Below are 530,257 nucleotides of genomic sequence, written 5' to 3'. Positions count from 1 at the left end.
CATCAGTTGGAAGAGCAAAGTCCTGAGATGTAAGTGATGTTCAGCTGTGGAGTCCTCACAGGGACCATTTATCATTTTAGCTCTGCTTTTGCTTTGAACAGCTGACAAACACCTCAACAATCTGCTACTATACTTTTCAGTTTTTAAATTTAGTGCCTTACAGTCTGGACTGGGGTCTTGTGAACCTGGGTGGTCTTTACCTGAAACCAACTTGTTTTTATTCTTTCTATTCTCTATTCTTTATGCCAGAAAAATGTTATTTCTAAAAATATTTTTGTTGTTTAGGTTTTTATATTATGGTAATGAAATATTTTTTATTTAATTTTTTATTTATTTAGAATTTCCCCAAGTTACATGCAAAAACCCCCAATTTTTTCATATTGATTTTTTTTTTTTAGTGAGGCAACCGGGGTTAAGTGACTTGCCCAGGGTCACACAGCTAGTAAGTGTTAAGTGTCTGAGGCCGGATTTGAACTCAGGCACTCCTGACTCCATACTACTCCATACTCCTGACTAGCTGCCCCCATATTGATTTTTTATATTCATTTTTAAAAACTTTGTGTTTCAAATTTTCTTCCTCCCTCCCTCCTCACCCCTCTCTAAGAAATCAAGCAATTCAATATGTTATGCCTATGCAGACATGCAAAACATTTCCACAATAGTCAGGTTGTGAAAGAAAACAGACAAAATAAATTTATTTATTTTTTTTTAAATTTTTTATGGTGCAATGGGGGTTAAGTGACTTGCCCAGGGTCACACAGCTAGCAAGTGTCAGGTGTCTAAGGCCAGATTTGAACTCAAGTCTTCCTGAATCCAGGGCCGGCACTTTATCCACTGTGCCACCTAGCTGATCCCCAAAATAACTTTAGAAAGAGGAACTAACAGAAAAAAATATGCTTCAATCTGTATTCAGATACCATCAGTTCTTTCTCTGTAGATGGATTGCATTTTTCATAATCTTTCTGATAGCATCCTGCTCATTTCTTTCAGTTACTATTGCTAACTGTATTACCCTCCATCCTATTCCCTCCCCTTGATATTTACTCTGTTTTCTATCTTCTATCACCCTATCCCTCCTCAAAAGTGTTTTGCTTTTTAATGCCCCCTCCCCCAATCTACCCTCCCTTCCTTCACCTCTTCCCCCTTACCCCCTTCCCTTCCCACTTTCCCACAGGGCAAGATATATTACTATACCCACTTGTATGTTATTCCCTCTTTGAGCTAATTCTGATGAGAGTAAGGCTCACTCATATAGTGATGAAATATTAAGTTTGTGGCATAGGGTAGCAGAAAGAATATGGTCTTGGGACTCTATCAATCAATCAATCAACACGCACTTTTAATTACCTGTGCCAGGCACTAAATTAAGTGTTAGAAATTCAAAGACAAAAACAAATACAAAACAGTTTCTTCTCTCAAGGAGTTTCCCCTAGATTAGGGAAGTAACATATACACGTATAAATGGGTATGTAAATACAATATATACACAAAGTAAAATCAATGTCTGGGGTGGGGGAGAGTGTGAGGAGACACTAGTAGTTTGGGGGAATAGGAAAATCTGCCTGGGAAAGCAGTGCTTGAGATGAATGTCAAAAGTAATCAGGAACCCCAATAGGCAGATGTAAGGTGGCAGTATATGCGATAGCTTGTGCAAAGGTGTGGAGATGAGAGATCAAACATTATAGCAAAGAGACAGCAAGAAGATCATTTTGGTTGGAACATAGAGAGGGTGAAGAGGAGAAATTTGTAATAAGACTGGAAAAATAGGCCAGGCCCGGGTTGTAAAGAGCTTTAAAAAGCCAAACAGAGAAGCTGATTTTGTCCTGCAAATAACCAGAGGTTATTTGAGACAATTTCCTATCTTGAGTTCTAACATTCCTTGGCAATTAACCCAAAGGAACTACCTAGAGTGATTTTAATTATATAAAGTCTCATCAACTCTCTCTGTTTCTCAGATTTCTTTAAAATGCTGAGTTTGCAAACTTTCCCTTGCAGACTACTTGAAAACAAATATGCCAAAATAAATAAATAAACAAACAAATAAATAAGTGAATGAATGAATACATGCATCAATAAATAAGCAAACAAATAAACAAATAAAGTTGACTGACAATCTCATCTGAAATACAATGCCAATCTTTCTTTTTGATAGGAGACGCTATGAGAACACCTAACTGTCCTAGATAAGCTAATGTTACAAGATCTGGATGAATCACCTCCCAAATTATTTTTTTGAATTAAATTTTTAAAAACTGAAAGAGGTGGTTTCTGAGTCACTCTCAGTGATCTTTAAAGGATTTTGGCAAGTGGGAGAGCTGCCACAGGTCCAATGACACAATTTCTAAAAAGGGAGGAGAAAGAGTCTGCAAATTCAAGACCAGTGAGTTTAACTTCCATTCTGGGCAAAATTCAAGAACATATTTGTAACATGAACACCTCTTGTTGTTCAGTCTCTCTTCCTCTCCATCCCCTTGCTGTGAGGAGTGGCAGAGCTTTGGATTTAGGGAGCAAGAAAGGAAGGGACATGACACAGTAGAAGCAGAGAGAGGTGGCCCCTTGTTCAAGGGAAACAGGTTTCAAGGATAAGAAGAAAGGATGCAAGGATAATGGCATCATTGCCCCTTGCCTAGGCTGGCTGTGGATTCAACTAACCATGTTCTGTAATGAATTAAGTATGGCCAGATGGGATCAAAGGTATTCTCCAATAATCAGACAAACCACCAAACCTCCTGAATCCTAGTTCATCTTGGATCCCCAGTTCCATTTCCCATGTCATGTGAATTAAGACCTTGGCTCTAGAGTTCTTGTGTCTATGCTTGAGGACAATGGAAAGTCAAAGTTTGGAATCATGAGGGAACTGTGATTGTACTTTTTTAGCCTGCTCAAGGGAAGACTCAGACTATCTATGTCCTAGATGTCTATATTGTCTATGTTCATCTGTCTATGTCCTGGATCCAAATTGATTCCATATGTGGTGGGGCTTCTGGGTCTAGAAGCTTACTGAGTACACAAGTGTTTGGTAGATGTTTATATTTTATTACACTTTTGTTCTCTAGTTATTAAGTACAGTTTATTCACTTGTTATTTCTATTGTAAGAGGAAAATATTTTCATATAAAATTCTGGCACGTTGGTCTGCTTCACTGGGAGATTCAAGTCCATTACACCATGGCCATAATGCTAATGTTTGTTGCAATGCTACAACTCAAAAGGGGGTTGTGTTAGCCAGTCAGAGTAGCAAATACACACACACACACACACACACACACACACCATTAATAAACCTTTGGAGAGACAATACTGAGGGATAGTAGTTCGCTGATCCTATGGCAGCCAGAGAAAATACAGCATTAATCTGGCACTTCTACTCCAGTAAGGCATGAGTAGAGAATGAGACTTTTCAGTGAGTAGCTAACAGCACCCCCTGGTGGTTACATGTTACAGGGGTGGTGAGTGAACACTTCCAAAGGGAAGCAGTGATTACAGAGAACAAGGCTTCATCAAAATTAGGTCATGCCAAGTATACTTCATTTCTTCTTTTGAAAATGCTATTAGATTGATAGCTAAGACAAATGCTATAGATGTAGCTTGTGCAGGTTTTATAGATATAGATGTAGATGTAGATAGAGATAGAGACAGATAGATATAGATACAGATCAATCACTGACATGGATAAAGATGAAGATGCCAGATTTTTCCATTTTGCAAATGACACAATATTGGGAGTGATAACAAACACGCTGAATGATAATCAGGATCCAAAAAAGATTTCAATAAAATAAATTTTGTGTTAAACCTAATTAAATGAAGTTATGTAGGAATTTATTTAAAGTCTCTGATTTGGGTTCAAAAAATAAAACTCCATGTGTACAAGCCTATTCATTTGTCTGGTGTCCTCTAAGTCCAAATTAAATTCCCATCTTTTATAGGAAGACTTTCCCAACCCCTCTTAATTCTAATGCCTTCCCTCTGTTAGTCATTTCTTATTTATCCTGTAAATAGCTTACTTTGAATATATTTATTTGTACTTGTCTTCTCTATTAACTCTTTGAGGTCAGAAACTGGTTTTTTTGCCTCTTTGCATCCCTAAGACTTAGCACTGTGTCTGGCATATAGTAGGAGCTTACTAAATGTTTATTGATTGATTGATTGACAGTAATTCTTTGGGAAAAGATCTAAGGGTTTTTTGTGGACTGCAAACTCAATATGAATCAATAGAGTAATATGATAGGCAGGGGACACACAATGTGAGCTTATGCTATATTAAAGGAAGTATAGCTTCCAGGACTAGGGAAGCGATGTCTTTTTTTCTCTGCCCTGGTCAGACAATGTCTAAAAAATGTGTTCTGCTCTGGGCCCTACAGTTTAGGAGGGACATCGTTTTGTTTTTTAATTTTTATATTTTCTTTCAATTATATGATTAACAATATTTAACATTCATTTTGAAAAAATTTTGAGTTCCAAATTCTCTCCCTAAGTTATACATATGTAGTTGTGCGAAACATATTTTCATATCAGTCATATTGTGAAATAAAACACAGACCAAAACAACAACAAGAAAAATAAAATTTTTTTTAAAGTAAGTTTCTATCTGCATTCAGACTCCATCAGTTCTTTCTCTGGAGGTTGATAGCATTTTTCATCATTAGTCCTTTGGAATTATCTTGGATCATTGTATTGCTAAGAATAGCTAAGTCATTTATAGCTGATCATCAAGCAATATTGCTGTTATTGTGTACAATGTTCTCCTGGTTCTGTTCACTTCACTTTGCATTATTTCATATAAGTCTTTCAAGGTTTTTCTGAAACTATCCTGCTCATCATTACTTTTGGCACAATAGTATTCCATCACTAGGAAGGACATGGTTAAGCTGAAGAGCATTCAGTAGAGAGCAACCAGAAAGGATTTTTTAAAAATACCTGTAGTCCATTTCATATGATTGACTGAAGGAACTAGTTATGCTTATCCTGGAGATGAGAGAGAAATAAAGCACTAATTGTATTTCATTATAGAGGCAGTTATAAGTACAATGTGGCAACTGGAGTTATGTTCTAAGGTGTTAATATCCAATGGGTACATTTCTGTCCCCCGGTGATCCTCTGACCCAGAGTTGCTGTGACCTGAGGTCTTCTGTTAACCAATCACCATACAGGGCCATGAGGGTCCTGCACTTTTCCTAGGGCTTACCTTGTGCCATGAGAGTCTTGTCTCTTTCTCATCCCACTACAACCCTGACCTGATCCTAAAACTCCCTCTGCTTTTTCCTGGAGATCACCTAGAGAATGCTCCAATTGCCGCAGAATATCATCTGTGACTCCCCTTCCTCTCCACCAGTGAAATTTCCCTACAATTTGCCCGAATTTTTAGTTTAATCTATACAAGTTAAAATTGATTTGTAAAGGAAATTCTTTCTATATGAATTCTCTTCTAGTACTGTGATCTATATATGCTTATTTAGTGCATGGTATATATCTATGCATCTTCTTTTTAAAAATCAGTATTTTCAGCCTGTGATGACTTGTCCTTTTGCAGCTCTTCTGGCACTGCATCCATCGTTACTTTCCATTTCCTTCCTTTGACATACTCTATTCAATTCCTCGTAAATGATATATTCTTCCACTTTGGGAAGGCTGCATTAAGCAGCAAACACACAATATGTTTGCCTGGATGAATTGCTCAAGAAGATATCTATTTGTCTCTTGTAAGCTAATGGCTTTCATAAAGTTTCATTGCAATCTTTATGACATGACTTCAGAAGCAAATTTATTAGTTTGAATTTCTATGAAAAGACAATTTGTAAAATCGCAGATTGTCAGTCATACCTCATTCCTCCATGAGATATCATAAAGCAATAGTGGTGGGACCTTGCATTTGTATAGCCCTTGACAAATTTCCAAATGGTTACTTTGTATTCTTTACTAAGTACCATTAGTTGGTCTTATTTATAAAATAAAATTTCCTTTTTAATTTTGGTCATTAATATATTGTGTGTATTGTGTCTAATTCTGCCTGCTGTGGTAAATTCTCCTCCCTGTAGAGTTCTTGAGGGTTGTAGTATACAGAAACGTTATTAATTTCAATCAAGGAGACTTATCATTTGTATGTTATTAATAATTCCCATTACCATAATGACGGTTATCATAATAATGCCACCATGATCCAACAACATCTGAAAGTATCAGGGTCTTAGTTTTAGCAATTGAATTCAATAACAGTTCAATTCAACAACCATTTATTAACTACTTATTAAGTACTTATTCTGTAAAAGATTTCAGTTGCTAAAGATACAAAAACTGGATATAGATGCGTACATACATATATATAGTTTTGTATATTATATATTATATACAATAGTCTCAATGCAACGTTATCACTTATTAAGCACCTATCATGTAAATAGCTCTAGGTGCTAGGGATATAAATTTTGGGTACGTATGCATGTATATATTTACATACATACACATATATGTTATATGTATTATATATAATTATATTTTATATACCAGATGTGCAAACACAAGACCTTTTCAGGTTGTTTGTGAGGTCAAAACCATTTTCATAATCTTATTAAGATGTTTGAACTTTGAATATGGTAAATATCCAGTGGCATGTTGGTAAATGTTTTACAATTGACTTTCCAAAAAAAAGTAAGCTTAACTTTTTAAAGTATAATCTACATTATTAACATTTTCTCTGCTACTTTTTAAATTCTAGATAATCGTTAAAACAATAAGCCATGTTCTGATTTGTAGCATTATCTGATTTCTAAGCTTGAAAATCCTCACATTGAAAATTTAACAATTAGCTCTTGTAAGTTGGTAAGATCTGGCTCCAACACACCACTGTATATAACCCACATAAACAAAAATTCCGTAGGGAGATCTTCAAGACTTTTTGAAAGCATATAGGAATACTGAGATATACTATACTAGAGGATGTAATATGTACGCAGATAAACACATACAAGATAATTTGAGGAGCAAGACATTACAGATAACTATTTTCACTTCTAAATCCTAGATCCTGTGAACTGAGGGTACCAAGAAAGGCCTCTTGCAGAAATTGGCCCATGAACTGAACCTGAGATTGCATGGCTGACAGGATGAACTCACTGCTTGGTGAGGCAAACTCCCGGGCAAACTCTTATGTGAGTGATTGAGCCTAGTACCAGCGGAAGCTCCATCTGGTAGGAAATCTAGCACCATTTATGAGGGTCCTTTATTTAAAGCAAGATTTGCACAACTTGGCAATGATCACTCCATCACTTTTCAGAAGAGAAAGCTAGCATTTTAGCTGACAGATCACCTTAACTTTAAGCAAAAACCCTGGGCTGGAGAATAGCCTGATCTAGTCCTTGAAGATTCATGTCACTGGCTTGATTCCTTCAGCATCAGTCAATTTACTTCCAGGACTCTGAGTTTCCCTACTTTTTTTGTTTAAAAAAATTAATCAAAGAAAATGTTCATGTTCCTTCTCTAGATAAGGTTGATGATGTTCAAGTTTTATAGCCCAGCTGCTACAACATTTCAAACAGGTCATAAATGTGTTGGAAATAGATATCTATTAATCAATTGAACTACCCCAGGGTGATCTTGCTTAACAATTTTTATACTAAACACAAATACAGGAAATATTGAATAATTGCACTAACAAGCCTAATAGGGAAACCCGCATATGTGGGTATAGGGGTAGAAGAAGGAGATTCATGGTAAAATGACAAAGGCTAGATATTAAAGTAAAACAAAAGACAAGTAAACAAAAAACTTGGGTTCAAATTTTATCTCTGATGCTATATAACTATGGACAAGTCCCTTACCTTCAAGTGCCCCAGGTAAGATTAAATTGATATATAGAGCTACACTGATACAGGGAGTCAAACTAATGGCAGACAGACTGCATTGTGGTCCATAACATTCCCAAGTGGGGCTAGAATTGGGAAAGAATACAATAGAACATAGATAATGCTAGTATATGGTCTTCTAAGTCAAGATGCTGCTTGCAGTGATCCTTATGTAAAGTTTTAGTGTCCTGGTCCCTTCCTCTTCTATTTGAACTTGATACAAGCTTTAGAACAATGAAATTCTAGATCTGGACTAGATAGTGCTAGCCTCAAAGCCAGAAAGACCTAGGTTCCAATCTTGTCTATGGCATCCATTGACTGTGCATTGTGGGCAAATCACGTAACATCTCAATGTTCCCAGACAAATCTCCATAAGACGATAAATTGCAGAGATGCCGATATGCATTGATAGAAGTTCTTCACTGGGAGATCCTTACTTTGATAAAATCATAGGTCCAGTCCTTATTTATATTTGGAATCAGAAAGATGTGGGTTCAAATGCTTCATCTGCCACACATTAACTACATGACTACAGTTAAATCACTTCACCTATCAAATGCCCCAGCTAACTATGTAGTCACTGAAAGTTGCCCATCTGCAGTAGTAGAGAGACTTTTCATGCTGGGAGTTCACCTCATTAATGAACTTACAGTTATAGATACCCCAAAAGATAAAATAATATAAAAACTGTTCCATTTACATAGCACTTTATGGTTGCAAAGCATTTTATATACACTGAATAGCTCTCTTGATTTGTCCACCAAGCAGTGATCTCATCCTTTTCAGTGAGTTATGGGACCCAGGTTTAGCTCAAGGGTTACCTTTTACAGGCTGTCTTTATTGATGCCCTAGTTCATAACATCACAGATTATGATCTGGAGATAATTGTTTGCACTCTCAACTCCTCAAATTATCACACACTTATTTATCTGATTATATGTTATATTCCACTAGCAAAATGGAAGCCTCTTGAAGACTGTTGCTTTCTGTCTTTATATCCTTAGCATCTAATGCAGAACCATTCCATCAGTAGAATCAATTAATCGGTAAATATTTATTAAGCACCTGTTATGTGCCAAGCAGTGTGCTAAGTATTAGGGCTACAAATAAAGGTAAAAGATAGTTCATTCCCTCAAAAAGCTTATAATCTAATGAAGTAGGAGTTTAAGAAAATTTTCTTGAATTTAACTACTATTTCATTCAATCATTAAAACCCACCTGTCCATAATGGCTGGGATTCTTGGATTATGATGACATGATGATGACTATCATGGCATTATTATTATTACTACTTATCTGCAATAGCTTTAGGTTTTATCAGCACTTCCCACTGAGTTAGTGTTTCCCCTTCTATCAGTGTTTGTTTGATTTGTTGACACCTTCCCCGATCCCTCTCCATCCTTCTAATTTGCTTTTGACATATATAGTATGTTCCAAAAGTCTTGATGTAGTTTTAAGCTATTAAAACTTAGAATGACACAAAGACTTTGGAGACAATCTGTACTTCTTTTTCTTTTTTTGTGTGTTTCTTTTTCAAATAAAATTGACTTAAGCTTAATTTGATTTGAGGAAAATTTACAGGGAAATTTCAGAATACCTCAAGAGAGAACTGGCATCAGAAATTTAAGTTGAAGTGGATCTTAACAGATCCATCTAGTTCTATGCCCTCCTTTTACAGCAAGAAAATTAAGACCCAGAGAAACAAAGAGACTTGCCCAAGATCATAGGCAGTAGGTGACAGATCTGGAATTAAGATTCAAATTTTTTTATTCTAGATCCAGAGATCTATAGCTGATTATATACCAGGGTTCAAAACCAAGATGCACAATCCCTACTTCTTGTATTGTGAAACCTGTAGCAGGCAGCAGGGGCCAGAGCATCCATCACTTATTTTTTGCAGGGCAATGAGGGTTAAGTGACTTGCCCAGGGTCACACAGCTAGTAAGTGTCAAGTGTCTGAGGTCAAATTTGAACTCAGGTCCTCCTGAATCCAGGGCTGGTGTTTTATCCACTGCGCCACCTAGCTGCCCTCCATACATCACTTTTTTTTAAAAAGTGAGGCAATTGGGGTTAAGTGACTTGCCCAAGGTAACACAGCTAGTAAGTGTTAAGTGTCTGAGGCTGGATTTGAACTCAGGTACTCCTGATTCCAGAGCCAGTGCTCCATCCACTGCGCCACCTAGCTGCCCCCTATCCTTCACTTTTGAGGTGCTATTATTTCAATGACTGCAGAGCAGGCTGCTTCACCAAAGGAGTAAACTTCATCTTCAGAGGGAGGATTGTCTCATACTAGGAAATATCTTACCTAATATAAGTTATATCCCTGGCCTGAGGCTGTAGTTGCCAACCTGTTGTGACATTGACAATAATTCCCCACCAGAGGGCAGGATCCTCTAAAAAATCCACCATAGTGGACTATCTTCAGACTCCAGCTGGCCAAATGTAACAAGTGGGATGTCCATTCTCAGCTCTACTTGTAGTCATTTTTGGCACTATACGTCTTCCTTCCTCAAGACTCTTAAATTTTTTTTTTTTGGTTAAAGAGACAGGTTATATACAATTGCATTTAGATGCACTGGGCAAAATTCAGCCATTGATGGGAGGCAGGGAGGAGAGACTATATAGGTGGGGTGGGGAGAGGGAAAGGTTTCATTCTCCATTACTTAACACTGTAATTCCTTGGTGTAGGAATTGGGTTGAAAAAAGAAAGTTAAACTAATTTTAAGAAGAAAAAGTAGAATGTTTCAGGACAATTTAATGTTTTCACCATGGAAAGCCTATGTGCTTTTGAGTACTTTTTAAGGCAGAGAAATGAAAAATATAGTCAACCTATATGAAATGCAGGTGGCATATTTAGATATGAGGGGGTCATAAGGCTTGGATTAGGGAGCAGGTAGGTGACACAATGGATCAAGTACCAGCTCTGGATTCAGGAAGAACTGAGTTTAAATCTGGCCTTAGACATTTGACACTTACTACCTCTGTGACCCTGGGCAAGTCACTTAACCCTCATTGCTCAAAAAAAATAAGGCTTGGGTTAAGACCCTGATCTTGTAAATAGATTCCAAAGCTCAGGACTTAAAAGTCTGAAAATCTGAAGTCTAGGACTGCCAAGTATCTCTGAACCTCAGTTTCTTCATCTGAACAATGGGGATAGCAACACTTGCACTATCAGATTTTTGTAAGGATCAAATGAGATAATGTAGGTGAGGTGTTTTGTAACAGTCAAGGAGTGCTATGTAAATGGTAGCTATTATTTGCATTATTTTATTTTTGATTGGATCTAGAACCCTTATTTCTTTGATGTGGGGACAATGTGGAGACTCTGTCCAATGATGTTGAACAGCAACATCTGGTAATGTCTAGAGTTGTCCGGGGCATAGAGAAGTTAAGGGACTTATCCATGGCTACATGGTTAAAATGTTAGAGGTTGGTCCTTAATCTAGGCCTTCCTGACTCCAGGTGGTCCTCTGAATCATGTTGCCAATAACAACAGCAACAAGGATAATTCTTCTTATTATTCCTTCCTTAATCTTTCAAAAGAGCCAGGATTTCCTAACTGTGTGTGCTCCTTCCCTTGGAACAACTCATAACCCCTTCATACCCTAGTGGACAGACTCTGTGAGTAGCTGTGGCCAAAGAAATTCATAGTCTCTGAAGGATGGCCTTCTGATGATGATGATCTTTTCTGAATTAGCCAGGTTGGTCCTAAGGTGTTTAACACAATTCATCATTATTATTATTTGTACATTGGTGTGTTGTTTTTTTTGGGGGGTGTTTGTTTTGTTTTGGTTTTGGTTTTTGCAGTACATTAAGGGTTAAGTGACTTGACCAGGGTTACATAGCAAATAAGTGTCAAGTGTCTGAGGCTGGATTTGAACTCAGGTCCTCCTGAATCCACCAAGCCACCTAGCTGCCCCTTGTCCTTTGTTTTGAAGAATACCAATGACATCTCAGGGTGATGTCTTTACTCTGGTGTGAATTGGATTTAAGTGAGGCAGAGTCATGCAAAGTTGTGGTGGTAAGATATTATTGAAGTGTTAGGGCAAATAGCAAGATGTCCATGCTGGGTAGATCAGTTTCTTTGTAGATGGGATGGTGGTGATGATGATAGCAACAACCACAATAACAACAATAATAATTCTATTATTATAATAGTATTTATATAGAGCTTTACAATTTGCAAGATGCTTTATATGCATTATCTCATTTGATCTTCACAATAACCTTGAGAGGTAGGTCTATTATTATCCCTATTTTAGGGATGAGGAAACTGTGACTGGTAGATATTAAGTGACTTACCCAGGGTCACACAGCTACTATGTGTCTAAGGCAAGATTTGAATACAGGTCTTTCTGACTCCAAGGCCAACACTCTATTCACTACAGATGATACAGAGATATTCATCCATCAATCAGGAGAGTTCAGTTCTCTGGCACAGTTCCAAAGTTGAGTGGATTAATTCCCCTAGCATGAGGAGTGAGGTGGGGGATGGAGAAGTAGGCTGTGGAAGTCAAGAGTGTTGGATCTATAATATTTCTGGTGGTAGTAGTGATGATTATGATTGATGATGATGGGACTTGAGGAAGCTGGGCTGAGATCTTTTCTCCCTTAGTACAACTGGGGTTGTATTATTGTATTATTGGGGTTGCATTATTGTCAGAATGGTCTAGGCAATGACCACAAAAAGTTCTCCACATAAAAGGCAGAAGTATGGAAATGGACAAGTGGTAGGTAAACTGTGGGGAGCTTAATCTACTTCCAGTTCCTAGTCACAGCTGCAACCCTTGGCCTTCAAATAGTATCATTAAATCAAATGTAATTACTGGAGAGAGCCCACTGAGCGAATGCTAATTGAAACTCATTTGTAAGTAATAAATCATTGGCTGAGCTCCTCAGACCCTCCAATTCATTTCCAGCTCCTCTCCAGAGGAATGGCCCATCAAAAGCTTCTATAGTCCCGGGCACTAGCCAGGATGACTTTTGGACAAAGATGGAGTTAATTAAGCTGTAGCAAATGAAAATTGCTCCCTAACCAAACCACTCACTCAATAAATGAACTAAGTAATAGAGGCATCGCTGTCTGATGTTCCCAGACCCATTTTCACAGATACTTCTGAGTTTGTATACACCTGGGGATACTTCAAGTCAAGTCAAAAAGTCAAGAAGCATTTATTAAGCATGTATGGTGTGTCAGGAACTGTGCAAGTTCTGGGGATACAAATGAGAGCAGGAAGACAGTTTCTTGCCTTCAAGGAGCTTACATTCTGGGGTGGGGAGGGGTACATGCATAATAGCCAAAGTAATAGTCAACAAAGCATAAAATAATTTAGAGTTGAGTTGGTTCATCAAGAGGTCACTAAGGAAGGGAGGAGAGTGGAGCCAGTGTAGGGGTGATGGCCTGGGAAAGAACATATATGGAAGGATTGGTGGTCATGAGGATGAAGATTGGGGACTATTGCAGTGGTCTTGTAGTTGGTCTTTTTTCAAGTGTTCAATTTTTCTTTGGAAAGGAATGTGAATTCCTACTTGATTACAAACTGCTAAAACACCCTACATTTTAATCTCTATTATATTCTAGAATATGGATCATTTAATCCAACTCAAGACGAGGAAACAGCCTGAGAGATAAATGCAATTTACCCAAATGCTTTTCCATTCTGCTCCACAGAATCAAGAGGTTCAAAGGACTTTAAATGTCATCAAGTCCAGCCCCTGCCCCCAACCTTGTTTTGCAAATGAAGAAACAGGCCCAGGAAGATCAAGGGACTGGCCCAAGATCACTGAAGCAATTGGCAAAAAGCAACAAGTTAGGATTTGAAGACTGGTCCTTGAACTTCAAATCTAGTACTATTTCCACTATTAATAAAAACATACATTGTCTTATCTGAGCCTCACAATAAACCTGTCAAGTAGGTGTTATTATTTCCACTTTACAGATGAGGAAACTGAATCTCAGAGAAATTAAGAGAGAGGCTTGTCTAAGATCACACAGTTAAAATGTGTTTGAGGTGGGATTCAAATACAGGTTTTCCTGATGCCAAGCTCAATGCACTTTCCACTAAGCCACACTGTCCCTCACAGAGTTAGTGACAGAAATGGGAATAATGTCTAGGATTCCTTATTCTCACCTCAAGGAAGGAGGAAGGAACTTCAATCAAGAAGTTCAGCCAATTAATCAAATATTTACTGAGCACTATCTAGGGAGGCTATGTGGTACAGTAGACCCCAAAATGACTGCTTAGTCAAAGGACTTAGGTTTATACCACCCCCCCCCCCTGCTTATTATATGTTTGACTTTGTGCAAGTCATTCAACCTCCCAGGGCCTCAGTTTCATCATCTGTCAAAGGAAGGACTTAGATGGATTAGATGGTTTCTGAGGTTCTTTCCAGGGTCTGTGAAATATGCTTGTATGTGCCTCATGGCAGTAGCACCACTTAAGGGTGGCAGCCTACACGAGATTTTGTACTTCCTTATATTCCAGGTGAGATTCCCAAGCACTTGGTTATTTTGGAAAAGGGAGGGTCAAGAGATAAAAGAGGAGTCTCCTATTTCCCTCTGCCTTCTGACCCTCACCTCCCTTAATGTGCTGTGATTATGCAGTAATGGTATTTCATTTCTTGTGTAGCTTAGAGAGAATCAGTCTCACTTCTTTAGAGCCTCAATATTTATATAACATGTGATGAGCAGCAGAAGCTCAAATTATCTGAATCTGAGCAGCCATTGTCCGCTCCTCTCATGTTTGCTATTGGCCTATAAGTAGGGGTACTTTCTAAAAACAAACAAAAAACCCAACATCAACCAACATTGTCCCTTTCTGTAATTCTAATTGCTTTATTGCTTCAATGAACATTTTCCTCCTTTTTATTATGTCTACATTGACCCTCATGTGATGTCCTTGTCATTATGTTTATCTCTTTTGCATCTTTTCTTTGCTTCCTTCCTTCCTCCTTCATTCCCTCCCTCCCTCCCTCCCTCCCTTCCTTCCTTCCTCCCTCTCTCCCTTCCTTCCTTCTCAATTATTCCTCTATGGTCTGGCCATACTTCAAGACTCAGCTTAAGTGTCAACTATTGTGAAAGGCCTCTTCTAGTCCCTCACCCAAAGCTGTTACTTTCACCACAGTTACTTTAAAAATTGTAGGGGCGGCTAGGTGGCGCAGTGGATTAAGCAGTGGCCCTGGATTCAGGAGGACCTGAGTTCAAATCCAGCCTCAGACACTTGACACTTACTAGCTGTGTGAACCTGGGCAAGTCACTTAACCCCCATTGCCCCGACAAAAAAAAAGTATATATCATCTATATAAGCATATGTATATATACATACATACATATAATACATATACATACATATGTGTTATCTCCCCAAAAGAATGTAAGCACCTTGAGAGCAGAGTCTAATTTACTTTTGTTTCTTCTCCAGGACTTAGCCCAGTGCTTAGCACATAGTAGGTGTCTAATAAAGGCTTATTAATTGATTAGTTGATAGGAGAATCAAGATAATACAAAATCATTGAAACTCAGTTAAGAAGGTCGTCTGATAAATCATAGAGGAACTCATTTCTCCCACAAATAGTATATCAATGGTCTAAAAGAAAGGCACAGATCAAATAATACACTATTATTAATAGAAATGAATGTGGTTGCAAAAAAAATACTAGAAACTAATGGGATATCCATCAGTTGGAGGATGGCTGATCAAGTTGTGATATACGAATGTGATGGAATACTATTGTTCTATAAGAATGAAGAAATAGATTATTTAAAAGACATGAAAAGGCTTACATGAACTGATGCAGAATGAAGTGAGTAGCATCAGAACAATTTATACTATTATGTCAATAATATAAAAACGAACAATTTTGAAGACAAAATGATGAGGAATAAAACAAGTAGAACAAAGCTGTAAAAATAAACAATTTTGAGGGGCAGCTAGGTGGCACAGTGGATAGAGCACTGGCCCTGGAGTCAGGAGGACCTGAGTTCAAATCCGTCCTCAGATACTTAACACTTTAGCTGTGTGACCTTGGGCAAGTCACTTAATCCTCATTGCCCAACCAAAAAAACAAAAACAAAATCAAACAATTTTGAAAGCTGTAAAACTATAATAAATACAAAGACTATGATCACAGAGGACTGATGAGGAAACATGCTATGCATTTGAGAGATGTAATGGACTAAGGGTGCAGATAGATACACACGCAAATACTTGTATGTAGGCATTAAAGGAATTTGTTTTGCTTGACTCTGCATATTTGTCGTAAGAAATTTGTTTTGCTTCTCTCTTTTTTAACCTGTGGGGAGGGGGAAAGGACAGAAAATATATTTCTGTTACTTTTTAAATTAGGTATCAGGTTATTGCTATAGATGTGGAAGATTGAAGATGAAGTCGCTGTATTATTATTATTTATGTTAACTGTTTTACTTTGTTATAATAGAGGTCCCATGAAGTAGGGATAATTATGTAAATCTTTGTATGATTAAAATAAAACACAGCAATAAAATTCAAAATAAAAAGAACACAGTACTATGATCTTGGACAATCCAGAGGGGCTTGAAACCTTCCAGCTCTCTGAGAATATCCATACCAAGGGAGGTAGAAGCCAGAGGCAGGAATCCAGGATGTGGAAGTCTGAACCAAATAGGTCTTGGCAACTGTATCTAAAAGTTCAGGGAGAGGAGGGCATGGAATATGACCCTGGCTTCCAATCATTTGAAATCTAAGACATGAAAATTTAGTAAGAGTACCTAAATGTCTTAAATGAGTTGGTTACCTGGCCTTTAGGAATTTTATTCCAGGGTACTGAAATAACTTGAAGATGAAATTGCTAAATCACTATCCCTGAAGGATCATGAAAAATGGGTATAGCATCATAGGCCTACAGATGGGAAAATATTTTAGTTTTTCTAAAAGAAAAATATGATGAATTCTGCGAATGGTTGGTCAACTAGCCTGACATCCATTCTCAGCAAAATTCTTTAAGGGATTAAATTCATAGCATGTGAGCACTTAGAATCAGAGATCATTATGAGTTAGAATGAGTTGTGGCCAACTCATGCAAGACCAACCTGATTTTTCCTGTTCTGATGTGCTAGGCTGGTAAATGAGAAAAATATCAGGCTTTGTATGCCCAGATTTCAACAAGACATTTGACAAAATCTAATAATATCGGGGGCAGCTAGGTGGCATAGTGGATAGAGCACTGGCCCTAGATTCAGGAGTACCTGAGTTCAAATCCGACCTCAGACACTTAACACTTACTAGCTTTGTGACCCTGGGCAAGTCACTTAACCCCCATTGCCCTGCAAAAAACAAGCAAACAAACAAAAAATCTAATGTTATCCTTGTGAGTAAGACAGAGAGATGGGATCTAGAGGATAATATAAGTAGACATATTTGGAACTAACTGAATGACTGGACCAAAAGAATGTCGATTAATAGAATGGCTTCAAGTTAGAAAAAGTCTATAGTGGTATGCCACAGAGTTCTGCCATGGACCTTGTTTTGTTCAGTATTTTTATTAATGATGTGAATAAAGATTTAGAAGGGACCTTAGAGATTTAAGTCTTCTTATCCAGACTTCAAAATCCATCTAGAATTCACCTCAGCGATCACATATTCCTCCCATAAACTTTCTTTCTGCTGATTTGACACATCCTAGTGACTTGGAATATAATTCGTAACAGTTAGGAAACTTGAATTCATTTAAGACAGGTAAATACTCTCTTAGGGCTGTTAGATGGCACAGTGCATAGATTGCCAGACCTGGAGCTGGGAAGACTCTTCTTTGTGAGTTCAAATCCAGCCTCAAACACTTACTATCTGTGTGACCTTGGGCAAGTCACTTAACCCTGTTGGCCTCAGTTTCCTTATCTGTAAAATGATCTGGCAAACCAGTCCAGCATCTTTGCCATGGGGTCACAAAGAGTCAGACACAACTGCAAATGACCAAACAACAACAACTAAGGTATTCTCTTGGCTTGGTTTTCAATTCCCTCAACCATTTTTTTTATCCTTTTCAGTCTGAAGATCATTTTCATTGGTAGAGAAAGGGAAAGTGAAGCAGTATTAAGGAATTCTGCTAGAAAGTTCCATGATTTAACACTGTCCCTGTGATCCCTAGAAGTGGGCTTGCCCCTTATTTTTCTTTTTGATCCCAGCCAGACTTAAGGGGCTTATTTTATTGTTCTTATTAACTACAAGCCTCAGATCATCCTGGCCTTTGGCTTTTCTTTTCTGTATTAGCTTAGTTTGAGAAGGAAACTACAACTTCCAATGAGAAAGAATTTACAGTACAGAAAATAGGGCCAGGCTCAAGCATCTATAGGATGTCATTAGTGTGATTTTAAGGAAAGCTCAAGGTTTCACCTTCCCCCAAATATATTTACTATCTGCCTTGCTTTCATGCATCTCTCCCCTTCTATCTGTTCAGGAACTTTCTGAAACGTTACCCTTCTCTGGTAGACAACCAATATGGAACCAGTGTGCTGCAGTGGAAAGTTTATTGACTTTTCCATTGACCTTGAAATCATGGGATCTGAGTTTAATTCCCAGCTCTGCCACTCAATGTCTGAGTGACCTTGGGAAAGTCACTTAAACTCTCTGGACCTCAGTTTCCTTATCTGTAAAATGAGGACATGGCCTCAGAGATCTCTAAGTCTATGATATAGAAGATTGCTTTTGAAATGCACGCTTACCTGGAAAGGGAGTATTCTGCCATTGTCACAGTTAATAGTAAACTGAGTAGTTAAGCTAAGTCTAAACTTTCTCTTAGAAGGCATAGGAAATGAAGAGATACATTTCAGTGGGAACTCAGAACCTGGCCTGATTGAGGGGCTAGAAGAGAGTGGAAATTTGGGAGCATGGTGGAGAATGGGAGGAAGATGAGGGTGTGTAGCACCTGGGAAGGAGGTGGGAAACAGGGAATTGTGCAGAACATTAAACGCAAATGTTACCTGCTTCACAATTTGCCTAGTGTGTCCTGTTGAACAGATAAAACTTGTGTCAGGCCAGCCTTCTCCTTTCTAATAGGAAAAACAGGAAGCTCTTTATCAAATTAGAAAGTAGCGACATTTAAAAAGCATGATCGGAAAGATGACTTCATCCATCAGAGTTGTTGTTGCCCAGAAATTAAATAATGTGGGTGGTTTACCAAGATATTGGAAGATGGCAAGGGCATTAAAGTTGTCTGAGAAAATGCATTTTGCAGCAGGACAGGTGGGGTCATCTGTAAAAACCTTTCTGGTTTGTCAGGCCTAATTTTTCTTATTAAATGCCATCTCTACTCTAGATGTTTCTTGTTCCTGCCTGGTATCCACCTCCCTTCCCTTTTAAAAAGCACTTAATTAAAATATTATTGTGAGCTTACTAATCATCAACAAATACAAACATCACATAGGCTCATAAACTTGATGATTTAAAGCTAAAAAGGATCTTGGAGGCCATCTAATCCAACCCCCTCATTTAAACATGAGGAAACTAAAACTGGGATATAACTTGTGTCTGAGGCAAGATGAAAACTAAATTCTTGGGGTTAGCCAAGTGGTGCAGCTAGGTGGTGCAGTGGATAAAGTACCGGACCTGGATTCAGGAGGACCTGAGTTCAAATCCGGCCTCAGACACTTGACACTAGCTGTGTGACCTTGGGCAAGATTAAAACTAAGTTCTCAATATTCAAAGAAATAAGAATATTGTATAAGAAAATGTTGCTTTAGTTTATATACAGGTTTTTTTTGTTTTTGTTTTGGTGAGGCAATTGGGGTTAAGTGACTTGCCCAGGGTCACACAACCAGTAAGTGTTAAGTGTCTGAGGTTGAATTTGAACTCAGGTCCTCCTGACTCCAGGGCCAGTGCTCTATCCACTACGCCACCTAGCTGCCCCTACATACAGTTTTTAAAGATATATATATATATATATATATATATATATATATATATATATATATGCATATATATGAAAAGTTTGATAAGGTAAATTGGTGCTTGCCCTTTCTGTTTTTCTCTATTAAAAATATTTATTAATCCTTTTATACATATCTGTTTCATATGATACCTCCTCTCCCTTACCTCCCTTTTTAAAAAAAGGTTTTGGTTTTTTGGAGGTCAATGAGGGTTAAGTGACTTGCCCAGGGTCACACAGCTAGTAAGTGTCAAGTGTCTGAGGCTGGGTTTGAACTCAGGTCCTACTGAATCCAGGGCTGGTGCTTTATCCACTGCGCCACCTAGCTGTCCCCCATATCGCCCTTTTAATAAATATATATAGTCCAGCAAATGTTATCAACCTTTTGGCCATGTCAGAGAATGTACATCTCATTCTTCATCTAAAGTCCATTATTTCTCTGTTGAGAGGAGGAAGGGATGTTTGTTTCATCATAAGTCTTTTGCAGTGACTAACATTCACTGCTTTGATTTGAGTTCTGAGGTAGTTCAAAGTTGTTTTCTTTCACATTAAATGTTGTTGTTATGTAAACTGTTTTCCTAGAGCTGTTCTTCTCACTGTGAAACACTCCATATAAGTCCTTCCATGTTTCCTTTTGTTATTTTGTATAGAGCAATAATATTCCATTACACTCAATATATAAATTTGTTCAGCCATTCTTCAACTGATGGACACAGTCATTTTCTTTCTAATTCTTTGCTAGTAGAAATAAACGCTACTATAAATATTCTTGTGTCTTGGGTTCTTTTCATCTGACCTTGGCCTCCTTGGCATATATGCCAAATTATAGAATCACTGGGTCAAAAGGTCTGTTCTTAGGTATTCTAGAATTGTTGAATTAATTCATTGTTTTTCATCCTTCATTCTTGAAAAGGATCAATATCAGAAGGATGATATATTGACTTGCAAATGAATTGTATGTAAGTGAGGCAGAGCTGTGCAAAATCATCAGCCTCACTCTCTCTTCCAGGGTCACTGGAGTCCAGTGGCAAGACATAAGTCAAGATAATTGATGATGGCCCAGCTGAATCAATTCATAGCTCCGCCCAAAGTGCATTATTCTGTCTGTCTTCACGCAATTCCTCCAACAACTGCTATTTTTTTGTTCTTGTTTATCTTTGCCAATCTAATGAGTATGAGGTAGAATCTTAAAGCTCTATTAATTTCCATTTATCTTATTAGTGATCCGATAATTTTTTCATCTGGTTGTTGGCAGATTTCATTTCTTCATTTAAGAACTATCTATTCCTATCCTTTGCTCACTTCCCTATTGGGGAATGATTCTTGTTCATATTTTTGTATCAATTCTTTATATATCTCAAGATATTAGTCCTTTATCCGGGAAATTTGCGATATTTTCCTGAATTGTTTCCCTTCTAATTCTAACTATTTATTCAGCTTGTACAAAAGCCTTTCAATGTTATAAAATTAAAGTTATCCATTTAATCTTTTACAATCACTTCTATTCCTTGTTTAGGTAAAAATTCTTTCCATAGCTATAGTTAAGGTGTTTCCTTCTTGTGTGTGTGATTGTGTGTGTGTGTGTGTGTGTGTGTGTGTGACATGGTCATTTATATTTAGGTCATGTTACTATTTAGAGTTCATTGTGGTATATGGTATTATTGTAATTTGCCCTTCATTTTCTTTTTTTTTTCTTTCTTTTTTTTTTTTTATAGGGCAATGGGGTTAAGTGACTTGCCCAGGGTCACACAGCCAGTAAGTGTCAAGTGTCTGAGGCTGGATTTGAACTCACGAACTCCTGAATCCAGGGCCGGTGCTTTATCCACTGCGCCACCTAGCCGCCCTGCCCTTCATTTTCAAAGAGAACCAATGACATTACCATGTGATGGGTAATATGTTAACCTGCACAAGACTGGATTTAAGTGAGAGAGAGAGAGAGTTGCATGGTCATCAGCCTCTCCCTGTCTTCCAGAGTCATTCAAGTCTACTGACAAGACAGAAGACAGGACAACTTGTGATAGCCCAGCATGCAGTGGATAATTTTGGCTTCTTCCATGTCTGACCAAACTCTAAACACTCCACAGTGCCTGCTTCAGTCACCTTCATGGCCATTGGAGCAAATTGTTCTCATCTGCCCATTCTTCAATGCTTGGGGTAGACATTGCCCTAACTCACATAAGGGTTTGAGACCTGTAAGTTATTCTTAATCTGGTTTAGCCCATCTGCCGAAATGGTTTACTGGGGTGTGGTCACTGCACATCCTACAGCTTCTTGGAGCCACAGGTGAAAGTTGGATGACAGGTGGACACCAAAGGTGGATGAACAGCCCCAAAGAAGGGCTTGGCAAGCCTTCACACCAGAAATGCTAGTCCTCCCTGAATACTCCATATACTCCAGAACTAGGAATAGAGAGAAAAGTAAAGATAGAATCCATTAGTCACCTCCTGAAAGAAACCCCAAAATGAAAACTCCCCCAAAACATCACACAGTCAAAACCTAGAGCTTCCAGCTCACAGGAAAAATGTAAGAAGCCAAAAAGAGTTCAAACACCAAAGAATCACAGTACGGATTATGCAACATGTGACAGATACTGCTCTAAAGAAGAAGAAAGCTTAGACTATGTTATTTCAAAAGGCAAAAAGATATAAGGCATACAACCAAGGACAGCCCATCCAGAAAAACTAAATATTATCCTACAGGGGGAAAAATGACCTTTGATGAAACAGAAGATTTCCAATCATTTCTAATGAAAAAGCCAATACTGAGCAGATATTTTTTAATGGAAATTCAGGAGCCAAGGAAAGCGCAGAAAGATACACGTTTGCTTAATTAAAAGGATTAAAGTCTTTTCAGAATCTTAATATCTGTAAGGGCAAAGTCGTTATTTCAGTCATGTCTGACTCTTTGTGACCTCATTTAGAGTTTTCTTGGCAAAGATAACTGGAGTGATTTGCCATTTCCTTTTCCAGCTCATTTTACAGATGAGGAAACTGAGGCAAACAGGGTGAAGTGATTTGCCCAGAGTCACACAACAAGTAAGTGTCTGAGGCCAGATGTGAACTCAAGAAAATGAAGTATTCTGGATTCCAAGCCCCATGCTCTATCTACTGCCCCTTGTAAAGACCATAGAGAAGGATTTTTTAAAAAATGATAAAAGAATGGATGGTTTTATTTTGTTTTCTTAGTTTTAAGGGAAGATGGGAAGGACAGAGAACTATACGGGGAAGAATGGAAGAGGAAGAGGAAGAAAATCACACATAATAGAGATGCATATATATAATATGTATATATAATAATGTAACAATGTATATATGATAATGGAGAAAGGGGTGGGGTGAATGGACATGACAGAAAATTCATTCTCAACCAAATCAAGTAAAAGAACATAATTATATTACTGTATAATACACTTAAAAAGAAAATGGCATGGTAAAGGGACAAGGGAAGAGAGGAACCCACAAGATAGGAAATACAATAGTCATAAGCAAAATGAACTGAAATGTTGGAGAGGTTTAGAAAGAAAGGAATAAAGAGTAAAAATCTGGTATCATGGGCAGAGCAAGGGGAGGAAAAGAGCTTCAACAGAGAGGAAACAAGCCACTTCATTTATAAATGACAGGAATCAAACTCCCACTTCTACCAAATTTATTTGTGAAGAGGAGGAAGTGGGAGCCAAGAGTGAAAAAACAAGCTGGAGAGAAATAAGCATTTAACCTGAATATGAATGGGATGAACTCAATATATAAAAAAGAAGAGGACAGCAAAATGAATTAGAAAAAAGAATCCAACAATGTTTAAAGAAACATTTGAACCACAAAGATTCCCATAGAGTTAAAAATGAAGGTTGAAGCAACATCTATTATACTTCCTCTGACATCAAAAGAAGCAGAGATAGTGATGGCTTCAGATAAGGCTATAGTAAATATAGACATGAAAGAAAGAGCTGTTTTTCTCTATAATGTTGGGGTCATTTATACATTATTCTCCTAGATCTTACCTCACTCTACCTTAGTTCATAGAGGTGTCCCCAATTTTCTTTGAAACTGTCCATTTCATCATACTTTGGGTATAATAATATTCTATTAGACTCATATGACATTTGTTTACCTAATAAGAGGACAGCTCCTTAGTTTCTAAATTTTGGCTACAATGAAAAGAGCTATTAACAGTATTTTTGAACTTATAGGTTTTCCCCTTTCTTTCATTTCTTTGAGGTAGAATCCTAGTAGTGATATGAAACATACCGTTTAGGAACTTCCTGGTCACACTTTCAAACTGATTCCAGAATGTCTGGAACAGTTTGTAGCTACACCAATAGTACACTAGTGTCTCTGTTTTCCCACAACTCCTCTGGTTAGTCATTTTGCTTTTTGTTTGTTTGTTTGTCTGTCTGTGAGGTGAATCCTTAAAGTTGTTTTAATTTAATTGAATTTGTTTTAATTCACATTTCTCTAATCATTAGTGATTTAGAGCATTTTCCTCATGATTGTTGATAGCTTGGATTTTTTTTCCTTTGAAAACTATTAATATCCTTTAGCCATTTATATATTGGGAGAATGGCTCTTAGTCTTATGAATTCAGTTCCTTATGGATCTTGACTACAAGACCTTTATCAGAGAAACATGCTGCAAACATTTGTTTTTTTTCTCATTTAGCTCTTCTTCTTTTTCATTTCTAGCCACATTAGATTTTTTATGCAAAAATTTTAATTTCATATAACAAAAATTGTCCATTTCTCTTAATGCTTATTTAATTATGAACCCTTCCTCTATTCATAGATTCAAAAGGTAATTTATCCCTTGCTTCTCTAGCTTATATGTTGTGCTCTTTTAATTTTAGGTCATGTATCCATTTTAGCTTATCTTGTTATATAGTGTCAGGTGTTCTAAACCTAATTCCTGCCAGATTGCTGAACAGTTTCTCACTAATTATCTATTTATTATCTATTTACTGTCTCTCTCCAATTCACTTTTCCTTTAAGTATTTAGATGCTATGTTACTAGAGTGCATGTATATTAAGTGTTGAAGTTGATTTATTATCTGTAGTACTTTAAGGGATATGATGTAAAGTATATGTGTACGTTTCACACACACTCACCTCAATTTCCTAGAATTTTTCATTCCTGGAAGCTTCCATGTCAGAACTTTCATGTCCCCATGGAACTTTGCCAGTTCATGGCTTCCTATCTGTGACATTAGGGGAAAGGATTAACATGCCCCATCCAGGAACAATGACAGATTTGACTCCATCACTGTGAGTCATAATTCCAGGGAAGAGGAGGGGAAAAGCATGCACATGACAGTAAGAGGGTTGGTGAAGCTGTGGAGGAGGTGACAGGAGATGAGAGATTTGTATCCTTATCTCTTTGGTGACTCTGATCTGAACATATTATTTGCCCTGAACCCCTTCTTCCCTTGTTCATGTTTCTTGTTAGACATCATGACTGATACCTTCCTGTGAGTCTGAAATCTCAGTTAAAAATGTATCTGTAGGGGGCACCTAGGTGGTGCAGTGGATAGAGCACCGGCCCTGGAGTCAGGAGTACCTGAGTTCAAATCCAGCCTCAGACACTTAACACTTACTAGCCTTGTGACCCTGGGCAAGTCACTTAACCCCAATTGCCTCACTAAAAAAAAAATGTATCTGTAATTAAGGTCTATTTCTTTTAGCATTAATGACTGGTCTGTCTCTTACTTCCATAAGCCACTGCAATAGACTGGAACAACAAGGTAGGTGAATAAAGTATCCTGAATAGTCTTTGGAGGAAAACTACTGATAATAATGACAATTAAAGCTAAATGAATAGTCCATTAATCTGTCATTTGTATATTGAAATGTTTGTGTGTATTGATGTTTCTTAAATTCATTAAAAAAGCAAATTAAAAATATTCTCTATGGGGCATCATACTTCCATATTCCAACCAGATCTTTCAGGCCACAATCCCTGATTCTTTTCCTGTGTGTATCTTCCTAGTTATATTGAAGACCATTTTTTTTTGCTATAAATCTAGCTCTTTCACTATCTTAAGGCCTAGAGGCAGTTATCTGGCACAGGGGATAGAGCAAAGGACCTGGAGTCAGGAAGGAACTGAGTTAAAATCTAGCTTTGAGCTGTGTAACCCTAGGCAAGTCATTTATTTTCTGTTTGCCTCAGTTTCTTCAAATGTAAAACAGAGGTAATAATATCAACTACCTCATAAGATTGTTGTGAGGATTAAATGAGACAACAGTTGTAAAGCACTTTAGCATAGTACCTGGCATATTGTGGGTGCTTGTTTCTTTCCTTCCCTAAGGTCTACTATATGAAAGCTCAGAGTATAAGTGTTTTCTTTTTTCTTTTTTTAAATGAGGCAATTGGGGTTAAGTGACTTGCCCAGGGTCACACAGCTAGTAAGTGTTAAGTGTCTGAGGCCGGATTTGAACTCAGGTCCTCCTGACTCCAGGGACAGTGCTCTATCCACTGCGCCACCTAGCTGCCCCCAAGTGTTTTCAATATTTATTTCATGAAATCTCTACTAAAATGCCTGCTAGTAATGTGTAGGTTTTGAGCTGTAACAGTTTAAACTTAACAGGTTATCTGGTCCAAATTCCCCATTTCATACACGAGGAAACAAGCTAAGAGAAATTCCTGTGGTCACTCAGTAAGTAGCAGAACCAGGTTTTGAACTCACGTCTTCTCAGTCAAGATCCATCCCTCATTCCATTCCACCAAGGTATTGGAATCACCCTGGTTCTTGAGCACAAGCACTAAGATCCTCCCAAAATGGACAAGAGTTTAAGTGTAGGTCCCAGGGGTGGACTGACTATATGCCTACTTAAATGTAGAGAAGCTCATTGCCATAAACTGGGCCACTGGGTGTGATCTACGGGGACATGGAGGATTTGTATTGATGCTACGGATGCCTACACTGATGAAATCACTAATATTTGTTTTTCTATTTCACAGAAACAAACAAGAAAAAAAGACACAGAACAGTTATCATTTACATCATTTACAAAACACATGTCACAAGACTGAGCCAATAACGTGACTGGACTAGAAAGTCCTTTAAAGTTCCTTCCAATTTAAACATTCTGAAGCTTTGGTTCTAAACCATAGCCTTCTCGCCTTTTGGTCCAATTCTCTCTCAGTGATGGAGTACAGAAAAGCTTTCATCCAACCTCAGAGGGCAAGGCTGGATGAAGCCAAAATACTTCTAGTTTGGGGAAAAGCTTTGGAAAATCTATTAAAAATCTCTTTTCTAACCCCCCAAACTTGCCTGGTTTATGCTCCATCCTGTCAAGGATCTAATTTCTACTGGATGACAGCTAGCTAATCTGATCAATTAATAAACGTCCAAGTAAAAGAGGCTTGCTTGAGGAAAAAATTCCTTAATTCAAAAGAGGGACTATAGGGTGAGATTTTCAGGTGACATGGAGGATTAGAAAAGGAAATATTTTTGAGTGGGTCGGGGTCTTATAGCATCCCTCTAGTCGCATGTACATAAGCAGATCTCTAGTTCATCTTCAGGAAAAAGAGGACCCTGCTTCCCAGAGACCCTTATTTTGGAGTCCTGAATACCGTCTGATTTCCGTTATAATATTGGACTATCTTTAAAATGACAGGGCCTGAAAAAACCAGAGATTTGGATTATTCAGAAATCAGGTGTCTCCAGTGTTCCTTAATTTTATGCTAATAGCACATGCTGGAAACAATTTTTCACTGACCTCTACTCATTGTGTTTACTTTGGCTCTTTTGAATGGGAAAAGTCTACAAAGAGGGATTATGCTCACTATTTAATAAACCTAGATAAGAGGAAGCTGACTAAATGGAAAACACTGCTTTCCTTCTATTTCCTGTGTTGCTCTCACTGATCTCCTGATTCTGTATTTACCTGGAGGATCTTTCCAACTTCTACAGGAAGCACTGAAAGAAAAAGGTTAGTCTAAGTCTCCCCATTGGCCAGAGTCTCTTGTTTGTAAACAGTAGAGAGAGAATTCTGAGTGGAACCAAATAGTCTTGTTTGTTCTAGGACAAGTATATGTGTGAAATACTGGTCATATGTCCTGTCACACAGGGGAAAACATTCATCCAAAAAGTTTGAGAATATGGTATCTGAGTTAACCACCAGATGGCAATCAACTTGAACCACCAGCGGACGACACACAGGCTTTCATTCTAACTGGCTTGTCCATATCCCTGTTGGTCAGTACAGGGTATTTAAGCCAGCAGATACGTGAATTGCTCCTTCCACCATGGAATCATGGCTTTACACTTCACTAGAAGTTTGTTATTAATTTTTTGTTGTCTCAATTCCCAGTCAAGTCTAGGAAATGAAATATTGACCAAATACTAAAATATGTATAATAAACATGCATGGACCACGTAGTATAAAATAGCTGGCCTTTGTTTGGTATGAATTAACATGATGTGGGATCTGGTCCCCTAAGTTTCCAAGGGAGATTGCAATTTCCAACTTTGTGGAGAGTAAGAAGAAGACCGTGGCTACAGTACATCCAGCCTAGCAGGAGAGGATAAACCTACATTCAGGACAGCCATAGTTGGGTAATCTCTTCTTCATTCTCCTATTTCTTTTCTTTTCTTTTTTCTGAGGAGCAATGAGGATTAAGTGACTTGCCCAGGGTCACAAGCTAGTAAGTGTCAAGTGTCTGAGGCTGGATTTCTAGGACTGGTACTTTATCCACTGTGCCACCTAACTGCTACCCCATTCTCCCATTTCTTTTTCTTTTCTTTCTTTTGTCTTTTTTGGGTGAGCAATTGAGTTTAAGTGACTTACCCAGGGTCACACAGCCAGTAAGTGTCAAGTGTCTGAGGCCAGATTTGAACTCAGGTCCTCCTGAATCCAGGGCTGGCGCTCTATCCACTGTGTCACCTAGCTGCCCCGCCATTCTCCCATTTCTAAGAGGGACATTGGTGCTAAAATTATATCTATCACAGATCAAATATTGGTAGTCTAGAGATATAATGTTCTCTTGAGGAGTTCAGAATAAAAGCCACTTTTCTTGGTCTCTCTAAATGGGAAGGTAACACATAACTTACTCGGAGTTTGCTTAGCTCCTTTTCATATAAAAAAATTTGAATCACATACTTATAGAAAATATCAGTAAACAAAAAACGAGGACGTTATATAGATTAGAGTAGATGGATGTCAGCATACAAAAACTTAAATAAGATCTTTGGCTTGGCGGGGGGGGGGGGGGCAAGACAGTATCTCAGCTTAATCAAGGAGAGAATAATCGAACTAAGAAACTGACTCCAAGCATTTTCTAGGAGTACAGGAGCTGTGAATCAAAGGACATATTGGAGGACCAGTTTCCCCAAATATATCAAACTCTTGGGACTTCCATTAACTATTCGTAAGTTTGTGGCTTGCTTCTCATCCAGTCTGTCTAAAATTCACTACTTTATTTGGAGTCTCTCTACATTTATACAGTATCATGGACTCAGAGATATCTCAGCCAACCAGGAGTCATATCTTTCTCTGCAAATGCAGTATCCAGCACCCCAAGATGATCCTTCAGGTAATTACCCCAGGTTTCCTTTGGGCAGGGATGTTACTATAGAAATTGACTCTTTTTACTTTCAGCTTGCTGCTGCACTCCCTTGGATCTTTGGTATGGACAGGAATATTTCCTTAGCCTCTCACCTGTGGGTCCAAGAAGTTGTTGCATGTACAGCATCCAAATGCTGGTAAAATAATCTCAGAAGACAGGCTAAACCAGGCTGAAGGTAACCAGCAGTCCTCAAACCCGAATGAGAACAATTTGCTCCACCATCTATGAAGGTGACTAAAGCAGGTGTGATAAAATAATGGGATTTAGCAGATACTCAAAGAACCACCTGGAGATTAATCTAAACTGATTGTATCAAGTGAGAGTGATTGACTGCTGATTGGTCTACTTCAAAGTTAACTGGATTGTAATCACACCTGGCTATCCCTTAAGAAGGTATTATTCTCAGAAGTTAGACTGTGAATTCAATTTGAGAACACCTTCAAAAACAATGGATTTGGATGATGCCAACCAATCAGCTTGAAGCAGTGTGTAAGGACTGCCTCTGTTCCAGACCTATAAAAAGCTTCCACAATCAGTTTGCTGGAGAGTTCATGATTGAAGCAGGCTCGTGGCAGAGGACTTGAGGAAGAACCGGACCAGGCTGGAACTCAAGGCTAGATAGGCCTTTTCTTAACTTTCTGAACTCCATGTGAATACCTGTATGCTTTAATAAATGTTTAATGCCCAAAGACTGGTGCTAAAGCTTCTAATTTAAGGTGACCACAATATAGATTTTAAACATAGCACAGGTGCTTTAACAATTAGAACAATTAGAACTTGGTTATCTGCTACATCCCAGGCCATTGCCAGTCATCTTGACTTTTGTTTTGCCACCGGACTTAGATGATTCTGGAAGAGAGAATGAGGCTGATGACTTTGTGCAGCTCTGCCTCACTTAAATCCAATTCATGCACAAGTCAAAACATCATCCCATGATGCCATCAGTCCTGTTTCAAAAAGAAGGATGTGGGAGTAGCTAGGTGGCACAGTGGATAAAGCACCAGCCCTGGATTCAGGAGGACCTGAGTTCAAATCAGACCTCAGTCACTTGACACTCCATGAGGGCAAAGATCTGAGTCACATTTAAACTTTCTATCTCCCAACTCCCTAGCATATTTTTTCCTATACACAATTGATTTTCGAAACACTTATGTAACTAAATTGAACTGAGTTGATAGTTAACTTTCTCTAACCCTGTCTTCCCACTGGGGAAAGGGAAGGAAAAAGTGAAAAAAGAGGAGTTAGAGTTTTTCCCAGACAGAGCTCCAGCAAAGCAGGGGGCATGTGCCGTTTATTGGACTCTGGTAATCTCTCTACTAGTTTCTCTTCTCATCTCCTTGCATCGTCTGTCATGTCACAAGTGCTCAATCCCATTTAATTTGATTTCTGTGCTTTTTCTCTCAGAGCAGTGCCCAATCTTACTGTTCCCTACTGACTGTGTAGGAAAAATATAGAGGACCAGCCCAGCTCACAGTCTTCTTTCCCAGCCATCTTTCTGATTATCTTTTCCCTGTCTTAGCTACATTATTTTTATGTAAATGACATTCTTTCCAAAATCAAAAGGCCCAGAAACTTGGGGAACTCTTGGTAATGCCTCCCCATGCTAACATTCCCACTCCTCCAAATTCAAAGCTATGACCATGTAAGAAGGGTTGCATTCATATACAGCTGTACACTCAATTTAAACAAACCTAATATGTGAAAGTAGGGGGGAGAGAAAATATATGAGCTATGTTTATCCCCAAACTTAGATGTCCTGTGGAGTAGCTTTAAAAGAGGAAAAACAATAGCATCTGTTATGGGAAAATTAGAATACTAATGCACTATTGGTGGAGTTGCGAACTGATCCAACCATTCTGGAGAACAATTTGGAACTATGTCCAAAGGGCTATAAAACTGTGCATACTTTTTGACCTAGCAATACCACTACTAGGTCTATATCCCAAAGAGATCATAAGAGGGAAAATGACCCACATGTACAAAAATATTAATAGTAGCTCTTTTTGCTTTGGCAAAGAATTGAAAATTGAGGGGATGCCCATCAATTGGGGAATTACTGAACAAGTTGTGGTATATGAATATAATGGAATACTATTTTTGCTATAAGAAATGATGAGCAGGTAGCTTTCAGAAAAACCTGGAAAGATTTACATGAATTGATGCTGAGTGAAGTAAGCAGAACCAAGAGAACATTGTACACAGAAACAGCAACATTGTGTGATGATCAGCTGTGATCTTAGCTCTTCTCAGCAATACAATGATCCAAAACAATTCCAAAAGATTCATGATGGAAAATGCTCTCCATATCCAGAAAAAATAACTATGCAGCCTGAATGCAGACCAAAGAATACTATTTTCAGTTTCATTGTTGGTTTTTTTTCTTCTTTCTTGTGTTTTTTTCCTTTTTGTTCTTGTTCTTCTCTCACAACATGATTAGTGTGGAAATATGTTCAGCTTAATTGCTTGCTGTCTCAGGGAGGAGGGAGGAAAGGAAGGGAGAGAAAAAACTCTGGAACTAAAAATCTTATAAAAATAAACGTTGAAAACTGTCTTTACATGTAATCAGAAAAAAAAATACCATTAAAAAGGGAAAAAAAGAATAGCATCTAAGACACTTGAAAAGGATCCAGTAATAAAAACTCATGGCCTCAAATGTCTATATACAAATCCCCAAAGTTTAGGCAATAAACAGGAAGTGCTAGAGGTCCTTTAAATATAAGGGTTGGGGGTGGCAGCAGCAAATTTGACAATATAGGCATCACTGAGATTTGGTGAGATAAAACCTATGAACAAACTATGACTCTCAATAGCTATACTGTATTATAAAGAAACTGGATAGGTAAAAGGGGGGTCAGTATGTGGGGGTAGGACTGTATATTAAGAAGGTATACTCATGTGAAGAAATCTAAGAACCCAAGGGAGAAAGCATGAAAGAATATTTTTGTAAAAGTCAAAGGACAGAGAAATTGGAGTGATTTTATCGTTGGAGTATACTATGAGACGATATGCTACAAACTCTGGTCAACAAAATGATTACAATTCCAGAATGTCAATGAAAAATGCTATCTACTCCTTGACATATGATGGGCTAATGAACATGTAGACTGAAACACACATTTTAAAACATGGCCAATATGGGAATTTGTTTTGCTTGATTATGCTTACTTGTTACAAGGTTTCTGTTTTTCTGTCTTCTTTTCCAGTGGAGAGAGGTTATGGGAGGGAGAAAAAATGCTAGATAATTTAAAAAAACACTTTTATTTAAAAATTAATATTTAATCATTGTGAGTGGCTGGGTTTATGTAAAAGGAAACACACTGGTGGGGGCATTAAAGCCAGGATCCTGAATGGTGGAGTACATATTTATCACCAAGAGAGAGTTTGAGTGTAGCCATACAGTGATGGTCCTTCTCTAGGACACCAGGCTGGCTGGTGTAAGGATAGGCTGGGGGTTAACCAATAAGCCCAGAGTGAGTGTAAAAGTTCATGCTAGCTATGCTACACAGGTGTCACATCAGTGCAGATGATTCAAAGATCAAAATACTCATGCCTATTGAATATTCTAAAATGAGTGTCCCAAAGACATCTTAAATTTCTCATATCCAAAATTGAACATGTACTTCCCCCTAAACTCTCTCCTCTCTTCTAAATTTCTTATTTCTGTTAGAGGCACCAAAATCTTTCCAGTGTCTCCTCAAGTTCATTATCTTGGCATTATTCTCATTCTCTAACTACAAATAGTCACCAAACCTTGCTATGTATTTCTAACTCTATAGAATTCTTTGAATTCTCCCTACACCAAGTTTCTCTTCTTTCCAGTCCATCCTACACCCAACTATTGAACTGATGTTTCTTAAGCAAAGATCTTACCATGTTACTCCCTTATTCAATAAACTTCAGTAGCTTCCTCTAGGATAAATATTAATTCCTCTGATTATCTTTTTTTTGTGTGTGGGGCAATGAGGGTTAAGTGACTTGCCCAGGGTCACACAAGCTAGTAAGTGTCAAGTGTCTGAGGCTGGATTTGAACTCAGGTACTCCTGAATCCAGGGCTGGTGCTTTACCCACTGCACCACCTAGCCACCCCGCCCCCCATTAGCTTTTTTTTTTTTTTAGTGAGGCAATTGGGGTTAAGTGACTTGCCCAGGGTCACACAGCTAGTAAGTGTTAAGTGTCTGAGGTCGGATTTGAACTCAGGTACTCCTGACTCCAGGGCTGGTGCTCTATCCACTGCACCATCTAGCTGCCCCCCCCATTAGCTTTTAAACCACTTTAAACTTTGACCCCAACCCGTCTTTCCATCCTTACTGGATGTTATCCTCTCTTCACTTTGAAATGCAGTCAATTGGCCTTTTCTTTGATCTTCAAACAGAACACTCTATCCCCCATCTCCTTGACTTTGAAATTGCTGTCCTTTATGTCTCCTCACCTCTGTATCACAGAGTATCTCCTTTCAACACAAAGCTCAAACATCACCTTGTACATAAAAGCTTTCCTTGATTCCTCCAACTACTAGTGCCCTCTCTCCTAAACCATTTCAATGATTCTTCATGATCTGACTCTTTGTGACTCTATTTGGAGTTTTCTTGGCAAAGATACTGGAGTGGCTTGCCATTTCCTTCTCCTATGAATAAGGCAAGGTAGTTTAGGCACCTAGGTGGCTCATTAGGTTGTGTTGGACCTGAAGTTAGGAAGACTCATCTTTCCAAGTTCAAATCTGGTCTCAGACATTTACTAGCTGTGTGACCCTGGGCAAGTCACTTTACCCTGTTTGCTTCATTTTCCTCATCTGTAAAATGAGCTAGAGAAGGAAATGGAAAACCTCTCCAGAACTGAGAACATGGGTCCTGGAGTTAGCAGAGAAGTAAGGAAACCATAGCCATAAAAGAAGGAGAAAAGATATGGACTTTGCCATTAGTTATATGGATCCTCCTGGTCTGATGGGAAGGGTTTTGTGTCTCCTGCAACCCCAAATTAATTTTTTCTTCATTGAGGAGTTCAATCTCCAGATGCCAATATGCGTCTCTGGATGAAATTATGAATCACTGGAATGTGGGAGGTATTGGCCGTTAGCAAATCCAAGTGTTTTCTTGCTAAAGGCAATCCAAACCATAGAGTAGTGCTAGACATCTGGAGGACTAGAGGACTCTGGAGAAAAACAGAATTCACTGGAGGGAGAGGAGAATTGCATAAATTATTTATGAGTATGGAGATTCCTTTATATATTTCCCACATTTTCTGTGGGGTGAAATAAAGCATGATGCCTGATGTTTGTATTGCTGACTTGAGCACTCCTCAATCTTTTATCCACTTTTATGGAGAACTAGACATCAGCTTTCTTCTAAGATTCTTCAGTAGGAACTTTGGGTGAGGGATAGACAAGACAAAGAAGGATTAATATTTGGGGGCTAGTCCCCCAAGATCAGATGTGGTTTCAGTAAACTCAGAGCCCAAGGCACTGGGGCATGAATTGTAAGTAAACAGAGGTTCAGATACTTTAGATGACTTCCCCAAAGTCACCCGGCTAGGAAGTGGAAATGCAGGGATTTGAACCTATCATTTCAAATATCTGGTTTATACTTTTTCTCTTACATTTTTCTGGGAGAAAGGAGTCAGATTTACTACAAAATTGCTTTAAATTGAGAGCCCTCTGTGGAGAGTGCATTTAAAATAATTACTCTCATTCTTCATAGCTATTGGGTAAAGTGAGATAGACCCCTATGGGTAGTCTTTTAAGTTTATACAATGCTTATCTTTCTCCAGTGCTCTGCACACTTTAATTAAAACCCATAATACCTCTGAGAGTTGGGCAAAGGGCAGGTAATGTAATGCCAATTAAAACATATAAAGGAAGAGACCACAGTCGGGGCCATATCACAGAATAAATGTATGATTGAAATACATATATACATACATACATATGTATAGTGTCCCCAAAGTCTTTAGTGCATTTTAAACTTGAATAATTTCAGAAATATAAATGCTACAAACTTACAAAAAATTTGGAAAGCTAATTATTAAAATTCAACATAACCACTATCTTGTGTGTTTCAAATTTGGTAAAAACTTTTGTCAGCAACTGCTCAGTGACTGAAATGGTTGCATCTGCAGTCCTATGTTTAAGGTTATCCAAAGAATGAGGTTTTGATGCTTTCATGACAGCTTTGACATGACCCCAAGAAAAAATTTAATGGAGCTAGATCAAGGGCATCAAGGCAGGCAAGCAATAGGACCTCCTCCAGCCATCTACCAGTCTGAGGAAATGTCATGCAGAAACTCTTGCACACGTAATACATAATAACAGGGTACCTAGTTTTGTTAACATGAAAATTTATTATTCAAAATTCACAGGGGGCAGCTAGGTGGCACAGTAGATAAAACACTGGCCCTGGATTCAGGAGGACCTGAGTTCAAATCCGGCCTCAGATACTTGACACACTTACTAGCTCTGTGACCCTAGGCAAGTCACTTAACCTTCATTGCCCTGCCAAAAAAAAGAAAAAGAAAAAAACCAAAATTCACAAAACTAAATAAGTGTAAAGAAATTTAAATAATTAAACATTCAAATGGTGTTTTTTATAAGTGTGTAGCATTTGTATTAAAGCTTAAAACTGCACTATTTTTGGAACATACTCTATTTCAAAAAACTAATCAAGGCCAACAGAAATACAAAGCATGGCATGAACATGTATGCTAATCTGAGAGACTAAAACTGTTAACCTCATATGGACATAGCTGGAAGAACCCTAAGTTATATCATACAATTTAAATGCAACCATTGGCTTATTATTTATTTATTTTTTGCTTTGTATTTCGATTAGTTTCTTTAGAAAAACAATAGAAATAAATAATGACCAAACGAGGGAGTTGAGAATAGGAGGAAACTTGGCACAGGACAAAGAATCTTAAACACAAGACTTGAGGGGCAGCTAGGTGGCGCAGTGGATAGAGCACTGGCCCTGGAGTCAGGAGGACCTGAGCTCAAATTTGACCCAAGACACTTAAAACTTGCTAGCTGTGTGACCCTGGGCAAGTCACTTAACTGCAATTGCCTCACCAAAAAAACAAAAACAAAACAAAAAAACACACACAAGACTTGAGTTTAAATTCCCCCAGCTCTTCTATTTACCACCTTGTGACCTTGGACATATCACTTAACTTATCTGGACCTCAGTTTCCTCACTTGTAAAATGATGAGACTTGGTAACAAGACTTCTCTTTCAGCTCTAGATTTATGATTCTATCCATAGTTACTCTACTAAGTATAGGTAACAAAACAAAAAAATAATCCTCATCTTTTCAGTTGTACAGATCAGAGGATCTGTATGTTCTTCTCTTGAAAATGAAGACCATTGTTACTTGGCATAGGGAACTAGAAATGTTGTCCTAGGTTCATCATATTATTTATGTAGATAAACATCCCATTCCTCAATTATACATACATACACACATGTATGTGTGTTGTTTGTCCTTCATGTTGAAAGAGAACCAAAATGACATCACAATGTCAGGGTTAATATACAGTGTGTCTGGCTGTGGCTAATCAGATCAATATGAACTCAAAAGGCTCCACCACAGATTAGGCACAAATAGCCCTTATGATCATGGGGTGTGGGGGGAAGGGATGCCTCTAAATATATGCATCTCACATTTCTTTTGAGCTACCACAATTCTACTTTTCTCATACAGAACAGTGCCTTCTTTGATGTGGGCACACCATGCTGGATGATCCTGTACCAGTGTCTCCCATGTCTCACAATCGATACCAAAGCTTTTCAAAGAGACTTTGACAGTGTCCTTGTATCACTTCTTCTGACCTCCATGTGAGCCCTTGCCTTGTATGAGTTCTCTGTAAAACAGTCTTATCCCATTGGAGTTGCACTCTCTACAACAGAGTCTGAATGGCTGGCATTTCAGCTTGAGAAAGGACCTCAAAGTCTGGTACCTTATTTTGCCAGGTGATCTTCAGAATTTTCCTATGATAATTGAAATGGAAGCATTAAAAATGTCTCTAAAACCTGGAAGGACTTGCATGAACTGATGATGAGTGAGATGAGCAGAACCAGAAGAACATTGTACACAGTATCATCAACATTGTGTGTTGATCTACTGTGATGGACTAGATTCTTCTCACCAGTGCAATGGTACAGAAGAGTTCCAGGGGACCCATGATGGAAGAGGATCTCCAAATCCAGAAAAAAAAGAACTGTGAGGTAGAGATGCTGATTGAACCATACTATTTCTTTTGCTTTTGGTGCTGTTGTTTTTCTATTTTGAGGTTTTTCCTCATCGCTCTGATTCTTCTCTTATAACAGGACTAATGCAGAAATATGTTTAATGTTATTATGTATATATATATATATGTATATATGTATATATGTATATATATATATATATATATATATATATAACCTATATCAGATTACCTGCTGTATAGGGGAGAGGGGAGGGAGGGAGAAAAATCTGAAATTGGAAAGCTTGTATAAACAAATGTTGAGAACTATTTTTACATGTAACTGGAAAAAAATAAAATACTTTTATCAGAAAAAATGTCTCTTTGCTATGTGTATATACTAGTTTTCATTTTGTATTTGTATTCCTAGTGCCTAGCATAAAGCTTAATAAATGTTAGTCATATTAGATTGAATGGCAAATGCTATGATGCCTTAAAAAGAAACCAGCACTTAGTAAGGGCTATAATAATGTCAAAAAGGTACTACTTACTTAGGGGCAGCTAGGTGATGCAGTGGATAAAGCACTGGCTCTGGATTCAGGAGAACCTGAGTTCAAATATGGCCTCAGACACTTGACACTTACTAGGTGTGTGACCCTGGGGAAGTCACTTAACCTTCATTGCCTCACAAATGGTTAGAATTTGGTTAGAATGGTTAGAATTGTGGTTAGAATTTGGTCTGGGGGTGCAGCTAGGTGGTGCAGTGGATAGAGTACTGGTCCTGGATTTAGGAGGACCTGAGTTCAAATATGGCCTCAGACACTTAACATTTACTAGCTGTCTGACCCTGGGTAATTCACTTAATCCCAATTGCCTCACCAAAAAAAAAAAAAAAAAAAAAAAAAGAAGAAGAAGAATTTGGTCTGGGCTGAGGGGACAAGACTTAAATGAGCAAAGATATTGAGGCTGGAAAAAGCATCTTGTGTTCTAGGAAGAATGAAGTCAACCTATCCTGTTCATTTGACAGAACAGTGGGAAACAATTTTGGATAAGAAAAGTGAGGCTGTGCTATAGGGAGCCTTGAAAGTCAGTGGTTTTTCTCTGGAAATAGGGAGCCACTAAAAGTTTTCTAGCAAGAGAGTGACTTTATGTTTTTTGTTTTCTTTGTGGGGCAAAGGGGTTAAGTGACCTGCCTAGGGTCACATAGCTAGTAAGTGTCAAGTGTCTGAGGCCGGATTTGAACTCAGATACTCCTGAATCCAGGGCTGGTGCTTTATCCACTGCGCCACCTAGCTGCCCCAAGAGAGTGACTTTAAAGTGTATTTTAAGGAAGATTCTTTATGGCAGGGTTGGACAAGACAGATTGAGAGAAGGATGTTTCAATTTCCATATCATTTATTCATTTTTAATATTTTGCTTTATGTAGAGCACTGTGTTAGACACTGGAATGTTGCAATGATTAAATAAGACATGGTTTCTACTTACACAGAGGTATGGATGACATTCCAGTAGGGTGATATGGAAATACACAAATACATTTAATACATTGTAGGTACATGAAAGATACAAATTAAGAGCTAGGTGAGATAGTGGTGTCAAACTCAAATAGACACTGATACCTACTGCTCTCATATTGTGGTTTTTTTTTTTTAAACACAAATTGACATTATTTATCTATGTTGTATTTTCATTTATTTTGTTAAATATTTCCCAATTACATTTTAATTTGGTTCCTCTGAATTTGATACTTGTTTAGTGAACAAAAAGGAAAATATCAATCCTGAGGCTTAAGGAAAGCATCATGGAGGAGATGACATTTGAGTTGGACTTTTAAGTGGGAAGGGACCAAAAAAGGTAAGGTGGTATGAGAAAGGCCTTGAAGACTAGGCTTAAGGAGTTTGAACATAAAATAGTTAACAAATCTTGAGGAAGCAGCATTGTATAATGGGATGAATGAGTGAGAGTAGGAATTTAGATTCCAGTCCTTCCCCTACTACTAAATAGCTTTGTGAATTTGGGCAAATTCCTCCATGGACCTCAATCTCTTCATCAATGACAATGGTATCTTGTATTTATACATGTAATAATATACATATATAATATAGTATATAATAGCTTGTTTTTCCACTCACGCTATCTGATTTGATCCTCCCAAGAATTATGAGGTAGGTAGCATAGTGCCAGCAAACTGTCTAGCACATAGTAGGAGCTTAAAATTGCTATAGAATTGGATTATCCCAGTTTTACGGATGAGAAAACTGAATCCCAAAGAGACTTAGTTACTTTCCCCAAATCACATAGCTAGTAAGTGACAGAACCAAGAAATGTAGCCAGGTCTTTTGACTCCAAACACAGTAATGTCACTTTCTCTCTAGTTGATAGATAGATAGATAGATAGATAGATAGATAGATAGATAGATAGATAGATAGATAGATAGATAGATAGATAGATGATAGTTACTATATATATAGTTAGTAACTATATATAGCAACTATACTATACATAGAGTATAGTTACTATAAATAGTACAGTTGCTATATACATGTGTATGTGTGTGTATATATGTGTGTATGTGTGTATTATGTTTATATAGTATGTGTGTGTGTGTGTAGTAGTAGTAGTAATAGTAGTAGTAGTAGTAGTAGTGGTAGTAGTAGTAGTTAGTAGCTATACTCTTCTGAGGATTTGACCGGATAATCTCTGAGACAGAGGTTCCCCAAACAGTAGGTGAAGAATCCACCCTCATACCCCAAGTCAGTGCAACCATATGCATACATTGTCATTTTTTCCTTAATTTAGCTCCAACAAAAAATGCAGTGTGACTCATTATAATAAATCAGCAAACATTCCTTCTGGAGGACAGCTGACAATTATGTGGTGATTTAAAGTTTGCAAGACATTTGTAAAACATTACTCTTTCTATCCTCAACAACAGTCCTGTAGGGGAAGTAATATAAATATTATCATACTCATTTCACAGAATTGAACACGCAGGGCTAGAGAGGTGAAGTAGTGTTAGGAGGTCTGATTCTCTTCTGACTGCAAGCCCAGCATTCTTTCTGCTGTGTCTCCTATGTGCACTGCCATCTCTTAAATGTATGCAGATGCTATTGTGATGAATAGGATACAACAGCATTCATGAGTGCAAAGTAGCTTTTGGTCTTCATTTCTTTTATCAGCTAATGGATATTAATAGTACATCTATCATATAGGGGTCCTAATTTTTTTTTTTTTTTGGACATTAAGAAAAGGTCTTCACATTTGTAAAGGTTTGGAACCATTGTTCTTATTTCCCTTTCAATTCTTAAAAAAGGCCTCATTTCCCAGTGGAGTTATAAAGAATAGTCCTACAAAGTGTGAAAGGCTAATAAATGTGGAAAATACCAACTTTTGGCTGAAAAATTGCAAGTCTGCTTCCCAGCTGAGATTAGGTTTGGGAACAAACTCCTTTTGAAAGAACTTGGAAAGAAAAGAAATAGGGCATTTGTTTACTTGGAAAGAGCCATCCTTGTAACCACTTTGAAACATTTAGAGATTCTAGGAATCTGAACAGCAGGGACACCAAGTCACAAAGAAATGAATGTGAGTGGACATTGTGGCCACTGATAGCTCTTCTTTTCTGAGAAAAGAGGCAGTATTGATTATTAATGCTGAGGGAAAAGCCCAGGGACTAAGACCATTGAAACTACATTCCCTCTCGGTGCCTACACAGAATTCTGTAACTGGTTCCTGGATGAAAACAAGAGCAGCTTTTTCTGGTAGTCAGAGGTGAAGGGTAACGGGCGGGGCAGCACAGTGAGTGATACAGCGTGACCCGAGCTGACTCTGGAGTCAGGACCTGTATTCAAATCCTCTCTGATATTTACTACCGGTGTGACCTTGGGTAAGTCATTTAGCCTTCTGGGTTCTTGATTTCCTCATCTGTAAATTGAAGGAGTTGGACAAGATGGTCTCTGAGGTCGTTTCTGCCTGATGATCTGACTTTGGACTTTTGCCAATGTTGATTCAAAAGGTGTAGGCAGAGTGGGGAGAGCTGGTAAGACCTCTTTCAGCTCTAAATTCTAAGATCTCTAAGGGTGGGTGGGATGGCAAATGGCCTGGGGTTCATTTATAGCTCAACATTTCCTCTTCCCCTTTTGACTTAAAAATAGTTTGGGGGTTTGTCATTTCCACTTCTTGTGTCATTTCCACTTGACTTCTGAAGGGCGACTAGGTATCCAAATGTTGCCTAGACTATTATTGGGAATGGTGCTATGTGGATGCTATATGACATTACAGCCTGGATTTCCATTTCTTCAGAGGGATTTAGTAGCCCCTAGAGGACAGGTGTCCTCTGACTTCTCCAGATAAAGAGCTCAGGTTCTGAGATGTCTTCTGCTTCTTCCTAAAGGGTGGATACCACTTATCTGTTGTCATTCATTTATTAATTTTTTTTTAAAAATTGAACTGAATTTAAATGAATTTTGTCTTAAGAAGTTTGAAAGAGCTGAAGATACTAGGGACGTCACAAAACCAGGGTAGGGTAGCCCAGTTGCCATCCTCAGATTCCACCCTTTCTTGTCATAGAATCATGGATTTAGAGTCTTCGAGGTCATCTCATCCACGTAAGTGAACTTTTATTCATTTGCCGACAAACATTCATTAAGTGCCAGGCACTTGTGCTCAGCAGTCTCTTTGTGTTATGGGTGATGCAGCCTAGGACCAGTGACTAGTGTGGTCCTGTAACACAAGGTGATCTGATCTAGGTCACCTGGGTAGTAAGTGGCAAAGTTGGTGTATGAGCTCATGTCTCTCTTCCTCTAAGATGAGCATTCTTTCAACTGTACCACACCAAGTTCCTTTTGTTTTTTTGTTTTGTTTTGTTTTGGTTTTGGTTTTTTGTTTTGTTTTTAGTGAGGCAATTGGGGTTAAGTGACTTGCCCAGGGTCACACAGCTAGTAAGTGTTAAGTGTCTGAGGCCGGATTTGAACTCAGGTACTCCTGAATCCAGGGCCAGTGCTCTATCCACTGCGCCACCTAGTTGCCCCCCTCCTTTTGTTTTTGATACTCAACACCTTCTTAATTCCCTCATTTGCCCCTCTCCTATAATTGGAGGGCTAGAGGATGGAGCAATAAACTCTTCCCAAAGCCTTCTTTTATAGAGGGCTCAGAACATTTCCTAAGAGCAGCTCTGCTTGGTGGAATATCAAGCCTCCACTCCCCCTGTCGATCCCACCCCAACTCTCCTTTTCAGTTTCCCTTTGTGTGTTATCTTTCCCCGTTAGATGGTAAGCTCCTTGAAGGCAGGGGCTATCTTCTTTTTTCTTATTTGTATCAGTGCCTGGGATGTAGTTGGTACTGAATAAACATTTATTGGATCAAATTGAAATGGATTGGGGCAGCTAGATGGCACGGTGGATAGAGCACCAGCCCTGGATTCAGGAGTACCTGAGTTCAAATCCGGCCTCAGACACTTAACACTTACTAGCTGTGTGACCCTGGGCAAGTCACTTAACCCCAATTGCCCCATAAAAAAAAATTGAAATGGATTAAGTGAAAAATCATCAGTGATTGAGGAAGCCTCTTCCCCCTCCCATCCCCAACCTCCCCCCCCCCCGCCCTTTGTTGTTTCAAAGGAAGTGTTGTTCAGTGACTAGAAAGCTGGTTTTGGAGTCTGCATCATGAAGTTCAAGTATCATGTTTGACACATACTAGCTATGCAACTCTAGACAAGTTGCATCCCCTCTCAGCGTCCCCAAGCTGCTCTCTAAGACTATGTGTTACAGGACAACCAAAGATCTCATTGGTGGAGGAGATGTCCTTACCAGAGAGCTCCTTACATTGATGAAATTACAGGTCTGAACCAAAAATAATTTTGTGTTCCATACTATGTAGCGGGGCCTGAGTCACTCTGTTTCAGTCTTTTGCTGTTATTGATCACAGCTCTGAGTAGGCCAGAGCTATGGCCCTGTCTCTAAGAGCATAGGGTGTGGGGGTCTGGGAGAATGCCTGATGTTAAGTTCATTCTGTGGTTGTCTTTTCCTGAGCTTGCTATTGGTTCTAATTAGTGGAAAAGTAGATATATTCCAGGGGTCTTATCTGTAAAATGATCTGGAGAAGGAAATGGCAAAGCGTTTCAGTATCTTTGCCAAGAAAAGCCTTATGGGGTTGTGAAAAGTCAGACATGACTGAAAAACGACTGAGAGACAAGATGTCTTTGGGGAGGGGGGATGCTGGTCTGCTAACCCAGGTTTTTGCTCTCCTTAATCCTTTAGAATAAGCGGATGAATATTTTCATTCTGTTTGTCTTATGGACCTTCACTCAGTAATAAGTACCTGGAGGGTAAGGATCAGTTCTTAGCTTGCAGGGCACCTGTGGCTAATGTTGAACAAGAGTGTATATTGGTCAACTGTTCATTAACTTAATCCATTGTAAATCCACAGGTTTATCAGGCTGGGCCAGTGGTAATAAATCCACTTCAGATTCAGAGAATGGTAGCCACGTTCCTTTAGTATCTCCTGATTGGTTGATGAGAGGGGCAGTAGTGTAGAGAATATAGCTCTGCGCTTGGAGATTGGAAGACCTCAAAACACTTTCTAGTGATGTGACCCTAGGCAAGATAGTTTATGTCTCTGAGGCTCAGTTTTTTCGTCTATAAAATAACTAGTATATAGCTATAGAACACTATAAGGCTTACAAAACAGTTTATAAATATTTCATCCTCACAAGTGCTATGATTATCTCCATTTTACAGATGTGGAAACTAAGGACAAGAGAGGTTAGGCAATTTGATTTACACAGCTAGTAAGTATCTGAGGGCAGTCTTGGACTCGGGTCTTCTGACACCAGGAGTTGTACTCTGGCCACCAAGACATGTCGCTGCTTAATAACAACAACATTTTACATAACACGTTAAGATCTGCAGAGCACATGACAAATGTTATTTCATTTTATCACATAATAATTCTGAGAGGGAGGTGCTGTTATTAGCCCTACTTTACAAATGATGAAACAAAGGCAGATAGAGTCTAAATGACTTCCTTTCTCTTGACTTACAAGGGACCCCCTATAAATGGCCTCTATTCTTTGAGATTTTATTTGTATTGCAATATTGTTTGTTTTTTATATAACTCTCATTTCTAAAGATATCCCTCCCAACATCCTTACCCAATGAGCCATCTCTTATAATAAAAAAATTGAAAAAGAAATAGGGGAAAAGCAGTTCTGCCATATCAGCCAACACATCTATCATGCCTGATGGTATATGCAATATTCTTCAACCATATCCTCCCGGCTCCCTCTGTAAGAGTTGTTGGGTGTAGGGAGCAGCTAGGTGGAGCAGTGGATAAAGCACTGGCCCTGGCGTCAGGAGGACCTGAGTTCAAATTCGACCTCAGACCCTTGACACTTACTAGCTGTGTGACCCTGAGCAAGTCACTTAACCCTCATTGCCCCACCAAAAAAAAAAAAAAGTTGTTGTTGGTTGTGGTGTGGTACATGTTCTCAACTCTCCTTCAGGATAGCCTTTATTCAGTGGGGCCAGGGTATCTCCCGCTGAAGCTTCTGTTTTAGTTTCAGGGTAGTCTGATGATCAAGCCTGAGAGATTGAAGGGTTAGAAGATGGAAAATTTAGATCAATCCACAAAAAGTTCCCAGTCCCAGTAAGTAGGGCTCTCATCCTCCCAGTGATGACACAGAGGCACAGATATTGATCCTTTTCATAAGTGGGAAAATACAAGTTTCGATGGTGGTCATTTGTTAGTTATCCCAAATTAGCTTCCCTAAAAACCATTCCTGACTATACCTGCTATCACCCATCACCTCCCCATCCTAGGTTTCCCTCTTTGCCCCTGTCATGAGTTGTCCCTTATCATTTATTCTAAGTGATTTACACTTCTCCCTTCCATGCTGTGACTTTCCCCATTGCATTTTCAATATATCACAGGTCAGCATAAGAAATTAAATGGGAATTTGGGAGGAACTTTGTGGAAGCTACAGATGATACACAAAGGCCAAGAGATGATACAGAAAAAGTTTAGAAACTCAGAAATAGTTAAAATATATGTCTAGTCTTGCATAGTATCAACATATTTTATCTTTTAATACTGTAAACACCCTATAAAGGAAAAAGAAAAAATCAGACTTATCTGGTACAAATGGATTTTCCAGATCACAAGGGCACTGCACCCCTGACCCCCTCAATGTGGAAAGGATAACTGTGCTGTATCACTGCCTGATTTCCCTCTGGAATAGATAGATATAAGCTTACTCCAAGTCTGCTCTTTTTCTTTCAAAGGCAGCTTTCTCTGGATTCTACTTGTTAACGACAGCCTAGATGGGGCATCAGAATCCTGCGTCACCAAAAGGTGATCTTACTCCCTTCCTATAAAACTAGAAACATCTGCAACTTTATCTTTCTTGAACTGAGTGATTTGTGGAAACAGGCTTTCAGTGTGCAGGCATCTATTTTAAACTTGGAATGTTATAGGTAGCTTTCCCAGCAGTCTGTTGTGTTAGTTAAACTTGATGACTTTGATTGAAACTAAATATAATCTTATCTATAATCTATCACATAAGACTAGATGATTATCTATGGAACCAAAGTTATCTGTAATTGAAATGTCATAGCTGCAGACCCATTAAGTACTTGGCATTTTTTTTGAGGGGGGGATGAGGCAATGAGGATTAAATGACTTGCCCAGAGTCACACAGCTAGTAAGTGGCAAGTGTCTGAAGTCATATTTGAACTCAGGTCCTCCTGAATCCAGGGTCAGTGCTTTATCCACTGCACCACCTCGCTGCCTCACATACTTGGCATTTTTAAAGCACTTATTTAACCGGTTAACTAAGTGGGGAGCTAGATGGTGCCATAGGCCTGGGATCAGGAAGTCTCATCTTTCTGAGTTCAAATCTGACCTCAGACACTTATTATCTGAGTGACCCTGGGCAAGCTACTTAACCCTGTTTGCCTTAGTTCCTCAATCTGTAAAATGACCTAGAGAAAGAACTGGCAAACCACTCTAGTATGATTGCCAAAAAAACCCTAAAATGGGGTCACGAGTCAGACACAACTGAAAAACCTATTGACTTTGGGTTATACAAGAGGCAGCTTTGCTATGTCTTCTGAACATAGTTCAGGATCAGAAATAATATTTCCCAGCTGCCCACTTCTAAAGTTTTAACATAGTAATATGAACATTAGTTGCTAACACGCAATGCTCTGCAGTCATTTTTGCTTTCAATATGGTTTTTTGCCTCTTAGAATGTTCTCTCTCTGGTCCTCTCAATATAGTCTATGTCTCTCACCAACTACTTTTTATCTGATGGGCTGTGTTTCTTCTCAAACTGATTTTGTGTTTTACATGGAAATGTTCTTTTTCTGTCCTTTTCCCCGGCCAAAATGTACACATGACAAAGGGTCAGGGCCTTACATAGTAAAAGCTCAAAGTCTCCAGTGGACAGTAATACAAGAGAGCCTCACTTTTCAAACTTTGCTCAGGGCACTCAAACAACTTTTCCCATTAAAGGATCTCCTCCTTTTTTTCTTTTTAATTATGACCTTAAAGGTTAGCCAATGTGAATTTTTCAATGTGAAAAGAAAAATAAAAGGATTATATATAAAGCTAGACATATATTATATCCAGTTTTTTTTAAAGTACATTTTACATTTTAACATGAAGTAACAAAATTGGCCTGCTCTTCTGTATCCCTTTCTGAACATCCTTTTGCTTCTGTGTATTTTATGAAAATGCTTCATTGACAGTCTTCCCATTAAATGTAATTTTAATGGAGCGTTTCTCTATAAAATAACGCAATATGCAATTTGATTTGACTTTTTGAAAATAAGTTTTATTGATTTTTTTGTTTTTCTATCATCCTAGTTCTCCCCAGTATCCCTCTGCCTCATCCTCCCAGAGAGTCATCTCATATAATAAATAATATTTTTAAAGACAAAAGAAAAAGAGGGAAAAATCAGCACAACCTATCAATATACTGAAAAAGTCTAAAAACATATGCTATATGCAATATCTCTGCACCTCTCACTTTAAGTTAAGAGTATTCTTAGCTCTCTTTCTTTGAGTCATGCTTGCTCTTTATAATTTTGCAACATTCACTTTTGATTTTGTGTTTATGTGTGGTTGTTCTTTCCATTTAAATTGTTATATTCATTGTGCAAATTTTTTTCTTGGCTCTCTTTATGTCACTCTTTATTTGTTCATGTAGATCTTTCCATACATCTCTGTTTTCATCACATTTATCATTTCTTACAGCACACTAATGTTCTATGACATTAATGTACCACAATTTATTTAGTTATTCTCTAATCAATGGGCATATACTTTGTTTCCAATTCTTTGTTATTATAAAAAGTGTAGGGGCAGCTAGATGGCGCAGTGGTTAAAGCACCGGCCCTGGATTCAGGAGTACCTGAGTTCAAATCCGGCCTCAGACACTTGACACTTACTAGCTGTGTGACTGTGGGCAAGTCACTTAACCCCCATTGCCTAAAAAAAAAAAAAAAAAAAAAAAAGTGTACTATAAATGTTTTGGTGTATATGGGAACTTTCTTTTTACCAATAGCCTTCTTGGAGCATAGGCCCATCAATGGAATCTCTAAGTCAAAGAGAATGGACATTTTAGTTACTTTATTTGCATAATTACAAATTGCTTTCAAAAATAATTTCATCAATGCACAGCTCCACCAACAATGCACCAGTGTGCATTACTGTAGGACTTTCTTCCTACACCCTCTCCAACATTGATCATTGTTGTCTATTTTCATCTTTGCCAATTTGCAGGGTGTGAGGTGAAACTTCAGGGTTGTTTTGATTTGTATTTCTCTTATTATTAGTGATTTGGAGCATTCTTTCATATGTGGTTATAAAAACATTTTTGCTTGCAAATATACTGGAAAGTAATTTGATCTTTAAAAAAAGAAATCATCATTAGAATATTATTTAAGGTCAGAGATGTTTGTTCAGAAGAATTGGGATTATAAGAGAGTAAGTGGAGGACACAGCTTCAAAAAATTACTAATGATCTTTTTATTTTTTAAAAGACAGTCATTTCTTGATATAATTCTCTAGCCCTCACACTGAACCCTTCCCTGTCATCAAGATATCATTAAGTAAAACCTGACTGACAGCATATGTAACATTTCTCACCTGTAGCTGCCCATCTCTCTAATTAGAGGAAGTAAATATGTTTCATCACCTCTTCTTACAAACTAAGATTGGTTATTGAAACTAATATGAGTTCAATTGCCATTTAATGAAGTTTTCATTTGCATTTTGTTGGCCATTGTATCCATTTCTTCCCTAGTTTTGCATGCTTTCATCTGCATTGGTCCATATAAGTCTTCCCAAGGATATGACTGACTGACGGACTGACAGACTGACTGACTGACAATGAATGAATGAAAAATCATTTATTAAATGCTGAAGTGGCTTGCCATTGCATAAGACTATGCTCACATGTGTGGAGGGGTTTGCCATTTCCTTCTTCAGCCCATTTTACAGATGAGGAAACAGAGGCAAACAGGATTCAGTGACTTGCTCAGGGTTGCACAGCTAGTAGGTATCTGAAGCCAGATTTTAACTCAGTTCTTTCTGACTCCAGGCCCTACACTTTATCTATTGTGTCCAGGCTACGGGCCCTCTATATGAGAGGCTGCCTCCTTCTTTTAGCTATGATCATATTATTACTGTGGCTTCCCCTCCCTTCAGACACAAAATTACAGGATATGAGCATGGGAAAGGACTTCATAGGGCAGCTAGGTGATGTAGTGTATAGAGTACAGGGCCCAGAATCAGGAGGACCTTAGTTTAAATCCAGCCTCAGACACTTGACACTTACTAGCTGTGCGACCCTGGACAAGTCACTTCACCCCAACTGCCTCACCAAAAAAAAAAAAAAAAAAAGGAAAAAAAAAGATTCATTTTTGCTCTTTAATCCATATATGAAGAACCAAATCCCAGGATCCTGACTCTCAGTTCAGGGCTTTCCCCTCTAGACTGCTGCCCCTATGAACCAATACATTCATGCCCTGTAGCGTGATCCTTTCCAAAACACATTGCCAGGGGAGGCTGGGAAAGGGGTCACACAGGAGGGCTGCTTTCAGTCCCACATCCCCACACTTTCATGTGTCAATATGAGTGGCTGGAGCCCCGGTTCCAGTCTACTTGAGTAAATATGTAACTTGAGCTTGTACCAAGCCACGGTGTTCATTGGGGTAAGTGTACATTGATTTGGAAGCTTTTCGCATAAAAGACGCTTGCATCCACATGTTTGGCTTCTATCTAGTCAGCCCTGCTCCCCCTCCTCCCCCAGCCTGAGTGATGTCATCCCACCTGCCAGCCAGACCACAGGGAGGCTTAGGAATAGCTTCCATCCCCTGTCCTCCAGTATAAATATAGCTGCAGTACCCCCAGGCTGGAGAAAGGTATCCTGGGGCATTTGGTGGAAGAGGCAGCCTGAGTCCCTGAGGACTGGAGCAAGAGGTAAGCCTGGAGTGGCTGGGGACCCTTCCCTCTCTTTTTCACCTCAGCCCTCCCTAAGTGATTTTGCCAGCAGGCAGGGGCCAGAAAGGTGAAGAGAGAGAGAGGGGTAGGGCTGGAAAACAACAATAACATTGAATGGCAATACAGGGCAGCTGGTCTGGGAAAAAAATCAAATAGGCAACACAATGAGCCAGGAACAAGCTGCTTTGTAGGGAACTTTTACCAGCAGGAGGCTGAGGCAACAGAAACTATCCAACATCTCATTAATTCCCTTTGCCTGCAGTTTTCCCACCCAACCCCCACCCCTAAAAGAGATTTATTTTTTCATTTTTTTGTTTTGTTTTACAAAGAGTTCCCACTCCCTCTTAAAACCCCAAGTATGAGACAATAATGGCTCCATGAAACACTCGTACTCTCTACTTCTGGACCCAAGACTTGAGATGGCGAGAAAGAGACGAGCTTGTGAGCAAGATGGCCTCAAGTCAAAGAGGAGAAGGCAGCCAAAATTATGACCAATAGTGAGTGGGTATGTGAAGGAGATGTGGAGGCCTGGCCAGATCCTCCCTCAGTCCCCATAGTGGATGAGTCTTTTTGAGAAGGGACAAAGGAGGTCAGATCTCCCAGGGGACTGAAGGTGAAACCACACCAGAAAAGCCAAGTTCTGTAGAATGGAGGGAAGCCAAGGTCATCAGCATGGGCAGGGTAGGCATGGCTTGGCACCCTCCCTTTTCCTCCAAGATCATTTCCATAAGCTCCCTCTGGAGAGTATTTTAAAGCCGATTTGCCTACGACTTTGTGCTTGCTTTATCCTGCAAGGTCTTGGAGCCCCAAGTAAGCAGTAGGTGAAAAAAAAGGGGGGAAGACAGGGGCTGCTGAAGAAAGAAAGCATAAAAAAGGAGGGAGAAAGAAGCAAAGGGAGAAAACGAGGGAAGGACTGTGAGATCTTCAACAGATGGAACCATCTTTCATTTTCATAACACCAGCTGCATCCTACCTAGAAACATAGGCTTGTTGGGGATGGGGTGAGAGCTGGGGGAAGGGGAGTAAAGCTAAAGACTTACAATTGAAGGAGAAAGACAATCTCTAGCTTGAAAATGATCCGTGAAATTGCTTAGTCTGAGAGGGTGGCCATAAACTTTAGAAAGGGAGCCTGGTCTGAGACAGGGAGGAGGAAGGCATTTCTGTCTTATCTGGATTCAGCAGCCCCATGCCCTGCCTACATAGCCATAATCGCAGAGAGCTCTTTGAGCAATTGACTCCCAAAGCTTTTACTGCTGACTCATTTAGATGAGAAGTCAGTTGGCAAATTAGGCTTTGCCAGGAGTAGTTCAGAAAATATTTCCCATTTCCCTTCTTCATTAGGTTTGTTTGCTTGTTTTATATCTAAAGCTGTGATTTCATAGCGCAGGGAACTTCTGGGGTGGAAACATCTTCTAATGAGGCGTTTCTTTAATACAAATTTAGAATATTGTCCTGGACAGGGTGAGTTGAAGTGATTTGTCTAGTATCACAAAGTATCTATCATAGGGAGTGCTTCACTTCTTGACCAATCTATCCACTAAGCCAGGCTGCCTCCCCAATTAATGCATTTATGTTTAGTAAAATTGTAGGCATAATCAGAATTTATAAGCTGGAACAGGGGTTGAGGGGTGCTACAGTGAGATGAAGGGGGGAAGAGATTTTTCTTCAGGCTTTAGATGAGGTCCAGATGAATAGGATCAAGATTCAAAGAGAATGGAAATTGGAGGCATGATTAGAAACAGGTAAAGTTCTCAGTGACAAGGGTAGGTTACTCTGTGCCCAGCACTGTGGTAGGCAAAATGAAAGAAAAGTAAATATGGAATGTAAAGTTGTGTAAATACAAGCTAGGAATCACTGGCCATGTGCAAGGATGGAAGGTAAAATAAAAACAACAACTAAGAATCATAGTGGACCACAAAATGACCTTGTTCAGCTATGGTGTAGTTGAAATGAAAGTGTAATGGTGGGAAACGGGGTACGGGTTGGTGGGAGTTGGGGTTCTTAGGAATTCCTCTTTAAAGAATTACACCCTCTTGCACACAAAAGTAGTTAGAATAAGGTGGTAGTTTATTTAGGAGCAAGGGAAGGGAAGGGTGGGGGGAGGGAAACCATGAAAGAAATCCTTGGACTTTCATGGGGAGATTGGCATAAAGTACATGGCTCAGAGGTACCAAATCTCCTCTAACAGGAGACTGGAAGGTACTTTTATAGAGGCCTGATGGGGGTGGACCATCTGCCTGTGGAAAGTTCCTTTAGTGAAGGTGGACCATCCTCCACTGGTGGTAGCTGGGGGAATTGGGTGAGGAGTGGAGGACCATCCCCCACTGGTAGTGACTAAAGGAATTGGGTGAGGGGTGGCTACAGATCCCTCTTCAGAACGCAAAGGCTGCAGCCACACCCAAATTTATCTCCCCAGGGTAAGGGAGACCAGAATGAAGGGTAGGAATCCCAAGCTAGCTCAGTCCGATTTGGTTCAGTTTATCTCTCTAGGCGTTATCTGTCCTCTGGTTTAGTTTCTCAAGGAGAAGCTTCCTTGATGTGCCCCAGAGAACTTCTGGGGTGCTCTGCACCCCATGACAAAAGGCTGTAGTTAAGCATTGAAGCATATTGAAATCATTACATGATACTGAAGCAGTCCATCCAATTTTAAAGTGTGGTATTTTTTTTTGAATGATGGGCAGCTGTTCTCTCTGAGAGTAGAGTAAGGGGAAATGAGTTTTTGATTAACATTTTGTAGCGGAAAGAGAACTGGACTCAGAGCAGAAAGTGTTACTTTTGGAGTCAGAGGACCTTGGTTCAAATCTCGCCCCTGACATTTATCTGCTCTGTTTTGTGACCTTGAACAAGTCACTTAACTATCCTGGGCCGCCTTTTCCTCATCCATAAAACAAGAGGTTAGAACTAGATCGCACTAAGCTTCCTCCCAGGTATGGATTAGGATCCTAGCCTATGACCAATGGAGAGCATAGGGCATTGGGCCTGGGGTCAGGAAGACCTGAGTTCAAATCTGACCTCAGACACTTATTAGCTGTGTGATCTTTGGTGAATCACTTAACCCCTTTTTACCTGAGTTTCCTCAACTGTAAAATGGGGATAATAATAGCACTAATTACAGTGCTGTTATAAGGCTCAAATGAGATAATTTGAAAAATAAATTTAAGCATTTAGTACAGTTCCTGGCACATAGTAGGCTTTATATAAATGCTCATTCTCCTCTGTTTTAATAGTTACTAGCTGTTTGACCTTAAGCAAGTCACTTAATTTCTCTGATCCTGTTTCTTCATGTGCAAAATGAGGATAATAAAGCTTGGATTGTCTACTGTTGAGAAGAAAGTGCTATTTACAAGTTCGACATAAATGGGAATCGTTGCTCTTTTGTAGGCTGAGTTGGGAGAAGGCATTTTTATACCATAAGTTTGATTTGAAAATTGCTACATTTCCTGTGGGTTACTTTGAGCCACCACTCTATGCAGTACACACAGTGATATGCCCAAATAAATACCAACAGGCTATGGACAGGGAAATTTTCTGAACATTAAGATCTTCGCTTTTATTAAAAGTAGAATTTTTAAAGTGTGATCCTTTTTACTGACCTCCTTTTTCTCCCTCCTTTTTCTCCCAGCCCTTATCTCCACCCTCTAGCATTCAATGTTGTATCTATCTTGCCCACTCCTAATCCCAGATCTCAATATCAACACAAGTGTTTCTTATTTATTTATTTATTTATTTTATTTTATTTTTTTAGTGAGGCAATTGGGGTCAAGTGACTTGCCCAGGATCACACAGCTAGTAAGTGTTAAGTCTCTGAGGCCGGATTTGAACCCAGGTACTCCTGACTCCAGGGCCGGTGCTCTATCCACTGCGCCACCTAGCTGCCCCAACACAAGTGTTTCTTGACAGGAAGGGTTGTTAAACATTAGAAGTATTTATTAGGGGGAGGATAATGGAATTTCCTCACTAACTATCCAAGACAGATAAATTCTCCTGTCTTGGGTGGATCTATCCATTCATGGGAAGGATGCAAAGATCTCTCAAAGTCCTTTTCGACCCTACGGGGTCCACCCTTGCTGTAGTAAGCAACCAGCAGGGCTCCTGTTTGTGTTCTTATATCATTAGTGGGGTCTGGGAAACAAGATCTAGACCCTCATCACAAAACTCCACAGCTATGTCTTCTTTTCCGAGCAATCCTTCAATGACCATCCCCCCTTTTTGATCATGTGTCTCTAAAACAGGGGTTGGGTTTTTGTCTTCCATCATGTTTGCTACGACACTGGGCATACAGCAGCACTCAGTCAATACTGATGTGATTAAGGGATATTTGGCTACTGTGTGATGAAGGAGCTTTCCAAGGTCTGCTGTTAGCTCTACCAATGACATTCAGTCTAAGCCTTGGGCTTCTTTTTCTTCACTTCTTTTTCTCAGTGTTCCTGTAATATAGGGCTATTATCCACAGAGGGAAGGGTTTAGACTATAGGAATTGGAGCTGGAAGGGATGGTAGAAGTCATCTAGTTCTGCCCCCTCATTGGCATATAAAGAAAACGAGACCCTCAAGAAATTAAGTGCCTTGTCTGAGGTCACACACATAATAAATAGCACAGTCAGGATTTGAACTCAGTTCTTTTTTAACTCCTAATTCACTCTTTCCACTATATTACAATGGGCAACTCTCAAAGGACCTGGTCTATCGGAGAAATGTGATCATCTTCTTTACCCCTTTCCAAAAATGTCATTTCAGAAAACGCAAGAGTTGTTTGTGTTGGTAGCACCTGCTGCAGCATGTTACTGAGAGTCACTGTCATCCTGTTGGGCTTGACTGCCCTGGTGGTCAGCGACCGGGTGTATGTGCACCCTTTCCACCTCCTTACCTATAACCAAAGCAGCTGTGAAGAACAGAAGAAATTGGATGCCGAGACCTCTGAGGAGCAGACCACCCCCTTTTCAATTCAGGACAACATATCCCCTTTGGATGAGGTGGCCCTGAAAGCCCAGTTGGTATCTTATGGCCAGACACTAGATGCAGAGGACAAGAAGAGGGCAACTGGTGTGGGGATGCTGCTGAATTTTGTGGGATTCCGCATGTATAAGATGCTGAGGGATGTGTCAGCCCCAGCCAATGGGGCGGTTCTCTTATCTCCAGTCGGCCTCTTTGGGACCCTCATTTCCTTCTACTTGGGTTCCGTGAACACCACAGCCACTAAACTTCAGGCATTTCTGGGGGTCCTTGGAGAAGACCAGAGCTGTACCTCCCAGCTAGATGGGTACAAGGTCCTCTCTGCCTTGAAGGCTGTCCAGAGCCTTCTTTTAGCCCACGAAGAGAAGGACAGCTCCAGTCTGCTTCTGACCACAGTGGTTGGCCTATTTACCTCCCCTAACCTGCGTCTGAAGCGTTCATTTTTGCAGGGCTTGGCTCCCTTTGCCAGTATCACCTACTCCCGCTCCCTGGATTTGGCCACCAACCCAGACCTTGCTGCAGAGAAAATTGACAGTTTCATTGAGGCTGTCACAGGGTGGACAATGAGCACGAAGCTGACTGGAATCAGCCCAGACACCACTCTACTCTTTACTACTTACATGTACTTCCAAGGTAAGGACAGCTTTGCAGAGGCTATGGGTGACTTTAAGGCTTTTTGGTTTCCAATTGCTGCTTTAAACAATCTAAACAGAATCTAGTCTGGGGACAACTGGAGACCAAGCAAAGGCCAACCTTAAAGGTGGAACTAAAGATTTCCCCCACCCACTCCTTTGCCTGATTAACTCCATATTTGGCAGGGAGAAGTTTAGATCATGCTAGAAAAGCCATGCCCCCAATTTCTCTCTTTTTTCCTTGTCTGTGGATTGCTTTTTAAAAATTTTTGATTCTTTTGTTTGTATGTCACCTTCATTTTCAAATATATCCTCCCCACTGCCACTCTCAGGAAGCCAGATCTCAGAACAAAAAATAAAAAAGAAAGGAAATTCAGGAATCTAAATATCAACCCTGTCTGACACAGTAGCAACGAGAAAGGAAGGGTAGCACATTTTCTCATCTCTTCTCCAGGACCAAACTTGGTTATTATAATTACATAGCATTCAATTTCTTTTGTTTTGTTCTATTCTTTCTAGTGACATTGCTGCAGTCATTTGTATATTGCTTTCCTGGTTTAGCTTACTTCCCATTGGGTCAGTCATATAAATCTTCCCCGGATTCTCTGGATTCATTATACTCATTAGGCTCATCATTTTTTACAAAGCCTGCCCATAATATTCCTTTACATCCATAAACCACAACTTGTTTAGCAATTCCAAAATCAATGGGCATCTACTTTGTTTCTAGTTCTTAGCCATCACAAAAAAAGCCATATTCCTAGGGGGCAGCTAGGTGGCACAATGGATAAAGCCCCCGCCCTGGATTCAGGAGGACCTGAGTTCAAATCCAGCCTCAGACACTTGACACTTATTAGCTGTGTGACCCTGGGCAAGTCACTTAACCCTCATTGCCCCTCCCCCCAAAACAAAACAAAACGCCCCGCCCAAAGCCATATTCCTGATCTGAATTACTATAGATTCATTTGTCCTCCAATTCCTTGCTGACTTCTATGCTGGGTCATTCCATCATGAAGCAAGAGGTAAATCTGCTGGTTTATATAATTCTCCAAATAGGAAGATATGCTAAGAAAACCAAACAAAAATCCATTTAGGTCATCCAAAAGTAAATGCTATATAGATTAGACAGGTCAAATAGAAGATTGTTATTTTAATGACCCTGGTAATGCCCTGATCTTATGGGAAAATAACTTAGGAATTGGAGGTTTGGTACTGTCCTTTGGACATTAGTAAATCATTTCAGGGAGCATTCATTTTATGGTATTGGTAGGTAGTTTCCTAAGTAACCAGAACAGGAAACACCCCATAAACTCTTGGGGCAGCTGTCTACTGTGTTAGGAGCAAAAGGATTCATCATTCATTCATTCAAAAGGTCCATGAACACCTCCAGATCTAGCTTATGGGCTCTGCCTGATGGGTCAAATAATACATGCAAATCCTGACTAAAGGGACTTAATTGGAAAGTCAAGGCCAATTATAAGGCAGAGCCAGGATTCTTCTGTGATTTAGAGCAGGGCTTCTTAAACTTTTTCCACTCATGATGCCTTTTCACCAGAGAAATTTTTGCACAACCCTGGGGTACATAGGTATATAAAATAGGTATACATAACCTTTAACTGTTGCCAAATTTTTTGCTATCCCCCACATTCAGTTACGCGACCCCATCTGAAATCTTGACCCCCAGTTTAAGAAGCTAGGATCTAGATGGCTCATCTGAGAAAGAAAAACAAAAAGTCCAAGCACATGTGAATATCCCTTCAAAAGGATTGAATGTTTCCAACCCCCAGAAGGTTGGGTGTTAGGGCCTGATGAGATTCACCCTGCACTTTGATCAGCTATTTCAGTTAGTTCTGGGGCACAGGTTAATGACTACAGAAGTTTCCATGACATCAGTTGACTTAACCTTGTTAAGATTTGCCCAACTTTGTTCCCTGGACCAGTGGTCTTGCTTCTAGTGGAATGGAACATGACGGGGTGAATAGGGAAAGAAATCAGAGAGGGTGACAGCACTCCTATAAAATGCCAGGATCTTTCTAGAAGCAGTTATTGTTATTATAATTATTATTATTTTGGTGGGTACAGAGAAAAGGAAGAGCCTGGACAGAGTTGTGTTGTCAGGGAAAGAAATCCAGTCATCAAAAATCCTTGAATGCTCATTATCACACACTTTTTCAGACCTGAGTTGCCATAAATTTATGTTGTCCCTCCATACAACATTCTATCTCCCACTTTCATATCTTTGCCTAGGCTGCCATCCACAATGCCTAGAATACAGTCTCTCTTTACAAACTCCACCTCTTAGAATTCCTAGTTACTTTCAAGTCTCATTTGGAGGTACTTCCTACACCTTTCCTGATTTTCCCCAGCTATTGGTGGCTTCCACTCACCAAACTTATTTTGTATTTCCTATTGATGTTGCATACACTCACCTGTATATTTATATCCTCACTTTGGCTTCTTCACCTATAAGATGAAGGGGGGGATTAGATGATCTCCAAACTCTAAATCAAACTGTGAGTCAGCTCCAATCCTCATCAGCCATCCAGGTTCACTAATGGTTCATAGCTCTCTCTCAGAAGTGATCTTTCTACTTTCTCCAAGGGATTTTCATTTTTGAAGACTTTGGCTTCCGTAACAGGTTAAGCCAGATTTCAACTCTTAGATAAGAGTTAGAATAGACCTTCAAGGTCATTTGGTCTAAATCCATCATTTTACAATGATGGAAACTGACACATCACTATTAAACATCAGAGGCGGGATTTGAACCCTGGTCCTCAAGGACTTCAAGGCTACTCCTCTTTTCCTCCAAACCAGACTACATCAAGAAAATTGGCTGTAAAATATCACCTAGTCAGAACCTCTGTTTAACAGATGAGGAAACTGAGGCCTACCAGGGTCACATACAATGTTAGTCAAGGGCAGAGTTAGGGTCTCAACTCAGGTCCTACAACTCTCAGTTTAGCAATCTTTCCATCATATGATGTTGCCTCTTTTAAAACTAGCTCCCTGGGGCAGCTAGGTGGCGCAGTGGATAGAGCACCGGCCCTGAAGTCAGGAGTACCTGAGTTCAAATCCGGCCTCAGACACTTAACACACACTTACTAGCTGTGTGACTTTGGGCAAGTCACTTAACCCCAATTGCCTCACTTAAAAAAAAAATTAAACAAAACAAAACAAAAAAAACCAAAACTAGCTCCCTTCATATTCCACAGCTCCCTCATACCCAAATCTGGGTTGAACATTGCTCAGGCCTATCTTCCTTCCTTAGAAACTATCTTGGAACTTCTCTCTCAGAATCTGTGGAGACCCAGCTTACTGATTATCTGCCAGGGATAAACATAGGAAATTAAGGATCAGGGAAGATATCCTAGGGGAGGTAGGTCTTGAGTCGGGCTTGGAAAGATAATATGGTCTCTGCTCCTCCCAGCAATTAACCTGGGTAAAAGGCACTTCCAACACCATGCCCACTTCTTTAAGGTTCAGTTAGTTGGTCAATAAACATTTATTAAGCACCTACATTGTGGCAGGCAGGTTGGGGATACAAAGGAAAAAGAAAGCTAGTTCTTGCCCTCAAGGAGCTTACAATCTGTTTTTTTCTAGTTAATCAATTCATTTTGTTTTAAATCATAACAGTATTTTATTATTTTCCAGTTACATGTAAAGATAGTTTTCAACATTTGTTTTGATAAGATTTCTAGTTCCAAATTTTTCTCCCTCCCTCCTTTCCCTCTCTCTTCCCCAAGACAGAAAGCAATCTGATATAGGTTATATATGTACAATCACATTAAATATATTTCTGCATTAGTCATGTTGTGAAAGAAGAATCAGAACAAACGGGGAAAACTTCAAAAAACCAAACAAAAACAAAAGTTGAAACAGTATGGTTCAATCTGCATTCAAAATCCACAGTTCTTTTTTCTGGATGTGGAAAACATTTTCCATCAGGAGTCCTTTGGAATTATATTTGATCATTGTATTGCTGAGAAGAGCTAAGTCTATTCACAGTTGATCATCACACAATGTTGCTGTTACTGTGTATAATGTTCTCCTGGTTCTACTCACTTCACTCAGCATCAGTCCACTTAGAGTTTACAGTCTTGTGGTGGAAGATCCCAACAAATGAAGCTGAGAAGGTGGGAGGGGAGAAAGGTAACTGTTGCTGGGGCACGATGGAGAAATCCAAAGAAGGGTAGATAGGTGGGAAATGAGAGAGGGCTGGCCTGGGTGACCTCCTTCAATGGAGGTTTGGGGAGAGGTTCTCCCTTTCACCCTACAATCAAAGGGGTCTGGAGGTAGAGGCTTTTAATCTAAATGGTGATTAGTTGAAGCTTGAAGAATAGGAGAAGAAAAATAGAGAAAGAGGTTCTGAAATCCTCTTCTCCCCTTTTTACCCAAAGTTATATTTCCTAAACCCTTTTCCCCTTTGAGGGTGAGGCTTCCTGATCTTTAAAGAGCAATGAAGATAGTTTTCTGATGAAGAAATCAAAACAATTTATAGTCACATGAAAAAAATTCTCTGAATCATTCTTGATTAGAGAAATGAGAATTAAAACAATTTTGAGGTATTTTATGCCTATCAGATTCGCTAAAATGATTGAGAGGGAAAGTGACAAATGTTGGAGGGGATGTGGAAAAATTGGGACACTAATTCACTGTTGGTGAAACTGTGAACTGATCCAACCATTTTGGAGAGTAATCTGGAATTATGCCAAAGAGTTATTAAACAGCCTTTGACCCTGCAATACCACTATTAGGTCTGTTTCCCAAGATAATTAAGGAAAAAGAACTTACATGATCATACATACATATCAGCTCCCTTTGTGGTGGCAAAGAACTGAAAATTGCAGGGATGTTTATCAATTGGGGAATGGCTGAACAAGCTGTGGTATATGATTGTGATAGAATATTACTGTGATTTAAGAAATTATGAGCTCAACGATCATAGAAAAACATGGAAAGACTTACATGAAATAATGCAGAGTGAAAAGAGCAGAACCAAAAGAATGTTGTATATAGTAACAACGATGTTGTTTTAAGAACAAGTTTTAGTGATTAAGTCATTTTGACTATTCTAAATACCCAAATTAACTACAAAGGACATATGAAGAAAGATACTATCTGCATCCAGAGAAGGAACTGATAAAAAGAAATATGTATAGAATGATTTTACACATACATACATGCATGCATGCATACACACATACATATTTGTGTCTAATGCTAGCCTTCTCTAGGGCAGTGGGAGAAAAAGAAAATTGCATGATAATTTTATTATATATTTAAAAGGAATAGCAAGTTGTACATAATAGATTTGCAGCTTCATGTACAATCATCTTTTTTTTCTCTTCTACTATCTTATGGAAATGCTTGTTTTATTTCTTAAGTTCAGAATAAAATAAATTTTTTTAAAAACTTAAAAGAGCAAAGAAGGAAGGACTACCGCCCTTCTTGAATCAGAACTAGAGGATATTGTTATAGATAAAAAGCCACAAGCTAGATCTCTTACTCTTTGATGGAGAAGAGACTTTTCAAATTTGTAAAGAAATCTGAGTCCCATGAGTTGAAAGAACTACTGAAAGACGACTTGGTCAGGTGCAGTGGATAAAGCACCGGCCCTGGATTCAGGAGGACCTGAATTCAAATCTGGCCTCAGATATTTGACACTTACTAGCTATGTTACCCTGGGCAAGTCACTTAACCCTCATTGCCCCCCACCAAAAAAAAAAAGACAGACAACTTGGTCTCAAAAGATAAGTGTGTCTTAGAACAAGGATTAAGAAGGGCAGGGAATGATAGGCAGTTCAGAAGTGGGAAAAGGGAATGTGTGATATTTGGAGAGATAGTTTGATGTTTTTGATGGTCTCCATTCTTCCCTGGCCCTGTGTGGGTTGTCTCCCTCTATCCCTTCTTGAGGACAGGATTGTCTTAATGTTATATTTGTCTTAATGTTATATATCTTCTTTCCTCCCTCCTTGCTCCCATCCTGCCTTTCCTTAATCTCTTCTGCTCTCTCCCTATCTTCTTTTTCCTCCCCTTTCCCAGTTTCCTTCCTTTGACAACTCTTCCTTTACAGAGGTAAAATTGTCAATGTTTGGATTTTTTTTGCTATGTCCTTTCTGTTGTATTTTTTGTTTTATTCTGTCTTATTTGTTTATTTATTTAGAATTTTTCTCCACCTTACATGTAAAAACAAATTGTAACATTAATTTTTAAAATGATGTGTTCCAAATTCTCATCCTTCCTCCCTATTCCCCCCTTAAGAACTCAAGCAATTCAATATAAGTTATACGTGTGCAGTCGTGCAAAACATAGCAGACAAAAAAAAAAACTTTAGAAAAAGGAACTAACAACAACAAAAAAATATACTTCCATCTGTATTCAGGTACCATCAGCTCTTTCTCTATAGATGGATTGCATTTTTCATAAGTCCTTCAGAGTTGTCTTGGATCATTGCATTGCTGAAAATAACTAAATCATTTGCAGCAGATCATCTTAAAATATTGCTGTTATTTTTTATACAGTACATTTCATTTTGCATCAACTCATGTAAATCTTTCCAGGTTTTTCTGATAATATCCTGCTCATCTTTTTTAAAAATATATATAGTAAACTACATTTATATAGAGATTTCCTTACTACTATGTCTTTTCTAAGAGCAACCTGGGCCTGTTACTGACCTTTTCTTATTTACTCTGGATTTTCAGGGGCAATAAAGGGAATCACTCAGCTGGCAGAGCCCCAAGTATTTTGGATAAACAACACCACCAAGATATCCGTGCCAGTGCTTTCAGGGACGGGCATCTTCCTGTATTGGAATGACATCCAAAACAACTTCTCTGTGACTCAAGTGCCATTTAATGAAAATGCCTTCCTTCTACTGTTTAAGCCTGAAAATGATGACCTAGAGAAAATCGAGAATCTTGCTTTTGGCCATGAATTTTCAACTTGGATGAAAAATCTGTCTCCCCGGTATGACTTGGGGCTGAGGCTGTGGCAATATCTTGTATGATTTACTCTGAGCCTTAGACTGTCCATCTATTACATGGGTGGGAGGCAACACCAACAACCCCAGGATGGGATGGGGGAGAATAAATGAGTTGAATGTTTTCAGTGCAAAGTTGTCAGGACAAAGAGGATGCTGTTGCATTGGACCAATTTTTGAATTCCCTGGAGGTAGGTGTAGCCACTTCTCCCCACAGATAGAGCTGAAGAGGAATGGAAAGAAATAGCAGCCCAGCTCTGTATTCATATAGAGTTATTCTGTGAATTCTGCTGCCTATTCCAGGGTGACCTATCATTGAAAGTGCTTTCTGCTTTGTATCCCTCCTATTTGAGGGTAAGAAGGTGGGAGACAATCCCTATTCCCTTTCTCCCTGGACTACAAGCCATGCTCTCTTCTATAATATGGCTTCAATGTCCATAATGACATGATGTGGAATCCTCCTGCCCAGAGTTCAAGATACTTACAGGGCCACCTTAAAGCTAGGGTCAGTTGCTTTGGGGAACTAAACACAGTAGGATGTTTTCCACAGGCAGTGGAGATCGGGGTGGGGGGTATAGTGTCTGCTTCCAGGCTAGGCCAGTTCCCAGTCTAAAAGACCACTACAGAGAAATCAGGGTGGCACAGGGGTCCCAGCAAATTTCAGTTCACTCTAGGAGGAGAGGAGGTTTGGTGTGGGACCCCTCTGGAGCATTGTAGTATTCTCCAGAGGCCTGAATCGGAGGGTGGATAATTGACTAGCTTTTACTGGAAGAACGTCATCCTGCTGGTTCATTCTGTCTTGGTCTCTGACTTAGCTCACCAATCTGATTTGAGATAGCTTCACACTCTGTTGATCTAACAATGGAGTTTATCAATAAAATACGAACAGTGGACAAAGGATAGGAAAGGATACATGCGCCCTGGCAGCTTCACTACCCTCTGGGTCTAGATGTTGGTTCTGGTTCTGAGAGATGGAACAATTCATATGAGAATCACCAGTCTTGGCCAGAACTTTTCAGGCTGATTCTGAGTGGCCCAGAGCAGTTAGGGTCTATTGTGTTTTATCCTGAGACAGACAAATAAAGTTGAGGTCTTTAACAAGTGTGCCAATCTATGTGAAGCAGACACCAGGTACCTCCAAAAATGCCAGTCATGAGTAAATGAGGTCAGGATGAGCACAGGGGTGGACAGAATGCCTTGGGTGTCAGGACCTCTTTTGCTTACTATTCTCAGCAGTCATTCTAATTGCTTTTGACTTCATATTTCCCCTCTTCTCTCTGGGAGGCAGGGAATCAGTATAACCAGACTGCATTCCTCTATAAAAAGCACCAAAAGGACATTTTAGTAGACGGTCATGTCTGTCCTCCTTAAAGTCAAATTCAGAGGTTAGACGTAAATGCTGAGGGGGGCAGCCAGGTGGTGCAGTGGATAAAGCACTGACCCTGGATTCAAGAGGACCTGAATTCAAATGTAACCTCAGACACTTGACACTTACTAGCTGTGTGACTTTGGGCAAGTCATTTAACCCTCCTTGCCCTGCAAAAAAAAAAAAATAAAATAAAAAGAAGAATATGCTGAACATCTTAGTTTCCATTAATAGAACTATCAGCCATATCTTACAAGTTTTTCCAACCAGTTGTTTCTTTTTTGTATCTTACAGGTTTTTGTTGTTATTGTTGTTGAGTCTTGATGTTCTTCTTCCCTGCCCTTTTCCTTTTTAACATCATGGTTCTTTATTTTTTTAAAGGTCAATTTGTTTAGTTATTTATATATAATCAGTACATTTTACTTTTATCACATACATAGTCTTATTATTTTTTATTATTTTGTTTTTGCGGGGGCAATGAGGGTTAAGTGACTTGCCCAGGGTCACACAGCTAGTGTCAAGTGTCTGAGGCCGAATTTGAACTCAGGTCCTCCTGAATCCAGGACCAGTGCTTTATCCACTGAGCTACCTAGCTGCCATAGTCTTATTTTAACTCAACTTTCTTCATATACAATTAAAATTTTAATTTGTAGATGGCTATTAGAATGGCCTTATCTTGCTATTTTTTTAAAGTGCAAGTCTTCTTGAGATTTTTGAGAAACAATTAAAAAACACCTAATTTATTGGCAACTCTGGTGCTAATAGCTCTCCATGTTGACAACTGATTATGGTTAGAAGTCTTACATGAAAATCATGGTCCAAATACATGTATCCTTTCTGTGAAAGAAGTTTCTCCTAAAAGAAGTAAGCTGTCCAGTCTGTCATCATTACATTGGGCAGTGAAACTATCAACAAGAAAGTTATTGATGAGCCTAAAAAATCATGATGCCATAAAACAATAACCCTTGCTGGTATAAAATTAGTACATTGGTTTCATCTTTTTCCTTGCACAAAACATTGATTTTTAACTTTTAAAAGGGTAATTTAACCTTTGGAGCATGGATATTTTAAGACTGCCAACCAAAAGTGTCATTAGGAGAATGTGTCTTTATCTGCGGTCTCCTGAGGGTTAAAATGCACACCATCATGTTTATTTCACACTGACTTCCTCCTACTCCCCCCTCCTCTCCCATGACTCCTGAAACAGATACAAACAAACAAATCAACTCATCTATCTAGCCTTAAAATGTATGCCTCATTCCTTCCCCTCTCCCATGTCTCTCATCCCAGCCTTGGGATGCCATGGAACATGAGGATATAGTGAATGGGCAACTGGTAAAACATGAATGATTTTGTTTGCCTCTTAAGAATGTGGGAGGGGAATTTAGATTATCCTGGAATAGATTCTGTTCCCCAGAGCACAGAAAACTTCACCTGTCCTGAAGGGAAGTTTTCTGTGAGTGCATGGGGCTCACTAACAATCAGCTTCAGTGTCCTTGGGCTCTCTGGGTCCTTCATGTCTTGAATGTTACATTGATCTTGGAAGCAAGACTTTGCAATCCCTATATCTTTTTAATCTCCTTCTAGGAAGATCCACTTGACCTTGCCAAAGCTGGTACTAGAGAGCTCCTATGACATGCAGAACCTGCTTACCTACACCAAATTGCCCGGGTTGCTTGGAGAGGAGGCAATGCTGAGCAAAATAAGTGATGCGAACCTCAAAGTTGGAAAGGTAGGGCATTTTTGTCTATTCAGACCATTCCCCTTGATAATACTACCCTTCCTCATCAGCAAATTGGTTTATGGAGATGAAAGGTGAGAGTGGATTATGGAAACAGAGGGATGCAGAAGGGCCATGGGTAGAGAAGAAAAGAGATAGGAAGGGAAGGAGGGAGAGAAGGATGTACAGCAAGATTGGGAGAGGGAAGAAAGTGATCAGCCCCTGCCCAATCAGGGGGAGGGTAGGCAGGGTCAGACTATTCAACTTTCTATTGACTCCAATTCCTGTTGCTGCTATTTCCCACTACTTTGCACAACCTGCTTTAGCCTCTGTTGAGCCTTTTTAGACATACTTTCTCCTACTCTGCATGTGCACATGCATAGGCATTCACATCAAAACAGAGTTATAGTCACAGAATTTGAGAGGTGGAAGAGAACTCGGCATTTAGTTTAACACATACACAAAAGGAACTATTATATTCATTTTCAGAGAGATTCATGCACATACATGTGTACGTGTACACCCCCCCCCAACAAATAATCCATGTTGACACATTTAATGGACAGCAAAATACTGGGAGAGTAAAGAAAACACACCTCTGAGAAAACATGCCATAAGGTACTTAATGACTGAAACACTGAACAAAGCATTTGTTAAGCACCAACCATGCGCCAGATATTCTTCTAGATGCTAGGGATACAAATACAAAAGTGAGAAAGTCCCTGCTCTCAGGGAGCTTACATCCTAATAGGGGTTGGCAACACATGAGGCAGGGTGATAACTAGAAAAGTGTTTACATGTACCTCTACTTCCCAATTCTTTTGTTACTTGGGATGGGCTCTGCCCTAGGGAACACAACCCCAAGTGCTAACTCTTTTATCTCTTGAGTAAATGTGTATGTTGCTGTCTTACAGGTGATGAACACAGTTCTTTTTGAACTGAAAGAGAGTCAGGGAAAACAAGATCTTTTCCAAAAGCAAAAAGAAACTGTTTCCCTAGAAGTGAAACTGGACAAGCCGTTCCTGCTTGCGCTCTATGAGCAAGAATCAAAAAGCTTCTGTCTCCTAAGTCGCGTGACAAACCCACTGAGCAGTGTTTGAGACCCCAGCACCACACACATCCCCATGATAAAGAAGAGCAAATTAGAGGATAACCTTAAGCTTCTAGATTTCAAACTGTTATTCCCCTGCCTTCTTTGGGGCTCTGTCAAGCTAGTGCCAGTAACTCAGAACAGCAGCAGATGGCAGAAATGCTAAATTGTCAACAATTTCCACTTTTTCTTCTAATTATTCAACTGTGAGCTAGTGGGAAGACCTTTCTCCTTAGTCAATAGGATAATTAGTAGCATGAACTTGTGATGGCATAAATAAGCGTCAACAAGATTCCTTTCTAAGATCCAGTGTGTAGCATGGAGCTGCTGGTTTTAGCGAGAATTTGAGAAAACCATCTAAATTGTGTTTGGAAACTGAAAAAAAAAAAAGATTCATTTTTAGTGGAGAATTTTGGTCTTAGAATTAAAATATAATTGCTTGCTGCCTGTATCCAGACCCATCTCATTTAACATTTATGAAAGTTACTAAGATGTGGTCTGAAAAAGACTATTTTTAAAAAATGGGTTAGGTATGTGTGCTAGAGTATCAGGGGAATATTTATGAATACCTTCATGCATGCAAACACAATGCTACTGGTGATTCTATTTTATGCTAATAAATAAGCTTTGCTTTATTAAAAAAATATAAAAGCTTCACCTCTTCCTTAGTAGCAGGCCAGGTAAACAATGGGTTATCAGGGTGTCTTGTTACATATGTATACATAAACAAAGGTGCTCTATAGACTATGAAACAAATTTAGTATGGAATGTCTGTGTACGGCCCATCTTTGGTACCTAACCAGTCTCTAGGAACCATTTTCATCCATGTATGACTCAGTCCCCTTCCATATTTAGACAGTAATGGTTGACACATGGCTGAGTTTGTGTTTGTGGGAAGTATTTCACTTCATATTGTACCTGAAAAGCAAAAAAGGAATGAGATTTCAGGAACCACGAAGGAACAAAGTCTATTTGTTCGACAATCAGATGTCAGAGCATCAATACTTAAAGACTGTCACTTGTATTTTACATAGGAGATTTTACTATCGATATGTAGCACAAGATGGGAGGACAAACCATTTACAAATAAATATTTACAAGATGTTTTCTAGATGTTCTGTCTTTGTTTAAGCTCCTCTGGGGGTGGGAACAGGCGGGGCTGTTCTCTAAGCCTGGATCCAGGAGCCCAGCAGGCTCTCAGTTCTGAGTTCAAAAGAATGGTTGTAACTAAACAGATGATGATTGTATGTCATTGTTGGCACCGGGATTTTCTGGGTCTCTTATAGCCACCCTATGTCTTGTAACTGACCGAGGCCTACAAATGGCCACATTAAGGGAGGTCCTGGGACCTTATACCAGTACATTTTAAGAAGGAAGGGGTGTGCTTTCCCACTGTAGCCATCAGAGGATGTTTATGCTATAGATTTTCTGTTGATCCACAGAATTAAAAATCTTGAAGCAATTTAAGTTCAGGATTTATGGGGAAAAACATTAAATCAGCCCTTGTTCACATCAAAATACATTTTTTTCTTCCTCTAGCCAAGTGTAAAAGTTCACTTTCAAAATTCTGAACACACATTTCACTAACCTTTGAGATGAGCATCTAAGAGGGTATGCAATTCCCTTCCCCTATGGAGCTGATACAACATACTGTCACACTCTCAATGTGTAATAATAATTTCCATTTCTGTAAGATTTAAAAAGTTCTTTACTCAAACTACCTAGTTTGATTCTCCCCAAAACTGTGGGAGGCAGGAACTATAGGAGGTAGGTAGTATACATTTTACAGATAAGAAATCTGAGACTTAGAGAGGTTGTGACTTGTCCACAGTCACATAGGAAGTGTCTGAAGAATATTGTTAAGATTCTTTCCTGACACCAATTCTAGTATTTTTTCCACTATACCGTCCTTGGAGAGAGTAGTTTTCCATCATTTCACTGAGATAATAGAAATTATAGTTTTAAATATGTTAAGGCTAAAATTCCTCCATCTATCTGACCTATGAGATGGGACTAGACCTACGGTTTAATTGGCAAAAGGAACTCCTACTGAGGAAACTCTATGAAAGCAGATCAAAACATTTATGGCAATTTAGTCTTAGAGTTACCTGAGGAAACCAAGAAGTTAACTAACTTACTGAGGGGCAGACGGCCAGAATGGGTCAGGTGCTGGACTTGACAATGTTCTTGACTATGAAACTGACCCTCTTTCCAATACGCAGCAATACCTCTCTGACTAATGTTCAGTCGTTTTTCAGTCATGTCTGACTCTTCATGACCCCGTTTGCGGTTTTCTTGGCAAAGATACTAGAGTGGTTTGCCATTTCCTTTTTCAGCTCATCTTACAGATGAGGAAACTGAAGCAAACAGGGTTAAGTGACTTGCTCAGGGTCACACAGGTCTTACTGACTCCAGGTCTACTGTGCCACCAGCTGCCCCTTCTCTGACCTATAGAGTTGGTTGATTTTCATGGTGTTCTGCATTTTAAAAGCTAATAATGCAGTGAAACTGTAGATAGCGACACTTGGGGGGCTCCCCTAGAGCCCTAGGAAATATCTCCTCAATCTCCAAGTTTCTTTAGGAGATTAAGGCAGAGTAAATTCTGAGAGCCAATCATTGCTTGGTGGAGAATATAATAAGAGTAACGATTGCTAACATTTATATTGTCCTTTAAGGTTTACAAAGTATTAGGGGCAGGCCTGAGTAGGACCAGGACATTGTTAGTTCAGGTTCTATGTTGGGAATAAGTGAGGCACTTATTGGTTATTCAACAGGAACTAACAAAAGGTTGACTTAAAACCAAGCAGAGAAAGTATATTTAACAAGGGTATTTCAGCACTTAGTTTAGAGAGACACTGGAAATGAATTCCTTGCATTATATATATAATAAATATATATATATATAATTATATATATATATTATGGAGGAAGGGCAACCCTTGTACTGAAAAGACTATACAGAACTATGAACAAGTCAAAGAAAAGCCCACAAAAGCACAATGATGGAGAAAGGAATGAGATTTCAGGAACCACAAAGGAACAAAGTCTATTTGTTCGACAATCAGATGTCAGAGCATCAATACTTAAAGACTGTCGCTTGTATTTTACATAGGAGATTTTACTATCGATATGTAGCACAAGATGGGAGGACAAACCATTTACAAATAAATATTTACAAGATAATAATATATATATTAAATATATATTATATGATATATATAGTATATATATTATATAATATATATATATGCATGCATAACAGAGTAAGGTATGGAAACTCAGGCATATCTGCAAAGCTTGAAGGGCCCCACCTCCACATAGATGTGTCTTTTAATGCCTTTAGGCGACTAAAAGTGACCAGGAAGCTGTGTCAATCAGTTAAGGTAGGCACAGCTTGAGCTGTGGCTCCCTGGGCTAATCAGTTTCCAGGGACATTTTTGTCCTTTCAGGGGACAACAAATCTAAGTTGTGCTGCAGAGAGAAGTAGGGGACCCTGATAAACAAGTCCTTTCATACAAGGCACCTTACATTGATCTCATTTATCTTCGTAACAGCCCTGTGAGACAGGTGCCACTATCATGCCCACTTTACAGATGAGGAAACTGAGGCAGGAAGCAGTTAAGTGATTTTCCCAGGGTCACATAACTGGTAAATGCGTGAACCAGAATTGGAACTCAAGTTTTCCTGACTCCAAGTCTAGCATTAGCACTCTCCTCACTGAATCACCTACCTGTACCTAATCTTCACAGGGAGAGTTAAAAATTTTTTTTTGAAACAAGCCCCATAGAGCCATTCTGAGGCCTATGAGCATTCTAGCAATTACAACATGGGTAACCCATTACTATGATTCCTCTGAAAGGTAAAGAACAAGAACCTCTATCTTTCCCCTATTTCTATCCTCACCACTTTCAAAGACCTGACTCCCTGTAAGGGAGACCCAAAATGGGGAGGGAAAGAAATTACGGTCATGGAGCCCAGAACCACAGCTACCTGAGCCTAGGGCCTTTCCTGGAGGCATCATCCTATTACTGGGCCTGCAGTACAGACTAGCTTATTGCGAAGCTCCCAAGGAAAGAAAAAATATCTTGTGCTTTCTTGTGACGACCAAGACAATACTAGGTAATCATTCCCCATTTTGTAACAGAATTCCCATAGCTAGGAAGAGTTGGGTGGGAAACGTTGGGGGGACAATATGAGGCTAGCCACATAAAGGGATAAGAGTGGAGGAAGGGCAGAGAGGGAGAAACTCACCTTGGATTCAGAAGGCCTTGGGATCCCATTTTAGGGGTATATCAGCTTTCTCCATCATTGTGCTTATGTGGGCTTTTCTTTGACTTGTTCATAGTTCTGTATAGTCTTTTTAGTACAAGGGTTGCCCTTCCTCCAGGGAGTCTTGTCTATGCCCCATATTGCTCAGTCAATGTTTCTCCATCCTCAGTCCTATTTCTTCCTACCTGTCTTTACCTTTCTCCCTTAAGGAGAAAGGAATTGGCAGAGATGTGGTAGTGACCTTCCTTGCCTCTGAGATGTCTAGAAGATCAGCATACATGAAAGGCAATAGGCCACCAGCCAGGGGAGAGGATCTTGCCTTGCTATTGGAGATGACTGTGTCTCATCAGGGAAGCAAGAGTGGTTTGCTTCCTAGTTGGGGACCAGTGTTGCCATGATGGGAAAGAGCCTGTGGTAGGTAAGCTGATGAGTTCCTTAGTATCCCAAGTCCTTAGCTTCCCTTCCCTGTGCTCTGTACTCCTTTAATACCCTTTTCTCTGAGTTGCTATGGTAAACCTCTCTTGCCAAGGTATCTTAGGAAGATGGATGATAACTGAGGCTTTTGAAGCTATTCTGCACATTTTCTCCTCTACTGGCTTTGGATGTCAGGGCTGGGAGGCCAAAAGGAACTTTTTTGGTTTTATTTTGTTTTTTGGGGTAGAAATCTGTGCCTTATCTAGTCTTCTGGAAGCTAAGGTAAAGTGCATTATAGTGAAGAACAATTTAAGACAGTCCCCCATCTTGCAATTGTTCATTTGCAAAAATGCCAAGGTGAATGGGATTGTAGATGCTGAAGAAGAATCTTTAAGGAAGGTATCTTTAATACAGATACCGACTGCTGTACTTTTCAAAAGGCTCTGTCTCCAAAAAGCGTTGCTGTGAGATTTGTGTAAATAGGAGTACCTTTTTAAAATGGAAATGCTTTGCTTGAACAAGTGAAGAGGAAGGGAACAAGGGAGGAAGCGTCCCCTGGACAGGGACTCATTTGCTTCGCTCATCACTGTTCTTTGCCACTCTGGTACTGGCAAACGTGCTATCATTTCTAAGCCATTTCCAAGTATGCACTGGTCTCCTTCTCCCTCTTGTGTATATGCACACGAAACAGAATGCTGGAAGGCCAGCAAATGGCTGTATTGAGTCCAATGGAATGTAAACAACATCAAAAGCAGTGAGCTAAGAATCGGCAGACCTAGGGTGGCTTTTGCTTCCAGCACTCAGTGGTGGGCGATTATGGGCAAATCACTTTATTTTTCTCATCTTTAAAATGATGATGAAAAACATGATACCTGTTGTATTATGTGGTTATTTTGCCATGATGTTGTAAAGACCCAATGCAACGATGTCTATGACAAGTGCTTTGAAAAGTGCAGAGCCAGACAAATGCAAGACATTATGATGGCCTTTTTAGCCGAGTAAGTACTTGGTGGACTGAAGGAGTTTATAAGCTCCTATGTAAGATAAGTTGAAAGAATAAATATCTCATTTTTATGAGATAACCTAGAGAGTTTGAAGGCATGAACTATGTGACCTTCTGACCTCCATGGCCTACTGCCCCATTTTTGCTTTAGCACCATGGTGAGAAACACAACAGCATGCTTTCCTCAAAGCAGGCCATTCTTTTTTTTGGGGGGGGGGGTAGAGGGAGACGGATTAGAAATAGGGTTACCTTCCAGGCAAAATAGATGATTTTGGCATAGTCCTTCCAGAGGAAAAAAATCAGTGAGTAAGAAAGGCCTTCCTCAGTGTCACCAAGCTTACCTGGAAGTAGTTAGGCAGAATATACTTACTATCAACTGGACATCATGTAGGCTGTCTTCACTGAAGGGAGGGTCTTTATAAATCAACAAGCAAACTATGCATGAAGAAAGGAAGACAACAGGGGATCTAAACAATTTTTGTTTGGCAAAGTGGGAAACTGAACACACAGGTAGAAGAAATGCTTTAAAGGACACAGGAAACACAGTTTCAATAGCAGAGTCTTGCTGCCGGCCATTCTGAAACAGTAGCCATCTGCCAGGCAATTCTCTGGCATGAGGTGGCTGTGAGCAAAAATTCTTCAAGATGCCAGTTAGTGGTATGGGCTGAGATGAAGAGTGACAGCCTCTATTCCAAGTGGTAAAAAGTGATCCGATTAAATTTAATTTTAAAAAGGCTAATCACCCTGGATACAAAAGCAGCGGGCACATATGTGCACACATAAGCAAAACAAAACATTAACAGCAGAAGTTAGTTATTGCTTTCAAGGAGCTGACTTTCTGCAGGAGAGACTATGACCCATATACAACAGTGCAAGGAGAATCGATGGTTGGGGAGGCATTAACAATTGAGGGAATTGGGGAAGACTTTGTAGAGCAGGTGGCACCCTGAGGTGAGACTAGAGACAAAGATTCTGAGAAGGAAACAGGAGGGAGTGAGTGCATTCTAGGCATGGGGAACTTACTACTTTAATGCAAGTAGGCTTAGATTTAGGAGTGGGAGGGAATGGCTGGGAAGGAATAGAGGGAATGGAGGGAATACTTTGGAAGTCAGCATTTGGGAAAAAGGGACGTTGACAAGCAAACGTGCATTTATTAAGTGTCTGCAATGTGCAAGGCATATTGCTAAGTTATCTAGATAAAGAAGCAAAAACAACCACTGTCCTCAAAGAGCTCACAATCTAAAAGGGGAGACAAAGTGTTAGCAACTGTGTGCAATCAATACATACACCAGGAAATAATTTCAACTGAGGAGTTTCTTGTAGAAGGTGGTATTTAGCTGAGACTTGAAGAAAACAGGTAAAGAGAGAATTCCAGGCATGGGGGAAAGACAAGTGAGAGTGGAGAGTTGGGAGATAAGAATAAATTGTTTAAGAAGTTAAGGAGGCTGGGGCAGCTAGATGGCGCAGTGGATAAAGCACCGGCCCTGGATTCAGGAGTACCTGAGTTCAAATCCGGCCTCAGACCCTTCACACTTACTAGCTGTGTGACTCTGGGCAAGTCACTTAACCCCAATTGCCTCACACACACACACAAAAAAAAAACCCAAAAAACCCAGCTCTTAGTTGGGGCAGCTAGGTGGCGCAGTGGATAGAGTGCTGGCCCTGGATTCAGGAGTACCTGAGTTCAAATCCGGCCTCAGACACTTAACACTTACTAGCTGTGTGACCCTGGGCAAGTCACTTAACCCCAATTGCCTCAGTAAAAAAAAAAAAAAAAGAGAGAAGTTAAGGAGGCCAGTGTCACAGAAACCCAGTGAAAGGAATAAGCATTTATATAGTAACTGCTGTTAGATGGCAGAGGAAAGGCAGTAACCTCTTGGACCTTCCTGCATGATCAAGCCAAAAAATCTCCAAATATGTAGTAACTACTATGTGCTAGGCACTGTGCTAAGCATTTTCTATAAATATTATATCATTTGATCTCCATAGCCCTAAAAGGTAGGTGCATCCTCATTATCCCCACTTGGCAGTCAAAGAAATTGAGGTAAATAGAGGTTTGTGCAGAATTAATCTTTGTAGGTTTTAAAATTCAACAATATGTCAGTATCCACAAATATGGTAAAAAAGGAAGCATCCACCTGTGAAAAACAGGAAAATAAGGAACTAGCACTCAGGAGGGCGGCCAGTGATTCAAAGTCTTCCAGAGGAAGCACGTTTCCTGTGAGAATAAGACAGTGTGAAAAGAAATAGATAATAAAGAGAAATTTATTAGGGACTACATGGGGTTTTTTATGAGACACAATGGAAAAGGAAGAAACTGAGGAATGAGGGGGTGGCATGATCGGGCTGAAAAGGAATGAGGGTATGGGGAGAGGCAAGAGAAGAAGGGGGCTTTCACACTGGGATATGACGACTCTATCACTGGGATTAAGGGAGAAGCAGCATATTTGCTAGCCTAAGTAACATTTGGCTGAAGCCTCTACTTTCCTATGATGGGTGGTATTGGTGTGGTATTCCTTCTCTATATACTGGGGATTTGGGCACCAAGGACTAGACTGAAATCACGTATTGTAGTCACATTCCAAGATAGTAGGGGATGAGGAATACCAACAACATACCCCATGTGGATCTTACACTTCCCAAGTCTGGTAACTGGGTCCTTGGTCAGGGTAGGTCTAAACCTGTCTGGGGCTTGTAGGCATTTGAGCACTAGGAATGTCTCCACAACTATATCACTTGTCACTGGTGAAACAGCAAAGGTCTCTTCATCACTTACTCTTCATCCACACCTAAATCTCTAGATAGCATTCACCATCACTTGTTAACCTTGTATTAAACGTAAAGGACAACTAATATATAGATTGTCTAAGACTGGCTTTGATAAAAGAAATGGTACTGTGGTATTTTTAAAAAATGATAAAGTGCAACCTAATGATACTGTGCTTACCAATATTCACTTTTATTTAGCAGACCAGGCACCTGGCAGGACTTTAGGCACATGATGCTGCAAACAGAAAAATGCACTCAACTTATTCCTTATTGTCGAAAAAAGAGGAGTATGAATATTTTTCTTTTTTTGTGAGGCAATTGGGGTTAAGTGACTTGCCTAGGGTCACACAGCTAGTGTTGTGTCTGAGGCCGGATTTGAACTCAGGTCCTCCTGACTCCAGGGCTGGTACTCTATCCACTATGCCACCTAGCTGCCCCAGTATGAATATTTTTTAGAGTTTGGAGATGAAAATTTAAGAATGGCCTCTAACAAAAGCCACTATGTAGGCGTCTTTTACTGAACATTTATTAAGCAGCTACTATGTAGAAGGTGCTATATTAGAAGCTATGTTAGATGGCAATATGGGTAGAGACAAGAACAATGGGCTCGGTACTTAAGGAAATCAGTTTCTAGTGCCCATTCTGCCTCTGTATGGCTGTATAACTAATTGGAAAAGTCACTTACCCATTCTGGGCCTCAGTTTCCTCATTTATAAAATGAAAGATTTGGATTAGTTTGGGGGTTCTTAACCTGGGGTTTGTAAACGTGCATTTTTTGAAATTGTGGTAACTATATATAACTCATAAAATCGGTTTCCTTGGAAGTCCCTCATATTTTATTTTATGCCTTTAAAAACATTATTCTGAGAAGGGGTCTAGAAGTTTCACCTGTCAAAGAAATAAAGGTTACACACACAAAAGGTTATGAACTCATGGTCTAAACCGGAGCTTCTTAAACTTTTTCCACTTGCAACCCCTTTTTGCCAGAGAAATTTTTACGCGACCCTGGGTATATAGCTATATAAAATAGAAATACTTAATTTTTTATTGTTGTCAAATCTTTTGCAATGCCTGCATTCAGTTACATTGACCCCATATGGGGTCACGACCCACAGTTTAAGATGCTTTGGTCTAAATGATCCCTTTGGTCCCTTCTAACAATGTGTAAGATACAAAAGTGTAGAACACAATTCCTGACTGTTAAATAGACTGAAGAATTAAGTGACTTTACTTGCCTCCACTTTGACAACTGTCCTGCTACCTGGACCAGAGACCATCCCCTGGCTCCTATTCTGAGGCCTGGGGTCCTGACTGGTGAGTATTCTATAGCAGGCTGGCTGCTCTACTTGCGGTTCATTTGACTTGGCCACTAGCTTTTTCCCGGGCTGTTTTGCTGCTTCAGATGTACGCTCCACACCGCCCCTCCAAGAACCTCTTCCAGTTCTGGAATTACATTCAAATCAATGATACCATACCTACTACGAAAAGAGTGGTGGTCTACTCTTCAATGGTTCCATTCCCCCATTTCTGTAACTTTGCAGGGCAAAATACCTCTCTCCCCACCCACAATTCTCCTTTGTGTGCTGTTCCCCCCATTAGAATCTCAAAGCATGGAATTTTAGCTGCTGTCTCCCTTATTTCCTACTCTAAATACATTCAGTGCCTGGGAAAAAAAGAGTTTATAATTAAGATAAAATACTATGATATTCAGCTATAATTTAACTGGACATTTGTGGTCATTTATAATTTAAATTTGAATATAAATGCATAGTTAAAATTCCTAGGTAATGCAATGTATTAAAACAAATAACTATTCATGGGGCAGGTAGGTGGCACAGTGGATAGAGCACTGGCCCTGGAGTCAAAAGGACCTGCGTTCAAATCCAGCCTCAGACACTTGACACTAGTTGTGTGACCCTGGGCAAGTCACTTTACCCCAACTGCCTCACGAAAAAACCCAAAACAAAAAAACCCTATTCCAATGCTTAGTATTTATTTGGCTGAGAAGGGTGGCAGGGAATACTCTATGCAAGAGAGAGCAGAAAGGTCCCAATTGGGCAAAGTACAATTATACAGTAGTGGGGTACCTGATAGGGAAACTACATTATGGTCCAAGCCAAAATAAGGCTGCTACATGCTGCCAGACTTGTTACACACGTGGAAGACCCTGGGCCTATTTTTAGTTGTGCTTCCAGACAAAGCCATCTACAAATGCCTGCTTCTACTTCCTTTTCACTCTTCCAAGCTGCAATGACTTCTGATCTCATCATTGAAGTGAGATCTCCTTCTTCAAAGTCACCAGTGACCTGACAAATCTGATGGCTTGGCCCTCGTCCTCCTTGAGCTGCCTGCATTTGGTACTGCTGACTACCTTCTCCCTGGATACTCTCTCCTCTCTCTCTGGATTTTTGTGATGATTCTCTTGGTTCCTGTCCAATGGCTTCTTCTCGGATGATTTTGCTGGATCTACAGTCCTATCAAACTGACTGTGTGTCCCTAAGGTTCTGTCCAGGGCCCTCTCTTTTCTGCCTATATGTTCACTGGTGATCTCAGCAGTCCTATTCCCTTCCCCTACCCTCCCAGTTCAATTCTTATCTCCAAAGAGATGATTCCCTTACCCAATTACTCAGCTTTTTTTTTTTTTTTGGGCGAGGCAATTGGGGTTAAGTGACTTGCCCAGGGTCACACAGCTAGTAAGTGTTAAGTGTCTGAGGCTGGATTTGAACTCAGGTCCTCCTGACTCTAGGGCCACTGTGCCACCTAGCTGCCCCCATTTACTCAGCTTTAGTCTCTCTCCTGAGACCCAGTTCCAAATCACCAACTGCCTATAGGACTGAAACAGATGTCCCATAGATCTTAAACTCAGAATATTCAAAACAGAGTCATTTCTCCCCTCTCCCCTCAACCCTCCCGGCTTTTGAACTTCTCTACTACTGTAGAGAACACCACCATTCTCCTGGTCACCTATGTTTGAAACCTTACTATAACCTACTATAACTGCAAATCCACTCTCACCCACATATCTACTCAGCTGCCATGTTGTCTAATTTCTTTCTGTCTCTCTCACCTACATCCTCTTCACTCCATTCACTCGGCCTAACCTTAGCTTAGGCTATTACTTCCTCTTATGTGGAGTACTGAAACAGTCTTCTCATTGGTCTCGATGCCTCACATGTCTCCCCACTTCAATCCATCTTTCATTTGGCTGTCAAAATCTTGTAGTTCTGACCATGTCACCCCTCTGTTCTATAAATTTCTATGGATCTCTATAATCAAATAGAATTGACTTTGGAGTTTTTTAGTAAAGAAAAATAAGTTCATGCCCGCTGGCACGGACTGCTAACCAATGCCAGAATATGCAGCCCTATCAGAAGCACAGTTCATAAATTATGAGTGTCAGAGTGGAGAACCACCATTTTAATGTTTGTTCTTTTAAAGTCACAGTAATTTACAGCCACTTAATTTCAGGGAAAGTGCAAGGAACCCTCTATACAATCAGCCCTGAGATCTTCATTGCAGCACCCTTTTTCTTCTAACTGTAGTGTCAGGAAGACAATGTTTTGTATACATACATAGAGCTATATAGATATAGATGCTTTAATTATATTTTAGAAATCAGTTCTTCCACACTAAAATTTACAATAAAAATAATTTGCTTTATAACCTATAGTAGAAAGTTTCAAAAGAAAAAACAAAAACACCCATTGTCTTCCATACAATGGAAGAAAAACTTTTATGATTTTTTTTGCTTGTGAAACAAGCCCCCGACATGTTGACAGGAGATGCAACTTCAGAAGCGCTTCATTCCTCCATAGGCATTAGCAGGAGAGCAGTGGCAGCTTTCAGGTTTAAGAGGCCCAACAATCTGCTGCCCTCTTCAGGAGTACTCCAAAATGCTCATGGCTGTTCTGCCGTTGCCTGGTCCTTGGCAGCTACGACAAGCTCTACAAGAACCGGAAAGCTGTTTATGCGGCTTGTCTGCAGGCCCATCTTTTGCATCTGAAAAAGTAAAAAAACAAAAAACCTTGATTATGTTCTCATTCTTTAAGTTAAAAGAGGAAAAGAGAGACCTCTATTTTCTCATAAATCTGAAAAAATAGTTCCCTCAAGCCCTGGATAACAACTCTCTCTTCCACCCTTATTCCCTTCAGAGCAAATAACATCTATTTGAAAACATTTTATTGACTTGGTGAGCCAAATACTTAATATTCTAAGCAGTCACTCCAATGGGTACTCAGTTTAAGTACAGCTCACCATCAATGAAACCAGTCACTTGGGAGAGGAAATCCTTTTCTGTATTTCTTATGCAAGGGGCATTTTCATGCCAAGGGAAACATGGAAACAAAAAATTCTAACGTAAAAGATTTTTAAAAGAATCCTTAGGATGTACTACACTTTTAATTTCTTGGCAACCTGAGAATTTACTTAAAAACAACCACCATTTAATGAGCTGATGTGTTGAACTGAATTGAATTAAAAGTGGCATGGCAAATGTAAGGTTTTAGGAGAAAATGTTTTTGAATTCACCTTGATGTATTTTTAAACTAAAAGTCTCTTTTAAAAGTCACTTTTTAGACACAGTGTTTCTATGTGTAAAGGCTACCCTTATGTTACATGTGAAGCATCTATTTCCCCAGTCAAATGCAGCACCAAAGAACAAGATGAAAATCTATTCACCTTCAGTTTGGAGTGAAAGCTTTGCAGCAATATGTATGCCACAGTTTGCAAGACGCACAAATAGATAAATGCACATACCTGTAAATCATATATGAACACTTTTCTTTCTACCTTATGTTAGAGATGTGGTCAATACCTATGATTAAGAACTTTTAAAATACAGTATAGCAAAACCTCAGCTATCTAGAACCCTGAGTTGCTTTGGAATTTTTCCAGGTACTTGGAGTTAACCTTAAGTTCTAAGACTTTATATTTTAACTTTGTTGACACTAATTTGTCAAATATAGAACTCTTTTTCCTTAAACTTAGCCTTCTTCCTCCTCACTTACCTCTGTCTATTGAAGGTTCCATCCTTCTGGAATAGTCTTTGACTCTTCATTTTACTTAAACTCCTTTTATCTAATCAATTTCTAGATCTTGTCAATGTTACCTCCCATTCTCTACACAATCATGACCATCACCCTAATGGCTCTAATCACCTAGACTATGAAGTCTCCTAAATGATCTGCCTGTTTTCCATCTATCTCTTCAATCTTCACACAGGTGCTAATTTGATATTCCTAAAGCACAGAACTGACAGTGTCATTGCCCCTATCAAAAACCTTCAGTAGCTTCCTATTGCTTGTAGGAAGGGGAATGGGGAATAAGCATTTATAAGGCACCTACTATGTACCAGTCACTGTGTTAAGCACTTTACAAATATTATCTTTTTTTTTTTTGCGAGGGGCAATGGGGGTTAAGTGACTTGCCCAGGATCACACAGCAAGTTAAGTGTCAAGTGTCTGAGGCCGGATTTGAACTCAGGTCCTCCTGACTCCAGGGCTGGTGCTCTATCCACTGCGCCACCTAGCCGCCCCCATACAAATATTATCTTATTTGATCCTTACAATAACCCTGCAAGGTAGGTGTTGTTATTGCCTTCATTTTACAGAACTCAAGTCTTTCTGATGCACACACAGTGCTCTATCTACTGTACCACCTAGATGCCCCTAGACATAAAATACAAATTTCTCTGGCATTTAAAGTCTTTCATAATGTGGTTACAGACTGAAACCACAGGACACCCCCTCAGCCATTCTAAATAAAGTAGCACGCTTGCTATTTCTTACATATGATATTCTATCTCCCATCTCGAATTCTTTGCACAGTTTGTCACCCTCACCTCTGGCTCCTGAAATGCCTGGTTCCTTCATCTTTTCTGATTGCCCCGGCTGTCAGAATCCTTCCTCTCCCCACAGGAATCCCATTGTACATAATCTATATTTACTTATCCATATGTGTAGCTCCCTTAATAGAATGAAAGTTCCTGCTAATCTTTGTCTGAACACAGTGCCTGGGACATACTAGGTACTTGTTACTTGTACTGAAATATTCCCCTAGCCTTCTGCTACAGACCTCTCTCCCTGTCCCCCCTCCCAGTGCTCTTTGACTCCACCAACAGTAACTCATTTCTCCACTTATAATTACCGAATGACCCTTTTCACTCTCCCCATGTTTCTTGGTTATCCCATTTAAAAGTCTGGCCTTTAAAGACATCCAAAGCAAATCAGAATGCTTGCTTGCTTCCTTGCATGTAGCACACTCATCCATCTCAGCCCAGCATTTTGGGTATAATTCTCCTATCATCAGGTCTTTGGGCCTGTACTGATTTGCTGCTGGGTGTTCAGAGTGCTGTGTTTGGCCCACATGAACTACAATAACTCTTTTAAGGGCCTGCTGGCTCCGTTTAAGAAGCACAGGAGTTGGTAGCAGTTTGTCACGATACCTGTTCTCCTAAGGACTCAACATCCAAGGCCAGCTGGAGTCTGATCTTGTTGTCGTCGCTCATGCCGCCATTAGTGCCAACAAGGTTGGGTGTGGTGGTTTTCCTGGCTTGCTTGAGTCTCTTCAGGCTCTCTTCCATCTTCTTCACAGAACTCAGAACATCAGACACAGTTTCATAATACCTAAAGAAAATTAGAAGCATACTAGAAGATAAGAGCGAAGTCTAAGAAATGTATGTAGGAGGCACACACAACAGCACAATGTGAAGGGCAAGGTCTGGGGGAAAACACTTTAGAGAGTATAACTAATCTTCCAGTTAATGCCCATCCTTGGTAGATGTCTACTGTGTGTTAAGGCTGAGAGAGGAAGACGGCCTCAAATATGTAATGCTATCTTATGGCTCCCCTTCGAAGTCAGAGAATACAAGAATGTATTGTAGCATTTGTTTGGACATTAATACTGACAACCCTTCACAACCAGAGTCTTCTGAAATCTGCAAAACACTTTGTTCACAGTGATCCTGTGAGGTAAGTAGTCTAAGTATTATTATCTCCATTTCACAAGTGAGAAAACTAAGGCTCTCTGAGGTATGGGGATTTGCTGATTATAGAGAACTAGGAATGGTACTGGAGGAGGCTCAGATGCAAGTCTCATGAGTCCAAGTGCAGTTCTTACCCACGAGGCCACTTGGGGTCTGACCAAGTCAGATAATTAAGATCCAAAAGGGACTGAAAAAGTTAAATCACACCCAGACAAATATGATTAAAAGTAAAATTCATTTTGCTAAATAACAACATTTTTAATAAAACTTCATTTCCAATCATTCTGCTCTAAGTTCAGGCACTTGCCAACCTTTAAATGGGCTTTTTCCGAAGCTGACTGATAAGGAGATTGTTTGGTACTTGGAACACTATATAAATGGAGGTCTGGTACTCAGGCCAAGACTGTAGATTGACACCAAAAAGTAGCTGAACCCAAAAAAACTTCAATACTAATAATGAAACAATAAACTTGAACCTAATTTTTAATTTTTTTTTATTAATTGTGATGCTTTTAAAAAATAAACAGAAGGATGAAGATAGAGGGAAACTTGTGGGAACTATATAAAGAACTTTCTGGGTCCTTTCAAGAACCTTGGAAGCTAATGGTATTTTTTCTTTATAATGTTTAGTCTCAAAGTATTTCCTTGACATAGAGGTGATGCTTAATAAATGTTTGATCAACTGGTACACGTGTCACTTATATGCTTATGTGTCAAGATTGGGTCATATTTTGATTCAAGTAGGATGGGAAAGGGAAAGAAAGCAGAGGACAAGAAGAAGGATAAAAAGGAAAGATAGAAGATGGGACAAGAAGAGAGAAGAAAGGGTGAGGGAGGGAAAAAGAAAGGAAGAGAAAAGGAAGGATAAGTCAGCTAGTGAGTCAACAAGCATGTCTGTTCAGTTCTTACTATGTGCCAGGTACTGTGCTAAGAAGTAGGGATACAAAGAAAGATGATAAATAAAATTTTGGCTTTATGTGATCCTGATTTTTTAACTTGTCTCAGGCTTGGTACTTTTTTTTGAAACAGAATATTTCATCTATTTCTACTGCCATATTACTTACTTGTGAGTACTTTCCGAAAGAGCACCTTCTAACCACTGATGAATTATGGACTGCTTGAGTTTATCCTTGTGCTCACTCTGAAGCTGGTAGAAGGGCTTCAAAGCACTGTCCACATAGGGTGAAGCTTTGGTTGGGGCCTCCTGTAATTGTGTTGGCACAGGGGTAGGGATGGGAAGATTGGGGTAGGAAGAAAAATGGAAGAAAATCATAACTCAATCAAAATCTTAATCTCAAATTCATGCTGCAGGTAAACCTTCATTTGGAGAAAGCCACCGAGTGTTTTAAAGTAAGACACATAGCTATATAATAATCTGCTGAATGACAAAGAAACAATTGGGTTATTAAGGATATGAAAAATGGAAAGCAATCATTCCAAAAAATAGCTCCCTCATTCCCCAATTGGTTACTGCAAATGAGAATAGAAGAAGTAAAAAGCAGCATTCTGAACAATAAAACTGAGCACCTTAGAAAAGTGCTCCCAGTGTTTCTTTGTATCTGAGATGTAAGAAATAAAAAGATGAAATAAAGGCATTGGCATAAACCTCCAGCCAGAGAGAGGAGCCAAGAGCCTTTTTCTTGCACCTTCTCTGTGTAGAACTGTAATAGATAGTGAGATAGATGTGAAGGGAATTGTAGAATCCTTGTATTCTTACAAATCTGACCAAATAATGGCCTTGCTAAAGAAGAAATTGATTTTTTATAACAAATCCAAAGGGATTTAGAATAATAAGTATGCTTAACATTTCCTAAGTATCTGTTAATAGCAAATGAACTGAAAGTTAACTATACCTCAATGCAAAAAGAACTGAGAGAAAAAAAAAAAAGATCTCTTGGTTACTCTAGAAGTCATAGTGAGAATAATGTAGGATGAGGAGAAAACAATAGGTAAAACAGATATTAACAGTGACAATAAATTATGTAAATCAGTTTGCACCGAATGGAAAACTAGAACTGCCTTTTTCAAACAAATGTGAAGGAAAAAGGGAATCTGGTACAGTTCTTCAACTTTTAAAACCTTGTAATATTCCTTGAAAAGAAGGCAAGGTTAATTCATCTTTTCTGATTCTTAACTCATTAAAAAACTGTAGTAGTTTACATTATATAGTTTAGAAAATACTTTCCTGAAAACCACCTTGTAAAATAGATTATGCAAGTATTAGCATCCCTTTTTAAATACTGGGAAACTAAGGATTGGGAAATTTATTGTCTAATCAGTCACTGGCTATTAAATAACACATTTAGACTCCGACCCATTTCTTTTGACTTCAAATGCAGGTTTCTATCACCTCCCATGGGGGTCACTCCAGAGCAAGATGCCAAGTCAAGGAGGAAAAAAGCCAACAATTTGTGATTTTACACCACTCAGAAAGACTTCTATCCATTGTCCCATCTCTTTTTCTCTCCTTCACTGCCAAGTTGTCTTCACTTACTTATAACCCCCTTCAACTCACTTCTCAACCCAGTTTCTATCCCCACAACTCTACTGAAAATGTTCTTTTCAAGGTCACCGATGACCCTTTATTACTAAACTTGTTTTTCTCTCTCCTTAGCCTTCTTGACCTCTCTGTAGCATCTAACATTGCTGGTCGCCTCCTAGATACCCTCTCCTTTGGCTTCTGGGACTCTCCGTTGCTGGCTCATTATGCTCCTTCTCTTTAAATGTGGGTGGCCTTCCTTTCTTCTTTTCTCTCCAATGGCAATCCACTTCCAAGACTTAATCAATATTTTAGTGATATCCCCTTATCATCAATAATCATCTATGTGGGTAACTCTTAAATCTAGATGTCTACACCTCAAGTCTCTCATCAGATCTTTAGTTTCATATTTCCAGCTGTCTTTTGGAATAATGACCAATATTTTGGTATAATTACCAGCATTTCAAACTCTATACAATTAAAATGAACTCATAATCTCACTCCCAAACCTATTCCTCACCCTGGCTTCTCTATTTCTATTCATTTCTCACCATTTATATCCCATTAGTTGCTATGTACTATTGCTTTTACCTAATAGATTTCTGATATATTTTTTCTTTTCTTGCTCTCATTGCAACAATCACAGTAGGACTTGGAACCAGATAACCTGGTCTTAGTCTTAGCTCTGCTATTCTCTGTGTGACCCTGGACAAGGTCATTTTTTCTGAGTTGCAGTTTAGTCATCTATGAAATGATGAATTTGGACAAGTTTATTTTTAAAGGGCCTTCCAACTCTCACATTTTATAATTTTAATAAGCTGAGTAATGTCCTAACTAATCGTCTTGCTTCTAGTGTATCCTTTTTTAACCAACCTTTCACATTTTCACATGGGCAATCTTCCTAATGCACATTTCTGATCATAAAGCTAGACTAAAAGACTATCAGTGTTGCCCAACTGTCTACTGAATAAATCTACAAGTTCCAGACATTGTAGGCCCTCAACAATCTGGTAACAGCCTACTCTCTGTCTTATTTCATACCATTCTCCACTCACACGCTCTGTTCCAAACAAACTGGACTACTTTGGGGTTTTGTATTATCTTACTCAATTGCTATATCTTTGGAAAAGAAATAGTTTTTGTTTAATGAGACTGACCTTATTGGTTCTTCGGTAAAGTCTGGGAACTTCCAGGGCACTTTTCAGATAACTGAAGCAGGACTCACTCAAGTCTTGGATGATCTTGTTACTCAGGGAAGGCAAGCAGGAAGATAAAGAAATCTGAGAATCCTCAAGGGCTGCTGTTGAGGTATAAATATTCAAGTTAAACTCCTCTCCAAGATAAAATCTAAGTTTTATTTTAAGTGCTATATACCCAGTTACAATATCCACAAGGGCCTAAATCTCTAAATCAGGGTTGAAACAAGAACTTTTGTTAAAATAATTATGCAGTTTATTAAAATAAACAAGATATTGCATTTCAGAAGAATCTGTCTCAAAATTAGAAGACAAAAATAAAAATCTTTATATATTATAAAGTTTTCAGAGATTTATTTTAAATTATTTTTTACTCAAAGAATCATTTTGAGGTAGTAGACTCATTTTTACCTGAGATAGAGGAAAAATTCTTGAAACCAATTACTTCAAGTTTGGGCTTGATTATTTCCAAGAGTTCTGGAAGCTGAAACAAACAAATGATGTATTCTGCTGCTTTTTTAGAAATATGTGCACTTTTATCTCCATAATGATTAAACTATTATTAACATAAACTTACAACTGGCATGTCTAATAATCTTGATCAGAGGAAAATAACATTCTTAATGTTTTCCTTATAAGTATATTTTAATAGTAAATGTATTAAAAAGTGTTATTAATGATTACTATATAGGAATTTGAAAAGTAGAAACAATATTTCCCATTCTGTGATCCTCCTAATATTAAAAAGCCCAAAAGAAATACACTATTGACCAAATAACAACAATCTTATTCATTCATGTGCCACAAAATATTATGCTTGGGGGTTGGGGGGGAGGAGAGAACAAAACTGTGTATCAGAAGGCTTTATAAACATGCATACCACATACACTCTTTAACAATGAAAGCAAAACTGTGGCAGTTCTATGCATGTCACAATGAAAAGAAAACCCTATAAAATTTGAAAACTGTTAATAAAGCTTAGTTGAAGACTAAATGTTACCAGCAAATATCTCCTTAAGTAAATCCCAAATCAAAAATCACCACACACAAAGATTATGCTCATACAAGATGTCAAGCTACTATGATAAATTAAGCGTGAAAAAGCAGTGGGAATCTTGTAAACATATTAAAAACTTCAATTTACATATTGTCAAAAATAAATACATAGAAAAAGGCACGATTTTTATCATTACTCAAGAAATATTAGTTATTCTGCATAGTTCTGACTTTCATCTAGGCACTTTAGGGAAAAAAAAATCTCTCCAAGTCCCTGCTCCTCTATAGTATAAGCCACATCATGTCCAGTTGTGCAAAACTTTACAGTAACTATCATAATTCAAATTGATAAATATTGGCATTTATGAACAACATTGGAATGTATGCCTACTTGTTCTTGAAGCTTGTCAAGGTCTGCAACCACGTATATAAGCTGCGTATTGGAAATGAAAGCTACAGCCTGTGTTTCAGAAACGCCATTTCCTTGGTCCTCACTGATTCCTTGGGTAATGGAGGAAGACTCCTTATTACTAGTTATGGAGGATTTTTTATTATCCTTGGTACTTTCATTGGAGATAGGCCTGAGTAACAACTGAAAAATAATTTAATGATTAAAATTCCGTTCAGGATAAATACTCTGACATAAAATGACTTGTTGAACATGTTAAATTATACTTTGCCTTCTGCAAGGATACATAAAAGGTACTTAGTACTAACACCTGGTGACAGGCTCATAAAGTACTTGCTAACCAGGAGCAAGCATCGCGAGGTGATAGGTAGCTCCTCTAACTTATTTCTCACTTTTGTAACCAATTTCATATTAGCAAGAAAGAAACATCTCTGTGGTTTCCTGTTCACCACCTTGAAGAATCTTGGATCAGTCTCAAGTCACATAATAAATTACAGAGGTTCCCTTTCCACCTCAACACAATCATCTTACTTTTGGCCCATAACAGTTTTATGAAATCAAATAAGGTTCAGAACTAATATAAAAAAACCAAACTGTGTTTTGAAACAAACAGAAACAAGAACAAAGTATTCTTTGCACAGATACAGTTACATAAAAAAAGAAATCTAACAGCACAATGTCAAAAAAAAAAAAAAAAAGGTGTCATCTGTTTTCCAGATCAAGGGGATGTACTAAGAGGAAGAGCAGCAAGACTCTAAACAGTAAGAATCAATGTGATTTATCAGGCACAATATCCATTTAAATGTATTTCATCCTTCCTCTATCCCTGATGTCATGGAGGAAGTCCCAAACACTTCTACGTGGCTTAGGACAGAGCAGAGGGTTAGGCAAGAACAAGTAATGAGTAAGAGCATTAAGGTTAAGAGGCAAAAGGTTTAAGTTTTATTTCTGTCTCTGCTTCTGATTATCGAAGTGACCTGAGCAATTCACTTAACATTTCTGAGACACAGCTACTTCACCTGAAGGATGATGAGGTGAAAGTGATCTATAAGGCCTCTTGCAGTTTCTAACATTCTAGGGTCAGTGATGTTAAGAGGAATTAGAGTGAAGTTTTGTGGCACTACAGACGTCTACATTTAGGGACATAGAAAGGATAAAGTTTAAAGCTGCACTAAGATTTTTGGGACACCCTGTAAGAAGTTCCTGGGTTTTCAAAGCAGGCAACCACTCTGGACTCCACAGGATCATCCCTTAGTCTAGCTGGCTTCCAGGTTCTTCACTCATTTATTCTCTTTCCTTCTTCCCACTATTTTTCTCGACCATTAGAGGGGTGGGCAAAGAAAAAAAAAAGAATATGGATATAGTGTCTGATGTTTTCTTTCATTTTTCTTTTGAACCTAAGTTCTGTCTGGGCTAAGGATCTGACTTTATTGTACACATTTCAGGCTCCATTAGGGCAGGAACTATATCTCACTCATCTTTCTTTCTTTCACAGTACCTTGCATGGAGTAGAATGCACTTGTATTTGATGAATGCTTAATAGAGACTAATGCACCACTACAGAACATGCAGCTACTGAATAAAAATATGATTTTTTGAAAGGGGAATAAATGTAGAAAATTTACAAAAACAAAAGGAAGCTAACTATTTTTTATTTTAATCTCTCTTTTTTTTTGGGTGGGGCAATGAGGGTTAAGTGACTTGCCCAAGGTCACACAGCTAGTAAGTGTCAAGTGTCTGAGGCTGCATTTGAACTCAGGTCCTCCTGAATCCAGGGCTAGTGCTTTATTCATTGTGCCACCTAGCTGCTCCTATCTATCTATCTATCTATCTATCTATCTATCTATCTATCTATCTATCTATCTATCTATCTATCTATCTATCTATCTATCTATCTATCTATCTATCTATCTTTTAGTGAGGCAATTGGGGTTAAGTGACTTGCCCAGGGTCACACAGCTAGTAAGTGTTAAGTGTCTGAGGCCGGATTTGAACTCAGGTACTCCTGACTCCAGGGCCGGTGCTCTATCCACTGCACCACCTAGCTGCCCCTGCTCCTATTTATTTTAATCTCAAATAGTTTTAATAAAATGAGCATCTTGTTCTAATTCAGGTATAATACTAAGAAAGTGTCAGAAGATAATTATGAATGAAAAAGAACTTTTCAGTAAATGATGTTTTTCAAGAAATGTAAAGCAGCGAAATGTGACAGTAAATGAATCTTAAAATAATACTTAAATAGAAAACTAAGGGCCTGATATAGTCTTGAGCAAGTTAATGGTAGCCCATTACACTTACTTTTTTTTTCTGTTTAGAATTTTATTTTCCAAATTACATGTAAAATCAAATTTTGAGATCAGTTTTTTAAAAGTTTGTGTTCCAACTTCTCTTCCTCTGTCCCTTCCCACCCCCCACCCCCAAGAACTCAAGCAATTCAATATAAATTATACAAAAGTAGTCATGGAAAGCATCTTCACATTAGCTAGATTGTGAGAGAAAACAGATAAAAACAAAACTACAGATTAAGGAACTGTCAAAAAAAAATATGCTTCAATCTGTTATCAGATACCACCAGTTCTTTCTCTGCAGATGGACTGCAATTTTCATAAGTCCTTCAGAGTTATATTGGATCCTTGCATTGCTCAAAATAACCGCATCCTTCCCAGCAGATCATCTTACACTATTGCTGTTATTTTGTATACAGTACATTTCACTTTGCTTCAGTTCATGTAGGTCTTTCTGGGTTTTTCTGATAGCATCATGTTCATCATAACTTTGATATAATATCTTAAACTTGACAAAGAATTTTCTTTTTTCTTTTTCTTTTTGCAGGGCAATGGGGGTTAAGTGACTTGCCCAGGATCACACAGCTAGTAAGTGTTAAGTGTCAGAGACCGGATTTGAACTCAGGTCCTCCTGAATCCAGGGCCGGTGCTTTATCCATTGCGCCACCTAGCTGCCCCTGACAAAGAATTTTCTTCACAATAGCCCAGCAAAGTAGGTACCATATGTTTTGCCATTATAATCAATCATAACTGTTTCCCTCCGTCCTATTCCCTTCCCATGATATTTACTCTATTTTCTATTTTCTTTTACCCTAGTCCTCCTCAAAAGTGTTTTGTTTCTGACTGTCCCCCCCTTTCCCCCCCCTTTTTTTTGCTGGGCAATGAGGGTTAAGTGACTTGCCCAGGGTCACACAGCTAGTAAGTGTCAAATGTGTGAAGTCAGATTTGAACTCAGGTTCTCCTGAATCCTGGGCCAGTGCTTTATCCACTTTGCCACCTTGCTACCTCCCTGCCCTCCCTTCTTTCACTCTTCCCTCCTACTTTCCTATAGGGTTAGATAGATTACTCCTCCCAATTGAGTGTGTATGTTATTCCCTCCTTGAGCCAATTCTGATGAGATTAAGGTCTTTGAGCTAATTCTGTGTTCTAAATTTTCTTCCTCCCTCCTCAACCCTCCCTATGAAATCAAGCAATTCAATATAAGTCATACATGTGCAGTTATGCAGAACATCTTCACCTTCCTCAAAAGTGTTTTGCTTTTTACTGCTCCCTCCCCCAATCTGCCCTGCCTTCCTTCCCCTCTTCCCCCCTACCCTTATCTCCTTCCCCTCCCACTTCCCCTTAGGGCAAAATATATTACTATACCCACAGTATGTATATTATTCCCTCTTTGAGCCAATTCTGATGATAGTAAGGTTCATTCACTCCCTCACTCCTTCCCCCTCTTCCCCTCCCCTCCATAAGCCTTTTTGTGTTTCTTTTATGTGAGCTACTTTTCCCCAGTCTACCTCTCCCTTTCCCTTTCTTCCAGTGTATTCCTCTTACCCCTTAACTTTATTTTAAAGATGTCATCATGGGTTAGCTAGGTAGTACAGTGGACAAAGCACCAGCCCTGGACCCAGGAGGCCCCAAGTCCAAATCCAGCCCCAGACATAAGCCACCCCACCCTGCCTGCCCCACAAAAAACAAGGATAAAAAATTACACTTTTAAAAAATATTACCTTTCCATGACAGAAACCTACCCTCTTGAACTTTTTTAAGAATAATTTTAAGAAGACAGACTTAAATTGCGTCACAGTATTTAACTTATATTTATCTTTGATATTTTATCAGCATTGATTATTAATACTTAAACACCCAGCCCTTACCTCGTTAATAAACATGGAGTACCGTGCTAAAATCTGTAAAGTGAGTTTCCACAGACGGTGTGCTAGCAATGGTAAAAACATCTGATCTGACCAACACTTCATAAGACTGACCCATGCCATATGAGAGGCCAAAAGGCAAAATGAGCTCCCAGCTGGGGGGAAAAAACATACATTTAAGGGATCCCAGTCACCTTATGTCAATTATGATGTATAAATCTTCTGTAAGTCTTATGTAACAGTCTAATTTTTTCATTCCATGCTATTTAAGAACCAAAAAGGTGATGTTTTGAACTACTTGACTGCTGTGAAGAAACTCAGTTTATTCCCGTTATGCAGATAAGTTATAGAGTTTGCCAGTGCTGTTAAGATGACTCCTACACTAAAAATGCATGCAATTCTTTTATTAGCGATGTCTTTTTCATCCCGATTCTCTACTGACTAAATGAAATAATCATAATGGAAATAAATACATTATATTTAGACAGCAATTTATTAAATCGAAGTCTTTGACAGTTTGTAGATGACCAAATATTCTTCCTGTCCCCCTTCTTTAAATGTTACTTAATAAATATTTGGACAGTCACCCAAATCACTATGGACATTGAAAAATTAATTCTGGGGGATGGGGAAGGTGGAGGATAATAGTGCAAAAAGGTATGCATAAAATCAATCAAATAAAGTTTAAGGGCTTTTATTTCCTCTTTGCCATTATTTTGCTTACTCTTACCTTAATATACTCCATATTTATGCAATAAAAATTAAATGTGACCTGACTAGGTGTTCTCTGAGCTTTCTTCTACCTCTAGGTGAATATAATCTATGCTAAATAATACCTAATTTCTGGCCTGAGCAACAGCTAAGCCACTAGCTTTTTTTCCTTAGTGCTGAAATTGTTACTATGCTTAAAGAGAAAACTGGTATTGTTACAAAGAAATGGAACTCATGTTTGTTTTTTTTCCCTACAAGGAAACCGTATAGAAATATTCAGAGAATAAATAATATGGTGGTTCCCAGGTAGAATCAAAACAACCTCACTGTTAAGTGATTATGATATATAGAAATAATGGGTCACAGGATTATGTTAAAATATTTTAACAGGTACACACCAGCTACAGGACACCCAGGAGAACCAGTAATCAATTTCTGAGGGAAGAAAATCTCTATTCTGATCCCAAATTTTATATATTAGTCCCATTTTTAGAATACCAGCCAAGAGTTCTTACTGTACTATAAAACAGAGACCAATACAGATCAATCAACATTCTTGCTTAGTTGTGATGGTCAAATCACTTTTTCTATGAAAAAATGACATTTACACAAGTCACATTTTTATGTAGTAAATTTAGAATACAAACTTTTATACTTAAAGATGATGATCATTCCAATACTTCTATATTAGCAAGCAGCAATAAAACAGATCTTTCTGGTTTCCACACTGCCAGGTCAACTTTTTAAAGAAGTATTACAGATTTTTTTTTAAACTACCTGAGTATTCAGCTCTTAAAATATCACAAAGATATTAAGGTTCAGATGACCGACTTGTTTACCAGATGACTACCTTAACTAACATTTAATATTTAGTCACATTTTGTCAATTACACATTATAAGCAAGTTACCTGGAGCTTCTTCCAGCCCATCTATAAGTGCTGCTTCTAAGGATCCTGCTATTTCTCTAAATCTGATACAAAGAATAAGAATAAGGTAGTTATAATATACAATTAAAACATATTAATCTTTAAATTATATATATTGCCCCTATGTGGTCATATAGCTCCATGAAGATGAAAAACAAGCTTCATATGGAACTTAAAATATCAATTATTCCAATCAAATATGTAGATTATACTTTCAATTCCCTAAATGTATAGAACAATAGAACCACAAAGCAGTCCAATTTCCCTTGTCCTCACTAACCGTAGAATGTGAGAGCTAAAAGGGGTCTCACAAATTCAATTTCATCTCATCATCTTATAGGTAAGGTCAAGAATGTGAAGTGACCTCTTCAGGCCACATGATTAGTAGTGAAGCCAGAAATAGAACCCTGATTTCCTGGCTCCTAGCTTAATACTATTTGCAGTTGATCACATGAAAAGTATCGCAGAGGAGAAGCAGGACCTCCCTACTGGAGAGCTATTCAATACTCTGAACGTTGGGCTACTTGGGAGAAAGTTAAGGAAGGGAGGATTGGCATAACCCTGAGGGATTAGTATTTACTATATTTTAGAAAAACATCAAAATGAGTTTAAAACAAATATATCAAAAGTCTCAAACTTAAAGTAAGAGTTTCTTGGAACACACTAGTATTTCAAATAACTATTCTATTGTGGTCTCTGGTTTATTTTACTCTTGCTATTAATTATATTGCTGTAATTGTTAAAACTTGTTTTGCGCACATTTATATGTATTTTATCTACTTCAAAGAATGTAAACTCCTTGAAGGCACAATGAACTATTAAACTGTACTCTAAGACCTCACGCAATTTAATTAATAACTTTGAAAATACAGGTGCTCAATAGTACTAGTTTAAGGAAAAGGGATGAAGCTGTCTTAGTTCCTCCTAAAATGGAAGCTTAGGGTCCTAGAATTTAATCTGAGTCAAGACAGTCAGAATCACACCATTTTGGAGCTTGAATGGACATTGGTAGCCATCTACTCCCGTTGCTAATTGAAGGAATCATTATTAAAACTAAAGTAAAACTAATGTAAACTAAAACTATTAAAACATCTCTGTTATGTAGTCATTCATCCTCTGTCAGAAGACATCTTGGGGGGAAGAAATGGAGAACTTTCCCCACCTTTCAAGGTGGCCTGTTACAATTCTGGACAGTTCTAATTTATCAGGAAGTTTTTCCAGATGACAAACGTAAATCCTGCCTTCAGATGATGGACCTTCAAATACTTGAAGACAACTACCATATTCTTTGGAGTCTTCTGTTCTTGAGGTTCAACATTTCCAGTTCCTTAAACCAATTCTCATGACAAAGACTCAACCACACTGCTGACCTCCTCTGGATACTCTTCAGCTTTTTCAATGTCTGTCTTAAACTGTGGTGCTCAGAACTGAACACAATAATCTAGATGGGGTATATCCAGTGTAAAGAGGGACCACCACCTTCTTATTCCTCAAAGTATTCTCACTCTCGCAACTCTAGCTCCCTCCCTTGCTTTCTCCATCTTTCTCTTATAAATACATACATACATACACAAACACCTTTCAATGAAATCTCAAATTGCATTAGCTTTTTTGGCTACCTTATCAGACTTATATTATCAGGCTCATATCTCCAATTAATTCAAGTAATCCTAAGAGGAAAGGGACACTACACAAAGATAGTGTACACCTATAATTTGACTGCAAAGAACATTTAGGATGGGGGAAAAAAACACACAAAAAGATAATACTGGGGTCAATATTTCCACACAAAAAATGTCAACAAAATGCCTTCAATCTCAACCTTAGGTTTACTTTAAATGACCCTGAAGTCTATCATATGGCATAGTGACTATGATCTCAACCATGTCTGGAGAACTTTTTGACACTTTTCATTAATAAAAAATCTAACATGTGATAAAAATCAATAGCAATATGCCACAATGTCCTACTTGAAATTTATTTTAAATGGATAAATCACTATATTGAAAAATGTAACAAAAATTAAAAATCTTTGTGAACTCTTTATAAGCAGTATTATGTGGGAAAATCAATCAACCATTTCTAGCTGTGCTGGTAATGTTTAATTAAGCTAGGAATTTGGGGAAGGCAAAAGCCTTCTGGGGAGAAGTGTTGATATTCAACACAATTTAGGGTTTCAATAACAGCTCTGAGAGAAGCTGAGACATCACGTTAACACTGACCCAGCCTGGCACACATCCTTGGTATACCAGGGTTGAAAAGAGTACCTAGTGGTCCAAAATAGGTAAGCTTCAGGAAGGTTATTAGCAGAAGAAAAAGAAAGAGTTTTGAAGAAACAGATTATGAAGGAATGATTTAGGGCTGGGGCTGTGAAGAGAAAGGAAGGGAGAATGAACATAACAAACACAAACAGAAACGACAGGGAATGCATTTAGTCTAATTAGCTGCTATGATTAAGATAAGTGAATAACTTGCTGTTCCTCTTTTACAACACTATAATATTACCAAATATTCCTTTAATACATTTTAAAATTTGCTCATGAAATAAAAGAACAATTTGCCCTAAATTCACCTCATATAATTTTCATATGACACAAATGTTTCCAATTCAATACATTAATTTTTCAAACAAATGAATAACTTCTTGACCTCTCATTGAAAGACAATTGCACATTCTGGGCCAACTTAATGGGGAAGACATACTTCTGTGTCTGATGAGACATATTTCACCCTAATAAATGTGATTCAATTATTAAGAATCAAATTACATTTGCAATCATGACAGGCAATTATAATGCAACGGTTTCTCCACTGCCAGCATATTCCTCTTTCTGTGATTTTTTTTCTCTCTCTACCTGGCAGAAGGACACTAACAGATAATGAAAATATCAAAGCCCTTTAAAATAAAGATAAAATTCTCAGAGTATTTCTACTAAAATATTACAGTTAAATTTTACCATGTGATGAAATCTATAATTATCTAATTAGATGGTTTTCTAAGTATATCTTAATTACTATTATTATCTAATCCTATTTATAATTTTTCTAATGGCACTTATAAATGATAATATTTTTATCCCAAATTTCTCCTTTTTATTTAATTAGCCAAGAAATTGCCATCATACTGGTAAAGTGGTTCAGTGCCACCAGTTTGTAGAAGAAATAGATAAAAAAGGAAAGCAAGATAGGTTCAAAATTCAAAGTAGGGCTTTAAAATGTTGGCCAACTGGACAATAAAGACCATTATCTAGAATGACCTTCAGCTTAGGAAAAATGCTAAAGACCACAAATGGGGCTTTTTAATGTCTGGAATAAGAATAGCAATAAGGAAGAAACAAGCCTAATGGGATATTATAGAGTGGACTTTTTATCATGGATAAGAGTTTAGACTAGATGACCTCTTAGGTCTGTTTCAATTCTAAGATTCTGATTGTAAAGTCAAGTAAATGCTTCCTTAATATGTACTTATTCAATATTATGAATAACATTTTATTTAATTTTCCAGATTTGAAAGATCCTTAGAACTAATTTCATAACCCTAGTTATACTACAAAACATCTCATTTACCCATGCACTGCCTTATCTTCTAGACCTGTTAGAAAAGCAGGTGGGGGGCAGCTAGGTGGCACAGTGGATAAAGCATCGGCCCTGGATTCAGGAGTACCTGAGTTCAAATCCAGCCTCAGACACTTGACACTTACTAGCTGTGTGACCCTGGGCAAGTCACTTAACCCCCATTGCCTGGCCAAAAAAAAAATAAAAAGAGTAAAAATAAAAAATAAAAATGTTAAAAAAAAAGAAAAGAAAAGCAGGTGGGAGAACAGAATAAGACTTTAAAATTTCCCAAAATTAGTTTCATTTGCATTGAAATAGTAAGGAAGAGTATCAAATTAAATCCAGTAAAAGTAAATAGCTTGAATCTTTTAATGGATTTTTGTTGTTGTTGTTGTTTTTCAGTTGTGTCCAACTCTTCACGACTCCATTTGGGGTTTTCTTGGCAAAGATACTGGTGTGGTTTGCCATTTACTTCTCCTGCTCATTTTACAGGTGAGGATATTGAGGCAAGCAGGGTTAAGTGACTTGCCCAGGGTAACACAGCTAGGAAGTGTCTGATGCTATGTTTCAACTCACAGAGATAAGTATTCCTGGTGCTCTATCCACTCAGCCCCCTAGCTGCCCCCTTTTGCTATATATCTTGTATATTACAAATGCAGGTTAAAAATATAAAACGAACTATGCAATTCTAAATGTCTGGTAGCACTTTGAGTGTTCTACATAGGAAGGAAAGAGCTACCTTAGCACAGCATAGTGAACATGGCACTGAACTTGGAGTCAGAAAGATCTAGGTTCAAGCCCTTCATCAGATATTTGTGACTTTGGGAATGTCACTTAACTGCTTCCTGTATCTGTTTCTTCACTTGCAAAATGAGGGCAGGGGAACAGACATTAGAATTTATGGCCTCTAAGGTCCCTTCAAGCTCTAAATCTATGATCCCATGATCTCCATCTAGGACAGTGAAAATTCAGACAAAGCAGCAGCTTAGCCAGCTGCTTTATTATCTACCTGCTCTAACCCTACTGCTCCTCCTAACTTCTCTATTTCTGGTGAGGGCGTCTCTAATCTTTCAGTCAGCTTTGTTCACTATCTCAGATTAAATTGTTTCACTCTTCTTCATCTCTCAAACCAATCACATGCCAAGGCCTGTTGAATCTACCTACAGAACATCTCTTGTCTCTGGCTCAGGCCCTCACCACCTCTTCTTGCTGGGACTATTGAACGAGGTTCCTAATTGGTTTTCCCGCATTTGGTTCCCACTCTGATCTAATCCATCTTCTACACAGTTAACAAACTGATATTCCTAAAGTACGGTTCTGACCACATCATTCCCCCGGCTTAAGAAGATTCACTGAATCCTGACTGTCCAAAGGATAAAATACACATTTCTACTTGGTGGTAAGCATTCTTTGAAATCTGACTTGAACCTGTATTTCCAGACTGATGCCACTTTACTCCTCCACATACCCACAGCAATCAGCTAAACTGACCTGTAAGATGTTTTTCCTATATGAAATTCCATCTCTTTCCTTTGTATCTTTGCATAGGCTATGCCTGAAATGCTCTCCCTCCTCATTCTGTCTCTTGGAATCCTTATCTAACTTCAAAGTTCACTTGAAGTACAACCTTCTTCAAAAGGTCACCCTTTCTTCAATATTCCAGTTGTATACGTGGAGACTACCAATTCTCTTCTGAAATTACTATGTATTTATTTTATGTATATTTGTATTTACTGTGGTCATCTTTTCTCCCAAGTAGAATGTAAGCTCTTTGAGGGTAGGCCCTATTTAATTTTTATATTTGTTCTTTAGCCCCTAATGAAGTACCTGGTATTCATATGCATGCTGTGTCTGCCTGGTATAAGAAACATATATTATCTCACATAATCTAGTATTCTGGCAGTGATGATATTATTTACAGACTTTAAACTTTATCACTAAAAGGAGAAAGATAAAAACCATAAAAAAGGCAATTCTGATTACAGATTAGATTTCTGATCGACACCTAATTCTAAATAAATAAGAAAAGGAGGAAAATTTAACTACTGACCTTATTTGAAAATAAACAGGTAAGTTCCACTTGTTATTGAAACTGTGGTAGGCAGGATGTGATCTTAATCTTTTCACACTGGCCTGTGATCCACATTGTCGTTCAAATCTCCTCACAAAATCCATACTTATTGTATACTTCTGTAATAAAAACAAAAACAAAAGCCAATCTTTTAAACTGAGTTTTAATCCTTAACCTACATGCAGTTATTAGTAAAGTATACTTATAAAAACAATAATCCAGACCTGACGTGGCTCAATACAAATTATTCTCCAGCATAGAAGACTTAGTCAGCTGTTCATTCATAACAAGTTCCACTTGCTATAAATGAAATTGAAGGAGACTAGATTAAGGTGGCTTCATTCAAACTACCAAAATATAGACTGAAGCACATGGATAGTATCATCATCAACACACAAGAAGGAGAGCAACTTATTCTACCCAAAGACAATGCAAGACACAAGAAGACAACAGTGAATGTTCTTCTTGTTTTCCACTACTGCAGTCCTCATACAGGCCCTTATTACAATCCATCTTTTGTTGTTCAGTCATTTTTAAATTCTATCCGATTCTTCATGGCTCCATTTGAGGTTTCCTTGGCAAAGATACTGGAGTGGTTGGCCATTTTCTTCTCCAGTTCATTTTATAGATGAGGAAACTGAGAAAAACAGAGTGAAGTAACTTGCCCAGGGTCACAAAGCTAGTAAGTGTCTGAGGCCAGATCTGAATTCAGGAAAATGAGTCTTCCTGCTCCAGGCTTGGTGGTCTGTACACTGAGTGGCCTAGCTGCCCCTACAATCCATCTAGACTCTTGCAATATCCTCCCCTAAGTAGTTTTTCCTCTTTTATTCTCTCCTATTTCAAGATCTGATCTTCCTGATTCAAAACCCACCAACGGATCCCCAACTGATAAAATAGCTTTTTATGGTCTGGTAGCTCACTGTATTTGCGGTTTATCTATGAGTTACTCCTTTCTCTGTGCAACACTTTCCCATCCTAGTCTCTATTTACAATGCTCATTAGCCTAAAGTGCCCTCTCCTATCTCCTGAAACTCTACCTACCCTTTCTTTATAGCTGACTTTGAAGGCCATCTTTTTTCACAAATGGTTTCAAGATCCTTCTTCCACTAGACAAGCTGTTTTGCACCTCTCTCAAGCACTTAACAAGAACAATAACAAAATGGGGTAGAAAGAGAACTGGACTTGGGCCTGCCTCTGATACTTCACCTCTATAAACTTCAATTTCCTCATGTCTAAGAGGGGAATAATAATATTTGTACCCCCTATCTCTGAGCTGAAAATTAAATTCTTTGTAAGTTGTAAAGTGAAATATGATTATTATAAAGCACAATTGTATATTATAATTGTAAGTATACCATATTGCCCTACTAGCCTGTGAATTCCTTAAAGGTAGAAAAAGCATATAGTCTACAAGCAATGGGTGCCTAATAAAATACTGGCTGAAATTCAAAGAAGCAGACTAGAGCAGAGGAAGGAAGACATTCTAGGAGAGGGAAAAGAACAGATGGACTGAGCTCATGAGTGGCTTCCAACAACATAGTTTCAGAGCCACATCACAGTCTGCAGCATCATAATAAAGCAAACCATAATTACTGCTTTTTGCTGCTCTCTTGTGGTCACTGCTCTCATGTTTGGATTCTGATATACAGTACATTTTGTCATCAGGGGACACATTTTTGCTACCTACTCTGACTGAATACAGATGTTATGTATATGTCCTTAAATGTCCCTTTAGGGAATCTGTATTATTCAATGGAACAGTAAGTATCCTTTGCACCACAGAGATGCTAGACTGCTGAAAGGCAATTGGCTTAGTAATTATCCCATAAACCAGTACTAAAGTGAACTAACAAGGAGGGACAGAAAAGTAGATACTTTGGGCAGGAAAAAAAGATATTGAAGAAGTACTTTAGGGATCATAATTCTTCTTCTTTAGGCAACTGGGGTTAAGTGACTTGCCCAGAGTCACACAGCTAGTAAATACCTGAGACCAGATTTGAACTCAGGTCCTCCGGACTCCAGGGCTCTATCCCCTGCACCATGTGGCTGTTCCTGAATAAGTTCTTTAAAGAGTTAATTGCCATCCCCAGAGAGCTATTATTGCTCAGATGGCCAGATCTGGAGATCTAACTCCCTTAAGTTGGGAGATTACATAGTTCCCTATTGGACAAATGCAGTAACAGCAGGGATACAGAATGGATTGGTCTCCTTCCTGGAGATGCTGTTAATTACCACTGTCATGCTAAAGTTGGTCCTATATTAGTTTCGAGGTATCTAGCTTGGAAGTCCAAGAGTACAAGAATTTGTGCAAAATCTCTGTACTGAGTTTCTAAAGAGTTCAGGTAGAATGGAGCCAAAATCCTATGGAAGTTGAGGAAGAGACTTATATGTTCCACCTTTTGCTTCAAAGAAGCCAAAAGAGATGCTCATCCCAAAGAGAGTCACCCCTCCCAATATGGGTGGGTGAATGATAAGATTACTTGAGAGTATGGGCAATACTAAGTTGAGAAGCAAGAGCTGACTTCAGGCATTGTTATCTCTCCATCCTACTTCTCAGCTGTCTGCATGGGTGGGGAAAATTGGGTGGGAAGGCATAGACACAGCAGGAGAGTCTCTAATTGGTAGTGGGGTGGGGGTGGGGGGAGGACTTCCTCCTGCTGGCAACTTATGTCCGGAGAACAGCATGTGGGTAGCTGGTGGTGGGGGTGGGAATGGGAGAAACAGGTCTTGGAGCACTTAGCTTGTGATTGACCTTTAACAGCAGGAAATTCTTATACTCAGATTTCTTCATCCTCCATTTTTCTCCCTTAGAGAGAAGTGTAACTCTTTCTCTTAAATGGGGAGGTTTGGGGAATATGGAAAAAGCATTGTGAAGTCAGTACTGATATAGTTAGCTATATGAACTGGGGAGCTCATTATAGATTATTGTTGCCAACCTTCTGATCACAGAATCTCCACACAAGGCTGGGTCATGGAGAGCAGACAGTCTACCATGAGACTGCTTTCCACTGGCATTGCCTCAAAAACTCAGGGTCATTTCTGAGCCACAATAAGAGATCATCATAAGTCATTTGAGGCAGAACCAGTTGCTGAAGCAGTCAAAAGTATGACTCTTGTCTTATTAAGCTGGTTCTCCAAACTAAACCCTCAGATAATTAATCCATAAATATAAGGTAGAATACCACTCGACCTGCATGGTCTCTTAAATGACCATTGTCAAACAGCAATAAAACAAAGTAATTTCACCCATGTACCTTAAGATATTTTGAGTTTCAGGGGAAGGAAGCACTGTATAATAGAATAGGCATCAATAGAATTAGGAGAAACCTAAGACTAAATCCCAGCTATGACAATTTCTGGTTATGTTACCTAGAGAAAATTACTTAATCCCTTTGAACATCAGCTTGCTTATCTATAAAATGAAGAAAATAATTTTATTGCCTATCTTGTACAAGTATGTTGTAAGGAAGGTGTTTTGTACACTTAAATATTCTTTGTCTCTCTCCCCTTCCCTTCTTGGCACCAAAGAACATGAATTTCATCATTCAAAAGTTGAAGGAAACAAAAAAAAGGGAATGTCTATTTTGGGCCTGATTCTCAACAAAAGGAAAATTAGGTTGAAGAAGAAGAAGAAAAAAGAATGGGAACCTTGGAGGAAAGTAACCATTCCAATTTGGAACTAATGATACAGAAGCAAAGAAAAATTGGCCAAAATCTAAAAAATATCCTAGATTGTGAGAAGGTACATTTTAAGGGGTTCAAAAAAAGGAACAGGTAGCATCCCAATGAAAGCAGTCCAGAAGGGATCAGAGTCACAAATCTGGAGCTGGAAGAGATCTAAAAAGTTATCTGTTCAAACCTCTCCTTTTACAGATAAGGAAACTGAGGTCCACCAAGATCAAATGATTTGCCAAAAGAAATCAATGTGAATGTACATGGAAATTATCAACTTAGATTTAAAAAAAAAAAGATACAGCTAGAAGTTAGAAATAAGAACAGATAACAAAGGATGAATACAAAATCATAGCTAAATCTGAGAAAAATTGAGGCTGGCAAGGGAAACTAAGGACAACAAAAAGGGTTTTAAAAAACTATATTGGGGAATCGTTGTTTGTTCTTTATTCTCAAAGAGTACCAATGACATCAGGAAGGTGATAAAGAAGAGGAACAAAGAAAGGAAAGGATCACTATCATCACTATGATGACTGATAAATGGTAATTGAAAAGGAGCTGCTCAACTTTTATTTTGCTCCTCTTTTCTATGCAAAGAGAACAATCTCTAGACAGAAAACGACAGGACAAAAATGGCAAGGGAGTTGAAACTTAAAATAATAAGATAAGTAGCTCTTTGTAGTTTCAATTCAGTGGGCTTAGATGAACTAAGGCTATTAACAGAACTGGTGCATATGACTGAAGAGTCACTGTCAATGATCTCTGAAATATCATCAACAAGGGGTGCTCCCCAAAAAAAGAAGAAGAAGAAAAAGGGATGCCATAGGACTGGAAAGGGGCAATTTGTAATTTTCAAACAAGGGAAGAGGATGGATTCCAAAAACTTTACATTAATGAGCTTGACTTTGGTAACTGGCAAAACTCTAAAACATATCATTAAAGGTCAGCAAAAAGGAATTGGTGATCTCAAAGGGCCACATGGCTAATAAAGAGTAAGTCACACCAAATCTTGTGTTGTTTTTTGATAGTAGTACTACTAGAAAGTGAGATCAGAGAAATGTTTAATTTTGGCATACCTAGATTTTTAGCAAAGCATCTGACACTCTGGTGCTATTCTTGTAGAAATATGGAGAGCTAGAGGCTATAGTCAGGTGGATTTGAAGCTTTTAGAATGGCTGAACTCAAAGCATCAGTCAGCTCAGAAAGCGACTGATAATAGAGTACTCCAGTGATATGATGTTGGCTCTATGCCATTTAACACTTTTACCAATGACTTGGATAAAGGTATAGAGGTGTGATTATCACATTTACAGATGACAGAACTAAGAGGAATATTTAACATTAGAAGATAGTTAGGACAGGGCAGCTAGGTGGCGCAGTGGATAGAGCACTGGCCCTGGAGTCAGGAGTACCTGAGTTCAAATCCAGTCTCAGACACTTAACACTTACTAGCTGTGTGACTCTGGGCAAGTTACTTAACCACAATTGCCTCACTAAAAACAAAACAACAACAAAAAAAAGAAGAAGAAGAAGACAGTTAGGAAGGGGGCAGCTAGGTGGTGCAGTGGATAAAGCTCTGGCCCTGGAGTCAGGAGGACCTGAGTTCAAATCCAGTCTCAGACACTTGACACTTACTAGCTATGACCCTGGACAAGTCACTTAACCCCTCATTGCCCCCCCCCACGCCCCAAAAAAAAGAAAAAAAAAAAAGGACAGTTAAGATCTAAAATGTAATCAGATAAAATTTAGTAGGGATAAAGATTAAAGTATTATACTATGTTAAAACAAAAACAACAACAAAAAAAGTTTTACTAGTACAAGATGGGGAACGTATGCCTGGCCAATAATTTATCTGTAAAAGGTTGTCTGGCTTTAGTAGACTGCAAGCTCAATGAGTCAACTGTGTGATATAGCAGCCAAAAAGACCTACTGCAATGTTGAGACAGCATTAAGAGAAGCAGAGTGTCCAGGAAGAGGATAAGGAAAGCCTTACTGAATCCTGCACTGGTAATACAACATCTGGAGCACTGTGTATAATTCTAAATAACATTCTAAGAAGGACACTGATAAACTAAACAGAGTTGAAAGAACTAGAGGTGTTTAGTCTGAAGTTGACAAGACTTGGGGGAAAACTTGATAGCTACTTTCAAGTATCTGAAGGTCTTTCATTTGGTTGGTTTGTTTGTTTTTTAGTGAGGCAATTGGGGTTAAGTGACTTGCCCAGGGTCACACAGCTAGTAAGTGTTAAGTGTCTGAGGCCGGATTTGAACTCTGGTACTCCTGACTCCAGGGCCGGTGCTCTATCCACTGCGCCACCTAGCTGCCCCTTTTCATTTGGAAGAGAAATTAAAATTTCTTCTACTTGACACCTAAAGTCAAAATTAGAAGCAGGTAGATGCTATAATTAGTTTTCAGCTTGATGAAAGGGGGAAACCCCCTCCCCTAAACTTCCTAACAATTAGAACAATCCAAAAGTGGAATGGGCTGCTTTTGAATGTAAAATCAAGCAATATTTAATGCCTGTTTGTTGTAGTGGGCAGCTAGGAGGTTCAGTGGATAGAGAATTAGACCAGGAGTCAAGATAGATCTAAATTAAAATCCAGCCTCAGAGGTTTAGAAGCTGCATGCCCCTGGTATGTCGCTTAAATTCTGTCTGCTTCAATTTTCTCATTTGTAAAATGGAAATAATAGTGATAATAATAGCACCTACCTTCCACATTTGTTGTGAGGATAAAATGAGATATCTGCAAAGTGCTTTGCAAGCCCTAAAGTTCTAAAGAAATTTAGTTATCATCATCATCATGATTAGAAGGGATTCTTGTTTAGATATGGGTGGTACTAGAAGTTCATTCCAACTCAGATACTATATACTTCCATGACCTAAAGCAGGAAATGCCTCTTTTTTTGGGGGGGGGGGGCGGTGTGAGGCAATTGGGGTTAAGTGATTTGCCCAGGGTCATACAGCTAGTAAGTGCTAAGTGTTTGAGGCCAGATTTGAACTGAGGTCCTCCTGAATCCAGGGCCAGTGCTCTATCCACTATGCCACCTAGCTGCACCCTCTTCATTTTTAAGGATACATTAATCACTAAAATTTTAATGCTAAGCAACTGATCCAAGTCTTTTATCATTTTAATCTGAATACTTTTTTGAGAAGTTCTTAGTACCAGCTTAGATTACCATTCTTGGTAGTGGTTCACACTTAGGTAACGAGGCAATCTTTTTGTTTCTAAAATAATATATAAATTTATCTTATTGATTTACTGTCATGACATTTCACAAAATTCCAAATTGGAAAATCAATTCTAAAAGGTATTGGCTTTTGAAGGCCCTTTAAACACATTAAAATGAAATGCTCCCACCAAAAATCCAAAATATTCAAGGAAAATAATGGATTTCTTTCTGGATAAAAGCTTTTTGTACGACTACACATTTAACAGTAGATGTATGATTGTATGATAGCAACTCTTTGAGTATCAGCTTGCTGATTCTCATTTCTTCCTTTCTTTCTTTTTCTTTCTTAAATCCGGCACAGCACTCAGAAAATAGAATGGAGAACGTGGTGTTTTTATATGTCCTTGACCCTCAAAATGGAACTTTGAGAGACATTAAAAACTTAATTTTTTAAAAATTACCTCATGGAATGAATCTGGATTCCCAGGATTAAATAATGAAGGTAGTTTCTCTTCTAAACCACGGACTATTTCTGGCCACACAGAATTCACCAGAAAATCATATCCAGGAACAGTATTACCTTTTTCACTGTAAGATAAAGGCAGGGTTCTAGTTTAGTACATTTGTTTAGAATGCCTCTTCTTCATACAAAAAAAGAAATGGTACAGTGATGCTTCTACTAAATGTCCTTTACTCTAGAACTCAGTTTATCTCTCTCTCTAACCTCCCTCACGAATAATTTTACCTCTCTGCCCTAATCTCAGTTCAGATCTTCAGTCACAGCCTAATTCTCAAATCTGACAGTTTTTAATCTGTCCCTTAACCCCTGCTATTACTTTACAATCTCAGGCCTGAGAGTCCATGAGAGTACTTGACACATATTGTACTGCAAACCAGTGACTTATGTAGGGCAGGAACTTTAAAAACTTTTAGGAATGTCACTACTACTCCACATCCCCAAAATTTCATCTTCATAGAAAATATGCAGCCCTACCACAAAAGAAAAATGATGTTTTTGTTCAAAATGTCATTAATTAACAGTATTATAGAATATTAAGTAGAAGAAACTATAGAAATCATTTTGTCCAACCTCCTCATTTTACAATTGGGGAAATTGAGGTCCAGAAAGATTAACTGATTTGCCCAATGTCACACATAGATAGCATAAGTGGAATTCAAACTCCAGATGTGTTTTCAAATGCAGTGCTTTGGCCACTACACCATGGCTCCCTGCTATGTCTTTCCCCAAAATCAACAAGTATGCTGAAAGTTGTCCCAGCTTCAAAAGCCAATGAACCAGTAAGGACTTCAAGCAAAATTTTGACAGTCCTTAAGGAAATGAGGAAGTACAGATTCTAGTTTATTTAACAAAGTGTTTCTAAATAGCAAGTTCTCTAAATAAATAGCAAGAGTTTTTTCCTGAAACTATATTATCTTTTATTTGAATAGCATCCATTACAAGCCGGCCAATGAGTTCTCTAGTGATTTCTTTGTTCTAGTTTAGTATTTTCTAAGCAACAAATGGAAAATTGGACTTATTTTAGCAAAATTGGAAAATGTCTTATGGTTAAATTATTTTCCTAAAATAGAGCTTGTTAACATTTTGAGATGGGTGCTAAAGTATTATTCCAAAATTCCATTTTTTTCTTCATAATATTCGAGCTTAGCAAAAATAGTAGTTCTTTTTACAGGTACTAATATGAAAGGGTGGGGGGAAGGAGCAGCAATTTTCCAAGTATCCAACTCTGCATAAAGTATTACTGTTTTTTGGTGGGGCAAGTTAAGTGACTTGCCCAGGGTCACACAGCTAGTAAGTATCAAGTGTCTGAGGCCACATTTGAACTCAGGTCCTCCTGACTCCAGGGCCTGTGCTTTATCTACTGCACGACCTAGGTGTTCCCTAGTATTATATTTTTAAGTGCACATAGATGAATCTTAAATTAAGAAATTTGGGGGAAAAAAGAAATTGGATGCTAAAGAGAAAAGGAGGAGTTTGCTATTCTGGCTTTGGATATCACAATAATTAAAACTGAAAAGAAGGGATTAAAATTTGTTGATAGAGTAACAAATGAAACACTAAAAAATAAATTAAAAGCATATAATGCCTGCGAGTAAATAGTCAATTAAGTCAATCTATAGTCTTCAGAGAATAAAGTTTAAGCCTTGCTAGCTTTAGAAACATTTTGCATCCATTATCATTATTGTTGCTTATTAATAATTAATTGCAAATGACAGTATATTCAGATTAATAAAATTTTATTTTATAAATAATAATCTAAGTTAGCTTTTTATTATTTATGTGACATTGGGCAAAAACCACAACCTCCACAGGCCTCAATTTTCTCATCTATAAAATTATGGGTATAGGTTAGATATTCACTACAGGCCTTTCCAGCTCTAAATGATATGATGTTATGAAATACCCTCTAGGAATTTAAACATCCAATGTTTAAATCATTCTTTAATGTATATAGAAGATAAACATGAAACAAGACAGGTTTTCAAGTGTTGTACATTGGACATATTTTTAAACTTAGGATTTATTTATGCTGTTTTTTCTCTACCTTTTCCTTTTTTTGTTTAAAGTATATTACTTGTTATATGAAATAGCTCGCTGCAAAAGGAAGGTAAAGGAATGCTGGGGGTAATTTGGATGATATTTTGTAAAAAGCCATTAATAAAAACATTTTGTTAAAAAAGAAAAAAAATGCTTAGGAGTACAAGAACTGGAAATAAAAGAAATGCTAGTAAGATCTTTGAGGGCGGGAACTATCATTCTTTTCGCTTGTATTACCAGCACTTATCATAGTACCTAGAAGATAGATAGTAAGCACTTAATAAGTGTTGACTGACTGACAAGTACATTCAAGCAAAGGACCTGGTTAAAGTGGTTATTGTTTGTCCTTTGTTCTTGAAGAGGACCATGATATTGGGATGATGTGACTTGCAGTGAACTGGATTTAAGTGAAGGAGGGCTGTGCAAAGTCACCAACCTTAGTCTCTTCTCCAGAGCCAACTGCGTCCAGTGGCAAGATAGATATCAGGATGACTGGAGATGTTTAAGGCAATTGGGGTTAAGTGACCTGCCCAGGGTTCTACAGTTAGTAAGTGTCTGAGGTCCTATTTGGACTCAAGTCCTCTTGACTCCAGGGCCAATGCTCTATCCACTGCACCACCTAGCTGTCCCACCTGGTTAAGGTAATGTAACAAGATGTGAGGAAATTCTGTAGGGTTTTGATAGAGGTCTTATAACCAAAGGAGCTGATAAATAACATTACCATTTTGATGCCTCAGATTTCATAAACTGTTATAGTTACTAAAAATACAATGAGAAGACAGAAGAAAAGAAAATGTACAACATCCATTCTTGACATTTCAGGACTAATAATGGGCTTGTCAAGTCTACATTTTCCTGTCATAGCCAGCTATTTAATGGGTGAAATAATTTTCTAAGTTGATTTCTATCAGATTCTCATCCCAAACGCAGAAGATTGCTGCTTGTTATTTTGTGTAAAGGTGATTAAAAACTGGGTCTCAGTTAAAGTGTTATATCGGAAATAACAAGTAACATATAACAAGCCAACAAACATATTTACTACCTCACAGATTTTTATTTTTATTAGTGAGGCAATTAGGGTTAAGTGACTTGCCCAGGGTCACACAGCTAGTAAGTGTTAAGTGTCTGAGGCCAGATTTGAACTCAGGTACTCCTGACTCCAGGGCCGGTGCTCTATCCACTGCGCCACCTAGCTGCCCCAACCTCACAGATTTTTAAATAGCAAAAATGACCTACGTAAATAGAAAAAATGTAAACCTATGTAAATAAAAAAGACTTATGTAAATAGTATGTAACAGTTTTTAATTTGCATTTAATCTAGACATACTCTCAAGGAATAAATAATATTCAAATACAAGTTTTGGAATTTAAAAAGAAGGAAAGGAAGCAACTTTAATGGTAAATGACAGAATGGCTAGTTAAGATAATTCCACAGCTTTAAAGCATCTATTCTAAGACCGAATGAAGCTGTAGGGCAAGTTTAAAAAGTTACAGTACCTTGAGATGGCTCCTCCTGTGACTTCCCTAAGAAGGCGACAATGGTGAGGAACAAACTCCAACAACTTATTGTACATGGTTTGAAGGCCTTTTGGGTGAGACTGAACAAACTGTTCTACAATAATCTGTCAGTAAAAGAACAGAAAGCATTTAAATGGATGGAGATGTATCACTGACACAAAAAACTGTGAAAATCTCAAAAATCTAACCCTTTCGCCTCAAATCAATGAACATTACAGTTAGCACAAAATGTTTCTTAGAATTATAAAAATAACATTATCCCATCAAGTGGTGGGACAAGAAAGGCCAACTCTGACCCTACAGAAATACATGTTATGCAGAGGAGTCCTGAGGTTCTCAGCACTTCCTGTGGCTTCCCTTTAACATTATGGTTCTTGGTGATTCTGATAAGAAAATAATGGGCTAGGTACTGATCCAGGGAATCCTGTTACATAACAAAAAATTCTTTTTCTACTTGGAGAATGAGTTTGTGATTATCTCATCCTCTTTCCTCCACCTCTGTTAAGAAAAAAAAAATTTACTGGAGCACAGAGGGACAAGGGATAGAATGAAGAAATTATAGAGTGTGAATTTTTTAAAGATAATATGGTTCCAACAGGTTCCAATTAAGTATCTTATGGTTAGTTTAATATCTTACTAAAGGTATTCCTGATCTAAAATATTCCTTTAATTTTGATTGCAATCTTTTTTATTGTTAACCAATAACAATATCATAAGTTCATGAGATGTGTTGCAATGGGATTTATTATAAGAGAAAGGTACATGCATAAGGGAACTCTTTATACCAAGGAGCCCAGTGGTTCAGGGAAAGTCTTGGGTATTTAAGTTTACAGAGAAAAGGGGAAGTCATAGGGAAGGGGAGAGGACTAATGCCCTTACAAAGGGGAGAAGAAAGGTGATAGCAAAGGCAGTGTTATTTTCCCTTGGGAATTGCTAAACCATGAAGATATGATGGTCTGCTTATCTACAAGGGTCCTGGCTGCATGAAATAATTTCTGTCTGGTGCAGACTGCCTGGTGCTTGTCTTGACTCCCAAGGAAACACAGGGAGTCCAGTTGGGAATGCAAACAATAAATTATGTCAGCTCAGGGCAGGGCTTCATCCTTGACATGTTCAGGGCTTCCTGAATACTCCAGGTCCAGTGAGGCTGGAAAATATGGAAATTCAAGAAGACAAGTTCAAAGGGCCCCTTAACAATAGATAATATTATAGAAAAAGTCATACACTTTCTATGCCTCCATTTCCTTTCCTTATTTCTCAATTTCTTTCATTCTGGCTTTAGATCTCATCATTCAACTGAAACTGCCCTCAGTAGAGTTACCAATGACTCCTTACTTGCTAAATCTGATGACCTTTTCTTAGTCCTCAGTCTTCCTCACCTCTTTCTAATTACCCAGGTTTGCAAGTGTGGATTCTTCTTTGACTCTTCCCTTTTTTGTTATTCCCTATATCCAATCAGTTGTCAAATATTGTTGATTTTCTTCAACAACTGGTTCAAGCTTTTATCAAATCCTTAACCTAGACTATTTTAGTAGCCTCTTCATTAGTTTCCCTGACTCCAATTTTTATCCTCCTAGAATCCATCATCTAACAGAGCTACCAAAATGTTATTTCTAAAACACAAGGTGACCATAACCCCTTAACCCAAGTTCTCTCCAGAAGCATAGCAGGATAGAAGCTTGGGGGCAGAAGTGAACAATGTCTGGAACAGTACTTGCACAAAAAAGGTCCTTAAGTGAATGCTCCCCATTACCACACAATCATTTAGAAGTTAATAGCCCTGGGATAAAATGTTAACTCCCTTCTCCAGGTTCATATTTTTTTTTTCGGTGAGGCAATTGGGGTTAAGTGACCCAGGGTCACACAGCTAGTAAGTGTCAAGCGTCTGAGGCTGGATTTGAACTCAGGTCCTCCTGAATCCAGGGCCAGTGCTCTATCCAGTGCGCCACCTAGCTGCCCCCAGGTTCATATTTTAAAACTTTCACAAAATGGCCACAACCTACCCGCTATAAAGATTGACAGAAGAGAGGGAGAGACAGAAAGATAACCCCTGCCTTAGAGTCAGCGACCCTGCATTCCAATTCTCCCTCTACCACTCACTACCTGGGTACTGACTACCTTGGGTAAATGACTTCATTTCTCTGGTTTTCTCAATTGTAAAGAGAAGGGGTTGTCTAGGTGACATCTAAGGTTTCTTCCAGCTCTACATCTATGATGATAGAAAATAAGATCCTTCAGAATTATTGATAAAGAAACTGCTTGACATCGACCACCATTTCTTTCCTAATAAGGCAGTTGTGAAAGAGAAAACAAGAAAAACAAGAAAAAAAAATCTCATTTGTTTCTGCTAATGTGATACGTGTTTCTGTTAATGTGATATTTTATTTTAAAAGGTCCCAAAACTCTATTTTCATCACTTAGATTCAAAGAACTGCTGTGGAAGCATTCAGCTGTTCACTTTTTTTAAAATGAGGGTTATACAATCACAAAGAATTAGGAATTAAGCCATGCTGGAGAATGGGCTGCTCTAATAAAGGCAGCTGACAAGGGACTAAAGACAACTTTAGCTTGCTGCGGGCTGGGAGACAAAAAACAGATTGTCAGCACGAAGCATTTAGGGTTCTGTGAGAAAAGAGATCTCTCAGCACCTAGAAAGTGCTAGATAAATGAGTTATTATTTCGTAGCCACCAGTCCAACCTCTACCTAAAAAAGAATCCACTCTACCATATCCTCAAATGGTTACCCAACCTGTGCTAGAAGACCTCTGATAAGGGAGACACCGCTGCCAGCTTAGTTTAAGTACTAGGCAGAATTCTATAGTTTTGGAGGTGATGAAATCTTGATATTGGTGCTATGGAGATTATCTATCTGTCCACACACATGTATGCACACATATACATATATATATATACAGATATGTGTACACTCACATAGATATAGTTTTAAGAAATATATTCCTAAGATTTCATAAATTCAATACAGATTCAACCAACATTCAACCAATACAGATAACCAACATTTTTGTAATCATATAATAACTGATGTTTATAACTGTAATTTTAGATTATAAGATATTGAAGTACTTCCTGAGGTTAAAAAAAAGATTAAATTATGTACAGCTTAGTCTTAAGTACTTTTATTGTTTTTTTTTTTAATGATTAGAAAATCTCTAATAAATGCGGCTAATTGGCACTCATAGGACCTAGAGGGAGGTGAAACTACCTGTGCTGCACTAAGCTGTTTCAGACTGAAGACTCTTGATTTCTTACATTTGTTTTTAGTTTTTCTTCAGCTTACCTTGCTATGAATTGTTACTTCTCAATGTCAATGTGTCTGCAACAAGAAGTCCTTTCTAATGTGTACTATTTTTAATCTGCTATAGTTTATAATTGATAGGATTATATGAAAAATAAGAAAAAAGAAACTCCTGGAAAGCTATACATTAAGTGAACGAATCTAAATCATAAACTTTGTGATGTCAATTTGTTTGAATAAGACATCTTTTTAATTATCCATTGATTTTTAGCAGTATTTTGAATGTGAGCTGCTATTCCTCCCCTTTCTCCTAGGCAGTCATCTCTCAACATTCACAAGTTGCATATTCATAGTTTTACTTATTCACAGGTTGGCCATCGATAATTAAATGGGAATTTTTGGAGATTTGCAGCACACTGTAGGAAATCACAGATGATGTGCACATACACAGAAAACTTAAAAAATCAGTAACTCATAAATGCATGAATGTTATTAATCTATTTTATTATTTACTACCATAAGTATACATACATAAATTTATTATAAACAGTTGAATTTTATTAAAAGTTTCAGTGTATTAAAGAATTATGGAGGGGGCAGCTAGGTGGCGCAGTGGAGAAAGCACCGGCCCTGGATTCAGGAGAACCTGAGTTCAAATCCAGCCTCAGACACTTGACACTTACTAGCTGTGTGACCCTGGGCAAGTCACTGAACCCTCAGTGCCCCACCCAAAAAGAAAAAAAAAAAGAATTATGGAATACAGACCCTCTTTGGAAATGCCTCTTCTTTGTCTAGCTACCATCTTTACTCAGTCACATGATTTTCTTCCACAGTAATTATTCTAGCTACTGCTTTTTTTTTTTTTTTGGTGAGGCAATTGGGGTTAAGTGACTTGCCCAGGGTCACAGAGCTAGTAAATGTTAAGTGCCTGAGGCTGGATTTGAACTCAGGTACTCCTGACTCCAGGGCTGGTGCTCTATCCACTGTACTACCTAGCTGCCCCCTAGCTACTGCTTTTTGTAGAAAATGGTGAAGAAAATGGTGAAGCAGTTGCTGCAGCTACATCAGGGGCTGCAAAGACTCTGCCTAGTATGCAATGTACTAATCTCTCTTACATAGAAACTCCAACTTTTTTATGGGTGGAGTGTGTTGCTTTACCTGTTTTTTTGTGTCAAATAAAAATGACCAGAATTATTAAAAATAAAGGTTTACAATGGGGCCTGCAGTAATTTGAGGTTTTTTATATTTGCACAGGTCCTGCGCCCCAGCCCACATGAATTTTGAGGGACGAACATATTTGTTCATTTTCCAAACAGAAAATTTTGTAGTGCACATACCTCATCAACATATGGTTTCATGCATGAAGTCAAGGTATGGCCGAGGGAACGGCTTTTGACAAATGTTGAGGTTGGATTCTCTTGGTTTAATATTTTATTTTATTTTTCCCCACAATATTGTACAGATGGCTGGAAGTATTCATCCCACCCATCTCGCTCCTACACCTGGCTTCTATGCTCCCTCCTATATGCCTGATGCCATGGACATCTCAATCCCATGCATCTGATTAAGTCTGACTCAGTTTCCTCCAATATGTTCGGTGGCATGGACATATATTCCATCCACCTATTTTAGACCTGGCATACTGCATGGGCAGTATATATTGCTCAAGTGTGGGAATGCTCATATCCCATCATTTCTCTGTTCTTTTATGGTAACCCCCATAATTACCTCAGGTGTCATGATAAATACAGTGTTGAATTTGGCCTTGACACCTGTTATCAATTATATTAGATTTTTTAATTTCTCATAATGGCATGAGGATAATTAGGCAGATGATGCAAAAAGTGATAAAACAAAGATAAAAATTATTTTTATTAATTAATATTGCAGCAATTGTCTTCTCAATTACCCTCCATGAGGGGGGACTATAGTAATATTATAATTTTAAAGAATGTTTTAATTTTTGTTTTATTATATGTTTCATGTGTAACAACTAAGATTCTGAATTCCCTTAGACATGTTTTTGAAAACTTTCATTGTTTGATTTGATTATTGACAAAGCTATTTTAAAGTTATGTTAAGCTCAATTTTGTAGGAAATTTTCCTGGCTGATTACCAGCATCCACACATCAACCCCTGAAAAGACTTCCATTCCACGACTACACCTAGAGGACATCTGAGAAAAGACTTTCAGAGACTTTAAATGAACAGTTTTGATTTGTTGTTTTTGTTGTTTTTTTTCTCTTTCTGTTATAATATACACCATCTGTAACATGTATTCTCTGCAGAGGCCCTCCCTTTGCAAGACTAATGTCAAAGCGTCGGTTCATGAGGACAAAAAAAAATCGCCCCTCTGGACAAAACTTTCCTCTCTTCCTTTTCTATATTGTTGTTCACATATTATTAGTTAGCAATAGTTATTATATTCTTTTTACTGTTCCGTCAAGGAAATATTTTGTTTCTTGAGGAACAACAGGGGGGACTGTAACGATTGGAATAACGCCACCTGCTGGATACTTACTGTAGAAGAGTTCTGCCCATGAAGGGAAGGTCTTTGAGGGCAAGACCAGGAGTCAGGAAGTGACGCAGGCTAGTGGGAGGAGGAAGGAAGAGACTGGCGCTCACTCTTGCTCTCTTTCCTCTGGACTCTGGTGGAGAGCGGAGCTAGAAATGTGCTCTCCCTTTAATAGATAGGAATCTAGGCCTTTTTCTCTCTCTTTACCAAATTCTTATTCTCCTTAATAAATGCTTAAAAGTCTAACTCTTGCTAAAGTTTATAATTTATTGGCGACCACTCATTAGATATTTTAGACAGTTTAGCTAGAATTTTAACCCTTAACATATTCCTCCCCTTTCTCCTAGGCAGTCATCTCTCAACATTCACAAGTTGCATATTCATAGTTTTACTTATTCACAGGTTGGCCATCGATAATTAAATGGGAATTTTTGGAGATTTGCAGCACACTGTAGGAAATCACAGATGATGTGCACATACACAGAAAACTTAAAAAATCAGTAACTCATAAATGCATGAATGTTATTAATCTATTTTATTATTTACTACCATAAGTATACATACATAAATTTATTATAAACAGTTGAATTTTATTAAAAGTTTCAGTGTATTAAAGAATTATGGAGGGGGCAGCTAGGTGGCGCAGTGGAGAAAGCACCGGCCCTGGATTCAGGAGAACCTGAGTTCAAATCCAGCCTCAGACACTTGACACTTACTAGCTGTGTGACCCTGGGCAAGTCACTTAACCCTCAGTGCCCCACCCAAAAAGAAAAAAAAAAAGAATTATGGAATACAGACCCTCTTTGGAAATGCCTCTTCTTTGTCTAGCTACCATCTTTACTCAGTCACATGATTTTCTTCCACAGTAATTATTCTAGCTACTGCTTTTTTTTTTTTTTTTTGGTGAGGCAATTGGGGTTAAGTGACTTGCCCAGGGTCACAGAGCTAGTAAATGTTAAGTGCCTGAGGCTGGATTTGAACTCAGGTACTCCTGACTCCAGGGCTGGTGCTCTATCCACTGTACTACCTAGCTGCCCCCTAGCTACTGCTTTTTGTAGAAAATGGTGAAGAAAATGGTGAAGCAGTTGCTGCAGCTACATCAGGGGCTGCAAAGACTCTGCCTAGTATGCAATGTACTAATCTCTCTTACATAGAAACTCCAACTTTTTTATGGGTGGAGTGTGTTGCTTTACCTGTTTTTTTGTGTCAAATAAAAATGACCAGAATTATTAAAAATAAAGGTTTACAATGGGGCCTGCAGTAATTTGAGGTTTTTTATATTTGCACAGGTCCTGCGCCCCAGCCCACATGAATTTTGAGGGACGAACATATTTGTTCATTTTCCAAACAGAAAATTTTGTAGTGCACATACCTCATCAACATATGGTTTCACTAATACTTGTCCGACTAATGCCTCTGCATCTCGTGTCTTGTCAATTGTTGCATAAGTCCTCAAGCAATGACGTATTATATCAACATTAGAAGTCTGAAGACCTTCTAATAGTAGTCCTTCTAGTGACTGTTGCAGCATGGCTGTAATACCAGCTATACGCTATAAGAAAGAGAAAAACAGGAAAATATAAGACCCCAAACCTCTAGATTACAACAATGATTATTTTTTACAAAGTTTCTTGTCCCAAGACAAACTATAATATAGTCAAAGTCAAGAGTGCTATTCAAATTCCTGGTAAAAACAAACAAGAATTTCACTCATAAAACAGAGGGAACAGTTAAAATTTAAAAAAAAAAATGAAATTTGTAGTCATTCCAGATTAAAAGACTCTGTCAAGAACCTTGGAAAATTAAAGTTGGCCATTTCTTAGGTCATATGTAATAATTACATATAATTTATTCTTCATATATTTGTATAGTACATCATAATTTTTAAAAACATTTCATATAGACCATATCATTTAATCTTAACTACAGCTCCCTGAGGTCCAGGAGAACAAGCAGAATCCCCATTTTTTTTTTCAGAAGCTCCAAGAGGCTCGTAATAATAACTGCTATACAGTTCTTTAAGATTTTCAAAGATGAGGATATTGAAGCTGAAAAAACTTAAGTGACTTGCCCAGGATCACACACAGTTAATGTTTGAAGAAAAATTTGAACTCAGGTTTTCCTAACACTTTACTCATTGCATCACATAGTTAAATCACCCACTAAATATCAAAAGTCTAGTGAGTAATGTGACTAAAATTAGGACCCATGTCTTCTAAATCTAAGTATGGTGCTCTTTTGTTTACACACGAGATTCTCTTTCCAGTGCCTCACTAAGGAAAACAAAATACTGAACTAAGCACATTCCTAAATGTGTTAATGTCCTAAATGTCCTAAACCCATGAAAATCAAAATGATACTTACTGGTCTCACTTTATCCAAAAGAGGCATTCCTTTGCTTTGAACAGCATGAAATTGTAACTGGTTAAACTCTGTGGCAATTCTCTCTAAAATCTGCCCAGTCAAAAGTGGGCTAAAAAGAAAACAATTATAGGAAAACTTTATAATATATGTACTGTTTTCTCCTATCTGTCATTTAAAAAAAAACATCTAGATTGTTACTTTAATTTACCTTTAAAAAATAATACTCTTAACTTAGTTACTATCAACAGACATCTGAGAGCACAAAAGTGAAAAATGATTATACATGAGACTGCAAACACTATTATTTATGATTTGCATTTTATAATGTGGATGTTAATGTTGAAAAGCTACTTGTAGATCCTCCTCTTGACTTTATTTTTTTCTGAAGATTTTTTCAAATGCTGTTTAAAAATATTATATCATTTGCCTTGCATAGTTTTAGTCAATGTAAATATTGCTATTTTTCTTTCCCATATCCAGTGATTTTTTCCCATATCCAACTGTTTAAAAGGCTAAACTTGAAAATTATTTCCCTTTCTCTGAATCTCTTCCAACTCACTGAGACCAAGTATGTGCAGAATATTATGTTAGATCCTATGGTAAATGGCAAAGGAATAGCCAATAGTTTTTATTCCTGACACCCTGGACTGAATTATACAGGAATAACTCTGAACAGAGATTAAGACTAGAACTAGGACTTTAGATGAGAAAGTGAACCTACTTTTTTGATTTTTACATGTTTCTACCATTCTTTTTTCTATTTCTCTATTTGTCACTTCCATCTTCTTGGCTCCCAAACATTCTCTTTACTTGTCATACTATCTGTAGCTAGCATTTATATCGTGCTTTAAGGTTTGAAAACATGTATCATCTTATTTGTAAGCTCTATTTACATGTATCATCTTGTCTGACTTTCATGATAAATCTGTATGGTAGATTCTATTACTATTTTGTCACAGTCAATAAACATTAATTAAGCACCTATTATGTGCCAGGCACTGTGCACATATGCTGGGAATACAAAAAGAGGCAAAAGTAAGTCCCTCTCCTCAAGGAGCTTATAATCCAAGAGGGAAGACACTAGAATTAAAACTGGTTGGTAAAGCCATCCTGTAGGAGATGGGATTTGAAAAAGCGCAGGCAGGAAATCAGGAAGCACAGATAAGAAAGGAGAGTATTGTGGGCATGGGAGAAGACCAGAAAAGAAGCTGGGGTCTGAGAGATGGAAACCCTTGTTAATCAAACAGCCAGGAGGCCAATGTCACTGGATCAGAGTATATGGTAGGGAGTAAAGTGTACAAAGAAGAAAAAGGCAGAAGAAGGCTAGGTAAATATATACAGATAGAAAAACAAAAACTGACACTGATCATGTGACAAGCTCTTCCCTTGCCTGGTTTCTAAGACTTCTCTGCTAAGCACCCATTTACAAAGCCATAAAGATTTCCTGGTTGAGGAGCAGCTAGGTGGCGCAGTGGATAGAGCACTGGCCCTGGGGTCAGGAGGAGCCAAGTTCTAATCCAGTCTCAGACACTTGACACTTAATGGCTGTGTGACCCTGGGCAAGTCACTTAACCCCAATTGCCTCACCAAAAAAAGAAAGAAAAAAAAAGATTTCCTGACTGTAACCAGTAACTTATGTTTTTTTCTTGTCACTAACTCATCACTCTTGAATTTGTGTAAAATCTTTTCCATTTAAGACCATTAGCCTGTAAGTAAAAATAACAACAACAACAACAATAATAATAATAAATAATTCCAATTCATTGGAATGATAGTGTAGAAGGAGAAAAGATAAACCAACTGGATTGCTCACTATATTCATAAGGAGTTAGAAATATGATTACATATTATAGGTAACTATTGTGTTGTTTAAAAAGCAATGGAATTAGAAGACAAAGGTTCATGTTCCACCTCTACTACCGAATGGCATGTTATAATCCAAGGCCCAGTTTCCTCATGCATAAAATGGGGATAGCATCACTTGATCACACAGTTGTTACAAGGATCAACTATGATAAAGGAAAGCACTTTGTAAACTATAAAGTACTATATCAGCAACTATTATTATACAGATGTGGTTTATTTTAGTATTCTATAGAAATATTATTCCTTATGTATTTCCTATAGAATTCTTTTTTTTTTTTTTTTTAGTGAGGCAATTGGGGTTAAGCGACTTGCCCAGGGTCACACAGCTATTAAGTATTAAGCTGGATTTGAACTCGGGTACTCCTGAATCCAGGGCCAGTGCTCTATCCACTGCACCATCTAGCTGCCCTTTTCCTATAGAATTCTGCAGCAATATTGCTCAACCCACTAAATATAGATGAGGACCACCCCCTCCCTACTAAGTTTTTGTCTTTGGTCTTTTCTCTCCATAAAGGCCCTCACCTTTGGCAATCCTATCTAACCAATGGCTGGATTATCAACTCTGTTCAGATCATATCCACACTTTTATCTTTGATCCCTTTCCCAGAGTCCCAGTCCATTTCTAATTATGTGCTGGACAATTCCCCCAAGATGTCTCAACAGCACCTCAAATTCAATATATCTAAAACTGAACTATCTCCCTAAATCTGTACCTCCTCCAAACTTCCCTATATTTGATGGCATGATCTTCTTCCCAGTCAATTAGTTTCTAAAGAAGTTATCTTTAACCCTGCCCTTCCCTTTCCCCATATGCAGTTAGTTGCTGAAGACTAAATTATAGCTCTGAAAGCTCTCTTACATCTGTTCCCCTCCTTTCCACTTCCCCTACTACAACCCTAAGCAAGGCCATTTCTTCTCACATGGACTACTGTGAGAGACTTTTAAATTGTCTCCTTACCTCCGGTCTTCTCCCCACTCCAATCTATCCTGCATTTGACTCCCAGAATCATATTCCCAATTTACTCCAACCATATCACTAACTGTTCAAAAACTTTTTAGCAAATCTTCATTTACAAACAGAATTAAATACAAACTTCATAGCACCTGAATGCTCTCCATAACTTGGTTCCTGCTGTATTTCCAGACATATTAGTTCCCCTTTATACACTCTTATATTCTGGTAAAGATGGTCTACTCCTCCTTTCCAAATCCTGTCCTGCCCCTTTCCGGCTTTGTGACTTTTCACACTACTTCCCCAAGCCTGAAATGGACTCTTTGCCTACTAAAATCCTCCTCTTCCTTCAAGGCTCATCTCAGGTATTTTCTCCTAAAAGATACTGTTGGCATAAATGGAGGCAAGCCATTGACCCATTCATTGATAGGTTACACGCCTGTTAATAAATGTTATCTTGCTCAGAGAAATGTGCCTCAGTTACTTTTTTGTTAAATTTTACCTGTAACATTACTATCTAGATCTTTCCTGTTTATCATACCCTAGCTTGTATATAATAATTTATATATGTCTTACTGCCCTATAGGTCTGAAAAAATACTTGAGGGTGAGGACTGTGCTAGATTTCATCTCTGTATCCCCAATACCTACCACAGGGCTTTGCCCATGGCATTAAGTGCTTAATTAACAGTCACCATTTCTGAATTAGGGATTGAAAAAGGAGATGACAATCAAATAGACAAGAAAAAGGGGTTAAAAGGTAGATGAGGAGCTAGGTCACTATCATTAGAATGATCATTTTATTTTATATTTTATAAATCCCACCAAAGGAAATTTAATGCATAGTACATTTTCAGCAGAATTATTACAAAGCAAGATAAAATGACAATCTGCATAAGAACACCACTAGGTCATTCACTCCACCAGCACTTGTGGTTGCTACTATAATTGCTTGCAATAAGCAATTAAGTCCTAAAATAGTAATCATTTAAAAAAAAATACAGAATTTTTCCAATACCTCTAGGGTAGAGGAGATAACATAGTTGTTTGATAAAGTATTTGCTTTCCCAATATTCTGTTGTTTAAAAATGTTTTCCATTCCTGAAACTCCTCCCTTTTGAAACTAGGAAATAATGGATATTTTCTCATACTTTTCATGGCCAAAGAACTCATCACTTAGAGGCCAGCCTAGGAGGTGATGAACCTTTCCATACTGAGTTAAAATGATCCTAAGACAACTGACACAATCTAAGGATACAGAAAATGAAATCGAATAGTCAAAGGGAAAATGGAGGGGGTCACTGCTAAGCCCTCATTACCAAACTTCCAACCAATCATGTTGTTCCCTGCACCTCAGCTCTGTAACCAATAATGTTGCCTTCAACCCTATGACATTACCTACCCCGTTCTGTTCCTTGTTCTGTAATCCCCAAAACCTATAAAAGAGGAGCTGTCCATCTGCTCTAGGTCTTTGGCATAAATTGAGACAAACCACTGACCCATTTATTGACAAGCAGCATGCCCCTCTATCAATAAACATTATCTCATAATTACAATTCACAAGTATTAATTCATAAGATGACCTATTTTATCCAAAGCTGTTTTGTCTTATTTTAATGATTTAGTTGTAATTACTCTACATCTTTTGCAGACTAGAAGGTTAGGGAAATTTGTAGACAGCTATTAATTCACCATACTTCAGGTCAAAGGAAATGAAACTGAACTAAACAACACCTTTAGGTATGGTTGTAAATTAATGAAGATACCACCATCTTCTCAGTCACTCAGGCTCAGTCCTGACTCCTCAATCTCACTCACCACATAAATCCAATCTACTGTCAAGTCTTGTACACATCTTTTATCCTCTCTCTCTCTCTCTCTCTCCCCTCATATTGCTGCCACAATGGTGTATCATCATCTAATGCCTGGATTATTGCAATTATCTTCTGGTTTGTCTCCCTGCCTCAAGGCTTTCTCCACTCCAACCTATGCTGACTTCTAGTGATCACAATTTCTCTAAATATACACAGCTAGCCAGAGGTGCCACTGAATAGTCATCAGATTGGCAAAGCTGACAAAAAAAAAGGAAAATGCCAAAAGTTGGAGGGGCTATGAGAAAAGAGACACAAATGCATTGTTGATGGAGTTGTGAACTTATCCAAACATTCTAGAAAGCAATTTGGAACTATGCCCAAAAGGCTATTAAACTGTGCATACCCTTTGATTCAGTGATACCACTACTAAGTCTACACCCTAAAAGGATAAAAAACAGAGGGAAAGAACCAATGTGTACAAAATTATTTATGGTAGCTCTTTCAATGATGAAAAAACATTGTGGAGTGTCCATGAATTTTGGAATAGCTGAACTAGTTATGGTACACGAATATAATGAAGTACTACTGTGCTATAAAAAATGATGAGGAAGATTCAAAGAAAACTGGGAAGACTTGTATGAACTCATGCAAAATAAAATTAGCAGAACCAGGAGGTTATTATTATTATTATTCAGAGGACTCATGAACAAATATGCTACCTATCTCAAGACATAGACATGATGGACTCAGAGTACAGACTGAAGCATATTTTTTACTATGTCTAATGCAGTAATTATTTTATTTGACCACATATATTTATAATAGGCTTTGTTTTTCTTGCTTTCTAATGGGTAGGGAAGGAAGAAGTGAGAGGGAAAGAATTCAGAACTTGAAAAAAAAAAGAATTTTAAAAAATATACACTTGGATACCAAACTCAACAATCCTTAGCACCTGCTTTTTTTTTTTTTTTTTGCAGGGCAATGAGGGTTAAGTGACTTGCCCAGGGTCACACAGCTGGTAAGTGTCAAGTGTCTGAGGCCAGATCTGAACTCAGGTCCTCCTGAATCTAGGGCCGTGCTCTATCCACTGTTCCACCTAGCTGCCCCCCAGCACCTACTTTAAAAAAAAATGCCCATTCCTAATTTTCTAGTATCTCATATTTTCCATGATTCCTCAAAGATCTTTGACTATATTTCAACGACTGATTCTGCAAGACCTTTTCAGCTTTCTGCATGAAATTCATCTAAGCTAGAAAAGAACTTCTTTTAAAGTTACTAGATACTGTCTTACTATCCCTCACATATCTTGTCCTTCACTTCCCTTTGGCATCTTTCTGACACAAAATCATTCTCTGACAAATATGGTAACAAAAACTTTTTTGATTAATCTGCTTTCTCTCAGCTATCAAACAATTTCCCCATTTACTTCAAATGGTAATACTGTTCCCCAACCCACCTTCTTTTTTTTTTTTTCCCCCTTTTACCTCAAATATCCTTAAACATGTCCATTTTGTTTTTTTCTGAAAATTTTTTCAGGTCTTAATTCAATCTGGGCTTTATCTTTCCTGACAACTACAGCTCCATTGTGGTCTTTTGTATTGTTGTGGCTGTGTGCTCCTGTTTTCCATGTCCTATACCAGATCTCCTTGAATATGACCTTGAAGATCTTTCTGTTAACTACATTAGTCTATTTAGATCCCTTACCTTAAAATAATACATTAAAATGTTTTGTAAAGGTGAAGTACCAGGAGAGATGGCATGACATGATCTCATAGTCAAGAAGACATGAGTTCAAAGCCCCACTTTTCTTTTTTTGGGGGGGTTAAGTGACTTGCCCAGGGTCACACAGCTAGTAAGTGTCAAGTGTCTGAGGCTGGATTTGAACTCAGGCCCTCCTGACTCCAGGGCTGGTACTCTATCCACTGCGCCACCTAGCTGCCCCAAAGCCCCATCATTGATACACACTGGCATATAAGACTCTAGGCAATTCACTTAACCTCTCAGGTAAATCCTAATAAGATTAAAAAATTGCAGAATAGTTCCTAATCTGCATTGGTAAAGGAATTCCCTCTCATTTCAATGAAATTATAGGTCTGAGCCAAAGTGCAATATAAGTGTCAGGCAAAATTTAGCAAACTGTGAAAACAGCTAGGACCACACAGGATAAGATAGCACTGATTGTCAACTGCAGCTATGGAAAGACCAGTAACATTGATGAAATCATGGATCCAGTGGAGTATATTATTATTATTCTTTGTCAGAATTATTCTGTTTTATCATCAGAATCCCCCAGTTTTATCATAAGAATTTCATTCTTAAAATTTTCTATCACTACAACTGCCTTTACTTTTAAAGTCTTTCAGAAAGAATCATAACCATCATTTTTCTATTCTCTATAAGTTGGGAAAACTTAAAATACTCAAGCACTTGAAAAGAATCTTTTTTTCCTACAAGCACCACAGTTAACTACATTTATCAAATACTCACTAAGTGAAATAGTCATTTCCCTGAATGCTTATGAGAGGATACTATGGATGAAACTTAAGGCACTTTATTCACTGACCTTGAGGAGTTTATAACATAATAGGAAAAACATGACTAATACATCTAAAAAAGACTTAAAGAAAAATCAAGGGCAATGCTTAGGAAGCTGGCAATTAAAGTGTGTTGACCAAAGATCCTACATGTCAAGAATACAAGGAATGACGAGCATGCCAACATGTGTATCATAATAATCTTCAAATTTTTATATCATCTTTTATATATAGGTCCCATATCCATTTGGAATTTATTGCAATATATGATGTATTATAGCATTCTTAATGAACAGTGGGTTACTGAATTCTGTTATAATGATCTACTTTTTTTTTAAACCAATAAAAAATCATTTTGTGGAAGCAAACAAACCAGTCTCCATTCCCTCTTCTAGAAATATTAAGACATTTAAAAATTATCCTAGTCTGAAGCTTATTGAGTAATCTGGATGAGAAACTTTATCAGACATCTTTAATTATCAATTTCAAAACAACATCTTTCAGATCAATCAATGGAAAGACACAACACTGAAGTAATTAATAAAAGCAAAAAGCCTTTGAATGTTCCACCTTGACTGGATTAAGATATTGATCCACTTAATAGAAAGAAGAAATTCCTTTGATAACTTCAGTTAATGGAAATTAGGGTGGCATGGACCACTTGAAAATGAGAATCTCTGGAACTGAGTGGTCAATGAGGGATGGCTTTAGGAAAACAATTCTCCAACAATGTGGCAAACAATTAAGTGACTATTGCCCTGTTTGATGAAGCAAACTGTTAACTGGACTGTTACCTAACCTTTGGACTTTTGATCAGTCTTGATTATGAAACATTCCTTGTAGAAGAATCCTATTAATTGGGCCTTCAAAATGACTTGCTAGAAAGACATCCAAGGGTATGAGAGAATTCTGTCAGTTTAGACTTTTCTTGCTTTCAATAGAAAAATGCTTAGATTGGAATAATCTAAAAATGATAAAAAATTGTCTCTGGTAGGCTAATGTCTGCAGTGTAGAGTACAGAATATTGACAGTTCTGATGATTACTATTTTATTATACACTTCGAATTTTGTTGTCATTTTGTCTCTACGTCTTTGGTAGTTTGACAGGTGGATCATTAAAACTATAAATTAACTGAGGTAGTATTTTCATCTATATTATATTGCCTCTGCCCAATCATGAAAAATGTCTATCAATTTTCAAGTGTTCCTTTATTTCCATGTATTGTAATTGTATATATGTCTTAAGTATCTTAATAGATTGATTTCTTTATATGTATTTTGTAATTGTTTTGAATGGGATTTCAATTTCTTTCTAGTTTATTGCTATAAGGAAATACTGAAGAGGAGAGGGAGGATTTTGCATCCTCCTATTTTCCTGAAGCTACTAATTATTTCAATCGGTTTTTTTTTCTGATTCTCTGGGGTTTTCTAAATAAGCTACCTTGTTATCTGAAAATAGGGAAGATTTAATCTCTTTGATGTTGTTTGTGTCTTTAATTTTATCTTCAATTCTTTACTCTCATCCCAATATCCAATCAATTGCCAAGTCCTGTCAGTTCTACCTTCCTAACTTTTACCTGTATATGCCCCCTTTTCTCTTCCAACACTGCCACCATCCCAGTGCAGGCCCTCATCACCTCACACCTGGACAACTGTAATAGGCTACTGATTGGTCTCCCTGATTCAAATCTCTTCCCACTCAAGTCCATCATCCACTCAGTTATCAAACTGATCTTCCTAAAGAGCAGGTTAAAAGTAGAACATATATCTCTAGCAGACTACCCTATCATCTCCACTCTCCCACTCATCTTCAATCTCTGCCTGCTACACTACGGAGCTTGTGTGTCAGGGTCAACAGTATTTTTACTGCTACCATGCTTTCCATACCTGATCTCTGTATTCTATATTCTTTCTTATTATGTATATAAGAATGTAATTCTTCTTTTTAGGATTGGTTAATTACAAGTGTTATCCTTCCTAACGCTGAGCATACTGCTTGCTATGGAATAACAGAAACACTAAACTCATACTAAGCATCAGGCACTATGCTAAGTATTGGGAATGCAAAGGAAAAGCAAAAATTGCCCATCATGCAGGCATACATTTATACCTTTGTTATGACCTTTGTGTGTGGAAGGTTTATGTTGCCTGAAACACCATGGATGAAAGCTCACATTACCCCCATCCACACCCCCATTTAGCAGCTGGGTGGTGTAGTGAATAGATGGCTGGACTGGGAATCAGGAAGGCCTGATTTCAAATCTAGCCTCAGATATTTACTAGCTATGTGACCCTGGGCAAGTTGCAAGGGATATTCTTTAATAGCAGATTGGGAACTGAAATGGGTATAAGATGTAGGGATTTGGTATCTGGAGAAATTTCTACCTCTAAGGGAGTGATATGTCTCCATGGACAGCATCCTTAACTCAAGAGAAAGGAATTAGCATTCCTGGGGCCAAATGACATCAAGAAGGATGGATGGGAGGGCACAGAACCAGAGAAGAGATTTCATGGAAAATAGAAAAAAAACACCATGCATGAAGAATACAGAGACTAAAGAGATAAATAAATATAACTACCATCAATAGAATAAAAGTCTAGAATAGACAAAACTGTATTGATTGGGTCCACCACAAATTTATGGTGCTGAGCCCTCCCTACTGCAAAGCAATCCTTTTACATCTCCCTAATTAATGCATCATCTCACTTGCCATAGCAGTTCTTCTGAACCTCGTCATCCCTACTCAAACCTCCCATGACACTCCCCCTTCCCCCATTCTCGAATCTGAGAATCTTGTTTTATATTTTACTGAAAAAATTTAAGCCATTCATCAAGAGGTCCTTCTTCCCTCTTCTTCATCTCATATAACCCCAATGCCTTCTGTGACTATCTTCTTTTTCATCCCTATTACAAGTGAAGAGGTGGCCATGGGAAATTCTCTTACAGGCACAAGTGATCCAATTACATCTTGCATTCTCCAGCAGATTGTACTATAATCTCACTCTCTCACTTATCTTCAATCTCTCCCCATCTACTGGCTGCTGTTTACTATGTACAAACATGCTCATTTCTCCTGCAGTCTCAAAACACTTTCATTTGATCCATCTCAACTTACTGTCATACCAAATCTTTCTTCCCTTTTAACTCCTTGGGAAGGATGCCTCCACTTACTTTTCTCTCACTCTCCTAATTCTCTGTAGTCTGATTTATGACCTCATCATTCAAGTGAAACTGCTCTCTCCAAAGTTAGTAACAATTTTTTTGTTTGTTTTTGCAGGGCAATGAGGGTTAAGTGACTTGCCCAGGGTCACACAGCTGGTTAAGTGTCAAGTGTCTGAGGCTGGATTTGAACTCCTGAATCCAAGGCTAGTGCTTTATCCACTGCACCACCTAGCTGCCCCTGTAACTATTTCTTAATTGCCAAATTTAATGGCTTTTTGTCAGTCCTCATCCTTCTTGACCACTCTGTAGGCTCTTCTTATTACCATCTTCTCCTTGATACTCTCTTCTCTCTAGGTTTTTAAGTCACTACTCAAAACTGGTTCTACTGATTTTCCTACCTTACCTAATTGCTCTTTCTCAGTCTCCTTTGTTGGATCCCCATCCAGTTCATGCCCACTAAGAGTGGGTATCCCATAGGGCTTTCTGTCCTGGGCCCTCTTCTCTTTCTACATTATTTCACTTGGGGATTAAAAGTGAGAAGATGAAAACCTATGGTAACAGACTGTCTTAAAGAAGATTAAATAAAAATAAATGAAGAGACAAAGTCCTATTTTTATATAGAAAAAAGGAAGGAACCTAATCCAGAAAAAACAAAGTATTAGAGACAAATGGAGAAAAATATAAACCTAATTCTAATAATTTTGTGAAAGTAGTAAACAATCCAATAAATGAAAAAGAATGATAAAGTGGAAGCTCCCACCCACCCAAATTCAACACTGTTGCTTTCAGGAAACTCACCTTAAAAAAAAAAAGATATATGTAGAAAGTGTATCCCTCTCAAGGGGGAAGCACGCGGGGTTGGGGTGGGAGGAGAACATAAGTGTCTCTATAAGATCTTTATTTTCTCCCTTAAGAAAATAACCCAAGGTCATTCTCCTGGTACCTACCAGATAATGACATGTATCCCAAGTTAGGTAACCCTAGCTTTTTGGTTTCATCCCCGAAATCAGCCAAGTAGGTCCCTCCCATTTTTCCTATTAACTTCACAGATAAGTATCCATCTCAGGTCAGATGGCTCTGGAGCATCTGACATTATAGATAAGACCCCTGTTAACTACCCTTAAGTAAATCAAAGAACATTCCAGCCATGTATCCTTATACTCCCCCTCAACCTGTTACTGTTCCCAAAGATCTCCAAATATATATTTGGAAGTAGAGATAGTAGGCAAAACTACTTTGAACCCTGGCCCCACCAATTACCATCCTGAAACCCCCAAAAGGTAGGGAGCATCTTTAACAAATGCCAGAGATGGGACATTTCCTATGCAAAAAAAGAGAAAAGTAACTTGGGAACTTCAACATGATATAAATCTGCAGAATTGTCTCACCATTGTTCCAAAAAAACCTCAGATTTGGAGGCCTGTAATATACCACTAAAGCCAGCTTTAGAGACTGTCCTCAAATTATCTCTAGACATTTAAACCTTATATGTGGCCTTACTTTTCCCCTCCCTACTGTGGATATTTGGATTACCACATAATTATCCAGAGAAGCATCCACCACCAATTCAAGGTACTAAATGGATAGGGGAAACTGATCAAATCTCTTTCTCATTTTAAAATGCATCTCTGGATGTCCTCTAATTGCTGAAGTGAATGGGACTAATTTAGCCTGCTACATTGAGATAACAATTCACTAGGAAAGAAACATGCTTAATCAATTAATAAGAAGGCATGTATTAAGTGTTTACGATGTGCCAAGTCCCACTCAAATAGTGGAAATAAAAGAGTCTCTGCCTTTAAGGGGCTCACATTTTAATAAGGGAGAACGTCTGATAAACAAAACAGTCTGGTAGAGAGGATTTTCCCATTGCATCTAGAATAAAAAATAAAATCCATAGCCTGACATTTAAAAATTCTTATAATCTTTCTCTTGTAATTACTCTATGCTATTTTTTATCAACTTACTTATACACATGTTGTATTCCTAGTAGAATATAAGCTCTTTAAGGTGAGAAAGGTGTTATTTTGGTCTTCATATCCCCAGCATCCCGCACCTAATGTTTGTTAAATTAAACTGAAACACTAATTTTCCCATGAAATTATAATGTGTCTCCAAAAGTATAAGACCAAACTTAGAAAAAAGATACGCATTTTCAAATGACACACAATAATTTTCCTTTCCAACCACCCCTGGTGCATCCTCAATCTGGAATATCTCTCTGCAAAGACTGCCCCCTTCCTCTACCGGGGAGTTCCTCCTGGGACCTCTATTTTGTAGAGGGGTCTCGGCCAGCCCTCATTCTCCCTTTTGGCCCTGTTTCTGTCTTTTGGACTTTAAAACTTTTAAGCCCCTATGCCAGGTACCTTCATCTCCTTCCCCCCTTTTCAGCTCCCTATTTTCTTCTTGTATTTGTATCCCCTGGTTCTTTACATAGTACCTGCCACATAGTAAGTGCTTAAGTATGTCCTCCCTCTCTTCCTCCCTCCCTTCCTCCTTTCCTGAGGTCTATGGATAGATTTCAGGGGGTCTGTGAACTTGGATGAGAAAAAAAATTACATTTCTATTTCAATATAATTTATTTCCTTTGTTATCCTCTCTATTTTATTTTATGTATTTAAAAACATGATGAGAGATTGGTTGCTGTCTTGTGGAGGGGGGAGGGAAGAGAGGGAGAAAAATGTGGAACTTAAAATTTTATAAAAATGAAAGTTGGGGGCAGCTAGGTGGCACAGTAGATAAAGCACCAGCCCTGGATTCAGGAGGACCTGAGTTCAAATCCAGCCTCAGACACTTGACCATAGTAGCTGTGTGACCTTGGGCAAGTCACTTAACCCTAATTGCCCCACAAAATAAAAACCAAAACAAACAAACAAAAAGAATGTTGAAAACTATCTTTACAAGTAACTGGAAAAAATAAAATACTATTAAGATTGAAAAAAAAATATAGATGATATTATCAGCAATCCTAAAAAAAAAAATTATGAGAAAGGATCTTTAGGCTTTACCTAAAGGGGTTCATGACACAAAAAAGGGTAAAAACTCCTGTTCTAGTGTTATAACCTTTTAGCAATCTTTTTTAAATGGTTTACCAGAGATTAGTAGAAATGTTTAAGTTATACATTATGTCTATTAAATTTGTAATTGTTGTCCCATGTGCCACTTTAGATTCAAGAATACATTAATGTTCGTTTGAAAAGTTTTATAGCTCATTCTAAATATTTTAAAATCAGAAAGATACCTAGAGTATCCTAGTCTGACAAATGTACCATGCTCCAAAGGTCAACAAGGATTGTATATATAAAAAGGGGGAATTTCAGAGACAAGGCCTTGCAGCAAAAACATTCTGCCTCTGATTCCCCAAAGCTAGGGTACTGAAAGTGTGAAAACTAGCTGTGAAAGTTATGTATAGGAGATAAGTTATATAATTCAAGTATGTTTTAAAGCATTGAGAATTTATCTAAATGTCACAAACCTAGACTTTTAATATTATGCATCTTAAAAAGTTCATCTGGGTCCACTTTGTTCTTTTTCAGTAAGCCACAATTTTTAAAAATTGTGATAAACTAATTATGATTGATATTATAGCTTTTAAACATTCATGAGCACATTTGGAAAAAACTGTCATATATTTACCTGCTTGCTTCTAATGAAGATGTCTCCTTAGAATTTTGAGAATTTAATATTTTTTCAATTTTCTCAACTGAGCGAATAACTTGAATAAGTCTCAACACACACATCTGCAAAGAATAAAGCAAAAAAGTAAAAAAGAAATTTCTTCATGATGTTTTCCTTACTTCCTGGGTCTAAACAAGACTTAAAAGGAAATGTTTGTTCAATCAAAACTTTTGAGTTATGAAGTTTCTATGTCTTAAAATTTGTCACTGAAAACAAAGAAATATTAAGAATGACTTTCTAGAACAAATACATTGCCTACGGGGCAGCTAGATGGCACAGTGGAAAGCACCAGCCTGAGATTCAAGAGGACCTGAGTTCAAATCCAGCCTCAGACACTTGACACTTACTAGCTGTGTGACCCTGGGCAAGTCACTTAACCCTCACTGCCCTGCAAAAAAAAAAAAAAAGACAAATATATTGCCTTGCTTTATTGCAGCACAATAAAGGAGGCTTATTGTAACAAATGCTGACATCCCTTATTCCTTAAGTTTTCTATCCTTGCTCCTGTCTTCCCATGAACTTTTTACTCTGCCTTACTTTTTCTGAGCTCCCTCAATTTTAATTGTGTTTATATTCTTGTTAGATTTTTCTCTTTATGCATATGCATATATGCACTGAGTATATATTAAGAAGCCTGAATATAAAACAGACAATTTTATAGGCAGTATTTATCATACTAAAGCTAACTAAGGTTAAGTACTTTCAAAATAACTGAAACAGGGTAAAGATAAGGGTAAAAAGAGGAGGACTTTGGAGGGATAGGTAAAAATAGCCACTTCTTTACAGAAGATAAGTTCTATGTCATGGATAAAAGCTAATTAGAACGTAATGATTAGAAACTGGTAGATAGATAAGCCTGTCAAGGAGGTTTGTCTTTAGGACGTGTGTGTGTGTGTGTGTGTGTGTGTGTGTGTGTGTGTGTGTTTGTTTTCCTCTTTTCTTTTTTTTTTCTTCTTGAGGAGTGGTTGTTGGGAAGGGTCCAGACCTGTTATTTCACTGGCATAAGGAACTTACCATGAGAAAAAAGTCCCTTTACAAATGAAGTCTGGCAATCTTTCTGCAGTTACTTATCTACTATATCATACCTTTTAGACCTAAAACATCTATTATTCCTAGATGGTTTCAAACTCAGGTCCTAAACAGGCCTGAATCCTCCTAGTTTTCTATGATCAGATGAGATTATGTGCATTCAAGTAGTATGGCTATAGATATTATATTGATAAATAAGTTTTTTGTGGAAGATTACTCACAGCATGCTCTATTAGAAAGATCTTTAGATTAGGATGGCAGACTTGAGTTCCATTCCTAGCTCTGTGCTTGTATAACTTTAGATGACTTACTTATCTCATTTCATTTCTTCATCCATAAAATTAAGAAGTTAGTACCGGGCCAGCTAGGTGGTGCATCAGATAGCGCACTGGCCCAGGAGTCAGGAGGACCTGAGTTCAAATCCAGCCTTAGACACTTAACACTTACTAGCTGTGTGACCCTGGGCAAGTCACTTAACCCCAAATGCCTCACCGGAAAACAAAACAAACAAACAAAAAAAGTAGCTTACTATGCAAAAAAAACAATAATAAATTAAATACATTTTAAAAAAAAGAAAAAGAAGTTAGTATTATCCCAACTCCATGGGTATGTTATTTAACCTGTTTTTGTGACAGTTTTCTCATCTGTAAAATGGGACATTATCTGCAGTACTTGCCTCACAGGGTTGTTGAGCATTTTGCAAAACTCAAAGCCCTATATAAACTTTTAGCTATTATCATTATTACTAGAAAGAGTAGTAGCCCAAGAGGAGCCCAGGGTTCTATTCTAGCCCCAGATCTGCGTTCACTAGTTGTGCTAACTTAGGCAAACAACTTAACATCTATCTCTGAGACTGGACATTTTTATATGTGAAATTGATATCTGGACTAGATGATTTCCAAAAATTCTTTAATTTTATGATCTGACCTATTTACTTCAAAAAGTTGGTGAAAATATAAGATTAAATCTATGGAGTTTTTTTTTAAAGGCATGAAAAAATTATAGTTTAGTGAGCACTAGTGACACAGAAGCAAGACTGCTATATTTAAAAAAAATTAAAGCCAAGATGGGGAATGAACAAAATAATATGCCAACAACCTGTAAATTTCCCTGCTATTTTCCCTTTGATTATACTCTACCATCATTCTTCTTTAAAGGACTTTTTTTCCCCCCAGTGGGTCAATGAGGGTTAAGTGACTTGCCCAGGGTCACACAGCTAATAAGTGTCAAGCGTCTGAGGCCGGATTTGAACTCAGGATCTCCTGAATCCAGGGCCAGTACTTTATCCACTGCACCATCTAGCTGCCCCCCCTAAAGGACTTTTTATATTGGTATTTTATATATTTGCACATACCTTTTTTCTTCTGATATCCTCTTGTTTAGACATTCGCTCCTCAACTGCCCGAATTCCCTCACTGACAGTTGACTTGAGGCTCTTAAAAAAGAGAGAGCAAGATAAGTTAAAAACAAATAATCCAACAGCTGGAACAAATAAGGTATAATATTAGGAGCTTTTTGCTCATTCAGTTGCATCAATATGTACTAAGGGCCTATCTGTCAGTATTGTTACCAAGTGCTATTACAAAACAAGGCATGGGGGCAGCTAGGTGGTGCAGTGGATAAAGCACCAGCCCTGAATTCAGGAAGACCTGAGTTCAAATCCGGCCTCAGAAGCTTGACACTTACTAGCTGCGTGACTCTGGGCAAGTCACTTAACCCTCATTGCCCCTCAAAACAAAACAAAAGCAGAAAACAAGGCATAAGCTTTATAAAACTGAATATTTATATGAAAGTCAATGATAGGCAATTTAAGTTACTGGACAAGGATGCTATATGATAAAAATGGTATTTTAGGAAAATTAGGACTGCAGGGGTTACAAATTGAATAGGCATGGGGAGAAAAGGAATTAGGAGATTATTTTGATAATCCTAGTGGGAGGTAATTAAGGTCAGAACTAGCACAAACAAGATAAAAGGAAGACTCAGAAGAACTTCATTACTAGCCCTACAGAAAAAAAAACCACAAATATTAATTACATAAAACTGTAAGGAATATGTGAGACAAAGGGAGAAAGATAAATAGATTTGTATTCTGGTAGAGGAAAGCAGGACAGGTACAAAGAAAAAGAAAATACAAAATAAAATCTAAGTACATAAGAATATAAAATAGCATCAGATTAGATAAAGGAGAAATCACTTAATTTGGGGGTGTGAGTCAGGAAAGAATTAGTGCTAGAGGTGGATTTAATTTGGGCTTTGAAGAAAGGGTAAAATGCAAACAGATGAAGATTTGGTGAATAGGGCATTCTAAGAATATGCATGAACACAAGCAAAAAGGGATAGGAAAGGCAAAGCACTCTCTAAGGAACAGCACATAAAGAATACATAAGAAGTGGTATGAGATAAAGTGAACATGGTTAATTGGTTAGGATTATGGACAGTTTTGTCGAATCATCAGAGAAACCAATAATGCCTTTATCTTCCACCATCATGAGCAGGAAGTTAGGTAGGAGCTTCCACTGAAACCAAGATCCTTGCCCACGACTCCTTTCATTCCATTTCCAAATATTGGCCCCAGGAGATTGAGACTCCAATAGAAGTCACTCAGGGGTTGGATTCAGAGGCCTCCTTACTTAGGAACATGTGGAATCAATTCCTATTTCACTTGTTTCACCCAACCTTCTGAGAAAAAAAATATCACTTTAACCCTTAATAAGCACTCAGTGTCCACACCAAGATCAGGGTCTCAGATACCAGGTCTGACCAGAGGCAAATGCATGTTCTATAGGAAGGGTATCTTTGCAGGGTGCATAATCCCTGGCTACCTTGGATATCACAAAAGAATTAGTCCTGGGGAATGTATCACCAAGTACTTAGCAACCCAAACACATGATGTGTTCTCTCTGTTGGCTTCTTTCCTTGTGCCAGGGAAGAAAAGAGACTGACAACATCTTTTGTAATCATAGGATCCTGGAGTACGGAAGTACTCAAGTCAAATGTTAATTCCTTGGTTTATGGAGAGCAAATTCAGCTCCTCAAAATCCAATCAGTGTGACTAAAGATGTCAAGGTAAAAGCCCCTTTCTCATGTTACCACTCCCTATTCTCTGTCTCTCACCTAACTCTTACCACCTCTCCCTAGTCTTGTCTCCCATCCCTTTTCACTATGTCTCGTATGGATCTTTTCTATCCTAAACAAATTTCCCTTCATTCTAAACTTCTATGTCTCTCTCTCCATTTCTTCATACTCATGGAAATCTGGTTCCCTCCTGGAAGACCGTGAATCCCTGGACCTCTCTAGTATCCGACACTCCTTCTCTTAAGCCACCTGATATAAAGGTCAGGAAGAACAAGAAAATTCTTTGTTCCTTACTACCAAATCCAAACCTTCCCTCTCTAGTCATCACTTAGTAACCTTTCCTCCTTTAAGGTCCACTTCATCAGCCATGTCCACACTCTTGCTATAGTCATCTACTCGCCTCTAGGTCATTCACTCTCCTTCCTTCCAAGAGTTCTGTAATAGCTTCACAGTGTTCCTCTCCATTCCAACACCTACCACTGGGGACTTTAAAAAAACATGCTGATGGGAGGCAGAGCTAAAACTACAGAGGAAATGTAATGACTTGCCTAAGCTCTCTCCAAGACCCCTCCAAATACCTTTAAATAATGCCATAAGACAATTCCTGTATGCAGCAAAACCCACAAAAAGACAGGGTGAAATAATTTTCTAGCTAAAAACAACTTAGAAGGTCAGCAGGAAAGGTCTGTTGTACTGGGGTGAGAGTGGAGCACAGTCCAGTGTAGGTCTTGCTAGCACAGACCCGGGCCCAGGAAACCAGGACCAGGCCTTGGGAGCCACTGAATCATCAGCAGCAACAGTGACTGCTTCTAGAACTCTTGGCCCACAGATGGTAAGAGGGTCAAACAACTGGCCAGAAGGAAATTACAAGGGTCTCTTTGCTGGCACTGAAGCAGGATTCTGTTACTTTGTCTATACTCAGATCCTGGTCATAGTCCTGGGTGGCAATCCCAGGGAGGGGAAGAGTACTAGCACACCAGAGCTCGTGGGTACAGTGGAGTGAGGACCCTTCTCACAGTTCCAGGACAGAAAAGAGGGCTTGTGATCACTCATAGACTAGAGAACAGGCCAAGAGAGTAGTAAACACGCCTCTCCTTAAATCATAACACCTTGGAAGAACTGAAAACTTACAGGTCCCTAGAAGTTTCTCTGAAAACATGTGCACAAACCCCTTAAAGCTTGGGACAGTGCACCCTCCACCCTGGAAGCAGAGCCCTACTTTAACAAAGAGTTAAAAGTCAATAAATAGGCAAGGAAATGAGCAAACAACAGAAAAAAAAATCTGACCATAAAAAGTTACTATGACGACAAGGAAGATCAAAGCACACACTCAAAGTTCCTATATCCAAAGCCTCCAAGAAAAATATGAATTGGTATCAGGCCATGGAAGGGCTCAAAAAGGAATTTGAAAATAAAGTAAAAGAGGTAGAGAAAAAAATGGGAAGAGAATTGAGATTCATGCAAGAAAATCATAGAAAAAAGTCAACAACTTAATAAAGGAGATGCAAAAAATACTGAAGAAAACAACACCTTAAAAAGCAGACCAGGCCAAATGGTAAAAAATGTACAAAAAGCCAATGAGGAAAAGAATGCCTTGAAAAGTTGAATTGACCAAATGGAAAAGGAGGTACAAATGCTCAATGAAGAAAATAACTCCTTAAACATTGGGATTGAGCAAATGGAAACTAAAGACTTTATGTGAAATCAAGAAACAATAAAATAAAACCAAACTAGGTATCTACAGAATAAACTGAAGATAATCAACAGAGGGAAGGGCCTAGCATTAAGGGGGACTGGGAAAGGCTTCTATTTGAGGTTAGATTTTGGCTGGTACTTGCATGAAGCCAGGGACACCAGGGACACAGAGAATTCTAGGCACGAGAGCCAGAGAAATGCCCAGAATCAGGAAATGGAACGTTTTGTTCAAGAAACAGCAAGGAGGCCCATGTCACTGGATCACATAATACATAGCGGGGAGGTGATATAAGGTATAAGAAAACTGGAAAGGTAGGAAAGGGACAGGCTTTAAAAGTCAGAGAATTTTCTATTTGATACTGGCAGTGATAGGGAACCACTTGAATTTACTTGGGGATTAAGATCTGACATGGCAAGACCTACACTTTAGGAAGATGACTTTGGCAAATGAGTGAAGCATGGACTGAAGAGGGGAAAGACTTGTAGCAGGGAGACCAAGTATCAGGCTGTTGCAGTAATGCAGGCATCAGGTGTTGACAGTCTGTAACAGGGGCATATGTGACAGACATTAAGAAAGTTAAGAAGGCCTTGGCCACAGATTGTATATGGGTAGTGAGAGAGTGAGGAGTTGAGGATAACACCTAGGTTACAAGCCTGAGTGACTGGGAAGATGGTGATAATCTTGACAGAAAATTAGGAGAGGAGAAAAGGCTTGGGGGGGAAGGTAATGAACTCAATTTCAAATATGAACATACTGAGTTTAAGATGTTTATGGAACATCCAGTTTGAAATCTAAGACTGGAGGTCTGGAGACAGGTTAGAGCTGGATATAAGTAGATCTGAGAATCAGATCAGATGTTAATTGAATCTAGGAAAGATGATGAGATCAACAACAAAAATAGCATAGGGGGAGAGTAAAACAGGGCCCAGGATAGAGCCTTTGGTGACACCCACTATTAGTAGGCATCACCTGATGAAGATCTGGTAAAGGAGATGGAGAAGGAGCAGTCAGACAGGTTGGAGGAGAACAAGGAGAGACTAGTATCACAAAAATCTAAAGAGAAGAGAATATAAAGGAGAAGATGCTGCAATTAAGAGAAAACTGGTAACCCTGAGGAAAACAATCTCAGTTGAATGGTGAGATTGGAAGCCAAATTTTAAAAGGTTAAAAAATGTAGAAGAAGAGACAATTATAGAACATTTTCCCTAGCAATTTGGCTATGAAAGGGAGGAGAGATATAGAGCAATAAAAACCTGTGACATCACTTCACATGTAAAACAAAATATTTCATTTCTGGTTGAAGCTATAGTAATTTATCCAATTATTTTCTCTACAAGTAATTCTATATTTTAATATTTAGTACATGATTAATTATTTTTGTACCCACCATAACCTCTTCTCGTAACTGTCCCAAAGGCACAGAGAGCTGGTTGAGGGCTTTGTCCATGCCAACCTAAAAGGGAAATTTTGTTAACAAGCACACATAAATACCAGGAATAATTGTTAGGATGGAAATAAATAAGAAAATTACACTAGATTTATACTGACTTATGCTGAAATCTATATTTTATCCCCAATTCAGTCTTTTCTATATAATATAAAAGTCTACTACTGTATAATGCTACAACAAGCAAACTAACAGAAAAATAATTTCAACATCAACTATATGGGAACATAATAAAAATTGTTATGTATGGAACTTCAAAAATCAGAGAGATAAAAAGAGAGAAACCAAGACACAGAGAGAACAAGAGCATCCAAGGGAGAAAGAGAAAGAGGTGAAAGAAAGGTGAAAGCTGAGTGGTGGGAAAAAGGGACAGGGGGAGGGAAAGATGGGAATGAAAGGAAATGAAACCAACTTGAAAAACAATTGGAAAGAAATGTGCTATTATTATTCATTTGTACTAATCAATAAACATTTTTATTATATTCCTTGAACATTATAATATTGAAGAAAACTCTAAGCAACTTGGAGTAATTTATCAACAAACATTTAAGTTTGTTAAGTATTTATTATGCACCAGGGCCAGTTTAAGCTTTGGAGAGACAAAAATAAAAAAGTAGGGGCAGCTAGGTGGCACAGTGGATAGAGCACCGGCCCTGGAGTCAGGATGACCTGAGTTCAAATCTGGCCTCAGACACTTAACACTTACTAGCTGTGTGACCCTGGGCAAGTCACTTAGCCCCAATTGCCTCACCAAAAAAAAAGGTACCTCAAAGTGCTTAGAAATAGAATAGGGAGAGTTCAACTCAACCTATTGGTACTTTAAGTTGTAAATTTCCAAAAGCAAAGAAAGTAATATTAATTTGAACTATCTCTAGAATTCCAAAAGAGCTAAGCTGGTTTACTTTTGCTTAATCAATAAAGAGTTTGCAAAGTAAATTAAGACTCTGAAAAAGAAGAACCATTCAAATACTCTATTCTCATGCATTTGAAACTTTTCAATTTTATACTATAGTCTCCTGAGGCTAATTATAAAAATTATTTAGACTATGTCCCCTAAGGATTTCTAATGGTAAATACTGCCATAACCTAGTTCCATTTAGCATTTATACTTGCAAATAAACCATGGCAAATTTCTTTTAAAATAACCTATATTTCCATTTTTTACTATTTCAGACTGGTCTCCCAATTTGACTAACTGGAGTTTTTACCTTAATAAATGGAAAATTTCTCCCAAATAGTCACAATCATTATATTATTACCATTCAATAAAGTTTTGATTTCTACTTAATGCTAAATGAAAAAAGACCAATATAGGAATCCACTTTAAGAAAAATGGCTTTTCATTGGAACACTAATGCATTGTTGGTGGAGCTGTGAACTGATCCAACCATTCTGGAGAGCAATTTGGAATTATGCCCAAAGGGAGATAAAGCTGTGCATACCCTTTGACCCAGCAATACCACTTTTAGGTCTTTTGCCCAAAGAAATCATGGAAAGGGGAAAGGGGAAAGGGACCCACATGTACAAAAATATTTATAGCTGCTCTTTATGTCGTGGCAAGGAACTGGAAGTTGAGGGGATGCCCATCAATTGGGGAATGGCTGGACAAGTTGTGGTATATTAATACAATGGAATACTATTGTGCTGTAAGGAACAATGAGCAGGAGGAGTTCAGAGAAACCTGGAGGGCCTCGCGTGGGCTGATGATGAGTGAGATGAGCAGAACCAGAAGAACATTGTACACAGTATCATCAACATTGAGTGTTGATCTACTGTGATGGACTATATTCTTCTCACCAATGCAATGGTACAGAAGAGTTCCAGGGAACTCATGATAGAAGAGGCTCTCCAAATCCAGCAAAAAAAACCCAAAAAACTATGGAGTATGGATGCTGAATGAACCATACTATTCTTTTGTTTTTGGTGCTGATGTTTTTCTATTTTGAGGATTTTCGCCATTCCTCTGGCTTTTCTCTTATAACGTGACTAGTGCAGAAATATGTTTAATGTTATAATGTATGTGTGTGTGTGTGTGTGTGTATATATATATATATATATATATATATATATATATATATATATATATATAACCTATGTCAGATTACCTGTTGTCTAGGGGAGGGAGGGAGAAAAATCTGAAATTGTAAAGCTTGTATAAACAAAAGTTGAGAACTATCTTTACATGTAATGGGAAAAAAATAAAATACTTTATTAATTAAAAAAAGAAAAAAAAGAAAAATGGCTTTTCAAATGCCTTAGTAAAAAAAAGAAAAAGAAAAGAAATTAAAATGTTTAATCAACTTCAGCTTCTCTGTTAATTGGATGCTTCAAACTTCTAAAATCAATCAAAGATAAAAGCTAGAATGGAAATTTTCAAATGTAAAATCACTCAGATAAGAACATTAAAAACTATATAGATATGCTTACCAAGTTTGTTGAAAGATTGACAAAGTCTGCATAATCCTTATTAATGAGTTCCACCATGGCTGTTTTAAGAAGTTTGTAATAGAGTTCCAGATCATCTCTGAGCTCTTCCAACTGGACCCGTTTCCGACAATCAGACACAAAATGATCAACATCAAAGTCATCCTGAAAAATGAAAAACAACATGGTACAATATTTTCCAACATTCAAAAAAGAAATATTAAAATAAACAATACAGAAGAAAATACTTATTTCTATGGCAAGTTACACAACTCTAGGGAAAAAACGATTAAAAGGACTATCAGCCATATTAACGGCAGAGACATTCACTTTCGGTAGAATTCAAGATCAGGCTGCATTAAACAAGAGCACCCTCTATTGTTGCTTAAATTCTGCAAATGCCTTTATTACTCAGATAAATGTGCCTTAACATGGGAAAGAATTGTGTTGTGCTCCCTGGGACACATATACTTATGGGATGGGACATATGGAGATGGGACTCACCCATAGGGATTCTTATTGTCAGATAGCTATAATGCTTCATAATTAGGTAGAAAGAACAATGACCTATGAAATTAGAAGGAATGGTTTTTATTCTCAGCTCTACCATTAGCCAATTAGTCTATTCTGTGCCTCTGTTTTCTTATCAGTAAAATAAGAAGACAGGGCAAGATTATCAAAATTCTATATCTGAATATAAATTTCAAACAATATCAGAAATAAATAGTAATGCTTAATATCTGGTGAACACAATTTCCAACTATTTAACTGATTTTTAGTTAACACTATATGATTCAGGGGCAGCTAGGTGGCGCAGTGGATAGAGCACCGGCCCTGGAGTCAGGAGTACCTGAGTTCAAATCTGGCCTCAGATACTTAACACTTACTAGCTGTGTGACCCTGGGCAAGTCACTTAACCCCAAATGCCTCACTAAAAACAAACAAACAAACAAAAACCACTATATGATTCATAACTGGCATGCCCCAAGACCTATGTTATTATTTAGAACATTCACCTGGGATCACTTTGCAAAGCAGAAATAGTAAAAACATGAGGAAATAAAATGTTCACAGCTGCAACAAATATTCTAAGGTAGGTGAATAAACTTCTTAGAAGCAAGTTTTTAAAGTAAAATTTTGGGTAGAGTACAAAAAAAGAGCTTGGCCCACATATAGGAACTCCATCTATAGAAGAGAAACCAAGTAAATAAGCATAAAGATTCTGGACAGAGAACACAAATAAACAACAATTTGGGCCTAGAATTAAACAAGAGGAAAGCAGGCTAGATTGCCTTTGGAAAATTACAAAGTTCCTTTAATAACTTTTTTAATGAGCTGCAGTGGGCGAAGCCAATCAGGCTTCCATACTATGTTTAGCGTCAATATGGGAAAACCAAAATATCAAGGGCCACCATATTGTTTGAGGAGTGAACCGGCCCATTTTGGAAAGAGAGCAGGTCAAAGCTCTCCTGCCAATAAGTAATGGGATTAGGCCCCTGTACTTCAAGCATAGGCAAGATGGGGAGACTCAACCATAATAAGATTAGTAAGAATAACAAAAACAATGATGATGATGATGATACACTATCCCTATTTTCTAGGCCTTTATATACTCTATCCTTACATATATAGTTAACAAATGTGTATGTAGATATAGTAAATGTATAATACACAGCACAGATATATGTTATATTGATGCTAAGTTGTTTCAGGCATCTCTGATTCTCTGTGATCCCATTTAGGGTTTTCTTGGCAAAAATACTTAAGTGATTTGCCATTTCCTTCTCCAGCACATTTTTTTTTAACAGATGAGGAAACTGAGGCAAACAAGAAGTGACTTGCCCAGGGTCAACACACCTAGTAAGTGTCTGAGGCCTGATTTGAACTCAGGAAACCTTCCTGACACCAGGCTTGGCAGTCTTTCCACTAAACCACATAGCTGCCCAATATATGTTATATACTCATACATAAAGATAATAAAATACTATAAAATGCATAAAATTAGTGACAAGTAAATACTATAAGTTCAGATAGAACACTCGGTAAGTTAGGAGAGCCTTCATGATAAAGAGAGGGTCTGAATTAAGCCTTAAAAAGACATGTAGAATTTGGAAGAGAGAGGAGAAGTAAGGTCTTTTGGCTGGAATTGGAGCAAAGTATCATGATCACTTGGTACACTAGGCTAAAATCTAATGGAATTTTGTTTTCCCTTACAATTTTCATGCAAAGCATTTTTTAAATCTTCTCTGAAGGTGCTAATAAAATCAATCAACCAACAAAAATTTATTGTGCATGTCCACTATGGATAAAAATTCTCATACAATATAAAAATGTATTCTAAAAAAAAAGTATGGAAAATGATTTACTATATACTTTAGTCTAAGGTACTTTCACAAATACTATTTTATTTTCAAAATGGTGAAGTTGGTAATAAAATTCCACAAAAAGAAACTGAGGTATCCTAAAAATACCTTCGGAAAGGTTATGAGGAATTTAAATAAAAGACCGGTAGGTTTATGATATTAAAGATCTAAGCCCTTTCAAAAGATTTAAAGAAGTTGCTTTTCAAAACCTGGAAACCATAGGTTAAAATGAGTTACATAGAGACTAGTAATAATTAACAACAGTTCATAACTGGTAACTTTATCGTTCTCATGTCCCCTTCTATCTGTATGCTATCTCCTCTTTAAGGTTCCCAAGACATTATCTCTCCTCTTTATCCTGTGTTTTACAACATTTTTATCAATGACCTGAAGTATATCCTTTCTTTTTCATACACTTAAAAGAGTTCAATTTATCATCTCTAAGCAGATGATTTGTACACATGCACACACATATGTATGTGTTCATATATATAATATGTAAGTATACATTAGGTAGGTACTATGTTCCTTTTAGCCTTATCTAACCCGAACTGAAGTCACACATCTCCACTAAGAAGTCCAGAAGTGCCTCAAACTCAAATGAACTGATCTTTTTAAAAACATTCCTTCCCTCTAAATTCACCATTTCTGTTCATATTATCCCTCTGCTCCCAATCATCCAGATTCAAAATTATAGCACCTTTGCTTCTTCCCCCTCCTTCACTCCTAACATTCAAGCGGTTTCCAAATCCTTTCATTCCATGTCCCCAATATTACTCTCCTCATAAACAGCCACTACTCAAATTCCAGGTCCTCAATCACTTCTCACTATTCTGTCAGTGTTCTCTCAAGCCTCACTATCTCTGGTCTCTCCTGCTCTATGATCCATGTTTCACAGAGATGCTAAAAGAATATCCTTAAGATCAAAGGTTTCTTCCTCAAAATCTGTGCTGGTTCCCTGTAAGATGAACTACAAACTCATCTGGCTAGCATTTAAGGTGTTCAGCAATCTGGCTCTTAAGTTTCCTTTTCAAAATTATTGCATAGTACTTGCATTCATGTACTCTACCTTCTGGCCAAATTGTACCATTAGCTATTCCCCAATCTCAAGTTGTCTCCCATCCCTGGAACTAATCTGCACTTATCTCTTTGTTCTTATTTGTTCTACCTGTGGAAATAATTTTCCTTTAAAGATCTGCTCTAGTGCCACCCCTCACATAAGGCTTTTCCAGACTCCTCCAGCTGAAAAGTGAAAATCTCTCTCAGATTTTCCTAGAATACTTTGTCTGGATCTCACCTTTGTCTCATTACATTCTACCAAGTAACATCTTCTGTATGCATCCTATGTTTCCCATTAGATTACAAGTTCCTTGATGGCAGGCCATGTTGTTTTAATTTTGCTACCCTCAAAGGCTAGCCCAGTGTAGGACAAATAGTAGATATCTACCAATTATTGGCTTAATTGAATTTATAAAGCTTTTAAAAACAGACAGAATATTCAGGTACAAAAATATATATTTTAAAAATATCTTTTAAGTAATTTAGTTGACAAGTAAAGTGGTACACTAAAAAAAAGAGGTGCACAGATGAGAAACAAAAAAAGAGCACTGACTTTTTTTTTTGGCGGGGGCGGGGTGGGGTGGGGGGGGTGGGAAGCAATGAGGGTTAAGTGGCTTGCCCAGGGTCACACAGCTAGTAAGTGTCAAGTGTCTGAGGCCAGATTTGATCTCAGGTCCTCTTGAATCCTGGGCTGGTGCTTTATCAACCCAGCTGCTCCCAAGAGCACTGACTTATAAAAGAAGCCACTATCCCAAAACCTAGGAGTTGGAATTTCAACTAGCCTGGAAGAGTACAATGCCAGGTTATAGGAAATCTGTTCATTCAAAGTCTTTGAGATCTTGTCTTCTTGGAGTGGTGGGATGTCCTCAGGAAAACTGGACTCTAGTCTGGACTGTGGTTGTCTCTGGACTTACTTAGCTGTTGAACTGCTGAATTTTCATGAATTCTTAGCTTAGCATTGTCAATGATCAAATTAAACAGTGAGAGGTCTTCACAATATAACTCTTACTCAAACTATCTATCTATCTATCTATCTATCTATCTATCTATCTATCTATCTATCTATCTATCTATCTATCTATCTATCATATTACATTCCCCCCCTTTTGGAGGATTTATACCCATATAATACAGAGTTGAGGCAGTTATACAATTTGTTTTTCTTTTTTCCTTCTGTTATCATATACACCATTTGTAATATGTATTCTCTGCAGAGGCTCTCCCTCTGCAGGCAATGTCAAAGTGCCGGTTCAAGAGGGACCATCCCTCTGGACAAAATTTCCTCTTTCTTCTTTTCCTATATTGTTATTTACATATTGTTTGTTAGCATAGGGTGTGTTTCATCAAGGAATACCCTGTTCCTAGAAGAAACAAAGGAGGGAATGTGTCAAGATAATGGAATTTGATAGATGAGATTTAGCAGATACTCAGGGGCCCACCTGGAGAATGGTTTAAAGTGTTTGAATGGAATAAGGTAACTGACCGCAGACTGGATTACTGGGTTACTAGATTATAAGCACATCTGGCTGGTACTTAAGGAAGTAATTGTTCTCAGAAGCAAACAACTTTGAACTTTACACCAGTGAACCAATGAATTTGAATGACACTAGCCAATCAGTTTGAAGAACCTCCCATTTCTGGGAGGAGAAGAGGAAGGAGGAAGCGGATGCTGGCGGGGAGAGCTCAGCCTCTTTGTCTGCGAGACATCGGCGTGGTGGCAAAGAACTTCAGAAGTGGGAGATTAGGAAGGCTAGGATTGCCAGGTTATAGGAAATCTGTTCTCAATCTTTCTCTTTCTTTTACTATTTTTCAATAAACCCTTAAAAAACCTAAACTCATTTATCAGTGATTTTAGTCAGTTTCCCCCCAAAACTGGGGGGGACAGATTAGAACCCACATTTAGAATTTTAAATTACACAACATACCTGACAAAGAGTCATCCAACTTTTGTCATTAACAGGCATTTATTAAGCACCTACTATATGCCAGAAAAGATAGTCCCTGCCCACAAGGAGCTCACAATCTGGTAGAGGAGACAATATGTAAACAACTAAGTACAAACAAGATTTACACTGTAGGAATTGGGAGTAGTTTCAGAGGGAGGGCACCATGGGGAAAGGCTTCTTGCAGAAGGTAGGACTTTAACTAAGACCTGAAGGAAAATATAGATATAAGAGAAGAAACAAGTCTTACTCCTAAGGAGTTTGTATTCAAATGGGGAATACAGCAAGCAAATATAAGCATAGACCGAATAAATATAAAGAGATTAAATATTTAAAAATACAAAATATTTAAATACAAGGTGGTCTGACACAGAAAGCACTACCAGTTGGGGACATAGGGTAAAGCCTCACACAGAAAGTGTGTCTTAAAGGAAGAGAGGATTCTATGAGGTAAAGATAAGGAGGAAGTGCATGCCATGATGGAGAGAGAAAGAAGTCTAACTCTTAGGAATTTCTTCTTTATATTAAGCATAAATTTACCTCTTCAACTAACATTGTTCCCCATTCTGCTGCATGGGGCCAAGCAGATGATACCCAATCTCTCTTCTATGTATCAGCCCTTCAAATACCTGAAGACAGGGGGCAGCTAGATGGCGCAGTGGTTAAAGCACCAGCCCTGGATTCAGGAGTACCTGAGTTCAAATCCGGCCTCAGACACTTGACACTTACTAGCTGTGTGACCCTGGGCAAGTCACTTAACCCCCACTGCCTAAAAAAAAAAAAAAAAAAAAAATAATGCAAATACCTGAAGACAACTATCATGTTTCCCTTGGGGGAAATGCCTTCTCTTTCCAATTTAAACATTTCAAATTCCTTCAACGGTTTCTCCTATGATATCAGCTGAAACCATGATATCATGATTGTCCTCAATTCACAATATAACAAGTATCATATGGATCCTGTCCAGTTTATCAAAGTCCTTCCTAAAATAAGTCTTGTAGAACAGAACATGATACTCCAAAGGTAGTGTGAGCAGGACAGAGGGTAGTAGGAGTAGCATTTCTCCAGTCCTAAATGTTATTTTTTACTTAAACCAGTCCAACACTGCTTTAGCATTTTTTTCAAGATAGGACTATTGATAAGACCATGCTGCCTCCAAAAAGACAACAATTACTTAATACAGTAGCATAGAACTATAAAAGGCAGATAAGAAGAGGCAGCATGATGTAATGTAATGGGCACTGGATTTAGACTCAGAGACCCAAGTCACCTTGAGCAGGTCATTCAATTTCTCATCTGTAAAATGAAAGGAGTTGGGAGGTGGAAAGGTAAGCCAGATTCTCAAGTCTAAACTCAATGTTCTTGTAATTAACCCCTTCTCTTAATTTCTGTAGAACTTTTTTTTTGAACAAACAACAAACATGCATGCCTCCATTCATCATAAGAGTGTGAGATGCAATGATTTTCATTTTCTAGACAAAAAGCAAAACCAACCCCCCCAGTATATTCCCTAACTTAGGCAGTCTTCACAAAATGAAAAATTCAAAGCTTCCAAAACCCATAGCAAGACTAAATTATTCTACTATTAAATAATTTAAAAACCAGATTTGAAAATCTATGTGTAAAAGATCTTAAAGGATAAAAATAAAGGACTGTTATATTTATAAAGCATATATACTTCCTAAGTTCTGTATAATTCTATATTAATACAATTAAAAACCCAAGAAAGCATTTATTAGAAAAATAATTATGTTATTCATTCAACAAACTAAGTGCCTACCATGTTGCAAGGTATTAGGTACTTATTTCTTCTCAGTTTCTCAATTTAGCATTAAAGAGAAAACATTATTAGGAACTCTTCCATAGTTTCCAATTCAGGTTCTTCAACAATCTGGCAGAATAACCTGGCTGACATAGTATCTTATTCATATAGTTATTTGTTCTTTAATTTCTCCCATCTGCTATTTTTAAAGGATTACTAGTTACTCTGTATTTGAGAGTTCCAGGAAAATAAGCTTTATTACAAGGCCAATTGATTAGAACTATTTAAAATTTATATTCTGCAATCCAATTTCATTTTAAAAGTGAGGATTTCACAAGGATAAAGTAATACTTAATTACCAACAATCTAGGGAGCTACAGCTAGAGAGACCACAAAACCAACATTCATTTGAACAATATTAAGTCTTACAAAACTGCAAGTGATGAAAAGGAAATCAAAAGCAAGGAAAATATCTCCTTACCATCAAATGAAATATTTACATACAGTAACACCTCATTCATATGAGGTTTATATTCATAACATCCATTCATGTTCAGGAAACATGGTGAGATACTGCAGTGTAGCACAAAGAGAACTCAAATTAGAACTGGACTGAATCTTGGCTTTGACCCTTATTAACCTTATGACATATGACACTGGGCAAGTGACTAACTTTGCTAAGCCTCAGTTTCCTTATGAAGAAATGGAGATAACAGAACCTATCTAGCAGAGTTGTTATGAGGCTCAAATGAGATAATATATGCAAAATGGTTTACAAACCACAAAGCACAAAATGTTAGCTAGTATTCCTTTAAATGCCATAATTATATATATACATATATATACACACACCCATCTTTCTCTCTTTCTCTCTTCTCACACACACACACACACACACACACACACACACACGATCTCACATCTGATGAAAACCTTTCTAAAAAGTATTACTCACTTTCTGATCCTTTTTAAGGGATCTCATCTGTGACTTCATTATTGTGGCAAGGATAGCACCCCTGGAGATTGTTCAGTAACACACAATCTTTCAGAACTACCTGGGGCATTGAGAAGTTAAGGGAGCTGCCAAGTATTACACTATCAATGTGCCAGAGGCAGGATTTGGACCCAAGTTTTCCTAACCATGAGACCAGATCTCTCTCTACTATTCTATGCTGCTTCTTTCCTGCCTTTTTAAACAAAAGAATTTAACCTCAGAATCATAATTAAGGTAGATTATTGTATATAAAATAAAGTGATGCCTCTGTGACTCCTGGAAAGAGCACTGCTTGCTCTCAGACTATAGGGTCCTACATGGCAGTTTTTGAGTTACCTTTTATAGTTTTGTTTCCTTTATTCTCAATATCCTTGTGTAACTTCCTATTTCTGGGAAGGTGGCTGATGCCTCTAACCACTGCTCCTCCAGTTTGTTGAATCTCACTCATTCAGTCAATGGACACTTATTAAGTGTCAATTATATGAAAGGCACTGGGCTGTTCTAGTGATACAAAGACAGATAAAGAAATCCAGTATTCTCTGGCTAATATACCAGAGGTCCAATTTTGTTTTTAACCAGAAATAAGAAAAGGCTTCAAAAGTCTAAGGTTTCTCCTATGTTTGAGTTTTAGTATATGAACCTTGTGATGATAATTACTATGACTACTCAGGCCTTTCTGTTTAATTTCCGGTTCTTAGTTATATTCCAAAAAGTTGAAGTTGCCAAAAAACAATAGCCTCTACGTACTCTGAACCTCTACACAAGTGAGTTCAATTCAATACATTTAATAATATACTATACTAAGATGAAGTCCCAGGTTTGCTCTCTAAACCATCTAGCCCCCCAAAATATTGTTTACTCTAATCCTTCCCCCCACCCCAAATTGTTTAAAATGTTTATTGACCTTATATGCACCGCAGAACAATAAAGGGTGGTAATAATAGTCCTGATAAGAGAATCTGTCCATTACTGTAGATTACCTTTCATCCTCACACAATATTATGTAGGCATTATTATTCCTGGGCCTCAGATGAAAAAAGCCCTCAACCTGCTCTTCCCGTCCCACACTCCCACTCCAGGGATACTCATCCTATCTACTGTGGGTGCTCTTTTTAACAAAAAAGCTTTCATCTTAAACCTCTTCCTTCCTCACACCTTCTGTCTTCTAACACTTACTGAGACCTGGCTCCCTCATGATAGTACAACCTTGCTGGTCACCTTTTCCAGCAATGGTTGTACTTTCACTTATACATGACTCACTGGTGTAGGGAAGGGAATCAGGATACTCCTTGTTCTCCACTGTCACTTCTAGGCCTTCCCTCTACCATCATCACCTTGTAACTTTTCTTCCTCTGAGGTTCAATTCATAATTACCACCCAATCAAAATTCTGATAGCTATTACCTACTGACATTTAGGACACTCTCCTTCCTTCCTCAAAGAGTTCAATGAATGATGTTCAATGAATGGCTCACAAGTCTTTCTTTCCAAACTCTTACCTTCATATTAGGGAACATCAATACATTTATATATAAATACCCCCACGCCCCCAAGAAATGACAAATCTCATCCTAGGTGACTTCAACATATGTATGAATATCTCTTCAAGTACCCTAACTTCCCATTTCCTCAACTGACTTACTTCCCATGAATACTTTTCCACTCTACCTCAGCTACATGCACAGATAATAGCTTTGATCTTGCCATCACCCACAAGTACTCCATTCCTGAACTCTGAAAATCCTATATCTGATCATAATCTTTTGTCCTTTCACCTTTCCCTCTACCTTTTTACTTCCTAACACTGTTCTTCATCCTCATTGTTATTTCCAATCTTGATGCTCCTCAGTTCTTTGCCAGGCCATTACCTCTGCACTGGCTACCTTCCCCATCTTGACTCACTGGTTAACCAGTTCCACTTCACACTATTCTCTTCTCAAGTTCCTGGCTACCTTATCCTTTAGACAATCTTGCTATGCCAAATCCCAGCCTTGTATTACTCCCACCACCCACTACTAATCTTCTGTCTACTGGCTACCTCCTTGCTACCTATAAGCCTCTCCTATCACTAAAAAGCACTCACTCAATCATCCTCACTAGCTATTTTCCTTTATCTCTTCTACCTTTTGTGGCTTGAGGTCTACAACAGATGCTGCCATTTCTTTTCATCTCATTTTCTCCTTAACTCTCTAAAATCTGGCTTCTGTGTGACCTGATCATTCACTCAGAAGTGCTCTCTCCAAAGTTACCAATGACCTCTTAAATGCCAAATCTTTTTTTTTTTTTTTAGTGAGGCAGTTGGGGTTAAGTGACTTGCCCAGGGTCACACAGCTAGTAAGTGTTAAGTGTCTGAGGCCAGATTTGAACTCAGGTCCTCCTGACTCCAGGGCCGGTGTTCTATCCACTGCGCCATCTAGCTGCTCCTTAATTGCCAAATCTAATGGCCTTTTCTCAATCCCTATGCTTCTTGACCTCTGCAACGACTGACACTGTTGCTCATCCTCCTCTCCTTGACAGTGTCTTCTCTCTAGGTTTTTGTGACACTACTCTATCCTGATTCTCCTCCTACCTCCCTGACCATTTTTTTTCAAGTTTCTTTTGCTGGATATTCATCCAGGTCACACTCACTAAAGGTGAGTATCCCTCTGGACCATAACCTGGGTACTCTTCTCTTTTCCCTCTATACTGTATGAATTGGTATTCTCATCAGGTCTCATAAGTTCAGTTATCTCTATGAATATTATTCTCAGATCTATTCATTCAGCACAAACATCTCTCCTTATCTCCAGTCTTGCATCTCCAACTGCCTACTAGACATCATGAACTGGATGTCCTGCAGGAATCTTAAATTCAACATGCCCAACATGTCCAAAACTGAGTTAATTATCTTTTCCCCAAAATACTCCCCTCTTGTTAACTTCCTATTACATCAAGGGCACCACCGCCTCAGGCTTGCAACTTACACGTTATCTTTGCCTCTTTACTATCCATAGCCAATCTGTTGTCAATGCCTGTTGATTTTATTTTTTTAATATTTCTCACAATGCTCCTTCTCTCTTCTCACACTGCCACCACCCTAGCGCAGGCCCTGATCACCTCATGCCTGGACTATTGCAATAGGTTGCTATTTGTTCTCCCTGTCACAAGTCTCTTTCCACTTCAGTCGATCCTCCACAAAGATGCCAAAGCGATCCTCCTAAAGTCTGGGTCTGACCATGTCCTTCCCTTGTTCTATAAACTCCAATGGCTCCTGATTACCTCCAGAATCAAATATAAAATCAACTGGCATTCAAAGGTCATTGTAAACTGTCCCCCCCACACACATTTTTCCTGTTGCTATTAAGTCGTTTCAGTCATGTCTAGTTCTTTGTGATCCCATTTGGGGTTTTCTTGGCAAAGACACTATTGTGGTTTGCCCTTTCCTTCCCCAGTTCATTTTACAGATGAGAAAACTGAGGCAAACTTCACCAAGTGACTAGCCCAGGCTAGTAAGTGCCTGAGGCCAGATTTGAATTCAGGAAGATGAATTTTCTGGATTCCAGGCCAGGCCCTCTATCCACTATGCCACCTAGTTGCCCCATATACCTTTAGTCTTCTTACACCTTCTCTTCCCTCCCCAACCCCTTGGTACTTTATGATTCAGTGACACTGTCCTCCCCGATGTTCCCTTTTCAAGACGCTTCATCTCCTGACTCCAGGCATTTTCAATGGCTGTCCCTTATGCTTGGAATTCTCTCCCTCCTCCTCTCTTGACTCTTTGCTTCCTTAAAATCTCAGCTAAAATCCCACCTTCTGAAAGAAGTCTTTCCAGGTCCCCCTTAATTCTAGTGATTTCCCTCTGTATGTATTCCTCCAGTAGAAGAAATGCTACTTAGTGATGATATTTCACTGTTGATCCACTATCTGTAGCACCTAGAATGCTACTTGCGTTAGTAGGTTCTTAATAAAAGTTTGAATTGAACTGATCCTGGAAAATGAATTATTTATTCTGTATTCCCCAAAGGGACAGAAATATTATCAATCAATCAATAAGAATTAAGTAAGCACCTACTCTGTTCCTTGAGTTGTGCTCAATACTGTGGGATGTAAAGACAATGAAACAATTCCTACTCTAGAGAAGTTTATATGCTACAGAGGGAGACAGAACATACATATATAAGGATATACACAACACTAAAAATAAATACCAGGTAGTTAAGGGAGGGGAAGACTAATACTTGGCAAAGGAATAGAGGGAAGGTTTCGGGGAGCTTGTGCTTGAGCTGCATTCTGAAGGAATTCAGGGATTCTATGAGGAAGGTGTGAGGAAGAAGTAAAAACCAAGCACAGGCGATGGCCACCACAAAGAGGATAAAGGAAGAAAAGTGAAGTTTATGTGATGAGTTTGGGAAGACAGGTTGTAGCTACCTCAAAAAGGGTTTAAAAACAAAACATAAGAGTTATATATTTTAGTCTAAAGAAAAAAGGAAATCACTGGAATTTACTAAGTAGGGAAGTGACATGTTTGAACTAGTGCTTAAGGAAACTCACTTGGGTTGCTGTGTAGAGGCTGGGGAAGGGAGACCAATAAACTGGGCACTGTAGCAGTTCAGGTGAGAGGCAATGAGGGTCTGAACTTAAGTAGGGGCTGAGTAAAAAGAAGGCATCAGATGGGAGAAAAGTTTTGGAAGTAGAAATGACAAAATTTGGCAACTGGATGTGTAGCATGAGAGAGAGTGAGGAATCAAGGATAAAACAGGTTACAAATCTGGGAAACTAATAAAAGAATGGTGGTACCTTTGAGAGAAACAGAATTTGGGAATATTGGGTGGGTGAGGGGGAGTTGGGGGAGATTTTTGTTTTAGATATACTGAGTTTTAAGAAGTATACTGGATATTCAATTTCATGTGTCCAGTAGGATGTTGGTGCTGTGAGGCTGAAGCTCAGGAGAGGGACAAACTAGATATAGAAATAATCAGGATAATAATGATGATAATGACAGCAGTTATATAGTTTGTTTTGTTTTTTTAGTGAGGCAATTGGGGTTAAGTGACTTGCCCAGGGTCACACAGCTAGTAAGTATTAAGTGTCTGAGGCCTGATTTGAACTCAGGTACTCCTGAATCCAGGGCCGGTGTTCTATTCACTGCACTACCTAGCTGCCCCCTGACAGCAGTTATATAGTACCTAATGTGTCAGGCACTGCGCAAAGTTCTTTACAAATGTCAGATTTGATATTCACAAAAACCCTAAGACATAGGTGCTATTACGATCCCCATTTTAAGGTTGAGGAAACTGAGGCAGACAAACATTAGGTGACTTGGGCTGGGTCATATAGCTAGTGTCTGAGGCCAAATTTGAACTCAGGTATTCTTAAGTCCAGGCCCAGAGCTCTACCCGCTGTACCACCTAGATCTGGAAATTATCTACAGAGAGAATAACTATAGGAGCTAAGACTGTAGAAGAGAAAAGAGGGCCCAGGACAGAACTTTGGGGTACACCTACTGTTACTGGAATCATGATATTGATAATGAATCCAGAAAGAGCAGAGAACACAAAGAGAGAGAGAGAAGTGTCACAAAATCTCAAAGAAGAGAGAGCATCCAAGAAGAGATGGTAGTTAAAAGTGCCAAATGATTAAAAGTGCCACTAGGAAATATGTAGAACTTGACTGTATATATGTATAACCTATATCTGACTGCTTGCCATCTTAGGGAGGGAGATAGATGGAAAGGGAGAGAGGAAGAAAAAGTTGCAACTCAAAATCTTACAAAAATGAATTTTGAAAACAATCTTTATATGTAATTGGAAAATAAAATGCCACCCCCCAAAAAAGTGTCATTAGATTCAGCAATTGGCAACTTATGGGGAAGTAGTTCCAAATGAGTGATGAGGTCTAAGGTCAGAATGTAAAAAGTTTGGAGAAGAGTGAGAGTAGAGGAAGTGAAGGCATTAAAATCCAGATTAAAATTTTAATGTTAAATATTTGGGAAATAGTTAACAAAATAACTTCTGCCATTAGATTGTAAAAATATAATACAATAGAGATAATGTTAATTTGTAGTTTTCTAAGTCAATATGCAGTCGGCAGGAATCCATTTCGACTTGAGTCTGACACTGCTGGCCTAGAACACTGAGAAAGTAAGAAACTTTGCCAGGGTCACAAAGCCAGTATATGAACCCAGATCTTCCCAGTTTGGGGGCCAGAAGTCTATCTACAACATACGACCTCTTCAGGGATGTCATAAAGGGAATTCATAACACTAACAAGAGAATGGAATAGATTATAATTAAAATCTCAGAGAAAGAAGGGATCTCAGTAACTATATCTAGTCCAAGGATTATAGTCCAACCTGAGGTCCTGGGGCACCTAGATTTCAGTGGGCCCGTGAACCTGAATGGGAAAAATAATACATCTTTATGTCAACATATTTTCCTTTTTAACCCTACAGATCTATACCACTGTCCTCCCAGGCTTACAACCTAAGTGTCATTCTGAATTCCTCATTTTCTCTCACCACCCATATCCAACCTGTGGTCAAAGCCTGTCAAGTTTACTTTATTTCCATCTCTCACATATGCCCCCTTCTCTCTTCTCATACTTGTCACCACCCCAGTGAGGCCCTCATCACCTCCTAACTGGATTACTGCAAAAGGTCTTCCTGCCACAAATCTCTCCCCGATTCAGTCCCACTCAGATGCCAAATTGATCTTCCTAAAGTGCAGGTCTGACCATGTCACCTCTCAACTTGAACTCCAGTGGCTCCCTATAACTTACAGGATTCAATATAAAATCCTGTTTGGCGTTCAAAGCCCAAACTGCCCCCTCACCCCTATCCTTTACAAGTCTTCTCACCTGAAGCGCACTATATGTCCCAGTGACTCCGTCTTCCTCGCTGTTCCTTAAACAAGATCCTCCAGCTCCTGACTGCAGGCATTTTCACTGACTGTCCACTGCTCGGACTTCTCTGGCTCCTCCTCTCTGCCTCCTGGCTTCCTTCAAATCTTGGCTAAAGCCCCACCTTCTACAAGAAGCCTTTCCGTCTCGCTTAATCTGTGTGCCTTTCCTCTGTTTGTACAAACTGTGGCTGTTTACACGTTCTCTACCCCGCATTGGGCTGTAAGCTCCTAGGGAGTGAGGGCTGTCACCCACCTCGGTGTCTCCAGCGCTTCTAACAGAGCCTGGTGCACAGGGAGCATGTTGAGAAACGTTTACTGACAAGCCGCATTTTATTTTATGCATTTAAAGACATTACTGTGAAAAGGCATTTATAAACATCACCAGGCTGCCCCAAGCGAGGTTAAGAAGCCTTGGTCGGCTCTAACCCCGACCTGACCAGGACTCTACTCCCCATTACCTTTAACTGATAACTCATCCCACCTAGGATAAGCTAACCTGGAGAACCTGGAATGCCGGCATAACAAGCCCGAGTCCCTGGACTTGCCACCGACTTTTAAAAGTTTGGGTCCGTAGCTCCGCCTCCCACCCCCTCCCCGATAAACAGGTGTAATAGCGTTCGCTCCCTTCTGAGGGTCGCTGGGACCCAGGCTGCGGGGGGCAGATACAACAGCAGCCGTGGCACAGCCCCTCGCTAAGCAGTGCCCGCTCCTTGTAGAACAGGGGCCCAGAGCCCGGGGCACCGCGGAGGGGAGGAGACGCTGGGCCCGAGGGACGAGCGGCGCGCCCCCCAGTCCGGCGTGCCCGCACCTTCATGAACTCGTCCTTGTCGAAGCACAACGTATCCGGTCCCTTGGGCAGGTTCATCCTCCTCTTCTCCATCCCGCCCGGCGCAGCACAAACTCGGGCCGAACTCCGGCAGCCCGGGTCAATGCAGGGTAGATCTCGACGAGGGGCCGGAGACAGGAGGCTGGAGACAGGGCCGGCACTTCCGCCAACTCGGCAGCGCCACCACCGCCGCCAACGATTGGGCCCGCGGGCCAGAGGGTAGTTTTCCTTCCGCTCGCCGCCGGGAAGGACGCGAAGGATTCTGATGTCATCTCCCAGGGATGACCTACTCCCCCTGGAGGGCGGAGGGCCGCACTGCAGCCGGGAGGCGGCGCTCTGCATCTGGTCCCTTCCTTAACATAAACCCTTTGGGAGGAGGAGGAGGAAACCAGACCTGATGGAGGTAGGTATAGGAGTCGTCACGTTTCTAGTCCCCTTTCCTATCACAATACTTTCTCCTCCGATTCTTAAATTTACGATGTTTAAATTTACTCATTTACTGGAGCCCAGACATCATCTACCTCAGCATCTTATACAAATGTCATTCTTACTTGCAATGTAGATGTATATTTGTTGAGTTCTTTCAGTCTGATGTTTTGTGACCCCATTTGGGGTTTTCTTGACAAAGATACTGGATTGGTTTGCCATTTCCTTCTCTACCTCATTTGACAGATAAGGAAACTAAGGTAAACAGGGTTAAATGACTTGCCCAGTGTCACACAGCCGGTACGTGGCTGAAGCCAGATCTGACCTCAGGAAGATGAGTCTTCCTGACTCCTCCTGGCCTGTCATTCTATCCAATGTGTCACCTAGCCTTAGAGACTTATAAATTATAGCACACATCTTACACGATTGTCATTCCTTTAAAAAAATTTTTTTTCTTTTCAAAATTTTATTGATGCCTTTTAAAAAGCAGTTATTTCCTATTATTTCTCACTGTTCACAGAACCCTCTTTTTTTAAAAAAAGATAAACATCTTTATTTATTTAAAGTTTTGAGTTCCAAATTCTATACCTCCTTCTCTCCCCTCCCCACTCCCTTTGGCAGTAAGCAATCAGATAAAGGTTTTACATTGCCATATTAGCAATTTTGTATAAGAAAACTTGAATAAAAGAAAAAATGAAAGAAAGTGGAAAATAGTAGGATGTTACATCAGTGTTCAATCAATATCAGTTCTTTCTTTGGAGGTGGATAGTATGCTTTATCATTAGTCCTTTGGGATTATCTTGTATCATGCTGCTGATCACAGTTCTTCACTGAACGATATTGCTGTCACTGTGCACAAGGTTCTCCTGGTTCTGCTCACTTCACTATACACCAGTTCATATAAGTCTTTCCAGGCCTTTCTGAAATTTTTCTATTTGTCATTTCTCATAGCACAATAATATTCCATCACAATCACATACCACAGTTTGTTTAGCCATTCCCCAATCCATGTGCATTCCTTTGATTTCCAATTCTTAGCCACCACAAAAAGAGCTGCTATAAATATTTTTGTACAAATAAGTCTTTTTCTTTTGGGGGGGGGATGTGTTTGGGCACAATTATAATTCTTATTAGCAATGTTATTATTTTTGCATATGTCTAGCCTTAGAGACTTTCCTGGAAATTATAGCACACATATTGATCTGCATTGGAAGAGAGTGTTTGATCCTGAATTGCCTGCCCCAATGAAATCAGAGGTCCAGCCCCCACACCCTACCCCAGAAGTCTAGTCACTTTCACTAGATGGTTAGATCCTTGAGGACAGGGATCCTCTTACCCTTCTATTTGCATTCCAATCCCCATCCCAATGCATTACATATGCTACCTTAATTCAAGTCTTCAACAGCTCCGACCTGGACTATTTTAATAACCTCCTAAATGATCATCTGGCTCCAATCTCTATCTTTTCCAATCCGTTCTTCACAACTGTCAAAATAATCTTCCTAAACCAAAGGTCTTATTATATCATTTCTGTTGCTTAAAAAGCCTCAGTGGCTCTCTGTTCTCTTCAGAAAGAATTATAATTTCTTTAGGCTGGCATTTAAGACCTTTCATAATTTGGCTGTAATTTACCTTTTGAACATTTTTTTCACATTTCCATTCACGCATGCTACTTGGACTACTAATTGTTCTCTAAAATAGTCCTCCAATTGCACTTGAATGTGCTTGCTTTTCACCTCAATCTGTGGAAATGCTTCTTTCTCTATGAGGCACACCCTTTGGGACCACCTCCCCAAGTGAAAACTCTCACTGATAGGTTGAGTTCTCAGAGAGGTGAATACTACTACTAGAGGCAACCCTTAGGGGACATATTTCTAACACTCTCATCAACAATCAACAAGTTGTCTCCATTAGCTTGTAAGAAAAAGGATTTACTATGAAAGTATAACAAGAACCAGTGATATGAATGGGCATTCCCCAAATACCTAGACTTACTCTCTCTTAAATCTACATAGTGTCCATAGTGAGTGGGTATTCACTGACAGTGAGGATGATGATGGTGAGGTACATGTAGTAGATCATTCCCTATTCTTAGAAATCCTCTTTTCTCTTTGTAGAGCCCTCATAAAATTTAATAATAGATGAGTCATTCCACTATTCAACTGGGCTGACTCCTTCCAAGGTGTTATATCTTTGCCGGGTGGGTTGACCAGGCACTGGACTGGACTGACCTGCTTCAGGGCTTCAAAACTGGATTGCTCTTCTGCTGAGATAGTCCACTTCTCTGCTAGACTTTGCTAGCTCAGCTGATGTAGAATCCTTTTTCTCCTTTACTTCTCCAGTACTACAGAAGAGGAGGTCTCTAAATATTACCATGCAATCTCTCCAGACCATACAATGTTTACAAGGTAGCTGCATGTATACTACCATGTCAAAGGTGGTATGCAGCCCACTTCAGACTCCTGTGGCTACTGCTCTTGACTATGGTACATACTGTTATTGACAACACTTATCTCTAACAGATGATGGGACAATTTATGAAACCTCTGGATTTCCCAGACTCACAAGATCACCTAGACACTCCCATCTCAGAATATTTATTTTTATAAGATCAGGAAAGAATAAATACTAAGAAAGAGAGGCACCACAAAAAAGGGGAGCAGCTAGGTGGCACAGAGGGGCAACTAGGTAGTGTAATAGATAGAGCACTGGCCCTGGATTCAGGAGGACCTGAGTTCTAATCCAGCTTCAAAGATTTGACACTTACTACCTGTGTGACCCTGGGCAAGTCACTTAACCCTCATTGCTCTACAAAAAAGAAAAAAAAAGAAAGAAAGAGAGGCAGCCATTTGCCTGGGTAAGAGACAGGGCTACTGCCCTTTCCCTAACCATTCTCAGTCTCAGTTCAAAGTATTCCTCTGCACTGATACAGAGAGAAATGAAGGGTAAGCCATCCCTTTTGTTTATCCACTAAATTCTGGCCCAGTAACCTGAGTCATCAGTTCTTCTATCTCAGCAGCCAATCAGAAGACTTTTTTTTGCCATCATATGATACCAGTCCCTTGTTGCACATGGCCAGAAACCAGCTCCCCACAAGTTTCCAAATGGTTGCTTCTATCCCAAATGTATTTAGAGGCTCAACAAAGTTCCCTATATACATTTAAATATCATTATCCTTCCCCAACTAATAGTGTTCTCTTTCTCCATTCTCAAATTTTTCTATAGCATTTTTAATGGCTCTTTTGTCCCTATCACACTCCACTTTATATTTATTTGTGTGAATATTAATACATAAGACTGTCAGCTCCTTGAGGGCAAGTACATGTCATTTTTGAACTTTGCATCTTAGGTGCCTAGCACAGTGCTAGTTCATGTTTGGTGAGTTGAACTGAATGTAACAGGCACTTAAAATATTTTTGTCAAGTACATGAGTAAATTAATTAATTTCCCATCCTTCTTTCTTCATCTTGAAGAAGGCTTTATTTCCCTGATTTTGTCTGAGGCTGGTTTATCAACTTCCTTACTTTTCTGTTCTCATGACATGTCTGTTGGATTGGAGATCTTCTTGTTCTATCCTCCCCTCCTGCTCACCCATCCATCTATTGCTATAGCCAGAACCCAGGTGAAATCATCTTTTCCCGGAAGCTCAGTTATAATCCATGTGAAGAACAAAGAATGTTCTCTGTATTTCCCTTTCTATTCTCTTCTTCCCAGCCCCCATGAAAGACATTATTCTTATGCTCCCTTTTTTCTCCCTTTCTTCCTCTCTCCTTTTGTCCTTTTCCCTTAAGTTGTGATTGCTGGTGACAAACCTTAGATTGTGATTCATTAGTGCCTGCTCTTCCCCCATATTCTGAACACCCAACTCATCTATCTCACTCAGCACTTTTCATCTTATAACAACACTTGTACAGAGCCAAATGAGGCCATCTTTCCTGTGGCCTGATTTATGTAAGCTTGGCCTGGATTGTTCCCTGAAATGCTATATGCAATGATAAGCTCCCAAAGAGCATTATACAAATATTCTCTTTCTGAAAGGGAGGTAGAAAGAACAGGAATATCCCTCAAAATGCCCTGCTGCTGTGTCCAAAGAAGGCTTAAACAGGAAATTGTTGATAGTTTCTAAGAATGTAAACCAAATTAGCTCCTGGACTTGCTATGTGTAAAACTAGCCAGGAAGGATTGTCCTTGCCACTAACAAGAAGGTGGAACAAGAATAAGAACTGTATTTTCTCTCCTGGGAATTAATCCAGAGTGTCAAAGCACAATGATAAATCTAAGCTAGCTTTCCTTGGAACTTAGCACATCCTCCTTGTGTCTTCTTCAAAAACAACAACAACAAAAGGGGAAATTTCTAGATCTTCATATCACAGATTTTATCAAAACTCTATCCCCTTCTCCCTCTCTCACTCAAAGTGATTACATGTGCTGATGCTTTTAAAGCAGGAACAAGGGTTACCTTTTTTTTACAGGGGATAGAGTGCCGGGCTTGGAGTCAGGAAGACCTGAGCTCAAATTTGACCTTAGACACAAGCTGTGTGACCCTGAGCAAGTCACTTAACCCTATTTGCCTCAGTTTCCTTATCTGTCACATGAGGTAGAGAAGGAAATGGCAAACTACTTCAGTATCTTTGCCAAGAAAACCCTTAATAGGGTCATGAAGAATTGAACACAACTGAATGCACACCACATACTCATGCCCAGAATAAACTAAAGAGGGACTTTACCTTGCCTCATAAAGTCCCTTTTTTCCTTTAAATTGCAGCTGAAGGGGGCAGCTAGGTGGCACTGTGGATAAAGCACTGGCCCTGGATTCAGGAGGACCTGAGTTCAAATCCAGCTTCAGACACTTGACACTTATTAGCTGTGTGATCCTGGGCGAGTCACTTAACCCTCATTGCCCTGCAAAAAAAATATGCAGCTGAAGAACTATTTTCTACAAGGTCTTTCCTGATCCTATCAACTACAAGTGCTTTGCCTCCCAAGCTTATATTTAAATACTTTGTATTTATTCAGTTTATATATATTTGTATTTATTTTGGATAGATTTTTATTGATATCTTTTATATTTTATATCACTTACATTTTTCTCTTGTATTCTTCATCCTACCCTCTACTCCCTTCCCTCACTTAAATCCAATTCATTGCAAGTCATGACATCACCTCCTGATGTCATGGTCCTCTTCAAGAACAAAGGACCGGGGGGCGGAGCCAAGATGGCAGAGAAGAAACAGCAAACTGCCTGAGCTCTCCTTCTGTTCCCTCAAAAAGAACATTAAATCAAGCCTCTGGACGGATTCTGAAACTACAGAACCTGCAAAGGGACAGAGAGACACAGTCCTCCAACCAGAGATAATTTAGAAGACTTCAGGAAAAGGTCGGTCCGACTCAGGCAAAAGGGAGGCCCAGCGCAGGGCAGCAACCCAGCGCCGAGGGGGTCAGGGCAAGTCAGCAGGAGCAGCGGGCCACAGATGAACAACTGAGGCCCCTGGAACCTGGTTCAAAAATCTGGTGGCCAGGAAGGACAGTGGAAAAACCTACCTGCACCGGCCGGGAGGGCGACGAACAGGTCAGGCGGGAATGGACGCCAGAAGCGGGTGCCTGGCTGGCCGAGCGCACCCAGACAGGAAGTGCAGGGCGGGGGATCTCCACACACCATAAAGGCCTCAGAGTAAAAAGCCGGTCACACAGCACCCCTGCACAAGAAGCCCAAAACAGGGACTCTGGTGCCCCGAGAGCAGACCTCAACTTAAAAAATAAATAAATAAGCTGCAATAATGAGTAAGAAGCAAAAAAGAGCCCTCTCCATTGAGAGCTTCTGTATCAATAGGGAAGAAGCCAACGCAAACTCAGATGAGGACAATACCCTCAAATTGCCTACATGTGAAGCCTCACAAGGGAAGGTGAATTGGTCTCAAGAACAAAAAGCCTTCCTGGAAAAGCTCAAAAAGGATTTTAAAAATCAATTGAGAGAGGTAGAAGAAAAAATGGGGAGATAAATGAAAGCAAAATAAGAAAACTATGAAAAAAGAATCAGCAGCTTGGAAATGGAAGCACAAAGATTGACTGGTCAAATGGAAAAAAAGTGCATAATTTCACTGAAGAAAACAATGCCTTAAAAAATTCAGTTGGCCAAATGGAAAAAAAAGTGCATAGTCTCATTGAAGAAAACAACGCCTTAAAAAATTCATCTGGCCAAATGGAAAAAAGGTGCATAATCTTACTGAAGAAAACAATGCTTTAAAAATTAAAATTGGACAGTTGGAAGATAAGGAATCCATGAGACACCAGGAATCAGTCAAGCAGAATCAAAAGAATGAAAAAATAGAAGAAAATGTGAAATACCTCATTGGAAAGACAACTGATCTGGAAAACAGATCGAGGAGAGACAATTTGAGAATCATTGGACTGCCTGAAAGCCATGACCAGAAAAAGAATCTAGACACCATATTCCAGGAAATTATTAAGGAGAACTGCCCTGATATCATAGAATCAGAGGATAAAATCATCATTGAAAGAATCCACCGATCACCTCCTGAAAGAGACCCCAAAAGGAAAACTCCAAGGAATATTGTAGCCAAACTCCAGAATTATCAGGTGAAGGAGAAAATACTCCAAGCAGCCAGAAAGAAGCAATTTAAATATCATGGAGTCACAGTCAGGAGTGCTCAGGACCTGGCAGCTTCAACATTAAAGGACCACAAGGCTTGGAATATGATATTCCGAAAGGCAAAGGAGCTTGGATTGCAGCCAAGAATCTATTACTCAGCAAAAATGTGCATTTTCTTTCAGGGGAAAAGATGGACATTTAATGACATTGGGGACTTTCAATCTTTCCTGGTGAAAAGACCAGAACTGAATAGAAAATTTGATCTCAACATACAAGACTCAAGACAAGTTTAAAAAGGTAAACAGAGGGGGAGAAAAAAAAAAAGGTTACCCTATTAGGTTAAACTGTTCCCTACATGGGAAGATAATACTCATAACTCTTAAGAACTGTAAATGTATTTGGGCAGAGAGAAGGACTTTACACAGAGGGTATAAATATAAATTGTCTTTGATGTGATGATACAAAAAAAATTTTTAAGGGGTTAAAAAGGGAGTCTATGGGGAGGAGAGGAAAGAGGAGGTGGAAGGGGATGAATTATATCATATGAAGAGGTGAAAAAAAAAACCTATTACAATAGAGGGAAAGAAAGGAGGGGTGAACATTGTTTCAACCCTATTCTCATTAGATTTGATTCAAAGAGGGAATAACATATACGTTCATTGGGATAAAGAAACTAAACTCATTCTTTAGGGAATCAAAAGGGGAAGGGAAAGGGGGGGACTGATAGAAGGGAGGACAAAAGCAAGGGAGAAAAGGGTAAAGAAAAGAGAGGGGGTGATAAAAAGGGAGGGCAGATGGGGGGAGGCAGGGATAAGAAGTAAAACATCGGTGAGGAGGAATAGGGTGAAAGAAGGGGGGAAAAAGTACAAAGGGGGTAAATAGAATGGAGGGGAATAGAAAGTCAGTAATAATAACTGTGAATGTGAATGGGATGAACTCTGCTATAAAATGGAAGTGAATTGCAGTGGATTAAAAAACAGAATCCTACAATATGCTGTTTACAAGAAACACACTTGAAGCAGAGAGATACACACAGAGTAAAGATAAAAGGCTGGAGTAGAATATATTATGCTTCAGCTAAAGTAAAAAAAGCAGGGGTAGCAATCCTTATTTCAGACAAAGTGCAGGTAAAAATAGATCTCATTAAAAGAGATAAGGAAGGAAATTACATCTTGCTTAAAGGTACCATAGATAATGAAGTAATATCAATATTGAATATGTATGCCAAGTGGTATAGCATCCAAGTTCTTAAAGGAGAAGTTAAATGAGTTACAAGAGGAATTAGACAGTAATACTATACTAGTAGGGGATCTGAATCTCCCCCTCTCAGAATTAGATAAATCTAGCCAAAGAATAAATAAGAAAGAAGTGAAAGAGGTGAATAGATTACTAGAAAAGTTAGACATGATAGATGTCTGGAGAAAATTGAATGGGGATATAAAGGAATATACCTTTTTCTCAGCAGTACATGGCACATTTTCAAAAATTGACCATGTATTAGGGCACAAAAACATCATAGTTAAATGTAGAAAGGCAGAAATAGTAAATGCATCCTTTTCAGATTATGATGCAATAAAAATTACATGTAAGAAAGAGCCAGGGAAAAGTAGAATGAAAATCAATTGGAAACTAAAAAATTTCATTCTAAAGAATGAATGGGCCTAACAAGAAATCATAGAAACAATCACTAACTATATCCAAGAAAATGACAATAATGAGACAACATACCAAAATCTATGAGATGCAGCCAAAGCAGTGCTTAGGGGAAAATTTATAGCTCTAAATGCTTACATGAATAAAAAAGAGAAAGAGGAGATTAATGAATTGGGCATGCAACTTAAAAAGCTAGAAAAAGAACAAATTAGAAATCCCCAATTAGATACTAAATTAGAGATCCTGAAAATCAAAGGAGAAATTAATAAGATTGAAAGCAAAAAAACTATAGAATTAATCAATAAAACTAAGAGCTGGTTTTATGAAAAAACCAATAAAATAGATAAAATATTGGTTAATTTGATTTAAAAAAAGAAAGAAGAAAACCAAATTACCAGTATCAAAAACAAAAAAGGGGATGTTACCACTAATGAAGTGGAAATTAAATCAATAATTAGGAATTATTTTGCCCAAATGAATGCCAATAAATTTGACAATCTAAATGAAATGGATGAATATTTACAAAAATACAAACTGCCCAGGTTAGCGGAAGAAGAAATACAATCCTTAAATAAACCCATATTAGAAAAAGAAATTGAACAAGCCATTAATGAACTCCCTAAGAAAAAATCTGCAGGGCCAGATGGGTTTACAGGTGAATTCTACCAAACATTTAAAGAACAATTAATTCCAATATTATACAAATTATTTGGAATAATAGGTGAAGAAGGAGTTCTACCAAATTCATTTTATGACACAAATATGGTGGTGATACCAAAACCAGGCAAAGCAAAAACAGAGAAAGAAAATTATAGACCAATTTCCCTAATGAATATTGATGCTAAAATCTTAAATAAGATATTAATTAGCAAGGAGATTACAGCAAGTGATCACCAGGATAATACACTATGACCAGGTGGGATTTATACCAGGAATGCAGGGCTGGTTCAACATTAGGAAAACTATTCACATAATCAACCACATCAATAAGAAAACCAACCAAAATCATATGATTATCTCAATAGATGCAGAGAAAGCTTTTGACAAAATACAACACCCATTCCTAATAAAAACACTGGAGAGTTTAGGAATAGGGGGAGCTTTCCTTAAAATAATAAACAGTATCTACCTAAAGCCATCAGCAAGTATTATATGCAATGGAGATAAATTAGAGGCCTTCCCAATAAGATCAGGGGTGAAAGACAAACCCAGGAACTCTATGAACACAACTACCAAACACTCTTCACACAAATCAAATCAGATCTAAATAATTGGAAAGATATCAATTGCTCATGGATAGGCAGAGCTAATATAGTAAAAATGACAATACTGCCTAAATTAATTTACTTATTCAGTGCCATACCAATCAGGCTACCTAAAAATTATTTTATACAGCTAGAAAAAATAATAACAAAATTCATCTGGAAAAACAAAAAATCAAGAATATCCAGGGAAATAATGAAAAAAAATTCACAGGAAGGTGGGTTAGCGGTACCAAACCTGGAGCTTTACTATAAAGCGGCAGTCATCAAAACTATCTGGTACTGGCTAAAAAATAGAGTGGTAGATCAATGGAATAGGCTAGGCTCAGGAAATGCAGTAGTAAATGACACTAGTAATGTAGTGTTTGATAAACCCAAAGACTCCAGCTTCTGGGATAGGAACTCAGTATTTGACAAAAACTGCTGGGAAAACTGGAAGATAGTATGGCAGAAATTAGGCTTAGACCAACATCTTACACCTTATACTAAAATAAGGTCAAAATGGATACATGATTTAGACATAAGAGGTGATACCATAGGTAAATTAGGAGAGAAAGGAATAGTGTACCTATCAGATCTTTGGAAAGGAGAACAGTTTTTGACCAAACATGAGATAGAGTATATTATAAAATGCAAAGTGGATGATTTTGATTATATTAAATTAAAAAATTTTTGTACAAACAGAAGCAATGCATCCAAAATTAGAAGGGAGGCAGAAAGCTGGGAAACAATTTTTGAGGCCAGTGCTTCTGATAAAGGCCTCATCTCTAAAATATATAGGGAATTAAATCAAATTTATAAGAATCCAAGTCATTCCCCAATTGAGAAATGGTCAAAGGATATGAACAGGCAGTTTTCTGATGAAGAAACCAAAGCTATCTATTCCCATATGAAAAAATGCTCTAAATCTCTAATGATTAGAGAGATGCAAATTAAAACAACTCTGAGGTACCACCTGACACCTATCAGATTGGCTAAAATGACAAAAAAGGAAGATAATAAATGTTGGAGAGGCTGTGGGAAAATTGGAACACTAATGCATTGTTGGTGGAGCTGTGAGCTGATCCAACCATTCTGGAGAGCAATTTGGAATTATGCCCAAAGGGCGATAAAGCTGTGCATACCCTTTGACCCAGCAATCCCACTTTTAGGTCTTTTGCCCAAAGAAATCATGGAAGGGGGAAAGGGACCCACATGTACAAAAATATTTATAGCTGCTCTTTACGTGGTAGCAAGGAATTGGAAGTTGAGGGGGTGCCCATCAATTGGGGAATGGCTGGACAAGTTGTGGTATATGAATACAATGGAATACTATTGTGCTGTAAGAAATGATGAGCAGGAAGAGTTCAGAGAAACCTGGAGGGTCTTACGTGAGCTGATGATGAGTGAGATGAGCAGAACCAGAAGAACATTGTACACAGTATCATCAACATTGAGTGTTGACCTACTGTGATGGACTATATTCTTCTCACCAATGCAATGGTACAGAAGAGTTCCAGGGAACTCATGATAGAAGAGGATCTCCAAATCCAAGAAAAAAAAAGAAAGAAAGAACTGTGGAGTATAGATGCTGATTGAACCATATTATTTCTTTTGTTTTGGGTGCTGTTGTTTTTTTTTTCTATTTTGAGGTTTTGCATCACTGCTCTGATTCTTTCTCTTGTAACAGGATTAATGCAGAAATAGGATTAATGTTATTATGTGTATATATATGTGTGTGTATATATATATATCTATATGTATATGTATAGATATATATAGATATAACCTATATCAGATTACCTGCTGTCTAGGGGAGGGGGGAGGGAGGGGAGGGAGGGAGGGAGAAAAATCTGAAATTGTAAAGCATGTATAAACAAAAGTTGAGAACTATCTTTACATGTAACGGAAAAAATAAAATATCTCAAAAAAAAAAAAAAGAAAAAGCTGATTTGGGAAGTGAAAAGCTACTTAAAAAAAAAAAAAAAAAAAAAGATCAGGGGTGAAACAGGGATGTCCATTATCACCCCTATTATTTAATATTGTACTAGAAATGTTAGCTTTAGCAATCAGAGAAGAGAAAAGAATTAAAGGAATTAGAATAGGCAAGGAGGAAACAAAACTATCACTCTTTGCAGATGATATGATGGTATACTTAAGGAGTCCTCGAGAATCAACTCAAAAATTACTTGAAACAATTAACAACTTTAGCAAAGTAGCAGGATATAAAATAAATCCACATAAATCATCAGCATTTCTATACATGACCAACAAAGTCCAGCAGCAAGAGATAGAAAGAGCAATTCCATTTAAAGTAACAGTAGATAATATAAAATACTTGGGAGTCTACTTGCCAAGACAAACCCAGGAACTCTATGAACACAACTACCAAACACTCTTCACACAAATCAAATCAGATCTAAATAATTGGAAAGATATCAATTGCTCATGGATAGGCAGAGCTAATATAGTAAAAATGACAATACTGCCTAAATTAATTTACTTATTTAGTGCCATGCCAATCAGACTACCTAAAAATTATTTTATAGAGCTAGAAAGAATAATAACAAAATTCATCTGGAAAAACAAAAAATCAAGAATATCCAGGGAAATAATGAAAAAAAACTCACAGGAAGGTGGGTTAGCGGTACCAAACCTGGAGCTTTACTATAAAGCGGCAGTCATCAAAACTATCTGGTACTGGCTAAAAAATAGAGTGGTAGATCAATGGAATAGGCTAGGCTCAGGAAATGCAGTAGTAAATGACACTAGTAATGTAGTGTTTGATAAACCCAAAGACTCTAGCTTCTGGGATAGGAACTCAGTATTTGACAAAAACTGCTGGGAAAACTGGAAGATAGTATGGCAGAAATTAGGCATAGACCAACATCTTACACCTTATACTAAAATAAGGTCAAAATGGATACACGATTTAGACATAAGAGGTGATACCATAGGTAAATTAGGAGAGAAAGGAATAGTCTACCTATCAGATCTTTGGAAAGGAAAACAGTTTTTGACCAAACAAGAGATAGAGTATATTATAAAATGCAAAGTGGATGATTTTGATTACATTAAATTAAAAAATTTTTGTACAAACAGAAGCAATGCATCCAAAATTAGAAGGGAGGCAGAAAGCTGGGAAACAATTTTTGAGGCCAGTGCTTCTGATAAAGGCCTCATCTCTAAAATATATAGGGAACTAAATCAAATTTATAAGAACCTAAGTCATTCCCCAATTGAGAAATGGTCAAAGGATATGAACAGGCAGTTTTCTGATGAAGAAACCAAAGCTATCTATTCCCATATGAAAAAATGCTCTAAATCTCTAATGATTAGAGAGATGCAAATAAAAACAACTCTGAGGTACCACCTGACACCTATCAGATTGGCTAAAATGACAAAAAGGGAAAATAATAAATGTTGGAGAAGCTGTAGGAAAATTGGAACACTAATCCGTTGTTGGTGGAGCTGTGAACTGATCCAACCATTCTGGAGAGCAATTTGGAATTATGCCCAAAGGGAGATAAAGCTGTGCATACCCTTTGACCCAGCAATACCACTTTTGGGTCTTTTTCCCAAGGAGATCATGGAAGGGGGAAAGGGACCCACATGTACAAAAATATTTATAGCTGCTCTTTACATGGTGGCAAAGAATTGGAAGTTGAGGGGGTGCCCATCAATTGAGGAATGGCTGGACAAGTTGTGGTATATGAATACAATGGAATACTATTGTGCTATAAGAAACGATGAGCAGGAGGAGTTCAGAGAAACCTGGAGGGTCTTGTGTGGGCTGATGATGAGTGAGATGAGCAGAACTAGAAGAACATTGTACACAGTAACATCAACATTGAGTGTTGATCTACTGTGATGGACTATATTCTTCTCACCAATGCAATGGCACAGAAGAGTTCCAGGGAACTCATGATAGAAGAGGATCTCCAAATCCAAGAAAAAAAAAGAAAGAAAGAACTGTGGAGTATAGATGCTGATTGAACCATACTATTTGTTTTTGATGCTGTTGGTTTTTTTTCTATTTTGAGGTTTTCCATCATTGCTCTGATTTTTTTCTCTTATAACATGACTAATGCAGAAATAGGATTAATGTTATTATGTGTGTGTGTGTATATATATATATATACATACATACATATATATATATACATACATACATATATATATATATATATATATATATATATAAATATAACCTATATCAGATTACCTGCTGTCTAGGGGAGGGGGGAGGGAGGGGAGGGAGGGAGAAAAATCTGAAATTGTAAAGCTTGTATAAACAAAGGTTGAGAACTATCTTTACATGTAACGGGAAAAAAAATAAAATACTTTATTAATTTAAAAAAAAGAGGAAGATGAGGGAGAAAAAAACATCAAAGCCAATCAATACTTTTTTAAAAAATCTGACTTTTTATTGCAACATTTCACATCTTTGGAAACCCACCTCTTCAAAGGAGTAGGGGGAGGTGTTAGTCTGTCAACAAAGATTTATTTAGTTCTTACTATGTGCCAGGAATGGTATCTTCTAATACATCTTCTTTTGAGCCTAGCTTGGTCTTTATAATTTTGCAACATCCAGTTTTGATTATATTGTGGTCATTATTCTTTACATTTACATTATTATAGTCATTGTGTCTATTTTTTCCTGACTCTGCTTTGTTAGTTTATATAAGGCTTTCTATACATCTATGTATTGATCATCTTTGTTGTTTCATACAGCATAGTAATATTCCAATATTTCTTTACCACCATTTGTTTAGTCATTCCATAATCAAAGCATATGGATACTTTAATCATTTTATTTGCACTATTCCAAATTGCTTTCCATAATGCTTTGATCAATTCACAAGCCTACCAACAATGCATTAGTATGCCAGACTTTCTTTTTTCTTTTTTTGTTTTGTTTTGTCTTTTAGTGAGGCAATTGGGGTTAAGTGACTTGCCCAGGGTCACACAGCTAGTAAGTGTTAAGTGTCTGAGGCCAGATTTGAACTCAGGTCCTCCTGAATCCAGGTCCGGTACTCTATCCACTGAGCCATCTAGCTGCCCCATGCCAGACTTTCAACAACCCATCCAACAAGAATAGAGTAGATATTATGAGGAAAAGCAAATTGGCAAGATGATGATCCCAGGAGAAAAGCCCCATATTTAAGTGAACTTTGTGAGTACCCTATGAAAAGGAAGAAAGAACCAACCAAAACTAGAAGCTGTGAGTTACCACTTTGCCACATGTATTCTATAAATTTGAGCTCTTTCCTCCGTGAACTCTTTATGTACTGGTGGGAGAGTATATCAAAGACTTTGGGTTGTGTATAATATTTTATACTAACTATACCACCATTTATTTACACTTACATTTGGTTGACTAATTGATACTGATGGATAATCGATGAGAAAAGCACATGGATAGATACTCATGAGCTATTGTCCTAGAAAAGTACCCCTAATTAGAACAGTAGCCAACCATCCAATTCCAATGGGAGTAGCTGTAGAGTATGTGCCAAATATACTTGTCTTCCCCATTTAGAACATATAGTCCTCATAAGAAGGAATCACTTCATTCTTTGTACTTACATCCCCTAAACTTAGTATAGTTCCTGGCACAATAATCAGTGCTTAATAAATGCTTATTGATTGATTAGAAAGCTAGTAGGCCACATCTAACATCTTGTACACTGCCCAGAAAGATTAAAAAAAATGGACATTTAAATAACATAGCAGACGATCAAGAAAATGACCTATGCCTCCATCTGTCTGATTCAAGTACCAACTCATTTTCTTCAAGGATCCTAAAACTGTTTCTAGTGAGAACTAAATAAATGAGGCTTTTATATTCATGTCTAAATGCTACCCAATCCTCCTTTTAATTTAATTTGCTCATCAAAGCACATACACCCACATAACCTATTAGGCAAGCAGTAGTTTTCTTAAAAAGGCAGCTTTAATTTGAAAGGAAGAATTGGGTTGCAAACAGGACACTAGATTTGGAGTCAGAGGACCTGAATTTGAATCTCTACTGTTATTTTTCTACCTGTGTTGCCTTGAATATATCACTTAATCTTTCTGAGCTTAAAAGGCCTTATCTCTAAAATGAGAGGGTTCAACCAATTAACCTTTGAGATTACTTGCAGTAAGACACTTGACACTTACTAGCTCTGTGACCCTGGGCAAGTCACTTAACCCTCACTGCCCTGCAAAAGAAAATAAATAAATAAGAGATGACTTCCAGTAATAGCTCCTATAAAATTGCAGGCCACTGATAGAGAATTAGAAGGAACCTCAGAGGACATTTAGTCCTATCCTCATTATAGAAGAGGAAACCAAAGTTAAGTGACTTCCCCAAGGTCATACTGGCAGGAAACATCAGAGGTGTGCTTTGAATGCAAGTTCTCTGACTCCAGAATCTGCTTGTTATGGGCCCTGGGTATCTCAGAAATTTTCTGGGGGGAATGAAAGAACTTTTTCCTTGAAGAACTAAACCAAAGGACAGACACACCTAAAGAGATAAGCAGCATCTGATCTGGACTGAGATAACTCCAGGACCACCACTCTTCATTCTAGTCTCCCCCACCCCTTGAGGAGATAACTCTATTAGGTTTGGCTGCTGCCTAAGTGGTGCAAGGGGACAGAACAACCGCCCCTCACCAGACTGTTTCCAACCCACCACCCAATAAGGGAACTTTCCACAGTTAGATGATCACCCCATCAGACCACCACCATCAGTCCTCTATAAAAGTATCTGCCTGTCTCCTACTTGAGAAGATAGGTATCTCAGAGAGCCACGCCTCTGTGCCATGCCTTCTCCCCATGAGAAGACCAAGTACTTTTCTCTTGGTTTCCTTTCCCTAGCACCTAAATAAAATATTATTTTTTTCTAATTGGATTTGTTTCCAAGAGGGTGTAATTCTTTTTTTTTTTTTTTTTTGGCAGGGCAATGAGGGCTGAGTGACTTGTCCAGGGTCACACAGCTAGTAAGTGTCAAGTGTCTGAGATCGGATTTGAGTTCAGGTACTTCTGAATCCAGGGCCAGTGCTTTATCCACTGCGCCACCTAACTGCCCTGAGGGTCTAATTCTTTAAAGAGGAATTCCTAAGGACCCATACTCTAAACCCCAAACAATTTGCTCATAACACTGCTCTTTCCACCGCTCATACCAGATTTTTCCATCTTTTTTGAAGTTTTCCCCTCTTCTGTCTTCCAATTCCAGACTTACCCAGGGTCACACAGCTAGTAAGTGTCAAATATCTGAGGCTGGATTTGAACTCAGGTCCTCCTGAATCCAGGGCCAGCGCATTAACCACTGTGCCACATAGCTGCCTCCCCCACCTTTTACTTAGAGTTAAACGTTTACCCATCTTAATTCTGCCTCTCTGGAAATCTTAGTTACACATTTTTAGTTGTTTTTAGATGGACCCCCATTTCTCTTCCCACACCTCCCTATTTATAGTTTTCACATGTTGGTAGGTTTGCTGCAGACTTCTCAAAAACTAGAGAGAGAAATATCTCAGCACAAAAGCAGAAGTCCATGCAGTAACCATGACTGCAATCACATCAGGTTGCTGAATCTTAAAGCAGCAACTAAATAATTACTTCCTCTGTTCTTGTACAATGGAAGGGTTTCACTTAAAAATGAATCACATGCTGATGAGGAAAGATAAGAATACAGTTTGGAAAGATCCCTTTTGATAAGGTGAGGAGTAGGAATGGTAATTGTGGTCTCAAGTTTGACTTGGAAAGTCCTTAAAAAGGAAGAGAAGGGGCCATTTGAAAGTCCCTCTTTTATTTTTTTTACTTAGTACTTCCATATATATGGAATCTTTCTGGGTAGTGCACAAGTGTATTTTGTATATATATATATATATATATATGTGTGTGTGTATATATATGTATATATGTCTAAATATGTATGTGTATATATATACATGTCTAAATATGTATGTGTGTATATATATGTATATATATATATATAAAATATGTTGAAAGACAACCTGATGAAAAAGTGTCTACCCATAACCTTGACTTATCCACAAAGTTGTTGCATATATATTAATATAACCCTGGAAATTCTACTATACATAGTCTAGAAAAAGCTCAGATTTTCAGAGTTTCTCTGAAATCCATGACTCTTGAAACAGGCTGTCTACTCTAGACATCTCCCCTCCCACCCCCACATCCTCTTCCTATCTAGCATCACCCTCCTCTAATCACCCCATTTCCCTTCTCTGATAAATTCTAAGCTAAAAACTTACATGCTGAATGCTGAAGGGCAGGAGGGTATGGGGGACCATCCCATGCCAATTCCTGATATTCCAAGTAACAAATGAAGTGGGAAATCAAAAAGCTGTGCCTGAGCAAGAATGATTCCCTCCTTAAAACACTGTAATCCTCTGATATTACTCTCCCAATTCATACTGATAGTCCTCTCAGGGTTCTAGGAGTAACTCTCTGGTTGGATGTCATCACTATAACTCATGAGCCCCTACTGGTGTACTTCCCCTTAATAAACAGCTAATAGGTTACTCAATTAGATTTTTAGACAAAGTACTTACATAAATGACTAACAAGAATAGTAGTTAACAAAATTCCTTTCTCCCCACCTCTCACCCAGCAATTGGGCTTCTCTCTACCATAAATACAATCTGTTAGGGCAAGTGTAGTTGCAGACTTAGAGTACAATGAATGAATGAATCATTTATTAAGTGACTACTGTGTGCAAAGCACTAAGTGTTGGAGATACCAATAGAAAAGCAAGACAGTCCTTGTTCTCAAGGAACTCACATTTTAATGGGAGAAAAAGCACACATGGAAGATTTCAGATGTAAATTAGAGGGGAAAGTCCTATGGAAAACAGTTATTAATGCTTTTTCTTTAGTGTCATTTCTTCTGATAAAATCACATCACTTTCTAATGTTGAACTATTTAACAACTGAGGACTCTGGTGGCAAGAACTTTCCTTACTGGGTCTTTAGTAGCTATGGCTAAAGCACTTAGAGGAGCACTTGCCAGGCCTCATCTTCATTTGAGTTGGTAACTTCCCAAAATGATGGCTGGGGTCAATGAGCTGGAAACAATGCAATGCTCTTGGATTCAGGGTCCTGGCTCTAGAGAAGAGTGGTCAAAGTGGTAGTGGTGGTTTGACTTGTCTGGTACATTGCCTCCTGTCTCTCCCTCAAGGTGCCTTGGTGCCATAGCTAAGCTTACTTGTCTGCCCCATGTGTGATGGTTGGCAGTTGATGGGAATGGTAGGGTCTTTCTCCACAGGAGCTGCTTCTCTGGATGATGGCTTTGAGGTCTGAGCTGGAAGTCTGAGGGATGCTGAGGCCACCAGGGCACCTGTGCCTATCTGACTTTTAGTGTTGATCAGCAGTTGTTATTGGTGAGATTAAGGAAGGTGGATCCCCTTCCGACAATAATTTCTCCCCTCAATAATGGCTATGGGGGCTAGGCTAGAAGTAGGTCTGGTGGTTTGTGTATATGCCATCTCTCCAGCTACGATAATAATCAGATGGGTCAATAATAACAGCTTGTATTCATATAGCATCTATTATACACCACATACTTTACAAATAGTATTTCTTTTGATCCTCATACCAACCTTGGGCAATAGGTACAATTATTATCTCTATTTTACAGATCAGGAAACCAAGGCAAACAGAGGTTAGGTGATTGGCCCAAGGTCAGACAGCTATATGAGTCTGAGGCTAGATTTGAATTCAGGTCCTTCCTGACTTCAGGCCTAGCATGTGTTACCTAGACTATACGGCAAAGATTTTTTATTTTTGTTTTTATATCCTCTGCACCTAGCACCAAAAATAAAAAGTTTTTATGTCCCCAGATTTGTATATGTGGCATATAAGTAGGTGTTTAATAATATATATGTTTATTGAATATAGTAAGTGCTTAATAAATATTTATTGAATTTAATTGAACCTGTGTATCACCATGTGGGAGGCTTATTGGTTTAGCAAAATCTTACCAGGCTTGGTAAGTTTTGCTTCCTTTGTTTTTTGTTTGCTTTTTAAGGAAGGTATCCTGATATTTAACATCTCTTATCAAAAGCTGATTGTTATGGATAAAGCACCGGCCCTGGATTCAGGAGTACCTGAGTTCAAATCCGGCCTCAGACACTTAACACTAGCTGTGTGACCCTGGGCAAGTCACTTAACCCCAATTGCCTCACTTTAAAAAAAAAAAAAGCTGATTGTCACTGCTGGAGTCTATAATGGAATAATGCCTCATATTTGTATAGTCATTTACAGTTTATAAATCAAGTTCATACCCTTTATCTCATTTAGTAGCTCCTTCAAAGCAAGAGGATGAGACCACCACCAAGATTTTTCAAGGCTGCCTAAGGGACCTGCAAATTACAAAGAATCAATCATTCTGCATTCAGAGCTTCTCTAAGGAGACCTGGGTATTGAATGACCTTTGCTCACTTCTCTGTGTCATGTCTCTTGTGGGAGACTGCCAGCCTATGCAAACGGATTTTTTGCTAAATTGCTAAATTTATCACTTGCTAAATTCCATATCTCATTTGAATTGCCTTTCAGAACTCAGTGCTGGAGGGTGTCTGCATAATTGTCTTCATTCATTTGTTAAATGTAATTGTTTTTCCCCATCTTCTCTCTTCATCTTCTTGTTCTGCAGCTGGGCTCCCAGCAGATGCGATTAGTGTTCCCTGTGGCATGGCCTAGGAAGGAGCCCCTGCATCATTAAGCTTAGGATCTGTCTCAATTTCATATTGCAGGTTCTTGAAGAACATTCCATTTGAGAACTAAGCTCTCGTTAAAGGATCATTCTTTTAGAGTTTTATTCTCTCTCATTCTGCCTGTCATCTTGCTGAAACAGCCAGAGAATAAAGAGCATGGTGTTGCTCACAGAACCAAGGGTGGCACTTTTTGCTAAATTGCCAGTGCTCCCAAAGAAATTCATTCCAAATGTTTAAAGACAGTTCCATCACCAGCTGGAAAGAAGAGAAACCTTTTGTAGAAAGAAAATTGTGATGTACCCTTGAAAAGTAAAGCTGTCGTGTGGATCTCTTATGATTCCTGGATACCACTTCTTTCAGTGTTCTCAAAGTTCTTTATTTTTTCCTTCTTTTTCTTTTTTTGGAGACATTCTCCCTATATCCTTCTGGCAGTGAGGGCAGCATCCACTCATAAGCCAATCCCACCATTGATTTGCCTAGGAGTTTTGACCTGCTTCATTTCTAATCTAGGCCATTGGTATCCCCCTACTCCTGGGAGTTCACCATATTGGTGCCAAACTTGGTGTAGACAGCCAATCAGCTTAGCCCACTAAAGCTCAGAACTCCCAAGCTCAAGCTATCCACTAACGTCAGCCTTTTGGGTACTAGGAATGATAGGTTTGCATAATTGTACTTTCCTCAAAGTACCTTTTTTTTTTTTTTAAGTGAGGCAATTGGGGTTAAGTGACTTGCCCAGGGTCACACAGCTAGTAAGTGTTAAGTGTCTGAGGCTGGATTTGAACTCAGGTACTCCTGACTACAGGGCCAGTGCTCTATCCACTGCGCCACCTAGCTGCCCCATCAAATTACCTTTTAAACATAATGCCATTAATCCTCCCCATATCTTCTGATGGTAATTATTCCTGCAACCAAAAGAAAACTGAGATACATTAAAGTTGTATGTTCTTTCTAGAGCTCTTTTAACTTTCAAGTGGACCAGTCATAAAATATGCATATAATTAAAGATCTATCCAGTTCTTTCTTAAAAATGTATAGCACTTCACAATAGGTGTATGGCAGGAATTGTGTTCCTGTGCAATGCTGCTAACATTGTAGCATCAAACAGGGGCACACGAATGAATAACATTCTTTCCTTTGCCAAGACCCCCATAAAACTGCTGTGTGGGTTTGCTTAAGTCTGCTCTTGCTGTTGTATCATACTTTCATCATTCATTTAGTCTTTCTAGAGTTGTGTCTGAATGCCTGGTATAGAAATTGCCATATTGGAATATCACTCTAGGCTTAGAGCACATCAGCCCCCAAAGCTTGGAGGTCAAAAGTATTTCAGTGTAATTTTACCATGCCTATCATAGGATAGAGTAGCTCCAGGAAGATTATATCTAATTTGGACAGAGTTATACCTAGCAATTTTGGTACTTGGGATCAAGAAACCCATCTCCAGGCCCTCAAATTAACTTTCTAATTTTTTATGTGAAAATACCACAAGTATTAAGAGTGGGAGAGGGAATTAGTTACTGTAGTTGTTCACAGATGTATATTAGTAATGACAGCCAACCAGGGGCTGATTTCAATTGTTTCTAGATCCCTAAAGAAGCACATGCACTAAATATTTTAGTCCATTCAGTTTCAGTGATCTTGGCCACCTACCCCAGTTATGACTATTAATTTGGAATGGCCCCATAATGTCTGTCTAACTCTGAGTCTACAGGAAACATAACATGGCAAATTAGTTCTAGACCTGCCCCAGAGATAAGGGCTTTTCTGTAGTGGGCTTCTGAGATCCATTTGGCCCTCTTTTATTGAACTTGGGTTCTCAGAGAAGTCTTGAAACCAACCATGGCTCCCATAGGCCTTTTACATTGGGACAAACCAAGAACCAAGTTAGGTGAAATAATTTCTGCATAAGGTGTTCCCCTCCTATTCAGGATCCATAACTTAAAGGCAGTACTGGCTTCCTAAAATTCATAGCCTCTCAATGCAGACTACCCTACTGCTGAGTATATACCAGGCAGTTGTATACATCAGAATGTTTTTTGTATTATGTGCCCTGAGCATCTTAGAATGATCTAGAAAGAAACCTCTTAGGATATTCTGCTGTAACCTGATAATTTCTAAGGTCCTTATAAATCCAAAACCATGATGCTAATCCTACAGCTATAATAATATAGCCAGTCTTTTGTAGGTGTAGAGCCAGCCTATAGGGAGAGCTGGGACATAGAAAACACTTATTTCCAATATCTCCCTAAAGTCCCTGCCCTGGCACATCTAAAAGATCCAATCACTCATTCCTTAAGATAAATGCAAATGTCATTATAACTAGTGGCTCAAAGCCTATTTGTATGACTCTCCTCATTAGTAGAGACATTACTCAATGCTCTAGGCTTGTTGGAGGTGGGGATTGTCAAGAACTTAGGAGAAGAGATTCATGATCTTTTATATAATTTCAGATTCATTTTAAGTCCTTTTTCTTCTTCTTCTTCTTCTTTTGGGGGGGACAGGGCAAAGACGGTTAAGTGACTTGCCCAGGGTCACATAGCTAATAAGTGTCAAGTGTCTGAGGCCAGATTTGAACTCAGATCCTCCTGAATCCAGGGCCTGTGCTTTATCCACTGCACCACCTAGCTGCCCCTTTAGGTCCTTTAAAGGAGAGAAAGATTCTAGGAAATAGTCAACATGTCCCTATTCCCAGTTTACTACACTGGAAATTTGGGGCTATTTCCCTTTGGGTGAGATCTGATACTTTCTCTCTTGACTGAATTGAGATATTTTACTCCCAATCATAGTTTCTATGATTTCTGTTTGCTATCAGTTTGGATAAATGGGTTTGTTGGCTATTCACTATATGTATTCATTGTGAAATTGGCATTTGGTAGGGAGGGAATAAAGCTTTGTCTACACAGCTTAGGGCTGTCTTTCTTGCTAAGGGGTAGTGATCAGGAGCTCAGCTTGAACCAAAAAATGATTTCCTCTGAACTAACAATTGTAAGTGGGTCAGAAAGATATAATCCTATCCTGGTCCCCCCTCTTGCTGAGAAAAATGGGGTAGCTAGACTGTAGCCCCAACCTCCTGCTTCCCTTCCTGAGAGGAATCAAAGTCTTCCTAGAAAAGTGTCAGCAGAAAAGACTAGAAAAAAAGCTATTGACTATCTATTCAGTCTTCCCTTTGAGCTACATCTAGACTGACTCATGTGGACACACATAACCTACATGGGCAATACATACCATGCTTTATATCATATAGGAGGGCTAATACATTAACCAACAATTCTGGATTCAGGGAAGGATGTAGCTCACACTCACAGTGAACATGCCTAATTATAATTTATTGTTATTAAGAAAAAAGATGAAAAGATCTGTGACATAGTCAGTTCCTCCTTTTTTCCTAATTCAGGATATGCCATAGTAGAAGTGTGTTGGTTCTATCAGGACTTCAGATTGATTTGAGTGCCTCCTGAACACTGGCATTTGGACTCTTTCAAACTCAAGGAAACTGGGACCTTTGCAGGCATAAATCTTGAGTAAACAGACCTTAAGCCCCTTTGAATACACCTATCATGAGTGAGGTAGATAATAACAGCCACAGAGGTAGAAAAATTTTTTTGATATTCAGTAGGCATACATCTGCTCTCTAAGAAAAGGGACCTAGTGCAACATGATTGCCTTACGTTATCATCTATTGTTGTTGTTTATGTCTTATATTAGTTTCAGTAACATAGAAGAATTTGGGGAAGGGGTGGGACTAGAAACAAGGTTGTTAAATTTGTAAAGAGAAAGGAGGACCTTGAGCATAGGGTGTTGTGTATTGTTTGATTGGGGAAGGAGAGAACCATGGTGGTATTTCCTAGGTAGCCAGGGAGCAACATGAGGACACTATGGACTTGAGACAAAGATTGTAAGATATAGAAGTAAAAGGAATTTTAAAGCTCAGGTAATCCAGATACCTCATTTTACAAATCATAGGAGCACAGAGTTAAAATAGGAAAGGACCTTAGAAACTGTTAAGGGCTAAAATTCTAGCTAAACTGTCTAAAATATCTAATGAGTGGTCGCCAATAAATTATAAGCTTTAGCAAGAGTTAGACTTTTAAGCATTTATTAAGGAGAATAAGAATTTGGTAAAGAGAGAGAAAGGCCTAGATTCCTATCTATTAAAGGGAGAGCACATTTCTAGCTCCGCTCTCCACCAGAGTCCAAAGGCAAGAGAGTGAGACCAAGCGCCAGTCTCTTCCTTCCTCCTCCCACTAGCCCGCATCACTTCCTGACGCCAAAGAAAAGACTCCTGGTCTTGCCCTCAAAGACCTTCGCTTCATGGGCGGAACTCTTCTACAGTAAGTCTCCAGCAGGTGGCATTATTCCAATCGTTACAAAACCATCTGGAAGATAGCAGAGTAAAGGCATGGACTTACCTGAGCTCTCTCAAATTTCTTTCAAACAATTTTAAAATAATGTGTCAAAATGAATTCTGGAGTGGTAGAACCCAACAAAAGGATGGGATGAAACAATTTTCCAGACTAAAACAACTTAGAAGGTCAGTAGGAAAGATCTATCTCACTGTGGTGAGAGTAAAGTGCAGTCCAGTGCAGGCTGTGCCCTGGCAAGCTAACAGCAGGCCTTGAGGGCTGCTGAATGGACAGTGGTGGTTTCCAGAACTCTCAGTCCATAGACAGTAAGAGGATCAGACAATTGGTCAGAAGGAAATTACAGGAGACCCTTTGCTGGCATTGGGTATGGGACTCTGTTGCATTGCCTATACACATTTCCAGGTGAGGATGGCCACAAGGAGCCCAGGAGTGTGCAGCTGCAGGGGAGTGGGGATCCTAGTCACAGTTCCAGGGTGGAAAAGAGTGCTTGCAGTAGCTCACAAACCAGTGCACAGGGCAGAAGGACAGTGACCACAACTCTCCTTAAATCATACCACCTTGGAAGAAGTGAAAATTTAAGGTTCTCAGAGCAGCAAGAAAGGTCTGAAGGTTGGAATAGTGCCCCCCTACATCCTGGGGATTATAACCCAATTTTAACATAAAGCTAAAAGTCAATAAATAGGAAGGACAAATGAGCAAATAACAACAATAGAATGAACCTGATCACAGAAACATACTATAGTGACAGGGAAGATCAAAACACAAACTCAGAAGAAGACAACAAAGTCAAAGCTACTATATCCAACACACCCTCCCCAAGAAAATTGTGAATTGGTTTCAGACTCAAAAAGAATTCCTCAGAGAGCTTAAAAAAGGACTTTAAAACTCAAATAAAAGAGGTAGAGGGAAAGTGGAAAAAAATAGATGAAAGTGATACAAGACCATCATGAAAAAGGAGTCAACAGCTTAGTAAAGGAGGCACAAAAAATAGTACTCAAGAAACTGTTTAGAAACAGAATAGGCTGAATGGGGTGGGGGGAGGTACTAAAGCTCATTGAAGAAGATAATTGCCTAAAAATTAGAATTGGGCAAATGGAGGCTAATGACACAGTGCGGCATCAAGAAAGAATAGAACAAAATCAAAAGAATGGAAAAAAATAGAAGAAAATGTGAAATATCTCATTGGATAAACAACTGAACTGGAAAATAGCTCCAGGAAAGAAAATTTAAGGATTATTGGATGACCTGAAAGCCATGATCAAAAAAAAAAAAGAGTCTAGATATCACATTTCAAGAAATTATCAAGGAAAACTGCCTTGATAGTCTAGAATCAAAGGGTAAAATAGAAATGAAAAGAATCCACCAATCACCTCCTGAAAGAAACTCCAAAATGAAACCTCCCAGGAATATTAAAGACAAATTCCAGAGGTCCCAGGTCAAGGAGAAAATATTGCAAACAGCCAGAAACAATTCAAGTATTGTGGAGCCACAATCAGGATGACACAAAATTTAGCAGCTTTTACATTAAAGGATTGGAGGGCTTGGAATATGATATTCCAGAAGGCAAAGGAGCTAAGATTATAACCAAAAGTAACCACCCAACAAAACCAAATATAATCCCTCAGGGGAAAATAGATATTTAATGAACTAGAGGATTCTCAAACTTTCCTGATGAAAAGACTGGAGCTAAATAAAAAATTTGGTTTTCAAATACAAGACTAAAGAGAAGCACAAAAAGGTAAATAGGAAAGAGAAATCCATAACACTATCCATCTCATTCTCTGCCATCTCCTTTTCCTTTTGCCTTCAATCTTTTCCAGCATCAAGATGTTTTCCAATGAGTCCCATCTTCTCATTATGTGGCCAAAGTATTTAAGCTTTAGCTTCAGTATTTGACCTTCCAATGAATGACCTGCATCAATTTCTTTAATTATTGACTGATTTGATCTCCTTGCTGTCTAAGAGACTCTCAAAAGTCTTCTACAGTGCTATAATTCAAAAGCATTAATTCTTCCATGCTCAGCTTTCCATATAGTCCAACTTGCATGGCCATGCATCACTACTGGAAAAACCAAGCTTTCACTATATGGACCTTTGTTGGCAAGGTGATATCTCTGCTTTTTAAGTATACTGTCCAGATTTGCCATCACTTTCCTTCTAAGGAGCAAGTCTTTTGTTTTTTGTTTTTTTAATTTCATGACTGCAGTCTCCATCTGTAATTATCTTTGAACCCAAGAATATAAAATCTGGCACTGCTTCCATTTCTTCTCCCTCTATTTGTCAGAAAGTGATGGGATCAGTTGCCAAGACTATAGTTTTTTTATTTTTTACATTAAACTTCAAGCCTGTTTTTACAGTTTTTACTCCTTCACCCTCACCAAGAGGCTTCTTAATTCTTCTTCACTTTATGCCATCAGAGTGGTAATTCTGCTAGCTAAGCTTTAGCAATATGTGAACTGAGAAATACCAGAAGAGAGGGCTGTTTTTTGAAAGGGCAAAGGAACTAGAGACCAAATTGCCAACATTCGCTAGATTATGGAGGAAGCCAGAAAGTTCTAGAAAAACGTCTACTTCTTCATTGACTACACTAAAACCTTTGTGTGGATCACAACAACATCTGGCAAATCGTAAAAGAGGTGGGTACCAGATCATCTTGCTTGTCTCCTCAGGAGCCTGTATGTGGGCCAAGAAGCAACAGTTAGAATGACTGATTAGTTTAAGATTGGAAAAAAAGTACAACAAGACTGTATACTGTCACCTTATTTATTTAACTTAAATGCAGAATACATCACATGAAATGCTAGGCTGGACAGATCAAAAGCCAGAATTAAGGTTACTGGGAGAAATATCAGCACTCTCAGATGTGCAGATGATACCAATCTGATGGCAGAAAATGAAGAATTAAGAAATATACATTCATATACATACACATATATAAATACATATGTACATACTGTAAAGGGGCTAAAATTCTAGCTATACTGTCTAAAATATCTAATGAGTGGTCGCCAATAAATTATAAGCTTTAGCAAGAGTTAGACTTAAGCATTTATTAAAGAGAATAAGAATTTGGTAAAGAGAGAGAGAAAAACCTGATTCATCTATCTATTAAAGGGAGAGAGCATTCCTGGCTCTGCTCTCCGACACAGTCCACACAAAAGAGAGCGAGTCAGGGCGCCAGTCTCCCCTTCTTCCTCCCACAAGCAAATGTCACTTCCTGACGCCAAAGAAAAGACACATGGTCTTGCCCTCAGAGACCTTCACCTCATGGCGGAGCTTTTCTACAGTAAGTCTCCAGCAGGTGGCGTCATTCCAATCGTTACAATACATACATGTATATATCAACCAACCATTCCACCGATAAAGTATCTTATTTAATCAGATCTTGGAAGCTTGGAATCATGCCTGTCAGAGAATAAGGACCCCAGAAAGATTTTACACCCCGCCCCCCCCACACACATACACACCTTCTGATAGAGCCATAACTAGCCATTTGGGGGCCTGGAACAAGAAAGTGGCTTGGCCTGGGTCATGTCTGGTTATCATGGGAAATTAGGTACTCCAGGTCTTTTGCTTCCTATTTTATAGGCTTGTTGTAAGGAAAAGACTCTATAAATGTAAGTTATTATTCAATTTGTGCAAGTTTCCAATTAGCTCTTAAGCTCTTAATTCATTGCTTATATTACTTTAGCTTACTTCCTAAGACTCTAGCATAGGAGAAAAACATTTTTAGTGGCAGCATGTTGAAGGGGGCAAAGCACTAGACTAGAAGACAGGAGTTGGGTGGTCTTGGGCAAGTTTATGGATCAATCAATCTGGTCTGCAATGTCCTCATCTGTAAAAAGAGGAGGTTAGGCTGGGTGATACATAATAGTCTATGTTTCTGTGACAAGATATTCTTTTTGGAGTGAAATCTATTTAACTTTACTTTAGCTTGCCAGGAAAACTGGGCTTAAGTCCTGCCTCTGGCATTTACTGTTTGTATACCATGAGCAAATCATTTAATCTCTCAGTGCTCTAGACTCTGAGACTCTAGGACTCCAAGTTGTAGAGAAGGTACTGATCTATACTGAGAGAGGAAGTTGACTCATCTGCAAGTTTCCTATGGAACTAAAATCCCAGACCCATTCCTTATCCCTATTCCTTAGCAAGTCTACCCACAAATATTCATTCTAGTTTGCTTCAAAACTTCGGTCAATGTTTAGGATCCTTATAATTTGCCTTTTGAACCAGTCAAGCTACTTTTTTCAGTCACTTCCAGGCTGTGGATGATTCCACTCAACCCCAGTATAGCATAAAGGAACCTTTTTGGGCACATTACAATTTTCTGGACAGTCACTGCCAATAACCAAACAGAACTTCTCTCTTGCTGTTCCCTGAGTGAATTGAGGAATGAATGGCCCAGGGATACTGCTTTTATTCCAAAAAGGGGAGAGGGTCAGATCTAAACACATGAAAGAGCTTTTCTCAGTCTTCTTAATATTAAGCAGCGAATTTCTGAAATAGGATTAATGTTATTATGTGTATATATATGTGTGTGTATAAATATATATATATGTATATGTATATAGATATATAGACATAACCTATTTCTGCATTATAAGAGAAAAAATCAGAGCAGTGATGAAAAACCTCAAAATAGAAAAAAAACAACAGCACCAAAAACAAAAGAAATAGTATGGTTCATTCAGCATCTATACCCTGCAGTTCTTTTTTTTTTTTTTTTTTGGATTTGGAGATCCTCTTCTATCATGAGTTCCCTGGACCTCTTCTGTATTTGGTATTGTTTCTAATGGATAAAATCCATTCGTTTTAAAAGGGCCTGAAGAAAAGGAGCCAACAATCACAAACAGTTGAGCCACTTGGTCAAAAGCCTCATTAAACAATGACCTTTCATTCTCCATCTTGTCTTCAAGTCAAAGACAAGAGGATCCATCGTTTTTGTCTGCTAAAGTAGGTCAGGCACTCTTTCTTCATACTTTGTGGTGACAGAGAAATATATCCCACCTTCCTTCAAAGGGACAGGAAAATAGCTTAAGTGCCACAGAGAATAATCCTGCCTGGTTTTGAAGTGCCAACTTGTGGCAAGCAGAAGCTCTTGCAGGACCTTTGAGTGCTTGACTTCTAATATTTTAAGATTACATTTGTGGGGGCAGCTAGGTGGTGCAGTGGATAGAGCACTGGCCCTAGAGTCAGGAGTACCTGAGTTCAAATCCGGCCTCAGACACTTAACACTTAGTAGCTGTGTGACCCTGGGCAAGTCACTGAACCCCAATTGCCTCACTAAAAACAAAACAAAAATTAAAAAAAGATTACATTTGTGGGTATCATAGAAGTCACCCATTTTTGATGACACTGAGCCTGTTAATCAGGTTAATTGAATAATTTGACCACTATTAACACAATGGTGAAAGGAGCACATTCTTTATGAAGATTCCAAAGATCTTGATTTTGAATTCATTAAATAGGCACCCTCAATAAACACATATTTATGAAGGACCTAGCCATTTCGCTTGGACCTGTAATTTCAATGGGGTAGGGAACTCTGGTGAAGAAACAAAGGCAGTCAGCAAACATTTATGAAGTGCTTATTTAATAATACTTTTTTTTTTTTTTGGTGGGGCAGTTGGGGTTAAGTGACTTGCCCAGAGTCACACAGCTAGTGTCAAGTGTCTGAGGACTGATTTGAACTCAGGTCCTCCTGACTCCAGGGCCAGTGCTCTATCCACTGCACCATCTAGCTGCCCCTTCATAATCCTTCTAAAGTGGGCCAGGCACTGTGCTAAACGTTGGGCATACAAAGAAGGACAAAAACACAGTCCTCTTTCTCAGGGAGCTCACATTCAAATGAGGAAGACAATAAATATGCAAGAGGAAACTAATCTCAGCCTCCCTTTCCCAGTGCAGATTGGCAGCTGTTCTGTACAGTATAGTTTTAGAGAGTTCCATGGGGACCCTAAGAAGTTAAATAACTTTTTTGGGTTTTACAGCTGGTATGCTTCAGAGGCAGGGCTTGGACCCAGGTCTTGCTGATTCTGAGACCAGTTTGCTATCCACTATACCACATTGCCTCAATTAATAAACCACTTACTAGAATAAGCACTTACTATGTGCAAGAATTAGTGGTAGGCTTTAAAGATACTATGGTTTTTAAGAATGACAGTTCCTTCACTCAAAGGGCTTCTTATAAAAAGTATGCACCTAAACAAGTATAATGCAAGGTAGGGAGAGGTAGGAGCAAAGAAGAGACCCAGACAAAATAATTGTTCTCATCTAGGGAAAATTTAAGGTCAGAAAGGATACTTGAGTCTGAGGGTTTCAGTGAATGTTTCATGAGGGAGGTACACTTTGCAGGAAGATAAAGATTCTGAAAGGCAGAAATGAGGAGGATGTATGTGCCAGTCATGGCTGATGGCCACTGTGAATGTAGGAAACCATAATTCAGGATCAGGGTATGGGACAGTTAATAGTACAGTTTAGTTGGAACACGGGGTGCAAGAAGGGGAGAAATGGGAATTAAGATTGGAAATGTAAGTTGGAGATAAATTCTTGAGGTCTTTAAAACATGACTGAGGAGGACCTTATCTTTAATCCTAGAAGTAATAGGGAGCTACTGAAGATTTTTGAACAGGAAAATGGCATAGTCAGATCTAAGGCTTAAGAAGATTATTTTGACAGTGTCGAAGTGTAAAGGGTGTGCAAAGAATGCAAAGGAGTATAAAGGAATATAAAGGATGAATTTGAGGTGGGAGAGCATTAGGAAGATCAGTTACAGGGCTTTTACAGTAGTTCAGGGGAGATAGGGTGAAGACATGAACTAGGGTGGTAGCCTTGTAAATGGAGAGAAAAAGCCAAATGTGAGAGATAAGGAAGTAGCCATATAATTGAATAGATTTAGGAGTTTGGGATGGAGAAGGATGAGTTGAGGAAATATATGGGTTTGTAAACATGGATAACTGGAAAGATACTGGTACCCTGAACAGAAATGGGGAAGTATGTATGGGGCACTGCACCCCTAACCCCCACGATATGGAAGGGATAACTGTAGTTGCTTCATAAAAGTATGTACAGAAAGGTTGATTGCTACTCATGAAAATAGGGAAGGACATATATTTCTATGCCTCCCTCCGCTCCGCCGCCCCATCCTGCAGGTGCCAGAGATTGGAAGAATGCCACATCCTCACACTTTGCTGGAAAATATATTTTTGGAAAGGGGTTGTTTGAAAAGCTAGGAGAAAGGACATAATCCTAAGTGAGCAACACTCTGGGCTTTCAATGCTCTGTCACCTGGGAACCAAGTTCCACCAAATTTTGAATACCCTTGTGCTTTGCTGACAGAAATGCCAGTCGGCAAATTCCTCCTAGGACAGGAGACAGACCCCCAAGCCTAGACTAACTGTTGTCAAGAGAATAACCTCATTTGAGACAGATGGACAGTCATCTTTCTTTTTGAGGATGTAGGGGAAAAACCTGCTTGGAAGAAAGTTGCCTGTGGTCATTGACCACTTAAGAGAAGAGAAGGAATTTCAGGGAAGGAATGAATCCTCAGTTGTTATGGGGCCTCAAACTAAATCTTTCTCTGAGATACCAGACTAGTTGTGTTAGAGGGTGTTCTACTCTCTCTGGTTTTTGTATATATCTGTTTGTGGACTTTATAGAGGCTGCATGGACCTAGGTAAGCCGTTCCATGGACCATGTAGCCAGAGCTCTCCTAGATACTTCCAAGGACTCCAGGGACATGGTGACTCATCCTTAGGCCTTTGGGAGATGACAAAATTCCTAGTTGTTTCTGGCCACTGGTGGACCATGGCTAAAAGGTCTTGGTGTTTTAGAATGATGTAGTAAACCCTAAGTACTTCTTTGCCCCATGACAGTGTAGGAGAGTCAAGTTCTTTCTCTAGTAAAATAATAAATAGCTTTTGGCTTAGCCCTTTTTAACTGACTTTTTAGGTGTCATAACGTAATTCCAGTGAGGAGCAGGGAAGGATGGGCCCTTCTCTACTTTAGTCATTCAGAACCCTGAGTTGCTCTGAAATTTTGTACCTGAAAATTAACCCCTTAAATGCTAGAATGTACAATTCTTTTTTTTTTTTTTTTGGTAAGGCAATTGGGGTTAAGTGACTTGCCCAGGGTCACACAGCTAGTAAGTGTCAAGTGTCTGAGGCTGGATTTGAACTCAGGTACTTCTGACTCCAGGGCCAGTGCTCTATCCACTGCGCCATCTAGCTGCCCCAGAATGTACAATTCTTAACATTGTGGTGGTGGTTGTTTAGTAGTGTCATTTCAGTCATGTCTGACTCTTTGTGATCCCATTTGGAGTTTTCTTGGCAAAGTTACTGGAGTGCCTTGCCATTTCCTTCTTCAGTTCATTTTGCAGATGAGGAAACTGAGTCAAATAGGGTTAAATGGCTTGTCCAGGCTTATACAACTAGTAAGTATCTGAGGACAGATGCTATTATTATCTCCATTTTATGGTTGAGAAAACTAGGCAGACAGAGGTTCAGTGATTTGCCCAGGGTCACATGGCTCATAAGTGTCTGAGGCTGGATTTGAACTTTTCCTAACTCTATGACTTCCCCTCACTAGATGTTCCTTCTCAGGAAATATCCCTTTGTAAAATATATTTCGGGGGGCAGCTAGGTGGCGCAGTGGATAGAGCACTGGCCCTAGATTCAGGAGTACCTGGGTTCAAATCTGGCCTCAGACACTTGACACTTACTAGCTGTGTGACCCTGGGCAAGTCACTTAACCCCCATTGCCCCACAAAAAACAAAAAACAACAACAACAACAAAAGATATTTGATGCTAATTGTTTGTTGATGATATTAAGGATATCGACTGGTTAAAGGATACTGAGGAGATATTAACTATCACTGGCAAATTATATTGGAGTACTAATCACTGGTGATATTTGGTGAGCACACTGGATGGGAGCATAGAACATTATCATCAAAAGAAACCTATCCTCCCTCAGTGGTCCCCATTAGGACTGTGAGAACCTGACCTGTCAGTGTGAATGGGAGTTGGTATAATGATACCTCTCCTCTCACCCTCCTTGAGTCTATAAAGGGTTTATTTGCTTCCTTTATGACATTGTGAAATTTACTTAACCTCCTTGGGTTTTAGATCCAGATTGAACTAGATGGTCTATAAAGTCTCTTCTGGCTGTAGATCTAAAATCCTATGACTGAGAAGTCCATTCTCCCTCTCAAATTTATACTCCCTTTCCTTGTGAATTTACATTTCAAAATGCCATTCACCCTTAGGACTGTCTACAGTCTTTATGATAACAGACCAAACTCCCTCTCTCCTGGAGAATCAAACTAACCTCAAAGGTTTGATCCCATACTTACAAATTTGTTCCGTACTTGCAAATACTAAAAGTATTTGATTTCCCTTATGTCTGAGATGGACATAGGTTAGACCCAGTGGAAACCCTGTTTTTGGTTGATGGGAATCTCAATCTTTTATCCATTCATTTGAAGGGAAAAGATTTACTTGATCTAAATTTTGATTTGACATTATTATTATATTTTTTTTTTTGGTGAGGCAATTGGGGTTAAGTGACTTGCCCAGGGTCACACAGCTAGTAAGTGTCAAGTGTCTGAGGCTGGATTTGAACTCAGGTCCTCCTGACTCCAGGGCCAGTGCTCTATCCACTGTGCCACCTAGCTACCCCTATCCATTCATTTGAAGGAGAGCCCCAGGAGATTGGCAGGAATAAGAGGAAGTACGTGATCTCTGGTATTACACTGATGGGGATAAGCCCTACTATTTTCTAGGTAATACCTACCCCCGTAGTAGATACCCTAACAGAGCCACTCTTCGAGTCCTCCACTTAATCAGAGACACAGAGCAAATACCTGAGCAGATGGTGGGTTTTAGAAAAGTAAAAGGGATAATCAGTGAAGTAGATGTCCACTAGATCCATTGCTTTTGAGCTTTCTTTTGTTTGCATTTCCCCGTCCTGAACTACATACTGGCTGCTGTGCTTGCTCTTCTCCATTCATGACTTAATCTCCCCCCTCTGTGCCCTTTCTCAGGCTAAGTCCCCCAAACTGAACTGTCTCTTGAACTCCTTATCTTCCTTCAAGGCTCAAATCAAGTGCTCTTTTTTTTTTTTTTTTTTTTTTTTAGTGAGGCAATTGGGGTTAAGTGACTTGCCCAGGGTCACACAGCTACTAAGTGTTAAGTGTCTGAGGGTGGATTTGAACTCAGGTACTCCTGACTCCAGGGCCGGTGCTCTATCCACTGCACCACCTAGCCGCCCCTCAAGTGCTAACTCTTACATGAAGCCTTCTCTGATTTCCCCAATTCTCAGTACTTTCTTTCCCTCCAATCCCCAAACTACTTTGTATTTACTTTGTGTAATGAAGATTAAATGTCTCCCTTGTAATTCGTCTTTAGCAAAGAGGATAAAAGAATATAGGAAAAGGCCATGCAATGTATTCTCTTGTATTCTTCTTTCTATTCTTGTTACTGGGCTTATGGTTTTAGGCTTGTAATTTGTCTGGGGTGGAGGAGGATTTAGCTTTGATTATTAGAACGCTCCCTGGTCTTTATTTACCTTGTTTATTACCTTGGGCTATTTTACAACTTGTTAGGTGCTGGCTTGGCATCCAGGATTATTAGTTCCTGGAATGACTCACTTTTCTCTTGGCCACTTGAGTCCCAAGAGATGTCTCCCCAGCTGAAAACTGAATGAATCTCTTCTTGCATTTATGTCAGACAGGTTCTATCTTCCCCTCCCCCATCTCCAGTGCTCCCCAAATGACCATAAAGCCAAAGCTAATGCACTAAAATAATTTTATGCATCAAGGAGGATGAATTAGACCATAAAGGAGGAGCAAACACATAACTGGATATAATCTGTGATATTTCATTTACACTGCCAGTGGCATCTATGGGTCATCCATTCTCTCAATCCCTCTAGACACAAATGATAAAGAAACACTGAGGTTACCCACAGGTCTCCTCTTCCCTCCCCTTCCCCCCACCTGATAAATCTCATGGAACCAATCATAATAACATATGTATATATATGTATATGTGTATGTATATATATATATATATGTATATGTATATATATATATATATCTCATGGAACCAATCATAATAACATATGTATATATATGTATATGTGTATGTATATATATATACACATATATATATGTATATGTGTATGTATATATATATGTGTGTGTATATATATATATGTATATATGTATATATATGTATATATATATATATATAAAGTATAAACACATACACAAAGCCTCTGGAATTTCCTTTCATAAATCCCTCTGTAACTATAGATTTTGGGATTATTGTGCATCATAACACAGGGGTTATGTCTGTATATATTTTATATTTTCTTATCAGTGTGCATGTGGTCTTTTCCCAGTAGAATTCAAACTCTTTGAGGTTGGGGATTGCTTCTTTTTGGGGGAGGAGGAAGAGTGTAGATCTTTGTATATCTAGCACTTAGCATGCTTATTGGCACATTATGGGCACTTACAAAGTCTTTGTTTAATTGAGTCAAATCAAGTTGTGGAAAACTGAACAACAGTTTTGAATCTTATGTCAACCTTGCTTGTGACCTACATACCTTTGATTCTCAGGAACCTTGTCACACATCAGCATTTGAAATGTTATAATTTGCATGTATTACTTCAAAAGAGGCAGATGCCACAAATCGGGAGTGGGTAGCTAAGAAGTGTTTAAAAAATTAGATGTGCTATTGAAAGAAGCAGTTTATAACAGTAAGAATAACATCAAATATTCTGCATTCACACAGGCTCTTTTATCTACAGGCTTGAAGGATCTTAGCAACATTAACCCACTGTCATGGGTCATATTCCAAGCATCTGCATCTCTATGCAAATGCAGTTTTTGAAGCCTTTTGAAATTCTTGGGTGAAAGGAACACTATAAATAAAGTTATTAGATAGGTAAATTGTGCAATTTGCACAAGATTAAAACGGCACAGGTGGGTGGTAGTGGTATTGTAATGAAAAGCACCATTAGGCAGAGCCGTGCTCAACAGAAGGCAATTAAAACTGTTAACAGTGTGATCTAGAAAGAAGAGAACAGAACTGCAGACAGGTTCTAATGCTAGGTTCTAATGGTGACATCTCTGCTGGCTTGTTGAGTAGTCTGAGAAAGTCATAGAATCTACACAGTAGAGTTAGAAAAAACCTTTGGGATCATCTAATCCAATTCCCCACCCAATCTGTGAATCCCCTTTACGACATCACCTGATTGCCCCCCAAAAGGGGAGGCAGCTAGATGGAGCAGTGGATAGAGCACTAGCCCTGGAATCAGGAGGACCTGAGTTCAAATCCAGCCTCAGACACTTATTAGCTGTGTGACCCTGGGCAAGTCACTTAACCCTGACTGCTTCCCCCCCCCCCAAATCTCAGCCAGCAATCATCTAACTTCCACTTAAATGTTTCCAGTTACAGGGAGCTCACTACCTTACAAGGCAGTCCATCCCATTTTTAATAGTAGTAATTGTGAGGAAGTTCTTCATTACATTAAATAAAAACCAACCTCCCTCTTATACGTACTGGTCTTAGTTGGGCTTCTGGAGACACAATTAATTCAATCCTTTTTCCACATGGCACTTCTAGTATTTGAAAACTGTTCTCACAGTTTCTCCAAGAACAATCCAAATAACCCAAAAAACATTTATTAAGAGCTTCTATGTGCCAGACACTGTGGATACAATGAGTAAAAATAAAGACAGTCCCTGACGTCAAAGAGTTTACAATCTAATAGAAGGAGATAACACATGAAAGCTGGCAGGAAAGGGGGTAGGGAGGAGGAACATCAAAGAGTCCCTGGCACTTCTGTGGAGTTGAAAGCAGGCAGAGCAGCAGATACAGAGTACAATGAGCTCAAAAGTCTAGTTTCTGCCCTCTATAAAAGAAGGTATTGGGAGGAGTTTGATATGCTACTCTCTAGCCTGCCAATGGGGGCAGCTAGGTGGCACAATGAATAGAATGCCCTTTCTGAAGTCAGGAAGACCTGAATTAAGATCCAGCCTCAGACCCTTATTAGCTGTGTGACCCTGGACAAGTCACTTAACCCTGTTAGCCTCAGTTTCCCCATGTGCAAAATGAGATGGAGAAGGAAATGGCAAACCATGCCAGTATCTTTTCCAAGAAAACCCTAAATGGGGTCATGAAGAGTTGTACATGACTGAACAAGCCCTCCAACCAGAAGGGAGAGGAGGCTGAGAAAGGTGGTGTCAGTCAAGACTTGAGTTAAAGGTGATATTAGAGGTCGTAAGCTTAACCTGTTCTTGTTAAGCAGAGTTGAAATCAAGTGGTGATTTCACATCTCTTAAGCCTCCCTGAATCTATTTGCTTGCCCCAAAATGGCAATAGCTTCTTCTTATTTATATCTACCAAAATGTGAAAATAAAAGACTCTAGCCACATTTTTAACAACAATAACAACAAAACCTCTGGGTCAAAATTAGGTAACAGGGAAAGTGCTTTGAGCTCTTCCTGAAAAAAATGAAGAACATTATTAGCCATTTCAGTGACAATCAACGAGGTCATCGAGATTGTATTTTTCCCTGCCGCATACTTATGAGGTGGCAACCTAAAGAGCTACCAAATGATTGTTTGAGCACTTGTGAAGCAATTTCCAACTTCAGGAGACAAATGCACCAAAGGACTTCTAGAGTATCTGAGACTATAAATAGCCGCAGCCTTAGAATTGATGTAGGAAGAGAGGAAGGAGCTACGTACTCTCCCTCTTCTGCCTTATGAATGAAGCTGTCTTCCTTTTCTTCCCCATGATAAAAAGAAAGAGACTTGATCTGTGATCCTGAAAAATTCTCCTCTGACAAGCCCCAGAGAAAAGAAAGAAAAAACTAGGGATAGAGATAATAGATTCCAGGTCCTATCTTGAGACATAACTGTGGCAGAAGATGTAAGAGCATTGGGAAACTGGTTTAATTGAATTCATATCAATTCAAGGAAGCATGGCTCTGGAGTCAGAGAATTTGACTTCTGTTTGATGTTTACTACCTATGTGACCTTGGACAAGTCACTTAGCCTCATTCTCAATTTCCCCATCTGTTGAAAAAAAAAAAGGAAATTGGACTAGATGGTTTCTGAGTCCCTTTCAGCTTGGGAGCTATCATCCTGTGAATGAACATAAAGGACCTCCTCTGCAAGCCTGGCCCATGCTGGAATCCAGGGATACCAATGCAAAAAAAAAAAAATAGTCCCTGCCTTTTAGGGATTTATGTTCTACTGGGAGATGAGGGGTAAATTAATACCTCAAGCATGGAAATGAGTTTGTGAGTTCTTGTCATCACTAAAATTTCAGCCATGTGTGACATAAAGGCTGCTGATAAAACATTTAGCCACACTGACAAAAAGATATGTAGAGTTAAAAAAAAAAAAGACAACTTTCCACTAATTAGTGTTAATCATGACCTCTGAATATAAGTTTTTAGTTTTACTACAGATCTGAGGAGCACATCTTCATTTGCTTTACACGGAAACATTCTTTAATATCTGTAGAGAAAATTCTCACTTGTGAGGAAGTAAAAATCAGCCTCTGGGTGTTTTGAGAAGCCTACAAAAATAAATACGATCAAATAGGTGAAGTATGCCATTTGTTTTCTAAAAGTTGAGAAAAGAGATTTTTCTTTTTTCTTTTTTAAATTTTAAATTAAAAAAAATTTTTTTTAAAGTGAAGCAATTGGGGTTAAGTGACTTGCCCAGGGTCACACAGCTAGTAAGTGTTAAGTGTCTGAGGCCAGATTTGAACTCAGGTATTCCTGACTCCAGGGCCGGTGCTCTATCCACTGCGCCACCTAGCTGCCCCCCAGATTTTTCAAAAACAGAGGAAATTATGTTAGGACCTGGAGGAACCCAGATCACCTACAAACATTTGAGAAAACTATAAAAATCCACTAATACGAATAACAAAGAAGGAAACCAAAGGGAAGCAACAATTAGTTCCTTTATCCAGTGCACACTTGTTAAAAAGACATACTAGAGTTCTGAGGAAACTCAGAGTGAAGACAAATCTAGGCAAGGAGAGGCCAAAGCATGAAACCAGACCAGAAGAAAAGGCAAAATCAGTGACCATTAAGGGCAGCATGCAGTGCCCACATACCTCAGTGCCTAGACAACCCACCAACAGCCAAGCAGGATACAGGGCCAGATTAGCCCCAAGGCAGCTCAGCGGTTAGTTGCCAGGTAGTTTAGTGCCCAGCAGCTAGACAGCCATACTCCAAACACAGCAGAAGATAGAGCTACACCAGTGCCCAAACACCCGAATGTCCAGGTCTAGGCAGCACAGCACCAGGGCAATCCAATGCCCAAGAAACCCATGCTTGAACCACACAGCAGGAGAAAGGGCCAAGTCAGCACCTAGAAGACAAAATATTGAGGGTCTCTCAGAGGGCCTGCTGCCAGGACCATCAACAACATCTGAGTAGAACTTGTCAGGCTTGCAGAAAAAGACAGAAGCAAATAGGGATTTGGAACTGAGCCAAATGAAGGAATCAGAGAAAGAGTCAAGGGGAAAACCTGAATTAAATAAGTCATGAGGAGACTGAGCCAAAAATAAGTAAGTCCTGTGGAAGATGGGGTCTGGTTTTAGTTACCACATCCAGGACCAAGCAGGATCCACCTATACCATGTAAAAGTATGGAAGTAAATAGAATCTGACCCCAATTCAAAGCTGTAAAATAGAACCCAAGGCTAGAGATGAAGAAACAGATGAAAATGCCAAACAGAATGAAGAAATACCTTGGACTCAGAGCAGCACACGAGGTAAACCTAGACAAAAAGAGTAATTCCACAACAAGCCCAAATAATAGGAGTCTATGAAATAAAGACTATATGAACATGAGGGAAAGAGTGGGGGCAACAGACCTCTCCTGAACTTCACTTTCATTTGAATTGGACAAAGGAATATTTAATATATTAATTAGGCAAATATATATTAAATATAAGCAAATATTAATATTAAACATGCACATGGAAAATGGTGTAAAAATTCATTAATCTCAATAGGGAAATAGGAGAGGAAAGGAAGATGGGGGGCAGGGTTTAAGGAGGAATGTGGTATAACATAAGAGGGAGTAGGCAGAAACAAAATAAAATAAAACCCCATAGAGTGGAGCATGAAGTGGGATTAAAAGGAAAAACAAAAAGTAAAAACCTGTGATCAGGGGCAGGGCAAATGGAAGAGAAGATAGGAAAGAAAAGAGATATAGATTGATTCAATCATAGGTGACCACTGTTAAGATCTTGGTGTTTTAGTAGATCACAAGCCCAATATGCATTAGTAGTGTGATGTTTGCAGTAAGAAAAAAAACAGGGGACAGAGCCAAGATGGCGAAGAGAAGCCAGGAAGTTGCTTGAACTTTCTCAAGTTTCCCTGAAAAACAACATTAAATCAAGCCTCTAAACAGATTCTGAAACTACAGAACCTACAAAAAGACAGAGAGACACACAGTCTTCCAACTTGAGATAATTTAGAAGACTTCAGGAAAGGTCAATCTCATTCGGGCAAAAGGGGAGTACAGCACAGCTCACAGCACCATGCAGCACAGAGGGGGTCTGGGCAAGTCGGCAGGAAGCTCTTGGCCACAGTGGAGCAACTGGGGCCCCCTGATCCTGGCTCAGCAAGCTGGTGGCATAGCAGGCTCAGCAGCATCAGTAGAGAGGGCAGGCTGCCAGCTAGAGGGCCACTCACAGGACAGGCACAACCAGGCCTGACCATCCAAGTGCCTGGAGCAAGGGCAGGGAGCAAGCCCAGGGTGGTGAGAAATCCACAAGCCATAGAGGCCTCAGAGTAGAAAGCCAGTGACACAGCCTCTATCCCCCAGCACAAGAAGCTTGAAACAGTGACCATTGTGCCCCAGGAGCGGACCTCAACTTTTAAAAAAAATAAGCTTCAATATGAGTGAGCAACAGAAGAAGGCTTTTACCATTGAGAGCTTCTGTGTGGACAGGGAAGAGCAAAACAGAAACTTAGATGAGGACAATACTCTCCAATTGCCTATGTGTGAAGCTTCAAGAGGGAAAATGATTTGGTCTCAAGACCAAAAAGCCTTCTTGGAAGAGCTCAAAAAGGATTTAAAAAATCAATTGAGAGAGGTAGAAGAAAAAATGGGGAGAGAAATGAAAGCAACACAAGAAAATTATGAAAAAAGAATCAGCAGCTTGGAAAAGGAAGCACATTCCTTAAAAAATTCAATTGGCCAAATGGAAAAGGAGGTGCAAAAGCTTGCTGAAAAAAACAATGCCTTGAAAAAACCAAACTAATTTGATCTTGAGTTGGCAATGGGAGACATACCAAGGAATACCAAGGTGAGAGTCGCCTATATTCTGCTCTTGTCAGACCTCACCTGGAGTCCTGGGTTCAGTGCTGGACAGCTTGGTTTAAAAAGGACATTCTTAAGCTGGAGAGGGTCCAGAAGATGGTAGTCAGGAGAGTGATGGACTTCATGGATGGCTATATGAAGGAACCAAACACATTTACCCTAGAGAAAACTATATGATAGCTGTTTTAAAGTATGTGAAGGAGAGACTTGAGCTGTTCTACTTGATTCTAAAAGGCACGATCAGTAGCAATGGATAGAAGTTGAAATAAGGTGAATTTGGGCTGGTTGTCAGGAGTAACTTCCTAACCTTTAGATCTGTAATAAAGTAGAATGGGTTGCTTAAAGACCTCCTTTTGAGGTCTTCAAACAGAGGCTGGACCACCATTTGTTGGGTATGGGATAATGGGTATTCCTTTTGTATGAACTGAACCAGATTGCCCAGTGAGGTTCATTCTAGTTCTCAAATTCAGGGATTTTGTGATTCTGTAATCCTACCATCTTTAATTAACACTTTTAAAAAATGAACTTGAGTTAAAATAAATAAATAGATAGATAAACAAACAAATAAATAAATGAATGAAAAAAATAAATAAATAAGTAATAAAAATAAATTAAATTTTTTTTTAAAAAGAACAAAATAAAAATGAACCTGGGTTTTAAAATATTTAAAGAATGGGTTTAGGAGGTGGTCATTGGATTGGATTTCAAGGATTTCTCCTTTCACTGATCATTTGACTTTTCATAAAAGAGTCACAGAGAAGTTTGTTTCTACTCAGTGGGAAAAAGATAAGTTCTGGGCTCTCAGGCACAATTTTAAGATCCTTCTCTTGCCTGTACCCAAGCACATATTTGTTGGTGAAGGAATCCCTTCCATTAATAGGTCTTCCTACCTCACCAGGACTGCTTGCACAATTTTTATACCTATATCTATTCTGCTTCATAATGATCAGGAAATTGCAAATGACCATTTCATATTTTGGAAGGTGAATCCTTCTATTTGCTTACTTAACTTCTCCCTTCCTTGCAGCATTTCTTGGGTCTTCCAAATAATCTCAGACCAAAAGAAGGAATGAAAGAAAGGAGGGAGAGAAGGGAGCATGGAAGGAAAGAAGGAATAAAAGAAGGAAAGAAGGAGGGAAGGAAGACAGGAAAGCAGTAAGGAAAGGGAAGAGAAGAGAAAGGGGGAAGGAAGGAAGGAAACATTCATCTATTAAATGCCTACTATGTGCCAGACACTGTGCTAAGAGCTTTAAAAATATTATCTCATTTGATCTTCACAACAACTCTTTGAGGTAGGAGCTATTATTATCCCCATTTTACAGTTGAGGAAAATGAGGCAAACAGAAGTTAAGTGATTTGCCCAGGGTCACACAGCTAGTGAGTATATGAAGTCTTTCTGAGAGTGAGCATATTCATACTTTGTGGTTTTTTGTTTTTGTTTTTTTGTTTTATTTCACCTCATTTCAGTGAGAATTGCCCTTAGGCTGCCTTCTTGAGAGCTAGCAGCAGATGAAATGATGCAAGCAATACCTGTTGTATCTGAAGTTGTTAATAGTCTCCTGCTCCACCTCCTTCTCTGTTTTATTTATTTATTTTTGGTTGGTTTTTTGAGCTCAGGTACTCCTGACTCCAGGGCCAGTGCTCTATCCACTGCCCCACCTAGCTGCCCCCCTTCTCTGTTTTATTTATGGCTGGAAAATCTTTGACTTTCACTGAATGTTTTTCTTGGAGGGATTTACCTCCCAAGTGACCTGAGGCAAGGAAGGTATCAGAATTCTTAGCACCAGGACTCCAATCCTGGAGAATGACTGGACCAAGCCTCTGATGGCCAAGAGGTCAATCTCTTTTGCTAAAGCAGGGCATCTCACCCCAAGGTCTATCCTCATGGAGTTGGACACCCAAATCCTAGAGCCAAATCCCTAGTCCACCTAGATGACATGTCTCTATGTTAGATAGAAATACTAACAGGTCCCAGGTAGAAGGGCCAGCATCTCTCACACTCACATAGTTAGTTGATTTTGCTCTAACCTGTTAAAGAAATCTAAGGCTTATAAGGAACAAGGTCAACCTGGTAGCTCAGACCTATTAGAGATAAAAGTTTCCCCAGCCAGTAGGAGAACACACTGGGAGCAATAAGTCATTTGGAGGTTTCCATAGAGCTGCATCTGTCATCTGTCTGAGCCTCTATTCAATACAGGTCATCACAGTTGAAAAGAACCAGTGGAAAGATGGCAGATCACATAGACCACTGTTGTCATGGGTACAGTCAGAGAGGCTGTGATGGGATGTGGTATCAGAATGGGGCTAGGCCAGAGTCAGTCTCACATCAGCAAAATTGTAAGCAGGAAGAGAATGGGTAATCTAGGGCCTAGCTTTGTTTTGTTTGTTTGTTTGTTTTTTTAGTGAGGCAATTGGGGTTAAGTGACTTGCCCAGGGTCACACAGGGTCACAGTGTTAAGTATCTGAGTCCAGATTTGAACTCAGGTACTCCTGATTCCATGGCTGGTACTCTATCCACTGTGCCACCTAGCTGCCCCCAGGGCCTAGCTTCTTAAACTACGTGTTGCGACCCCATATGGAGTCATGTAACTGAATGTGGGGGTCATGAAAAATTTGACAACAGTAAAAGGTTATGTATATCCATTTTATATACCCATAGACCTGGGGTCATGAAAAAAGTTCTCATGTGAAAAGGGGTCATAAGTGAAAAAGTTTAAGAAGCTCTGATCTAGGCCAAATCTCAGAAGCATTTCTTAGCTGGGGTTCATACATCTGAAAGTTTCCCTAAGAGTATGGGGCTGGACTGAGTTTCCTTTTGCAAAATTTTTCTGGGATGCTTGGACTCTTGGCTTCACCTGAATCAAACTGGTCCTGGATATGAATGAATTAGATCCATTTTCATTTGAGAAAAAACTAACTGGAGTAGTGAGGGTGCTGGGCAGTATCCTTGGGCATCATTTGCTTGAGACTAGAAGGTGGTAGTAGACAAAATCTGAGCCTTATCCTTTGAACCAGCTCCAAATGCCAAATACCTTTGGGCTGGATTTACCATCTCATCAATTTTTTTTTTTTTTTTTGCTTTCTTAGGGTTAGGATTGACATTGATTCCCTAAGGCTGTACAGTCTAACCAGACAAAAAGGAATTTAAAATCACAGGAGATACCCAAGGAAGAAAGCACCAAAGAGCCCATCTCAGCTATCATCATGAAAATTATGGCTATAAATCAAACCCACCTAGGCTGCCACAGGACTGCCCAATTCTTGATAAGCTGATGACCGACATTTCTATTAAAATTTATCACAGGGGATGCATCTACATTTTAAAAGGGTGAAATAAAGAAAACAGTTTTCTAAATTAATCATAGTGCCTCTTAGTCATTTGCAAATGTGGTTTTATAAGACAATGTGATCTCAGGTTTAAAAAAGTAGGGAAACAGGAAGCTGTTATTCAGTTTAAGATTTTTGCTATTTTCAAATTTGTTCTTCAACACAGACACAATTACAGATATAATTACTGTAATAGGTAGCCCTACAATTACAGTAGGCATAAGACTAGGAAGCAGGAGACCCCAGATTTCAGCCAGATCCTGTCTTAGATGAATTATTTCCTGTCCTTGAAATTCAGTTTTCCTTCTCTCAGGCACTGTTAGTAGAGTGTCTAACACAGCAGGTACTAAATAAATATTTATTAATTAATTGAATTAGGTAGAGTAGGCATCCACTTAAGTGAGGTGATTTGGCAGGTATGGGGAAGCTTCATGTTTCATGTCCAGGCTGCCCTAAGAAGGAATTGCCTAGTCAAAAATGGTTCAATTCCTAACTAATCCTGAATTTTTGCCTCTTAACTTCGCCTGACTTTATTCAGCTGTTCCAAAACCCCTGCCACCATCCACCTGGTCTCGAGGGACAAAAGAGTCCCACTTACCTTCTCCGACTAAGGCATGGGGAAAAAATCCTTTTCTTCCTTTGTTCAGCAAAAACAAGGCTAGAAGTTTGCACGAGGAATTTTCATTAGGAAACTAAGGGAGAGGAGACAAAACAGACAAACACAGGAATGAGCATGTTAGAGAGTACAGAAACATGGTCCATAATTTAACTAATATCTACCCAAAGATTGTTTTGGCTGACCTAATGTATTGATCACACAGTGCTGTCCCTCTCCCCTCCATCCCTTTGTTCCCTTCATTTTAGCCCCTGTTCTGCTGTTCAGTCGTATCTGATTCTTTGTGAACCTATTTGAAGTTTTCTTGGCAAAAATACTCGAGTCCTTTTGCCATTTCCTTCTCCAGCTCATTTTTCCAGATGAGGAACTGAGGCAAACAAGTTCAGTGACTTGCCCAGGGCCATGTAGCTATTAAGTGTCTAAGGCCCGATTCCAAGCTCAGTGCTCTCTCAGCTACACCGCTTGGTCCTGCCTTCCCCTTTTCAGATTTAGCAATTCCATTCAGATTGCTTTCTAAGCCTCCTCTCCTCTCCACAAGAGGAGCTCCAGCAAAACAGGATGATAGATTATTCATTACTTAATAGGTTTCACCTGGATTAGAGCAGGAGCTCACTTTGATGAGAACAGATGAGTCTATCAACATATATCTCCCTCTTTTTGCTAATAAAGGGTTAAGAGCATTTTCTCTCTGATGTAGTCTGGGGGAAAAAACAGACAAATAAGCAGATTTTCCAGGCCTAGTCTTTCTCAATATGACAGGTGGTCACTGACATAACCTTATCAGTAATGATAATATGATTTTATGGGGCAGCTAGGTAGCTCAGTAGATAGAGCACTTGGCCTGGAGTAAGGAAGATCTGATTTCATATCTGGCTTCAGACACTTACCTGCTGTGAATCCTGGGCAAGTCACTTAACCCCCATTTGCCTCAGTTTCCTCATCTGTAAAATGGTAGTTATAATAATAACTACCTCTCAGGGTTGTTGTGAAGATCAAATGAGATAATAATTACAAAGCTTGTGGTATATGATGGTGATGGAATATTATTGTGCTATAAGAAATGACAAGCAGGATGATTTCAGAAAGGCCTTGAAAAACGTGTATGCACTGATGTATAGAGGGGAGGGGAGGGAGGAAAGGAGGGATAAAAATTGGAACTCAAAACTATAAATAAAAGTGTCTATTACTTTAAAAATAATTACAAAGCTCAAAGCACAGTGCCTGACACATAGTAAGCACTATATAAATATTATTATTATTATTATTGATGAATTCCTTATATCTGCTAACCCCTCCACCCCATCTGCCAGGCCCTTTTTCTGAAAGTATCCGCTCTACCCCTGTCCCTCACTCATCTATAATCTGTGTTGATGACCTTCCAGCCTGGAAATTTCCAGCGAATCAGTGGTTCCCTTCCTGTTACAATCAGTCCTGCCAGAAACCAGACACCAACACCACCATTCCCTCTAAAATGTCTGTCCGCTTTTAGTTTCCTTGATCTCCACAGGTACCTGAAATGAAGATGGATATAGGAATCCCAGCTACATAACTGGAAAAAGCTTGGTACAAAGATGTGCTAAGTCCTGGGAGCAGCTTCTTGCATTATCATTGTGGACTCTCTCTGTTCATGCCATGGCTTGAACAGCATTGTGTCCCAGGCTCTCTGACAACATCCTTGGCTACATCCTCTCCATACTTTGCTTGTCCCGTTTTAGATGTATTGATTCCATGTGCAGCAAGGGAGGGTTAGTGTGCTGCCCTAGTTTGTGGAATAGATGCTGTCTGATTTCTCTTCTCTTTATTGTTGTTGTGTTGTTGTTGAGTCATTTAAGTCGTGTCCAACTCTTCGTGACCCTATTTGGGGTTTTCTTGGCAAATATACTGGAGTGGTTTGCCATTTTCTTTTCCAGCTCATTTTATAGATGAGGAAACTGAGGCAAACAAGGTAAAGTTCCTTTCCCAGAGTCACACAGCTGGTAAGTGTCTGAGGTTGGATTTTAATTCAAGTCGTCCTGACTCAAGGGCCAGCATTCTATTCACTGCACCATTCAGCTGCCCGTTCTTGTCTCTTCTGTTCCCTAATTGTCCCATTTTCATCCTTGGATGTCTCCAGTTAAGCCTCATCCCTTCCCTTAAACTTGCCAAATGAAAAGATTCATTGTTTTAATCATTGACTGGCTCCAATGAGTCCCAGCATCAGACCCTGATATTCTCTCCCCTCTCCCCCCATCCCTTTACATAAAGTACCACAGTGGTGAGAACATTGGCTGGTCCTGAAATGAGCAAGACCAGAGTTTCCTCATCTATAAAACAGGGATGATAATGGCAAAACCCTCCCAGGGTTGTTGGGAGGCTTAAATGGGGTAATATTTGTAAAGTGCTTTGCAAGTCCTAAAGTGATATATAAATGATAGCTATTATTTATTTCTTTGCATATGGCTAAAATAGATTCAATTAAAAGAGATAAAAGGAAACTGCATTATATTAAAAGGTACCATAGGTTTTGATGGCTTAAAAAGATGGCATTAGGGCAGCTAGGTGGTGTAGTGGATTGGATTCAGGAGGACCTGAGTTCAAATCTGGCCTCAGACACTTGACACTTACTAGCTATGTGACCCTGGGCAAGTCACTTAACCCCAATTGCCCTGCAAAAATTTTTTTAAAAATTGGGCAGCTAAGTGGTACAGTGGATAAAGCACGGGCCCTGGATTCAGGAGGACCTGAGTTCAAATCTGACCTCAGACACTTGACACTTACTAGCTGTGTGATCCTGGGCAAGTCACTTAACCCTCACTGCCCTGCAAAAAACAAACAAACAAAAAGATGGCATTAAATGGACATTGACTCAGACAAACTGAGACCTGGAAGAGACCTTAATTTAGAAAGGCCAAGGTCACCCACTGCATCCATCTCCAGTCATCTTGACTTTTGTGTTGCCACTGGATTTTAATGACTCTAGAGGAGAGAGTGAAGCTGACAACTTTGCACAGCTATGCCTCACTTAAATCCAGTTCACTTGAAAGTCAAGACATCACCATTGTGATGTTATTGGTCCTCTTCAGGAATGAAAGACAAACAAGTAGTATAGCTATGTAGATATGTTTGTATGCGCATGTGTGTTTCTACAAGTGCATGTGCCTGCACTTGTATATCATGCATTGGTGCCTGAAAATTCACTAGTAGATTCTTCTTCTTCTTCTTCTTCTTTTTTTGGAGTGGGTCCTACCAAGCTGCCAGGGCTTCAAGTAGGCATCTAGTGACAGTGAGCAGATGTCATTGGTCCTCAAAGGATCTGCCTCTGTAAGTCTAGAAAGGTTTGTCATCAGTAGGTTGGCTGGCCATCATATAAACTGTTTGTTTAGTGTTTTGGGACTACAGAAACTCCTAAAAACTATTTGAATTGGTGGAGGAAATAATAGTCAAAGAGGTCAAATGAGGTCAAAGTCTTTGTTGAAATGTCTAACTACCCCTAAGAGTTGTTGGGGCCTACCTCAAAGATACCATCAAATGGGAAAAACCTGTTGCAATTTGGAAAGTTTGGTAGCCTTTTCAGTTTGGTAGGACCCAAAGGACTGTGGAGTACCTTTATTTAGCTTCCAAGAGCTCCAAGGTGACTTTCAAGGCCAGATGAATGGTTAGATTAGCAAGAGAAAATGTTTTAAAGAGAAGGTTACCAGGTTAAGAGAGACCAGATTATCTGATCAAAATCTTCTTAATATGTAGATATGGAAAAGGGCATGTTGAGTGGGGTACAGAACAACTTCCTGAGGAGTAGAAGGATATTAAAGAAGCTGAAATGGCAGAAACCTCAGAGATAATCGAATACAACCTGATCCACATATGAATGGGGATCATCCCTGTAATATCCCTGACAAGTAGTCATCCAGCTTCTTCCTAAAGACCTTCAAAGATGAGGAACTAATTCCATCCTGCCACAGAGATTTACACTTTAGTATAGTTTTAATCGTTAGGAAAACTTTTGCTTATATTGAGCTGTAACATATCTCTAGAATTTCTAGACATTGCTTCCATTTTGGCGCCCTGGAAAACTAATCTAATATTTTGTCCACACAAGAGCTCTCCAAAATACTTGATTTTCTTCTGCAGGCTCAGGTTCTTCATGGTCTCCAGTGTTTTTGACATCCACTGGATCTCCTCTGGCTGATCAGTCTGCTTCCTAAAATGTGGCACCAAGAACTTAACACAATACTCCATGTAAATTATGACTAGTGCAGAGTACAGGGGGTCATCTCTTCTCTCATTCTGGAGGTTATGCCTTTAATAATGCAAGCTAAGGCTATAGCAGCTTTTTCCTTAGCTGCCAAATCACTCGATATGTTGACTCATTGAAGCTTGAAGTCGACCAGAACCCTGAGATTTTTTCCTGACGATCAAAGACAGATTTTACCGGGACCAAAACTGTTCTCTGGGACAACCTTCTTTTTTTCCTTCTACATAAAATCCTGTGATTCTTTTGAAGTTCAGATCAAGTTCTTGTGTCTCTGTAGATCTTCCTCATGATGTGAGGTAGCATGGTATAACAAATGCCAGACTTCATGTCAGAAAGACTTAATTCAAGTCTTGTCTCTGATTCTAGATGTGTGACTATGAACAGGTCTCTTGGATTCACTTTCCTGAACTTTAAAATGGGGAGGAGGATGATTATTATGATACCTATAGTATTATAACCACAGGATAGTTGAGACTCAAATGAGAATTATAGTAAATGTGTGATAAATTTTTAACTGCTATATATGAAAAATATCATGAAGCCTTCTCCTAGTATTGTCCTACCTCTCAGTGATCTTGTTAGATCCATGATCCTTTATGGTCTGTCCTTTGAACTCTTCTAAATCTATCACTCATTTTATACTTAACATAAATTATCAGGCAGCTAGGTGGCACAGTGGATAAAGCAATGGCCCTGGATTCAGGAGGACCTGAGTTCAAATCTGGCCTCAGACACTTGACACTTACTAGCTGTGTGACCCTGGGCAAGTCACTTAACACTCATTGCCCTGCAGGAAAAAAAAAACGGAAAAAAACAAACATAAATTATCTTGTATTGTTACTCACATCTATCATCTATCTATCTATCTATCTTTCATCTATCTTTCTTCCTTCCTTTCTTTTTCTTTCTCTCTTTTCTTCTCTATGTGCTATCCCCAACCAGATTATAAGTCCTTCAAATGAAGGAACCAAATCTATCTAATATATATCTGTAGCTCTACCATCTAGTAGAATGCCTCTGACATAGTAGGCACTTGAGAAATATTTGATAATGACAATTAAAAAATACACAAATGCCACTGGATCTATTACCGTCATGTAGAGATTCTGGAAAAGCTAATCCAACCAAATTAATTTGATTCAACAAATACCAAATGCCTACTATCTTTAAAAAAAAAACAATTTAAAATTACAAGCTAATTAAACTTGCTTATTACAGATTCCTAAGAAATGTTTGTTTAACTGAATTGAGCCTTAAATAAAAACAAGTAATCAAAAAAGCATGTAAAATAAGGAACATCTTACACAGAATCTTTGGTGTTGAACAAGGTAGAACTAAATGAATTAACAAGCAATGAATTTTTTTAAAAAGCAAGCAATGAATCAAAAAAGGTTCTTTGTCCCTTTTTAGATCTATCTGAAATTCAACCTTTGGTTTTGTTTTCCTTTTATATGATCATACGTATATTTGTGCTCAATGTATATAGAGTTTGATATGTTGGTCTTGCTTTGCTTCATTTTATATATTTATATTTCTTTGTATTATTCATATTTATTTCTATGGAATATATGAGCATACTGTAACATATTCTGTCATTTTCCAATCACTAGAATGGTTATTTCTTGGTTTTTTTCCTATTGTAAATAAAAGTTATGAATATTTTTGTAGAGGTAGGGACTTCTTTGTTTTATCTCTCTCTATATATATACATGGGGTAGCTAGGTGGCGCAGTGGATAGAGCACTGGCCCTGGAGTCAGGAATACCTGAGTTCAAATCCGGCTTCAGACACTTAACACTTACTAGCTGTGTGACCCTGGGCAAGTCACTTAACCCCAATTGCCTCACTAAAATAAATAAATTTATATATATATACACATACATAATACATACATACCTATACCTATACCTATACCTATACCTATACCTATACCTATACCTATATATTGCTCTAGTTACAGTAATCAGATTGTACCTATGTTGCCATTGTTAGGAAGTTTAGCTCATCTTCCTCATCCCTGCCTAATACTCTTTCCTCCACTCCACCCCTCTTCCTCTGGGAACAGTAATCAAATTAACATTATAATTGATTCTGGAAAAGATATATCAACCTACTCCCCTATGGCTCCACTCAGTGATTTCTCAGACCAAAACACCCTCAACCACACCACCATTGTTTTATATGTTTCATTCCCCCTAGAAGAATGTAAGTTTCTTGAGGTCAGGGACTATCCTGCTTTTGTACTTACATCCCCTTCAGGAAAACTTCCTCAGCTTTCACCTAGATGTGGGTCCTCAGAGGACAATGACTACTTGTCCCCTCAAAATTTTAGGGGTAAAATTATAAGAGGCTGAGGTTTTGAGTACTCATAGGCCCTCACTTGTATTCAGCCATTGATTATCAACTAGTACTTTACATTAGTTTTTTCTTATATAAGCATTTATATTTAGGTGGTATGATAAGGAGAATCATCACATTTCCCTTCAAAAGATTTGAGCAAACTCTTCCACAAATACACATAGAGTCCAGAGAAAGACTGGACTCAGATTTTGATGACAGTGAGACAGACATGAGAGATGTATGGCCAAAGAGTAAATGTCCTGCTGCTGGGGATTGGAAAACTTTTCTTGCATCTACAGCTGGCATTGTTTTCTGGTTTAAGAAGTCACAGGTCTGAAGCTGCTTTCTCCCTCAGGTGACTATCTGCATCCATCTGTGTCTGTGCTCATTCATGTTTCTCCTTGGTGTGTGTCTCTCTGTGCTCCAGGTTGGAGGCATTGTCTCCTATTTAGGTCCTCTGACAGCATGTTCAGTGGTGGGGGAGAAGTGCTCCCTTCCCCCTTGCTGCTTGCTATACAGATGTTACTGAGCCTGTTTAACTTCTGGGCTGTGTGCTTCTGAATTGGCTTCTATATTATACCAAAGCCCAGAGACATGGCTGATTCTTTCATCCAGTTACAAAATATTTCTTATGTGCTATCACCTGCTTTCATCCAAAGACCCAAGTATTTCACTGCTCCCAAACTGAATAAGGACCTGTTCATGCCTGTTTTACACCTTTGATTGATTCAATTTAAAAGCCTATATTTACATTACCACAGTGCTTTTGCCCATTAGAAGGGCTTAGTAGATAATCTTTTAATGATAAATTTCATTCATTCATTTATATTTAGCTTTACCATAGTTTTGTCTTTTCCTCAATCATTTTATCAGAAAACAATATACACTTATTATTTTATTAAGACAAACAACATAATCAATCTAAACAGTTTGTCCACCTTATACTAATAATTACTTTTTTTCCCTGTGATTTTTTCTACCATCCAAATGCCCCTACTAACACACCTTTTTGTTCTTCTGTTTTTCTGAAACGTATTTCTGAAACATTTAATTGTTGACCAATATAATATTCAGAATGTTCTCACATTTTCCTAGCATTTGGTTTATCTTGATTTGAGAAGTGTTAAATGTAAAAAAAATATATATTTATCTGTTTAGCCTGGAGGCTTGGCTATTTTTCAAAGATTTTGTTAAAGTACATATGTTCCTTTGTAAACTTTTAAAAGTCAAAATGTTTCTTAAATATCCATATCTTGTCTTTGTGTGGTATACTGAGGGTTTTTTTTTTTTTTTAAGACAAGTGATTTTGGATTTATGACTGATGCTTTTCAATTTGTGGGTTAGCTTCTCTGATGATTCTTTGCCTTCCTTTGGAAGTCCACTGTGATTCCAATGCTTCTCATTATAGATTTTGTTTCTCTTCTGGCACCCAAGACTATTTTTTTTCCCTTACTATAACATTGGGGTGTAACTATAATTTCTTTAGGGGCATTGAGACTTTGTTTTTAACTTGGTAATGATCTCTGTATGGACTCTTTGTGATTATGTATTGGCATTTTTGGCTAATTTTGGGACATTTTCTTTAATGATTTCCTGAGGTTTATGTCATTTTGGTTTTCTGATGTTATGGGATAACATTAATCCCCAGTTCCCTTTGAGCATTTGAGTTGGTAGTCCTCAGAGGGCTGCATCTAGACCAATCATCTAAGTTTATCACCTGAATCTGCATGTTTTTCTTTGGAGAATTCATTATTTTTTTTGAGCTTCTATATCCAGTTGATTTACATTGTGTGTGATTCTATTTTCTTCTGCAGTAAATCTGTTGCTGGCTTATTCTATTTATTTTTTCAAGTTTTCTATTATATTTTCCATACTGATCACGTTAAAAATAATTTTCTCTCATTCTATTTTTAGGCATCCTTTAATTCTAGCTTCAGTTCCTCCTGTGATTTAAATTTTTTACAAGCTCTTTGTTTACTTGCTCTTGTGATTTTTCTTAATAGTGTTAATTTGTGCTTAATTTCTTTAAAATGCACATTTTTTGGAGGATGTCTCTTGGGATATTTTTGCTTTTCTTTCCATCTGCAATAATTTTTGTACTGCTTCATTTGCTCTGTAGTACTTTAACATTTTTATTAGAAATACCTACATTAGCAAAATTAGCAAAACACTGGATTATAGTAGGTACCAGGAATACAGTGATGAAAAATGATACCATCTCTGATATGAAGGAGTTTAACGTCTACTGTCTTGGGGATGAAGGATGTAGGCTATCTAGCTATCATCTACTTATCTCCCACTGTGCAGTCTCAGTTACTTATAACCCTAGGAAGGTTTCAGGCAGAAGGCTTCCAAGGATGCTCCTCCTTTTGGTTGACCTTTCAGTTTCTCCAGAGGTTAACTTCTTTTGTTGAGAGATGTAGGCTTGATTGATAGATCAAGGTTTCAGAGGAAATAGGATAAGAGGGGATCAAGGGCCCTGGTGAAGTGGTTAGCCTTGGTCAGGAGGTTGGTCACCATATCTTATAAGATGAAAGGAAGGAGAACAAAGGATGAACACAGAGAACATAGAGAGGTTTTAAAGTGTTGAGGAAACAAGATGAGAGATCTTATAATAAATGACTTCAGCCTTCTCAGTAAAGTAGCAAGTAAGACCATCTCCTGAGTAGGGAAAGGAGAGGTGGTTTAGGGATGGAGTTGGGTTCTTCAAGGAAAAGGAGGAGATTAGAAAAAAAATACTTGTGAGGAATGTGATAGGCCATCAGTAAGAGATGGGTAAAAGGACTCATTGAGAGCCTACTGGAGATTAGGTAGCATACATCCTTAGTGGAACTAGTTAGCACAGACATGACTTTCTTATTTTTTTAATTTACTTTTTAAAATTTAGAACTTAACAAGAACCCAATAAAATGGGCTTTTCTATATAAAAATAAAACAAAAAGATAATTTTACGTGAAACTGCATATCTTTAATATAAACAGCTTGCGATTCCTTTTAAGTATATATGAAGTTCAACATGTAATTTTCGAGACTGACCTGCATGTCTCTGTTTCCTTCTGGCCTTCCTTCTGTTCACTTCTGTGCATTTAAACATGCCCCCATTTCTTTCTTTCTCTTCACTTCTTTTCTTTTTTTTTTTTTTAGCAACTATTGAAATTTCCCTCTACCATAATGACTTTCTCCAGCAGTACTGGGCAAAGGAAGAAACCAGAGTATAAGCAGAGAAAATAGATGGTAGGGGTACCCAGGGCTGAGTATTAGCAGGGTAAAAAACAGTGGAAAGAAATGGGTAAGGAATCTGAGAAAAACAAACAGTGCTTCATTGAAATATCCAAGTGGGAAGGAAAGAAAATGAAGGTATAGCAGAAATGATGGATCAGGAGTCTAGGGGAGGACAAAGTCATGATGGATAAAGAGTAGTTTTAAGAGGAAGAAGGTACTGGGAGGATATAAGGAGAGGAGAGTGATTAGAGAAGTAAATTTCAGAGTTCTAGATGCTGGAGGCTGATAGTTGTCTCTAAGATATGCTTACTCTTGTGTGTACTTTAGATTTCACTGAGATAGGGAAGATGTTATAAGAATTAGGGAGTTTAGAAATGACATCATTGTGAACATTGATTCCAATAATGAGAAAAACAGGGGCTGGGAAACAGAAAGCTGCTGAAATCCATGAGGAAGGTTCCAGCAAACCCAATGGAGGGCATGGGCACAGGAGGATAGGGACTGGATAAAAGGTTAAACTGAGGTGGAAAGGGGTGACAGTGTTAGAATTAAGAGAACAGGGGCAGCTAGGTGGCGCAGTGGATAAAGCACCGGCCCTGGATTCAGGAGTTCCTGAGTTCAAATCCGGCCTCAGACACTTGACACTTACTGGCTGTGTGACCCTGGGCAAGTCACTTAACCCCATTGCCCCATAAAAAAAAAAAACAGAATTAAGAGAAGAAAGAGGTTTTTACCTAAGCAGGTGGAGTTTGGAATTACAGGGATTAGGGATATGAGAATAAGAAACAGAATGACAGACAGACTGAATAGAATGCAGAACCTGGTGATGGAAACCTGGATTTGAAACCTGACTCAGATGCTTACTAGTTGTGTGATCGTGGGCAAGTCTCTTAACCTCTGTAAGCTTCAATTTCCTTATGTGTACAATGGAGAAACTGTAATATGGTAATCCCTTCCACATTGCCAGGGTTAGGGGCACAGCGCCCCCACAATCTGGAAAATTCACATAAATATTTTTGGCCCTCCTTTCAAACCAGAGAAGAAGACTGAATCTTTTCTTTTTTTTCCTTTTTCTTTTATGGGATGTTTACAATACATTATTGTAAAATTAAGGTTAAATATTTGGTCGTAGTCTGTGTTGTCTTCTGGCCTTCACATGTTGACTACAACTTCTGGAAAACTCCCCCCAAATTCCCATTTAATTTCTTATGCTAACCCATAATATATTGATCCTGATGTGGAAGGGATGACTGTAATATTTGTACTACCTATCTTTTAGGGCTGTTGTGAGACAAGAACTTTTCAAATTTTTAGGTGCTGTGTAAATATGATTATTTTAATATATTTTGTGATATCATTTGTTCTTATATTTCCTAGATTTCCCCTTGTTTTTCTCCCCCTGTGAGTTATTATTAAATATGAGAAAGCCTTCTAAATTCTCTTTTTAGTTTCCTATGAAGATTCCCGCCATATCTGTCATTATTTCCATCATTTTCCAATCTCAGTTGCTGTGTAGCGATTTTGTGTGTGTGTGTGCAGTGCTAGAAGCAAAGAAAAAAAAAGAGAGAGCGAGAGAAATGGCTAGGTTTGTCCCTAGCATGTGGAAAGATTCAGCTAGAGGAAAGGTCTCAGAATCAGATAGTGCAAATGGACTGGAGTGTAACAGGGACTGCAAATCTTTTACTTCCTAATGTGTAACGATGCCAGGGGAGTTTATGTCCTTTGCCTCTTCTCTTAGATGTGTCAAAAACCTGAACTAGGATTTACAATGTAAAAAAAAATCAGCGTTAACTATTTCATAAATTAACCAAAATTGGCCCATATTCCTATTTCCCATTAAGATTCTTATCTTCCCAGCTTCATGAGACCCAAAGGAAAGCAGAGTTACATAAAAAAGTACCTTCAACAAATAGATCAGAGTTTAAAGGGTACATTATCAAAATTTCTGGATGCTCTATTGATAGGATTTGAAAGAAAAGCCTCCACTTCTTCCCCTAGATTCTCTCTTTAGTCAGATATTCTTAGCATACCTAAGTGACTTTTTAATAGTGCATATTTCTGTGTTCTACTTTCAAATCAAATCAAATTAAGTCAACAAGCATTTATTTAGCCTTTACTATATGTCAGGCACTCTGTTAAGTACTGTGGATACAAAGAAAAAGCAAAACCATTCCTGGCCTTCAAAGAGCTTACATTCTGTTGCCAGGACCAGACCTTTCTAACTCACCATAGTAGGAAGTGACTAGGTAGCTCAGTGGATAGAATGCTGGTCTTGGAATTAGGAAGACCTGAGTTCAGATCTGGTTTGACACTAGCTGTGTAACCGAGGACAAGGCACTTTACCTCTGTTGGCCCTAATCCACTAGAGAAGGAAATGGCAAATCACTCCGGTATCTTTGCCAAGAAAACTCCATGGTCAGTATTGGTATGCTGTGGTCCACGGGGTCACCAAGAGTCAGATATGACTGAACAACAAGAACTTGCTAAAGCTTCTCTTCTGTTCCTTTGGCAAAGCCTTGGAGACCCCAAGGTCAACTCCACCCGCAATGAGACATTGGAGTATGACTTTGTAGAGTTTTAAGACGTAGCAGATACTCAATAAATGTTTATTGAATTGAATTGTCTCAAAAATGGAAAGTAAATTCCTTTGGAGTGGTTGGCAAACTTTCAGAAGCAGGGTGCCAAGTAGATATTTTTCTGGAGTGGTCAATGGAGTAGGGAATGCCCTTCTCTGGCAAACTCTTGCTCTAGGATTTGCTCATAACCTAAAAAAAATCTACTTATCCATGGTGCCAGCATGTTACATGTTTTAATTTGCATGTTTGATGAATAATATTGATAGAATTTTACATACATACACACACATATATACACACAACCACATTCCAGATTAGGGAATTCATCAGAAAAGAGAGAAGGGCTAGTAGCTACCTTCTTTTTGCCCAAGTGTCATAGAAACCTCTTCTCACTGGAAGCTCCCTTTACCCCTGGACTACTTCTCACATTGGAAGTGCTCTCCTTCCTACCCCCTCAAGCCTCACCTTCTGATTGGCAGATTCCTCCCGGACCCTCCAATTTCAGTAGGAGTCCCAGGCCAAAGATGTCTTCATTCCTCTCCAGGCTACATTACTGACTCATCTCCATGGGACTTTTTCTACATTGCCTCTGTACCTAGTAGCTTCTTCTCTCTTTACTCCCTCCAGCTTTTGTGTTTTTCAGCTTCCTTTTATTATTATCTTCCCCATTAGAATGTAAGCTCCTTGAGGGTAAGGACTGTCTTTCTTTCTGCATGTACTTGTATTTTCAGCACTTAGCACAGTACCTGGCACATAGTCAGTGCTTGACAAATGCTTATGTACTGACTTAGTGACTAGAGTTTTCTAGTCTCTTCTCTTCTTGCCCAAAGTATAGTCAGAGGTTTTGTGAGATTTCTCCGATTAAAGACTTATCTATGTATGCATAAGTCAAGTTCATATGCATCGAAATGGGGAAAAAAGGAATGTCCCTTTCTAACCTGTAACATTGTCTTAGGATCAAACAACAGAGATACAATGGAATTCCAAGTTCAGGCTAGAATCAGTTTCTTATAGATTTAAAAGTGGAAGGAACTCTAAAAGATTATCAAGTACAACTCCTTTCACTTTTCAGATGAGGAAACTGAGGCACAGAGAGGTTTAAATAACTTACCCCCAAATCCTTTGAGGCAGGATTTGAACCCAAGTCCTCCTGACTCCAAGTCCAGCGTCCTTCCATTTCTCAATCTCTGAAATAATAACGACAATCCAAGTCTGTGCTATGACAACTGATTCTGTGCAACCTCTACCTTTCTGTCATCTTATTTTGTTAAAAGGAATATACTGGGGGCGGCTAGGTGGCACAGTAGATAAAGCACCGGCCCTGGAGTCAGGAGTACCTGAGTTCAAATCTGGTCTCAGACACTTAACACTCACTAGCTGTGTGACCCTGGACAAGTCACTTAACCCCAATTGCCTCACTTAAAAAAAACAAAAAGGAATATACTGCAGCCTATGGTGGAGAACATTCAGTTTACAAACTCATGAGAGGAACAGCTCTTCTTAGCAACACAATCCTTTCCTTTGTCTCTATCAGCTTCAAAGTGAAATTGGTTGGCTGCTTTTGTGAATATTTTCAAATTTTGATTAAATCTATATCTATATCTACATCCATATCCATATCCATCTATCTACATCTAGATCTACATCTCTATCTCTGTCTCTGTCCCTATCTTTATCTCTATCTCTATCTTGATATTTGATAGGCTTTCTTTTCTTTATTACAAAATCAGTGTGGAGATTTTGGATTAAACCTTGGGCTAAACTGCTTTAGAAATAAAGTGTTCCCATTCCCACCCCTACCTCCCCAAACAAACTTGGGTACCTTGGTGAGTGAAAGAAGTAGATAAGGGGCAATGAGGAGCATACACACAGCCAGCAATGTAGAAACTATGGAAGCCTCTTGTAAGCATGGTACATGTTTGTGTAACTTTTATCTAACTTTGTCTGAAATGACTAGTTGGAATCTTGATTTGTGAAGGACTTTTTGCTTTTCAGATATTCTTAAAATTAAAATTGTATGGATCAAGAAAAAAATCCACAACTCTACAGCATTTTTATTTTCAAATTAACAAGTAAGAGAGGGCCTAATCCTAGAGGGATGGAATTTGTAGGACGGGGTGATGAAATGCCTAAACTAAATAAATGAATATATGATTAATATGTTGCAGTACTAGGTTACAAACCTTCCATTAGACTTTCACTTTTCCTGCTGTATTTGAAGGTGCTGTAATTTTTTTGTTTATTTGTTTTAAAAATCTGGGCAGCTGGCTTGTTGGTTTGTTCTTTAGTGGCTAAATTGAATGGACTTAAAGCCTGAGATAAGCCCAAAACAGCATCCTGACTAATGGAAGTGACATCTGGTGAGCAATGAGGCACAGTGTTTGGTTTTTAGTGTGCGCCAGGTTGAAAGTCAACACCACTCTAGAATCACAAAGAGACAGGGTTTTGCTCGTTGGCAGAGATTTCTATTTTCTTTTCTCTGTCACCTGGCCAGCTATTTCCTATATCAAGGCATTTGTGGTTTTGATTGACATCACTGTGTCCTCCCCTACCCCTTCCCCTCAGACCAGAGAGCCAGCCAAATGGACAGGCGCCACTGCTTCTACAGCTGGGCACTCTGTATCATTTTAAGTCAAGGAATGCAACTACCAAAATCTATAGGTCACAGAAGCTAGCTGACTTCCCCCAAAGCAATGCCAGAGCTAAACCAGCCTTCAAAAAGAAAAAGAAAAAAAGCCAGACAGTCAAAAAACAGCAGTAGGCTTTCCTATTGGTAAGGTGGTGAACTGCGGGGTAATGAATAGGTAGCTACCTAAAGATCCTAGAGCAGGCCTTAGGCAAAATTTCAAAATAGGTGATGACTCAGAGATCCTATGTTGTTTTTCTGATAGTGTCCCTCCCTGATAGTCAATCCCTCTCTGCCTTTCAGAACTTCCAGCCTACTCAGAGAAATGAGTCTCTATCATTCACTTACACTTTAGTGTGAATTTTAAATTCCTAAGTGAATGTGTCTCTTTAGATAGTTACATCTTAAATAATATCTACAATGGTGAAGGAAAGCCTTCACCTTATTTAAGACATTTCAAACTTCTTCTGAGAGTGGTAGGATTGGAATCAGGGAAGCCTTCTGGGTATCTCAGAAATCACTCTAGTACAGGAAGCCTAGAGACTTTGAATGCTTAACATCTTTTTTTTTTTTTTTTTGGCGGGGCAATGAGGGTTAAGTGACTTGCCCAGGGTCACACAGCTAGTAAGTGTCAAGTGTCTGAAGTCAGATTTGAACTCAGGTCCTCCTGAATCCAGGGCTGGCGTTTTATCCACTGCGCCACCTAGCTGCCCCTGAATGCTTAACATCTTCAAGTTAACAGTTTCAACAAGTAAGAGATATACACCAGCTGCTGGAACATAGGCAGAGAGCTGGCCTCAGAGCCAAGAATACCTGAGTTCAAGTCCCACCTCTGATTCACACTGGTTATGGGACCATGTACCAGTCATTTAATTCCTTAGTGTTCTCACGAAGCAACTATAAGCTGCAGAGAAGGCACTGACCTGCTTTGCTACAGAGAGTTACTCTAGAAGAAATAGAAAGCCATTAAATTTATTTCATTCGATAAACATTTATTAAACATATGCACTAAATTGTTTCTGGTATTCTCTTATGAAGACCACTTGTACACATACTGGCACATGGTAAATGCTATATAAATGATAGATATCATTCTTCCCAATATTATTATTACCAGAGAAGTCACAGGCCTGGTTTTTTTCTTTTTGCAGGGCAATGAGGGTTAAGTGACTTGTCCAGGGTCACACAGCTAGTAAGTGTCAAATATCTGAGGCCAGATTTGAACTTAGGTTCTCCTGACACCAGGGCCGGTGCTTTATCCACTGCTCCACCTAGCTGCTCCCCCTCCCCCAGTCTTTTTCTTACAAAGGTCCTAAATAATAATAATATCCCCAGGACCAGAATAGAGCTTGAAATAGAGTAGAGACTTAGTAAATACTTGTTGGTTAATTGGAAAAGACTAGATGTAATTTGTATTTTTTAAAGGTTATTCATGTGACAGGCAAATTGATACAGTGAATGAAGAATCAACCATGGAACCAATATAACAATATAACACAACACAACACAACACAACACAACAACCAAATACATTCTCTGACATATACCAATGAGGTAAACCTCGGTAAGTTGCATAACTTTTTGTCTGTCTCAGAAAATTTTCTAAGACTATTAAGTTACAGAATAGAGGTAGAGGGGTACTCATCACTGGGAGTACCATATTCTAAAGAAATCACTTATCCACAACCCCCAGGAAATGATAAAAGGACCTCAATCACGACCAAATTAGGAGAGGTGGAAGGATCTAGGAAAGAGTGCAAATTGAACCTTTGATAACTAGCAACTAATACCTACTAGATGCACTGAAAAGTAGTTTTAGATAATAATGATGATGATTGGTAGCATTTTTATTATGCTTTAGGCTTTGCAAAGTGCCTTTCAAGTATTATCCCATTTAATCCTCACAACAACCTTGGGAAGTAGGTGCTATTATCATCCCCATTTGACAGATGAGGAAACTGAGGCAGACAGAAAAGTTAATTGATTTGCCCAGGGTCACATAGCTAGGAAATATCTGAGGCTGCATTTGAACTCAGGTCTTCTTTACTCCAGGTCCAGCACTCTATTCATTGAACCATTTTGTTGTCTGTAAGTCAATGAATTTATATCAGACAAAGATGCTCTTACCCAGCTTATTACACATATGCATCCAAAAGAAAAAAAAATAACTAAGCACCCCTGAGTTTTTTCTGGTTTGATTCACTTGCAAACCAGCATTTTTTTTTTTCAGGGCAGTGAGGGTTAAGTGACTTGCCCAGGGCCACACAGCTAGTAAGTATCAAGTACCTGAGGCTGGATTTGAACTCAGGTCCTCCTGAATCCAGGGCCAGTGCTTTATCCACTATACCACCTAGCTGCCACTGCAAACTAGCATTTAAAAAAATCTCTTAAGTAGCAGGTTGTTTGTATTCCTCTTATGCATTTATACAATATCATATTGGCTATTTACTAGATAACAAGCTGTACAAGTATAGGAACAAAGTCTTCTAAAATATTTTTCTCTTTTCCAAAATACAATGCTCTGCACGCAGTGGGTGTTTAATAAATGTATATTGATTTGTCGAGTTGAATGCAAGGGTGTATAGGTTGAGCTGGCAATGATTTTTTCCTCACAAAGAATTCATAATATTGGACTTAGGGGGCACACTGAAGAATAATCAGGAAGACAAAGGCTGTGCTTCTTCTGAATAGCTTTGCATCCGGGGCAGAATTCTAGGAGGAATAACAAGAACCCTAATTCATCCTCTGCACAAAGGCTAATCTGAGAGTAATGACTGTCAAATGTATCTCATATGCTGTTACTAAATTGTGCTGAAAACTTTAGAACATGAATTCTTGCACTTGTTTTTGACAGGCCTGCATTTCCACTGGGAAGAGTAGGAGGACATTGATTGACCAACCTTGAAGGTTAAAAATGATTTTTCACAAAGGCATCTGGGATAGACAGCCAAAAAACCAGGATCCAAATCTCAGAGCTAATTGTACTTATTTTGCTCGGGTCATCTATCATTCAGGAACTGGTCATTCTAACCAAAGTTTTCAGTTTCTCTCTCTATGTGGGAAACATATATACACTGCCTTCCCTCTCATGTACAAACCTTGGGACCTTAGCCCACGAAATCCTCATGGGCAGAGATTATCTTTTCCTTTCTTTGGCTCCCTAGTGCTTAGCACAGTCCCTGGCACATAGTGGGCTCTTAATAAAATTTTATTGACTGACTGATTACCTGATGCTACCAATCTGCAAATGGATGTGAATGAGGATTATATGCAGGAAAAAGTTCTTTCTCTAATTTCAGTAGATGCTCAATTGTGCAGGAAAAAAAGTCACATTTGGGGATTATAGATTTACTCAAAAACTAAGACCAGATTAAACCAGACAAGGTCATTTCAACAAAATTTTATTACTTTCATTGGGAAACATGTTTCTGTTTTGTTCTGTTGATTAGATACAAAGAAAAAGACCAATTGTCTTGGGTACCTCATACCTATCAGCCACAAGAATTGGGTAAGGTCTTACCCCATACAAATGAGAATAATAATAACATCTACCTGACAGGATTAAATGAAATAATAATTGTAAAGAATTCTTAGCACAGTGCTTGGCACAGAGTAAGCATGTCAGTAATACATGTTAGCTATTATTGTTGGTTATCGTTCACTCTCACCATATGGATCTCTTTTTTTTCCCAATCACACATTTGTTTAATGATATCTTCTACTCCAGTTCTTCATAGTTCCATATTTGTTTTAACCTGTTCACACCCACCATGTCTCACTCCATTGTCCTCTGATACTCATTTTTAGCTCTTTGGAGACAGTTGTGGCCCAAGACTTGAAGCCAGAAAATTCCACTGATATTGAAAAGATGAACAATGTTTTTTAGGGAGAAGTTTTGGGGGTTGTGTAATGAAAAGAATATACAGATTTCCCATGGATGATTCAACCATGGTTTTCTTTCTGTTTAATTCTGTACTTTACAGTCTCCAAGATGCTTTTGTATAGATTATTTCATTGGCTTCTCTCACTTCATATGATCACAGAGCAAAATCTGGAAGGAGACTTGAGAAGCCCCCTAGTCCAAACCCCTCATTTCATAAATAAGGAAACTGAGGTCTAGGGAGGTTGCCCAAGTGTACACATGTTCAAGTAGCAGAACCAGAATTGGAACCCAAGCACTTGAATTCTAGAGCCTATGGTCTTTCTACTATAACACAATGACTCCTTATTCAAGTCAATTTCATTGAATTCAATTCAATAACATAATCATTTTTAAAGTGTGTACTATATATAAGCCACTGTTCTGGATTCTGAGAAGACAAGAGAAATCCAAAGCATTTCTACCTTCAAGGAGATTACAAGAGGGGAAAAGGACTGATAACTGTGGTGCTCAGGAAGGACTTCTTATAGGACATAGTGCTTATGTTGAGTTCTGAAAGAGATTAAGGGTTCTAAAAGGTGGAAGGAATGCATTTCAGGAGTATAGTACAACCTATGAACAGGCATGGAGGTAGAAGATGAAATCCCAAGTTTGGGGAACAAAAAGTGGGCCAATTTTGTGCACCAGCTGATATGAAGGTACCAGATTATCAGGCATTACTGGCCGCTCCCTTGACTTTCTTCTTTATTCTTTCCTGTGCCTAGGCATAGTACATTACTAACAGTGGTAATGATAGAAGTTTCTTCAAGGACTTTTTCACCACACAGACCACATGGAGCTTTTGGCTTCTGAACTTGGTAGCTCTCATTCAGTCAGATATCCAACCAGCTCAAGACCTCTGAGTTTCCCATTTCATTTGGGGGCTCCTACAGGGACAAAAGCATCACAAGAGAATGTGATCAAGCGTCACTGCTAAGTCTCGTCTCTTTGGGAGCATATCAGGATCTGCCTTCTTCTTTCCTAGTATCTTATTCAAGTAGCCGGTCAGTCTGTGCCCTCTTCCTTTCTCAAGCCAATTGTTGGCAGTTACTCCCTTTTCTCAGAATATACAACCTTCCCTCACGTTCACGGGCCTACATTATTTATTTAGAGTGCCTAGGCATATTTATAGCTCATCAGAAAGGCAGCAGCCGCTCATTTCCCAGGAAAGTAGAACATTTGGGCATTTAAAAGTATTTTCAAAAGAAAAAAAGAAACATTCTCTCAGAGAGCTCACAGGCCTGCTGTTCCAATGTGGCTTCCCAAAATAGGTTTCATTGGCTCCAATACACTGCCAGATTTCTCCTGTGATGTTCAGTTCCTACCTGCTGGGTTTGAGGTCAGAGAGCTGCACGCCATTTTTCTGTTTCAACAGTCTCTTTTTAAGTCCTCCTCCCCCTCTCCCAAAGATTCCTAATGTCATGGCCAGTCTACCCTTAAGAATGGCATAGTTGACCTTCTGGTTAGAATAAATAAAGAACAGTGTAGTGTAGTGTCAGGAGCACTGATTTGGATTCAGAGGACCTGGGTTCAAATGCAGATTCTGCTGCTTTCTAGCTATGTGACTATGGGCAAATTACTTAATTTCTTTGGGCCTCAGTTTCTTCATCTATAAAAACAAGAGGTTGAATAAACTGCTTCCAACGTCCTTTGAAGCTCTGACTTACCATCTGTGTGGCTTTGGGCAAGTAACTGAGCCTTTCTGAATTTTACTTTGTTCAACTATAAATTGTAAATTATAATTGAAATTTAAAAGTTTGTTCAATTACAAATTATTATTTTTTCTGATAAAAGTATTTTATTTTTTTACAGTTACATGTAAAGATAGTTCTCAACATTTGTTTATACAAGCTTTCCAATTTCAGATTTTTCTCCTTCCCTCCCCTCCCTCCCCCCCCTCCCCTAGACAACAGGTAATCTGATATAGGTTATGTTAAGGCTAAAATAAATATCTAATGAGTGGTCACCAATAAATTATAAGCTTTAGCAAGAGTTAGACTTTTAAGCATTTATTAAGGAGAATAAGAATTTGGTGAAGAGATAGAGAAAGGCCTAGCTTCATCTATTAAAGGGAGAGAGCATTCCTAGTTCTGCTCTCTGCCAGAGTCTACAGGAAAGAGAGAGAGTCAGAGCATCAGGCTCCCCCTCCTTCCTCCCACTAGCAAATGTCACTTCCTGACACCAAAGAAAAGACCCATGGTCTTGCCCTCAGAGACCTTCACCTCATGGCAGAGCTTTTCTACAGTAAGTCTCTAGCAGGTGGCATCATTCTGATCGTTACAGTTATTTATATATATGTATATATATATAATAACATTAAACATATTTCTGCATTAGTTATGTTATAAGAGAAAAATCAGAGCAATGAGGAAAAACCTCAAAATAGAAAAACAACAGCATCAAAAACAAAAGAAATAGTATGTTTCAATCAGCATCTATACTCTACAGTTCTTTTTTTTCCCCCTGGATTTGGAGATCCTCTTCCATCATGAGTCCCCTGGAACTCTTCTGTACCATTGCATTGGTGAGAAGAATCTACTCCATCACAGTAGATCAACACACAATGTTGATGATACTGTGTACAATGTTCTTCTGGTTCTGCTCATCTCACTCATCATCATCCCATGCAAGACCCTCCAGGTTTCTCTGAACTCCTCCTGCTCATCATTCTTTACAGCACAATAGTATTCCATTACATTCATATACCACAACTTGTCCAGCCATTCCCCAATTGATGGGCATCCCCTCAACTTCCAGTTCCTCGCCACCACATAAAGAACAGCTATAAATATTTTTGTACATGTGGGTCCTTTTCCCTTTTCCATGATCTCTTTGGGGAAAAGACCCAAAAGTGGTATTGCTGGGTCAAAGGGTATGCACAGCTTTATCTCCCTTTGGGCATAATTCCAAATTGCTCTCCAGAATGGTTGGATCAGTTCACAGCACCACCAACAATGCATTAGTGTTTCAATTTTTCCACAGCTTCTCCAACATTCATTATTTTCCTTTTTTGTCATTTTAGCCAATCTGATAGGTATCAGGTGGTACCTCAGAGTTGTTTTAATTTGCATCTCTCTAATCATTAGAGATTTAGAGCATTTTTTCATATGGGAATAGATAGCTTTGATTTCTTCATCAGAAAACTGCCTGTTCATATCCTTTGACCATTTCTCAATTGGGGAATGACTTGGATTCTTATAAATTCAATTACAAATTATTCTTACTGAAACTTCCTCAAAAGGGAGTAAAAGCACTTTGCAAAGCCTAAAACACAATAGAAATATGAGCCATATTATATGTACATGTGTGTAAAACCCCAAAATTTCTGCCTGTTGGCAGGGTGTGGATTAGGTAATTGTTAAAAGAAGTATCTTCCGCTTCAAAGACTTAATATTTCTTTCTACTCTAACAGCTTCCTTTTTTTTCTTAAGACAGCCTAGGCACTTTTTTGTATGATCCTAGCATCTTTTTTTTTAAATTAAGTTAATTTTTTTTCAATAAACACAAATTTATTTTCTTTCACTTCTAACTTCCCTATTGGAAAAGAAAAAGAAAACCCTTGTAATAAAGATGCGTAGTCAAGCAAAACAAATTCCCATATTGGTCATATTCAAAAGTATATGTATCATGTTTCATCTTGAGTCCATCCCTTCTCTGTCAGGAGATGGACAGAATGTATCAATATTAGTCCCCTGGAATTAAAGTACTGAGGAGCCATTGTCAGGATTATATATCATTTAATAGTCACCAATATAAATGGAGAGCTTGGAATATTATATTCCAGAAGGCAAAGAATTTAGGCCTACAACAAAAAATAGCTTACCAAGAACTGAATATAATTGTATAGAGGGGGAAAAAATGGATGTTTAATGAAATGGAGAAATTTCAAATGTTTCTGGTGAAAAGATTAGAGCTGCAAAGAAACTTTAAAGTGTAAACACAGGAGTCAAGAGGACGTAAAAAGATAAACCAAAAAAAGATAAACTGTTTACATTCTGATGTGGGTAGATGATGCGTGTTCCATCTGAACTCTGTAGTCATCAGGGGTCATAGAGGGATTAGACAGAAGGCCTGAGAGTGATTTTGTTATGTCATGATGATCTTAAAAGAAGAATGGAAAGAGAGGAGAAGAGAAATACAATGGATGGGGGAGAAGGGAGAGGAAAACTAAGGAAAATTATCAAACATAATTGAGGTACACAAGTAGAAGTCTATACAAACAAGGAGAAAGGGGTTGGGGGAGAGGATAAAATTTGAACTTCACTCTATCTGAACTGCTCAAAGGAGTGAAAAATACATCCATGCACAGCTGGATATAGTAATATATTTCATTCAACAGGGAAATAGGAGGGAAAGGGTAGAAGAGGGAATAAGATTGAGGGGAAAATAAGGGAAGGATTAATTTTGAGCAAAATAAACTACCTAAGGTTATTGAAAAATAACTATAGCTCTTTTTGTTATATCTTTTGCTATATCTATAGCAAAGAATTGGAAATTGAGGGATTGCTCATCAATTGGGGACTGGCTGAACAAGTTATAGTATATGAATGTGATGGAATACTGTTGGATTGGAATAATGTTGTACTGTAAGAATGACAAAAGCAATGTTTTCAGAGAAATTTGGGAAGAGTTGGATGGACTAATAAAGAGTGAAGTGAGCAGAACCAGAACAATTTATACAATGACAATATTATAAAGGCAAACAACTTTGAAAGACTTCAAAGGAGGTATGTATGGGAGTGTGTACTTGCATATGTTTTAAGAAGTTGATTCAATCCAATGATCATAGGGACTTAGATGAAGAAAAAATACTATAGTTGCTATTCATCGTTTGCTTTGCTGAATTGAACAATAGCTCAGACTACATGAATGAGTTTTTGCTTCCTTTAAACTCTCTGATCCCTTCTACTCCTGCTCTATTCTCATCTGAGATTTGAAGGAGATTTGTTTCTCTATTGCTTATTACTGTTCTTTTGCTGCTCTATGTCCCAGGAAAGAACTTGCCTAGCCTCATTCTGTTTCAGAGCTGCCTCTTAATTTGGCACGGTTTGGGGAGGATTAGCTTTGGAAGCTTTGTAACAAATGAGAGAAAGAGGGTAAGGAGAGGTTATAATGGAAAGGACTGTAACACAAGAATATGGGAAAGAGGGACTTGGGAACGAGCACGGGTGAAGTTCATGCTGCTCCTTCCCATGTTTGGCCTAACACTGATCTTATCAAAATTTATTTTCTAAGCATCAATCTTTCTGTATGTGGCGCTGCTCTAGGTATCACACGGAGAAGGGGGGTGGGGGGAGGGGAAAGGAGGGGTATGTTACATAATCCCTGACCTATAGTTTATATTCAAAAACAAGGGTTTGTGCTTTTCCAGGTGAGGTGCTTTTCTCTGAAGTCTTGTAATTGTTAGTGGGAGGAAGTAATGAGTGAAAGAGTCCTGAGAAGTCTTTCTCCAGACTCCCCTCTCTAAGAAGTCCTAGTTCAGGGAGGAAAGCACATTGGTGAAGATTGGAAGTAAGACTTCCATTAGAAACACTTATTTAAAAGCATCAAAACATAAAGGACATACAAATGTGCCTTAATTTATGTTATCCTTCATGTGTTAATGAAATTTGCATGTAAATCAGATGTTTCTTTCTTTCTTTTTAAACCAGAGTTGTCATTTCTTCTGCTTAGGGAGCTGGGGGTGAGGAATTTTCTCTACCAATAACAATTTAGGATTTAGGTTGCAGTGTGGGGTTAAGCGACCTGTTCACGGCCACACAGCCAGTATATGTTACAGTTTGGACTTGAATCACCCTGACTCTGAGGCCAATTCTCTCTCCACTATACCATAATGACTCTCCAAAGCAGATATTTTTAACTTGAATATCTTCAATTTGGTAAGGGAGTTGATCATTTGAAGCAAGAGATCTTAGCCTAAGGTTCATGAATTTGTTTTTAAAATATTTTGATAACTGCATTTCAATATAATTGCTTTCCCTTTATAAACCTATGTATTTTATTTGATGTGTTTAAAAACAGAATTAAACTTACTGCTGAAAGGGTACATAACAAACAAAAAGGTCAAGAATGCTTGCTTTGGGGGCAGCTAGGTGGCGCAGTGGATAGAGTACAGGCCCTAGATTCAGGAGGACCTGAGTTCAAATCTGACCTCAGACACTTAACACTTACTAGCTGTGTGACCCTAGGCAAGTCACTTAACCCCAATTGCCTCACCAAAAAAAAAAAAAAGAATGCTTGCTTTGAAGGAAACTTGAGGTGAATCCTTGTGTAAAATCAAGAATCAATTTGTAGTGTGAATATACAATTTAATTAAACTGAGAAGTAGAGTTGCATATTGCTGTTTCTTAAAGCAAAATATGCTTAAATAGATAATTGCTTTAAGCATACATACTGGATTTCAGGTGGACGATTCATTTTCTCTGATTTTTCCTTCTTTGTAAGTTTCAGGTATTCTGATCCTCATGGAAATTAAGGGGAAAAAAGTTTTTAAAGTCTTAAAAAAGTAAGTGACTACAAATTACATGGTCCAGCCACACAGTTACACAGGCAAATAGTTTGTCAAAAAGGAACGTTGACATTGGGGAAAGGCCCAACCTCCTCATGCCAGATGGTGCAACATGTGTTACTGAAGAACAATAACACCCACCTGCCAACCAAAGAATTAGTGACCTGGCACACAACAGCCCCTTTTCTTCCAACTGACTGCAAATGCAGCAGAGATCCTTGGATCTTAGATTTTAAATTGGAAGGGAACTTGAAGGTCATCTAGTTCAACCTCTATTTTACAGATGAAGAAACTGAGGCCCAGAATAATTGAATGAGTTGCTCAAGGTCACATAGCTAGTAAATGATAGAGTTGGGAACCAAATCTAGGTTCTCTGACTCCAAATCTAGAGTTAGTTCCCCTAGATTACATGTTTCTCCTAATGATGCCCTCCAGTAGCCTTTGGGTAAAGAGGCCAAATGGGGGTTTGGTACAACAGTCTACTTGTCCTGTGTAATTCTGTCATTTGATTTCCCTACCACCAGGTCCAAGTAACCTACCATACATTGTTTTTGCTTCCCTCCTGTAACAACACTAGCTTTAATAGCCCCTTCCACAGAAACTATTGATACTATTATTGGATTGTCATGAGAAACAGAATCTTGGAAAGAGAGAATTTAACTTTCATATGGAAAGGTTTAACGGTCATGGCTAGAGAGAGATTGTGAGAGGAACAGAAAGGACTATAAGAACGTTCCTGAGAGACTGAGTAAGTTAAGTATCAAGGAAAAAGAATCTAAAGAGACATTTTGAAAGAACTAAATTTGATTCATTCTGTAGAGAAGAGAATTCCTGAGAGACTTTGATTGCCAACCTGAATTCTTGAGTTCTGGCTTCAGTATTTGAAGAGTCAGTAGTTGTTAACTCTGGTTGTGTTATTTCTTACATCTAATAGATTGTTGATATATCTGAATAGGTCTTTGTATTTTTGTTATATTGTTAATAAATTATATAGTCAATAGTAATGATAAGCATATGGGGGGTAGGGTTTGAGAGAGAAGAGTAAACGTTTATGTGAGAAAAGATTTTTCAAATTTATTCATAAATCAGGGCACAGTATCAGTACTTAATGAGAAAGTGTAAATTTCTATTAATTTATCAGGCAACAGCTGATCATACCTTTTAATTTCCTTAGCACCTAGGATGAAAATTAATAAGGAAAATTAACAGAAAAATGTGAAGGTTGGCATGATTGCTGACATGTACAATCACAACACTCCTTTATGTGGGGAGAAGGCCAAAGGGTTTCTTTCTTTTTACCTCTTCCCAGCCTTTCAATAAGAACATACCTACTTCTTACGTATAAATGGGGGAATTACTTCAAATCATTATAGTCCCTAACTTAGCACATTGAACTTTTTTTGGTCCAGACCTGTTATTACTTCTATGCATTGAACTCCCTGGGAGAAATTCCCTCAATTTATACAGATCAGCAACTTGTTAATAATTTATAATCTGAGAAAGTTGCCTGGAGGGCTGAGAAGGGAAGTGACTTACTTGTTTAGGATTACAGAGATAGTATATGTCAGAAGCAGAACTGGAACCCAGGTTTACTTGACTCTCTGGTCAGAGAACTTGGTTTTGAATTGCAGCTCTTCTTTGTACATGTGTGACCTCAATTAAGTCACTAATCTCTTTGGGCCTCAGTTCCTCATCTAAAAAATGGGGGGGGGGGTGAATTAGAAGGCCTATGAGGACCCTGGGAGCTCTAAATCTAGGATTCTGTGATCCTTCTATCAATGATATTATAGTGCTTCTCACCTTATAGGTTGTATTTATTAAATATAGGTTGAATTAAATTGAATACATACAATGGGGAAAGGGAATGAAGTAATAGTAAAGATGAACAGTTTGCCCAAATTCAATCTATGAGATATTTGTCTACTCTCCTTAATTCTCTCCTTCCTAAAACTGCTTCTCAGTTTGGGCTTTTATATGAACCCAGTTCTAGGTATATGGCTGTGGAATTGGCTGGCCAGAATTGCCCTTCATAGTCTTTTGGTATCTACTTCTCAGGTTTCTTAACTTCCTTCAATATGGCATATGGTTGTCTGGCCTTGTCAGGGTCTCATATTTCCTTCTATTGGCCACGAAGTCAGTCATCTTCAACCTGAGAGGCGAAGACTTGAGAAATTCTATTCTTCCCCCATTCCACTCTTACCTTTTTCCCTACCTGATCCCAGCATTTTCTCTCTCACCCTGTATTAGAGATCTAAAAGAAAGAAGGAAGGACACAAGCATTTATCAAATGCCTACTACATGCCAAGCACTGTGCTAAGTGCTTTATAATATAATATCATAACATTATATATTTATAATATAATATCTCATTTGATCCTCACAACAACCCTAGGAGAGAGGTGCTATTAGTACCCTTATTTTGCAGTTGAGGAAACTGAGGCAGTTAGGTTAAGGGACTTGCCCAGGTTAATACAACTCATAAGTGTCTAAGGTCAGATTTGAATTCAGGTCTTTCTGACTCCAGGCCCAGCTTTCTATCCACTGAGACATCAAGTCACATATGAATATTTTGGCTCCATTGGAAACTGTTCACCTCATTCATCGTTCTGTTCTAGATATACCTTCCACCTTTATCAAGTAGGCTATATTTAAAAGTTACAAAGACCTTTCCTCACAACAGTCTTGTGAGGTGAGTATTGCATCACCCTCATTTTCCAAATGATCAAACAGGTTTAGAGGGGTAAGATAATTTGGAATTGTAGAATAATTTAGCTTTAGATCTGAAAGGAATCTTAAAAGGCCAATTATTCCAATTATTTTATAGATAAGGAAACAGAGTATAACTAATCACTTACAGAGTGAGGGTTAGAGGTCAGGTTCCCAACTCCTAGTTCAGTGTTCTTTCAGCTATAATGTGCTTTGTGCATCCTGCTCATTGCCACCTAACACCCATAGTTTCAAGGGCTAGGGTGTAACATGATACAACAGGAAAAGTCCTGGATTTAGAGTCAAAGGACATGAGTTTGAATGTGGACACTGCCATTTAGCTAAATTGGGCAACTATTCCTCTTTTGTCTTCAGTGTCCTCCTCTGTTAAATGAGGGCATATTACTACATGACCTCTAAAGCCCCTTCTAGTTTTAAATTTATGACCCTGTGAACTGTATTCTAATATAATTTATATGGAAATTGTTTTAAAATGCAATAGAATTTAACAAGCCTTTGTAAAGCAACTTTCTAAAAGACTGCATTTCTTCCTGCTTAAGAATGATTGTTTCAGGAAATGCCCATCAATCGTGGAATGGCTAAACAAGATGTGGTATATGATGGGGATGGAATATTGTTGTGCTATACGAAATGAAAGCAGGATGATTTCAGAAAGGCCTGAAAAGACATGTAGGAACTGATGTATAGCCAAGTGAGCCAAACCAAGAGAATGTTGTGCACAGAGACAGCAATAATGTTTGATGAAGAACTGTGAATGACTTAACTATTCTCAGCACCATGTGATGAAATAATGGGATTTGGCAGCCACCCACCTGAAGATTGATTTGGAATTGATTGAATTGGGTGAGAACCTACTTAAGGGTGATTGTATCAAGACCACACCTGGCTGGCTCAGAGTGACATGTTGTTCTCAGAAGTTGTGAACTACTACATCAACAGGAAATCACCCTCAACCAATCAGCCTGAAGAACCTCCCCTTTTGGGGAGGGAGACAGGAACTAGGAAGCGGAAGTTAGCTCCCTGGATCTTGCTCTTTTCATGAAGGAACCCGCGTGGTGAGAGACAGAGAACAGGAGGGCCCCCCTTTTCATCCAGGACTTTGGTGTGGTGAGGGACTTCACGTGGGCTGCTAGGAAAGGATGTTTTGTTTTGTTTCTCTCTGGTTATACGGAATAGATCTAAACTAGGATTTTCCATGCTATAGGGAATCTGTTCTCAATCTCTCTCTCTCTTTTCACTAATTTCTAATACACTTTAATAAATACCTAAAAGTCTAAACTCTTGCTGAATTTATCAGTGATTTTAGCCAGCTTCCCCCCAAAAACTGGTGGGGGGCAGATTAGAACCCACATTTAGATTTTAAACACCACAACTACAATGATCTAAGACAATCCCAAAGGACTAATGATGAAGCATAAGAACTGATATTGATTGAACACTGACTGAAGCATGCTATTTTTCACTTTCTTTCATTTTTTTCTTTTATCCAAGTTTTCTTACACAAAATGACTAATACGTTAATGTTTTACATAATCGTACATGTATAGCCTATATCTGATTGCTTACCACCTCAGAGTGGGGGAAGGGGAGGGAAGGAGGAATAAAATTTGGAACTCAAAACTTTAAATAAAAATGTCTATTATTTTTTATAAAAGAATGGTTGTTTCATTTGTGCTCAAAGGACAATTCACTTCAATATACATTTAATCAATGCCAACATTGGTGTACTGTAGTGTACATTGTTGTACTAAGAACTAGAGATAGAAGAAAATTAAAGCAACCCCTGTCTTCAAGCACCTTATATTCTACTTGGACACCTCTCCCTCTTTCTAAAACCCCCTGCTTGGCAATATTCAGAGTGACTTTTCTTTCTTTTCTTTTTTCTTTTTTATCTTTCTTTCTTTCTCTTCCTTCCTTCCTTCCTTCCTTCCTTCCTTCCTTCCTTCCTTCCTTCCTTCCTTCCTTCCTTCCTTCCTTCCTTCCTTATTTTTTTTCTTTGTAACAAAATCCAAATTCCACTGAAAAGTTATTTATTTAGCTTTGTTGAAATCACTTACTTATGAGTAGGACAACACGATTCTAGGATGAAAATAGCAAGGTATAGTCCTAGCCATACTGAGGGGCGCTAGTAGGTGGCCATCATTTTCCTTATGGATAGACATCCTCATTCACTACCCCCTCCCTGCCATATTTGCACACCTAGTGTGTACTCCACTCTAGAATGTGACCAATGTGGCATTTCCCTCCAATTTTTTACTTGTCTATCTTGGGATCCCTGAGAGATTTGAAGCACACCAGAGTGAGTGACTGAGACTCCCTTAGCCCCAAGTTTGTCGAACCGCGTAGCTAATGGAATGGCAAATCCAGTACTTAAATCCAAGCCTTCTGATTTCAAAGCCTTACCATACCACAAAAGGGTATATATATTAGCGGCATTTTTGCACAGAGATCTATAAAGTGTATATGAAAGGCAACTTGCTATAGTCTAAGGGTTCCTTGACTAATGTAACCCTCTGTTATTATTAGGCTTGTGACTATGAGGCAGATCTTTTTTTAGTGGCCAGAGTTTGTAGTAATTCTGCCCTTAGAAGTGTTGTCCTAAAATGGCTCATGCTTATGTCATCAGTTAGAGAGCAAAATTTCTGTACTGGGGAGGCGGTTGATATCCTGCCTCTCACTCTTTTCTGTGTGGTTCCCAAAGCTATTTTCTGCTCATGCTCCAAATGAAGGGACAATAAGAAACTTAACGTCAGGGTCAATCACAGTTGTTTTTGAGAAATAGTATTGGTGCATCAAATGAAACCTTTAAAAGAATTTTTAAAAACCATACTTAGAAATGGGTGCTAGTTTCATGCAGCTAGAGGTATGCTAGTAAATGTTTAACAATCATTTCTCCAGAAAAGAAAAAAGGTACACAGGACACATAAGCTTAATATGTATTATAAACATCTTCTTAGGTCTAGACAATTAACAAAATCAATCTCTGAGTTGAAAATTTAATGATCGGTTCTCAAGGCTGATTCACATTGGCTTCAGCACACCCCTACAATCCTGCTGGAATAGAAGAGAACTACAGATGTTTCCACCACTGGCTTCCTTGCTGTCATTGTGGGCTCCATCTCCCTTTGTTCCTCTTCCTGTCCTCTCTTCTCTCTTTACATTGATAGGTCCTCAAAACTCCCATTATACTAAGAGAACCCTTATTTCACTAGTCTAGTTCCTCTCTTCTAAACTGGGAAGAAATCTAAGTTGGGATCTTTGAGGGCTATTACACTGGTGGCCATGGTTAGGTTTAAGGGGGTCCATGAACTTGGATGGGAAAAATGACATCTTTATTTTCTCTAATTTCTCAGTGAAATTTAGCATTTTCTTTTATTATGAATATAGGCAATAAACATTATTCTGAGAAGAGGTCCAAAAGCTTTATCACACTGCCAGAGAGATCCATGATAGAAAAAAAAAGATTTATGAGCCCCTAGCATGTAGACAAAGAGCTAGTTTCTAGAGTTAGGAAGACCTGGGTTCAAGTATTATATTTGATACAAACTGTCTGTAAACCTTGGTTGAGTCAGCCTCTCATTGACTCTGGTTATACTTTAAGACAATAAATTATAGAGCACTTGTTGGTCTGTAGTGGTAGAGGAAGACAGTTAAAGTTCTATATGCCAATTAAGTAATAGATCTAGGCTTTCAAAAAGAGTATATGTATGCTTTGTATTTGTTGCTGCCATACTGCTGCCCTCTTTAATTGAAGAAATTGCTACTAAAGATGTTGCAATATGCACATATAAGTGTGATTGAAAAGACCAGTGGCAGGGGGCAGCTAGGTGGCGCAGTGGATTAAGCACTGGACCTGGATTCAGGAGTACCTGAGTTCAAATCCAGCCTTAGACACTTGACACTTACTAGCTGTGTGACCCTGGGCAAGTCACTTAACCCCCATTGCCCTGCAAAAAAAAAAAAAAAGAAAAGAAAAGACCAGTGGCGACACTAATGGTAGACATGCAAATCCATTTTTCTTTCATTTGTATCCATAGTTGTTTCTTCATTTTATTTTAATCCCAGTTTATAATTCTCACTTGTACTTTAACTGGTGCTAGAATCTCCCTCTTGGGTGCCTACAATTCTTGCTTAAATGCAGAATAAAATTGGTAAGGAAAAGAAAGTCAGGAGTATCAAGAAATCTCAATACCTTACCCATACTGCCATTTGACTCAATGCCTATTAACTAGCTTGGTGACAGGGATCAGGAAAAGGAAAGTGACTACAAATTATTTCACCTCCTGTTAGCAGTTTTGGTTATTGGTTGGATGGGAGTGATCAGTAGGTTAGTTTTTACTCCTCTAGAACTCCAGAAGCAGCCATTGACATAGACTTGTACTCAGACATTCATTGGTGGCATGGTACAGAGGAAGGTGCCCTGAATTTGGAGTCAGAATTTTAGCCCTAACTACTTAGTGGTGTGATGGATAAGTCATAGTCTCTATGGACCACAGTTACTTCCTCTTTTCTCTGATGTAGTCTACCAGATTCATTCCCAACCTCAACACCATTTTAAATTCTTCACTTTCATTTGCTCTGTATATCCAATCTGTTGCCAGATCTTTTCTTTCTACCTTTACAACATCTCTCACACATCCACAACCCTAGTTCCGGCCGACAGCACCCCTCCTCTGGACCGCTGTAATATAGACTTCTAACTAATCTCCCAGACTCTTGTCTCTCCCTACTCTAATCCATTCTCCACTCAGCTACCAAGGTTATTTTTCTAAAGCATAGGTCTAACTATGTCACCCCTGCCCAGTCCTTTCTTTCTTTCTTTTTTTTTTTTTGCAGGGCAATGGAGGTTAAGTGACTTGCCCAGGGTCACACAGCTAGTAAGTGTCAAGTGTTCGAGGCCAGATTTGAACTCAGGTACTCCTGAATCCAGGGCCAGTGCTTTATCCACTGTGCCACCTAGCCGCCCCCCTGCCCAGTCCTTTCTAATGGCTGCCCTTCACCTCCAAGATTACTCCTGAAGTCCTGTGTTTGGCAGTCAAGGCTCTTTTCTTTTTGCATTTCTTTGTAACCAGTGTTTAGCAAAGTCCTTGGTGCATAGGGTTAATAAATGCTTGTTGATTTGGTTTCACTTGACTTCATAATCTGACTCCTCCCTACCTTCTGACATTTTATATTTCCCTCCATGTACTCTGAGCTTCATTCACTACACTAGCCTCCTTGCCAGTTCTCAAACAAGACTATATTTCCAATCTCCATGCTTTTGCACTGGTTATTCCCCACTTCTAGAATACTTTACCCCCTCACCTCTGCCTCTTGTTTTCTCTGGTTTCCTCCAAGACTCAGTTCAAGTCCTATCTCCTGGAGCAGTCCTTTCTGGGTCCCCTCACCTGCTGGGGCCCCCTCATTTTGCCTTCCATCCAATCTGTATGGATCTCATATTTTGTTAGTGATTTACATGTTATATCCCTCATTGTATTAGACTATATGCTCCTGGAGGGCAGGGACCATTTTTGTTTTTTCCTTTGTCTTCCCAGAGCTTTGCACAATACCTGACACATAGTCAAGGCGTAATAAATGCTTGTTTACTGCTTGTTTAACTAGATGATTTCTAAGGTCCCTTGCAGTTCTGAATCATATGATCCCCTAGTGATTTCATGAAGGAGAAGATCAGTCCTTTGAACTTTGCTGTTTCTGCTTTTCTTGCCTCTTCCTCTTCCTGTGAAAATCTCAACTCCTATGGCTGGCATCTCCTGAAAACTGTAACCCCTGGCCTGGAATTATAGAAATCTGCCCAAACTGATGGCCAGGGTTATTCAGCTGTTCCTAGAGTTCTCTACTCACATGCCTTGCTCTCTTTTTCTTTGCATCTTAGCCTTTTCCTATTCCCCAACTATTAGGCAACAGATTTTTTTTTGTTCAGTTGTTTTAGTTATATCTGACTCTTCATGACCCAATTTGGGGTTTTCTTGGCAAAGATAGTGGAGTGGTTTGCCATTTCCTTCTCCAGCTCCTTTTATAGATGAGGAAACTGAGGTAGAGTTAAGTGACTTGCCCAGGGTCATACAGCTAGTAAGTGTGTGAGGCCAGATTTGAACTCAGGAAGATGAATCTTCCTGATTCAGGCCTGGCACTCTCCACTGTACCACCTAGCTTCCCCTGGTACAACAGATGCTGGAAGCTAATTTTTAATGTTGCCTCAAAAAGCCCTTGAATGACTTTTATTGATATAGCAGAACCTTGCCAAGTAGTGAACCCGAGTTGCTCTCTAACTTGTTTACAATGGTGTCTCATCATAGTGATCACCCTCCCATTTGGTTCCTTCTTAGAATCAAATTCTATCAGTTTCTTCAGAGGGTCATTTTCTTCAGTGAGGCCAGTCATTTCCTGTGTGTGTGTTAGACATGTCACTCCAAAGACTGATTTAAATGTTCAGAATAATCAGAAGGTCTGCCTCTCCCTCTCCTCTCTGGGTCTGACCTCTTAGGTGAGCAGATGATCTGAACTATCCGTCTCATCTGGCTGAACAGCAGGTCTTCTGACCCATCTGTACAGGGATGGAGAAGCATACATCCAGTCTCACTGCAGGTTCTGTAATCTTCCTACAGCTGAGCAGAAATCATGTAAGAGGGAGGAGAAGAGGTGGTTTCAAACACGGGCAGCTCAACTCTCTCACAGATTTAAAGCCTTGTAGTTGCCAGTAAGATCAGGTATTTGATTTGTTTGGCTGCTAATAAAGCAATAACATCCACCTAAAGCTGATATGGGTATAGGAGACTAAGCAAAGACTTTCCTTGTATACTGGGTCCTATTTGGCAACAGGTAGCTGAGGACATGGGGCAGCTAGGTGGTGTACGATACACAGAGTGAGGGGCTGGAGATCAGGAAGACTCATCTTCCTGAGTTCAAATTAAGGCTTAGACACTTATTAGACATGTGACCTTGGGCAAGTCACTTAACTTTGCCTTAGTTTCCTCATCTGCAAAATGAGCTGGAGAAGGAAATGGCAGACCACTCCAGTAGATTTATAAGAAAACCCCAAATGAGGTCACAAAAAGTCAAACATAACTGAAACAAATGAGCAACAAATGTGTGAGGTACTCTTCTAGGTGCTAGAGTTCCTAGTGTGATGTATTTGCCTCCCAATGGTCATAAGACTACAGAATTGAAGCCATAAAGGACTTTAGAGGGCACCTAATCTATTTTCCTAATTTAACAGCCCAGGGCAGAGGGCAGGGTAAAGGTACTTACTTATGGTTACACAGGTAGTAGTGGCCAAGTTGGGATTTTAACTCAAGTTCCATTTAGCTGTGCAACTAGGTGGTACAAGAGAGAGCTGTACTTGGAAACAGAAGACTTGAGTTCAAATCCAGACTTAAATACTTACCAGCTGTGTAACCAAGGGAAAGTCATTCGACCTCTATCTGCTTCAGTTTCTATAAAGTGGTTATAGCTTTATTAGCCATAAAATGGTCATCTATAAAATGGTTCAATAATAGCAGCGACCTTGAAGGGTTGTTGTGAGGATAATATCAGATAATATTTGTAAAATATTTTGTAAACCTTAAAGTGCCATATAAATGCTAGCAATGATGATGGCATGATGATGATCACGATGAGGCCTGCAGGGTCACGTCTCTAAGTTCAGCACTCCTTCCACCATCAGACTGTATGTAAGCAATCAAACTGACAAACATTTTTTAAAAGCAAGGGGAGAGAGAATAGGGATGCTCCTTCTGAACCCTAAGTCTCATTAGGAAGTCCTGATACAAAACTGATAGTTACCCATATAATGAAGGAAAGAAAAGTCAAATGGAACTAATTCCCCATAGGATGTTAAAAGATGAAAAGACAAGAGTGGGACAAGAAGATAGTGTTCTCACAACCCCTTGAGAAACTTTGTGTAAGAGATCAGAGTCTGGGGGACCAGGGTTTATAACCATTTCAAAGACAAAACAAAACAGGCACTCTGTTCTTGTAGTACTTGGAAACTGTAAACACATTCAGTTAAGATAGAGGTTCCAGAGTCTCCATGGAGGATAACTATTAGACACCTGGTCCCCTGAGGAAGGCAATATGCAGCATCTCCTGGAAAACAGAGCAGCTGAGGAAGCTAGAAGCATAGCTGAGCTACAGGTACAGGGGGCAGAGCCACAGAAGACAATAACTAGGCTCAGTAAGTAGCAAACACAATTATCTAGGAACTGAGGGAAGCTATAGGAGGTAGAGAGCAGAGAGTAAAGGCCAGAGTTGCTAGGGGAAAGGGCAATAGAAGGGAAGCATCAATCTGGATGATCAAACCTAGATCATTTCCCTTGCTGGAACCCCATCCAGAGTAATACTCTAAGTCATGATGACTATATAGGTCTCTAAGGAGAGAATTTCCCACTGGGAAAAATCCTCGTGTTTTTAGGGACCTGTAGTAAAGCTTGTTGATTGACTGAGGATGGTATGGAATAGTAATAGATATCTTCATTAATACTAGTCTGAGAACTTCCATGAGTTATCTTTTTTTTCCCTCAAAATCTCCAACCTAATCTGAATGAGTACTGAAAAGGAAGCCATCCGAGGAGAAATACTTTCCCCCCAACACTTTGACTACCATGGAAACTATCCGATTGCTAGATGAATCAGATTACATTTGGGGAATTGTCCAGTGTTTTCCAACTTCATGAGCCTTTGCCTACTTGGGTAGGGGAATATATAATCAAATATTTTATTTATTTATTTATTTTTGCGAGGCACTGAGGGTTAAGTGACTTGCCCAGGGTCACACAGCTACTAAGTGTCAAGTATCTGAGGCTGGATTTGAACTCAGGTCTTCCTGAATCCAGGGCTGGTGCTTTATCCACTGTGCCACCTATATAATCAATTCTTAACATTCATGCTAACTATCCCAACTTCAAGCATTCACATAATTTTATTAGTAACCTCATATTTCACTTTCATATTGGCAACTATGTGTATTGGCACTCATACTTCTGTCTGACATAGTGTAAAGTAATATTCAGATTAAAAATGTTTTATTTTAAAAGAATTTTATTTGTTGTACAGTACTTATGGTATTACAGCTGTTGTGTTATGAAAAATGAATCTTGTTTGAAATCAATGGTGTTTTTTATTGAGCTGTTAGCACAAAAGTTCACAAAATTCTATAGAATTACTAGCGAGAAAAAAATGTTTTACATGTTACCAATTTTACTTTGTATACTGCATTTTATGGGTTATTCCAGAATTAATGTTTTGTTATAAAGAAGTATATGCAGAAAAGTATATTTTCAACAAATGATTCACTTATTAGCTGTGTGACCCTGGGCAAGTCACAACTCCAATTGACTTAAAACATCTGGGGCCACTGGACCCAGATGGTTCTGGAGGAAAGAGTGAGGTTGGTGACCTTGCACAGCCCTCCTTCACTTAAATCCAGTTCACTTCAAGTCATGACATCACCCTGATGTCATGGTCCTCTTTGAGAACGAAAGGACAAACAACAACGGTGAAAGATTGCAGTTTTTGGTGGTTGCGGAAAGTTAATCCCCTGTTTCTTATAGGTTTGATATATCAACATTTCCTTTTCTTGACTTTCACACCATTTTTTAGGAATGTTACCCCCATGAAAGTTTAGGATTGACTGTGTCAGAAACAGAAACCTACTGAGATTGGGCAACTCTCACCAAACAAGCTTGAGCCATGACCACTCTCTTTCTAACTCTTCTGCAACATCCCTTTCCCTGAGGTCCAAGAAACCTCTGTGACAAGAATCAAAGAAATTGGCTCTGGTAATGGTGTCAAAAGAGCAGACACAAAGGGACTTAGTGGTTTTTGTTTTGTGGGGTTATTTTGTTTTCGTTTTTATTTTGCATGGGCAGCTAAGAGGTTCAACAAATAGAATGCTAGATTTGAGTCAGGGACATAAGAGAGTTCAAAATCTGTCTCTTGACACTAACTAGCTGTGTGATCCTGGGCAACAACCACAAAAGAGGTTAAGGCACTTGACAGGTCCAAAGGATCCTATAAAGCAATTGAAAGTTGGAGGGGACCTTAGAGGTCAACAAATCCATCCTCCTCCTTTTACGAATGGGGAAACTGAGGCTCAAGTGGGTTAAATGATTTGGCCATGGTCTTACAGGCTAGTAAGTATAGTCAGATTTCAATTTGACCACTCATTTTCTCACTATGTTTGCCTCTCATACAATTTCAAAATAAGACATAACCAGTCACCTTTTAGATTTTGTCATAAAGATACAACTGTGTCTCCTGCTATCTTCTCTACTCCTGGCACAACCTATTACACCCATACCTGAACACACTACAGCTGTCTCTCATTAAAATTTTATAGAGATGAGAAAGTAGATGAGAATTGGTAGTTACTGATATCCTTTCAATAGCCTTTTCCCTCTTCAATCCCCTCTTTAATTTTCTTAAGAATTCATCCCCAAATGCCCTTTAAATTGTCTTGCCTCAGGCATGAATTTCCTCAGAGTATGCTTGGGTTGATCCAGCTGCCTTGCACATCCTTTAGGAGCTCAATAACTGTTTTTTGGATTAAATGAAATTACTGGGATAATTACAGTAGATGCTAAACTTTTGAAAGAAAAACTGAGAGAAGTCACATTTCAGACTTTGTTCCAAAACTTCAATTCTGACTTTTACTGCCTTCCTTACTCTTCTGTAGTGATATCGGAATGAAGGATTTTTACAATGTAGGGAACTACATGTGTGGGAACTCTGTCCTTCAATGAACATGTCCATGACTTACTGGATAAGCCTTAAGGAACTGTTTGAGGTGTAAAGAGGTTAAGTGGTTTGGCTGGCATCAAATAGTAAGAATCAGAGGTGAAATTTGGAGGCTATCTGACTCTAAGGTCAGCACATTATCCACTATACCCTACTTCCTCCACAGCATGTGAAGAGCACATAAAGATCTTTCTCCTCCTTTCTATCCCTGTTCTCCACCAGATAGGATAGCACTGAGGTGCGGTGGAAAGTAGCTGAATTTAGATTAAGGAGACCTGGGTTTGAATCTAGGGTCTACTGTGTCTCTATGACCTTACCTCCCTAGGCCTTACCTTCGTTATCTAGAAATGAAGGCATTGTATTAGTCCTTTAAAATCCCCTTACATATCTAATGCTACAAACTTTTCATCTGAGCAGACAGGGTGTATGACATAGTGAGCAGAAAATGAAATGGTGGCTCATTCCATTATTCCTCATTGGACTGTACTCCTAATTTTCCAGGCTTCTTTCTACATCATCTTCTTCTCCCTCCTTGCTGGTACCTTCCCTCTTCTCTTCCATCTCTCCGCTTTCTAGTTTCCTTTTATGTGTTATCTCTCCGGGCAGCTAGGTGGCGCAGTGGATAGAGCAACAGCCTTGGATTCAGGAGGATCTGAGTTTAAATCTGGCCTCAGGCACTTAACACTTACTAGCCATGTGACCCTGGGCAAGTCATTTAACCCCAATTGCTTCACACACACACACACACACACACACACAAAATGCATTATCTTCCCCCTCCTTGAGGGTAAGGACTATCTTTTTTGCTTATATTTTTATTATTATTTATTAGCAGGACTTAGCCTAGTGCCTGGAACATAGTAAGTTCTTAAAGTATGCTTGAAAATATGGGCATATTGTATGGCTGCCGTTCATATTGTGTTTGATCACTGGTCAAACATGGCAGCACTCTACGTAGGACTGAGGAAATATATATGTTTTCCATCCCACCCCCAAATCACAGTAGAGTTGAAAAAATCGTAGGGGAGATATAACTTAAATTCTACCATTACAAATATTTACTGACATGCATACTATAATGCCCTATTCATCCTGCCTTAGCAACCACTGGCCGTGTTACTTATGTAGGAGAGCAGGTGTTCTGGTCATTATTCACAGGTTAATGAAAGTGTACAGAAAATAATTTTTAAAAGCATCTTTTCTCCAGGGTACCCAGGGAGCCCATAATTAAAGATTCTTTATGAAGCCAAAGATCATACAACATATGATTCCACACACAGCTTGAGGTAGTGGGATGAGTTGGGAAGGGGAAAAAGTATTTTGGCAATTGGGTTTTCTCCCTCCCAAGGGAAGCAACCGAACAATTTTGCTCCAATTTGTTAAGTAGCCATTCATCAATTCCAGTTGAATGTGGTGCTGACTAGACCAGAATTCCTTATAGCATACTTTCTTTTAGTTTCCTATCCTTCATCTTCTCCTTTCATAACAAGAGAATATAAAGAGATAGCTAGATGGTAAAATCCGTAGATTTCTCAACTTGCATTCAGGAAGAGTTGAGTCCATTATTTAGAGCTCATGTTTAAAACTTGGAAACCATTTCCAGTGCTATGCATCGCCAGTGCGGCCATCAAAACCCAAGGATCGCTTCTCTCCTACATCAGATGACACATCAGATGAGGATGTGAGAGGAGGTTCCCATTTGCAAACTGTGAACAATCATTACTGTCTCTTAATTTCTAGGACCTTTTACAATAACTGACTGTGATTATCCCATATTTTGAAGGAATATATAATGAGATCTATGAGGATGTGTATATATCTTATCATATAATACCTAATGCAGTAAGGAATCAAGCACAGAATATTACAGATGAGATTACTGAGACCTGTGACTTGCTTAAGGTGACACAGTTAATTAGCAATAAAACTAGCACTAGAACCTATACCCTTCAAAATACAGAATACAGAATAACTCGACCCGTTAGTGCCTATGAACAGCCTTTCTTGAAATTTCTGGAAGCTCTTTCACTTCTAAAAACTATTGAGAGTGGCAGCTAGGTGGCACAGTGGATAAAGTATCAGCCCTGGATTCAGGAGGACCTGAGTTCAAATTCAGCCTCAGACACTTGGCACTTATCAACTGTGGGACCCTGGGCAAGTCACTTAACCCTAATTGCCCCGCAAAACAAAACAAAACAAAACAAAACAAATGTTAAGGGCTAAAATTCTAGCTAAACTGTCTAAAATATCTAATGAGTGGTCGCCAATCAATTACAAGCTTTAGCAAGAGTTAGACTTTTAAGCATTTATTAAGGAGAATAAGAATTTGGTAAAGAGAGAGAGAAAGGCCTAGATTCCTATCTATTAAAGGGAGAGGACATTTCTAGCTCCCTTCTCCGCCAGCGTCCTCAGGAAAAAGCTCGAGACTGAGCGCCAGTCTCTTCCTTCCTCCTCCCACTAGTCTGCGTCACTTCCTGATGCCTGGTCTTGCCCTCAAAGACCTTCGCTTCATGGGCAGAACTCTTCTACAGTAAGTCTCCAGCAGGTGGCGTTATTCCAATCGTTACAGTCCCCCCTGTTGTTCCTCAAGAAACAAAATGTTTCCTTGACAGAACAGTAAAAACAATATGATAACTATTGCTAACTAATAATATGTGAACAACAATATAGAAAAGGAAGAGAGGAAAGTTTTGTCCAGAGGGGCGATTTTTTTTTTGTCCTCATGAACCGACGCTTTGACATTAGTCTTGCAAAGGGAGGGCCTCTGCAGAGAATACATGTTACAGATGGTGTATATTATAACAGAAAGAGAAAAAAAACAACAAAAACAACAAATCAAAACTGTTCATTTAAAGTCTCTGAAAGTCTTTTCTCAGATGTCCTCTAGGTGTAGTCATAGAATGGAAGTCTTTTCAGGGGTTGATGTGTGGATGCTGGTAATCAGCCAGGAAAATTTCCTACAAAATTGAGCTTAACACAACTTTAAAATAGCTTTGTCAATAATCAAATCAAACAATGAAAGTTCTCAAAAACATGTCTAAGGGAATTCAGAATCTTAGTTGTTACACATGAAACATATAATAAAACAAAAATTGAAACATTCTTTAAAATTATAATATTACTATAGTCCCCCCCCTATGGAGGGTAATTGAGAAGACAATTGCTGTGATATTAATTTTTTAAAATAATTTTTATCTTTGTTTCATCATTTTTTGCATCATCTGCCTAATTATCCTCATGCCATTATGAGAAATTTAAAAATCTAATATAATTGGTAACAGGTGTCAAGGCCAAATTCAACACTGTATTTATCATGACACCTGAGATAATTATGGGGGTTACCATAAAAGAACAGAGAAATGATGGGATATGAGCATTCCCACACTTGAGCAATATGTACTGCCCATGCAGTATGTCAGGCTTAAAATAGGTGGATGGAATATATGTCCATGCCACCGAACATATTGGAGGAAACTGAGTCAGACTTAATCAGATGCATGGGATTGAGATGTCCATAGCATCAGGCATATAGGAGGGAGCATAGAAGCCAGGTGTAAAAGTGAGATGGGTGGAATCAATGCTTCCAGCCATCTGTACAATATTGTGGGGGAAAAGAGAATAAAATATTAAACCAAGAGAATCCAACCTCAACATTTGTCAAAAGCCGTTCCCTCGGCCATACCTTGACTTCATGCATGTCTCCCCTCATGTGACAGTTCAGTGTCTGCTTTTGCATGTATTCCTCATTTTGTGATTGGATGGCATCTTGGCCAACTGGCATCTGATAACTCAGAATAAAGGCAATTAATGTCTTAAATGATAAGTTCCCATAATCCAAGTCTCATATGGATTTAAAAATTGAGGATAATAAATGATTGCAAAAAATGTGAATACATCTTGACTCAGAACACAATATATAATTATGCAACAATTTCAAATAATACCCCTTTTGTTTTACTTAGTATACAATTACTTTTGTGAAAAATCAGAACATATTTAAATACAAGTTAAAGCATAACAGAATCTCAAAGAAAACTTTTTTTTTTTGAAAAAAGAAAACTTTTACAAATGTTCCCCTCTTTTTTTTTTTTTTGGAATATGCTTATTAAAAATAATACTTCTAGAATCAATTTACACTTGCCATGGCAAACAATTTGCCAGGGAAATGCTTTAAAGAGTTTGATCAAATAATCAGTTGAGAAAAAATAACAAAAACAAACAACTCAGAATATGGGAGCACAATACTCCTAGAATTAACATTGTATTATGAAATCAAAACCATCTCTCAAAATTAGATAGATGAATGAATAGAAGAAAATACATGTGGAATAATAAAAGACAATGAAATTCAAACTAGGGAAATCTAAATGAATATGAACTTAATATTAATAAGAGTATTACAAAATATAAACTTGATCACATGACTATAAAAAGCTTTTACAAATATTCTCCTTGTTTTAGAAACTAGGTATAAGACACAATCTCAAAAGCATGAAAATCTCTATGAAAATAAACCCATACCATTAATTTCAAAATGTATATGTAATAGCATAGAAATCCTATGTAACCTCTGAACTGATACTATTAATAATCTGAGTGAATTTAGAACACTTTTGATTCCGATATCTAAAATCCCCAATACTCATATCAATACCTTGCTGCTTACTTCTACATTTCTGTAAAATATATACCCTTCCATGGCAAAAGAAGCGGAGTCTTGAACTATGGTGATTGTCATTCTTATTCAGCTTAAGTTTTTCTTCTTTAACCCCTCTATATTGTCTGTCAGTCTTTTCACCATACAAATGCTTTATAAGATTACTAATTAAAGACAAAAGCAGGTTAGCAAAATTATGAACAAAACGGGCATATGTGGAATTTAAAGGGCTTTCTAAGCTTCTCTCAGAAGCACATCCAGGCTGGGGAAGGGCTGAGCCTGAAGCTGCAAATGTAGTTAGAGAAAGTTGAGCATGCGCATCAGATCTCTGGACTTCCCAGGCAGGGGAAGCTATGGGCTTGGCCATGGGAGGAGTAGAGGGTGGGGTCTGGAGAGGAGGGGAGGGACCAGGGCAATTTGAATCAGACTTGATTTTGAACTCAGGCCTGGATTCCTCTTCCCCCACTTTGCCTCCAGGTGCTAGGGGATTAAAAGCTTCTAGAGGGTGGGTCATTGCCTCCAGGCATGCAAAATTAGAGCAACAATTAGTGTTAGAACTGGGAAAAGCTGCAGGAATCTCTTCAGGTTTCTCTGAAAAAGCATGGTTGGGAGAGGGGGAGATATTTCTTTGTGTGAGTAAGTTGCTGGCTCTTTTAACAAAAATAAAAAGAAAAATAGAAAATCCACAAAAACAAAGCATTAACATGATCTTATCTCCCATTTGTCTGGTTAAACAGACTAAAATAAAAAATAGGGTAATTAGGGAGTTTAAAAGGTCCATTTGAAAAAATTTAAAGGGAAACACAGCCAGTATGCCAGTACTTAGCAGTTAAAGGGAGAGGGAGGGGAAATTTCTTACCCAACCAGAAGATCAGAAGACTGAGGTTTAGCTTTCCTCTTCGTGGTCAGCCATCTGTTAAGGGCTAAAATTCTAGCTAAACTGTCTAAAATATCTAATAAGTGGTCGCCAATCAATTACAAGCTTTAGCAAGAGTTAGACTTTTAAGCATTTATTAAGGAGAATAAGAATTTGGTAAAGAGAGAGAGAAAGGCCTAGATTCCTATCTATTAAAGGGAGAGGACATTTCTAGCTCCCTTCTCCGCCAGCGTCCTCAGGAAAAAGCTCGAGACTGAGCGCCAGTCTCTTCCTTCCTCCTCCCACTAGTCTGCGTCACTTCCTGATGCCTGGTCTTGCCCTCAAAGACCTTCGCTTCATGGGCAGAACTCTTCTACAGTAAGTCTCCAGCAGGTGGCGTTATTCCAATCGTTACACAAAACAAAACAAAACAAAAAAACTATTGAGAGTGAGTAAAAATGACAAGTCCAAGTTGTTTCAGCTTTCCTTCTACATGTTCATTCCTTTCTACTCATTCAATCAAGAAGTCAGAGAATCTGGATTGAAATTCTAGCTTCACGTGACCTTCAAAAAGTCAGGTAACTCTCCGGGCCTCAGTTTCCTCATTTGTAAAACAAAAGAGATGGGTCTAGATATTTCTAATGTCTCTTCCAGTTACAAATCTATAATCATTTAGTTCAATCTCCTTATTTTGCAGGTGAAGAAACTAGTGCCCAGGCAGATAAATTAACTTGCCTAGGGTCACACAGGTAGTAAGTGTCAAAATCAAAATTTGAACTCAGATCCTCTACCTCCAAATCCAGGACTCTTTCCCAAATGATCTAAACCCATAGATCCATTCAATGATGTCTAGTATGGTACCTAAGCTTCCATAATGAACGTATCCATTATTAGTCTGTACAATTTCTTTCCAATGCTCCCATTTCCCCACCCCATAGCTTTTTTTGTTTGTTTTTGGTTTTGGGTAAGGCATTTGGGGTTAAGTGACTTGCCCAGGGTCACACAGCTAGTAAGTGTCAAGTGTCTGAGGCAAGATTTGAACTCAAGTCCTCCTGACTCCAGGACTGGTGCTCTATCCACTGCGCCACCTAGCTGCACCAGATGCCATAGCTTTTTTCAAGCTATGCAAGTTGGGGCTTAAGAATCTTCTTTTGAGCTAAATGTAACCAAACTGCTTCCTGGCAAAATCCCAACATAATCACCATAATTCCTCCATCTCCCAACATGGGTCAGCTTGTGCCTCATTAAATAGATCAATTTAAAGTAAAAGCTTCATTAGTATCCTGGGATGTTAGTCCATTTCACTTGGATAATTGTTTACCCTATTATTTAGTTTGATTCCTTCTTCTGGCAAATTTCCCCTAAAAGATTTCCTCCCTACTAAGTTCAAATTTATTTATTCAAAATAAATACATCCATTTACTCAGACACATGAGGCCCAACAGTGAACAAAGTCCAATTCATTTTTTTTTTCTTTTGAGATTCAATAGCTTCCTCTCAAGCAGAGAGTTACCTATATTGCCCTGTCTCTGGAAAGGAGAGATAAATAAGCAAATGGTTCCAAGGAATACAATCTTGCTTTCTGTAAATGTGAATCTTAGTGTATATTGACCTGCTCAATTAATTATACTTCTGGTCTCCTTTCTAAGGAGAATAGCACTGTTTTAGGAACTCTCCCTGGATGTTGCCCTTAGCATAAAGCCTTGGGCTTTCTTCCAGGTAGTAGGAGAGGAATAGTTATTTGCCAAAGGGCTTTGCTTCTTTCATCGGTATTCATATATCTTCTGTGAAGAAATGTTAAGGAAGGAGGGAAATGGAAAAAAGGCCCTGACTAGACTTTTCTTTTCCTCAGCTGCACATCCCAAGTGCAGTTTCAAGATGTCAAATTCTAAGGAAATGTTTACATATGGGAAGGATTTAGAGGAGCTTCTTTCTAGAGACCACATCATATTGAAGAGGTCCTAAATGCATTATAGAGTTTGAGCAGTGACATGCTACAGTGATCTGTGAACTAAGGCCTGAATGAGATTTTATAATGACTTAGAAGACAAGACTTTTTCTGAAGGCCAGTTAGTAGTAACCCTTCCACTTACTCCCTTTCAGTTTGAACCATTTATACTTCTGAAGTTATTAAAGTTTAAAACTGCACTAAGACATTTGGCATATGCTGTATATAAAACCAAGAAGCATTTTCCAATGAATGTCATCAAAGGATATTAACCAACAGTTCTCAAAATAAGAATTGCGAACTACTAACAACTCTATGAAATATTATTTTAAATCAGAAAGAAATGCAAACCCAAACAACTGAGATTTCATGTCAACCCAGAAAATAGACAAAGATAACAAAAGATGGGAATTGTCAATATTGGAAGGGCTATGGGGATACAGGCATTAATACACTGTTAATAGAGGTATGAATTATTTGGTCCACCCATTCTAGAATACAACTTAGAATTATTCTAAGAATGTGACTAAAATATTCATACCCTTTGGGGTGTATGGGGTATTATTGGGGAGGGACTAGTACCTCTGATGTGAGGACTTGCCTTAGTCCTTTTCAGGGCTGCTTATCTATCCTTGATGTCCACCTGCCACCAAGCTTTCACTTGTGGCTCCAAGAAGTTATATGTAGCATGTGCACCTGCCATACCCTGGTAAAACCATCTTGGCAGATGGGCTAAACCAGGCTGAGGGGAACCGACAGGCCTCAAACCTGTCGGTGAGATAGGGTATACTCTAAGCATGTGAAGTCTTTCCTTGGTAGAATGGGCAGATGAGAACAAATTGTTCCAATGGCCATGAAGGTGGTTGAAGCAGGCACTGTGGAGTGTTTAGAGTTTCATCATATGTCAAAGACAAGAAGCCAAGGTCATCCACCGCATGCTGGGCCGGTACCAGTCTTCCCAACTTTTGTCTTGCCATTGGACTTTGACAACTCTGAAGAGAGAGTGTGGCAGACAACTTTGTGTAATTCTGCCTCTCTTAAATGCAATTCACTATTGGGCTTCATGTGTCTGAGCAGATAGATGCATTTATTTTGAACAAATAAATTTGAATTTAGTAGGGAGGACGATTATCCAAGTGAAATGGACTAACACAGCATGGCATAGCAGATACAGTACAAGAAACACAGGAAAATGTGGATCAAGAACTATCCCTGACACATACTGGCTAGTGATCATGGGAACATTAAAAAAATGTGTGTGTGTGTGTATAGGACAATGGGGCTTAAGTGACTTGCCCAGGGTCACACAGCTAGCAAGTGGCAAGTGTCTGAGGTAGGATTTGAACTCAAGTCCTCCTGAATCCAAGGCCAGTGCTTTACCCACTGTGCTACCTAGCTGCCCCATGGGCACATTCCTTAAGTTCTCAGTGCTCTCAGCAGTTCTCTAAGAATATATTGCAGAGAAGGTACCCATTTATATCAGTAGAGATGGTCCCCTGCCCTTTTAAAATCATAGGTCCATTCCCTAATCTTATCTTCCTTCTAGGGCCAAGCAGATTGAACCTAATTCACTTTCCACATGATAATCCTTTTAAGACTTGGTGATAACTGTCATATCTCCTTTTTCATTTCTCCTACTACCCCAATCTTCTCTTCTCTAGGCTGAACATCTCCATTTCCTTGAGGTGATCTTCAAGGCCTTTTGCCATGTTTGTTGCCTGCCTCTGAACAGTCTCCAGTTTATCAATGTGCTTCCTAAACTGTGATGTCCAGAATTTAATACAATATACCACATGTGGTCTAATGAGGCAGAAATATAGTGGAACTATTTAATTCTTATTCTTGGACATCATGCCTCCTTTAATAAAGCCTACAACTTCATTAGTTTCCTTTGCTACTATATCACATTGTGGGCCCACCTCTAGCCCACTTAATACCCCACATCTTATTGAGATGAAAAGCTCTTTAGATATCTTGAATTTATGCAGTTGATTTTTAAAAATACAAGGATAAGACTATATTTTCCCTATTAAATTTCATCTTATTTAATTCAGTTCAATGTGAAAATCTGTCAGAATATTTTTGAATCTTGATTGCCATGCAGTGTGTTAGCTACCACATCAGTTTTATGTCACCTGCAAATTAAATAAGCATGATATCTGTACTTTTATTTAAGTCATTGATAAAAATGTTAAACAACACAGGACCGGAGATAGATCTCTACATCATTCTACTGGAGACCTCCATCCAAGCTGACATTGAACCAATAATTACTGCTTCTTGGTCTAGACATTCAGTTAGTTCCAAATCCATGTGATTGTACCACTATTTAGCCTACATCTCTCCGTTTTTTCCATAAATTTAGTATGATAAAGCAGTCTATGAACAGAGCTTCCACTTCCCTCTCATTTGATTCCAAATCTTCAGCAATCTGGCTTCTGACCTCATCATTTGACTGATACTTCTCCCTCCAAAGTCATCAATGATTACAAATAATTACTTTCTCAATAATCATCCTTCCTGATCTCTCTGCAGCCTTTCGCACTGTTGGTAATGCTCTCTTCTCATTAAGTTTTTGTAACATTTCCCTCCTGATGCTCCTTCTACCTTTGCTCCTTCTCAGGCTCCTTTGCCAGTTCTTCATCCAAGTTGTGCCTATTAACCGTGGGTATTCTCTAAGGCTCTGGCCTGGGCCTCCTCTTTTCCCTCTATATCATTTTGATTGGTGATCTCATAAACTCTCATGGGTGAGTTTTCATTAGGTGTTTCCGTATTACTCTTCTCTCTTGGTGATTTCTAGCCCCTAACATCTGTCCTGAGCTTCAGTCTTACAGTACCACCTGCCTATTGTACATCTTAAGAGGAGTGTCCCATAGACACAAAAAAAGTCAACATGCCCAAAACAGAACTTATTATCTTAATCCTCTTCCACACTTTCCCATCACTGTTTTTTTTTTTAAGTGAGGCAATTGGGGTTAAGTGACTTGCCCAGGGTCACACAGCTACTAAGTGTTAAGTGTCTGCAGCCAGATTTGAACTCAGGTACTCCTGACTCCAGGGCCGGTGCTCTATCCACTGCACCACCTAGCCGCCCCTCCTATCACTGTTAAGGACACTACCATTCTCCAGGTCACCTAGGCTTGCAACCTGGGATCATCTTCAATTTTTTTCTGGCACTCACCTCACATATCAAATCAATTGCCAAGTCTTATTGTACCTACCTTCACCACATCTGTTGTATTCATTCCTTTTTCTTCAGTCATACAACTATTACCCTGGTATAAGCTCTCATCATGCATACCTCAACTATTAGCATAGTTTCTGTTTAGTTTCCTTGCCTCTGGTCTCTCCTCACTCCAATTCACTCTCCAACCAGCTTCTAAAGTGATATATATTTTTTAAATTTTATTTAAAGTTTTGAATTCCAAATTCTATCCCTCCCTCCCTCCCCTTCCCTCCCTGAGGCAGTATAAGCAACCAGGTATAGGTTATACATGTGCAATTATGTAAAACATTTCCATGTTAATCATTTTATATAAGAAGACTTGAATACTAGAAAAACATGAAAGAAAGTGAAAATATCATGATTCAGTCTGTATTCAATCTTTATCAGTTCTTTCTCTGTAGGTAGATAGTATGTTTCATCATTAGTCCTTTAGGATTGTCTTGGATCATTGTATGGCTGAGAACAGCTAAGTCATTTACAATTCTTCATTGAACAGTATTGCTGTTATTGTGTTCAATGTGTTTCTGTTCATTTCAGTGAGCATCAGTTCATGTAAGTCTTTCAAGGTTTTTCTGAAATCATCCTTCTTGTCCATAATATTTTATTACAGTCATAAACCACAGCTTGTTCAGTCATTCCTCAATTGATGGGTATCCCTTTAATTTCCAATTCTTAGCCACCACAAAAAAAGAGCTGCTATGAATATTTTTGTACAAATAGGTACTTTTCTCTTTTTTGGATGTGAAAGTGACCTTTCTAAAACAGTATGACCACATCACTTTCCCATTCCTAACTCAATAAATTCCAGTGGCTTCTTATTTTCCTCAGGATCAAACATAAAATCCTGTTTGGTTTTGAGAACCCCTTCCTATCTTTCCAGTCATCTCATGCCTTACTTTTTTCCACATACTCTGTAATTCAGAGACATTGACTTCCTTGCTGTTCTTTAAATAGTGCACTCCACCTCCTTGCTTGTAGCATTTTTTTTTTTTTTGCGGGACAGTGGGGGTTAAGTGACTTGCCCAGGGTCACACAGCTAGCAAGTGTCTGAGGCCAGATTTGAACTCAGGTCCTCCAGAATCCAAGGCTGGTGCTTTATACACTGCGCCACCTAGCTGCCCCCTACTCGTAGCATTTTCATTGCTATCCTTCAAGACTTGAATGCTCTCTCTCCTCAACTCTGCCCAAGGTTGCCACTTTACCATAATTGGAGGGGGAACTCTCATGTCAAAGGCAGCATACTACAGTGGGAAGACTACTGGCTATGGAGGCAGAGGGTCTAGATTCAAACTCCATCTCTGGCACAGTACCTATGGGACCTTGGGCAAATCATTTAACTTCTCTAGGGCTTCCTTAACTATAAAATGAGAAAGTTGGACTAGTTAGTCTTTTACTCACTTTTTGGGGGGTGCAGGGCAATGAGGGTTAAGTGACTTGCCCAGGGTCACACAGCTAGTAAGAGTCAAGTGTCTGAGTTTGGATTTGAACTCAGGTCCTCGTGAATCCAGGGCCAGTGCTTTATCCACTGTGCCACCTAGCTGCCCCTAGTTAGTCTTTTAAGTTTCTTCCAGCTCTAGGCCTGTGAGTTTATCTTCATCATATATTCTTTCATTTTAGAAATCCTCATATGATGTTTTACAGGTGTTCATAGCTGGAAGTCAGGGGAAAATCTCTCTCTCTCTCTCTCTCTCTCTCAAAAAGAAAAAGAAAAGAGAAGAAAAAAGAAAAAAAGCAATTCTCGTGGCTCTTTTTTTGTGTGTGTGTGGGGCAATGGGGGTTAAGTGACTTGCCCAGGGTCACACAGCTAGTAAGTGTCAAGTGTCTGAGGCCAGATTTGAACTCAGGTACTCCTGAATCCAGGGTCGGTGTTTTATTCATTCTAGTGGCTCTTAATAGCCTACCAAAGATAACTATAATCTTCTTGGTTACCTAGATTCTAAGTTATTCATCAAGTAATCACCTACTATTTGCTGACCATTAGCTAAAAGCTTCTCAAGTCTGAGATGCCCATGGATCCTTTAAGGACAGATAGATTTCACATGTTATTTCATCAAAAACATTTGTTAAGCATCTATTGTGCTTAAAGTACAGTAAGACTACTATCTGTTGGAGGTTGCTGTGTGGCTTAGTGGCTAGAACACTGGGCCTAATGTCAGGATAGACCTGAGTTCAAATTCTCTCTTACTACTTGTATGACCCTGGGCAAATCATTTGAACCTCTGCCTCATTTTCTTCAACCGTGAAAGGAACTCTTGAATATATTCCCTATGCATTGAGCTTACAGTTACCTGAGAAAGTGGATCAAATCCACTTCCCCATAAACATGTTATTTTTGTGGATTTATAAGGATAAGAACTGGCCCTCTGATAGTATTAGTATAGTGAGCACTGAGCAAGGAGCTTTCTTTATCAATGCAGATTCCCATCTTCTCTGTAACTTACATTTTTATGAAATCACATGGAGACACTGAGAATTTAAATGAATTATCCCAGGTTCACAGAGTCAGTATCTTTCAGAAGTGACTTGAACTCAAGGCTTCTTGGTTCTGAGGCCAGCTCACTATCAATGACACAACACTGTCTCTCATTGGATTTATGTGGATATATGGTGTCCCAAAAGACTTAATGCAGTTTTAAGTTTCAGTGGCTTTAGAAATTCAAGTACTGCAAACTAACAAAAAATATCATTTGAAACCTTACTTACTAACATTTCTTTTATTCTTGTTTAGCTTTGTGAATTTTGAGTAATACATTTTATTCTAATTTTGACAACATGGGGTACCCTTTCATTATGCATTGTTTGTGTGTGTGACCATTTCTGAAGAATATTTTCTCAAAACAATAGATCAATAAAGGAGGTCCTCTGGTTTGGCTGCCTTGGTCACCTGATCAATATCTATTCAATTTTTTTTTTCCTGTGGGGTAATGTAAAAACTGTCCTATACGCACCCAAACCTTGTTCTTTGGATAATCTCATGGATAGAATTACAAAAGCAATACTTTCAGTCACTGAGCAACAGCAGATGACAGTTTGTTATTAAATGCAAAAATTGATTAGAGAGATATATAGTACACAGTGGTAGTTATGTTGAATTTTAGAAAGAAACATGACAATATATTAAAATTTTAAGTAATTAGCCTTTCAAATTTATTTTGAAAGTTTATAGCATTTATCCTTCAGAAATTATTAAACCTTACAATTTCCACTAGGACTTCTGGGATATTCTATATTATACAGAAAACTGTATACATTAAGTATATAGGTAATTGACCTCAACTGGTACTGGTGGCTTACAGTCATATTTCCTAGTATCCCTGCAGTAAGAAGAGAGGTAGCTACAGTTTCGTCTGTATTTACCCATACCAGAGCAATAAATGGGCAGTTAGGTGGTACAGTGGATAAAGTACCAATGCTGGAGTAAGGAAGATTCATCTCTGTGAGTTCAAATCAGGTCTCAGACATTTACTAGCTGTGTGACCCTGGGCAAGTCACTTAACCCTGTTTGCCCCAGTTTCCTCATCTGTAAAATGAAGTGGAGAAGGAAAGGGCAAACCACCCCAGTATCTTTGCTGAGAAAACCCCAAATGGGGTCATAAAGAGTCATATGCAACTGGAATGACTGAGCAGCAAGGAATAATAAATGGGCATTGTGACAAAAAGAAACTCCCTTTCTTGTGTACCCCCACAGATTCAAAACAGATCCTCTTCTTTTTATTTCCCTCTTTCTCTCCACCCCCCCATACCCCCTGCCATTTCCAACTAGTTAAATACCTAAAGTTCCCAATTTTAAAAGGTTTAAGGGAAAAGAAATCAGCAGATGAGATCAATAGGGGTTAATAGACTTGCCTAGTGAAAATAAAACCAATCTCCTAGCAGGAGATTCTTTAATTAGCTAATCTAACTTAGCTTCCACTTCTTTCTGCATAGATAGCAAAAAATCAGTTGAGTAAAAATATTGCTAGGGTCAGAATCACAGAAGAAATTATCCTTCCCAGCAGCTTTGGCCAGGCCAAGCCTCTGTTGCTGCAGACTGATGCAATGGGAGTACTTCTTATATGTGTAAAGTCGGGCCAGGGGCAGGGCTGTGTGGATAAGAAGGGAATAGGCATTTATATAGTACCTACTATGTGCCAGGTTTTTGTTTGTCATTTGTTTTCAGTTGTGTCTAATCTTTGTGATCTCATTTGGGATTTTCTCGGTAAAGATGCCGGAGCAGTTTGTCATTTCCATTTCCAGCTCATTTTACAGATGAGGAAACCTACTTACCTCAAAAGCAATGTGGATCATAAGTTCATAAGATCAGAGATCTAGGGGGCGGCTAGGTGGCGCAGTGGATAAAGCACCGGCCCTGGATTCAGGAGTACCTGAGTTCAAATCCGGCCTCAGACACTTGACACTTACTAGCTGTGTGACCCTGGGCAAGTCACTTAACCCCCATTGCCCTGAAAAAACAAAACAAAAACAAAAACATAAGATCAGAGATCAAAAATTGGAAGGGACCCCCGAAGCTATCTAGTCCAACCCGTTAATTTTGATTAATTTCTTTGGTGGGGGCAATGAGGGTTAAGTGACTTGCCCAGGGTAACACAGCTAGTAAGTGTCAAGTGTCTGAGGCCAGATTTGAACTCAGGTCCTCCTCAATCCCCAGCTGGTGCTTTATCCACTGCACCACCTAGCTACCTCCTCCAATCCCTTAATTTTACAAATGTGGAAACTGAGGCTTAAGTAGATTGGGTAATTTGTCCAGAATTAGATGAGTCAGAAACTGGATGAGCTGCATGAGGAGGAAGAGTTGTTATGAGGCCAAGCACTGAAATATTTTGTGATAAATGACAATAGGTATTTTTTGCTTTGGTCAGTGATGAAGACTCAGCACTTAAGTCTTCAGTGCTGATAAGAGCAAAACTATTCTAGCTCCATAAATAAGTTTGATGCCCAAACTCTGCACCTGCCAGTAACTTAGGGAGGAATCTGCAAATGCAGGTAATTTCCAGTCTTCATTTGGCTAGAAGTTTGTTTCTGAAAATGGGAATGGTATAGTAAGCAGACTGGGTGGAGGTAAGGCTGGAAGCAATTATTAAGCACTTACTATGTACTAAGTATGGTGCTAAACGGTGGTACAAAAAAGGATGAAAAGTTACTATTGCTTTTACAAAAAATAAATTTTGTAAAATTTAAATTGTTGTAAAAGTAAAAATTGCTTTTATAGAAAGTTAAAAAAAAAGATAGACTCTTCCCTCAAGAAGTTTCTATTCTAATGGGGGTGGGGGGTAAGATGATACATAAAAGGAACCTGATATGGGGAGAGGAGAAGAAGGAGAAAGGCACCCACAGTGGGGCATGACATTGAAGTATAGAAAGCCATAAGGAGAGCCAAGAGGGGAATGAAGATTGTCTGGCCTGAGTCTCTGCCCAACATGGAGGACCTAGGAGGAACTCACTAATGGAAGAAAAGGGCTGGTATGCTGGAAGGATGTCACAGGATGACATGGGAGTAAAGTCCCTAAAGTGAGATGAACAGATGGGAGGAGAATAAAGCTTGGATAGAAGGTAAACACATTAGATCATAAAATCCTTGATAACGGAGAAGATTGTAGAAAAGGGGTTCTTCCTTCTTACTACCAGTAACAGCTGCTGAGACTAACTGCCACCAACAGGCAAATGGGCCTAAGAGCCCTGGGAGTTATATCATCCCCCCAGACCACTAGTCCTGCTTCTATACTAGCTCTCACAGCTGTAATCCAGGCAAGCAGCTTCAGTGGAGGAGTCAGCCACCCCCAACAATTGCCAACTACTTGCCACTCAGGGGCAGGTTGCTGTCTTAGAAGAAGCATCAAGGCACCCTGAGAGGGAGACAGAGGGCAGCACATGCCAGGTAAGTCAACCCCCACTCTACCCTGAATGACATCTCCCCTCAGGCCCTAATAGAGGTGGGCCAAGACCCTGAAGCCGAGAACTATTAGAATAGCATTGCCCCCAACCCAATTCCTGCAGCCCACATCCTGGAAAACAACCAATCCCTGTAGAGATGCAGCCTGGCAACTGCTCCTGAAGGTGCTACAGCCTCATCTATTGAAGTCTCAGAAAAGAAAGCTCTTTGTTACCAAAGTCCTTGGCACTGTCAAATGACAAAACATCAAAACCAAATTATTTTTATCAGTGGACATGACATTAAAGAAAAAGCATTACCATCTGCTTTGTTGCCACACCCTAAGGCCTGGAGACCTTTGCATCTGAACTGCAGCTTGTGTTATCTTCTCCATTAGAATGTAAGCTCCTTGAGATGTGGGGCTGCCTTGGGTTTTTTCTGTTTGTATCCCCAGCACTTAGCACAGTGCTTTGCACCTAGAAAACACTTAATAAATGATTCATCCATCCATCCATCCATGCTTCCATTCATCTCTCCATCTATTCATCCATTATCTAAACTTTCTTTTCCCCTTATGTCTAAGCACAGAGCTATCCAAACAGCAACAGCTTAATACTTCACTTATTCATTTATTATCTAAACTTTCTTTTCCCCCCAATGCCTAGCACAGTGCTATCCACACAGCAGGAACTTAATCATTGTTCAATGAGTAGCACATGAAGCTCTCTGGACCTACTCTTCCAAATCTTTCACTGGCACTAGCTGACTGTGTCACCAGAACACCATGATTACTTCTGCCCTCCAGGCTCTAGAGGTAGCCATGAACAGTTGGCAATGGTGATTTTCTAATACTGAAGTTCTTGAGCCCCCATCAGTATACTTCCTCCCTTTATTTCCAGTTATTAGTCATCCAGACTTAATTTGCTTTTGAAAATGAGTATTTACTATGGCAGTTAAGTAGTATATTTAGTTTAAACCCCCAAACCCAACCCCATCAACGGCATCCTATTTTTCCACAGGTATCTAGAGTCCAGGGGAAAGTATTTTCAAACATAGGGAGTGTGTGTAGCTCAGGGATAACTCACAGCACATGGCACTCCTTTTTGTCGGAGTCCTTATGATGTTCCCATTAAGTATGGTGCAGCTCCTCTGTCTTCTACCTTTTCAGCTCCTTTACAGAGCTTCAAATCATCTCTTCTTTATCTCTTCCAACATATCCTAGGCCCCCAAAGCAGATACTATTGCCATGCATTCTGGGGATACTGTTAAATGGCAGTGTAAAGATGGAAAGTCCAAAATCCTCTAGTCCTCCAGATTCATGAGGTCTTCCTGTAGTCAAAGTTGGGAAGAGGAGACTGAGGCTAAGGTTCTAACTTTTCAGGGAGGTGGCTGATATTTTCTCTCTTTTCTAGTCAGGGACCTGGGAAAATCTATTCAAGAAAATGTAAATACTGGGACCAGCAGAACCCAGAAAAGCAATTTTCCTATCAACCCAAAGTCACTTCATGTCCCCATTTGCCTGAGGTTGAAGAACTAACCCAAAGTCTCAGACTTTCACATGCTTTGAGAACTTATCTGAGACTAGACCTCCCCTCGAAATGGAAAAGTTCATATTTTTATTTTACCTACCATTTTTAGTCTTTTATCTTTACATTTTCTTTTCTAATTTCCTTTGGTTTGGGACAGACCTTCATAAGCAGTGAGGAATTTTGTAAAACTTTGTGCTGAAATGGCTAATCTGGAAATATTTTGCATGATTACACATGCATAAGCTATATCAAATTGCTTGCCTTCTTAAGGAGGGAAGAGGGAAGAGAAGGAGGGAAAGAATGTGGAACTCAAAATTTTTAAAAACAAATGTTAAAAACTTTTGTTTACATGCAAATAAGAAAAAATAAAGTAAAAATTAAATGAAACAAATTTTTTTAAAAAAACTTTGGGCTGATTATATAGGACTATATGTCTAGGAGTAACTAAAGCTCTAGGCAAACCCAGCTATGAGAAGTCTGGGCTCTCACCAAAACAAAACAAAAATCAATTTTAAAATTTGGAAGTTTCTAAGAACTGTGCATCAAGGATATTGTTGACACTCAGTGCATAGGCCTGAGAGAGGCAATTAAGAACTATATCTAATGGACTTCTGGATCTTCCCCAAATCATGAGGAAATACTCAAGAATTGGGGATATGGACCAATGTGTCCCAAAGCACCCCTGTTTGACTTGATAAATTAATCGAGTGCTTAATTGGAGGAAGAAGATTAGAAGGATAAATCAGGGGAGTCCACAATCATGATGATGAAACAGAGTACTTCTATTGATTGGTTGATTGCCCTACAAAAGCAGAGGAATGTACTCTGGGACTGTCAAATGTTGAAGACCTACTCTTTGACATTTTCTTTGTACTTTGCAACAAATGGTAAGGGAGGGGATTTCTCACCCTTTCTCCCCAACCAGCAACCACAGAAGTGAAAGGTCTATGCAGTTCAGCTAAAATACCACCTCCTGCAAGAAGCCTTTCCCATTCCTCTTTCATCTTAGTGCCTCCCCTCTAAAATCATCTGTATTTATCCTGTATATGTCTTGTTTGTACATAGTTGTTGACAGCCAAGCTTTTTTATTTATTTACTTTTTTTTACACAGGGCAATGAGGGTTAAGTGACTTGCTCAGGGTCACACAGCTTAGTAAGTGTCAAGTGTCTGAGGACGGATTTGAACTCAGGTCCTCCTGAATCCAGGGCTGGTGCTTTATCCACTGTGCAACCTAGCTGCCTCGACAGCCAAGCTTCTTGAATTGTGGATTGTGACCGCATATAGGGTCCTATAACTGAATGTTGGGGTTGCAAAAAATTTGTCAAAGAGGGATTGTCCAGAGGCCCTGGCTCCTTTTTTCAGGTTTTTATCCCTTTTTGATAAGAGGTGGGTCATTATACATCAATCAAATCTAATTGGTTCATGTAATTAAAGGTAGATTACATCAGGTTAAAGGACTATTGATTCAGGACAATATCTCTAAGGTAATCAATTCAAAGAATTTGGACTCCACCCAGACTTAGCCAGCATGTTTGCTTCTATTTGAGTGTGGTCTTGAAAGGGACAGGGACTCTAAATTTCAGCATTTAATAAGAAGGGGGGATCTGATGTTCCCCCTGATATTAGTTATTAATAATTATTTCTCATACCCCATTGGACAGTGAGCTCCTTGAGAATAAGGACTGTTTTTTTCCTTTCTTTGTACCCCAGAGCTTAACACAGTATACTTGGCATATAACAGTCACATAATAAATTGTTTTCTATGACTTGTGCATCTCCTAGTTCTAAGCAGATCAATGATTTCATTTTTAAAATTTTGCTTACTTTTAAATTTTCAAATTTAATCTTTTTCAATGAGTGAAAATTTATGTTCCCTTCCTCCCATCCCCCACCTATGGGGGGGGTAAACCCTGGTAACAAATATGCATACTCAAGCAAAACAAACCTTTTCATTGGCAAACAAAGAATATGTCTCTATTTGCAACCTGAGTCCACCATCTATCTATCAGAAGGTGGGGGTAGCATGTGTCATTGTGGGTCCTCTGAAATTTAGTTGGTCATTATATGATCAAAGTTATTAATTCTTTCAAAGTTGTTTGTCTTTACAATGTTGTTATTGTAAGAATTGTTCTCTTGGTTCTGCTCTCTTCAGTCCCCTACATATCATTCAGTTTATATCTTCCCAGGTTTCTTTGAAGCCATCATCAACATTTCTTATATCACAATAGCATTACATTACATAATGTTTTTGTACGAGTAGGTGCTTATGCTCTTTCTTTGATCTCTTTGGGTCAATGGGTATGCATAGTTTAATGACCTTGGGGGCACAGTTCCAAATCACTTTTTCTTTTTGGATGGGACAATGAGGCTTAAGTGACTTGCCCAGGGTCACACAGCTAGTAAGTGTTAAGCATCTGAGGTCATATTTGAACTCAGGTCCTCTTGCATCCAGGGCTGGTACTTCATCCACTGCACCACCTAGCTGCCCTCCAAATTACTTTCTCAAATGGATGGACCAATTCACAGCTCTACCAACAGTGTGTTAATATACCTGATTTCCCATTGCTCATTCAAAATTTGTCATTTTCCTTTTGTCAAGGAATCTGTTGCTTAGCTAAAGTTTTGTACCTCTTATACTAAACTTTTAATTCTATTTCTAAGTCTTTCCTTCATGACTCCAACTTATTTTCCAGTTCTTTCCTCCAGTACTCTCATTTTGTAAAATTATTTTAAATTCTTTTTTAAAAACTCATGCTTTATTTCTTCAAGGAATTTTAATTGAACTTGTGCCAGAGTTGTGTTTTTCTTTGAAGCTTTGCTTGTACAGGATGGGCCAAAAGTCACAAATATTTAATAACTTCTTTATTCTTAATTTACAATACCATAGCATCATATATAGAATATATAGGAAATGAATTTACATTACATGTGAAAAATCAAATCTCCTAAATGGAAAAAAATAAAGAAAAATATTTTTTAAGTTATTAAAACATCAGTCCTCTTCAGCTCACCCTGTAGATGCTTTGGAATCTTCTCTTCTGGGTTAATCTGCTGGGAATCCCTGTCATACCAGTCTTTTGAGTAAGATTCTTTGTTTACTCATTCTCATAGGCTTACTTCCTGACTTTGAATTTTGCCCATTTCTGGAGGGAATGTCTGAGCCCTTCTTAATCTTGTTTTGTATTCTCTTGGGACCTCCTTCTTCTTTCTCTGGATATTAAATGCTGTGTTCTTTGGGAGTCTCAGTAGCATCTCAGACTAGAGAATGGTAAGCATTCAGTTTGCTTAAAGTGATCTGATCCAGGGTTCAGTCTGGCAGCATCTCCTCCTCCAGGTCCCCAGGTGTTCCTTGGCTACCTATGCCTCTGCCCCACTCTGTGACATTCTGCACTCCAAGCTATCAGAATTCCTTAAAGCATAAAGAAATATCTTAAACTGTGATAAGATTCTTTTTTAAAATTTTTTTATTTTTTATTTTCTTTTCAATTACACATAAAGATATTATTGAGTTCCAAATTTTTCTCCCCTCATTTCCCCCCTCCCAAGGCCAGCAAGCAATTTGATATACATTATACATTACTATCATGTTAAACATATTTCCACATTAATCAGAACAAAAGGAAAAAAAAACCACAAGAAAGAATAAACAAAGAACAATAACAAAAAAGCAACAACGAAAGTGAAAATAGTATGCTTCGGTCTGCGTTCTGACTCCATGGTTCTTTTCCTGAATGTGCAGAATATTTTCTACTATAGGTCTTTTGGCATTGTCTTGTATCATTGTATTGCTGAGAAGAGTTAAGTCTATCACAGTTGATCATCACAAAATGTTGTTGATACCGTGTGATATTCTCTTGGTTCTGCTCATTTCACTCAGCATCAATTCATGTAAGTCTTCCCAAGTTTTTCTGAAATCCACCTACTTATTGTTTTCTATAGCACAATAATATTCCATTATATTCATGTACTATGACTTTTTTAGCCATTCCTCAATTGATGGGCATTCCCTCAATTTCTAATTCTTTGCCACCACAAAAAGAGCAGCTATGAATATTTTTGTACATGTGGGTCCTTTTCCCATTTTTATGATCTCTTTGGGATGCAGACCTAGTAGTGGTATTGCTGGGTCAAAGGGTATTAAACTGTGATACGATTCTAATGCCTACTGTTAGAGAGGAAAAAGCAATGGACTGAGCATCAAAAGATCAGAATTCTGGTCCTGAATCTGCCATTTGCCAGCTGCATAACTTTGAATAAGTCACTTTTAATCCTTGGGTTTCTGTTTCCTCATCTGTACATTAAAGAGATTAAATTAAATGATAACTAAATTCTGGGGCAGCTAGGTGGCACAGGGGGGCAGCTAGGTGGTGCAGTGGATAAAGCACCGGCCCTGAATTCAGAAGGACCTGAGTTCAAATCCAGCCTCAGACACTTGACACTTACTAGCTGTGTGACCCTGGGCAAGTCCCTCAACCCTCATTGCCCTGCTCCCCACCCCCCCAAAATGATAACTAAGTTCCTTTCCCTAGCTGTGTGACCTTGGGCAAGTCACTTAACCCTCATTGTCCTGCAAAAAACCCAAAAACCACAACAAACTAAGTTCCTTTCCAACTTCCAGAGTCTTTGGTTCTATAATCATGGCTAACTCTTCAATATGTTTCCCCATTCAAAAGTTGGCACATTTTAATAGGGAAACCAAGGGAATAATATTTTAAGGGTAGAATCTCAGGAACTATGACAGATTAATAAGAGAAATGTTTTAGCAGCAACATCTCAAATCACACCATATAAACAATGTCTCCCTCTACTTACAAGTAAGATGGGAGGGGGCGGCTAGGTGGCACAGTGGATAAAGCACCAGCCCTGGATTCAGGAGTACCTGAGTTCAAATCCAGCCTCAGACACTTGACACTTACTAGCTGTGTGACCCTGGGCAAGTCACTTAACCCCCATTGCCCCACAAAAGAAACAAAACAAAACAAAACAAAAAAAGTAAGATGAGATCAGGAGCCAGATTGGGGATGATAAAGATACCAGTTCCATTCCCCAAAAGCACAGAGAACATGAAGAAGAAAGGGCCCTCTAGGTCATGCAAATGTATATGTTCTCTTCTACTCAAAAGATACCATTTTAGATGATTTTCTATGAAATGTTACCTTATTTTCTTCAATTATACTGTGAGCACTCATAACTACATTATTCTTCACTTTAAAACAACATTTTTTTGGTGCCAGCAGTAGACTTTGAGTTCAGCCTTAGAAGGCCGCCATTAAGAATCCATCTTCGTGTGACCGACAAGTCAGCGTCTGTGCTGAGAAATCATTGATAGGGCATATGCTATTAGGTCCTCTTTGGAGAATTAGAGAAGCAATAAGTGAACCCTACTGAATTGCAAATGTGAATGAGGGAAACAGCTTGGAAAGCCTGTGGACAGGTTTGAAATATCAATGTGGGGCTGCATGTGCTCTGCCTTTGACCAGAGCCTTTCAGTGTCCAGAGAGTGTCCCTTACCTAGATTTGCAACATGCATTAAATTAGGAGATGGTGGTATGTTTGCCAGATACATTTGTTATGGGGGGCGGGGGAGGGAAGAACTGGTCCTTGGATTTCAATTGATTCTTGGCCCATGTCACATTTACCTATTCGCCATTACCCGTTGTTATCATATAAGGGATAATAATGTGGTTCTCATTAGTGGAGGACCTTATCAAGTAGCTGTGGCATAGTGGATAAGGCTCTGGATGGGGTTCAAGACCTTTCTCTGCTGTTAGTTATATGACCTTGAGGAGGGGACAGAGATCAGACGAGGGCTGAGGTTCTTAAACTTTTCTCAATATTCCCTCGCATAACACCATAATCTCTAAAAAATCAAAATACTTCCTAATGGATAATAGCCTTATGGTAGAGATAAATAGGAGGCAGCCAGGTGACTCAGTAGATAGAGCACTGGGCCTGGAGTTAGGAAAACCTGAGTTCAAATCCAGTCTCAGATACTCACTAGCTGTGTGACCCTAGGCAAGTCATTTAACCCTGTTTGCCTCAGTTTCCTCATCTGTAAAAATGAGCTGGAGAAAAAAATGGCAAACCACTCCAGTATCTTTGCCAAGAAAACCCCAAATGGGATCCTTAAGAGTCTGCCCCAGGGGCAGCTAGGTGGTGCAGTGGATAGAGCACCGGCCCTGGAGTCAGGAGTACCTGAGTTCAAATCTGGCCTCAGACACTTAACACTTACTAGCTGTGTGACCTTGGGCAAGTCACTTAACCCCAACTGCCTCACTAAAAATTAAAAAAAAAAAAGAGTCTGCCCCAACTGAATGACTAAATAACAACTTGCATGCAGGAGGAAGTGGCATAAAATATCTTTCAAGAGATGTATGTCCAGGAAAGGAAGGGAGTTGGTCATATAAGAAAACAAAGGACAACAAACAGTCTCCATGCTATGCTGGTATCCATAAGAGGAAAGCCCATGGATTGGGATGGATGCCATGTGGAGAATTTATAGGAGCACATGAATAATAATGTCACAGGATGAGCAGGCCTTAATACATTATTAATACCTGCCCCACTGGAGGAAGAAGATGATGACATAGATCTATAGAAGTATTCCTCAGAGCCTAGAATAGTGCTTTGCATTTAGTAGACTGCTTGTAGAATTAATCATCTCTTTCTACCCCCAACCCTGTTAGATCTCCCTTACTCTTTCCAATAGCCAGTAGCTACTTCTCTCAAGGACAGCTAAGTGGCTCAATGGCTAAAGCATGGAGCCTGGAGTCAGGAAGACTCTTCTTCCTGAGTTCAAATCAAGGCTCAGAAACTTACTTGCTGTGTGACCCTAGACCAGTCACAGCACCCTGTTTGCCTTAGTTTCCTCATCTGTAAAATGAGCTGGAGAAGGAAATGGCAAACCATTCCAGTATCTTTACCAAGAAAACCCCAAGTGGAGTCACAAAGAGTTGGACATAATTAATAAAAAAAGACTCTACAACAAAAGTTCCTTTAAGGGTATAAGCTCTGGCATTGTCATGATCTCCTTCCTAAAGTGTTAGCTGATAAAAAAAGATTTCACCCCTAGGCAGAACATTTTCATTTCAACGTAGAACTCTAAAAGTGGAAAAAGAAAACCAAGATAAAAAAATCCTTTGAAACCCCAAAATAAATCTTAAAGGTACAATTTTGAGCATGACTACTTTTGAAGAGAAGGGCAGGGTCACCACTCAAAAGAAAACTAGTCCTTAGGGTTACTCTGCCAATCATAACAAGATAAAACTATGAAGGCCATGTGGAGTACTGTAGTCTATAGTGTCTCTGACCAGGGGTCAGACTTTAATCTCCAATCTTGTTGATTTGGAATTTTCTCTAAGTACTCCGGTTCACAGGGATAATGAAAGAGGAAAGTGAGGGAAGATGCCAGATGGCTCAACAGAGTATTTTGCATTTTATAATAATAATAGCTTGTTTTTACATAGTGCTTTACATAAATCAGCTCCTATTATTCTTATAACAACCTCCAGCTAAGTAGTGTTTATACCATTTATCTCATTTTATAAGTGATAAAATTTGAGAAATCTATTCAAATTCATACAAATAATAAATGGTAAAACTGATATTTGAACCTAGGTTATCTGTGCACAAGGAATTATTCTCCTAAACCAGTGGTTGTGGGTGGATTCACATTTCACCAGTCTAGTTCCATGGAGCATTCTGAGCTCATATTGGTCTGGTTAGCCACAATCGGACACACCATAAACTTGACTCTAACATAGTGATATCATTTTGGTCCTCTTCAAAAATGGACACCAACCAGCATCTTTGTTCTGTGTAGTAAAGATCCCACGTGATTTTGGAACCCCTGGTTCAGTGAGGAGTGTTTTGGGCAATCATAATTATGAAAATTCACTTTTGAGTCCCAATCACAAAACCACTGCCCAGGCAGGACCCATAAATCAAATAGCAAAATTTTTAATAAAGACAAAATAGTAAATGAAATAACAAAGTGATTTTAGCATATATATATATATACACACAATTTATATACTTATGTATGTATGCAATACATACATATATGTGTATTAATTGCACATATATAGAAGAAAAAAACTAAATCAGAAATTCCTCTCAAATCTATAATATAAATTGTTTCTTGGTAGTTTAAAAGGAAGGACTTTTGTTTTTTTGTACCTTACTATGTGATTTGTGTGTGAATCAGTACAGAGCTTGTTTGCTTTTGAAAAAACTGTTCTAGGAACTACTCGAGACTTTTGATGTGGCAATTTGAAGACCATTGGGACTTTCGCCATGTGGACTCCGCTGGGTCTTTGGTACAAGGCATGGGAAGCGCCTGAGAAAATGTGCTTCATCTTTCCCAGGATTTCTTAGACCTTTCTGGAATTGGGGATTTGGAAAAGTATACCCTACCACAGCTAGGGCTACATCAGTTAAAAAGTTTAAATTAAGACAGTTTCTAGTCTTTTTCTCCCTCTTTCTTTCTATTTTCTCTCTCCCTCCATCTCTCTTTCCTTCTCCCTCTGTCTCTCTTTCACTGTCTCCCTCTCTCTTTCTATGTATTTATCTCCCTCCATCTCTTTCTCTGCCTCTATCTCTCCCTTTTCCCTCCTTTTATCATTGCCTTTTTGTCTCTATCTCTATGTCTCTGTTTCTTTCTCTCTGTCTCTCCCCAACCCCCCATCTCCTACCATGAGACAGTTGGGTAAGGGTCCTCTGCAGAGCTCAAGCCTCAGCCATCTTCTTAACCCTGGCAGAAATAGCAGAGGATATGTCAGTCAGAGCATATGTACTGGTCTAACAGAGTCTGGCTTCATGTCTTTTGAGTTTTGTTTCATTTTACTTTGCTTTGTGTCTTTTTGGTTTTTGCTTTATGTCTCCTCAAAGTATGGAAGAGTGATCTTGAACTGGACACTTCAAGCTTCAGGAGCTCAAGAGAGATCAAGGAACTCTTGGGGCCTTCAGTGGACACTAACTGGAAGCAGGAGGATTTTGCTATATTGGAAAGGACAATTGTGGAGAGGAGAAGGAACCCAAACTCTGGTCCAAATGGACAGAACACCCTTAAGTTGCCCAGGAAATCCTGTGAAGGTATTCCTGACCGTATCAATGCAGTGTTGGTGACACAGTGACCTCCATCACCAACAGCTCTTCTGAGAGGAGGATAGGGAGGGGTGTCTGACCCAATACAGGGTAGGGACAATGGCACGGTGGTTGTGGGAAGGGGTTGGGGGGAGAGGGAGCATTGCTAGACTCCAGAACGGGGGACAGAGCTCTTTTGCCTTGGTATAGGGGGATGATGGCAACACCTACTTAGGTTCTAGGTAGGAGGAATTCCTAGTCCTGGAATAGGGGAGCAGAGTTAGGCCCCAGCATGGGCACAGCATAAGGAGACAGAGGTAGGCCCCAGCAGTGGTAGTGCCCAGAGGAGCTCTCTTATACTAGCACAAGGGAATACCTCCTCAGGGAGTCTGTTCCATTTTTGAAGGGTCCAAATTTTTAGGAAATTTTTCCTCACAATCAAACCTTAATTTGTATTTTTTTTTGATTCCTACCCATTGCTCCTAACTGTGCCTTCTGGGGCCACACAGAACAAGTCTCATCTTTCTTCCAGGGGACAGTCCTTCAAATATTTGACAACTATTGTCCTTGAAAGTCTGTCATGTGATTTGTTCTGCTTGGCTACAGAGGACAAAATTAGGAGGAATGGATGGAAGCTTCATGATACACTTAGGTTTGATAGAAGGAAAAAAAACCCTTTCTAACCATGAGAGCTACACAAATATAGATTTTTAGAGTTTAGCAAGGGCTGTTTCATTTTTGTTCATTTTTAATTTAATGTTTAACCAACTTATTAATAATTAGCAACACTATAACTTCTTTAGGGGGCAGCTAGGTGACACAGTGAAAAAAAAGCACTGGCCTTGGATTCAGGGGTACCTGAGTTCAAAACTGGCCTCAGGTCTAGGGGAGGGGGGAGGGAGAAAAATCTGAAATTGGAAAGCTTGTATAAACAAAAGTTGAGAACTATCTTTACATGTAACAGGAAAAAAAATAAATAAAATACTTTATTTAAAAAAAAAGCTGGCCTCAGACACTTGACACTTACTAGCTGTGTGACCCTGGGCAAGTCACTTAACCCTTATTGCCCTCCCCACCCCCCAAAAAAGCAAAAATCAAAATGAAACATTATAACCTCTTTAGATTCTTATGCTAGTACAAACGTTTTTCACAGTTGGAGTCAATATGCATAGAATACTAGTTCAATTTTTTTCACTTTGAATTGTTTCACATATACTCTCCATATATCTTGTTTTTTGTTTTTAATTTTTCATTCTTGTCTGCACTAAAATATTGTTTCAGTGCTTCATTAGGCTGTAGAGGAGAACCTTAGGTTTTCAAAGTCTATAGGGCACTCCCAAGGAAAGTTAGCCAACCTTGGCTGGAAGGCTTCTCATGAGGGATGCCACTAGTGGGCCCAGTCTCAGAGGAGCATCCAGGAGGGACTCTAGGTCTGGCTGAGACTATGTAGGGGCCTTCTTAGCAGAAACAAGAAGATATCAGCATATCAGAAGCTCTGTAATGGCAGAGACATAAATCATTTGTTCACGCACACATGTTCCTTATGTATATTTCTCTACAGAATACGCTTTGGCTGCATGTGGTCCCTCCCTGTATGCCCCTCCACATGTGTGCCCTGGACACAGGTTCCCTAAGTGTATATGTGCCTTTTCCTTACTTGTATCCATCCACTCTTCTAATAATTGGTCTGTGCATTTAATGTAAGAATACATTTTAGGTTAATGGGGCAAATGTTTAATTGCTGTGCTATTTCATCAAATGCCATTGCTTTGAATTAATTGTATCTTTTACCTGAATGTAGGGTAGACACATCAGTGGGAGCTCATGAACTACAATTTTAAATGGACAGAGATCCATTATGTACCTTGATTCTTATGTAACCTGATCTGGAAGACCACTCTTATAAGTTGGAGGTGTTACAGGTAGGCAATTGCCTTCAATTAAAGTCCTTCTTAGGGCAGGTAGGTGGTGAAGTGACTAAAGACTCATCTTCCTGAGTTCAAATCTGGCCTCAGACATCTCCTAGCTTTGTGACCCCGGTCAAGTCACTTAACCCTGTTTGCCTCGATTTCCTCATCTGAAAATGAGAGGGAGAAGGAAATGACAAACCACTCCAGTATCTATTTCTGTCACGTTATGAAGAGTCAGAGATGTCTAGAAACCAAATGTAAAGCACTTTGCAAACCTTAAAACCACTCTATATCTCAGTTAGCTCTTTTGAGAAGCATCTTGGAAGAGTAGATGGAGAGCCAGCCACAAAATTGGAGAGCTACGGATTCAAGTCCTGCTTCTTACGTATGCTGGCTATATCCTCTCATTGCTTTAGGAAACCCTTAAGATTGTAATTTGAAGCAAAAGTGTTGCTTCTTGGGAAAGGGGAACTTCCTTGTCCTGGAGTTAAATCCCAGGTCCTGTCCCTATTCTCCTTCAATTAGTATTTTGTGAAGTCTTATAGAAATGAAACTCCATATCCGTAATGACCCCTCAAAACCAAGCCTTGGGGTCTAAAAATAGCCCAAGGCATTTTGAATCTAGCAGCTATTTTCCCTTCAGAGACTATTGCAGTCACTCTCAATTTGAAGAGCAACAAGTGATTCAAGTCCCAATATTGTAAAAACCAAAGTGGATTGTACTCATCTGAAATGCAGATGTAATTGAACTCTAATTACAATTGCCCTAGTGGTTTCTCCTTCAGAGCTCAGGCAGGGAGAGGAAGGAGAGAGAGGTCTAGCTGCTATGGCTAACACAGTGGGCAGAAAGTGAAATACTATGTCAGCACTGAGCCATATTCAAACACACATACACATACATACAGAAAAGGAAAAAAAAAACTGCAACACTTTGGTACAGTGAGAAGAGCAATAGGGTTTGAATCTCATTTTTGACACTATTTATGTGACCTTAGGCAAACCACTTAACCTTCTTAGCCTCAGTTTCCTCATCTGTAAGATGAGGGGCTACAGGGGCAGCTAAGTGGAGCATTGGATAGAGCACCGGCCCTGGAGTCAGTAGGACCTGAGTTCAAATCCGGACTCAGACACTTAGTAGTTGTGTGACCCTGGGCAAGTCAGTTAACCCCAATTGCCTCACTAAAAAAAAAAAAAAGATGAGGGGCTACACTAGATAGTCTCTGGAGTCCTTCAGACTTAGACCTTCTGACCTCAGGACCTCTACTCTTTCTACTACACCATGGGAGGGACAATTTTTTCTAAAGATTCCAAAATTCTATGAGCTGGGAACACACAATCATCATGGGCATAATGGAAAGAGCATTGGAGTAAGAGCTTGGGTTCTGATCCTGACTCTGTTCCTTTCTATGTATGTTATTTTGGCCTTTCTGAACCTTAGTTTCCTCATTTATAAAATGAAGGATCAGCACAATAAGAGATAGTATTTCTATAATACTCCATGGTCAGCAAAACATTTTACATGCATTCAGATTTCACAGATATCCCACAAAGTAGAAGTGGAGGTTCTCTTTATCCCCATTTTACAAAGAAATTGAGACTTAGAGGGGTTATAAATGACTTATAGAATCATAGCTTTAGAGTTGGAAGGGACTTTAGAGAATATATAGTCCAGTCCCCTACTTACATATAAAGAAGACAAGAAGGTCACACAGATAGTGAGTGTATGAGGAAGGATTTATATCCAAGCTTTCCAAACTCCAATTCCTGTTCTCTCTTCAATATACCACATTCCCTTTCTAAGGCCACATAGGCATGAGGCCTAAAAATTAGATGATCTCTCAATTCTCTTCCAGCTCTAAAATCTTGTTAATAAATATCAATTCCTTTACCTTAATAAAGACAATACAATATCTTAGGGTTGGAAGTCAAGAATATCTTGAATTCAAATTCCATTGTTATCATCAGCAGTGGAGCAAGGATATGGGTGGGTTAATTATAACAGTAGACTTGGAGGTTCTCTCTAAAACTTAGAAGTGTTATGGGGGAAATTGGGTATGGGTTAGGTTAGGGGTTGGGGTTCTTAGGAATTCCTCTTTAAAGAATTACACCCTCTTGCACACAAAAGCATTTAGAATAAGGTGGTAGTTTATTTAGGGGCAAGGGAAGGGAAGGGGAGGAAGGGAAACCATGAAAGAAATCCTTGGACTTCTCATGGGGAGATAGGTATGGAACAAAGCACGTGGCTCTGAGGTACCAATCTCCTCGAGCAGGAGACTGGCAGGTACTTTTATAGGGTACTTTTTATAGATGGGGGTGGACCATCTGCCTGTGGAAAGTTCCTTTAGTGAGGGAGGACCATCCCCCACTGGTGGTGATTAGAGCAATTGGGTGAGGGGTGGCTAGGATCTCTCAAGCCATCTCTCTCTTCAGGACACAGAGGCCATGGCCATACCCAAATTTATCTCCCCAGGGGTAAGGGAGATCAGAATGACGGGTGGAGATTCTGAAGCTAGCTCAGTCCTATTTGGTTCCGCTTATCTCTCTAGGCATATCTGTCCTCTGGCTTAGTTTCTCAAGGAGAAGATTCCTTGATGTGCCCCAGAGAACTTCTGGGGTGCTCTGCACCCCATGACAGAAGGAAGCTGACAGATCATTTTTGAGATAGTCCCAGAAAAGTAGCATTGCCCTACTCTAATTGGTGAGGCCAGTGGTTGGCAAATAGACATTCCTTCCATTCTCCATCCACCTCCCCAGAGCAAACGTCCACAAACTGGTTGGGTTGATATATACATTTAGAAAGATTGGCCTGGATCATGTAAACAACAAGATGGAGAATTAAACATTTTCTCTGATTCTCATGACCAAATAAGAATTATACATAAGAGAAAAAGCAAGTTTCACTCTCTCTGTGGTACTATCTGAGATGAATGGAAACCTTAGAGACAGAGTTTCTGGGTAATTAATAATCAATTTGTTAATTAGGATAGCCAGCAATCAATAAATTGATAGTGGTTTCTCTGGGTAACCAAAGACCCCAAGAAAGACCCTGAAATGCTTCAAATCCTTTCTGAAAGGAAACTCCCCTGGCAAATGAAATTCAACCCGACTAGTGGATATTTAATGTGGGGGTGAGCTAAAAGTCTTTAGCTCCTCCTGCTGAGAATGTGGCTTGATCATGAAACTTAGCAGCCCCAAGGCATCAGGACAAGAGGAAGCCATCTCTATCTTCACCTCTTAACTAATTTTCTCCTTCATGAGCTGAGTTGCCCTAAACTCTAATGGAAGGGACCAAGGACAGGGGTTTCTCCTCTAAGCAAAGGCTTACCCAGACTCTCTTCTGTTTATATTCTAAACAGAAATTAGGTTTTCTGGTTGGGTGGGGTCCTACCCAATTAAGAAGCATAAGCCTCTGAAGGCTAAGAGCAAATTTTACCACATAACCATGCCCTACAGAGACTAACTGATCTTTTCCGGAGTTCTTTGTTAACAGAAGGGAAAAGGGTGAATCACATAGTAATCATCAGTTATTAATATAATTGTATAATATTAATTTCTCTCAGACTCTAAACAAGGGAACAATTCCATGAGCTAACAGCAGAGTGGGCTAATACCCTTCATCCATTCCCCGCTTCCCCCCTCCACCTACTGCACTGGGGCATCAGGGAGTGACCAATGCCTGCAACAGAATTCAGTGCCTGCCCTTCCTCCTCCCATTGCTCAAGAAAACTAAAGACAGAATCTTTATTTTTTTTTCTCTAGCCCCAGTTACTAGCATCTTAACTTGTTGTTTAATTGAACTCCTACTGCCTACCAGTGATTAATGCCTCCCTTTCTAAGGACACATAAACCATCTGTTTAATTAGGCTTTTTAGTAATTTGCTTAGGATAAATATCAAAATCACCAACCTGTATTGTTTTTGTTTTGACTGGTCATGAGCTTCGGTTTGAGTTCTCTCTGTTATGTGTTTTTGTTCGATTACATAAAACCTCTTCTGTATTCAATGTATTGTTAGCCTGAGTGCTTGCATGGGAGTTGTAGACTTCTGTTGAGACCTAGACTTAAGCTATATTCTGATGTTCCCAGAAAAAAACATAGACTGTGGCACTAACAAAAGAGAAAAGTTGAGAGAAGTCTCTAAAATTCAACCAGGTTCATATAAACCCAGAATTGTGGTTTTGTGCCACAAATTACAAACTTTTTTCCATCATTTACAAAGAATTTGCCATCAGGATGTGTTGATCCAACAAGCCATCCAAACTGCCCTCCTAAAAGAATTGATGAGTATTTACTGAGCACTCCCTAGTTCTCTTTGTGTGTGGTTTCATAGTGAAGGTGGAGGGAGTAGGAGTGGTAGAAAATTTTTTTAGAATACAGGAGACATTTCTTGCCCCCAAAAAACTAATAGGCTAGCTGGGAAGACAGGACAGATAAATGTCAGAAAATTAGAGACAATTATAAAGAACAAGACAAAAAAAAAAATACAGGACATTTGAAGGTTAGTAAGCTAGGTGGCTCAGTGAATAGAGTGCAGGGCCTGGAGTCAGGAAGACCTGGGTTTAGATCTGGCCTCAGAGACTTACTAGCTGTGTGACCCTGGGGAAGTCACTTACCCTTGTTTGCTTCAGTTTCTTCATCTGCAAAATGAACTGGAAAAAGAAATGGCAAACCACTCCAGTATTTTTGCCAAGAAAACCCCAAAAGGGGTTATAAACAACTGAACGACAACAAAATTTGAAGGTCTTCTTCAGGATGGTCAAAAAATGCTAAAAATTTTAAAACATATGTTTTGTTTTGTTTTTCCCAGGAAGAAGTAGAAAGGGACAGACCAGTGCTTCAGAATCTGGTATAAGACAGAAAGCAGAGACATTCAGTTTCTATTACATTTTCATCTTCTTTATAAATGAGTATGATCTTTATACTGAAATGGTAAAATAAATATAGTTAATAAAGCATTCAACTTAAAGATAGGCTCATAGAGATAGCAGCTTTAAATCAACTTTAGTCTCCAGGGTGGAATTCCATTCTTTGCAAATATAATGAAAGAACCCATGATGAAAGAAAGAGAACAGAAGTGATACCAGAAGGTTGGAAGTGAACAAATGTCCCGATTTTCTAAAATGGTGAAAAAGTAGAATGAAAAGTCAAACCTTGTTGAAGGCATCTCCAGTTCCAGATATGCAGCCAATACAAAAAAAAAAAAGTTTTTTAGCAGATAGGAACCAGTTACAAACTGTCTGGGTGTGCTCCACAGTCTCTCCAAAGTGCTTCCATTCCATGTCATCAAGACTCTCCCATGGGGGCAGCTAGGTGGCACAGTGGATAAAGCACCGGCCCTGGATTCAGGAGGACCTGAGTTCAAATCTGGTTTCAGACACTTGACGCTTACTAGCTGTGTGACCCTGGGCAAGTCACTTAACCCTCATTGCCCCAACAACAACAACAACAAAAAGACTCTCCCAAAAGAGGCTCCTCAGACTCCATATGGGGGAGATGCTGTCAGAGGCACTTGGTACATGTACCAAGACACCCATCCCAGTTATTATCTGTTATATATAATCATATCTTATTAAAATGGACTTCTTAGTCAGTCAGTCCACAAACATTTATTAAGTTCTTACAATGTGTCAGCTGCTCTGCTAAAGACTAGGGTACAAAGCAAATATAATTTTTAAAAATACTAGAAAAAATAAAGACAATTCCTCCCCTTAAGGAGCTTACATTGTAGTGCAGGAAGGTAATATCTTTTAAAAAGCTGAAAAGAAGTGTTGGGAGTCTGATGAATAATGAAGACATGGCTGGCCTGGGCAATGGAGTCTCTGGGAGGAGCCATCTAATCAGAGGGAGAGACTGCAGGGGCACAGGCTACTTCTGAGATATTCAGGAGCAGTTCTGAATTCCAGACTTGGACTGATTTTCTAGGATGAAGAGGTTTCTGGGTGCATGGTCGAAAAGTCTGGCATGCAGCCTGGTGAGAAAGGAAGTTGATGCTGCTGCAACTGTGCCAGCAGCAGTGGGGCATAAGCTTTGTGTTGTTTTTCCAGTGGTAGAGCTAGATTTATGATGATCCATCCACTTAAAATTTAAATATCCCTGAAATGCTTTCATACTTGGCCTTACTGATTCATTCATCAAATAACTAAACCTGCGACCTTGCCCTCATGAGGACTATGCATTCTAGTCAACCTAGCTAACCAGCCACAGTCTAGTCTTTATTTCAGTTTCCAGAGAAAAATATACAACCATACACACTCTCTCTCTCTCTCTCTCTCTCTCTCTCTCTCTCTCTCTCTCTCTCTCTCTTTTTGCAGGGCAATGAGGGTTAAGTGACTTGCCCAGGGTTACACAGCTAGTAAGTGTCAAGTGTCTGAGGTTGGATTTGAACTCAGGTCCTCCTGAATCCAGAGCTGGTGCTTTATCCACTGTACCACCTAGCTGCCCCCCATACTCTCTTTATACCCTCCTCTATCCCCTCTTCATTACATCATTAGGTAATTGTAGGGCAAAGGTCCAGTTTTCTGACCCTCTAGGAGATCTGAAGCCTCTGTGGTCTCATCTTGGCTACTTCTCTTTAGGAATTTGTCAAAGAACATCAATAGAAGGATCTTTTTTCTTTTTAAAATGGCTGTTCTGCATTTAACCCTTTCAATAGAAACTTCTGTCAATACAGAGAAAAAGGACCACCCCTACCCTCACCATCCTCCTCCCCCCCACCCCCACCATGAGAATGGCACTCTCTGGCTGTTAGGCTAGATTTCAATTCCAAGTACTTAACCCTAAATTCCAAAGTCCCATTTCCCCCCCAATCATATCCCTCTACCATATTCTCTTCTTCCTTCTGCCAGCTTCTCTGGTATTCTGTTTAACAGCTGTTTAATGCCGTGGAGTCGTCAGAGCCTATAGGATTTACATGCACGACTGGAGTGGGGAAAACAAGGCCAGTTATTTTTATCTTCATGCCGCCACTTAAATCTGTTCTCCTGCAGAGCTCAACTGTATAATCTGACAGTAGGCTTGAACCTCATCTATGGATGCTTTGCGGGTCTAAAAAGCTATGGGACAACCCAAAACTCCTCTTTGACTCAGGTGTTTGATTTTGAAGTTGCCTAAAGGTTTCACTTTGAACAATAACGAGTAGTAAGTCAGGTAGGTTGGTTCACTACTCTGTAGGACTGGTAGAGCTAAAAACTGGCCCCTTATTTCTGTTGAATTCTGGATTCAAGGGAGAGACAGATTAGTTCTTATAGGCAATTCAGCCAGTTCTAACTTATTGATATAAAACTGATGAACTATCAAGGATATGTGCCAGACTATGGTATAGCCACCAGGGTGCCTTTTGTCCTGATTCTGAGACATGCCACAGCATGTGTGAGGTCCAATGAAGAGACCCATACATTTGTATGCTTGGAGTAAACAAAAGGAGCTAGTGTCCTTTGCAAGTAATTCAACTGTCAACTGAGGGTAAGAAAAACTCAGGCACTTTTGAATCTATCAGTGAGAAATAAGGCATATAAGAAGGCATATCTTCATACCACTCCTTAGGACCAGTGGTGACTGCACCTACAGATTCATTAGTTAACTATTTCTAGTGATACTGACCTTCCCTTGCTCTGGGGAAAGGAGCCAAATTTGACCAAAACTTCTCACCTTTATAGCAGAGGGTACTATGATTCTTTCTGGAGAGAGCTCAGAAAGCCAGCTGAGAGGAATAGTGTGACCTCCTCAGAAGGCAGGATACATTATTCAAGTCCTGGGGATTTCTTCGCCTCCATCTCCACCATTCCTTCCTTTTTCCTGCTGAGTTAACAGTTAACCAGTAGAGAAAGTTCCTCTCAGATAAGAGCTACATAACTCAAACCCTAGAAGGCTTATCCCCATTCCCCCAAATTTTCCTTCCTTTCCCTGCTGAATCAATAGAGGTTTTCTGAAGTTAGATAACAAAGAATCATAAAATCTCAGGGTCTGGTTGACCCATGGGGTGGAGGCAGCAGTGGTAACACATCTGTGGGGGTTGTGGGGTGGTCTACATGTTTAGAACTGTCGTGAAGAATGTGAACCCAGATCGGGGAGGGACCTTGCACTAGATCTAGGATAAAAAGGGGAACTTCACCGTGGCAAGTTGCACCACTCCTCTGGAGTGCCTGCCCTTTCTTGCAAGACCATAATAAAATGGCCTTCTTTCTTTGCACCAGACTGGGAGTCATGCCTCATTTTACCTCTTTCTAACACCAGCCCATAAAACGGCTGAACAAATTATGTGATATGTGAGTGTAGTGGAATATTGCAGCACAAGGAAGTATGAATATGAAGAATTCAGAGAACTTGGGGAAATTTCTATGAAATTGTTCTGGGAATATAGTAGGGCCCCAAGAAACCTAAAGATCCCAAACCCCAAAGAATCCTTAAACTTTCCCAAGAGAAAAACAGCTTGGTGTCATACCTGAGGAATGGGTGTTGCCAAGCATGGTGGTATGTTGGTAAGCAATACCAAGGTTTGCAAGATAATATGCAGGGTATGGATGGGTGCTGCATGTCCTACAGATACCTGTTATTCAAAGATTCTCTCTTAGTCATCTTGCCCTTCCCAGTTTTTGCATTTCCTCTTGCTTTGTAATTTCTTCTCCTTTGTTTTGTAAACATACACAAGACCAGGTCTTCTTTTACTTGAGCGGGACAATTTTCCAAAGTGATCTGTCCCCTGGCCATATATTCCTCTCTCCTAATAAATCGTTTTTATTTTACAAGATTCCTGATGAGCCTCCAGTTCTTTGGATGAACTAGCTGCTCCCCACCCCAATCCAGGCCCCCAAGTCCCCCCACCACCAAAAATGATGTAAAACAAAGAAAATGGAGCCCCAAGAAAAAAATATACACAATGTTTTAAATAAAATCAACATGGAGAGGCAACATAAGACTGGTCGATTTTAATTGTCAACGTTAGTACCATATTGCCAAAATTAAAGGGCAGCTAGGTGGCACAGTAAATAGGATTCTGGGCCTGAGTCAGGAAAACCTGAGTTCAAATCCAGTCTCAGACACTTACTGGCTGTGGGAACTGAACTAATCACTTAATCTCTGTTTGTGTCTATTTTCTCAACCATATAAAGGAGATAATAACACCTACCTCTCAAGGTTTTTGTGAAGATCAAATAAGAAAATAATTTGAAAGTGCTTAGTGCAGAGCCTAGCACATGCCAAGTGCTATAAAAATGTTAATAATGATGATAATATATTAAAGGACACAATTCTTCTTTGTGTTAGTAATACAGGGTAGGCCAAAAGTCACAAAGTCACAAAGGGGCTTCAATATTTAATAACTCCTTTATTTTTTGTTTTTCATTTACAGTACCATATCATTATATACAGTATATATAGGAAATATATATATATATATATATATATATATATATATATATGTGAAATAAAGAAAAAGTAATTTTCAAAAAATTATTAAAACATGAGACCCTTGTGACTTTTGGTATACTCTATAGATGTATACTGTTCCCTCTGGGTTATTGCCCTCAACCTGAACTTTTTTTTTTTTAGTGAGGCAATTGGGGTTAAGTGACTTGCCCAGGGTCACACAGCTAGTAAGTGTTAAGTGTCTGAGGCTGAATTTGAACTCAGGTACTCCTGACTCCAGGGCTGGTGCTCTATCCACTGTGCCACCTAGCTGCCCCCCAACCTGAACTTTTAAGGTTATTTGGGAGGTAGAATTTATCCTCAAAGTTCTGTTTGGGTTTACGCTCCCCAAACTATAGCTCATGAGTCCCCACTAATGTATTCCTTTTTCAGTAGTCAGATAGAGGATCCAATTAGTTTACATCAAAGGCATTTATTGAAATGAGAAAGAAAGAAACAATGCTTCCCTTATAAACCTGAAGAATGTAGGAAGAAAGGATACACATCAAGGTCACAAGAAAAGAGACACCTAACAACAAGAAATCATACGGTCAGGGCACACACAAGGAAGGAAACCTCATGCCTGTGATGCTGACAGATTGCATCTTCATGCTACTCTCCTCAGCCTTGGTCTTAGAGCAGAGTCCTACTGCCAAATACTGATCTTTTCTATGCTGTTCTGCTGAAATCTTTAGTCAAGATGCTGCTTATGCCTGTTGAACTAGCTCTTTTAGGGGGGAAAGAACGGAGATATCATCACCATAAGAGCAGCAAAAGCCTCCCGTATTTTGTTTCCTCAGTCTTGGCCCAGACTGGGCTTTCATCTTTCAGAAGACCTCTGATCTCCAGCCCCAGGCACCAATCATTCTAGTAGAGCAGCAAGCCATTGCCTTCAGGCTTAGTCTCTTTTCCTCCAGCCCTTCCTGCTATGTGGTGGATACCTTAGGCCACCTAGCTTATGGATACTGATATAATTCCTAAATTTGCAACTCAGCAAGTAAGGCCACAACCCAGTCAGTAGTCATTTTTACACTTACCTCAAAACAGCTTTGATGTTTAGAGTTCCCCTGCTTTTTCTTTCTGATTATCTTCTGCTCATCATTGTAAATGAGTGGGGCAAAAGGGAAAAGGTACAAAGACATTCTATGCCCAGGAAACAAGGTCATAGTCTCTGCTAACTGACCAATGAATTCCTATCATTTCCATAGGAAAATGCTGTCTCGAAGTCAGAAAAGGACAAAGTCAGTATGTAGTCATGCCCCACATCCTATGAGACAAAATAATCTTTTCCCCCCATAGTATTGAATCTACTTTATAAAGGAGTTGGGTTGTATGTTTCCTGGGAAATGTCTGCCATGTGAAAACCAAAAAGAAGGAAAGAAGGAAGGAAAGACGGAAGGAAGGAAGGAAGGAAGGAAAGATGGAAGGAAGGAAGGAAGGAAGGAAGGAAGGAAGGAAGGAAGGAAGGAAGGAAGGAAGGAAGGAAGGAAGGAAGGAAGGAAAGACGGAAGGAAGGAAAGATGGAAGGAAGGAAGGAAGAAAGGAAGGGCAGGAGGGAGGAAAAAAGGGAGGGAGGGAGGGAGGGAGGGAGGGAGGAAGAGTATCCTTGGCTTTGGCACAACAACTTTATTTAAAGGCAGTACCCTAATGTTATCTGCCTTGCCATTTTGGGCATGCAACAATGTTCATGTAGAGTTCAAGGTTTAAGAAAAGAGACTTTTCAGATGCATGAGGGCTTGGGACAGCTGTAAGAGCTTCTCCCCAAGACACGGTGGTGATTAAAGTTACAGTCACTGGGCCTCTGCCAGATGTTCTCTCTCTCTAAGTAAAAACTTTAAAACTTCAGGAATCTATAATTTCATCAGTATGGAAACTCATTCTGAGGTGTGTGTGTGGGAGGGTTGGTGTTAATTGATCACATTGATAGTGAGATGTCCCAAAGAATTACAAGACTCAGTGACTCAGTTTCCCAAGTTTTATTGCAATACTGTGAGTGACCAGAGGGAGAGCACCCAAAGGAGAAAGGTATCTCTCGAATAGGGGGATGAAAATGATTATATTTATAATCAGAAAATAATTGATCATCTCCTCATTATCATAACTCTACTTTAGGGAGGTACAGGGGAGGGCCTATCCTAATTTGGAGTTCCTGGGGGCTTAAGCCAACCCCTGAGGCAGGTACCTTTTTCCCTGGAGATGTGTTTTTGGGGTTTATAAGTCATAAGGTGAACCTGATATGGGGGGAAGTGGGGTACGGGATTGGGTAGGGGTTAGGGGATGGGGTTCTTAGGAATTCCTCTTTAAAGAATTACACCCTCTTGCACACAAAAGTAGTTAAAATAAGGTGGTAGTTTATTTAGGAGCAAGGGAAGGGAAGGGTGGGGGGAGGGAAACCATGAAAGAAATCCTTGGACTTCTCATGGGGAGATAGGCACAAAGCACATGGCTCAGAGGTACCAAATCTCCTCAAACAGGAGACTGGTAGGTACTTTTATAGAGGACTGATGGGGGTGGACCATTTGCCCGTGAAAAGTTCCTTTAGTGAGGGTGGACCATCCCCCACTAGTGGTAGCTGAGGGAATTGGGTGAGGAGTGGAGGACCATGCCCCACTGGTAGTGACTAGAGGAATTGGGTGAGGGGTGGCTACAGATCCCTCTTCAGAACACAAAGACCGCAGCCACACCCAAACTCATCTCCTCAGGGTAAGGGAGACCAGAATGAAGGGTAGGAATCCGAAGCTAGCTCAGTTCGATTTGGTTCAGTTTATCTCTCTAGGCATTATCTGTCCTCTGGTTTAGTTTCTCAAGGAGAAGATTCCTTGATGTGTCCCAGAGAACTTCTGGGGTGCACCCCATGACAAACCTAAGGACACATTTGGTCCCTTCTACACATGTTCCTAAAAACATACCTCAACTTGCCAAGGTCAGAGTGTCTCTGCGTTTTTGATCTCTCTCTAGTTAGGCCTGGTTTCTAGGTGTCCTGTCATCTAATTTAAACATTCCAATTGTTGATTACCAGTTAGGGTCTCTGTGAACTGTCTCTGTTGATGGTGAGGGTTGATAGGGACAAACCCTCTTGGTTACTATAAGAACACAAACCTTAGGTTCTCTGTTTTGTTAGAATCGGGTGCCACTCCCTTGCTGAGAAAGACATTGTGAGAACCAGGGCAACGCCTGCCTGAGGAGAAAGCACGTGACTAGCATCCGGAAGTTACATGTATTCATAGAACCGCCTGTAAGTCATGTCAGTCAATGCTGCCAGCCAATTATCTTGGAGCTGTGTGTGGGGACTGCCCCCTCTTGCTGTCCGGCAAGGAGGAGAACGGGGAACCTTCTTTCCGTTGGAGGTCTCGGGGGAGTCGTAAGAGTAGCTAGGCTTTTTCTTTCTGAACTCCACATGTTCTTCCTCTATCTTTTGCTAACTTCTAAATACTTTAATAAATGCTTAATGCTCAAAGACTGGTGCTTTAAACTTCTAATTTAAGGCGACCACACATTAGATTTTTAGTCACACAGTTAGATTTTAAGCTTCACAGTTAACCCTTTTAGGTACTATTAATGACTCAAGCCTCAGTTTATCTGTTAACCCCTTTTTGCCTCCTCCATCAATTCCACCAAAGAAGATCACCTTCAACAGCACTATGGCCAAAATAAACAAATGCCATCTCTTGACAAATCTGCTTTTAAACTACTCTAAACTTAACTAAGTTGATCCTCAGATAACAGTCATACAGTCTGTCACCAGGCCCACTTACAAAGCCTTTATGCTGTAGTGGTACCTGACTAAACTTGTGTTTTCTTTGCAGAACCCCAGAAAACCCAGTGTCACTTCCATGTTAAGGGGAAGCTCTGGAAAAGAACCTTGGTGCACCCATAAGTTCAAAATCTTGTCATTGTGCTCAGTAGGATGAAAAGTCCATCATCACCGGGGTCTCTCGATTTCAACATATTTTTGCAATCAGGTCAGAGGAATGGCCCTAAAAGTATTCTCAATGACACTGTATAAGTTGGCCCTCCCCCATTCCTTTCATCCTTGCTCCTCCCCCAAATGGAGACATTTTTTTCCTTCTGGAAAGTGGGGCAGAACAAAAGTTTATTAGCACGGACCCTATTGGTACAACTTTCTTATGTGAATGCCTCTTCCTGTGGCCTTTATGTGTGCCCATTCTAAAGTTTGCAGACTCTATTCTCTCCTCCTTAAAAAAAAAATCAGAATTTTTCTTTCTTTCTTGACTTTTTAATTCTTTTTTTTTTGGTTCTATATTCTCTCCTTCCCCTTTCCCTTTCCACTACCCATTGAGAAGTGAAGAAATAATAATAAAAAAGTTTTACAAATATATATAATAATACAAAATAAATTTCCATGTTAACCATATTTCACCCCCACACACCCCACTCCACCCACCCCCCTCCGAAAAAGAAAAAAGTATACTTCAATCTTCACTCTGAGCCCATCTATTCTCTTTCTGGAAGTGGATACCATGTTTCATCATGATTCTTTTGTAATTATTGTGGGTCATTGTATTAATCAGAGTTGTCTTTCAAAATTGATTATAATATTGCTGTTTCTATGTAGATTGTTTTCTTGCCATTGTTTACTTCACTTTGCATCAATTCATATAAGTCTTCCCAGGTTTTGCTGAAACCATCCCCTTTATCATTTCTTTTGGTATAATAGTATTTTGTCACCTTCATATACCATAACTTGTTCAGGTATTTTCCATTTGATAGGTATCCCCTTAATTTTCAATTCTTTAAGGAGCTAAAATTCTAGCTATGATGTCTAAAATCTAATGAATGGTCATCTTAAATTAGAAAATGTATAGCTCCAATCTTTGGTAATTAAGTATTTATTAAAGTATATTAGAGGGGGCAGCTAGATGGCGCAGTGGATAGAGCACCGGCCCTGGAGTCAGGAGTACCTGAGTTCAAATCCGGCCTCAGACACTTAATGCTTAACTAGCTGTGTGACCCTGGGCAAGTCACTTAACCCCAATTGCCTCACTAAAAAAAAAAAAAAAGTATATTGGAGGTAAGTAAAGAGAAACACATGGATCAAGTATGAAATTTGCTTGCTCTCCCTATCCTGTCTCTTGCTCCCCAGCTGAAGTCTCCAACCAAAAGGTCCGTTCGCTCCTTGGCTTCTCCCAGAAGCCTCCTGAGAAACCAGAAACAGGGCTGTTCACACACACAGCTCCAAGCTAATTGGCTGGTAGCTCTGATTGACAGGTCCTACAGGTGGTTCTATAGATGTAACTTCCGGACACTGGGCAGCTTCCGGACACTAAAGTCACATGGTTTCTAAATCACATGCTTTCTCCTCATGGTGGAGCTTCCCTGCAATATCTCTCCCAGTAGGAGGTGTCATTTCAATTCTCACAATTCTTTGTTACCACAAAAAGAGTTGTTATAAATATTTTTATATATATGGGTCCTTTTCCTCTTTCTTTTATCTTTTTGGGATATAGACTTGGTAGTCTTATTGCTGGGTCCAAGTGTATACATAGTTCATAGCTTTGGGGGCATAGTTTCTCATTGTTTTCCAGAATGGTTGGACTCATTCACAGCTCTCCCAACAGTATATTGGTATACCTATTTTCCCATGTCCTCTATAACATTTGTCATTTTTTTTTATTATCCTAGACAATCTGATGGATGTAAAATGGTAACTCAGAGTTGTTTTAATTTACATTTCTTAAATTATTAGAATATTAGAGCTTTTTCATATGGCTATTGATAGCTTTGATTTCTACCTTTGAAAACTGCCTGTTTATATCCTTTGACCATTTATCAATTGAAGAATGTCTATAATTATTGTAAAATTGACTCAGTTCTCTACATATTTTATAAATGATACCTTCATAAGATAAATATGTTGCAAAGATTTTTCCCAGTTTCCTGCTTTTCCTATAATTTTAGATGCATTGGTTTTGTTTGTGTAAAATCTTTTAATTTTTTTGTAATCAAAATTATCCATTTTACCTCCTATAAACCTCTGTATCTCTTATTTGATCATGAACTCTTTTCCAAGCCATTAGATCTTACAGGTAATTTCTTCCATGCTCTACTAATTTGCTTAGATCACCCTTTGTGTCCAGATCATGCACCCATCTTGAGTTTATCTTGATTATTGTTAAATGGTTAGATGTTGATCTGTGCCTGGTTTCTGCCAGACTACTATCTAGTTTTCCCAACAATTTTTGTTGAATAGTGAATTCTCGCCCCAATAAGCTGGGATATTTGAGTTTATTAAACACTAGTCTGCTATGCTCATTTACTTCTGCATATTGTGTACCTAATCTTTTCCACTGATCAAACATTCTATTTCTTACCCAAATTATTTTGATGATTATCTCTTTGTAATATAGTTTGAAATATGGTACTGATAGGTTCCCTTTCTTTCCATTTTTCATTGATCCCCTCGATATTCTAGACCTTTTGTTCTTCTAAATGAATTTTATCATCTTTTTCTAGCTCTATAAAGTAATTATTTGGTAGTTTGATTGGTATGGCACTGAATAAGTAAATTAATTTAGGCAGTATTGTCATTTTTATTCTACTGGCTCAGCTTACCCATGAGTGATTAATATTTCTCCAGTTATTTAGATCTGTATTTATTTATATGAAGAATATTTTATAATTGTGTCCATGTAGCTCCTGTGTGTGTCTTGACGGGTAGACTCCCAAATATTTTATACTCTCTGTAGTTATTTAAAATGGAATTTCTCTTTCTATCTCTTCTTGCTGGGTTTTGTGGAAAATAGAGAGAAATGCTAATGATTTGTGTGTACTTATTTTATATCTTACAACTTTGCTGAAGTTGTTCATTATTTCAATTACTTTTTTAGTTGACTTTCTTAGGTTGTTTAAGTAAATTATCATCTTCCACAAAAAGTGTTAGTTTTGTTTCCTCATTGTCTATGTTTATTCCTTCAATTTTTTCCTTGTCTTATTGCTATCACTAGTATTTCTAGTACAATATTGAATAGTAATGGTGATAATGGACATCCTCATTTTATCCCTGTGAGACAATAATGGGGTTTAGGACTCCCAGAGACCCCCTCACCAGAGGGCTTAACTGCCTGACCTTTTAAGCCTGGCCCAGAGTCAGCCAAGTGGGACCTTGGACTGTGAATAGAAGTTAAAACCACATCCACCTGAAAGCCTTGTTCCCACCAGAGGTTCTGTTCTCTGGGCTCTGACGTCAAAGTGTACTGCTCTGGACCACCCTCAGGTCCAAAGAACCAATAGATTTGAATGATGCTAGCCTATTAGCTTTAAGCAGTGTATAAGGGCAGTCTCTCTGCCTTCCCTTAGAGAGCTTATACTCCCTGATTGCTCTTGGCTTGAAATGCTCCAGGAGGCAGGACACAGAAGATTCTCTCCCTTAGATCCTAGCTAGGTTTTCCTAACTTTCAGGGCCATCCATGTGTTCTATCTTTACTCATACTTAATATACTTTAATTAATACTTAATGCCCCCAAACTGGTGCAGTAGCCTCTAATTTCTAAGTAACAAATATATGATAAACCCCAGCTACATTCCCTAAATTTGGGACAATTAATAGGTGATCCCATAAGTTTTTATTGACCACACCTCTGATCTTATTGGAAAAAGCTTCTAGCTTGTCCCCATTATAGATAATGCTTACTTTGGGCTTTAGATAGATACTACTTTTCATTTTGAGTAATTCTCCGTTTATTCCCATGCTTTCTAGTGTTTTTTTTTTTATCTCCATTTCAAAGATGACTCAGCAATTTTATTTGCTACTCCTTTCAGGATTTAAGGATGTAGTTCTTCTGAATCTGGTAACTTGAAGTCATCGAGGGCAGATTTCTTATTTCTTTTCTTGGGTATTAATTCCCTATTAACCACTTTTGCTCTGTCCTTTCCAGTCTAAAAAATTATGTTCTTCTTGACAGAGAAAACAGAAGCAAGTAATAGTTAGCAGCTCAGCCTTCTCTCTGTTGTTAAAAAGTATTTTTCCATTTACCCTAGAAATGATCATATCCTTTTTTATGTTATGGGGACAGTGTTATGCTAGAAAACATTCAACAATCTGCTCTGTAAAAAAGTATGCACATCATACTTTTAAGTTTAATCTGCATTATTAATATTTTTCCATTACTTTATCAAGTTCAAGACAATTAACAAAATAACAAATGAAGCCCTGATTTGTAGCAATTATTGAAAATTTAACAGTTGGCTCTAGCAAGCAGTTTGAACTGGCTCTAGCACACTCATGCATGGGAGTAACCCTTGCTTTCTCAAAAGGCCTGCATTTCCCCTCCTCTGCCCCATCCTACCTCTACTTTTCCCCAATATATGAGAAAACACACACCCACATTCTGTCTTAGCTTTCTTCATCACCTCTGACTCATTTGATGCTTTAGCATGCCTGCCCCTACTCTAACAGTACCATACTTTTGTATTGATCCTGTTACCTACGCTTACTTCTATCTCCTATGTGTCTTTTAAAAATAAAAATGAGCTATCTCTCTGTGCACCCAAAATTTTCTCTTTGGACAGTTTTCTCTTTTCCTTCTAATTGAAATTATCTCACTTTATGTCTTTAGAAATCTGTTCTGGAAAGTTTCCGGAATTTTAGTACAACAGATATTATGTGTTCTTTCTTTGGACCCTTCAAAATTTGCTCTAAATCTAGGGTATATGTCAGATGATGTCTAGCTTTTGACTCATCTATCACACACTCTAATGACAAGTGATCAATTTGCATGCTTTCATATATGGGAAGGGTATTGTATTTCTTGTCTTCTCAAACTTGTGAAAAGGAAAGGCAGTCCCCAATTAGAGGGAAGGGAAGAGAGGGAGAGAATTTGGAATTGAAAAAAATAAACTTGAATAAAAAATTGAATAAGATGGAATGATCACTTCCCTCAAGATTCTCCTCATTTCTTCCAAAGCAATCAGTTCTCTGATGGTGAAAATCAGATCCAGAATAGAATTCTCCTTTCTTGCTTCTATAACTTTTTTTTTTTTTGGTGAGGCAATTGGGGTTAAGTGACTTGCCTAGGGTCACACAGCTAGTAAGTGTTAAGTGTCTGAGGTCAGATTTGAACTCAGGTCCTCCTGAATCCAGGGTCAGTGCTTTATCCACTGCACTACTTAGCTGCCCCATTGCTTCTATAACTTTTGAAGAACAAAATTATCATTAAGGCAAGTCGAGAAATTATTAACTGCTGCGCTTTTGGCAGAATGGAGCTTTTTGGCAAAGACAAGATGATCTCTAAGACCTCTTTCAGTACTAGTATTTTGTGACTATTTACTTCCTCTGGCCCCTCAACTCTGTAAATCATTCCTGGCTACTGATCTTAGCATTCATTTACTGATTTTTATTTCTACCTAAAGAAGAATATCTTGGCTTTGACACTACTAATCTTCCAACTGGAAAAGTTTTTATCGGAGCTTGTAGGGTACACTTAGTTGTCGCACATTATGAATTCTAATTGAAGGTGTGTTGGTAAATATTTAACAACTTTTTCTCTGAAGGGGAAAAAGTATACATAACAAACTTTTCAATTTAACCTGCATTTAAAAATATCTTTCTTCATTACCTTCTGAAACCCAGACAATTAGCAAAGCAATAAACCAAGCCCCTATTTGTAGCATTTGCTGATTTCCAAGTTATAAATACACTAAAAATAAACAATCAGCTCTCCAAGTACAAGCTGGCTTTTACCACATTTCTCATTTGACCCCTAGACCTGGTGGTAGAGTATGGATGGTGCAGGGTACTTTGTTCTGATACAGGAAGGTAAAATTAACACTTTCATGAATTGTGGTTCTGTTTTCACTTCTTTGATCAAGGCTGCCTTCTTTTTTGCTTCAAGTAAGAAGGTCTTATCATAATTTAGTCTAGTATCATCCCTGAATAAAAGATAATGATCGAAATCTAACCAATAATTGCCTCTTTTCTGTTTGCGGATGGAAGCTTTCTGGGAGTGGATGGAAGTAAGGGGCAAATCATGCTAAAAAACATGGGATTTTGTAGCTGTATAATCAAGCAGTCACTCATTGTACTTTATTATTTTTTTTGTGGGTCAATGAGGGTTAAGTGACTTGCCCAGAGTCACAAAGCTAGTAAGTGTCAAGTGTCTGAGGCCGGATTTGAATTCAGGTCCTCCTGAATTGAGGGCCGGTGCACGACCTGGCTGCCCTCTATCATTGTACTCTGATAATTATTGATCATAGGATTTTAGATTTGAAGCTAGGTCATCTAACATTACCCTTTCATTTTACAAATTAGGTGGTCCAGAGAGTTTAAGTGACTTTCCCAGAATCACACAATAGTAAGTGTCAGTATTAAATCCAGGTCATCCTTATTTTAAGTCCATCACTCTACCCACTAAACTGTCAATCATTGTTTCATCTGATTAAAGTCATTAAGGTCTAATCAGCCCTGAAACTGGGTGATGCCTTTCCCTTCTCACACATTTGATATGTGAACCAGAAAAGATACCTACCTTCTATAAGCAAATCAGTTCTTTTCCTTGAGACTCAATTTCCTCTAATTCCATTTATACAAAAAGAAGATGTTTAAGACTCTAAATCTTGTGGGCAGTTCTTAAAAATATTAAAATTATAAGCTGAGAAGACCAATGAGGGTGCACTCCTTATGCAGTGCATGCACAATGCTCTGCTGGCTGTCCAACTACATGGAAACTTGGCCTCCTTTAAACATAATTTACTATTATTTTTGGTGAGCCTCCTAGAAATTTGTGATAATGTGTAATGAAGGGGCCCTCCCTGTTTCAGAGTATGTGCAGGTATCCCATGATTGTTTCATGTAGGCTCACTTAATGGCTACAAAATGCCTTTTAATTAACTGCTGAGCTGGTACTGAGTATGTGTACACAAAGTTTGAAGAGGCAAAATTAAACTCTTTCCCCTGGGTTGGGGGGGTGAGTGAGACAAACACTGCTGTAATGCCTCAGGTGAGATGGGAAGTAGTTGAGTCAGCAGCCTGCTACCTGCTACCAGCTGTTGGCCACTGGCTGCCTTCTCTCTCCATCTGGGCTGCCATATGACTGCAAAGAAACTGTGCTATTATTTCTTTTTGTCTTTGAGTTCTTTATTATTACACAAATGAATATCAGAGATAGGTGAGGTTATAAGCTTCTGAGCTCTGAAGCATCAGAAGGCTCATCAGAGCTATCCATGGCAGAGACTGCCAGTAACAATGAGGCAGGTGAAGAGCTAACCTTGAGATGCTGCCTTCTTGACCAAGCTCAGCAATGGAAAATCCTGGCAGCTAAGATGCAATGTCCTATAAACAAGGAAGCAAATTTTCTATCAATTCTACAATCCCTAAAAGTAAACTAGGGGTGGGAGGGGGTTGGTAGTCATCACTTTAGATCTGTGTGCACTCTCCCAGGGATTGGGTAAATGTTTAAAGAAGTGTGTCCAAGTTTGGGGGAGGAGGATGGTAGTGTACTTCTGTCCTTGTTATACTTTGCAGGGCTTAGCACTGTGTGCCCAGCACATAATGGACATTTTTTTTTTTGCAGGGCAAAATGGACTTGCCCAGGGTCACACAGCTAGTAAGTGTCAAGTGTCTGAGGCCGGATTTGAACTCAGGTACTCCTGAATCCAGGGCCAGCGCTTTAACCACTGCGCCATCTAGCTGCCCCCCATAATGGACATTTAATAAAGGCTTATTGACTGACTAGGCATACTTTCCCAGGAAATATTCTTTTATAAAAGCTAATTGATATTGAGGGGAAATAAAATGTTCAATTAGTTACATGACATTGGGGAGATATTAGCTAACAATTGATATTGGGGAAATTCACTGGATGGAAACTAGAGAAAACTAGGAAAACTCTACAGCCCCTAGGATCCTGATGGGAGAAGTGGCATCTCAGGGTATCCAACTTGCCAGTAAGAGTAGATGTTGGGGGCCAGCTAGGTGGTGCAGTGGATAAAGCACCAGCCTGGATTCAGGAGGACATGAGTTCAAATTCGGCCTCAGACACTTGACACTTACTTGCTAGCTCTGTGATTCTGGGCAAGTCGCTTAAAAATAAAGAGTAGATGTTGGAAGACTGAACCTCTGATTTTACATGTTACATTAACCTTTACTATCAATACAAACTACTAAACTTGTTTAGTAACTGTTAACATTTAAATCAATTCAATTTAACTATGACACTATTTTGGTCTCTCTCTAAGTCCACATCAAGATTATTTTACTATTCATTTTCAGTTACTTTTCCTCTATGGACGTATACCATCCTCTTGGTTCTATTTTTTTCTTTGCATTATTTCATAAAGATTGGTTCAGATTGTTTTATATTCCTCAAATGTGTGACCTTAATTGCATCATAATATTTTGTTCTATTAATTTACCACAATTTATTTGACCTTTCTTTTATTGCTAGACTTTAGCTTGCCTCAAATGTTTTGCATTTATGTGCGATGCTGCTTTGAAAATCTTTTAACAGATAGCTCTTTGTTGTTTGTTTTTGATAATACTTTCAGGACAAATTAGATCAAAGGCTATGATTTTAATGGAGAAGGTAACTTTTTCAGTGCTTTTCTCCATAAAAATTCTACACGTGTACAAACCTACCAATGGTGAATATGTATATCTGGATTTTTTTTTTCCAAAAAATTTTCGCCCACAATTCTACTAGCATTGGATTTCATTGTTTTTCATCAATTTGATGGATGTGAGGTGGTAATTCATTTTTTTGCAACATATGTCCCTTTGGTTATGACTGAAGTTGACAAGTTTGGCAAACTTAAGTAGCATCCAATATAGACAGTAGAAGTAAGGTAAAAAGGTCCCTTAGCACCAGGAAAATAACTGTCCACACACACACACACCCCAGTCAAGGCCAAGAGACTCCCCACTACTGCTGTTGATTTTGTTGTCTCTGCTCCCTTTCAGCTATCCCTGCTTTTATATCAAAGTATTAGTCTTTAGTCTCAACATATATAGGTATATCATTCTGTTCTCCCCCCTACCAGGAGGACCTAAATTTACAAGTAGACTGCTTTAAAATTTGATTTGTATATCAAATTATTTCAAGCTCATAATGCTTTCTGTTTTTTCCCAATAGAAATAATATCATACATAGGGATAGGGTTCCACAAAAGTTTGGGAGAGAGTTATTAGCTGAGCAAGGACAGCAGTTCAGCTGAGTTGTAGGGGCAGAAAGTCACAATTGAAGACAATTCTGAAGGAGACAAGTCTTGAGTCCAAATCTGCTCTCAGACACAAGCTATGTGACCCTGGGCAAATCATTTCACTTCTATCTGCCTCAGTTTCCTCATCTGCAAAATAAGGATAATAATAGTACCTGTATCCCAGGATTGTTCTGAAGATAAAAATGACATAGTGCTTGTGAAGCACTTAGCAAGCCTTAAAGAACTATATAAATGCTAATTATTATTACGATTAAGAATACAACAACACTTCTCTCATATTGGGGCTTCCCATAGAAAGTACAAAGAAGCCATTGTCTGAGACTAGTTTCCAGGATATTGCTTGTGGAGAATATTATTGTATTATAGACAGGAGAAAAGATATAGGCAAGGTGTTTTTGCAGGAGAGTAGCTTAGCCTTAGGGTTCAGGTAACCTTCCTTATGTATCTCTGGACACACCTGCCATGGGAGACAAGCTCTGAAGTCAGAAACACAGAGAACACCAGAAGAATTGGTGGTGAGAAATTTGTGTCACAAGTTCAGTGGTCACTATATTCTCAAAGATACTTTCTGAGTATGATGATATGATAGTATAAATGGGCAGGAGATTCTGAGAGTCACAAGTTGTAGAACCTTGATAGCAACACCCCGATTTTATGAACTATATAAAAAAGAGGACAACTGTTGCCTTGTAACTCAGCTGTCCTGCCTTCCTTGCTGTGCTAATAGTAACCCCCTTCTTGAAAGATCCTATCAGTTTTGCTTCATTCCAGGACAAGGTAATTGGCAAAACTTATTACTATTACCTATCCTCACCTTATTGTATTCCTTTGTAGACACTTAATCACCACTAGAAATTCTACCTAGAAGCCTTAATAATCTCAATATAGGACTACATGACTTGATCAGATGAATTCCCCAGATAGAAATTTTTATGATCAATGTGATCTAGCATTTAAAACATAGCTACAAAGTTTTGACCAAACCTAGGTAAGGTAGTCTCAATTCCTGATGAATACAGTTGGAAAAGAAATAAAATAAAATATTATCCAATAGAATCTTCAATGCATTAAAAAAATTATACAACATGATCTGAGCTTTTATCACACATATAAGGCTGGCCTAACATAAGAGAAAATGCAAAAATAATAACATATAAACTAAAAATACTAATAAGAATACCATAGCATATGTTAATACAGAAAAAGATTTTTATAACATCTAATTTTAATCCATGTTTTTCAAAATCACCTCCAAAATAGAATGACTGTAGAGCAGAGATTCTTAACCTATTTTGTGTCATGTCTCCCTTTGGGCAGTCTGGTAGAGCCTAGGGACACCATCTGAGATTAATGATTTTTAAATGCATAGGATTGTAAAGGAAACCAATTATGTTGAAATAAAGTTATATATGTATATGTGTATGTGTATAAGTATAAATATATACGGGTATGTATGTGTGTGTGTGTATATATATGTATATATATATGTGTATATATATATATATATATATGTATATATATGTATATACAGTTCATAGACTCTCAAGCTAAGAACCCCTGCTATAGAGGGATTTTTCTTTAACACAATAAAAAGTATCTACCTTAAGCTAAGAATCAACAAAATATATACAATGGAGAAAAATGAAAAGCATGTATAAAGAAAAATCTTTACTACAAACAGGTACAAAATGAAAATGACTGATCTCAGTGGGTTTTTTTATATAATATTAGAAATTCTAGTAATTTCTATAACAGAAAAATATAATAGAGGGATCAACTAGAAATCAAAATATTATTATTTGCAAATGACATAATGTTTCCAAAAATTCAACCACAAGTGGAAATAATATATTAGTTCATCAAATTTTACAGCTATATTTACCCACGAAGTCATTGATTTCTTATTTATTAGCAACAGAGAGCAATAGAACCAGGGATGTGCTGGTAAATGTTTAACAACCTGCTCTCCAGAGATAAAAAATGTGTATGGGGTTTTAAGTTTAATCTGCATTATTAACATTTTCTCCATCACTTTCTTTACTCTAGGCAGTCAACAAAATATTAAATCAAGCTCTTGTTTGTAGCATTTGTTGAATTCCAAAGTATAAATGCTTGAACTGAAAGTTTAACAATCAGCTCTCTCACAACCTGTAGAAAATGGCTCCAGTATGCCATGGAATAAAATAACATAAAAAGAAACTCATTTTACAGTAACAACAACAACAACAACAACAAAAAACCCAACTATCAAACATTTAAAAATTAACCTACCTAGAAATAGAGCGCTTGTTAAGGACAACAATAATGAATAAAATAAAGGCCTTAAATTACTGGAGGACCATTTAATGTTAATAGATGGTTTGAATTAATATAGTAAAAATAACAATACTCACCCAATTAATTTATATATTTAATGCAAAACCAATAAAACCAACATGGTTTCATTTTATTACTAGATAAAATTACAATGAAGTATATATGAGAATACAAAAGGGCACAGATACTGAGAGATACATTGAAAAGAAAAAAAACACCACCTGATACATATAGTCTTGTACTCCCAGACTTTAAAACATATAACAAAAAATTATCAAAACTACCTGTTACTGGGTAAAAATAGATAAATGAAATAGAATGGGCATGTAAGACATCCCATGAAATGAATTTAAAAGATTAGTGTTTGACAAACCAATCGAAAATACCAACTAGGGAAAGAATTCATTATTTAGCAAATGTGTTTGGAGAAATTGGTTAGCAATCTGAGAGGAAAGGAATTTAGAACTGTATCTTATCCTATATGCCCCTAGTGAATTCAAAGACTCAAATTTTTAAAGCCTATAAAAAGAGGGTAGATAAATTAAATATTTATCTCAATTTTGTCAAGGAGATATATTTCTTCTTGATTCAACAAATGGAAGGAATCATTAGGAACAAGACAGATGTTCTTAACTACATGAAAATCTAAAAATTCTGTGCAACAAAAATGAATATAATTAAAGAAAAAAGAAAAGGGGACTGGAAAATATTTAACGCAAATAGATTTTTCTTAAAAAGAAAGGCAGCATAAACCAGTGTACAGATCACTGGCTTTGACATCAAGGCACCTAGGTTAAAATACTATCTCTGATGCTTACTACTTGTATGAACAGCTAAGTCATTTGTTCTAGCTAGGCCTCAGTTTCCTCATTTACAAAAATGAAGGGATTAGACTGCATAGTTTCTGAAGTTCCTTCCAACTCTAATGTTATAAGTCATTACAAAGTCACAGCAGAAAGTCTTACTCCACAATTGATTAATGGTCACAAAATATAAATAGATCATTTTTTGAAAAATAATCAATATAATAATTTTTAAATGTTTAACCTCACCAGTTACCAAAAAGATGCAAATTAAAAGAACTATGGAATACCACTTCACATCTATCAAATCAGCAAAAATATTTAAAAGCAGCAAAACTCCATGCTGACATGGTTGTAGAGGAATAAATGCACTCATCCATTGCGTATAGAATTACAAACTTGTAGAATAATCTTTTTGGAGAATAACCTTGCAGTACACAGTAAAAATTACGAAAAGAAAAATCATATCCTTTGACTCAATAATTCCATTATTGGGAGTATACCATGAAAGCATTATCAAAATAGAACAAAAAGATCTATTTATTAAAAGATTTTCATAAGAGCATTATATGTAATTGCAAAAAAAAGGAAACAAATGAAATGTCCAACGATAAGGGGTCAGGTCAAATAAATTGTGGTTCATCAGCATATTGGAATATATAATGCATTAGGGACCAAAAAAAAAAACATGAGGAAGACAAAGAAATCTGTAAAAATCTTTATGAAATAATGTAAAGCAAAAAAAGTACTTTGATAGAGAATTAAGTACCCGCTCACTCTGATCAAGTAAGAAGTGAATGAGAATGGACCAATCCTGATAAGGGTTTGGAAGGAGTGAGTGGAAGAATGTTATGATATTTTATATGGTGAAATTAATTTAAATATAAGGAGTTAACATACATGTTTAGTTTTTTGTATTGATATACTATATTAACTTTTAAAATAACATTTCATTTTAAAAACTAAAAGAGAAAGAATAAATAGATGGTGAAGAATATAAATTACTAGTAGAAGAACAGTTTAAACAAAACTACTGAGAAAATTGGAAAGCAGTTTGGGATAAATTAGATTTAGACTAGCATCTCACACCATTTACTATTATGAATACTCTACTACTCAAATCAAACTGTGGTCTCATTGATTTGGTTGTTCTGGCTAAGAAATATTATTAAAGCTCACGTGTGCCTACCAATCCCATGTGACTTTTGTCCATATTCTCCCATGAGTTTGCCAACAGGATCCACACAACAAAATGGAAGGCTTTTTTGTCTTATTTTGATGTTGAAAAAATAGTAGAATATTTTGGCTGTCCATCTGTCATCCTTTGCTCTCACCACATGACCAACCCATTTGAAATTAGTTGAGAATAGTCGTTAAATTGTTCGATACTTTTGAACCAATAATCCATGTACTGGGAATATTAGCAAAAAGAGGTCAAGGATGGGAACAAAGACCCCATATATACCAGAATATTCATAGCAGCACTCTTTTGGTAGCCAAAAAACCAGACACTTTGGATACTATGGGACAAGTATGGGATGTTTGATTGGACAACATCTGAACTAATTATGGTATAAGAATATAATGATAAATAAGTATTTTCATACACTGAAGTGTATGAATACAGGTGTCATTCCCCTTTTCAGTCAACTCCCATGGCTCCCTATTGCCTTTAGGATGAAATACCAAGTTCCCTGTTTAGCTTTTAAAACTCTTCACAACCTCACTGAAATATATCTTTCCAGATTCATTGGATGTGACACCTCCTCTGGTAATCTGTGATCTGGACAAACTGGTCTTTCTATTCTTCACATACAACACTCCATTTCCCACATCCCTGTCTTTGAACTGGCCACCCTCCATTCCTCAATGCACTCCTTTCTCATCTCCACTAATCCCTCTCTTCCTTCAGGTTTCAGCCCAAGCACCATCTTCTGCAAGAAGCTTTCTGATTCTCTCCTCTCCTCACTCCCACCTCAATGTGCTAGTACCCTTTCTCTCAAACTACCTTGTATTTAATGACTTTGTTTTTCAAATCTATTGTGTATATTGTCTTTATATTTATTCCTATATATATTTATTTTTTTGTTTTTGTTTTTGTGTTTTGTGTTTTTTTTTTTTAGTGAGGCAATTGGGGTTAAGTGACTTGCCCAGGGTCACACAGCTAGTTTGAACTCAGGTACTCCTGACTCCAGGGCCAGTGCTCTATTCACTTCGCCATCTAGCTGCCCCCCTTCGCCATCTAGCTGCCCCCATATATATTTATTATACAGATAGGCTCTCTCCTTCATTAGAATGTAAGCTATTATAAAGAATTAATTGTTATTTGAGGTTTTTATGCCTCGGTGAGCCCTGGCCTGGGGCTCCGCAAACCGCACAGTGCTACACCCACTGGTTGTAGCCGTTGCCAGGGGTCTGACACCTCATGTCATTACCACTCGTCGACGCCTACATGGGCCTGGCAAAATTATAATGATTGGAAGCCTAGTGAGGGCAGTCATGTGACTGTCAGAGTGGCCATCCCATTGGCTGGGACTGTGTGGGGTCTTTCTAGGTTTGGGGGAGGAGAATTGGGCATTCTAGGTGGAAGCTGGAGAGTGACAGGCGTTCTGCTGTGTATTTTCAGCTGATTCCTGGGCGGTGATATTTTTCAGGTATTATAATTTCCCTTTCTCCATTTTTATTTCCTTTTCCTTGATCCTACTGATCCTGTTTGTGTTTTTTTTTTTTAAGTTCATTCTTGTTAAAATAAATCTTGTTCTGTTTTGAGGGAGGCTGCTGGTCTCCTTCCTTGCCCCAATATTGCAACGAGCCACTTAGCTAGCATTCCCCGATTAAAAACTGGTCCCCATGCTATTTGCCAGTAGGGCATTTCATTCATTGCATTTGTGTCTCTGGGACCTAACACAGTACCTGGTACATAGCAGGTGATTGTTAAATATTTGTTGGTTGATTACTTGAGATGATGTTAAGTGAAGTAAATAGAACTAGAAGAATAAAACACACAATGAATACAGTAATGTAAATGAAAGGATCACTTACTGGAAGTGGAAACCAGAGTAATTGAAATGACTAATCTCGTTCCCAGAGAACAAATGACGAAATATAGCTCCCTTCCTCCTTTTAGTAAAAACACATGCGACCGTGGGAGCAGAATGGTATATGCTATCCTTTAAGTCCCATATTTTACTAGAAACCTTCCCCAACCCTCTTAACTTTAGTGCCTTCCCTTTGTTAATTACTTCCTATTTATCCTGTATATAACTTATCTCTTCTGTTAGATCATAAGCTCCTTGAGGGTATAAAATGCCTTTTGCCTCATTTTGTATCCCAATCTCTTAGCAAGTTCCTGGAACATAGGAGGTGCCAAATAAATATTCATTGGTTTATCACTTTATTGATCACTATCATATATGGTTACTATACAGGTTGTTTTTTTCCTTTTTTTTTTTTTATAAGAGAGGGTTCAGTATGACAGAGAGGGGATCCTATGTAGAAATGACCACACTTTTTAAAAAAGGCATTAGTAAAAATATTTAAAATAAAATAGACTTCAAGTTCCTTTTTATATAATATCAGTGATATTTTCTTAATGATAATACCTCATTGCCCCACAAAACAAACAAAAAAACAAAACAAAAAAACAACCAAAAAACCCCCAACTAAATCAAAAGAAAGCCAAAGGAAGAAAGCTTAATTTATTCTCCCGCTATTAAATAATACAAAACAATTTCCTATTTCTAACCTTTCTCTTTATAAAGGATTTTGGTTATCTCCTCTACTTGCTGGAAAATTTTGGAAAGCACCCCTTTTGGAGGAAATATAACATTTGAGCCTCAAAATTGCATCTGCTTTTTTCCTTAGGGATATAAGATCTTAGAGATGAAAGGGGTTTGGGGGATCATTAATCCCCATCCTTTCATAGAATAGGTGAGAAAACTGAAATCCAGAAGAGTGATTTATCCAAGGTCCCTTAGCTAACTACCAGTCAAACTGTGACAGGGACCCAGGTCTCCTGATTCTAGGGCCATTTTGCTTTTGATTATACTTCATTACCTCTTTTTGTGATCAAGAAAACAAAATCAGGCCAAACTGAACTAAGGTTAAAAATTAATTGTCATGGTTACTCCATAAATTGAAATCTGGTCTTTGGGACTGAAATATAGAAATTTCTATAGTCACATGTGCACACACACATATACACACTTTAAGAAGTGCCATTTCATTCCTCAAATAAATGTCTGCTAAAGGTTATATATTTAACTAGTGCTGTCATTTTATTATCACAGAAAATGAACGTAATTATTATATGATTTTTTCCCCATTGCTGGCCTAGGTAATGATTTTTGTTACTCTGTGGTGAGAACTGAGTTTGTTCCAGGAATTTTATGTGATCTTTAGATCTTTGATATGACTACCTTAACTCTCTCCTCTGGAGAGAGAACAACTCAGTCATGTGAGCATGATGTTGACTCTGAGTCAGGCTGTGCCAATGATGCCCACCCCACCTTACATCTCTACCCTTCCCCATTACACAAATAGCAATAGCAGCCCCAGGGCTCTGGAAAACTCCCAGTAGCAACCAGTTCTAAAGGGCTTCAAAACCTAAGTATGAAGGAGGGGGTGGGAGGTAGGGGAAGATGTTTATAGTAAAGTAGTCAGCAGGCCCAGTGACAACCTAAGAACCTACCATCTAAACAGCTTCCCAAGCCCTCTCTAACTAGCTTTGGTGCATGCACTTTGAGAGGGCACCCGATCCTCATGCAACTTTTCCAAGAGATCACAGGATCATAGATTTAGAGTTTGAAGGTCATCTAGTCCAACGCCCTTATTTTATAGATGAGATGGTTTAAGAGTTCCATCTTCCCTAGCAGAAGACTCCACAGCAGAGCAGTCAGACACTTACCCAGCTTGCTGTCAGAAAATAGCCTGCACTTTTCAAGGGAGAATAAGAAGCATCCCGCTGCTAAGCCCCACCTCCAACCATATTCCTACAGCTACCTCCTGCTGTCAACCTTGAGTCAAGGAAAATCAGCCTGCTTATGCCTTGTCCTTGGGATCTTTATTCTGTCCCATTATGGGCATTTACTAGGCCTGCCAGACAGAGGTAAGTGACTGCCTCTTCTTTTCCCTCTTTTCCCCTTTCTCCTGAATCCTTAGTGAAATTCAGAGAAACTCAAATATTAAAAGAATGCATTTTGAGAATAGCTAGAATACTGTACAGAAGTTTTGTGCCTAGTATCCATTCTTGATCACTCATGCTTGCAGGGCCCCTCCCCTCTTTTTTCAAGAGTCACCCAGGAGATCTAAGGGTGTTAATCTGGTTGAGATCCAGTTGAGAGTTTTTCCTTTCCCCCCTGACCTCCCTGTTCTGAATTATTTACACTTTAATATATTCTATAATTATTTGGGGGCAGGTAGGGCAGTAGATAAAGTGCCAGGTCTGGAATCAGGAAGACCTGAGTTCAAATCCAGCCTCAGACACTTACTAGCTATGTGACCCTGAGCAAGTCAATTAACCTCAGTAGCCTCATTTTCCTCATCTGTAAAATGAGCTGGAAAAGAAAATGTCAAGCCACTACAGTATCTCTACCAAGAAAACTGCAAATGGGGTCATGAAGGGTCAGATATGACTGAAACAAGGATCATTTTATGACTGCTCTCAAAAAGGCAAAAGATCTAAGAAGCTGGAAAGAAGCATGTGTTGCCAACAGCCCTAAGGAGGGCACAAAGATCTCTTCTATTCTTAGGCTTCCTAGGAGCAGCACCAAAAATCAGGTAAACCCAGGTTAGTTTACACCATTATATTGTAGCGGAAGATCTATGAGTATCAATAAGAAGGGGATCAACATGACCAGGTACAACCTTTTCTTGGTAAAGCAGGGTGTCTGTGGAGATATAGCCTTCTTATGTGACTCACATCAGGCCTTTAATCCCCTGTGTAGTATATACACCTAAGGAAATTTGCATTTACACTCTGCCAGGAGATGTTTAAGTTCTGCCAACAGAAAACACCTAAAGTCCAAGAGATGATGACTCTGTTCTTTTGGGTCAGCAACAGCTATATTTTTTTAAATATGCTTTTATTTTATTTTATTTTATTTTGCGGAGCAATGAAGGTTAAGTGACTTGCCCAGGGTCACACAGCTAATGTTAAGTGTCTAAGGCCAGATTTGAACTCCGGTCCTCCTGACTCCAGGGCCGCTGCTCTATCCATTGTGCCACCTAGCTGCCCCTAAAACTGTATCTTTTGACCCTGCTTTGAGCCTTCTTCCATTCCCTTGGGTTTATTTGTGTCAGAGGTCACAGTGCTTTGGAGGTCAGATGTCAGACCCTAATAGCTTTGATGTTTTCTTGATCACTTTATTTTTTCAGTTATAATGCCTGAGATTTTTCTTCACCTACTGCATATTTTCCTTTAAAGACTAGGTTTATTGGTCTCTGAACACCTCCAGCACAGATTACCTCTTTCTCTGTTTGATCCAGTCTGGCTTCTTTTCCCATCTTTGTTCTCTTTAGTATCATTCCTACTAAGCACATGCAGGATCTTACAATCCAAGAGTGGTGGTCTTTGATGGAGGAAAGAGTTTATTAAAATAATCTTTGAACAGCTTTTCCATTTTTATAGTTTTTTAGTCCTTTCATTTTCATCTTTAAATGTCCTCTGACATTAGTTAAATATCTTGCCAAATTTCCTTTAAACTGACTTTATCTTCCATTGTTTCTTTCTGCTTTATAAATAATGCTGCTCATGTTAGACCATCATCTTTCACCGTAAGGTTTTACAAATGCATTTATATTCTAAAACAGCATTACTTGTGTCTTCATCTCTTTGGTAAATCAGTCAGATGTTTGCTGACCCGTGCTTTCTGCATTCTTTTGCTCTCCTCATTGTAGCAATTAATTTACATTGATTAGAATCCTGGATAAAATCAGTATAGTTGGTGTCAATGCCATTTTTCTTGTCCATTTCTCAGTTTTGATTTTCAATTACTTATTTAAATAGATCAGACTTATTTTAATTACATATATTAGTTATGTTATAATTTAATTATGTAATTGCACATTATATCATTTTCTCATTCGTTGTTTAAAAACTCATATTGCTTTTAGTGCTGATGAGTTGATGATCTAACTGTGCATAGACAGCTGATTCAAGGATAACTCCCACAAAAACATCAAGTTTTTTCCCTGTCTATTAAAATATATACTATTTCATTCTTTGTGATTTTATTTTGTGCTCATCATGTTCAATGCTTACTAATTATTCTCTTTAAAAAGGTAACTTTTAAAAATATTATATTAAATATATGACTTTATACTGGTCTGGGAGCTCTGGCTCATGGTCCAGAAGGGGATTGTACACACACACACACACACACACACACACACACACACACACACACACACACGCACACACACGCACACACACACACACACACACGCACACACATTCATTGACAAGATAATTTAAAGCCAACCAATGAAATTCCAAGAACCACTGGGAGGACTGATGAGTAAAAGGGCAATTTCAAGCTAAGCATTAAAAAACAAAAACAAAAAACATGAAACTGCTGATCTCTATTACATACAACTTGCTTTTATTTTTAAATATATAATAAATGCACCATGTAACTTTCAGAGCTGTCCTGCTTCTCTTTATTTCCTTCTGGCTTCTTTGTGTTCTCTTCTGTAAACTAATGTTCCAATAATTCTCCTCCCCTCCCCTCCCTTCCCCTCTCCTTCTTTCTTCCCTCCCTATTGCTTTCCATTTGCAATAGATGCCTCTACTTTCTCTCCTCTCACTCTCTTCTTAACCTCTTACAACCTGGCTTCCACTAAAACTTCTCACTACAAAGGTATTAACTCTTTTGGGGGGGGGGCAGGGCAATGAAGGTTAAGTGACTTGCCCAGGGTCACACAGCTAGTAAGTGTCAAGTGTTTGAGGGTGGATTTGAACTCAGGTCCTCCTGAATCCAGGGCCAGTGCTCTATCCACTGGGCGACCTAGCTGCCCTGGTATTAACTCTTAGTTGCCAAATCCAATGGCCCTTCCTCAGTCTTCATTCTCTTTCAGTTTTTGACACTATTGATCATTTTCTCCTCCTTGATATTCTCTTGTCTCTAGCTTTTCAGGACATATTCTTTTCTGGTTTTCCTCCTACCTATCTGACCATTCCTTCTCTGTTTCCTTTTTGGGATGCTCCTCTAGATCATGCCTTCTAACCATAGGTGTCCCTCAGAGTTCTGTCCTGAATCCTCTTCTCTTGTTCCTCTAGACTATTTCACTTGGTAATCTCATCAGCTCCAATGGATTTAATTACTATCTTTAAGCTGATGCTTCTCATCATCTTTCAGCTCCAATCTCTCTGCTGACCTACAATCTCATATCTCCAATTGCCTTTTGGACATCTCAAAGTGGCTGTCTAGTAGACATCTTAAACTCAGCATTTCCAAAACAGAACTTATTATCTTCCCCCTCTCTGCCTCCACCACCTCCCACCTTCCCTCTCTTATTGTAGAGGGCCACATCATCCTTCCAGATCCTCATGCTCACAAACTAGGAGTCATCCTAGATTCCTCACTATCTCTTACCTCCCATATCCCATCTGTTGCCAAGGCCTGTCAATTTCACCTTTGCAACATCTCCCCAATACCCCCTTCTCTCCTCTGACACTGCCACCACTCTAGAGCAGGCTTTCATCACCTCCCATCTTGATTACAGCAATAGCCTGATGGTAGGTCTCCCTGCCTCAAGTCTCTCCCCACTGAAATCCATCCTCCATTCAGCCACTAAAGTGATTTTCCTAAATCCTAAATCTGATCATGTAAACCTACCACCCCCTACTCAAATTCCAGTGGCTTCCTATGGCCTCCAGGAGCAAATAAAGTCTATTTTATTTGTTATTCATAACCTAATCCCCTCCTACATCTTATTCCCTAACACATATCCTTCAATCCCAAGACACTGGCCTGACTGTTCCACAAACAAGACATTCCCATCTCTTAGCTAAGGACATTCATTCTCTCTGTCTGTCCCTCCATACCTGAAATGCTCCCCCTCCTCATCTCTGTCTACTGACCTCCCTGGCTCCCTTTAAATCCCAATTAAAATCCCACCTCTTGCAGAAAGCTTTCCCTAACCCCTCTTAATTCCAGGGCCTTCCTTCTGTTAATTATTTACTATTTATCTTGTATGGAGCTTGCTTTGTACATATTTGTTTGTATGTTGTCTCCCTCATTGGGATTATGAGCTCCTTGAGGGCAGGCATTATCTTTTGCCTCTTTTTGTATCCCCAGTTCATAGCACATTGCCTGGAACATATTAGGTGCTTAATAAATGTTGATTGAATTGGATTTTCCCTCTCTCCCTTCCACCTTACTCACTTCCTCAAACTGAAAAATAAAATAAAAACAAAACTTTTATAACAAGTATACATAGTCAAGCAAAACAAATTCCCACACTCACCGTATCTGAAAATGTTTGTCTCATTCTGCAGCTTGAATCATCACCTCTCTCAGAAGGTAGGTAGCATTCTTTATCATCATCCTCTGAAACTGTGATTGATTAGGGTTCTTAAGTCTTTAAAAGTTGCTTTTCTTTATTTACAATGTTGTTACTGAGTAAATGGTTCTCCTGGTTCTGCTTACTTCACTCGGCATGACTTCATACAAGTGTTCCCAGGTTTCTCTGAGAGTGTTTTAGCTCTTCCTATAGCACAATAAAATTTCATTACATTCATATGCCATATGTTCATCCATTCTCTCACTGATGGACAGCCTCTTCATTTCCAGTTCTTTGTTAAAACAAAAAGAGCTGCTATAAATATTTTTGTATATGTGAGTTCTTTTTTCTAACTTTGATCTCTTCGGGTCATAGGGAAGGCTGACAAGAATGGGGAGAGGGAAAGCTAGTAGAAATTACTAGGGCCTGGTGGTCAAGAAGAGGAGCCTTGACTCAACTATATTGAATGGTTTGTTTGTTTTTCTCAGTAATATCATTATTTGTTGATTTATTTTTATACTCATAAAATTGATGGATTTCAAATAAAATGATAATGATATAGAACATTCATTCAGTTACTAGCCAATATAGACTTCAATAAACCAAAGAACTAATTTATACATTAAGATAAAATATTGTATAATATTTATATGATATAATATTTAATATAATTTCCCCTCTCTATACTTCATATTTTATGCACGCACAATTCTGAATAATGGCTTACAAATTTGTGTAGTGAATTGAGTATTCTGAGTATTTTCCCACTCTGTACAAACATTTGCTTCTGCTCTTTGACAGTAATGACAGTTCTTATCTTACTATGCACAGTTGCAACTCTTCTGAATTGAATATTTTATAAATGTTATTTTTACGAATAAAGTTGCAATTTGAGAATTGGCCATACTTTGATCTTATTATGACAAAATATGTATTTCAAAATGTTTAATTCAAATATAATGTAGCAAAAGGGCAGCTAGATAGTGCAGTGAATAGTCCCTCAGACCTGGAGGCCTCAAGAAAGACTGAGTTCAAATATGACCTCAGACACTAGCTGTGTGATCCAGGGCAAGTGACTTAACCTTGTTTGCCTCGGTTTCCTCATCTATACAATTAACCGGAGAAGGAAATGGCAAATCGCTCTAGTATCTTTGCCTAGAAAACCCCAAATGGAGTCATGAAGAGTCAGGCACAACTGAAATGACTGAAATGTATAAAAAAGTTAGAAGAGAAATACATTACTGGGGGAAAAAAATCTTTGCAACAAGTTTCTCTGCTAAAGATCTCATTTCCAGGATATATAGAGAACTGATTCATATTTATAAGACTGAGGATCATTCAGACAATAAATGGTCAATGGCAGTGAACAGGCAGTTTTCAAAGGACAAATTTCAAACTATAAACAATCATATGAAAAAATGCTCTAAATAACTGATGATTAGAGAAATGCAAATTAAATCAACTTTGAGGTTCCACTTCACCCTCATAAGACTGGCAATGGTGGCAGAAGAGGAAAATGACACATTAATATACTGTTAGTGGAGCTGTGAATCAGTTCAGCCATTCTGGAAAGCAATTTGGAACTATTCCCAGAAAGTTACAAAACTGTACATACCTTTGATCTAGTTATACTGTTACTTAGGCTATACTCCAAAGACATCAAAGAAAGAGGGAAAGGACCTATATGAACAAAAAAGAATGTATAGTAGCTCTTTTCATGGTAGCCAAAAATTGAAAACTAAGAGGGATTGGCTAGACAAATTGTGGTGTAAGAATATAATTAAATAATATTATGCTGGGGCAGCTAGGTGGCACGGTGGATAGAGCACGGGCCCTAGAGTCAGGAGTACCTGAGTTAAAATCCAGCCTCAGACACTTAAAACTTACTAGCTGTGTGACCCTGGGCAAGTCACTTAACCCCAATTGCCTCACTAAAAAAAAAAAGATAATATTATGCTATAAAATTATGAAATAGACAATTTTATTTATTTTAATTAAAAAAATAATAAACATTTTAATTTAAAGTTTTGAATTCAAAATTCTATCCTTCACTCCCTTCCCTTCCCCTTCCCTGAGTCATCAAGCAATCAGATATAGGTTATACATGTGCAATTATGTAAAACATTACCATATTAGTCATTTTATGTAAGAAAACTCAAAAGAAAAAATAAAAGTGAAAAATAGCATGCTTCAGTCTATGTTTAATTAATATCAGTTCTTTCTTTGGAGGTAGACAGTGTGCTTTATCATTAGTCCTTTGGGATTTTCTTGGATCAATGTTTTGCTAAGAATAGTTGTCATTCACAGTTTCTTCATCAAACAGTATTGCTGTCACTTTTTGCACAAGGTTCTCCTGGTTCTGCTCACTTCACTATGCATCAGTTCATACAAGTCTTTCTAGACCTTTCTAAAATTATCCTGCTTGTCATTTCTTATAGCACAATAATATTCCATCACTATCATATACCACAGATTGTTTAGCCATTCCCCAATTGATGGGCATTCCTTTGATTTCCAATTCTTAGCCATCACAAAAAGAACTGCTATAAATATTTTTGTACAAATAAGTCTTTTCCTCTTTTTTTGGAATGGAAATAGACACTTTTAGGGAAAAAAACTAGAAGGTGTTTTTTATCAGTTGATACAGAGTGAAGCCAGCATAGCTAAAGAGAACAGTTTAAATACTGATCATAACATTATAGAGAAAAACAGTTTTGAAAGACATTAGATGAACCATGAATCTAAAAGAATGGAAATAAAATACATCACTCATCTTCTGAAGAGAGTTGATGAGATTAAATGCAGAAAAATATTTTGAGACATGGCTAACATGAGAATTTGTTTTGCCAGACTATTATGTGACTATTAAGGGATGTAGTTTTCTTTCCTTTTTTTTCAGTTTGCTTAGTTTAGGGGTGGGTAGTGGAAGGGATACATTAATTTAAAAATTCTTTAGTGGGGCAGCTAGGTGGCGCAGTGGATAAAGCGCCGGCCCTGGATTCAGGAGTACCTGAGTTCAAATCCGGCCTCAGACACTTAACACTTACTAGCTGTGTGACCCTGGGCAAGTCACTTAACCCCAATTGCCTTACTGGAAAAAAAAAAAACAAAAATTCTTTAGTTATTCTTTAATTTCAAAGGTTAAATGATTCGCATATGTATTCAATCAAAAATTATCTAAAGAGTCTAACTGCATTTTCTCTTAATTTTCAAATAAATAAGATCTCAAAAATTTAAAACATTTAAAATTTTATCCTAGTGAAAAATAGAAACAGTTACATTTTGCAAATAATTTAAAATTTGTTGCATTCTACAAGTATTGTAATTTGTGAAAAGTTAAAATTGGCAAGGTTACATTTTGTATTTGCTGCATATGAATTATAATAATGTGATATATATGAATGACTTTTTCTATGTTCTTTTCACTTAATAATTTTTTTTCAATTCTATGCTTCATTTGTATGCCAGATAGGCCTTTTTAAAATACATCAATACAAATTCTGTATACAGATTTTTAGCTGGCCTATCCGGGACCTATTTTTTTCCACCCTTGCACTGTTCTCCCTTTATTTTTCTTCCTCATCCTTCAATTCATTTCTCCTTCAATTGTTCATTTTTTTTTTTTGGTGAGGCAATTGGGGTTAAGTGACTTGCCCAGGGTCACACAGCTAGTAATTGTTAAGTGTCTGAGGCCAGATTTGAACTCAGGTCTTCCTGAATCCAGGGCTGGTGTTCTATCCACTACACCACCTAGCTGCCCCCTTCAATTGCTTCTTGTCTTTTCCTTTCCCCTCTTTTCTACCCTTTCTTTGGAGCCTGAACCTGTACTCAATGACCCTCGAAGTAGTATGGTGGCACTACCTAGTAGTGGTATTACTTAGTTATGGTATTACCAGAATAAAGAGTATGTACAGTTTAGTGATTTTAGGGGCATAGTTCCAAATTGTTTTCCAAAATGGCTGGACTAGTACAGAGATCAATTGACAGTACATTGCTGTCCATTTGAGTAATTCTAGATACCTTCTCACTTGGTCCTACTCTCCTGGGCTTTAGTTCCTGGTTCTAGAAAGACTCAAACACCCAGTGATAATCTACTATCAAAAAGGTCAAGAACTATAAGGACTTCTGCATTCATTGAGTCTATAAATTTGTAAATTTCAGCTTTGACTGTAAGGGACAAGGAGGTATAGGGGGTCGTGATAGGAATTGTTTGATTTGAGAATTGATGGAGAGGGGAGTCTGTCAAGACCTTCTTTGATGTGGAGACAGATACACCAGTCTATGGATGGCCTTGATATTGGACCTTTTGGGAGCTTTTGTGCTAGAGGTGAGCCAGATCTAGGATCACTACTCCCTATTTCTTCCTGCTACATGGCTTTGGAATCCCAGCTCTATCAATTAACAGCTGTATGACCTTCTCAAGTTATTTAATCTTTCTGTAAAATGATGGGGTTAGATTGGATGACTTCTAAATTCCCTTCCAGTTCTGAATCTAGGATTCTATTGTGGTGAGTTCTCTGGGCTCACTATTTCAGACCTAGGTCGACTCCATCTCTAGGGGTACCTCTAAGGGGCTAATATGTCTCTTTTGTACTACTCTTGGCTACAGTTTCTCTTCTGTCGTGGTTTTCCCCACTGTTGGCCTCCAGTCACTTGTATCCCAATTACATTTAACCAATTAACACCAAATAGCCTTTGCAAAGGGGGTATTTACTTTGAATATTTAGCAAGACAAGAAGTACAAACATTTTCCCTCCAACACTTCAGGGGAACATTCTCCCCTATACAGCCTGGATGTCTGAAGAGAATAGGTTTAGATTGAACAGTTTCTACACAGCATTGGTCTCATCAAGTTTATGTTTAAATGAAGAATAGTTTCTATTTGCCAAAGGTTACTCCTCAATCCTTGGGGTCCCAAAGTGAGACCAGGTGACTAAAAAGCATATCATGGACTCAACTCATAGGCCTCTTCAATAGTTTATTTTTAGGACCTCTTGAAATTCACAACAATCTCCATCTCCAATTCACTTCACCTAAAATGACAGAAAATACTGAGGCAAAGAACCAATGTCTTTGGATGGGAAGGACCTAAGCTCTCTTCCCTTAAAACAATATTTCTCTTACCAGAATATTGACAAATACGTCACCCAAAGAAAAGGGCTAAGGCTCTAACCAGCAGGTACTATTGAATGTATCCCTTAGTTCCAACCAATCAAAAAAGGCTCCTCTACATCACATGATAAGGGGGATAGAACCAGTTACATAATGTCTATACATGCTTCAAAGTCTCCACACAGTACTTTGATTTTGTGTCATCAGGACCATCCAGAAGTAGGTCCCTCAACCTCTTCAAGGTAGGTCTGTATAAGGGGCCCTCTAAGCATGCTCAGGAGGACTGGGTTCATTAGCCAGTACCTTATTACAATATTATCTTCTGATCTCTTTGTTAGGCACTATGGGGATACAAAAGACATAGAAGATATGGTCTTTGCCTTCAAGGAGATAGAAGTCTTGTTAATGAAACAAGAATATAAAAAAGTCACAGGATCCAAGATTACCAAATAAGAGGAAAATCACTGTGGACTAGGTTTTTGTTTCGTTTTTTGTTTTAGTAAAACTTCAAGGAGGTGATAGATCTTGAGTAATCGTGTCTAGAAATTGCATACTTTTTATTTCCTCCTCCCCATCTTCTCCACCTCCTGACTTCCCTAACAATTGATATGTGGTATGGTATTGTTTGAATCTAGTAGTGGAAATCATTCTGATTCATGGCCAACCACTTCCTTGCATAGTACATCAGGGCACCTGTGGCTCAGTGCTGTGTGAAACAAGATTTTATTTTATGATTTTCACTTGTAGAACAATTTAGAATGATTACAATTAAGTGGGACTTTCCAGGTCAATGTCTCTATTTCTGAACAGCCCCAGGTGACAGTGCAATTTTTAAATTTTAAGACAGTTATTTTTTTTAATGCTACAAAGCTTTGCAGGACAATCCTCTTGAAATCCCCCTTTATTAAACCTGCCAACTACAATGACCTGAAACTGTTCCAGTTCTCTGAGTCCATCAGCAAGCCAGAATATTTTGAAAACTCTTATCCAGCACAGGAATACAACAAACATCAGTTTAATCATAGGGAATTATGTGAAGCCTGCACACACTGAGCCAGTGGAAAGAGACCCATGTGACAGCCCATGGCTTCAATTCCTGACTGATTTTGTGGGAGAATAAACTCTTGGCAAAGAGTTCAAATGCTGAGCTATGAGAATAATTCCATGTCAGTTCAATACACTAAGCATTTATTAAGTGCTTACTCTATTTTGCACACTGAACTAGGTGGTGGTGAGATTTAGAATGGGAAGGGGCCATAGTTTAAACCCCTTATTTTACAAAGGAGTAAACAGACCCAAAGAGTTTTAAATGACTTGTCCAAGGTCATCCAGGTATGACAGTATTTCTCTGGTGTGCAGTGCCTGAAGGCCAGGGATGTGACATTTCACCTCCTGGCCCTTTTCTCTGGTACCTTGAGGGGTTAGGGGATCTCTGTTCTCTGCCACTGACCAGAGCCCTATTTACTGTGCTCCCCCTTTTAGGAGTCCATGACTAGCACTGCAGTCCCCCTGAGCCATTTAATTACCAAATTAACATTTACAAAGGAATATTTGCTTCAAAGACAGTCAAGAACAAACATCCAAATATTTTCCCCAACACCTTGGGGGCAAGATCCCACCCCATGCCCTTCCTTTACTACCTCAGTTTCTGGGGAAAGGAGAGGAATTAGTCTTACAAACTAGCTTAGTTCCTATGTAGCATGAGTCCCACTAAGTTCAAGTCTAAAGTTCTACCAGGCTAGCACCTCAAACCCTTTCTTCTCAGGCCTTCCCTGATGGACTAGCTACAGCATCTGGCCTGGAATTCTGCATTTCCATATCTCTTTGATTTGAACTCATAGATTGCAACTCATCTCTCTGCACCTGGAATAAAAAAAGATAAACAAAACCAAACCCCATACTTGTTTCTAGGAAGCTATATAGCTCACAAGGAAGGGGATATGTGTGACCCTCAGGTTACCCTCTATGACTAAATGAGTCTAACCCTAGACATGAATACCAGAAAGAGAGTAACTAAGCTTTAGTCAGGTCGTTTTAAAGATTCAGACAGTTTTGGAAAAAGGCTGCTCCTAACCATATGGTAGGTAAACCAACAGAATATCCAGGCATTTGCTAATTCTTCTGTCTCCAAGGAACGGGTCTCAAGCAATGCCTTTTTCAGGTAGTCTGGACATAAGCCAAAGTCTTTTACACAATAAGCAGAGCTGGGATTTGACTCCAAGTTCCCCAGCTACAAATTCAATGATATTTTACAGATGAAACAAAATACTTCCTGATCTCAAGGAGTTTGAAATCTATGGTGGAGGTGGTGGAGATGGTGGAGGTGGTGGTGGTGGTGGTGGTGTATGTTGGGGTGGGGAGTGTGCATGTGACAACTTGTACACATGTAACTAAATGCAAAGTAAATATAATTTCCAGGGGAATGGCATAGATGGAGAAGAACAGTTTGTTAATAATAAAACAGGCATTCCTGAGGGCACAATGGGAATGGTAAGGGAAAGTGGGACAGAGACTCCAAAGGGATTGGAGCTGACATAGATGGGAAGTGATGGTCATGGAAGTGAACCTAGTCTTCATTTTAGAATCACTAGGAATCTAAGTGGAGTCATAGCATAGTAGATTATCATGGCTTTCCTCCATCCATAGTAGCAAAAGTAATATTGATTGGCACAGTGCAAGGAATACTGACTCTGGAGTCAAGAGACTTGTATTGAAATCCAGCCCGGAACATTCTCTACCTGTATGACCTTGTAATATCACTTAACCCCCAGGGCTTCAGTTTTCTCACCTGTAAAATGAAAGGATTGTGCTAAATGGTCTCTGAAGTCCCTTTCAGTTCTAGATCTATGATCCCTTGATTCTCAATTCTTAAGGCAGAAGCAGAAAGTGTCTGGGTATGTGCCTCTGTGTGTGTGTGTGTGTGTGTGTGTGTGTGTGTGTGATTATGAGCACACACATGATATGCGGATGTCCAGTCCCTAGCCCAGCTTGACAATCAAGCCAGAGAAGTATAGTCTTTGTGCCAGGTTGGTTATAGTAGAATGAGGCATATTCTGAGGCACTCCATTTCATCTAGATTTGTGGCAGATATAATTCATAAAAAGAAACAACTTTTTTTTTGTTTTTGTTTTTGTGGGGCAATGGGAGTTAAGTGACTTGCCCAGGGTCACACAGCTAGTAAGTGTCAAGTGTCTGAAGTCGGATTTGAATTCAGGTCCTCCTGAATCCAGGGCTGGTGCTTTATCCACTGTGCCACCCAGATGCCCCAAAACAGCTTTTTAAAAATGCCCTTTTAGATAACTTGCCAATAACATTATATATACATGTATGTGTGTAAATATATGTATATATTAATATCTATTATATAATATTAAATATTTCTGAAGCAGTTTCCTCATCTGTAATATGAGGCAGTTGGATGGTATGGCTTCTAACTAGGTTTCTTTTTGGTTCTAGATGATATATTAGATAATAGATCTAGATCTATGATCATATAACTCTATCCAGGACACATCACTACTCTATTTAAAGACCATACATAAGTGATTTCCCATTATCTACCACATCTCCCAAGACTTTTCCTACTTTTGTTCCAATTTACCTGTCCAATCTTCTTTTATCATTCTATTTTATGTATTCTATATTCCAATCATATTGGTCTACACTCTATGCTGTTCCTTTTTTTTTTTTTTGCAGGGCAGTGGGGGTTAAGTGACTTGCCCAAGGTCACACAGCTAGTAAGTGTCAAGTGTCTGAGGCCAGATTTGAACTCAGGAACTCCTGAATCAAGGGCCGGTGCTTTATCCACTGCGCCACCTAGCCGCCCCCTATGCTGTTCCTTTTTGAGGACTAAGAAGCTAATTGAAACAGAGGTGAGAAAACTGATTTTTAGCTTCTCCAATGTACTCCTTTTGGTTGGAAAAGACCGGAAGCTTTAGTCTGACTTTTGGTAACAAATCATAGCCTGGTCTCTCAGTCTATTATCAAATGAGACAATATTTGTATAGTACTTACCACAGTGCCTGGCACATACTATCCCCTTAAAAACCGCTCTCTCTATATTTATATAATTAGAACCTAAAAAAAAAAGAGTTGTACACAGTAAACACAATGCATGTTGTGAAGTTGAATTGAATTACAGATGGTATAGACTTTGGAGACAAGTAAGACACTTATCCTGATCAAAGAATGATTTTAACTGAAGCCCTCCAGACAGTAGAGGAAAGGACATCTGTGTTTCCCACCTAGTTCCTTAGTAACTGTCAAGAAACACATAGAACCATAATGATCAAAAATGATTCCTTCTCCATTTAATCATTCACTGTGAGAAAATAATTAATGACGAATATGGCAAACTTCAAATTCCCCTTTTCGTTACTTGCTATCAGCCAGACTCACTGTTCCCCTCAAGACCACAAACAGATAGGAGCAAGTATGCTGGCTCAGTCTGGGTGGAGTCCAAATTATTTGGATTGATTATTATATAGAGAGATATTGTCCTGAATCAAGGGAACAGTTTAGTCCTTCTGACCTGATGCAATCCACCTTTAATTATGTGAACCAATTAGATTTGATTGATGTGTAATGACCCACCTCTTATTGAAAAGGGATAAAAACCTAAAAAGGCAGCCATGTGGTTTCTTTGGACTACAAGAGCCTAGGTAGCTGCTTCGTCAATTCCTTACTGGTACAGATTGATAAATTGATAATAAACTTGCCCCAAACATTTATCTTTCACAATTATTTTAACTGTCATATCACCCAGTAAGTACCTAAGTAAAAACCTTTACCCAATGGTAAAGTCTGTACTTTACCATTTTCAATGGGCTTTCGTGGCCATTATATCATTTGAACCTCACAACATCTCTGTGAGATAGGGTAATATATTGCATAGAGAGCTGGTCTTGGAGCTAGTAAGATCTGAGTTCAAGTCCTGCTTCTGAGTTATACAGGCTATGTAACCCTAGGCAAGTCAGTTAATCTCTCAGTTCCCTAGGTGACTCTCTAAGATTACATGTGGTAGAGAAGCTGCTAAGTGGTAAGAGGAGTTTCCTATATCATTGAATTCACAGGTCCAGCCATAGGATCATAGATGCGTGATAAAATTATCCAAGGGTCCAACTGAATCAATGTCATAGTGTGTGACTACAGCTTTATTACATTCAGAGCACAAGTCTTCACTGTGTACAAAAAAATCAGCAAGCCCTGAGCAGCAATTTTAAGCTAAATCATATAGGTTTTGATTATATAATTAGGATAGGTACAATGGAATTCGAAAAAACCAAACAAGGGAAAATAATGATTTATACCTCAAAGGTGACTGCAAGAGAAGATCTGTATCAGATACAAAAGGAAACTAGCTGATAAATACCAGAACCATAGCTGATAACTCAAGCTGGAATTTACTGACAGAGCTAAAGATAGAGATATATCAAGCTAGAAATTAAAGACAGACAAACAGATATCTCAGGAATTCACTGGGGGTATAGTTGATGTCTCAGATTGATGTAGCTAACTCTAGCTAATTACATGACAGGTTTATCTTGAGTAAATGGTGATAATAAAGTTAAGCCAGAAATCATCACAGATATAAAATAATAATAATAACTAATATATGGTGCTTTAAGGTTTGCAAAATGCTTTAAAATATTATCTCATCTGATCTTTACAATAATCCCAGGAGGGGGCAGCTAGGTGGTACAGTGGATAAAACACTAGCCCTGAATTCAGGAGGACCTGAGTTCAAATATGGCCTGAGACATTTGACACTTACTAGCTCTGTGACCCTGGGCAAGTCACTCAACCCTCATTGCCCTGCAAACAAACAAACAAATAAAAAAACCAATAATCCCAGGAGTTAGATGTCATTATTGCCCCCATTTTATAGATGAGGAAACTGAGGCAGAAAGCAGTCAGGTGACTTGTCCAGGATCACACAGCTTTTGTCTGAGGTCATATTTGAACTCAGGTCTATCTTGTCTCCAGGGACAGTGCTCTGTCCCTTATCACCTAGCTGTCTAATGTTGAGATATAAGGGACCTTAGAAACATAGAGTAACATCCCCTCATTTTACAGATGAGGAAAATAAGGATGAAAGAGGTTAACTAACTTGCCCAAGATCACACAATGAATATTCAATTCAGGATTCAAATTCAGGTCTTTCTGGCTCAGTCCAAACACTCTATCTGCTGTGCTATCTAACTATCTTTATCCTTAACATAATTTTGAGGGAAGTATAATAGGTACATACTACAGCTAGGTTCCCATTAGTACACATAATTAATTCTGTGGTCACATGTATTCCAATTCACACTATTCCAAGTTATAATTATGAAAAGATATGGTCATTAGTTCCAGACTAATAGAAATGTACAGTGTGAATCTGAATAACAAGAATTCATTATTCAGATGAATGGGGACCTAGTTATATTTCCATCTAGTGGATGAGGATTTAGAGGCTAGTAAGAGTGAATTGTTTTATCTAAAGTCACACAACTAATAACTGACAGAGCCAGGACTAGAACCCAGGTTTCTACTAGAAAGGAAGAAGAGACATGTCTAGGGTAGAGGAAGGTTGCTTTCTGTGAATGAACCTTCTGGATCTCAGAGAACCTCATTAAACTGAAGATTTCTTCAGACTATCACACTCATGTAGTAGACATTTAATACATGGTTGTTGAACTGAATTGTGACTCTTTGTCCAATACTTTTTCTATACTATGCAGCCTCTTTAATGATCCAAACTTGGTAGGTGATATAAGCTGCAGAGTCATTTAACCAGAATAGATCTTAGAGAATATCTAGTACAATCCCACCATCTGACAGAAAAGAAAAATGAAACCCATTAGAAGTTAGGTGACTTTCCCTAAGTCCCAGTCATAGGAAATAGGTTAGCTATTGACTGGTAGTTAAGGTTATTGGTGTCCTCTTGGAATTTTTTTTAGGGAATAGAACCTGACTGAAAAAAATCGGAGCTTACAGCTTCTGATTGTCTCCATCAGTAATTAGTGCTATTACTGAAAAACAATTGTCAGTGTTTTCTCTTTCTAAAGCAAATTCAGTGTAGGAATAGAGAATAGACACCTTAGGGAATAGCTACTATAGCTTGTCCCAGAAATCAGTAGAGAACTAGATCACAGAAGGCCATATGAATAAGTAATTAGGCAGTTGGGTGGTGGATAGAGCTCTAGGCCTAAAGTCAGGAAGACCTGAATTCAAATCTGGCCTCAGACCTTAGCTGTGTGATCCTGGCCAAGTCACTTAACTTGTTTACCTCAATTTCCTCAGTTGTAAAATGGGATAATAATAGCACCTATCTCCTAGGAATATTGTGAGGATCAAATGAGATACTAATTGTAAAGCACTTAGCACAGTGCTTGGCACATAGTAGTTGTATATGTATGTGTATGTGTATATACACACACACATATATGTATACATATGCTATGTATAATCTATCTATCTATCCATACATCCATCTATTATCTATCTATCTATCTATCTATCTATCTATCTATCTATCTATCTATCTATCTACCTATCTATTGATGTCCAAGAAAACTCTAGGAATTTGGAGCTCAGTAAAGTTAGAGGAGTCCAGGTTACATGATAGGATAGTAGACTAGAGGAAGGAAAGAAAAAATGCTTTGCAATTTTTCCCTCAGGATTCTGCAATTTGTATTTTTTTGCGGGGGAGAGTCATGGCTTTGCTTAACTCCACTCTAGCCAAACTCCTCTCCTCTTTAGTCTGTTGAGCCCATTTGGGCAACATTCTAATTGTGATCTAGTATTTTCTCTATGTATGACTATGGGTTTGGTCTTGGGGGTCGGACTGAGGAACAAGCCTCTCTGGATCATCCTTGGTGATTAGGAAGTCTAAAGTGATCAGTTCCCTGAGGCAGTTGTTCTCAACCTTTTCTCATGTGTCTTATACTCCTTTGGGGGCCTAATCAAGCCTATGGACTCCTTAGAATAATGTTGTTAAATGCAGAAAGTATAAGACATATGATTGCAAAAGGAAACCAACTTATTTTAAAATAGCTATCAATATGCATACATATACTTATATGTATACATATACATAGATACATTCATACACACACATATGTGTATGTATAATATATATATATATATAATATGTATATATAACAAGTTCATGGATCCTTGATTAAGAACACCTGTCCTCAAAGAACTAAGGAATGAGAGGACTTTTAGAATTGCTTGTGGAGGGGGTGGGGATGATGATGGATGCCTGATGATGAGTGCCCTTTTCCTTTATTCCCTCATGCTTATTTTTAGTGCTGCTTTTCAAGCTAGGAATTCTCTTGGAGAGACTTTACAGGGAATTTAAAGTCCATGGTGATAGCATTTCTCTTTTAATCATGGCTGAAATCTACCTGAACAACACAGCACCCTGGACCTGAGTGGACTGAGAGGATATGAGAGAAGGATTCCACCTTTATGTAGAACTTGCCGATAATACTGCTTAGAATTCTGTCTGAGCTTCGTTTTTCTGTATATAATGCAAGTCTCTGCACCTGGCCTTCAGCTGTGACCCCAGAAAACGAAGACCTACCAATTATTGCCTTGCATTAAAGTGACACTTCAAAAACTTGTTAAATTACCTGGAGGAAAAACCTGCTCAGAAATCTGTTTTACTGTCTGAATCAGCAGCCAGAGGGCTGAAGCTCTGTGTGTGTGTGTGTGTGTGTGTGTGTGTGTGTGTTTATGTGTATGTATGTATGTATGTGTGTGTGTGTGCACGTACCTGTGCTGAGGGACAAAGAACATTTTTCTTAGGACCCTTTTCAGATAATTCTGCAGTTGGTGGGGCTCTTATCTAGTCCAGGACTGACTTTGAAAAGTCTCAAGGTTGAATTTTGGCAGGTCCTTCTAAATCTTCATGTTTTCTCATCTTAACTAGAGAAATGCATTACTGTTGGTTTGCTTCAAGTATGGCACAAGGGATCTCTACCAGGGCTAGTACACATTGCACACTCTTTTGAAAAAGTGTTGCACCTTAAGTTCTGGAGGCTCTAGAACTCAATCCTCTAGTCAAACAGACCAGACTAGAGATGTAGGTGTCCTCAGAATGGACAGAATTGCCCTCAGGAAGGTTATGCAGAGAAAATGAAGAGAGTAGGGGTAAATCAACACCCAATGAAATAGGCAGCCAAGAACTGTTTGCCATTGGCTGGCAAGGAGAATTCTCAGAAAGGATTAGGGAGCATGAATAGAGAGAAGACATCCTGTTCTGTTTAGTTGAGGTGACACTACCTAATACCCCCCACATCCTGGATTTCCACAGGTGGGAACCAACCCCCCAAATATCACTGTCTCTTTGCTCAATACGGTTCCCATCTAAAGTTTATTATTCTGTGAAATTTCCCAATATAGCTCAAGCACAAGTCTCCACAGCTATGGATTCTGTAGTACTAAAAAAAAAAACAACCTTGAAAACATTAAGGATGGGACTACCTTCATTTCATCCAATAGAAAATGAAGAAAATAGAAAGAACTCACAAGAATCCATAAACAAATGCAGAAAACACACAAAAGACTTGCAAGAGACCATAAAATAAATAAATAATGCATGTAGTTTTCTCTCCCCAGTAGGCCTTACTTCCCACTTTTCCATAGAGTCCTAAAGTCCTCCAGACTCAGAGTCTCCTCTTGATTTGTACTTTTCTCATAAAGGAACTGAATTTAGGACTGCTAGAGAGGTAAATCTCCAAAATTCAAATGAGTCTCAAAGAAAATTGAGTCACAATAAGGTTAAGTCACTCACTCATCCCTGGTTACACAGCTAGTAAGTATCTGAGGCTGGATTTGAACTTGGGTCTTCCCAACTGCAAGCTCATCACTCTAGCCACTGCAAAACCTAGCTTCCTCAGGAAGCTGATTCTGCTGAGTAGAAATTAGCCAAGCCCTTATCAGATAGTTTGTATCTCTTGGCCTATGACATTAAAAATAGAAAACCAATCAGATATGTGTGAGTGAAGACTACACCCCACTACCCTACTCCATGAAACCCATAATCCCTCAGCTTTCTATAGTATGGAGCTGACAAAAGACCCATTTGACTCATATTAACTAAGATAATTGACAAAATCATAGCAGAATCTGAGTATACTAAGTATCAGGGTGGCCTCTCATAGGATCATTGCTGACTCCCTCCTTTCTACTCATGCCAAGGTCTTAAAGACCATCAAATCAGAGATTCCAAAGTCCTCCCTGGTTGTTGTTGTTGTGCATCCTTTCTTCTAGAAGAAGACCAATTACATATATTGCAACTTTATCCCCCATATCCCATATCATCCACCATATTAGGCATTGGGCTTTTTTTTTGATGAATATATCCTTTGGTCTGTCTAAGTCTATAAGGTGAAGGCAAAAAATAGAGGAAGAGGTACTCCCTCCCTCCTCTGGTCTCTAGCAATTGTATATGGGTACCACCAACTGTGTCCAGACACTCTTTTTCTCCATCCCTCCTAATCAGGCATTTCCTGCTCCCTAATCACTTTCCCTCCACCCTCCCTCTGTAGACTGAAGTTTTCCTAACAGCTATATATATAAACTGACAGTCAGTCAGGTTATAAACATTTTTGTAAACAATAATAAACAACATAATAAATTTAAAACTTAAATAATACATAATAAACATTGTAATAAACATGCCGTGTGTCAGGAACTGTCCTAAAGCCTAGGGATTAGAAAGGTAAAAGACAGTCCTTGTTCTCAATGTGCTAGTAAGTCTAGTAAGGAGATAACATGAAAACAACTATTGAACAAGCATGCTTTCTAATAGAATACACTGGAAATAAGAGAGGGAAGGCACTAGAATTAAGGAGGGAATCAGGAAAGAATTCCTGTAGAAGGTAGGATTTTAGTTGGGATTTTGGTGGGATTTTAGCTTGAAGGAAGTCAGGAGGCACAGACAAGGAAATAGAGGATTTTAGACATGGAGTACAGCAAGTGAAAATAGGCAGAGTCAGAGATGGATTGTCTTATGCAAGGAACAAGAAGGTCAGTGTTACTGGATCACAGAATATATAGGAGTGAGCAAAATGTAAAAATACTAGAAATATAGGAAGAAACCCAGTAATAAAGAATTTTGAATGCCAAATGGAGATCTTATATTTTGAAGTGATAGTGACCCACTGGGGTTTATTGAGTAGGGGGTGTGGAGTGGTCAGATCTGTACTTTAGGAAAATCAATTTATAGCTGAGTGAAGGATAGATTGTAATGGGGAAAGTCTTGTGGCAGGGGGACAAACAGGTAGGCTATTATACAAGTTCAGCCATGACTTCATAAGGGCCTGCATAAAGGTAGTGTCAACATTAGAGGAGAGAAGGGAGGCATATTATAGAGATGTTATGAAAGTAAAATCAACTAGCTTTGGCAAGATATTTGATGTATGGTGTGAGAGAGTGAAGAGTTAAAAAGGACATCTTGGTTGTGAACCTTGGATTATTGGAAGGATGGTGCTACCCTCAAATGTCATGGGGAAGTTAAGAAGAGGGAAAAGTTTTGGTGGGGAAATGAGTTTAGTTTTGGACATGTTGACTTTAAGATGTCTATGGGAAGATAGGTGGTACAGTAGAGTGCTGAGCTGGGAGTCATGAAGACCTGAGTTCAAATCCAGCCTCAGAAACTTCCTAGCTAAGTGACATTGGGCAAGTCATCCAATCTCTGCTTGCAACTAGAGAAGGAAATGACAAACCATTCTAGTATTTTTGCCAAGAAAACCCCACGGACAGAAGTTTACAGGGCCATGAAGAGTCAGTCACAACTGGAACAACTGAACAACAATCTGGTTCAAGATGTGCAATGGTCGGTTGGAGATGCAAGACTGGAATTCAGCAGAAGGGTTAGAACTGGATAAGAAGTTTTGAGAATCATTAACATAGATAATAATTGAATCCATGGGAGCTGGTAAGATCATTATATGAAATAGTATAGAGAAAGAAGAGAAAAAGGTTCAGGAAAGTGCTCTGTGGGACACCAATGGTAATGGAGCATGACTTGAAGATCCAGCCAAAGAGACTGAGAAGGAGTGGTCAGAAAGGTAGAAGAACCAGAAGAAAACAGTGTCATGAAACCTAGAGAGAAGCAGATGAAATAGACAGTATCCATTCCAAATAAATATTTTAAAGCCTCTACTGTGAGTCAGGGAACCGTGCAAGTGTTAGGAATTCAATGAATAAACAAGAAAGACAGCCTGCCCATGAGGAGTTTACAATCTATTGGGGGGGGGCAATTCACAAAAAGAGGCAGAAAAGGGGGAATGGGGAAATGGGAAGGATTTCCTGGAATTAAAATCAGGCAGAGCAGCAGATGTGAGAGGGCATCATCTGTCCTCTATAAAGGAAGGCATTAGGAGGAATTGAGTAGCCGCCCTCCAGCCCTCCTAACAAAGGAGAAAAGGTTAAAAAAAATAAGGATTGAGAAAAGGCCCTTAAATTTAGAAATTAAGGAATTGTTAGTAATTTTGGAGAGAGGAATTTCAATTGAATGATGAGGTCCCTCAGATCTAGCTTTTTACCTTCTTTGAGACATATAAACATTTAATCAAAATTATTGAAATTTTCTTTCTCTTCACTTGGATCGATCTTCCAGACTAGAAACTTGATACCACACATAAAAGTTAGAGCCTCTGTCCTTTCTTCAATCTCTATATATGGAAAGCCCTTCACTGGCCCATTTGTCCCTCCCCATAACCAATAATCATACAAAAACCCACTAAGAGTTCAGATTGATAATTTTATCTTGAATTGACCAGCTTTGGCACTAATTGAAACATAATGGAAGGTCACCAACCTCACTTTCCTCCAGAGCCATCTGGATCCAGTGGAGCCGTAAAATCCAGATCCAAAATATCCCTCCCCAGCTTCGATGGGAGGTGTTGGACTGCCTGCTGGCCCAGTATGGCGCAGTAGAGAACGGTGAGCAAGTGAACACCGAGAGCAAGACTGCAGTGGTGAATGTAACCTATTCCAACCGGGAACAGACAAGGCAAGCCATCATGAAGCTGAATGGCCACCAGCTGGAGAACCACTCGCTGAAGGTCTCTTATATCCCTGATAAGCAGATGGCTCAGGGTCCTGAGAATGGTCGCCGAGGGGGCTTTAATTCCCAGGGTCAACCCCGCCAGGGCTCACCTGTGGTGGCAGGTGCTCCCTCTAAACAACAGCCAGTGGATATTCCCCTCAGGCTCCTGGTGCCCACCCAGTATGTGGGTACCATCATTGGCAAGGAAGGGGCCACCATTCGTAACATCACTAAACAGACTCGGTCTAAGATTGATGTTCACCGAAAGAAGAATGCTGGAGCAGCCGAGAAGGCCATCAGTGCTCACTCCACCCCAGAAGGGTGCTCTTCTGCTTGCAAGATGATTCTGGAAATCACGCAGAAAGAAGCAAAAGATACCAAGACAGCTGATGAGGTCCCCTTGAATATCCTGGCCCACAATAATTTTGTGGGACGTCTAATTGGCAAAGAAGGATGAAACCTGAAAAAAGTGGAACAGGATACAGAGACCAAAATCACCATTGACCCTTTACAACCCTGAGTGGACCATCACAGTTAAGGGCTCTATTGAGAACTGCTGTAAAGCTGAGCAGGAGATTATAAAGAAAGTCCGTGAGGCCTATGAGAATGATGTAGCAGCCATGAGTCTACAGTCTCATTTGATCCCTGGCCTCAACTTGGCTGCTGTGGGCCTCTTCCCAGCCTTATCCAGTGCTGTTCCCCCACCTCCAAGCAGTGTCTCAGGGGCTGCCCCTTATAGCTCCTTCATGCAGGCTCCAGAGCAGGAGATGGTTCAGGTATTCATCCCTGCCCAGGCAGTGCATGCCATCATCGACAAGAAGGGGCAGCACATTAAGCAGCTGTCAAGGTTTGCCTGTGCCTCCATCAAGATTGCTCCCCCAGAGACCCCCGATTCCAAAGTTCAGATGGTCATCATCACTGGACCCTCTGGGGCTCAGTTTAAGGCTCAAGGAAGAATCTATGGCAAACTCAAGGAAGAGAACTTTTTTGGTCCTAAGGAAGAGGTAAAACTGGAAACTCACATCCAGGTGCCTGCATCCTCAGCTGGCAGAGTCCATCGGCAAAGGCGGCAAAACTGTCAATGAGCTGCAGAACTTGACTGCTGATGAGAACGAGCAAGCCATTGTCAAAGTCATTGGACACTTTTACGCTAGGCAGATGGCCCAGCGTAAGATCCAAGACATCCTTGCTCAGGTGAAGCAACAGCACCAGAAGGGACAGAGCAACCAGACTCCGGCACAGAGGAAATGATCTGCCTCCAACCCTATTGGCCCAGGACAGAAAAAGTAGAAATCAAGAGTGGCCAGCTTAAGAATGAATGGGAATCAGGGATGCTTGATCAAGATATTGAATGAGATTTTCCCAGTCTTTAAAACAAATGTTTCAATCAGGAAGACTAATATAACAAAAAAAAAACTAAACCAATTGGCTCAACCCTATTGTCTACCCTTCCCTTGGACTTTCCTCATCCAAATTATAGTTCAGTGTCAATTGCTTTTTAAAAAAAGAAGAAGAAACATAATGGGAATGACTTTTTAAAGCCCAGGAAGCTTTGGATCAGACATCCATCCTATCAGACAGAAAGAAAAGGAAGAAAGAGGAGAACAAGTAACTTTAGCATTTGCATGAAATCTTGATTCGTTCATGAATCAAATATATATCCCATGCCCTGAGAGTCACAGCTGTCCTTTTTTTCTTTTTTAAAACATTTTTATTAAAAATTTTGAATTCCAAATTCTATGCTTCCCTACCCTCTTTCTCTCCTCCCTCCCTGAGGTGGTAAACAATCAGATATAGGTTATACATGTGTAATTATGTAAAACATTTTGATATTAGTCATTTTTGTATAAGAAGATGAATAAAAGAAAAAATGAAAGAAGGAAAATGAAAAATGGCATGCGTAAGTCTATGTTCAATCAATATCATCAGTTCTTTCTTTGGAAATGGATAGCATGCTTCTTCATTATTCCTTTGGGATTGTCTTGGATCTTTGCATTGCTGAGAATAGCTAAGCCATCTACAATTCTTCATCAAACAATATTGCTGTTACTGTGTACAATGACCTCCTGGTTCTGTTTGCTTCACTATACATCAGTTCATACATATCTTCCCAGGTTTTTCTGAAATTATCCTGCTTGTCATTTCTTATAGCACAATAATAATCCATTACAACCATATACCACAGCTTGTTTAGCCATTCCCCAATTGATGGATATCTCTTTGATTTCCACTTCTTAGCCACCACAAAAAAAGCTGCTATGAACATTTTTATACAAATAGGTCCTTTACCCTTTTTTGGATGTTTTTGGGATATAAACCTAGCAGTGGTATTGCTGGATCAAAGGGAATGTACAGTTTTATAGCCCTTTGGGCATAATTCCAAATTGCTCTCCACAATGGTTGGATCAGTTCACAACACCATCAACAGTGAATTCGTGTCCCAGTTTTCCCACATCCCCTCCAATATCCAACATTTCCCTTTTTTAGTCATTTTAGCCATTCTGATATGTGTGAGGTAGTACCTCAGAATTATTTTAATTTGCATTTCTCTGATCAATGGTGATTTGTAGTATTTTTTCATATGACCATAGATAGCTTTGATTTCTTTTTGTTTTTGTTTTTGTTTTTTCTGGGGCAATGGGGGTTAAGTGACTTGCCCAGGGTCACACAGCTAGTAAGTGTCAAGTGTCTGAGGCTGGACTTGAACTCAGCTCCTCCTGAATCTAGGGCCAGTGCTTTATCCACTGTACCACCTAGCTGCCCCGGCTTTGATTTCTTTATCTGAAAACTGCCTCTTCATACCCTTTGACCATTTATCAATTGTGGAATGACTTGTATTTTTATAAAATTCCCTATATGTTTGAGAAATGAGGCATTTATCAGAGATACTTGTTCACAGCTGTCCTTTTTGCATCTATGGACAAAGACAAAGGTAGACGAAAGAGCCTCATCACTCTAAGTACCAGACAAAGCTGGCCTTCTCTCTTTACTTTTTGCTCCTCCTCCTCCTCCTTCTCTCTGTCTCTCTGTCTCTGTCTGTCTCTCAGTCTCAGTCTGTCTCTGTCTCTCTGTCTGTCTCTCTGTCTCTCTCTCCCTCTCTCTATCATCTCTTCTCACAGTCCAGCATTTCCACACAGGTCTCATGAGAGTCTTACAGACTCTCAGTTCATGAGAAAACAATGCTGCTTGTATGAAACTACATTTCCCAGAAGCACACAGAGCTAGCCTCTGAGAAACTTATCTCTGTGTCTGCAGAGTAATCAGGCTCCGCAAAGACTCCATGAGTTAAGATGTTGTATAATAAAAAACTATTGATTTAGGCATGGCTGGTCTGTATTGACTCTTTTGTGAAAATCTTAAAGTCCCCAAACTGCAGTAAAGGAAGGGACAGTCACAAAAATATTTTAAGCATTATGCCTGCAGTTACAGTCATTTGGTGATTGAGAAAGTGAATTTCAAAGAATTTTCCCTTCTTCCCTGCAAGAAAATCCCCTCCTCCTATTAATTTGACACATGTTTATCCCAAAAGTCTAGCACAGGGCCTATAAAATAAGCATTTAATAAATGATTGCTGAGTGGTTCATTGATTAGCAATTTTCATTCCTTTATTTTAAGTAGCTTTGTCTTTGCAGATTATCATTTAAAATGCAAATCTTCCTTAGTGTGAATGATTTTGGGCCAACTAGGACAATTTTACCTAACATTGTATAAATCCTGCCTCCCATCAAATATACTGTCCAAGTTTGCAATGTATGTTTTTTATTTTTCTTTACTCAACTTATTCACTAGATATCTACCACAGTGAACTAACATGAATTTAAAGCCCTGGGAAACTGAAGGATCACTGCTCCAGCCACAGAGTTGATGCTGCCTTTCTAGGACCTAGAATCCTCACATATCTTCACTGAAAGGTCTAATTGCCAGATTTACGTAGGGGAGTGAATGAAGATCTTTGTGAGACATTAGTTCTCAGTAGTCTGAATAAAAGTGGCCAAAGGAATTTCTATTTAATTTAATTTAATTAATTTATTTAGGAATTTCTATTTTAATCTTAAATCCAAAACTTGATATATTGGGGAAGTGAGTTGACACTTCTTCTTCTTCTTTTTTTTTTTTTTAGTAAGGCAATTGGGGTTAAGTGACTTGCCCAGGGTCACACAGCTAGTAAGTGTTAAGTGTCTGAGGCCGGATTTGAACTCAGGTACTCCTGAATCCAGGGCCGGTGCTCTATCCACTGCGCCATCTAGCTGCCCCAACACTTCTTTAAAAAGTTTCAAAGTTTACTTTTTTTTTCTTTATATCAAAGTCCTCCACCAACACTGAACGAGTGAAAATCATTTATTTATCAATTATACTTTGCTAAGCAAGATAGTCCTTGTTCTCAGGGAGGGAGACAAGACAAGCAGGGAGGTTTCAGATACAAGTTGTAGGGGACATAGGTCAAACCACTGTCACCACCTTCCCTCAAACCCAGATGCACAACTCAAGAGCTGGTTGCAAGATCCCCAGGGAATAGTAGCACCCCATAGACTGTCCACCCTTTTTCCAACCTAGACTCCACAGCAAGTAGAGAATCATTGAATACATGTGCCCTGACACCTGACAGCTACTCTTTTTTTTTTTTTGGCGGGGCAGTGGGGGTTAAGTGACTTGCCCAGGGTCACACAGCTAGTAAGTGTCAAGTGTCTGAGGCCGGATTTGAACTCAGGTACTCCTGAATCCAGAGCCGGTGCTTTATCCACTGCGCCACCTAGCTGCCCCCTGACAGCTACTCTTGTAGGTGCTTTGCCCTTACCTTCTCACCATCAATAGCTACTGAATACCAGGAAAATTCTTCCTACCAAAGTCCTTGATGCTCTCAAATAGGTTTCTGATACTGAACCACTTGGCAATGACAAGAACTTTCTCTTCTGGGTCTTCAGTAGTTGTGGCTGCTGAGGAGGTATGGGCTACATCACCTAGAGAACCCTCCCTTGTAACAGAGAAAATATTAAAGCAAAACTAAAAATAATATTAAAGTGAAAGTAACTAAGCTAATGTAACATTAATTAAGTCTAGTCAAGTCAACATACATTTATTAAATGCCTACTTTGTGTTAGGAACTGTGCTAAGTACAGTAGCCCTGGAAAGGATTTTTTTTTTGGGGGGGGGGAGGTGAGGCAATTGGGGTTAAGTGACTTGCCCAGGGTCACACAGCTAGTAAGCGTTAAGTGTCTGAGGTCGAATTTGAACTCAGGTCCTTCTGACTCCAGGGCCGGTGCTCTATCCACTGTGCCACCTAGCTGCCCCTGGAAAGGATTTTAAAGATCATTTAATTCAATCATAAAACTATGTACACACACATTTGCCATTTTGATTAAGCTCTCTATATCTATCTATAGGGGATATTCCATTTGGTTATAGTATTATCCCCTAGATTTAGAGCTTTAAGGGACTTTAGAGGCCATCTAGTACAGTCCTCTCATTTTACAGATGAGGAAACTGAGACCTAGTCAGATGAAGTGACTTGTCTGAGATCACACAAAGAGTAAGCTCTGAGGAGAAATCTGAATCCAAGTCTTTTGACTCTAAAATTTTTGTTTTTCCTGCTGTATCAACTCAGTTTCCTTGGGATTAACTAGACACTCCTGGGATTCTGGTCTGCCTTAGAGTACAAAAGGAAAGAAAGACCTACCTAGACTCAGAACAAAAAAGATAGTTCTAAGTTTCTTCACTGTTTCTCCTTTCTTAAGACTGAGAGCTATGTTATAATTAAGTAAAAGTTAATCTTATAGCCCTTTCTCAGGAATTTAGATTTCTATCTATATAAATAGTACCTTCGCAATCAATCAATATGCATTTAATATAGTGCATAGGCAATTAGTACATGCTTAGCCCATTTGTTAATTGTTTATTATGCTCCAGGTTCTGGATACAAAGACAAAAGCAACAATCTCTGATCTTCAGGAGATTACGTTCAATAAAGGAAAACAACATGTAGATCTCCATATAAGGAGATACAAAATACACCCAAAGCAAATACAAAGTAATTTTGTTGAGGGAAACAGTGATTGGAAGGAATCAAGAAAGTCTCACATAGGAGGTGGTCCTTGAGTTGAGTTTGAAGAAGATAGTAATTCCAAGAGGTAGCAATGAAAAAGAAGTAAATTTTAGGCATGAGGGACAGACTGTACAAAGACATACAGATTGGGAATGGAAGGCTATTTGTGAGGGACAGCAAATACACTAGTTTAGTTAGATTGTAAAGTCCAAGAAAGGGAGTAATGAAATGAATCTAGAAAGGTAGTGTAGGGACAGATTGTGAAGGATTTTACATGCCAAACAGTGTTTATATGTGATCCTAGAGGCAATAGGGAATGGATGGAGTTTATTGAATAAGTAAGTCCACATGTTCGGACACATGGCTTAGCAATATCATTTGGTAGCTGGGTGGAGTATAGATTGAAAAAGGAAAGACTGGAAATAGGGAATCCAATTAGAAGGATTTTATGATAGTCAAGGGGTGATGTGATAAGGATCTGAGCTAGGATGGTGGTAATGTGAGCAAAGGGAGGGCAAGAGATATGAGGGAAGTTCTGCAAGCAGAATTGACAAGATTTGGCAACTGATTGGTTAGGCAAGTAGAAGAGGAGTTAAGAATGGAGGATGACTTCAAGGCTGTGAATCTGAGTGACTGTAGAGATGGTGGAATGCTCCACAAAAGTAGAGACTTTGGGGAGAAAGGTAAATTGATTAAGGCTTAACTACCAGAGAGTGATGCTGATCACTGCTTGGCTCTTTTCAGTCATGATGGACAATATATATTCCACCCAAAACCTGGGGATTCTGTGAAGTAACCTGTTAGCTCACTGGCTTCATGAGAGCTGACTGACTACCTTTACCCTGAACCTCCATCTCTACTTTTTTTAGGTGGAAATGCTTCTTTAATTACTAGAATTATGGTGTTCATGGATTTATCCCATAGATTTGACTTTTGGTGCCTCTCTCCACTGGAGGAAAAACTCTCAAACCCTCTTCCCTTTGCTGTTTGTGTTTTAGTGGAGTTGGTCACATGAGGATGCTTAACTTAAAGCAGGTTTTTACTCATAATCATGTGGGGTGGGGAGCCAAATACAAAACAACTATCCTGCTGGCTGAGTGACCTTAGCTCCTATCCAGTCTTCTGTAGTTAAAAGTCTTTTAATCTACTGGTAAACCAAACTCAAGAGTTTTTTTTAATAGTTCAGATGTCTAGATTCATATTTCTTATTTTTTAAAAAAATATTTATTTCATTAAATATTTATCAATTACATGCAAAAAATTAACATTCTTTTTTTTTAACATTTTGAGTTTTAAATTCTTTCCCTCTTTCCTGTTCCTCTCCCTCTTGAGGTTATTTGATATCAATTATGCATATGACACCATGAAAAACACCTTCATATTAGCCATACTGCAAAAAAAAAAAAAACTGAAAATAGACAAAAAGAAAAAAGAAAAATAGAGAAAGTTTTTAAAAAAATGCTTCAATTTGCATTCAGTGTTCATCAGTTCTCTCTGGAGGTAGGTAACATTTTTCATCATGGATCCTTTGGAATTGTCTTGGATCATTATCTTGATTAGAGAATCTAAGTCTTTCATAATTGGTCATCCTTACAACATTGCTGTTACTGTGTATAACATTCTCCTGGTTCTGCCCACTTCACTTTTCATATAAGTTCATATAAGTCCTCTCAGGCTTTTCTGAAACCATCCTGCTCATAATCATTTCTTTTTTGTTTGTTTCTTTGTTTCTTCCTTCCTTTCTTTTCTTCCTTCTTTCATTCTCTTCCTTCTTTTCTTCCTTCCTTCCTCCTCCTTCCCTTCCTTCTTCCTTTCCTTTCCTTTCCTTTCCTTTCCTTTCCTTTCCTTTCCTTTCCTTTCCTTTCCTTTCCTTTCCTTTCCTTTCCTTTCCTTTCCTTTCCTTTCCTTTCCTTTCCTTTCCTTTCCTTTCCTTTCCTTTCCTTTCCTTTCCTTTCCTTTCCTTTCCTTTCCTTCCAGAAATTCCTTCTTTTATTGGATGGAATAAAATCTAGTATTTAAATGTTATGTAAGCATAACTTAAATAACTATTAACTTTAATTATGATCAAGTTTCATTAATTCATTTACCTAATTGTTTATAAAGTCAATTTTTCAGATTAATTCAGCAGCATTCTATTCCATGCAACAGGGATAGAAAACATTGATTTTCCTGTCCATCTATTTGACAGAGCAGTTTAATGCCAGTAACAGTTGTAGTCATTTTCTTCTCTCTATCAAAGCAAGCATATAGTATTCTAACACTGAAAAGTAAATCAAGTCTTAAGAAATTTAGACTGATTGTTTGATATACAAAATGTTGTTAATTCAGTTTAAAATTTAACTCTACCTTTTTACACACCCTGGCTCTTACCAGCCATCTTTGTGCTGGAATTTTCCATCACAGTTTTGTGTTGTCCCAAGCACAAATTTCCTGAGCAATGGGATACCAGGTTATGAAATGACATAGCAGAACAGAAGAAACAGTATTCCTCTGAATGTTCAGGAGGCCTCTGATTTACACCTAGCTGAAAGTTCTTCATTCCCTCCTATAACAGCATTATAAATTTCATCAGGCTTCTTAGAACAGGTAGGTTTAGTCTGTGGTACAGCAGTGTGTTTAAACTCTTAGTAGTGACTCCAAGGATGAAGATGGCATAGAAGAAGCAACAGAAATCTGGTTTTGAGACAATGGTAATAAACTTGTTTTTCATTTTTTCCTCATCATCAGGGAAAAGAAAAACCTTTTACTACAATGACCCAGTACTGTTTTTCCAAGATTTCTTACTTGTTCAGATGTCATCTCTAATGTCTGAAATGTCCTACATTGCAAAAAAAGGGAAAAAATCATGAGCCTTCCTCTACATACTGCAAATAGAGTTTGTGGGAAATACTGTAGTGATGAGCAAAATAGCAGCAAAGAACATCTCAACACATATAGCAAAATCTTGTAGATGTAGCCACAGTTTTGATCATCTACCATTCCCAGCTAAATTTTTCAGAAGTAACTCCAACTTGGGGCAGCTAGATGGCACAGTGGATAAAGCACCGGCCCTGGATTCAGGAGGACCTGAGTTCAAATCTGGCCTCAGACACGTAACACTTACTAGCTGTGTGACCCTGGGCAAATCACTTAACCTCCATTGCACCACAAAAAACAAAAACAAACATAAAAAGAAATAACTCCAACTTTTACCAAAAAGGAAATAATTGCCACTTGCCAGAAGGAAACAAAAATAACATCTTTACATAAAGATATTTGCTAATAGGTTATGTGGGATTAATTTCTTCATACAGTACTTTATAAAACAGCACAAGGCAATGCATTGTAAGCAGTTGACACATTGTTGAATGCAACTATGTCTAAGCATTTTAAAAGCTAAAGTTCCCTTCATCAAATACACCCAAGCACATTATAGCTTAGAGAAATCACAGTTGCGAACAGTCTGACAACAGTATACTGTAATACACTTAGTCCATACCTGAACAATAATACTCCCATTGCTCATAAGGAACAGCAGCAGAAAGGAAGCAAATGTTTCTGCTGATCTTTGGCTTCAAGGATTAATACCAGATTTGCATATCAGTTAGTTGGATTATTGGAAAAGAATCTCATGAAACTATATTTGACATAAGCTTCATAGAATTCTCAACAAGTATCCAAATAGATTGAGATGGTGGTATATTTCAGATCTACCCAACTATCTAAACTGTGTATGGGGACCATCCAAATTATCCTTATTGTTGGTTTCTGTAATTCAGGTTGAATATAATGTATTGTGTTGCAAAATCCCCCAGAGAGATATTGTTGGGTTTTTTTTTTTGGTGTTGTTTTGGGTTTTTTTGGTTTTTTTGGTGGGGCAATGAGGGTTAAGTGACTTGCCCAAGGTCACACAACTAGTGTCAAGTGTCTGAGGCTGAATTTGAATTCAGGTGTTCCTGAATCCAAGGCTGGTGCTTTTCCCACTGAGCCACCTAGCTGCCCCACCAGAGAGATATTGTTATGGTCATTACTAAAAAGGATTCCAGTAATAAACCATGCTTTTGTGTGTATCCCAACCTCTCATTTTTTCAGCTCCTACATACATGAGATCAGAGATACAACCAAGCCTACCAGGTAGAGAAACACCATGAGGAGTTGGATCTATCACTTCTAGTTCCTCTAGGTGCAAAACCAACCTGGGGAAGAGAAAGAGGAGAAGGGGAATAGAGGGAACAGAGGGAGAGGAGGAGGTAGAAGAAGAGAAGAAAAGAAGGAGGAGAAAATAATTAGAGGAGGAAAAGGAAGAGGAAAAAAGCAAAGGAGAAGAGGAGGTAGAGAAAAAGAGAAGAGGAGGAAAAGGGAAGGAGAGGAAGAAAAGGAGAAAAAGCCTGTTCATCACTTCTTATAGGATAATACTATTTGATCAAAATCATATACCAAAACTTCTTCAGCCCTTCCCCAATTGATGCCCATACCCTTAATGTCCAATTCTTTGCCCTCACAAAAAGAACTGCTATAAATATTTTTGTACAAATAAGTCCTTTCCCCTTTTCTTATATCACTTTGGAATACAGGTCTAGTAGTGGTATTGCTGGTGTGTAATTTAAATTTCTAAATGTGGATTCTAATCTGTTCCCCCAGTTTTGGGGGAAACTGACTAAAATCGCTGATAAAACAAGTTTAGGTTTTTAAGGGTTTATTGGAAAATAGAAAGAAAAAGATTGAGAACAGAATTCCAACAGCCTGGCATTCCTATCTTTCCTCAAATTTCCTGAGAAGTTCTCTGCCACCACCACCATCAAGTCAGGAACCCAAAAAGCCCAAGAGCTCCACGTGCAGGCTCCCTCTCCTCCTTCCTGTCTCCTCCCAGACCATAGGAGGCTCCTCAAGTTGATTGGCTGGTAGCCTTGATAGATAGCACCAATGAGCAAACATCATTTCCTGATGCCAAGGAAAAGCCACAATGCCTCTGAGGCACTTTCCTCATGGTGGAGCTTTCCCACAGCAAGTCTCCAGTAGGTGGCATCATTCCAATCATTACACTGGGTCAAAGGGTATACACAGTTTTATGAACTTTTGGGCATAGTTCCTAATTGTTGTCTAGAATGGACTAGCTCATCAACTCTAGTAACAGAACATTAGTGTCTCAATTTTTCCATATCTTTTCTGTCATGTTAGTTAATCTGAAAAGTGTGAAGTGGTACATCAGAGTTGTTTTCATTTGCAATTATCAGTAGTGATCAGTAGTAATTTTCATGTGATTATTGCTAGTTTTGATTTCTTCATCTGAGAACTGCCTGTTCATATCTTTTGACCATTTACAAACTGTGGAATGCCTCTATTTTTTATGAATTTGCCCCAATTCCCTCTATATTTGAGAAATGAGGCATTCATTAGAAACTTGCAATTATTTTAGTTTCCTGTTTTCCTTCTAATTTTGGCTGCGTTGGTTTTGTTTGTGCAAAAAGTTTTTTTTCATTTCATGTAATCAAAATTACCCATTTTACATCTTGTAATGATCTCTATCTCTTATTTGGTCATACATTTTCCCTTTATCCATAGATATGATAGCTAAACTATTCCATACTCCCCTAATTTACTAATGATTCTACCTTTTATGTCTGAATCATGCATCCATTTTGACCTTATCTTGGTATACAGTGTCTGACTTGGTCTATGCTTAGCTTTTTACCAAAATGCTTTCCAGTTTTACCAATAATTTTTGTCAAATGATGCATTCTTATCCCAAAAGCTTGGATCTTTGGGTTTATCACATCTTAGATTACTAGGCCATTTGCTACTATGTATTGTGTACCTAAACTATTCTATTGATGCATCACTCTACTTCTTGGCTGGTACCAGAGTGTTCAGATGATTACCACTTTGTAATATAGTTTGAAATCTGGAACTGCCAGGTCACCTTCCTTCACTTAAAAAAAAAATTATTCCCTTAATATTCTGTGTGTATGTGTGTGGCAATTGGGGTTAAGTGACTTACCCAAGGTCACACAGCTAGTAAGTGTCAAGTGTCTGAGGCCATATTTGAACTCAGGTTCTCCTGAATCCAGGACCAGTGCTCTATCCACTGCACCACCTAGGTGCCCCGATTCCCTTGATATTCTTGCCCTTTTCTTCTTCCAGATGAATTTTGTCATTATTTTTTTCTAGCTCTATAAACTAATTAATTGAGAGTTTGATTGGTATGGGGCTGAATAAATAAATTAACTTAGGTAGAATTGCCATTTCTACTATATTGGTTCAGCCTACCCATGAGCAGTTAATATTTTTTCCAGTTGTTTAGAACTGTCTTTATTTGTGTGAAAAGTGTTTGTTTGGTTTTTGGGTTGGGCAATGAGGATTAAGTGACTTGCCCAAGGTCACACAGCTAGTAAGTGTCAAGTGTCTGAAGCTGGATTTGAACTTAGGTACTCCTGAATCCAGGGCCAGTGCTCTATCCACTGTGCCACCAAGCTGCTCCCGTGAAAAGTGTTTTGTAATTGTGCTTATATGTATCCTGGGTTTGTCTTGGCAGGTAGACTCCCAAGTATTTTACACTGTCTACAGTTGTTTTAAATGAAATTTTCTCTTTCTCTTCCTGCTGGGCTTTATTAGTAATATATAGAAATGCTGATGATTTATGCAGGTTTATTTTATATCCTGCAACTTCATTACAGTTGTTGTTTCAACTAGGTTTTTAGTTCATTCTCTAGGGGTTTCTAAGTATAGCATCATACCATCTGCAAAGAGTGATGGTTTTGTTTCCTCGTTGTCTATTTTTATTTATTCAATTCCCCTTTGTGGTCTTATTGCTATGGCTAGCATGGCTAGCTAGTTCAGTGCTATGGCTAATATAAATTTAAATAATAGTAAAGATGATGGGCAGCCTAACTTCACCCTGATATTATTGGGAAAGCTTCAAGTTTATCTCCATTGCAGATAAGGCTTGCTCTTGGTTTTAGATAGGTAATACTTATCATTTTAAGAAAGGTTCCAGGGCAGCTAGGTGGCAAAGTGGATAGAGCACTGGCCCTGGAGTCAGGAGTAGCTGAGTTCAAATCTGGCCTCAGACACTTGACACTTACTAGCTGTGTGATCCTCAGCAAGTCACTTAATCCCAATTGCCTCACCAAAAAAAAAAAAAAAAGGTTTCATTTATTCCTATGCTTTCTAGTGTTTTAATAGGAATGAATGATATATTTTGTCAAAGGCTTTTTCTCCACCTATTGATACAATCATATGACATTCGTTGGTTTTGGTTTTGATATCGTCAATTATGCTTACACTTTTCCTAATATTGAACTAGTCCTGCATTCCTGGTATAAATCTCATCAGGCCATAGTGTTATATATTGCTGTAATCTCTTTGCTAATGTTTTATTTAATTTTTTGTATTGATATTATTACAGAAATTGACCTATTGTTTTCCTTCTCTTTATTTGCTATTCCTTGTTTAGGTATCAAAATATATTTGTGTCATAAAAGGAATTTAGTAAGATTCCTTCTTTACCTATTTTTTTCAAATAGTTTACATAGAATTGGGATTAATCCTTCCTCAAATGTTTTGTAGAATTTCCTGTACATCTATCTGTTCCTGGGGATTCTCCTTTGAGAGCTAGATAATGGTTTGTTCATTTAAAAAAAAATAGGGTTATATACTTATTCTGTTTTCTGTACAGATTAAGTACAATTTATATTTTTGTAAACATGCATCCATTTCACACAGATTGTCAGTTTTACTGGCATATAATTAGGCAAAATAACTATGAATAATTGCTTTAATTTCCTCTTTATTGGTGGTGAAGTCACCCTTTTCATTTTTGATACTGGTAATTTGGTTTTCTTCTTTCTTCTTTACAAAATTACAACTATTTATCTATTTTGTTAGTTTTTAAATAAAACTAATTCCTAGTCTTATTTATTAATTCAATAGTTTTCTTAGTTTTAATCTTATTAATCTTGCCTTTGATTTTCAAGATTTCCAATTTGGTGTTAAATTGGGGATTTTTCATTTGCTCTTTTTTCTATTTTTTTAGTTGCATGTCCAATTCATTGATTTTCTCTTTCCCTCTTTTGTTTATGTACACATTTAGAAATATAAATTTTCATCTAAGTACTGCTTTTGCTGTAGTCCACAAATTTTGGAATGTTGTTTCATTGTTATTCTTTTGGGGGGGGGGCAATGAGGGTTAAGCGACTTACCCAGGGTCAAACAGCTAGTATGTGTCAAGTGTCTGAGGCAGTATTTGAAATCAGGTCCTCCTGGATCCAGGGCCAGTGCTTTATCCACTACATCACCTAGCTGCCCCCCATTGTCATTATTTTTACGGAAATAATTGATTTCTTCTATGATTTGCCCTTTTACCCACTCATTTTTAGGGTCATATTATCTAATTTCCAAATAACTTTTAATCCATGCTTCCATGGCATTTTATTAAAAGTAATTTTATTTCATTATAGTCTTAAAAGGGTACATTTAATTTTTCTGTATTTGGTTGTTAGGTTTTTATGCCCTAATACATGCTCTTTTTTCTCAAGTGGTCTATCATATCTAACTTTTCTAAGTTTCTATTTATCTCCTTAACTTTTTACTTATTTAATTTATGGTTAGATTTATCTAGCTGTGAGAAGGAAAAGATGTGGTTCCCCCATCCATAGTAGTTTCACTGTCTATTTCATCATGTAATTCATTAACTTTTTTGGGGGGGGGTGAGGCAGTTGGGGTTAAGTGACTTGCCCAGAGTCACACAGCTAGTAAGTGTTAAGTGTCTGAGGCCGGATTTGAACTCAGGTCCTCCTGAATCCAGGGCCAGTGCTCTATCCAATGCACCACCTAGCTGCCCCCATTAACTTTTGTTTTAAGAATATGGAGGTGATAAAAAAATTATTTGGAGGTGATACCATTTGGTACATATATGTTTATTGTTGTTATTGCTTCATTGTCTATGGTTCCTTTGAGCAAGATGTAGATTCCTTCTTGTCCCTTTTAATTAGGTCTATTGTTTCTCTTGCTTCATCTGAGATTATGATTGCTACCCCTGCCTTTTTTTACATCAGTTGTAGTGTAATAGGTTATGCTCCAGCTCCCTGTTTTAACTCTGGGTGTGTCTCTCTATTTCAAGTATATTTCTTGTATAGCTGTGTGATCCTGGGCAAGTCACTTAACCCTCATTGCCCCACAAAAAAGTATGTTTCTTGTTGGGTAGATTATTCTTAGTTATAATTACAGATTTTTTGCCTTCTGGAATATCTATTCCAAGCTCTTTACTCCTTTAATGTGGTAGTGGCTAAGTCTTGTGTGATTTTGACTGTGACTTCTGGCATTTAAATGGTTTCTTTCTAGCTTCCTGAAGTATTTTCCATTTGACCAGGAAACTCTGAAATTTGTCTGTAGTATTCCAGAGGGCTTCATTTTGGGAATCTCTTTTAGGTGGTAACTAGTAGATTCTTTCAATTTCTATTTTACCTTCTGATCCTAAGATATCAGGGCATTTTTTTCCTTGATAATTTCTTGAAATATGATGTATCTTTCTTTTATGGTGGCTTTTAGGTAGTTCAATAATTGTTAAATTATCTCTGCTTGATCTGTTTTCCAGGTCAGTTGTTTTTCTGATGAGATATTTCACATTTTCTTCTAGTTTTTTCTTTGTTTGATTTTGTTTTATTATAATAAACATCCCATGGAGTTATTCACTTCCATTTCCCCATTTCTAATTGTAAGGAATTATTTTCTTCAGTGGGATTTTGCCACCAGAAAAGAGCTGACATAAATATGTTTTGTACATATAGGTCCTTTAACTTTTTTTTTATTTTTACCTTTTTTTGGATACTGACATAGTAGTGGTATTGCTAGGTTATGGTTTTATAGCCCTTTGGCCAGAGTTCCAAATTGCTCTACAGAATGTTTGAATCAGTTTACAACTCCACCAATAGTGCCTTAATGTCTCATTTTCCCCATATCATTTATCATTTTCCTCTGCTATCCTATTATCCAATCCAATAGGTGTGAGGTAGTACCCCAGAACTGTTTTGACTTGCATCTTTCTAATCAATAGTGAGTTTGAGCATTTAAAAAATATGGCTATAGATAGCTTTGATTATTTCATCTGAAAACTTTTCATATCTTTTGATCATTTATCAATTGGGGAATGACTCTTAGTTTAATATATTTGACTCTGGTCTCTGTATGTTAGAGAAATGAGGCCTTTATCAGAAAAACTTGCTTCAAATTTTTCACATATTGTTAACTGTATTTCCTTCCATCCTATTACCTTCCCATGCCATTTACTCTAATTCTCTATCTCCTTTCACCCTGTGCCTACTCAAAAGTGTTTTGCTTCTGACTGACCCCTCCCCTAATCTGCCCTCCCTTCTATCACCACGCCACCCCCCATCCCCTTTCCTTTTTACTTTCCTGCAGGTTAAGATAGATTTCTATACTCAATTGAGTGTGTATATAAAATACCTCATTGAGCCAAATCTGAGAGTAAGGTTCACTCACTCCCCTGCACCTCCCCTATTTTCCCCTCCACTGTATAAGGATTTTCTTGCTTCTTTTATGTGAGATAATTTACCCCATTCCACCTCTTCCTTTCCCTTTCTCCCAGTGCATTACTCTCTTACCCCTTAATTTTATTTTTTAAATGATACTGTCCCTTTATATTCAACTCACACCTGTGCCCTCCATCCAGCTGCCCTGATAATGAGAAAGTTCTTATGAGTTACAAGTATCATCTTCCCATGTAGGGATTTAAACTGTTTAACTTTTTAATATCCCTTATGATTTATTTTTTCTGTTTACCTTTTTATGCTTCTCTAGAGTCTTGTATTTGAAAGTCAAATTTTCTATTCAGTTCAGGTCTTTTCAGCAAGAATGCCTGAGAGTCCTCTCTTTCATTGAATGCCCATTTCCCCCCCCCCAAAGGATTATATTCAGTTTTGATGATAGGTGATTTTTGGTTGTAATCCCAGTTCCTTTGCCCTCTGAAATTTCATATTCTAAGCCCCCAATCCTTTAATGTAGAAGCTGATAAATCTTGTGTTATCCTGCCTGTAGCTCCACAATACTTGAAGTGTTTCTCTCTGGCTGCTTGCAATATTTTCTCCTTAACCTGGGAGCTCTGGAATTTAGTTATAATATTCCTGGAAGTTTTCATTTTGGGCTTGCTTTCAAGAGGTGATTGGTGGATTCTTTCAATTTCCATTTTACCCTCTGGTTCTAGAATATCAGGGCAGTTTTCCTTGACAATTTCTTGGAAAATGATGTCTAGATTCTTTTCAGGTAGTCCAATATTTTTCAAATTATCTCTCCTGGATCAATTTTTCAGATCAGTCTTTTTTCCAACAAGATATTTCACATTGCCTTATACTTTTTCTTCTTTTGGTTTTGCTTTATTGTTTCTTGATTTCTCATAAAGTCAGCTTCCACTTGCTCTATCCTAATTTTTAAGGAATTTTTTTTTTCAGTGAACTTTTGTACCTCATTTTCTATTTGGCTAACTTGGTTTTCCAAGGCATTCTTTTCCTCATTGGCTTTTCGTACCTCTTTTACCATTTGGCCTACTCTGTTTTTTAAGGTGTTATTTTCTTCAATTTTTTTTGTGTCTCCTTTAACAAGCTGTTGACTTTTTTCAAGATTTTCCTGCATCACTCTCATTTCTCTTCCCATTTTTACTCTACCTCTTTCTTTTCTTTTTAAAAGTTTTTTAGTTTATTTGTGATATATAATTATATCTTATACACATATCAAACATAGATATAATATATACATACATACATATATGACATATATAATGTAAATTTAAAAAATTATTACATTTAGATATACCTGGTTATATTCTAATACATATTACTTAGTATTTTAAATCCTTAAGTAACAGTTTTATAAATATCATATGCATATTAGTTTATATAAAGTATTTACATGACAAATTTGTTTAAATATAACTACTATATAAATAAGACCTAAATAACTCATAAATGCACAACATATATGTGTGTGTGTGTGTGTGTGTGTATAAATACATATATACCTCCTGTACTGCTCCCAGCACACCCCTCCCCTCCTTACTTTCTTTTCAAATTCCTTTTTGATACTTCTATGGTCTGATACCAATTCATATTTTTCTTGGAATCTTTGGATATAGGAGCTTTGACTTTGTTATCTTCTTCTGAGGGTGTATTTTGATCTTCCTTGTCACAATAGAAGCTTTCTATGGTCAGATTTTTTTCTTTTTCCTCATTTCCCCAGTCAATTTCTTGATTTTTAACTCTTTGCTAAAGTGGGGCACTGCTTCCAGGGTGAAGGGTGCATTGTCCCAAGCTTCAGGGGTTTATGTGACTATTTTCAGAGATACTTCTAGGAATTTGTAAGTTTTCAATTCTTTCAAGGAGGTATAATTTAAGGAGACATATGTTTGCTACTCTTTTTGTCTGTGCTCTGGTCTGCAAGAAACCAGAAGCCTACTTTTCTGCCCTGGAACTATGAACAGAATCCTGCAGCACTGTGACCACAAGCTCTGGTGTGTTAGTGCTCCTCCTTAACCTGATACCACCACCTAAGACTGTGATCTGGATCCAATTATGGGCAAAACAACAGAGTCCTGCCTCAATGCTAACAAAAAGACCCCAATAATCTCCTTCTGGCCAATTGGTCAACCCCCTTACTGTCTGTGGTCTGAGTTCCAAAAGCAGTTTCTACTGCTGCTGGTCCGGTGGCTACCAGGGCCTGCTCATGGTTTGTTGGGACTAGGTCTGCACTGGCTCGGCTTACACTTGACTGTGCTCCTCTCTCACTACAGTGAAACAGACCTTTCCTGTGGACCTTCTAAGTTGTCTTTGGCTGGAAATTATTTAACCCTGTCCTTTTGTTGGTTCTGCTGCTCTAGGAATTGTCTTATAGAATTATTTGAAGATATTTGAAAGGGTTTTAGGGAAAGCTCAGGCAAGTCACTGCCTTTCCTCTACCATCTTGGCTCTGATCCCTCACTTATATTATGGATGCTTTCTCCCATGTTTTTCATCCCCTAGTAGTCTCTTCTTTTTTTACAGACAAATGAAAAGGAAGTGGCTTGCAGAACAAGGGAAGAACTTACAATAATAAGTTGAGGTAGCATTTTCTTTTTTATTATTTATAAGAAAGTAGCCCCAAATAAAGGGAGTGTCTATAATTCCTCATCAAGTTGTTAGAATAAATATAGGAGTCAAAGTTCTGACTTTCCTACTACTATCCAGTTCTATCAAAGAAGCTATTAAACTCCAGGTTTCTCTTCATGCTCATTGTCCACAGTCAACTGTGAAGAAGGCTGAATAATCTTGATTAAAACATGCCCTGTTTTGTTTGGTATTCACAAAATGTAGAGAGAAAAAAAAGCCTAGGCCTTAGGCCCTTAAGAAGTTAGATGATAGGGGGCAGTGGATAAAGTACCAGCCCTGGATTCAGGAGGACCTGATTTAAAATCCAGCCTCAGATACTAGACACTTACTAGCTGTGTGACCCTGGGCAAGTCACTTAACCCTCATTGCCCTGGGTGGGGGGGGGGAGGAAGAAGTTAGATGATAAAATTAAGTAACCAGTCATTCAATAGAACAAGGCACAAGCTCTGAAGGGACAAGTTAAAAGTGAGCTGCAGTTTTAGGGACCATTGGTTCAAATCTTAATTCCTTGCCTTAGGGTGGTGGCGGCTACTGCCCTTTTGGTAGAAAAAGCCTCTGATCTGGTGTTAGGTAACCCTCTAATCATGCAGTGCCCGCACAAAGTCGAGGCTTTCTTACTATGTCATAGGACACAGGCTTTTTCAGATCAAAGGCTAACTAGATAGGAAATGTAAAAAATTAATTGTTATTTGAGGTTTTTATGACCCCATCTTTTGGCAAGAATTTTTTAAAAAACCTTGGCATGCGCACTGGTCTGGGGCTCTACAAACCTCACAGTGCTCCACTCACTGCTTATAGCCATCTCCATGGCACTGGCACCTCACGTCATCACCACTCGCCAACGCCTACATGGGCCTGGCAACATTATAATGATTGGAAGCCCAGTGAGGGCAGTCATGTGACTGTCAGAGTGGCCAGCCAATTGGCTGGGGGCTGTATGTGGTCAGCGTGGGGTCTGCTGGGAAGAAGGGAGGTTTTTTGTCATTCTAGCTTGAAGCTGAAAGGTGACAGGATGTCGCTGTGTGTTCTCAGCTGATTCCTGGGTGGTGGTGTGATTCAGGTTGTATTATTTCCCTTTCCCCATTTTATTTCCTTTCCCTTAATCCTACTGATCCTGTTTGTGTGTATATGGTTCTTTTTTAAAGTTTGTTCTTGTTAAATAAATCCTGCTCTGTCTTGAGGGAGGCTGTCGGTCTCCTTCCTTGCCCTAATATTGTGGCAAACCACCTAGCCAACACTCCCCAATTAAAAATTGGTCCCTACAGAAGCAACCCTGCTAGGAAATGAGAGCATCACTTTAAAGCATTGTACAGTCCTTAACCCAACAACACTGCTCCCTGACCTGCCACTCTCAGGGGAGCTTTTGTATGACTGCACCTCCCTAGTTGACATAGCTGAGAAACCTCATGATGATCTTTTTGACACACCCTTAGAAAACCCTGATTTTATTTCCTATACTGATAGATCCTCTTTTATACATGAGGGAACAGATTATACAGGTGCTACTGTAGTTTCTGATTATGATACTATCTGGGCAGCTTCTCTACCTTCACATCTTAGTGCACAGGCTGCTGAACTTGTGGCTCTCACACAAGCCTGTCCTCTAGCCAGAGGAAAAAGTGCTACTATTTACACTGATTCCAGATAGGCATTCAGTATCTGCCATGCTGTAGGAATGTTATGGCTTCAGAGAGGATTTTTAACCTCTGCTGGCAAAGTTATTGCTAATGGAGAATTTATTAAAGATCTCCTATATGCCTTAAAACTCCCATCTGCTCTAGCTATTGTTCATTGTCCTGCTCATACAGGAAAAAGCGACCCTGTTTCAAAAAGGAATGAACGAGCTGATACTGCTAATAAGCTTATTTCTTTGGAAGCCCCTGAACATGTATTTAACCTTTCTTCTTCTGATTATGTTTTCATTTCTCTTACTTATGATAAGTCTGAAGTAGGGAAGTGGAAAAAGAAATTCAAGGCACACATTTTACTGATTCTGTTCTATCCCAAATCTACTCTTTCATGGGAGTAACTCCAAAGTTCCATACATCCTACCACCCACAAAGCTCAGGCCAGGTGGAACATATGGATAAAGAGTTTAAGAGCATGATTGGCAAATTGTGCACTGAAACTCATTTGAAGTGGCCTGATGTTCTACCCTTGGCACTGTTCTATCTACATAGCAGGTCGAGAGGAGAACTACATATATCACCTTTCGAGATGCTTTTTGGCCATCCCCCTATCCAAGCAAAACCTTTTCCCTGTTTCATTGAGCAAACTCATTTGTTTTTCAAATAAAACAAATGGGGGAATGTGGTAAAAAATGGAAGTTTTAGCTGAATCATTTGAGAGTTGAGCACATGCTACTGAAGTGGCTTTTGAAGGACCTCCCTTTTGGGGTGGAGTCTGCAATGAATTTTCTGGCACTCCAGCTTAAAACTGAGGTGTACATATAACAAATTTTCATCAGACTAGTGGGACCCAGCCAGCTTGGGAAGGTCCTTTCCAAGTATTGCTAACAACTCCAACTGCCATAAAAATTAGAGAGGACTCTTCAATACATCGCTCCCATGTAAAACCAGTACCAGCACAAGTAGACCATTGAATTTCATTGTCTCTTATTCTTCCATGTGTATTTTGTTCTATTCATCTATCTCTCCCATTTTGAACCAATGCAAGATGGTCTTGATTTCATAATACAATATTAAGTCTGGAAGTATTATTCTCCCATATTCTATATTGTTTGCTTTTCCAACTGATTAGTTGATCAAATTCTATAAAGCATTTCCCTGGCAAATTGGTTCCCATAGCAAGTCTAAATTAATGCTAGAAGTGTTATTTTTGCTAAGCATTAAAAAAGTCAGTTCAAATCTCACATAAGGGTTTCTTTTTATGCTATTGCAACTACATTTTGAACTCAATAGTATGGGCTTATTTTCATAGAGATTCTTATTCTTTTAAGATTGTGTTTTAACTTGTATTAAAATATGTTCCGATTTTTCACAAAAGTAATTGTATATTTAATTTAAAAAAGAAAAAAGGTATTACTTGAAATTATTGCATATTGTAACATATTCTGAGTCAAAGCAAATTCACATTTTTTGTGGTCATCATTATCCTCAATTTTTAAATCCATATGAGACTTGGATTATGGGAACTTATCATTTAAGACATTAATTGCCTTCATTCTGAGTTAATCAGATGCCAGTTGGCCAAGATCACAGCCAATCACAAGAGGAATACATACAAGAACAGACATTGAACTGTCACAAAAAGGGGAGACATGCACAAAATCCAGGTACTGCACTGACTTGGGAAAGGCCAAGAAAATGAATATTGGCAAGAGTCAAGGTTGGATTTTCTTGGTTTATTTTTCCTCCACATGACACCTAGTGGCTGGGCTATGCCATCTCATTTGGCACCTGACTTTAATTCCCCCTCCTATATGCCTGATGTCATAGACATCTCATTTCTATGCATCTGATTAAGCCTGACTCAGTTTCTCTTCAGTTCTTTTATGGTAAGCCCCATAATTATCTCAGGTGTCATGATAAATACAACGTTGGATTTGGCCTTGACATCTGCTACCAATTATATTAGATCCTTAAATTTCTTATAATGGCATGAGGATAATTAGGTAGATGATAGAAAAAGTGATGAAATGACAATTAAAAAATTTTTTTCTTTTCTAAATTAATATCACAATTGTCTTCTCAATTTATTCTCCATGGGGGGAGTGTAGTAATATTAAATTTTAGAGAATGTTTCAATTTTTGTTTTTATTATATGTTTCATGTGTAACAACTGGATAATAATTGTAAAATCTCTAAAAGATTCTGAATTTCCTTAGACATGTTTTTGAGAACTCTCATTGTTTGACTTGATTATTGGCAAAGCTATTTAAAGTTGTGTTAAGCTCAATTTTGTAGGAAACTTTCCCAGCTGATTACCAGTATCTGAAATACCTGAGTGACTTCACAATCACACCTGAAACTCTATAGCTGAGACTTGTTAGTTGATCATCAGCATCCACACCTGAAAGACTTCCTTTCCACAACTACACCCAGAAGACATCCCAAGAATCATCTGAGAAAAGACTTCCAAAGACTTAAATGGACATTTTCCTGTTTTCCTTTTCCCCATTGTATACACTGTTTATAATGTCCAGTTACTAAAGGGGAGTGCCTCCTTTAGTTTTTCTCTGTTTGTAATGTCCACCTGCCAAAAGGGCAGTGCCCCCTTTTAGCCTTTGTTAATGCATTGCTCAATTTCTTTTCTCTCTTTTTATTCCCTTTACTTTGTTAGTCATAAGTATTTGTAATATTACTGCTTCATGTAAGGAAATGATGTTTCTTCATGAAGCACAGGAGGGAGTTTGAGAATCAGGGTGCCATCCCCTGTTGAGAAAGATATTGTGATAACCAGGGCAGCTCCGCCCTGAGGAGAAAGCATGTGACTTGGCATCTGGAAGTTATGTCTATAGAACCACCTGTAGTCATGTCCATCAAAGCTACCAGACAATTAGCTTGGAGTTGTGTGTGTGTGTGTGTGTATGGCCCTGCTTCCTGTTTCACAGAGGGCTTCTGGGAGAAGCTGGGGAGGATCTGCCTCTTTTCATCCAGGACTTCAGCTTGGTGGCAGAACTTCACATGTTAGGAAAAGGGAGGTTTTCTTTCTGGCTATCCTGCATAGGATATCCAATGCTAGGGTTTTCCATTTTATAAGAGATCTGTTCTCACCCTCTTTCTCTTTACTAACTTCTAATACACTTTAATAAATGCTAAAAGTCCAAACTCTTGCTGAATTTATTAGTAATCTTAGCCAGTCCCCCCAAAAAAACACCTGGGGTGGGGCAGGTAAGGACCCAAATTAAATTTTAAACATCACAAGGAAAGCAATTCACTATAAGGGAATTGGGGAGAGAATGTTGGTTCAGAGAAACTTAGAAGAGTAAGTACTGACAAAGAAGCATGGAGGTCCCAAAGACAAGAGAGTGAAAAGGCTCTGCAACAACCCCTTAAGTGAAAGGTTAAATGTTTTCCTTCAGATACAAAAAGAAAGCAAATGTTAAATCAGTGGAGCTTCTCATAGACAAGTACCAAATATCCAATTTGTACTTTGAAATTTGTACTTCTTTTAGCTTTTTATTTATTTATTTTTGTGCAGCAATAAGGGTTAAGTGACTTGTCCAGGGTTATACACCTAGTAAGTGTCAAGTGTCTGAGGATGGATTTGAACTCAGGTCCTCCTGAATTCAGGGCTGATGCTTTATCCACTGTGCCCCCTAGCTGCCCCTGGCTCTGATAATTGTGATTAACAGTGGAGACCTTGGGCAAATCCTTTAGTGTTTCTGGACCTCTACTTCCTTATCTATAGAAAGGCAGGGAACGGGGCCTGGACCAGGGATGTCATTGGCATAGAAAATGCTCAAATAAGAAAATTCCCTCTACCAATGCAAGTCAGCACCTTCTCTTCAACTTCTAGCATTAGAGAGTTGCCTAGAGCAGATCTTCTTACACTTTTCATCTGAGAAATTTTTACATGACCCCAGGTATATAGGGATTCATAAACTTTTACTGTTGCTGAATTTTTCATGATCCTCACATTCAGTAATGTGACCTTATATGAGGTCACTACCCACAGTTTAAGAAGCTTTGACCTAGAGTACTGTGAGATTAAGTGACTTGCCCACTTTCATTCAGCCAGTATGTGTCAGAGCCCAAATATAAGACAAGATTTTAAGCCAGATCTCTAGCCATTGTGCCATGCTGCCTCTAGCTATAGAATTAGAGATTATAACATTTGTACTTCCTCCCTCATAGGTTTGCTGCAAGGAAAGAACTTTATAAACCTTGAGATGTTATATAAATATGTTTCTAGTAGTAACAATAAGTGAGTTAGGACATATGTTCTATTTTTTGGTCAAAAAATTCTATATTTTTGAAAAGTACAGGTGTGTGGATATTTTAGTGTTATATTCCTGCTTCTCAGTTCTTCTCATCTGAAGAATGCCTTCTCATTGAATACAAACCTTTTCCACCAGGTGGTAGCTATCCAAAGTGTAGATGACAAGGGGAGGTTAGTTCATTTCTAATGTTTATTCTTGCAGCCTTTAGGAACCTAAACTTAGAGTGGGAAGGGACCTTATAAATTGTCTCATGTAACACCCTCATTTTTACAGATAAGAAATGAAGAAAAATGAAAAAGAAACAGAGACTCGGGGAAGAGATTACATAAAGTCCTGAGAAAATTGCCCAGAAGCACACAAAATTAGTGGTAGTTAGGATTCAAATGAAAGTTCTATGACTTCAGACTTAGAGTTTATAGTACTGTACCTCTTATAACCTATTTTAGTGATAGAAAATGCACACCAGTCTTCTTCACCCATTCTGTATATTTCTAGCATGGTGTACCAAAACTATTTTATTTTTGTCTGCCGAATAATCCACAGAATTTAACACTACCTAATGCTTGACTGTCAATGAAAGGATGGCTCTTGCAATCTATTGCTGAAGAGAGAGAAAAGGAAAAAGAAATGGAATGGCACATGAGACTACACAGGTTTCCAACAATTGTTACATAAGCCAACTTTGTACCCAAGCTTTAAACATTTTGTTTTGCTGTATTCTTTTCTTTTCTTTTTCCTGTTTTACCTATGTATGATTTCAGTTCAGTATCAAGGATCAGAGATTTCATCCTTGTGTATTTATTCCATCGATGCAGATCACAATCACTCGATGCCTTAGAACATGATTTAATAAGTTGCTATGCCAAACTTTAGATGTGTGTGTGTGTGTGTGTGTGTGATGTTATATTGTCCCTAGTGATTGATATAAGGTGGGCATGCTTCTTCTTCTGTGGCTTAGTACAGATGCTGGATATGGGTTTCTAGATGTAATACAAGGTATCATCCATTACACACACATCTCTCCTAGTCCATCCCTTCCTATCCACCCACTTCCAAACATCTTCTATGACTGCTTCCATCTCCAATGAAGTTTCGGGGGCAATAGGGAAAGCAGGAGTAATTGCTAAGGAACCACCACTTACACCCTGCCCTCTTCCTCCAATTTCCTACCTTTCTCACAATGTTCTAGTAACAAGGAAACATATCTCATACCTTTATCCTGACCATTAAGTCTGGGACTGGCTAGACCTTTTCCCCCAGCCTTAAAGTTTTGCTCAGTTCTGATTCCCACATCATGGTAATGTCTGTAAAATTTAGGACTTAAGAAGTACTAGCATGAAGAAATAATGAAACAATTATACAAAATGATAAAGCCCTGGTTTGATGAAAGCAGATATTCTACAGCATAAATCAATAAGCATTATTCTGTGGAGTTCCTTGTATAGAAATGTGGTACTCAAGAAACTAAGCATTATTCTATCATGATTTCCAAGAGGATTAAGTATATGATTATATGAGCCTTATTTCTAAAAGGATAAAAGTTGGTAGATTACACAATGATATTATTCTATAATTATCAAAGCAATTATTAACATTTATTAATGTTAAAAAACATTGCAAAGAGTATGATTAAGTAGGAGAATCTTGGTGAAATGGGCAATATTTTTAAATGGAGAAACATTCCTCTTCTTCCCATTCCCATGCCACCCAAAGGGAGAGACTCTCTCTTTAAAGGTTGAGCTATGCTTACATTATGTTGAGCCAACCCATGGGGCTGTGTGGTTCTTCTAACACCAGTTATCAACCAAATGCTTGATTCTTAGTTGAGATATTCTAGGTAATCTTATTCTGATTTGAAAAGTCCTCCAGAAGCAAATAAGATTTTACTGCCTGTTTCTTTGGTTACTATATAATCCTCTCTTTAAATGTTGTGTGAGCTACAGGTGTATGTCAAAGTACCACAAGAGCATTCAGGTTGTCCTGGGATTGACAAAACATAAACGTATGTTAATAACAATAATATAACACACCCACTAATATAAACATTTTGGTTTGTATTGTGTATTCTGTGGTTAACAGTGAAACAATTATTTTAAAACACATGCCTTATCTGATTAATTTTTCACGGACAAACTGCCTTTGAGAATACTGGATTATTTCCTAAAGACTCCAGTATCTTAAAATCTCCATACAGTTATTTTGGATTGAGCCTAAAAACCTTCCCAGAGCCTCATATGATCCTTAATAATGTTTATGCATGTAGTGAGGATGTAGTTTTGAGTCACTATGTTTTTGGTTACACAAGGTTTCTCCAAACATAGAGTTCAAAGTTATCGTTTGTAACATTCATTTTCCTGCATACCAGTGCTCTCTTTAAAATGTATGAACTAGTTGTCATGGTTCTAAGCAGGGACTCAGTTAATCCAATATTTACCCAATAACCTTGGTTTCTTACATGGCTGCAATAAAGGCTTGATATAGGGTAGATTTATACACTATACATAAAGGGAATTCCCATTCTGCTACACATCTTACTGTTTGTTTTTAAGTGGTTCTTACTATGTGCTACAGACAAGCCCTATCTTCCAGCATACTTTTCTCAAAGAACTCTAAATGTTTAGCAGACACCATTTCATTTATGGTCAAATCCATATAGCAAGTAATGTTATATGACATAATTTCTTTTAAAATTTTTATAATGACCTTTCCAGGTCTGTATAGCTTGAGAATATTGGGGGAGAGAAGTAGGCTGTTAGGGGAAAGGGTAATATGAGAGGAAAGTGAATATCAGAGAAATATTACTTGTTGGCAGCAATGTCAGCAAACCTCCATCCTTTTTTCACATCTCCAAAAAGCAACATGCCTTTTCCTTTTGGATATCATTATTTTAAACTCAGAAGGTTTTTTTTGTGTGTGTGTGGAAGTTTCATTTTATTGCAAAGTGAAAGTGACTTCCCAACCCAAATAATCATTAATGCGGTTGATTGAAACATTTATTGTGCATGTGTGTATATGTGTGGGAAGAAACAAAAAGGTTGTCATCAACAAAATGACCATCACAATCATATGATCCAGGACAGGATGGTGAAACATTTTTGTTGTTTAATCTGCTCGCTATAGCTTGGATATTTTGATATACATTATTTTCTTTTCTTTGTTATCTATTATATTAATAGACAAGTATGTGTAAGGGGAGAATCTATATTTTTAGTTCTAAATATGTATCAACTGTGGCCATCCTTAAATTATGGGAATTAAACTGGCATCTGACCCATAGAAATGGTTTGTGGAAACGAACTCCTACTTTTATTTTAATGAGCCAGACCATCCTTTTATTTGTAGAAGCATGCCGTCTCAATCTACGTTCAATATTACCACAGGAAATAGTACCAATAACAATCAGTTCTAACTTTATTGCTGCTGCCGCCACCCCCCCCCCCATCTTTCCCAAGGCTGCCTGTACAGTGGTGGGTAAGGTTTTCCTTGCCTGCTCTGATTCAGCACCACCAAAGGTGGACAGTTCCCTGGTGCCCAGGCACTGGTTTAGGAAGAAGGTTGAAGGCCATCTCTCTCCTCCCAGTTGGCTCAGGCTATCAGGAACAAACCAATCTATACTCCCCAACACCTTTTGTCACACACATACACATACACATACACATACACATACACACACACACACACACACACACACACACACACACACACACACATCCTCTTTGGACTGAGCCTGCCTTCATTGAGAGGGGAAGGGGCCCAACAGCCTCCAGACCTCCTCCTTCCTGACAAGCCTTGACTTCATTTGCCCCGCCTCTTAGGCTGAGAAGGAGATGGAGGAGGTGTCTTCTGCTCCTGGGCCCTCCCAATCCCTCCCTTCTCCTTCTGGGTAAGCAATTCCCATTGGCCAAATGGGGGATTTGGAGGTGCGAGGCGGAATCCGCCCTCTCGGCTGCACACACAAGGAGGGAGTCGGTAGGGTTGGCAGTGGAGAGAGGAACAGAGGGGAGGGGGTGCAGCTTGGAGGGGAAGCAGCAGACAAGCAAGCAAGCAAGCAGACGGGCAGGCAGGCTGGCAAGCAGGGAGGGAGTCAGGAAGAGCTCCCCGGAGGAGGAGAAACAGTAACAGCAACAACAGCCCTAAAAGCGGCTGCAGCAGGGCAGCAGCCGCAGCACCTGTCTTTCTTCGCTTCTTGAGTGGTGCACTGATCCCCGAAGCAAAGCTTGCTATTTCAGCTGCCCCGGCTCGCCGCCGCCCGTGCCTTTTTAAAAAAAAAAATTAACCTGGAGCTGGGCCAAAGCCGGGCAAAGACGGCGGACCGGCCGAGGGTGGGGAAGGGGAGGGCGTTTTGCTGTGGATTGAACTGGTGGGGAGAGACAGCTCGGGGCGCCGGGAGAGGAGGGGGGGTCTGTGGTTGGGAGGTGTTTTGGGGGGCGGGGGGGCAGGGGAGAGAGTGGGGTGCAGCGAAGATGATGGCGGAGTGCGGCGGAGGCGGGGGTGGCGGCGGCGGTGGCATTGGGGGCCCGAGGAAGAAGGCGCTCTCCCTGCTGGAAGCGGCCCGCTCCCGCTACGAGAGCCTGCAGATCTCTGACGACGTGTTTGGCGAGTCTGGCCAGGACAGCAGCGGGAACCCCTTCTACAGCACCTCGGCCGACTCGCGCTCCTCCTCCGCCGCCTCTTCAGAGGACGAGGACGAACCCACCACTTCCTCCATCTCCTCCTCCTCTGCCGCCGCCGCCCCGCCGCCGCCGCCGCCGCCGCAGCCCCTGGCCCGGGAGGTAGAGGCAGCAACGGAGGGGCCCACCCGCGGGGGAGGCGTCTGCTGCTTTCAGGGAGGAGGGCGCCGCGTCCCGAGGGCAGGAGCAACGACTGGTGGGCAACGGCAACTGCAACAGTATCAGCAACCCGGGCCCATGGATGAGGAGGATGAGGAAGAGCGTGGAGGCTGGACCCAGACTTTGCGAGACACCCCTCCCCCTCGCTTCGAGGATACCAGCGGTAAAAGGGGTGGGCGGGGCCGCGGAATGGAGCTGGGGGTGGGGGGTGGGGGTGGGAGCCGGGAAGAGCCAGCAGTGGTGCTGTGTAGACGCTGCGGGCTGGGGGTAGTTGGCACACCAGCCTGCATGCCAAGTCCACTGAGATTGGGAGTCCCCTTGGCTAGGGATACCAGGCACATCTGCTTAGGAGGGATTCCAGATGTTTCGTTGGCTGCCTAGGCTAAGGCAGAAATTTTGGGGAAGACAAACTCTCAATTGATGACGAAAATTTTAGGCAAAGATAGGTAAGACGCTTCTAAAGCAGCATAAATCGGCCCAGTACTAAGGTGGAATAACTATTTGAATGCAGGCTCTGTGTTCCAACATCACTGCTGGGAGGAGGGGGATAAGACAGAGGTTGTTGCAGGTACTTTTCCTGTTCAATCAAGTGCAAAAGGACGCGGAAACTCCTTTTAGTTACTGGGAGCATTCCAGCGTCCTGCACCAGAAAGTAGTCACACCTGTAGGCACCCAAGATACAGAAAGAATTTGTTAAGAGGTAAAAGAATTTCTTGATTGCTAGGATTGTGAAACTCTCAGATAGGTGTCTAGCGGGGTAGATTTTTCACTTGGATGACTCCAAGAAAGAGATGGGCTAGTGCCTGGGATGATGAGGTGAAAGGGAGAAGATCTACTAGTTATCTTCCAAGTAAGTCCGTGACCAGACTAGGGGCATTGCCCCATATAAGGAATGCCTGAGACCCAGCTGAATTCTTCCACCCACTTCTCACACATTTTCCTGTACCCCATAACTAGTTTGGAAATGTATTTATACAATATTCCTGCATAAACTTCTACTTTTTATTGTTTAGTCTCTTCCATTTATAATGTGGCCTCACAGGGAGTTAGACTGCCTTGTCCTTGGAGACTGGAATCAGTAGAAGGGAAGGGGAAATAAGGGAAGGATAATGGTGCTTGCTTTCTAACATTAAGGTGGGCTGTTGCCACACTAGGTTCTGGACGACACTAGCAAACATTAATAATAACAATCATGATAATTGACATTTATAGCATGCTCAACTTAAGGTTTGTAAAGGACTTTACATAAATTCTATCATTTGAAATCTCATAAGCTCTTGCTCCCTATCATCACAAAATTACTAGTATCTGCACAAATTTTTCTTCTTAGTACCCTCTTTTCAGGAAACTAGATGGTAAAGTATTACTGCCTCTTGACTGGTGAAAGATTGACAGATTCAGTGTTAATGTGAATGCTCTGTATTCCTAGCCCTTATACTAGTCTATTGCCTTGCTTTCCATCTTTGAAGTACTGGAAAGTGGATTTTGTGTGTGTGTGTGTATGTGTGTGTGTGTGTGTGTGTGTGTGTGTGTGTGTGTGTGTGTGTGTGTTTGTACTGGCCTAGTCTGGGAAATGATATAGAACCAGTATTGAGGGAAGAATAGGGAGTGGCCAAGCACTCAGCATGATATAGTTTTTCCCCCTGTTATTCTTCCTCTGGTCATACTGTATTCTATCATAAAGGCTATAAGAGATCCATGACACTTTCCTCCACTTGTAGACAGACTGGAAATCATTCTACAAACTGTTCTTAAAACTCTGGTAGGCAGGTACCTGCAGTTTCCTAATATGTTTGGTTTGTCTCAGAGCAAGAACACTTTACACACCTCAAGCAAATTGCAGCATGTGTGCTATAAAACATCTAGTTGTGTAAGGGAGTTGAGTTATACAATCCATTTGGCTTAAACAGTTTTGTTCATTCAGCATGTAATAGAGCAACAGATTATAATCTGGGTTTTCTGTTTTGCAGTGTCTTTATTTATTTAGTGTCTTTATTACCAGGGTCATATTACTTTGCATAATGTGGGGTTTCATTATTATTATTACACTGCAGCTTTTTGAACACCATAAAGATTCCATACCTTGGACAGATGTCTTGTGTGTTAGTATTCCATGAACTATAGCAAGGTATAATATAGTAAGTCCTATGTTTGGCAGACTTTCTACTGGGAATCTATCTGACCTATTATCCTGGCTTCAGTGACTTCATCTGTAAAATAAGGAAGTTGGACTAGATGATCACCTAGCTCCAAGATTCAGTAATCCATCATTGGATATTGGGAATAGGCATTCTAATAAAGGTTGTGCCTAGAAGAATATAGCAAGTCTCTCAATTCAAGGCAAAGCATTTTGTGTCAGGACTATTAGAGAAGGTGTGTTCAAATAAGACCCAGTTGTGAACAGTGATACTGTGTCAAGGATAGAGATTACACTATGTTTAATCTGTTAATGTTAAATGTTAAATTTCAAAGCCACTTGCAAATGGGAGCAATCATGAAACTAGACACTAAAACTCTAACTTTACCATTTGAATCTTGCTGTTGTAGCACTCTTGATGTCAAACATCATGAAGGCTTAAGTCATATCATGTACTTATGTCAGACTCTGTCCGAGTCCAAGATTGTAATTAAACACTTTAGCCCAAGAGTTAACCCTCGATGGACAGTTTACTCTGGAGCTCTTATTACCCCCTTTCTGTGTAATAATTTGTTTTCACTCTAGAAGAAATTTAGAATATCTTGAGCTCCCTACAATACCCCCTCTTAAACAACATGGGGAAAAGAAATTGATGCCTTATTAAGTATGAGTTTCTAGTTCCCTGATAACAATAGAGTGTGATTTATGGGGGCTGGAAATAGATACAGAAGTACAGTGCTGGCAAGGAAAAAATGCCTCCTCCTAGCAGTGAGATGACAAAGAGGGCTGCTTTTAGGCATATGAGAGCTATACCTCAGCAGTTCAAATAATCAGAAGTTTTGTTAAGATTTTGGTTCAGTGCAATCAAAATAACAGTCTTGTAACTTTAAGCAAAGAATTCAGTCTAAGACTGGGACAAGGACTGTAGCCTGCACTGACCCTCACCTCCAATGAAAAAATCCAGTTTTCTAGGGAGGGAAGGAGGCAATCTGTAAATATAGTCAGATTTCCCATTTTCAAACCTGTGTAGCCTTTGCTTCTGTGGATTGATTTTTGGCATTCTTTTAAAAAAATTAAATTTCAGTTCTAAATATTTTGTTATTCATTAGGCCCAGATCTATCAAATCTGAGCACTAGGACCTCTATATACATAACCTTTACAAAAAGGTTATGTGTGTGACATAGAGTGCCACCCTCTGCCTTTACTCTGAAATCATGTTTTCCATTTAGTGTCATTTGGAAATAGTGTGCACAATGAAGAGGCATATGGGTCCTGACTAAAACAAGACAGAGAAAGAAAGAGGAAACTCCCCTTAAGTCTTCCCAGCCCCACTCTGCATTGATCATATATACATGTGCAAAGCATCTATTTTATAATAAGTACAGTTCCCCTACAAAAACAATTCAGGGTATGTATTTCCAACACTATAGTGACCTAAAAGTTCTGAAAGGTTCTTCCATGTCTTTTTGTTTCCCTTCCAACTCTTGATGGTGCTGAGGTGTTGATGTCTGTGTCTCCTTGAGACCATTTAAATACAGGCTCTGTGTGTGTTTCTGTAATTGGAGCAGTGCTGGTTAACAAAACAGCTGGAGTCCCCAGAATTGCTTTTAATTCTTCTGTGGCTATAGGATCACACCTGTAGCAGACATTTTCTAGAGAGGGCTCTCAATTCAAGCATTCTGGACTTCTGAAGCTGGAAAGGATCTTAGACATTATCTAGTTCAATTTTCTTATTTTGCTGATGAGGCAGTTGAGTCCAAGAGAGATGAAATTTGTCTAAGATAGCTTGATAGTTATATTTATGAGCATACTTCAATAAATAGTTGAATCTCAGTGGCATGAGTACTGGTAACACCAGTGAAGATCGTGAGCATTTAACATATGTTTAGGTACTATGCTTTAAGAAGGATGTTGATGAGTGTTCAGAAGAGGACAACCAGGATGGTGACAGGCCTTGAGTCCATGTTAAATGAGACTTGGATGAAAGAACTAGACATATTTAGCCTAGAGAAGAGAAGAAAGACTCTTGGAGGTGGAGAAGGTGATGTGCTAGCTGTCTTCAGTATCTGAATGATTATCATATGGAAGAAGGACTAGACTGGCCCAAGAGGGTAGAACCAGGAGGAATGGATGAAAAATTTCCTAACAATTAGAATGGTCTGTCTCAAGAGGTAGTCAGTTCTTCCTCATTAGAAGTCTTTAGTCAGAAATTGGCTAACCACTTGCTGGGTATATTACAATGGGAACTTCTTTAATGAATAGGTTGGCCTAAATGACCATTTAGATTCATTCCAACTCTCAAATTCTGTTATTCCAGGACCTCTTCATGCTATCCATAGTTTTGCATAAATTCCTTTTATTCTGCTCTAAACTCATGATTTAATCAGTGAGTGGGAACTCCCAATGTGTGAAAACTTTGTTTACCATTCCAGATCTATAACTCAACATAGCCATAGTTATAGAGAGTTGCCTGGGGTCACTGAGAGGTTAGCTAATATATGTTAGCAGTAAGATCTGAACATATCTTCTTAACCCCGAGTCTTATCCTCTATCCATTATGCGATGCTGATATAAGGGATTTGTTAGCACACATAATAAATATTTATAATTTTTGCTTCTTTTAAGATCTGGCCCTTTCAAACAAATGCCTCTCATGGTTGGTCTTGTCCTCTGGTTATTATTGCTTCTCTGGTCCTTCTCTACTCCAACCATGGGAAGAACAAGATTCTCTAGAGAACTCTGATACTTCATTCAGAATGTCATGCAGTCTGTTGGTTGTTTGTCCACTTGTGCTTTGCAATAGCGTGAAGCTAAGACTTGATTACTTTCTTGGATAGATTTCCTTATTTATTTATTTATTTTTACTCCTTATGATTTGCCTCCAATTCAGGAGGCAAAGGAAAGAAAGAAGTATTTATCTAGGGTGGGGATTCTTGACCTGAAGTGTGTGAACTTTTTTTTTCCAAAAATTTTTGATAACTATATTTCACTAAAATTTGTTTTCTTTGTAATTATATGTATTTTATTTTATGCATTTAAAAACACCCTTCTGAGAACTCCAGAGGTTTCACCAGACTGCCAAAGGGCTCTGTGACATCCCCAAATGGTTAAGACCTAGGTACTGATTTGCTTTGACCTTTTTGCCTATGTTAGCTTCTGCAAACTAATATATAATTGTGAGAAACTGATGTATGAGTGGACCTGAGAGATTCATGAGCTTTTATATTAGCAGAATATTTTAGATCAGTTTCTTCATGCACCATGTCAGTTCCCTTGTTATTGTTCAGCAGGGTGATGTGACCTTCAGAGGCTGCAGTGGGGTGTGATGTTTGTAAACATACATTCTTAAAAAGACTTTATCTTGGTAGGTTTGATTTGGTTCAAAGTCCTTTAGGCTGCCAAGTTAGCATTCAATGGTTCAAGAAATGAAGATTATGCTCTTCAAACAGTTATCAAACCCAGGCCTAGGTGTTGTGTAATAATTTGGGAACCAAGATAACTGGGAAAGGAAATAAGGATTTGTAACATTGTATTTGTTGTGGTCATGTTAATACTCCAGGACAGTTTGCTTTACTTTCAAACTTAGTATTTGGGAAAACTCATGTGAATATAATAACGCTTTAAATGGGTAAATTGGAAAGTTTCCCTACAAATGAGGATTTGGTATATGTAAAATTAAATAGACTGGGTTGAAGGAGGTTAAACAATGGAATGTTGATGCAGGATGTGAATACTATTTAAGAAGATCGAAGGGTGTGGTGTAGCACCGAAGGTAAGGGCTAGACTTTCTGCTGTATTGAATTATGTAATTTCTTTGTAGGTAATATGACTTTTTCTAGATCATTGGATTAAATTGCTAGTAAGGTAGCACCCTTTTTTTTGCAAAAAGTTGATACATTTTGCAATTTTGCAAAATTTGTCAAAAAATTGCACGAACGACTATAAGTTGCAACACCTATAATTTAGTGCCCTTTCCCAGCAAAAATACATGGTTTTTAGTATTGCATTATAATGGTTTAATTAAAATTCCTCCTTACCCTTCCCTTTTTTTCTTTTTTGGATTTATGGAAATAACATGTCGTAGGGCAAGTAGCACTTCTGAGTCCTAGATTCTAATCCTGTCTGAACAACTAACTTGCTATGTGACATTGGGCCAGTTACTTAACCTCATTAGGACCCAATTATAAAATGAGGAGATAGAACTGGATGTTCTGGTTAGGCTTCTTCCAGCTATGAATCTATGACATAAAAAAAAAAATCAGAGGAAATGTTCAAGCAGAGGCTTGTTGATCCATCTGTCATAGATGCCACATTGGGAGGCCTTAAACTAGATGGTAGGGAGGAGGGATTGAAGCAACAAGGAGATACAATTTCCTGACCTTGGTCCAGAGTCATGAATAGGTATTTGTACAGTAAGTGTTTGTGGGCAAACCCCTGTTTAACAGTAATCAGAGTATCATTAAATGAAACACTATGATGAACAGCAAAACCTAAGAAATTGATCACAAAGTTGTGACAGAATGTGTGTACAAAAGTTAAAAGAAACGGTTAAAATAAATGATACAAAAGAAACAGGAAAAATTTGAAAACACCTTATTAAAGGGAAACAAGAAACACATAAAAAGTAGGTACTAAAGGAAATAAAAACTTTTCCAAAAAATGGAAGTACTGTAGTCAAATGAAGAAAAACAGAAAAAGTATATCAAATCAATTATAAATCAGAAACCTGGAAGGCCCAAAGAGAAGTTAGAGGGATTTCTTTCAAGAAACCCTCAGAAAAGTTAAATATATATCAAAGGGAAGAATCCAGCTAACACTAGTGGGACCATTTGTAATCCATTTGAAGTCAGGGACAGTTTTCATTTTTATATCCCTTGCATAGTACTTTTCCCATAAAGGCTTATTGAATTGATTGTTGTGTAAATAGTAGAAAGATGTGATGAGTAGGAGATTGTCAGGGACAATAAAAGAACTCACTTCAACAAGCATTTATTAAGTATCTACTATGTGCTAGGCATTGTGCTATGCCCTGAGAATACAAAGACAAAAATGGAAATGTTCCTTGCTTTCATGGAAGTTACACTTTATAGAAATAATCCTAGAAATAATTCTTCTGAATTATATTTGCCTTCCTGTAATTCTGATCCCAGTGCCTTTTGCAACAGATAAGTACAGTAAGACTTGGATCAAAAAGTTTCAAGTGCATGAAGTATTCCAAACCTGGCCCATAAATTACATGTAGATTAGCTTCAAAGAAACTCCTGACAGGAATGAGGAGGCCATTGGTCACAAGTGGCTATTATGGTTGAGTATTGATATATTATCAATATGTAACTTCCATCCTTAAGAGTTTCTAAGGGGACCTACAAAACAAGTTTAGTGTGGAAATGAGACCTACTGGTCAAGCCGATATGATAGCTCCCCTGTATAAATATAGTTATTTGTCCTATGAAGACATGACCAATTAATAGAGTTCCTTAACACTTGAGCAAAAATAATTTATAGGGGAAAGAGAAGTATGTTAAATCATGCCTGACTAATCAACAAGAGTTCTTTGAAAAGGCAAATTGGTATGTGAATAAAAGGAAAAAAGTGTCTAATTAGATATCATATTTGATCTCAGACTTTCAAAACTTCTGTAACAAGGTCTTCTATTAAAAGGTTATTTTTAAAAAGGCAAGTCTATATGGAATTGGCACAGGGAGTGGAAGAGGAACAAGGAAAAAGAGTATTTCTTAAGATGGATAAATTGAAGCAGGTGCCCTCTTCATAGAATTTTCCCATTTGACCTGGCTTATTTAACAATTTGGTAATGGGAGAGGAGTTTTGGGGTGGGGTTAGTATACAGAGACTGTAAATGTACACCATTGTAATCTCCTTGAGGACAGGGACCACATCTTATTCTTTATAAACCCACTGCAGTGACTAAGTCAGCACTTTGTCCATAATTGGCTTGCTGTAAATAAATGGATGAATGAATTTTCTAAGCTTTTGTGGGGATTAAAATGCCAAGATAATGGGGATGAGCAGCAAGAAGATCTCCTGAGGGCATTCAAGTAGTCAGAAAAATGGCAGCCAGGCTTCAGTGTGGATAATGATAAAGTAAATGCATTTGTCAAGAGCTGGGGAGGGGGAAGGGATGTGGAGGAGAGAGGGAGTCTAAACAATGTTTATAAGATGATTAGCTCCAAGCTCATCAGTTATTTATCAGAAAGGGGACTTAAGAGTCATTGCTGACCATTCCTCAAATATTTTGGCCCAATGAACTTCAAAGGCCAAAAAAAGTTCATGAAATTTTGGGGCACTAACAACCAAAGGAAAACAGCATAAAAAAATGAAAACTGCATAAAATTTGTCTTCATAGATAAATAAAACTTGTAGGTGTGTCTTATTAATACTAAATATGGTCCTACTTCAGGGAAGACACAATGGAGGTAAGACTTGCATATTCAAGGGCAACTAGGCAGCAAAGTGGATAAAGCACCAGCCCTGAATTTAGGAGGACCTGAGTTCAAATCTAGCCTCAGACACTTGACACTTACTAGCTGTGTGACCCTGGGCAAGTCACTTAACCCTCATTGCCCTGCAAAAAAACAAAACCAACAACAACAACAAATAAGCCTTGCATATTCAGGCAACTAAAATGAACTGGGGATGAGGCAGCTGTCATAAAGGACAGACTAAATATTCCCTGTTTGTCATCTTTCTCTTTTTTAATTGATGAATTTTGTTTTTATATCACATTTATTTCTGAATATATCATCAGCATCCATGGAGACTTTCCTTGTAAGAAAGATAGAAAAAGGGAGAAAATTTTGTTGAAGTCAACCTATATCTCTACAGCCATTTCATACCCATAGTTTCCCGCTTCTACAAGGAAGGAAGGAACTGCGTTATTTTGTTAGATTGAAGTATATAAAGTGAAGAGCATGAATAAGGCAAACCTGGAAGGGTTCACCATACCTGAAGCACTACAATCCTTATGTCCTACTTGTGAACTTCTTTCTTTCTTTTCTTTTTTTCCTTAGGGGCACAGTGGATAGAGTGCTAGGCCTAGAGTCAGGAAGACCTGAGTTCAAATCCAACCTCAGAAACTGGCTTTGTGACCCTGGACAAGTCACTTGACCTCTGTCTTAGTTTCCTCAATTGTAAAATGGGTATAATAATAGCACCTACCTTCCAGGAGTGTTGTGAGGATCAAATGCTATATTTGTGAAGAATTTAGCACAATGCCTAACACATAAAAAAGGTGCTCAGTAAATGCTTATCTCTCCCCTCCCTCCAACACATAATACCCTTAACCTTTATTTCCATGGTCTTGCCTTAATCATATGTAGGTTGTATGCTGGAGAAGGGATACCCAACAAACATTCCCGAATTTTAGCCCAAGATAGAGTGAGGCTGAAACTCCTTTCAGGTGGGATTCTTATTCCTTCCAGAAATGTTTTTCCCTCATACATTGCTGAGGGTTTATAAGTTTTTTATTTTTTAAATTTTTTTGACTAGCCTTGTCTGTACTTTCCTGCTACAACTTCCTTGAGCTGTGTGATCCTGGACAAGTCCTTTAACCTCTATTTGCCTCAGTTTCTTCATCTGTAAAATAGGGGTAATGATAGTACCCCACCTTCTAGGACTGCTGTGAACATCAAATGAGATGATATTTGTAGAGTGCTTAGAACAGTGCCTGGCATGTAATAAGTGCTCTATGAGACTTAATTCTACTATTTATCATAATCTTCTCTGATCCTGCTTTAGTTTTGGCCATGGAAGGCATTTTCTTTCCCTTCTGATGCCTACAGAGTCTTCTGTGCTCTAGGACGCAAAATACCTTTACTGCTTTCCTTGAAGTCTCACTACCACTGGGCTCCTGGAAGAACTGATGTGACTCCTGATCCCTTGCTTTGTTTTCACTAGCCAGATGGCAAGGGTGCTTTGCCAGTGCATTTCAGTGAACCTGGTAACTGTAATTGCCACAAACATCTGGACCTTGTTTTGGCCAGTATTCCCTGGAGCCTGTTTTATATCATGTCCTCTCCCTTGGGGTCAATGTGAAAAGAGCACTGGATTGGGAGTCAGGAGACTCCTGGGTTCAAATCCTGCTTCTGTGGGAGCCACTTAACATCTGTGACCCTTGTTGCCTCATCTGTATGATAGGGAAAATTATTCCTATGGTACTAACCTATAGGGTTGTTGTAAAGCTCAAAAGAAATCATCAGTAAAAATTTATTAAGCACCTACTGTGTGCCCGGCACTGCATTAAACACTGGAGAAACAAAAAGAGACAGAAGACAGTTCCTGCCATCAAGGAGCTTACAATCTAATGGGGGAGATCACATCCAAACAAATATATATCAAGCTCTATATAGGCTAAATAGGAAATAAAGGAGAGAAGGCATTGTAATTAAGAGAGGTTGGAGCAGGCTTTTGTAGAAGGCTAGATTTTTATTGAGACTTAAAGGAAATCAGGGAGGTCAGTTGTGAGGAGGGAGAGCATATTGTATGTAAGTGTCTTACAAACTGTAAAACTCACTAAATGGGCTGTTGTTGTTAGGTGGCTAGAAACAGATTCATTGTATCCTCCTGCATGAAAACCTTACCCACATTGACATGCTTTCTAAGTTCTTCTTTTTTCTAGCTGGGGAATGCTTTCAACTGTCAGCAACTTTACTGAACACATAACTGACTTACTTTGAGTCCAGTGGAAAAAAATCAAGCCTCTGAAAAGTTCCATCTACTCCCACAACTAATCCCTTTGTTATGAGGGAATATGCTTTTTGACTCTTAGCAACTTCGATTTTATGTCAAAATTATTTATATGTACAATAAAAATAAGATGTGGTTTCCACCATAGGAAGATGGTCAATCTCAAAACTGTAAGCTCTATGAGGGTAGGAAAGAGGAGTGGAGGGGGCTTATCTAACTAAGCTCTGAACCACACTGAGGACCTAACATAGGAGGTACTTGATAAATGTTTATTGAATGAACTATCCTGACATAAGGAAGGACAACTGTTCCTAACCTCACAATCTGTCCTTTGACCATCTTACATCCTACATTGACTGGGTTGATTTGGTGGAATAATTCTTACATTGTTTCTTACATACAACTGGCATCTTCAAATTACCTCAGTCATTTACACTTTTGTTTGTAAGGCTAAAGTTAATACAGAAAACCAAATGGATGTCTTATTGAATCTGTAAGGGGAAGAGAAGTGGTGAGTATTCCTTTAAAAATAGTTAAGTCTTTCTTCATGCTCTTGAGCATGTGTCATCTTTAGAAAAAGATAAGTAGTGGAATATATGCTGGAGAAGAGGGCAGCTGTTAGTATTGAAGACCCTTTGAAGCTTTCTGTGCACAGACAGCATTATGGAATTAAGAGTTAGAAACAATTTACCTCTGAAGTCATTTGGCCAACTCCCTGATTTTCTATATGAGGAAATGAAACCCACAGAGGGGAAGTAACTTGCCTATGGTCACACAGTAAATGGCTAAGGTGGGATATGAATCTGGGTCCAAAGCCAGTATCCTTTCTACTAACCCAATGCTGTCTCCTAAACACAAGGTAATTAATTATTTAGAACTGGAAAACTCCTTAGAGATCTTTATTTTAGAGATGAAAAAACTAAAGCACAGAAGGGTTAGCAAATTGGTGGGATTTGAACCTCTGGCTCCAAACCCCATGTGCTTTCCATTATACCACATAACCTCCCAGTGATTCTGAGGTTATTCCATAGGATATAAACACTGACTTTCCTTTTTATTCATGTTGGGAATTTACAAGAAGCCAGGTCACAAAAATGCTTATATAGAGTCAATTACTTAGCTGAAAAGGTATGTTTTCCTAGGTAGCTAAGGAATATATTTTTCAAATGATCTTAGAAAAACATGGAAAGACTTGCATGAAATAACCAAGAGTCTAATGAGCAGGACCAAGAAATCATTGTATACAGTAACAGCAATACTGTTTTAAGAATGACTTTGAGTGAATAAGTTATTTTGACTATTATAAGTACCTGAATTAACTATAAAGGACATATGAAGAAAAATGCTATCTGCATTCAAAGAAAGAACTGATAAATTGAAGTATGTGTAGAATATATTTACATATATAAACACATACTTATATATATATATCTATATCTTACACATATATGTATATAATTTTTCCTTTAATTTCTATCACATCAATACATATTTATGAAATAAAACAAGCATTTCCATCACATGGTACAATAATAATATGATTTTACATGAAACTGCAAATCTGCTATGCACAACTTGCTATTCCTTTAAAATATATAAGAAAATTATCTTGTAAATTTCACTTTTTTCTCCCTCCCCCTACTCCACCATTAGACACAAATAGGTGTGTAGGTATGTGTATACACACACATTTATATATTATATATATATGTATATATATGTATGTATATAGAGAGAATAGCAAGTTGTGCATAATAGAGTTGTAATTTCATGTACAAACATATTTTTATTGTACTATGTTATAGAAATGCTTGTTTTATTTCATAAACATGTATTAATGTGATAAAAATTAAAGGGAAAATTTTTTTAACAAGCTACAAATGCTAATTGTAGATGCTTAGGTGAGGAAAAACAAGTGATAACACTTTGATGAATGTCAAAGACTGGCCACATCTCTAGGGAGTTAGCCAGATAGCTCTTGGTTACATCTCCCTGCAGAATAAACGGTTTGAGACATGTTAGCTATTTTTACATGCTTCTTTCTTGCACCAGAGTAAAAGGAGGAAAAAAAGCCATGAGTGAGTTTATTTATAGAGACACATTAAGGATTTTTATTCTGTTATAAATAGGATATTATTGGACTAGGCCCTCTTCCCAATTAAGACCTGAGTAGTCATAGGAGTGGAAGCAGTTTAGAGATGAGCTGGGCTACTTCGATCATGTGGTGGTCATATTTGGACCTTCCGTTCTTAAAATAGGAGAGAGGCTAGACATCAGCTCACATGAAAAGGTTCTGGCAATTGAGGGGAAGTAGAAAGCTCTGGCTGAGTCATGGTATCATGGAATTTCAGTCAGAAGGGACGTCAATAGCCATCCTAGTCAACTGATGCCCGCTCTAAGAATCCCCAAGACAACACGCCTGACAGACCACATCCAGACTATGCTTGAAGATGTCCAATAAAGAGAGAAACAATTATCTTTGGGGGCAGTCCATTCTTCATTTAAATAGCACTGAGTTTTAGGAAGTTTTCTTATCAAATCTAAATATGTCTCTGTAACATCCATCAATTACTCCTAGTTCCTCTCTCCAGGGGCATGTCAATCAGTCCATCAGCTGGCATTTATTAAGCACCTGTTATATGTCAAATATTATATGAACCACTGGGGTCTAAGCCTTCTTCAAACACTTGAACATGGCTATCATGTCCTGGCCCGAACTTTCTCTTCACTAGGCTAAATGTCTAATAGTTCTCTCAACTGATTCTCATATGGTATGGACCTAGAACCCTTATCTATTCTAGGTGCCTACCCCTGGATACCATCCAGTTTGTAAATGGAACTGTGGTTCCCAGAACTGAACGTATTACTCCAGATGTATCATGGCAGCCAAAAAATTGCTTTAGTCTTTTGAATGAGGGAAATGATTCTTTCTTGATCAGATCACAATTGGAATATTTTACATTCAGTTCCAGGTATCACATTTTTGTCAACAAATTGAAATATATCTGGAGAAGAATAACCAAGTTGGTGAAGGGACTGGAAAATATACAATACTGATGAAAGAACTATGTTTAGCTTGAATAGAAAACATTTAGGGGGTGGAGGAGAGGATATCTGTTTTTAAATATTAGAGGAGGAACTAGACTTCTTTTACTTGGTCTCAGAGGGTAAAACTTGGACCAATCATTGAAAATTTTAGAAAGGTGCATTTTTTTTGATGGGCAATGAGGGTTAAGTGACTTGCCGTGGGTCACACAACTAGTAGGTGTCAAGTGTCTGAGGCCTAATTTGAACTCAGGTCCTCCTGAATCAAGAGTTGATGCTTTATCCACTCCACCACTTAACTGCTCCCAGAAAGGCACATTTTTGCTACAATATAAAGAAAACTTCCTAACGGAGCTATCCAAGAGTGGAATGAGACACCTAGATAGATGGTAAGTTGCTTTTTTTTGGAAGTCTAAAATCAAAGGCTGAATGACCACATCTCTGGAATATTGTAGAGGGGATTCCTGTGTTGGATATGGATTGAACCAGAATCAGAGGTGTGTCCCTTGAACTAGATTTAAATGTAATTGGGAGGGCAACTAGGTGGCACAGTGGATAAAGCACCAGCCATGGATTCAGGAGGACCTGAGTTCAAATCTAGCCTCAAACATTTGACACTTACTAGCTGTGTGACCCCGGGCAAGTCACTTAACCCTCATTGCCCTGCCAAAAAAAAATTGGGAAATGTTTACCAAAATAAATAAAAATACGATAAAACATAGATAATATTAATCTGTGCCCTTCCAGGATCTGTTTCTATTTGAGTTTAACACATAGCACTAGATAACCTCTGAGATCCCTCCCAACTCTGATTTTTTTTTTATTCAAAGTATAGCATAGTGGATAGAGAGCTGGTATCAGAGTCAATAAGACTTAGATTCAGTCCCACCTCTGAAACATTCTACCTTTGTGACCCTGGGCAGGTCATTTATCCATTTGATGTCTCAGGCTCTTCACCAAGACTATGAGTTGCAGAGTTGTAATTCATCTGCATTGGTGGAGAGAGTGACTAAACCCTTAATAAATAATTGTTCTTTTGACTTAATAAATGCTTTTTGACTTGGGAATTTCCTACACCATTGAAATCAAAAGGTCAGGACTAAACAAAGACCCCTTCCTAAGGACTGAGCAAACAAATACGCCTTGCTATAAAGGACTTGCATTGGGAAATTATGCAAACTAAGTATAGAGACAGTTATAGTGCCTACAAGTGTTTAAAAGGCAAAAGAATTGCATTGTAAGTAGTCCCTAAATCTTGGCACATTGGTTTTTAAAATTTTTTTAAATTTATTTCATTAAATATTTCCCAATTACAAGTGAATTAACATTCACTTTTAAAAATTTTGAGTTCTATGTTCTTTTCTTACCTCCCACATATCTCTCACCCATTGAAAAGGCAAGAAATATGATTTCAATAATTCTACATATTGGCACATTGTTAGCATACAGTTTGGATATGTCTACATATACTGTCTCTATTGGGTAATTTTACAGCTAAAACTTCATTATCACTACCCTTAGGGTTCTCTTTTTTTTTCCTTTGTCCTTCCAGTCACCTCCTGTTAATTGACCCAAATTTCTGTATCAGAAGTCCTGGAATCCAAACTCTGGAACTGAATTGGGGAAAGGGAAAAGTAGCAGGGAGCTACCTAAATTAATACAGCATAATGGAACGAACCTTGATTTTGGAGTCAGGAACACTCAAGTTCAAATCCCAGCTGCATACCAGCTATGTAAGCCAGGGCATATCTCTCTCTCTCTCTCAATCTCTCTCTCTCTCTCTCTCTCTCTCTCTCTCTCTCTCTCTCTCTCTCTCTCTCTCTCTCTCGGCAGGGCAATGAGGGTTAAGTGACTTGCCCAGGGTCACACAGCTATGTCCAGTGTCTGAGGCTGGATGTGAACTCAGGTCCTCCTGAATCTGGGGCTGGTGCTTCATCCATGGGCCCCCTAGCTACCCCCAGGGCATCTCTTAATCTCTCTGAGCCTCAGTTTCTTCATCTACAAAATGGGGACACATACCTTAGTATATGCCTCAAAAGACATCGTATATATAAAGTGACATTCTAAAAATCAATGGGCATTATTACTCAGAATGAGGGGATGAAGGAAGGAAGAGAGCTTTTCTAAGCATCTTCATGGACTCTGCCATGGTGCTTTTCACATCAGTGTAGAATCCGGTATTCATTGGCAGACAACCTGCAGTAGCTCCAAGCTGACTCCACAACCTAGTTGAGGTGCTAAAGGAGAGGGTTGTTTCACTAAGCATTTGGAAGCCTTCTCTCAGACTTAGTTTCATCTTTTCTTGCAGTCTCCTTAAGTGGGAAAAGAAAGAAATACCAGACTGCATGGACAGAGTTTTCTTGGAGCTTGCTCGCATATGCTATACCTAAAGGCTTGGAACTAACTCCTCATGGACTCTTCGTTTGTCATAATTACCTTTGCACTGGTGCAGGTTAACGTGTGCTGAATTCAAGTCGCCTTGATTTTGCATCAGGCATCCTGTAAAAAAGGTGTCCCATGGACACACAGTGGTGTGACTATAGAGATTTAAAAAAAAGTTTGACACTGTCGCATGTCTTTTATTAGCAAAGGTTTGACATTTCCCAGACACGGTGAAATTTGAGATTTAAAAGGCTTGGCTGGACCCAAAATGGACTCTTCTTGGCCCCTCCCCACTTCTATCCATCATTCTGGGCATTGACTTCAATGCATGGTAGTCCTGCTGGTTTAAAATATAATACCATTTGGCTGTTTCAATTGCCTTCTCCTCCCTTCATTCTTTTCTCCCCCTTCCCTTGTCCCTTATTCATGCAGTGCCTATTCAAGAAGCAAATGTTAATAAATGCAGCCTGCCAATGAAGCCTTTTTAGTCTAAGAATAGCAAATATTAGCAGTATTTACCCATTCTTCTTGGTATGGTTGAAGCAGTAAAGCAAAACACCTTTAGGAAGTAGGACTACTGAGCTCCCAAATAACTAAGCATTGAAGTGGGAACCTCCAGCACCAAGAATGGATTCTAGTGTGGGAGAATAGTAGTGGTCAGCAGGTAAATAAGCTTTTATTAAGCACCTACTATGTGGTAGGCACTGCATTGCCCTAAGTGCTAGGAACAGAAAGAAAAGCAAAATAATAATAATAATAATAACAATAACAATAACAACAACATTTATAGGTGGTACAGTAGATAAGAGTGCCAGCCCTCGAATCAGGAAGACTCTTCTTCTTAAGTTGTGTTCAAATCTGGCCCCAGAAACTTGCTAGCTATGTGACCCTGGCCAATTCACTTAAACCCTGTTTGCCTCAGTTTCCTCATCTGTAAAATGAGCTGGAGAAGGAAATGGCAGACCACTCCAATATCTTTGCCAAGAAAACCCCAAATGGGGTCATGAAGAGTTGGATATGATTGAAAAATGACTGAACAACAACAAAACATTTATATAGTGCCTACTATGTGCCTGGCACTGTACTAAGCACTTTACAAATGTTACTTCATTTGATAATCATGATAACCCTATGAAGTAGGTACTATTATTACCTACCCCCAATTTACAGATGAGGAAACTGAGGCAAATAGGGATTAAGGGACTTTCCCAGAGTCACACAGCTCAAGGAAGTTGTAGCAGAAAAAGTCTAAAAGAGAAGTTGGGTCTGTAGAAGCAGATCTGAGAATTATCAGCATAGAGATCAGTGAATCCATGGAAGCTGATGAGATCACCAAGTGAAATAATGTAGGGAGAGAAGAAGGAAAGAGACTTAAAGGCCTGGAGGACAACCATGATTAGTGCTTTTGACCTGGATGATGATCCAGCAAAAGAGACTGAGTGGGTATATTGAATATATGATCTTGGTCTCTCTAGCTCAGCTGAGGCAAATGTAGATTTAATTCTAGAGGTGTGGAATAAAAAGAGGGTCTGAGAACAAAGCACTGAATACTTTTAATGATTTTTTGTTTGTTTGTTTTTGTTTTTGCTGGGCAGTGAGGGTTAAGTGACTTGCCCAAGGTCACACAGCTAGTAAGTGTCAAGGGTCTGAGACCAGATTTGAACTCAGGTCCTCCTGAATCCAGGGCCGGTGCTTTATCCACTGCACCACATAGCTGCCCCCATGATATTTTAAAAATATGATTTTCTTATTATTCTACTGGAAAACAGAAGACATAAGGTTTCCTACAGATGTTTGTTTGAGTTTTCTTTTTCCTTCTGGGCCTTCAGTGACCTCCAGAGACTTCAGTTGAAGAATATATCCTACCTAGAGCTATAGACTTATTGATCTCAAAGTGCCACATGCAGCAATTCTTGTACATTCTCTTTGGCCTCTGACTAAAAATTCTCTTTTTCATCAACCTTTTTTTTTTAAGCTTTACGCTCTTTCCAGACTCTGTTTTTCCTAGTAGGTTTACCACCTACTTTCTTACTCCTCTAATTGGCTTCCAGGGCTTTTCCACTTCAGAGCTGATTTCTTATTTGTAACCCTTGCTATTTCCCATCCCACTAACAATGGGTTCTTCTCCATTTAAAGAAAAAAAGGAATCTTGATATAGAGAAGAAAAGGGAGACTTGAGGTTGGTAATACCTAGATTTAAATCCCTGCCCCTCTCCCCAACACCTTGGAGAAGTCCCTTACTTTCTGTGAGCCTCAGTTTCTCACCTATAAAACAATCATAACAATGCCCATAAACTCACCTCCAGTGGGGTTGTGGTGAAGTTTAAAGGAGATAATGAATGCAAAGAGCTTTGCAAACTTTAAAGTATCATATTAATTTTAGCTGTTTTTTTTAAAAAAAAACAATAACATATCAGTAGGAATAGATATTTTGGAATAATTTTTGAATTTCTCAGGTTGCTTTGTATGACCATTCCCATACACTTAAATATTTTCTAAAATTTTAAATAGTTGTTTTTAAAAATTTACTGTCAAAGTGTTAACTAGCCATTGTGGTTTAAGCCAGGGCTTTTTAAACTTTTTCCACTTGCAACCTTTTTTTTTTTTTTTGTGGGGCAATGAAGGCTAAGTGACTTGCCCAGGGTCACACAGATAGTAAGTGTCAAGTGTCTGAGGCCAGATTTGAACTCAGGTCTTCCTGAATCCAGGGATGATGCTTTATTCACTGCGCAACTAGCTGCCCCCTTGCAACCCCTTTTTGCCTGAGAAATTTTTACACAACCCTGGGTATATAGGTATATAAAATAAGTATACATAACCTTTGACTGCTACCAAATTTTTCATGACCCCCACAATAAATTATACAACTCCATATGGGGTTGCCACCCGCAGTTTAAGAGGCTTTGGTTTAGGCAAGCACCACAAAGGTGCCTCAGAACAAGCTGCATAGTAGGACTGGGAATGAATGAATGAATGAATGAATGAATGAATGAATGAATGAAATTTTTTTTATAAAGTTCTTTGTGCCAAACACTGAGGATAGAAAGTAGAAAAGCTAGACAATTCATGTGTTCAAGGAGTTTATATTCTAATGTGAGAAACAATAGTTACCTAATAGGGGAGGGTATTTTGGTTTGGGAAGTTTGGGAAGTCACAGAGATGGTGACTAGGACTCCAGAGCAGTCAGCTGACCTGTTCCAGGGTCAATGGTGGTATTGATTTGATTACAGAAGGAAGCAGAAAGTATTAAGGGTGGAAATGGGATTAGGGAACTGCCTAAACATGATTCCTGAGTGACTTAGCTCGTCTGAGGCAGGATATCTGGAGTACTAGTTTGAAGGGTGGAACAGCAGCTAATGGGGTAAAAGATAGGTGGTTAAAGAAGCATGTTCCCAGGGCAGGAGTTGGAACTCAACAGTTTAGCTATTCTAGGTGGGGAGAGACACCTTAAGGAGAGATCTCAGGCTCTGAGATCTGGTACCCCATGATGGAGAGACTCTACAGGACAATACCCTGTGAAAAGGAAGCAGAGTCTTTGGGATACCTGCCCTCAACATCCCAGTCTATGGTAAGCTTGGTGATGATGGTAATCCTTAGGGGGAGAACACAGGGGAGAGAAAGGCTAAGGAGGTCGGCTGGGGTGCAACTGCTAGAAGAGGAAGCATCCATCTAGTGCAACCCCTCTTATGAATACTGATCCAAAGACTTCAGTCATCCATTACTATCATGGTGCCTTTGTTTGTTTGTTTTTTAGGGGGTAGTCAGCCAGTTCAAGCTACTTCACCCTGGGCAAATAGTAATAGTTTGTGATTACATAGCAATGTTTTTGTATTTTGGATTTGGGGTTGTTTAGTTTGGTTTTTGTCTGGAAACATGATTTGATTTATACAGGAAATTCCTGGTAAGGAAATTCCCTCTACTAATACACAGAGACAAAAGTTGAGTAACCTATAGTTTTGGAGAGTTGCCTGGGAATCCTGAAAGATTAATTGATTTACCCAGAGCAACATAACCAGTATATGTCAGAGGCAGGACATGAAGCCATCTTGCTTGAATCAGAATCCTCTGTGCCAATTGTACAGTCCTTAATATCTTCTAAGATAATTTTCACATAGCTACATGAGGTATGTCATTAATTTATCCCCATTTTACAGATGAGGAAACTAAGACTCAGAATGGTTGTGACCTGTCAAGATGTCATAGCTATTAAGTGAAAGAGCCAAGTTTTCTGACTCTTGATCCAAACCTCTTCTCATAGGCTGATGATGACAATCTAATTTGTGGGAGTGATTATGCTGGAGGAGGATTTAGACAACTGGGCCTTGTTGTTCTAACCCCTTCTCCCCACTTGGTGCCTCCTGAAGATGTGAGCTCCCTTATGGATCATCCAGCAAGTGTCCAAATTCTCTCTGGAAGAAGTAGAACCCCTAAAGGAATGGACTCCTTTGAGAATTTGTCCAATTTGCATCAGCACGGCAGGGAGGTAGGTTTTCTCTAAGCACCAGTGCCAACGGGTGAATTCCACCCTCCTTGTAGATGTGCCAAATAATCTGTCGAATTTGCCAAGCAATAAGATCTGACCTTCAAGAGATCCATTTATGGCTTCTGTGAGTAAAAGGTTTATTCAGCAAGGCTGCTAAGCCTGACTTGATTTTGTCATGTTTTCAGAGTAAGAAATAGGAGTATATTGGAAATTGGGAGTTTTAGAGGTGGAGTTTAAAGATTATTGAATTCAGCCTCTTAATTTTATGCACAAGGACACGGAGACCCTGAAAGTTTAAGTGATTTGCCCAAGGTCATATCTCCACTTGGGTGAAGAGCTAGGCTTAGCCTCTAGGTCTTCTGACCTCTGGGTTTAATGTGCTTTTGTGGGTCTTGCCTTTTCCTAGTTTTCTTTCTCAGATGTACTGTTAGAGTAGATCTATAATGCTGGCCCATTGAGGAGTCTGCAATTCTGACTTTTTCCACTTTTCTTTTTAAAAATTCTGATTTTTTAGAGATAGAAATAAAATCTCAGAAGGGATGACCTTGTGACTGATAGATTTTGGTGGGCAGGCTCTAGGAAGGCATTAGGTTTGAGGCTTAGGATCCCCAGCGCCATCAGATCCCAACCCCACCCTGTATGCACAGCATGTCAGAAATTATGGGAAGTTCAATGGCCTGGAGATGTGGCCTCTTCTCTTCGGCCTATAGTTTAGGGAATTTGGGGGCCTGCCATCCCTGTGTGTAAGACTCCCTCCCTTATGAAAACAAGACTAGTGACTTCATTAGCAAGTGTATGCCCTCTTCTTTCCAGTGCCTGGCACATAGTAGGTGATTAATAAATATTTGATCGCTTGCCTGGCATAGATCACAATGCATTTCTGAGGAAAGAGCCCTCACATCACTGTGACTAAATAAATAAATAATTCACCTGGTGGCTAACCTTCTGTCGTCTCCAAATTTAGCTGGGCTGGTCTTTGGACAGTAGCCCACAGTCTGTCACCAGGCCTTTCTGAGCCTTTCTAGCTTGGTGTCACCTGCCATCGCGTGTGTTCCATCTGCTCATCCTTGGAGAACCCAGGCTCCCTCCCATGCCATGATGAGGCATTAAAATGGGACTTTAATGGAGACTCATCAGATCCAAATGACGATGGAGATAGAGTCAACTGCCAAACAGTTACCAAGGGCCTGCTTCTCAGAGCTGTAATGATTGCCAGAGATGAGGTTTATTTTAGCTTTTTAAGGTTTGCAAAATGCTTTACACATGATCTTATTTTACTCTCTCAACAACCCTGTGAGGTAAATGCTATTAATTCCCCCATTTTACAGTTGGAAAAGCTGAGGTTCAGAGACTTTCAGGGACATCTGTGTGGCCACCCAGGTTGAAACCATTGTAACCAGCCTTGAACCCTGCTGCTCTATCTGCTGTACTACTTGGCCTCTCTAGCTGTGGGAAGTTCTGTGGGAAGAGATGGAATCAGAAGACAAGCCTCTCTTTTTTTGTGAGGCAATTGGGGTTAAGTGACTTGCCCAGGGTTACACAGCTAGTAAGTATTAAGTGTCTGAGGTCAGATTTGAACTCAGGTCTTCCTGACTCCAGGGCTGGTGCTTTATCCACTGTACCACCTGGCTGCCCCCAAGCCTCTCTTTAAAAAAAAAGACAAGCCTCTCTTCATGTGGTCTAATAATCAATCTTTTCAGAGGAGGGACCAAGCTTTAAGAAATAGGTCTCCTACTGTTGATCTCTTGCCAATCTATGTGGTATCAGAGGACCATTTCTCCTCTGTAGGCCAGATGTGCTGCTTTCAAAGTTCAAATGAATTATTGAATTCACTAAATCTGCCTTTTATAGTCCATCATGAGGGCAAGGAATGGGGAAAGAGATTTCCTGTTGGGGCTGGAGGACCTATCAAGGCAAAGTTCTTGCATTTAACCTGTATGAGGAGTCTTGCAGTAGGGGAAAAAATATAGTCACTGGGCCAGAAGAGTACACACTCTAGGGCCTTGTTTGATTTCTCTGAAACAAAATTCATATTCTTTCAATCTGACTGCTTTAGAAGAAAATTCATCATGATAACTTCATGTTTAGGTGCTAGAGAAACAGAAACAGGCAAGGGAAGGAAATCTTATCTTTGACATTATTAAGCTTGTTGATCTTCCTTTGAGTCATTTTGGAAAAACAGAGCTTATTCTGTTATCCATTAAAAATGTGGTGCTTTGTATACCATTAAAATCATTTCAAAATCCTTGATACCTGTTCAGCAGTTTGCTAAAGTTTCTTTCCTCTGTTCCTGCCTAGACCTTTTTCTTTTATGCTGTACTGTATCATTTTAGAATTTCTGTGCTTAGGAGTCTGAGGTAACAGATTCTATAAGCAAATTAGTACAGGTGCCTTGGACACAGGCGACACTGGGCAAGTATTTATAGACTTGGACTTTTTAAAGTGTTCTGCCTTTAAGAAAAGTTAAATTTTACCTGATGGAATTTTTTGTAAGCTGAATACTTTCCAGAAGATGGGGTGCATTTCTGAATACAGTGTCATTGTTATTTTTATATCCTAGATTTGATATGTGGGAAAAAGCCATCAGGCCTTAAGTTTGAGAGTTGAACTAATGAAGTTAAAATCCTGTAAGAACAATGATCCCCTCCCTCCCATGCAGAATGTCCTTGGAAGTACTGCTTATTTTTTCTTTTCTTTTTCTCTTTCTCTCCTTTCCCTCTTTCTTCCTTTCTTCTTTTCCTCTTTCCCTCAAGCTAAACCTAGGGATCTTGGAGATATAGTAGGGGTAACAAAGGGTAGTAGGAGAATAGCCCCAATTGGTGACTCCAAATATCTTTAAAGAGGGACATTTCTTGGACAGACTTTCCCTCTCCTCAAATCTCTCATGGGATCACTCCGCACATCCATAGAATAGAAGAAAGGAAATGGTCCTGAGTTGTTCATTGGGTTGTGTGTGGGAATTTTGCAAAAAAAAAAAATTATGAAGGATGTGCTTCTCTGTGTTTCATAGAACTTAAATTTGTGCGATGGGGAAAGTTTATGCTATGAATGAAAAAGCATTTATTAGGCATTTACTGTGTTACAGGCTTTCTCCTAGGTACGGGAGATAGAGATACAAAGGATGAAACAATCTCCTGACTGTCTCTGACCTTAGGGAACTTCCCTAATAATAATAGCTAGCATTCATATAGTGCTTTAAAGTTTGCTTTGCAAATATTATTTCATTTTTCTCAGAACAATCCTGGGAGGTAAGTGCTTTATCTACAATTTCCAGATCAGAAAATTGAGGCAAACAGAATTTAAGTGGCTTGCCCAAATGATCACACTGCCAAAAAGTATCAGAGGTCAGATTTGATCTCAGGTCTTCCTGACTCCAGGTCCAATACTCTATCCACTTTACCACTTAGCTGCCTTTATGCCCTCAACATTTTACAGTTGAATAGGTCTCTTTTATTCAATTTCTCCTTTTATTTGAAACATGGGCATATTAGAGACTAAAGGTTCGATGAGTCAAAGAGTCACTAAAACAATTTTTATTGAAAGTCTGAGTCTAGAATAGAGGGCTAGATTATTTCAAAGAAGGGGATAGCATTTATGGAAGAAAAGTTCGGGTTTTTAGGAAGAAACATAACTCAGAGAGACAAAATTAGTAAAGAAGAATCAGGGATAAAAAACAGACCATGGAGAGAATCTTAGAATTTCTGGGCTATAAGGAACCTTTAGAGATCATCCAGTATTACCTCTGACTTTGTCTAGAACCTAGCTTCTTAAACTGTGGGTAACTGAATGTGGGGGTCATGAAAAATTTGGCAACAGTAAAAGGTTTTATATATATATATGTGTGTGTGTGTGTGTGTTGTGTATATCAGTCATATCATATACCTATATACCCAGGGTTACATAAAAATTTCTCAGGTGAAAAGGGTCATGAGTGGAAGAAGTTTAAGAAACCCTGGTCTATAACATGAGGCTGGCTCAGAGATTAAATTGCCTGGTTAAGATCACAAAGCTACCTAATGTCATTTGGGTTTAGGACAAGGTCTAGGTTCCTAGTCCCATGTGTTGCCTCCATGATTTGAAAGCAACAGGAAAAGGATTAGGGAACACACTAGGAGACATTAGCTCTTCTAAGGCTTTTAGCTCATTTGTTTTATGTGATAGTGTATCTATATGACTGAAAAGGCACCTTGTTTATCAGTTTGCAAATGTTTCTGAATTGGTGTTGATTGAACAGTTCAGTCTATATTTCAGAGTTACATTCTTGCCAAAGGGCAGCATCCAAGCTTTATTAACCTGGGTGTGTCAGAAGTAGAGAGATGTCCTCCCTCTCACTTTGGCCACTAGTTTCTGTCACAAGAACCTGTGTTGTTTACCTCTTTCTTCATTTGATAGAGGACTATATATGGTTGGCAATTTCTCTGATGTTGTGTAAGATGTCAATAGACTGGGCAGAAGCATTTCTGAGCTGTCACCTCACTACTGGGCCATTCTCTCCCTTCTGGTCCAAGCTGCCTCATGGCAGACAACATGGTGCTGTCTAAGACTAGGAACATGGTGTGTGTGGTGGTGTGACATCCCCTGGCACATTCCCTCCCTAGCCTCAGAGCACGTGCTGTTCCCTTGTTCCTCCCACATGATGCACAGACCAAGGCAGGGAGGGGCTCTTCTGTTTTCCCCTGCTGTTCCAGGCTGTTTGTCTGGGCTGGGCTGCCCAGCTAGGCACTGTTGTCTCTTGTGGCTCCTCATATGGACCACCCTTGTGTAGCTTTGCCTCCCTGCTCTCCTAGCTGTGTGTCTGATTGGGGTGTTGTAGGGGGAGACCCACAGTGCCATGAATGATACCATAGTATCATTAGGGTTGAGTCTTAAAGCTCTGAAAAATCCCCTTCTTCTGCCATAGGGAAGATTTTAGAATCTAAAAGGCCCGTGTAGCTTCTCTCACCTCTATTACAGATTCTCTCTCGGGCTGTCACTAACCCTGATACAAGCCTATGATAGACTGTTGGAGGAGGAAAGGGTAATTCATGGCTCCCCATTCTTTCCCCTGGTAAGCATTAATGTTAGCTAGATTTCAGTTAAGGTGGGTAGAGAGGAAGGAGTTTGTTAGTGTCAGATTAGTTAAGATTTTGGTGGGAGGAAATCTAAAAAATTATCTAGGGGGAAGGGAAGGAAATATGGGTTTATTTAATGCCTACTATGTGCCAGGCAGGTGGGGCTCATTAACCTTGGTAGGCAACCCGCCTAAGGGAAGGTAACCCTGATTTTAAACCTCCACTGCCTTGCGGCTATACCCATATATGGGAAAGGCTTCAGGAGTTAACCCCAAGGAAAAATCAGGAGTCGGAGTCCCTTAGGCAGTTGGATGTTGGACATCACATCCCTCTGGCAACTCCCGCAGCCACACTGGTGCCAAACTGTATTGTCTCTGCTTCTCCTTTGGATCTACCAATGTCGCAGAGAGGGAAAACATGCTGCATGGGCAACAGCTTGTTTTCCATATTGATCTGCCCAGGCCAGCGCCCTGGTGAGGACACTCCAGCTACTCCTCATGGGGTAGATACAACACGGGATGCGGAAGTTACCAGTTATAAGTCACTCAGGATCTGCGACTCCCGTATTGGACTGCACAGCCACACTCTGGCCTGTGGCTCTTCGAGGCACTGATCCATGGTCGTCCTCGACTGGTGGAGGCCTACTACTACTACTATGTGCTAGACACTATAAGCATTTTACAAATATTATTTCATTTGATCCTCACAACAACCCTGGCAGGTAGGTGCTATTATTATACTCATATTATTGTTGTTGTTGTTGAGTTGTTTCAGTCGTGTCCAACTCTTATGACCCCATTTGGGGTGTTCTTGGCAAAGATACTAGAGTGGTTTGCCACTTCCTTCTCCAGTTCATTTTACAGATGAGGAAACTGAGGCAAACAGGGTTAAGTTACTTGCCCAGGGTCACAAAGCTAGTAAGTACCTGAGGCCAAATTTGAACTCAAATCTTCCTAATTCGAGACCTGTTGTTGTCGTTTGTCCTTCATTCTTGAAGAGGATCATGACATTGGGGTGATGTCATGAGTTGAAATGAACTGAATTTAAGTGAGGGAGGGCTGTGCAAGGTCACCAATCTCACTCTCTCCTCCAGAGCCATTTGGGTCCAGTGGGTCAAGATGACTGGAGATGGTCCTGGATGTTTAAGGCAATTGGGGTTAAGTGACCTGCCCAGGGTCACATAGCTATTAAGTGTCTGAGGTCAGATTTGAACTCAGGTCATCCCAACTTCAGGACCAGTGTTCTATCCACTGTGCCACCTAGCTGTCCCAACTCCAGACCTAGTGTTCCACTGCACCACCTAGGTACCTCTTAGGATCTTAAATCAGATGGTCGTGATATTGATGAACTTACATTTTTTTTTCATTTTAAACTTAAATACAAAATGAGAAAAGAAAGAAAGAACATTTCCATGTATACAGCAGAATATGAGAGGATTCATCATAAAACATTAACATTCCTTTTCACAAAAACCAGTATAATAATAAATCCTACACACTGTCTTCAAAGCAGTCTAGCTTTTCTGTGCTTTCTAGGTTTTCTTTTGTTCTCTACTGTGTACTTTCCATTTTATTTTATTTATTTCCCCATCTCATCCCCACCCTCTTCTTGTAGTCCTAGAGAAGGCTACAATTAAATGCCTTCTCTAATAATCAAAAGTCATGAAGGGGTTTCAGTATTTAATAAACTCCTTTAATTTTTGTTTTGTTCTTTAAAATACCCTAGCATCATATACAATATGTAAGAAATTGGGGGCAGCTAGGTGGTGCAGTGGATAAATCACCAGCCCTGGATTCAGGAGGACCTGAGTTCAAATCTGGCTTCAGACACTTGACACTTACGAGCTGTGTGACCCTGGGCAAGTCACTTAACCCTCATTGCCCCACCCCCACAAAAAATCAAACAATATATAGGAAATTAATTTACATTATGTGTGAAAAATCAAATCTCATAAATGGTAAAAAAACAAAGAAAAAATAATTTTCAAAAAGTTATTAAAATATCATGAATTTTGGTCTACCCTGTACATACATATTCATACATATCCATAAATATATACACAATATATGTGTACGTGTACATGTATATGTATGTGTACATACACACACACATATATATATGACTATTCTATGAATATTTCCATTTTAAAGTTCTTTCTCTGCACATGGATAGCATCTTATTTCATAGATCCAAGTCTTCCTATGTTTTTCTAAATCAACCAGCTCATCATTTCTTATATCACAGTAGCATTTCATCATGATCATATCCTATCCGAGAGATAGTCTATGAAAGTTTTCCCCCAATTTTCTGCTTTCCTTCTTTTTTTTTTTTTTTGCAGGGCAATGGGGGTTAAGTGACTTGCCCAGGGTCACACAGCTAGTAAGTGTCAAGTATCTGAGGCCGGATTTGAACTCAGGTACTCCTGAATCCAGGGCCGGTGCTTTATCCACTGCACCACCTAGCTGCCCCTTCTGCTTTCCTTCTAATCTCAGCTACACTGGTTTTGTTTATACAATAAATTCTGATTTAAAATAACTGAACTTACCCATTTTGCACTTCAACATTGCTCTCACCTTATAATATAGATTGAGGTCTGCTACTGCTGAATATCCTTCCTTTATGTTTTCCTCTCTTAGTTTCTTCAAAATTCTTGACCTTTCTTTCTTCCAAATAAATTTTGTTATTATTTTTCCATTGGTGAACTTTGAAAGAAGAAAGGAAAAGATCTGTAAAATGACATCATAGCAACATGCAATGAAGTTTAGGGGTAAGGATTGGACCTAGGATTTCTTGTTATAGGGAACTCCAGAATTAAGAAACTCCCTATATCAATGCAGTTTTCTCCTGTCTTAGTGAGTTACAAAGGGCACAGAGAGATGGTTATTATTACTATTAATAATATCTACATGGAAACTTAAGGTCTCCAAAACTCTTTATGTGTTATCTCATTCAAAACAACTTCAGAACAACCCTGTAAGGGAGGTGCTGTTATTACCCCCATTTTACAGATAAGGAAACTGAGACTAAAAGGGGTGAAGTATCTTGCCAGAGATCCCACTAAGTATCTAAGGCTAGATTTGAACTGGAGTCAGGAATTCCTGACTTAAAATCTAGCACTATATGGACTCTACCACCTCAGAATCACAGAGGCAGAAGTCAAATTCACGGTCTTCCTGACTCTGAGGCAGGCTTTCTAGCCATTAGACTACACTGCCTTTCATGAAAAGAAGAATGAAACTAAAAATAAATCCTAAAGAACAGTCCCAGGGATGCTCACACTCTTTCTCCTTTGGGGTATCCTTACCTTTCCATTCTTAGAGCCGGATTGGTGAGCAAGCAATAACAAACTGACAAGTTCTTGGCCTTTAGCTAAAATTTGAAAAACAGACTGCACTGCCTGGAATTAAAGAACATTAGAGGATTTTATTCCAGAGGGAGGTTTGGACTTCAGCCTATTATCAAAGCCTTCTTCCTGAAAAAGCCAGACTTAACCCTTATTTGGGCTTAGCTCACAACAGAACTCACACTAAGCAATGCAGGCCCTCTCATCTCTCAAGCCTTATGCAATAGAATCTGTGTAGAAGATTTTCCTTATTTTTCCAGATTAGTCTTTGCTCTGTCTCAATTAATGGCCTCCTGAAAATTCCCCATAGCCATCTCCAAGGTAAAAAGGAAGCGGCATGGGGGGGGGGGAGGGAAGGGAAAAAGGAGCTAGGGTAGCCAGAGCTCGTGTTGTTGTTGTTCAGTCATTTCTGACTCTGTGATCCCATTTGGGGTTTTCTTGGCAAAAATACTAGAGTGCTTTGCAATTTCTTTCTCTAGCTCATTTTACAGATGAGGAAAGTGAGGGAAACAGGGTTAAGTGACTTGCCCAGGATCACACAGGTAGTAGATATCTGAGGCCAGTTTTGAACTTACAAAGATGAGTCTTCCTGATTCCAAGCCCAGTGCTCTATCCACTTCACCACCTATCTGTCCAGCCAGAGCTCATTACTGGTTCATCAATCCCTTTTTATATACTTCCTCTTTTTATTTCATCTGAATGCAGGGTGGAAAATATTTTAAGTTTTCTGTGGTCTATAAATTGCCTTGACCTTTCTGGAGGAAAACACCTATGGAAATCTGACAATTGTCTTCTTTCTGCTTCAGCTTTCTGGAGATAGGTTCAGGATCAGAAACCATGGATAAGAGTTGCAAGGAAGTAGATTTAGGATTAATTTAAGGAAAATCTTTCTGACCATTCAAATTGTCCCAAAGTTGCATGGTCTGTCTTGGGAGAAGTTCTCCACTCACTAAAGATTTTCAAGCAAAGCCTGCATGGACACTTTTGAGGTATGTTGCAGAAGATGCTGTGTCCAGGTACAGGAAGCATTAAATGGCCTCTGATATCTCTTCCAGCTCTGAGATTTTGGAAGGCAAGAGCTTTTGGTGAGGATGTGCTGAATAGACAATTGTGTTGGTGGCAATCACTGTCACTTGGACAGACAGTTGTTTCTTAGCCTGGCAAGTTCTAATTAGTCCTTATTAGTCTAATTAGCCTAAGGTGTTGCTTTTCCTTCTCTCAGGTTGGGATTCTGATAAGATTTGAGTCAGGGTAAGCATGTGACAGATTGGGACAGAAACCGTGAGTGGAATCTTAAAATGGAGCTGCCTGCCTTGAGGTTGGAAGTGAGAGAGGAAGAGGAGTCCATGAGTCATATAGACCATAGGCCCACTCCTTCTTAACCACTAACCAAGAAAGAAAGAATAGAGGCAAGGGGAAGTGACTGTACAGTGCTCAGAGGAAGAGTTTCCTCATTTGGTCCTGAGCTTGACTCTTGAGACTGGTGCCTTGTTCCTTCAAATGAGACTTCTGCTTCCTGTTCTCCTTCATGGTGTAGTAGAAAGAGCACTAAACTTTAAAGAGTTTGGAGTTACCAGATTTGAGTTAAAATCCTGCATCTTCCACTTACTGTCTGGGTGGCCTTGGGCAAGTAACAACCTTTAAAGGCCACAATTTTCTTATCTGTAAAATGATGATAGTGAACTAGATGGTCTCTGAGTTCCCTTCAGGATCTAGATTTATGATTCTAAGTCATCCCATGCACATTCTTTCTCTGTCTCTCTCTGTCTCTGTCTTTCTCTGTCTCCTCTCTGTCTCTTCTCTGTCTCTCTCTGTCTCTCTGTCTTTGTCTCTCTCTGTCTCTGTCTTTCTCTGTCTTTCTGTCTTCGTCTCTCTGTCTCCATCTCTGTCTCTGTGTCTCTGTCTCTCTCTGTTTCTGTCTCTGTCTGTCTTCAGCTCTCTCTGTCTCTCTCTCTGTCTCTCTCTGTCTCTGTCTCTCTCTCTCACACACACACGTGTACACACACACACACACACACACACACACACACACACCTTGCAAAACAGGTTAACCTCTTGATAAAGAAATCTGGACAAGTCTGTTGTTTTGGTGAACCACCTTGCTTCTTCCTGTAAAAGGTTCTTTCATATTTTCTTCCCCTAAAGTAAAGGGAAAACAATCATTAAAAAGAGCAAATAAATGTTTTAAGACTAATTTATCTGGTCCCCATCAGAAGCCAAGAGTAGCTTTGTCATCATAGTTGTATTCTGTCTGGTATTGAGTTATGAAGCATACGTCACATGGTCAAAACCTTTAATATTGTTATTTTAATTTGTCTAACAGCATGATGATTTATTAGCATGAAGAAATTATATACATATATAAATAATTGTAAAGTACATTCCATTTATTAGCTATTGGAAATGGCAAGGGTGAGGTTTATTTTTCTTAGAGACATGCCTCTTGTGACAACAAAGGCTTATCATAGAAGCAGTGCTCATTGTATAGATTGAATTGCAGGAGTATCTCAGGATAAGCATACTGTGGAAAGGTTTGTAGTGATGAGAAAAGGAGTTATTCCTATTCATTCATTCCAGTCATGTTCAAGTCTTGGTGACTTCCTTTGGGATTTTCTTGGCAGAGATATTGCAGTGGTTTGCCATTTTCTTCTCCAGCTCATTTTATAGATGAGGAAACTGAGGCAAACAGGGTTAAGTGACTTGCCCAGGGTTACATAGCAAAGAAGTGTCTGAGGTCATATTTGAAATCTGGTCTTCCTGATTTTAGGTCTAGCACTCTATCCACTGTGCCACCTAGCTGCCTTTGAGAAAAGGAGACCTAGGTTTTTGATTGACTTTGATTGACTTAGCTAAATAACAGTGGGTATAGCATTTTACCTTTTCATACCCCAGTTTCTTCGCTTGAACATGTCAGGATGACTAACCCTTTTTTAAAGTCAGGAGAATGTGGGTAAATCACTTAAGCTCTCTTATCCATAAAATTAGGATGGGGTTAGTTGAAACACCTACCTAACAGGGTTACTGGGGCTCAAGTGAGATAAAGTATGTATGTAACCTGTGGTTCAACGTACACTGCTTAAGCCTCTCTCTATTGGTGGAGACTGATTATTCAATGCTCCTCACTTTTGTGAAGAGTGGAGTTGGGATGAACTTCAATAAAGAACACCTGAAGGGGCAACTAGGTGGCACAGTGGATAAAGTGCTAGCCCTGAATTCAGGAAGACCTGAGTTCAAATCAAACCTCAGACACTTGACACTTACTAGCTGTGTGACCCTGGGCAAGTCACTTAACCCTCACTGCCCTACCAAAAAAAAGAAGAAGAAGAAAGAACATCTGCGATTCATTTCTACAAGTTGTCTTGTTCCAGAGTCTTTCTCTCTTTTCAGGGATCTGAAGATAATCTGGAACCACTCATCTTCTTTCTTGAAACCAGAAGCCAGAAGACCAAGATCTCTCTTCTCTCTATCTCTTGCCAACTTTTTTTCTCACACAGGTATAGAACATTGAACAACCAATCTCTACTAATGAAGACAGTCTTATGCAAATGTACTTTGAGCCATAGGTTACATTCAAAGAGCTTTGCAAATTTCAAAAAATTATAGAATCATGATATATTATTAAGAATTGTAATTTTTACTTGGATCTATGATTTCATTGGTCTAGAGAACCTTCAGTGGGGAAATTCCTTCTACCACTGCAGAACAGCCAACTGTTCTGCAACTTAAGGTCTTACAGAATTGCCTGAGGCGTTGAAATGTTAAGTGACTTGCCCAGGATCATATAGACTTGAAAGAAGCAAAACCAGAAACTAGATCTCCCTAACTTTGGCACTGACTCTGTATCTAGTACTCCAGTGTCCTTCTTCTTCTTCTTCTTCTTCTTCTTCTTCTTCTTCTTCTTCTTCTTCTTCTTCTTCTTCTTCTTCTTTTTCTTCTTCTTCTTCTTCTTCTTCTTCTTCTTCTGCTTCTTCTTCTGCTTCTGCTTCTTCTGCTTCTTCTTCTGCTTCTTCTGCTTCTTCTTCTTCTGCTTCTTCTTCTTCTTCTCCTTCTTCTTCTCCTTCTTCTTCTTCTGCTTCTTCTTCTGCTTCTTCTTCTGCTTCTTCTTCTTCTGCTTCTTCTTCTCCTTCTTCTCCTTCTTCTCCTTCTTCTCCTCCTCCTCCTCCTCCTTCTTCTCCTCCTCCTCCTCCTCCTCCTCCTCCTCCTTCTTCTCCTCCTCCTCCTCCTCCTCCTCCTCCTCCTTCTTCTTCTTCCTCTTCTTCTTCTTCATGTAGGAATAGTAGTAGCTGTAGTGGTGGTGATAGTGATGGTAGTGGTAGTATGGCATTCTGCTTAGATGTTTGTTGCTGGTTCAGGTAGAAATGGTATGGGAACAAGTTGCCATGCTGCTATTATTCATTTATATTTGGTGTTCTATGGACTGGTACATAGCTGGATAATATAACTGCATTTTGTAATTGAATAAAAGCACTAGGATGTAGCATTGAATAAAAGCATTCCTCTCTAGAGTCATCAAAAGCATCAGTACAATTCTAGTAGCAAGCAGGACCACCAGGATGATGTGTGCTGTCTATTGTCCCCAATTTTTTTCCTCTTAGTTATATTTAGGAGAGATGATAATAGATTGAAGGCTAGGTGAAATCATAATAGGCTTAAACTGTGTCCCTGAAAAACACTATTTTTATATGAATTACTCTTGACATCATTGTGTTGACTGAATACTTTAATTTTTTTAATGTTGCCTATGTGGATATCAAAACATTAATGCTTTCATTATGTTTGGGTTTTTTTATATATAGTTTCAGTATGTGAACAAATCATGCATACAGAACTGAGTTAAAGGCTGGCTTTCTGGTAATCCACAAAAGTGGTAAATATGTTATGGTACTTTCAAGCAGCTTCTTCATCAATGATCATAATAACAATAAGTTGCTCTTCATACCCTGGGGAGTTTTGGTCCACTCTTTTTGCTCTTTAGCCAATATATTGTTTTCTTGAGTTTATAGAATTTTTCCTAATATAAGCTGTAAATGCTTTGTATGAGGTATGCCAACACATAATTGGCCTTTTACCAGAGGAGTCATTGGAGTTTTCATTCTTTAGTAACATATATATATATATATATATATATATATATATATATATATATATATATATATATATGCTACATTCTGTTAAGGATCAGGCCTATGTGTGAAGGGAAGCTAGTAAAATGCCTTGATAGTAATTCTTTAATCACTGTGAAACTTTAAGATAACAATTATAGTTCTACCTGCTACCTTCCATTTTTGCATAGGCCAAAATAAAATCTGTCAGCTTCCTTGATGTAACTGTTCTTTTGTTTGTTATTTTTAAATATTTTATTTTTCCCATTATTATTTTTAATATTCATTTTAAATGGTTAGTTCCAAATTCTCTCTCTCTCTGTCTCCTTCCCTCCCTCCCTCTCTGTCTGTCTCTGTCTCTGTCTTTGTCTCTGTCTCTCTCCCTCTCCCTCTCCCTCTCCCTCTCCCTCTCCCTCTCCCTCTCCCTCTCCCTCTCCCTCTCCCTACTCCCCTTCCTTGGAACAATAAGCAATCTGATATAGATTATACATGTTCAATCATGTAAAATATATTACCATATTAGTCCTGTTGTGAAAGAAGACACAGACTCAAAGGAAACACACACACACACACAAATACAGAAAGTGAAAAATAATATGCTTTGACTGTTGTTTGTTATTTTAATGTCATGTAAGCTTTCTGTTTCTCATTTGATTTTTTTTTACATCTCAAGTCCCTGTAGTAAAGTTTTTAATTGATATTGATTTTTTTTACTTTTTATAAAAATTTCCTCAAACTTTTTATTTTCTTTTAGCTTCTGATCAAGAGAATCTAGAATGTCTCATTATATTTTTGTGTTCTGCAATGCTTTCCACATGTTTTTCATTGCCTTTAATCAGGCTATATCACATTTAAATTCCAATTGTTCATGCCACCTAGATATTGATCTATTGTTCTAATGCTATTCTTGAGGAGCTCCCTCAAGTCATGTCTGTCTTTATGGTGTTTGACCCCTGACTTTAGGGGTACCCATTCTTCCATAGTTCTAACTTTCCTCCTACAGATCTTACCAAGGCAACATCCCTCATATTTTCTGCTTTGTGAAGATCCTTAAGTGTTTTCACACTTTTTCTCAAACACTGGAGAATGTGTTCTTCCATGATGCTTATAGGAGATAGCAGCTCTTTTGAATAGTACTTCTTCTTTTGGCACATCTTTTTTGCTCCTCACTCAATATATTTTATTTTGGTATAATTGTTCTATTATTAGCATTCATACTGTCAAGATCAAAAAGATTCTTTTTAAAAAATTCTCATTTAAGTGTGTCCATCTCCCTTTCAAAATCTTTTGAAACTTTGACACTGTTTTTAAAATTAGGTATAATTACTAGAATTTGCAATGAATAAAAATTTTCAGTGACCTGAGGTTCTTCAGTTTTTCCCTTTTCAGATTTCAGTAGCTATTTAGTAACTATTTAATAACTGTTTCATCTAATCTAGGTTTAGGATTATAGTTATTTCTTTAATTGCCCCATAACTGGTCAGTAGTATGTTGTGTGACTTGAAACTGAGTGTACTGTTTATAAAAAGTAATATAGGGGCAGCTAGACGGCACAGTGGATAAAGCACCGGCCCTGGATTCAGGAGTACCTGAGTTCAAATCTGGCCTCAGACACTTAACACTTAATAGCTGTGTGACCCTGGGCAAGTCACTTAACCCCAATTGCCTCACCAAAAAAAAAAAAAAAGTAATATAAAGCTCCACCCTCTGGTTGGTGAGATGCAGTTCTAATTATGTTATGAGGTAGTATTCACACTTAATGAAAGTATTCATACTGTCTCATTCTTACTCATAGTTTCCCTCCTTTAATGGTGTGTAATTTAAGATTCTAAATGTGGATTCTAATCTGTTCCCCCAGTTTGGGGGAAACTGACTAAAAATCACTGATAAAACAAGTTTAGGTTTTTAAGGGTTTATTGGAAAATAGAAAGAAAAAGATTGAGAACAGAATTCTAACAGCCTGGCATTCCTATCTTTCCTCAAATTTCCTGTGACGTCCTCTGCCGCCACCACCATCAAGTCAGGAAGCCAAAAGGCCCAGCGCTCTCTGCGCAGGCTCCCTTTCCTCCTTCCTGTCTCCTCCCAGACCATAGGAGGCTCCTCAAGTTGATTGGCTGGTAGCCTTGATAGACAGCACCCATGAGCAAACGTCATTTCCTGACGCCAAGGAAAAGCCACAATGCCTCTGAGGCATTTTCCTCATGGTGGAGCTTTCCCACAGCAAGTCTCCAGTAGGTGGCGTCATTCCAATCATTACAATGGTTAGTGTCATCTGCATTGAAGCATCTTCAGTAAGTAGGGCTTTGGTATTTGGTATTTCTAATTTGTATGGATGTATCTTGCCATCTTGTGATACTAGAATATGAAATAGTGACCCTTCTTCATCGATCCTCCATGTGAAACAGATTTTCATGCTTTTGAGTAGGCTAATCCTGCAACCCTATATTGCCCTAATTTTTTTCTTTGGCTCTTAGCAGCAGTTATATCTCACTGACTAAAGTACTTAGTCAATCAGTGGTACCACCACAGTCAGATCCATAGTGTTTCAGGGCTTCTGCCAGGCCTTTATATATACAGTAATGGTGTCAGGGCACACAAAATCCCCACTGATCATCATCATGGCTAGCAGGATGCTATTTTGCCTTTGACTCCCTTCCCCCTTCATGGCACGAGCAATAGGTTGGAGTTTGAGGGGTTATTGTTGTTGTTATTGTTGTTGCCTTTAATATTAACAAGTTGGCCTAGGTGACATGTTTCCTTCCATCTGTAATGCTCTGTAATCTAAGAGATACCAGTTAACTCAGGCTTCTGAAAACACAACTACATAGAGTAAAAGCGTGACAGATGATGGTGTTGATAATGACCAAGCTTTACTTTAGTATAGCAATTTATACTTTCTATAGTATTCTGACATCCATTATCTAATTATCTGATGTTAGTCTTGTCCCTGAACAGCATCAATAATTCTAATTCCTCACATTTAATATAGTGCTTTAGGGTATGCAAAAAATTTTTACATATATTATCTCATCTGATCCCTGCAACAGCCCTGTGAGGTGGGTGTTAATATAATTTCTATTTGACAAAGAAAGAATCTGCATCTCTGAGAGGCTAAGTGGTTTGTCTTGGGTAATGTAATTAGTAAATGTTTGAGCCAAAATTTGAACCCAGGGCTTCTTGACTCCAAGTACTATGCTCTGTGCATTATACCATGCCAATCATATAATAGTAACACACATATGTGGTATTTTTGTTAAACTAAAATTTTTTAAAATTTACCAAACATTTATTTGTTGCTATTATTGTTGTTGCTGTTTTTCAGTCATGTCTAACTTTTCATTACGCCATTTGGGATTTTCTTGGCAAAGATAGTGGAGTATTTTGCTGTTTCCTTCTCCAGCTCATTTTATAGATGAAGAAACTAAGGTAAACAGGGTGAAATGACTTGCTCAGGGTCATACAGTTAGTGTCTAAGGCCAGATTTGAACTCAGGATGAGTTTTCCTGAACTGTACAGTGGATGAAGCACTGGTTCTGGAGTCAAGAGGACTTGAATTCAAATCTGACCTCAGGCCCTCTGTGACCTTGGGCAAGTCACTTATAACCCCAATTGCCTTAAACATCCAGGACCACCTCCTGTCATCCTGATGTATATCTTGCCACTGGACCCAGATAGCTCGGGAGGAGAAAGTGAGGCTGGTGAGTTTGCACAGCCCTCCCGCATTTAAATCCAATTCACTGCAAGTCATGACATCACCCCAAAGTCATGGTCCTCCTCTAGAATGAAGGACAAACAACAACAAAAAGAGTTGCTCAAACATTTGTTAAGCATATACTATGTAAAAGGCACAATTCTAAACTATATTTCCATGAAAGATTTAACTTTTAGGTTTTTGGAGGAGACAGGAGACAGCAACTGTCTGAAGATTAAATTATGTGGTTCCATGAATGAAGGTTCTTAGAAAGTCATTGAATTGTAGCAGAAAAAACAAACCCTAATACCTCAGGACACCTTAGTTTTTCATCTCATACCTGTTGCTAATTAGCTCTGTGCCCTTAGGAAAATAATCATCCTTGGGCCTTAGTTTGCTTATCTGCAAACTGAAGGCATTGAATTACACAGATGTATATAAGGTCCTTTCCAGTTCTAACATTTTAGAATAAGAATACTTCTCATTTATGTAGTACTTTAAGGTTTACTCAGTTTTTCCCCCATGACTACCACATGGAGGAGATAGATCAATCAATTGATGGGTCGCCGGCCGGTTGGTAGATAGATAGATAAATACACACACATACATAAAAGGAAATTGAGAGATCAAGGTAACACAGCTAGTAAATGTCAGAACTGGAATTTAACCCACATCTTCCTGATGTCAAGTGAAATGCTCTTTACCCTAGGTTGTTCTATCTTCTATGACAAATACTATTTAAAGTAAGTAATAGTGAGCAATGAGATAGCATCTTAGGCCTTTTTCTCTTAACTAATATGATAAAAATTTTTACAGTCATCGATTTTTCCCCAAATACCCACTCAAGTTTTGAACGGTTCCCAGATTCTAGTTGTCAGTTGTCCCCTCTAACTATACAAAATTTACTCGTGGAGAGCTCCTTCTGTCTGTTTGGATTTTCTGAACCTATCTATACTTCCTGTGTGGCCTTGGCAGTCTGATAAATGAGAGCAATAGTTGGCATTGAAAGCCTTCCAAAATCTATGTCCCCTACAATCTCAAGAATTAGTCCCTTGAAATTGCTGCCAACAAGTGTTCTCTGAGACTCTAATGTGGTAAAGCTGGTCCTATTTCTACCCCAGGGTAATTGTGACAAGTTTGCCTAGAAGCTATAAGTGTTTGGCATTCTCTCCCTGTAGGATCTCAAAAGCATCATTTTTTTACTCAGTGAGGACTAAGGAGTTGTTGTTGTTTGTCCTTCTTTCTCAAAGAGGGCTAATGACATTATGATGGTGATGTTTTGACTTTCAAGTGAATTGGATTTAAGTGAGGCAGAGTTACACAAAGTCATTAGCTTTCCTCTCTCCTGCAGAGTCATCAGAATCCATTGGCAAGACAAGAGTCAAGATGACTGGCAATGACCCAGAATGTGATATGTCTCTGAGTAGTGCAATCTGACAAGTTAATAATGATGGTGGTGGTGGTAGTAGTAGTAGTAGTAGTAGTGGTGGTGGTGGTGGTAATATAGATAGAAAGCAAATAAGAGTCACAGAGCCTGGAGAGCAACCACATTGGAGTTTTCCATTTTGCTCTTCTTTCCCCTTCTCTCATCACTAACCCAAGAAATGCTTTTCTTCCAGCGTATGGACTGTAGCTGAGCCTGAAACACACAATAGTGGCTTCTGCTCTAGATACAACTTCTCTCTAAAGGCAGTCTTCTGGCCAAATGCTAGCACCAGTTCCACTCAAGCAAACTCACAAATATTTTCCTTGACAAGTAGAAGAGGCAATTCAGAAATTCAGATCCTCTTCCCATTTAGCCCTCCCCCAGCCCTTTCTGAGGGAAAGCAGAAGCAGCTCGAGTGGGTCATAGCAAGTCTTACAGGGTAAAGCTGCCACAGACTGTATTTCCTGCTCCCTCTTCTAAACGCTTGAGTGTTGTTTAAGAGACTTACAAAATCACGTGACCAGAGCCACAACCTCAGCTAGGCTGTCACTGCTGCTAAGAGATGCTTTTTGTTCGTCTCTTATTAACTCTTTGTTCAATTCCCTTCCGTGATGATTGAAGACGTCTTTCAATTGTCTTCAAGTACCCAACCTCACCCTCATCTTGACATTCTCAGCAGATTCTAGTTTATTGAGAAAATCAAGGCCATCTGAAAGCACTGGACTAGTAATCAGGAGACACCTGGGTTAGAATCTTTGCTTTGCTGCTTGCTACCTCTCTAAGTGTGAACAAGTCACTTAATCTCTCTGTCTTAGTTTCCTCATCTGTAAAACTGGGATAACAGTATCTGCAGGACCTAACTCACATGCATGCTAGGATCAAATGAGATGACATATGGGTCTTGTTCTTTGTACACTTTAAAATGCTGTATTATCATTATTTTCATCTCATCCCCAAATCAATATTACTCAGGTAGAAACAGTCCTGTGACAAATTGCTATTCCATTATTGTTCTCTTATGCTTAAAGTTTGATGGACTGTTGCACAGGTAGATAAAATGATTGCCTCTTTAGTTGAATAAAGGTATAAGAATGTAAATTCATCTTCTTGACTGTTGTGTTACTAAATTACTCTGCTTACTCACTAAAAACATAATTGGGACAACTTTACTAGCTGATAGGAAGGTAAGGATTATATATGTTCATAGTAGCTTGCATGTTGTCATTTCTCTTTTTTTTTTGGTGAGGCAATTGGGGTTAGGTGACTTGCCTAGGGTCACACAGCTAGTAAGTGTTAAGTGTCTGAGGCCGGATTTGAACTCAGGTCCTCCTGACTCCAGGGCCGGTGCTCTATTCACTGTGCCATCTAGCTGCCCCTGTCATTTCTATTAGAATGTGGGTTCTAGGGTCAATCCGTGGAGTCAAGGATTGTGTTTTTGCCTTTCCTGGTATCTTTAGCACTTAGCATGGTGCCTGGCACATAGTGAATGTTTCACAAATACTTGTTGATAATAGTGGTAGAGGGCAGCTAGGTCGCATAGTGGATAGAGCACTGGACTTGGAACCAGAAGGACTCAGACACTGGCCTCAGACACATACTAGTTGTGTGACCCTAGGCAAGTCACTTACCCCTGTTTACCTCAGTTTCCTTCCTCATCTGTAAAATGAGCTGGAGAAGGAAATTGTCAACCATTCCAGTATCTCTGCCAAGAAAAGCCCAAATGGGTCATAGAGAGCCAGATGCAACTTAACGACAACAATAATGATATACTTCAACTGAACCATCACTTTCTACATGTGACCTTTCCCAATCTCCCCAGATGCTAGTATTTTATCCTCAAAATTACCTTGTATTTATTTTGGTTTTTGTTGTTGTTGTTGTTGTTTTTGGGTTTTTTGCAGGGCAATGAGGGTTAAGTGACTTGCCCAGGGTCACACAGCTAGTAAGTGTCAAGTGTCTGAGGCCAGATTTGAACTCAGGTACTCCTGAATCCAGGGCCAGTGCTTTACCACTGCACCATCTAGCTGCCCCCCTTGTATTTATTTTGTATAAATTATGTACATGTACATGTCTTGTATATGTATGTGTACATTTATATGCACATATCTTGCGTGACAGAATATAAGCTCCTTGAGGTTCTTTGCCCTGAAGCACTTAGTACAGTGCTTGGCACATAATAAGTAGTTAATAACTATTTATTGATTGATCCTATTCTCACAGAATTTTCATTTCTTCAGCTTTTTGTTTCCTGTGAGTCGAAGGCCATGAGCATTCATTATGGCAAAAGCTATTGTTCATTCTCAAATTTTTGTGGGTCAGATGATTGGAGACAACAAATAGTTTTGTCTGTGATGATGCTCCAGGTCAAAAACAATTTGTTTGCTGAATTTTCTAAGATATTTTGTGGTTTGTATGAAGATTTGTTGTTTGTTAGTTTGCAAAGAATAGTAAGCTTCTGGTGCATAATTCTTGTTACCTGATCATGTATTTTTAAGTATTTGGTAGGTGTTAAATGTTTTAAACATGTGGTAATATGTTTCACAATTTATGTAATTTCCTTGCAAAATCTGCATGGTTCAGCAAGTTAAGCCTCCTTTTAGATGACCCCTCTTTAATTTCTGGTGTCAATGACTATAAATACTGTAATTATTGTTCTTATTTAAACAACTTCACTTCACCTCAATTTTCCTGTCATCCCACATTATTTCCTCCTTTTGTTCTGAAGCTACTTCTGGCTAGTCTTACTTTCCAAACCTAACCTGTGTTCTAGGTCATATCTTATTCCCTTTCCTAAAATTTCTTCCTAATAGGTCTCCTAACCATTGTTTCCTAATAAGTCTCCTTGACTTAGTCCTCTCTCACTTCTATACTCCTGACCACATTGTTTACTTTTCTCAAGCACGGCCGTGATCCTGTCACTCGGCTGTGCAAAAACTTTAAATAGATTTCAAAGGCCAATGGAACAAAGTATAAATTTCTTAGCTTATCTTTCTAGACCCTCCATGATCCATTCTCAACTTAATACTTCTCTGCACATAATCTTTAATCCATCCAAACTGAACTACTTGCTATGCCCTGAACTCCACCACCTTGGTGTCTTTCCCCATGTTGTTCCTTCTGTCTTGAATGCTTTCCTTTACCTGTCCCACTTCTGCCTGTAAACATTCAACCTCTTTCAAAGCCACCACTGAAATGTAACTTTACCAGATTTCCTAATTGGAATGGATACTTTCTTCCTTACATGGTCTTTCCCTGCTCTGAATTCCCATCATGCTTTTTTCAAACCTCAGATGTCATTTGTCACACATTTCCATATGCTATATTTATGAGATATTATATATCTTCTTTCCCCTTCCAGACTTTAAACTCTTTGAGGACAGGAACCATTCATTTATCTCTGCATCCCTCATAGTATATTGCACATAGTAGGTACTTAGTAAATATTTGTTGAACAACTGTAAAATAGTGATCTGGTTTTTTCCATTGCTTGATTTTTATAGGACAACCTCAAAAAATCCCTGGGACACCAAGCTATTAGGCAGTTTCTTGGGTGGATGTCAACAAGTTTGAACACAGAGAGACACTGTTATTTTTCTATTATTTTAATAAAAAAATTATTAAATTAGAATTAAAGAGTTTTTTCCTCACTGTTTCCTCATTAAGGGACCAGTCCATGTAGGCCAGTCAGTCTCTGAAGGACATTGTCAGTAGAGGAAATTGCCCAAATCCTTGGGATATGTGCTCCCTGATCTTGGGCAGGACCCACCAAACTAGAAGACCTTACTTTTATTTAGAGTGTTAGCAATCTTTATTGTTTAGATTGTAAATAGAACATTAAAGCCCATGTTCTTGCATCCCACCATTGAAGTTTAGGATGACCCAGCTCATAAAAGAGAAAACCAACCAGAGTGGTTTGAGTAGAGATGGATTCCTTTGTCCAGAATCCTGGAGGTGTCTGAGTTTCATGATCAAGCCATCAGGAGGAGCTGAAGACTTTTAGCCTACTTCCTTATTAATATGTTTACCCACTCATTAATTGTTCACCAATTAAGTGTTAAGGGCTAAAATTCTAGCTAAACTGTCTAAAATATCTAATGAGTGGTCGCCAATAAATTATAAGCTTTAGCAAGAGTTAGACTTTTAGGCATTTATTAAGGAGAATAAGAATTTGGTAAAGAGAGAAAAAGGCCTAGATTCCTATCTATTAAAGGAAGAGCGCATTTCTAGCTCTGCTCTCCACCAGCGTCCTCAGGAAAGAGAGCAAGACTGAGCGCCAGTCTCTTCCTTCCTCCTCCCACTAGCCCGCGTCACTTCCTGACGCCAAAGAAAAGACTCCTGGTCTTGCCCTCAAAGACCTTTGCTTCATGGGTGGAACTCTTCTACAGTAAGTCTCCAGCAGGTGGCATCATTCCAATCATTACATAAGGCTGATTTCTCCTGCGAGGGGCATTCACTTTTCTAAAAATATTTAAGGTATTTAGTATCTCCATTAGGTGTCTTTGGTTACTGAGAGAAACCACTGACCATCATTTTGTTATCAACTAGCATAATTAATAAATTGATAATTAATTACCCAGAAATACTGTCTCTCAGGCTTGTCCTTCATCTCAACACACATGGGAGTATGAGCACTGGGTATTATGTTAAACAGATGTTTGGATACTCCCTCACTGTGAAGAAGGCAAATGGCTCAATTTACCGCAAAGATGATAGGATAAATGTCCAGTTCCCTGCTGGAGTCATCTTACTACATAGGATCATAGATTTGGAGCTAGAAGAGAGAATGAAATTCATCTAGTATAACCCCTTCATATTGCAAATAAGCAAGACTCAGAAAGGTTGGTTGTGAGGCATCAAGGTGGCACAGTGAGTGTTGGGTTGGACTTGGAGTCAAGAAGACCCAAGTAAGAATCCTGCGTCAGCCATTATCTGTGTGAAATCTTCCTTTGCCTCAGTTTCCTTCTCTGTAAATAGGGATAATAATAGCACCTTCTTCCCACAGTTATTGTGAGGCTCAAATGACATAACATACCTAAAACACTTTGCAAACCTTAAATCACTATATGAATGCTTATTATTATTCTTTATTAATTGACTTGTTGAAGTGGCACAAACAAGGTTCAAACTCTCCAACACTGAATCTGAACTCCATTGTCCTTTCCTCTGCCCCACAATGACGTTGCTTCCAGTCATCATCAATTCCAACTATAACTGTTCCAGAATGTGTTTTTTACATACCAGAAAAAAAAGTCTCATATCTGAAAAACATAAGATAAAAACCTAGATCAGAGTAACCAGATGTCTCCAGAGGACAAATGTGAACCACTTTCCCTAGAAAGTAGTTAGAGATCTGGGAAATGGGAGTTTTGCATTACTGCTTTCAATTTCATATGCCTTTCAGTGGTGTTTTGGATTTGAAAACTCAGTCTGTGGGTTCTTTTGTGCTGGACTGCAAAACTCTAGTTGGAACCATTTCCCAATCCTTTCTCTGAGTTAATCCCTCCTAATATGATATGGCAAGACACAAAAATAAGAAGGGATTAACAAGAATTTCTTGTTGACCTCATTTTAAATGTCATGATGCTCTTTCGATTTAAAAAGACTGAAGAAATTAAGTATGAGAACGTCATTCTCTGAAAATATCCTACTGTATTGAAGAAGTCTTTCATTAAAGTCCAACTCTAGTGCTTCATAGTGCTCTTGAGGTGACTGAGGGCTAAGCCAGAAGAGCACAAATGCTGGTGGGTTCTAGCAAAGTGGAACAAGCTTTGTGTAATTGGCTAGATGACAATGGAGGACCTGCCTACTTAAATTTGGAGAGGCTCATCACTAGATTGGCAGCATAGGGATGCATTTTTCAGCCAGAGCAATGAACTGCCTTCCATTGTATGGCATAATGGGTAGAGAGAGCTAACCTGAGAGCCAGAAAGACAAGCCCTAACTCTGACACATACTGGCTATATGACCCTGAATAAGCCCCTTATCCACTCAGTTCTGTAAACATCTCAGAGAAAGTGCCAATATGCATTATAAGAAGGTGCTCCCTATGACAATGGAATCTCAGGTCCAGTCCCTATCTCTTACCTAGGCACTCTCAAAGACCATTTACTAAGTCAAGAGTAGTTGTGATATAGATTGGTGTGGGAATGCCCACACCAAAGAAATCTCAGATGCCTAAAGTACCGATGTCTTTAAGAAGGAAGTTATAATCAGTCTTCTGTATGCAGGGCTCATAAGTCTCAGTGACTGAAAAGTGATCTGAAAGTTCCTGTGGTTATCAATTGGTGTCCATAAATTCTGCTCGTTTAGAGAACTTGCTTTTTCGGTGATGGCAAGATCATTGAGATACCCCAAGGGACTGAGGTTTCTAGCACTATTACTCACAAGCACCCTTCAGGTGTGCTCGCCAATATCAATCACCCAGTTGACACATCAATTACCTTTTACAAAAGGGAATTTACTGAGATGGTATAGCAAGAAGAGAAGTTATAAAACTCTCTCTCTGTCTCTGTCTCTGTCTCTTTCTCTCTGTCTCTTCCCTTCTCCCCCTTCTCCCACTGTCTCTCAGTCTCATAAACAAACATGCGCGCGAGCGCACACACACACACACACCCCAAATAGGATATATATTTTCCCATTTGCAAAAACTCAATCCCTGGGGAAATTAAAGTCCCATTCTAGTGAGGCTCACAGGTAGGAAACACCTGGGGCTGAGGGATACCTTATAACTCCTTGCTTTGGACATCTTCTCCCCTTATAGAATATCCATCCATTTCACTTTGAGGAGGGTGTCAGCTATGGAAGCTCAGCTGCTGCTGTTGCTACTGGTGGCCTCTGCTTCCTACTGCAGTTGCTGAGGGGATGGCTAGTCATATTTTGAAAATTTTTGAAACTCTTAAAATCACAATCTAGCAAATTCTATCTCTGGCTACTCATTCACCTAAGATCAGATTTGGATATGTGGAGTGAGAAAAGGGTGAGGGGTCCAGGGCAATGCCAAGGTTGTGAAATCAGGTGACTGGAAAGGATGGTGGTGCTTGCATTAGAAATAGGGAAGGTTGCAAGAAGGGTGGATTTGGTGGGGTGGGGGAGGGAAGAGAATGATTCTTGTTTTGGAAGCATTTACTCAGGATCCCAAGCCATAGAAGGGGCAACAAGAGGACCATCAGCAAAAGTGGAATTTAATATTGTCAAAGGTTTGGTGATTCAGGAGCTTCCAACACGTGCCTTTTACTCAGGGACACTTCTAGTCTCAGCCTGGGTGGGGCAAGGAGGAAGCAAGGATGCTTGATTGAACTGGGGGACTTGAGGGTGTGGTTACAAAGAAAGGCAACTCCTGGCAGTCTATTTCCTAATGCCACAAGCATAAAGGCCAATCCTAACTAGAGTGAAATTCCATGTTTGGGTGGTGGGGCCAGAAAGATTGGTTCAGAGGCAAAAACGGGACAAAACCAGCTAATGTGCTCTCTACATAAATTCTGCAGCTTATTATCCATCCGAGAAGCTAAATTTCCAAGCATTCTATATCCACCGATTACTTCTACCTTCGAAAAAAGCATGGTTAAGAAACAGTAGAAAGATTTTAGAATAAGAACTCCAATAGGCCTCATTTCTTATGCTAAGATCTCAATACTAAAAGTATCTTCATGCCTTAAAGCTTCCTTTCCACCCCAGTCATTCTCTGCTCTGGTTTAATGTTACCCTTGGCTGTCTCCCATTATGTCAAGGGATGTTATAAAATTCTAGAAACCAATATTCACTTTAATTTAAGAATTTACAACTGAGGTATTTTTAGGAATAGTCATAGAATCTTTTCATTTCAGCACTAGAAGGGGCCTCAGAGATCAGAGGATTTCTATAAAATCAGAAAATCAGAGACTGCTACATTTGGAAAAAGGTTGTTAAACACTGCTGTTGGTTTCTTTGCTTGGGTATATCAGCGATCCAAGCACTTCTCTCCAGGAAGGGAGTCATGTCCTAAATTTGTCATCTTTAAACCAGTAATGGCCTGCTTTGTCTGGAATTAATTAGGAAAAGAGGTGTTGCATATAAGGCTGTTTCTCAGTAAACAAAGCTTATCCTTTTATGAGCCCTATTTCTTGGTACTTTTTTTATGGAAATCTTTATAAAATGTATCATATGGCGCTCCCTGCCATCTTAAGCAGAGTACACTGTATGGAATTTAACATTTTCTTGATGATCCAGGCCATAATGATGAACATCAAGCATTGTTCTCAGTGTTTGAAATACAGGGAGGCATGACATCTAATTGCCCTTCCAATAGTACTCACAATGCTTTGCTTTCTGTCTTATTTCTGTGCATTTCTCTAGCTTCCTTCACTGTCAGGCAATAAGTTGTCATACCTCACCACCGTTAGTTTCTTGCCTCTAGCCATCTTTCCCATGTTCCTTCTAACTTGATGTTTCGAAGTTGTAGTTGGGGAAACCATATGACCAAGCTTGTTATAATTTTTGCCCAAAATGGATTCACAAGGCACTGAGTGAGAGCCCCAGGGGTTCTCCTGTATGCAAATAGCTAGTTAGTGACAAGTTGGGACTAGAGTCAAGATCTCCTGATCTCCTCATCCAGTGTCTATACGTCACTGCCCCACGGAGCAATTTCATGAATAATGGTCCCTCTCAGCTTTGATTCCAATTCTAGGCCTCAGTTTCTCCTTCACAGTTAATACTTGCTTACTCTCTTCATTTGGAGAGTGTATCAGGATTTGATGATTAGGAAATTCTGACTATTACAAATAAACATTGCCACGTACACAGGAAGTCATGGTTTTAATGCTTGGAATTTGTGATGGCAATTGTAACTGCTCACAGGAGACATCTTTCTTACTTCCTGGCTCTCAGTCGTTTTCTGGATGGAATCAGAAAGCATTTAGTAAGTGCTTATTATGTGCCAAATACGGTGCTAGGTACTGGTGATACAAAGAGAAACATCAAGATAATTTCTGTTTTCTAGGATTGGAAGGCATGAAGGAGGAGGGTACATGTTCATGTTTAGCTCATGGTAAATGGAAAAGCCACATAGTTCTTATGTTCTGTTTGTAAAGTATCAGGGCACATGGCAAAGACCTAAGGATCTTGGGAAACTATGGCATGACAGATGTCCCTAACCAAGAAGATAATGGGCTCATGGATCAGAATAAATGGGGGGGGGCATCAATAGCCAGGTCATAGAGGGCACTATGTACCTGGTGAGAAGTGGGCAATGGAACAGTAAAGGTTGGCTTGGGAAAGAGAAAAGTCCATGGCTTCCTTCAGTGGAAAGAGGTAGTGCTGGCTTGTCAGCTAAAGTGATATAGGGAAGGGTCCCTGGCTCTCATTTTGGTGACAGGTACTACTGATTATACTGAGTAGTTGGGTGGGGAAGAGGAAATTCAAGATAACATAAAATGTGTTTTATTCTTTTCATGTTAGGAGTAAAAAGGATGTTGATTCTATATACCCAATAGGTTATTAAAGTCATGGGATATATGCCCCCTGGATTGTTAGGTGGTAGTGTACTTTTTATTTTTCCTTTCTCACCTGTGCTTTCCTTATCTTGGTAGTTCCCAATAAAGAAATAATATAGTATATCCGAAAGAGCACTTGGATTTGGAATCAGAAGACATCGGTTCAAATTCTGCTTCTGTCTCTACCTGTATATCCTTGGGCAAGTCATTTCGCATCTTTAGCCTTAGGTTTCCTCATCTGTAAAATGAGGGGGTGGGGGAGCATGGATTAGATGATTTTCTAAGAGTTCTTCTAGCCCTAAATTCATAATCCTATGATCCTGAACTCCTAAACATTATTCTTCACTATTTTGAAAAAAAATTGAGAAAAAATTAGGGAGATTATTCCAAGTGCTGTTCAGAAGTGAGTGAAAGTTTAGAAGGAGGAAGAATCACAGTTCCCCTCATCCTCCTCTTGGTGTCCATCACTGTATTTATTTGGGTTTTTTTGTTTGTTTGTTTTTTACTGAGGGTATTGGGGTTAAGTGACTTGTCCAGGGTCACACAGCTAGTAAGGGTTAAGTGTCTGAGGCTGGATTTGAACTCAGGTACTCCTGACTCCAGGGCCAGTGCTCTATCCGCTGCGCCACCTAGCTGCCCCCCATCACTGTATTTAAACCCCATCAGCAATGGCACCAGTGTTATAATTAAGTAGATGTGTACTTTTCTAGTAGCTCAGAATTATTTTGGGGAATTGAGTTCATGGGCTCCAAAGACGTAGAGCCAAAAGCCACACAAGAGACTGTTTAATCCTACCCATTCATTTTACTGAGGAGGAAACTGAGGTCAAGAAGGAAAAGTGACTTGTCCAAGGGCAATCACAGAAGCAGGTTTCAAGTCCAGGTACAGAGTTGCTTCTACTGTGTTACACTCATCTGAACCATTTGGCAAAGTGGAGGGCATGAATGAGACAAACCTGAAACATGTGTCATTCTCTAGCTCCAGGCCCTAGACAAAATGTGAAGTAGGCAGTTTTTGTTTCTAGTTGCACTCTTTTGGTTTTCTTCCCCAGTGGCATCCCTCAATCAGCAAGTATTTTATTGTTATTTAGTCATTTTTCAGACATGCTCAACTCTTTGTGACCGCATTTTGTCATTTTCTTGCCAAAGCTATTGGAGTGGTTTGCAATTTCTTTCTCCAGCTCTTTTTTCAGATGAGGAAACTGAGGTAAAGAGGGTTAAGTGACTTGTCTAGGGTCACATACCTAATAAAATCTGATGGCAGATTTGAACTCAAGAAGATGAATTTTCCTGACTTTAGCCCCAGTCCTCTATCCACTGTACCCCAAGTCTTTTATTAAGCACCTTTTATTATGTACCAGGCACTATGTTAGAATCAAGGATGCAAATGCAGTGAATGAACAAAGACCTTACAATCTAATAGAGGAGAAAAGAAGAATATATAAAATAACATATGAAATAAATATAAAGAGAATAAGTATAAATATATACAAAGTAGCTAAATACAAGGTTGTTTGTGAGAAAGGACACTAGCATTTGGGAGACCAGGAAAGGACATGCAGATGATGGTGCTTAATAGCATTTATATAGAGTTTTTATATCTGCAAAGCCCTTTATGCATATTACCTCCTTTCATCTTCACAATAATCCTGTGAGGAAAGGTCTATTATTAGTCCCATTTCACAAATAAGGAAACTGAAGGTGATTAAGCTCTCAGAACTCACGACATCATTGCTCAAAAAAACCTCCAAATAATGCCATAGGACAATTCCTGGAGCAGTAGAACCCACAAAAGAATGGGCTGAGATCATTTTCCAGCTAAATATGGCTTAGAAGGTCAGCAGGAAGGGGCTTCTGTGCTGGGGTGGGAGTGGAGCCCAACCCCAAGGTCACACTGACACAGATCCAGTTGCAGGCAGGCCTGGACAGAGAAAGACCTTTGGAGGTTCTGAATCAGCTACAGCGCCTGTGTTGTCTGTAACTAAGCTCATGGTCTGGTGAGAGGAGGGCTGAGCAGTTGGCCAGGGGGAGATTACAGGGGTCTATGCTGGCACTGAGGTGGAATTTGGGTGTTTCACCCCTGCTGGGAACGAGGAAGTAGGCTTGAGTGGTAGTGGTCCAGGTCGGGGAAGAGAGCAGACTCTTCAGAGCTAACAACCACAGCACACAAAGTTTTGCTGCCTGGTTGATTAGCAAGTTGGCCTGGTGTTATCTATGGGCCAGAGAACAGGCCAGGCAAGTGAAGAACCTGCCCCTCCTTAAATTGTACCACCTTAGACCCCCTGAAGCTTGGGACAGTACATCCTGGAAGCAGTGCCCCTATTTAAGAAGGAGTTAAAAGCCAAGTAAAAGACTGGCAAGATGAGCAGACAGAGAAAGATTCAGACCATAGAAAGTTTCTTTAGTGACAAGGAAGATCGAGATACACCCTCAGAAAGGGATAGCAACATCAGGGCTCCTACATCCAAAGCTTCCAAGAAAAATACGAATTGGTCTCAAGCCATAGAAGCACTCAAAAAAGACTTTGAAGATAAAGTAAGAGAGGTAGAGGGAAAAGTAAGAGAGGTAGATTTAAAAATGACCATAGCTTGGTCAGGATTTGAACCCTGGCACCCTGATTCCAAATGCAGCATTCTTTTCACCATGACACCACCACTAGAGGTAGCAAAGCTAGTCTCCATATGAACATTCACTCAGCTTAAAGGACACATCCTTTTTAAACTAAAGTTTTCCATCTCGCCCCCCTCCCCCTGCAAAGATGGGGAACTTGGTGATAGATGCTTTTAAAAGGAAAAATCTGGCTTACTAATTGTTCTGTCCAGATTCACTAAACTTTGAGAAGACTAAACTCACTGATTCGAAATTGGAGAGATGTGCAATATCTGTCTCTGGGGGACAGATGGACATTTCAATGAGTCCAAGTGTTCCATGGTAATAAAATGCTCAAGTTTAGCTTTTTGTAAATATAATAAATTATAACACTTGGATAGACAGCGGGCTTTTACACTAACTTTGTCCTGATTTTTGTCTTTGTTTCAATTTATCTGGCTCCACCAAGAAAACATGTTCTGGATAGGAGGGACTGTGTGTACAAGATTTGTAACATAAGGCTACACTCATTTGTAGATTCAACATCAAAAGAATATGAGATCCAATGGAAAGAGGGCATGAAGTTGAGGGAACTGAAGTCAGGTGTATTGATTACCTCTCCCACCTGTAGTTGCAGTGGATAGAGTGTCAGGCCTGGAGTCAGGAAGACGAGTCTTCCTGAGTTCAAATCTAGCCTCAAACACTTAATAGCTCTGTGACCCTGGGCAAATCACTTATCCCTGTTTGCCTCAGTTTCCTCATCTATAAATTAAGCTGGAGAAGGAAATGGGAAACCACCCCAGTATCTTTGCCAAGAAAACCCCAAGTGGGGTCATGAAGAGTCAGGCACAACTGAAATAAGATTAAACACAGCCTACCTACTCGGCTCTTGACTTGTAATCATAGGAACACCCTAAAATGGTCTCATTTGTTGAATTAAGTTAATTTGGCTTTAGGCCCAGAACAGATTCATTCCTTTATAGTTTCTTTTTTATTTCGGAAATGAGAATCATTTGTTTGTTTTCTAGATTTTTAAAATTTTGTTTTGTTTTTGAAAGGGAAGAAGGAGCATGTATCCCTTTGGTTTGAGGCTCCCATAACATGAAAGGTCCAGGAAAACTGTGAGGAATTTTCTCTATTCTCTTGGCTCATCTCCCCCAATCAAGGAAAACTAGAGGAAATGCTTGCAGGGAATTCCTATATTACTGAGACCAATCTCCCACTACATCAGTTCCAATATCAATCGGTCAATCAGCAAGCATTTATGAAGTACTTACTATGTGCCGGACATTCTGATAAATTGTAGGGATATGAAGAAAGGGCAAAAAGAGTCCTTGCACTCAGCAATTGGGGTTAAGTGACTTGCCCAGGGTCACACAGCTAGTAAGTGTTAAGTGTCTGAGGCCAGATTTGAACTCAGGTACTCCTGACTCCAGGGCCGGTGCTCTATCCACTGTGCCACCTAGCTGCCCCCGCATTGGCCACTCTTCAAAGTAGTTTAAGTCATACTCACTACTCAAAAACCCCAAAGCCAAACAAACTACTGCAACAGCAAGGTTGTTTTCTTTCTTCCTTGGATCACTTCAGCTCTTCGGATATATTAGAAAAGGGAAGGGGGAGCATTAATAAAATGTTACCTTTAAATGAGTCGAACTGACAGGTAGCACTCTCATGGTATAGTTTATACCACAAATCAGTGAGTTGATTTACTCTTTACCATTTATAAGATGCTGGGATCTTCCTTTGTTTACTTCTTCCTCTCAGGAGAATGATAGTAGCCTGAGAAGATGCAAAAGACAGCCAGAGGTGGGCTAGTAACTATTAGAAACAAGAGGAAGAAAGGGGATTGCATGCAACAGGCAGCCTGTTGAAAAGCTGGGAAGAAAAGGCTATAGGAAGTTGATGAGGCAGACCCTGACCTTTCCCCAAGTAGGGACGGTTTCATTCTTTGTACTTGTATCATCAGCACCAGGCACAGTGCCTGGCATACAGCAGGCATTTAATAAATACTTGGGGATTGATTCCCTACCTCACAACAAGAGCATCCAGTGATGCCAAGACTTCTTATGAGGAGGGCCCCACATTGAGGCCAGTAAGTAACTCTGGGTGTTTTAGTGGAAAGAATACTAGATTTGGAGAGTTCCAATCCCAGTTCCACCACTTAGTACATGCATGGCCTTGGACAGATCATGCAACGTCTTATGCTCAGTCTCTTCAGTAAAATGAGAGACTTGGACTAAATGATCGCCAAGATCCCTTTTAGCTTTAAATCTATGTCCCTAAGGGTTACAGATCTTTTGGAATAATCATTACTCAAGTTCAAGTACTTCCATTATATTTTCCCACCTTAACTAAGAATTTTTTCCTTCAAGGTCACCTTTTACATCCTCTGCGTTGACCTTGGTATGTCCTGATTTATATACATTATCCTCCTCCACCCCCATTGGAAAGACACTTAACACTTACTAGCTGTGTGACCCTGGGCAAGTCACTTAACCCCAATTGCCTCACTAAAAAAAAAGAGGGGCCAATGGGGAACCTTGTACTCTTTCTACTTTTGCAGTTTGGGAGGAAAAAGCCAGTGGCCTCACAATGGAGGTCTTCTCTTGCTGTTCTCACAGAAAAGATCAAGAGATGTGGCTTTGACCAATAGCATAATTAGCTGCTTCAGAAATGGCCTAATGGTGAGATCCAGAAAATCATTTATGATCTAGTGTCTTATCTATTGATTCCTTCTCTGCTGCCTAAAAATATGCCCAGATTTTACCCTATCTAAAATACACACAGAAATTTTGCCTTGACTCCATCATCCCCTCATACTACCATCCTATATCTATTCCATTTCATAGCCAGACTCTTATAAAATATAATCTAAACTCATTGCATCCCTTTCTCACCTCCTTACATTAACCTCTTGCATTCTAGCACTTGACCTCATCACTCAGCTGAATTTCTCTCTAAAAGGCTGCCAATAAATTCAACAACTAAATCCAAAGGCCTTTGCTCAGTCTTCATGCTGTTCAACATCCACAAATTTTGACATAATGACCATCTCCTGCTAAATATTCATTTTTCCTTAGGTTTATGGGACACTGTTCACTTGTGATTCTCCTCTTATCTTTCAGAGTCTTCTCTGTGACCTTGGCCAGATGGTCCACCAAGTCTATCTCCTTCTCTTCCCACCCTGTCATTGTGGGTTTATGGGTATATCACAGGGTCCCTGTTCTGGTCCCTCTTTTCTTATCTAGACTCTTGGTGATTTCATCAGCTCCCAAAGGTTTAATGATCATTACTGTGCTGATGATCCCCAAATCTATATGTCCAGCTATCATCTCCCACCTGAACTCCAGTTCTGTATCTCCAACTGTTTATCAGACTTTCCCCCCTATATATCCCATAGCTATTTCCAATTTAGTATGTCTAAAAGAGAACTCAAGCAGCTTGGTGGTGAAGTGGATAGAGCACCGACTCTGGAGTCAGGAAGACCTGACTTCAAATCTGGTCTCACATACTAGCTGTGTGACCCTGGGCAAGTCACTTAACCTTTTTTGCCTCAGTTTCCTCATCTGTCAAATGAGCTGGAGAAAGAAATGGCATACTACTCCAGTTTCTTTGCCAAGAAACCTCAAATGGGATCACAAAGAGTTGGACATGACTTAAGTGACTCAACAAAAGCAAAAAGAAAACTTCTTATCTTGCCCTCTAACCCAGCCATCTCTATTTCAGTCAAGAGTACTGACATCCTTCCAGTTACTCAGGTTTTCAGTCTTGATTCCTTTCCTTCACTCTCCATACCTGGTCAGTTGTCAATTCTTGTCCATTGTACCTTCCCAACACATCTCACATTCTCTCTGCTCATACAGTCACCACCCTTGGATTCAGACCTTTGCCACCTCTTGCCCAGACTAATGTAATCCATCATCCACACAGATGCCAACTTTATATTCCCAAATCGAAGATCAGACCATGTTACTCTCCCAGGCCAAGGAGCATCAGTGGTTCTGTGGGGCCTCTGAGATATAATGCTCCACAGTTTTTGACATTAATGTCCTTCACGGTCTGGCTCCAGTTCATCTTTCCAAAGTTATTTTATCTTACTTTTCCCTCCCCATACTCAGCCAAGCTGATCTACTTACTAGCTGCTCTTTATACATGACTTTTCATTTTCTACCTCCATACAAGTTATCCACTGGGCTTTTTTTAAAAAGCATTTTAAAGCACCTACTCTATGCCAGGCCTGTGCTGAGTGCTATATAATTTACTTGCTTGATACTGGGAGGTAGGTTTTATTTTTATCCCTTTTTAATAATTGGGGAAATTGAACCAGTCAGAGGTTAAGTGATTTGCTCAGGGTCACACAGCTAGTAAGTGTCTTAAGCTGTATTTGAACTCAGGTCTTCCTAACTCCAAGTTCAGTGTTCTACCCAGTGTTCTATCTAGCTGCCTCAAGGCGGCTTGGAATATTTTGCCTCCTACTCTCTGCTTCTTGAAATTTCCAACTTCCTTTTAAAACTCAACACAGATACCACCCTCTACTTGAATTTGTTTCTAATTCTTCTCATTTTTAGTGCTTTTCATCCCACAAAAATTACGTTATATTTACTCATCTCTGTACTGTTTTATCCTAGTAGAATATGAATTCCTCAAGGGTAAGACTTCTGTTTTGTATCTTTGTATCCCCAGCTTAGCACAACACTTGACATCTAGTGGGCACATAAAAATACTTGTTAAAACTTGTCCCCAGAGAAGAGATATGAGAAGGCACCTCCCTTTGCCTGTATTTCAGAGGTTAGAGGTTGAACAGGGGACAGGACCATGGGTAAAGTATACTGCACAAAATACTAGATTTTTTTTCAATGACTCATTTTGTTTTGCTGAATTATTTTTTCTCATCATTTTTTTTCTTTATTATGAGAGATGGCTTTAAAGGAGGGTAGGGGAAATATAGAACCTCTATTAGGAAATGTAAGTTATGTGAAACCAGTGCTATCAACAAAATGCATTTAGAAATAAATATTTGTTGAATTGCATTGAACGTGCAAATCCCAAGGATTTGTGCTTGACCCTGTGCTGTTCAGTATTTCTATCACTGATTTTAGTAAAGGCATGGATGGAATATTTTCTCATTTGCAGATGACACAAAGGTGGGGCATAGCTGACACTGTACATGACAGAGGCAGCACCAAAAAGATCTTAACAGGCTAGAACATTAGGCTGAATATACAAAGATGAAATTTAATAGGAATAAATGTAAAGTCCTATTTTGGGGTTCAAAGGGTCAATTTCCCATGTACAAGATGGGAAAGGCATTGCTGAACAGCAATTCTTCTGAAATAAAGATTTGGGGGGCAGTGTGGACTGCATGTTCTGTAGGAATCACTAGGATGATAGGGCACCCCAGAGAATTAATATGACCTAATCCTATATTATGAGGAAAAGTGGCTAGGAATAAGGAAGGGATAGTTCTGCTGTATTTTGCCCTGGTCTAGCACATAGGCTTAATAGAAAATAAAACTTCCTAAGAGCTGGTGCGACCCCAAAGTTGAATGGGTGACCTCCTGAAAGGTAGTGGGGGCCCAGGCAAGAGAGGTCTTTATGCAGTTACTGTATGGCTTACTGGTTGGAAATGTTGGGAACTCTTTTTCAGTTAAGGGTTGCACTAGATGGCCACTGAGACCCCTTCCAAATGAAATTCTGTTATTCTCTGAACCTTGGTCCAAGTCTTATAAGAGGGAGCCTGGAGCCTCCCCTAAAAGTCTTTCTCATGTGGTTGTTTCTTCCTTGAATGTTAATATGAGGCTGTTGATTTTGGGGGGTAGCATAGTTTACTAAGACTTTTCTAAGCTAATAAAAGAATCCTGGGTAAAGCATTATCCTTAAGTAAATAGATATTTATACTTTGAATTACTAATTTCCTTCTTATAGAGATTAGATGAAAAATTCTTGCTATTAAGCCCAGCTCCCGACCTTCCAGAATAAAACACCCTTTTTCATGTTCCTTTTATGACATGTTTATGTATAGTGTTGAAAATTTTAGTCACATACCAGTTAATGTTTCAAATTTTAGATCCTCACGGGTAATACATTCTGTTCTCTTGTACTCTGCGTGATGATAGGTTTACTTGTTGTGCGGACCTTGACTTTGAATTGGGAGACAGATGCTTGGCAATTATGTTTTCTCTCATTTACCACTGGGGATTTGTAAAGTAATTGCCTTGTTTTCAAGAAAAAAGTTTAAAATAGCATTTTAAAGGGCCCGAGCCAGTACTTATGTGAAAAATAAAAAGAAGAAAAAAGGAAAGATATGACTAAGAAGACTTTGGGGGCTTTTTCTTATTTCCCCTATTTCAGAAAGGACGTTTCAAAAAAGAAACCTGATTCTAGTCACATTTGGATTGTGCCCATGTGAGGACACAGTGATAATGATAAAAATGCTTTTGTCTAACAGATTCTGGGAGTGACACTGGACAGGGCCTTTCTTCATCAAACTGCTAAAGAATTGTTATTTGCAATGGTGGAAGAGTCCTGGGTTACGTAATACAAAGACAATTTTTCTGTTATCCTGAGACCACCAAGGGTAGCTTCATTCATTCACTCCCCTATTTGATCTAAGAGAAGGTAAACTGGACAAAATCCAATTTTCCAGAAGACCTATTCTTTTGCTTTTAGTAACTGGGGTCTTTTCTATAGACACATATATAGGAATTGTATGTGATTTTATTATCATTCTAATTAAAGGACACACAGAAAACTGATGTTGTGTAAAGCTCTATAGGTCTGAAGGACATTTTTATAACCTCTCTTCTAGGATTCTTCCATCTCCCTTTGTGATCCTGATTGATTGAAAAAATTAGCTATTCTGTGCTTATAGCACTGTGGCTTCTCACTCTGATTCAACCACTTAAGAGGCAGCAAATGGCAATGTGGCTAAGGGTTACTAAACAACAGACAGGTATTGATGTGACCTGTTCCCCTGGATTCCTCTCTATATGGCCATAATTGGCTATGGGACTCTGGGTCTCAGTCTTTCCAACTGAAATAAATGTAGAAGACAATGCTGGAACAAATGAATAACTGGAAAGTCATTTGTACATATAATATCACAAACTTAGATCTGTCAAGGCCCTTATAAGCCATTTAACCCGACTTCATCATTTTGAAGGAGGAGAAGCTGAGACTGAATTATCACCTCTATGCAAGTCATTCCCATATCTTCATACCTAGCTTGAGTGTCTTTGCTGAGCTATAGTCACATATCTCTATTTGCCTTTTGGACATCTTCAACTAGCCGTTCAGTAGACATCTCAAACTCAACATGTCCAAAATAGAACTCATCTTCCCCACCCCCACCCCCCAAAAAACATCCCTTCTTCAGAACTTTCCTATTACTGTCAAGGGTGACATCACCCTCCCACCTCTGTATCATTCTCAACTTCTTTGTTTGACTCACCCCACATACCCAATCCATTGCCACACTTGTTATTTCTACCATCTTAACATCTCTGAGTTTCATCCCTTTGCCTCTACTCATACAACCACAATACTATTTAAGGTTCTCCTCACTTCTTGCCCTGGACTTTTGCAATAGCCTTCTAAATGGTCCCCTTTCCTCAAGTCTCTCCCTACTCCAGTCCATCTTCCATTCAGCTGCCAATGCGATTTTTCTAAAGCATATTCTCGTCATGTCATTCCATGCTCACTGAGTTCTAGTCATTCCCCATTACCTCCAGGATCAAGAACAAATTTCTCTATTTGCCACTTACAGCTATTTATAACCTGAGCCATTCTTACCTTTTCCAGCCTTCTTACACCTTATCCCTTCTAAGATCAAGCTGTACTGGCTGACTTGCAGTTCTTTAAACACGACCCTTCATCTGCTATCTCTGCACTTTCTCACTGGTTGTCCCCCATGCCTAGAATTCTATAACCTCTGCCTATTAGTTTTCCTGTCTTCTTTCAAGATTCACCTTAAAACCTGCCCTTTTTCCCAGGGGACCTTTCTTGGTGCCCCCCCTCCAGCCGCAAATGCCTCCCCCTTTCAGATTATCTTCCATACCTTGAATATTTCTTGTATACACCGTATACCTTGTATATATCTTATATTTACTAATTGTTTACATGTTGTTTTCCCCATTAGAATATAAGCTCTCTGAGGACAGAGATTATTGATTGTCTTTGTATTCCCAGTGCTTAGCACAATGCCTGGCACTGACAGGTTCAGAGAAGTTGTGACTTTGTTGTTGTTGTTGTTGTTATTCAGTTGTGTCTGACTGTGACCCCATTTGGAGTATTCTGGTCAAAGATGCTGGAGTGGTTTGCCATTTCCTTCTCTAGCTCATTTTACAGATAGGGAAACTGAGGTAAACAGGGTTAAGTGTCCAGGGTCATATAGCTAGTAAGTGTCTGAAGCTAGATTTGAACTCAGGGAGATGAGTCATACTGCTTTCAGGCCTGGCACTCTATCCACTGTACCACCTAGCTGCCCAGGTTGTGGCTTACCCAAGGTCAAACCAGATATTCAGCATCAGAGCTGGTATTGAAACTTGACTTCCAAATGCCTCCTCCTTTCAGATTATCTCATATATCTTGTATATACCATATACCTTGTATATATCTTGTATTTTCTGACTCTGCCACCCCAAACCACCTCTTGTAATCTTAACTAGATCATTCTGTATTTTATTTATTAGGGGTCCTTAGGAATTGATGATACTGAATTAGGGACCCATCTAACAAATTAGAATAGCTTTACCTCTGGCAAAAAGAAGCTATGTTCCTGGCTGCTAATCATACCTTGATAGAATCCCATTTCTCTGTTAGTCAAGTCAGCTTTCAGGGGAATGAACAATGAATAAGTGCTGCCATTTACAATTTATTGTAACATTTTGGTATTAATAAGGAGAATAATAGCATGGTGAAAACTGGGAGGTAATTCCTTCATCTTATTTTAAACATTTAAAAATGACTAAATGTTTTATTACAAATTTTATTCCTGTGCAAAATGATTCTGACATCTTATTTACTCAGATATTCTCCAAACAATGCAAATAGAAACCTCTCCATCCATACCTGCCCAACTCATATGACTCTTGTCCATATGATCCCATAAATTTACCACCATCATGAGGATACCAGTGGAGTGTAGGGACTGGTCATCAGCTGTCCCTCACTGCTGCCATGTGAAAAATCCATCTTCTTTTTCAATCATACATGTATCTGACTTCTTCTACACTGATTCTCCTTGAGGAGGATGAGAGTGGACCAAATTGCTTTTAGGAAATTGAGGAATTCTTTCACAGACCACAAGCTTCTCACTGAAACAAAAGACCACCTTTTAATACCAACATTCTTGCAATGATGTTTTAGGCTTGCAAGACATAGGACACTACAGTTTTCAAAGAACTCAGGGTGAGGACCACCCAAAGGACAAGAGAGGAGTACTCATGGGAATGAGCAGGTTGCAACACATTATAAAAGTATCCTCATTTTCTAAGTCATTTAACCTCTCTAGCCCTCAGTTTCCTCATCTGTCATATGACTACTGGGTTATCTATAAGGTCCCTTATAGCATTAGATTTATGATACTTTCAGTTTGCAGCAGGGACACTTGATGGGATCATAGAATTTTGGTATTTTTGCATAGTCTCAGTATCTCAGAGCTGTCCCTGAAGCTATCATTTTACAAAAAAGGGAAACCGAGGCTCAGAAGTCATGTTGGAGGCAGTTCATTTGGGTGGGTAGGGTGCTGGGTTCAATTCTCACCTCAGACACTTAGAAGCTGTGTTACCCTGGTCAAGTCATTTTAAGCCTCTTACAGGCCGCCTCAGTTTCTTTAACTGTAAAATGAAGATAAGAACTACATTATAAGGTTGTTATAAGGATATTTTGAGAAGATGGATATAAAACATTTTGCAAATTTCTGTGTCACAAAGTTCATCTATTATTGTGTAATTATTCTGTGATTTGCATATGATTGATCACCTAGTGAGTGATGAAGCTAGTATTTGAACTAGGTCCCAATCTATTTATTTATTTGTTTATTTATTTAAATTTTCATTTTAATGGGACAATGAGGGTTAAGTGACTTGCCCAGGGTCACACAGCTAGTAAACGTCAAGTGTCTGAGTTCAGATTTGAACTCAGGTCCTCCTGAATCTAGGTCCTGTGCTTTATCTACTGCGCCACCTAGCTGCCCCCATGTCCCAATTTCTAACACAGTGTTCACTCTACTATACTATGCTAGAGCAGTCTTAGAAATATATATTATTATAATTGCTTGGGACAAATAGTCGTTTAGTTTAGGCAGGAATTAAATGGCATCGAAGTGCCCCACTGGATTTACCTTTGTAGACTTTTCCTAAGTGCCTACAATGTGCCAATCATATTGATGACATTAGTGAAATCCAAAAGTGGAATGGGACATCTGGATAGGTGGGAAAGCCATGATTTCTGGAGACCTTTAAGCAAAGTCTGGTTGACCATACCTCTGGGACTCATGCCTTGTATGTGGATTGGACTAAATGACCTTTGAAACAACGTGAGCTGGAGAAGTGGGAGAGGGCTTTAAACTGGACATTGAAGGATGGCTATGATTCATATGGTCAAAGTGGGAAGAATCGGGTACTTTGATGGGGCCCCCATCGGCTTTTGTTAGAATTAACATGGATCAGATGCCCAGGTGTGTGGTGTAGGGAAACAGCCCATTGGGGCTGAGGCGCACATGGAATCATTCTTTAGTGAATGGTTAAAGATAATTGATGTCTTTGCGCTCCAAAAAAAGGATGCTGGGGGTGGTGGAAGACACTGCTCCAGATATGATTTAACTATCAGCAATGTGTAGGAGGGTAGATGAGCTAGTCAGCTGCTGCACTGGATGCCAAGTGTGTACCATATGGTAAAGAGGTCAATACTATTTATGTGGTGTGATATACACCACCACTGGAGTCACTGGGAAGGTGTTGGTGATTTCATCAGGTGATAGGATCTGGGTAAGAAGGTGCCCGAATAATATTTTGGGGAAATATTTTTAGCCTGAGAATCAAGGTAGGAAGGTGCTTTCCTTCTTTCCCTTCAGCGCTCAGTAACTTGGGAATTCAGTATTTAAGTAACAAATGATGATGCTTCTTCACCTTCACCACCATACTGGGTACCCCAGGATGCTTGAGACTAGCTACAGTTCTGTATGAAGGTATGTTCATTCAGCAAACATTCATGAGATGACTTAGTAGTCCTCTAGGCCCTGGATTGCACGTGAAGGGAAAAAATTAAAAACCAATGAGACAGTGCCTGGTTTTAGGTAGCCTTTATGGTCTAGTAGATGAGATATGAACAAATAAGATGCAAAGTATAAGTACTGCAAGACAGGGAGGAGAGAGTTTCTGGTGAAGGGAAGGGATCAGGAAAGGTTGTATAGAGAAGGTGACAACTGAGTTAGGTCTTAAAGGATCATCAGGAATTCAACAAGATACAGCTGACCAACCAAGTTAATTCAGATAGGCTGAACTGGTCAAATAGAGCCCAAGCTTTTCATCCTTTCAGTATTATTCTGGCCTGCATGCAGGAGAAAATACAGGGGAAAGGATACTCTATTTGGGGAGACAGAGGAACTGGATTGAAATTCTCTTTCTCATACTTACTTCCTATTTGGTAGTCAGTGAAGCTCATTGGGTTTTAGTTTCCTCATCTGTAAAATTAGACTTAATGGTGGGTGGCACAGTAGATAGAGTGCCAGGCCTGAAGTCAGAAAGACTCATCTTCCTGAGTTCAAATCTGGCTTCAGACACTTACTAGCTTTGTGACCCTGGGCAAGTCACTTTACTCTGTTTGCTTCATTTTCCTCATCTGTAAAATGAGCTAGAGAAGGAAATGGAAAACCTCTCCAGTATCTTTGCTAAGAAAACCCCAAATGGGTCCCAAAGAGTCAGACATGACTGAAACAACTGAACAACAGGCTTGATGGGCTCTGAGGTTCCTTGACACTTAGGATCTCTGTTCCTAGGTACTGAGTCAGAAAACCTCTGTACCACAAAAATCTGCATCCAGAGGCATTAGAGGGGGTCAGTTAGCTTCCCAAATAGCATCCCATCTTTCCCTATTGATTTGAGCCATGTGTTCCCTAGGGTCTCTCAAGCTGCTTCTTTATATTTATTCTTCATAACAGACTCAGCTAAGTTAATCTTTATTTTTTTTTCAAACAAAGCCCAGCAAAACCCTGTTTTGAGCCCTGAGACTTATCTAAGAAAAGCAGAGGTCAGTGGCCCCCTGGCATTCCTGTGTCCTGCATAGAAATGAGGGAGTTGACCTCCATAGCTTGCAAAATCTCATTATATGGGGTTGCCTGCTTATTGACTTTTATTTACAAATGATAAATTCATTCTCCTGCTTCTTAGCATGTATAACACACTACATTTCCCTTCTGCTGCTTATTCCCAGGTGGGGAAGGCCTGAGTCAGCAGATCCTTGGCAACACAAGTGAGTGGCTAGTGTGTGTGTGTGTGTGTGTGTGTGTGTGTGTGTGTTAGTGGGATGAGATGTCATCTGTCCAGAAGGGAGATGGCAGTAGCCGCATTGTCCCCCTCTAATAGCTAACCTTCAGGAAGGGTTTCCAGAGAGGATGCTATTGGTATCCAAACAATGCTGCCATTTTGGCGCAGTGCTCAGTCCACATGGGGCTGCCTGGAGGGCTCAGTCCAGATGCTATCTGCTAATAGGGATTATTTGGCTGCTGATTATACTGATTTGGTGCCTGAACCAGGAACTCCCAACAACATTAATCTCACTATATAATTAAGGAGAGGGAAGCAGCATTAAAGTGCTGCCTGCCTCCTCCAGTCCTCAAACTCCCCATGCAGGCCTTTGTTTCCCAATCTAAAACAACGGGTGCTAATCCATAAACCCAGGGAAGGCCATTTACTTTAATGAACATGGAAGGTTCTAAATGTTTTCCATCCAAGGTGAGGACTCCATCCCCAAAACCCTTTACTTTCAGATTCTGCGTATGTCCAAAATTTATAATTCCGCCCAGTACCCTGAAAGAAAGGTCTAGAAATAGATTTTTCCTCTTTTTTTAATAACTTGGATAAAAAGTGATCATCTTTGCCTAGCTTTCAGGAGGTTTTTCTTGTTCAAGTTTCTGCTGTCGACAGAAATAATGCCAGTGCATTAACCAGCACTATCTCTAGCAAACTCCATGGCCTTCACAGATGCTGTCTCCTTTGTCCTTTCAAGAGTCCTGTGAGGCAAGGAGCAGGTGGGAGTTGTATCCTTTTCTCTCACTTTGAAGAGGATACAGAGAGAAGCCATAGTCACTTAGCAAGTCAGTGGCATATTCAGGAATTTACTCGAGGATTTCTGTTAATTAGGTCTTTTGCATAGAAGCACATTGGAAGTGAACATATGTTGCATATTTTCCTAAATATATATCAATTCAATAGATATCAAATAACCACCACTTGAAGGACACAGAAGGGCAGCTAGGTGGTGTAGTGGATGAATTGCCTGGCCTAGAGTCAGGAAGACTCATCTTCCTGAGTTCAAATCTGCCCTCAGATACTTACTAGCTATGTGACACCCTGGGCAAGTCATTTAACCCTGTTTGCCTCAATTTCTTCATCTGTAAAATGACCAGGAGAAGGAAATGGCAAACCACTCCAGTCTCTTTGCCAAGAAAACCCCAAATGGGGTCACAGAGTCAGACATGACTGAACAATAACAACAAAAGGCATGCTATTAATGCTAAGGATACAAGGATGAAATAAGATACTTTGGGGGATAAAGAATGCACAGAAATGACTGTGATATGAGGCAGAATATGATAGTGGCAAAGAGGTAACAATAGACCTGAGAAACTTGAGAAGGAAAATCTTACTTTCAGCTAGGCAGAATCAGAAGGCTTTGAGGAGAGAGTGGGTTTAACTTGGGTCCTGGAGGAAGATATGCATTTCCACAGGCAATTAATAGGATCATAACTTTAGAACAGGAAGGAGCCTCAGAGGTCACCTTGGAGGCAGTGTGATATAATGGTGACAGTGCTGGATTTGGTATCATAATACCCTGGCTTCAAATACCACCTATGACACTTCACTTATTATCTGTGTGACCTTAGGTAGGTCACGTACTATTCCTAGGATCCTCTGCCCTCTAAACTGAAAGGGTTAGACTAGATGGCCTCTGAGTTCCCTCCCCATTTTCTGATCCTATGACTTCTCTTTTTTTTTTTTTGCTTTGTAGTGTTTTTATTTAGTTTTCTTAATTGTATTGTTTTAGTTACATGTAAAGACAGTTTTCAGCATTCATTTTTGTAACATTTTTCTCCCTCCCTCCTTTCCTTCTTCCCTCTCCAAAACAGCAAACCATCTGATATAGGTTATACAGTATAATCATGTTACACATATTTCCATATTAGTCATGTTGTAAAAGAAGAATGAAAACAAATGGGAAAAAACAAACAAAAACAAAGTGAAAATAATATGTTTCAATCTGCATTCAGACTCCATAGTTCTTTCTCTGGATGTGGAGAGCATTTTCCATCATGAATCTTTAGGTATTATCTTGGAGCATTGTATTGCTAAGAAGAGCTAAGTCTATCACAATTGATCATCACACAATGTTGTTGATACTGTGTACAGTGTTCTCTTGGTTCTGCTCACTTGACTTCACTTAAGTCTTTCCAGGTTTTTCTGAAATCTGTCTGCTTATCATTTTTTAAAGCATACTAGTATTCCATCACATTCATATACTGCAACTTGTTCAGCCATTCCCCAATTGATGGACATCTCCTCAATTTCCAATTCTTTGCCATATGATCCTATGATTTCATTTAATTCCCTCATTTTACAGTTTAGAAAATGAGGCCTGGATAGGTAAGGTAGCTTGTCAACGGTCATTGAAATGGTGACAGAGAGCCATAATTTGAACCCGTAGCTACAATTCCAGAGCTCTTTCAACTAGACCATATTTGGCATAAGTCCATTCCAGACAGGAGAGATGGCATCAACAAAGATATAGAGGAGTGAGCGAGAGAGGAACGTTCTGTTTAATTCAATAAACATCTATTAAGTACCTTCTATGTGCTAGGCACTGGGGATACAAAAAAAAGGCAAAAGATAGCTCCATACCTCAAGGAGCTTACATTCTAAAGAGGGAAAGAACATACAAATATATGTGTGTATGTATGTATGGATGGATGGATATGTTAAACCATATACAGGATAAATTTATTATTGTTAAGTTGTTTTCTAGTCATGTCAAACTTTCTATGACCCCATTTAGGGTTTTCTTGGCAGAGATACTGGAATGGTTTGCCATTTCCTTCTCCAGCTCATTTTATAGATGGGGGAATTGAGGCAAACAGGGTTAAGTGACTTGCCCAAGATCACAAGCTAGTAAGGGTTTGAGGCAAGGTTTTGTTAAGGGCTAAAATTCTAGCTAAACTGTCTAAAATATCTAATGAGTGGTTGCCAATAAATTATAAGCTTTAGCAAGAGTTAGACTTTTAAGCATTTATTAAGGAGAATAAGAATTTGGTAAAGAGAGAAAGAAAGGCCTAGATTCCCATCTGTTAAAGGGAGAGCGCATTTCTAACTCTGCTCTCCACCAGAGTCCAAAAGAAAAAGAGCGAGAGCGAGAGCAAGCACCAATCTCTTCCTTCCTCCTCCCACTAGCCCACGTCACTTCCTGATGCCAAAGAAAAGACTCCTGGTCTTGCCCTCAAAGACCTTCGCTTCATGGGCGGAACTCTTCTACAGTAAGTCTCCAGCAGGTGGCGTTATTCCAATCATTACAGTTTGAAGTCATGAAGATAAATCTTCCTGACTCCAGGGCTGACACTCTATCTACTGTGCCACCTAGCTGTCCTACAAAATAAATAGGCAATAATTAAGAGACCATGTGGTGATGAGTAGTATCAGTTGACTGGACCATGGAGTATGTGAAAGAAATAGTGAAAGATAAGGGTGTAGAGATGGGTTAGATCCAGATTATAGGGCGTTATTAAATGTCAGCCTAGAGCAGAGGTCCTTAACCTTGTGCATTCCATATAGTAACTCATTTGATCCTTATAAGGTAGGTGCCATCAATATCACTATTTTACTGATAAGAAAACTGAGGCACACGGAGATGAAGTGACTTGCCCAGGGCCACAGAGCTAGAAAGTAATCATTTGCAGGATTCAAACTCAGATCTTCCTTGTTCCATGTCCTCCATTTTATCCCCTGCTCCCCATGTTGTTTGATTCCATTCTGAATAGTAGTTGTTGCTCTCATCAGAATGAGTGTTGATTCATTTTCCCCGAATGAACTGTCTCCTGTTGCCGAATTGTGTGTTGGTTCTTATATTTGGGTGATGATTTGGGTTGATTCTTTTAGTTTCAGTGGGTTTGTGGCATCTCCTTCAGGGTGCCCACCCTTGGTAATCCCTCACATTCCTGGACTTTTCCCTGTTATCTGAGTATGCTCATATAGATCATATAGTCATATAGATCTTCTACTCCAACCTCCTCATTTTATATGTGAGAAACTCAGAGGGTCAAAGTATCTTGCCTAAAGGTACACTGATAGTTAATGACAAAACCAGAATTTGAACTCAGGCTTTCTCTGTCTTTCTACTGTATCATACTGTAGCAGTCTTTTTCTTCAGGCTGAGAAAGAAATGTTAGGCATATCTATTTTGAGACTCAGTAAGCTTTGAAGTAAATTGAATTTAATTATAACATCCATTTTCAGAGCTATCTTCTGTCTCTGTCTCTCCATTTCTCTCTCTCTCTCTCTCTCTCTCTCTCTCTCTCTCTCTCTCTCTCTCTCTCTCTCTGATTCTCTGATTCGTTGATTCTCTGTCAGTTTTCCTCTCTGTGTCTCTGTCTCTATCTCCCCATCTCTCTGTGTTTCTGTCCCCATCTTTCCATCTTTGTGTCTCTCTATCACTCTGTGTCTCTGTCTCTTCATCTCTTTCTCTCAGATTTATTTTTATTACTTTAAAGTCTTTCCCAGGTTAAGTAAGGAGGACAGAGGGAAGCAGCATAGAAATCCAGTGTAATATTCTGAAAACAGCCAGCTGGTTAGAATAAAAAGCAGAACCAGAGCCAATTGTCCACTAGTTTTGGGGCCTAGGGCTAATCATCTCAGCTCTGCTGGCCAAGAAAGAAGAATGAGGCAGATCTGGAACCTCTTGCTGGAATTGGCACTGTGGAGGTAACTTGGAGAGGAAACCAGGGAAGCTTGGCTATGTGATTCTAGGCCAATAGGTCCATATGCCAGTTTAGGACAAAACTGGAGAATATAACTTCACTAAAAAGGCCAAGACAACTATTACAATCCAAATGGAGGATTTTCTTTAGTCTTAACCACCAAAATCAAAAGGTATGGAAAGGGAACTTCTATGGACTATAGTGCTGAAGTCAGGAAAACCTGGGTTCAAATCCTGCCCCAGCTGTAGGATGGTGGCTTATCCAGTTTCACTTAACTTCTCTCACACTCAGTTTCCTCATCTTTAACATGGGATAATAATGGCACTTGCCTCACAGTGTTGTTATAAGGGTCAAGTGAAATTTTATATATACACACACACACACACACACACACACACACACACACACACACACATATATATATATATATATGCTCTGCAAACCTTAAATGTCTATATAAGTGCTAGATGCCATTTTGAAGCAACATTTTCAAGCACATCAACCACACCTGCACAGTCAAGTAAGTGACCTTCTCTCCACCACCACTAACACATATTGTGCAAGGGTGGATTTGTCTTCTCAGTTTTGCCCTTAGAAGAAAAATTCTAGTCAAAGCATCTCGTGTCCAGGCCCTGTCCTTCCATTTCTGTTCAGAAGCAGCAGATGGGCACAAGTAGCAGTTTCAGGTAGCTTGACTGCAGAAGGCAGCATGTCATAAATCAAAGTGCTGGAGCCCTGCCTAGGAGGCCAGTGTCTCTTTTCTCAGTACCTTTCCTTCAGTTCATCTTAGGTGGATCCTGACAGGCGACTTGCCTGACACCTCCTTCTATCTCAGAGAGAGTCAGCCTGCCTCTGGTTCCCTGTAATATGGGACTTTATCATTTACTCACATACATTCCAGGCAGAGAGGGCACCAGCAGCCATCCTCCTCATTGCTTGCTCTATATCATGGAGCCTTGCTCCTTGGAGAGCTATTAAGGATGAAGCCTAGATCCATTGATCATAGACTCAGTTTCCACAGTATAATTCTAGCTAGTGGGGCAATGCCTTCCTAAGCTTGGTGAAGCCAAAGTTGGGGGACTTCGTGTAGGCTGGTAGGCACAGGGACTTGAGGAATATTAAAATCTCTAAGAATTGTAGAGTGTTTCAGCTGGGGGGAACCTTAGAGATACTCTGATCCAGGGGCTCTTAATCTAAACTCGAGATACAAAGAAAGGCAAAAGACAAGGAGCTCACAGTCTAATGAGGGAGACAACATGTAAACAACTATGTACAAATAAGCTATATGCCAGACAAATTGGAAATAATAAGAAAAAAATTGTCATGAATTCCTTATGAATCCTTCAGAATAATCTTTTAAGTCTATTTTAAAGCCAATTATGTTGAAATAAATAAATATTAAAATAATGATAAGCTTTTTCCTACCCAAGTTCATGGACCCTTAGGTTAAGAATATCCTGCTATATTTTATATGTGAGGAAAATGGAGGTCCAGAGAGGTTGGGAAGCAAAGTGATATAACAGAAGGAATGTTGGACATGGGTTCAAAGCACAGCAGTGCCACTTGCTACCTGTGACCTTCAGCAAGTCACTTGCAGCCTGCACCCAGACAGAACCTGTATTGGGAATAGTTAACAAAAGAAACAAAAATACAACAGAATACAGATAATAATAATATGTGGTTTTCTAAGTTAATATGCAGCCTGCACAGATGCCTATATATGGATTAGTGGCTCCCATTTTTATTTGAATTTGAAATCACTACTCTAGAACCTAGTTTCTTAAACTATGGGTTGTGATCCCACAGAGGGTCATATAACTGAATGTGGGGGTTGCAAAAATTGGCAACCGTAAAAGGTTATGTATACCTACTTTATCCAGGATTGCATAAAAATTTCTCAGGCGAAAAGGTGTCACAAGTAGAAAAAGTTTAAGCATCCCTGATCTAGAAGATTGAAAAAAAAATAGAGGACACTATATTAGGGGGAAAAGAAAATGGAATAAATGAGCATTATTAAAGCATCTACTTTGTGCCCAGAATTGTGTTAATTGCTTTCTTAAAAATATTGTCTCATTTGATCTTCACGACAGCCCTTCCAGGTAGGCGCTATTGTTATCTCAATTTTACTGTTGAGGAAGGTGAAGCAAACAGAAGTTAAGGGACTTGTTCAGCATCACACAGCTTGCATGTGTTTGAGGCCAGATTTGAACTCAGGTCTTCTTGCCCACAGACAGTCACCACCAGCTGCCTCATCTCTATCTGAAAAGAAACAACAATGCTTCTTCTGCTCATCACCTGCCCAGTGTTAGACTACACCTCTTACTCTAGCTGGGCAAAATAGACCAGGAGGGGACCTTACAGGTTACTGAGTCCAAACCCCTCATTTTACAGGTGAGGAAATAGGCCTTGAAAAGCTAGTAAGTAGTTGAGGTAGGCTTACAAACCCAGGTCTTTCTGACTCTCAAGTCTAGTAGCACTCTATTTGTTATACCACACTGCCTCTCATTCTTGACAGGTGACCATGTAGGTCCCCCAGGAATGGTACTTGTTGAGACTGGGGGTATCACAGATGTGTCTCACCTCTCAAAGTTAAGGAAAAACATGTGTAGAAGCTGAACTCTGTGGATGATTATCACTCTCCTCTCTTTCTACTGACTCTGGAAGAATGTTGGTTACAAGACAGGTACCAATGTGACCTTTATGGATTGGTCAACCCTGTTGAACTTTAACTTACTCACACTAACTCATTGACTGAAGAGTGTTTCCCTGTGGTGGTGACATAGAGAGAGAGAGAGATGGTCCTAGCTTAGGGATTGCTTTCTTAGCCTCAGCACACCTGTGGTAGGAGCCATCATCTTGCTGTGTGAAGATCTTGCCAACGCTAGATCCCCAAACTAGTGACTCCTTCTCCCCTTCGTCCTCAGTCAAACAGTGACCAATACATCATGGGCTGGATCTGAGTACAGAGCACTCGATCCAAACCCTGATGTGCCAAGGTGACCCTGACATAGCTCTGAACCTGTGTAAAGGAACATTTGATTCTGTGACTCGTGCTCCACTCTGATGGGTGTGGCCAGATTCTGAGCCCAAGGTGTTCTTCTTCCTTGAAAGTGGTTTGGTTCCTTCTCAGACTGGAAAGAAGCTTCTGATCTTATTAAAACTACTCATCTTTTGGACCTCTTTGGTTTTTCTATTTTTTCTCTCTGGGAGGCAGGATTCCCAGTGGAATATATTTTCTCTCCCTTCCCCTGGGAAGCCTGATTCAGTATATAATGTTGAAAGAAGCCGTGTTCATTCTATTTTCAGCACCTAAACAGGCTTAGCCTTGGTAAAACTCTGCATATACTCAGACTAGGGTCCTTGGTGTGATTCTTAATTTACATCCCCAGGAAAGCAGCAGGATACAGAACTTCATTACCTGATTTTTTGGCTGTAGAATAGAATATTTTTTCAAGCGCTAGAAGGGACCATAGCTATAATCTGTTTCAACTCTTTCAACTTTCACACACATCCATTTTGAAAATGAAAAACACTGAGGTCCCCTAGAATTGTGAAATTCCTAAATTTATTCAAGTGAAAGAGCCAGCAGTAGTGCTCAGATATCATGGTGCCAAGTTTCATGCACTTCCTTTATTCCTTCCTCTCGTCCTTTCTTCCTTCCTTCCTTCTTTCCTTTTTTTTTTTTTTGGAGGCAATTGGGAGTAAGTGACTTGCCCAGGGCCACACAGCTAGTAAGTATCTGAGGCTAGATTTAATCTCAGGTCCTCCTGACTCCAGAGCCAGTGCTCTACCCACTGTACCACATAGCTGCCTCTCTTACGCTCTATTCATCAAACCAACTTGCCTGACATTTTCCTGAGACTCTTCTTTCTATCCCCTTCATATGAGGTTTTTTTTTAAAAAGATGGGCTCTTAATTTGGCATACGGAAGTGATGCCAACTTACTTTCAACTCTCTTGGGGCAGTAACTAATAGAATGAATTCCCTTTGATAAACTCTCAAAAAAACATTTTTTGGATGAGTAGAAATACAATTGAGGCCCAGAGCACTGTAGCTTCAGTATGGATTGTTTTATGGGGTATGAAACTAACTTACAAATAGTCAAGAAAAGAGTCCTTTTTTCCTTTTCTTTTTTTTGCATTTGCTCCATGCTCCTTGGGATTGACCACCTGCTCATTAGTAAACATACCCCTTCTGATTTGGGTTCTTGTTGAACTCACTTTTCACGAAGTAAACATCTGCTAACTGCCACTTTTCTTCCTCTACCTCATGACAAACAATACGCTTGGTTGCTGAGAGGAATTATAATAGGGGTTTGAGAATGGACATTCTTAGATTTGAAAGTTCAGAGGGACCAGCATTCCCTCACAGCTATTTAAACTACCATGATATTTGAGCCAGAAGAGGTATTTGAGTCATTCTCATGAGTTTTAAAAGAGACACATAGAACCTGCAAGGCAACAAACAGACTGAGAGGAAGACGTGAGGAGAAATCATTTCCCAGCCCCATCCTTAATGAGAGATACTGCAAGGTATTGGTGGCAAAGGGACAAATGACAGAAGAAACTGAAAGAAGAAACTAAAAGGGGGATGGAGTTGCAGCAAAAAAGGGAGAGATTGAGATGAGCCATTAGGCCTGAGCAGGAATCCTGGGAAAGAAGGATTGGGCTGAAGCTACTGGTTGTCATCAGTTTCTTCAAGGACAGAAGTTTAAATTCAAAGAAAAGGTCTGCTCTTTCCTAGATTCCCTTCTCCTCGCCTGCCTAGTAACAAACACTAATATATATACCTTGTTTACTTCTTTTGCTTAAGTGTCCTGGTATCCTAATCTTGTCTCATATATACAGGGTGAAATAAATTGCATACATAAATTTCTGAATGTTAGGAATTTTCATAACTGGGGGCTCTGAGGTATTGTGATTGTCTTACTAATTTTCATTTGATATGGAAGCATAAACCAGTGATGGAGGGGAACATGTGGGTCTGAGGTCCATCATATTGCTCTTAGGCTCACAACAAAACAAAAACAAATTCATGGCTGTAATATAGTGAGGCTAACAATCTTTAGAGAGTAGGAGAGGTCAGTAGGCAAAGCTTTGGAAGAATTCTGCTCCACTCCTACCTAACAGGAAGAAAGGAGCAGAAAGGATTGAGTACTGTCTGGTACCCAACAATGTTAATGATCAATAAATGAGGATTTGATCATTATATTAGAATGTCAGGTCTCTGTTGTATTTCAGACCTAATTTTCTATTGTTCTCAGACAACCCCTACACAACTTTTCAAACATTTCATATTTGTTTGTTTTTGTTGCTGTTTTATTAGACTGATGAAGAACTGGGGAGGGTGGAAGCTTTTTCCTTCTCATAGAAATAGATTAAAACTCCTTGGTTCTCTCTTTTTTTTTTTTTTTTTTAGTGAGGCAATTGGGGTTAAGTGACTTGCCCAGGGTCACACAGCTAGTAAGTGTTAAGTATCTGAGGCCGGATTTAAACTCAGGTACTCCTGACTCCAGGGCTGGTGCTCTATCCACTGCGCCACCTGGCTGCCCCTTGGTTCTCTTTTTAAGGGACATTCAATTTGAGCCCAACTTCCCTAAGAATTATTGTTTTGATGAATGCAATCTATTAGTAAATATTTGTTAAGTATGTATTATGTGCCAGAACCTGGAAATACAAATATAAAATTGTAAATCCTTACCCTCAAGGACTTACATTCTTTTTTTTTTAAATCGTATATTTATTTATTTAGAATTTTCCTCACCTTACATGTAAAAACAAATTGTAACATCTATTTTTATAACTTCATGTTCCAAATTCTCTTCCTCCCTCCCTATCCCCCAAAGAACTCAAGCAATTCAACATAAGCTACACATGTACAGTTATGCAAAACATTTAAGAAAAAAAAATTTAGAAATAGGAAATAACAACAGCAACAACAAAATATACTTCCATCTGTACTCAGATACCATCAGCTCTTTCTCTGTAGATGAACTGCATTTTTTCCTAAGTCCTTCAGAGTTGTCTTGGATCACTGCACCACTGAAAATACCTAGGTCATTCCAGCAGATCATCCTATAATTTTGCTGTTATTCTGTATACAGTACATTTTACTTTGCTTCAGCTCATGTAAGACTTTCCAGATTTTTCTGATAGTATCCTGCTCATCTTGTTTGTAGTAAACTACATTTATATAGTACTTTAAAGGGAGATTTCCTTACAAAACACCTATGAGGTTGAATATTGCAACAACAATAATAGCAAACATCTATATAGTACCTTATACTTGACAAAGAATTTTCTTCACAATAGCCTAGCAAAGTAACTACTACCACCACCACCATCATCTTACGTTGTTCTTGCCTCTGCTTCAAATTTTTTCCCCAGTTATTATTGCTAATTGTGTTTCCCTCCATCCTATTTGCTCCTCATGATATTCACTCCATTTTCTATCTTCTTTTACCCTATCCCTCCTCAAAGGTGTTTTGCTTCCAATTGCCCCTCCCCCAAACTGCCTTCCCTTCCTTTACCACTCCCCCTCTTATCCCCTCCCCCTCAGGGCAATATACATTACTATACCCACTTGAGTGTGTATGTTATTGCCTCTTTGAGACAGTTCTGATGAGTTTGAGGCTCATTCACTCCCCCACTCCTCCCCCAACTTTCCCTTCACTCCAAAAGCTTTTTCTTGCTTCTTTTATGTGAGATATTTTACCCCATTTCACCTTTCTCTTCCCCTTTCTCCCAGTGCAATCCTCTCACCCCTTAATTTTATTTTAAAGATGTCATCATGGGGCAGCTAGGTGACACAGTGGACAAAGCATCTGCCCTGGGCCAAGGAGGACCCGAGCCCAAATCCAGCCTCAGATGCAAGACACTCACCAGCTGCGTGACCCCAGGCATGCCACCCACCTCTGACTGCCCCACAAAAAAATAAACAAAAAATAAATGCTTTACAGATATTATCCCTGCATAATCATTTCCCACTTGTAGCCTCTGTCTAAATTTATTCCTATCATCTGCCCTAATACCGACAGAGTTCTTATGAGTTAGACATATCATCTTCCCATGTAGGAATGTAAATAGTTTAACCTTGTAACGTCCCTCATGATCTATTTTTCCTGTTTAGCTTTTTATGCTTCTCTAGTGTCTTGTATTTGGAAGTCAAATTTCAATTCAGTTCAGGTCTTTTCATCATGAATACCTGAAAGCCCTCTTTTTCATTGAAGTCCCATTTTTCCCCCTGAAAGATTATACACAGTTTTGCTGAGTAGGTGATTCATGGTTGTAATCCCAATTCCTTTGCCCTCTGAAATATCATATCCCACGCCCTCTGATCCTTTAATGTAGAAGCTGATAGATCTTATACTATCCTCACTGTGACTCAAAAGTACTTGAATTGGGGCAGCTAGGTGGTGCAGTGGATAAAGAACTGGCCCTGGATTCAGGAAGACCTGAGTTGAAATCTGGCCTCAGACACTTGACACTTACTAGCTGTGTGACCCTGGCAAGTCACTTAACCCCCGTTGCCCCACTAAAAAAACTGCACAAAAAACATGAACAAAGTACTTGAATTGTTTCTTTCTGGCTGCTTGCAATATTTTCTCCTTGACCTGGGAGCTCTGGAATTTGACTATAATATTCCTGGAAGTTTTCATTTTGAGATTGCTTTCAGGAGGTGATCAGTGGATTCTTTCAATTTCTATTTTACCTTCTGTTTCTAGAATATCAAGGCAATTTTCCCTGACAATCTCTTGTTAGATGATGTCTAAGCTCATTTTTTCTTTTTTCTTTTTCTTTTTTTTCTTTTTCTTTTTTTTGTGGGGCAATGAGGGTTAAGTGATTTGCCCAGGGTCACACAGCTAGTGTCAAGTGTCTGAGGATGGATTTGAACTCAGGTCCTCCTGAATCCAAGGCAAGTGCTTTATCTACTGTGCCACCTACCTGCCCCCTAAGCTCATTTTTTGATCATGGTTTTCGGGTAGTCCAGTAATTTTTAAATTATCTATCCTGGATCTATTTTCCAGGTCAGCTGTTCTTCCAAGAAGATATTTCACATTGCCCTCTATTTTTTCATACATTGGATTTGCTTTGTTGTGTTTTGGTTTCTCATAAGGTCTTTAGCTTCCATTTGTTCAATCCTAATTCTTAGGCAATTATTTTCTTCAGAGAGTTTTTCCATTTGTCTTTTCAAGCTGTTGACCTTTTTTCATTACTTTCCTGCATCACTCTGATTTCTCTTTCCATTTTTCCTCTAGTTCTCTTACTTTATCGTCAAAGTCCTTTTTAGTGTTTCTATGGCCTGAGACCAATTCATATTTTTCTTGGAAGCTTTGCATGTAGGAGCCCTGATTTTGCTATCCTCTTCTGAGGGTGTACCTCGATCTTCCTTGTCACCAAAGAAACTTTCTATGGTCCACACCTTTTTCTGCCTGCTCATCTTGCCAGCCTATTTCTTGACTTTTGACTCATTCTTAAAGTGGGGCACAGGATACACTGTCCTGAGCTTCATGGGGTCCAAGGTGGTATGATTCCTTCTGAAAATGGGGCACTGCCTCCAGGACATACCATCCCAAGCTTCAGGGGGTCCCAGGTGGTAAGATTTAAGGAGAGGCACATTTTCAGCTTACTTGGCCTGTGCTCTGGTCTGTAAGTAACCACAGGCTGCTTGCTCTTTAAGGCAGAAGCAAATCTGGTTCACGTTGGTTGCAAGCACAGGCATGCCTGTTCCCCTCCCCAACCTGGGACCACCACCCAAGACTGTGTCCTTTATAGGAGCAGGGGCAAAACATCAGAGCTCCACCTCAGTGCCAGCAGAGACCCCTGTAATCTCCCCCTGGACAACTGCTCAACCCTGTCATCAGACTGTGAGCTGAGTTAGCCACAGCTGCAGCTGATTCAGAGGCTCCTGAAGTCTCTTTCTCTGGAATGGTCTGGGGTTTGATCTGTGTCAGCATGACTGCTGACTGGGCTCCACTCCCACTACAGTACAACAGACCTTCCCTACTGGCCTTCTAAGCTATCCTTGGCTAGAAAATAATCTCACTCCATTCTCCTGTGGGTTTTGCTGCTCCAGGAATTGTCTTATGGCAATATTTGGAGGTTTTTGGTGTGATTGTGTTGGGAGCTTTGAGAGCTTACTGCCTTTCCTCCACCATCTTGGCTCTGCCCAGGATTTACATTCTTTTGGGGGGTATACATTATGCAGTATGTATATGTATGTGTAGTGTATGTACATACACACATACACTACACACACATACAAACACACTATGGGTAGCAGATGTGTCCAGTAGAAAGAGGCCAGGATCAGGAGATAAGTTGAACTTAATACTACCCAGAATTTATATAGCTCTATAGAGTTTGCAAAATGATTTTTCCATGTGATTTCTTTTGATTCTCACAAAAATCCTGTAATGAAGGTGCTACTTTTAACGTGTTGGTTTTATTTTCTATTTAAGAAAGGTGTTATTTTCAAATGGGAAACTGAGGTATGGGGCAGGTAAGAGACTTGCCTAGGGTTACACAGCTAATAAGAGTCTGAAGCAGACTTTGAACCCAAATCTTTTTTACTTCAAGCTCCATTCAGTCCCCTTGCTGCCTTGAGGCCTAGCTCTAAGCACACTACCTGTATGATCTCAGATAAATTATTTCCATTTTCTGAGCCTCTTCTTTGTCCACCACAAAGTGAGGAGAGAACCTGGGGTTAGTAAAGAACATGAGTTTGTGCAGTATATCATCGGTTGTCTTTTCTGAGCTTTCCAGATAACTAAGATCATAGCTGAGGAAGACTTAGGCTGAAGCTTTGAGAGACCAGAAAGTCTTCAAGACTCAAAGGAACAATGCAATGTCCCTTTTTTGTTGGTTTTTGGTTTTTTTGTGGGGCAATGAGGGTTGAGTGACTTTCCTAGGGTCATATGGCTAAATCTTGGCTCTATCCTTGATAGCTATATATAAATTGTTTTTTCAATCCTCATCTTTCTTGATTTATCTGCATCATTTAACACTGTTGACTATCCCTTTGTCTTAGATAATCTCTTCTCTCTGGGTTTTCCTGACACTGCTATCTCCTGGCTTTTTTCCTACTTCTCTAACCTCTTCTAAGTCCCCTTTTCTGCATCATCATCATCATTGTCATTGTCACTACCACTACCCATATTCTTTCCTCTAAATGTGGGTATATCCCAAGGCTCTATGCTGGAGTTTTTCTCTTCTCTCATTACCTTCTATTATTTGGAAACCTCATTATCTCCCATGCTTTTCCCATCTTTATTTTCTTGACTCCCAGATATATGTACCTACATACATATGTATAATACATGCATGCATACATGTATCCAGCTCTAGTCTCCCTTCTGAAATCCACTTTCACATCACCAGTTGCCTAATGTATATTTCAAATTGGATGACCCATAAGTATCTCAAACTACAGAATTCATTCCCCTTCTCTCCCCAGACTCCTGCCACAACCTATCCCCTTCTAAATTTCCCTATTTCTGTCAAGGGTCCTATCACTCTTCTAGTTATCCAGATTCACAGTTTCAGTGACCATCAACTTCCCCCTCTCCCTTACTGAATGAATCTAAACAACAGTCAAATCGGGTCATTTCTACCTCCACAACATTTCTTGCCTTTGTCTCTTCACTAGTTATTTGTATTTACTATTAGTTAGTAATTTCCTCACTAGGTGCTTGTGTAAGTACACAACTACCACATTAGTTTAGGCCACTATCACTTCTCATCTGGACCACTACAATGACTTCCTATTCAATCTCCCTGCCTTAAGTCTCTCTCCACTCCAATCTATCCCACACACAGCTTCCAAAGTGACATTCCAAAATCATAGGTCTGATCATGTCACCTCTCTTCACTCAATACATTTCAACTACTTCTTATTGATCTTAGAAATAAATATAGGGGCAGCTAGATGGCGTAGTAATAGAGCACCAGCCCTGGAGTCAGGAGTACCTGAGTTCCAATCCGGCCTCAGACACTTGACACTTACTAGCTGTGTGACCCTGGGCAAGTCACTTAACCCCAATTACCTCACCAAAAAAAAGAAAAAAGAAAAAAAAGAAAGAAATATAAACTTTTCCATTTGACATTTAAAGACATTCATAACTTTCCCCAACAATACCTTTTCAAGCTTATCCTGAATTACTTAGGCTTATCCCATTACTTTCCATCATGTATTCTATATTCCAAGTGTCCAAGTGACACTATATTCCAATCAGACTGGTTTTCTCAAAGCTCCTCATGCTTCTCAGTCCATCTACCCATCTCCATACCTTTACATAGTCTGTCCCCCCTCTACCATCCTCAGCATATCTAGAATGTACTCTTCTTTGCCACACCCTCTTAATATCCCTAGTTTACATCATAACTTGGCATAAGCGCCCCCTTCTGCAGGAAGCTTTTCCTGCTTCCCACAGATGTTTATACCTTCCTCCCTATTTTGTATTGTTGGAGGTTCAACTCTAATGTCAGTGCCCTCTTAGTTCAGGTTTAATGTGGGGACTCATAAGTCATTTAATATTTAACTCATGGAGGTTTACTTTGCTCCAGCGCAGCAAGGATACACAACAATGACATAGTGATGCTCAGCTTCTTAGGAGATAGACGCCTTCACCTCTGTCTGGGGACACATCTAGTCAATGGGTCAGCAGGGTATGGCAACTGGCATGGTCCTTAGATTCACAAGTCTGGAAGGCCTAGACTCCACATGGCTAGGACTTTGGATGCTCCTAGATAACAAAGAAGCTGTTTCTGGGAGTCTAGGGTCAATCAGGTCCTAGGAATAGCTTTGTTCTGGGCTCACCTCCAGGGAGGTGGGGAAGGAAGTTGAGACCAATCTGAACCCAGGGGCAGCTTTATCTTCTGTTAGGGGAGTCGGGTGAGTAAAGGAAGCCAAAGACAAGCTCTTCCTGCTGCACAGTTTTGCTTAGGGACCAATGTAGTAGCTTAATCTTTTCTCTTCTACCCAACCTCTGCTTCAGTACAACTAAAAATAAAATCAAGGGATACTATTGAAACAGCAGGAGTTGGGGGAGTAAAACATTCACCATTTTCTCTGCCACTTAGCCAATATTTGCAGAGAAAAACCTCATTTCTTTGAGGAATATGTGAAATAATTAGGATTTATTAGGTGACTTACTTGCCTGATATCTTCTGTTCACCCCAATTTGGAAAACTCCTATTTGAGATAGGAGGCAATGGGGGGATGGTTGTCTTCTGTATAATAATACAGAGTGTTTAGATTGTACCTTTCCTCCAAGGAACAAATAAGTTATTTATTATGAAATCAGAACCCATTAGTGAGTCACTGGTGGGGAAGGTGTTTATCATGCACTTGTTAGGTATGATTTGCAAAGTTTTGTGTCTTATAATAGCTTTCCATTTTGATTAGTCACTTCTGTTTGTTGGTTTTATGTGTGCTGATCATGAATAGTTTTGTGTGTGTGTGTGTGTGTGTGTGTGCGCACGCGCGTGCTTTGCAATTGACCTTTCTAGCTGAGTAACATATTAATAGGAAGGGAATCTAGGGGGAAAAAACAGAAATGCAACAGCTTTCTAAACATGTCCCCAATCCAATCTAACACAGGTAATTAGATTTGTCGGAAGGAAGTGGAATGCCAAGTGGTGGAACTTTTTCAATTATGATGCCTTTCTGTTGGCTGCTCCCTAGGCTGTCATTGTAGAAATGCAGTTGCCAAGCTTTGCCAGGGACGGTTCACTTGGAGCAGTATGACACCTGAATTGGGAGAAAGTCTGGTTATCACTTACAGGGCTAGGGTCTATCAGTTGAGTACAGTTCACTGTGATGGCAGCAGGCTGAGCACTCCTACCAAATGGAAACCTTTCTCCATGTAGGATCAGGGGTGCTTAGATTTAGAGTGCAAAGGCCATCTGGTAAAATCCCCTCCATTTACACACAAGGAAACTGAGAGCCGGAGAGGGTAAGAGACTTGTCCAAAGTTGCACAGGCAAGAAGTAGCTGAGCTGGGGTTTGAGGTCAGGTTCTCTGACTAAATTCAATGTTCTTTTTAACATACCTTGCTGCCTCAGACTTTTCTTTCCTGCAATTGGATGTGAAAAAAGACAATTGGATAAGAGCTGAGAGTCTTAATCTAAGGTCTGAGAACTTAAAAAAAATTTTGGATAACTATATTTCAGTATAATTGCTTTCCTTTTTAACCCTATTATTTTATGCATTTAAAAACATTATAAGTTTCACCAAAGGAGTCCATAACAGAAAAAAGATTAAGCAATCCTGGGTTAAGATTTTCATTCCTAAAAAAATTAAATTTAAAAATTTTTTAAATGTTTTTAAAGCTTTAAATAAATTTTAAAAAGATGATTTTCATTCCTGTAAGGCCCCAGACATTTGCCTTATCAATTCATCAACAAGCTGTGGAAAGGATACTGGTCTCATAGTCAGAAGGGTTGGATTTGAATCCTGATACTTCTTCCTATCTGTGTGACTTTCGGCAGGTAACTTAAACTTCTCTGAGCCTTAGTTTCCTCATCTGTAAAACTGGGATAATAATAGTGTATCTACTTTATTAGGTTGTGCCAAGAATGGGCAAGTTATTCTATCTTTCTGTACCTCAGCTTTCTCATCTACAAAGTGAAGCTAATATTGTTTATGCTACCTGCCTGCCAGGGTTACTGTGAGAGACATGAGCATCATCACTGTCTTTTCTGAGCTCTTCCTTGATGACTAGAGACATCTAAGCACTTTATTCAGTGTCTATTATGTACACAGTATCCCTCTTATTCAGGGGTTCTTAACCCTTTTTATTAGTGTCATGGACCCCTTTGGATGTCTGGTGGATTCTATGGATGCCTCAGAATAATGCTTTTAAATACATAAAACACATAGGATTACATAGAAAAACAGTTATATGAAAGTAACAATTTAATTGTTTTCCCATCCATTTCATGGACCCCCTGAAATCTGGCTATCCCCCATACCTGGAAAACTCTCCTTCCTCTGACCACTGATCTCCCTGGCTTCCTTTAAGTTCCAACTAAAATCTCAACTCCTGCAGAAAGCCTTCTCTAACCCCTCTTAATTCTAGTGCCTTCCCTCTGTTAATTATTTCCTGTTTATTCTGAATATAGCTTACTTTGTGTATATTTGTTTGCATATTGTCTTGCTCAGTAGACTATAAACTCCTTGAGGGCAGGGACTTTCTTTTGCCTTTTATTTTGTATCCCTAGCACTTAGCACAGTACCTGGCACATGATAGGCTCTTACTAAATGTTTGGTGAATTAAATTAAATTGAATCTATCTGATCTGATCTAAAGAACCTCTTCCCATGGATTCCAGGTGGAAAACCCGTGTTCTATTTTCTGAGGTCACACAGAAAAATGAGAGTTCTAGTAGCACAAATAAGACAAATATGCAATTCATAATACAATGTAGACCAAAAGGTAAACCATTTCTAGCTTCTTACTTGCCAGAAAAGTGGTTTCTAGGCATGGCTATAGGTCCTCGCTATGCTTTGGGTCCCAAGGAAGTACTGCCCAGTGTAGGATTAGTATTGAAAGAAGGGGAATTTTTTTTAAAAAGTAGTGTCTGCTTTATTAATATTGTACTTGTGCTAAAAACAGTTAAAAAATTTTTAAATGAACCCACCATGTTGAAACTTCAACTAAAAACTTAGAAAGAAAAGCATGTTACAATGAGATGGTAACAAGTAGAATGGCTAGATAGTAAGTGTTATTTTAAAAATTTCACCTTACTCCCCCCAAATAAAAATCTTGAAACAGCAGTCTTGTCAGTCTGATGTGGTTCAAGACAGATGAAATTGAATCTCACTTTTGAACTTACAGAATATAGTGTCATAGCTTTGAAAGGGTCTAGATTGAGTGACTGGAAAGATGTTAGTGTCTTCAACAGAACTAGGGGAATGAGGAAGAGGCCTGCATTTGCATTTGGGAGGAAGGATAACATGCTCTAGTGAGATGCCTATGGAACATCTAGGTGGAGGGTGTCTAACAGGCAAATGTCACCATTTCCTATGGAAGTTTAACAGATGCAAATTGGTTGCCAAAAGGAGACCAAAAGAAAACACTTCAATCAATCAGTAAGCATTTATTAAATGCCAACTACTGCCATGTACCATGTGCTAAGTGTTGGGGATACAAAAAACAAAAAAGAGTCCCTGCCCTAAAGGAATTTACAATCTAATGGGGGAGACAACATAGAAACAAATATATACAAATCAAGGTATATACAGGATAAATAGAAAATAATTGAAAGAGGGTGGGCACTGGAATTAAGAGGGGTTAGGGAAGGCTTCCTGTAGGACGTGGGATTTTAGTTGGGACTTAAAGGAAACCAGGGAGGTCAATAGGTCAAGCAGGGGAGGGAGAGTTTTCCAGGCACAGGAGACAACCAGAGAAAATGCTAGGAGGTGAGAGATGGAGTGTCTTGTTCATGGAACAGCCAGGAAGCTTTGTGTCACAGGATCAGAGTGTGTTTTAGAGAGAGGTATAAGAACACTAGAAAGGAAGAGTCTATGAATACCAAATAGAGTATTCTGTATTTTCTTCTTGAGGCAATAAGGAATCACTGGAATTTAGTGGGGGTCAGAGGTGGGGGGATGACATGATCAGACCTGTTCTTTAGGAAAATCTTCTTAGTGTCTGAATGGAGAAGAGATTGAATGGGGAGAGATTTGGGGGAGGGAGACCCACCTACAGGCTGCTGATTGTCTTGGGAATATTTGGCAATTTTTAGAGAGGTGGTGTTATTTGTCCTTCATTTTGACCAATGACATCACAAGAATGATGTCTTGACTTGCTCATGACTTGTATTTGAGTGCAGCAGAGCTGGGAAAAGTTGTCAGCTTCCCTCTCTTCTAAAGGCATCAAAGCCCAGAAGAAATCAAAGATATCACTAGTTTAGAAGGTCAACAAATCTTGAAGGTAGGTGTGTTGTGGGAGCAGCTCGGTGGTGTAGTGGATAGAGCACTGACCCTGGAGTCAGGAGGACCTGAGTTCAAATAAGACCTCAGATGCTTACTAGCTGTGTGTTCCCCCGATTGCCTCAAAAAAAAATTTTAAGGTGGCACAGTGGATAAAGCACCGGCCTGGGATTCAGGAGTACCTGAGTTCAAATTCGGCCTCAGACACTTGACACTTACTAGCTGTGTGACCCTGGGCAAGTCACTTAACCTTCATTGCCCCCCCCCATTTTTTAAAAGGTAGTGTGTTGTAGTGGGGAAACATTGTTGCTGGCCTTGAAGCCAGAAAGGCCTATGTTCAAGTCCTGCCTCTGACATATACTGGTCTAGACAGCTCTCTAAGAATTTAAATATCAAAGGTACCAATTTGCATGGTTGGAGAGAGCTTCATCACCTGGGCATTACCATGAAATTACAAGTCCAATCCCTTGTAAACTCTTACAGGAATGATGGCAGAAGATTATGAGCAGTATCACCTCATGAAGTAGTCAAAGTAAGGGGGGCAAAGGGGAGCACAGGAGAGAAGGTACAAATGTAGGTCTAACCCTGGAGTCTAGGGAGTAGAATAAGATGGTGAGGGCAAAGGGAACAAGCCCAGAGGTTAGAAATTAGGGCCTAAATCAACATCTATTTTTGTAGGACTTTGCAGTCCATTTCTTCAAAGCTCATTCAGATATTACCTTCTCCCAGTGAAATATTTCCTGATTTCCTTTTCCCAAACTTTTTGTTTTACTTAGCTTGATCTTGTCCATGTATTTACTTTCTTTTAAATTGTATTTTGGTTATTTGTGTACAAATGTGGGCACTTAATACCATGCCTTGTACATAGCAGTCTCAATAAATTTTGGTCGAATTGAATACAGATTCCTTCACATACGTTATTTTATTTGTTTTGTTTTGTTTTTGCGGGGCAATGGGGGTTAAGTGACTTGCCCAGGGTCACACAGCTAGTAAGTATCAAGTGTTTGAGGCCAGATTTGTACTCAGGTACTCCTGAATCCAGGGCCGGTGCTTTATCCACTGCGCCACCTAGCCACCCCCCACATATTTTATTTATCCCTGAGTATAACTCTGTGAGCTAGGGCAGCTATATTCATTCCCATTTTATAGACAAGAAAACCCAGGTTTAGCAAAGTTATGATTTGCCCAAGAACATACAGTTAGAAAATGATAGAGTGTGGTCTTAAACCCAAGGATTTTTGCTAAAAGTCTAATGCTCTTTCTGTAGTGCTATATTAATGAATGAGGAACTGAACTTGGCACTGTGTAGAGTGATGGAAAGAGCCACAGAAACAGATGAGATTTGAGCAGTAAGATATTTAATAGTGCTAGCTTAAAAATAAATTAGATCTTCCACATACAGTGGAAAGAACTGGCTCTGATTTTAGAGGAACTGAGTCTAAAGGCTTGCTTCTGATGCTACTTGTGTGACTGTGGGCAAGTCACTTAATTGCTTCATGCCTCAGTTTCTTCATCTGTAAAATGAGGGAGTTGGAATCAGTGGATTCTTAGGTCTCTTCCAGCTCTTTCTCTACAATATGTAGTACTATGTTCCTATGAATTCACTAGGTATGGGAGACAAATACCCTGGGAGACCTATCCAAACAGATCACAACAAATGAAATGGGAGCTGTTTCAAATGTGACCACCTTCTAGCTGCCTATTGCATCAGCCTACCTTTTCTATATTTTTCAAATGAACACAAAAATATTTACCTATATACTCCATTCCATGTCAGAAACAGTGGCTTTGAAAGAATAACATACCAGGGGCAGCTAGGTGGTGCAGTGGATAAAGCACCAGCCCTAGATTCAGGAGAACCTGAGTTCAAATCCGGCCTCAGACACTTGACACACTAGCTGTGTGACCCTGGGCAAGTCACTTAACCCTCATTGCCCCGCCCCCCCAAAAGAATAATATACCTTTCTTCATAATAATAATAATGTTATTAACCATTTCTATGACACAAATTATAATCACTCAAGTTTCTGTTCCTAACTGGCCATCTGGTTCATTTGTGACACAAAAGATGAGCAAATACTCATAATATAGCTTTTCATGGTATTTCATTGAAGCATATTTCCTGTTTTTCCATGGAAACACATTTCCCACTTTATAATGGTTTCAGTAGGAAATTAGAATTTGCATTTTTAATTGTCAACTTGCTTTTAAGGCATCTATCTTTTCCATAGTAATAATATGATCCTTTATATGGTATTTTTAACTTTTCATCCAATTGTTCTCTCATTTTAGCCTCACAAATGCTTCATGCTATAGATAGAGAAGATTATTTTCCCCATTTGAAAGATGAAGAAATTGATATTTGAGGAGGTTGTGATTTACCCAAGGCAGTAACTAGACAGGAACAGAGCTAAGAATAAGACCCAGGTTGCTTCAATTGAATTACTCTGCCTGTCACAGTGATGGGTACCAGTACTATACCCCACATTTAGGTGGGTGATGAGAATAAATTAAATCTGTAGTTCTAAAAACTCTTTATCTCTAAAACAGAAAATATGGATACTCAATGAATTAGAAATTTTGTTATATGTTAGGGGTGGGGAGCACACTGATCTACAACAAAAAAATAGATGTTTACATTTTTTTTAAAAAGAAAAATTGCTTTTTATTTTTAAAAAAGTAAAACATTTTATCCATTTACTTTAAAAATCATTGAAGGGGCATCTAGGTGGTGCAGTGGATAAAGCACCGGCCCTGGATTCAGGAGGACCTGAGTTCAAATCTGACTTCAGACACTTGACACTTACTAGCTGTGTGACCCTGGGCAAGTCACTTAACCCTCATTCCCCTGCAAAACAAACAAACAAACAAAAAATCATTGAACAATATTTCCTCTCCTAAAACACTTGATTATAATAACACCAACAATAATAAAATCCAACTTCATTTTTGTATTATAGTTAATTAAGGAAAAGAGAATAGCATATATAGAACAGATAGATTCAGGAGAAAAGTAGACATAAAAAGCATTCGTCCGTACTAAATAAGAGTGATGTATAGAATAATAGAAGCTGTTAGATATCACAGTGGAGAGAATGCTGGCTCTGGAGTCAGAAAACCTGAGTTCAAATTAGACCTAAGACACTTAACTAGCTGTGTGACCCTAGGCAACTCACATAATCTCTGTCTGCCACAGTTTTCTCAACTATAAAATGGTGGTCATTGTAGTATCTACCTCCTAGGATTGTTGGGTGGATCAAATGAGATAATATAATACTTGGAAAGTTCTTTGTCAACCTTAGAGTGATTATTGTTGTTGTTCAGTCATTTTAGCTGTGACTGACTCTTTGTGACTCCATTTGGGGTTCTCTAGACAAAAAAAAAAAAAGAGAGACTGGAATGATTTGTCATTTCCTTCTCCAGCTTATTTTACATACGAGGAAACCGAGGTAAAAAGGGTTAAGTGACTTGCTCAGGGCCACACAGCTAGTAAGTACCTAAAGCCAAATTTGAACCCATGAAGATGAGTATTTCTGACTCTAAGCCAGGCACTCTATTCATTATGCCACCTACCTGCCCAAAGTGATTATTATTATTATTATTATGATGATATGCGATTAGCGAATGTAAATAACTACAACATGCATTATATATTCTGTATATAATACATGATAATATATAAAATAGATTTAATTATCTGTTATTATTATTAGCTATTTTGATTAGCTATTATTAACAGAACTTTAAAAAAGAGGGAGAAAATTTTACATTCCCATGTTGTAGTCTTTTTGGATCTTACCAGTAAAGATAATTAAAGTCATGGTTCGTGTTTGTGTCTATAGACATAAGTGAGAATACCACCTAAGAATTCAGGTTGGAGGCTGAATCGAGCCTGAAGGCTTAAAATTGCATAGCCTATTTTTTTTTACATGCATTAGCATGATCTGATTTTTGTTCAATAACAAAGTCTAAAGGGCAGCTTGTCTCCATCGAGGAAAGCAAACAGTGTCTTCCTAAAGAGAAGCAGAAATCATGTGAAATGGGTTTGTATTGCTGAGAGGGCTTGTACTGAGTGCTGAACTAATGGCAAATGGGATGCCCACCACAGGACTAATGATGAGTGCAGACATGTAGTATTTATGTAGCACTCTGGCACAGGCCTCTGCAGTCATTTATTTATGATGTTGGCCCCATCAGCAACTCTATATTAGGAATGTGGGCAGCATGCACTCTGTTGAGCTGCTATTCCCCAAATTCTTCAGGGAATGTCATTATATGTATTTGACAGGAGCTAGAATTGGATGTCTCACTTGAAATATAAACTACCAAGTGAAATAAACTTTCTGTGTGTCTGGATTTTTTAGGATCTTTGGATACATGTGGGTATGTTTACAACATGACCTATTTCTTTAAAAAGTCAGGTGTTTTTTTAGGGCATGTCATGTATGTGTATATATAAAGATTAATGTTGGGGGCAGCTAGGTGGCACAGTGGATAAAGCACCGGCCCTGGAGTCAGGAGTACCTGAGTTCAAATCTGGCCTCAGACACTTGACACTTACAAGCTGTGTGACCCTGGGCAAGTCACTTAACCCCCGTTGCCCCACAAACAAAACAAAACAAAACAAAAAGATTAATGCTTCTGTGTGTGTAAGAGAGCGTGCTTTCATTGAATAGACCTGGTCAAAGTTAGGTATTTGGTTCCTGGAGAAGTCATTTAACTTTACTATATTCATTGGTCTCTGAGTCCTAATGTAGTTTGTAGTTCCTATGAATAATTTAGCTTGCAGCAAGCAGCATGGTATAATGGAGGAAGGACCAGTCTTAGAGGCATAAAGACCTGAGATCAAGTCCTGACTCTGACATGTATTGTTTATGTAATCCTAAACAAGTCAATTGACCTATCTGTGCTTCAGTTGTCAGATATTTGTTGATCTGTGTTGGTAGAAAGAACTTTCATGGGGATTCCCTATACAGATGAAATCACACATGTGGCAAAAATTTTAAAGTTCAGCTTCCTATCAGATCCCATGATGATTTCTTCATGATCTCTAGCTTCCTTGTCAAGTCTCAACATGTAATGTTCAGTTGTGTCTGATGTTTCATGACCATACTGCCCATGGAGTTTTCTTGGCAACAATATTGGAGTGGTCTTCCATTTCCTTCTCTAGTGGATTAAGGCAAGCAGAGATTAGGTGGCTTGCCCAGGGTCACGTAGCTAGTAACTGTCAGAGGCCAGGTTTGAACTCAGGACTTCATAACTCCAGGTCTAACTCCATCCACTGAGCCACATACTTTCGGAAGTGGGATGTCAACCAGCTGGTTTTTGAGCAGCCATTTGTCTTATTGGTTACAGACTGTAGTTTGGTACCTTCAAAGCAGGTATATCACTTGCCTCAAGTCACACAGGTAATTAGTAGGAGAGCTGGTAAGGAAGAGTTGATAAAAGAGGAGGAAGAGTAGTGTAAGGGGCTAAAATTCTAGCTAGTCTGTCTAAAATATCTAATGAGTGGTCGCCAATAAATTACAAGCTTTAGCAAGAGTTTTTAAAGTGTTTAAGTATTTATTAAAGAGCATTAGGATCAGAGAGAAAGGTAAAAATCTAACTATTTCTAAGAGTCCCCATCATCTGCCCTGCCATGGCAAGGTCAGGAACAAAAAGGACCCAACATTTCCTCCTTCCTCACAGAAGCCTCCTGTGAAACTTGGAACATCTTCCACATACAGCTCCAAGCTAATTGGCTGGTAGCCTTGATTGGCAGTACCCACAAGCAAAGTCATTTTCTGATGCCAAGGAAAGCCTCATGGCTTGCCCTCAGACACCTTCTCCTCATGGTGGAGTTTTCCTACAGTAACTCTCCAGCAGGTGGCGTCATTCCAGTCATTCCAGTAGATAGGGTAAGTGCCATACCAAAGCTAGAAAAAATAATTTTAAAATATTCACCCTATTGATAGTGAGGCAATGGTGTCATATTTCTACATAAACACATGGAATTTACTCTATTCCTGGATACATTGTCCCTGGGGAATATTAGAATGTAAGCTACCTGAGGACAGCAGCTATCTTGGGAGGGGTTGCCCTTGAACCTCTAGTGCCCATTATAGTACCTCACCTGTAATAGATGTTTAAGAAATACTTGTTGCACGGAAGGATTGTAACTGATTCCTTCAACTTTTGATTAATCCATGACTGGAATCTTTAAGCAAAACTTGATCATTTAAGTTTTCTATTAAGCAAATGCTTGTGGAGTTTCTGTAAGCTTCAGATATTCCTTGTGGGAAGATGATACGAGAACAATGTAGACATTTTTATTTTTATGAAAAGGAATATCACATGTAGGAATCAGGTATGGGGAGGAAGAGAGTAAAATGACAGAATTACCCTTCATTATATGCCCCCCAGGCATCAGGCTCAGGGAGCCTGATTTAGGAGACCAAAAACAGGCCTGTACTTAAACTACTTCCTGCCATATTTGGAGTGTGAGCATTTACACCTCAGAAATCAGCAATTGCTGCATGATTTTATTTTTTTCATTTTGTTTTATTGTTTTGTTGTCAAGAAAGTTAACAATGCAAATTTAACTTAAAAGCGTATTATGGATAATCTCCCCCCCACTCTCCTCTGCCGCAGAGAGTCCCACATCTGCTTATAATTCTTGTTTTGATATGAGAATGACCATCAATATAGTTAGTAATCCAATGCAGATGATAACACGGTGCAGTGGAAAGGGCAATGGATTTGGAAACAAAGGACATGAATTCAAATTCCAGTTCTGTGCCATATTCCATTTGTGACATTAGGCCAGTCATTTAACCTCTTTGGGTCTGGTTCTTCATCTGCAAAAGAATGAGATTAGACCAAATGATGCCTAAGGTCTTCTTCTACATCTGTGATCTATGATCCCTTGTGTTACTTGGTTTTTTTTTTTGGTTTTTTGTTTGTTTGTTTGTTTTGCGGGGCAATGGGGGTTAAGTGACTTGCCCAGGGTCACACAGCTAGTAAGTGTCAAGTGTCTGAGGCTGGATTTGAACTCAGGTACTCCTGAATCCAGGGCCGGTGCTTTATCCACTGCGCCACCTAGCCGCCCCCGTGTTACTTGTTAATTAGTCTTTGGCTATGAAGTTGGAGATGGGAAGGCAGTGTCTGAGACAACTGATCGGCTCATTAGCTGAATGCTACCAACGAAACACAGGCCTCAGGTGTTCCGCCAAGAGATAACTTGTTCTCCCTCAGCACTAGAAAAAAAAAGGAAATGTTGATTGGTCTATGGCTGAGGATAAGGAGCAGCCGCAGCTGGCTCTCAGAACATTTTAATAAGCTATTTTCCTGGTTACCCCTTTATGGAATGTGATTGGAGGTGTTCAGATGGAAAAGGGTGTTTCTGTTGTGATGCAGAATGTTCTAGTCGTGATTATTATCTTTGTTCTGATATAGCCTAGAGCTGAATAACTCATGTTAAATGCTCCTGGTTTGATTCTGGTCTGTTACAAGGTGAATACCAATATATGTCAACAGGACACCAGTTTATACTGAATGGTACATTTATTCAACACATCTTTAAGTCAATGCTTGAGGTCGGGAGAGAGGCCTGGGCACTCAGAGGGTAAAGTATCCCTCGCTTCCCAAATGAAGATAGAGATATAGAATATAAGATCATATAGCATAGACAAGTTGGATCTCCAGGATTATTGGGCCTTTGGTGAGGTGTCAAAAAGGATCAGCAAACAGTTCCATTCATAGCTCCCACTTCATCATATCTTCTTTTTAATCTAGGGGTTGAGGGTGAAAGAGTAGAAGGAGAGACCTGAGGTAGCAGGGTGCCTCTTTTTGTACTCCCAGTTCTTAGCACAGTGCCTGGCCCAGAGAAGACCCTTAACAAATGATTGCATTAGAGACTAGGAGGGAAAGTCCTGCAGCAGTGCTCCTGAAGGATTGGCCTATTCTTGCATAAGAACTAAAGCCATCCAAACAAGAGTTAGAACCCAGTCTTCCTCCTTCTCTTTCAGCCCTAAATTCCTGCTAGGGAAGAGGAGACCATTGGTAGGCCATAAAAGAAAAGCTAGGTGGCACAGTGGATAGAGTGCTGGGCCTGGACTCAGGAAGACTTATTATCTTGAGTTCAAATCTGGCCTTGGACACATATTAGCTGTGTGACCTTGGGCAAGTCACTTAACCCTGTTTGTCACAGTTTTCTCATCTGTAAAATGAGCTGGAGAAGGAAATGGCAAACCACTCCAGTATCCTTTTTTTTTGCCAAGAAAAAAACAATTGGGGTCATGAAGGACACAATGGAACAATAACAAGGGAAAAGTAAAATTCTTTTGAGAGGGGTGCAGCTAGGTGGTGCAGTGGATAAAGCACTGGCCCTGGATTCAGGAGGACCTGAGTTCAAATGTGGCCTCAGACACTTGACATTTACTAGCTGTGTGACCTTGGGCAAGTCACTTAACCAAAAAAAATTCTTTTGAGAGATCCCTCATTTTACAAGGGAAGAAACCCAGTCACAGAGAAGTGAGTTCATATATCCAGGATCATGCAGATTTAAACACGGCAAAACTAGGATTCATACTCAGGTCCTCTCTGAATCCAATTTACATGTACCCCACCTCTCTACTCCCTCAAGGCTACTTTTTAACTGCTATGAACCTTCTTTTTTCTCTTGAAAGTAGCCCTGGATGTTCTTTGCAATTGGATTTTTAGCTATATCAAAATGTAGAGGATGTGGGGAGGGGAGAAGGGTGTATGATTTACCCCTGCCCCCCCCCCATCTTTCTTAATGGATAAGTCTATGCTGAATCTCCTTAACAGATCAACCATAGTAAAGCTTGGCCAATGTGGATTGCATCCTTTGACAAGACTGGCTCATTTTTCCTTTTAAAGCAATTGATTTGTATCCATATCCACCTGGCACCCTTGATTGATTGAAACCCCTGGATGGTACTGCCAAATGCTGCCTGCAAATCACTGTGTGTTAATTCATTTTGAAATGGCCAGAGAGACAAAATTACTTTAATCACAAATATTTATTCTCTGTTCTGTTTTGCTTGCTCAGCATGCTATAGCAGTAAAAATTCTGTTTTTCCTCCTTCTTTAAAGGCTAAACCTAAATAATATATGATTTCATCTGCTTGTGATTTGATGTTTTAGCAAAACCTCAGGATGTAATGGAAGTATAGATGACTTAGGCTAAAGGGAAGCCGGGGACCCTTGTTTTTGCCCAGAGCCAGAAGCAGATCTTTTTATATAACTTTATGAGTAGTGTGCTAATGGCCTACCAGTAAGACTTTTCACCAGATATAGAATTGTTGTTGCTATTGTTGTGGTTTTTTAATGTAATTTTGTATCTTGGGAGCCAATTCTTCATTAGTACAGTCATTGCTAACTCTAGCTTATACATGGGGAAAGTGAATAAGAATGCTTCCTTATGATATTCCATATCATGAGAAATAGAATGAACTTGGATTTTATTCATATTGAATTTGAGATCCTACTATTTGTATTTGAATCCTTATACTGATATTTACTAACTGTGTAGTACCTTGCCACCTTGGACAAGTAACCTTACCTCTGTAGGTCTTAGTTTCTTCATTTGTAAAATGGGTTGGAGATGGGGCTTGGATTGGATTAGATGATTTCTAAGGATCCTTCCTGCTCTAAAGCTATTGTCCTCTAAGTTATGAATTAGAAACAAGGCTGAAATTTATCTTTGTTTAGCAAAACTTTTCTTAAGAGAGATTATAAATTAACAGGAAATAAGATATGGGGAGAGGATGCTTTGATACTCAAAGATACAGATTTTTCAAGTCTTTGAGGGACTCATTTAGGATTGTGCTGAAAACTATTTAACAACTGGCTCTCTGAGAGGAAAATTTGCACACAACATACTTTTAATGTTAATTTGCATTATTAACATTTCTCCATTGCTTTCTTAGATGTAGACAATCAACAAAACAATAAATGATTTGTAGTGTTTGCTGATTCTTGAGGAGTTAGCTCTCACTGAAGATATGACAATCAACTCTCACAAGCCAGTTTCAGCAGGTTCCAACACACTCCTAGACTGTATAGGACCAACTGTGTTTAACTAGTCAATGCTGGGTTAAACTAAATTGAATTACTACATGAACTTGAAAAATTGCATTTGTTTAAAGATAGTTTTGAATAAGGAGACCCCCCCCCGATAAAGACTTATTGGATCAGGGACTATTAGACATTAAATATACCTCCAGAGAATCATAGTGATATATTACATTTTTTTTGCCCATGTTAAGGGAATATTCAGGGTATTTAGGGTGGCTCAGTGGATAGAGTGCTGGGTTTGGAGACAGGAAGTGTCATCTCCCTGAGTTCAAACCTCACCTCAGATACTTACTAGCTGTGTGACCCTGGGAAGTTATTTAACCTCATTTGCCTCAGTTTCCTCATCTGTAAAATGAACTGGAGAAGGAATTGTCAAACCACTCCAATATCTTTGCCAAGAAGAGGCGGACATGACTGAACAACAATCTGGAGGCAAAAAGGCAATATTCATCTGCATAGTTGAATCTGGAGGGATATAGGGAAACAGGAGCTGTGTGGTGAAAGCCTGCCTCCTTACTTTAATAGGCAAAATAATAAGATCAATCAATAAGCTTTTATCAAGCCATGTACTAGGCACTAGGAAAACAAAGAAAAAAGGATAAAATGCTCTCTGCCCTCAAGGAGTTTATATTCTCTTGAAGGAGAAAGTATGCACACATAGAAGTATACACAGATAAATACAAGGAAATTTGATGTGGGGAAGGTTGAGACAGCTGAGGAGATCAGGAAAGGCCTAGACAAGAGAGGGCATTTGAACTATGCATTGATTTAGAAAACTTTAGCAGGGCCGTGAGAATATAGTTGAATACCTAAGTAGGCTTGTTATCTCCCATCTATATCCTCCTCTTCATGCCCTACCCCACTCCCCCACTGCCAATCATGAACACAGAACTTGTTCTTTGCACTTTGGGTCAATATTTCTATCATTTCCTCACTTAATGGAGATGGTAGGATTAGGTGCATCCAGAGGTTGGCTGAAAGAGGTTGGGCAATCTTGCAGGAAGGAACTAGGCTCTGGAATATTCTGTAGGCTCTGGAATATTCCAAGTCCTTAACAATGTCATGGCATTGACATAGCTGATGTCCCCAAGTGAACCTGTACAGATCTAATGCCCCAGTAATGCAATTTCTATGGAAAGATTTACTTCCCTGGAGTCCCAGTTCTAATACGATTTCTTAATTTGCATAAAATGTCCAGATGTGTTCAGTTTAATCTCTGTTGAACAGGTGTTGAGTCTAGCCTTTATTATGGGCTCAGTGATACACTGGGCACCCTGGGGAGATACCAGTGGAAAAGGAGTGATGTTATCCCTACTCTCCATGAGCTTAGAGTTCTGTTGGATAAGACAACAGTATCTAAGTGCTAGTACTGCCATCAAGACTATGTCACTACCCAGCTCAAAAACTTTCTATAACTCCCTGCTGTTTACCAAATAAAATATAAACTTCTTAACCTGGCCTTCCTGGTGCCTCATAGTCTGACTGAAGTCCCTCTCCCCAGACTGATTTCATAAAATCCTCTTTTGCTTACTTTGTTTAGCTAAACTGGACTACTTCTCTCTCCAATGTCCTCCGACATTTTTTTGGACTGTTGCATGGCATTCCCTCCTGCACAACCTCTACTTATTGACATCTTCCTTCAAGGTTCCGCACCCAGTTGAAAGTGAGCCCTGCCTTCTTGATTCTCAAGACCTTCTGTGATCTCTTTTGAGTAATTTCAAGTGGAATTTTAATGTCTATTTGTCATCAGTGTTCAGAGAAGGGATTTTTAGGTATAGATTCCCTGTGATTCTGTGACATGTCATTATTATTCCTTGTTTCAGTTGAGAGATACTAGGACACATAGGGCATAAAGAGCTAGCCTTGGAGTCAGGAAGGATCTGGGTCTGAGTCCTGCCTTTGAAAGGCTGTGTGACTAAGTCATTTAAGCACTCAAAGTCCCAGGAGACTTTCTGAGATTTTATATTACAGATAAATTGTTGGTCTTTGTTGGTGGAGGGAGTTTCCATGCTATGAATGAAATCACTGGTCCTGATTCTTCCCCTCCTTCAAAAAAAAGTTTATATCTCTGTCTACCTAGTAAATTATACATCTCTTAATGACAGAGATGGTATCTTTTTCCATCTTTGTATCACACTGGACACTTAATAACTTTTTGAATTAAATTAGATTGAGGATAATCAGCAGATTTGGGATGAATTTCTCAGAGACAAGTCTTGAGGCAGGACTTGAAAGAAGTTATGGATGTCAGAGGAGAAGAGTCAGGGAAATCCTGAGTTTGGGGAGGAAGAGAGAAAATGGAATGAAGCAAAGAATAACATAAGAAAAATCATAGAGGGAAGAATAAATAAACTGAACCTTTAACACAAGGTCATTGATTGTGCATCTGTTGACTTCCAAGTATGTTTTAGGTAAGATCTTCCAAACTTAACTTCCTAAAAGGATAAACCAGGCATGTGAGATTCTGGTGCTCTTTTTATTTTGGATAAGAAGTTGGGTAGAAGAGAAGAATCAGAGAATTTTTAGTCATTTACTTTTATATATTCTTTTTTTTTTTGGCAGGACAATGAGGGTTAAGTGACTTTCCCAGGGTCACACAGATAGTGTCAAGTGTCTGAGACCAGATTTGAAATCAGGTCCTCCTGAATCCAAGACCGATGCTTTATCCACTGCACCACCTAGCTACCCTCATAGTCATTTACTTTTGCAAAAATGTGATCCTCTCTATCCCTGAGGCTCACAGCCTAGGAGTCAGCCTGGATTCTTTACTGTCTATCACCCCCTATATCTAAGCTATTGCCAAGGCCTGTCAGTTTCTCCTTTGCAACATCTCTTTTATATACCCCCTTCTCTCCTCTGACACTGCCATCATTTTAGTGGAGGCCCTCATCCCCTCATGCCTTGATTATTGCAATAACCTGCAGGTGGGTTTCCTTGCCTCAAGTCTTTCTTGATTCCAATCCACGTTCCTTTCAGGTACCAGAGTGATTTTCTTACAGTGAAGGTCCAATCATGTCTCTCCCTCCCCCTCAATAAACTATAATGGCTTCCTCTTCAATGTTCTCTTTGGCATTCAGAGCCCTTCATAACCTAGCCCTCTTCTACCTTTCTAGTCTTGTATCTCACTCTCCACCCCATATTCTTTTATACAGTGACAATGGCCTCCTGGCCGTTCCATGAACAAGAGACATTTCTCAGCTCTGGGCATTTTTTTCTGGCTGTTCCTTATGCCTGAACATTCTCCTTTCTCCACATCAACCACTGTGCTCCCTGGTTTCCTATAAGTCCCAACTAAAATCCTACCTTGTACAGGAAGCCTTCTTTAACCCCTCTTAATTCTAGTTAATTATGTGCTAATTATCTCCTATTTATCCTGCATATAGCTTGCTTTGTCTGTATTTTTTTTTTTGCTTGTTGGCTCCCCCATTAGATTGTGAGCTCCTTGACGACAAGGAGTAAGTCTTGCCTCTTTTTGTATCCTCAGCACTTGGCAAAGTCCTTGGTACATAGTAGGTGCTTAATAAATGTTTCTTGATTGATTATCAATTGATATCAATTAGACAGCCACATTTAGCTTTTAATTTAGGATATTTACTAAGGTGGTATAGAAAAAATAGTTGGTACAAAAATAGTTCCCCTCCCACCAAAATTGGTGACATCATCTTTCATAAGTATTTTCAGGGTACAAGGGAAAGTGAGTTTAAGCTTAGAGTGTATATGGCAAACTCACAACTCCTAGAAATCCTTTTGCTGAATTCTTCATGATATGACCCTTAGTTATGGTTTGTCTTTCTGTCCAGCATCCTGTCAAGGCCTAAAGCTGCTTTTTCCTCAGTGTATCTAGTTTGTCCTTGGCTCCTGATGCCAAGGACACTGCCACCAATCACTGCTCTTTTGAGGATACTGCTAGGATGCTAATGAGAAGTCTAAATCTTCCAAGACTCTTAAAGCTTACAAACTCATGCTATGGTTAAGATAGGGGAGAAGACAGAAGTTCTCTCTCCTTCCTTCCCATCATCCAAGCAATTCCCTCTCAAGAGCTGTTTTGTTGTTTTATAGGGGATCCATGGGCTATATGAAAGGGTAAACATCTATTTGATTGATTTAATAGAAATTTTGATAAAAGTTTCAAGACTGGAGTAACTTATTAGCTATTTCTAAGTGGGGGGTGGAGTGATTAACTGAATCTTTTCCAGCTCTTACATGTAAAATGACAGAGTTGAATAAAATGATCTCTTGGGTCCCTTCTGGCTCAAAATCTTTGAGCCTATGTTCCTTTGAATTTCCTATTTGTTATGGTTGTGGTCATGAAATATACAGATGGTAGTAATAAGTAATAATCTTCTTTTTCATGGGTTTAGGTCCAACCCGAAAGATGCCCCCCAGTTCCAGTGCCATGGACTTCTTCCAGCTCTTTGTCCCAGACAATGTTCTTAAAAACATGGTGGTACAGACAAACATGTATGCCAAGAAGTTTCAGGAAAGGTTTGGGAGTGATGGGGCCTGGGCAGAAGTGACCCTGACAGAGATGAAGGCTTTCCTGGGTTACATGATCTCCACAAGCATCTACCATTGTGAGTCTGTCCTCAGCATCTGGAGCAGTGGCTTCTACAGTAACAAAAGCATCGCTCTTGTCATGAGCCAGTCCCGCTTTGAGAAGATCCTCAAGTACTTCCATGTGGTGGCTTTCCGTTCCAGTCAGACAACACATGGCCTCTACAAGATCCAGCCCTTCCTCGATTCCCTGCAGTATGGCTTTGACTCTGCTTTTAGGCCTTCCCAAACCCAGGTAAGTGTGCCCCTTTCCCCAGGGACCATTAGAAACCTTCCTCGTCTGCTGCCCTCTGCATTTGGATGCATTTCCAACTTTGTGTGACTCCTTAAATAGGCTGTGTCCAGCCTGTTCTGGAAGCGTCAAGTATTAGATAGTTGTGGCAGTGGCTAGAGCATTAGACATAGAGTCAGGAAGAAAAGGATCACACCACTAGTAAGAGTCTAAGGCAGGATTAGAACTCTGGTTTTCTTGACTTGAAATCCATCACTAGATTTCCTATGCCACTTGGTTGCTTTTCAGAATAGGAATCTCCTACCAACAGACCACAACTTATCTATGACTTCATATTCTAGGAAACCATCTTAGGCACATAGGGGTGGTGACTTGTTCTAGGTCACACAGTCAGTAAGTATCAAAGATAGAATTTGAACCTGGTCCCCAAATCCATTACTCTATTTGCTATGCCATGCTACCTTACTCTGAAGGCAATTGGGTTTTTTTTAAAAAATCATTTATATTCAACTTTGTAATTCACTGTGATTTATTTGGGGGGGAACAGGTGAAAAAGGATAGCAGACCTACCTTCCTAATTATGTTTTGCTCAGTCTAAATTTAACATTATTTTGCATTCTTTGAGCAGGTACTAACTTGGCGTTTGGGAATGATAGCTCAAAAGCCTCTGGGATAGAAGAGGGAAGTCATTTGGGGATTAGAAATATGCTAAAAAATGACTAATGGTTGAATATATGACATGGATCTTGGTGATCACTGTTCACATCATAAAAATGCTAACAAGTGTTGTTCCAGATATGTTAGTCTCCCAGCTGTTCTCTAACTCTATTTTTTTTACTGACAATCCTTCATATTTAGAATACATTTCTTCCTCACCTCTTCCTCCTGACTTCCCTGGCTTCCTATAAGACTCAGTTCAAACTCCATCTTTTTATAAGAGGCCTTTGCCATTATCCTTCTTTCCCTTCCTCCCCATCCTCACTGCTAGGACCTTCCCTCTGAGATTACCTCCCATTCATTGTAAGAAGAAAATAGACAACTCCCATTATCATCCTGTATCTATCTTGTATAGACATGTTCTTTCTCCCATTAGAATGGAAATTCCTTGAGGACAGGGACCCATTTTGCCTTTTTTTTTTTTGCCCATTTTGCTTATAGAGGATATAAAGATCCTCTATGCTTAGTAGAGTGTTTGATGCATAGTAAGCACTTTATGACTGATGGATTTCTCTAGCACTTGTATCCATGTCACATGGTTTAGCATTTAATTTTATACTCTGATAATAATTTTTTCTAATATTTTATTTTCTCCCAATTACATGTAAAGACAATTTTAATATTAATCTTAAAATTTTTGAGTTTCTGATCCAACCATTCTGGAGAGCATTTTGGAACTATGCTCAAAATTTGGCTAGAAAACTGTGCATACCCTTTGATTCAGCAATACCACTACTAGGTCTAATATCTCAAAGAGAACATAAAAAGGGAAAAGGACCCATACATACAAAAATTTTTATAGCAGTTCTTTTTGTTTTGTTTTGGCAAAGAATTGGAAATTGAGGGGATGCCCATCAATTGGGGAATGACTGAACAAGTTGAGTATATGAATGTAATGGAATACTATTGTGCTGTAAGAAATATGAGCAGGATTGTTGGTGGAGCTGGAACTGATCCAACCATTCTGGAGAGCAATTTGGAATTATGCCCAAAGGGCGATAAAGCTGTCCATACCCTTTGACCCAGCAATACCACTTTTGGGTCTTTTTCCCAAAGAAATCATGGAAAGGGGAAAGGGACCCACATGTACAAAAATATTTATAGCTGCTCTTTATGTGGTGGCAAGGAATTGGAAGTTGAGGGGATGCCCATCAATTGGGGAATGGCTGGACAAGTTGTGGTATATGAATACAAGGGAATACTATTGTGCTGTAAGAAACGATGAGCAGGAGGAGGTCAGAGAAACCTGGAGGGTCTTGCGTGGGCTGATGATGAGTGAGATGAGCAGAACCAGAAGAACATTGTACGCAGTATCATCAACATTGAGTGTTGATCTACTGTGATGGACTATATTCTTCTCACCAATGCAATGGTACAGAAGAGTTCCTGGGAACTCATGATGGAAGAGGATCTCCAAATCCAAGAAAAAAAAGAACTGTGGAGTATAGATGCTGAATGAACCATACTATTTCTTTTGTTTTTGGTGCTGTTGTTTTGTCTATTTTGAGGTTTTTCATCATTGCTCTGATTTTTCTCTTATAACGTGACTAATGAAGAAATAGGATTAATGTTATTATGTGTATATATATAACCTATATCAGATTACCTGCTGTCTAGGGGAGGGGGGAGGGAGGGGAGGGAGGGAGGGAGAAAAATCTGAAATTGGAAAGCATAAACAAAAGTTGAAAACTATCTTTACATGTAATGGGAAAAAAATAAAATACTTTATTAATTTAAAAAAAAGAAATATGAGCAGGCAGATTTCAGAAAAACCTGGAAAGACTTAGATGAACTGATGCTGAGTGAAATGAGCAGAACCAGGAGAACAGTGTACACAGTAACAACAACAATGTGTGATGATCAACTATGATAGACTTAACTCTTCTCAGCAGTACAATGATCCAAGACAATTCCAAAAGACTCATCATAGAAAATGCTATCTACGTCCAGAGAAAGAACTATGGAGTCTGAATGCAGATTGAAACATACTATTTTCACTTTGTTGTTGTTTTTTTGTTTGTTTTTTCTTTCTCATGGTTTTTCCCTTTTTCTTCTTTCACAACATGACAAATGTGGAAATATGTTTAACATGATTGTACTGTATAATCTATACCAGATTGCTTGCTCTCTTGGGGAGGGGGGTGAGGAGGAAGGGAGAGGGAAAATTTGGAACTCAAAATCTTCTGAAAATGAATGTTGTAAACCAACTTTACATGTAATGGGAAAAAAATTAAAAGCTATTTACAAGAATTTATGAATGCCTTGAAAAATTTTTTGAGTTCCAAATTTTCTCTCACCTTCCCTCACCTCCTCCTTCCTGAGACTATAAGCAATTTGATATAGATTCTACATATCCAGTCATGCAAAACATTACCATATTAGTCCTATTGTTAAAAAAAAGACAGATCCAAAGTGGGGGGAAAATACAGAAAGTGAAAGATAGTATGTTTCAATATGCATTCAGACTCCATAATTTTTTTCTTTGGTGGTGGATAGTACTTTTTCATTATGAATCCTTTGGAATTGTCTTGGATCATTGTATTGCTGAGAATAGTTGAGTCATTCACAGTTGATCATTCTTCGGTGTTACTGTTACTGTAACATTGTTCTCTGGTTCTGATCACTTTACTTTTTATCAGTTCATGTAAATCTTTCCAGGTTTTTTTTTTAACTCCTGCTCATAATTTCTTATAGCATAGTAGTATTCCATTACAATCATATACCACAACTTGTTCAACTCTTCCCCCCAATTGATGGGCATCCTCTCAATTTTCAATTCTTTGCTACTATCTGCTTATAACTTTCCAATCTCTATTATTTATAACTTGAATGATTTGGGGAAAACCATTTAATCTCTATGACCTGTTTTCTCATTTGTAAAGTAATGGAACTTAATTTGATGGTTTCCAAGTTGACTTCCAACTCTGAATTGTATTATACTGAGGGTGATCCTCAGAGGCCTATGGCTGAGAGAGGTGCATCCTGGATGGCATAGTAACTTCTAATTGGTCTAGGGTTGGTGAAGGAAAAATGAGGAGAGTGTTGGTTGCATTTCTCTCCCACTCTAGAGTAATTCCAAAGAAATCTCTAAAACAAAGTTTAGGTGTGGCTCACTTGTAGGTTCTCCTCCTAACTGATCAAGGAAAAGCAAGGACAAGAGGCTTGTCTCCTAGGGAGGCCCTAGCCCAAACTAGAGAAAAATATTCTCAGTAAGAAGGTCCCAGTCACACTTGCTATGATTCTTTTTTATTTTTTGCAGGACAATGGGGGTTAAGTGACTTGCCCAGGGTCACACAGCTAGTAAGTGTCAAGTGTCTGAGGCCGGATTTGAACTCAGGTACTCCTGAATCCAGGTCCGGTGCTTTATCCACTGCGCCACCTAGCCGCCCTGCTATGATTCTTTATAGTTGTCTTTGCAGAATCCAATGTAGGAATTTTGGTGCCAAGGAAAATTCAATTGAATAAGGTGGGGGTGATTTCTGGGACACCATCCCATGGGGTAAGAGAGAATTGCCAAGGGTCACATAGTCAGTATGGTTCAGAGGTAAGTCTTATGGACTCCAAGGGCAGTAATATTGCCTTTTTACCTAATAATATTTATGAAGCTTGGTGATAGTCTCCTGAGATCACAGATCAATAAAACATGATCCTTGACCTCATAGAGTTTCCATCCCTAATAATTTTCCTAATGGTAGCAAGTTCAAAATTCTGGACATGCAGACTCTTTAGGAAAAGATGCCAATAATATGTCAGAGCTAGGCTAGGAGGGAATGTTGATGAATGTGAATGAAGAAGATAGGATGAGAGCACGCTCTTCTTTGCTTTGGTTCCTTACTCTGTGTGTGTGTGTGTGTGTGTGTGTGTGTTTGTGTGTATGTGTTTTGGAGGGAAGGGAAGGGAAGAATCCTTTATTTATTAAATATCTACTATGTGCCAGGTACTGTGCTAAGCACTTTACAAATATTCTCTTAGGAGGAAGGGGAAAATAATGTGCTGGGAGTTTGGGGTTTTGTTTGGGTTTTTTTTTACTGTCTTTCATCTTTTCTTCTATATTTTTGTATGATTTTGAGGGAAAAATGTATTATGGAAATGGATCTGTTTGACAAGCTGGGTTTATTTAAAGAAAGAAGTCCCAGGTTGTCAAATGTTTCCTCTCTATTCATGTTGTCTATTTCTTTTTTTAAAAAATAGATTTTATTATATCTTTTGTTTTCCCATCACCTACACTTTCTCCTGTCATGTTCCTTTTCCCCATGGTGTCTGTTTCTAACTTGTTTGCAAAATATTGTAGTCTTGCTTTTTTAGTTCTGTATTGAATGAGTTAGGTAGATATATCTCTGGTCTACCAGATGAGGGAACTGTAGCAAAGGATGTTAAAGCACTTACCCCCAATCACACAAACCACTGGCTATTTTTCAATGAGGTTAACATTTCTTAAACAACTAATATGTGCAACATATGAAAAAGGAAGTGATTAAAAAACAGTTGGCCTTCAAGGAGCCCACATTCTCTAGAGTGATGGTGGTAGAATATAATAGGAAATATAGTAAAAATTGAATATTTGTGGATGCAAAGAAAATTTGGAGAGAAATGGAGTAGGATCAAAAGAGGCTTCATGGAGAAGGTAGAAGATTAGCTGAGCCTTAAAGGAAGATAAAGATTCTGAAAGGCAGTCATCCCCTGAAAAGAAGAGGGATAGTATCCTAGTCATGGAGGATTGTATTAGCCATTGGGCTGTAGAATTACCCAGTGTGGGAAGGCATTGTGGCATGGTAGATAGCTTGCCTTGGCATCAGAAAGACATGGGTTCAAGTCCTTCTTTTAACACATATACAAGTAATTATAATATAAAATGGAACAAGATAAATTTGTAATAAAGATATGAATAGGGGCAGCTAGGTGGTGCAATGGATAGAGCACCGGCCCTGGAGTCAGGAGGACCTGGGTTCAAATCCGACCTCAGACACTTAACACTCACTAGCTGTGTGACCCTTAGCAAGTCACTTAACCCCAATTGCCTGACCAAAGAAAGAAAGAAAGAAAGTGCAATTTAAAGTTCAAAGAAGAATCCATTTTTACTTGGTTAGGAGAGGGGAAGAGAGTCAAGAAGGACGTCAAGCTGGACATCTTGAGGGATGAAAACCATTCAGTTTAGTTTTTGCATATGTTCTGTTGTTTATTGCTTCCAGTAGATTATCTCCTTGAGAACAGGGAATGTCCTTTGTCTTTTTTTGTGTCCCCAGCACTTATGCACATTAGATAGGCACTTGAAAAAAATGTTAGTTGACAGACTAAGAAAGGAGTAGAGTTTAGAGTAGAAGAAAGCTTAAGGCAAAAGAGGCTGAAACCAGAGAACCTTTTACCTAAGAGTGGCAGCCTGGGCAGTGGACAGAGAGGGGCCCTCAGAGTCAAGAAGGCCTACGTTCAAGTCTTGCTTTTGACACATTCTAGAGTTACTTAAGCTCTCAATGTTTCCAGGCAACCCTCTAAAACTATGAATTAGAGAATGGCAACAGACCTGCTTTGATAGAAGCCATTCCCTTACCAGGAGTTCCCTATATCAGTGAAATCACGAGTCTGGTCCAAAAAAAATGCCATGCTATTTCTTTTTCCTTCCCCCAACTAATTGGAAGTTGGCTATATTTACCCTATAAAGTACTGGTCTTTAGCATATGGAAAAGCTCTGAAGTCTTTTAAGGATGAATTTGGTGCTACAGAATTTCCTTTGCTTTCTAGGAATAGTCATCTCTACTTCCCTATTCTTTTGGTCCTTCCTAAAAGGCTTCCCTAGAGCCAAGATAAATGAAGAGGGGTTGTTTCTTGTGTGTTCCTGCTTTCTTGATTCTCTGACTGTCCTTTATGTGCTTCTGTGGTAGTTCAAATTTAACTGAAAACAAGCAGTATTAGGCTCTGGTTATAATTGCATTGAATAATGCCAAGGATGAGGGTCCTCTCAGTACTAATATTCTTCATTGTATAGAGCCCAGTCTGGACGAGGAATGCAGAAATGTGGGTTCTTATCCAGATCCAGCCATCGGCTAATAATGTGTTTGTGGACAAGTTTATTCTCTCTTCCTCATATGCAAAGTAAAGGGACTAGACTAGACTAGACTAGGGCTTCTTAAACTTTATGCACTCATGACTCCTTTTCACCTGAGAAATTTTTACATGACTTTGAGTATATAGGTATATAAAATAGGTATATGTAACCTTTTACTGTTGCCAAGTTTTTCACAACCTCTCACATTCAGTTAAGTGATCCCATCTGGGATCACCACCTACAGTTTAAGAAGCTGGGGACTAGATGATCTAAAGTTCCTTCCATCTTTAGCATTCTATAATTCTACCAATTGGCACTTATTTTTATTGTTAAAATATACAGAGGAACATATAAGATATTCTCATATGTTCCTAAGGAAATTGTGAGCTCCTTAATGATAGAGCCCTGGTCTTCTCTTGTAGCTGAGCAATTCTACATCCCTTTGGATCATACATGAGAAGAAATTGCCCTAGGCTATAGCTACTGACCAGGGTAGACTGTCAGGAATCCTGCAGGGACTATTAATTTTTCCCCTGGAAGTTCCTGGAATCTTTATAAAGATAGCTGAAAAGTGGAAAATAGTGCTTAAATATTTTTTCTCTTAATTTCAATTTTTAAAAATATCCTTTGGCTTTCAAATATCCTTACGATGTCTTCTAAGCAAGGCTGCCCAGTCCATTTCTGTACATTTTTGTTGGGACATTGCCTCCTACGTTGTGACAAAATATGCCTCCAAATAACATATCCATTAGTCCTACTTCTGCCCTCTGAGTCCAAGCAAAATAAATGTAATCCCTTTCCCATATGACAGTGCTTCAAATATAGAAAGGAAAAAAACACAACCTTTCCTCTTCTAAAACTGGAAGCAGAAAAGGGAAGGTTCATGTGGCAGAAATAAAAATAAATAAATATCCTGCCCTCTTCCCCACCTTTCCAATTTACCCTACACATGTGTTCACAATGTATATATAATAGATCAACAGGGAAAAGTTGGTAGATCTGAATCCAGAATGGGAAAAAAGTGATCTTCCTAACATTCAAAGTTTTAGGAGAATCTGTGGGAACATATTGAGCTGTGGCTGCTTTTAGTAATGAGTCATTAAAGATTCATTAAATGATTATAGAAAGGAAAAATCATTATGGGTCAGAAATTCTTGCTGACTCTCAGTCTTTGATGGACCATGGATTAAATATAAATACGTGCCTGATTATATGTTTAATGCAAATGGATTATAAGTACATTTTCTTTTTGAAGACGAGAGTGAATAGGTTCATTTAGTGTAGCCTCAAAGGAGGAAGAGGATTCATTCCTGTAGGAGGCATAATTGGACAGAGAATACCTTAATAGCAAACTGTGCTGCAATATTTCCCTTTTCAAGCTTTCTGCTTGCTCCCAGAACCTATCATCCCCTACGTCTATCCCTTACCAACCAATGGATTGCTCTATGTGCAACTTGTCCATTTTATTTGAGTGGTTCCAAATGGAGCTGTAAATGCTTTATGAGGCAGGAAGGGCTGAAGTGTATGTGAAGACAGAGGAGGGGAGAGAAGGTGGCTGGGAGCTTTCAGGCTATGCCAGGACTTGCTATTCCCTTGCCTTTTGCAAGTATGTATTTAAAAGGTCCTATCTTGAAAGTAGTTTATATGAAAAAGATGTGCTAGTTTAGCTAACTACAAAGGACCAATATGGTTGATGGGGCTGCTCAGAAAACAAAACAAAATGAATGTGACCTTCAATACTTAAGGAATTCTTTATTTAATCAGTGTAGGCCTAGTATTTGTTTAGGGTTGCAGAATTGTAACCCCCTCCACTTTCAAAATGTTTTTTAAAATAATTTTATAAATGACTATATTAATATATAAATAACAAAGTAATAAAAATAAATATTGTTATATGCTGTGATACATAATAATTTATACCAGAGGTCTACTATTATTAACAAAAATATTTTATATGCAACTATGAACTTCTATTACATAGTCTTTTTTAAAGTATGTATTAATTTTAACATGAAAGTAACAAATTATTGTTCAGTCATTTTTCAGTCATAATCCTATTGGGATTTTTTTGAGGTGAGGCAGTTGGGGTTAAGTGACTTGCCCAGGGTCACACAGCCAGTAAATGTTAAGTGTCTGAGGCTGGATTTGAACTCAGGTCCTCCTGACCCCAGGGCCAGTGCTCTATCCACTGTGCCACCTAGCTGCCCCCCCAGTGGGGATTTTCTTGGCAAAAATACTGGAGTGGTTTGCCATTTTCTTCTCCAGCTCATTTTACACATGAGGAAACTGGGGGAAACAGGGTCACACAATTAGTAAGTGCCTGAGACCAGATTTGAACTCAGGAAAAGCAATCTTTCTAACTTCAGGCCTTGCACTCTATCCAGTTCACCACCTAGCTGCCCCTGAAAGTAGCAAAACTGACTGACTTATCTATATCTCTTTCAAACATCCTTTTGCTCTCTTCCATGTGGTTTTTTTAAATGTTTCATAGGTGTTTTCTTCTCTCTTTTTCTCTATCACCATTATTACTCACCCATGCTCTCCTTGCCTCACCTCCTCCCTACATATATACCTCAAATAAATATAGTCAAGCAAAATCAATCCTCATGTTATTTGTGCCCAAAAATGTCCATCTCATTTTATGCCTCCTCCTCCACTTGTGTAGGCAGTATTCACAGGTTGTTCTTTTTGGAAAAATTAATCACTCGGTGGCCAGCCTTCTGGTGATATCTCTCTGAACCCAATGGGACTGTTCCACATACCCAGATTGATTCTCGAATGATAAATATCCAAGCTCTGAGACCTTACTCAGTTTCTTTGCTCTGCTAGAGCTTTTCCCTAATACCCTAGGTAGCCTCTGTGATCTCAGGGCCCCCTTCATGCCACAGTGAGGTATCAGAGTGAGGTATCAGTCGAGAAAATGCATTCTTAGGCAGCATTAATAGAAATAGAGGTCATTCAAGTATGGTACCCCGTGTGCTCCAAGTAGTGTGCCCACTTCTGGATGCTGTGCTTACAGATCGCCTATTAGCAACTGGAGCCCTTCCAGAGGAGGCTAAGGAAATAGTTGGGGCACTGGAGGCATAAAATGGAAGAACATCTCATACCTTTAAAGAAAAGAAAAAGAGATGTAGGTTAGATAACTAGGGTGGTATATAGGGCTTCCAGTCTATGCCATATGAGGAGCAGTTGAAAGAAACTGGGAGAGTTGAGCTTGGAGTCTTGAAAAAACTCAAGGAAAGTAAAGGGTTGAGGCATGATAACTGCCTTTAAGTATCTGAAGGGCTGTTACAGGGAAATGGTATTATACTTATTTGATTTGGCCACAGAGGGCAGACCCAGAAGTAACATGTGGAAGTTATAAAGAAGTAAATGTATGCTCAAAGTCAGGAAAAACTCACTAATAATTAGGGTTGTCCAAAAATGGAATGATTTGCTAAGGAAAGTAGTATGTTTCCCCTTATTAGAATCTTCAAGCAGAGGCTAGATGAGTACCTATCAGATAGAGGCAACTTGATGACAAAGGGGAAAGAGTATTGGATCTGAAGTCAGGAAGACCTGAATTAAAATCTAACCTCAGATATTTGTTAGTTGTGTGACCCTGAATAAGTCACTTAACCATTGTCTACCTTAGTTTCTTCATCTGCAAAATAAGGATAATAATAAAGCACTTACCTTCCAGGATTGTTATTAGGATACAATTAGATATTTGTTTTCCCCCCAATTTTCAATTTCCTTTATTCAACATTACTTATATCATATTTCCTATACTTTATATATGGAAATAACTAGTTTTCTTTTTATATGTATTCATTCATCCATTTTTTAAAACATTCTTTTTTATATCGAGTTCCAAATTCTCTCCCTCATGACCCACTCAAAGAGAAAGTAAGTAATATGATAGCCATTATACATGTGAAGTCATGCAAAAAAAATGTCCATATTAGTCATATGGGGAGGGGGTAGGCAAGAAAAATAAAGTGAAGAAAAATATGCTTCAATCAACATTCACATTTCATCAGTTCTTTCTCTGGAGGTGGAGATCATTTTTCATCATGAATCCTTTGAGATTGCCATGAATCATAGTATTGCTCAGAGTAACTAAGTCTTTCACAGTTGATTATTGATACAATATTACTATTACTGTGTACAATGTTGTCTTTGTTTTGCTCACTTCACTTTGCATCAGTTCATATAAGTCTTCCCAAGTTTTTCTGAAATCATCCTGCTTATTATTTCTTATAACACAATAGTATTCAAAAAATGAGATAATGTGCTTTTAAAGATAACCATACAAATCATATAATGCTATATTATTTCTACTTATTATTCATTATGTTGTAATAGGAATTCTTCTTTGAGTATGAGTTGGACTAGAAGTACTTGAAATTTCTATCCATCACTAAAATTCTGAGGAGGACTTGATAGCTGCCTTCATGTATGCCCTGTAGCCTAATGATAAGGGATTAAATTGATTGTATTCAACTCCAGAGGTCAGAACTAGATAGAAATTATAGAGAAATAGATAAGAACTCAACCTAAGAAAGCACTTTCTATGAATTAGGGCTTTCCAACAAAAGAAGAGATAATATTAAGAGATAATCAAAGCCAGCAAAACTGAATATAATCCTTTAGGGGAAAATGGATAATTAATGAAGTAGAGGGCTTTCAAGCATTCCTGATGAAAAGACCAGAGCTGAATAGAAAATTTGACTTTCAAGTACAAGACTCAAGAGAAGCATAAAAAGGTTAACAGGAAAATGAAATCATAAGGGATTCAATAAGGTTAGATTGTTTACATTCCTACTTGGGAAGATGATACTTGTAACTCCTAAGAACTTTATCATTATTTAGGCAGTTAGAAGCAGTATACATAGACAGAGGGCACTAATGTGAGTTGACTATGATGAAATGATATCTAAAAGGGGTGAGAAAGAGGGAGGCACTAAGAGAAGGGAGAAGGGAAATGTAGAATGGGGTAAATTTTCTCATGTAAAAAAGGTGCAAAAGAGCTTTTACAGGGGAGGAAAAGATGGGGGGGTAGGAATGATTGACAACACTTGAACCTTACTCTCTTGGAATTGACTCAAAGAGGGAATAACATTACATGCTCAGCTAGGTATGGAAATTTATCTTACCCTATAGGGAAGTGGGAGAAGAGGTAGGGATGATAGAAGAGAGGGTGGATTGAGAGAGGCAGTGGTCAGAAGCATAACACTTTTGAGGAGGGACAGAGTAAAAGGAAAGAGAAAAACAATAAATAGGAAAGATAGGATGGAGGGAAATATATAGTAATCATAACCATGGAAACATTTTAAAGCAAGTTTCTCTGATAAAGGCCTCATTTCTCAAATATATAGGGAACTGAATCAGATTTATAAGAATACAAGTCTTTCCCAGTACAAGTTATCCAACCGATAAATGGTCAAAGGACATTAACAGTAGTTATTAAGTAATATTAAGTAGTTTTCAGACAAGATTGTCTAATATAACAGACAGGGAAAATGACAAATATTGGAGGGAATATGGGGAAATTGGGACCCAAATGCACTGTTTGTGGAATTGTGAACTGATCCAGTCATTCTGGAGAGCAATTTGGAACTATGTCCAAAGGGCTAGAAAACCATACATATCCTTTGACCCAGAAATACCACTACTAGGTCTGTATGCCAAAGAGAGTTTTTTTTTAAAGGGGAAAGGACTTATATGTAAAAAATATTTATAGCAGCTCTTTTTGTGGTAGCAAAGAATTAGAACTTGGGGTGGGGGAGCCCATCAACTGGAGAATGGCTGAACAAATTGTGGTATATGATTGTTATGGAATACTATTGTGCTATAAGAAATGATGAACAGGATGTTTCCAGAAAAACATGCAAAGACTTACATGAACTGATGCAAAGTGAAGTGAGCAGAACCAGAAGAAGAGTGTATATAGTAACAGTAATATCATGTGATGATTAGCTGTGAATGACTTAGATATTCTCAGAAATGCAATGAACCAGAGTAATTCCAAAAGACTTGTGATAAAAAATGCTATCCACCTCCAGAGAGAGAATTTATGGAGTTTGAATGAAACTCAAAGCAAACATTTGTTTTTACATTTTTGGTTTTGTTTTTCCTTTTTTAAATCTGTTTTCTTTCACAACATGATAATATGGAAAGGTGTTTTGCATGACTGCACATGTATAATCTATATTAAAATGCTTGCTTTTTCAATGAGAGGGGAGAGGAAGAAGGGAGGGAGAGAATTTAGAACTCAAATGTTTAATGAATGTTAAAAATTCTTTTTACCTGTAATTAGGAAAAAATAAAATATTTATAAAGTGGGGGAAGAAAAGATAGTCAAGCTCCCCATAAGTGGAGGTATTTATGTTAGGGAGGCTGTGGTGGAGATTGTTGCATGACATGGAATGTTTCCTGAGGTCTCTTTATTGCTTAAGATTCAATGATTCCTATTTTCATCATTTTGGCAGGTGCTACATGAACCCCTGATTGATGAGGACCCAGTGTTCATTGCTACGTGCACAGAACGAGAGCTGCGCAAGAGAAAAAAGAGGAAATTCAGTCTTTGGGTCAGGCAGTGTTCCTCCACTGGCTTCATCAGTCAGGTGAGCATGGGTAGATGGACCAGATGGGAGGGAGGGAATGAAAAGCTGGCTTAGTTTCCTTGTTCCCAGATGGCTTTCCCATTTTTTTTTTTTTTTGGTGAGGCAATTGGGGTTAAGTGACTTGCCTAGGGTCACACAGCTAGTAAGTGTTAAGTGTCTGAGGACGGATTTGAACTCAGGTCTTCCTGACTCCAGGGCCTGTGCTCTATCCACTGTGCCCCCGAGCTGCCCCCGGCTTTCCCATCTTTAGTCTTGGTCCTGCCTTTACTAAGCTTTTGACTAGAGCTCAGTGAAACAACTGGTGAGCCCAGTACTGTCCATTCATTGTTGAGGTGGACAGCTTGGTTGGTAAATGAAGAATTCTAGTTGGCTTGCTATTCAGCCTGCCATTGTCATCCCCCCAAGACTTCCCTGTCTCCACTGAAAACACATGCTAACATTGACGACAACTAGCTTCTCTGACTTCAGCAATATGAAATCTCTAAAGGTCCTACATAAACTACTTCTGAAATGTTTAACCAATGACTCTGCTTTGCAAAAGGCCAACTCTACATTTTAGCCAAATTGATTTTCTTGTTGCTCCTCAACATTCCATCTTCTTTCTCTGTCCTTGTGTAGCTCTCTCTTCCCCCCAACTCTCTCCAGGGCTTAGAATATACTTCCTCTTCATCTCCATCTACCCTAGCTCCCTTCAGGTCTCAGCTTAAGAAGCACCTCATGTACAGCAAGGCCCTTCCTGATCCCCTTTAGCTGGTAACCCCTACCCCCCAACTAAATTACTTTGTATATACTTTGTCCATATCTTATTTAAATTATCTGTGAGCACCTTATTTCCTCCCTAGTAGAATATCAGCTCCTTGGGGGCAGGGACTTGGTCATTTTGGGGTCTTGATATCCCCAAGACTTAGTACGGTGCCTTATTCACATTACACACTTAAATGCTCACTGAATGGGAGAAGAAAAAAAAGAACCCTTGTCCTATCCAGAAAGCACTGGTAGCTTAAATACAGTTGGAAAAGCTGCTTTCTGGTGACTGCCTTTACAATGGTATTGCCCATATGGCTAAGACCTTGCTGGTCAGGTGTCTTCCCCACCGTCCACCTCCAGAGGCATTTCCCCAACAACTATAGGTTAAATGGGGACTCCTCTGTTTAGTGCATTTGCCCGTTTTGCCTGTAGAATTTCCTGGCACAGTAAGCCAGGATTGTTCTCTGATTCAGTCTTTCAAAAAATATGTGTTGGGGGCAGGTAGGTGTCACAGTGGATAAAGCACTGGCCCTGGATTCAGGAGGACCTGAGTTCAAATCTGGCCTTAGACACTTGACAGTTACTAGCTGTGTGACCCTGGGCAAGTCACTTAACCCTCATTGTCTCGCCAAAAAAAAAGAAAGAAAAAAAAAGAAATATGTGTTGGGTGCTTCTCATTTAAAAAGCATTTTGAAGAGCACCAAGAAGAATAAGTCACATCCCTTACCTTCACACTGCTTACAGTTTAATGGAGCTCTCTCTCTCTCTCTCTCTTTCTCTCTCCATCCCCCCTTCCCCTCCTCTCTTCCTATCTATCCTTCACTCCCCACTCCATCTGTCTGTCTGCCTCTCTTTATATCTCTTTTTCTCTCTTTGTATCTCTCTTTCTCTTTCTCTCTCACACATACATACATACATACACAATAACTATGATATAATATAAGTTAACATGGGAAAGTACACTGGAAAATATCCAAAGTTTTATGTGATGAAGTTTTTTTTTTTTAATTAAATTAAATTTTTTCAATTAACAAATATTTAATTGCTCTCCCTTTTACTTCCCCCTCACTGGAAAAGAAAAAAAAAGAAGAAACAGAACTCTTATAAGAAATTTCTATGATTCAACAAACATTTAAGTATCAATTATGTACCAAGCATAGTTGATAGGACCTTGCCCTCAGGGAGTTTTTGGTTTAATTGGGAGAAAAAACAAATGCACATAGATAAGTGTCATACAAAAGAATTGGAGATGAGTGAAAGGGAGAGGGTCAGGCAAGGTAATGTAAAAATTTTTGAAGAAAAAGTTATTTTCAACTGGGAAGGTAAGTGAAGGAATAATGGAAGAGGTAACATCAGAACTGGGCTTTGAAGGTAGGAAAGGACTTAAAGGGATAGGAATCGGAGAAGAGGTTTGTGCAAAGTGGTTAGAATGAAAATAGCAGGTAGAGAATAAGATAATTTGGCTATACCGTGGAGTATATAAAGGAGAAGAGTATGAACCCTGCAGGAAAATAGGAGGGGAAGGGGATAAAGAGAGAGGGGCAAAAGAAGGGAGGGCAGATTGGGGGAGGGGACAGACAGAAGCAAATCTCTTTTGAAGAGTGATAGGATGAAAGAAGATAGATAATAAAGTAAATATCATGGGGAAGGGAATAGGATGGAAGGGAAACAGTTAACAATAGTAATCATGAAAAAGAAAAAAGGGGGGAAATTGTACAAAAAATATTTATAGCAACTCTTTATGGTGGCTAAGAATTGGGAATCAAGTGAATGTCCATCAATTGAGGAATGACTGAAGAAGCTGTGGTATATGATTGTAATGAAATGCTATTGTGCTATAAGAAATAACAAACAGGATGATCCCAGAAAAACCTGGAAAGACTCATATGAACTGATGTATAGTGAAGTGAGCAGAACTGAGAGGACATTGTGCATAGTGACAGCAGTATTGTTCAATGAGCAATTGTGAATGACTTAACTATACTCAGCAATGCAATGATCCAAGACAATCCCAAGGGACTAATGACAAAGCATATTATCCACCCTCATAGAAAGAGCACTTGTGGATTGTACATATATAACCTGGTTGATGTCTTGTGGAGCGGGGAGGGAGGAAGAAAAATTTGGAACTCTAAATATTATGAAAATGAATGTTGAAAACTACCCTTACATGTAACTGGAAAAAAATAAAATAAATGTTTGTTGCAAGGAGAATAGTATGGAGATAAGAATGGAAGGATAGCTTGAAATCTGGCTGTGGAGGACCTTAAATGTTCTTGGTAGGTGATAGGAACCATTAAACATTTTAATAGAGCAGCAACATTAAAGTATTGCATTAGGAAGATTACTTAGGCAACTGTGTGAAGGGCAAAATTAGAGAAAGCAGTGCCAGGGGGCAGAAAGGCCAGTTAAGTGTCTATTACAATAATTTCCTTAAGAAAAGATGAAGGCCAGAGGAAGACTGGTTGCAGTGGGTATTGAAAGGAGGAGATAGACATGAAAAGTAGAAAGGGTAGGAAAATAAGAGCATAGATGTGAAGGATTAGGGAGAGGGAAACAAAGATCACCTTGAGTTTGCAATTCTGTGTAAATAAGTGTGCTGCAGCCACCCACGGAAATGTACAATTAAAGGGAGTATAGAGGGTGTGAACACCTAGTTGGAAAGATAAAAGAAAGTAAAATATCTGTGACACAGTTAGTTAAAGCAGATAAACCCTATGCTCCGGTTTTGTTCGTTTCTCTTTCCCTGACTCTCAGGGGGCAAATTCAGAGTGGAGAAGCCAATTATGACATGCCACCTGTTCTCTTGGGGTCTAGGGAGCTACTGAAAATGATTTTGTGGGCTCTTCCAACGAGTTCCAGCTGCTTCCTCTAACCACAGCTAAGGTCACGATGTCTCTGAGAACATCATGGTGAAAAGCCTCATTTAAACTAAATTTATCTCCTGATCAGTGACTGTATGAGGACTTATCCAGGGGTTGTTAAGGTAAAAGGCCTTGGTGTATGAAAATTTACAGTTCCTAGGGTTCATCTGTTTCCTTGTATGGCTTGGAGGCTTGTCTGATCTGTTCTGGCCCTGATATTGTCTATCTATTTGTACCCTCCCTGGTGGGCAGTTTGGAAGAACACTGTAATCTAGATAGTAGAGTGGGGAAGAAATTTCACACTGTGGGACCTTTGCTCAAGTATTTTTCCCCATATGGTGAAATATTTTTACATCTTATCACCCTGCTGCTGCTAATGGCCATTTTATATTAGAGTAGGTAAGGATGATAAAATACCACACAGGCTGATTGTCCCTCCACTCAACCAGAAAGATCCTACTTTGGGGGGATTAGATTTTTATCCCCTTCCCATCTGGCAATAACCTGGTTATCTGAGCTTTCTTAGTAAGTAATTTTTGAGGCAGCTAGGTGGTTTCGTGGCTTGAGTGATAGATTTGGAATCAGGAAAATTTGAGTTCAAATCTTGCCTTAAACACTTGATACTTCTTTGCCCCTAGGCATTTCACTAGCCTCAAAATTGCTTTTGCCTCATCTGTAAAATGGGGATTATTGTAGCATCTACCTAATAGGGTTGTTGTGAGGATCACATGAAATAATATATGCAAAGTGCTTTGCAAACCTTCAAGTGCTTTATAAATGTCAGTTAATTAATGAGTTATTGTAAGAGTCCAAGCAAGAGGAAGTGAGTGCCTGAACTAAGAGAAGGAGTTAGCTGCTAGAGATGTTATAGAGGTAGAAACAGTAAGATTTTGTAAATGAGTGAGACTGAGGAATCAAGGCTGACTGTAGGGTTTTGAACCTGAGAGACTGAGAAGACGTGAATAGCCTCAACAGTAATAATATAGGGGCTTGTGGAGGGAGAGAAAATGAGTTCTGTTCTGGACATGTTGAGTCTGAGATGCCTATAGGGCATCCAGTATGAAATATTTCATAGATGGTAATATGGGACTTGAGCTCCGAAGAAGGAGCTGGACTGGGTATATAGGTCTGGAAATCATTTGCTTGGCGACAATAATTAAACTATATGCCAACTTTATAGAGAAATTGCTGAAGCATGGCATGAGGAAAATGCTGATTGTCTCTGTCCAATATGGTCTCCATGGAGTGTGACAGCTCTTTTGGGTAGGCCTGGCAGGGGATCTGTTTCCAAGGTTGAAATTGTGCTGGCCTCCCACTCTTGTGTGGGAACTTTGGGTTGCTGCCTGGATGAAGGTCACCAGTTAGTTTTCCACATTCCTTTCCTACCCTGAGACATTCAAGCCCAAAAGTCATTATTACTGAGCTGAAAAAGATTTGTCATCATGACAAATCAGCTTTGTGGCCTGTCTTCACCTCACCAGGCTGGTATAACATACAGAAAGAGGGCTGAATTTGGAGTCAAGGAAGACCATGAATCTCCCCTCTGACCATGAGTGAATGACTCGACCTCACTGAATCTTAGTTTCATGATATGTAAAATGGGAATAATGCCTATTCCCTTAAAGGGTTATTAGGAGAAACAGTATGAGTAAAGTGCCAGCTCTTACCATCAATTCGAGGGAACTGCCCGGGTAAATAGGATGACTGATTTAAAGCTAGAAGGCATGTTAAAGGTCATCCAATCCAACTCCCTCATTTTGTTTGTTTGTTTGTTTGTTTGTTTTTAGTGAGTCAATTGGGGTTAAGTGACTTGCCCAGGGTCACACAGCTAGTTAAGTGTCAAGTGTCTGAGGCTGGATTTGAACTCAGGTACTCCTGACTCCAGGGCCAGTGCTCTATCCACTGCGCCATCTAGCTGCCCCCCCAACTCCCTCATTTTAAGGGTTTTAAAGTCATTTTAAACTGAGGCCTACACTGGGTAAGTGACTTTCCCAAAATCATACAGTAAGTAACAACATCATCTTTTGCACACAGGTCTTCTGACTCCAAATTCAAAATTCTTTTCATAACACCATGCTGCTTGTACATCATCTGACCCTCACCATTTAGAGGTCACTTCCTAGACCCCAAGGATTTGGTTCCAAGTTAGAGGTGGGTTGGAAATCCAGCCTAGCCCTGGGGTTTAGGTCTAAGGAACATGTCCAGGTGTATCTGAAATGCAATACTAAGCTCATCTCAGAGCAAATATTGTGCTTTCAGGTAAACTCCAACAACTGTATGAATTGAAAATGTCCTGGGACCAGATCAGACAACATAGAAGAGCTCTGCCTTTTCTGGATTTATGCCCCCAGATTTTTATTCACTGTTTATTATCCAAGTCTTTGCACATCTTCAGAGGGATGTAGTGGATAAAGGAATTAATTCAATTCAATAAACACTTATTAAGTACCTACTTTATGCCAGGCACTGAGCTAAGCACTGGAAGCACTATAATAGGTGATGGATAAAGACTTGGCCTGAGTGTCAGGAAAGCCTGGGTTCCAGATCTGACTGACATTAACTGTGTATTTTCTAGGTAAGTCACTCATTTTTTTTTTCAGTGACGCAGGCTGGAGTCACTGAAACATGAGGCCTACTAGCTACATCGCTGCCTGTAATACTCCCCAATGTGACCCAAACCAGGCTAAAATAGAATTGGAAAATATTTAACAAAATAAATAAAAATTCAATAAAACATAGATAACATCCATATGGTTTTTTTCTAAGTCAATATGTGGCCCATAGGGATCCTTATGTATGATCTAAAGGTCCAAGTTTAGATTGAACTTGACACCACTGCCCTAGGCAAGTCTCTAAGACTTAATTGCAGAGGAGTGGTTGATCTTCATGGTAGAGAGTTTCCTCATTGGAGTTCCCTTTATTGATTAAATCATAGGTTCATTCAGAACAATAAAAGGGTGTTTATCTTAAATTGCAGTTCTCCCATACACTCTTTGTGTGTCGTTGTTGACTCATTTTTTTCAGTCATGTCCCATCCTTCATGACCCCACTTAGGGTTTTCTTGGCAAAAAAACAATACTAAAGTGGTTTCCATTTCCTTTTTCAGCTCATTTTACAGATGAGGAAATTGAGGCAAGCAGCATAAAGTGACTTGATTAGGATCACATAGCTAGAAAGTATCTGAGATCAGGTTTGAACTCAGGAAAATGAGTCATCCTAACTCCAGGCCCATCCTCTGTGCTGCCTAAGCCACCTTACTCTTTGTGTAACGTTGGGCAAGTCATCTTGTCTATGGGACTCAGTTGCCTCATCTATAAAATAAATGATCTCTGAAGTTTCTTCCAGTTCTAAATCTATGAACTTACTTTATGCTTGATGAAAGTGTTGCGACATCATCTCTCTGGTTCCTCATCTTTAAACTGTATTTCTGCTGAGTCTTGAAGGAAGTGAAGGATTCTATGAGGAAGAAATTTAGGAAAGAATACATTCCAGGCATGGGGACAAACACTGCAAAATCATGGAGATAGGAGATGAAGTATATTTTGAGAAAACCAGCAAGAAAATTAATTTGACTAAACCATAGAGTGTGAGAAGGAAAATCATGGATAATTAGGCTGGAAAGATATATTGAGACCAAGTTGTGAAGGGTCTTAAAAGCCAAATAGAGGGATTTCTCTTATCCTAAAAGCAAGATGAGACCACTGGAACCAATTGAGTAGGGAAGTCACATGTGCTCAAGGAAAATCATGTGACTGCTATATGGTGGATAGACTGAAGAAAAGAGAGACTTGAAACAGGGACACCAATTAGGAGGCCTTTGCAATAATCTAAGTTTGAGGTGATGAGGGTCTGTGGTAAGGTGGTGACTGTTAGCAATGAGAAGGGACAGATGTAAGAGGTATTGAAGAGGTTGAAACAGCAAGATTTGGCAACTGACAGGATATGTGGAGTGAGGAAGAATGGGGAGTCAAGGATAATGCCAGGTTAAAAATTGAGAAGGTTGAAAGAATGGTCGAACTCTTCATAAAAATTGGAAAGAGGGGTAGGAAGTTTTAGGGGAAAGGGGATGATAGCTCAATGCTTTATGCATAGAAGATGCTTAATGATGTTTGTTGAATTGAAATGAGTGAACATATACTTTAGGGCCAGGCAAAAGATAAGCTCAGTTATGATGTTTGGAAGTCAGGGGCAAGAAGGAGAGAGGAGGGTTTAACATGGTCAGTGACATAGAGAAAGTTACATAACACATCAATTGGAAAGCCCAAAGTAAAGCTTTCATCTTCATATTGATAGACTGTCTAAGTGGCTCCCACTTGGAAAGTTGGCTAAGTGGTGGAAAAGAAAGCTGAAGACATTGTACTGAAATATTTTGCTAAAAGATAGAATGATTCTTATAAGGGTAGTGGAAATGGTGATAGGAAGGCCTCTGATCTTTTATAGTCTGAAGTTCTCATGGATTAGTGCACTTGAATTCATTTCTAGAGAGATGACTCTTGATCTTAGAATCACATAAAGACGGTTAAGTCTCCTGTGTTTTTTAGCCTTGTAATCTGCTGAGAGAGCATGAAGTGAGAGGATTAAATCAGCATGATGGCTCTGAAAAATAATGAATTAATGTCTTTAGTTTCTGAGAGTTTAAAAAAATATGGTGACATTATGCTTTAGTACTTCAAGTGATCTTTGGTTAGATTGATGCTTAAGAAAAGATTGTTTGTTGATACTGCATATTCTCTCTGTACAGAAGCAGCTCAAATCTATTCCACACCTGAATAACTCTATCGATCATTAAGAACAAATTAAGTTGGGCAGCTAGGTGGAACAGTGGATTAAAAAGCACCGGCCCTGGATTTCAGGAAGACCTGAGTTCAAATATGGCCTCAGACACTTGATACTTACTAGCTGTGTGACCCTGGGCAAGTCACTTAACCCTCATTGACCTGCAAAAATAAAAAGGAAAGAAAAAGAAAAGAAACTAATTAAGCACCTACTATGTATCAGACACTGTTCTAGGCACAAAGACAAAATAGTTCCTGTCCTCAAGGAACTTATATTCCATTGGCAAAATGCACTCATAAGAAAATATACAGTATGTACAAAGTAAATGCAAAGTAATTTCTGGGAGAGTTATAATAATAATAAGCATTGATATAGGTTTGCAAAGCATTTAAAATTGATTAAGCTGCAAAGCATCTTAAAATACTATTTCATTTTATTCTCACAGCTACCCTGGCAGGTATATTGCAATTATTATCCCTATTTTATTATCCCTGAAACAGACAGAGGTCAAGTGACTTTCCCAGGGTCATACAGTTAGTGTTTTAGGCCGGATTTTAACTCAAGACTTCCTGATTTCAGGTCAGGTGTTCTATTTACTTTGTGACCTAGCTATCTGCCATCGGGGGAAGAAAATCAGAAAAAGATTTCATACAGGAGATAGTGCTGGAACTGAGCTTTGAATGGAGACTAGGGATTTTGAGAGGTAGAGATGAGGACAGAGGATGTTGTGGGTGTGAGAACCAGTTTGTGTTAAGACATTGAGATGGAGGACTGAATGTTGGTCATTTTAGACTGTATGTAGACTATGTGAAAAGGAGGTGGTTTCAGTGAATTGCTGTAACCAAAAAAAATTCATGCCACTGGCCTAATGTTTGAAAAACTAGAATCATCCAGTGTTAACACCCCAATAAGAGTAAGGCTTTAGTAGATCATGGTTATCAAAGGTTTAAAAAAATTAGATACAGAATCATGAAATTAATTTGTATAGGAGTTATGGATTCCAAAAATGTTAGTGTATTTTTCCTACAACGACTCTTTTCAAATTTATGGTCTCCTTGTCATTCCTCAAGTTTCTTTCCAAAACTTTATATACTTTGACATCTGTTCCCTTGTGTAGCATTATCTCATTCATCATTCATGGGACTGTTTGTCCATGTCTAGTGGATGGTATGGATCTTGATGAATCAGATAACATTTACCACTTACTAGAGACCCAGTCTATGTTAAAAATATGACTATGTAGCTGCTATGAGTTCTCACCTAGGAACCCCATGTCATCTACAAGAGGCAGTGATTAATGGATAGGGAACCGAATTCAACTCCTACTTTTGATAAGTACTGGTTGTGAGATACTGGCAAGTCATTTAAACTTTCAGTGCCCCCAGGTAATTCTCTAATACTATTACTGGAATTATTATTATTACTATTTTTTCTTTTTTTTTTTTTTTTTTTAGTGAGGCAATTGGGGTTAAGTGACTTGCCCAGGGTCACACAACTAGTAAGTGTTAAGTGTCTGAGGCCGGATTTGAACTCAGGTCCTCCTGACTCCAGGGCCAGTGCTCTATCCACTGCGCCACCTAGCTGCCCCCTATTATTATTACTATTAAAAGAAGGTCTTCACTGAGATATTCCTAAACCAGGAAAATCACAAATTCAGTTAAAAAAAAAAACCGTGCTGCTCCTTTTGATGATGAAAAAGCCTTGTCTCGATTTCTGCTTAGTAGAGTCTGATAGCATTTCTCTTCAGGAAAGAGGAAGAATAAAAGCAGACATACTGAGTTATATGGGTCTTTGTACATTGTTTAATTATATGGCTTCAAGGAATTTATAATCCAGTGGGGGAAGACAATTAACATACAAGTAACAAGACTCTGGACTTAGTCTCTCAACCCACATTTACACTAGCAGGTTGAGTTCCCAGAACACAGCTGGCTAAATCTCCCCTTTATGGCTTTAGGGGCACACCTGCCTGGCTTTAGGGTTCTTCTAAACTATCAGCTCCAGCTCCCATTCCAGTGTATTCTCCCCAGTGACAATCATAAGTGATTATTGTCTCCAATACCATTTACCAGTGCCAGTTATTATTTCTTCAGTGTAATTTAATCCATTGATATCTTTTTGCCATCATTGCTAAGCAATTAATATTGTTTAACTTCTTCAAAGGCATATTTACTGAAGAACTGTAGGAAGAGCCAAAGTACAGAAACACCTCCCCTGAACTAGGGCATGCTTTACCCTCTACTATCTCAGTCCCTAGGGAGAGTGGACTCACACTTAAATTGGTTGCTAATGAAAAATTGTTCCAACGCCATGTTAATTCCTGTTATTACACAACCCTCAATTGCAACTCATGGCTGTCAAGTTAATCCAGTGCTAGGTTAGGTAGGTCCCTCCACAGGGATCCTTCCTGGGTGCAGTCTCTATGGCTATGGATCTTATTAATGGAGCTCTGGTGGCTCCTCCACCCTTTCAGAGCTTTCAAGGCAGAAGTATGGTCTGCCCTGTCTTGATATTCATTCACCTGAGAGTCAGAATGAACAAAAGCAAGGCAGCAAAGAGACTGAGGTTCCATGTGTTCATAACCACATGGTAATCCTGGAGAAGGGAGAGCTTAAATGTTCAGTGCCCCCAAGTAATCCTCTAAGACTCTAAGTCTAATTAGTAGAGGAAGTGCCTCATTGAGATCTTTGTAAGTCAATAAAATCACAAATATGTTTGTTTTTTTAAGTGTGTTGATTTTGGTTTATTAAAATCTGACAGTACTTCTTCAATTCAGGGAAGAGGAAAGTTAAAGGCAGAGATAGAAACAGCCAGAATATATGTTCCTCTTCTACTCAGAGGCTTGCAGCAATACTTCCTTGCTCATTACCAGGGAAAAGAATGATCTAGTTTCTCCATTGGAACCTTTTGTATGAACTCTTGGTTCTGGATTAGTAGCCAGTGAAAAGGCTTTTGTTCACTGTGCATTAAGAGGACAGGAAATAGTTATAGAATAACTGTGCGTGATCTGAATGAGGGTTGGGGATGACCCTCCATCACATATCCTCATGCTTTTCTAGAATTAGGCTCACCAAACCTTCCACACAGGTTAGCAACAGTCAGAAACCCCTAAACATACTTCAAGGACCATTTGGCAGTCCCCTATTACATACATAAGAAAAACTGCTAGCAATCTAAGGGTCAACTAATTGTTATAGACAAAAAAGGGGCTGCATGTCATAGGGGCTAGAATGATAGACTTAAGAGTCAGCAAAAAGCTGACTTCAAATCCCATTTCTTCAGGTTTCTATTGGCCTCCCAAGCCTTCTATAGGAATAGTCACTGATATATTTAGCTTGAGCATTTGAGCCCATCTGTCATAATGCAACTTTTAGTTCTGGCAGCTTGTTCTTTTCCTCACAGTTTGACCTGAGATTTCTAGCTGCACATTTCATGTTAACATGATTTGGTGATTTGGGAAGGGGATGTTGGTAAGGAAACTGGCTTTGGAGTGACTAAATTATTGATTTCAGTGCTGTTGCTGACCCCCTTGAGCACTTGCTGTTCCCAGAGCTCCTGGTTTTCATTATGTATTGGTCTTCAATATTAATGCCCTTGGGCCATGACCAACTTAAAGTAATGGGTTGTTGGAATTTCCATCCTAGAAAGACTTGCAAAATTCCTCATTGATATGGCTCATATATTGTTAGAGTTAGAATATGTATGTACACATACACGTATATTGAATACCTTTAATATATATAATGATTCAGAGAGATTTGTTAAATGACTAGTCAAGATTATAAAACTATGTATTCAGAAAACTCATTTAACCAGTGATTAATATGGATATACCCACTGTATTTCAATAAAGAAGATCCAACAGAATATATGCAATTATATAGGATAATTTTTTAAATCACCCCAGCATTTATACATAGAAAATAATAATGTCCATCCATTGTTCAAAGGAATCACCTTAGGTTATACACTTAATCCTACAATTTTGTCATTGCTCAAATCCTTTTTGAAGCAGGTCTATAGAAATTGCTTCCTGAGCCTATAGCAGAGATTTTTAATACCCTTAATGGTAACTGATCTTTGTTCATTGAGGGTGGATTTGATTTTTTGAAAGAACTAAGAGCTATTTGGAGCCATGTCATAGGTCATTGTTTGTCCTCAAGGTTTTGCCCAATTAATCCTTTGTGTCTCCTTGTTGCCATTTTCCTCCTAACTCCTGGATCTAAAACCACTGTGACTTCAGCTCACTTCCAGATTCCCTAGGAAGAACATGCAACCCTTTGATTAAAACCCTATCTCTCCTGCAATGCCGAGACATGTTGTTTGCTTACCTCTTTGTAACAGGCTGGCTGGAACCTGGAAACATGCCAGTGTTTAGAAGAAATACATCCAAAGATGGCAGCAGTATTATCTGGCACAGTGGTCTCCAGAATGTTTTGATCACAACCCTTATCAGTAAATATACATACATTATATATATATATATATGTATATGTATGTATATATGTATGTATGTATTTGTGTGTGCAGATCAAAACAGATAGATTGCGAGAGAGAGAGAGAGTTTTTTTTTTATCATGCATCATCTCCGGCTTGTATGTATTTATTCATTTATGTTATATAAACTATACTAAATTCTATACTAAAATATATGTGGCATTATAAAACTTACACAAAATAGAAATTTAAAAGGATGAAATAAAGATAAAATATTTAATCCTAGAGTCAATAGGGAGTCAATTGGAATTTATTAAGTAGGAGAGAGACGTGGTCAGACTTTCACTTTAGGAAAATCCCTTTGGGTGTTTAGAATACTCTGATTCCTCACTTCTTCCTCTTGGAAGATCCAGTTACCATCATTTTCTATTTGTCCTGCTACTAGTGTCTTCCCCTTTGAGATCGCCTTCCATCTATTCTATCTGTACTCTGTATATACCTAATTATTTACATGTATCTCCCCCATTAGAATGTGAACTCCGAGAGGTCGGGGAATGTTTTTGCTTGTCCTTGTATTCACAGTGCTTAGCACAACACCCAATATATAGTAAGAACATATTTTTATTGACTGATAGACCTGAAACAGGAAGACCAATTAGGAGCTTATTTCAATAGTCTAGGAGAGAGAGGATGAGGTCCTGAATTTAGGATCTGATTTGATATGTCAGTGTTAGGGAAATGAGGGGAGGAACTGATATCTAAGGAGAGGGAGAGGGAGGAGTTGAAGATAATAGCAAATTTGTGAGCCTGAGTGACAGGAAGGATAAGGTTGTCCTTAACAGAAATAGAAAAATTCATTAAGAGGGATGGGTTTTGGAGAAAATATAATGTAATGAAATCTGCAGTACAGCTCATAACCAATCCATACCTACTCATCCTGTGGGACTTACCTCTGGCCCACCAAAAAAATAAAAGAGTGGGGTCAAGGATCTTTGGGGCAACTAAGTGGGGCAATGGATAGAGTGACAAGCCTGGAGCCAGGAAGACCTGAGTTCAAATTTGTCCTCAGAAACTTACTAGCTGTGTGACCCTGGAAAAGTCACTTGTCTTAGTTTCCTCATCTGTAAAATAAGCTGGAGAAAAAAATGGCAAACCACTCCTGTATCTTTGCCAAGAAAACCCCCAATAGAATCACAAAGACTCTGACATGACTGAACAACAGCAAGGATCTTAGCCATGATTTAGAGTGCAGAATCCAATAATTGTTGAACCACCAGGTGATGGGGAGAGAAGGGACAGGTCGGGTTGTGGACATTCTGGGGTGAAAAATTTTCCCTAGACAACTGCCGCAGGTGCCTGGGTCATGGTTAGGTTATATTGCCTTGAGAGCCTGGCATGGCTCAGGGATGCCAGTGGTATGAAAGAGTATGGTGGGAAGAGGTGGAAAGAGGGATCTATGTTGACAAATCAGGGGTAAAGCATGTGAAGTAGTTGTTGGAAACAAGTCCATGATTGGCTGTTGTTAGTAGGAAGCCCGTCTTGCTATTCTCTGATTAAAGTATCACACATCCTTTGGAACCTTGCCACAGACCTCCACTTTGGAGAGCATAGACCTAGCATTTGACTTCACACGAGAAGTACTATGTCCTTCGTATCCTGAGGATCACTGACTATTTCATGCTAATACACTCTCCTCCTAAGAGGGAGAATTTGCCCAAAGTAACTGGCATCCCTGGGAAAGCACTTCACAAAATGTGTATTTCAGCATATTTGAGGGAATCAAGGATAGCTGAGGGAATCAATTAACAAGGTATACAGCTGCCAGAAGTTCCAAATCAGCCTGGGTCATTCCCACTAGAGAAGTTTTTGCTATTCGCTGGCCTCTCTAAAAGTGAGTTTATGTTGGTCCATTTCCCAGAAACTTGATATTCATGACATCACTCCTCTGCTGGGTCTTAATTGATTGGGGCTAATTAGAGTTCTAAACTTAATGGTCTGAGGGTACTATGGTGAAATTAGCCTCTGTCCCTTCCCTATAAACCAACTGATAATCATAAAAATCACAGAATTTTTGCGTGGGAAGAGATAGAACTTAGAAATCATCTATGTACATGCTCTGTGGTAACCCAGACCTAAGGTGGAAAGAAATTCAGAGACCATGTGTTCTATTTAGGCAGCTAAGTGAGGGCAGCAGATGGAGTGCTGGACTTGGAGTCAGGAAAACCTGAGTTCAAATCCTGCCTCAGACACTCACTAGCTATTTGGTCTTGGTTAAGTCACTTCACCTCTGTCTGCCTCAGTGAAATGGGGATAATGTTAACACATCTCTCAAAGGCTTTTTGCAAGGATCAAATGAGACAGTACATGTAAAGTGCTTTGCAAACCTTTAAGGGATATATAAATATTGCTGTGATACCACCAGTCATCTTGACGCTTGTCCTGCCACTGAAATTTAATGATTCTGGAGAAGAGAGGAAGGCTGATGACTTTGTTCAACTCTGTCTCACTTAAATCCAATCCATAGGCAAGTCAAGACCCCACCTTCATGATATCATTGGGACAAAGAACAACAATATGAATGCTCGCTATCGGTATTACAGTACCCTCATTTTACAGATATGAAAATGAGCCAGGAAAGTGAAGCAGCTTGCTGAAGATCACACCCATTCATTTATAGATAGAAAGACAATGCTTGAAAGAGGCTTGAACTCAGCTCCCCTCAACTGCAGTCCAATATTCTGCTATCCCACACAACTTTCCTGATGTCTCCTATCTTAGAAAAAAGGACAAATGTTCCTAGTTGGTAGTCAAGCAAACCTGGGGTGAAGACCCAAGGTGATCCTGGCATCTGGATAGACAGAACCTTTGTTGCTATTGTTCTTCCAGTTCTAATTCTGACTCTGTCATACTTGGCTATGAGATCTCGGACAAATTGTTTCTTCTGGTGCCTCATCGATAAAACAAAGGGTCTGACCAAAGGATTGCTTTGGGCTCTTCCAGCTCTAACATTCTCTGATTCAAGTTTTTAAATCCAGTAGGATTTCAAAGCAGCTCAGCTCCTGGAGGTATCCAAGAGATGGACTCAGCAAGGGCAAAGGCTATTCAATGTATGTTCAATTCAATCCAATCCAAGAAGCACTCATTAAGCACCTATGGTATACAAGAAAAGTGACAGGTAAAGAAGATTCAAAGATAAAAAGGAAGCAAGCAATACCTGCCCTTAATAAATTCATGTTCTTTGTGTGACCCTGAGCAAGTCACTTAACCCCAATTGCCTCACTAAAAAAAGAAATAAATAAAAGAAATTCATGTTCTACTTGGAGGGAAGAACATTTAAACAAATGAATAAATGTGATATGGGAGAGAGAGAGAGAGAGAGAGAGAGAGAGAGAGAGAGAGAGAGAGAGAGAGAGAGAGAGAGAACTAACAAGAAAGATTAGGATTGAGAAAAGGCCTTTAGATTTGACAATTAAAGGATCATTGGTAACTGTGGAGAGAGCAGTTGCAGTAGAGTGATGAGGTTGGAAGCCAGATAGTAGAAATTTCAGAAGGCAGTAAGAGAAAAGAATGTGGAAACATCAACTGAAGAGAACTTTTTCAAGAAGTTTACCCACAAAAGTGGGGAGATGTATGGCAGATAAGCTAGTAGATATGGATGGATCAAGTGAAGGGTTTTTGAAGATGGGGGAGACATGGTTATGTTTGTTGGAAATATACTCAAGGGGGCAGCTAGGTGGCACAGTGGATAAAGCACCAATCCTGGATTCAGGAGGACCTGAATTCAAATCTGGCCTCAGACACTTGACACTTACTAGCTGTGTGACCCTGGGCAAATCACTTAAACCTCATTGCCCTGCAAAAAAAAAAGAAAGAAAAGAAAAGAAAAGAAAAAAGGAAATATACTCAAAAGATTGAGGAAAAATTGAAGGTAAGTAAAAGGTGGAGATGATAGAGGGGTCAATCTTTTGGAGAAGATGGGATGCAATAGGATCACTTGTACATGTAGAGGGATTTGCTTTAGCAAGGAGAAGGGCTACATTTTTTATGTGAGACAACCATCAAGGAGGAGATAGTGGGGGGGGGAAAGCATCTGAGAAATGTGAAATGAAGAGGGGGGAAGAAGAGGAGCTCTCAGTGAATGGTCTCAGGTTTTTCCAGTGAAACAGGAGGCCAGGTTCTCAGCTAAGTAGGTAGGGGAGAGGAGGGGAACTATTAAGGGTTTAGAGGAAGGATGAAATGTTTGGAAAAGCCACTGTGGTCCCTGGAATAGAGAGTCTATTAGGGAGGCAAAGAAGGATTGCATTGTTGCAGTGAGGGTCCTGTTGAAATAATGTAATATAAATTTGCAGTGGATCCAGTAAGGAGTTTTGTGGTTTTTCTCCAGGTTCATTCAGAAGCATTTGAGTAGGAGTGGAGGAAAAGGATGGTGAAAGGAAGCTTAGGGTGAGGCTCAGCAGAGCAATGTCAGTGATAGTTTATGGGGACAAAGTACTTAAAAGAAAACGGTTGAACTGGTTCACCAAGGTGTCATGATAGAGCAGGGAAGAACATATAACTAGAGCAGGGATGATTTACCTCAGAAAGAACTGAGCAATGAAGGGACTGGAAGTTGCAGAACAGTCTGGGTTTGTAAGGCAGAGAGTGCATTGACAATAGATTGTGGTCAAATCAGAGAATTTCAGAGTTCATGAATATAGAAATGGTTCATTGATGTGTGATTAGATCAGGGGTTTGACCAATAATGGGCTGAGTAACTGGGAGATTAGGGTGTTTGAGGGAGCATCAAATATGTATGTTGACATCCCCTAATAGTAGGGTGGGAGTTTGGGGAGGAGAAAAAAGACTATGAACTAGTCCTAGTCTTTACAAAGTTCTTCCTGACACTAATTGACCTCTTTGCAACTTCTCCCCATTGGTCCCAGTGTGGCTCTTTGGGGCCAAGTTCAGTCTTTCCTCCATTCGACTACCCATCAAATTCTTGAAGAGAGCTATTAAATGCTCCTGAATCTTTTTTCCCCAGGCTTAGTTCCATTCAAAGCATGTGCAAAGGCACAGAGTTGGAAGATTTCTTTGAATGATAAGATACATGTATTACAGAGCATCGTTTACAAATGGTTACGCAGTCCAGAGTTTTGGTTAATATATGTGTGCACACATTTAAAATCATAGAAGCTACCTGTGAGCTCATCTAGTCCAGTCCCCTAATATTTTCAAATGATACAAAATGCATGATTCAGTGGAAAGAGTAGGAGACTTCAAGTTAAAAGCCCTGGGTTCCACTCATAAACCTACAATTTTCTAGTCATATGACCTTGGGTAAGTCACTTAATCTCTGAACCTTGGTTTCTTCATTTCTGAAATGGAAGTGATAACTCATTTTACTTAGAGTATCTCATTGGGTTAGCCCAAATGAGATATGAAAAGTGCTTTATAATGAAAAAGAAGGGGAAGGAGGAGGAGAAAAAAGAAAAGGAAGTGAAGGAGGAGAAGGATGAAGAGGGGGAAGAGAAGAAGAAGAAGAAGAAGAAGAAGAAGAAGAAGAAGAAGAAGAAGCTGCTAGAACTTATTTGGTGGGGGAGGGCAATGAGGGTTAAGTGACTTGCCCAGGGTCACACAGCTAGTAAGTATCAAGTGTCTGAGGTAGGATTTGAACTCAGGTCCTCCTGAATCCAGGGCTGGCACTCTATCCACTGCATCACCTAGCTGCCCACTATGTAGAACTTTAAGGCCTAGAAACATAGTGTTTAGGGTGTAGTAGAAAGATCATGGCATTTAACACCTAAGAACCATGGTTTTAATTCTGCCTCTCACATAGTCTTTATCTCACCTATCTGAATTTTAGTGTTCCTCCCCTCATCATAAGGTGAGGTCAAATGAGTTCATCTCTAAGGTCCCCTAGAGTTCTAAATGACCAAATTGTCTATTTTTATTAGAGGTGGGAGCAGCTAGGTGGCGCAGTGGATAAAGCACCAGCCCTGAATTCAAGAGGATCTGAGTGAGTTCAAATCAGTCCTCAGACACTTGACACTTACTAGCTGTGTGACCCTGGGCAAGTCACTTAACCCTCATTGCCCCACCAAAAAATTTTATTAGAGGTAACATGGTTTGGTAGGAAATGCTGGAGACTTAGGTTTGAATCCCACCTCTGACACTTATTAGGTTCATGACCACAGGCAAGTTGCTTAATTTTCAGAGCCTTGGTTTTCCCATAGAGGTACAACCCTCAAATTACTTGAACAGGATTATTGTGAAGAAAGCTCTTTGTAAACCATAGTGTGCTCTCTCTAAATGTGAGTAGTTGTCATTATGGCTCAAGGTCACCCAGCTCATTAGGAACAGAGATTGTACCCCAATCCATTATTCCAAGGTCATTGTCTTTTCTTTTCATCAGTATAAATAATTGCATTTTAAAAGGTCTTGGCATGGTGTTTGTTCTCTGGGAGAACAGTGTTGCATTGGGTAATTGGAACAGGAGATTCTAGTTGTGTCCCTCAGAATCTTAGGTCTCCTTGGGACTTTGCTTAGGGTATGGAAGGGATTTTCTAAGTAAAGCTGAGCTTTCTCTATTTTTACCAAATTCCTCCATCTTCAGAGATTGTAGGAGGATGCATGCCATTTCTGAGGCAGCTTCTCTTTTCTGAGATACCGAAAATTACAATCTCTCCTTTATCCACAGTAGCCTGAGTCCATGCACATGGACTACCCCCAACATGAATAGCACAGGTACTGCCACCCACAGGTCAAAAATGTTCTACATTTGTTTTATTGGGGCTAGGATAAAAAACCCATCTAAGCAAAAAAGAGAAAATATCATCTCTGTAAGGACCCTGTTCTCTTCACTATCTGTTTCTCCGTTGGTTCCTTCCCACCTGACTGTAGACATGCTCAGCTATGCCAATCCAAAGAAACCTCACAATAATGAATATTATATTACATATATCATATATATGTGTGTATACATATATTCACATATGTCTTGGTGTTATACATACATATACATGTTAAAATGTGTGTATGTGTATTTATTAGTGGTCATCCTTCTGTTGATAAGAATCCCTGAGCTTAACTAGACCGGTCCCAGGCAGTAGGCACAGAACTAGCTATCATACCTGTACTTGAAGCCCTCAGATTTGGTAGGACCCGCCAGAAGCTGTGATCCACTGGCGGTGGTGGTGGTGGTGATGATGACGATAGCGTTTATGTAGCACCTTTGCATATGTTATTTCATTTGATCCACCTAATACCTCTTTATGGTAGATGCTATTATTACTCCCATTTTACAAATGAGGAAACTAAGGTTTTCTGTGCCATATAGTCTATAAGAACCCTCACTCACCTCCATGCCACAGTGAGGCATCAGAGTCATAAGGGAATAAGATCATAGATGGGGAAATGTAAAGAAGCTCAACATGGTTTGGCTATAAATTTGATCTAGTGAATGAGGGAAAAGGAAGAATCAAAGATGGCTCGGGGGTTTTGAGCCTGGGTGACTGGAATGCCATCATATGAAATAGGTTAATTGGGAGGGAAGAAGAATAATTCGATTTTGATCATTTGAGTTTGAGATGTGAGTGGAATGTTCAGGCAGAACTGACTTGCAGACCTGGAATTTAAGGAAAAATTAAAACAAAATATATAGGGGGCAGCTAGGTGGCACAGTGGATAAAGCACCAGCCCTGGAGTCAGGAGGGCATGAGTTCAAATCCAGCCTCAGACATTTACTAGCTATGTGATCCTGGGCAAGTCACTTAACAACAACAACAACAAAAATCCCCAAATCTAAATCTATAGGTTTGGGAGTCTTCTATGTAGAGGTGGTCATTGAATCCATGGGAGCAAATGAAAGGAACCAAGGGATATAATAGAGACAAAATGGAAGAGGTACTAGGATAGAGCCAATAAATTGGCAAAAGAAACCAAGAAGTAGTCAAAAATATGTAGAGAAAAAGGAGAGAGCAGTATCATGTAAGCCAAAGAAGAAAAGACCATTAAGGAGGAGGAGGTCATGGGAGATGAGAACTTGGAAAAAACTATTAGGTTTCAAGATTAAGAGATCACTGGTGACTTTCGAGTAAACAGTTTCAGGAGAGTAGTGTGATCATAAGTCAGATCACAAGGAATTGGAGCAGATAGATGGTGGGGAATTGAAGGCTGCCCTTTCTAGGAATTGTAACAAGGGATAAGGGGACATAAGGGATAAAAGCCCATGGAATTGATCAGTCCTACAGTGGTGAAGCAAACACCCTGAACTTTTCCCTTTTTTACTGTTAGGAGTTATTCAGACAATGCAGGTTTTAGCAATTCCAAATTTGTTTTCCATACAAGAGAAGTCCAAGCCTTTCATACCATAAGGTTGTGACAACATAAGACTACAGGCCTGGACAACCTGGAGCTGATAAATTTTCAGCAGAAAGTACAAAATCAGGGTTTGAGTTATTGTTTTGGTGATTGTTTAGAGGAAGAAAGTGATGGGAAAAATGTCATAAATGCAAATCAAACTTAAAGATGTTTCCTATATTTTCAGAGAACCAGTTGTTAAACATTTGTGAGGAGGTCCCTGCCTGTCTGTATCTCTGGGATCAGAATTTGGGGGGTTGGGGTTGCCTTCTTTTTTTTTTCTTTTTTTTTTTTTTTAAGTGAGGCAATTGGGGTTAAGTGACTTGCCCAGGGTCACACAGCTAGTAAGTGTTAAGCGTCTGAGGTCGGATTTGAACTCAGGTACTCCTAACTCCAGTGCCGGTGCTCCATCCACTGCGCCATCTAGCTGCCCCAATTGGGGTTGCTTCTTAGAAACTCTAAGTTCATTTTCCTTCCAAGGGAAGGCCAAACCACAGAGTAATGGCTGTGAGTCTTGGGGACTATATAGGGTTGGGAGTAAAAGGGGGGAGAGAGAGGCAATATTAACCAGAAAGGAGGGAGAATTGTATTGATTGTTTATGGACTACTCTAAATGCTTTGTACATTTTTAACATGTTCAGAGAAATTAAAATCTGTCCTTTATCTGCTGTGTACTGTTAAACTAGCTTACAACTGGAGACCTTTTACACACCTCTGTGGAAACCTAGACATGTGCTACCTGTGCAACATGTGCTATATTCAAAGGTTCCCTGGAAAGAAGAGAAAAAACAAGAACAGGAAAGTGAACCAAAGAGACAGGACTTTGGGCTGTTGTCAAGATTTTTTTCTTGCAGTCAAAGCCTTTATTGATTTAACAACCATTGCTGAGAGTTTTCCTAAGTTTTTAAATACCTGTTGGTTTTGAAGGACAGGTTTAAAAAAGACAAAGCAAGAAAACATCCCGCACAACATATGGAATTACACAGAAATTCCCAGTGGATGTGACAGGCAGCCCCTGTATTCCATCAAAAATGATGGAAAGGGGCAGCTAGATGGCGCAGTGGATAGAGCACCGGCCCTGGATTCAGGAGTACCTGAGTTCAAATCCGGCCTCAGACACTTAGCACTTACTAGCTGTGTGACCCTGGGCAAGTCACTTAACCCTAATTACCCCGCAAAAAAGAACAAAAAACGATGGAAAATGAAAAGAAAGGGAGTAAAAGGCATGGGAGAGTGAGGTCACCAGAGTCAGGGGAGATGGTATGTTGCCAAGATTTTTGGCTGCTGCCAAAATTAAGTGTGGTAAATTATCCTATAGATAGCTTGTATGTGTATGTACACATATATGTATATATATATAGATATATATACATACACACATCTGTTTATATATACACACATATATCTAAATATATGTGTATACACATGTATACATATACATAGTATGTATAAATAGTATATATATGTTTGTGTATATATGAGACACTTTATATATATGTATCCATGTATATATTTTCTTGTCTTTCCCATTAGATTATAAGATCCACGAGGGCAGGGAATATCTTTTGCCTCTTTTTGTATCCCTAGTGCTTAGGATAGTGCCATGCATATAACAGGCACATAATAAATGTTTACTGACTGGCCAACTGTCTGGTTTCCTCTGAGCCACTGGTTACAATTTACCTGAGAAAATGGCAGGATCAAATGTGTGTGTGTGTATTTAAGATAAGCGAGACCCAATCATGTTTTTAGAAAGAAGCAAAGGGGACAGTAGATAGGGAGATATTCATTATGAGTATCCAGGACAATGTGGAATTTTTGGCAAAAGTAAAGAAGTAAGTCTTGGCAAGGAGATGAGCCACCTCACTTCCTGAGACTAAATAGAAAGGGAAAAAATGTGTAAGGACACATAGAGGTTTTAGATATAAAGAAAGAGAAGGGAGAGAATTCACCATAGAGGACCTCATTTTTCTCAAGGAAGTAAGAGATGATGTTATCTGCTGAGGGAATGGGGTGGAATTTGGAGCTTAAGAAGAGGTTTGAAAGAGACAATGTGGGAGGTATATAGGGAGTCAATTTGAGAAGACTAAACATTGTCATGCAATGGTGAGGACCCATTTGACATTAGATAATAAGAATTTGTAGTGAACTTGGCCCTTATGATTTTGTGACTTCCTAGGAATTAGAGCAGAGAGGAGATATTAGGAGTGACTTAGGGTTTCACTGTTAACAGGGGATGAAAAGCAAAAAAAAACAAGAGACTAAATAATGGAAAATTGTGTCTTTTCTGGTTAAATTCTAGGTTTGACACTGAAGGAATGAAAGTGAGGCCAGAGCAAGGTTGATGGGCTGAGAATTGGGAGTGATTATGGAACCCAGAGTTGTGATGAGGATGAAGAGCAGTTTTAGGGGGCATATTGCAATGAGAGAGGATGAAAGAGAGAAGATTGTGAAAAAGGAATTCCAGAATTCAAGAACTTGGAAATAGAACATTTTTGGCTGATAATGAGGGTTAAGGTGTGATTATTATTCATGGGATGTTGAAGGAGAATGAAGATGGAGATCATGGGATTGGAGGAGGTTCATAAACTTGGAGACCAGGATGTTCCAAAGGTCAACATTTATCACCAAAGATGAGGGTACAGGTTAAAGAAGAGAGGAAGGCTGTGAACTAGGTACTGAACTCTTGAGGAAAGAGAAAGAGTAACCTACAGGCCTAAAGGTAGTCTTAACAAGGAGCAGTACAGACTGATATAAAGAGATTGAGTGACCTTTAGAGCAGGAAAGTCAGCAGCTTACAGTAGGGTACAAAGAACATGCTGATTCCTCCTCCTGTCCTCTGTGGGGAGCAGGGTGGGTAGTGAGGAGGGAAAGAGAAAATTCAACCAGCATTAGAGTTCAAGAAATACAGTATCTTCAGTATCACAAATCTATAACTAAAAGGGGCCTTTAGAATCTATCAATCTAACACCTTCTTATAGATGAGGAAACTGAGAAGTTAAGAAGTTGAAATTCAAAGAAAAAAAAAAGTTGTGACTTTCCCAAGGTCACACAAGAGAGTATGTAGTAGAAATAGGATTCAAATCCAGGTCCCCTGACTTCAAGAGTCAGTGCTCTTTCTTCTGTAGCTACTTCCATGACACATCTAGGTTTCATTGAGCTTCAAAAGGTGAAAGGTGTAGCAACAGACTTAGGCAAAAAAAAAAGGGGGGGGAGGGAAGAATGCATCAATAAAATATTTACTTTTAATAATTTTTTAAATGAAAAAAAACCACACAAAACCTTCTCTGACATGGAAAAAAGATGGAAGGTGTGTACAAATGGGAAAGTTCTCAATCAAAGGATCTAAGGAGGATAGAAATGAGCGTGGGGTGGTGGGAGATAGAAGATGAAAGGATGCCTCAGCTAGGCAGAAGGTAGTTTTGAATCATAAAGATTATTGTAGCATGAAGAAGGAATTTGCTAGCTAAAGAACCAGAGGAGGACCAAGTATAGAGACAACTATAGCGTAAATTAGCTCCAAATTAGGATATTGCCATGAGGTTGTCTCTGCAGCTCTCCTGGTCTATGTGGATGTTCCTTCATTTGCTTACTAAGGGGGAGGGGAGCACCAGCCCAAGGCTTTTGTCTACAGTCTGTTATGCATTTTTCCCTATTATCGTGTGCCTTGTATGCCATTAAATCTTCACTGCTTAATCCTAGTGTCAAAAATTTATGTTTAACATAAAGATTCTGGGACTGCAGCAACTCTGAAAAGCTCTATGCTTTCCCTGGCTTCAACTAAATCCAGTGTCTTTCATAAGTACTAAAGAATCCTGAGATCATGTGAATTCAACATAAACACCTTCCATGTGTTCAGCTCTTGTTTGGAAGAAAGAGCTTCTTAACCATCTAAATATATGATGCCAAAATGAGCTTCTGTAATTATCCTTAAAAAGAGAAAAGGTTATGGTCTATCCTGGATGGCTTAGATATCCCCTTGAAAGCAGAGGAATGAACCCAATGACCCCTTCCCCAGCCCTCAGACATTTCACTCTTTTTTTTTAAGTACTAATGTTACATTTGTTCCTAAAAATTAATGTGTTTTTTTTATAAATAGGCATTTAGAATCAATGGCTTTAAACACTCAGATTTTAATCAGGCTAACCTAATTAGGGAATGGGGAAGAGGGGAAACTCTCATGTGCAGTTATGAAATACAGCTGACACAGTGGTTTCTGTGTGAATGGCAAAGGCAGGAGGTAATGGGAGATACATTCATGGGCTGCATTATATGGAAATTCACTCATCTTTTAATATTGAACCAGTGGCATTGACCCCCTCTCCCTAAAACCTGACCACTTTATTGGAATTGTTTTGAATGCCTTTTAAGTCTTGGGGAACACGGAGAGGATGGAAAGTTACTTTTAATATGTGGCTGTCATGAATGCCTTTTGACTAGAGTTTTAGAGAACTGCACAAAGAGCTTGTCATTTGAAACTTGGATTTCCTCATATTCCAATTCCTTGTCTAACTACTTTGAAAAATGCTTAAGGGGCACACCTAAGAGAGGGAGCAGTAGAACAGGGTAATCCTTTAATCTTTTTTAATAAATCTGATGTTTATAGATAGCTTTAAGGATCACAGAGTGATTTCCTCACAATTATTCAGTTGAGTAGGCAGTGCAAGTGTAATTAGCCTCACTTTATAGATGGGAAATTGGAAGCTCGAGGAAGTAAATGACTCCCCCATGATCAAATAGCTAATATTGGAGCCAGGTTTCAAATCCATATCTCCTGACTCCAGGTCCCAGTGCCATATGCTGCCTCTCAGAGAAAGTTTCCATTGATTTAAATGAAATAAAAACAGTTTTACCATATGAGGTCAGTTCTTTAATCTATTCAGGGAATTGGGGTATCATTTAGTAAATTACTGTCAGTGGGGTCTCCAGAAGGAGATCTTAGCTATCATTTACCCTGCATGAATGAATAGTGCTGTGGAAGAAGGTTACGTTTTGTGACCAAGTGTCCAGTTTAGGAGGGTCACATAAGGACTAGTGAGAGAAGAAGGGGGCATCCCTGTCACTAGATAGATCAGATCAGCCTGGTGGTCACAGAAGCTCAATTTTGGAAGGGGCTTAAGTCATGTAATTCAATCAATGCCTAAATCAAAATCCCCTGACAAATGGTCCACCTAGCTTTGAAAACCTCCCTTTAGGGAGGGGGGAAACCATTTATCCCCAAAGCAACCCCATCTACTGTAGAATATTTTTGATGACTAGCCTAATTTGGGGGGGCTAATCTGACTGGAGGACTAATCTGGGGACTGTTGACTATTGGGCTATCTGACTGCGTTTAATTTAATGTAGGCCGTTTATAAAGTTCCACCACACTGCTCCACTTCCAAATTGATAAGCAAAATATTAAAAAGCTTCTTAACTAAGTAATCAAAGCAGAGTTTATTTATGAGATACTATTTAAAATTAAGAATACAGGGAGGGGGTGGCTAGGTGGCGCAGTGGATAAAGCACCGGCCCTGGATTCAGGAGGACCTGAGTTCAAATCTGGCCTCAGACACTTGACACTTACTAGCTGTGTGACCCTGGGCAAGTCACTTAACCCCCATTGCCCTGCACAAAAAAACAAAAAAAAACAAGAATACAGGGAAATAAAACGTACAACCTGCCTGCATTGTGATGCCTCTCTTTCCCACCTGCTGTGCCTGGAACTTCTTTAATACAATAAGGGCCTTAGCTGCCTCCTGCCTCAGGGCACAATGCACTTTCCCTGCTCAGCTACTTTCTTCTAACGCCTCTTAATCTTCACTTTCTCCAACCTGTACCCTGTGCTGACCCTTCTGTGCTCTCCGCTGCCTCCTTGTAGCCCCGTCTCTAGTCTGCTGTGCTCCAGCCTTTCTAATCTCGTCAGCCGCCACTTGACCTCTTCTCCACCTTGTCTAGTCCATCCGAACCCCTTGCTGTCTAACTCCCAGGTCTATATATATTTTCTTCTCTCCACTCAAATCTCGGGGCTTCTTGCACCCCCACAGACCAAGCTAATTCTCTAGCCAGGGCTGCGGCTGGGGGGGGGGGTGCACTCCAGCCTCACGTGCTACAGCACAGGCTATCTGGGATCTTTCAGATAGATCCGCTCAGGTCGGAGGGAGCTGGGGGCTTTTTTCCCCCAGCTGTCTGACCTGGCGTCTTGTACAGCCCACAAGGCTTTTTGGCTCAGCTGAAGCAGAGGGGGAGGGGCACCAGCACCTCCCACACAGAAGAGACCCTGAGGGCCTAAGGCTTTCTAATTTCAGCCTAAAGGTAGGGTCCCCAAATGAAAATAAATTTCCACACTACTTAGGAAATCTCTAATTGTTAGGAAATTTCACCTTTTGTTGAACCCAAATTTTCCCCTTCAAAATTTCTTCCCATTGCTCCTAGCTTCATCTTTGAGGGCAAAATGAAACAAATTCTTTCCTTGGCATATTTGCAGGAACACTGGACTTGGTTACAGAAGAGACCCGAGGCTGAATTCTGCCTCTGATATTCACTGTAAACATGAGCAAGGCGCTTGAGTTCCCTTAAGCCTAAATTTCTTCATGTTTAAAATGGAGATAATGAGAGTTAACAGTATCACAGGTGTGTTGTAAGAATCAAGTGAAATACCACGTAAAGCATTTTACCAACTTTAAGATGCTACAGAAATGTGAACTATTATTATCAATTCCTCTTCTACATGAAAGCCTTTTGAATATTAGAAGAGAGCTATTATGTTCCTCTAAGTGTTCTTTTCTTTGGGCTAAACATCAACCATTCCTTCCACTGATCCTTACATGGTATGATTTTTACTCCCATTGATGTGCTGATCTTCCTCCTCTGCATACTGTCCAGATTGGCACTCAGAAATTAACCCAATGTTTCAGATGGCTAAACCGGCCATGATATGCCAAGGCTATGACAACTCTTTTTCTGGCTACTACTTAAATGTGGCCTAAGGCTATGTTCATTTTTCAGCTACCATGTCATACTATTTAATTTTTTTAATATTTCTTAATGCATTTATGCTTTTTACATGACAACTATTTCCCTATAAAGCCTCTCTACCCTTCCCATGAACTATCCTTGTTACAAAAAAAAAAAAAAAGTCAAGCAAAACTAACACAGCAGCTATGAATGACAATACCTACCACATTTGACATCTGCAGTCATTTGACATTTGGACATGACATTGATGATTTCATTTATTCTGAGTTCTGTTGCTTTTTTTGAGTGAGTTTTTAAAAATCACCTTATTGTAGTCTATTTATACATACATACATTCTCTGGCTTACTTTGGTCTGTGTCCAGTCATACAAAACCTTTCATGGTTCTCCATCATCTCTTGAGGGCACAATCATATTCCATCACATCCAAACAGAGCAATTTGTTCATCCATTTGCTATTTGATGGATACTCACTATTTTACGTTTTTGCTTTTTGCTACCACAAAAAGCACTTCTGTTAATATTTTTGTATATATGGGAGCTTTCGTTTTGTCAGAATTCTTAGTGCTGGGATTTCTGGAGCAAAAAATATGAAAAGCTTAATAAATTGTTTGTATATTCTAAATTGTTTTTCAAAAGACTTGGACCAATTCACAGATTCATGCAGCTGGTGGTCAAGTGGCTTGAGTGCTAGTCCTGGATTCATGAAGGTTTGAGTTAAAAATATGACCTCAGGGAAAAAAAAGAATATGGCCTCAGACACTCACTAGCTGTGTGACCTTGGACACATCACTTAACTTCTGTTTCAGTTTCCTCAACTGTAAAATAAAGATAATAACAGAATTTACCTTGCAGGGTTGTCGTGAGGATCAAATGAGATAATATTTGCAAAGTTTTAGCACAGTACTGGCTACATAGTAGTCATATAAATATACATAGTGGTATATAAATACTTATTTCCTTCCCCTTCCTATCCAAAGTACTCCAGTGACCTTCAAATGAATATTCCTCACCCTCAAAAGCTTAACCATGAACTATAGATTTATGCACTGAAAAGCTCTAACTCGACATGTGTCATAGCTAGGAAATTTAATCAAGGGAGAATTATTTGATTGTTAGACATGCAACAAACTTTATCTAGATCTTCATATTAGTTTTTTGTAATTAAGTAGGCCAGGGATAGAGAGTGAATGTTCTCTCAATTTAGGCTCAGAAACTACTTGCTGTTCATACTAGGATAATTTGAACCAGAACCAAGAACTCAAGGGCATAGTTCCATATTTTCTTACTTCATCTCTTTTATTCTTCCAAGAGCCTGAGCAAATTTGTCCATATTGATAGTGATGTCATGTCTCTCTAACCCCTCCCCTGTATTTAGAACATATTTAGCTACACATGATGTTAGAACTTAGACAGTCCAGTCCCCTCATTTTAAGATGAGAACACTGAGTCCAGGAGAGGTCAATGTGATGTGTCCAAGTTCACAAAACGAGGCAGTAGCAGAGCTGGGATTTGATCCCAAGTTTTCTGATTTCCAGTCCAGTGTTCTTCCATTGCAGTTTCCTCCATGATGGAGGAAAGAGGACATAGCTGGCACCTTGGAGGATAATTTAATTTCTACCACTAACATATTGTATGATCTATGACAAATTGTCATATATGAGCCATGTCAAATTGTCAATGATTGTAGCTCTACAGCTGAGAGTCCAATCCCCTCATATTACAGATGAGGAAAATGAAGCTGAGGGAGAAATGGTTTGGCCAAGGTCACACAGAGCCTATCTAGTGGATAGGAAAGCCTTCCATTCCTTCCTTCCTTCCTTCCTTCCTTCCTTCCTTCCTTCCTTCCTTCCTTCCTTCCTTCCTTCCTTCTTTCCTTCCTTCCTTCCTTCCTTCCTTCCTTCCTTCCTTCCTTCCTTTCTTCCTTCCTTCCTTCCTTCCTTCCTTCCTTCCTTCCTTCCTTCCTTCCTTCCTTCCTTCCTTCCTTCCTTCCTTCCTTCCTTCCTTCCTCCCTCCCTTCCTTCCTCCCTCCCTCCCTTCCTTCCTTCCTCCCTCCCTTCCTTCCTTCCATTCTTCCCTCCTTCCATCCCCATTTCCCTCTCTCCTTCCTTCTCTCTGTTCTTCTTTCCTTCCTTCATTCTTTTTCTTCCTTCTTTCCTCCTTCCTTCCATCCTTCTTTCCTCCTCTTTCTCTTTCTTATATCCTTTTCCCCTTCCTTTTCTTTCTTCCTTCCTTCTTTCCCCTCTGCCTTCCTTTCTCCTTCTGCAAAATGGAGGTAGTGACCAAAATACAAGAATATAGGATTTGGGATTGGCAGGAATCTTAAGAAATCTCTAAGTACAACCTCCTTATTTTGCAGATGAGGAAACTGAGGGACCACGGTCATTTCTCATACAGCTCTTCAGAGCTAACTTATGGTCCTATGAAGAAATATTTGGGTTGGCCATACTCAACATATTTTCCAATGACCAATTCATTATTGTCAAATTACTGTAGTTACAAATGTATTTTATCTGAGAGCCAGGGCAGTTCCATAGGACTCTTTTTATGTTAATTTTATATTTACTTGGATGGTGCCAGCCTTTGAAATGTTAACTTACCTTTCTCTTTTTTCAGCCTTTTGCTCCTTTCCAGCTTCTCAGACCTCTGGGGTCATGACATCACTTCTCTCCCTCCCCCCCCCCACCCCCATGATTAGCCTGAACCTGGGAAACAATTTTTTCTGCAAAAGTTTCTGCAAATATAAGAACCACCATAGTGGATCAGACTCATGGACTATTGTCCTGATGTTGTATTAGCAACACAGAAAAATGGGAAATGCCATGGGTAGACATTGCTAGCCTATTCTATGGCTTCCTTAAAGGTTAAGCTTTTTCACCTCCCTTAGCCATTTATGGCTCTATCATGAATTCATCCAAACCCTTTAAAAAATTCATTTCTAGGGGAAGCTAGGTAGCGTAGTGGATAGAGCACCGGCCCTGGAGTCAGGAGGACCTGAGTTCAAATCCAGCCTCAGACACTTAACACTTCCTAGCTGTGTGACCCTGGGCAAGTCACTTCACCCCAACTGCCTCACTAAAAAAAAAATTCATTTCTGATTCCTCTGGCCACGTCAAAATTACTATTCTTTCTATCATAACATTTTGCCTTTCTGGTATGGAGTCATAATTCTAGGACTTATAGAGCTTAGACCTACTTTTTGTTCTTCTAGAAGTTTGGCCTTGCTGCAGTTAGTCATGAGGAAATGAGATATTTCTGTCCTGAAAGACCATGGGAATGGACTTTCCCATGGGAAACCTTGCTTTCTTTAGGACAATAGAAGTATCCTACTTGCTGTAATCAATAATTTATAAGTACTTTACCTTTTCCTAGAACATCCCAACAATCTACACCCTTCTAACTGTTCTGCCTCAGTGATTGCACTTTGTATCTTTCCATTATCTTGTCCACTTATACATCTCCATTAATCTCTTACATTTGCACACATCCATTCATCTTGTGTAAGACCCTTGTTTGATTTCTTTTACCAGAGTGTAAAATTGTTAAGCCTTATATAGTTGCATGAAAATCTCCACAGAATTCTGTTTATGTAAGAGGTTCTTCCCTTATGACCTCAGCCATAAGTAATATTGGGTACGCCCTGATAAAGCTGGAAATCACCATGCTGTGGATTAATTCTTCAACATTAAGTTTACCTGTGTCTTTTTTTTTTGGTGAGGTAATTGGGGTTAAGTGACTTGCCCAGGGTCACACAGCTAGTAAGTGTCAAGTATCTGAGGCCGGATTTGAACTCAGGTCTTCCTGACTCCAGAGCCAGTGCTCCATCACCACCTAGCTGCCCCTACCTATGTCTTTCTTAAGTGAAGAAGTGTATTCTGAGTCATGGACTACCTGGGATGAATAGTGGGTGCAATGCCCTGACTATCTAAAAGATAAGTTTTTTATTGATAGTATCCCTACATAACATATGCCAAGCGATGCTGAAGAGAGGAGGGAATAACTTACCCAAGGTCATAATTCACTTAGTGGTAGATTCAGATCCAGAAACCCAGGCTTCCTGTCACCTAATCACTCTCTCAGGCTGTTGTGATTAAGTGGACTCGATCTCTTTATCTTTATATATTTCTCTTAAAGATTTATGTGCACCTGAAAGAAGGTGGTGGTGCAGATGGACTGGATACTCTAAAGAAGCCCCAACTCCACAGCATGGTGGCCAAGAGCCTCTGTCGGAATGCAGCAGGCAAGAACTACATCATCTTCACAGGACCCAGCATCACCAGCCTGCCCCTGTTTGAAGAGTTTGAAAAACAAGGTTTGTATAGCATGACCTACTCCTGGTATGGATTTGCGCTGAAAGCAATTACTTAAAAAGTATTCATTATTTATTAATTATTCATTAAAAGCCCTGGGAAGAGACTTGGTCAGTGATACAAATGTCCCCAGATTGGGGGCAGCTAGGTGGCGCAGTGGATAAAGCACTGGCCTTGGATTCAGGAGGACCTGAGTTCAAATCCAGCCTCAGACACTTACTAGCTGTGTGACCCTGGGCAAGTCACTTAACCCTCATTGCCCCATAAAACAAAAAAAACAGATGTCCCCAGATGATAAAAATTTTAATATTAGGAGCCACCTTCAAGACCATATAGATAATCAGCTCTACTCAAAGTTGCAGTGCTATTTCTTCATGCGTTCTCTTCTTGACAAATTGTGACCACCTAAGAATGGTCCCCTAGCAATAGTTGGTGGTGGTGGTGTTTTTTTTTTAACAGTTACTGTTCTTTAGTTAGCCTTTTGGGCAATTGCCCATGAGCTTCCACTCAGCTGCAATGATGATCCTTCCCATGTTGCTATGCAGAAGAATGCAGGTTAGCTCAGGGAACAAATATAGTTTGGAAAGATGGTGACTCTTCTCCATTGTTGTAGGGGATAAGAAAAGCACTGTCATGGCTGTTAGGGTGGAGGAGAGAGGAGAGGATTGATACTGCAAGGAGCTCCATGGCCAGCTGGAATATCTGATGACATTCTAAAGTTTGTTCCACAGTTCAGGATCACAGCTAGTCCACTCCATCATAGTCAAAAGCATTTCCATTTATCCAATAACAGCTACTAGAATATAAAACATAGTGGGAATAAGGATAGACTGGGACAAAGACTTGACCCATGATTTCATTGCTATCAAGACTTCCAAGGTGAGGAAACTCACCCTTTCACTACAGGTCTCCATATTGTTTGCAACACATAATCTTAAGAGAGTTGCTTAGAGTAATGAGAAGTTAATGAGTAGTCCAGGGTCACACAACCAGTATGTGTCAGAGGCAAGACTTACTTGAACCTAGATTGACTCTCTATCCATTATCCCATGTCACTTCTCTCAGGAACAATGACTGGGTAGCAACCTTGCAGCCTTTCTAGAGAGCTCATCTTGCAAACCCCAAATTATTCACTTATGCAGAATTTCCCACAAATTACAACTCAGTGGAAAGACATTGGAAAGCAGGAGTTTGGGGAAGTATCAAGAGCAAAGAAAACTACACAGTTTTGAGAGGGATTTAAGAAGGGAAAGGTTTGAGAACCTCTGAGTTAATGCAGACTGATGAACTATCCTCTGAAAATGTCCACCTGGTTTATATCCTGAATAGAGAGAGTGACTCTTGCTTCTGAGGAGGTGAATGAAAGCAGAGGTTTGCCACCCTGCTGCCCATTTGCACAGAGTATGCTTGGAAAGTGGGGAATCAGCAGCTGGGTTTCTTTTTAGCTCACTTTGATCTACTGCTATGCATTTATCAAGCACATCCATGTGGATTTGCTTCCCACAACAACCCTCTGAGGTAGATAGAACAAGTATTATTTCCTTTTTAAATTTGAGGAAACTGAGGCACCAATAATGCCTTGCTCAAGGTCACACAGACAGTAAATAGTAGAAGTGACTTTTCTGACTCTTAATCTAGGGTCTTTCCCACCATGCCCCGAGGCCAACCTCCCCTTCCTATTTTCTATTCCCCTTTACCAAAACTAGATTCCAATTCTATATTCCTTTTGTCAGTTCCTCAAAGATGTTATTTTATCAGAGTAGATACTTGATGTGGATGGCAGCCTCTTGCTATTTTATTAGTCAGTCTGTAAGTTGCCATGACCAAAAGAATTAATTACCTGGATGCCAAGCTTCTGATGATGACTCACAAACCTTAGGTAGTCTGGTTCATGTCAACATGAGATTGGAAATCAACATAGAAACATACATTTGGGGCTGAAAGGAACTTTAGATATTATTTAGTCCAGGGGTTCTTAACTTGGGGGTTCAGGAACTTGTTTTTGCAATACCAGGTATCCCAAAAGTACAGTTTTAAGACGATTCAAGCTTCTGGACTGCACTAAGACTTTTGGGACAGCCTGTATTTTGATGATTATTATATTTGGTTTCCTATATAATCTTATGAATTTTATTCAATACATTTTTAAAAGAGTTATTCTGAGAAGGCATCCTTGGGCTTCACCAGACTGCCAAAGGGGTCAATGATACACATGCAGAAAAAGGATAAGAGCCCCTCATCTATTCCAACACCCTCATTTTACAAATGAAGCCACTAAAACCCTGAGGAGTTAAGAAATGTGCTCAAGGTCACACAGGTACTAAGAAGAAGACCTGTGCTCTAAAGAACTTGGGTTCTTTAATCCAGTGTTCCAGAATATCCAGGGCTCTTTTTGAAATACAGTTATTTGTCAGAACTTTTATCAAAGCTTTTCTAACCTGATAAGACCTAACAGGACCAGCATTCCACAGGCACAAATAAGCTTTGAAGTCCAGGGTCATCTCTGTGGCAAGCTGAAGCATTGGAGTAGGAAGAGCTACACAGCAGAAATGTATATAAATGTATATAGATTATCTGAAAGTATTGTTGTTTTATTTAAAGGTAAAGCTGTTTTCCTTCTGATCACCTCCCATTGTCCCTCTTCTTTCACCAGTTTTAATTATAGATTGGGAGCCAAATATTATTTTTTCTTGCCAGCTTATTAGTTGATTATGTGATTCAGCCTCAGGGTCCTTGCAGAGAAGGCCAAGTTGAGATGTTATGAAAATGTCACCTTCTGTGGCATAGTCATGAAATGGTCTTATGAGCCAATTTCAAAAGCAAAGCCGCCACAGAGGCAAATGAGTGGGCTGAATTGCAATGCAGCCGCCAATCTTCCAATGAGCTCATGCCACAGTTGCCCTAGTTATAGGAAGGGAGAGAAGTAAGAAATCTTCTTTTGGGGGGGGGGCAATGAGGGTTAAATGACTTGCCCAGAGTCAGACAACTAGTAAGTGTCAAGTGTCTGAGGTCAGATTTGAACTCAGGTCCTCCTGAATCCAGGGCCAGTGCTCTATCCTCTGCGCCACCTAGCTCCCCCAAAGTAAGAAATCTTACTGGGGATTATGGATATATTGAGCTAAGCTTACATCCTTGGCTCACTCAGTAACCCAGAAAGCTGAGTAAGTGGTACTTGATGCCCCAGCAGAATCACCTCTGGCCTCAGCCATAGGCAAGTGACATGGGGTCAGCATTTTTTTTTTTTACAAATTTTAGGGAAAAGAATGCTGGATTTGAGGTCAAATGATCCAAGTTTGATTCCTAGTTTTGCCATTTATAGCTTATGTGAAATAACTTAAGTCAATAGGATTGTAGGATCATCTATTTGGGAAGCTAGGTGACACAGTGGATAAAGTGCCGGGCCTGTCATCAGGAAGACTCAAGAAGTTCAAGTAACTGTGTGACCGTTTCCACATCTGTCAGATGAGAGAAAGAAATAGAAAACCACTCCAGTATCTTTTTTTTTTACAAGAAAACCCCAAATGGGGTCATGGAGAGCCAAGTCAAACACAACTAGAAAAAAAAAGACTGAATGACAATCATTTATTTAGTTTTTGAAGGCACCTAGAAGGCCATTTAGAACTCTCAGGGCCTCATCTGTAAAATGAGGAGGATCATGGGATTTTAGATCCAGAGCTGGAAGGGGTTCAGAGGCCATCTAATCTGATCTCCCATTTTACAGATGGCCCAGGGAAGATAAATTACTAGTCCAAAGTCACTCAGGTAGTGAGATTCAGGAGTGAAATTTTTACTTGAATCCTCTGCCTCCTGAGCCAATGCTCTTTCCAGTATACCAGACTGCTTCCACAGTTGAATGAGATGATTTCCACTGTCCTTCTGGCTCTAGGTTGATGGTCTTGTGGTCTAATTTCAGTGGTTTAGGTGGGATACATCCCTCATTGAAGGAAACTGTAAGATTTTAAATCTGATCTTTCTAAGAGAAGGCTGGGAAAAAGGTAAGAATATCTCAGGCCTCTTTTTGGAAGCCACCAAGACTGTTTGACCTTTCCCTGAGATATCACATGACTGTATCAATTAGATGTGGCCTTGTGTGAGAGAAGAATGTGTACCCGAAACTATTGTTCCTGCTGGGGTACAAACAGGACCCCTTTAAAACAGCACATGCCAACTTGCAGACACATCTATCCTTATCCACATTAAGGAAGATAGAGATAAAGGCACAGACTCTTCCAGGTTTGGCTTTTGCCGTTGTTCTAGCATGAACATAGACCCCAGTTCCATCATGCTTGAACATTTTTCAAATTGCTCCTAGCTTCTCAATATTTGCAAGCACCAGACAGGGAAAATTCCTTAGTAGTGAAGAATAATAGATTCTTATTTCCTGGATGCTTTGTCATTTAAAAAAAAAAATTTAACTGATATCATTTATCCCTTCCATTTTTTAACAGATATTTTCCTACTAAAAGGGGAGGAAAAATTATTCTGGGTAAATTGCTCTGGCTGCTGTTATCTATAAGGGCACATCCGGGATTCATTCCCACTCTGGAAGACTTGGTAAGAGCAGTTGAAGAGGCATGAACAATGATTAAGCACTCATTCATTCTGACTTTTAGCAAACAAGCTCATTCATACTTCTTTCTCTGCTTTTATCAAACGTCTAACAAGCTTGGTGGTGGAGTGTGGGGGCCCTTATTAGAATAAGAATAAGAAAAAAAATCTCCTTCTTTGGACTCAAAAATAGTTGAAGGAAGGAAAGATTCCTGGGTGGATGGTTTTTTAAATTACTGACCTATCAAGTAATGGGCCTAAAAGGATGATTCAATCTTCAGAAATCTAAGGAGAAAACAGGGATAAGCTAATAAGATAGCCAACATTTACATAGCATTTACCATATGCCAGGCACTGTGTTAAGCACTTTGCAATTACAATCTCATTTGAGACAAGAGAAAACTTTTCCCAGATTCTAGTGGTGTACCAATCAGAAGTCTTGGGGGAGAGGATGTGGAGGAAAAAGTAGAATCTAGAAACTTGTCTAGAGAATATAGGCTCCATTTCATAACAATTATATTTGATATTAGTCTTTCCATTAGGTAGGTTGGTATTCTCCCCTTCTCACAGGTGTTGGGTAAAGTAAAAGCTGGAGATAATGCTTAAGGTAAAATAATCTGTACTGCACAAGTGACTGTGAGCAATCTGTGCAACCTTAGCTACTAATTCTACTGGGTTTTTTAAAAAATTAATTAAGTAGGCTTTTAATCAATACTTTTCAAATATAAATTAATTTTGAATAGGAAACCCACTTCTCTCATATGGATTTGCTTATTTTCCTTCTGTTACACCAAACTCTTTATGTCTAAAACTAACCTCATGATGTTTCCAGAGGACCCCCACCCACTGGACTTTGCTATTTCTATGAATGAAACCATCATTTTCTCAGGATTCCAGATTCATTCAGTTCTTATTTTTATTCTGTCTCACATTGTTATTTAACTGCTTCTTGCTAAAAATGAGTCAATCTGGCATAATATGAAGAGGTAGCCTCAGAGCTAGGTTCAGCTTCCTTGTCTGACATATACTGCCTGACCTGGAGCAAGTCTCTCAAGGCTCCAGGCATGTAGCTGACCAGCATCGGCAGAGGGAGCTTCATTCTCTAGATCAGAGGCGTCAAACATGGCCAAATTAGTCTCACAACACCCCCCCCCCAGCAGCCCAAACCAAATTAAAATGTAATAGGGAAATATTTAACAAAATTCAATAGAAAATAGATAGTTAACATGTGGTTTTCTAAGTCAATATAAACCGGGGATCCCTATGCATGGATTAGTGACAACCCCTTCCCCTTTCTACTTATGTTTAACACAACGGCTCTAGATCACTAAAATGACAGGTCCAGTTCCTAACTGTAAGTCGAAGTGCAATAGTTGCACATTTCACTTAAGAGCTGGGCTTCCTGACCTTTCAAACTCACTTCCACCTCTAAGGTTCTAAGACTCTGAGTACAGATCCTGTTTCAATAAAACTATAAGTTTGCTGAAAGACAGGAACTATGTCTGTTGTGCCCTCGTCGGTAGCCACTGCAATTCTCTGCATATGATAGCTTTACTTATCAAATTACAAATGTTCAGTGAACAAATAGAATTCTATTCCCAGTGGACACCTTGACATCATCCATTATTCTTCCCTCTCTACATTTGACCACTCCCATTGCTACCACCCTGGTCCAGACTCTATAATTAATACTCATTAATAACAAATTTTATATTATTATTAATAATTTGTTGATGATATTAATATTAATTCAGTTCAGTAATCATTTATTAAGCATCCATATGTGTAATGTCCTGGGGTTCAAAGACAGAAACAAAACACTCCCTGTTTTCAAAGAGCTTTCATTCAATACAACTATTGTATTAGTCTCCTAACCTGTCTACCTACCTCCTCCTATTTCACCCTATATGCTACTTCCAGATTTATTTAATCTTCCTAAAAATTATGATTTATACATCTAATTTCTCCCACAATACCCTACCTCTTCCTTCCCAGCTTAAAAACAATCAATGACTCACTACTTCCTATAGGAGAAAACCCAAATCGCTTAGACTGATATTCATAAAGAAGTGAAAGGAATTAAGTGTGTATTAAGCATTTGCGGTGTGCCTGGTTCTGTGCTAACTAAGCTAACTAAGTACCTATATGTGCAATGCACTGAGCTAAGTCTTGGGATTCAAATGCAGAAACAAAACATTAAGTGATTTACGGTTATTTCTTTTGATCTTCACAACAACTAGTATGATCTATTATGATCCCCATTCTGCAGTTTTGAAGAAACTGACACACATAGAAGTTAAGTAACTTGCTTACAGTCAGATAGCTAGGAAGTGTCTAAGACTAGATTTAAACTCAGATCTCCCTGATTCCAGGCCTAGCATTCTATTCACTGTGTCACCTAGCTGTCTAAAATTGCATTGGGAATTTGAAGATCTGGATTCAAATCCTGGCTCTGACACTTTCTAACTAATTGGTCTTAGGCAAAGTCACGTACTCTCTGTGCCTGAATTTCTTCCTCTGCAAACTGATATAAGCCATGGGGTACTATAATGTATATAATTTGTATAAATCTTACAGTTATTTTTCCCCCCATCCACATAGGGATTTACTGCTGTGGACTGCTGAGTTCCCGAAAAAGTGACTGCACTGGCCTACCTCTGTCTATGCTGAATAATTCGGATATCCCCCAGATTCGAGGACAGTACCGAATAAAGGTGAAAGGAAATATGTCTCTGATCTGCTGGTACAACAAAGGGCCCTTCCGTTTTCTGACAAACGCCTATTCACCAGTTCAACAAGGTAAGGAGGATAACTGGAGCAGGCCAAGCTGTCAAATGGAAGAAGTAGAGAGTGGGGGGGGGGGAGGATTTGGATGATCTAAGGGCAAACTCTTGACAAAATGAATTTGGAAGCATTTATAAGAGGTACAATTCCATTGTTCCTATAATTCCCATGATCTCCAGGTTTGGGGGTTCAAGAACCATAATTCTCTCCCTCTGGCCATTGGAAATTTCAAATTAGGAGGTGTAGAAGGCACTCGCTGAGAGGATGGAAGCTATTCTCACTGTGCTGCCTCTTAAACTGCCAAGAAAGGAGAGGATGGGATTTTTTTTTCCAGGTGAATTAACATTCTTCATTAAAATCTCTGTTTCATGTTGGTATGCCTAGGAATCACAGAATGACCCTTTGGCATGATCCCTTCAACATCTTAGAATCTGTGAAAATCTGTCCTAATTTTAAAAAGATAAAAGCGCCACGCTCTGCTTTCCTACACCTTCAGAAGTAAATATGTGCTTTGGGTTCAGAACCATTGAACCACTTCTCCAGTGGTTTCTCTTTATGACTTTTTTTTAAATCAACTCATACCCAAGGGGATTCTTTAGAGAAAAGTCAGTTACTTTCAAACCATCCTACAAATCAAGTTTTATGAAGCTACTCTAATGGAAAATGAAAAGGAACTAGACATGTGTAAAAATATTTATTTTGTGTGGTATCATAGGGCCATCGTAGGTGATACAGTAGAGGGAGTGCCAGGCTTCAAGTCAGAAAGACTCCTCTTCCTGGGTTCAAATCTGGCCATAGACACTTAGTAGCTGTGTGATCCTGGGCAAGCCACTTAACCTTGTTTGCCTCAGTTTCCTCATCTATAAAATGAGCTAGAGAAGGAAATGGCAAATTGCTCCAATATCTTTGCCAAGAAAACCTCAAATGGGGTCATGATTAGTTGGAGATGATTGAAAAATGACTGAGCAACAACAGTATCATAAGAAAAATGCTTTTAGGTGTTTTTTTTTTGTGTGGTGGTGGTTGTTTTGAGTCTATACCCTTCCCACAGGTCAAGAAATGCTGTTAAAGAATATTTGCCGGGATTTAGGCTTTTCTTTCTTTCTTTCTTTCTTTCTTTCTTTCTTTCTTTCTATCTATCTATATCTATCATATATCTATCTTTTCATCTATATGATGGGTTTACATATATATTACATCAATATATGTATATTATATATATATTTAAAAAACATCAATAAACAGTAAGCATTTATTAAACAACTACCATGTGCCAGGCATTGTGCTAAGCTCTATAGATACAAAAAGAGGCAAAAGACAGTCCCTGTCCTCAAGGAGCTTACAATCCAATGGGAGAGAAAACATGCAAACAAACGTAAACAAAGCAAGCTTTGTAGAAGATAAATAGGAAATAATTAAAAGAGGAAAAGCACTGGAATTAAGTGGAATTAGGAAAGCCTTCTGGTAGAAGGTGGGATTTTAGCTGGGCCTTTCATGCTTTCATTGGGGGGGGTATTTTTTCCCTTAGCCATATCGTTGTATTGTATATTGCTTTGCAGTATAGTGGCTATAGCCTGTGAATGCAGTTACAAGACAACAGGATTTTCAACATTGGGGCTAAAATGGACCGGTCTAGCTGCACCATCCAAGCTCTATTATAGCTTCATAGATTTAGAATTTGCAGGGCTCCCAGAGAGAATCTAATTCAATCCCCTCATTTTATAAATGCAAAAACTGAGTCCAGGGTAGATGAGGTGATTTACCACAACTCTCCAAGACAGAATATGACAGAGCCAGGATTCAAAGTCAAGTCCTTTGACTCCCAATTCAGCAATCTTTCTCTTCTACCAGTAGAATGTAGAAAGGACTAGAGAATCAACTCTCAAGAAGAATAATCAGATAAATTAGAGGAAATGTTGCCAATTAAAGGAGGGAGAGATGAAGATCTTTGCAACCTTAAGTGTATCTACTGCCCATGTAATTATAGTGCTTAAGCACATAGGAATTATGGGGCATCCTACATATATGGGATATGGGGCAGGGATGGCTGCAAATTAAACAGGACAATGGGAGAAGGCATCAAAAATGAAGATACTGTAAGGAACCATGGTTCTATTAATAAAGATAAGCAAAAGCTGGGCCTCTGGGGCTAGTGAAGTAAAGGAATGGGAAAAACAGAGATTTGAGACTAGAAAGTAGAAGAGTGCCAGGAACAAGAATATTGATGTGGGGAAGAGGAAAAAGCTCACAGGTTGATTTTAAACATGCTCAGATTCATGAGTGTTTGATGGTCAGTGCTGAGGTGTGCATAGACTTAATAAAGTGATAATTCATCCTGGCAAAGTCCTGTATTTGTGCTTATAGTTGGTTATGAGTCATAAAATCCCAAACCCAAGAATCTCATTAAGCTCCAAGAAGAAAGACCATGAAACAGCTCCATGACTAATTTCCAACAGGAACCAAGATGAAAGGGCTGCAGCAGAGTACTCTCAGATGTAGACAAGTAATTGCTGTGAATATACAAAATTTGCTGCTAGCCAGCCCACCATTATTTTTATGTGATGTTCCTGATGTAGATTGAGTCTACACAACACTGAAATAGGGAAAGAGGAAGGGGGTAAGCATTTCTTAAACACCTACTTGCTATGTGCCAGACACTATGCTAAGGGCTTTACAAGTTTTATCTCATTTGATCTTCACAGTGATCCTGAGATGTATGTGCTATTGTGATCCCCATTGTCCAGTTGAGGAATCTGAGGCAGGCAAAAGTTAAGTGACTTGCCCAAGGTCACACAGCTAGGAAGTATCCGAGTCTGGATTTGAACTAAGGTCTTCCTGACTTCCTCAGAACTTTATCTACTACACCGTGCCTCTTGACAAAAACAACTACATTATTCATGCTAAAAATTAACCAACCTAATAGGAAGATTTTGTAGAGTGCAGACAAAACAATCCACTGTTTGAGTTTTTCATACTTTGTGCCATTTAGTATCTGTGATGTGTTTTGGGGTAGACAGAGGCAAAAGGGTACAGTAACTAGAGTGCTGGACTTATATTCAGAAAGACCTCAGATCATGGCAGATAGGTCATTGTGATTCTAAACAAGTCACTTAATTTCCTTGGACATCAAACTACTCCCTAAGACAAAGTGTCTTGGAACAGTGGAAGAAGTTGTGACTCTGGAGTTAGAGGGCCTGAGTTCAAATTCTGCATCTGATGCTTATTACTTGTATGACTTTGAGCAAGTCATTTCAACTACCTGAGCCCCATTTTCCTGTTCTGCAAAAAGAGGGTTGGACTAGGTGTCACCCGAGTTCCTTCCAGATTCAGATCTATGATCCTCAAAAAAATGAATAATGGGGGCAGCTAAGTGGCGCAGTGTTTAAAGTGCTGGCCCAGGATTCAGAAGTGCCTGAGTTCAAATCCGGCCTTAGACACCTGACACTTACTAGCTGTGAGACCCTGGGCAAAAAATAAATAATAATAAAAAAATGAATAGTGATGATCTTCTATGACAGATCACAAATGCTTTGCATGTTAGGTGAAGGGAATTCCACACTGGATAGCTAAAGATTGTAACCCAAGTTGTCTTCAGGTGAACAGGTCAAAATGTTGGAATTTTTTGTTTTTGTTGGGTTTTGGTTTTTTTGTTTGTTTGTTTTGGTTTTTTTGTTTTGCAAAAGAGGAGAGACATTTAAAAGGTAGGCTAGGAAAAAGAGGAGACTATCTCCTGACAAGCCCTGAATAAAAAAAAAAAAAAGCCAACCTAAAGGAAAGATCTAGAAATAGAAACTGCATAAGAGAAGCCACATGATCTAAGTGTACCAAATGAAGACAAAAAAAGGAACTCACTGTTGCTATGAGCACCAAGGAAGGAAATGAGTCCTAAGAGACAGAGCAGGAATCCAGAGAGATTTAAAAATAAATAAATGGGGCAGGATCAGGTGAGGATAATTTTTAACTTTAGACCTGAAGTGGAATCTCTAAGTTCATGGTATTTGTAGTGGTGGACAACTGTGAGATCAAGTGAAAATATCTCCAAAATTAAGGTCAAAGAGGAAGAAACATTAAATTCGTGTGTGTGTGTGTGTGTGTGTGTGTGTGTGTGTGTGTGTGTGTGTGTGTGTGAGTGTGTGTGTGTGTGTGTGAGTGTGTCTGTGTGTGTGTGTAGACAATTGAGGTTAAGTCACTTTGCCCAGGGTCATACAGCTAATAGGTGTCTGAGCCTGGATTTGAACTCAGGTCCTCCTGATTCCAGGGCCAACACTCTATCCCCTGAATCACCTAGCTGCTCCTAAAAAAAATTAATTCTTATAGAAAGAGTACTAGATCAGGAAGAACCTTAGAAGTCATCTAGACCCTAGCTTCTTAAACTATGGGTCATGACCCTATATGGGGTCATGTAACTGAATGTGGGGGTTGAGAAAAATTTGGCAACAGTCAAAGGTTATGTATACCTATTTTATATACCTATATTCCCAGGGTTGCTTAAAAATATCTTGGGCAAAAAGGGGTTACAAGTGGAAAAAGTTGAAGAGGCCCTGCCACCTAACTTATTTCAGAGTTAATGATATATAATATTTATATAGTGCTTTAAGATTTTCTGAGTGCTTTATAAGTACTATACAGATTTATAAATATTGAACCTCACAGAAACCCTGGAAGATAGGTACTATTTTTATCACCATTACAGATAAGGAAACTGAGGTTGAAGGAAGTTAAGTGAATTGCCCAGGGTCATATCACTAATATCTGAGATAAGATTCTGGTCTTCCTTACTCCAAGTCCAGCACTGCAATAATAATGATAATAGTGACTTGCCAAGGAACAGACATCTAGTAAGTGTCCAAGATCAGATTTGAACTCCAAGTCCAGCACATTGTCTGTTGTGCCACCTAGGTTCCACAAAAGATGAGGGAAATTACTAATTAGAGTGGAAAGATTACAGAATTGGGATTCATTCATTCAGTTGTGTCCAACTCTTTGTGACCCCTTGGACCATAGCATGCCAGTATTGGCCATGTGGTTTTCTTGGCAAAGATAGTAGAGTGCTTTGCTATTTTCTTTTCCAGTGGATAAAGGCAGAGGTTAAATGACTGGCCCAGGGTCACACAGATAGTATGTATGTAAGGTCAGATTTGAACTCAGGTATCCCTGACTCTAGGCCCAGTGCTCTATCCACAGAGTCACCTAGCTGTGGATTCAAATCTTATCTTTCTCACTTTGGCCCTTTGTGACCTGAGCAAGTCTCTTTACAAATTTGGGCTTCCGTTTCATTATCTTTAAAAATGTAAGAGTTGGAATAGATAAAGTTTAAGGGAACTTCTAGGTATAAAATGATGATACTATGATAAATAACCTTAGGACTTGTCCAGGATCTCATAACCAGCAAGTGACCAAGCAGAAATCTGGGTCTCCTCTGCACCAGGTCAATGTTCTTCCCACCCAAACCGTCCTTTGTCCTACTCAATAAGAAGTGACACATGGGAAAAAGATGAGCTCTTCCATCCCAGTATCATTTCTAGTTATCTATGAATTGGATCCAGCCCAAAGAGGAAAAGTCTTTCTAAATCCTACTCGGGCTTCAATGAAACAGACACAAGTACACCAAGAGACGCATAATTACCTTCAACTCTCAGTGACATCCCTCAAATTCTCAGCAGCAGATTTAAAATCTCAGATTGTTCTGCCCCATGTGTCCCTGACCTCCAGTAATGCCCACACTGCTTCTGGGTGAGCTTGCCCCAATAAAACTAGAAATTTATTTTCAGGTCCAGCTAAGTGGTACGAAGGATTGAGTGCCCAACTTGGAGTCAGGAAGATCTGTTTTCAAAACCAGCTTCATATACTTAGTAACTGTGTGACCCCAGACAAGACAATTCACCACTGTTTGCCTGTTTCCTCATCTGTAAAATGGAGATAATAATAGTACCTACCTCCCAGGGTTATTGTGAGGATCAAATGAGATAATATTTATAAAGCTCTTATCACATCGTCTGGCACATAGTAGGCACTATATAAATGTTAGCTGCTATTATTTATTATTATTATTATTTTAATATTAGCCCAAGCTAAATGGAATTGGTTAAGTAAATTTGAAGCATACATCCACACCCACAACATTCACACACACATCTACCCACCCACCCACACACGCACACAGAGAAAACAAAATTCAAATTTCAATAAATTTCAAAGCTAAATAGAGAAAATAAGCTAACTGGATATGGACATTTAAAGAGCCAAGCTGCCACTTGAATAATGATTCAGGGTGGTAGGGGGAAAGGAACCCCCCCACGCTGTTGTTGAACGTGCATAGGCTTTCTGCTCCTGAATGTCATGACACCCCTATCAAGAACCAAATCTTTTCTGCTTTGTTTGTAGCTCTTGTTTTGAGGTCAGTGCTCCCCCAACAAAGCCTCAGTACATTTAAGCCTCCCAGATTTATGAGGCTAATGAGAATACAAAGAATTTCTCTATGAGACTGCCAGAATGTCATTCAGATGTCTGTGGAATCCAGTGGTAATGATGAAGGCCAAGGAACTAAAGCAGGGAGATAGGAGACACATGTCTGAGATATAGTGGAGGTCATTTACACACACACACACACACACACACACACACACACACACCCCTAGTCAGTAAATTCCAGTGTGTCCTTGTCACATCCAGGATCAAATGTAAAATCGTCTGCTTGCTGTTCAAGGCCCTGAATCACCTGCCACCCACACACCTTTCCAGTCTTCTGACACTCCCCTACCCCACGACATACTCTACTATCTAGTGACATTGCCTTCCTTGCTGTTGCTTGAACAAGATTCCATCTCCTAACTCCAGGTTCTGTCTTCAGACTCTAAAGGGAATGATATTATTTCCTAATGTGTTTCAGTCATTTTTTGAGTCCTATCCAATTTCTTTGTGACCCCATTTGGGGTTTTCTTGGCAAAGATATTGGAGTGGTTTGCCATTTCCTTCTCCAGCTCATTTTACAGGTGAGGAAACTGAACCAAACATGGTGAAGTGATTTGCCCAGGGTCACACATCTAGTAAGTGTCTGAGACTGGCCTTGAACCCAAGGAGATGAGATTTTTCTGACTCCAGTCCTGGCATTCCGTCATCTAGCTAATCTGCATTTCCTTTTTTTTTTTTTTTTTTGGTGAGGCAATTGGGGTTAAGTGACTTGCCCAGGGTCACATAGCTAGTAAGTGTTAAGTGTCTGAGGCTGGATTTGAACTCAGGTCCTCATGACTCCAGGGCCAGTGCTCTATCCACTGTGCCACCTAGCTGCCCCTGCCCTGCATTTCCTAATAGGGCTGGATTATTTTCGGTTAAGGATACCTGACCAGAACAAAGGGACTTTATTTAGAATTAATATAGACTAAAATAGCCATGGTGGGGTAATAGGTAGAGAGATGTCCTCGAGACCAGACAAAGCTGACTTCAAGTCCCATCCATGGCACTTACTGCACGTGTGACCCTAGAAAAGTCACTTAATCTCTTAGCACTCTAGACAGTGCTGAGACAGTTGCAGAGAATGTGCTGACCTGCTCTGATAGAGAGAAGTTCTTCACCAAGGAGTTCCTGGTACCACTGAAATCACAGATCCAGGCCCTACCCCTATAAATTAAAAGGAGACCCAGTAAACACAGGAGCCATCACTTCCAGGGAGAAATAGAAACTGAGTCTTAGAAAAAGAGCATGTTTAATTTGGAAGGGATGTTAGGCATCTCATGCATTATCAAATCTAGTATGACCCACTATAATCAAAAGTCTTTGGTTGGGAGGAAAGTATTCTAGTAGTAAGTGTTTTAAAGGAGGGTGTATGGGCCATTCATGGAGGACTAGCACCTCTGTGGGGAGGGCTTGCTGAGACCTTTTCAGTGCTGCTCATCTATCCACCTTTGGTGTCCACCTTTGCCCAACTCTCACCTCTGGCTCCAGGAAGCTGTAGCATGCACAGTGGCAACACCCCAGTAAAACCTTGGCAGACAGGTTGAACCAAATTGAGGGTAACTGATGGGCCACAAACCCATCAGTGAGTTAGGGGGGTGTTTACCCCAATATATGAAGACTTCTGTCAGTGGAATGGTAGATGAGAACAAATTATTCTAAAGGCCATGAAGGCAGCTGAAGCAAGTTCAGTAGATATTGGAGCCACCAAGGTCATCCACTATCCTGGGCCATCGCTAGTCATCCCAACTTTTGTCTTGCCACTGGACTTCGATGACTGTAGAAGATGGATTGAAGTTGATGACTTTGTGCAACTCTGTTTAACTTAAACCCAATTCATGCACAGATCAAGATATCACCTGTGATATTGTCTATCCCTGAAAAGGAAGGATGAATAACAACAACCCTAAAGGACACTTGAGTAGGTGACATGCAGGACTTCACACCCCAAAGGGATCTAGCGATGCAGAGTCTGGCCTAATGAACCATTCAAGGGTACAGGACAGAATTTTGGTGGAGCTGGCCTCTGTAAAACAAGTCCTAAGCTTAACTAGCTTCCATTTCATTAGCCCTAGGAGGTATATCCAGGTCTCAGTAACAAGGCTAAGTATCAGTCCCTTCTATGAGGTAGAGGACCCTTGAGAAAGGAAAATTTATACCTAAACTCCTCTTTGGGTCTGCAATCTCATTCTTATTCTGACCATGTGCATTTAAGGGCAACTAAAGGTGGTGTGGTAGATAGAGCACCTGGCCTGGAATCAGGAAGACCTGAGTTCATATCTGGCCTTGGGCACTTAACAGTTGTGTGACCCTGGACAAGTCACTTAACCCCATTTGTCTCTCAGTCTCTTCATCTGCAAAATGAGCTGGAGAAGTAAATGGCAAACCCCTCCAGTATCTTTACCAAGAAAATGCCAAATGGGGTCATGAAAAATCAGCCACGACTGAACAACAACAAAATTTTCAAGCACAACATTGTGGAACAAGGTCAACAAACTCAACAAGTATTCATTGTCCCAGATGTTGGAGATACAAAGAGCAGAAGTTTAAAATCTCTGCCTTCCAGGAGCTTGCAGCCTACTGGAGGGATACAACATGTTGAGAGATAAATAAAAATAAAGGATCATGAGGAAGAGAAGAGCAGCAGCAGCTGAGTGAATCACAAGGGACTTGACACGGGAACTGGCAGAGGACTTACACTTTAAAGGAACCTAAGGATTCTTAAGAGGCAGCGGTGAGGGAGAATGCATTGCAGGCCCAGGAGACAGCCTGGAAAATTGCAGAGATGCAAGATAGGATGCTGAGTATGGGAAACAGGGAGCAGGCCAGTCTGATAGAATGTAATGTGTATATAAAGTCTGGTAATAATATGAGACACTATTTAAAAAAAAAAAAAAAAACCTTTTACAAACAGCTATTAAAACAAATGAAGATACTTCAGCTTTCTGGCTTCTTACTATGTAATTTTTTAAAAGTAGAGTCTCCTTGATAATCAAAATGTAACCCCCAAATAATCCTAAACCCATGTCTAATCAAAAATAAAAGGTCAAATTATTTTTTTTAATGTAGGGCAATTAATTAGGTCAAAACTAGGTCAATTAGGTCAAAAAATAAAGGTTAATCAATAGATATATGTAAATCCTTAACCATACTTTGGCATAAAAGATTGTGTAGTTGAATACCTCCTTATACAGTTAGATAGTATGATCTCTAGAACTGATATGGGCATCTGTGCTATAGGAGAAGTATTTATTGTTGTTCAGTTGTCTTGGTTGTGTCTAACTCTTTGTGACCCCATTTAGGGTTTTCTTGCCAAAGATACTGATATGTTTTGCCATTTCCTTCTTCAGCTCATTTTCCAGAAGAGGAAACTGAGGCAAAAAAGGTAAAGTGACTTGCCCAAGGTCACATAGCTAGTAAGTGTCTGGAGTTGGATTTGAACTCAGGGTGATGAGCCTTCCTGACTTCAGGCCCAGCACTCTATCCACTGCACCACCTAGCTGCCAATAATGGAAATATACTATGAAAAAAAATTTGGGAGCTAAAACAGCAAAGTGATACAAGTTAATGAATCTCTCTCTCTCTCTCGCTTTCTCTCTCTCTCTCTCTCTCTCTCTCTCTCTCTCTCTCTCTCTCTCTCTCTCTCTCTCTCTCTCTCTCGTTTTTACATCCTATTTGTAGGATATGAAGGGGGGCACAGTAGAAAGAACACTAATGTCAGAGTCCAAAGACCTGGGTTTAAGCTTTGGTCTGTTATGCTTACTGATTTGGCTTATCCCAACCCCTCTCAGCCTATTTCCTCATCTGTAAAATTGGAATAATAACCCTTGCAAAAGAAACAAAAGTTCTTAACCTCTTTTATGTCTTGGCAGTCTGGTGAAGCCTATGGCTCCTTTTTCAGGATAACATCTTTTAAATGCATCAAATAAAATACATAGAATTCCCAAGCAAACCAAAGGTTAGTGAAAATAAGGATTTTGGGGGGGCAGCTGGGTGGCACAGTGGCTAAAGCACTGGCCCTGGATTCAGGAGGACCTGAGTTCAAATCCAGCCTCAGACACTTGACACTTAGTAGCTGTGTGACCCTGGGCAAGTCACTTAACCCTCATTGCCCTGCAAAGGAAAAAAAAAGGATTTTTTTTCTTATCCAAGTTCATGGACCCTCTGCAATCTATGGACCTCTTGGGGGTCTGCAAAAGTCCAGGTTAAAAAGCTCTGTTCTAAGAGTATAAATTGCACACTGATAAAGTTTCATCACTGATAATTTCTTACATTAATGACATCACAGGTATAAATGAGAGAGAGAGAGAGAGAGAGAGAGAGAGATGAGGAGAGACCCTAAACCCTTGAACTAACTTTTCTTATAGAATCATTATGAAAAACATGCTTTTAAAAAAGAGCTTAGGGGCAGCTAGGTGGCGCAGTGGATAGAGCACCGGCCCTGGAGTCAGGAGTACCTGAGTTCAAATCCGGCCTCAGACACTTAACAGTTACTAGCTGTGTGACCCTGGGCAAGTCACTTAACCCCAATTGCCTCGCAAAAAAAAAAAAAAAAAAGTTTAAAATGATATATGGATTTTGTGCTATTATTATTAATCTTTCACTGACTAGGTAAGTATCCATGGAATGGAATTCATTTGTGTACATTTGTGTTGTGATGGATGTTTGGGGGGTTTTGGGGGGGGGCAGGGAAAGGGGTTTGGTTGGGATTGAGGAGAGAAAAGTACAAGGAAGTTTATTCTATCTTATCTGATTATGTGGGAATATCCAAAATCGTCCTGTGAAGGGATTAAAAAAAACCTCACAATCCCAATTTGGAAGAGAAGTGAAATAAAAGACATAAATAACTCCTCTTTCCTGCATAGAAACACACTTTCCCCAGCTCTGCCATCTCCTCCAGCTATCATCCCATACCTCTTCTACCTTTTGTGGCTAAATGCCTAAAAAGAGCTGTCTGCTGTCATTGCCTTCACTGCTTTGCCACTCACCCGTGTCTCAATCCCCTTGCAATCTGTCTTCTGATCTTGCTGTTATTCTGAAACGGTTCTTTCCTATACTATCAGTATCTCTTTGCTGCTAAATTCAATGGGCTTTTCTTAATCCTTATCTCCCTTGACCTCTCTGCCTTCTCCTGGGTTTCCTCCTGTGAGGAAAAGATCACTTCTGATCCCGTGGGTCTCATCACTTCTCCCCAGTGTCTTTTGCTGGGTCATCATCCGTCTCCCACCAGCTGAGCATAGACATCCCCCAAAACTCTGTCCTAGGCCTTCTTCTCTCTTACACTCTCTTAGCAATCTCAACAGTTCTCACAGGTTCACTCATCAGGTCTGCACAGCTGACATCCAAGTGCCTTTATTTAATCTCAGATCCCAGAACTCCAATACTCATTGCCAACTGCTTTCTGGACATCTCTACCTGGATGTCCTAATGAGCATGAGTTGAATTCAGCATCTTCCTACCCCCAGCTCTGACAATCCTCCGCTTTCCCAACGTTCCTTCCTTCTGTGGAGTGCATTGTCATCTTCTCATTCTTCCAGGTAATCTCAGTTTTCCTCAACTTGCCCCTCTCTCTTACTTTTTTATTGTTGTCATTTTGGTCATGTCCGGCTCTGTTACCCTATTTGGGATTTTCTTTGCAAAAATACTGGAGTGGTTTGCCATTTCCTCCTCCAGCTCATTTTATAGAAGAAGAAACAGTGACCAGGGTCACACAGCTACTAAGTGTCAGAGGGCAGATTTGAAGTTCGGTCTTCCTGACTCCAGGCCTTGTGCTACCTTCCCCCGCGTATCTCATTAGTTGCTATATCTTATTGATTATACCTACATCTCTTGAATCCCTTCTCTCCATTCATACAGCCTCTACCCAATTTCAGACCCTCATCATCTCTTACTTGTACCCCTTAATTGATGTTCCTAATTATAGTTTGGGGATTCTTAGACCCCCTTGGGAGTCAGATAAAGTCCACGGATCTCTTTCTCAGAATAATGTTTTTGAATGCATAAAACAAATATATGGGATTATAAAAGAAAGCAATTTATTTAAGTACAGTTATCAAAATATTTTTCAAAACAAGTCCATGTTTCTGGGTTAAGAACCCCTTGCCTTGAATGCATACCTTGAATGCAACCTCCTCTTCATCTCTACTTTTCAGAATCCTCATCTTCAAGACTCAACTTGGGTTCTCCATGAAAACCTTCTTTGTAAACCCCAGTTATTAGTAAACCCCAATAAACCCTCCCAGTTATTAGTGGCTCCTCCCTCCTTAAATTATATTGTATCATATTTAGCTGTGTATATTTTGTATATCTCTCCTCCGCTCTCCATGCTCCCTCTCCCATAATAAAGTAGAAGTGCTTTGAGGACAGGGACTGTTGTATGTATTTGTATTCCCTGAGCCTAGCACAGTGTCTTACTCATAAGTGCTTAATAAATGTTTGTTCATTGAAATTGAAGCATGTAAGGTTGGAGGAGGAGGCAGCTGGAGGAATACGTGGGTAATTCTGGTTCACTTTTTCAAGTGATATTGATACTATACTTCCATCTCTAAGCAATTGCCACTTTTGTTGCCTCTCCATTACCTTTAGTCTTTGAATGGGCATTGCCTCAGACAAACTGAGACCTGGAAAAGACTAATTTAGAAAGCTCAAGGTCACTCACTGCATCTTGGGCCATCATCAGTTGTCCAGTGACTCTGGAGGAGGGAGTGAGGCTGATGACTTTGCACAGCTCTGCCTCACTTATATTCAATTCACCAGCAATCAAGACATCACCATGATGTTGTTAGTCCTCTTCGAGAACAAAGGATAAGCAACAGCAACATCTCCTGAATTTCACAGGTGATGGCTATTTTGAGCATCTACATGTGATATGGATGGGGAAAAGAAGAGAGGAAGAGCCCTTGTTATTGTTGAAATGGGGCTGGAGTGCTGGAGGGGAGTGAAGGGATAGAATCAATAAGATGAGGGAGGGACTCCTCTGTGTGCCTTTCTCCCTCTCTCCCTCCCCTCCCCTCCCCTCCCTCCCTCTCTCTCTCTCTCTCTCTCTCTCTCTCTCTCTCTCTCTCTCTCTCTCTCTCTCTCTCTCACACACACACACACACACACACACACACACACACACACCCCTCAAGCCCTGACTAGGGAATACATCACACTCCCAAATGCTGTTTAAAGCACAATTTCTACCTCTCCAAACTCCCTACTGTGTTTTTACATCACTCTGTTACCATGTACCTACTGTCTAGTCTATGTTTTCTCTCCTAGCTTGCTGCCACCTGTATGCTCATCTGCATTTCATTTTTCTCCTCTCTACAGTTCTTTAGTGTTGGGTCTTTCTTTTGATCTTTATCTTTTTCTTTCTCCGAGCTGTTGTTTTTAAGCCCTGTTTATCACAAGCTGGCCAGAATAAAGCTCTTCTATAGAAAATATCCAGGGGCAGCTAGGTGGCGCAGTGGATAGAGCACTGGCCCTGGATTCAGGAGGACCTACATTCAAATCCGGCCTCAGACACTTAACACTTGCTAGCTGTGTGACCCTGGGCAAGTCACTTAACCCCAATTGCCTCACACCAAAAAAAAAAAAAAAAGAAAGAAAAGAAAAGAAAATATCCCTCCTCCCCCACTTTGAAATAAGGAAAAATTAAGAAAAGGAATTATTCTTTTTTTTCCATGCAGGAGTGATCATCAAGAGAAAAAGTGGAGAGATCCCCTGCCCTTTGGCTGTGGAAGCTTTTGCTGCTCACCTTAGCTATATCTGCAAATATGACGACAAATACAGCAAGTAAGCAAAAAAAGAGAATTCTTGACTGCCACAGTAGGGAGAGGCTGACTCATTTTCTCACCACCACTTATTCAGTAGATTGATGGATACTCAGCTCTGCCGGCTACTACCTTGGTGACTTGAGTTAGAAAAGTCATTTAACCTCCTGGGGAGTATTTCCTCATCTGTAAAATGTGGGGGTTTGGACACGATGACCTAGAAGATCTCTTCTAGCTTTAAATGTGTGATAGTTGATAGTCATGATGTTTCTCTATTTAGGAAATGGGAAAAGTGAAAGTCAGAGAAGTGTAGCCCTGTTGCCTCCAAACTCTTTAATTTGTCATTCATGGTTTCTCATAAGCTAATCATATCCTACCTGCCCAATTTTGTCTCCCTCTACTGCCAAGTATAAGCCCTTCATGCCAGGCAGGTATACATTTTCATTCTACCCCATTCTTGTACTCAATCCCAAGCCTTTGTTATAATTGTTCTTTGCCCCTGACCCCCAGCCCAAGCTGGGCAAAGGTCTATAATACCTGACTCCATTTGGCTCTCCTTTTTATCTAACTAAATCCTATCCATCTTTCAACACCCAATAAGCAATTCCACCTTCTCCATGAAGTCTTCCTGACTTCTTCAGCCCACATCCAATCACCTCTTTCAATTGATTACATGTAGTATTCGTTGTCTAGTAGTCCCCAAATTTTTAGTCTCAGAACTTCTTTATGCTATTAAAAAATTTTTTTTGGTTTATTTAGCATTTTATTTTTCCCCAATTACATGTAAAAAAACAATTTTAACATCCATTTTAAAAACTCTGTTTTCCTATTTCTCTTCCTTCCTCCCTCCCCACCGTCCCCCTTTAAGAAGGCAAACAATTCAATATAAGTTATACATGTGTAGTCATGCAAAACCTTTTCCATATTAGTCAGGTTGTAAAAGAAAACAGACAAAAAACTTAAGAAAAATAAAGTAAAGGGGCAGCTAGGTGGCATAGTGGATAAAGTACCAGCCCTGGATTCAAGAAGACCTGAGTTCACATCCAGCCTCAGACACTTAACACTTACTAGCTGTGTGACCCTGGGCAAGTCACTTAACCCTCAGTGCCCCATCTCCCCAAAAACAGAAAAAAAGAAAAAATAATAAAGTAGGGGCAGCTAGGTGGCGCAGTGGATAAAGTACCAGCCCTGGATTCAGGAGTACCTGAGTTCAAATCTGACCTCAGACACTTGACACTTACTAGTTGTATGACCCTGGGCAAGTCACTTAACCCCCATTGCCCTGCCAAAAAAATAAAATAATAATAATAATAATAAAGTAAAAATAATTGTGCTTCAATCTGTATTCAGATACCATCAGTTCTTTCTCTGGGGATGGATAGCATTTTTTATCATAAGTCCTTTAGAATTTTCTCGGCTCAAGAACTCCTCCATGCTCTTAAAAATTATTGAGGACCCCTCAAAGAATTTTTGTTTATGTAAACTACATCTATTGATAATTCCTGTTTTTAAAAAGTAGATGTGTTACTATTTATAATGAAAATAGTTTTAACTGTGTGGACCCCTTAAAGAGGGTCTTAGGAAGCTCCAGGATGCCCCTGGAGCACACTTGGAGAACCGCTGGTCTAGTCTATTCATCTTTGTACTTACTCCCCACTTACTGTTTATTGTCATACCACATGTTATGTCCTTCCTACCAAGCTGTGAGTTAGTAGAGGTCATTTCCCTGGCACAGGCTCCTCCTCCCATACACACAAACATGCTATCCCTAGAACCCAGCATAATACTTTGATATTAAAGGAGGTTTTTTGTTGTTTTTTGTTTCAGTTGTGTCCAACTCTTATGACCCCATTTGGGGTTTTCTTGCCAAAGATACTGGAGTGGTTTACCATTTCCTTCTCCAGCTCATTTTACAGATGAGGAAACTGAGGCAAACAGGGTTAAGTGACTTGCCCAAGGTAACACAACTAGTGTGTGAGGCCGTGAACTCAGGTGTCCCTGACTCCAGGCCCAGCACTCTATCGACTGTGCCACCTGGCTGCCTTTATTAAAGGAGCTAAATAAATATTATTTTTGAATGGTAAAATAATGATGAATTATTATGGGTATGTTTCTAATCTCTGCTCAAGGTTGAACTACCCCAAAGAGCAATTGATCATTTATTTAACTATCCAAGGCTGGGGAAATTTGAATTTCTGTACTTATTTCAGGATGAGCTGGGGCCAGCAAGTATCTTGCTGCCCCTGGAAGCTCTTCCTAGGGGCATGAGGATATGGGAATTTCCCAGACCCACTTGGTGGAGATAATCTGACTTTAACCATAGGTGAGAATACATTTTCATTAAGATATAAAGTAACAAATTGGAAATCACAACTTAGTTGGGGAAGGTTCTTTTCTTGTTTAATGATTCACTCAATGAGCACTTATTGGACACCTGCTGTCTACCCAGAATTATACAAGGTGTTTGAGGAATACAATCAATCAATAAGCATTTATTAAGTGCCTACTATGTGCCAGGCACTGTTCTCAGGAAATAGTCCTCACCCTCAAAAAACCTAAATTTTGATGGGAAAAACATTTAAGAAGGATCAGAGAGTATTATGCTGGTAAATAATTTTGTGGACTCTCTAGCCCTATATAGATGATAGTTATCATTATAAAACACAGTTTCTATCCCTGAGAAACTTAGAATTTCTTTGACCACCCCTCTCCCAATCTTGTGACCAAACTCACCACTCTTTGGCTCAACTCATCTTCTCTGCCTTTTCAGGTATTTCATTTCTCATAAACCAAACAAGACCTGGCAGCAGGTGTTCTGGTTTGCCATCAGCATTGCGATCAATAATGCCTACATCCTGTATAAAATGTCCGAGGCCTACCACGTGAAGAGATACAGTCGGGCACAGTTTGGGGAAAGACTGGTAAAGGAGTTGTTGGGCTTGGAGGATACCTCACCATCCCATTGACGCCTCATTCATGTGCCTCAAGGCCTGGGTAAGGGACCCACGTCAAGGGAGAGAGAATCGGAATTGGAAGAAGAGAATCTGCATCTCTGGATGTCCAGTCAGGGACCTGGTGATGCCCACCCCACCCTGCTTGGAAAGTGACACTGTGATAGAATAGAGACTTGGTCAGGAGGAGTAGCCGGTTGTCTGGGGCTTCCACTAAAAGAAGAGTGTCCCATCCCACCCCACCAAGAAGTCGCCCCACAGCTGCATTGTGAGTGCTCTGCCAGCCCTTCGTGTACCAGACCTGGGTTTTTTAGGTTGCTAGCCATTTATACTGTCAGTTGTATCTGTTCAATAGGGTGTAGAGCTCCTTATGACACCCATCTGAATCCGAGCTCAGTCTCCAAATAGAGGAGGCTTGACAGACGTGGGGGCCCCCACTAATACTAAGTGCTGCCAATTGCGGGGCATGTTGTCACATGACATTAGAAAATGGGGAGGAAATTTAGGTAAGACTGTGACATCTTTTGGCATCATGGCATGTCAACTGATGAGGGTGAAAGCAGCAAAAATATGGCGTTCATTCTTAAAACCGTTTAGAAGGGAAGACACTTGGGTTTTCTCCAATTTGTCCAGGCAGTTCTTAACCTGGCAATTTAGGAAGTGTCTAACAGGAGAAAAAGAAAAGAAAAATTAAAATGGTTGCCATTGAGAGAAAGTGATGGAATGAGCAGCAGTTGACAATGGTTTGCATAGTCTAATTAATAAATGAGGTATTACTGATGACTTTGGCGTCTTTGCCTCATGTGAAGGGGAAGAGGGAGAACACACTGATTTAACTCAAAGTGGAGTGTAATCGCTGCATTTTTTTTCTCTCCTTATTTTTAAATGTATCTTTGGCTTTTTCTATGTGTTGCTTTTAAGATCTAGCATAACGGGTGATGTTTCGCTCCATTTCTTTTCCTTCTTCCTCACCCCCCACCCCCGCTCTGCATCTTGGACACGTATTAAACAACTTTGTGACTGTATCCAGCACAGGAAAGAACAGTTCACTTTAAGAAGAAACATATTGCACTTGCCAAGTACCATAGGAATGCCTTTTAGAATTTAAGCTTGGTTACCACTATTGTCGTTTGCAAAAAAATCACAAGTTTAAATATAGATCTATATATATACATACATAAATACACGTGTAGCATTGTTGAAACAGACACATCTCTTTAAGGTAAAGATGACCATGAGCTGAATCTCTTCCATACACTGGGAGTCCCATCAATCACTTACCTTATTTTAAATGACACCTCTGCCCAATACAGCTGTCTTCAGCAAGACCTTAAGAGGGAGACAAGACAACATTTTTGGATGAAGCGCAGATTTTGGTTAAGAGGTGCCTCTTTCTTGACCCCAAACAGAGAAATTTAATTACTAAAATAGCATCATGTAATAAGACAGGCCTACAGCATGAAGCCAGCATAGGAACAACATTAAAACAAGGGATCCAATGCATTTTCCAGGACAGCTGACATACTTCCACTCAGGTGTGTCTTTCAACACCCATGCCCCATGCCAACCCCCAGAAAGCCTCAGAACAAGAAAACTGGGCTGTTCTGATCAGCACCATCCCCAAGCTAAAAGCAAATAAATGCTGGATTTAAATGTCCTTCCTTCATCTGACCTTTATATAAATCCCTCATTTTATTTTTCCCCTCTTCTTCCATAAACCCCTCACTTTAAAAAAATACAGAATCTATTTAACTCAGGTTTTAGGATTATTATTTTTTCCTCCTGATTTCACATTCTCCAAAACAGAAGTGTTCCTAAAAGTGTGCTCATGAACATTTAATCATTTCTGTATTCTCGATAAAGAATTGCTAGTGTCTTCTAGTTTTGATTAGATGCTTCGGATTTTAGACCCAAATTAAAAAAAAAAATTAAAGCTTCTGCCCTATTCTTGTAAAACCATTGAAAAAGTGGTCCATGCTAAATTTAATTAGAAGCAGGTTTGTTGCATGGATTTTTATGGATTTTTAATTTGTGGTCCTTTTCTATTAGGTCTACTATTTCTGAACTGAATGTGCTTTTTGACACTAAGGGAAACACTGAGAAAAAATGTTTAGTGTCTCTCTTTTCTTTTTTTGTCCCAGCAATTAGAGAATCAATTTTCAAAGCTATATTTACTTTTGTTTTTGCTGATTTGAGAGTTAGGGATGGGAAGAAGTGACACTAGAAATCAAAGAACTAAAATGCAGATTATTTCTGAATTTCCCAAAGTCAAAGAAAGAGTCAATTTACAGGTGCGTTATCCAGTCTTCTTGGCTTCCATTAATCATCCAAAGACTTGTGAGCTTCCTAGAAGCTTTTTTTTTTAAATTTTTCAAGTTTTGAGCAAGAGCAAATTCATCAAGCAAACCCCCTACCCACCCCTATTCTAGGTATCTGTATCATTTTGGGGGATAAATATGCCTTCTAAACTGATTTTCTAATTACTTTTACTTTGTACCTTGTGTCATTCCCTATTACTGTGAAGTTGTGTGTGCTGTTAAATTACCAGATAATTAGAGAGTGATTAGATGATATTAGTGCTCTGTAACTAAAATGGTAGACAACTGATTTCTGATGAACTGATACTTAAAAAAGAAAAGTCAGGCAGTATGGCCTACACCACATGCCCTATAGCAGAGTTTGCAAGTAATCCAGCCAGTTTCCTCAGGGGGTTGGAAATCAGGAAGATACCCCAATCAGGTATCCTAGCACAGGCCTGCTCTTTAAGGAATTGTGTCCCCTGCCCCCACACACACACACACCCATGCCTTATAGGTGTTTTAGGATGGCTTTTGGAATTTCTCTAGCTAAAAATCTATCTGACTCCACTGTTCCCTAGGGCTGACAGCAGTCAGGATGTCATTTGAATTTGCTTGTGGCAGAGCCTGACACAGTAGAGGATGATTATTTGTGACAGGCAAACAACCTGGTGAGTGATTCTTACAAGAGGGAGCAAGGATGTCTGGTTGGCAAAGGGGTAAGAGACAGACACAATCTATTATATTTCATGACAGTGAGTTCCTATGCTCTGGCTAGGTGCTGGCCGCCATGTTGTCTCTTGATTTCCTTTGGGATGGTTTGGTCTAAAAAAGATTGACTCATGAACTTCCCAGACCACATGTCCCCCACAGAGAAGCTAACAAAAAGAAATGTGAACAAAGTTCATCCACAGCAAACTTCTACATTTAGTAGAAATACTAAATCACAACAGGCAAGAATTACACCAAATCATACTTTAGTAATTTTTAATAATACATTTGCTTTAATAATACTTTGCTTTAAATGAATAAATTCCTAATTACATTTTCTGCCTCCTTTATTATGCTGCCCCTTATTAGATTTATGTGTGCTCCCCATAACCAACTAAAATTCTTTACTCTGGTCAGTGGAATGTTACCGTAATATTTCCAAGTTCCTATCTTAGAGGAAAGTATTTGGTGACCGGATTGTTTTGAGCAGCTCAGCAGTGACTCCAAACTGGGTACGAGGCCAGGCTACCAAAATAGACCCAGCTTTGCAAAAAGAAAAGTCGATAAGAGTCAGAAAAAAGTAACAGTGAGTCAGGAGAGAAAAAGGTCTATATTTGTGGGATGAATTCCATAGTTAAATACCTCACCCTGCAACATTGTTTCACAGCTGTCAGGTTGTGGTACCCCTGAACTGGGGGAGAAACTATATCCTAGCTTTTTCTCCTTCCCTGAGGTAATGATTGTTAAGGTATGTGTTTTGACCAACCCTGGCATACCAGCAATATTCAGACTTCATTGAGTTGGAAATATGGATGATTCACTGTTATTATAATGACGAAGGCAGGAGGAAAGACCAGAAATATCACCCATTCCCACCCCCATATTTGCCTTAGGGGTGAGTAATTTGGGAAATACAAACTTAATTTCAAAGGAATTGTGATGGTATCTCACAATCCATTTACAGCCTCTGTAGTTTTCCCTATTTTTGTATAAGGTATAGTAAGGAACTAGAATTACTTCTTTAGCCCAATACTCAAAACCAGCATATTTCTCACCAACAGTACTCACTTTTCCCCTTTTACTTACTGTATTGGTGTATGTGTGTGTGTGTGTGTGAGAGAGAGAGAGAGAGAGAGAGAGAGAGAGAGAGAGAGAGAGAGAGTGTGTGTGTGTGTGTGTGTGTGTGTGAGTTTTCATCTACTCCCACCTTAGAGTTTACCTGATGAGTCCTTTTAGCTTTACCTGTAGTGCCCTATTGCTATCTAGTTACTGGTAGAAATATGTATGTGCCATAAGCACACAGGGAATTTTATTTTTTTAAGGTAATTATTTATTACTCAATCATAAAGGATATTATTTTTATTCATGAAAAATTATATAGAACCTGAAACTTAGCTAAATGTAGTTTTTGAAATAATCAACAGCTAAACTTTACTTTTAAAATATAAATTTTTAAGATAAGATGCAAAATATTACTTTTTTTTGTCTGTGACATTAGGGTGATCCAAGCTTGTACTAGTGGAGAGGTTGGAGTATAAAGGGATGGAGAGAGAGAGAGAGAGAGAGAGAGAGAGAGAGAGAGAGAGAGAGAGAGAAGAGAGAAGAAGGGGGGGGAAAGTTCTATATTACAATAAGCATTGGAATATAGCTGTCAAGCATTTTCCATTTAGAGAATATTTCTTACAAATAAGATCTAGGAAGGGTAAGACATATTTGCAGGACTTTCATCCAGAGCCCTTGGAACCTATTTCCCTACCCAGCAGGGCAAAGGCTGTGGAATGTTTTGTTTTGTTTTGTTTTCTGTTAACTGGTTCAGAGATGAGGTAAAACAACCTTTATTGGTCCTAAACTGCCAGGATTAGAACTGACCCTTAGTCTTCTGCAAGCTCTTTTTCTGTCCCTGTGAAGTTTCTCTATCCCACACCCTTCCCCCAAAGAAGGGCTTGTCAAGAGGATTGAGTATGAAAAGCTAGAAAGAGAGAGCACCAAGAAAACTTGCAAAAAATAACTAAGCAACTGTTCTAATATGCATGTGTATGTGTTCGTGTGCATGTATATACACACATAGCTATAGATATATTCACCTATCTATATAGCTATCTGCCTAGGTAAATAAACAACTGGTCTCTGTAGCCTGCTTTGGAATAGGAAACTATATAATAATCCTTACATAATTCTGGCCTTTTTTCAGTATAACCTTGGCTACTGTTCTCCACCAGCTTCTGCCTTTGCCAAGCAATAGTAGACTCTAGAACTCTTCACTCTTGTCTCTTTATTGTTATTATTTTTGGATTAAGAGGATTCAGATTCTTTCTCTCCACCTCTCCCCCTGCCTCTCTCCCACCCTTCCTTCTCTCCATACCTTTCTCTCCTCTCTCCTCCACTGCAGACCTTTTTTCCTTCTAAGAATTTTATGTTATTCTTATTCAGTCATTTGTCAATTGTGTCCAGCTCTTCATGACTCCATTTGGGATTTTCTTGGCAAAAGATACAGGAGTGGTTTGCCATTTCCTCCTCCAGTTCATTTTACAGATGAGGAACTGAGGCAAAGACGGTTAAGTAATTTGTCTAGGATCCCCTAGCTAGTAAGTGTCTAAGGCTAGATTTGAACTCAAGAGGAAGAGTCTTCTGACTCTAGAGCCAGGACTCTATCCACTGAGCCACGAAGAATCCTATATCTCTTCTCAATTTATGAAACAAAACAAGGTATCATATACAAAGTCTATTGGATTTAGAGTTATTATTATAAACTATTGGGGGCAGCTAGGTGGCACAGTGGATAAAGCACTGGCCCTGGATTCAGGATTCAGGATTCAAATA

At 39.1% G+C, this 530,257-nt stretch overlaps 4 protein-coding genes across 7 annotated transcripts; 3 read left to right on the top strand and 1 right to left on the bottom strand.

The window, feature by feature from the left end:
* The first annotated feature begins 41,059 nt into the window (after positions 1-41,059).
* On the top strand, positions 41,060-67,823 carry AGT (angiotensinogen). 3 transcript variants are annotated; one of them, XM_044002524.1, is made up of 5 exons: positions 41,060-41,352; positions 54,707-55,555; positions 62,259-62,523; positions 65,490-65,634; positions 66,537-67,823. In XM_044002524.1, exons 2-5 carry the CDS (start codon positions 54,748-54,750, stop codon positions 66,720-66,722), a joined length of 1,404 nt encoding a protein of 467 aa, XP_043858459.1. In that variant the 5' UTR covers positions 41,060-41,352; positions 54,707-54,747; the 3' UTR covers positions 66,723-67,823. The 3 variants fall into 3 exon arrangements, with proteins under 3 accessions (XP_043858459.1, XP_043858458.1, XP_043858460.1); XM_044002523.1 differs by lacking the exon at positions 41,060-41,352 and adding an exon at positions 49,777-49,949; XM_044002525.1 differs by lacking the exon at positions 41,060-41,352 and adding an exon at positions 50,757-50,780.
* A 10,734-nt stretch (positions 67,824-78,557) lies between these two features.
* COG2 (component of oligomeric golgi complex 2) lies at positions 78,558-157,422 on the bottom strand. 2 transcript variants are annotated; one of them, XM_043963321.1, is made up of 18 exons: positions 157,183-157,422; positions 141,380-141,541; positions 138,893-138,958; positions 134,086-134,166; positions 131,661-131,764; positions 117,697-117,805; positions 116,705-116,884; positions 109,541-109,665; positions 105,948-106,074; positions 98,623-98,762; positions 93,000-93,061; positions 91,383-91,534; positions 87,212-87,412; positions 86,236-86,308; positions 85,786-85,928; positions 83,214-83,353; positions 81,610-81,790; positions 78,558-79,166 (listed from the first exon to the last, which is right to left on the bottom strand). In XM_043963321.1, exons 1-18 carry the CDS (start codon positions 157,252-157,254, stop codon positions 79,065-79,067), a joined length of 2,220 nt encoding a protein of 739 aa, XP_043819256.1. In that variant the 5' UTR covers positions 157,255-157,422; the 3' UTR covers positions 78,558-79,064. The 2 variants fall into 2 exon arrangements, with proteins under 2 accessions (XP_043819256.1, XP_043819257.1); XM_043963322.1 differs by lacking the exon at positions 157,183-157,422 and adding an exon at positions 156,331-156,517.
* On the top strand, positions 157,304-326,092 carry LOC122754715 (insulin-like growth factor 2 mRNA-binding protein 1). The gene is given in 4 exon segments (XM_044003193.1): positions 157,304-157,419; positions 324,626-325,339; positions 325,341-325,896; positions 325,898-326,092. Coding segments are annotated over 4 exon segments (1,581 nt in total).
* Positions 326,093-354,376: 28,284 nt separating this feature from the next.
* PGBD5 (piggyBac transposable element derived 5) lies at positions 354,377-529,976 on the top strand. The gene is made up of 7 exons (XM_043963316.1): positions 354,377-354,908; positions 453,723-454,150; positions 467,378-467,512; positions 499,764-499,941; positions 507,089-507,286; positions 521,395-521,500; positions 524,249-529,976. The coding sequence occupies exons 1-7, from the start codon at positions 354,380-354,382 to the stop codon at positions 524,442-524,444; spliced, it is 1,770 nt and encodes a 589-aa protein (XP_043819251.1). The 5' UTR covers positions 354,377-354,379; the 3' UTR covers positions 524,445-529,976.
* Positions 529,977-530,257: the final 281 nt, after the last annotated feature.

This window comes from Dromiciops gliroides, chromosome 4 (assembly GCF_019393635.1).
Source record: "Dromiciops gliroides isolate mDroGli1 chromosome 4, mDroGli1.pri, whole genome shotgun sequence".
NCBI lineage: Eukaryota > Metazoa > Chordata > Mammalia > Microbiotheria > Microbiotheriidae > Dromiciops > Dromiciops gliroides.
This window is presented reverse-complemented; position numbering and strand designations above follow the sequence as displayed.

What these genes read in the sequence shown, in the direction of transcription:
- PGBD5 (XM_043963316.1), top strand. Translation starts at nt 354,380, where the DNA reads ATGATGGCGGAGTGCGGCGGAGGCGGGGGTGGCGGCGGCGGTGGCATT. An exon ending in CCACTGGCTTCATCAGTCAG is followed by an intron (nt 467,513 to 499,763) that starts GTGAGCATGGGT and finishes TTTCTCTTAAAG; the next exon opens with ATTTATGTGCACCTGAAAGA. An exon ending in TGAAGAGTTTGAAAAACAAG is followed by an intron (nt 499,942 to 507,088) that starts GTTTGTATAGCA and finishes CCATCCACATAG; the next exon opens with GGATTTACTGCTGTGGACTG.
- COG2 (XM_043963321.1), bottom strand. Translation starts at nt 157,254, where the DNA reads ATGGAGAAGAGGAGGATGAACCTGCCCAAGGGACCGGATACGTTGTGC. An exon ending in AGTTACGAGAAGAGGTTATG is followed by an intron (nt 134,167 to 138,892) that starts GTGGGTACAAAA and finishes CTCTTTTTTAAG; the next exon opens with AGCCTCAAGTCAACTGTCAG. An exon ending in TGAAACCATATGTTGATGAG is followed by an intron (nt 109,666 to 116,704) that starts GTATGTGCACTA and finishes TTTTACTGACAG; the next exon opens with ATTATTGTAGAACAGTTTGT.
- AGT (XM_044002524.1), top strand. Translation starts at nt 54,748, where the DNA reads ATGTTACTGAGAGTCACTGTCATCCTGTTGGGCTTGACTGCCCTGGTG. An exon ending in ATGAAAAATCTGTCTCCCCG is followed by an intron (nt 62,524 to 65,489) that starts GTATGACTTGGG and finishes ATCTCCTTCTAG; the next exon opens with GAAGATCCACTTGACCTTGC. An exon ending in CGAACCTCAAAGTTGGAAAG is followed by an intron (nt 65,635 to 66,536) that starts GTAGGGCATTTT and finishes GCTGTCTTACAG; the next exon opens with GTGATGAACACAGTTCTTTT.